At 40.4% G+C, this 551,915-nt stretch overlaps 8 protein-coding genes and 3 long non-coding RNA genes across 20 annotated transcripts; 2 read left to right on the plus strand and 9 right to left on the minus strand.

Annotated features, from left to right (window-relative positions):
• Window positions 1-18,868: 18,868 nt before the first annotated feature.
• On the minus strand, window positions 18,869-26,824 carry TBXT (T-box transcription factor T). 2 transcript variants are annotated; one of them, XM_040058953.2, is made up of 8 exons: window positions 26,619-26,824; window positions 26,225-26,489; window positions 25,568-25,702; window positions 24,768-24,829; window positions 24,613-24,674; window positions 23,510-23,686; window positions 22,141-22,270; window positions 18,869-20,917 (listed from the first exon to the last, which is right to left on the minus strand). In XM_040058953.2, the coding sequence occupies exons 1-8, from the start codon at window positions 26,822-26,824 to the stop codon at window positions 20,650-20,652; spliced, it is 1,305 nt and encodes a 434-aa protein (XP_039914887.1). In that variant the 3' UTR covers window positions 18,869-20,649. The 2 variants fall into 2 exon arrangements, with proteins under 2 accessions (XP_039914887.1, XP_039914886.1); XM_040058952.2 differs by having other exon boundaries at window positions 22,141-22,273.
• A 10,992-nt stretch (window positions 26,825-37,816) lies between these two features.
• Window positions 37,817-61,757, minus strand: LOC120750646 (uncharacterized). 2 transcript variants are annotated; one of them, XR_005700087.2, is made up of 7 exons: window positions 61,649-61,757; window positions 57,593-57,691; window positions 50,103-50,159; window positions 48,659-48,840; window positions 44,877-45,061; window positions 43,983-44,063; window positions 37,817-39,950 (listed from the first exon to the last, which is right to left on the minus strand). It is a non-coding gene; the product is annotated as an uncharacterized LOC120750646 (long non-coding RNA). The 2 variants fall into 2 exon arrangements; XR_009207671.1 differs by lacking the exons at window positions 50,103-50,159; window positions 57,593-57,691; window positions 61,649-61,757 and adding an exon at window positions 48,948-49,078.
• A 2,059-nt stretch (window positions 61,758-63,816) lies between these two features.
• Window positions 63,817-64,878, minus strand: LOC120750467 (uncharacterized). 2 transcript variants are annotated; one of them, XR_005700005.2, is made up of 3 exons: window positions 64,740-64,878; window positions 64,381-64,474; window positions 63,817-63,934 (listed from the first exon to the last, which is right to left on the minus strand). It is a non-coding gene; the product is annotated as an uncharacterized LOC120750467 (long non-coding RNA). The 2 variants fall into 2 exon arrangements; XR_005700004.2 differs by having other exon boundaries at window positions 64,381-64,536.
• Window positions 64,879-69,754: 4,876 nt separating this feature from the next.
• LOC120750466 (uncharacterized) lies at window positions 69,755-100,169 on the minus strand. Of its 2 annotated transcripts, XR_005700002.1 has the most exons (8): window positions 81,694-82,234; window positions 78,553-78,626; window positions 77,737-77,866; window positions 72,655-72,743; window positions 72,434-72,531; window positions 71,753-71,848; window positions 71,213-71,333; window positions 69,755-70,178 (listed from the first exon to the last, which is right to left on the minus strand). It is a non-coding gene; the product is annotated as an uncharacterized LOC120750466 (long non-coding RNA). The 2 variants fall into 2 exon arrangements; XR_005700003.1 differs by lacking the exons at window positions 78,553-78,626; window positions 81,694-82,234 and adding an exon at window positions 100,073-100,169.
• Window positions 100,170-104,270: 4,101 nt separating this feature from the next.
• PRR18 (proline rich 18) lies at window positions 104,271-105,429 on the minus strand. Its single transcript, XM_040059685.1, has one exon. It carries the CDS (start codon window positions 105,427-105,429, stop codon window positions 104,617-104,619), a length of 813 nt encoding a protein of 270 aa, XP_039915619.1. The 3' UTR covers window positions 104,271-104,616.
• Window positions 105,430-107,861: 2,432 nt separating this feature from the next.
• SFT2D1 (SFT2 domain containing 1) lies at window positions 107,862-126,474 on the minus strand. The gene is made up of 8 exons (XM_040060113.1): window positions 126,345-126,474; window positions 120,219-120,305; window positions 118,367-118,449; window positions 115,272-115,353; window positions 112,869-112,904; window positions 112,062-112,120; window positions 110,682-110,711; window positions 107,862-108,470 (listed from the first exon to the last, which is right to left on the minus strand). The coding sequence occupies exons 1-8, from the start codon at window positions 126,405-126,407 to the stop codon at window positions 108,431-108,433; spliced, it is 480 nt and encodes a 159-aa protein (XP_039916047.1). The 5' UTR covers window positions 126,408-126,474; the 3' UTR covers window positions 107,862-108,430.
• An 8,156-nt stretch (window positions 126,475-134,630) lies between these two features.
• Window positions 134,631-145,523, minus strand: MPC1 (mitochondrial pyruvate carrier 1). Its single transcript, XM_058419735.1, has 5 exons — window positions 145,428-145,523; window positions 141,771-141,774; window positions 138,201-138,297; window positions 136,411-136,543; window positions 134,631-135,650 (listed from the first exon to the last, which is right to left on the minus strand). The coding sequence occupies exons 1-5, from the start codon at window positions 145,496-145,498 to the stop codon at window positions 135,632-135,634; spliced, it is 324 nt and encodes a 107-aa protein (XP_058275718.1). The 5' UTR covers window positions 145,499-145,523; the 3' UTR covers window positions 134,631-135,631.
• Window positions 145,524-160,341: 14,818 nt separating this feature from the next.
• RPS6KA2 (ribosomal protein S6 kinase A2) lies at window positions 160,342-452,970 on the minus strand. Of its 3 annotated transcripts, none has more exons than XM_040059468.2 (22): window positions 452,054-452,970; window positions 435,881-435,925; window positions 257,077-257,193; window positions 252,931-253,012; window positions 232,236-232,316; window positions 231,354-231,433; window positions 228,252-228,358; window positions 220,799-220,836; window positions 219,936-220,078; window positions 213,150-213,220; window positions 212,232-212,320; window positions 205,323-205,387; window positions 197,613-197,715; window positions 192,918-193,048; window positions 191,156-191,281; window positions 176,825-176,914; window positions 175,208-175,366; window positions 173,912-174,073; window positions 169,643-169,719; window positions 167,069-167,186; window positions 165,987-166,124; window positions 160,342-165,611 (listed from the first exon to the last, which is right to left on the minus strand). In XM_040059468.2, the coding sequence occupies exons 4-22, from the start codon at window positions 252,959-252,961 to the stop codon at window positions 165,486-165,488; spliced, it is 1,935 nt and encodes a 644-aa protein (XP_039915402.1). In that variant the 5' UTR covers window positions 252,962-253,012; window positions 257,077-257,193; window positions 435,881-435,925; window positions 452,054-452,970; the 3' UTR covers window positions 160,342-165,485. The 3 variants fall into 3 exon arrangements, with proteins under 3 accessions (XP_039915402.1, XP_039915400.1, XP_039915401.1); XM_040059466.2 differs by lacking the exon at window positions 452,054-452,970 and adding an exon at window positions 439,106-439,238; XM_040059467.2 differs by lacking the exons at window positions 435,881-435,925; window positions 452,054-452,970 and adding an exon at window positions 318,986-319,223.
• An 8,609-nt stretch (window positions 452,971-461,579) lies between these two features.
• Window positions 461,580-485,804, minus strand: RNASET2 (ribonuclease T2). 4 transcript variants are annotated; one of them, XM_040059912.1, is made up of 10 exons: window positions 485,748-485,804; window positions 481,263-481,367; window positions 478,717-478,783; window positions 473,051-473,106; window positions 472,035-472,092; window positions 471,137-471,207; window positions 468,801-468,914; window positions 466,525-466,570; window positions 466,234-466,308; window positions 461,580-464,018 (listed from the first exon to the last, which is right to left on the minus strand). In XM_040059912.1, the coding sequence occupies exons 2-10, from the start codon at window positions 481,349-481,351 to the stop codon at window positions 463,827-463,829; spliced, it is 768 nt and encodes a 255-aa protein (XP_039915846.1). In that variant the 5' UTR covers window positions 481,352-481,367; window positions 485,748-485,804; the 3' UTR covers window positions 461,580-463,826. The 4 variants fall into 4 exon arrangements, with proteins under 4 accessions (XP_039915846.1, XP_039915847.1, XP_039915848.1 ...); XM_040059913.2 differs by lacking the exon at window positions 485,748-485,804 and adding an exon at window positions 485,673-485,707; XM_040059914.2 differs by lacking the exon at window positions 485,748-485,804 and adding an exon at window positions 485,478-485,661.
• A 3,654-nt stretch (window positions 485,805-489,458) lies between these two features.
• CEP43 (centrosomal protein 43) lies at window positions 489,459-510,831 on the plus strand. The gene is made up of 12 exons (XM_040059890.2): window positions 489,459-489,701; window positions 494,865-494,918; window positions 496,758-496,812; window positions 497,445-497,533; window positions 499,483-499,617; window positions 501,206-501,289; window positions 502,747-502,964; window positions 505,570-505,679; window positions 506,267-506,335; window positions 507,070-507,109; window positions 507,771-507,864; window positions 508,330-510,831. Exons 1-12 carry the CDS (start codon window positions 489,612-489,614, stop codon window positions 508,402-508,404), a joined length of 1,113 nt encoding a protein of 370 aa, XP_039915824.1. The 5' UTR covers window positions 489,459-489,611; the 3' UTR covers window positions 508,405-510,831.
• A 17,716-nt stretch (window positions 510,832-528,547) lies between these two features.
• Window positions 528,548-533,393, plus strand: CCR6 (C-C motif chemokine receptor 6). The gene is made up of 3 exons (XM_040059850.1): window positions 528,548-528,615; window positions 531,604-531,676; window positions 532,308-533,393. The coding sequence occupies exons 2-3, from the start codon at window positions 531,668-531,670 to the stop codon at window positions 533,391-533,393; spliced, it is 1,095 nt and encodes a 364-aa protein (XP_039915784.1). The 5' UTR covers window positions 528,548-528,615; window positions 531,604-531,667.
• The last annotated feature ends 18,522 nt before the right edge of the window (window positions 533,394-551,915 follow it).

Genomic DNA, 551,915 nt, shown 5'->3' on the forward strand with positions numbered 1-551,915 from the left:
TATCCGATCTAGGTTGTGTCCGGATATTAGCAATGCTAATGGTAGGCATTTTACTCATGACAGTTTGGTCTCAATCACAAGTTTGGTCAATTGTTTTTTAATTTCTCTATTCATTCTTTTTACTCTTCTTGAACTTTGGGGGTGCCAGGGGGTGTGATAATCTTATTGTATTCCCATTATTGCTATGGTTTCTTTAATTATTTTGGATGTAAAGTGGGGGCCTCTGTCCGAGTCAATGGTTTCTGTGACCCCATATCTGGGAATAATCTGCTCTAATAGGGTCTTGATCACTGTTTGTGCCATTGCCCTTGCCGTAGGGAATGCCTCTACATAATGGGTTAGGTGATCTACTATTACTAATAGATATTTATACCTCCCAGTCTTTGGTAACTCAGTAAAGTCTAGTTGGATGTTAGCAAATGGCCGGTATGCTGTAGGTCGTCCCCCCCTATTAAGGTTTTTCTTAAATTGGCCTTATTTACTTTTAGGCAGGTAACACACCCCCTCACTACCTGCTTTGCTAAGTTATCTGCCCTAATACACATATGTTTGGTGGCAAATTGATTTACTAATGCTTGTGCCCCCCAATATGTTTTGCTATGTATTCTCCTCATAATATCCATAGTTATGGATTTAGGCAGTACAGTTCTATTATCCTCTGGAAGTCACCATTCCCCTTCTGGGTCTTCTCTCAACTCCATTCTTTTCATCTTTTCTTTTTCCTGCATAGTAAAACTATATATCTTTTGCAAATTCCTTCTGCTAGTCTCACGCTCTTTTCTTTCAGCCTTCGGATCTTTCTGGGGGGTAGATTGTGACGTCTGCAAAGCAGCCTTTCTTGCTTCCTGATTTGCTGCATTATTTCCCTTGCTTTTAAAATCTAATCCCTTTTGATGCCCTTTCAGGTGAACAACAGCAATTTTCCTAGGTCCCCTCAAGGCCTTCAGCAGTTTCCTGATTAGATCCTGGTGAACTAGGTTTTTTTCCTTGGGAGTTTATCAACCCCCGTTCTTCTCATATTTTCCCAAAAGTGTGTATAATCCCATAGGCATATTTTGAGTCAGTATAGATGGTACCTGATTTATCCTTCAACAACTGCAATGCCCGCAGTACAGCATAAAGTTCACAGGCCTGCGCTAAGATCTGCTTATAGGGCCTGATTCGATAACTGCAAGTCCTTCTCCCCCAACTATTGCATAGCTAGAGACTCTTTTTCCATTAATTACTCACAATGAGCCATCTACAAACAACCTACCCCCCTCTGGGGAGATGGGGTACTGTTTAACCCTTATCGGTGTCTCTGGATCTTTAATGATTACCGAGAAGGGGGGTATATTCAACCTTCTTACACTATCAGGAGTGTATCATACTTCTGAGTTAATTTTTTCCTCATCCTCTACCCTCAAGGGACAGAGTTTTATTTTGATTTCTTCATTTACTACTTCTATATTAATACCCATTTCTATAATTAAGTCTCTCCCTAACAAATTATAATCTGCTTCTGGTACTAGCAGAAGGTTCCTATTCCTATTTTGGACCTCGATTCCACCAGTACATTCTTAATAACAGGGACTTCAAAGGGCCCCCCCTTCGCCTCTACCACTTGAGCAGTTTCTTTTGATATCTTACATCCCTTCGGTAGTACCTGGACTGTCGATTGCCCAGCTCCAGTATCTACTAAAAACTCAAATTCCTGCTGCTGAGGACCTATTTTTAATTTTATTAAGGGCTCCTGATGTTTCTGTGTCCCCAGCAAATGAAGCCCCTGACTCCTTCAGTCCTCTTTGAAGACTCTCTCATCCTTCAGCCGCTTCCTGCAGTTTCTCCGAAAGTGTCCTTCATTCCCACAGTAGAAACATACGCCTCCATTTTTTTCCTCTACCCGGAGAACCCCTCCCCCATTTCTCTGGGCCACTTGACTTGTTTTGGGAGGGGCATCAATTCTCCTAGTTTCTCTCACTGCTGCCACTATCATTCTTACTTGTCTCTTGTGACTCTCTTCATCTCTTCTCACACATACCTTCTGTGCTTCCTTTAATAGCTCATTTAGGTCTCTATCTTGCCAATTATCTAGTTTTTCTAACTTCTTTCTGATATCTTCCCACGATTTAGCCACAAATTGTGTTTTTAGTAGTGCTTGCCCTAACGGTGTCTCAGGATCTAAGCCCGAGTACATCTGCAGGTTTTTTCTCAAGCGTTCTAGCCAATCCGTAGGTGTCTCCTCCTTTTTCTGTCTCTCATTAAATGCTTTGTTGATGTTCTGCCCCCTAGGCACCGCTTCCCGGATCCCCTGTACTATTATCCTCTTTAGATCCTGCATATTGATTCTGTGATCCTGCTGCTGATGATTCCAATTGGGATCCTGCAAAGGCTACTTGGTGTCTGCTAAGGGTCCTTGTGCATGTTGCGAATCCCATAGCCGCATCCCCGCTCGTCTAATCATATTTTTTCCTCGGCCGTGAAGAGAATATTCAATATGGCTTGCAACTCACCCCAAGTATAAATACTGGGTCCCAAAAATTGGTCCAGTCTCTCGGCCACCCCCAAAGGATCTTCCAGGAGGCTCCCCATCTCCCTCTTAAATTCCCGAACATCCCCAGAACTCAAAGGTACTGAAACAAACCCTATCGCTGAGTGAGGTCCCTGGCCCGCCCCCACAGGCATTTCTCTTAGGGGATATAGGTTATGCTGTCCAGCCCGACCTCGGGTTATGGGTCCCTGCACTTCCTCGGGGGGCTCGGGATTACTTCCTGCTTCCTGAGGCTCCACTGGAGGTGCATCCGGAATCTGGGGGTTCTGAGGGGGTATGTAAGGAGGTGGGATTAGTAAGGCTTCTTCTTCTTTACTCCTGTCTTTCTTTCGTCCTCCCTCTTTGAGGGGAAACAGGAGCACTTCACCCCCAGGTCTTGTAACCCATACATTAGCATATTTACTTTCTTCCTGACTAACAGGAATTTTAGTGTTTACTCACAAGTTGAGTTTTTGCCTCACCCAATCTTCTGATGATCTAAAAATAGGCAAAAAAAATATTCCAGGAAATCTCCTTTCCACCCTATACTACTACACAATAATGGATCATTTTAGCTTTATCTTTACCCCCTGTGTTAGGGTAATGTTTCTAATTGTCTAATATGAACCCCAGTGGGCTATCTGTTTTATGGGAGTAGAGGGCCTGCTCTTCCCCTGTCCCATCTTCTGGAGTGCCCTCACACAAGCGTGGTGCGGAAATCACTCGCTTCCCCTTGTTCGTGGCTCACGCCCTCTCGGGCAATGAGAACCGCACTACTGAGGGTCCGCAATCACTTGGAAAATCCGAGCTGCCGGTTCTCCTCTCACTCACACACACACTCGCAGCACTCCAGGATACCCGACCCAGACCGAACGGAATCTTCCACACAGATACTCACGCGTCTTGCGTCTTCGTCCGGACCTTTGTGCACAAAGTTTATAGGGTCTGCCGGCTTCCTTTGCCTAATGCTTTGAATTTAGGTTCGTCGGTCCAACCGAGACAGGAATCAGGTCTACCAGGGCCGCCGACTGATCGGCGGGGCGCCCCCCAGGCAGAACCAAAAGTCCTATCTTGCAGGTGGATCCGAGTCACGGCACCAAATTGTAATAGACTATGAACACGAAGAAAAGTTCCAATAGGAATTTATTACATTACAGCAGGCAAAGCAAAGGCAAATACAGCGCTGGACGGCAGGGGAGTCTCGCTCCACCAACTGCCGTGAATTGGTAGATTTTTCAGTCTTGCTTTTATCTTGCTTCTTTCTTCCGATGATGTATGTGTGACGTGTTGCTGGGAGGGTCTCTTTCTGTCCCTCGGTGGTCGCAGAGATGAAGGCTGTAGTTGTAAGCTGGAATTCCTGAAACTTAAAGCTGATTAAGCAAGTAGAGAAGGAATGAGCAAGGGTCTGTTTGCCTATCAGCTTAGATAGTGACATAGTAACTTTTTGTTATCTTGAGTTATTTGATCTTCAGTGAACAAAAAATAGTTAATGTTTATCACAGTGCCTGTCCCCTCTCAGTCTCTCCATTAAAGATACTCACATCTTTTTCCTGAGAACTTGTCCTGTTGTGCTGTTGTTCAGCAATTGTGCCGAGAGCTTTCTCCCTTACATACCTTCAAAGACCTACTTGGAAGCAACACATTCTGTAGCCCTACACCCCCGGCAAGCAGAGCTGTGCAGTGCCCAGCACCCCAGTGAAGCATTTCTTTATGCCCCCGCTCAGCCATTTTTTGAAGTGAAAACCTACTGTAAGTAGTAATTCACTAATAAGGTACACAATCAATATTTCCCCACAATTAATAGAGGAAAAACATGTGGCCAACAGACTTCCCTAATAAAATGGACAGAAACCTACACTCAGTACAACTAACCAGATGTAACTTACACTTGTGAAAAAGTTTCAAAACAATTCTCCCTGGAATAGTGGTATATGTTGCAGAATTTCCATTTCATCCCTGTATACATGTTAAATGGATTAAAACAAGACACACTGGTAAAACATGACTGCCTCACTGTGGATTAAAACAATGCTTGCTTCCAGTTTTTTGCTATTACTACCAAAATACTAGCTTTTTCTTCATCCCTAGGGAAAACAAACAACAAAAAAATACGTTTTCCTTAGGTGAATAGTCCAAAGTATTTCTGAAGATACTATCACAGCATTTGGTGGGCTGACAAATAGCTTGCAATAGGTGAAGCTGAATAATCACTTGATCATGGCTAATGACAGCCATGCATGTCACAGCAGAAATGCAAGCTACACGTGAATTTATTCACGGGTTTTTTCAAAACTCTCAAAAGCCTTGCAAAAACCTGTTTCGACACTGAATACTGGGTGTTAAGTAACATTTACTTTAAGATATGTTCAAAAACCTATCTAGCAACTTTATTGCTATTCCCCAACTCCCATTCCCTTTCTCTCGATATTCTCATGAATTTATCCTCCTTGGAAGCACAGGCTGGCTGAGCTCCAGCTTTGAACTTCCTGGAGGATTTGCTTAAACAAGTACAAACTCACATCTGATCAGACGGACAGCAAGAAGCCAGATCGTATTTTCCACATTCTTGCTCTCAGAGCATGACCCTCGCACATCTTGGGATCCATTACCACATGTGGGTCCTTTGAACCTGGTTCCATCAAAAGCAGTTAAACTGGAGTTGCTATTCCATATAGCCTTATTTCCAATTCTTTTCCTGCAGCATCCCAGGTTGCTTACAGCAAGATCAGTGTTTCTGCAAAAGCACGGATATGATATCATACAGAAGAGAGCAGTACTTTGTGACATACTGAGCGCTTGGAACTGGATGTTGAACCTCTCATTGTAGCTGGGTGTTGTTTAGTTGCTTCAGTGAGTTCTTACCCTAATCCAGAAGGGTCACTTTCAGAACAGCCTGAACTAGGCAGGCTATTGTACAAGCTACACCCCACTCCCAGGGCATTACCTGCCATTCAGCCACACCTCCATTCTGACAAAAAATATCATTCCCCACACAAGCAAACAAAAGATAATTTATCAGTTAATTCCTGCCCATCCCTTTGACTCCAGCTTCCACCCTCTCAGTCTGGCCCTCATGAACGCCTATTTACCTGAAGTTTAAAAGAATCAGTGACTCTTCAGTTAAATTGCTGTACAACTTCCAAATGCTCATCAAGAAGAAAGTACTAGATAAACAACGAAAAAGTATTGTACATCCATCTCCACGGCCTTAACAAGGCGCTGGAGGGCCTAGGAAAGGTCACAGGCAGAACCTTCAGACTGATGCAGAAAGCAGGGCAGAGGGACACTGGGAATATTTCATGAGCGCTTAAACTGAAGAGACTTTTTCCAGAAGAAATTTCTTTCCCTGAGACTTTCCTAATGTCCGTTGATTTTTGTTAATGTTAGACTCAAAGAGTAGCTTACATTGGCCTCATATGGGACAACACTGAATTTTAACAGTCCCAACATAAAATAATGGGATAAATATTCTCAGGAGGCACAGTAGCCCCTGAAACTCATGGGCAAGTGGGTGATCAGCATTTTCTTCTGTATAAGATAATTACAGTGTTATTGGGAAAGATTAAATATCAAGGTGAAATCTTTGTGAAGAAGAAAGGAGGAGGTAACCTTGCCTCAGTAACCCTCTTGCTTTAAAAAAAAAAAAAAAAAATCCAAGTCTTAGCTCTCTGATCTTTGATTTTCCTATTTACTCAGATTTTGGTGAAGTCTGTGCCCTTTTACCAACAGTTAGAACTACGCATTCTCTGTGCTTATCACCCCCTTGACTCCCTGTCACACAACACGGTTACCTTGTTCCCTACCCAACAGAACTAGGACAGCCCAGTTTCAGACAGACCCCCATATCCTCACCCTCCCATCACACCAGATGCCCTCACTTACAGGCTCCAACACACCCTGAGGTGCCTGGTCTGCACACCCAGGGTTGGACAGAGGGGTGGCTGATGCAGGCATGCAGCAGCCTCTGGCCAGGGAGACCTGCTCCAGACACTCTTTCCGCTGAGCAAGTTCCTCAAGGCTCATTTTCTCCCACACTTTTGGATGTCTCTGACTTCCTGCTCACATGCAACTGAGCAATAGCTTCAAAAGCTTTTGGGATAATACTGATGGGCAGCCAGTAAAATCCCACCAGTGCTCTTTCCTTAGCAAGCAAGAATGAACATTTGGAAAGGTTGTGCTGGATGGCCAGAACCTCAGGGCTTGACGGAGAAGTGTGCTTGAGGGATGTTTTTTTGTTCTTTGATCTTGCAGCTAAAAATAGATGTTTCTTAAAGTAACTGATTTACTGATTCTGAAAACTCATGTTTTTCTAAGTTTTATACCCTCTCTGTCATATGAGAAACAATAAATTCATAAGCTGCACTGACAATAGAAAGCCAGTAAAATTTTTGAAAGCTAAGGTAGTCCATTCCTAACACATGCTTTTCCTGCCATATGCAAAGCATCTGTGGCTGAAACGGCTCCTTGAGGAAATTCAGGGGAGGAAACTCAAACATTGTGAGTCAGAGCTGCAGGAGAGACTATTATTCACAAAATTATCTTCCTGACCCTTAAAGAAAACATGCAGGACAAGAACAATACATGATCACTCGCTGTGAACATAAACAAGTCTCACTTCAGAAATATTTTACCTTGATGTGCCTTGCCACTCTTCCCTCAGCTCTGAAGGCAGAGGCTGGCCAGGGAATTATGACGAAAGGATTGCTGAATAAATTGGTTTTGTTTCAAAACCTCAGCCTGGTTTTCCAGGAAAAAGGGTTCAGTTGTTCTGTTTCTATGAAAAACTCTCCTCCCTGGAAGAGAGTTGAAGTGCTCCCCCTCAGCAGTACACAGAACTTGTACTGAGAGGAAGCATTAGAAGGACATAAGGAACAAAGCAGGGAAAAGAAAAAGCCATACCAATCATTATGTAGAGAAGAGGAAGTTTCTTTGTTAATTAAAAAAAAAAAAAAAAAAAACCCACACCAACCAAAAAAACCCAAAACATATTCTTAACAGCTTATGCAGTGGAGCAAGAACAGCATACAAAGTTGTCTGTGACAGACTTGATTTCGCCCAGCTGCCTGCAGAGGCTGGAAGCAGCAGCTCCTCAGGCAGGTTGCCACTCACACATCCCCCCAGTGCAAGATCAGCCAACCTGAGCAGGCTGCACCAGCATGGAGCATATTCCACACCATGAAGCAGCATCATGTGTTTGCTTTGGCAAAGTGGTTTATGCTGAACTTCAGGCAGCTCCACCTTGGATCACACAGCCCAGGGGCACTTGGGGTAAGAGTGCGAGGCTGATCCAATGGCTCAGCACTACAGACCATCCACCCAGCCATGGGGGGCACTCAATACCCCTTAGCAGGCAGATGTCAGTGTATGTAGGCAACCTGACTCCCTAGACAGGCGTCAGGAGCTTATCCCCACTGTCCTTTTCTCCTAGCAGAAGGTCAATGTGACAGTGTGCTGTCGAGGACTTTACCCGAAGCCAGAGCTCACTGTGGGTCTCACACAGCCCCAATCCATGTTCCAACCTCTTCCCATCCAAAACCCAGTGCTAAGGGTTGAGGGTTTGTTCCCAAGAAACTTTGAGAGCTGACAACAGCTAATGCCCAGAAAGCTGGAGAAACACCGCAGGCATAACAGCAGCACAGACCACACCGGGAAAGCTTGAATCAGAAAGCACTGCTGGCTGTGACAGTATCTGCTTTGGTTTAGAGGAAATGTCACAAAAGGAAGGAACAATATTGATACAGGTTTTGCAGGTGCATTCGTCACCTGACCACCAAATGCTGCTAGTACCCTTTAGCTCAAATAATCTCCCATTTATCCTAGGTCACAAATGTCTACCTATGGCAGGTTTTTTACAGTAAAGTAGCTATCCCTTCTCTGAATAGTAAATTAGAGCAACAACAAAGACAATATTAGATTCCAGACTCCCCAAAAGATTTACTCCTCTGTCAAGGTGCTCCTTTGGAAAACCCGAGCCAGTTCCAAGAGAAGCAGCTTTTAAACTAACCACAAATTGATTCAACACAAAGCTCTAACTTATTAGAGAAGTGGTTTAGTGTGTGTTTGATCTTAGTTGGTTAGCTATCTGTACTCTTTAAAACAGTCAGCTTAGCTTCAGAATATACCTTTATACAGTGTTGGCACTGGGTGCAAACTGCTGTATTTCCCTCTACCAAAGCAGATAAAACATGCATAAATATGCAGTGAACAATGAACACATTCATCCAAGGGCCTTTAAGGGTCAAATGCTGTATGGAGTATTTGCTAACAGCGGAGCATAAGTCCCCTTACTCCTGTATCTCTCACAAACATCACCATCAGGGCCAGCCAGAAGCCTCATACACTTTCAGAGACAAGTAACAAGATAGAAAACTGTACTGTACCATGGACATTGTAACTGCAATGACTCATCTCTGCCTCCTGGCTTCGTGTCTCAGTGTAATGTCACTCCAGGAGAGCGTATTTGCCCTTTGCAAGGGAAAGGTTCGGAGCTCTATGCCAAAAAAACAGCCAGAGAAGTGCAAAGACCTGAATTCACTGAAGACTGCTCTCTTCTCATCCATCACACTGCCCTCCCCATGCCTATAGGCTTGTTTATCATTTCTAATTATGACTTTTCTTATGTAAAATTTCTAGCATGCTTCTTTCCAAACTAGAAAAGCTTCTTGGTAGCACTGAAGAGTCCTGGAAGGAAAGCCTTGCTTTCTGGTCAATGCCAGACTAGAGAGTCCCAGCCCAAAGGACTGGTTCACAGTCTCCTCTCCCATGGCTTTTTGCATTCCAGGCACGCTGTCACCATTGAGATGGCCACAGCACTCGAGAGTGCTTCTTTAAAAACTTCAGGGGGCCTCAAGCATCAGTACCTCGTTACCTAATATGCCTTCTCTACATTGCAGTCCCATGTTATTTAAAAATTCTTCCATACCTTTGCTGTGTTGCAGTCCTATGAACAACCCCGAACAGCTCTGGCTCTTTCTCTCCTTCTCTCTGCATTTCTAGCTCACTGCTTCCTGTTCCTTCCTCCTCGCAGCATGGCCAGCAGCCTTCAGCTGACTCCAACTGATTGACCACTGCACCAACTCACTCACTCTTTTATCACCCACAGCTGTGAGGGCAAGGCTGTTCCCACTCTTTGGTAATTAACACCACTGCAACACATTAGGGGCAAGAGTGCCTTCAGCACTGTCTCTGTCTGTTCTCCCACACAGGCAGGCCAACAGATACAAGAAAGAAAGGACACATTTTAAGTGCACTTGATTTAAAGTAAATTACCTGAAGCAGAAAAGTTTGTGTTCGTTAATGGACTTATTCAGGGATATGAGAACAAATTTCAACAGTAAACCAGAGCAAGAGCTGCCCATACTTGGTGACATTTATGGGTACCCATACTGGGTAGCCAGCAAGATGCCATTGCTTGTCCTTGGCTCAGCTCTTCTCTTCAAAACTCCAATCAGAAGAGATATAAAATGGTCAAGAACGCCAACCACAGATGCCCTTAAAGCAAAGGCAGAAAGGACAAGACTTTCAGCAAGGTGATCCTGGGAGTGTTGTCTCAGAGGCACAGCAAGTGTACAGGAAAGGGACGGATTTATTCGATTTGATCATATGTAAGACAGCACAAAAGAAAGGTGACTGAAACACAGGCAAATCTGAAGTTACTATTCTTGCAGCTTTCAGATGTGTACTTTTAAACTGAATTTTATTCTCCTCCTTGTTAAGTTGCCCAAAATTTACACAGCACTCTACAAATCAGTCGTATTCAGTTGCTAAAATGCAATTTATTAGCGATAGAGAAGAGTAGCAAGTGACAGCCAAAATGTGAAAGGCAGCTCTAAAACTTTCAGTTTCGCTTTGTCAAATGAAAGTGTAATGATGGTTTCTTTTGCAGCAGCATTTATTCACAGGGCTGATTTGAGGTTGGTTCACGCTACAAAGTTACACCCTCAGAGGAGGGAAACCAAGTGTGCTTTAGTAATTAGTATATAACATGCTTGCCTAGCTGTTAATTTACAGTTGTGAGCTGTGCCAAACCACACATCCTGCTGCAATCTCACCTGCTCATGGGAAGGAGAGAGGAATCTGTCCACAAGAGGGAGATAACAGACCAGCATTGAAGCCTTTGCTACAGGTCGGCACTAAGAGGCTGCCACAGCTCGGGGAGTTGTTGGAGTTGTTCCTCCCTCCCTCCCCAAGAGCCTAGAAAGCTTCCTACGGGATGGGGAAGAGCAGAAAGGGGACAAGGGGGAGGAAAACAAGTATTTTAGAGAGTAATAAAATACTTGCTTGCTTTGAAATCCTGAAAGGAATCTGAGCAGGCAAATAAAAAATTGGCTCAAAACAGCTGGAGCTTTGGTGGATTTCTATTTTTCTTATTTTTAGTATTTAGTCTAAAAGAAACAATTTTGATTAGGCAGGAAAAAAGGAGATGTTCAAGCTCGCAGTAGCCCAAAGTGCATGCCTGATGCTTCAGCAGGTTATTTATCAGTCAAGAGTGTTTTATACTATCAAAAATATACCAAAGCATTTATTTTTTTATCTTCTCCTTATTGAAGCAGCCCCGATGTGCTGGAACCCAGGTCAGAGAACAGAAACTACCAGTTCTTCATAGGCAAGACCTGCTTGATCTTGTTCTAGAAATAAGAGTGACATTTTGGTGGGCACAGCCAGAAGAACTCCAGCTCCCACGCCTCAGGGAGCACACGTGCCACATCCGCAGCACAGACCCAAGCAGACACAGTGCTGGGGCTGTATCCTGACCACCCCCTTGGCTGTGGCACTGCAAGGATGGGCTTCCTGCAGTGCTCCTTTCTGGGGCCTAATCACAGAGCTCTCTGACTCCAAGTACTTGCTGAGTGCCAGCATTGGAACCCTACAAAAGTTCATCACAAGGAAGGGACAGGGAGGTAAAATGTTTCAAGGTGCTAGAACCTACAGAAGGAATTCTCTGCACAAGGCCCATTCTTCAAATCCTGCTTTTTGTCCAGAGCACTTCCCTGTAGCAATCCACCAGACAGCAGCATGGAGGAGGCTGCAAGAAGAGCCAACAGAGTAAGCCTGGCAGCACACACATATATGTTTATGGAGACCATCTCACTAGCAGCAGTACACCAGAAACCCTTTCAGAGGGACAGAACAAGAGCTAAAGCAGAGACAAATGTGTCTGTCAGAGCTTTTGACTTTTTCTTAAAAGACAAACAACCAAAAAAAAAAAAAAAAAAAAAAAAAAAAAAAAAAAAAAAAGAAAGAAAGAAAGAAAGTACAGGAAAAAACACTGCACACAACTAAAATTCCAGTCTCAGGATAAAAATGGACAGTTCAGTGATAAATTTCAATCCTTAATTTGATTGGGACCACCAGAGTCATATGATACAGAGGTGGAATAAAACTGAGGATAAGTAACAACCATTTGATACCAGGTCTGTCAAAGCAAAACAGATCACACTGGCAGCCTTTCTGAACATGGACTTCATACATGTCATCAGCCAAGCTTCACTACTGCAAATTTATACAAGGAAAAAGAGAAAACCAAGTTGTGGCATAAACCTATCTGCTGAAACCCAGCTTGTGCAGATGAAGTTTGCCTTATTTGATTACCTAACAGCAGAAATTCAATGAAGAAATGCATTCCTTAAACTGACAAATTAGCAGGCTGAGGGAATGCTGTCATTTATTCAGTAACGAAGGCAAGTCAAAATTAAAAGTTAGCTTTGTTTGCTCTCACTGGTCAGTTTAAAAACACAAATTCAGTCTTCTGACAGGCAATTTTTCAAGGGTTGTTTAATTGCTACCATTTTTCAGCAGTCAGTGTATTTGCAGAATTCCTTGGCATGCCCCAACAACAGCTATGTGGTTTGCAGAAGCAAGTGCTTTCAAGATGAGTACCATTCCTCACCTACATAGAAAAATGTGCTTGCAAGTGGAAAAAAAAAACAAAAAACACAACTATGTAGAGGAAAAAGTGCTCATGTCCAGTTGCCAAAGTTCATCTCTTTTTATTCAAACTGGAATGGAAGGTATCACTAACCTTATACTCAAGTTAGCATAGAGTTACTTGTTATTTTTAGAGTGCTAAAAAAATAAGTCCAGCTTAGGGTAATCACACTTATTCTCCTTAATTTCATGATACCGTCTACATGAAAACCCCAGTGACAGCGTGGAAATCCTCTATCTTTCTGTAGAAGAGATTGCTACACTCACTACAAATAATCCAGTCAGAGAGATAAAAAAATTTCCATAAATGCAATACAGGACTCATTTTCTCAAGCTTCCTGACTCAGTGCTCCCCTCCCACCTACATGTCTCACCCTAAGCCTGGATTTCCCCTGTCCCCCTGCACAGATCCCCAGCTCCAGCCCTGCAAGCATCCTGCCAGCAGCTGCACAGCAGCTGAAGCACCACCAAAAGGGGACAGATTCTCTGGCTGCCAAGGGCATAAAAAAAGCCTACATCCAGCCTGCAGCTATTTTTTGGGGTGTTTTTGAGAGTTTGCATTTGTACAAACCAAAAGAACGGGAAGAAGGCAGAAGTTTTCCGTGGCACCACCAGCAAAACCGTATTTCATTTTGCAGAGACGTTAATTAACTATGGGAACTGCATAAACCTGCTGCTGGGGCAAGTGGAAATTTCTCTTTCCTCTCCTGCCCACCATACTCAACCTACAACTGGGCAAAGAACAGATGATGGAAACTTATGTGAGCCATCCAGTAAAAGTGGGACAACCAGAACACGTAACTATCCTGGATTACAAGTATTATAAATACCTCTCACACAGACCATACCTCTTTGGACAATAATTCAGGCACAGGACACATCATGGGACACTGCTTCTAACACATTGAAATGAGAGGTTTCATGTGGGAAGTTCTCAGAATTATGAAAGTTTCACAATTACCACTACACGTGTTGTATTAAGGTGAAGGATAGATCAAGAATTAAGTTTAACACATTAAGTGCAGCACTCAGAACCCAGCTCAATAAGCCAAAACCTTTTGCAAAACAGTGCCAATGACCGTGCAGGGTAATTAGCAGAAGCCACCTTGAATTTAAAATAACATGAAATTCATGAAGTCAAGATAAAGCCAAGAGATTTACCAACCAACTTCAGCTTCTCTTAGAGGAATCTCATTTTCTAGGAGGCAGCAGGGTTTTCTGACACTGAGACCAGTTGGTATTTTTGAAGCCTGGCAGAGTCTCCAGGCTCCAGCTAGCAGCCAGTCCCCTTCATTGGGGATGCCCTTTCCCCCTCAGCACTGGCAGGTCAAGCAGCAGCCAGCATCATCTCTGCCTCCCTGTCCCCAGGAAAGGCAGATTAGGCATTTTTCCATCCCAGAAGCAAGGGAGGCCTTTCCAGCAGCTAAAGGCAGCCCTCTTGACAGAAACAATCACTGGATAAGTACATAAGCGAGCACCAAGGCCACACTGGGCCCAGCTCCTGCTGCGGAGGCCGCACCGCAGGGCAGCTCCCAGGACAACACTTCCATGGCTCTCTGGGCCATCCCACCACAGCAGTATGGTCAAGCAGCTCTGCCCCAGCAGGACATACTAAAGGAGACCTCACCAATCCACAGCAGCTCATTTCTTCCAGTACCATCAGGCCCACAGCATAACCCCAGCCCCAGAGACACTCCACACCTTACCTGCGAGCTCCAGGCTGGCTCTTTCTGAGGAAGAAGAGAGAGGGTCACCACTATCCTGCACATCCCAAATATACCTGCAGTTCCCCCTGTGCCCCACCTGAGGATCAACCTCCCACACTGTCAGCTGGCTCCGCCTGCTGCAAAACCCCCACCTGTGCCCACCCAAACTAGCACCACCTGCCTGCTCCCCCTCAGAGCCCTCCGAGGCCAGCCAGCAGTGGGGTGGGTCTGTGCCACCTGCGTGCCAGCTCCCTGGGCTGGGGCAGTCTCTGCAGGGCCACCAGGCCTTTTGTGATGCACCACGCGCTCTCCAGCCTGCACACCAGCCCCTGCCAGCTGGTATTGCATCTGGGATTGCCAGTGTGAGCAAACAGGCAGATACCGTTCCCGAGCTGCTGAATGCTCCGATTTCTTTCCACATATCCTGTCAGGATTCTCTGGGCTTTTCCCCATTCAGCAAGTGGTTTTTTTCCAGGTTGCCCGAGTAGCTTTTCTTACACTGCCCAACATAACTTGGGCCTTGGATGACGCTGCAAGGAGAAGTCCCTGAGCAATCTTGAGAACCCAGGTGCTGCAAATCAGACCTCAGGCACTGCCAAGGGTGAGGACCAGAATGCCCGGAGTCCATGTGCACAAAGAGAGGAGAGAGAGAGGAGAGGGGTCATTGTACCGTAAGAGCATGATGGAAATTAAGGCTAATACGGGGGATTTACCACAAGCATTCATTATCCTGCTTCTGTTCTCGCTGAGGAAGAGGGGATATAATGAGGAGGCAAAGGCAGAAAAGCTAATGGGAGATTTATCACTTTCATTAATGTCTTAGTCCAAAAGTGAAGAGAGCATTGACAAAATCTCCTGGAGGTGTGAGGTTAAGAGCTGTCATTAATGCAGAAGCAAAAGGGAGATCTCTCACAGGACAAATCAGAAAACTGGGGAGCAATGGAAGTGGTATAAACTGACTGGCACAAGGGCAAAGTCAGTCAAGGGACTAATAATACTTTCTGACAGAAGGCTGGAGCTCATCAGCAACAAACAGCTAAAGAAGGTTGTGGATCACCAGGACCAGTCAATCACTGATGTAACTCTAGATAATGAAAATGTGCTTTTCAAAGTTATCAAAATGGCTAATTCCAGTGGAAATACAGAAGCAGTATGCCATTGCACAGGCTCTTCTGCAAGCCCATGCTTTATACCACAGACACTCCATCTCCCTCTCTTCGAGCCAGACACAGACAGAGGGCCAGCAGGAGAGGGAAAGCTAGCAGAGGAAGAGAGGATTTTTATAACCTACCAAAAGAGAGGCTGAGAAATTACTTTCTAACAAAGCATATCAGCTTAAAGGCTACCAAGGGAGACAAATTATTTAAGCAGGGAATAGGTTTTGGCTCGAGATCAGATAGTCATAAGACTATTACAGATAAATTTCAGCTGGCAATTAAAAGATAGCTCCTAAGCAATGAGAAGCAAGGGAGCTGCAAAAGGCTGCCAATCAAAAAAAAAAGGCAACACCATTTGCCACAGGTACACAGGCACGCACAAAAACCTCCCCAGAATCTCACCCATTGTTTTTAAGATAAACTCCAGTGCTTTCCCAAAAGGTCTTGCTGAAGGGATTTCCTATAATTAAGGACCTAGATTCAGGAAGCCCCTTCCAACTCTCTGGTACAAGCCTGGTAATTGCATATCACAGAGGAATTATTGGCATTGACAGAGTTACTGAAGCAATTAATTAGTTTACTAGCATCAAGAAACAGCAACCTACTTTTGTAGTGCTGCAAGACTGGGAGAGGAGAGGGAAAAGCAAGAAAAAGCTCCGAGGTGCTTGCCTAGAGGGTACAGACTGTCATCCCTAGGAGTCCTCTGGTCACATACCTGTGGCACCATCTCAGGTGGTGCCTCAGAAGACAAGGCTCAGAGACATGTCAGAAATATATTATGGTACCTGTGCCATTCAATTAAAAAATAAAAAATAAAAATAAAATAAAAATAAAAAAAAAAAAAAAAAAAAAAAAGGCGGGTGGAGGAAGAATAGGGAAGCCTTGATTGGCTTGAAATTTGAATTGCAGTCAGCTGTTTGATCATACAGGAGATATGCAATATATGGCAGCCCCACACTGCTGTTTGCTCCACACTGACCAGCCAATCTCCTCTGGGAGCCTACTGCTGGGAATGGGCTTCTGCACCTCCCCTGCTCCTGTTGGCACTGTAGATGGACTTGAGAGGTGATAAACACAAGCCAGCACTTTGGCTGACAGACACAAATAAAACTAGCAGTGTTCACTTAGGAGAGCAGGGAGTGCAGATGAACTCAAAGGATAGAAGGACAAATTCTGTGAGTGGTAGAGCACTGGTAGCTTCAGGAGGAGATTCCTGAGAAGCCCTGTGCCTTCTCTGTTTATGAAAACAGCTGCTGTAGCCAGCCATATCATCTTGGGCTCTAAAGCCCACAGTGTCCAGATCCTTGATATCACAGGAGTGTGTACAGTGGGAGAACCTGGGTTTGGATTGTTATCTTCTCAAAGAATTTTTGACATTGTCAAAAATAACTGTGTCTGTAAGGTGCTATTAGATATTATGAGAAATACTAGAACTGCACCACACACGACTCAGACTGGCTCCCTTATTTTCTTTACCTCAGTTTCTAAAGGCACAGACATCCAGGAGCAACTAAAGCCAGAACTTCTAAAGAAGAAATTATTTTCTGCACAGATGTAAGCCTCCATAATGAGTCTCTGCATGGATTAAACAAAACAACAAAAAAACCACTATGTTTCACTTCCATCTTCTTTGGACCTGTCTTTGGGGAGTTTGAGATTTTTTTTTTTTTTAATTTTGATTTCTATTACTTTTTTATTTTATTTATATTTACATGACTGATGTAGTGCCTTAATGTCTATTATCTCAACTTCTAAATCTAATTGATATCTATGGGGGAGACTCAGGCTGGAGACAAGCATAGGAATACCAAATCTCACATTTTACTCCTGCTTGGAACTCAGTATTGGTATAGATTTTGGAAGCCGAGCAAGACATTTCTGCACAACTGGGATGAGGGTTTTACAAAGATTTTTTTACAGTCAGCAATTATTTGCTACACAGAGGAAAATAAAGATAAAAAGCATTAACCCACTGAGATGGCAAACAGTGTAAGTTTCCAAAGAGTTCTGAACACTTGGTGATAGTTCCTGGGCATTTGGACTTCTCCCAGTCTCAGAGTAGTCTGTAGCTCCAGTGTTTTTCTGGTGTGCAGCAGAGTCAGGAGCAGTGAGGAGTCATGGTGGAGCTGGAAGAAGGAAACAGCAGAGCCACACTCACAGGTGGGGGCTGTTTGAGGTGAGCCATCTCACACCAGCCTTCCTCAGCATTTGGAAATGTCACCTACATCAGTGCCTCCTCCTTGCCTCCACCAACAGCCTCAGGACTGCACCAGGCAGCAGGTGAGGAAGGAGCACAGCCCAGCACTGCAGCCCTGACCTCACAGGTGAGAAAAGCTTCTCCAGATGGGCCACACAAAGTTCATTTTCAGGTGTGAGTACATAGGTATTGAAATGCTCCATCTGCTTTAAAGTGGTTTAAAAATTGCACTCAATGAAAGGTAATGTTCACTGGATACCAGCATTAAGCAAGGCTGAGCTCCTCCACTTCACAGCCCAAAGGCTTTGGCTGCAGACAGGTGAGTTCAGAGAACCAGAGCTCATTCCTATAGTAAGCAGCCTCAACTATTTTTGTCCACATGGACATGGAATCGCTTCTGCAGCACAAGGTCTGCAAGAACCTGAGAAGCCACTGAGCCCTGTGCTGGGCAGAGCTGTGGGCTGTCCTCCAGGCAAGCCTCTGGGGGGGAAGAGAGTCACAGCGGGCTGCCTGCCAAGGGCCATGCCCAGGGACAGGTTCAGCCCTAGGCCCAGCACCTCTCTCCTGCTTTATGGGCCCCTTCACTGCACAGGGAGATGGTGGAGTCACCATCCCTGGAGGTATTGAAAAGACATGTAGATGTGATACTTAGAGACATGGTTGAGTGCTGGACTTTGCTGTGCTGGGTTAAGGGTTGGACTCAGTGATCTTAAAGGTCATTTCCAAAGAAAACAATTCTATAGCAGACTGATCATCCTCTTTCCCTGACATGTCTGCTTTGAGGACACAGCTCTGGGGCAAGGGATAAAGGTGGCTCCTTCCCCAGCACGAGCTGGGCTTTTCCCCCAGGTCAGCTCTCAGAAGTGGCATGGGCACGCTCAGCTGCACACAGAGCCAGGGCAGTGCTGAGCAGCTGAGAACAGACTCCCGAAGTAGCTGAAAAGACCAGGCAGCAGCTTGGCATTTAGTACTGGGTGCAGGGACTCAGAAACACACTTGAAAAATCTGTTTATCGAGGTATAACACAGCAGGTGCCAGGCTTGCACCCAGCCCCAGGCTAGAAACTGGTCACTGTAGGAAAAGAGCATCCACCCAGCACCAAATGTAGCAACCACCTCTGAATTAATGCCAGTCAGTAAAGGATTTACCAAAACAAGGGAGAAACAGATGGGGGTGGAAAAAGCAGGGAGAGGTGGATGAGAACTGTTTGAACTTTCGCCCACAGGCAGAAATCTCTCAGTGGAAGGTCAGCTTACCGTAGGTTCAGTATAGCTGATGTGCATTTGTTTCACCTTTCCCACCGCCCCCACAAACTGAAAACCAAGCATGAAGTTTTTCTTAAGAATCTTTACTTTTTTTTTTTTCCTCTTAACTTAAATTATACAATTATATGCCCGAAATACAAGTATAAAACCTCACAATGAAAGATGCCGCTAATTTCTACCAAATAGTCTAAATAATAATGCACTTACATCATTTACACAATTTACCTTCACAATAAAATAGGAGCGCTTAGATCAATATTTACATATTGACAGAGAACGTGGCCGTGCAGCCAGCCACTTCTGGCGCTGTCTCCTGCTGGAGCACCTCTGGGAGACTTGCCTCTGCAGGGAACAAGCCCTGCCAAAACCTTTCTAGGTGCAGGAACCTGCCCAAAGGGTACCAAACAGACCAAAATGGTGGCAAATATTGGCTTTTTCGTCTTCAGGCTGCCACTGCAGCACACAAGCACACATCGATGAGTTGTTTAAAGAATTCCCTGATACAGAATTTTGCTTTGATATATTAGGCACTTCATTATACAAGTTATTTATTATGGCTTATGCAAAAGAACTCACTTTCCTTCAGGATATGTATTTGCCAGGTTCAGTGGGAAAAAGACATGTCTAAGGGCACGCTTGCAGCCAGTGTTTTGGGTTAGGCTGCATTAGGAATCTGGATCCCTTTACTTCATATCAGTAATGAAGGAAATATTTTGTCAAGACCTGCTCCTTCCAGCAAGTCAAGCAGTCAGTGTGTTTTAAGTCTTAGTGTATTTGCACTTTTATGCAAAATCCTTGGCAATTACACATTTCCCTCTTCCAGTAAGTTAACTACTTATATCCGTGCTGTTCCATGTGCCGTGGGGTGACACATCCCACATATGATTGTCTTAAAAGAGTAAACTGTAGGTTGAGGGATTATTTACATATCTTAAAATGTAGAAGATAAAGTTGTAACTTACCAAATAATAAATACAGATCAGAGTATAAGACTGAAATAAAATAAATTAGAATGATTCCCCCCAGAGTGTTGAATTTCTTCTCTTAAGGCCTAAGCCAAAGATTAAAAACAAAACAAAACAAACAAACCTCACCAAGTGATATATTTTCAATGGTTCAAAAAGGTTTTGGATAGGGCTTCTAATTAGACACTGTCTGAGAATGAGATGTTTAGCTAAGCTGGTGGGTATTTGAAACCTATGTGATTTAACAGCAAAATTTACCTCTAAAAGGAGTCTTTTGGGTAAAACTTTTTAGACCAAACATTAATACTGTTTTCATTGGGAAGAACATAGTTCTCGAAGATTGTCTCGACATTAATTCAGCAGCAAGGAAATAAGCAGACAGTTAAGAACACAACGTATTTGCGAAGCAGATACGTGTTAGTGCACTTGATTTTCCAAAAACTTCACTCCTCAGCTACATTTGTGCATATTTCAGAATGCTTCTAACTAGATGGTTAATAAAAATCTTCTCATGACTATAGCTAAGTTTGCCATTTTAAAAAATTAACTGAAAAACAGTTAGGAGTAACTTACTCAAGAACAATGCCAAATTTCAGGTCCAAATGTATCAGAAGACCAAGAAATTTGGAATCCAAGTAAAAAAAAATCTTAAAACGTAGGTCTATCAAACTTTAAAAAAGAAAAAAAAATATTAAAAGCAGTGAATCTGCTCTCAGAATTGCACACTCACCAGGTTTGTAAACTCTACATGAAGTCAGTGATGCACCGTTCACTGTAAGAGGTATAATGTGGATGCTCTATGCAGAGCAGTGCAGATGCTTTTTGGTTGCAGTTTCCTTCACGCCTCCTCTTTCTGCTCCTTGAGGATTAAGCACCTAAAGAAAGTCAGTAGCTAAAAGCGTCTGAGAGGAAGAGGCCTGGGTTTACATGGAAGGGGAGGTGACGGGTGTCCAGGAGGATGCCAGCCTGGCGTGTGCGGAGGTGTCGTACTGGCCGTCGGGCAGGTCGGCGGGCGCCGCGCCGTCGTACAGGGGTGATGCGGAGGAGGCTGCTGTCACCGCGTGGGGCAGGGCGGAGTAGTGTCCTGGAGAGCCACGCAGGAACTGCGAGCTCAGCCCGCTGGACATCCCGCTGGGCTGGGACACCGGCGTGATGGTGCTGTTACTCACAGACCACAGGTTGGGGTACTGACTGCAAGAGGGAAAGCCGCGGATAAACGCGGTTCTTAGTGACTCCCGTGCCTGCTGGCAGCTCCTCAGCTCACAGCACAGCCCCCAAGCCAGCTCCACTTGCTGCAGACAGTGAAGTTCTCTAGGCAGGAAGGACCCCCCCAAGCAGAATTTGTGCTCGTGACACCCCCACAAATAAACTGAACTTCCCTATTTTCCAACAGGGGTTAGTCAAAAGGGGTGGCAGAAATGCCTTCCTTGAGGTTCCACAGTTCCAGTTCTACTGGTTTTACCCACTGAACAACTCAGTGCAGAAACTGAAACTTGGGGAACCTTGCAACTTCCTAAATATGCATCCTGGGGATCGGGCAGAGAAAGAAGTGCTAGAAGGACCTTTTTACTCAATTAATCTGTGTTCAGGACTAAAACTTATGTTCAGTAATATAGTTAACTCATACTGGGTAGTAGTACGTAGCTGGATTAACAGTTAAGAGTCCACATGGATGGTTCAAATGTACACAGAATGCTTTCCACAAACAGAATGCTGGGTCTGAATTGCTAGAAAATATGTCCAAATCTTGTCCCTCTGCAGTTAATAGCAAATATTTTACCACTTTTTCTGAATCTCTTTGAATTTTCAAATTTAGCTCTAAGGGACTAACTGCAAGCTAAATTTTTGCTAAAGGGTCCAAAAGTTTAATTAGGATAATAAGTACAAAGAGGAGAAAAGGTTCTTTTTCTATGATCACAAAGTATCTTTCACCACAGGTACAATCCCATGCTATGCTGGTTAGTGTGACAATGCTGAAGTAAAGAATTACTGCCCCAACCATGTGCTCCTTCTCCATGCTCCTTCATTTGTCTCCATAGGTTTATGGAGATGGCTGGGAAAGCTGTGACCAGCCAAAATGGAAGGTATAAAGAAAATAAACTTTTTAAACACCACTATGCATAGAGATGAAACATAAGACAGCATCCTCAAATTCACTCTACGTTTTTCTAAGCCATTTGCAATCTTTAATCGATCAAATATTGCTGTCACAAGTATCTACATTTCCAAAAACAAAACAAAATTCTCTTTCTTCCATCTGTTTTACTTGTGAATAGTCCCTCTCAGTGCCCCACAGAGTGCTAATGATTCATACTAATGGCCAAAAAGACTTCTAATATGCTGGTGACTCTTTACCTCCTTTTTCAGCCTTCTCTTCCTAGAAAGTATCAATGTAGGGATTTGAGGGCTCCTACCTGGAGCTGGTAGCTGTGCCAGTGCTGTGACCCATGGGCAGCATGGCTGTGTGTGTGGTAACTCCCAGAGAAGACCAGTTGTCATGGGACTGCAGCATGGACAGGCAGGCAGAGGAGTTGTCAGCATAGGCTGCTGAGAAAACACATCATCACTTACAAACACGAGAATCAGGCCAAGAAGCAGTTTTGTATTTATAAATGCAATGCAGAGGTTTAAACCACTGTTCCCCACTACTGCCTTGGGAAAAAAAAATAAAAGCAAAATAACACACACAAAAAAACCCCAAAGCCAGTATCCACTTGTGTCAGGCTCACACCTTTACTGGCATTGCCCTCATGTATTGTTTTGCTCCCCTCATAACTGCAAAGTCTTACTTCTGCGAAGGGCCTGTGGCCAAAAGGCTGCCTGCAAGCCAGCTGCTAATTCAGCACATGCTATTTTACTCAGTCAGTGGGAAAAGGAAGGCTCTTTATTTGCACTGTCACCTGGAGACCTCCCATCTCCATCACCTACCCTGGCAGTAGCGGTCTGGCAAAGCTGGATAACAAGCCTGTCACAGGATCACACATCCCAGTTTTGAGCTGAGCCTTGCCACCTTGAAATCTGCCTTAGGCACCATCAGAAGTGACTGGGCTGTGGCTGACACTGCTTGGCTTGTGACCCAGACTGGCTGGCTCACACAGCACGGGCACTAAGAAGCTCTAAAGGGAATCCCATCCAGCCAACCAGAGCGAGAAAGAAGCTGCTGTGGCAGCTAGCTAAGGGAAGGATTTTTGCTGATGACCAGGGAACAAGGAAGAACACCAGAGAGGTTTTGTTCTTTTTTAAGTCTTGCATAAAATTTCCAAGATGCAAGAAAAGTTCGCAGAGAGCTAGTTTTGCACTACAAAATGAACTACAAAGCTACGTACAAGACTGGTCAGGCTGCATCTAGGAGCCCACGGATTACTTCATAATTCAAAATAATAAATATTTTTTAAATGGGAACCTTCAGTATCTATACAGCCTGAAAGCAAAAAATGTTAACCGTTCTTCTTTGCCAGGGGATTTTTTTTTAAAAAAAAAAGGTAACATACAAAAAAACCCCACAGATTTTAAAATGTCCTTTTCACCCTTAGTATCTCGGGCACTAGGTACCCAAGTCTTAAGATGTTTGGCTACTTCTGAGCACACTTTTTTAAAAAGCTCTGCAGTTTACTCAGCTCCTCATTGTTTCTCTCTATCCAGCGGTGAGACGTTCATAGACAGACACTAACCACAGCCACAGTAACAGAAACTAACAAAATCAGACCCTCAGTTATGAAGACACTGGGAACGTGTACTCAGCCCAGCTCCCCCCTTTTGACAGAGCGGCAGCCCCAGACTTACTTGGCGAGTTGTTCCTGTGCGTGTAGGGGCTGGCGTAGGGCGCAGGCCGGTGGCTCCGCAGCGATGAGTACCTGTCACAGCTGTGGGCAGGGGACAGCGACAGCGGGGCTCCAAACTGGCCGTGAGGATTGGCAGGTGGGCACAGAGTGCCACTCCCAGGAATCAGCCAGCTACCCACTGTGGGGAAGGAAGGGGTCTGTAAGAGGGGAGCATGGTGCAGCCAGGTGGAGAATCACAGCAATGAGACAAACAACTGAATGGCGGGGAAATGCATGCTCAGGGAAGGAAACAGAGTTTCAACACAGCTGAAAAATCTGGATCTTTACAACTCTCATAAATGCTCTTATGAGGGAAAATTCGGAGGCAGCTTAGAAAAAGTCTTGTGTCAAGCTAGCTTGTTTTTGAACTTAACCATTTAATCGCAACCACAGTAAGGAAACATGGAAATTGTTCAACCCTCCCATCTGTAGGTAGTGTGGGCTCAATAACTGTAAGCATAGTATTCAATTTTAAATTGCTCTTTGTGGGTCTCAATCTGTAGCTAAGCTCTGAAGTTTCTCAGACTGCTAAGAACTCCTCTTAAAAATTAAGTATTTTATCTGAAACAAATTCCTACTGCAAATCAATTCCCCCATCCTTTTAGGCTGCATTTTGTTGGGAATCATCTGTTAAAACGGAAGTCAGTAAAACACTAATGCTTTTCAATCATCTGAACCAGCTTTTTTAAGCAAATGCCCACAATTTTCTTAGAGTATCTCAAACACAAGTACTGTCTCAATAAATTTTATGAAATAAACTCCATGTCCATGTGAACACTGCTGTCCTTGTATAAAAAGGCAGATGTCTTTTTGGACATAAAGGCAACTCTGCAGGATCCTATTAAATGGTTTTGAATGCAGTAAATCCTAACCACACACAGAGATTGTAGTGTTTATACACTCTTAAACATGCACAAACCACAACCACAGACATTGGTGACGTTCCTTTGTCTATGAACGAACGAACCAGCCATCAAGCCCTGGACTCAAAGTTTTCCTTAACTTAACAGAGAGTAGATGGAAGAAATCAGTTATGCTCATGATGCACAATGGAAGGAAACATACACTGTGAATACCCAGACTGCTGGTTGTCCCCCACTTCCTCCATCATGTCTTTGTGATCACTTCTATAAAAGAAACCATACTGTATTAGTTAAGAATACGCCTACACAAAGAGCTCTTTAAAATTCACATTTCAGAATTTAGTCAAGAGCTCTCACCTTTCTTTTGCATCAAGAAACGCCTTTGCAAACGGATTGTATTTAATTTTTAAAGCTGTGATCTAAAAACAACAACAAGTATCTTTATTCACATATAATCACCATTCATTATCACATTGATATTAGGATTTGAACTAGGACTATCCATTGAAGTTGGTAAAACCACAGATTTTTGAAGAAATAAAAGCAGCCCCATAAAAGCAACTGATGGGCATGACTTTAACAGCCCCTTAAGGTCTGAAGTATTATCAAAGCACTAGGAGTTAGTCTCTGCCAAATTTTGAATGAATAGCCTGAGTTCATTGATCATCTAAGGAAACACCTAAGAAAAGTAGTAAATGAAATAATTATAAAAATCTTCACATTTCAAGCCAGAGCAGATTGGACATCAAAGAAATCTCAGAAAACTTGATAATTACAACTTCATTCAACACAGACATGCATTTGGGCTAGCAGAAAAAGGGCCGCTCCAAAAATGGCGCATTTGGTCACTGCGTAGCTGAAAATGACAATTGTATTTTTTACCATAGTTGTTTGTCCCCCCAGAGTCTTTTAAAACTTACTCCCCTACAATGAATCTACAGTACCTATTGACACAAATAACGATCAGAACTTTGTTCTGTAATTCATTCATAGGGCTTTTACATACATTAATTTCATCTTTTATATTTAGCTTCCAAAAAAAGCATAGGAAGAGAACTGAAAAATGCAAAAGGAGATCCATTATTTTGCTCTGTAACATGCATGCTTTGCTACTTGAAACCTGCCGGTAGCGGCATCCTCTCCCCCACTGTGCACACCTCCTCGTTCTGGTAGGCTGTCACAGCTATAAACTGGGTTTCTGGGAAGGAATGGCTGGTGATCATCCGCTGCGGGCCACCCACTCGCACTATGTGAATCCGTGGCTCGTACTTGTGCAGGGAGTTCAACATGATCTGTGAACAAATAGAGCAGGTGAGCGGTGATAGAGTAGCGGCAGATGCTGCCAGGCACAAAGGGCACTCAGGTTTTAAAGCATCCGTCTATCCATCAGAAGTGGAAAAGGCAGTAAGCAGGAATAAAGCCTAAAACTGAAGCTGTGAGAGAAGGAAAGGCGCACTGAGGACAGACAACACAACTTTCTGCGCAGTTATCCTCATCCCTGTTACTTGACAAGGCACTCGCAGAGTCACAAATGCATCGATGATAAATCAGCCAGAAAGATTCATCTACCGCACCACTGGCATTAGCGGATACCCAGACCAGAAAGAGATTTTCAAAACAGAGAAAGTGATAAAATATCAAGGCACCCATCCTCGGTGGAAAGAACACCTCTCCTGAATGAATGACTGAATGAATGAGGGGGGCAGGGAGAAGCGCGACCCACCCCCTCAGCACGTTTGGTAAGGAAAGCACGGAAACGAGCAGTAAGGAGAGAGCGAGCCCGCTGACCGACAGGTCCCGGTGCCGGTGTTTACCTGCCCGCCGCCGTTGAGCTTGTTGGTGAGTTTGACTTTGCTAAAGGAGACGGGCGCCTTCATCCAGTGCGCGCCGAAGTTGGGCGAGTCGGGGTGGATGTAGACGCAGCTGGGCGCCTGCGGCTCCGGCTTCCCGCCCGGCACCCACTCCCCGTTCACGTACTTCCAGCGGTGCCCGTCGGCCGCCACGAAGTCCAGCAGGAAGGAGTACATGGCGTTGGGGTCCAGCCCCGACACGCTCACCTTCAGCACCGGGAACATCCTCCTGCGGGGCGACACGGAGGCGCGAGGCACGGCGGCGGGCAGCCGCGACCCCCGGCCCCGCCGCCGGGACCCCCTCGCCCCCCGCGGGCGGCCGGAACCGGGGTCGGGAGGCGGCGGGGCGCGTCCCTACCTGCCGTTCTTGGTGACGATCATCTCGTTGGTGAGCTCCTTGAAGCGCAGCCACAGGTCGCCGTCCTCCAGCGCGACGCGCAGCTCCCGCTCCGTGGGGTCTCCCTTCTCGCTGCCCGCCTGCAGCTCGCTCTCCACGGCGCTCAGCAGGTGATCCACGCGGTACTGCGGGGGCTTGCCCGCGCCCTCCGCGCCGGGGGAGCTCATCGTGGCCCCGCGCCCGCCCGCGGGGCAGCTCCCTGGCGCGGCAGCGGCACCGAGCCGGGCCCGGGCCGCCTCGCCGCGCCCTCAGCGCTGTTATAGCCCGCCATAAACGCCCCCCCCGGTGACATCAGCGCGCCGGCGGGGGGGCCGCGCTGATTGGCGGGCGGCGCCTTTGATCGGCGCGGGCGGCGCTGCCCATTGGCCGCCCGCGGCCATATCAGAACGGGGCCCGCGGGAGCCTGTGATGTTAATTGCGGCCCGCGGGATTAAACGCGGCTATTTTATGTAAATCTGCCCCCAAATGTTTGCACCTCTATCAAAGCCGCCGGGGCCGGGGCTCCGGCAGCCGCGGAGGAAATGGCCCATCTCGGCAACAGCCTCACAAGCGGCCGGCGCGGCACCCTCCCGCCTCCCGGCGCGGCGAGACCCCCGGTCCGCTTCCCGGCGGGCAGTCCTGGACGGGAGGCACCCGCGCCGCGGATTCGTATTTAGGGGAAAAAACGGGAAATCCTCTTCTCCGGCCGGCCGCAAGCTGACGGCAGCACCCCGCCCCGCACGCCGCCTCCCCCCGCGCCCGCCCCTGCCCCCTTGTCAGAAACTTCTGCGGCGGGGAAGGGTGCGGCCGGCAGCCACAAACCTTGCGGGAAAATCGGCCAAAGAGCTGGGACCGCACTGTACAGCGGCTGACCACAAACCGGGCACGGCACGGGCACTTCCCCGCTTTTAGCCAGCCCATGAGCCCGCCCGTGAGAAAAGTGCCGGAGTTCGCCTCGCAGCGCCGGCACGGGCGCGGCCTTCGCAGCCGAGATGCTCGACGGCGATGGTTTCGAGCCGTCACTCCTAAATAATCTTTTAAAAACTCAGAAAATCAGATGGGCAGCCACTCGCCACCACACCTAAATAAAAGCACACTTCTGAAAAACAGATCGATAGTTAAAGGCTTTGTTTCGTGTACGAAGGAGGAAGCCCGGCGAGTTCCCGCGGGCAAGAGGGGAGAAACTCATGGGTGAAACTTTGCAACGGGATGAGTTTATTTTAAAGTTATTTGACGCAAAAACTGGGGCCGGGACGAGGGAAAAGAGGGATGCTCTGAAGCACTCCCGCCGGCCGGTGTTATAATAGTTTGCATTCTCCGGAGCTGCGACGGTCTGTGGTGTGAGAGAAGTTTATTACCTTTCCGTGAGAATCCCTGGATAGAGGGCGAGGGGGAGAGAGGTGACAATGAGCAGGAAATAGTTCAATGGGGTCTCTTTAAACAATAACAAGTTCTTTAAACGGGAGCAAAGGAGAAGGAAAAAGAAGCGGAGCGGTGTAAAAATCAAAGTTGTTTTTAAAACGGGCATCTCCTCCAAACACCGCACACCATCGCTGCCGCGATTTTTCAAATTTTAGGAGAAATTGCCCGGAATACACTGTCAAGCTCCCTGGCAGCAGAAGGAACTGGAAGTCAGGGCTGCCAGGGGAAGGCACTCTGAAGGTCCCTTTTGCGGGACACAGACGGTGATTCAGTCCTTTTTGGTTTGCTATCTGCGGCTTAGGGCTGTGTTTTCAGTACACAGCACCATCGGGCTCATACATCATTCACTTAACTCCGCAGAGCTTTCTTTCCCCTTTAGTCTGACAAGCCGAATTCCTCGAGCCCCCTCTCTTCAACCACTGTGCAGAAACAGGAGAAAAAAATGTTATCCCTTCAGATCAATTCTTGCTTTAAAGTTTCCTGAAGCTCTTTCTGCCTGAGCACCTACTGCCTGCTTTTTGTCCTCTTCGGAAGGGGAAAGCAGCATTTGCGAATAAATTGCGGGCAAAGTTTACTAAGTTGATACCTGGTCACTGCTAGCCGTAGTTGGAGATGATCTTGTCGCCATCAGGTGTTTATTTCACTGAAGATGCTCCGCTCTAAACAAGCAGCCACGACCTGACAAAAACCACGAACGCGCAAACCCCGCATGAGCACGGCGCTCTGGCCCCCGGGTGAGCTGGCAGCCCCGGCTTTGGGTTTGCGCTTAGAAGGGGACACTTCAAACATCTTAATCCTGGAAAAGCCGAGTGCCAGGAGAGGCTAACCGCGAAGAAGGACTCGCACGGGAGGGAGCTCCCCGCTCCGTGCAGGTGACAGGGGTAGAAGGGACTTTTCACCCCTTGCTGCAAGAAGTCGCGTCACTTTTAGGGTACGGTCCGCGGGGAAGGCGGGGGAGGGAAAAGGGGACAAGAGCAGTGGAGGTGGTGGGGGTGGTGATGGTGGGTCCTGTCTTGCCTCAGCTTTTCCTCAGCTCGACGCCACCTGACAGTGAACGTGTTTAAGAGCCGAAAGCAGAAGGAACAGGGGTATTGAAAGTGTCGGAGTGGTTCGGGTGGAATACGAACTGCTCTGAAAGTGTATAAATCAAATAATTAGAGACGATCTAAGTTTGCGTTTCTGTGAACTGAGCTTTTAAAACACCTTTTAATTCTTCCAGATGGATGCTTCCAGGAAGGACCAAACCCTTTATATATACGGGCACTCAAGGATTGAGAAGCCCTTCGGCAGCAGACGCTTACCTATATGGTTAATATTTTTTTGCACTGACCGCTCTCTTTAGGCAAAGAGAAGAGAGTTGAAGTTCAACTTGATTTGATATATCTCACATTTTACTTAATACTTAGCAATTGAGTGAGTTGCTCATCCCAGACCAATAATGTATGCTCTCAAATTTAGCTGGTCTTTAAAAAGAAACAGTCTTTCCAGCTTTAAATTTTGAAATGACCATTAAAAAAAAAAAAAAAAAAAAGTTTCCAGGAGTTTATATATAATCTTTGGAATGCCATAAAAACCATCAAAATAAAAACAACCTAACAACCGCTCCAAAAGAACCAACAAACCCAAACCGTGAAGTTTTTCCTCAGCTTGGATTCCTGTCGTCTTTATTTTATTTCCTTCCCCCTCTTTCTGATCTTAATTGCACTTTGGTTCTCAGGAGAGAGGACTCCCCAATTCCACACTCTTTTCAGCGGGAGCTGCAGTGCATGACAGTTTACAGCCAAAAAACTTCCTCCAGCCGAACAGCTATAAAGATTCCCGATTTATAGCAATACTTTCCCTCTCGCATGGGAAGATTAGCAGCCTCCAGCTGTTCCTTCGTGTTCAGAAGGCCTGTCCGTCATTCCCTACCTTATTTCCCGGGACATCGCAAATCCCCAGACACCTCCCCAGCGGGAACCAGCCCGTCCCTGCGGTCCCAGGGTGCCAGCTGCCCCTCTGCAGCTTTAACCGCCTGAGGACGCCGTGCGAAAATGTCAGTGTGTTTAAGTATCGGAGGTATTTGGTTAAATCTCTTTCGCCGTGCAGTTCTGGGGGGGGACACGCGCGATTAACACCACCTTTGGTGGCAGATCCGTGTCCCTGCTGCCCCCCTGCCACTTCCCGTGCCCACCCCGGGCAGCAGCGCCGGGCTGCGACAGCACCCGCTGAGCCCGAGGATGAAACCCACCTTCCAAAGGTCAAAATTTCCCACTTCTTATTCCCTGAAGAGCAAATACCTGCTTTCCCACCACCTAGATTTTTTTTTCCCCCCCTTTGTCCTCTTAAGAAAAATGAATACATTTATCATCACATAGCTGTAATTGAGAAGTGCATTTCTACTTTTCAGCTGCTTTTTCCTGGACACTGGGGAGGAATGTCCTACTGACACTACTGTAGAGGCATTGATGTGCATGTAAATGCCATTTTCCTAGGAAGGTTCTGGATCTTGTTTAACCTGGCATATAATTTTGCTTTATATATAAGATTTACACAAAGCCTAAAGATTGTGTTGGAAGAGCTCTTTATAAGGACACCACTTTGTAACCCCAGCGTGCTAACATATACTTGCATAGGACACAATGGCCTGTGAAAAAATATAGCAGATTTGTCCTTATTAATGTGGGTATTAAGACTCTGGGATGAGTACATTCCAGGATCTCCACTTTTAGTATTTAATAGGACTGATTTTCACCACAGGTTTTGATGCAAACACGTTTTTGAGAAACATTTTCGAGTAGTCTGAGCAGAGCACAGCATGTTGATTTTGGTTTGTTTTGCTTTCCCCTTTTAGCATTTGGGAGAGCAAGGCAAAGGCAGAGTGCCATCCTGCATTTTTGGAAGGTGGCAAAACTCCCGTTGACTTCGTCGGATCTTTGCTTGAGTACTGCTAAGTGCCCTCTCAAATGCTCAGATCCTGAGGTTTCTCTCATGAAAGTCAATGATCAAACTTCCAGTGACTTCAGCCCCTGCTGCCCTAGACAGTGCTAGCTGGGGAAAACCAACAAAATAAACTGAAGCTCCCAGGAAAAGTCCTTAAGAGAGTGTCTGGCACAAAGATAGATGAAATCAGCAAACATGGGAGTAGAATATCTTCACCAAGAATACCTTTTCAAATATCTTAGCAATATTGTTTAGATGACAAAAGCTATTTAAACCGAGTTTTCCTGTGTGAACTAGTGGGAACAAGGAGATGACAGGAACAAGAGCCACTCACCACTCTTAACAGGCCATTTCATTAAAGCTGCAAAGAGGGACGGGAACAACAGGGACTACAGGGGATGAAAAGAGAAGTAGTAGAATAATAGATACTGCTTACTGCATTATCCTGGCCTAAAGGGAAAATTTTAAAAACTCCAACTAAGCAAAAACTAAAACAACAAAACAAAAAATCCAAACAGAACAAACAAACAAAAAAAAACCAAAACAGACCAAACAAGCCCCCCAACCCCCCCCCAAACAAACAAACAAACAAACCCACACTGAAGACATATTCTGTTTCAAACAAGGACCATAGAAATCTGAGGACAGAAAGTACTAGTGTTGTCATAAATGTCCTAGCAGGAGTCCTATTGGGATACCCTACAATAAACAGCATCATTTCTTATACTTCAATCCATATAGTTCCCAAGGGGCACTAATGTAAACTCAACTTTCCTTGCTGAGATATGCTGGAAGAGGTTAAAACCCAAATGTTCAGGTCTTAAGTACAGGAGTCCTCAGATTTGCTGACATTAACAACCAAAACAAATTTTACTGGAAATATTAATCTTTTCCCTAAGCATATGCCTCTTTACTTTTTTATAAAATTATGCAGTGCTAAGAATCAAACTTTCTTTCACAATTCTTTTAATATCAATAAAAGATTTGAGGAATTTGGAAATCTATCATTCTCCCTCTAATTTGAATTTCATTAAGATTACTGCAAGTCGTAAGGCAAACTGGGTGCTTCACAGCTAGACAATGTTAACAACTCTACATAAAGAGATACAAGTCCTAATCTGTAACTGCAACTCTTTTCAGTTGTTCTTTGAGGTTTTTTCCCTCCTCCTTTACTGTTAAGTATTTTTATTCCTTCTCCTTACAAGTCCACAGAAAGGCAAATATACAGTGTTAATGAGCACTTTCTAAATTTTATAAGTAAAGATAACATTTTTAGTATTCATCAGTCAATTTGTGTCTAAATCTAGATTATCTCATGGTTTGGAATTGTAATTGCCTTGAATGTGGCCTCGAAGCTTACAGCCCTTCCTGAACTCTTTACTGCCAAGATTATTTCTCCATTTCTTCCTCTAGGTAACTCCCTCATCCATATGAAATAAAAGGTTTGGGACAGCTTCAGCAATGAGGGGTTCCTGAAAATAAATTCTCTGCCTCTCATCAGCAAGGAAGCTCTCAGATAGAAAACTGTTTTCTTTATCTCATTTGAGATAACCTCCACTGAGTGACACCAATGGTTTTGTATAACTGATGCTTCTTTCATCACATTGGCACAGCAGATTCAGAGGAAAGGACAGAAATTTAAGTCAATCTAGGGATTATTTGAACTCACATGCAACATGCTCTTACATCCACTGAGTCACTTTCTAGGTCTGTACACTGTACCCATTTTTACACTGCTCTGAACACAATTAATTTATTCTTCCGAGCTGTATGTAATATACCTCTGTTCTCTATACCTGACTCTTCATCTTACCCACACTCTCTTCACCAACAAGGTCTTCTCCACATCTATTCTCATATTATTACCTTTAAGAAAGTGAAATATTCACAAACTGATCAAGCCACCACCACATTTCCCTGTAAATCTTTTTCCCATTACGTGGGAAATTCCCATTACGTGGGAAATTCCCATAAATGCAAAGCATTTATGTTGCACACCACGCTGGACAGGTCTGTTCAGAGGGAAAATACATGGAAGAAGGACCCCACAGAACAGAGGAACAGGACTGTCACACCAACAAGAAGTTAAAATAAATTTAATTCTGGACAAGGAATAAATAAGTGAGGCAGCACTCATTGGAAAGTGATAACTGCAGAGAAATCAGAAACTGCTGACACCACAGCTCTTTAAAGAAGCTCCTGTTGGTCTTCTCTGAGAGCCAATGGGCACGGGGCCTGCCACACAGGACTCAGACCTTGAGAGCACCTTCTGGGACCTGCAGACATGCTTGTGGTTCTCTGCTTGTGGCTCCATGAGGAATGTAGAATATTTTGCTAACTTCAGCCTTTTTGCATCAAATGTACCCATCAAGCTCTGACGAACACAAATGTTTCTTCAAACCGTTTTCTGGTTTGAATTCAGGCAAGGTTAATTGGGTATCAGCCACCTCTCTTGGCCTTATGCCACCTAACAGGTTTAGATATGGGAAAACGGTTGATGTAATGTACAGCACAAGCATTTTAATGCCAGGAGAGCTGATTCTGGGCTCTACTGACTCACTGTCTCACTTCAGGCAAGTCTTCAGGATCTCATTTTAGCAACCTTCAGAGTGAAAATATTACAGACGTTTTCGTTGCTAATATCCCAGCCTTATTTTCTCTAGAACCATTTGTAATGCAAGTAAGCATCCGATAGGGTAATAATGCATAATGAGAAGTAATTACATGTCAAAACAAAAATTTACAACCTTTGATGTCTGTTTATGCAAATTAGTTTTGATTTTCTAATAAGGTTGTATTTTTTCCTGCTGGATGTTTCTGGAGCACTGGTTTGTTTTTTTTTAATCAAACTGCTCATTTTAGTACACTTCGTTCCAGGATGCTGCAGACATTTGTTCATTTTGCCCAATAAATTTGTTAAAACAAACAAACAACAGAACAGAAAACCAACCAAAAAAACCTCCAAACCAGACCACAGAGTAAAGAGGAACCATGTAAGCCCTACATTTTTATCTAGCAATCCGTGCTGTCAGTACCACATGCAGATGCAGGAGAGATGATGAATGAGGAGCAAATGACAAATGTGTGGGGACCACAACATATAAAACCACCGCTGCCTGTGCCATAGGAGGCAGTGCCAGGAATGCCTAGGGGACACTGCAGAAATGTGAGTTTCTCCATTCAGTCGTGAACTTTCCACTTACATCCACGCTAATGCAGTGCATTAATAAACTTGCAGACACACTGCAAACATTCATTTGCCTTCTTCGGCTTTTTTTTTTTTTTTTTTTTTTTTTTTTTTAATTTAGCAAGCTGAATTAAAACAATTAAATTAAAATCAATCACAATCATTTTATATTCATTGTTTTATACTAGTAAAAAACCCACTAATTGAAGCCTTCTCCAATTCTATCCTTAGACAGCTTGTTATTTGCATATAACACTGGCTTTGCAATTTTTTTTTTTTAAGAAATCACAAGGAAGATTTCAATAGTGTCCAAGTCAGTAATTTCAGGTGCATTTCATTTCAAGAATCTTGTGGCAGATGCCACGCATCCCCAAGAATTAACTTCCTGTTTCTGTCTGTCCGAATTTCAAGGACAGGGTCAATCTAAGAAGTAGGAAAAATAACTTCTAGGCACCTTTTTTTTATTTAGGAAGAAAACTCTTCAAGCTTTAACACATGGACAGCTTTGATAAAAAAAGGATTTAATTCAAGATTCTATCCTTGGCAGATGTCTTGTCTCACACATTAAGTTGTCTACACTTGTAGTAAATAAATTTCCATTCAAAAAGCAACTTCTGTGATGCACTGCACCACATTTTACATCTAGAAATACAAGATTACAGTGTGCAACACTGGCACAACATTAAGTAAATAAGTCAAGTATACATTTCTAATAAAGAAATTACAAGACCCACAAATTTATTTTATTAATGAACCCTTAATGATAAAAAAAGTTCTTAAGTATCAGCTAGTTTCTACAGATTTTACCTCAGAAATATTTCTGTTGAAAGCATAGGAAATTTTTCCATGAGTAATCTACACATGAATAAAGCTGAACAAAGTATCAATATGCCCCCAGTTCTTTCAATTTTATTCTTAGATCAATGACTGGAAGCTGAAGGCTCTTTTATTTACAAGGCTGGGTAATGACTTGTGAGCCTATTTTATTATTGCTTATATGTTTAACTTTTTTTTGGATTTGCACCCTGAGTAACAGTGAAAAAGAAGTGTAACTTGATAGAGCGTACACATTACAAGTCTTCCTTTCAGAAAAGAAAGGATTATAATTAACCTAGTCTCCAAAATTCTTGCTTTGTTCCTGACATTTCTTTTAAAACCCTTGCTCTGCCACAAGGAGGTTTTGGCAAAACTTTTATTTTGGGAAGGGGGGAGGAGATAGAAAAGTAGGGGGAGGAACCTAAAAAAATCTCCACCTTTTGGCCACCTCAAGTCTGCCTGGAAGCTCAATATGATGCAATTAATGAACGGCAATCCTCCACCTTCAGTGCTTCCTTCCCTTGCTCGAGACAGATGTGCTGACAGCATGGCACCTTCTTTAAAGGAGCTCAGTTTTATGGAAGCTGATCTCTCAGCAAGGCACATGTGGCTACAAGCTTTTGGCTGTTCCATGTATTTTAAAGCAAAATCACCATGTTTCACAGCAAATATTTAGAGACAATATCAGAAGTGAAAACCTTTTCTATCCAGGGTCCAGCAAATGCCTTTTTTCTTTCCAGAGTACTTTTGAATGTCTATACATATTAGCATTTTCTTTGGTTGTCTTGGAAAGCACCCTTATAGACAAATGTATCTTGTTTGCAACCTTTTTTCTCATATGGGGCACATATTTTACTCTGCTTAGCTTTAACCCCATTCCTTCTAGGCATATCCTGATATGTAGCCTCAAAACAGTTCTCTCCCTCTATGCTTTTACATCTTACAAGACATAAAATGCCACGTGCAGTTATAGCCAAACTCGAGGGGGAAAAAAAAAAAAAAAAAACACCACACACTTCAAAATTCAGCCTGAGTGCCTACAATTAAACACCTAAATAAGGTACCTGTTAATCAGGGGTGCTAAATACCTACAACTTCTACCAAAGCCAAGAACTTCAGAAAACTAGAATAATTCAGCCCCACAAGCACCATTTCCCACCTGTCCTCACACAGAGAAAGTATATTTTCATCTTTACTAACCAAACTCATCATGATATGCTCAATGACACTGGGTAAAGCAATTTTAAGCAGAAATTAAGTTATTGAATTGGATTCTCATGTCTAAATTTCACCACAGAATTTTGATATACTTTTAGCTTAAACATTCCAGTAAAAAAAAAAACAAAACAGGAAGATGGAAGAAGACAACCAAATACACAGAATTCCAGATTTCCTTCCAAGAGGAAGGGCAGCTCCAGGAAGCCTTATGGATCAACCAGCTGTCATAAAGGACAGAGAAGACAACTGCTCATTCCATGCTTCATTCTTCAGAGAGCCTTGCAAAAACTAGCTGAAGGATGCAAATGGAATAAAATCTTACCCTTGAGTCTTTCTCCCAAAAACTTAGTTTTCCTAACATTGTAAATGTTCTGACTCAAAGAAACACCAGAGGAAAAGAGTGATCCCTAACATGTTTAAAGTGTTTGTGTAGATAAGTTTTGTCTCTCTCCATAAAAAATTGGATTAAACTTCAAGCATGATTCAAAACAAGAGCCACAGTTTTTAAATACTTTTCAAAAAAGACAACATTTTCTATAAATTATCTCAGAGTTAAGAAAGCTATGTGAAATTCTGTAGAAAACAAATGATTTATAAAGGATGCCATGAACTGTTTTAACAGCCTCAGACCAACTGATACATCATTTGAACAGAAATACTGAACAGTGACTGAATAGTAACAATGAGGGGTAGGAGCACACTTTCAATGGATATATTCGAGATGCCTCAATTGAGAAAATTGAGAATCTTTGACACTAAATCCTAAACACTTCTCATTATTTTCATTTCTGCATTTTGTTACTAGGCTTCCAAGTAGAAATCCTGAAGTGGCTGCAAGAGCTCTTTCTTCCCTTCCACTTGTAGCTGAAGAGCTTTGTGCACAGCACCAGAGAAACTCCTGTTGCTGGAAGTCCTCGTCTGAAAGATGAGACTCTCCTTCAAGAGAACCAACCCATGGCAACCTCAGGAAGGGAAAAGCAATTGCCCACTTCATATCTGTTTTGAAATTACTTTCTTCATTCCACATAAATTAACAACTCCAGAAGACTTCATAGGAAAAGAAAATTATTCTTACAGGATGCTGGAAGCTTTTCACGGAGGACTGGCTGAAGATCTTGCGTAAAAAGGCTGTCAGCAGAAATATGCTATTCTGGAAAGGGATGCTGGCGTAGCAATATGCTTTAAAACAAATAAATCACATTTAACATTTCTTCTGCCTTTTCCCATCAGCTAGTTATAAAGAGAGAAGCAAAAGATACAGGTAAACCTATTTGAGAATGTTTTCACCCTAAAGGACCATGGGAATAGATGGCTTAAGAGTTTTGCCTGAAGAACAGCTATAGTAATTTAACAGTATTTCTCTTGGCAAAAGTGCCCAGATTAAAGGCTAAACCCCCAATATTTTAACTTTTTTTTTTTCCTTTAATTTAAGCATCTCACAGGAAGAATTCTAAGATTCAAGTATTCAAGGCCTGAAAACAGCAGTGATTGGTAATGAAAGTAGAGATTCGAGAGTCAATGCAACCTGTGAGAGTCATAAGAATTACAATAATTCAAAAATCACACACAAGTATGTAGAGTCTGTTTTATTTGTGCTGCTTAATAGAGGTTGGCAATTTCTATGTGTTTTGATTTGGAACATAATTTGAAACAATGATTTGGGTTTGGCACTTACTGATATACCAGCAACTGACAAGTTGTTAAAAACATCACAATCTTTTGAACATATTCATCCTCAGGGTATTTTCCTGGCCTTTACACTACCTGCTTTTCCTTGTATTTTAAATTACCTTCAGGTATATGCAGATTATAAAAATATGCCTTTGACTCTATTTAACTTACCATTGTCAGCCTAACTTTTTTTTTTTTTTTTTTTTGCAGGAAATCAGCTCAGCAATGACATAAAAGAAAAAAAATTCTGACTCTTTCTAGGTCTTCTTTGCTTTGGGATGTTATCTTCAAAGTCCTCAGATCTTTCTCAAATTCCTAATAATGTATTTCTTTTCTTATACCCTAAAACAACTGTTAGACTTGGGACAACTTAGGGTTCCAGGACCTTGCAGGGGAAACCCAGCCAACAATTTAATTTCTGTCCTATATGCAGGAAAGGAGTTCCTTTTGGAGAGCATTAGAAACCACAGTTCAGGCAGAGTGGTTTTAGGTTGCCCCTATAGTAAAAACTCTTAAGCTGCTATTGCAGCCTAATGGGGCTGCTGGTGTGCATTCACACAGTCCTACTGAAATGCCCTCCTCATTAAATGGGTTATTCAGAAGCCAGCCTCTGCACTGACTTCGGCTTCTAAATAACTTTCAATTCAATGTCAGGGTCAAAATACAGCTCCTGAATGGGCACGGGATGGCAGAGTACCTGGTGATCCCTAAGATATGTGCAACAGTGGGAGGAAAAGGGAGTCAGTAGGTGAAGATTTGGTTATCTAGTCAGGTTTCTTTGCAATGCAAGGTCTCCTCCTTTTACACTAGTGTACTGTAAATTGCCAGGGAATTGCCGGCAAGGATAACAGCATTTTGTCACAGTTGTGATTAAGAGACTGAATCTTTAGTGCCCCCTTAAATTGCCTCTCCTGTTGTCCTAATTCAAATAGATTTTTATTGTTTTCAATGTATGGGAGGAGGATTCAGGGGGAAACACCAGCAAATTTCACTTCTGTCCCAGAGAGGTATGCAAACAAACAGCAGAAGTGAACTTCTAGAGAAATTATTTTACTGCCTATTAGCGTCTGCCAGTTCTCATAGATCCATCAGGACTCATGAGAATTCCCTTATAAAGTAATTTATGTGCTGTGCTGCAGAGCAGCTCTTTACTCTTTTGATCTTTGGTATTAGAGATAACAAATTTGTAGGCACCTTCAGCTTCCTCAGCACTGCCATGCAATCTAAGCTGGACTGGTCCAACTGCTGCTTGTTCCATTAACTCAGTTTTAAGTAACACATGATTATCTCAAGCATAGACAGCCTAGGAGCTGGCAGGACTTTTGAAGAACACGATTAGAAATAAAAAGGGCTTCATTTCCAATCCTACTTTTCTTTATGCCCTGGATTCAGCCAGGATAGGGTTCATTTTTAAATAGAAAAGGACAGACACAGCACTATGTAAACATTTTCTCTTGGTTGCTTAAACTTGTTTTTGCTGTTATACTTCCTAATCAAAATATGGTGGCGGTGAAAGTTGTTTTTTATGGTTTTGATGAAATATTTGGCATATGCCCTTCCAAAGCTGGGAAAATGATAGCAGGCTTTCCCTTCCTTTGTAAAGAGAATACAACGCTCTTATCCAGACCACCTTCATGATAGCAGGTTAATACTGTGCACCTGAGGCCTTGCTGTATTCCACTACAGAAAGCTGTAGTTCCTTGCTAAACATCTGTACACAGATTTGAAAACAAATTCATTACTTCTATATATAAGAGTTCTCTGAAAACCTTATGAGGCAACTTCACCCCACCTTCTTCTCTTTCCTTTACAGGTATAAAGACACTTCTTAAAATGTTGTTATACTTGTGAAGGAAAGTCCTTCGTTTTGTACAGGTCACTTACACGGAAACCTGTCACAGTTGCATGCAAGTTGCATACAGTCTTTCGTGGGACTTACATATCTCCTCCTAAAGGAAGATATGGCTGTGTTTAATGGTAGCATTTTCCTAGGGCATATGATGGTCGCTTCTTTTCTCTGCTATCTTCTTGCTTCTTGTATGCAGTCAGTGGGGCTTCAAATGTTCCATGTTTCCTCCCTAAAAAAAAAAAAAAAAAGAATTATAATGAAAGAGCTGAGCTCCTGCAGCACATCCCCAGAGCCCTGTGGGAACAAAGAGCCAGAAGTGATGGGAGGGAGGATGGAAAACCAGTGGGAACAGGCAGGAGACAGACAAGGCAGTGGGGGAAGGGACCATGGGGCAGTGGGGGAATGGGAACAGAAAGGAGCCAGATCCTGGTAAACTAAGGAGAAGCCCGGTAGGAGAAACTTCTTTGTTTGCAGGAGAGAACAAAGGGGAAGGGGAAATGATGGAAGAAGCAGAGCTGTCGGGTTAGAAGTTGTTCGTTGTTGTTCCTACCCACTCTCCGCCTGCACCCACGAAGGGGAAAAAGAAAACTCACAGAGGGAGCTGATTAGCATGTGCAAACACGCTTCTTTTGCTCTGCTTGTGACAATGAACTGTCTCTTTTTCCTTTTTTCTCTCTTTGTTTGGCAGTTGGGACAAAAACAATTAGATGTGAAAATGTAAAGTTGAAAATCTAAAATGGCAAGGCTATAGAAAATACCAACTCCATTGATCTAGATGCAATTTGTCAGCAGGTCAGAAGCACTGGTTTCTCTTAGGGCTGACTGCTGCAAAGAAAACTAACCTGACCTATAGTGATATGATTTTGCTCTAAATCTAAAATCTAAAGCTTTTTTCTTTTTTTTCTGTATCCTGAGAGACTTAGCAGGAAGAAGTTGGCATCAATGTCACAACTTTTGTATTGTTTGTATACAAAACTTTGCTTTGTTTTAGGTTAAAAACTCCTAGGGTAACTATTTGTAGAAAGAGATGTCAAATCCCTGTGAGAAATTTATATATATATTTACTTATCAAACAGTCCTTCTAAAATATCAAAACCAGATCAATACTCATGTTTTCTAAGTTAACTAATATCAGTACTTTGCTGTAGGACTGTTTTCCTCCTAGCAATATTACAGCAGAGTAGTCAGCATTTCAATGTAATCTGCACTACAATGACCTATGTTAATGCAGACAGATACTTCAAAAACAGAACAACATGTTAATTGTCCCTCCCATATAACTCTTGGGCCTAACAATTAGTACCCACTTTTATTAGCAGTTAAGTGCAGAAATATACCATTTAAAAATCTTACAACCTTTGTTCTGGATTTTAGGTGACTTCCACAAAATGTGTCTTCACTAATTTCTTTTTGTAAGACTGCATATCTGTTGTAAACAGCATTTTTATTTCCTGACTTGTTGCCTGGATAGTAAGGTGAAGAAACAGGACACCTTATTTTGCTAAAACTTTTGTTTTCTTTTTAGTTTTATTTTAAGAGATTAGTAAAAGCTGGAAAACTTTCTTGACTGGTCATGGATGAATTTTTTTTCCAGCTCTTTATCTGATGTACTTGGAATCCTGAATCTGGTAGTTGAAAATGAAGCTGTCTTGGGGGTTAAACTCTTAGTTATAAAATTGGATTAAACTTCAATTTCTTGATCAAAGCTGAAAAAAAAAAAAAATACGGCTCAAGAGAGAGCACTCATGAAGATGCTTCCTATGAACATGAATTACCAGAATAGCCATGTTCTTGCAAAACAGGCTGACCAATCCCATTTTGTTCTTTTGTGAATGCTCATCGCTGGCTTCACTTTTCACGCATTTTTTGTTTCAGTTGCTGTGTTTTAAGACACGCTTTGCTCTGTGCAAGATCAGCAAAACAAGCAGCAATTTCTGGAAGTAAAAAATTTAGTTGTCTTGTGGGTTCCTTTTGCTGCAATGAAGTTACACTGCCCTTACACACTCATCCCCATCTTGCTAGTAACCAGGGTGTTCAAGCCTTAAACCCAACCTCTTCTGCGTGGTTGCAGTGTGATAAATACACCCCCAAAGGCTTGCTTACATGGCAGTGGCCACTAAACACGGGCTAGTAATACCTGCTGTGGGGCTTCTCTTGCCGCAGCTATGGGGGAGTTACTTGCCCTTTGACTTTATCCATGCTTAAATGAACTGAGAGTTATCCAGGCAGTCATCCTCAGGCACCAGGAAAGCGCTTTAAACTTTACGTACCTAGCTAAATTTGCCTGGCAACTTAGAGCTGTGACAGGAAAAATATCTTGCCTGTCCCTTTTGTGCTCTAAAGAGTGAGGGAACCAGTTTTTACATATGTAAAAGTTGGGTGTTTTATCTCACACAACTTTTTGGTGCCTACATATTCTCTTCTCCATCACAAATTATTAACGTTTTAATTTTTTTAAACTCATAGCTCTCAGTGGATATTTCAAGTTGAAAATAATGACTCATCTATGAGAGGTGATTTTTTTCTTCTCCACTGACCATCTTTGATTCCTTAAAGTGTTCTCATCTCTCCCATTGCAAGAGTTGTGTTTTCTCATACAGCTAAGGGTATTGTCTCTGCTACCATGGTCTGTTTGTTTCTATGAGCAGCACTTTTCCTTCCAATTTGGTTGTGGGACAAAATAAAGAAAAAAATCGCTGGTATTGTGGTTTTCTGTACTGGAAGCGTATCAGCTCAAATGAAGAAACTCAAGTTTCATTACAGTTGCAGCAATATCAACCATTCTGAAAAATTAGTTCAGAGATTTGCTGCAGAAAAAGAAGATAAAAAGAGTGGCAAAATTTCTTGTCTTCATGTAGGGCAGGGATGATTGCTAATTCCAAAAATTCCAAGTATTCATAGATAGTGTGTATCTGATGTAGCTTTCAGGGAAGTAAAAAAAAAAAGGTCATTCCTTGCTTCTATATTTTAGCAATTCCTTTGCAGTTTTGGAGATTTTTCTTTATCTGTCTGATTAGTCCAATCTGTAACTCTTTAGCTACTTTAAGGAAGAAAACCAAACAAAATGTCACCATTACCCTGGAGAATTAAGCCATGTAAATTAATAGTATCAGTTGGCCCTGAACAAGAGATGTGTCACCATCAGCTTACTTAAAAATACTTTAGTATTTTGCCACTTAATTAAGAAGGGAGAAAAACACAGTATTTTCAAAAATAAGCATTTTCACAGAATATGTATGATTTGAATTGGAAAAATCAATACAAAAAGTAATCCGGTTTTTAGTCAAATCTGACTCCCAGTACTACTTTTTGTTAAAGCAGTGCAAATGTTTGGAGCCAAGTACAACACCTGCCTTGTAGCTGGATCCTGCATAAGGATGGTGGCTTACTTCTGGTGGGGCTTCCTTGCCTGGACTGCACATCCTATTTTATGTATGATGCAAGGAGGTGCCCCCTCTGGTAAGTGGAGGATTCCTGAGTGAATGAGTGAGTGAGCGTAGCACAGGAGCATGGGGTGATGTGGGAGCCTGATAGAGGCACCCTGTGCTTTTCTTTCTTCCCTTTTTTGTGTTACAGCCCCCCTGAGTCAGAAGAAGACAGGTTAACTGAGCTGACCCAGAGCACTTGGTGTTATTACAGCAAATGAAAATAACGCCATTAGAGCCAAGAACATCACCGATTTAGTGAGGGACTTTTTGAATTTTGAAATCTAAGTGCAGTTTTCCTATTGCCAAACTAAATCTTGGGATTTCTTTTTTGGGTAAGATGAAAATATTTTACTTTTGTTGTGGGGTTTTTTTTGTGGGGGGGGAGGAGGTCTTTGGGGTTTTGGGGGGTTTTTTGGGTTTTTTGGGCTTTTTTGGTTTTGTGGGTTTGGGGGGGGGGCGTTGTTTTGTTTTTGGGTTTGGTTGGTTTTGGTTTGTTGTTGTTTTTGGTTGGTTGGGGGTTTTTTTGTTTGGGAAGGAGAATATCTTTCAAAATTCATGAATTCTCATTTTTCATCAGATCTACTCCTAACCAGATCCCCAAACCCTGTAGTTTTAAAGTTACTAGTACTACATTTTAGGGGAAAATTATTAACAACAGTATGTGCATGCCTATATACAGCAGCAGGGTTGAAGTCTTTGTGTGTTGCTGCATTCAGACTTGAGTACGAAGTCAAATCCAAATCTCCCTTCAAATTAGACAAAGCTTCCAAACTTGGTTCAAGAGACTTATGGAACCAAACACGATTGTGTGGAATCAATGAGGAGCAACATACCAGCACTGGATTCTTCAGAGGCATGTCCTGAAGAGTCAAAGGTTTATTTCTCGTCAGGGTAAAAGCACTGGCACTGGATTTCTGCAAGACATGTAAAACACATCTCTCAAAAGGCTCAATATAAACAATTCATTTCATAGACTTAATTTAAATAATTACATCATAATGCTATCTTTGCAATACAATTATATTAGATATACTTTTTCTATTGTAGTAAATTAATTCCATCTTTTCTGGGTTTTAGATCATCTCTTCTCTGGTAGGAAAACATCAAACCTTCCCAACCTCAAACAAAGAGAAACTATTAGTAAAATGTTTCTCAGAACACCTAGACAAATTTATCTAAAAATGAGCTGTGAAAATTTTATTTGCATGTACTTTTGCATTCAAGGAAATTCAAAATTACTTTCTATTAAGGGTACCAATGTCGGCACAAATGGCACAAATCCTTGAAAGGTAAATATGTGCCTTGCTCTGTTTGAAAAAATCTGGCTTCAAAATAGCAAAGTTATAGACTTTTGAAAACATGCATCCTGGTTTGCACAGCAGGTTTTTAACATCAGAAGCAAACACCAGGATGTGATGTTCTGAATATTCACTTTCAGTATATTTGAAAGCTCACACCTACTTGTATTTGAATCTGTGATTACTTTCAGTACTGCATTCCTCTGAATCAGTTACAAAAAGAAAAGGGCATTGGAGACCTTACTGTTTATAATAAATCATGTTTCTGCTTTTAGTCAGAGAATTTTTAGTCAGAGAATACAGGCATTTTACCCACAGGAACTACTATTACTCTTGTAGACATAAACTTTAGATAGAGCTTCCTGGGAGAAAGGCTGTGATCTAGGAAACATGCTGATTCAAACCATTATGTGGAGAAAATATACTCACATTTCTGTGACCCCATTATCTTAATTTCTCAATTCATAGAAACTTTGCTTTGGAAGATCTCTTGCAGTGCTGTCCCTGATGCTTCCTTCTGGCCAAAACTGGAATTGTGTTTTCCTCCTCATTTTCTCACCTCCTCACCAAGTGACACTTGGTGATTTATGCTGCCTTGGAAATAAATAATCTGCCTTAGGATATGAGAAAAACAAGACTGATTAACAAAACACAATTCTGCACCCTCCTAGCAGAATACTGGACACAGATAAAGGGCATCAAATATGATCACAATGAATAACATGCTCAGAAATGAATGCATCTTTCAAGCTTTGGCTCAGAACTTCTGTTAGTTACTGGAACTGTTCACCATCTTTTTGCCTAGACCATAGTTTTAGACTGAATTTTGGAATGAATAAGAAAGTACTTTTCTGCTAGTTGGCATGGGGAGTGAGGTTCATGGCTAACTCAGTTCTGAGTTCACCAGCCTGGATTAATCATGAGTGACAGAGATAGCTGAGATAGGGAGAAGGTGAGATGCTTGAGGTAGGTGCTTAAAAACAGGTAAGAAGAATGCTGTCAAAATTTGCTACTATTTTATCTGTGCTTCCTGTACCTGAGTAATACAGTTAATACCTCCATGCATACTGCTTGTTAAGTACACAGTATGAAGAAGCAATTGGAGGAATAATGCAAAAGAAGTTAGTGCAAAAAATAGTATTTAAAGGTTTTGTTTCTCAAGAAGAGCCATACATCCCTGAATTCAGTAAGAATGTCCCACAGCCTGTGATTATCATAAACCCTTCATGGGTTTTGATGGTTTTGATATTTAGTAAAGTATTAAGTAAATAAAGGAAGTATTTATTTATTACTTTGTTCTATTTTATTTTTTGAAATAATGGTTCTTTAGTCAAATACCTCTAATTGATATATCAAAAAACTCAGAAATTTATTTAAACAAAATGGGCCTTTACTCTCAGATTTTCCCTTTGACTTTCATTTATGTTTCTAGTAGTGAATATTCAGCATGTATTTTTATGGTGTACTATAATAATAAAAGCTTACTACCCCTGGTTTTACTACAGTTCTGGACTCCCACCCGAAAACTGATATTCTGTAAAAGTCCTGATATCATTTTCTTGAAAGGCTTATCTGTAGGTATTAGATATTAAACCACATTTTCAAAACCTAGAAGATGTAGGAAAAAAAAACCTTTTAAAATGGTTCATACTTGAGAATAGAGCATTTCTGACCTGTAGGGTAACAAAAACATGAAATGTACATCCAAAAGCAATTTTAAATTTATTACTTTATGCTTGCCACCAATTTCTTTGAATTCATTTTCTTTCAATGAAAGCCATGCAGAGCACGGAGAAGTTGAAAACAGATGAAAACAGTTGAACTCCTGCCCCTCCAGTCTTCTGGGCAGATCTACCAGAAGTGTACTTTTTCAAATAATTTTTAAAATAAGAATTTTGGTTAGAGTTAGCTCTATCCTGAAGAAGTGCACCTCTGCATACCAGGGCTGTTACAGTTCTCTCCCAGCATTACAAACAATCTCCTGTTTTTCTGGAGGACTGAGAGTCTTATAGCGTAAAAGCAAGTGCTTCATCAGAGCTCAGGTATGGAAACAGGTTTTGATTCACAGGGAAGAACACATGTGTCAGGGTAAATTTTAAATAGCTCAGCTTTCTATGTAAAATGAAGCCTCACTGTGACTCCGTCCTTGAGATCATTAGAACACATGAGAGACCCATCAAACACTGAGACTCCTCTCTCTTAAGGAGCCAGCTCTACTCCACAAGGCCTCAGTGAAGCTTAAGCAAGAAGTTTGCAAGGAGGTCCAACAGCTTCCTTAACAAGGCTGGGGTTCTACAAGAGAGGACTTTCTCTTACAACAACAACAAATACAAGTCACCACTCTGATCCTCCAGCTCACATTCTTAGAATACATTTCCTTTTTATTGCTCTGGTAGCTGGAAAATGACGCTAAAATGGGAAAACAGTGATCTGGTCTTAAGGCAACTGGGATTCTCTTTATGTTGATCTGGTTCTCTGTCCCTAAAGTCTTTTGGTCCAACAGAAATATATTCATTCATGTAACACAGAACATGAAACAAAGCAGATTTATAACCTACCTTTGCCAAAAATGATTTGTTATACATGGGGAAATAAATCTGAAGTTGAATCAGCTTTTCAGGAACCTACTCTTTGGCCTCTTTCTGGTTTTGAGCATGTGGTTAACATGGGAGTGCTAGTGTCAATTATTTTAATGATTTTTAATATTTGGGACGTTTTTCTCCCGTTGTTTTGTAGTCAACAATTGTGAATAACACCCTGCCATCATTTTTGCAAATGGAGAAACAAAAAAAAATACTTGTAAATCAGAAGTTAGTATAATAACATCTTTTAAAAATTTACATAAATCTGGTAAATAGTGGAGGTGATTGCTCTTTTAAATAAAAAGCTCAGAAGACCTGAATATATCTTAATACAATATTAAATATGTTCATACATAATAACAGTAATTGACCTCCTGGACAATGCCATAGCAAAAATGAAAAAATGGAAAAAAAAAAAAAAAAAAAAAAAAAAAAAAAGGTGCCTTTTATGTTGAAAATATTTCTTCTTTTACACGTTTTGTACTCTAAGTAAGGAAAAAAAAAAAAAAAGTCGATCCTGTGACTATTATAAACTGAGCTTACTCAAAGGAAACATCATATTTAAATCAGGAGATAAACATTGTCCGTATAATACTGTGTAACACTGGACATTTAATGATGTCCTGAAATTCCTGTTCACACCGTTTATTTGATGAAGCATTGCATTGGACTCAGAAATGCTATTACAAAAAAAAAAATCCAATGTAAAAAATCTTTGGTTTAATTACAGTTTTTTACCATATTAGAATAGCTTTAAGAAAGATGTCATTTTCTTTATAAAATATAATGTGTATATTAGGTATCTAAAAATATGTAGCTTTTAACTTCCCCTATTCTGCTGACTGGTCCAGCAAGCAAACATGATTTGTCACTAACACTCTCTGCTTCTCATTATTTTACTGTGTGACAGCATACCTCATGCATGAAATGTATATTTACACATAATTTACAATGAATAAATAAATTGTCATTAACGACTTTGAGTAGCAGTTTTTAATCTCAACAATCTTTAGTTTTTATATATGCATGATGGCAAATTCATTGAGGTCCTGATTTTGCTTTTCTGTGTGGATTCAGTAGATTGAATTATTTGCTTGTCTCTTCAAGGAAGCAAATCTCGCAAAAAAACAAACAAACAAAATTTCTAATCAGAGTTATTTGGGACTCTAAAATTACTGAGTGACTTCAGGACCAACTGCAAACTAAGGCTCTTGAGCTGAGCTTCAGAAGATTTCAGGAATCATTCTCAATGCAGGGTCCACTTTCAGTGTATAAAATACCGGTGTGGGTGACTCGTTCTAAAACACTTTCAGCATTCTGAGTTCCACTAGAGTGAGACCCAAGCAATGGGTAGGACTGTACAGGAACAGAAGCAGGGCTGTATGCTTGGTGGGCTGTTCGGCTGCACGTTTTGGAAAGCAACAGGTACAGCACTGTGGGGGATGGTTGTTTTCTGTCCCACACCTGGTACTAGTTACAGGTTACAGTGAACTAAACCCCTGAAACAGCAAATGGGATCAGACAGAGCAGTGTAGACTGGCTACACCTTTGGAAACAATCTGCGAACCCGGCAGTCTGGTACACGAAAAACAATGTTTGAAAACAGACGTGGCATCCTTTGGCACTGACCTGCCCAATACGCCTGTGCCCACGCAGAGTCTTTGGGACTTTGGTGACTTGTTTATGCAGAGCCCGATAGAAACAACTCCCTGCTGTGAGGAACGACAGCAAGGGAAAGTGCAGCTGCAGCTTTCATCTGGAACTTCTGAAGATGTATTTGTTAAGTGGTGTGTCATATTCTCCTGTGGCACCTACAGATTTAAATACATACAGCACTAGTTCTCTGCGTATATGTGAATCTGCTCATGTGCGCTGTGTCTTTGGCTGGCTGGGATGTAAAGAGCAAACGATCCCATACCTGCTTAACTGGAATATTTCTCCCTTTGGATCCAAATTAGCAATTTTGTAAAGCATCACCAAAATCCTCCCGCACTTAGAGAAATTATTTTGGTGTTTGCAGTAAGAGAGCATGCCCACAGTTACTAGAAACTCCTCCGCTTTTTCGTAATAAACAACAACAACAACAACAACAACCCCCCAAAAAAAAAAAAAAAAAAAAAAAACCCACAAAAAAACCCACACCCCAAACAAGCCAAGATGGAGAAGACCAGGGCTCCTGGGAAATACGGAGTTAACAAAAGCCGGTTTTGCTGCCTGGAGTAGGAAATAGCTCACTCCCGCAGTCAATTTGCCTAATTGATTAGAAGCCTGATTGCCGCGGCCAAGGAGGGCATCCCAGGGGTGTGCACGCACAGAGGCGCGGCCTTGCGCGGCGGCTTCACACAAATGGGGGCTCCAAGGCTGAGAAACCATTTTCCACCATTTTCCATTCTCTGGCTCGGGCCCGCGCCCATCTCCAGCGTGCACAAACCCGCGCGGATGGCTTGGAGAGGGGCCGGAGGGCAGCCCCGGGTGTCACCTCGGGGCCCAGCGGGCACAGGGCCCATCCCGGCCCGGAGCACCCTCAGCCGCCTTTGGATCTCTCCAGCGGGAGAAATCCTGCCTTGCCCAGCCAAGCGCTCCCCAGCCGCGGTCAGTGAGGGGGCTTTGCTGCCGTGGCGTTTCCCGCTCCAGGGCTGCTCCCAGGGAGGACCAGAAGTGCCCGGGTGGCAGCGGTGCCAGGGCTGGCCCCGCGGCGGCTGCGTGGCTCTCTAATCCTCCCTCTCGGGATGCTGCCCCGGCACTTCTCAGTACAGTAACCCAGCCCCTCGTCTGGGCTTCCTCAGCCTGCCTTCATTACTATTACCATGATAAAGACCAGCTTCTTTTTTTTTTTTTTTTTTTTTTTTTTTTTTTTTTTTTTCCAACTTCTCCCTTTTCAAGTCTCTACTTGCTCTTGACTTTTCTGAATATCTCTTTGAAAACTTGACACTTTGGTTGTTCTCCCAGACAGCTCTAATTACAAGAGTTCAAATAAACCTTGGGGGTTTTTTGTTGGGCTGGGAGGTGAGGGAGCGAGGAGAAAGCGTTGGATAACGGAGATATGCTGTGAAGATTTGCTGGGAGAACTCACCTCCTCCAAAGGCTCTTCGGGTCTTCTCTGCAGTTCTGGGGGCCCAGAAAGTTGCAGCTTTGGGGGATAATCCAACATCCAGGTTTAGCATAAAACAGAAATATCAAAACATGAGCCTAACAGGATAAACAGGAATTGGAGGCTGCTGCTGTTTCAGTGTGCAATACTCTGACTTCTTCCAAAGAGACTTCACCATTCTTACCTTGAGAAAAAAATGTACTAACAGTCTTAAATTTTAAAAAGAAGAAAAACCCATGTGAAGGCTCATTCAAAGCATGAGCATCATTTCAAACACTGTGAAACAGCCTGGTGGTTTACAGTCTGCTACAGCACTCATTTGGTGCTGATGTGAATGAAAATGCCTTTTAATTTCAACCCCCCCCCATCTCCAGGATTCACTGGAATTCCTGGACAGTTCCCAAACCTCAAACCAACCCACTCTCCTTAATTTGTAGGGCTTAGTGACCCCCATGTTGCTAGGCTTGCACCAAAGGCACCAAAAAAAATAGTAAATGTTTTTCTGGGGCCTTTTATGAAAAGTTCTCTCTGTGATCCAGACGTGACAGAATTCAGGTGTACTTTCCCAAGAGCAGCACGATTTCAGTCATGATTCACCTGGGGGTGGTTTACAGAGATTCTTCTTCACATCAGTACAAAAATAGGCAAGCAGCTAGGGAGGGCAACACAGCCATCATCAAAACTCAGTGTACAAAGGGGAGCTATGACAGGGATTAGACTTTTACCCTGCTGATATTCATAAATCACCTGGAACAAAGACACTCAGGAGAACTGAGCCTAGCCTCATCAGAATAATTATTTCTGTTATCACCAATTCAATATTTAGGTCTGTCACTAGAGGTGCTAATACATGATTAGGAAGTCAGGCTGTGTTTCTATCTGGAAGATGGGCGTTGTTTCTTTTCCTCCTGTTACCTCCCAATTCCTTTTATTTTCCAAGCCCTAAGTCCTTGTACATCCATACACTTCATCAGTGAGGCTCCTGATTTAGTATTCTGAGGACCACTATTAGAACCACTAGGCACAGCTTTAATCCTTTTGACAAACTCTATTTGTATTCCTCCTGTATTAATCTTAGGGTCCATAATACATCATGTAGTGACAGAGTAGTGGATAATTTTATTAAACCTGTGGATGACACCAGGTGGGAAGAGACTACCAGGAAGCTGGGTTTAGAATACAAAATGACTCGGACAAATTGAGAGCATGGTTTGAAGCAGCAGCAGCAGGCTGTCTAGCACAGACAAATGCAAGACAGTGCGCAGAGGCAAGAATAATGCACTACGTAGAGCCAGGCTGCCAAGCAGCTGCTTAGAGCACAAGATGAAAGCTGAGTAACTACCAAGGACTGCAAGCTTTGCAAACCCAAACACTGCAAGGGGAGCCAGAAGCATAAATCCGGGCTGGAAATCACAAAAGATAGTAATTCAGTCATTATGCTGTGTTACGTCTTTGAGACAGTACCACATCCAGATGTGTGTGAGCTGCTCCAAGAGGGACACTGAACAGCTGAAGAGAGCAATGAAGGTCAACAGAAGTTCAGAAAATGCAAGCAATTAAAATGGTGATGGCTTAAAAAAAAAAAAAAATTTTGAAGAAATTATGTTCTGCAAGCCTGTATAAAGGAATTGATAGGGTTTTTTCCTAATTACTTAGTTACTGGGGGAAAATAATTAAAAAATAATTTTTAAAAAGAGGAATGGTTCTAGTTGTAGGATGGAGGTTAAGGCTTCAGGTTGAGAAATACAGAATTTTTAGAGAAATATTTGAGAAACAGAGAAATTTAAAAGGTAAGGAGATGGGGAATCTGGACCAAATTTGACAGGAAAAGCAGGCACCTGAGAAAAAGTTATATAAATAACTATTAATGATGAGTGGGTATTATCTGAGGCTGCACTGGGAAGATGGGTGGCTTAGACTGTCTTTTCTTCAAAAACAATGAACCTTCCAGTTCTACAGTTCCAGTAACCTAATAAGCCTAAAACTTTAGCAGTTAGCAGAATTTTCCAAGATCCAATGCCTTAAGAAATGCACAGGTTTTGACAAGAAACTCATAAAAATAAGCCAAAATATTTATGAGCTATGCTATTGATTCACCTGTATTTTACCATCCTCTACAACAAAAAGCTATCTTTTCATATTTTATTGTAATATATTGGGAAAAAAATTGTCTTGTGCTTAACTAAGTAGAGAGTGCAACAAGTCATAAACTCTTGACAGACCTTTTTAAGGCCATTATTTATAGAAATTACTTCTGAAAACACCATGACATCTATTGACAGTACCTGATCTTAAAAACTTAAATCAACACTCCTAAACTGAGTGTGATTTCAGCTAAAGAGAACCATTGATCTGCATGCTCCCTAGTATGCTTTTCTGTTAACTGTTTTGTCCAGATATGGAAAAAAAAAATCAAGGAATGACAGACTGATTTATTATACTAGAGTATATACTAGATTACTAAAACTAGATTATGCAAAAATAAGTTGAATAATATCTTAAACTTAATTTACATAAATATTTTTCTTTACTCATGATATATCAAATTATGTATTTCAACTATAGTTTACCAACATGAATCTAAGCATTCTTTTTAATTTTCTGCTTAAAAGCATTGTATTAAAAAAAAAAAAAAAAAATCACATGAGAATAATTACTCCATGTTCCAACATTATTTTTTAAAAATTATGCAGATCACCTGTGTATAACACAATTCAGTTTGGTGTCCCCCTTTTCCCTTTTTTGAAGCTTTTAAAACACAATGACACACTGGACAACATTCAACTCCTGTATAAAGCTAAAATTCTACCTGAATTTGGTGGATTTACAGTATTATCCAATGTTACATTTTCTTTTTTTCCTTTCAAGCAGAGAACAGACTCAAGACTACTGCAGTCACAAAGCACAATGAAGTTTTATGTCATTGATACTACATCTTTGAACTTTACTGTGAGATCACTCTGCACTTTACAGCAGGACAGTAGATAATTCTATTGGGGGTTTTTTTCTGCCATTCACCCTGAAGGATTTTTTTTCTATCCCCGGAAAATTCCCAAATTAAATTCTGAGGCTTGAACAATACTCACGGAGCTTGTTTGGGAATTGACTTCCATCACGGCTCAGAAATTCTCTACCTGGTAAATACCTCATTCAGTTCTGGATTATTAGAGTTTTATCTTTGGATCTGACCCTAAAATAGATTATAAATATCAAAATACTCTTAAGCCTTGTAAATTAAATGTGTATAGTTCCTATATGGATGACAACAGCAGTTTGCAGTTTGTCCCTGAACACAATTTCACATGCATAGACAGGAGTAGGGACATACTAGTTCAAAGTGAACTTTTGGCCTCTTGAGGGCACAGGAAAGTTTGGTTCTTGCAGCAACTGCAATTCCTGTACAGGATCCCTCCAATTCAGCTTTCAGCTACAGTAGCAAAAATCAAAAGCAACCTCCTGGTGCTAGCATGGGTATTGAGCAAAAGTTAACGCTATATACATATAATAAAATAATTCAACCTGTGTGTCCTGGAGGTGTGTCCTGGTTGCTATGGGAGTGGTAATCATCAATTTCCGGGCTAGTATGGGATCCAAGTACCCTTCAACATAGCTTTAATGTTGTTTTTCACACTTGCAAAAGATACAGATTTTAGCTGTAGTTCAGGCATTCCCAAGCGAAATAAGCTCTTTTCCCTGACATGGTGCTAGGATGTTTAACTTAACAACACAGAACAAAACAAAATGAAAAAAAGAACAAACCAACCCAAAGCAACAAAAAAGAGGGGGAAAAAAGTTTAAAAAATTAATGGTCACGTTGTGATGAAACCCTTACAGTACTACCTTCAACATTTCCAACAACCCCCTGCCAGTATGCATTCAAACCAGTGGCTCAATGTACCTGAGACAGCTAATTAAAAAAGGAAGTGGTCAAAGTCATGCTTCTTTTTTTTTTTTTTTTTGGTAGACTTCAAAGGTGATCCCTCTCCTTCCTCCTCTTTACATTTTACTGTCTGGCTTTCTGCCCATCCTGCAGCTGTTGGCTGAGCCTGTCTTTCATGGCGTCAAACCTGCCTCCTCACGGTCCATAAAGTTACAGCAGAGACCGTGATACGCAGGTGTGGAAAAGCCAGAAGTGCAAGATGGGCCCGTTAATGATTTTTCTGGCACCCCATGCTGAGCTGCTGAAAAAAAAAGAGAGCAGCTTGCAGAAGGCAAGGGACTCTTTGTTTGCAGAGGTATTTGAGATTGTATTACTTCTCCCACAGCAAAGGTGTTGGGTTTTCACTTTAAGGGCTGTTTACAGAAATGATTCACCTTTTATACAGCTTTTAAAAAATGCTTTGAGGCTTTAATTGGACGCAGGATTTACATCACACCAGTATGAAAACTCTTACTTTTCATTTAGCCCCCCCATTAAATCATTCAGTGATCTTACTCTGTGATAAGCAGCGACCTCCCATTGTGTGGACTTCAGAGAGGAAAACAAAAGTCAATCACTAGGGATTCATTTATGTCATAAACTTTCATTTGGAAATTTCTGCACTCATTTACATTTGGGCAGTGAAGGCAAAGGGGACCAAATGCTAGGGGAGAAAAAGAACAAAACTGGAAAAAACACAATGATTTTCTGTTGTTCTTGAAATAACTGAACAATTTAATAAACTATATCTAAAACTCTTATCTTTAAAAAGTCACTTAGAAGTTTGCTTTTTTTTAAATGGTCGCTGAGCTGTGAACTGGGCCTAAGGAACAACTCTTAGCAACTCCAGCTCAAGATTTTTAGAAATGGGTGCTTGAAACTTAAGAGTCTACAGGTGCCATTTTCCAGAGCACACAAGTGACACATGATGTTCTCCACCACTCAGAATCAATGGGACTTGAATTTTCAGATTGTCCAAACACCAAGGCATGGCCTGGATTTCACAAAATATTTAGTGCCCAACTTCAACTAGTGTCCTTATCTCCCTCTAGGAGAGAGAGCCTGAACAGCTCCTTGTGGGCTTTAAATCTGTCCCTGAGTCTCTAATTAGGCAAGGGATATCAGCACTTCTGCAACCTCTAGGCCCTAGATTCCCTACCACCCCAAACTTTAGGCATTTGTATTTTAACCTTGGACCTCTACATCAGTGTTTTAAAGCTGGGCAGCATTTTGATTTTAAAAAAGAGTGAGCAAATAAGGACTGAGAGAAGCAGCAAGTGAGGAACATATTGCAAGGGGATGGGGGGTTTAAAAGGAGTTAGTGAGTCAGAAAAGTGTCAGCTGCACTGTCATCTCTGCTGTTTGCTCATACAGCAAAAGTTTAGAGAGGGAGGGATTTGTCTACACAAAGCTACTGGGCATTGCCCAAATCTCAAAGGTGCAAGTTCAGTTCTGCAGCTGCTTATCCATCTAGACCTATGCCATGGTTTAACCCCAGCCAGCAGCTAAACAGCACACAGCCACTCACTCCCCCACCAGCGGGATCAGGGAGAGAATCACAGGGGTAAAAGAAAACTCTTGTGGGTTGAGACAAAGGGAGCTTAACAGGGAAAGGAAAAGCCACACCGACAAGTGAAGCAAAGCAAGAAATTAATTCACTTCCCAGAGGAACCCAGGTGTTCAGCCATCTCCAGGACACCAGGGCCCCATCACATGCAGTGGCTGCTTGGGAACATAAAGGCCATCATTCCAAATATCCCCCCTGTCCTTCTTCCCCTACGTTATACACTGAGCACGATGTCACATGGTCTGGAGTGTCCCCTTGCTCAGTTGGGGGTCACCTGTCCTGGCTGTGTCTCCTTCCAGCCTCCCATTCAGCCCCGACTTCCTCATCAGTGTGGCCATACCAAAAAAAAAGCAGAAAAGGCCTCGGCTCTGTGTAAGCCCTACTCAGCAATAAAAGAAACATCTCGATATTATCAACCCTGTGATCAGCACAAATCCAAAACACAGCCCCATACCAGCCACTGTGAAGAAAGCTGATTCTAGCCCAGACAAAAGAAGCACAACCTATATGATGGATGTGCCCCCTCTGACAAGCAGCCATAGATGAATTTCAAGCTCCTGACCAGCTCACACTATTTTTTTTTTCCTAATACTTTATTTTCACTAATAACTTTTTCTAATGCAGCAGTTCTTAGAAACTCAAAGCAGGACTGGGAGGAGTGGCAAACCTGAAGTTAAGCAGTGCCAACCATAAATGAGCTGAATCCAGGTGCATGATGCTTCTGCGACTGCTTCAGCTGTTGGTTTTGTCACTCAGTGGCTTATGAAGTCCTCAGGTAGCTGGACATCTCTTCAAGAGAGACCAGTGGGAACTAGAATGGACCTTATTGTCTGCAACAGTGAAAAATGCAGTGTGGTCTTCTCCATGCCTGAAATTAGAGCTGGCATGGCATTCTGTGTTGACAAACAAATGAATCGAGCACCCTTTCTAAAGCCGTCAGGGAATGATATGTATGGATTTCATGCTGCTCCTAAAATCCAGTTCTGTTAACAGAATTCTGAGGGGACTTGGTGCACATAAGATGCTCTTTCTCCTATTTTCCAGTAACTGCTGTGGAAACAGTGCCAGTATCTTCAGCATGGAAATACAGCACAAACTGCCCAACTTAGGACTTTACAAAGGTGGTCTGTGACTTAAAAAAGCAACCAAAGCTCAGCAAACTAACTCAGGAATAGAGTTGTCAGAGTATTCTATGTAGAACAAGGACATGTGGAAAGAGACACAGAAGGTAACCACTCTCTATATTTTTACTAGAAACTTATTTCCCAGCTGTCAGAAGGAAGAGTAACATGAGCTCATGAATAATTGCTTTTGCAGGTTCCCTTGACCGCCAGACTAATCTTTGACTATCCATCCTGCAGCAGTCTGTAATAACCTCCCCGCTGTGTCAGCAGATAGATTTTTACAGCAAAGCACAAGAAACAAAATTGTTTTTAAAGCCAAACAATCTCGATAGCCTTTGTGCTGCACTCACAAGTCACCTCATAACATGAACTGCCCTTTCTCCTTATGTTTGTGATGCCACAAAATGTCTTCCCAACTGTATGTATCATAGTTCATGACAACTGCTCTGCCATCAGCTTTTCAAGAAAGAAGCTCTAACCTTGCAGCTCTGGAGGGTCATGAGCCAGTGCTCCCACAAGAAAATAAATTTTTAAGAAAAGCATATTAGGAACTGAAAAGGGAGACTGGACATGGGTGGGGAGATGTTGCAGGGTACTATGGTAAATGATCTGCTGTGTCACAGGACTCCTCTTTAGCCACGTGCATGCTACAGAGCCTTTTTGCACCACAACTCTTTTCTCTGGTGATGGTGGCAGTACAATAATAATAAGGCTGTAGAAATGGCTACCGAGTGCAGTTCTGGTAAGGCCACTGGAAAAAGCTGCTGAAAAATGCAGCTTTAATTTCATACACTCAGCTTACTAATTATAGAGCAGAATTCAGCTGAAAGGAGCCAGCAGTGGCTGGGGTTTTCACACTTACCATAGGAAATATTTGCTCAGTTTCTTTTTGGGGCTCTGTGTGTTTGTGAGAACGAGGTGGCCGTTGGCAGGGTGCCGATCCCAGAAGTCTGTCTGGGTGCTCTGGCAGAAGAAAGAAAACAAAGTCAGAAGGATGCATTTTCTAAATGCCCCTTGATGTGCCATCCTAAAATTCATCTTCCCTTGGGAAAAGGTAACTAATGTAAAATGCAGGAATGTTTTAGAAATTTTATTTTCCTTATTGAAGCCAATGTCCATTTCTTTGAAAGAAAAAAGGCTTCTGAGAGGACCACATTATACTTTATCTATGCTTCACTCTCTTTTCAGTCTATGCATTTTTTTTTTTTTTTTTGCATCAGGCTGTATTCTTCACTAATTTACCTTCAAAGGAAGTAAAGAATAAATGATTTAGTGTCAGCAAAACAGGTCCAGGTTTACAAGGGCATATGTGAAGTAGCCCTTCCATGTTACGTCTCAGCCAAACCAAGTGGAAATTATCAGCTACAGGAGGTCCTGTCCCCTCCTCCTAGTATTTGTACAGCTATGTAATCAGTCATATCAAAAAAGCCTCTCTAAACTAACCTGAAGAAAAATTAGGGAGTGGAATGGGGAGATGATTTTTCTCCAGATCAGAACCAAGATGTGCCTCCCAACACAGGGGCTGTGAGATCCAGCAGGAGCACAAGCAGGGAATAGCTAGAGTTCACAATTTCACTTTACACAGCACACTTACATCAGTCCAAAATTATTGTGAAACCAAAGTCCTGGCAGTTCACAATTAAGAATAAAGACACCAAAAATAAAACAAAAACAGAACAAAAAAATCCCCAAACACACCCCCCTCTAAAAAAACCCAACAGCAATAACAAACCCACATTCTTTTTGTTTGAGCTCTGTGAGCTGGCTCACTCGAGTGTCAGAGAAGCACTAGCAGGAGACCAAGGACAGGAAAGGGAGGGGAGCTGACTTAGCAGCAATAGCTGTTACGTCAACTTGGTTGTAGCACCAACACATCATTTAGAGCTTCTGTAGCAAGCTGATCATTAGCAACAGTAAAACTTGAAAACTCTTGAAATTATTTTATCTCTTTTTTTTTTTTTCTTTTTTTTTTTCTGGCTAGAAAAGTTACAGTGGTTCTTTCTGAGTTCTGTCATAAAAAGCAGTTACACATGACAATAAAAAGATCTATCTCAGACACCAAGAACTGAAACAGAGGTTTAAAGCTTTGCTCAGGCCACCTAACCCATCTTTCAACAGAAAAAGAGGGGGTGGAGAGGACTCTATTAAGTTCTGCACAACGGCTGTTCTGATGAATCCTTAAGCACAGTGATTTTATTTCAAGCTGTTATTATGAGACCTAAAGAAGTGCAATTACGTTGGTTGACTGTTTGCTCCCACATCTTCCTCCACTGGTGATGAAGAAGCTGCTGGGTGCTGCTGCCAGGAGCGGCACACAAGCTGCACTGCACTGGTGTTTCAGAAATGCCCTGGCTCTGCTGGAAGCAGTGTAAGTGTAAGGTATTTACACATTTTCATTTCCAGGCATGAGCCAGAGGTGCAAAGGTTCACAACTGAGGCAGCAAAGGAGACCTCAGCTGTGAGGTAGGCTCGACTGGATCCACTGATGGCAAATTTCACACAAAAGTTCACATCAATGCCTCAGTCAATTTCGAGGCTCCTAGATGAAAGAGTTTATGACAATGATTTACTGAATAAAAACAATGACTGCCCATCAGCAGATTTTCATTATTTGACAGGTTAGGCTGGCAATAACAACTGTGTGGATGTGATACACTTGGATTTTGTAATGGATCTGATATAAAATTTTCTCATGTGATTTTGTACTTCGAAGGAAGCAAAGGAAGATTCAGAATGAGTACATGGAGACAGGCCAAGTTCAACTAAAAAAAGATCCTGAGCAACATGATCTAGGTTTGAGGCAGAAGTTGCATGAGAAACCTCCCGAGATCCCTTGCAACTAGTATTTTCAATGCTTTTATGTGCTTATAGCAGGAGGTTGGATCCAGCCACTTTAACAGAGACATCGTGCTTCTCTTCAGTACTTAACCAAGAGCACTTAGAACAGCCATGTTGTAACACGGCTTGTAACAGCCATGGTCATTGTCAAAACTGAACACCTCTCTAGACTATCTGCTTTGGCCAAATTCCAGTCACTGCCCTATGTGGCAACTGGGTGAAACATAATGGACCCTTGAATGGGAGACAGGGTCAATAACCAGTTAGGCCCTCCTGGACTTAAAAGGTAATGAATAAATACAGGATTATACAAAGAGATGTCAGGGAAAAAACACCCTTTGAAGCTTAGTTAGCATTCTTCAAACTACAAGAGTATTAGCCTTAGCCTGGAGGGAAGCCTGTGTACTGCAGAGACCATCTCCTTTTGGCAGCTGGTCTAATTTAAGAAGCCTACAAACAATCTAGTCTGTGTCTTTCTGACCACACAATTCAACACAAACTGCTACTGAGAGGGAAAGTAACTGCAAACATCCCAGTTACAGCAGGAAGATTAGTCAGGAGGCCAGCTGAGCAAAGAGAGAAGGCAGCAGAGCAGCCTCCTGGACCTGGTGCCAGGGGTGAGCTATATGCTGTACTTTGTAAACAACAAAGTCCTTGTAGCTCTCCTCCTGCAGAAACCTCACAAATGAGTTAAAGCAAGGAAAGGGAGCTACTTCCAGCAACCTCCACAAATGTGTTCATCCCATAGTTCTTTGTCAGATGCACATTAATTTGATAAAATAAAATTTAAGGAAGGTTAAGTCTCAGAGCAAAGATATTCATCATAATTCCCCTAGTCTTTGTTAATGTGTTTAACATAGGAGCTCTGCTTCAATTTCAGACCTGAGGAGAAGAAAAAACAAATAATGAAAAAGAGAAAAACTTTGCCACAATGCTTAACTATTATGGTCTAAAAAAAAAAAGAAAATTGCTAAGTTCTTGTAAGACAACTAACACTTCCATTTCCTTCATGAAGAAAGCAAGTGGGAAAAGAAGAGATCCAAAGAGGGAAAGGATCAGGCATTCAGCCTCCTGACTCAATGAGAATCGATTTTTTTGCTGCTTGCTGCATGGTGCTGCAAGTCAATGCAGATCCTGACTTCTTTCCTCAGATCTGTTTCAGGAGAGATTTTGCACCCATCAGGCAAAGTGTGCCAGCACTGGAGTGAGCAATGTTATCGGGTGTTAGCTGCAGCACTCTGATACATCCTTGAGAACTAGCACATCATTAGGGATATTTTCACAATGGGATGTGGGGGTCTTAGGTCCATGTCAGACAAAAACTGAGGATGCTTTCGAAGAGGAACTAAAAAGATTGTAACAACTTTTAATAACTGTTCATTTAAACGTCCTTTTTCCATATGACTTCAGCACAATTTCTGAAATTTTCAAAAAAGTCTTGACAAAGCAACTCTGTATACTCTTCTGTTGTTAAAAAAGGAGGAAAAAAAAATACAAAATACCCCCCCAAAACACCCAAACAGTGAAACACACACCACCACCCCTTTCTCCAAAACTGAGGTATTTTTTGAAGTGTGCTCTGGAAGAGAAATTAATGGGAAATGTATTTCACAGTGCAATACCCACTACAACAGATAGAAAGTCTGAGTCTCTGCACTTCGGGCAGTTATTGCCACCTCCCTGAATTAGCCGCAGTTTACACCTACTGCACTGATATAAACGACAACACAAGAGCAAGGTGATAGAAAACAAGTCTGCAATGTCTAACCTCTGCCAAACACACCTGCAACCCTCTCACAGAGCAAGCTGTATATTGCACTATGTCTAATTAACTGTATACTACAATAATGCTAATAAGCTCTGTGGAATTACATGTAAAATACTACATATTTTATACACTGGATGTACAAAGATTTCATGTTGACTGATATGTACACCAACATTGAAACACCCCTTCTCACATGTGACATTCTAAACATATTTTAAAATGAATTAATATTTGTTCTTTGGCACAGCTGATGCAGGATCTGCTTCCGCAGCAGCCACCTTGATGAAAAAAACAGTGAGAGTTCACACTCACCAAGGACTTGTCAGCACAAAGCATCACAGTTCCTGGAGAGCACTTCCAATTCCCACAGGCAGGTATCTGTCTCAGTGACACAGCTTCAAGGGCACACCACAGACAGCTATGAGATTAAATATTAAACTCCCTGATCCCACTGGCACACAACCTCTGCCATTATTATTTGTAAACTACGTGACTGAACAACCCCAGATTTTCAGAGAGAGGTGTTACTGTGGTTCACTGAGAGTTTGCTGAAAAGCACGAAGACCTGTGGTGCTTCCAGCCTTCCTTATCTATGCTGCTAAAAATGAACTGACACTGATCATTCTACACATCAATCACCCCTATTGGGATGTCAAGAGACCACCAATATCATATCTGAGACTATTCCACTCATGAAGGAATTTGTGCTTAAGAACTCTAGATGTTTTCCTGACTATCAAGTTTCACTCCAGAGATAACAGGAAAGGTTTCATTTGAAATAACTTCCTAAGGGACCATCATACTGAACATCTATTCAGATTATCTACCTGTATCCACTCTGTGTAAAGAGACTTATTCCTTAGTTATACATACATACATATATATATACACACACACACATATATATATATACATACATACATATATATATTTTCCTTACTCCTAGAAGTTATACACAGTACCTGATTTTCACATAGATTCTCCAGCGTGTCCCACTCCGTGTCCAACTCTATTAGCTGCTAAAGTTAACAGTAACTTTGGAATTAAATGAATGTTAACACATATAACTTTAGAAAGAAGAATTTCACATTAATTTCAGCTGCTGTGTCTGGAGTTAAGACAGGAGCAGCTGGTGTTCAGGAGGTTCTGGTTTGGGAATTGTGGGTGCCAGCGGAAGGTGGACTGGAAAGAGAAGGAAGTTTGTTTATATGACTGATGACAGTTTCTTGCCTATCAGGGCCTGCTTTTCTGAAATTTCTTTACCAAGAAGTAAAAGAATTTTGGTGTGGGCCCTCAGAAAATGGAGTTCCTCAAAATTTCACATCAAGAGGCACAGCCTCTCTTCCTGTCCCTGCACTGGGGGCCAGCCCCCGCCACCCATAGCCATGCTTCTCCTAAGGCAGGTGCATTTCAGTCATGCCTGGGAGGAGGAAAGACCAGGGTCTCTTTAGGACATCTCAGGGCACACATAAAGTGGTACTGCTCTGGGAAAGAAAGGCTGGCTGAAGCATGAAGTGGACCAGTTTGGGGATTTATTTTGTTGTTATTAAAAACTAATGTGGGAAGGAAGAGGTGTCTGCTTCACCAGATACACACAAAACCCCAGGTCCCAGGCCCTCCTTGGTATTCAAACTTCTGCCTCATCCCTCTGAAGCCTAATGTTCCTATTCACAATCAGCCCCTTTTCCCTGACCCATCCTGCTCCCTTCCTTTTCCTTTTCCTCTGCTATGCTGAACACTACATATACCTCACTCAGTTTTGTCCCCTTCTCAGCTCTGTGACAGTCTGCACTAAATTTTCCCTTCCTGACTCCGACCCTTCCTTGTCATTCCTTTTTCTCCTTTAAAACGAACCTACTTTTGGATTTATGTCTATTCAGAAAGGAATAGATATCCCGTTTATTTTAACATGCAAGCTCAAACAGTCATAAGTTTGATCTAGGCTGCAAGGAGCAGACTGTGGGCACTTCTGATGCCCCCCAGTCCTAACAAATCACTCTCTATGTTCCATTGCAGCCCAGCACATATATGGATTTCCCATCACCCTGGAATGGCTCCTCATTCTCTACTATCTCTTGTCCTGTCTGTGAAAGCTCTTCAAAGCTCTATCCTAGGTGTCATTTTCTGTATCTTATCCTCAGGGAGCCTCTCTTCTTCACACTGATATAACTATTACCTTCAGGTAAATGGCTCACAAATCTGCATCTCAATACCAAAGTGATCTTCCTCAGTTTAGCACTACAGATTTAATAACACTTCTGATCTGCTGCCCTGGAAGGACGACTATTTGTTTAAAACTAAACTTTGCAGATATTACTGAGCAGCTTGTCTTTTTCCTTTGATGTTATTTCCTCTTCTCCATTGCTGTTAGCAGCAAAATTCTTCCCATTCCTAAAACTTCAATTTTCAATACCGACTTTCAATACCTACTCTTTCTCCCTACCAGTGCTGAAATATTTGCTACCTTTCAAATTCTCCTCCACAATAGAAGAAATAAATCCAGACAACATGCTTATCCATGTCTTGGCCATCTTGATCTACCACAAATATTTTCTTCTTCAGTTCTTCATGCTTCTGTCTTTTTGGACCATTGATGAACTGAATGGTACAAATACATTACACTCTCAGGACCTGTTGCACTCAGATACAGTAAGGTAATAACTTCACAGAAACTTCAATCACATTAAATATAAAATGCAGCAGCAGCAACAAAAATTGTTGCTCTATCTCCTCTGTGACTTCCCTTCCTGTACTGCTGAATTTTCAATTCCTGCCCCGTTATACCTAAGCTCTATGCCAAAGCTGGGTAAAAGCTCTCATTTGCTGGCTTCATGCAGTGCCAATGATGAACACATCCTCAAACCGACATTTTAAAAAGCAACTTGGCCTTGTATTGAAAAATCTCTTCAGATTTGTGCCTGACTCCATCCAGGGTGCCCAGAAGAAAGGGCAGAGAGACAGGCAACAGAACTACAAACACACCTAATTTCCTTAGAATAAGAGTGAAGACATTATTAATTTATAGATTTATACAGTTTACTTACACTTTTAGTTCCTTCAGCTTACTTTCAGTCAAAATAATTACAATGGAAGAGGCAACAATCAGTGTATGGAAACCATCATCGTCGTGTTTCAGGTCTGTTTCTCAAGAGGCGTGAAACAAGGAAGGAGCAAAATGAATGCCATGGATGCAGGATACTCTGCCATTTCAGAAAGCCAAGACACACCTGTTTGCTCTCAGTATTCTGACTGATTTCTTCACATGCCAGACCCACAAACCGTTTCTTAGGGGCTGCTGATGCTCTGCCAACACCATTAAATAAGAGGTGCTGAGGGCAGCTCTCTAGCACAGAAGCGAAGCAGCGTGAAGCAGCTGTTGCCCACGCCAAGGGACCTCTCTTACCTTCAGGCCAACACAAGCTGCTGATCTGACCTTCCACAACAGGACTGTCTGGCACACTTCAGTCTCCAAGAAAGTCAGCGTCTCCACTTAAACCAAGGTTACAGACTGCACTTCTATGCCTGAGATGGGTTTTATTAAAGCTCCAACATTCAGCAGCTGAAATCATAAAATTCTTAGACATAAACAGCATCCCAAGTGTAAGTAACAGCTACAAAAACTAATCTGTCTTCTTGCTATTCAGCCAAATGTCATCCGCTTCCAGAGTTTTTTAGATTTAGTGGCATCTTCCAAGAAAAAAGAAAGTATCTCCTTACCTACCTTGTAATGATTTTAAAAGCTATTTGGGACAAATATGCAAGAATTACAGCTTTTATGTAAAATATTTTGTGAACAAATTTTTTTTGCTCATATTGATAGACAGATGATCAATGTAGGTCATTTCCAGCTGAACTATTCTTTTTTTTTTTTTTTTTTTTTTTTTTCTTTTATTTTAACACTCTGAAGAAGCATTGAAATGTGAACTCTGGGTCTGGTCCTCCTCTAGTCTAGGGTTGCTCCCTGCAGCAATCCCATAAAAGTTCTCTTTTCTCAGAATAGTAAAAAGTTGGTATTTCTGTAAACTAGAGCTGGAGAACAAGAACTGAAGAGAAAAATTAATTTAAAGAATTATTTTTTTAACTTCATGAAGCAGAGCATCCTCATTTAACCAAGGCTGAAGAGCACAGTTGAATCAAATAAAACCTGAAAGAAGACTTGCCTGTCTTTTAATGCTGAAAGCAGGGAGTTAAAGGAAAATGCAATAGAACTAACATTTGTGGAAGTTTGCACTGTGAGCATAAGCACCTGAGAATGAAAGCAAATATTAATACAGTGGCTAAATATATCTCTGTAACCCTGATGGGCAAGAATACAAAACCAGGAAATGCTCAAGGCAATGTCTATGTAAAACCCACATCAATTGCTTGTATCAGTTAAAAAACAGAGATACATTTAAATTAGTGCCAGTTTGTGAGCATGCCTTTGATTGAATTCCATTTGCATTTCGTAGAGAAAAACAAAAGCTTTCTGGGCCTGAGTCTCCATGGACTTGCACCCAGGTGGCTGCCTGTACTTCCATTGCTAAGTTATCACTATAGAGTGGCTCAGTATCATAAGTATTTGCAGATCCTTGTGTGACTAGAATTATATTCCTAAAATAAAAAATACTAGGAGGAAGGAAAGCCAGCATGCAGAAGCCAATCTGCATGTGTGCTGTGTTCCCCTCTTGCTTTTCCTTCCCCACTCCTTTCCTGGGACCACGGCGAAGCTGCTCCAGGCTGGATATGCCAGAAGGAGCCCACTTATTGCAAGCATCGCATCTAAACTCACGCCCTGAATTTTCTATTTTCCACAGAGTATAACTGTTCTAAAAATGCCTTGACTGCACGTCATTTGCTCATCTTTCCCCCTGCCAGTATTATAGCCTGAAAGCCTCTGGAGTTTTTCAAGTGGCCTTTTCCCCTTTTCATGCATTAAAGGCTGCCCCTCCATTTCTCTCACCTGTTTGTGAACAATCACCTCAGCCTCAGCCAAGCACACAGAAACGAGCACTGAGCCAAGGCTTATTTGCCTTGGCTCAGGCAAACAGGGTCTGTGTGGCCACCCTGGGTCTGGGGCAGGATGAAAGGCCATCCAGGCCCCCTCACGGTTTGGTGACACCCCAGCCAACCCTCCCTTCCTTTGGGAACAATTACAGAGAGTCACCCAAGAGTGGCAACAAATAAACCTCTTTCCATAAGCTGAGAGAGGCTGCTCTCTCACGTCCAGCACTCGGGACGTGTTTTCTGCTGTCACTGACACTGGTGGGAGCCCAGGGCGCTGTCACGGAGGGAAATCACCCAGGACTTTCTCTGGGAGCATGACTTGGCTGCCTGGCAGCTAACCTAGGCCAGGCAGTCACTCACGTGTGGGTTTTATCTTAAATAAACAATCACAACAATTATACTTGTGTGTTTTCACTTTTGCTCTGTTAATGGGTAATTTCAAATTTCTTTCATGCTCTCCTTGCTCTGCACGCTGCACAAGAGTTAATCTAAATCCTCCGAAAGACATCAGCTGGTGGCTGAATTCTATGGAAAAGTAATTTTAAGAATGGCTGAAGTTTATAGAGACAATGTCTGTCCAGACAGTAAAAGTGGAAATGAACATGCTTTTAATGGCAGCGGAATAAATCTGTTTTAGTAAAACATGGGTGCCAAGCCTTCCTGTCAGCTTACACAAAAGCATGAAGCAGGCCCAGGCCGCCCTTCTCTGTGTAGGATATCCTCTCATCAGAGAGGTTCCCTGCAGGCTACTCCTGGCTCCAGCTTGGAGAATGTAGCTGTCAGGTGCAAAGAGAGAAAGCAGAGTGATATTTTGCTTATCCAAACCCTTTGCCAGCCTATGGCCAAAGGTCTGGTGTCGTCCAGTACACTGGGGACAAAGGCAAGAGCTCGCTCCACATAATGTATTGTAGAGTTCCACACAGCACATTTCGCTCTAGTCTCACTGGAAGGAGAGGGACTGGTCTTATACTGGACTGGAGGCTGAAGCCCTCTTTTGATCAAAAGAAAAGCATTTATCGTATCAAATCAGTCATCTCTTCCTCTCACATTGGAAGCCACCTTAAAAGCCTCAGCCTTATAGCTTAACTCCTTTAACTCAAATCTAGCTTGTCACAGGAGAAGTGTGCAGCCTCGACAATGACATCAGCTGAAAGGACCCAGCTGAAGCTGCCCAAGGAAGAGCTGGGCATTGGCAAGCCCGTTCTTCACCACTGGAGATGAGGACATCAGACAAGTGTGGGAGCTCTGCCACCTCTGTGGCATGAGGCCAAAACTTGTACCTTCTCTCTTGAGCCAAAACAGAAAGCAACCCACACATTAGGGGGTGAGTGACGGGGAGGAGAAAAGTCCTTTAGACAAACACTATTAAAGTTGCTGATGATGTTACATGGTCTGTGTGATGAATACAGGTATGAGTCTGGACATAGGAAAAAAGTGGTTCTGATGATCAGTTACTTGAATGTTTGGTGTAAGCCCTTCTGAGAAGAGGAAAAAAGCTGTATCATGTCACAACACCAAGTGGAGTATCACTTAAGAACACCTGCCTCATGTTAAGGAAACCAAAAAAAAGATATGTTAAAATTAAACCGAAAGATGATTAAAGTTTCATCTCAAAACACTCCCTAGCCATTTTCTTGTTTTTTTCCTTCAAGCCAAATAGCCTTCTTTGAAAGAAAAATTAACTTCTGATTCCTGTTCCATCACTACAGTCATGGGGAAAAAATGTGGCAAAATAAAATAATCAAAATCTCATCTTTATTTACTCCAAAATGGTCTTAGAAGACTGGATAGACCACTCCTCATTTATACAACTACTTCTTTAACTTGTAGTAATACGGCCAGAATTTACCAATGCTAAGTTTTTCTAAGCTGTTCAAAAGTTAAGGGTCAGGTAATACATTTTAGTATTTACAAATAAAACTTTAAGCCGTATTGTCAAATACACAGGATAAAGTCCTAGTTTCTTATTCTGTAATTCCACCCAAAAAGCATACTACTTACTTTTTCTTTCAAACTGTTCCATTGTCCAGGCTATCATTTGGTAAATAGGCTCTAAATTTGTAAAAGACTTTACAGAAAAATTCTAGTATGGAACTGTGTCCTAATCTATACAACAAACACAGCAATTTAGACAGCAACTTACATGCCCAGAACAAGTAAATTCAAAGATAAAATGATCATAAGTGTACCTATGTGCCAAAAAAAAATCAGGATTTAAGATTAGAAGAGAGCAAAGGTCACCACATTTTTCATTGCTGTAGAAGAAAGATGTTATTTTTGTCCCCAGCAATATAATGAGCTTTGTAGGCCCAACATGTGAAATACCTTCTGGACAGAACTGACTTTATGAAAAGATGGATGGATGGAACCACTGAGTTCATAATCATACGACCGCCTCTGACTTCACTCCAGAGCATGCACTACTTAGGAAAAGAATGCAAACTGCAAATTAAACCCTCACTTCTCCTCAGCAGCCTGACAGTCTGGCCCAAGAAATGCTGCTTAGTCGGGCAGACTGGAGAGCGATGTGTGCATCGCACGGAGGTGTGAGGAACGCAGCCCACCCCGGCTCATCTCGCAGGGCACAGCTGCAAGGGGAACTGTACACAAAGAGGGGAAACGAGCGGCTTTGAGGGGAGGAGGTGAGAAGGGGCCGAAAGCAAAAATGGGAGATGCTTTGGTTTCCTTCATATCCTGATGCTTTCAGCCGAGCAATTTTCATCATAGGAAAAGTGGTTTTTTACCAAAATAGTTTTCAGATGGCAGAATCAACCCCTTTGATTAATGCCATTAAAACTAGGTGTGCTACTGAGTCTTTTCAGGCATTCTTCATCACCATCCTTCAAACCTGCCCTTTTTGCGTTTTCAGTTTACACCACTTTGGCACAGGGACATGAGCTGGAAGGGAAGGTGTTCTAGCAAGATTGGGACAAACACCAATGAAGTTTCTTCTAAGCATTTTCATCCTCCTTATCTCTGTGTCATTCTTCAGCTTACATAGCCCCAAACATTCTCACTGCCTTCCTGCCACTTAGTTTCTGTGTGGAACATCAAAAACCTGGATACCTTGACCAAAATTATTTCCTTTAGCGCTTTGGCTTCCCCCTTATCAGAAGCAGCAGGTCTCTCAACCTGACACAGAACTTTCCTAGCCTAGAAACTCTGTCTGAATAATAAATAGTTCTCTCCTCTTTGTATGGTCCTTTTCCACCCTGTTATTCCCGTGGTATACAGGTGTACATGAGTTCCTTCTCAAATTTACAGTAAAATGAAAGCATCATCCCAAGCTTTCTTGTGTTTATAAGGGTGTTAAACATCATTTTTCACAACTGAGAAGTTACAAAAAACTGAGACACTGGATGAGTATGTTCCTAAACCTAGGTCCAAATTTAAACCTTGCCAGGCAACCATCTGTCTGAAGAATGCTGCAGGAAAGGCAAGGAGCAATCCCACCACCATGGGGCACAACTAGTCTAACAAAACCACAGTGAAGCACAGCTTGGCAGGCAAAAATGCTCTTCTGCTGCAAGAATGTTTCTTCTCAGGAAACATTTATCAGTAAAAGAATTATTTTGCCTCTGTATAAGCATTTCAACCACAAGGAATGAAGCAGCAGGTCTCCTGCCACAGCAGATCATGGCATCTGCCTCCACGGTTGCCCTGTAGAAGCACAGCTTAGGGAGGAGTGACTTTGGTTGGCACTGTCTGGGTGAAAGCACAAGTGTTTTGTTTGACTTTAACAGAAGTTGCTTGCCTTTTTCAGCTGCTCAAATCCTTTGCTTAGAGAAACCAGGGCCTGCTGCTCCATAACAGTTCTTGAAAGGCACCAGAAGGCAGAATTTTGGAGGACACCGCTCTAAAGTCAAAGAAAAACCATAATCAGAATTTTACTGGTAGCATGTAAAAGAAATAAAAGTGGTTCCATTTTAACAGTTGTCCAACACTTGGGTACTCAGTTTGCAGAGTAGCATTTATCTCTATTATTTAAAATTTATTAGCATCACAATATTCACATATTTGTGTAAGACATTTTATACTATAAGCAAAGTAATCTATGCTCCAAATCTACTGAAGGCAATTGAGACACTCCTATAGAAATCAAGGAAACAGTTTTAAAACTAATACTCCTTTCCCTTATTTCATCTATTTTGATTCAACAGGCAAATTCGAATTAATGGAAGAGCTGTAGCAAACCAAGTCCATATTTGCAGGACTGTTGTAAAAATCAGGGTACAAACCAGCATAGAGGTGTGAAAAAAATAGGTAAAGTTTAAGAGAGGATCAAGATAGCAAAAGCCAAGAACAAGATCTCCCTATTTCAATGACTTTTAAGAGGATCAAAATTAACAAGAGATACATAAAATATCAAAACCAAAAGTTGAGATATTTCTCATCCGAAGCCAAAGAATAGTGTCCTTGAATAATCATGTTATAGCACAGTCATGGAAACCACTTGTTCACATGTTGGGCAAATTAATCAGACTCTCTGCATATTCTGGCATAGAGGCTTCTTATTTATTTAAGTAATTGAAAGATTACTTTGTATTTTAGCGTTTTATGTGTCTATTTAAAATGTACTTCAGTTTTCCTTTTTCTAGAGGCTGGGATGCTTTTGGTTTAACAGGCAGAAAAAAGAAACTGAGAGAAGAATTACACTAAAGGAACAACACCATATTACTGGGCTTGATTCTCGGGTGACACAAACGAGCACTGATCCATTGATGCTAATGAGTTACACACTCCTACAACACTTAACGACCTGGCTTCTTTTCCTGCTGCCTTCTTGCTGTCACTTTTTGCAATCAATTTTGCTTTGGGGTTCTTTTCTCTCCTCCCCCCAACTAAACTGCCTAAACATTCAGCTATGACCAAACATGTAAGAAACTCAACTTTTTGATTTTATATCCTCAGGTTTTCTTTTGAGCTGTTAACTATTACAGCCCACTGGAAACAGCTGCCAGAAGTCTTCACAGTCCTGTTGGCTCCATAGTTTATTCTTTAGCCTTCCAGTCTGAGGAAGATGATATGAAAATACTAGATTAGTTAATACTCAAACACAAGAACAAATCAAAGATAGCAAATACCTTGATAAATCTTAGAAGATGTTCTGGAGATATAATTAGGAATGAGAATATCCTAAAATATACTAAGCTTCCCCTTGAAGATGGGATACGTCTATTTGTTCCTCCCTTTTTTGTTTTCTGAGCATCACCTTTCCATTCAGAGGAAAACAGCTCTTTCTTCTTACTGATCAAAATCCTTCAGGAATTACGGAAAAGGGCTCACACATTGGTTCAATGTGCTTTTTCTGAGATCCTCCTGCAGTGGAAAATCTGCCTGGCTACATGTTAAACACATTTTGAACCCATCTTTCTTCCCCCTCTCTCCAGTACCTAGGTCAGCACAGACTAAATATTTGGAACTCCATACCTGAATCCTGATCTTCTACACTGTGTAAAGTTTCCTTCAGATCTTAGTAGCTTCCAAACTCCACACCTGATAAAGGAGATCTTCAGGCAGCGTTATCTAGGTTGGTAACACAAAATAGCATGAGATAATACCCTGTGGACAGTGCACCTGCAAGGTGTATGAGCCAAATGCATATGGGGGAGATACACAGGTGAAACAGAGCTGAAATGAGAGTCAGTGGTAATCGAGGAATTAGATTTATGTCCCCAGACAAAGTGCTCTGCACTTCAATGAAAGCTTCTCCCACCTTGTCTGGTCTGCCTCTGAGGGCATCTCAAACACTGTCTGAAACCTGCTAGAGAACTGCCTCTCAAACACAGCCTTATCACAAACTGATTCGGGTCTTTGCAACCATATTAGGTTTGTTTATATCAAACTGTATGCCCCTGTGAACAGAGAACAGATACCTAAACATTCTAACAGTAATTATTAACTGCTAAATTGAGATAGAGGTATTTTTTCTCTGAAGCCTATGTCGTTCTCTAGGATTACTGAAACTAAATTTCCCTTGACACCATTCAAAAGAAAACCCAACACAACAGCCCAGTGTAGGAGAAGCAGAGGATATAAGATTATAAGATTAGAATGTTTTTACTATTCTAATTCCTTCTTCATCAGTAATGTGTATGTGTGGATACTCACCACAAACTATTCACTGTCCTAGTTAAAAACAGCGGTTTCACTCCTTTTTCCCAGCAGGGAGGTGTTCACACCATAGCTGATACTAAGAGGCTCTCTTGCTAGGGAAACCAAGAACAGGATAAGCAAAGGATCTAAGACACTGATCTTGATAGTTTTATTTTAGTCCCTTTGGATTAGAAGGAAAAAACCACAAAAACCACTAAACCAGACAGCAGCCGTACCACATACAGAAAGGGGACTCTTCTGTATGGAAGTTCTGAGCATGCAAGGTTTCATTCTTCTTCATCTTCAACAGACATCCAACAAAATCCTGACATTTATAAGAAAAATGGGCATTTTAGGAAAACAGATGTTTAGAAATAAATTATTATCTGTAGTATTTTTCAAATATTTTCAACCATGCAAACAGTAAGCAGTAAGCAAAAGTCCCAGATGTGGTTATTACATAAATTCCTTAGATAACAAATATATATTGCATATAATATATAATATATTATATATAAATAATGTATCTTTTAAAAAATCTATAGACTTTTCAAATTCAAAAAACAATATTCAAAGAAAATGTAACTTTAGAAGCCTAACAGGACCAAGGAATAGTCTCAAGTACAAGACAATTTGCAGTGTGGCAGTTGATATCCAAGGATGTCCACTTAAAAGCAAAATAAAGTTTTGGTCAGTATTTTTTTTTTTTTTTTTCCTTCCAGTAGCTGGGAAACAAAGCCCAAAACAAATGACAAGTAAACATTCAGCCACAGGAAGCCATTAACAACAGTGGGCACCAATTAGGGCCCAGCAGGTATCCTTTACACCGCCTGGTGCTCTAGCTCCTCCTCAAATACTTTGGCATAACACTCACAAACTCAGGCTTAGGAAACAACAGGCTCTTTCATTTACTCTGCAATTTGTAGCCACATATTCCTGCTGATAGGCCCATAAACCTGTTTGTAGTCTTCTTCTGTTTCCCTTCAAGTTTGTGTCATTAGAAACTACAATTACTGTCTGTCCAAAGAGAATACTCCTCAGGAGAGAAAATAAAATTGAGATACTGTGATCCTTTTCCTCTTTGTCTCTCTCTCACTCCTTTTCAACTTTTCTTTTGGAGGAGAATGCAGAACACAATGGCTGATGTCAGGCAAATGGGCTCACTGAGAAAAATATGTGTGAATTCTCAGATTTTTACAACAAGAACATTATTTTTTCAAACCCCAATTTTTCCGGTAGAACAGAGTGAAAAGCACATTGTTCTCAAAAGTAAGACAAAGTTTGAAGAGTTAAAAAAGAGCAAAAAATATATTCTACTTCAGCCAAAACCATTGCACAAAATATATACAGTTTTGAGATCGTTATATCAGCTGTAAAATATTTTGTATCTCCTATCCAAAAAAACTCAATAAATCACCTCTTAAAGGCCTCTTAAAGTCACTCATGGATTCCCTTAAGAAGCAGAGAGTTTTACTGAAGTATGACACGAAATAAGATTCTCACCTCTATATTGAGATTGTAAGATAGAAAATAACAAAGAAGGTTGCCATCTCCCAAACCAAGATTTTACCAGCTTGTCACTATTTTTCTGAAATGAAAATGTACTTTCATGGCATTATAGCACTGCAAAAAGCAGAGAAAAGTCAGAGTCCAGCCCAGAGAACTGAGAGATATTAGTCAGTGCCAATACAAAACAATATGGGTGAAACAACCCGTTCAACTCCACAAAAATCAACCTTTGTCTTACAACTGTCCGCAGCCAGGGTCCTCTCATGTGCCATTTCTATCATCACTGCTAGATGCAAGTTAACCAAAACATCACCAGTTGAATTCAATAGTTTCTCAATGCTTTTGGCATTACAAGACAACAAGGAAAGGAGACCGAGACTGTGCTAATTCAGAGCTCTCCATGTTTCTCTTTGATTTTCCTTCATTTTTAATATTTTTTTCCACTTTTTTTGCCATTTCAAAAAAAATCAAAGCAAACATCATCAAATGAGTAGTTTACTTTCCAGTGGCACTAAATGTTAAATCCCCCAGTCTTTTGGCAAAGGTGTGCCCAGTTGCCCCTCTCTTTGCTCCCTCCACTGCCTCTGCTGACACTTCTCACCGAAGCTCCCAACTCCTGCTACTCCAGCAGCATGACAGAGCTGTGCAGCCTCTGCATGCAACAGCCCCCAAAACAGCACTGAAAATCATCTGTGACAGAGGGATGAACTCTACAACAGAGTTCCCAGAGCTGGCTACACCTAGCCAATGAGTCTTGAGGAATAAATAGATACATATCTTGATCCTTGTGTCATGCCCTGGTATTTGCCATACAGGAGTGGGGTATAGAAGTGTCCTTATCATGCCCAGATATGGGCAGCCTAGAATCCAGAAAGATCATTGACAAACAACCCACAGCTCTTGTGCGTACCCCGAGCTCACCTGTCCAGTGAGCTCATGCCATGGGAATTGTCCAGGAGCCACTGAGGACTGCATCAGCCCTGACTCCTCACTGCTGCTGCTTGGCAGCTCAGTACTTCGAAGAGACCATGTGGCCACCAAGGTGAAGAAATTCAGTACCTGTCTGATTCTTCTTGGCTCAGAAGGGAACTGAGAGCTGAAGGCACCACATCACTGTTTCCTGGCATGCTGGGACAGGAGCACTGTGTGACAGAAGTGAGTGAAACAATCCAGGGACTGATATTCCTCAGCAATACACCTGAGGAAGCCTGAGTACAGGAAGCCAAACCAGCTTGCCCATTTCCACAGATCCAGACTTATCAAAGAACTGGACTGATGGACTCTGCTGATGTGCTGCTCCGTGAATATGTGTGAACTCAAACATCCTCCTCCACAACTAAAAGGCTACAATGATTGTGGACATTTACAGCATTCTCAGAATGAGGTTTGTTTATTTATTCCATTTGAGATCAGCCTAGACTGGCCTTTCCCACATACCAAACTGGCTGGGGAGTTTCACCCATTACAATGAGAGCTTTCCTATTCCTCGGTAGGAAGAGAGCAGTCGTGCCTGTATAACTTATCTGCATGCACAGATTTCAGTTTTGTCTTGATACCTCTCAGAAAGAAATTTGGGACACAAAATAACACACCTAAATACTGATCATCTAAGTGCACAAGAATCCATACACAAAACACCAACCAACAAGAAAGGTGTTATTTGCACAACTGAGTGAAAATATGAGCAACCCTTTCAGCACTAAGAATACGTCTTTGAAAACTATATCTTATACTCTTAAGTCAAAAGAGGTAGTGCCCCTGCTCTACAGCCATCTAGAAATCAGGTGGCTTGTCCAAGCCAGTCTCCTAGGCTCCTTCTGTAGTCAAGCAAGAGAGATAAGTGTCTCCACATTGCCATTTATCCCATTCTAGGATAGGTGAGTAAAACAGGTGAGATGAATCCCTGGCATGGTATCTGCTGGGGGAGGGTGAGGAATTACTTCCTAGATTACTCCCTTAGGAGAGATACTTAACTTTTAGCAGCTAATGTTGAGAGGAATCCCATGCTACGAGATTAGGGAGGATTATAAAGATTCACACACTTGTGAAAATTCCCATTATATTGGGCTTACAAAGAAAGTCAAAACTTAAATTTCCCATGCAAACAGAACCATCTTACACTCTCCATCATTCAAACTGTAGATCACTATATCTATTATAGTCACAGATTTGTGGAAGTTTTGTGTGTTTTTGTAAAGAAATAATGCTTTTCTATTTTCCCAAGAAAATGAGGTTCACGTTCTGAATATTAAGAAATTGTCTGTTGCAAATCTGTTAGCCATTTAAACGTGACAGAGATATACGAAAAAACATTTAGTGGGAGCATGTTACCAGGTAAAGGACAGATCTGTCAGTGCTGCCAAAGAGGAAAGGTGGCAACACATCATCACTCCTGAGATCAGAAATGAAACTTAACCCAGAGAAGGAATTTGTTTAGCTCACTGCTTCCATTCACCTGACACCGCAGTGTCAATTAGAGACAACAGTTTTTCCACATCTGCTGTTCTTCAGTTCAAGGCTCTGTTTAGGTTTTGTACAGCTTCCCTGCAAACAGTAAAACCAGCTCTCATCAGTAGTATCTCTCGAAGGTGCCTCCTGCACTACTGAGACCAGTGGCACTCTTTCTTTTCCTCCACGCCAGCTAAGCGTGTGTTAGCATTTACTGCCCACAAATGCGGGTCATTCCACACAGGCAAATATCTCAGAACAAAAACCTGCTCGGCACAACGGGGCACAGTTTGCAAGTTCTTTTAAACCACTAATAGTTACATTAAATAGGGGAAAATATTTAATACTTTGATGAGATTCACACCTGGCAGTCTTGCAAGGCTAACTCTTAAAGAAATTGGAAAATTCAGGCCCTTACTAGCAACATATATAATCTCCACTCACAGTTCCTCCCTGCACAGAAAAAAACAACTTGCTACTTCACAAGCCCTGAATAAACTAAAGCCAGAAACAGATTGAGAAAGGGGCAGACATTGCATTTACTGTTTTTCTTTGTTCATTTTATACTGTCACCCATTTTAGGATTTTCCCTTCTCTCATCAATTATTTACAAAATGGGGAGAAAGCATAAAGACATGATTAAATAAGTATATGATTTAAAGTGGCCTTAAATTCTAGAAGTCAGAGCCTGATGTCAGAAAGCAAGTAAAATGTAGGCATGAGATCTGCCATTCTCTGCATTTCTGTGGCCAGTTGAAAAGATTCTACCAGAACTATATTGATATTTAGGTGTTGAAAAGCAACTGTAACCATCACAACTGAAACACCAGCCTACATACAGTGATTCACATCTTGTGTTCCTTCAAATATAACCATAATCCTGTCATGCTAAGAATTCCATGGAAATCCAAAGTGGGTGAGTAGGGTTGCAAAAATTCTCATTTCCTACTTACTTTACAACCATTCCACCTGTCTTGTCCTGCAGTCTGGTGCTGCAGTCCAGTAATGCAAGCACCGGGAAGGCTGGAGAGGTGTGAAAGGACCATAAAACAGAAACACCAGGAGACACCATGGAGATCATCAGGTCACACACTACAGTTTTACAGCCCCAGCATGCAGCTACACTAGCTCACAGACAGCCAGAGCCTGGCCTTCTGCAGGCAGTGAGAGGAGCAAAGCAGTGGCTCCGCTGGATCCACCCACTTGCTCCCACTCTCCATAACCCGTGTCATAGGTCCATTCCCACGTGGAGCAGCTGTGAGATTTGAGTTCACACAGGTGGTGAATTTGAAGCATTAGAACATGTCTTTTGGTGCACTTCTTCACTGCAGACATATTTTATGGGGTTTTTTTTGTACTACCTGCTACATCCAACAGAGAAACAGATGCAGGTCCTCTGTTAGATGAGAATCCAGCTCAGTTTTTCATGCAGTCACTTTTCCCCTCTTCCTCTTCAATATTCTCCAAATTCTTTTCTTCTGGAGAAAGTATCTGAGAAAAATTCCAAAATTACCATCCTTTAGTCCTATACACTTTCATTTTTTATTACAGTCTAGCATAACCAAGTCTGGACTCTTTAGGTTATTTTTATTTTTTTCTCAAAATAAATAGCTGTCGAGATTAAAAATGAGTGATTCTGCTAATATACCAATGAATTGCATACCCAAGCTAAAGGTTTTAAGTTTTACAGACTTCATCAGCACAAATGACTCAAGAGGACGAGGAGTTTCACACCTCATAAGATGCATTACGGACTCATTAAGATTAATGAAAGGAGCAGAATCTGGGAGCACATCTCTGTCCGCATTAGCACAGCACAGAACAGAGGAAGCTGAACCTGCAGAATAGAAGTCAGTGCTGAGGACCCAGCACCCACCCAGGTTTTTTTAACTCTGAGCTACCTCTAGTGTGGAACTGTGAGCCAAAACACCCACTGGCAGCTGGCACACACCAGGCAAAGCACGTCCATCCATCCAACCTCAGCCCCACTTTGTGATGTGAGCCTCCAAATGCCAAGGGGAGCAGCTGGAGGCTCACTTCAAAGCAGGTCTCAGGTAATTAGCTCAAAAGACTTTTGCTACATAAATACTAATATTCTAATGTTTCTCAGGTACTTCCAGTTTAAACTGGCTGGGATAAAGCCAATTTCAAGTTTGTCAGCAACCATGGTCACTTACCAGCTCACAACCATGCTGTTTTCCTGCTCTATACCCAAAACACTCCAGGGCACACCATAGCCTTGCAGACCTGCCTGCAAATGAGTGTGAGTGAAATTAGACATCTACAGGCCTTTACAACAAAAGAGCTGAGCTACTCCCTTCTAAAAGTGCAGTCTCCCGCACAGGTAGATCTTGGGCAGAGAAGAAATTGTTCATTTTTATTTTTAAATCCAGTTTAATTTCCATACTTATATTAAATTCATGCATGTAACTCACTGTGGAAAACATACAGTTTAAACAAGCTTAAGATACTAGAATAGAAGAAAACTTGAGCTTTTGTTTCTTTTTAGGCTTCGAGGCTCACATGACACAGTTGACAAGACTACAAAAGTTCAACCATTTTGTGTGTGCAGGCCCAGGTAGAGGAGATCTGCATTTTCCAGTCACCCATGTGTTTATTTGACATAGCATATAATGGGAAATAATGCTGTGGAAGCCCTGAGCAATAAATGCGTGAGGCACTCCTGTAAAAAGAAGCATTAACATTCTTTTACAAATTGTTATGACAACTTAGTAATTGGATACAGCAACTTTTCCAGACCTATTGGCACATGAGTGTGGGAAGAGCTAGCCTGGAGGCTGCTGGTTCTGCAGGACAGTAGCTGCAGGCAATTCAGGGGACACTTTCACTGGCAGCTTCAGTTCAGGAAAATAGAGGGGAAAAATACTTTGGGGAAAAAAAAAATCTCGAAGAACAAAATGTAAAAATAGAAATTTTGATGGTTTGAACAACATCAAGCTATTGGAAACTGAACTGTTACATTAGATTTATTTAAAGAACGAAAACAGCTGGTATGATTTTAAAAGCACTGCAGCCTCCATTACCAAATGAGGGTTTTCTTAAGCCTCAAGCTTTAACAGAATCACCTAAGGTTTTTTTAAACAATTCCTAACAGTTCATGAGGCACCATTTGAGACTAGGCACCAGCCAAAAGGGTGAATGGAAGGATCTATCCTGTTCCTTCCCCACCTGCAACTCTCGCTTTGACTAAATACTGAATTTTAATCTTGTACAAACATTTTATTTCAGTTTAGTGTAACTTAGATTAATCCAGTCGAAATCCACTGCTTACTAACTTAAGCTAAACAGATGGAATTCTGAATTACAATGACTGTTAAATACAAGGGTTTTCCACTGCAGTATTTAAGTCAGCATGAAACTGACCCGAGTTTTAGAGTTTGTAGTATACGGAAAGCCCTAAAGTACTCAGAAACAAGTATGCTACTATCGTTTGCATAAATAAAATAAAACTTATTGCACAAAGCAGCCTTTGTAGCCCTTTCTTAATAAGATTTTGATAAAATAGGAGTGAAAATACTTTCTGCTCAGCACTTCCCTGACCATTACCTATAAAGAAAAAAAGGCACAGATGGGTCAATACTTTTCTAACTGATTGATACTTTACACAAGACAAAATTAAGATTCGTATGTCGATTAAAGCAGCTCTCTCCCAATGGTGACTGTGTCACTCCAAAAATAATTCAATGCAGTATTCCCCTGCTAAGTATGGAGAAAAGTGTTTCCTTTAGAAGAGGAAATTCTCTTAAGGAAGTTGTTTTAAGCTAAATAAAAGTTCAGGATGAAGCCAGCAAAAGGTGTGAAGGATTTCTCTTTGATTTCCCAGCTTGTATATTTGGGCTCAGACACAGACTACATTTTATGCACATATTAATAGGATGCTAATAAGCCTACAACTCTACTTTGACAGGGAGCTGTAGAGACAACCTGATATGTGGCACCAGATATAATAGCTGTCTTAAGCAGGAGCTTTATCTCCTTCTCACACAGGGGGTGAATCACATGACATTTTTTAATTACAAGTTCAGATGAAAATGGCATGCAAAGTTAGGCTGTTATTTTTTGTTGTAATGTTTCTCAGTTAAAGTAAGCCTTCAAAAGATCAAAATAGAACCCAAGCCTTTGAGACTAACCAGGAGCAGCTTTTGCTCTTCACTGGTAACCTTACATGCAAAATGAGGCCACTCAGTTGCAAACCCTCATAAATTACTAGGTCATGAAAACAACCCTGGAATCAAAAGAACAGAAATTGGCAGCATTTATTTCAACAGCTTGCTGCATCCCATGGAAAACCTGGAGAGAGATTCTATCTAGCTGTAAACTGCAGAGATATTTCAAAATTAAAACTTCTTAAAACAACACTGAAAAATTTGTAAAAGTGATAAAAAGAATAATAAAAAATAGTAGGTAAGACTAATCTCAACCATGTAATTATCCCAATTTCTATTTACCATTTAAAAAATAATCCAGAAATTACATCTATTATATCTGGGGCCACATACCCTAAAATTTAATTTAACCACACATTCAAGCAAGGCTTCCTTATGCTTTCTCCCCCAAAGTTTGTTTTCACCATTTCAACCAGGGAATTTTTTCATATTTCTTGAACAAGAAAAATAGATTAGGACAAACTTTTTTCACCATCAGACACTAAAAAAAGTCTTTTGCTTGAGCAGCACATGCAAAATGGAATATTTTTTTTTTAAAAAAAGGCAATTTTAAAAAGTACAGATGATTTTCATTTTAATTTGAAATAAAAATTCTTTAAAAGTATTACTGTTTTTAACCTGTTGACACAGAAATGTCTCCCTTTTATTAAATTTGCGTTGGTGAAACTTAAAAATTATAACAAGAAGTTTTGTTGCTGTTTAAAAAAGTTCTACATGGCTTAAGCATTTTATATGTTTAGAAAACATATAGACAGATATAGATATCTATTTTTCAATATATTTATATTTCCAGTCTGGTCAATTGACCAGCACATATGAATACAGCTACTAGTAAAACTGTGTCAAATATTTTCTCCTATCCTGGCATGATTCTCAGCTTCAGACTTCTTTCTGTCATCTCAAGGCTCTACTGGCAATGACTTCAGCTGTCACTGACAAAAAACCAAAAAAAATTGACAACTGTCCATCAGTTGCTCTTATCTGCCAGCTTGAAGATATTAACGCAGCCTATTTGTTAATGTGAAATAAATGAGTATAGTTCTGAAATTACAGAGTAGTTCATTAATTTGGAAGCTGACTAAATGGGATTTCCCCCCCACCTTTCCCATATTTCTGCTTAGGGAGTTTCACCTGTTCACTTGACCTTCTCCTCAAGGGAATGAGAAGAGCAGAAGCAGAATGCCACCCGAAGATGTCTCACGCCCGCATTGCAAACGGTTCAATACGCCCTCGTGTCCCTGCATCTGACTTCAAAGAGCTCTCATAAAAGTAACCCTGGTCATTCTGAAATGAGGCACCTGCGCTGCCCCAAAGGGGCTCTTCCTCACTCACTCACTCACTCAAGTGCAGCCACGGTGGCACAACAGCTTACACGGAGATGTTCTTCTGTAAACCTCATCTGCTCACGTCATCTCTGCGCCGGACACCAGTCTCTCATTCTCCTTGCAAAGCTGGAAATCCAGCTTTGAGAAGAAAAGCAGGAAGGTCCAGAGCTTCAGGCACCGGCTTCTCTTGCAAAGAGAGGTCTAGGGAACCTCCACAGTGTCTTGAAGGCTGTTCCTCGATGTTTGTGTGCCTGGTTACAGTGACACTGAAAGAACAGCAACAAGTCAAGTAACTACTATCACCTCTTGCAAAATCTGCTTTGATTTCCAGCCTGCAGCACCTAAAAAGTCTGGGTCAAAAGAGGGACATTTAAACCTTCACAAAGCAGACAAGCCATAAACCAGAGCTCAATCTGTTATATTTTTATGCAGGCTGCACACAGACATATATGCACATGTAACATGCAAAATACATATAAATGCACTGCTGGTCACATTCTGTGCTGTAGGCTGTGAGATGTGAAGGGCACGTGTGCCTGCAGCCCTTGGGCAGCTGTCCTGCAACTTTTGGGTGCTGTTCAGGCAATGATTCAAAGCTTTTTTGCCCTTCTGGTTCAAGCACTATCTTTGAAACCAGTAGAGCATTTATGACAGTCTGCCCAGGAGCTTCCTACATGCGTAACATCAAACCATTTTTCCAGTGGCTTACCAAACATTCACGTCAACCTCGACAGGCTCAGTTTGAATTCTGACATGTGGCAGCTGTTCAAGATCACATGGGATTAACAGAACCCACTGAATGCATTTTGGAAGGGGTCCAAGATATTTGAACAATTAGGAAACAAACATTATCTGTAGGTGGTGGCCAACCCTGCAGTCAAAGCTGTAATGATAGCATTTCTGTGAAAACACAAGTTAATTTTGATCTCTGCTTTCAGGGTCCCAAATATCAGAGTGGCTGTACCAATTCCACCATTGTGGAAATTTGTGAAAACTCCACTGGGACACTGTGTGTATCCTACCATCACTAGCAAAAGCCTGAGTCCTGCTCTGCTGCCTCTCATCGGTTTTGACACCTAAGCAATCCATCTTCACCCTCATCTTCCTCCCTCCAACGGCCCAGTCAGAACTGGTTTGTAGCACAGGAGAAGCTCAGGATAAACCACATACAGGGCCCACCCCAAGGTAATAACAAACCCTTACATTTGGGAAGATGAGATGCTGATTTATTCTCAGGTCAATGTGATGAAGTCAGCAAGGAAAGCAACCTTGGCAAATTCACTTCACAGCACCTTAAGACAATGCAAGTTTGCTAACTGCCCTGACACAAGTCCATACTTTTTTCACCTGTGGAGAAAAAGGTGTCCCAGAAGAAGAATCTTAAAGGAGCCATTCTGGCAACTGTATTGTTCTTTCTAGGATAAAGCTTAAAACAAAAAAAAAAAAGAGAACCCCCAAGATACAACAGATTAGCTTATTTGATCTGGGCCTATTTAGGTTTGCAACAACAATCCACTGTCATGGAAAAACAGGCTCAATTTAGGGAAATTAATTTCGTTTTCTTACCAATCAGATCAGAGTAGGATAATGGCAAATAGAACCAAATCTTAAGAACACCTTTCCCCCACCCACCTTTTCTTCCTGGGCTTAACTTTACTCCTGGTTGGGGAATGGGGGATGTAGTCAATTCATCACATATTGTTTCTTCCAGTTCTTCCTCCTTAGTTTGAAGGCTCCTCACACTCTTCCCCTACACAGGAGACAGTCCCCCAGGAACTCCAAGCTCAGTAGTTCTGCTGTAGAACTGCAGTTCTTCATGAACTGCTTCATCGTGGGACCCTGGCACAGTCCTTCAGGAACAGGCTGCTCCAGGGTGGGGCCTCCGCTTAATAATGCTCTGGATCATGTGGGTACAAAGGGGGAACTCAGGCTGCTGATGGCTCTGCTGCAGCCTGTCAGGGACCCAGCACACAAATAATGCTGCAGGGTTACAAGCAGTAGCAGAGCACCACATTTCCAGCGCAGGGAATGCCCCTCACCTCCTCCACCAGAGTAGTTCAGCTCTTACCTACTTCTTTGCTCTAACCTACTTGGGCACCTGTGAGCCCCCCAAACTACTGTGCTCCTGTGAGTACACAGATAATAATACAAGATTATTCAGGCAGAATAACCTCCAATACAAGCACCTGCCCACAATGAGATCATTGAGATCACCAGAAAATGCTGTCACGGAAGTGCTCCTGTGCCATTAAAACATGAGTCCCATACCACATGGGCTACTCCAACAAGCCAGGCTGCTGAAGGATGCTGCCAGGATGAGTCAGCCCTCAAAAGTCAGCCAACAGGCTGAAGAGTTCACCCTGAGGTAAAACGTAAACACTTGTGCCATGATATGAGCCTTTAATAGATGATAAGCAATAGTGCTACTTTCATGTTTCTTCCTCCCCTTTCCTAACTGACTTGCAAGCATTTCTCAGAAATTGCTCTGGTTTTCAATCTGTGTTTCAGTATATTGTCTACATAGTTTATCTACTGGAAAAAATGTAATTGTTCTTTAAAAATAGTCTTCAATTCAAATAACAGCACACAGCTTGATTAACTCATATATAGAGGCTATGGAGTTAACCTGAATTTTCAGCTAAAGACAAAAATGAGAAAGCAAGAATAAGAACATAATAATATATTGCATAAATTTAGCAATGGTATACTCTGCAGGGAAACATTTTAGCAAATATTTATAGCAGTTGTTTAGACTGTCCCACACCACACTCAAGAAAGAGTAAGTTTTCAAAGGAGAAGATGTAAGATAGAGAATGAATACTTAAAGAAACCCAAACAAACAAGCAATAAACCAACCAATTAAAAAAAAAAAAAAAATTACAACAAGCCTGATATTTGGGTTGGATTTTCTTGGTTTTGTTTTGGGTTTTTTAATAACAATGTTGAAAGAGAAAAAAAAAAAAAAATCCCTCACACCAAACACAGTCTAACAATAAATGCAATGTAATCCTCACGCCAAACTCCTGGCTTAGCGCTCAGGAGTGCTGAGTTTGGATGCTACAGTATCCAACAGCTTTGTCTGACGCTGTTCAGGGAAGCAGTGCTCACACTGTGCAAACTTTTTGTTGTATATTCCCTCAAATATTGAGACCAAAGTTTTCAGAAAGAAAAGAAAGAAAAGGCTGTAATGGCTTCGGACACCTAGTTAAGCAGCTTATTTCCGAAAAGTGCTGATGACCCAGGAGCTCCCATTCACTTCAAAGTGTAGGATTTGGGAATGTTTGTTGCTTTAAGATTTATGGTCTCTCTACATCCTAAATGAGAGATTCAAGAAATTACAACAAGTAGCTCATCTCCATTAAAATTAGAAAGAAGTGCTAGACTGATTTGTGGCATCTGTTCCAGAGACCAACACATTCATGTCTTCACTGATCCTGCTGGAGGAATAAATAGTGTAAAGAAGTGAGGATACTTCTTTACATGGAAAGCTCTGCTAGGGAGCAACAGGGCACCTCATCACAATATCCTGGAGCTGACAGAAGCTAGAGCACATGAGAGAGAGGAGAGGATGAGGACATTTCCTTCCTGTAGACTGTTTAGGAGTAAAGGAGCAGAATTCAGCTCACAGCTCTGACGATACCCCTGTCAGCGAGCCAGCTTAGCAACATTGTGTAAAAACAGAATCGAAAGCTGGGCAGTAACAGACCAAGGCAGCATGTGGAAATCCATAGCTGAACAAAATAGCACCATCAGGAGCAGAAACTTTGATTCAAACATGGGTAAGAATTCTTACCATGTAGCAAAGCTGTTGTACAGCCAAGCTGACAGACCAAACCTACAAAACCTCTACAAAATCCCCTAACACTTAGATACTGATACCAACAGGGATTTTTGGGGACTGGCAAGCCACCAAAATAAATGTGTTATTTCACCCCAGGCAGGACTGTTCTCCAGTGCTTCCTGAAAATATGGCATGCTTCACCCGTGAAGGTTTTGGAAGGATTTCTCCTCTTCTGAGGGGACAAAAAAAAAAAAAGAAAAAAAAAAAAAAAAGGCAACTGCAAAGGATAAGAGCCCATAAAGGGATGTCACCGTTAGCAACCTGAGTGACAGACAGGAAGTAGATTTCCACAATTGACATTTGGTGAATTGCAAGCTATAAAAACTGTTTGGAGATTGGCTGGGTTGTCTGCAGTTTCTGGGGACAGCAGTTTAATTCTGTCTGCTACTAAAAGATCTTATTTTATTTATAGTCTTTATTTCAGAATTTCTTCCTATACCAAAGTAAAACAAGAAAACATAACAAATCACACTTCTTACTAGGGTATTTTTTCAGTGACTGTGTAATTAGAAAAGTGGTTTTAATGTCTCAGGTTTCTTTGCACCTATCATTGGGGGAAAAAAATTACTCTCGTAGTTACTGTTGCAAATAATCTTCCTTTCACCTGAATTATTTTGCTTTTATTGTGCTTTTTGAGAGTATTTTCTTCCTTTAAACCTGGGAGTTACTATTATAATCCATGAATTGTTGAAACAATTCATGGATTATAATAGTAATATTTCATCTGTGCTGAAGCTGCACCTTAATAATCCTAGCCCACAGTACCAAGTCATCTATTATAGCTGAAATGGAGAAAGCAAATCCTTTCCTGCACTGAGAAAGTTCTCAGACAAAATACAAATAAAATCTTTCTGAAAAAAAAAAAAAAGTCTTCTTGTAATTCAAAGAATTTCATACATAAATATTGGCCTACTCCCAAAATCCCTCTTCCCGACATCATTCTGCTCCTCAGCTTCACACCTTTTCCTTCTTTTGCTCAAGAATTTATTTGATGCTAAAATCAGAAATTGAGATCTGATTTATGTGTTTTTGAACATTCCTTTTCAGCAAGTCCTGGGAGCATCAATAGCATTTCTGTGCCTGTAGACATTCTATTACATTTTAAGTTGGCACTTGAGGGGACGGGAGAATAGAGAAGTCTCGCTAACTGATTTACACTTGGCAGATTTTTGTTTAAAAAAGTGTAGTTTTCATTTTATATATACACACACACATATATATTTATATCTGTCCTGGATAGATGGAAAATAAAAGGAAAAACTAAAGGAGCTCAAGCTGTTTAGCGAGTTGAAACTATTTAAGTAATAGGCCCTTTGAAATGCCATTTCACCTACTTGTTTTATTGTGTATATCTTTAAAACAGAACAGACGGTCTAGTCTTTGATATACACCTAAGAAATTGCATTTTATAGTTAAAGGAAATTAATTAATGCAACAAAGAAGACAATGCTTAACTTTCCCCAGAGTGCTACGGACCTCTTAGGAGCACAAACATACTAACACATCTATTTGATGCAAGTTCGGGCTGGCTAAATTGGGCATTGAGACATTTAGAGGAGAGAGGAACGGATATGAGCAAAGCCACCCCGTACAGAATACAATTGTCGTAAAGTACAGGCCAGTAGTAACTGCTTGAAGCAAACGTCCATAGCAGCGGTGGCTTTTTTCCCTGGGGAAAGGAGAAGGCAACAGCAGATTTGCTCCAAGAATCCCTTTTCTTCCCCAGTTTCTGGAATGCTCTTTTGTCTAAACTCATCTTGAAACAGCCTTGGCGGGGGGGCCTGTATTTTCCAGCTGCTGGCACGCACACGCCGTTACCCGCACCCTCGCCGGCCCCAGCCTGGGAGCGGGCAGCTCCTGGGAGCCCCAGCAGATGGCAACGTTGACCTGAGTGTCCTCGGGCACCGCGGGCCGGGCGGGACCTTCGGGGGCCGCTTCTTGCCGGGGGCCGCCCGGAGCCCGCACCAGCGGCTGCCCCGCTGAGCTGAGCAGAGCAGAGCTGAGCAGGGCTGGGCAGAGCTGAACAGAGCAGAGCAGAGCAGAGCTGAGCTGAGCAGAGCAGAGCTGAGCTGAGCAGAGCTGAGCAAAGCTGAGCAAAGCTGAGCAGAGCAGAGCTGAGCAGAGCTGAGCAGAGCAGAGCTGAGCAGAGCTGAGCTGAGCTGAGCTGAGCAGAGCTGAGTAGCCGCTCCAGCTGCAGAATGTGCCGAGCAGCGACCTATGGGCGGAGATACGGTAACAGGAGGAGGAGAAAAGCGGCCAGCTTTCTGAAAGAAAAGTACATCCAGACTACCGGCGGAATTGCGGAATCACAGAATGGTCCGCGTCGGGCGGGATCTTTAAAGGTCACTTCATTCAACCCCACTGCAACGAGGGACATCTTCGACTAGCCCAGAGTGCTCGGAGGGAGCCCTGTCCAGCCTGACTTGGAAGCGGCGGGACATCTGCTGTGATCGGGACACGCAAAGCAATCACACGGAGACGAGAGATTTTGCAGGGCAGAGACGTTCCTCTGAGAGAGCCCAAGGCTGAGCCAAGGCCAATAGCCCCTCTGCCTGTTTATTTCTCACTTTTTATACATTTGTGGGTCTGGATGTGGATTGGCTTCTGGAGTTTTCACCTCCCAGCCGAATGGCCAGACCAGTCTCAGTTACAATTGTTTTCAGGTTAGAAATATGCAAACAAAGGACAGGGAATGAAAAACAAAGGATTTGTTTATGCTACATGTGTGAGAAAAGGCAGAAACTGCTCCTAATATTGTACAGAAGCTAAAAAGTCTGACTCCATCTTATGAACAATCAAAAGGCTTTAAAAAACTCAGAAAAACCAGGGTGACAATCTACCACTTCTCTGGGCAACCTGTTCCAGTCTTTCACCACCCTCTTAGTAAAAAAAAAAAATTAAAATTCAAAAATTCCTCCTATATCTAATCTAAATTGACCCTCCTTCAGCGTGCAACCATTACCCCTGGTCTATCTCAGCAGGCCCTGTTAAGCAGTTTGGAATCACGGTGTCTTTTCGGCTGTGTACAATTGCTGTCGCTGGCACTGCAGAGTTACTGCTGTCACACTGCTGCATGTGCTGTCCTGCAAGTGGCACAAAGGCTTCTGAAGCAGAGACAAATCCCTTTCAGTTATCAGCATGGCATGAGCTGAAATCCAGTCACACTGCACCCTGATGGAGTAATCACTAGAGCTGTAAGAAAAATAGTGAGAGTATCTCACAAGAGTCACTACCAAAGTTTTTTGGAAGGAGTCTTCTGACATAGCATGTATTTTCATATGCCATTATGCAAATATATACTGCTGAATTCCATCCATACCATCCCTCCAATGTCTAGGTTAACCAGAGTGAACTCCCTTTTGATGCACAAGGGAATACTCTGTACTGAAAACGACCAAAGGACTCCTTTCCAGCCTTGCTCTGCAGACTCTCCCCTCATAGCTGATGAAAACGATGGGCACTGCAGCACAGTAACAGCAAAACACCACACCCAAAAATCTTGTTTCCCTTAGTACATGGGAGGGTTTTTTAAGACTGCCTTCGGCATTTTAAGCTATATAATCAATATTTGCTCTTGCCCACACAGACATAAACAAAGAATAAAAAATTCATTAAAGATGCCAGTAGACAAACTACAACTGATCTCAGATCCTGTTCTCTTACCAGCTAAACCAAGGTGCTCCACCAGTATAGAAACTATCTTGGCACCGGGGTACTAAAAAGGGAGTATCAGCCCTTGGGCAACTGAATGATTTCCTGGTTACTTGATCAGAAGTCCTGAAATTCAGTGCTGTCTGTTACCAGGTAGCCTTCCATAGTGGCATTACCTGATCCATTAGGGTTTGTTTCATCACACTTTCTTCCTCTTCCTCACTAATTACTGATGTGACATTTATCCCCTCTGTTTGCCACTTTTGATAGTCACCTTCTGTGGTTCTTCTGTACTAAGATAAATTGGTGCCATAAAGGAGAAACTGTGCAATTGTGGCAGTGGATACCTTCGGGTTGTCTCTGCCAATATGTAATTGAAGCCACGAATGAAACTAGAATATAGCTGGCCATAACACATTTATCCACACTATACATACTTAAATACCAAGAACGTGCATCTGGTTCTCAGACATCTCCAGTAAACTGGAGTGGAAGTTGTGCATCCTTACTGACAATACTCAGCAGATACAAACTTCTGCTGCACAGGACAGAATTGGACGGCCCAAATCCTACAGACTGCACCAGCAAACCACAAAGCTGCTATAAACAATCTATAAATCCTGCCTGAAATGCAAGGTTTCTTGTTCCATGTGTGAGGCAATTAGCGTATCAGGGACATCCATACCAGGTAGGTGGCTGTAGCTCATGACCTGCAGGTCACGGACAACAGCTGGAGGTGTGGAGGGATGGCCTGAGGCAGAAAAACAGCTCTGGTGGCTCACAGGTATGCAAGACTTGCTCAAAGTTTTGATACAAAGAAGTAAACTATGTCAATTGGTTGAGTGTCTGTCACATTTAAAAACACACAGGATTTTATTGGGATGTCAAAGAATCAAAGCAAATCTTATGAGTACGGACAAAAAAAGGCCACAAATAAACAAAACCCACAGAGTTTTAAAAAATGTTTCATTACTGTCTCATTAAAATTAGACTACTCTAGAAGAGCTGTACCACCTGACAGAAGAGGGTATCTGTCAGACCCTCTAAGCTTTAGGAAATGGCAAGTATTCCAGGCAGGCAGGAGCATAAAACAGATCAGCTTGTTGTCCTGCACTGACCTGTGACCTCAGACCTGGCTCGAGGAACTAAAATATTTGTGTACCAGATACAGAAAACTCTTACGTTATTTAGCATATTCCATCTGTGGCATGTTGGGGGTTTTTGGTTTATTCTAACTATCAAATGCTCAGCATCCAACTCAGACTAAGCCCGATACCTTTCTGAGCTCACCAAGTTTCTAAGTGCCATTCCATGAAATGCAGCATACAGAAAGCATCGTCTCAATCCAAATCAGAGAAGCCATAGCCCTTGTGGCAAAGCTGGCAAAGCTCCCCCACCAGAGGTCAAGAGGCAACACAGAACACTTAACATGCACGTTCACTCACCCCTACCAAGTGCTATTTGAGATGAAGTCTGACCACATCTGTCTTGTTTGCAGGAGACTGACAACTGCAAAGAAAATAGTTGCCATCTCACAGAAACACCTGGCATTACTGACATTATTCCTGCAAAACATTGTTTCTCCCTCTCTTTCTCTGTAGTACAATTTGTTGCTATGAAATCTCAAGAATGCCAGTGATTGATATTGAAAGTCAGTGAATATCTAATGTTTATCTAATGAGCAGCAAAATGAAGCAGATGTGACAACAAGCAAAACCACAGTCTAATAAAAATGACTGACATATAAAAAGAAGCTCGGTTTTGTTACAAGAGAACAACAAAAACAAACCACAAAAATGCAAACATAAAGTGTCACTACTTCCTCCTCCAGCTTATTTGCAAAATCCATCTCGCTGGTTAAACACCAAAGCACTGCTCAGGAGGCACATTGCTCACAGTGGGAGGAATCCCGCTTTCATTGCAAGTAATCCTTTGCTTCCAAGGACATGAGCAAACGTGCATAATCCCAGTGGTTCCCACCCTGCAGAAAGGCCTGCAGGCACTCACTCTGTGGGGAAGAGTGGAACCTCAGCACTCACCTCGCTGCCCTCACCCTGCAAGTATGAGGCAGCAACATGTCCCGGGGTGAAGAGCCGCAGCAATGCCACCTTATGGCACTGACAGTGTTTTGGAGGTGAGAGAGCTAAAGAGAGAAACTCAAAATCAGCAGCAGTAATTCCACCCATGCCAGGTCTCCTCTCATTTTCAAATCCAGCCTTCGAAGGATGGTGAGCAGAGAAGCAAAGCAAACCTTTCCAGTTCTGTCAAAAGCAGCAGGGGGAAAAGGCGCTGATTATGCTGTCGTTTCAGGTGAACGGACTCCCGAGGCAGCGGTGAACAGCACAGGGATCTCCTGCCTCAGAGAGGACGAGGCTGACAGATGATGCAGGTGCTCGTGTTCTCTAGAGGCAAGATAAGAGGCTACTGAGAATTGTGTCTGCACTGCAAGATTTGTGAGAGAGAAATGGAACCATGCCACAGACTGAAGTATGTTGTTGTGTTGTCATGTCCCTAAGCTCCTGTCTACTCCTCTTCACATCAACCTCATTTTTCCATCTTCCCTTCCCCTGCTCCATCTTGCAGCAGCTCCCTGGTGACATCCCATTTGCCTTTTTCCACAGAGAGCTCCCCAGCAGCACCACTCTGAGACAATTCAGCAAGCTCTCCGGAGCTGAGCTCACAGCTCTGTCTACAGCAAACACAGAACAGATCTCTAGATAAGCCAAGGTGGAGAGGCATTGCTGTGGGTCAGTGGCTGTTCGCCTCTTCCCTACCAACACAAGGCTGAAATTCATTTCTGATCCAGCCTCAAATGGGCTTGAAGATAGCACAGCAAAAGTGCAGAAAGAAACAAAGAAGTAATTAAACTACCATGAGAAAACTTTCTGATACAAGACAGTCTAAAACTCCTTTTCAGCTCATGCAACTCTCCAATTGCAAAGCTTAAGACTTTGTATGCAGTATATCTTGAACCATAAGTTTCCATCCCTCCTGAAGCACCTGCCAGGGGTAATTCAGCCTTGAGAAATGCAAGGAATAAATCAACAGGTGGTTGTTGAAAGAAGAGGAAATGACATAAGTAATATAAGGCTGGCCTCACACAAGAGTGAGTTACATGTGCAGCATCCTGGCACGTACACAAGGAAAAGCAGAAAAAGTATTAAGCAGATCAATAATCAATGATATATGACAGAATATGCTGAGTTGGAAGGGACCCACAAGGATCCATCTTGGCACACCTGCATTTCCCTTACGTGTGACCCAAATCTTACTCCAAGTGAACACAACCGCTGAGAAGTCACTGTAAATGTACTACTAAATCCAAGTTCAAATCTGCCTGTTTGTGTGGTAATGGTCTCAACTAGTCATTCACCTTCTGGATTAATTGCTGGCTGTGCATGAGATCTGTGTTGAACACACACTTCCTTGTGTCAACATTGCTTCATCCTTCTGTTAGATTATGCAGTGTCTGCTTTTTCTAAAGAATTTAAACAAAGACATAACAGAGAGCACACATTACAGTCCCAACCTCAGTACTTTATCTTTTTCCCCACACAAAAAGGTTTTTGTTGTGCAAAAGCACCTGCATCACAACACATATAAATTAAGACAGGGGCCTGAATCCACAGCAGTCAGAAGAGGGATGTAGTTGCAGTGAGGCAACACTTGGCACCGCCCCATCCTGCTGAGGTATTCAGCTCACAGAACAGCATTCGCAAGTCCAAGCCAGAAACCAAAATCCAGCAGAGCCTGGGGCTTAGGGCTGGCTGAAGATGTGCCCTCTCACAGGAGCACAGACTTTTTCCATACCCTGGCTGCAGAGGTTGGGAGGAAATAAAAACCCCTAAAGTAACAAAGAAGTACCCAAGAAAAATGTTTCGCAAATCTGCACTCAGATGTTGCATTCAACATTTTTGTAGTGAATTAGCTATTAATTTGTTACTATCTATAAGAGCTGTGATCTTTTACAAGCAGAAACATTTCACTTATCTCTCTGATGGTGAATACTCTCCCACAAAGTGGCAAACTTGGCGTAGCCACAAGTAGTGGTCACTGTACTCACGCCCTCTGTGTGAAGGAGTTCACACCCACATCCCCTCAACTTCCAGGAGAGCAGCATAACAACCAGGCTCTCAAGGACACTGAGGGAGAATTTTTAACTTCTCTTCTGAGCCTACTACACAAGGCAAAGAGGATGCCCACGATGCAATAACTCTTCCCTAAGACAAGGACATGAACCAGGTACAGAGGAATTCTGCACTTCATTTGTTCCTGAAACTATCAGCTTTTTATTTTACCTATAGCAGTCTGTCAAAGAGACTAATCCACAAAAAAATTTTCCCCCTTCCAAATCCTTGTTTCCTACCTCCTCATGAATACACAGTTTCTCACACACACAAAGCTGTCCTTGAAACCCTAAGAAGTGTTTTTGAAACTCAAGCTCCACAAGTCAGATAAAACACAGTTTCACAGGGAAGGGAAGGAAAAAAAAAAAAAAAAAAAAAAAAAAAAAAAAAAAAAAAAAAAAAAAAAAAGTGTTTACTACCCATGGCCAAACAATAAAAATACCATTCAGGCAACTGTTCAAACTGTGGAAAGAGACCAAATTACATGATCTCTATTTCCTCCCTTCCCACACACAGGCTCCCTGGCAGATGAAACACAAGAAAGACCCCATTAGTATGCTCAGGAGGTGAAAGCTTGGGTTTGCCAGCCTCTTACCAGGCAACACGGTCAACATCAACCAGAACATGTCAACGTGCAGCCCAACAGGCTGCATAATTAGGCAGGTTCTGGCATTTTCCAGTGGCCACTGCAGGAAGCTGTCGTAAAACCCATCACAGTACAGCATAACAAACTTCCAGAAATACAACCAGGCTGCACAAGGAAGAGCAAAACCTGAGCAGTGAGTGATGTTGAAATCACTATAAAAAAGGCTGTATGAGCATATAAATAAAGGGGGATGGATGAACTACTTCATACCTAGCTCCAGTGAGATTGGCCCCACAACCATGGTGTGCAGGTGCCTGTGACATTCTCATGCACTTTTTTCAAAGAGGAAAAAGTGAATGCCAGCCTTCCTCCTGCCAGTACAGAGCTGAGTGAATCAAATGGCTCTGTCTGTGGAGCTACCTGAGTCAATCATGGGAAGAGCTGGGGCATCCATTTTCTTGAGCAATTCACAGGGATTTGCCAGCATTCTCAGCTCAGTCTCCTCTTCTGCAAGCTCCAACAGTGGCAGCCTCCAGCTATTGCTCCTCCTGGTTGAGCATTTCCATCCCTTCAGCCTGGCTCTGACCTGAATCTGTATCATTTCCCCAGCCATCTGAGCACACATCACTTTTCCCCAGAGCTGTTGCCTTGAGCACTTGTTCTTGTTGGAACTCTGACCAGAGGCGTGAGGGGCTGGCAGAGAACACTGGTGATGTAGGAAAATCAGTTCCTGCTGCCATTTCTGACCTCCTGATCCCAGAAGGCAGCCGTGGCTGCTAACAAGGTTCTGCTCCATGCTTCAAGCCCTCATTTTAAACACCCTTCAGGCTGAAAAAGCCTTCAGAAAAGAAAACCAGAACCTGCAACTTTCAATTTAATAAGACATTTGAGAGTGTGCACAGAGTAAAACTCCTATTAATCTATCATTTTATCAAATACAGAAGACTCAGAAAAAAAGGCTGCTATTGGACATAGAAATGCAACAACTTAAATGTCAAATTCGTGCTGTAAAGCACAAAGAAGTTACAATAGTAGCATTAAGTTATGTTAGTAATTGTGCACCGAAATCAGTGCACATTTTTATCCTTCCCAAATTTTTCCTGAGAGCAATTGAACTATTCCTCTTTTCACTGAAATTTCCAAAATATAGATATTTTTGATGCACACACCTGGAACAGATCTATTTCTCTCTTGAAGTGGCTTTATAATTAAAAAAGAGCACCGGGATCTAGGAGACATCATGCAGCTCTAAATACATAAAATACTTTACCCACTTATACTTTAATCTGGATTAGACCATAGCCAGTCAATGCTGCAGTACAAATATTTGGCAATAGCCACAGCCAACTGCCATGCCAGAAATGTATTAGGCAGAAGGAAAGAGAGAGCTGCTCATCTCATGCACATTTCATGTCAAAATATATCATCTGTGACTGCACATCACACCTCAGCGTGGCTTTGTGTGGAAGATAAAACACTCTGATTTACAGCATTATAGATGTTTGCTAAATGCCTTAATTGCCCTGTCTTCTTTCAAAGTGGCACTTTATTATTAGCTTTCAGAGTGTGCTAAGTGAGGCAGATATTTTTTTCCTAATTCTTTATTGGCAGCCTAAAAATCTGTATTTTACTAATATTCCTTTGAATAAGAGTGTCTGCTTTACCTCGGCATTCAGTGATGAACAGCCACAGTCAGCTCCTCGTTACTATGGCAATATTACATAGGAGGTACAGAAACAGACTGATGCTTTTATCTTCTCCCTTTGTACCTAGAATATGCTCACTTCCCCCCTCCCCTCCTTTATTTTTGAACAAAACAGCCACAAAGCATGGTGAACCATTCAGAGAATCAAAACAGAGGTTATTTTATGAACTTTGTTGGTGTATTAACTGAGGATAAATTACAGGTTTATGAATGAGATATAAACACCAAAGACCTTCAGATACATTCTTGTAAACAAAGTGGTTTCTTTTCTTGAAAAAAAAAACAAAAAACCCCCAAGAGGCCTTAGTGACCCACTCTGCTTGTTTCTCAAGCAAAGCTGGACCCCTTAGCTGCTTAGCTGTACCCAGGCAACAGTGAGAGCAAGGATCACTCCACGACTGGCTGTTTCCCCTGAAAACAACTAAACCAGTCAATGCAGACACGTTTGTCTGTGTCAGCTGCAATGAAATCCCATTTTTCACGTGACCCCATCCAAGAGATGACAGAAACAGGCTCCTGCATGGCTACTAACACCACCTCATTTCTATTCATTTGTTTCTAACCAGAAATGGTTTAAGCCCCCCGCTCTAACTCCCCTCGAGGTTTATAGCAAAACATCTCATTTGCATCCCTTGACTCCGCCCCTCGTGGAAGCTCTCCCTCGTTGTTTCAATCGAAGCAAACCGGGTGAGGAAAGGTTTCCAGCTCACAGGGTGTGATGGTTTGGAAGGCAGGCATGTTAAGCAGCTCAGGCAACTGAGCCAAGACGGGGGCTTTGCCACAGCTGGGGATCAGCCAGTGGTGGCACAGGGTGGCTGCAGTTTGTTGAGCTCCTTTTGTTCTGCTTACAATCCGTATTCATCCACCAGAGGTTAGTGATGCAGCTATTGCCTTCAAATTTCTTTTCAAATTCATCAAAAAGAAAAAAAAAAAATCATGGAAAAAATTTCCCCTAAAAAAAAAACCAAAAAAAAACAGCTCTTCAAACTCAAGAAATGTATGATTAGGATTTTTAACATGATACACTCCAGTTTCTCATTCTGGTGAAAGCACCATTTGGCAGATAACTTTTTGTAATCCATGGTTCTATTGACACTTCAGAACAGCCTTAGATAATGCGTTTTTCTTTCTTTTTTGTCCCAGTCTATAGTTTCTCTATACAGCTATACATTCTCAATGTATGTTCCTCTGGCTTCCAGCATTTTGAAAATATCTTGCCAGTGGAGGTAGAGATTCCTGATCACCACACTTAAGCCTATAGGCCATTGGTTTACTCTTTCAGAAATCTCATTAAACTCTTAGGCATAACTTGCATATTCCAAATAACCCACAAATTGAAAGATTTTTATATCAGATATCTGAGAGAAGCAATATAGCAGCACACATTCCATATGAGCTCCAGAAAAAGAAAAAAGAAGACGCCCCAGCAGTAGACTGTCAGTATGACTCATAACAAGGTTACCAATAGGCATGTGAATAACATATTTTGCACAGTAAACTTTCCCAACATGCCAGGAACCAAAAATCAGTCCAAAAGGCACTGTAAGCATCAATACGAATTTAATATTTGGTGTTTCACAGTAATTGCATCCTGCAATATTGCTAGTTTAAATTAAAGATATCATGGTGGTCATTAAGAGTATCTGGGTCAGATTATTTCCCATTTTGACTGAGCCTTTTTGCAGCCTCACTGGAAAAAAAAATAAGAAGCCATGAAATTGAAAACAATAGATTCATGTTTTTCCATGTAGTTGTAATTTAAAGGAATTGCTTGCTAATGACATCCTGTGCATTATCCTTCAGATACAATTGCCAAGCCAAATTATTTCTACCCTAAAATTACCTGAGTCAAGTCTATACACATTTTCCTCAAAGGTAAAGAAGTTCAGTGACCACTATGAATTGAAAAATCTCCATTTTCCATAGGCCACACGGTTGAACAGAGTGAACAGTACAAAATATCCTCATAACAAGCACTTAACGCCAGGGCATCTGCGTTCCTGTTCAATGATGGCTGTGCAGAGCGTTTGTGCCTGCCCCTAGAAGAGATTACAGGCACTGCAGACTGGTATGGGGAAGGCACGTGGATGTGTAAGGCAGACCACTTGGTTAGAGGCTTTAAATTCACGCTCAAGATCTGTTCAGCACTTCGCATGGTGGTAAAAGAATAAATCCCAGTGACACATAGCCCCACTCAACAGCCTCACAAGAAGATTTATTTAACTGTTGGCTCTTTTTCTGTTTGCTTTGAAACTTTGCACTTCTGGGGTGAGGGTGAGAAGGGAGAGAGGTTTAGCTCACCCTCAGGAACTATATGAGAAGTTACAATATTGGTTGCTGCAGCAGAAAAAAACACAGGGAGGACTGTATTTTCCGAGCATCTGTTAAAATGACTGGACCTTCTCCTCAAAGCTAAAGAAGCTCAGTGACCACTCTGAATTGAAAAATCTCTATTTTCCATAGGCCACGTGGTTGAATACAGTGAGCAGTACAAAATACCCTCACGTATCTTCACATCCCAGGCACTAAGCAAATAAAATGCTCCCAGAGAACAGAGCTAATTACTACATGGGTTATGTTGAAACAAACAAAAACGACTCACCAAAACAAAACAAATGAACAAACAACCAGCGAGAAGACGAAAGCCCCAGGTTCTTGCGGAGGACATTACCTGTTTGCCGGCCGCGGTGACCCCAGGAGGAGCGGCCCCGGTGGGTGCGCGGGGTTCTGCGTGCCAGGGGAGCGGCACAGCCCCGCCCCGGGACAGCCCCGCCCGCCACCTATTCCCCTGACAGCTGCTCTCAGGTGCTTCACGCACCGACGGCCTTTTCGGCGGAGTTTTGCTTTTATTCGCTCCTGTTTCTGTCCTAGTCCTAAACGGCCTGTGTTAGTTTTAATTTAAGCATTCAAAATTCGGTCGCTTAGTGCTGTTCCCACCCGGGTTTTGCTGTTCTGAAAACTCCCTGGCAAAGCAAGCGCTGTGATTCATTTCCCAGCCCCTCACTGCGTGACGCACCTGCCCGGCTCTTGGGACCGTGCTGGCGGGTGAAACTCTGGCAGCCAAGAGAATGTTAAAAAAAAAATAAATTTGGAATACCAGAATTTACTACAATTTGCTCTCTCCTGTGCTAATTAATAAGAAGGTAACAGCTTCGGTGCTAATTTATTTTTGATGTTTAATTAGGAAGCTTTTTTCCCCCCTTTTCATGCAAAGCTCAGCTTTTACTCAGCTCAGCACTCAGAACTGTGATGGTGACAGGAAAAATAATGGAAGCGTTCCATTCCTTTTAGTCAGAGTCCTGAGAGCTGAACATCAGTTGACCCTCACTGAACAGGTAATTTAACTAAAAAGCGAAATTAATTTGGCATATAGAAGTAATTCTTAATAGAGTTTTTATCACACCTAACACTTCCACCCCAAACTTGAGCCCTCACAATAAGAATGACCTATTGTCACTGCAGTCCAGCTGGCAATTAAACACCACAGCAGCCACTCACTCACCACTCTCCCTGCCCACACCACTGCAGTGGGGAGGACAGTCAACAGTAGAACTTGGAGGTCGATAAAGGAAGAGTTAAATAACTAAAATAATAATAATAATAATAAAATAAAAAAAATTAAAAAGGAATAATGATAACAAAACCAAACAAGTGATGCACAAAGCGATTGCTCACGCCCACTGACTGATGCCAGACTCCATCCCCAAATCCAGATCAGCTCTCCTTCTGGGTAACTTCTCTAGTTTATATAGTGGGCATGATGGTTTAGGGTATGAAAACATCCCTTTGACCAGTTCAGATCACCTATCCCAGCCATGTTCCTTCCCAGTTTTCCTTTTGTGGGTCTCCTCACTGGCAGAACATGAGACACAAAAAAAGTTTTTAGGATGAACATGACTTAGCAAAAAAAACCCAAAAACAAAAGCTTTCAGTGTGTTATCAACATTATTCTCATGCTGAATCAAAACACAGCCCTGTACTGAGAAGAAAATAACTCTATCTCAACCAAAACCAGGACAGTCATTAACTCAAGACAGCTGACTACAAAACACAGACTGCATTTTTTTATGTAGTTTTGATTTATAAAAAAATAAAAACAAGCCAAAAAATCTTTAAGACGTTCCAGAACTCTCAATCTTTCATTACATGTTGCAAAGAAGGGAAAAAAAGTATTGCTCTAAAATAATGCCCTTCAACCTTAACCTGTAATAGCTCTTTCAATAAAATTAAAAAGGACTGAAAGACCCCATTGCATCATCTATATACTCAACTTACTGTTATCACTGGGATCCAGCTTCTTTCTCTGGAAGTGGCTCCTAACTCACAGCACATCCATTTGCTGCCTTGGTCCTGCAGCTGGGTGAGATCCAGGCTAGGATCAGCTGCAGGCATTCATTCAGTGAGGTTCTCAACATTTCCCCATGCTCTCAGAAGAAGCAAGAGCACCTGTGAATAACAAATTACTAGCACTATTTCCAGAGACTGTTACTGGAAGTTTTCCTCCCTGGGAAGGGAAAAGAAACATCCACATCTTTCTTGAAGGCCAAGAAGTGAACTGCAGCAACTTTGGCTACAGTAGTGAACTTGGCAGTGCCTTGGGCTGCCTTCCTTGCAGCAGTGTCAGCTGGGAGCTCACACATTGCCACACCTGGTCGTTGCAAAACCCTGACTGCTCCTCCAGGAAGTGCCAAAGCCAAACCTTCTCAAAAGTCTCTTCCTTTCTTCACAAAACCACCCGTGGGAAGAGGCTTTTCTTAAGAGAGAAAACAGAATGTGCCTTTACCTCCCAAAAGCCACCTGAAAGGACAGTTGTGGTCAAGACAGATGCATGTAGAATGACCCCACTGGTCCTCTCAGGACAGCAGCCTCCAAACTGATGCCCTCACCCAGCTGTGTGTCAGATCCCTTCGGCGCAGCTGGGAAAGGTGTGAGATGGTGGAGATGTTTGACAACAGCTCAGGGAATACTGTTTGTCAGGGCTTTTTAGAAGTGTTCTGGCGTGGAAGATCACGAAAGAAAATAAAAGCTGGGCAACAACATGCTCCCCCATCAGCTTTGAAATTAAAAGAAATGGTACCAACTGTGTCAGTGGAGTGAGAAAGCCAAGAGTAGGGCGAGAACCCAAGAGCAAACTCAGCAATGCACAAGGCTGAGGTTGTTCAGTCAGAAAAACATGGGCTTCATCTGTGTCTGGCCTCTCAGCCTTGCCCAGGAGCAGCAGAAAGGCAACACTATTTATTAGCAACCTTAAAAACAAAACAAAACAACCACACCCACCACCACAACAACAAAGACAACAACAAAATAACCACCAAAACCCCCCTAGAATATGCATTTCTTTGGGGTGTTTTTCCACTGTAAATCGTGCTGATATGTCTGGAGGAAGAAGCTATCTACCCCAAAGGATTTATTGATTATTTTAAGCATTCGCAGCACCAGCTGCTCCCAACTCTCAACAGCTAAAAGGGTTATGAGTGGGAGGCTTAGGCTGAGGCAATTTGAAGATGGCTAATATAATGTAAAAAGCAAATGTAGTGATTTCCAGGCTGCTGGTTGGTTCTTATGGCACAATGGGATCTATGCCACCTGAAAAATGTTCCTGAAGAGACCTGATCTGTTCGCAATACCAGAAGGGTTCTTACAGCAATACTTACACTGGGGTGCAGCTCCACAGGCTGAGAACTGGGGGGAGCTGGCAGTGTCCTTGTCTGTCCAGGGGAAGCTCTCTCACCTCGACTGAGCACAGTGCAGCAGAGGGACAGAAAAGATGCTGTTTCACAGCATCCCACTTGAATTTTCCAGTCATGCCAACCACAACCTGTCCTGAACCCAAGTGTGTGAGATTGAGGAAGGCTCAGGCTGACTAGGGATCAGTGGGATAGGAAGTTTTAGTTCTCAACATTTCATAAGGCTTTTTCCCTCTCATCAAGGAAAGGAAGAGTGATTAGTTTATTATATGATGCCTACTGACATACAGTTAAATAATGGATCTTAGACAGCAGTAGCCATTTTGCATTAAGACAATGCAATGACTTGTTCTGAGGGTTTCCACCACTTTCTGAATTTCCATAGGCATTTTTGTCTTGTGGAACCTGCTCCTGGGCTCAAACGTCTATTATAACACATATTAATGAAAAGTAAGTAGTTTTATTATGTTTAGCTATGATTTTTAGATACTGGAATCCAGGAGTTTTCTTTTAAACTGAAAAAGTACAGAGAGGTAAGCAACATGCAAAAGGAGCAGAAGTTACTGCTGGTTTGTAGGAATTAACTTCCTCTGCCTATTCTAGTACCACTTGTAAGATTTCTGGGCATTTCAGCTGAAAATATTCGGAACACTAAGGGCATAATTTCTCATTCAAAGAGAGCAGAAAGGTGGCAATACTGAAAATAAATCTTGATGTTACCATTTAGTGAAGGAGATACTGTTCCAAGCAGACATTAGTTATATATGACTCCAGAGAGTCTAGTGGCTCTTAGCATCTAACTCAAAATCAGGACTGCATAACCTCATTTTGAGATGAGCTCATCTCAGGCCCACTTCCAGTTACCATGCACAATGACTTACCTAACATAAAAGATCTTAGCTGCATGATCAGCTTTGTTCAAATAAATTCATTCGAGGAAATAAATAAATAAACAAATAAATAATCTATCCAGGCAATTCCCCAGTTCTCAAATTCTTCATTCTAGGAGCAAGATCTTTCTTTTTCTGAGTTGGCAGCCCTTCAATTCCAGCCCCTCTTGCCCCCAGTTCACACTGCATGTGCTGCATCTGTGCATTCTAATTTATTGAAATTTTTGCCACCCTTCAGACTCTGAACAAAGCAGCTTTCAGCTTTACAAGTAAGCTTTAACATACTTCAGCCCTTAATGAGTGAATCACATTTCACTGCAACTGGAGATACTGTTTGTAGTTAATATGAAACCAAGGAACAATGTTAGGAGTCCAGGATGCTCATTTACAAACTCTAATTCCCAGAAGTGAAACAAAGGGAAAACAGCTCAACTACTAGAATTTCCATCATTGTTAAAAGAGGGAAAAACAACAAAAAGTGGCTCTGACATCAATCCAGCATATATTAAAGTTGTCAGGAAATTTGCAATGGTTGAGCCAGATTTACTCAAAGATGTTTATGAAAACTGGTAATATGCCAGAACTACATGCATACTCAGCTAAAATGATATAAAAATGCATGTGTTTCATAGTTATCACTACAAATGACTCTACATTTGCTTAAATGAAATAGACTTAGTCTCCATAAATTTTCATGCCCTATTCTTTTGTCTCTGGCCTGTGAGCATAGCTATTTCTCAATTGCCTTATATTGGTTCACTAATTTTTTTTCCAATGGCAGTATCAATGCATTTAATAAATAAATATTTTCTCAAACCATCTCCCCAGTAATCCTTTAAATTTCAGGTGAAAAAAAAAAAAAAAAAAAGAACAAACGTGGAGCAAAACAAAATGCAGCACATGGCTAGATCGTACAACTAATATACAGAAAGGTTTATCTCACATGATTTAATGGAAGCCAGCACAGACATCATTTGGTGTAAATAACTGACGTCTTGGTAAAATTTATAATACCCAATTTGTGGCACTAAACTTTGTTTTACTCCGCTAAGTAAATTCAACTGGACGTGTTTCTACACGTTCAAACATTCATTTGCAAAACACTTATAGAGAATCACAGTAAATGCTCAGGTCTGGCTGCTGCTCTGGGAAGCTGGATAACAACAATACAAGAGCAACAGTAGGTGGCCGAGACACCGTAAGCATTGTAAAGATTTACCCTTCCCTTTCCGTCCATAATTACTATACGCTTGGCCTCTCCAGCCCCTCCTCGCCTCTCCCAACACCGAGAGCTCGGAAGAGATCCAGGCACGGCCATGCCCGGAGCGGGGAGGGCTGGAGCGGCCCCGGGGACGGGAGGCCGGGGGACGCTGACAAAGGATGCTGCCTCTGTGCTCCCTCCCTCCTATTCCACCTCGTACATTGGCAGCGGCTGGAAAGGTCGGATCTATCTGAATTACCGCCTGGGAAGGGATGAAATCGTCAAGTCCATGCACGGACCCAGCCGCTCCTCTCCGGTTCGCCGGCGCAGGGAGCCGGAGCAACCTCTGCCCGGGCCGCGGCCGCCCGCACCGCCCCATCCTCCTCCCGCCGTCCCCGTCTCTCCCCGGGAGCACCGCTCCCGCCGGCGCGCTGGCCGGCACCGCTGCCATCTGTCCCCAGCAGCCACGGGCTCGCCCCCGCCTGCTCGGTCCCCTGCCTCCGCCGCCTCGCCGGATCCGCCGCTCTGCGTTTCGCCCGGAGCCGAGGTGTCGGCGACTGCTCCGAGGAGCGAACGCGTGGCGGACACGGGCTCTCCGCACGGCGACCGGCCCGCCATCCTTACCTTAGGGACACCGAGACACGGACACCGCCGGGCTGGGACAGCCCAACGCGAAGCTACCAAGGTCCAAAGGCTACCGCAACACAAGAGTCTTTTATTCAAATAAATAAAAATGAACTTTTATGTACAAATATACAAAACCATTACGCACATTTTATAAAGTAGCCAGAAATCTTTAAAAAAACCGCGAGGGTGGAGGCAGGACGCCCACAGCCGGCGCCCTCCCTCCCAGCACCCGGGCACCGGCGGGCGGAGGCCGGCGCCGCTCCTTTGTCCCTCGCCCCGAGGATCGGCTCCGGGCCAGGGGCTCCGCTGCCCGGCCCCCGCCGCCACCCGCCCGGGCTGCCAGGGCGCCGACAACACCACAAGGAGCACGACATCGCGGACGGCGGCCCCACCTCCCCCCGGTCCCGGCGGGGCTCAGAGGGTGCCCAAGTGCGGCAGCGTCTCCAGCCGGTCGGGGTGGTCGCGGCCGGCCGCGCTCTCCACGCCGCGCAGCCACTCGGTGCATTTCCGCACCAGCCCCTCGTCCGCCGCGGCCCCCGCCTCCTCCTCCTCGTACTCCTCGTCGTCGTAGCGGTGCCGGTCGTTGAGCAGCGAAACCTTCAGCAGAGCGCGCAGGTCGCCGCGCCGGGCCGGGGCGGCTCTGCCGGCGGGGGAGGGCGCGGGCTGCCCCCGCTGCCGCTCCAGGCTGCGGCGCTGCAGCACCCGGATGGCCTCCGGGGGCAGGCTCAGCGAGAAGCGCCCCGCCGCCTCCCCCGGCGCCCCGCCGAGGCTCTCGCAGGAGCGGCTGCCCGCCCCCGGCGCCGCCGGGCGGCCCCGCGGCTGCGGCGGGGCGGGCTGGGGCCGCGCCGCCCTCTCGGCCGGCGGTCTCCGCGGCGGCGGCCGCTGCAGGGACGAGCAGGGCCAGGAGCTGGAGAGGGGCCCCGGCCGCTCCGGGGGCGCCCCCCGCGCCTTCCTCGCCGCCTTCTCCTCTGCGGGCCGAGGCGCTGCCTTCTTGGGGGCCGAGGCGGTGGCCGGCGGCTTCTTGGGCTGCGCCCGGGCGGCAGCGGGGGAAGCGGAGGGGGTCGGCAGGATGGCCGGCAGGAGGGGCGGCAGCGTGGCGGGGCGCCCGGGAGTTCCCTCCGGCTCGTCGCTGCGGGCCCAGGGGGGAGCGGAGCGCGCTCCGGGCAGGGCGGCGCTTCTCCCCGCGGGCGGGCAGGGCCCCGCGGCGCGCCGGGGCTGCAGCCCCATGGCCAGAGGCGGACGAGGAGCCCCGGCCGCCGGTGCGGAATGCGAGCTCCCTCCGCGCCGACAGCCGCCGATTTTCCCTCTCGATAAGCCGTCCCCCTTCCCGCCCTTCGCCCGCCCCGGGAACACCCTTTCCCGGCGCGGGGTGGGCGTGCGGGCGGAGACGGGGGTCGTGCCGGCACTGGCCGCCCTCCCGAACGAGCCGCGCTGCTCGGACTCGATGCGGCGCTACTCCGGCGCCTTTCCCCGCTCCTCTCCCGCCCGCCCTACAGCCGAACCGAAGTAAAGAAGGGGATGGCGGGGCTCACGCCCCGAGAGCAAAAAGGCTCCAAATTCCTCCCGAAGTCCTCAAGCGTCCTCAAGCTTGAAAAGGCAATATTCTAAAATCGTTAAACTCTCCTGCCGTCTTAAAAACATGAATGATACTTTCGAGCTCCTTGATTACTTGAAGTATCGCGAATAAGGGCAGGCAGACAGGACAAGAGACAGACACACTCAGACCTAAGGCTGACACAGACTTTGTGGACAAGCGCTGCCTGGTTTAGTAACGAAGAGTACAGTCCAGAGATCCTTCTTCTAGCGTCAATGGCTCCTGTGACAGAGCTAAAGCACAGCCCCCGTCTGAGGTGTTTTGTTTGGGGTTTGGGCTTTTGTGATGCCCAAGACAGCAATTTCCTATCTTTTCAAGGACTGAGCCAACAACAGAGGTTTGGAGAGCTTTCATGGAGTAATAAGTAAACATAGTTCCTATGGATCTAAGATGATTACCATCACTCCAAAATTTATCCATAGAAGTCATGATATATAATTTCTACAGCATTTACTTCAAAGTACTGTTTTAATTAGGGTACAAAAACTTTATCAAAAAATGGGTAGTATGTATGTAATCCACAGGGACAGATCTTCACACCTGAAGTTCCACACTATCATAATGGGTATTACTATACTGTGAAGATTCCCCAACTGTGAGCTCATGGAATACTCATACACAGTAAACAAAGACAGGATGCGAAGGAGCAAAAGATACAGGCAAAACAACACAGACTGTGTGCTCTGTATGCAGATGGAGGAAGTAAACCCTCAAATGTTCAGGAGAGGAAAAAAACCAAGGAAGGCACATGATGTAAGTAACAGACCAAAGTGCATATGAAAGCATACCAACACATGGAACCTTTGGTTCTTGAACCCATTGTCTCTGGGTGATTTAAGTGTTAACAGATGAGTGGATAAATAAATAAATATTGAATAACCAATGTAATTCTAATGAAAGACTACAGTGAAGGCGATTGTGTACCACCGGAACTGGTGGGTGATGGACAAAACCAGCTCTGAAGCACATGAAGGGCTGGCTTTGAAGCACTGGTGGGGTGGGGTGGGATGTCCCCAGGCAGCTGAGGTCAGCAGCAGCGCCTGGGGAAGGGGCAGTCACTTCCAGGATGACGCCCATCACTGCCTATGCACATCCTACTTCATCTTCAATGCAAGCTGAAAACTAAAAGGAACTAAAAATTCACCCACGGGTGCCCCAGCACCCAAGGGCTGTGGGCAGAGCTGGAACAGTTGTCCCTACATCACAGAGCACTAGCAAGCCCAAGAGCCTGCTGTGGGGCCAGGACTACCTGGCCCTCCCTATCACCAGCAGGAAGGATGCCTCTGTGGCCATTTATTGTACTGATCAGTTAAAAGGTGTGGCTTAGTTGGAAGTCTAGTTGTGAAATAACGCAATCACTATGTACACAGCTTCCCCAAAAGTTGTTGCTATGTTTTGCAACATACAGTGAGATTTAACAGGAACATACTGTCCCTCAAATTGTCTCTTTAGCCTGAACTTTGAATACTAAAAACACTGAGGTTTTCCCCTTCCTGACACTGCAGATCATGTATTTTCAAAGCCATTCCTTCTCAATTTGTGGATCAACAGAAAAAAAAAAAAAAATCAGAATCAACTCAGTTTTGAACACACTTAAGTAAGCACATCCATCCTGTGTGGAAAAAGAACCTCCTGCAATATAGTATCAACTATCAAACATGACAGATTTAACTTTGCTCCAGAATAACTGGATAGCTCTTAGCTGAAAAAATTAGAAAGGAGAACCTTTTACTGGAGCCAGGCAAAGTGTTAGAGTACTTCAATCTATTATCAGATTAAATCAGAATGAAAAGTTTGTCTAAATACTAAAAGAACCTTTAAGGTCACTTCTGCAAAGCTATTAAATGAATCTGGATATAGTCATATACACACATTTATGCTTTCATATTTATTCAAGTATAATGCTGAAATTTTAAGCCCTCTATAACTAATTTCTAAATAAAAAATATATTAGGCATTTTAAAAATGAATTTATTTCACAAGTCTCATTTATACATTAGCCATAAGTTCTTCTAGTAAAAAGTATTTAGGTATGAAAGTTTTTTTTTAAAAAAAAACCCGAACATTTAAAATACAACTTTTTTAATAAAATCCAACAGGTTTTAAACATACCTTTCACATTCTCATTAAGCTTTTCCCATAAGGCACATGTATAGATATTTCAAAGGAGCAGTTAATTACAACCTTGGAATCTTTACAACATTTATAAAACTCTGTCTTTGGAAATGCATACAATGGATAATATACAAACATAAACGGCACATTGCAAGTTTTAGACAGAACTGTAAATGAAATCTTTATGCATACTACCCACACCGTACTGACTTGCCTCCACTGGGAAATAAACAGTTACTGGATACAAAGTAGTGTTAACACTATTCTGCATGAAGTATTTAAATGTACTTTCTTGTTAAAAAAAAAAAGCCTGGAAGTTCCAGGGTAAACAAATAATTCTCCACATTTATTTTAAAAACTGTTTCTAGTAAAAATTATTTAGTCTCCCAAGTGAAAAAGGCAAGGAAAATGCTAAATTGCTACTGGGTATTTCAGAAGTGGTAAAGTAGAGTTTTTTGAGCAAAATTTACAGAGGAAAAATGTTGCCTTTTAAAGCAGACAGTGGTTCCTGGTTTTACTTTACCCTAGACAAGATGAGAAGCATTTAATCACAGCATCCCTTTAAAAAGAGAAAAAAAAAAAAAGGTTAAGTTATTTGTTATCTTGTTTATTATATACATCTAAACCATTACCTCTTTACAATTACAAATGTGGCAGAAACTAAGATATCAATAGTTGATCAAATGAAGGATCTGTGTGTGAGTGCCTCCGCCAAACCAGCCAAAGCCCAGGCTCAAGCCAGGTCAGTATCAAGGGTTTTCCTTGCTGTTTGCATGGCAGGCCATGCAGAAATGCAGCCACAGCGTTAGGAAGTGCTCTGCAGCACACTGGGAGGCTGAGCAAAGGGCACAGACACATTTGGCAAAGGCTGCCCAGCGAGGGCTCAGCTGAGGAGCACCCAATCCCCAGCAAGGCACAGCTGCCAGGGCTCCAAGCCACATCAGAGCCGGACCATCACAGTGCAGGAAATAAAGCACAGGATGAAGGGTCTGAAGTGTCCACTGGATGGAGAGAGCTGGTTCAGCCTTAAGGTTTGGAGGATCTGGAGGATTCCACTTTTTCAATCAACAATCACTGGCTTTAGCCTTCATTTTTCCTTTTCCCAGAAAAGTAACAACTTTACTAAAGAGTGGAATTTGTATTCTGTTGCTAGTCAGTTTCAAAAATGAAGAAACATACTATCATCACTCCTCAAAGTCACTTCCCTGTATGGGTTTCAGTTTTATTGCATTTGTTGTTGTTTTGATTTGGGTCTGGTTTGGTGGGGCTTTTTGTTGCCACGCCAACAGGAGAGCTACCACTACTTTAGGAGAAAACAAACAGAAACCAACAACCCCCACCCCAACAAACCCATGAACAAATAAAATGTTCTGAAGAGCAAACCATGAATAGAGTTAAACCAAGGAATGATAATTTCATGAAATCAAGAGAAATGAATACTTGAAACAAATGACATAACACCATTCTCTGGCACCTAGCATGGTTTAGATCATTGTTCCCATAAGAAAGGCAATCTATGCAACAAGGCAAGGAAATAAATTTAGGAACACATTTAAGATACCACTCCACATAAGCAAATAACTCAGTAATCCCTAGAGAAATCACAGTATTACTAAAAACACTTTGTAAAAAATTCAGTTCTTTGGCTCATAAAATCTAACAGATAAATAAACACAAAGAAATTAACTGATGCATATAACCTAATGTTTTTCTGCCCAGAACATATAAGTACTGGTGGTCAGGAAGAAAAAACTCAGAGAGACCAGAAGCTTAACTTGCTTTCTCTACAGAGAAAGCCATTAAAAAAAAAAAAAAAAAAAAAAAAGGAATGAACCTGCTGAGACTGTCCCATGACCACTGGAACTATAAGAATTCAGAATACTACTTTAGACTGGGTTAGCCTGAGTTGTCAGAAATAGTAAAATGACAGCTTGAAGTCTGAATTCAGTTATTTTATTCACTGTAATTATCAATGACTATCTGAAAAAAACCTCTTCCTACATGAAATCTGAAGCTTTAAAAAAACAGTACACATTTTTTGGCGATGCTATAGGTAACTACCAGATGAAAGCGATAGACAATACTTTGTATTCTTTGTCCCCACACCTCTACTACAGCAAACTGCATTAAATGATATGAAAGTGCTTAATTTTTTTAAAAAACCCACTGTCAGGAAGACCAAACTGCATTTTACATGAATCATAGAAAAAACAGATTCTTACTTTTGATTACTTGCATGTGTTTTCACTATGTGTTTTGTCTGCTTTCACTCCCTTTTTGTACTCACAAGAATGAAAGAAAAGAGAGGAGCTTGCCAGAATGAAAATAAAGATAAAGCACTGCCTTTGCCCCTCCTAAAACTGATGGAGGAATTCAGAAATAGAAACAAAAGCTGCCACTACTTTGTTTGTCTGCTTTTAACTAGGACCTCAGATCTGTAAGTTACCTTTAATTTTAGTACCACAAAAGTCACTATTGCATCACTGTATTGTTAAATCATTGGAGACATGATTTGAACAATACCTTGATTAATTATCAGTGGTGGAAACTGGAGAGAAATTTATAAAAGAGAATTACTATGTCTCTGTACTGTATTTCAATTTAGAGCTTATATTAAGCATGACTTTTAAGTTCAGCTATGCCATTTTCTAACAATTAGAAGAAAAGGGAGGATGTTGTATTTTTCCACACACATAAAGTACTTTTTCCCCCTCCCCAGCATAAAGGTAACTGACTTTTGCTGAGATTGGAAATTATTATGTAGACTCACCTTGCAAAAGGAATATAAGACAGACTATACCTGAAAAAAAGAAGAAAATAGTGTATTTGCAGAGTGTTCATGTCTCTTCTAGAACCAAATTATTTCACTAATAAAAGCAGCCTGTTGTAACAAAATTTTAAACAAGATTACCTATTCAATTTAATGCTTAGAGAAAAGATGACATGTTTGGACAAGAACTAAACATAGTGACATGGATTTGGTGGTTTACTTTTTCTTTGTTTGGTTGGGTTTTTTTCTTTTTTTTTTTAATGTAGTTCATAACTTCTATTGCACATGAACTTAAGAAACCAGACTTTTTATTGCCAAATCCAAAAGGAATCGATATTTCTAGAAAAATTGTATTCAAGATGACAGAGATGACTTTTTCCAGTTTAAAAGACAATCTAAATTACTATGCAAATATGCATCTAATCATATTATTTATGGAACTAAATACAGATACATGCTGTAGGATGAATAATATTCCCCAATTGTGACACTCAGACAGCCGACAATCCTATTATTTTCTGAAACTTGCTTCTCACAAGCCTCCACAGGCAGTGTTCTGTCCTCATGCCCAGCCTGATCAAACCCCAGGACACTTAACAAACGTGAACTGTCTGCTGCAAACACACGGACCACAGTCTGAGCCAGCGCTCTTCCCTCTATCTAGCACCATACCCAACGGCCCTTGTCCTGAAAATGGTTCCTTGTCCTCAGACCCACATCCAGTACAGACTCTGTGCATTCAGGGCAAGTTCAAACAAGAACTGTGGTCACCTTGGGTTGCCTGAGAGTGAGCACCAAGTAATTCACCTGGGGCAAGGACACAAAGTGTGTATCTCTGTGGAAAAATCAGTAACTTTCAGAACTTCTGCCAGGCTTGCAAGCATTCACCTGACTGCACTCACACACTGCTAAACCCCTGAGTGCACTCACGGTATCACAGCACCTGCTGCACTAAATTCACCCTCTCACATCCACCCACTCTTTACCCAGCATATTCCCGGGGCAGGACATACCCTATGAAAATGTTTTTCAGTTTCTTTCACTTCAAAAATGAAAAATTAGTTAGAATTCAAAAGAGAGGAGATTATACTGTTACTTTTACAACACAGAAGAAGCATGACAATTTTTTTTTTTTTTTGCATATATATTCCTTCCTTAAGGCTTCAGATAATTTCACACATTGCAGAATATACTTCAAATTACCATTTTTGCCAAGATGATTGAATATAGATTTTGCTGGAGTTACACAACCTAGCTGAGAAAAACAGATTGAGGCTAGCATTTGGGCACACTTATATGTGAATCATACATATATAGGTTTATAATCATGCGGGTGTAGGGGCAGGGAGAAGAAATTAAGAGGAATTTTAAGAATCTTACCAGGTCATTGCCAAGAACTGCAATATGCAGAATAGCATCGCCAAACCTTTTTTGTTCCACTAAGCAAAAATAAAGCAAATACTGCAAGTTACTTCATTTTGCATCACACCAGTCTATACTGCAAACAATTGACAGACTGTTCAATCAAGAACTGAGTTAACTGACAATGCCTAAATTTCCTTGTCTCAATTTGCTGTTTCTTTCCCAACAACTCTCCGTTCATTTTATCCATCACTCCATTAGCATCCTGCTGTGTAACCTTTTCTAGCTTTGGAAACACCTAACAACACCAGCGTTAACACTCACTCATGTCACTGTACCTCTGCAAATATGGAAGTTCATTCCAGTGACATACTTACTTCTATGGAATGCAACTACAGTTAGTTTTCAACCAAGATGCTTCAAGATACTTCTGTTTTTTGGGTTTTTTCCTGTAGTCTTAACCAGCCTAATATTCTGTATCCATAGGTTCTAAAGATGGCTATACACTCTCTGATATTTTCTGTCATAAGTATGCATCACTGAAACAAAATAATATTTGAACTCGCTTTTCTTGGTTTTTATTCTAGAGGTCTACAGACTGAACCTGATGCTCTAGATTCTGCATTCTCATCTACATCACATGCAGGTGGAAGGATGCATTTGCTTCACAACCAGCAGGCTCATCACTCCACCCAAGCCCAAATGCAGCTGACAACAAAAACATCACACACAAGTCCACCACTGAACTGTCTCTTAAAGGTACAATACAATTAATAAACTAACCAACTGAGATGGCGTTTTAGGAAAAAAAGTATTCTTACTTACCCAGAATACAGCACACAGAGTCAGTATTAGGCAAAGCTGGGGTTGAGAAGGAGAGACAAAGAAAAAAAAGAATGAATAGTCAAATACACAATGAAGCAAGTACAGTAACCATTTCCATGTTTTCCATGGGCAATCAGCAATTGAAAACTGACTTATGAAACAAGCAGCACCTCAGGCTGTTGCACAGTGACTATATGATGAACTCCATGGTGTTTTACAAAGCACAATATGAGGTATGCATGGCCAGAAGGGACAAGTCTTGAAAGGAAGACAAGGCAGGAGTTGACTTGAGCAATCAGCAGGAGTGTAAGCTGGCGTGTGCACCCTTATGTGTTGGTTCTATTAAGAGATGGGCTTAGACAATAAAGCTTTATTGAAAGGAATCAAGAAGTCTGGTGACTGCCACTCTACTTATTCCAGTACATACTATCATTTTGAACCTGGTATTTGTAACACCTGTCTCTGACAAGAAAGATGTGTGCATCACTACAAACAGCCCTTTATTAAAAAAATCCATTCTCTCTACTACAGGATCTGGCGAATGCAGGCTATGCCTCATCTGCCAGTGCTTTTTCATCTTCTGACACTAATGAAGAGTCCACTAGGGAGCAGCTGCCTCAGGTACAGTGAAAAAGCTCTCATGAAGCTTTGTTCTAGGTACTTAAACACTTTGGCTGGAACATTACAATGATACGGTTTACTAAGCAAAATAATCACACCATTAGTGCAAGCTTAGCCATCACTTAAAACTTTTCCACTAGATCTTATCTGGCTTCCTCCATTTTTCATTTCACATAGTACAAAACAAAACTACAAATTAATTTTCACTTGAAAAAGAATTGTTGGTGTTTTAGTAAAAGGAAGAAAAGTAACACAGTCTTGAAATTTTCCAAACATGTTTGTGACTCCTGAATTGCCTACAATTCTAGCTTTGTGTAAGGATGGGGATTAAAACAGTCAAATTCATCCAAAGTTTTCAAAACTTTAAACTTACTTTCTCTGTTTTACTGAAATTTACATACTAAAAGTCTTGGCTCTCATCCAATGTTCATGTTCACTATTATTGGAAACCTTTCATTCTTATTTTCCAAACTTTGCTGGCAGCCTCTGCACAGGTAGGTCTGTGCTGTTTGCTCTGCCCTCTGTTCTCTTTGCATTTCCCTGCTGTATTTTGTTTTTACAGCCTTCAAAGCAAGTTATTTTCTTTGTCACCATGTCTGAACATAGTGGATGACAGGATCATCAGGGCAAAATGATTTTTGTGCCTTGGGTTTTAAGAGTCTGGCTTAGGCTCTCAGTTTCACTGGAAAAAGCCTATAGCTGTAAAGTGTTGGAGAACTCGTGCTCAGCAAATACAGACTCTAGGAGAACTGGAGATATTCTTGGACATTTTTAATTCACACCTACAAAACGCAACCTTCCTAGGACTTGGTATGAGTTGAAAATAGTGACAGAACAAAACAAAGACACTCAAACAAAACAAAACAAACCTCTTGAACAAAGTTTGGAGTCCAAGCAATGATCAAGTGACTTCCTCAAAAGACAGGGGCAAACGTAAGCTACTCAAATGAGGTTATAACTATTTTTTCATGTGGGTGTGAGAAAGGAAGAACATGTAACCTCCATATGACAGGCATCCAAAAATAATTTATGAAGACTTTCTTACCCACTAAACTAGAAAAACAAGTTGTATGATAGGGAGAATAGGAAAGCCAACTACATTTCAAAAATAAAAGTTGAAACAAATCAGTAGGAACAAGAGAAAAAAGTATTAAACAGAGAAGCAGCAAGGGAAGAAAGCTGTTTTAACTACTTAATCCAGAGCTTTGGGACAGGAATTCTGATACTGGGGAGAAAGTTTTTTCCATCCTTCTTGAAGAAGAAATGATGGTCATAGAAGTAAAGGAGCCAGGGATGTCCAGTGGAGAATCTCAAAGCTGAACAAAGCTCCCAGACTTTGGGGAAATAAATTAACTATCTCCACTGCTTTGAAAGTGCTGAACCACTGACCTTTACAGACCAAGCTGCAGCCAAAAAATAACTGTCAAGCTACACTTGATGGCCACTGACTTTTCACAGTAGCTAAAAAAGTCTCTCCCCTTGTTCTTGAAGAAAATATTTTAGAAAATAAATTAAAAATAGTTAACCTGCTATTAGCATTTACTAAGAAATATTTTGTAAGGAACATTTTATTCCAAATGATTTGTTAAAAAATCATAAACAACAAAAACACACATGTTCATAGAAAAGAGCTGGATGATCTTTGTGACATACAGAGCTTAACACCTTGGCTGTCATTTCTCTGCAGAAGAAAGAGGCAGACTGGGAAATAACCTCCCTTTAGTTAGCTTTGAGGCTAAAGGAAAACTTTTTAATAAAAGGAAACAAAGGCAGCATATTTACCAACATCACAATTGTAGCTATTAATCGTTTTGGATCAAACATTGCTTTCAGTTGCTTCAGTGGCCCCATCAGGAAACATGTACTAATAGGAGAGAAAAAACAAAACAAATCACTTGTAAATCCATTTCAAATAACTCTTTCTGAAAGATAGTAGGTAATTAATCAGTTTTCCAACAGATAGATGACTACAAAGTCTTTTAAAAAGATATTTCAGTGCTTAGCAACAGAGACTCACTAGAACAGAAGGTGAAATACTCCATGAATTTAGCCCTGGAAACAGTTTATGAGTCACCCTTGGTCACGAAATTCTTTCTAAAATATTGCCAAAGTGGAAAAAAAAGTAACAGGCAAATACAAGAACACTTATATTGGTTGAGATAAGAGAGGACAGAGTGTGACAAGGATATACTTAAGGAATAACAGACGAGCATAGAAGCAAATCAGTTTTCATGAGAAAAAACACATTTCCACTAATAATCTTTGTTTGATGGTGCTGAATGCCATTTATAAATAAAGATGATTAAGAAAGCAGCGCAGTTACAGTTAAATTTAAATCATGTTAAGAGATACAAAATGAGGGGAGATTGAATAATGACTATAAGCAGCTCTACATGAATTTAGAGATGGGTGGGCGGTCAAAGATGTTTTGATTGTTATTTTAAGATGGCAAGCACCATAACAGATAGGAAAAAAAATTAAAAACTCAACTGCATAAGTAAATGAGATCATATCCAAGATTTCAGGAAAGATAATGGGAACAAATACAGTGGTTAGAGCATTTTACATTACCAAAACAAAACATTAAGTATAGCAGAGTTATCAAGTTGAAGTCTAGTGAATTTTGTGTTGAAGCTGTTATAACAACTGATTTGCCAAAATAACGTCAAGATTACAAAGACCAACCTGCTGTAGAAAATTTTTGCTTAACAATATTTTTTTTTTTACTCAGGCAGAATGCAAGTAGCTACAAATCAAGATTACAGGAAAGCTCTACCTCTTTTAGTCAAACTCAGCAAGCAAAAAGGCAGGAAAAAGTTCAGTAGTTTGTATTAATCCTCCCGCTTTTTTATACTCTGTAGTTAACTTGAAGGGAGAATGAAAACCATCAGCAACACCTCTTTGTGCTGTACCTTTTTATGCAAAGAAATGCCATCTGAACTAAGAGATCACAACCTCAGGAGTAATTCTCTGGCTTCAAATATTTGAAACAGGTCTTTCTCTTCCTTCTCATTCTACTTTGTAGAAAGCACAACAATTTAATGAGAGAGTTAAAATACCTGTTATCTTGTAGTGGTCTGAATGCTTTACTACAGAGCAGAAAAACTAGTCTAACTCCTTTTCTAGTCATTCATTTTTATATGAAATGAAGCAGGGAAGAGTTTGATAGAGTTTCCTTGTGAAACCAATCATAAGCCTTCTATAACAAAAGAAATATGGGTATCCACATTCCAGGCAGTAAGTAGAGCTCAATCTTCCACACCCAAATGTTCCCCTACCAGCAACTTTGCACATGTATCTCCTTCACTTTTTATCTCATGTAGACAGACCCCAAATGTCCATATTAAATGGAAAGAAGTTTTCACAATTCAATAGGAAAAGTTTTAAATTCGCTGCAATCCAAACTAATTTTTTCTCAGTGTTTTTTTCATCTTGTCTGTTGGATCATAAAATTAAATTAAGACCAAGAAAGGGGATGTGAAAAACTAGAAGAAAATATTAATTAGGTAGTGGAAGGATAGGGATGAGGAAAATACAGTGGTAAAAAAGAGTTAAGTTTTGGCCACATAAAGTAGGCAGAAAAAATAGAGAAAGCAAAATGTGTTGTTTGTAATTTGATTCATATTGGAAAGATGGATATCACAGGAGCTGCTACAGAGATGAGAAGGGATTCCAAACAGAGCAGAAAGAAAGGCTGGAAAAAAATTCCAGTTCAATTCTAGAAAAAAATCCCCCAGTTAAATAGAATAATTCTTTTAGATACACCATTCTGTAGGAGATGAACTCATCATCCCTGAGAATAACCAAGTGAGTATCATTGTTTTCATGTTCATGGCTAGAAAACGATAGTAAAAACAAGCTAGAGGGGACTAAACAGGCTAGTAAGAGTGGTAACTGCACTTTGGTTCAAATACAGATTTGCAAACAAGCCTAGGAACATTTAAATCTGCTTGTCAATTTGGGACTTCATCGTCATCTCCTACTGCTCTTAGAACACAGCTGCCTATTTTTGTATATCCAAAAGGACTACTGAAGGAAAAATGGGCCTCTTTTTTCTTCTAATTTTAGCTGGAGTGCAGACTAAAGTTTTTCAGCATTCTCCCAAAAGAAATACTAGTCTGTAAAAACTTTCCTCTTAACTCAATTAAACTTGGTTAGTACTAAGTTTCTAAAATGCTCATTTAATTTGAAGAAATGAAAACACACTCAAAGTACCAGGTAAAAACAACACAACCAAAAAAAAACTCACCCCAAATCGACAAAGAGTAAATAGTAAGATAAGGGAGAGAAAGGCAAACATTTAGCTTTGCCTATCTCCAGTATTAACTTTTTGTCTTGTTTTAGTATGAGATGGAATTGAGACTCAATGTCAGTATTATTGTCTATGTGGAACACTTCAAAGAATCAGAGAGTTTAAAAATACACTGCGAGCAAATTTTAGATTCTGCCTTCAGCCTTACAGTCAAAACAAGGATTTCCTGAATGCTTCCTTTTTGAAAGTTTTCTTGGAAACAGGATGATCTCTCTGTTAAAAGCAAAAAGCTCCTAACAAAGAATCCACACAGAGAGATTACCAGTTTGCTCCTGAAGCTGAGGTACTTCTGTACCTGGCAGAAGGACTTAGCTATAAAAAGTACAAAACACTCAGCTAGCAATTTGTTATTCATACTTCAGATAGCAGTTGTGATGTGTCCACAAACAGGTGTGTAAGGTAACTGATAAACAACACAACTCTAAAACAAGCAAGTTTTTGTTATTAGCATTCAATATAAAACAATGTTGTTTACACACAAGAGAGCACTGCAGAGTAAAACCAAATGGAAATGTAGCTGAAAAGAAGGGCACTTTTCTAAAACCTAATAACTAAGAAATCATACCTGGCGAGCGCAGCAATATTTCCCAGGGTGTAGAACACTGCAAAAAGTTTGATTCCCTTTGGGAGCCATAGCAATGCTGTTCCCTATAAAAGACGGGTTATTGGAATGTTTGCAATTAGTTAATTCTTACAGTCGATAAATACAGCTTCATACCACCACAACTTCATACCATCATTCTGACGTACACAGGCAGAGCACACTGCTATCGGTTGCAGCAGTCACTACCCAGCACACTTCTATTGCCACCTGCTGGCAAACAATGTGTTGGTTCACTGGATTGCTAGATATTTTTACAATTAGACAATGTTGTTTCTATTATTGAACACATTTATTTGTAATGTTTAGATCCTATTTCACAACACTTTCGCTTTCATTACAATGCCCCACTGTACATCCTACACCACTGCACACAAGATAAAATGTCAAAAAGTTGCATTAATATTCACCATCTCCCTTCTGCTCCAATCAACCATTTGGACTTGCAACTTAAATACACACTGAGGCTGAATAATAACATTTCAGAACTCTTATTTCCAGATATCTCTTCTTTCCATTGAACTTAAAAAACTCCAAAGTTTTCTGCTGATCACAGTTCCCTATGATGATTAGGGAGAAAAGTAATCACAGAAAAGGGACCTCAAAGATCACCTGGATACAACTGCCACTGCCAGAGGCAGAGGCACTTCCCACTAGACCAGGCGGCTCAAAACCCCATTCAGCCTGGCTTTGAACAGTGCCAGGGATGGAGAATCCACAACTTCTCTGGACAACCTGTTCTAGTGCCTCACAATAAAGAATTTCTTCCTTATATCTAACCTAAGTATCCCTGTTTTCAATTTGTACCCATTACTCCTTGTCCTATCACTCCAGCTCCAAATGAAGAGTCCCTTCCTGGCTTCCCTGCAGGCCCCCTTCAGATACTGGAAAGCTGCAATGAGGTCTCCATGCAGCCTTCTCTTCCCCAGGCTGTACAGACCCAACTATCCCAGCCTGTCAGTGCCTAAACATTGCCTCCATCAGAAGCAAAACAAACTCTGATCTGCACACTGCGTCCTGACAAAATCCAACCAAACAAAAAAGCAACTGCATTCTACCCAATTGCAATTTCAGTGGAAATCTGTGGTGAAAAGAAATGAAAAAGAGGGAGGGAGGGAAAGGGGGGTAGGAAGGAAAAGAGAGGAGGAAAAAGGAAGGACTTCCCCAATGTTTTTTCACCTGCTTCTGGGAGTTTGCATGCAGCTGAAAAACTACCTTCTAGTGCAAAGTTACCTGGGTCAGATTTTGACAGAGCCAAGAAATTAATAGATCTCAACTCTCAACTGCAGGCTCCTGCCAGCCCCTAAAGTTCATGAATGGACAAATAATTTGCTGAGTGTAAAACCACCAGGAGTGCAGCAGGTTTTTCAAGTGTCAACACACAACCACAGTTGTCACCTATTGATTTGTTGAGTGTGACATCCTACACTTGTGGTTTCTTCAGCTTTTAAAAACCTTTCAAGCTTTCCCCCTCTTTTTTCCTTTTAGTGGAGAGAATAAAAATAAGCTGGGTACACGCCTATTTCCTAATATATCAGTTACAAAAATAGAGCATATTTTGCCAGTGTTCAAACCTTTTAGCAAGAAAATGTATTATGCTACAGTAAAAATGCTCTCTTCTGTAACTGGAAGAAAAACTGTCAAAATCATAATTTAGAGATCAACAGCCAATTATACATTTAATGTCCAGTTAAATGAACACATACAAAATTTAGAATGCAGGATAAAACACGGAATCACACATAAAGCAGGAATATGAATGAGGTTCAACTGTAGAACAGTAATAAAGTGCAAGGAAAAAAATAACTTTACTTACAAGAAAAGAACACAAAATGCCAGCAACAAAGCATATGGCAAACCATCTGACTCGAGTACCAAAGCTGAGTGTTGAGGCATCAAGGACCTTAATAAGAGAGGAAAAAGAAGATATCACAAACCCAGTTTACAACAATCTAAAGGATATTTTTTCCTTTACCACTGGAGTACTTAATTTCAAACAAAATAATTTTTAGCTGAAAATAATTATTTTACCTTGCTTAACAGTTGTTTGGGTATCAATTCTTTTATATTACATAATCATATTATCTGGAACACATGGAAACATATTTACAAACAAACAAAAAAGACAAAACCCATAATGGTATATCCTGGCTTGTAAGTAATGCTGCTTCACTTTGAAACAGATTTTTTTATCACCACACAATTGGAAAGTCACAATTGTACCAAATCAAAAGAATCAATGGGCCTTCCAGCAATTTCCAGATGAATTAATCCATTTGTACAGCGCTGTAGGTTCCTACAGACACTACCACCTTTTCCTGTTACTAGAGAGGATCCCTTGTACTTATTAACGCCAGTATCCACTGCAAGCATTACAACTCCAATTACTGTTCCAATTACCTTCCTGAAGGTGTAGGCAGATTAACACAGTTTGTCTCATCAGACTAAGCTAACCTGCTGAAAGGGAATATTTCACTTCCTGCTTCTCCAGAGTGGCTCCAGAACCTAATGAGCTGAGCCACCTGACACAATTCCTGACACTTAGTGTTGCTTCTGTTCTGATGACTTGGCTAATGAGCCAAGCCAGCTCTGCAAGCCGTCAGAAAAGCAGCAGGGCTGATGTAAGGAAAGAGGCAGGGCCATGTATCTGGCAGAAAGGCCCCTTTCAACAGAAGTGATTTGTTAGATATGCTCAGCTCATCTCCACCCGTGCTGCAAGAACAATGCATTTCATCTTACTGCAGGTCACTACAATTAAATGTACTTTCTGTTCTAAACTGGCTTATTAAGTGAAGTGTTGCTTCAGCTTACAAAAAATTATGTTAAAAATACAACTTTCCTATTTGTTCAGATGTCACAGGCAAACTTGCTCTCTTGTTATCTAGTCAACAGCTATTTTAATCAAGTCTTATTAACCAAATATACATGACAGACCTTCCCCAGCCAATGAGTATGACATTTCTCCTTATCTCTTGAGAATTTTTTTTTTCAAGCAGTGGTAAGCTAACCAAGGCAATGTCGTTACTGCTTAGAACAATTTCACATCTGTACAAACAAAGGACCTGTTTCTAGTTTAAAAAACTGCCACATGCACACACACATAAAAGTGCTGTGATGACAGAACGATCCAAAGGTCAGAAGATGCAGCTTACCTTGGTATGTCCAACACTTTATCCTTATGTATGCATTAAAGAAACAGACAAAAACAGTAACTGAATGATGGTTTAGTATTTTAAATTATATTTGATAGTCAGAGTCCTGAATGCCTGCATTTTTAAGAACAGTAGGAATAGCTGGTAGCACACAGGTGAATATACCCATTTCAATCATGCCTTTAGTTACACCTATTCATGCAACTAATCACAAGCACACACACACACAAAGAGAAAAATCCTTTCCATCTGTGTTCAGAAATGAAGTGTAGATAGGCCAATAATATCAGAAAAACCAACACGCATTTCAGAATGCCTAGAAAACAAGGGAAAGGATGAAGACAAATCCTTTATTTAGGTGCATCAGGCTCATTGCTGCCACTTACTGCTCTTCTAATCCTATTATCTGACAGTGCTCCTGAAGTGACTACCAGGAGAATTCATTCTTCAAATAAATTTGAAAACAGCTTTATCTTCATTTAAATCCCTAACAGTTAAAAGGTGAAAAAAAACCCCCAAACAAACGAGCACAAGAAATAAGAGAACCACACAAAGGCTTGGAGCAAAAAATACCACAAACCCACAAAAGTTTGATATGTTTTATGGATTTAACTTTTAAAAACTGTTTGATAATATATGTACATGAACTACAGGAAGATAAGCTGTGGCATGAGGGCTGCCAGAGCATTCTGTGTAATATTAAAATAAATGCATTAAATGGTATTAAATTGAAGGCTCATCTTTCCAACCATTCCCAATGATGTCACCATTTATGTTGTCAAGCTGAACCTATTTAATGCAGTGTTTGAAATCCTGAAACTGGGGATGTGGTAATGCATCTTCTTGGTCCCTAATACCTAAGGGGATTGAGGGCAGACCTCATTGCAGTCTACAGCCTCCTCACGAGAGGAAGCAGCAGGGCAGACACTGATCACTTCTCTGTGACCAAAGGTGACCAGACACACGACATGAGGAAACAGCTGAAGCTGTGAAAGGAAGTTTAGGCTGGTATTAGGAAATGTTTTTATACCCAGAGGGTGGCTGGGTACTGGAACAGGCTCCCCAGGGCAGTGGTCACAGCACCAGCCTGACAGAGTTCAAGAAGTGTTTGGACAATACCCTTGGGCACATGGTGTGACTCTTGAGGATGGTTCTGTGCAGAGCCAGGAAATGGACTCAATGGTCCTTGTGGGCCCCTTCCAAGTCAGGATATTCTACAGTTTATACTTTTTGGGTTTCGTGGAAGCAATGGAACTCATTGCCTTTCCAAGATGCCTGTTTTGAAGCTGCAGAAAGCACCTTGCCGCAAAAACTGAGTTGCAGACATGTGTTCAGCTGCATAAACCACAGGCACCAGCTTGTGCTAAAATGCCAGGCTCACTCTAGAAGCTGAGGTTCTGACACCGCACATACCGTGCCACACGTGCTGCAGGCAGTAATTTCTATACTAGGGACCATGAGACACCCTGAGGTAACAGCTTAGGTTCTGAGACTATGAACCCTAAGAAAAAGGAAGTCTGAGCTGCCCTTACAACAAAAGCAGGAAACAACACGGAGGTGCTAAAGATTCTTTTTGTGTGTCTGACATAAATGATACAGCTAATCCCGGATTTCAGATAAAAAGAGTTGTCCTTGCAGTCTATGGTATTTGCATTAGCAAAAGCTTTAGCTTAGGAGACTGAAAAAATTGCCAGGCATGCTCCACATCTGTAGTTTGTGTGGAGAACTATGCAATAGAGGTGGCAAGGGAGCTCCTGTAAAACATACCCTTCTTGCTATACTGCTTATCAGCTTGTTTCTAACAAAAGAAAAATTAAACTGAAATCAACAAAAGGAAATCCTTAGTTTTCTACTGCTAAACTTTCATGCCAAACTCCTGGGCAAGAAGCAAAGCTTCTTATTCACAGGCTATTTCAAGCTAATAGTATACGAAAGAAATGACCAAGACATCCAAAAATCAAAAGGAAATCTAAGTGGAAAATGGAATGGAGACTTTCTGAACCAAAAGGAACTGATATAGGAACTTGCAATAGCCTGATATACAAGTAACAGCATAATTGCTGAACAGTTTGTAATGGACACACAATAAACAATATGAATGATAATCCACAAGGCCGCTTTTGATCCAAAATATTTCTTGTGGCTCTGCACATCCGCCTAGGTTCCCTTCATATATTAATGATCTTATAACAGTTTTCTATGTGGGCAACAGGAAAAAAGAAGCACTTTATTTTACTATTCCAGAAGCTAACGATTACATCCTTTCTCAATGGCAAATACGCAAGTAATGGAGAAAATTCAAAGAAACATTAAATAAATTTGTAGAATTGAGTTTCTAAGCCACAGTGAAAAAAGTATTTATAGCGATATATCCTCATCTTTCCCCATCAGGTCTCCTTATATGTATTTCTATCAGCAGTTGAGAGTAAAATACAAGAAGTGTAACATAAAAATTCTCATAAAAAATATAAGAAATACCTGGTCTATTCCACTTTGTTGAAATCTTTTTGAGTGCTTTAAGCAGCTGTCAGCTGCCATGCAACATCCAATGTGTCACATGGACTGATTTTACATTAGTTTTGGTGTTGATAAAACTAAACAGCATAATGGCACTCTGAAAACATCATAACGCTGCTACAATTACTATTTATTAATGATCTTTCTGGTAATGAATTACTTTTTTATATATATATATATATTTAGTATATTGGATCTAATTGCAGCAAGAAACAACAGCTGCTTATCTGAAGAGTTTAGAAAGTACAGAAAAACTTCACTGCATCAGCAGTTCTTTCATTATAGACTTGTCTTCTACTTAGCAGCAATGACTTGTGACTCCACGATAATGGTTCCACAAAAATCAAGGGAAAGAATAGAGAGATATCTATGGACATGAACCATATGATGGCTATTACACAACTATCAGATATCCCAAAGAGAGGGCCTTTGTTTTCAGCCAGACACATGACCCGTCTCCAGAAAGATCATGAAAACAGCTGAAGATTTTACAAACGCAATGCATAACCTCACCTTCTTTCACAGCCCCACCTCTTAGCAAGTGTTCCTCTCTGCATGGGTGCACATACTTTTTTGCTCTAATACACACACTTTAAAAATAGTCAGCACGACTAAGCTCTAGCTTTAGTGAATGTCACTTATGATTTTCCTCTCTAAAAGAGGCTTGATTTCTACTGTTCTACAAACACATGGCTACCTTGAGAGAAAAATACAGCTGAGAAATTGCCTGACCTAAACACTTGACTTTTTTTAAGTCAAGGGGTATTTATTTATTTTAAATATCTTTCTGGTTCATTTCAGCATGAACCTTGCACTTCACCAAAACCACATTTATAAGTTTTCTTCTATCATGTACTGGACAGGCTTTAAGTACAGGCAGATTCTTCTTATTTAAAGTCTTTTCTGGCTATAACAGCATCATTACATGCAATAGTGAAATCCCATATAGCTTAATTACTGACATTTAACAAATTAAACACATTTTTAGCTCAGGTCTCTCCTCAGGATATAAAACTCAAACAACTATCACACCATCAAGTAAAAGAAAACTCTATGTCACTATCATGTGCCTTGTGTGAAACGTGCCTGGTGATGGCAGAATAATCAATTCTCTCAAAACTGAACTGAGATTAACAGAAATGTAAGTATTTCTTAGATAATCCTGAGCAGAGCAGAAGGTGAAGCATCCCTCCCAAATGCTGGCAGCCAGTTCTGGTGTGAAAGGGCAGATTCTTCACTGCTTCCAGAGCCAGTGGACACAATTTAGCTGCTTTGCTGCGACAGAGAGGCCAAATTCACGAACCTTGAAGAGCAACGACAACTCGGTGCAAAACCAAGTGAAGCATGCCAGCAGCAAGCTGCTAGAACTGATATTATGCCAGCTGTGCTCAGGTTGTGCTGGTTCCCCATGGTTTGTCAGCCACAGCTCAGGTCCCAGCTACATTCCAGCCTCCTCCACCATGCTCCAGCACCCTGGAATTAGCAAGCCGTAGCAAGATATTCCTTGATGTGGGGGCACTTTGACCTGCAGTCACATGAATAAAGAGGGAGCTAAAAGAATAAATGGTTCTTTGTAAGCATACTCAGCTTTGCTTCATCCTAGAGATTAGTTCTCAGGAATGTATGGTCTTCAAACACAGTAAAAACAAAACAAAAAGAACGCCTGATGATGAGGAAGATTGCGGGAAGGAAATAGATAAATTAAGCCACGCTTAAGGAGTAAGGGGCAAAAAGTAACTTCAGCAGAATGTACACAAAACGATGTTTGTGTAAAGAAAACCTTTGTTTCTGCAAATTTAGGGGCACAAGGGAACGGAGAAGCAACTTCCATGAATCGCAGACTCAGTCGGGTCGGAAGGCAGCATACCATGTTATCTGGTCCAAACTTCCTGCTTAAGCACAAGAAAACCTTGTAGAAACCGAAGGACCCCATGCTACCAACACAGCCAAAAGCTTCACGCGAGAGTATTTCGCCAAAACTCATGCTGGGGGCAGAGCCCTCTGCCCACAACCCCCGTCCCTCGGCGCTCGCCGCAAACTTTGGTCTCTCCTTTGCCTGCCCGCCTCTGCCCGGCTCTGACGCGGTCGGGCAGGCCCGGGAAGCGGGTGCGCGGGCCGCGGCCGGGGGAAGGCAGCGCGGGGAGCACGGCAGCGCCCGAGCCACGGACCCCGGCCCGGGCCCGGCGCGGAGAGGCTCCAGCGCCGCCCGACCCCTGCGCGCCCCGAGCCGGGGAGGAGAAGGGAGGGGAGAGCGGGCTTTCGCCGGGCCGTACCTGCGCCGTCAGTCCCTGCTCCTCGTCGTCCTGCCCGGCCAGCACCCGCCGCAGCTTCTCCATGCCGGCGCTGCCTGGGCAGGGCCGCGCCGGGGGTCGGGATGGGCGGGACGGGCCGCGCTCCGCCGCGGGCCGCCGGCCCAAGCGGGAAGTGACGCGCCCCGCGCCTGCGCCTTCCCGGCCGCGGCCCCGGCCCCCCGGGACGCCCCGCGGCCGCGGGTGGAGGCACCAGGGAGGGAGAATGGTTTTCTTAGCGTGACCCCGGCTTCATCGCCGCCCGCGGTATCGGGCTCCGCACAGCAGCGTGATTTGCGATGAACACAGGACACAGACTACAGAACACAGCGCCGCGGGTGCGCAGGGCTCCGGTAGAACCGCGTTGGGACACGCTGGTGAATTATTAAAGAAGTATGTATATTGATCTAGTATCGATACCCAACTGTGACGGACAAAAACTCTCTAACAGTTTAAAGTTAGAAAGTGTGTGTTTGTTACGACGCTGGGCAGCGTGCGGGGTAGCTCCCAAATACACACCGCAATTTACAGATGATCACAGAGTCCTTTTGTTTACAAAAGCATTGAATACCTAAAGCACAGATGCATGTTCATAACTCTGATACATCCCACTCCCCGCTTCGTATGGTAATTAGCTAAAAAGCCATTAAGCATGCGTATTTTGTTCTTTGAAATGGGTCGGTGGTCCTTTTCGTGGAGAGGGTTCCCCAAAATGAAAAAGTAAAGAAGTCTTCCTCCTTCTGAACTTTCTATCTTTTCAATGCAAATGTGACGAACCCTTGGTAGGACTCCTATTTCCTGACTTCATGACTGTTCAATGGGTTTCTGAGCAGAGGAGGCCTACAATTGTCTTATGTTCCTAAAAGCTATTTATCAGTTTCTGTATTCTTCATTATAAGCACAGCTAACCAAACATAAAGTTGACAAGCAATCAGTTATTCTAATACGGAAGAGTGATCTCAAATCTAGTTTCTCTTAGTTAACTACTTAGTTTTAATTTTAGCAAAACCTACCTGTCTACTTTAGTTAATTTCAGCAAAGCTTATCTCTAACTAAAATCTTAACTCCTCTAAAATCCTTAATTCTCTGAAGTTTATGTCTCACTGATGCTGGGATACCTCGTGCAGGTGGGACTTCCTGAGCATCAGTTTCTGCCCGTTGCCTCTGGTCCTGTTGCATGGCACCACCAAGCAGAGCCTGGCTCTTCAAATGATGCACGGGATGTTCCACTTGGATACGGGAAAGAACTTCTTTACTGTGCAGGTGACCTAGCCCTGGAACGGGTTGTCCCGAGAGGTTGTGTCGTCTCCCTCACGGGATGTGCCCAAGAGCCATCCGGCTGCGGTCCTGTGCCGTGTGCTGTGGGACGAGCCCGGAGCGCAGTGTGGTTCGAGCAGCCGGCGGTGTGCGGCCGGGCCTGGCCGTCGCAGGGGCGCGGTGCGGGCCGGCCGAGCGTTGGGCGCCCGGCCCCAGGCGGCGGGCACGCTGCGGACCGCTGTGGCCAGCCTTGAACTGGGGGGGCCTGAGGCATCCCACCTGCGAGCAAGCCAGGTATTTTTCCAGCTAGAATAGGTGGGGTGTGGAGAAATGGGATGGACGTGTGGACACCACTTTCCAGAGATTTCCAGGGTGACCCTGTGTGGTCTGTTAAGCTCTGCCCCTGTAGGAAGGGGTGGGGCAGAGGCCATCACGCTGCCCCGTGTCTTAGCTTTGCCTGCTCGTTCCCAGCAACACTCCATCCTCCATGTGCCCTGTTCGAGCCCAGTCATTCCATGTAAGTCTTCCCCGTCCCCCTCTGTTCAGACACTGACCTCGCTGACCTCGTGTGTCCTCTGGGGCTGTCTTGTGTGTGTCTGTTGTGTGACCGGCCCTTGGACCAACCCCTCAGCACTGGCCCGGGTTATTTACACAGGGAACAAGGCTGGTGGCTGGATGAAAGGATCGAGATGTCACATGCAAAGTTACCACGCAGCAGTATGGGCTGGGGGAGAAGAGGGAGATGGGTGATAAGGGCTGCGTAACCTCCTGCTGCTATATGAATGAAACTCCATAAAAGGGCAGCAGAGCCCCCGGTGAGACCCTTGAGACAGAAACCCCTTTCCACCCTCCTCCCCTCCTCACACACACTTAGGAAGTTTCCTCTGTGCCTTCTACCTTGGCTTTTAGGTAAAACACTTGGACACAAACTGTACCTTTCCAGACTGACAACAGGCCATTGGCATCTCAGGAAGCTTTAGGTCAAGGCAGAAATTAATAATGAAAGAAACACTTGCAGACATGTTGTGGGCTTTCCCTGACATTCAGGTGATTTTAGAGTCTTTCGCCCTCTGCACAGCTCTGTGCCAAACAGATGAAAGAGACGGAGTCTTCAAATTCTGATTTTTCAGGGTTGCATGCTTCGTTTACTTTTCTTATCTTACAATTTTCTCAGTGCCCAACAAAGATGTTTGCAGCTGCTCGGACATCTGACGACTCCTCCCACCCAGGGCTGACCTTATCTTTTATACTAATTGCTACGTGTTCTTTATTTATCATTTCTTGCCAATGCCTATTACTAATACTAAACAGGTCATCTCTACCTTGACCCAATCCCCATTAAACTACTTTGTGCCAGCGTCACAGCTGAAATGGAGTGAGGGAAGAAGAAAGAAGAAGCAGGAGACAACGCCCCAGATTCTCCATCTTGCCCCCATTCACTTCAATGCTAGAAATCTAAATTTACTGTTTTTTCACCCTGTGATAAGCTAAACTACAATCTTTCACACTCTTGTGGCCTGCAAACCCTCTCGCAGTGCAGGAAGCCTCCCCCATGGACTGAGATCAAAGCCAGTGTCTCTCTGAGCTCTGGGCTGGGGTCCCAGACCCCCCTGTCCAGGTCTCTGACCCTCCAGGGCAGCCAAAGGAATGCCCTGGACTCCAACACAGACATGGCTGCGTGAAAGTAACCGAACAACAGCAAAATGTCACCTAAGCCAGGCAGCATTGCCCATACCTTGTGAGGACCTGCACAGGGAGAGCAGTGTGTAAGGGAACAACATAACCATGACCCTGCAGGAAGGGGAGAAAAAATGGGAGAAAGAATGGAGAGGGTATATGAGGGTGTGGTTGAGTGTGCACAAATCGTCTTTCTTAGCAGCCCCCCAAATTGTTACAAAATTATTTATTACAGAAGTGTTTTAATTCCAAAGCATATGTGATACCAAAATATAAAAACAAGAAAGTTCTCTTTGTTTTATCCTCCCTTTCCAGTTTATAGATAGATATGGATAGATGCAGACAATTTAAATCTGAGTCTAGCCTTCTGGTCTTCACGACTTTAAGCAGGAGTGGTTGGCTGTGCCTTGGATTACTGGTGGCTTTCAAGGAGTACAGGCAGGTAAGCACGTGGCAGAGGGCAAGCTGAAGCTGTTCTTTTGTCTCTGTGTGAATAAGTGCACAGAGAAAGCAGACAAGAGCCGTGCACACCTGGGCAGTGTGGGCGTCTAGCTTGCATCCTACTGCTGTCCCCTCTTCCCACCTGCAGCTGCTTTGCAGCTTGCCTGGAACCCACGGCTGTTTCACTCCTGAGTGAGGCAAAGGGTGTTTCTTGTTTCCCTGCTATTTTCTTGAGCAAAAGGTTGTCATAGTCACCCCAAATGTATTTTTTCTAGTTTCACTGCTCAACAGCAATTCTTAATTCTCTATACTATCGTGAAGTACCAGGACACAGTCATTACCTTGCCATGAAAAAGAGGCAGTTTGAAAGGCCTATGTTTTTCAGTGTTCCTCTGCTGATGAACTTTGTCTGATAAGGCAGGAGGATCAAAAACTCTGCTTTTCTAAAAAGGTAAAATTCTTCTGCTAACACAAGTCAAAGTAACTGGTACAAAGTATTATTATGCCTTTAGATCACAAACCTACCACATCTGAAGATATTTTCTGTTTTTATGATGTCAGTGTTAAGGATTTGCAAGCCTCAGTTTCCCTATTCAAAAGGGATGGTGTGGTTTGCTTACGAGTTTCATTGAATCTTGACCTTAATGGTTAGCATACATCTGCATCTAAATATGAAGCTAACTAGAAAATCTGCTAAGTAATGTTGTCTTCCTGAAAAATGTCTGAATTTAGCCAACTTACTGAATTGATGCAGTTGGTGGCATACTTTTAATGTACATAGAGCAGTGTCTACTCTTCAGTCTGTAGGTCTATCAGCTGTAAACCTGTAAACACTTACTCCACAAAAATAAGTTCTGTGATTGCTCTGGTCATATGTAGGGCTCTAATGTCCTGCATCCCTCCCCACCTTTGCATTCTTTACCTTTGGAAATGGGATATTTGAATGAACACTGCAGAAAGGTTAAGGTCAGGAGTTATAAGGAATGTTAAACAAACGGTCTTACAGAGATCTACTGGGAGCATGGTTGAAAACAAAATGTAGAGCTGCTTTGGGGACTTGCCTATTCCACTTGAGGAGATCCCACCTGATTCCTGCTGTGTGGTGCAAACGTCTCACACAAAGCAGCTGCTTCTGAAGGACTTTGAAGGGGAGGCAGCTTAACAGTGGGGAATGAATGCCCTTCATATCTTTTGAAAAGATCTTGTGCTCCTGAAAATGCAACTATGAACATCTAACACCCTCCACTGCTGACAGTGACAGGTAGTGGTGATCCAAAAACAAGGAACAAGGAAGCCAAAAGCTGAAAAAGTACCCCCTTTCTTATGCCTCAGTTCAGGAAACCCACATCTTCTAATGTGTCTGCAGATCAGCCTAAGTCACAGGCCACATGGTGGCTTCATCCAGCTTCATGGTCCTTGTTTCTGCTGTGACTCAGACCTTTCCAGATCCAGTCATCACTTCTCTAGTGACACAAAGTAACCTCACTCATAGGTCTCTGATGTGGAAAACTGAGGCATACAAAAACCAGCCGTAGATGAGCTGTTTCCCAATGTTCTTGGCAGGCACCTGGTAGTAGGCAGATGTGTCTGTGTGATTCACAGGAACACTGTGAGCTATTGCAAAGCTTTAGAGGGAAAGGTAAAAGCCTTTATTGGCTCACTGTGGCCAAAACAACACATATGCAAGGGAGTACTAAACAGTCTTGTGAGCTCATCTCTGTGTGGCATCACACTCAGATCAGGTAGTGCAGACACTTGATCAGCTGATACACTGCTGGATCCCTTGCCAAATCTTTGAACCCGTTCCTGTTACTAACAATAATCTGGCTGACGGCTGATGCCAATGTTTATCAAGTTACAGTGTAAGACACACAAAGTAATAGATAGGTTACTGATCATACTGCTGGCTCTCTACTTTGCTTGCAGGTGACCCATAGCATCAAGTGTATACAAAAATACCTTGTAATCATTGCTTTGCATGGCTTCCCCGTGAACAAACACAGCAATTGTTTTAGGATTTTAAGTCATCCTAGGTGCAAGGAGATGTGGTATATCTGAATCTGTAAGAAAGGAACATTTGAGATAATCTTGCTACTCCCTTGGCACTGAAACAAGTAAAACAAATTAAAACATGGAGACCTTTCCGTCCTGAAATGGTGACCTCACATGCAGTCAGACTGCAGTGACAGATTAGAGGAGATTAATATCTTGTCCTGTCAGGAGACACCTTTAAGGTTTCACACTACCACATTTCCTCTTGAGAGAGGCTACTGGTATCATTTACATCACTTGATATCTCTCTGAAAAGGCACCCCTTTAGTTAATACATACTTTAGGACAAGAAACATGATATGAAATTATTCCCATCAGCCTATAAATCAACACCAATTAGAGCAAGTTACAGCAATGGTTCTCCCCTGAGTAAGTTATGTATTAAATGCTTTCAAAATTATTAAATATTTTCCAAATTTTAAGTGGCTTACTTTGTACCTTTACATTTTTCTAACACAATGGCCCAAATACAGCCACCATGTAAGCGCTGCCATAACTGACATTGCCTTCTCTTGCACCAAAGGCTGGGTTTGGACCACTTCTCTCCGTACAAGTTTCACTTAATGAGAAAGACATGACCTAGATTTCAGACGAAACGAATAAGCGGAAAATTCCTACCCTTGTTGCCATAGTTACTTGAAACCTGCTGTTAAAGAAGGTGGAAAGAAAGGGAAAAGGATGAAAAGTAGAAGAGAGCAGTATCATAGTCAGGCTCAGGCCATGTGATAAAGAGAGGCGATGATCTGAAAGGAGCAGTGATGACACTCAGAGTAGCTTGTCCAGAAAACCAGTATTTCTGCCTTCTGGTTGCTATTCAGTTGATTCCAATGACATTGGTTATTTTAAAGTGGTTACCACAGTGACTAAATGTAATGCACTGGTAGGTATTAGATCTGCAAAGGCAAAAAGGGATTGGGGGGCAGAGACAGACTTCTCCACAATTAATTTAATAAAGAAATTGCCTAACTTTGAAGACTGATTGCTTTTCTACTTTTTAAGATTGTAAAACTTGCAGCAATTTCTTGCTCAATCAGAATAAACTTTTTAGCCTTTGTGTAAGTTGGCAGCAGAAATACTCCAGCTCTGTAGAAGCAGAACTGCAGTCATATTGCATCAGACAGTCAGCAAATGCAGATAGGAGCAATGCACCCTGTGAGACACAGGCTGAAAATCTAGGAGAGCTGGTAACTGTGCTTGTGAATATTTCCTGTATTACTGTTTTATATTCTACTGCTAACTTTAATGTCTGTCACATGATCATGAAGAAACAGACTGTATTCATTAAGGGCTTTGGACTAAGAGATATGAACATATCACTATAATAGAGTTTTTTATTACTTGTATCTAGCTCATCTTTTTATTCCTGCTCTTTTTGACTGCCTGCACAGTCTTAGAACTGGCATGTAAAGAAATAACCTGTGTCTGTACCTGTAGCAGTGTAATACAGATTAATGTACCCTGGAAACACACACAGTTCAAGTGGCATGTGGTAGCTCGATGTGCTACATATTAGTCGGACCATAATACAGTTTGTTGCAACATTCATGCAAGAACCCAGGGAAAACACTGGAGTAGTTACAACACTGGTCCTACCTAGTCTAGGACTGCATTTTCTAAGCACTTTAGCTCTATGTCAAAACCTGTCTTGGTCCCAAGGAGAAAACTCTCCTTTTTGTAACTGCTTCCTCTGTCTCTAAACTTACTGAAACTTTGCCCCCCAATTCTCTGCTGTGCTGTCCCAGCTCAGATGACACCATTGTGCTTTGTATAGATAACAAAAGGTAACTGTCGAAGCTACAGAGAACTACATTTTACTCTGAGTGTGTTTTCTCTGAGAGCTGGCAGGCTGTGTTGGTAGCACTGTGGCCAAGAGATTTTTCTGCTGGTTGGGTAGTCGGGAACATTCACTTTATATAGAAGTCTTAAAAGTATAAAACTTCCAAAACAAACAAAATAACAACCCAAAACAAACTCCAGAAAATCCCAAAACAACCTCCCCCAAAAAACCACCAGCCACATATAGCAGCATTGGCTAAAATTATTATAAAGCATGAGACAGTTACGTGAGACTGAACAAAATTCACTATCAGTAGGTGTTATTGCATTCATTAAAGAATCCTTGCAAGCATTTCCTTCTCTTCCAACTGTACAATTATGGTTATTGCTGTCTGTCTTGTAATTACCATGCTACCAGATTCCACATTTGAATCATAAATCATCAAGCTTCCAGATCAAGGACAGTCAATCTTGCAATAGCAGAAGAGATGCCAGAGTCAGTTAGAGTCTTAAGCCATCCCGCTGTAAGTCTTCCCTTCAAAAAGTGACTCAAGCCATCTCCAGCTCAGACTGGGGAGAAAGGGGGAAAGACAGACTGAGAGCATAGCTGGTACTCTCTCCCACCTGAATTCCTAAGGGTGTTGCATTCCTTACCAGCAGTGTAGCAGGATTTGCTCAGAAAGGTAAGAAATTTTCTGTCTGAAGACATGAAAGAGAGCAGCTGTTGCTATAGCAGTAACCACAGCAGCAAGAGAGGAAAGGCCACATGGTTCCCAGCCTTACTGTGGTGGAACAGAGGCAAAACACACAGGGAGCAGAGCAGCACAGGTTTCTAGTGACAGTGATCTAGAGATCTTCTGAATTCAACCCTGCCTAGCATAGTGGGACTACTCAGTCTAACTACCCATGCATTCTTTTAGTTTTAGGTATTGGGATCCAGAGGACACTTACCTAAATTCAGTACATACCGTTTCCTTTTTCAGCCTGTTTTTGCTTCATGCTGTAATAAAGTGACACTCCATAATAAAATTTTACTTTTGGGTCTTACCACAGTGGGAAAAACAAAACTTTTCCAAGTGTTCAAGAGTTTTATTGCCATTTGGAACATGTTTATTGTTCAAAAACACTGCACTGAAAAAAAGTCTGTAACATACATTCTCACATTCTTTGTCAATTTTATCTTTATAGTAATGTAACTTTCAGGCAGATCATGCAGGGAAACCACTCTCACAATGAAGTCAAAAACTACTGAAAGGCACTTCGTGTCTTTCAGATCATAGACTCCGAACAAGTTTAGTTTTTGCCTGTGTAAGAATTACACGCATCTAGAATAACTCAAACAGTAGGAAAAAATAAAATCCACGTAGAACTTCTTAACAAACAGTATCAGGCTTTGTTGCCTTCCTTCATTCAGTGCTATGCTTTTGTTTTTCCAAGCCTTCTTTAAATAGTGTGCGACATAAAAATGGATGTTACTGAAGCCTCTTTACCGAGACAAGGCATGCAGTGAGGGAAGAGGGATGGCAGCTCACTTCCTGGCTGCCTGTCTACACGTTTGTTCTTGTAGATCAGCAAGCCACTGCTTAAGTTAAAAAAAAAAAAAAAAAAAGATAGAATAGGAATGAATGCACTCAAGTTAAATGGCTTTTAAGAATATGTTAATACATAAACAGTGATACCACCTACAGTTCTGTTTACTGACCTCTGTTCATGTTGATTTTTAGATGAGTTTTGTCAAACCATCATGGGCCACTTTTGTAGACTGTTAGATAAAAAAGCTGGTTTTCAAATATTGCTTGTTATTTGGGTGGCTAAGTTTTTATTAAAAGGGTAGTTATTAAAGATCACTAAGGCAGCAAGACTTTAAATGTAATGGTTTACTTTGCTGAATAGTACGTTTTAAAAGGCAAGATAAAAAATTATTAGAAGAATTTGTGGTCGGGTCATATTTATAACAGGTGTTTCTGTTTCATCCCCACTGTAATTGTCACAGCAACTGTAGATGGCATGTCTTCCCTTGGTTGTCATTCAGGATGAATACATTCCCTGGCTTATTTCAAGTAATGTGTTTAGTTCTTTTTCTCCAGCCTGCCAAAAGAAAAACAGCTTTTGTAAGAGTGAATATTGAAATACAATTGCTATTAAATTCTGAACTTAAGAGTAGAACTTTGTGAATGAAGGACATTGGCCAGTAATTTACACAGAGACAAGTCTACTTGCAGTTTAGGACAGTCTCATTTTTTAATTTACAGTTCAGTAGGTTTCATCCTCTATAGCTCCACAGTACTTTCTTGGGGCAGAAGAGAGAAAAGCCATAGTCCTGACACATCAGGATTGTTTTGGGTAGTGAATGCACTGCTTGCTGTGCAATGAGCGTGTGAGGCTGATTGAGTCTGTTCCCCAGGGACACTCAGACTACCTTGTGTATGGAACAATCAGCTCTGATAGGTTTTGGGTGACTTCTTTTTCACACGTACAACTCCTTCACAGTTTTATGGATGTTTCCATCTCAGGAATTAGTTACTAAGATGGACACACACAGACAGACCAACAGACTGCACAAAACAACCCCCAAGATGGCCAGCAGCTGCTGAAGGCCCTGTCTACGCGGTCTCATGACCATGAGGGCTTCCTGCCCTTTCTACGTGCAGACCTCAGAAGGTTCAAAGGAGATGCAAAGTAGAAAGTTCTGCCTACTGACAACAAGCCTGTGAACAGGTTTGCAAAAGGTAATGAAGTTAAACAAGTTCAGAAACCATGCAGAGCACTGCACCACAGTTAAAAATCACTAACAGAGTATTCCAGAAGCCATCAGTTTATGACTTCCCCATTTAAAAATGTGACTTGCCTGTATTTGATCAGTCGCCCTCCTTGAATAAGTTGTGCAATTTCATTAGTGAAGTGGCATGCAAAAAGAAGCCAGTTTCTTGGCTGCACTTTGTAGGCAAATCTCATGAAAGCCAAGGAGTAACAACACAGTGCTGCAAAAGATGATAGATCTTGTTAAGAGACTGTAAATATCTGCATTTGAGTCATAATCTTCCTTCTAGTAAAATGTAGTGACAGGTAGGAGATTTGTTGCTGCTGCTTATGAGTTTTCCAACAGCCCTACAAACATATCCACTTTGAGGACGCAGTGCAAGAAAACACAAAACAGCTCTCATTTCTGCTACACCAAAAAATCTACATGGCTGCAGCTTTCCATAAAAATTCCTTTTATTCATTCACTATTCTGTGAAGCAACGGAAGTCTTTTTAGTTTATTATCAAAATTATCTCAGTCAGAAAATAAGAGTTTATCTCAATGAGACACAGTCTGTCCTATACTATTATTCTGACAATTTCCAAGACAAAGTATTTTTAAAGACACTAATCACTTAAGTACAATTTTTTCTGGGAACATTTTAATATGGACTTTAGGAACAGGAGCTTTCAATGTCCAGGAAATCATGAACATGAAGCTTTGTTACCTGCTTTCCCTAAAGATAAGAAACTATTTTAGTCTACTCTGCTACCATAATTAAATTTAAATACAGGACATTACAACCCAAGAATTCCCAAGTTTTGTAAAGGTCTAACAGGCTTAAAGAAAAGAAAAAAAGAAATTAATTGTTCAAGAAGAACAGCCTTTTAAAAAGTACAAATATTCTTTTCTCATCTCCCAAGTTCTGTACGCACACCAAACTATATATAGCTGCAAAAATTTAAAAAGGTGTCTCAACATTGCTGAGCTGGGCAGCTACCACGAAAACACTATTTGCAAAACCGTTTTGCTGTACTGGAGATTATTTAAACTAGTCTTCTGTCTCACAGAAGCTGATTATGGGACTGAATTACTCTATGCAGAGCCTAATGATAATGAGGCTATAAAATTTCTTAAGTGGAAGGTATTCTGCTTGTGGGAAGAAGAATTACTCAGAATTAAGTTAAGTGAATTAAGGAAGAGACATCATGCCAAAGTTAAGCTAAGAAATTAAAACAGCAAGATTTCTAATCCTGGAAAAGAATTTGAACATAGGGACAGACATCTAGGCAAAAACTATACATGTTCCAAAGAGAGGTGGAAAAATACTGCTTATGCATTTAAAAAGATTTTCTTTTTTAAAAAGAATTTCTCATTAAGAGCCACAATTGACTCTCATAGGCAACTGCTCTACAAGGAGTTAAAGTCTTCTTTGCTGCTTCTTGTGCCCTGCTGACCAAGCATTACCATTTCTTCACTTTGTCAGTGTTGATAAATATATAAATCTCACACTAACCACAAAGGATCATTGTTCTTTATACAAGTCAAAAAAAAAAAAAAAAAAAAGAGTGAAGAGATACATTTTGAACAAGTGTGTGCAATAGTATAAGATAACAAGAGTTGTATTGCAGGAGACAGTCTGGTCTTGAAAACTGCTAAGGGTCAAGAGCTGCCTCATTCTTCCTTCCCAAATTAGTGGAAAGCTTTCCAAAAAAGAGCCCTGAAGTTTTTCAACACCTCAATTTAAATGAGCCTCTGAAATTATGTAACAAGGTATGTGGTATCAACATCTGCTTTGATCAAAAGTTTGCAGACAACTACTAATATATGACTGCCTAAGAGACAAGCTGTGTTCTGGAGTCAGTTTCCTAACAAGAAGTTTGTCTCAGATCTTACCAAATGTCATTCGGCCACTGACAATTTCTGGCGATTTCTTCATGTCATTAATAGCAGCAACAGGAAGACCCCAGTTGGCAACTGGCCCCCAAAAGTGCTGTGAAGAGGGAAAACAAAAATAAAATTAAACTGAAACAAAAATCTCCTGCAGTATTCTTACTGTTTTTTCTTAGCCACACAAAACTAGAAGGCAACATTATGGGTAAAATTCCAAGAAATGACAGACACTATTTTTAATGTAAGAGAGAAAAAATAAACCTTTCTTTTAGTGGAATACACTCTTCAGAAGGAAAGGTAAAGGAACCGACTCTGGATCTTTCAGAGCAAAGAGGAACTATCTAAAGCCATTGAAATAGAATTTTGTATAATTATTGCTCAGCAGTCATTAGGCATCTGATTGGCATTGTCAGACTCTTCAGATTTATAGCTCACTTCTGAGCAGAGAATTAGAATTTGCCATTTTCAAGTAAGGCTCCTCAAAAATACAGTGAAAACATATGGACATAAGGAAGTGAAGAACTGAAGCTGTTTTCATTTTACGCTGAGGATGAAGAAAAGCTTAGCAAGCATCTTCTTTGTGAGTGCTTACACCCTCTCTTTGAAAGAGTAGGGCCAGCAAGTAAAGCAAACTGTTACCATGAGCTTCATCTGCAATTGCTGAAACCACTTGGTGATTTACTTAAAACTCAGTGATTCAACAAATGTCAGAGCAGATCAGTTCGCAACAGGTGTGTACACAGAGAGAAAAAACAGAGACAAGAAATGGAAAGGATCAAAGCAGAAAAACTGATGAGTTTATTTTGATGGGCATTATCTAAAAGACTCTAAACTGAGAAAAATAGTGTCATAAGTTCAATTTCCACTACTGATATGAGCGACAAGGCTTCACCAGAATTCCTTCCACAGAAGATGCACACAGAATTTGCCTCAGCTTCTAAGCAGAAACCCATCCTCAAAAGTCACTTAGCCAGATACAACGAAAGAGATGCACCTCCCAAGAAAAAGCTTTGCAGATAGCAGCTATATCCATTCTGTTGACACTTTCTGTAACTGTTACATGTTTAATGATTTGGAATACTCAGGGGGTATTTGAATTTCTTGCAATTTTACTTCTAAGATACTCTTGGCCAGTCTTGCTTGTAACACTACAAGTCAGACTAAAAGCCACACTTGCTTCCTGCAGTTGCAATAGAAGAAACGTAAATAGAAAAAAGTTACATACACAGTTTTGATAGTTCAATACAATATGCAAAATACAGTATTTCTGCAAATTCAGATTTATAACAGTATTCTGAAGAACAGAATAAAGGCATTTGTTTGACGTATTCCTAGTGATAGGAAAGTTGACATCTGTAATGATTAAAGCCTCTGAAGCACGTCAGAGGTAACATGATGTAACTGAGGACAGCTGCATGACTGCAACTCTCAATGGTATTTACACTGTGCCACCACACCAAAGCAAACCTCAAGCAGAGAAACACTACCTGTACTTGGTGATGGTTTTATCGTCATTTCAGGTGTCTCATTTGAACAACTGTAGTTTATGAAAATTAAGCGCTTTTTTTTGAATCTCTGAAGTATTTATGGCTTTTAAGAATCTGAGTGACAACTTCTGTTCTGAAAAGTAAATTAAATCAACTTGGCATTTTTACTTGATCAATTGCCATTAGAACATAACCAAATAATACACCATAAGATTATGGACCACTCAAATCCAGGCTGTGCAAGCTGAAGAATCATCAGTAAACAGAAGTACTGTAGTACTTTTCTCTGCTGACAAGGAGTTTTATTTGCAACCTTGAGATGGCTATCAAGGCTATACCTTGAGTGCCTCCAGGCAGGCAGCTCTTTGAAGTCTCACAAGAATGAAAGTACACCTATAAGTCTGTCTTTTGTCTAGGTATAAGAGTAAATTTTCCATAACATTATGATTCACAGTACAACAGGCACAAAATTTCCACTTCAGTTTCAGGGAAAACCTGAAAGGGTCCAGGACAGAAGAGTGTAGCGTGAGTTGTTTTGTACATTTGTTGTCTGGCCTGAAGGCCATTAGAGATAAGCCAGGTAGTTTGGTTATGTAACAGTATTGCTGTTATGTAGAAGGATGGCTTTCAAACTGCTCTGATCCCCTTAGCAAAGGAGTATGGAAAAAAACAAAGCCCCTTTAATTTAATTCTGAAGGAGCTAACACTTGGTCACCTTAACCTCAAACTTGCAATTAAATATTCTTAGTGCACCACTCCTGGAGGTTTGCAGTATGCCTTTCAGGTGCAGACAAAGTCTTAAGTATTAAGGGAAAAAGACAGCAAGTTACTTAAGTTAGGAAGAATGTGAAACCAGAAATCCCCTCCCTTTTCTTACCGTACTGTTCAAGTGCACCATCACGGTTTTCCATTCAAAAAGCACATGCAAGAGAGAAGGGGGAAAAAAAGGAAACACATTAGTTTCTTTCATGATCTACATAGACAAAAGCATACCACAGTAGAAAATAGGTAGAAGTCAGGAAGCTGTCACAGCATTAACTTTGAATAATGTATTAGTGTTTAAAAAAAAAAAAAAAATCCACAAGAGCTATCACTGTGACAAGTGTTCGCTGCTCTTTTTCCCAACTACATAAAATCCCATTATGGTCACTAGGAGACATTCAACCCTTCAGAGCACCCAAGAACCCACACCAACTAGTTTAAAGGTTGCCAAAAGACATCAAGCTTTGTCATGACAAAGCTAAACAGCTAAAATTCTTCAGTGAAATTTTGAAGTTGCTTGGAATTCTCTGTATACATCTGTAAGTAGGTCACACCAAAGACTGCCAGACATCTTCCTGCCACTAGGTTTGGGCCAGCTGTGGCTGTACCAAACATGAGCTGTAACAGACTCTCAGTGATATATATAATTACTTCAGTCATGTATGGGGTTCATTTCGGTGATCATCTAGGGACCAGTTTATGTAATAATTTAATGATCTATGCATGAAAGATAGACTACAGCATACATTTAAGATTGCTTGTTACAAGGCTTTGGTAACAAAAGCTTACTAACTTTTAAACACCTTCCTAACAAAGATACTGATAAGACAGTTCTGAATTATGGCTTACAAGAAGACACAGGTAGGCTAATAGAAAGGGTATAACTGCTCTGAGTTGCAGAACACTTTGTAACTATCACTTCCCTCACACTGATTTCCATGTTCTTAGATCACCATTTTATAAATAGCCACAGTCAGGTCCGCCTAGGAAATCACACAGGATGTGTTTCAGTGAGTCTTCACTACAAGCTGGTTCAAGGTGCTTAGTTTGGATGCTTGACTAGTCTAACCACTTGATTTTTGTTTTTTCTTTAACTGATCTGCAGAAACAGTTGACTGAAGTTCACAAGATGAATGCAAACTTAAATTTTTTCATAAAACATGTGTCTTCTGGCACCACGTTTTTGTGCCAACAGAAGTCAGCCTTAATTTTTAAAGCAAAAGCCTAGAATAGAATCAAACTGATACTACTTTAACAGACTAGGCAGCTCTGGCTAAGGTCTTACAAGGTTGTCCTTACAATCACATGGGAGTGGAACATTTACGGTACTTCTAGAAGAGGGCAAACCAAGGGCACATAGACTCTTCCAGGAAACAGGCATCCAGACCCAAAGCTCTGCAGCCAAGGGAGTTGCAACAAATGCACCACATCCAATAGTGAGGATACTGCACCATGTGCACACATCTATTTCTGAAGCAACCCCATTCCAAATTAGTAGTTTCCAAAAACTAAATTCAGTCCCTTAACAAAGAAAACAGTGTACTAATGTTTTCAGAACTGTGAACAACAACTGTTGGATTTACTGACTCAGTTTCCAAGTGTGAGTTTTCTGTATGAATGTCTAGATATGACGAGGAACCGAGGGCTGTTCGGCACTAAGTTAATTCCAAAATAGCTACAGTGGGAAAGATTTAGTTTTCTAAAATGTCTGCACATATTTTCCTCATTCTGGCAATAAGAACATTAATAGGCCAGAGACCATGCTGCAAATGTAGGTGAACTGTCACTATGTGTTTTCCCCATACTGCCATCTCCTAAGTGGAAAGGGCACTACCCTTCTGCAAAAGGGCAGATTGTTCAGTTCTCAGCACATACAAGACAAGCAGGTGCTGTGTCCTTCAGAAGATCAGCTAATTTTAGTTTTATTACTGATGCAAATTCCTCTGAAGTTTGCTTAAATTAAAAGTTCCTAGACAGCTCACATCAGTTTGAGTGCTCAGGCTTTCCAGGGAATGAACCATCTCTATTTCAAAGCCCTCTATATTAACAGAGTCCCTACATTTGCATTAGTGCTGAGTCATCACTAGGAAGAGACATTTCAGAAGTGCCCCAATGCACTGCAATGTTCATGCTTATTTTTCTGTTACCAGGAGATTTCTGGATTCCTTGGAATTCATTTTGTGACGAAAGCAATTTAGGCTTCTACCGCAAGAAAATGACAGCTTATCTAGAATCATCATTCTCTCTTAAAAGAGGAGGAAAGTTGTTTTTTTAGATGCTTTTCAGAAAATGTTTAAATCAACAGACTAGGAAGCAAGAGGATGCAGTTGCCTACTAAGAGTGGCTTAGATAAATGACTATAGCAACAGCTGCCATTTTTAGAATCTTCAGAAAAAATGAAGCTTCAGGTTCACAGTACATAGAGCTACCAGGCTTTAATATGCTAATCAGCTAGTTTTAAATTAGCATTACTGCTCCATTTTACAAGAAGCAGGAAGAGTCTACCTGCAGCTTATGTTCTTACTATGCTTATTTGGAAGCATTAAGACCCAGTTAGGGTAAATTTGTATTTATATGATTTACAGTCATTCAGATCCCTATTAATCACCACTAGAGAAAAGCCAGATGCAAAACTTACAGAACAATTAATTTTTAATGACAGTTTAAAAAGCAATTTCTCCTGTTTCTTTGTGCAAGATCCAAAAGCTAACCCATGACATAATGCAATTCTAATGCCAGATATATCCACCTGAGCAAAGCAGCTGCATTCACTGCACTTGTTTTCATGTTTGCACGTTATGAAGCTGAAATTGAAGCTACTTCTTCCAACAGATGTCTGCAAGTTTTGATTGCCCCAAGCCATAATAATGGAGCACTTAATCTACCATATTGGGTACCTTCAGTTATTCTATTGAGGGTCAAGTAATTTAAAGCCTATCACGGTATCTGAAACAGTATCTTAATTCATTCATTCCGACAAACAAGTTTCACGTTTATAAAGCCTTGATTCCCTCCAGTGATTAGATGCTGATTTTTAAAACAGACACCACAGGCTCAGATCTTTAAGGACGCTTTTGCTCCATGAGCAAAGAAAGGACTTTTTTTCAGGGTTAGAGTCCTATAGTCTGGGGAAGAAATTATCCTCAGGAAGAAATGCAAAGAGATAACTCCATTGCTTCTATGCAGAAAACAGACGAGTCTTTTACTGACAGGTATTTACATTTTAAACTCAACAAAAAGCCAATAACCGAGACACTTATCTCCTAGCGAGCAAGAAACAATGCTGAAAGGCTGGAGCAAATGGAGCAACTGACCTTAGCTCTTCATGACACACCCAGTAACAGGAGTACAAATTAAGCAGGTATCTTCGCATACAGCAAGGCAAAACAAATCCACAATGGCAGAAACCTGTGGAATACTCTTTTTTCTGCAATACAGTCACATATACAGCTTGTTTGAAGATTAGATGAAATACATCTGAAAGGTTTTTTTAAAAAAAAACCCTTCTCAGTCTTGGGTGAGGATAGAGATACTTCCAGTAACTGTGATGACATTAGGAAGCAGGTGTTATCTCATCTGGATGTTTGCTTTTCTAATTATGAAACAGATTACTGGTTCAATGGCCATTTACATGCTTCACATGAATGCTGTTACAATTAACTAAATGTTAACAATAATGTGCATCTATCAATCTTACTTGGCATCCTGAAGACTTTCAAAAGGAACCACAAAAGTCTGCTCTGGACTTTTTGTTTTGCTTTAAGGTTGTTCTCTTCCTTCTCATATTTTTGTCCCACTGTTTCTGTAGATTTTGACTTTGTGAATACCAAACAAATTGGGCAAACTTTCCTGTGACCATCCTCAGAGTAAAGCATTTCTTCCTAATATCTAATCTAAGTCTATACTCCTGAAGTTTAAGGCTTTACTAAGCCTTTATATTATAATCCCTTGTCCATGTAACCTTACACCATCTCCTGCTACTTTAACCAAGTTTCTCAGATAAACAGATGTCCTCCTACATACTTGCTCAACATCAAACACCAGTTGCAATAGCCATAGGTAAAATAGCAACCAACAGCTACAGTGAAAGGTTGCTCAACCCTTTTTAGTAGAAGAAACAATTTTTATTTCTTTAGTTTCTCAAACAGCCTGTCAGCCACAGAAACTTCAACCTGCCTACCCGAGACCAGTCCTGCACAGTTCAACAAGATTTAAGTATGCCAAAACTCATCTTTAAGGCAGTCTTGTAGTTTCAGTCCAGAGTGCCACATCCCTTACCACAGCACGCAAAACAAAGCTTGACACAAGCAGTGAACTGTCTGCGAGGCGACGTAAGCCACACTGCCACAAGAGCGAGGCTCTAACAAGCCTCTGGAAAGAGATACCTACTTACAGGTACTCAGAGACTCAAATAAACGATCTTCAGACTGCATCCATGATCAAGCTCGCTCCTGCCGAGGGCAGAGCAAAGCTCTTTCTGCCCTTGTGGCAGGCAGCGGTCACACTGTCCTGGTCCCGGGCTCCTGTGCCCGCTGCCCCCTCAGTGCCGCAGCGAGCTCCCGTCCCCGGCGGGGCGGCACTCGCGGCTGTCACAGTCGGGACGGGAAGGTCACGGAGAGACGCAGCTGCCGCGGCAGCTTCAAAGCGTGCCGCGTCACTTCAAGGTCAAGGCCGGTTTGCTCGGGCCGGGGCGGGACAGGGACAGCCCCGACCGCTCCCGCGGGCCGAGGTGACGGCGGGCGAGACAAGCGACACTACGGGAGCACGAAATCTCCGGACCGGCTCCTCGCTGCCTTCTTTCCCCGCCCAGCCGCCGGCGAGGGCGAGCTCGCCAGGGGTCAATGGGTGCCAACCGTCAGACCCCGTCCCGGGCGCCCCGAGGCTGCGGGGGCTGAGGGGCTCGGGGACCGGACGCTGGTTCCTGCCGCCCGCCCGGACAGGGCGGTGGGCTCGGCGATGACGCGCCCCGCGTCGCGCTCACCTCATCAGGTAGTCCCTGAACTCCTTGCTGCGCACATAGTCCACGGCCTTGCGGCCCAGCGCGGCCGCCATGGCGTCTCGGCGGCAGCGGGGTACGGAGCGCTCGCCTGGCCCGGCCGCCTGACGACGCGATGCCGCCGCCGCCGGTGACAACTGCCCCGCGCGCCGCCCGCCCCCCGCTTTACGGCAGAGCGCGCACCCCCCCCGCCCCGCCCCGTCACCGCGGCGCTCTCATCGCCCATTGGCCGCGGCGGCCCCGCCCCCCGCGCGCGCCCGGCCCGGGGAGACGGTCACGGGCAGGGGGAAAGGCAGGGGGCCGTAAAGCAACGCGGCGGGAGGACGAGGGGAGAGCGTCGCAAAGAGCGGCGAGGAGGGGTCGCAGTGGGCCGAGCCGCCGGCATTCCTCCGCAGCACGCGGGGCAGCGTCGCGCGGCGGCTCCGCGGGCCGCGATTGGCTGCGGGGCGGCGGCAGGTGGCTCCCCATTGGCGCGCGCCGCGTGTGGCTCCGCCCCCGGTGGCGCGAGGGCGGTGTGAGAGGGGAATGGGGGACGGGAGGGGCGCGGTGGGCACCGGGAGGGTGGCAGGGCTTTGGGGCGGACTGCGCTGGGAGGATGTGGAGATTTCCTGTCTGGAAACATTCCAAAGCCACCTGGACGCGACACTGTGTGACCTGCTCCGGGTGACCCTGCCTTGGCAGGGGAGCTGGACTAAAATATCTGCAGAGGTCCCTTCCAACCCCAGCTGTCTTGTGATTCTGTGATAAGTAATAATAAATTTTGTTGGAATGGTCTAAGATCCCATCTCTCACCAGCACTTTCTATTTCGTTACCTGAGCAGAGGTTACTTAAGAAGGGAAGATAAACTCTAACCTTGCTAATATTATCTCTAGAAAATTTGGGTCAAACAAATTCATATATCTTTGCTCAGTGCACTAGAGATAGTGAAAAGGGATGTTTATCTCCCGTGCTTTCCAAAGACTTGCAGCCTCAGTTTTTAAGGTCCGCAGCTAGGCTGAGAGTGCAGCCTGGGGCACAGCTATGCTCTGCAAGAAGCCCTGGACGCCGTGGCTGCTGTGTTTCCTTCTGTTTCCCTCTTCCCTGCAGGATCTCAGGTTAAAAAAACAAACAAACAAACAAAAAAAAAAAACCAAAAAACAAACAAAAAAACCCCCCAAACAACAACAACAACACAACTAAAAAAAGCCACAAAAACCCACAAAACACACACATCAAACCCAAAATGCTCAAAAACTGTACAAAAAAAGTCCCAACAAAAAGCTTCTCTTCATACTTCTTCCCTCATTGCTTGCTTAGAGAGCAGCAGGTTTGGGGAAAAGCATTGGGTAGCCTCTCCTATATATATTCAGCATATGATATGACACCCCACAACAACGCCTCGCTTTGCTGTGGGAATGGAAGAATTTTAATCCCCTTGGCATATTGCATTATGAAAAGCCAAAATGTAGCCCAGCATATTTCTGTGGGCTACTTGGACTCCTATTTAAAAGCAGCAATGTGAATCTGAACAAGATCTCAAGGAATCATTTATTCCAGTTGATTTGACATGCATTGACGCAAGGAAGGTCTATGGAAATCAGTCCTGTATGTTCAAACAAAATCCTCATGTGGTTGGATTCCACATATCCTACATGGCCAGGCTCAGTCATTAATATTACAGTTGCAGTTATAGAACTAATTTTTAGCCTTACATAATAAGGCTAAAAATGTAATCTTATTCTCCTTTACTGAAAATTTGTAAATTTTTTTTTCATCACTCCATGTAGGGAGCAAAACAATGATCTGTCTGCTTTGGGAGGCGTTGTTCTTCAGTCTTTCTTCCTGGAGAAAACAAGTTCTTTTAGCCTTGTCCCACAGGCTGTGCCTATTACATTTTTTAACCTTTTGCCTACTCCAATTGTGCTCAGCTTTCTTAAGGTATAGCCAAGGGTCACCATGTCTTAATGTCTCAGTCAAAGCCTTACCAGCAGCCCAGCAGCGCAGTACTCTTTTCCAATTTTGAGAATATCTTCTTATCTCCTTTTTTTTTTTTTTTTTGGGGGGGGGGGGTGGGGTGGGGTGGGTGGCTGTTTTTTTTGTTTTCAAAGAAGTTAATGTAAAAATCATTAACCTGAAACGTGTCCAGAAAAAAGCAGTCCCACATGACAGGCTCTACCAGTTACACAACAAAACCAGCTAGCAAGGACTTGAAGGTTGCTTTTGTTCTGTATGTATTTATAGGGCTTTTATTTGCATAGGGTTTTTACACTTTTTGTAAGGATATCAAAAACCCTACAAAATATCCCCTTTTGTATCCCCTTAACGCATCCATAGCTTTTCTTTTACCCCTTTTAGCCTGTTCAATAGAGAAATTACATTGGACATGAGTTACTCTTGAGAAGTCCATGTTAGATGTACTTTTGAGCCTGTTGTTCCCTGAGTGAATATTAACTGGTAGTTTAATAAATTATTGAAGCAGGTTTTTCTTTGTGGTGGATTTTTTTGTTTTGTTTTGGTTTGGTTTGTTTTAATGTCAGAATTAGGCCATTTGACTTATTATTTGCTGAGTTTTTGTGAGCCCCTTCTCTTCAGACACATGCTCTGCTCCAGTGTGGGACTGCTCTGTCCTTCCATGACCTGGAGGAAATTCAGTGATCATCTCAAACTGATAATTTCAGATTGTTTCTGTGGATTTCCAAGCAAGTTTCATTATTTTTGCCACATATATATTTTCTAAAATATGCTCCACCTGTTTTTCCTCTAGTCTGAACTATGCTTCTTTCTCTTTTTTTTTCTTCACACTAAATTCATATGGATTTTGGGTTATTCTTATCACACTTCTGCTTTTATCTGTCATGGACTCTTTCTGCATTATTTAATGACTGCAACTTCCTTTGTTTCATTTAATTTTCAAACACTTTTATCAAACTCCTTTAATTGTCTTTTATGTCCCATGAAAGATAAAACTGATTTCATATCTCAGACTTTCTGATTGTGTTATCTGCAAGCTGACACCATTTCTTTATTTTCATCTACTCATATATCCTTTTGGGTATTTACTTGTTCCCTTTTAATTTTTAGGTAACTATGTGCTTGTGAATAAGACAAGACATGTATGTCAAAGGATGGCTCTTGCATTTCTTCTAATCAGAACAAGTAATTGTAGCTGGTTGGATTTTCAAACAGGTCCCCTGCAATCTTTTATCCCTTCGATTATCTTCACAAATACCCTGCCTGACATTTCCTGGAATTTCTTCCTGACGTTCTCATTGCTTTCTTTTGTTTCTTGTTAGCCTTGTACTTCTGACCTTTGCAAGGAGATACTTCTGAAGTTTATTTGGCTATCCAATTATTCTCCTTATTTTCCCCCAGCCTTTGGCCCGGTCAGTAAAATTTTAACTCACTTACTGACTTCTGTTGCTGTCGGTCATTAGGCCACAACTTTTCCTCGCTGGATTTGAGAGCTGGTGTGCCTGAGTTCCGTTCCGGGTGTTTGGCTGTTGGAATCTACGCGGGTTCCCTGCACTGGATACTCTGACAGCAGTTCTGAAGCTCCTCGTCCCTTGCTGCCAGCACACGTCTGCACTCTCCTGAACTGCTGCCAGCAGCTGGGGGGATGGAGGAGAGCATTCCTGCCTCCTCCATTGTTGGCTCCACAAGTCCTCCATGCTAGTGCACCCAGGGCTGGTGTTTTTGCCCACGAGGACACATACATAAGGTAGCCAGGGCTGGATGAGCTTTAATATTTGGTAGTATCTTAAATTTGCCCTCTGAGGAGGTGAGCTGTTGGACGGTCTGTTCAGCAAATGAATGCTGTGTTTCCCTCAGAAGGGAGTCTCCATATCCCATTTCTGGATACCTACACACATTTCTGGTGTGGGGGTGGCAGGGACAATCCTCCTAGCTGCAGTGGGACATATGGCACTTCCTGTTGTCATCTCAGAACTGTGCCTCCGGATTTAGTACTTCTTGACCTCAGTGGATTCAGATCCAGCTGCTGAGTAAAGCAGCCTGCAATATTTCTCATTTTCAGGCATCTCCTGTCTTCCTCTTGACATGCCTTTGCAGGCACATGCATGGCAATAATGGACCTTGCAGAGCAATCTATTGATGCTATGCAGTAGTGAAGCCTGACAATAAAATCAGTGCTAAAGGATCTAATACTCTAGATACAAAGGATATACATCTATCTATGTAAAGGATACATTAGATCTAAAGGATCTAATCGGTGCTATGGTATCTAATACAATTCTTAACAAACATCTTCAGGGGGAAAGAGTGGTGCCCGTTCCCATCTATGAAAAGAATTGCAATGAAATATTATTTGGAATGTTGCTTGACAGACAAGGGAACAAAAATTAAACAAATCGTTGAAGAAACTGTGACTTCAGAACTGAAGGAGTTAGTATTTCCCTGCTGTGGTAGCTCCAAAGTTGCAGAAAAATGTGAAGAAACTTGGACAGCCTCCTAGAATTTGTAATGAAATACGTGTTCATTAAAGGGGGCAGAAATCCCATGGTAGGTAGACAAGATTGACTAGAGCCACTAGGACATTCAATCAGCTGCAATCTCCAACTGAGCCAAGTGAGAGCGCAGCTTGAAGTGACACTTGCATTCTCTTTGCATCTTTGATTACAGATGCATTATCCCTACACCCTGGCATGATGCTTGAGCAGTTTTATTCCATGTGGAGCACACAGCAGTAACTAAGTAGACTAAACACCCGAGAATGCTAAGAAGGGAGTCTATGTTACAGAAATAATGAATAACATCTGTAAAATGCATGCTCGGTGCTGACACATTTGTGAAGGCATCCTAGTAGAAATATGACTTTAGTATTAGTCTAAAGAAAACTGAAATGAATGTCTAAAAACTAAATAACCCGAGAAGAAGCTATACCTTAAAAAAAACCCAAACCAACAAACAACAACAAAAAACAAAAACAAAACAAAAAAACCCAAAACAAACAAACAAACAAAAAAAAAACCAACAAAAAAGAAAACCAAAAACCCCCCAAAACACAACAGCACTTTCTGAAATTCAGAAGTACTTAGTGCTGAAAAATATAGCTTTATCTTCTAGAGGGAACAGTTCTCACTGTGACTGACCATGGAGCACACTATTGCACAAAATCAGCATGTATCATTTGAGAAATCCAGTTTCTGTGCAAAACCTGATTAATTAGAATAAATTAGCATATTATGGAGCTAGAGCCATTTCATCATCTGTAGTTCTGGTTGGATCTGGAGCAGGTTCAAACAGCAAAATAAAACAGTTTCATCTCAGGCCCTGCAAATAAGACAGTGGTCTTACAAAATCCCTAGAAAAAGACCCTCCTTTAGGAATGGCCAGAAGAACACTATGATGTGGGCATTGCAATGGACAGAGTCAAGGATTGAAAAGTAAAAAAGATGCAGAATGGATCTGGAAAAAATTTTGACTGCCAGGGCATAAATATCGGCAAACTACCAGCTGTTGTGAATAAGAATGATTGCAGGCAAGCCAAGCAGCAGCTGGGCAGCAGGAACTAAAACAAGGGGGCTACCTATAACAGTGAAAAACGGAAGTCTTTTGTCAGCATAGAAGACAAGCATTTCAGGCAGTTGTTGCAATTATCACTGCTTTCCCCTGCCTTACGTGCAAAAAGACCTGTCTGTCATGATTAGATTACAGGGTGGGGCTGAATACTTGAAGCTTTTATTGGCATAGTTACTCCTGTTACTATAAAGTGTGTAGGCAGAAACCATGCAAGCTCTAGGCTCTGGTCTGTATTCCATGTGCATAGGAAACAGCTAGTTCTGTGCAGTGAAAAGCTGTCATGTCCAAAATTGTATAGACGAGGGGAGGCAGAGCACAGCAGTCTGGCAGAGAAGCAGCTGGGTTTGCAGTGAGGCTGTTCTTTTTCTCGGTGCCTGAGAAGCCAGCCTGGAGGCCACTGCTCAAGGGTGGGGCAGCTCCCCACTGCTGGGCTCACTGCCAGCACCAAGCCTTGTGTGAGGGGTAGGGAAAAGCCCCAAACCAACCTGAAACAAACAAACAAACAAAGCCCCAAACAGTATCTTCCCCTGCTTTAACTTATAATACAACTATTCTTAAGGGAAAGGTTTCTCCTGGGATTTTCTTTTTCCTAGAAGTCAACCAGCTGCAGATGAAGGAGCCCCCCTGCATAAGTAGCTCTGCATAAATGCAGTTCAGCAGAACCTTCAGGCAGCTGAAGGATGGAGCCTTTTTGTGATGAGACTGCTTTCAGTCCTCAATTAGTCAGCATGGTAAAAGAGACAGACAAAACTGAAACTGAAATTGCATAAGCCAACTTCCTGCTGAAATATGGGTAGCAGAGGCGGCTCTATTCATGTGTCTTTTACTGTCATGAAGACTGATACTAAGTGTTTTAAAGGCATTTTCTGGGCTGAAGTTCATCTTGAAATTTACTCGTATATAATATTGCTTCAAGTTAGATAATTTTAGATTCTAATTTTACACATAAAGCTATATTGCTAGGGTTGTTTAGAAGAAGTCATGTTTTAAACATGGGGAAAAATGATTAATAGGTTTATTCACAAGTTGTTTATACTTGCAGTTGGTAATGCGGATACAGGTACTGCATTACATGGCTATATTGATTACTGTTAAATAAATGGGCCTTTAAAAGCGTCTGGTTTTCAACTCATAAAATTCTCTTAAGTAAAGAAGTTTTTACAATAAATGGTCATTTTTAATAGTCACATGCCCACTTCCCTGTGAGAAGAAGCAGCGGACTGCTGTTTCTAGTACCACATTACTGCGTTACTGAAGTAATAAAACAATTGTGAGGATTATCTTGTGTTTGGGAAGGAGGGGATGAGGGCTGCTTGTTCAGTCAGGTGCACTCTGTACTTTATACTCCTAGTTCAGGTCAGCTGGGGTAAGAGAGCCTTTTCTTGTAAAATTGCCTTGAAAGTTCACCTCCTTCACTCAGCTGGGGAAACTTCTGTTAGAGTTAAATGACGTATAATCACTTCATTGCTGTAATTATCATGTCCAGAGGAGCAGAATGGGAGGGATGGTGATGCTCTCTCAGCAGGCTGTACCTCCTAGCAGATGTCAAACTGGGCTGCAAAGCAGAGTTGGTTTCTTCATCCTGGAAAACCTGCCTTGGTGATGAATCCAAGAGGAGTAAAAAACAACAACAACAACAACAAAAAGAGAGAGAAAATATTTTTCTATTCTATTTTGAAAAGCTATTTCCAGTTTCTGAGGAAGGACTATCAGTGTTGTGACATGGACTTCACAAGTAAAGCTGGGAGGAGATTTGCTTTCTCCATTGCTGCCAGCAATTGGTGTGCTGAAACACTTGTACTTTGTGAAGAAGCTTCCTCGCCTATTTTCTCCCAAGATTATATGTCCTTCTTAAAGGGCTTTAATCAATACAAACATCCCACTGATTACAAGGAAAAGGATAGAGTCAGGCTGATGACAGAAAGTGAGGTGTCAAAGCTGAGAGACAGTGGTAAATAATGAGAGTCATTTTATGTATGTAATTTTTCCCTCAGGACTGATGGATCTTTATTGAGCTGTATATAGTATAAATTTAGTAGAAAATGATAAAAATACAGGTTTCTGGCATGGTTTGCTACTAATAAATTAACTTACTGTATGTTGTTTCTTGGAACCTTCACTCTCAGTCTAAACAACCTAAGTGAGGCTTGGAGGATGGCCAGGAGCAGGGGATCATTCCTGATAGAAAAGTATAGTTCTGTGCTTTTCTGCTCTTTCAGCCTTTCCCCAGATGAAGAACAACCACCTAAACTATTGCCACTGGAAAACTGAGCATTAATATTGGTAGACTTATTCTAGAGAAAAAAAAAAGTCATTATTATGTTTGAGACAGAAATGCATGATTACACCAGGGCTCACTTCAGTGTAATTACAGCATCCTCAGTTGTGTTAAACTTAAGGTCAGTTTTTCTCTTGATGGACTGACATTTCTCTTGCTCCCTGGAGAAATGTGAGAGCAAGATGGTATCTAAGATGTCCCTGACTTACTAGAGGAAGCCAAAGGTCTCTGAATTGGTGAAGCACATCCAAACAGGGGCCCTGAAATCACCTTTGGCCTATTTCCTTGACTAAAAGAAAAGGGGGGAATTTCAGTGGGCTGCAGTGTATAAACAAACCACGGGCATCCATACATGATGAGTAACTTGAAGGTAAACATGCCAAAGTCCTTTCCAAAGCTACTGCGGCCAAAGTAAAATAAGCAATAGGTCATAGTGGACTTCTACAAAGTAATTCAGCACATTTAGTCACAAGTCATTCAGGACTCAGAGTCACTCAGGTTTGCACTAGGCCTAACAGACAGGAAAAAGAAAAAAAGAAAAAAAAGAAGAAGAAAATATTCAAGTGTGTATACTTATAGAAGAATGGATGCATTTGACTCATGTACCCAACTGTGCATGTGCCAGATTGAATTGAGTGATTATAGACAAACTACGTAGAGAGGATCTTTTCTTCTTAGAAAGATTTGAAATGCTGCGTCCCACATCTGAATTCATCCCTACATGGGTATTGATCTTTCCAATAAACATTAATGTTTGCTGGCAATGCTACAGCTTCAGTTCACAAAAGCTATCTTGATTTTTACAAGAGATATCTTGTTTTTCACACCAAATGCCTTATAAATTAAATACTGTGTCCAAAAGCTACTGATCCTTGGCACCTGGGCTGGACAGCAGTGTCTGCCCTGCACACAGAGGGAGCGTTAGCCCTTGCAAAGTGAAGCCAAACCTTTCACACGCAGCAGGAAATGCAACAAAACCAAACCAAGAAGATACATGGAGTAGATCAATGCCCTTATTGTGACCTGCCTCTGTGACTTCGGTGCTGCTTTCTTGCTCAGACTGTCCTTCTTGAAGGCTGTGCAGAAGTTCATTTTTATAATCTGCTGAAAACAGTTCTTTCTTTTCTCTGATGGAGGAGGAGACAGTGGAAGCATCATCTCTGCATCACATGGAAGCCTCAATGAGACTGCTACAGCAGTATTTGTCACAGAGCTGGAAAAAAGCCTCACTAGATATAATCCTTAGTGTTTAGGTTTACCAAAAATAGTTCTTGAAGTTCAAGTTCACCATCTTGAAGCTGAGGAGTGGGCTACATAGTGTTTTCCCTGGAGAAGCACTTTATCAGTCACCATGCATTATTAGGAACAGCATTTATACTCGCATTTGATAATCCTTCCTTCCATTAGAATTTTACACCCTCTATATCTCTCTCAGTGTACATCTCATAGATATTGAGGAGCTGTATAAAGCCAGTCAGTTCACAAGCTGCCACTCAACTCCAGGCCCTGGTAATATAAAAATTCATGATTTTTGGTCTAATTTTCACTCTCTTTTAAAAGCTTAATTATAATTGGAGAGCTCATTTGAAATTAAAGCCTTTTTTTTTTTCCTTTTTTTTTTCTTAATGGTTTCACTCATGTTTGACACCTATTTCTGTAAGACCCTCATTTGATTCATAGGATTACTGCAGTATCAATGCTATAATAATTTATTTGGTTTTAAGACAGTGAGTTTTTTACTATGTTTAGGGAACACCATTTGTCTGTCTGGTTACAGGTTTTAACCATATTGCACCAACTGTGAGGAAGAGGTTGCTCTAAATTAACACTGTAGGTAGTCATAAACAAATTTCACAAAATTTCAGAGTAATATTCTGTTTTGTCAAAAAGCAGCAATTATTCTTCACATGTACCATAGTAAAGATACAGATTTAAACAGTGAAGGTTGATTGTTCCAGTTGTTTGTGGCTTAAAAATCTTTGAATTAATCTTTGGAGTTCATCCATCAATCTTGATCTGCTCAGTGCCAACTGCTTGTGGTAGGGTGATATGAATGCTTATCATATTTGAGGCCCAAAGAGACCATCACAAGGATTTAAAATTGATTTTCAGATTACTGCAGGCTATTGAAGTCATCCACTTGCTTCTGCGCTAACCCTTCTGTCTGCTAAGGGACACTACTAAAAGTGATACAAGGGGCATGACAAACCCCTTTTTATGTTTTATTCCAATGAATAATAGCCTCACTTTTGAAACTACAGTCACCTTATTTCCATTCTGCAGCTGCATCAATTTTGCACCCAGAAATTTGCCTGGTTTTGTGCTCTGGTCTGTCTCTCTGCTTCTGGAACATGTGATTTTTTTTCTCAGTGAAGATTCTTGTAAACAATAATCAAGTCACTCTCAGCCATTTCCAAGCTAAGGTGAACAGATCAGGGACTTTAATAATCTCCATGGCAGGCTTTTTTTGCCTTTTTTTTTTTTTTTCTTTTTTTTTTTTTTTTTTTTCTTTTCCCTGCATCTGAACTCTGGACCATTTAAATATATTAAAGTTATATTAGTTAGTGTCATTTTAAAAATGACACTTGAGGCCTGAATGGTGGGGTTTGCATGACATTTTCTTACCTTTAACATGTACTTCCTAATCTCTACTGATGGCAGCAAGACTGGTGGTTGAAGTGAGACCAGATAGCAAAAGATCAGCTCTGCCAAGGGTTTCTTAAAGATGATGGGTCACCCTTGTCACTTCTCTAAAGTGAAAGGCAGGTTGTTTCTGTTCTCTGTCTTTAAGTCTCCATTGGAACAGCTGATGTTCCTAAAGGGAACTAAATTGTTTTAGTACCAACAGGTGAAATAAATAAATGGATGAATAAAGCAAATAACTGATTATAACAGAATTGACAACAGAGACAAGAGCCCAGACAACGTGACAATTAGAAAGTCTGCATAAATGCACTGGAAATCCCCAGTGTTCCTTTGCGTGCCTTAGCAAGGAGACTATTGTTAAAACTGAAGCAGCAAAATTCTACAGTAGGGAAAGAGTTAGGCTCTACAGCTGCAGCTGTTTTTACCAGTGACCACAGACCCTGAAGGACAGGAAGAATCAATTAGGCAGGAGTGTGCCAAGCCAAAACAATGCACAGGCTTACCACAGATGGTGAGTCACTAGCCTCTTAATAAACTAATTTCCTCAACAAAAAATGGAATTGAGCTCAGGCCAGCTTTGGTTGTTTAGAAAAAACCAAAGCGCTCCTGTCCATCTAGATGAATGGACAGATAATCCTTTTTTTCCATCTTGTCTCCAGACAGCTGGAGTAGGGCACCTTTAACAGACAATGCACTGAAGTTATCTATGAGCAACCTGAAAAGCTAGACATAGCCTAATATTCTTGTCTTCAGCTCTTCTTCACAGCTTTTAATGCAAAATCTTTGCTTTTTGTGATCTTCAGACATTAGTTGTTACTGCCTCTTGTTTGCCCTGCTGTATTGCCTGAGGTGCTCAGCCAACAGTTGTGCTGCTCCTGACGATGCTATTCAGGCATATAACAGGACTTTCTGAGCCTCAGGACAATTCCCATGGTACACTGTTGTGGGACATAAAAAGGGGAGGAAGTGAACTGGGATGGGATAAAGGAGGGGAAAGATACAAGAAAGAAATTAATGTTGACTAAAGAGCGAAATTACGAGTGGGAGGGGAGTTGTTGGCTACTGTTTTTTTTTGTTTGGTTGGTTTGTTTTTTGGTTTTTTTGTTTGTTTGTTTGTTTTTAAGTTTTAAACAAGTGTGTACCTCAGGGGGAAAAGATTTTGCTTGGTTACTTTCTCATTAAGTGCAGATGTTTAAGATGCTTGTTTCCTAAAAGAGCTTTGTCTTGATTAGGCACTTGAGTATATTCGGGAAAGACTTCCTTTCAGATATCTCATTTACTAATTTTCTAGCATTGGAGGGAAAGACTATAATCTGCCTGCCAAGGGCCTGGAATGACCTATGGGTTCCTAACCAGGTTGTCTGAAAAGTTAGTGTTTGTTCAACAATGGATGAACTTGGCTCATTCCTGGTCATGGTCATGTTACAAGAGGAATTAGAAGTGGGAATGGAAGAGAGAGCCTGGATTGGTTTTGTTGTTTTTGTTTTTTTTCTCCAGTTTTCCTGTTTGGATGTTCTGGTGGTTCTCCTGAGAAGCCTCCTCTTTTAACTGCTGGGCCTGTAAAGTACTGGATTTATTTGCCTTCCTACGAGAAGAGGCTATAAACCCACAAGATGGACCTGTGGGGCAGAAGCGTGGTAAGAGAAAGGTACTTCATGGCAGATGCTGAGGTGCAGAGGAAGAGGATGGGGAGCGATAGGCATGTCCCAGTGATGAAGGACCATGAGGACTAAAGGAGCAGGAAGCTTCTTTCATGAACACAGAAAATAAAGGAAGGACAGAAGTGGGAGTAGGACAGGAGCAGCTGGCAGGAGAAAAGAGGCATGAGACTGCCTATGGTCAGAGCAGAAATCGTACAAACAACATTTCTGAAGTCCAGCTTTGCTTGGCTATGCTTGCTTGGACCTAAATCACATGCTGTTTCTTCATCGCTGGTACCACAGGCTGTTCCTGCAAGGAACCTCAGCCAGACTCACCACCTTTGTGATGCTGCCAGGTCCGATGACAATCCAGATGTGAACGCCAGCGTAACTGGGCGCAGGCTCAGATGTAATGCCAGGGGGGCAGAACCAGTCCCTCAAAGTAGGAGGGGTTGACTTTGCTTTTGTGGTCATTAGTAAGTCCAGCAAACAGAAAAGGCTATGCAGGCTGCTTGCCTGAGACCAGCAGTTTCCAGAGGATGGTCCCTTGGAAGATCTCAGGGGGGAAAGGAAATTCATGCTGAGGCAGCTTCTGTGAAAGCACTCATTTGTTTGGCACTGAAATCCTAAATTTGTCTAGTGGGGGAACTGTGTGAATGAAGGGCATTAAAGGCTTAACTTACTGCTTCCCAAAACAGAGGTTTGAGTATTCAGGCTGCACAGAGGTTAACAGTTCCAGGTACAATTTGAACAGGTAATCGTGTGGTTTTACTGTGACCAACACACGGCATTCAAACATGGCCAGTGCTTTGGGACTGGAAAGGAATTATGCAATAAAAAGCAGAATTCTTTTTGCTTTTCTTTTTATTTCTTTATAAAGAAAGGAAAGGATGGGCATGCCAAACCAAAATGGCAGAATACAGACAAAGGTGAGCACTGAGGCTTCTCCTTGGGCGCCAACCACAGTAAACTCTTGCCTTGGTAGGGTACAGCTCCCCATCCCTCCTGCCAGGAGGAACCCAGAATGCAGCCAGCCCTTCAGCAGAATCACAGCTCTTTGAAGTTAGTTTGCACAGTTTCACAATACCATCAGCCCACGTCATGGTGGGGCAGCAGCAGTTGAGGCCAGCAACATTAGCAGCAGCAACATGGGATACAGTGCACAGAAAAAAGGGAGCAAAGAGCTTGTTTGCAAACAATTGTAGGTAACAATATAGAAAGTCCAAAGATCATCATTCTGCTATAAAAATATTACACTTCATAAAACCATGTACTATAAAAAAAATCTATTCAGAAACGCTGGTAAACGTAACAAATATCTGTACACTGGCTGCCCTTTTCGTACAGGAAACATAAAAAGCGTGAGCCTCAAATCATCGTTTTGTAAACATGAATATGGAGCCTGTAAACAAAGTGCTAGATCATGGTTCGTATTTTGTCAATTTAAGACTACCCAAGTAAACCCCCTGCATGCATCATCACCTAATGGCCAGACTCCACTACTGCAAAAGGAACGAGGACTTGACTCTGAGCAGCAAATCAAAAACAATCTTTTAGAAACTGGTTTTTGTTTTCTGCACTTCAAATGCATATTTTCCAGCTCTCCTTTCAAAATTTGCCTTCATCAGAGAGGGCATGCATTTTCCTCATTTTCCTTTCAAGCTAAAGCATCTCCGAAAAATATGTCCATAACATCCACTTAGGAGACGTAATGGAGCACAAGTTGACTCTGTTAACTACGTATAGCAAAGAAAGAAGTAGCGGTTGAACAGTTCAACACTGAACATCATGGTTTACACAATATGGGATGACAAAAAAGGCCAAATTCTTCACTTTAGACTCCAAATTTTGGGCTGCAAAATATTTTCATGTGCAAGCTTTGTGATGACATGGGTTGTCACACAGTCGCACCTAGAAATGCAAGGTCTAGGTTCATGAAAATCGGTGAAGAGAGTTTGGATAAAATTTGGCTCTAAGAATGACTGTAACTTTATTTACTCTGTAACATTTTTGTTCTGCACAGGCTTCAATCCACCCTTCACCTGAATACTACGAGTTTTAGTTTTGCTGTACACACGGAGAACCTTACTTTTAACTTCACTTCGTCTTCTGAGTTTAAATTCTCATGTTTTTGCTAAGTTTCAGAATAGGAGAGGGTGTACAATTGTGTCTGATGTGGACAGGCATGGAGGGAGGAGTGTGGGACTGTGTCCACACAGGAGCTGAGGTACCAGAAGCAGCTTAGCTGCAGTGTTTTCAGGCAACACAAGATTTCAGGATCAGGGTCAGCTATGAGGTAAGAACATACACTTGTAAAGGAAAATTATGTATACTTGAAAAGATGAAAAGAAAAATTGGCTTGCAAGTCTCACTTTTTTTTTTTTTTAAATGAACTATACTAAAGCATCTTACTAACATTATTTTAGGCCTTTTTATTTTAATGTAAGGAATATCTGAAGGGTTGTAATGCTTGCCTGTCTTTAAGGATTCAGATACATAAACCTGGAGCTGATGTGGCTCTTGCTTAAAAGCGAAAGTTTCTCAACAAGTGAACTTTGCTTCTAAATATTTGCTTTGGCATTTCTGATACACACATCCCAAGGGAGAGCTTCAAAACACGTGCCTGAAAATAATTTTCCAGTGAAAGACACAATATCTTTTCTGCTATAGTAATCTCCTGTATATTCTGTGTTTGACTGTCCTATTCCTTCTAGGGATTGAGAAAGCTGTAGCATGCCCCAAAATCTAGAAATTCCCCTGTAAAAATGTATGATTAAAAAAACCAAAAAACCCCAACCAAACAAACAAAACCCAAAAAACCAACAACAACAAAAAAACAAACAACAAAAAAAACCCACCCCACCCACAAAAAACACCAACCAACCAAACAAACAAAACCAAAAAAACCCAAAAAACTAACCCCAAAAACCCACAAAACAAAACAAACCCCAAAAAACCCAAACCAAAACCCTGGGGTTTTTCTATCACTCTTATTGAGTGTATGGCAGGAAAAATACATACAGTCAACACTACTTCCCCACGACATGCCATCTGTGGCATTACACTTTCAGGTTACAGGGAGTTTGTATGGACTTGTGGCCAATTTTCAGAAGCCTGGATTTGTCCACCTCTCTGTACACAGGGCTTGGCACTGGGAACCTGCTGCTGTACAAATGTCACATCATTTATAGCCCTGACTCTGAGCCACATCTGGGCTCTGCTCAGCATAACGCAGCGACAGAGGGACAGAGGTGACACTGAACTTGCAGCCACTCCGATGCGTTGACAGCACTGTTGGCTAAACTGATTCTGTTGCCTTCCTGCTGTCTCCAGCCATTTGTTCTGACGCACAAACATTTGCTTTGCCCCACGGTGACCTGGCCAAGGGAGGTGTCAAAGGACAGATGAGCAGCTAAAGTCAAGAGAAAGTGACTGCCTGCCATTTTTAGTGCCAGCACATGCATATGCTGGTGTAAATTCAGTAGACCAGCAGCGTAAGAAACCTTTGTGCCATCCACGGCTTAGGGGATGAGCCAAGCCCTGTCATAATTCATATCACGGACACACAGCAGTTGCACACTTGACTGAAGTTTGGATCTGTTCAGAGGTATCAGAGCTGGGTACAAGTTGCTGGAGAGAGCTGAAAGGGTCTGGCTGAAAAGAGATCAGTATTACATCCAGGGTTAGATGAAGTACAGAGACACAGAATCTGTACCTTGTAAAAATGTGACATGTGATGTCATGACATCATGTCACGCAAGATGTGCTTCACTCAGCTCTCGGGGCGTGGGCTATCCCCACTACCCCGCGCTCTCAGGGAAATGAAGTTTTTTTGGTTTTTTTTCTGAGGAAACAAACCAGAATCTATTCTCAGGTAGACTTCTTTTTCAAATGTAGAGATTTATAACAACGTGTCTGTGAGAGTCACTTGTCATTTGCTGAAACAGTTAGGCTTTATAAATGCTATCTGCTGTTAAAACTTGCTTGGAAAAAGCTGAACAGATTTTAAGTAAGTGAAAATTCATGAGGGGCTTGGGCAGGGGTCAGCTCTCCACACCTCTGCCGTATAGACAAGCTGTGGTGCTGTGTAGGAACTGGGGTAACACTTCCTGTGATATTCTTCATCAGGGCCATCTGGCTTCTTCAGAGTCCTGGAGCTGCAGAGGTGGGGTCCAGCTCGGCAAAATGTGGGGATATGCCTCCTCCTTGCTGGGCAGACACTTCTCTCCTGGGCTGAACAACAAAACCTGTATGGATATGGTCCTGTGCAACCTGCTCTAAGTGAACCTTCTTTAGCAGGGTTATTGGACTAGATAATATTTATAATACCCTAAGGCACTAGTTCACTTTATGGATTGAAAACTTGCAAGGTGGTATGTTCTAATTCAAAGAGATTTTTAGACTTTCAGGAGTTAAACATAACATTTAGTAAGTATTTCTTAAGGTTATATAAAGAGGGAGGCTAAGCCTTTTTCAGTTTTCTCCCAGAAAAAAAAAAAAAAAAAAGTGCTTATTTCTGAGATATACCATGGCCAAGAGTCTAGAAAGGAGATGCTGGTGTAAAAGCAGCCACTGCAGTAATTAGGCCACAGCCTAGCATCCTCTCCTGGATCCAGCTGGGCCAGGGGAAACGGTGGGTGCTATCAGTCTGAAATAATGACTGCCAGTGGCATATTCCTCCCTTTCTGCCTCCCTTGGATTTGCTGATGGAGGCTCTTGTATTTCAGTCCAAGCAGCTGGATCAGCAAGACTGACAGTGGGAAAGGTTTAATTGGGTTCACTTGACTGCAGCAGGTCAGAAAACCCCCAGCAGAGCAGCTCCCGAGGCAGGACTGCAGAGGGGAGACTGATCTGCCCTTGGAAGTGCTTGGGGATGCACATCTGGGACAGAAGGGGAGGCTGGATGAGGCAGTTTCTTCCATGGATGGGCACAGCCTTTTTTTCTACACCCACACTAATCATTACCATCATCAATGACAGATTTCAAAGAACACTACAGACAAAACTCTCCGAGTATCACCACAACCTTTGACTACACTTCTACTCTTATTTGGATAAGGTGGGACAGCCCCTTTTTTTGTATGTGTTTATATACAGACACATATATGCACACATCTGGATGCACTGACAACAAAACCTTAATAAACAAAGCCCTCTGTATGTATGGGCTTATAGTTATTCATAGGCTTATAAAGTAATTAATGAGCATTAAGGTGTATGGGTCTGTATGTATCTCAATAGTAATAGTTGGTGGGTTAGAAAGAGGTAAGTCAGGAAGAGATTAAGACCCTTAAACTTTGGGAAGAGCAAAACTGTAGGCTTGACCTACAGTAATATTCAGCTGGAAAAAAGTGCTCCTCAGCTGAAAAATAATTAATACTGAGTATATCTAGAGGGAATTAGACTTTTTCCAATGGCTGTGAGAGAAAACAAACTGAAGCAATACAAGATGACCAGGAAATCTCAGAGCTAGACAAAACCCGTACATAATATTCTCAACAGTCTTTCTGCCCATATACCATACAATTACTCTGCCCGTTAAAAATACGTTTTGTTAAAACAGCACGCGTCAGCTGCCACCCCAAAAAATTCAGCCCTCCCTCCAAGTTGCCCTTTGCAGCCTTATGCCCACCTTGCCTTCTTCCAGGACAGAAGCCAGTGCAAGGGAAACACGGCCTGGCCAGAGCTGCTCCGCACCAGCCAGGGTATCCCTGCCAGGGGAGATCCTCGCGCTGTGCTCTTAGCAGAGACGTGTGAGACTCAGCTTCTAACAAGCAGAAAATTCTAAAGGCAGCAGAAAGCTGACACTGAGCACAGCTTAGCCGGAGGAGAGAATGCGGGCTGCTGTGTACACAAGCATAGACACCCACCTGTGCGTTTGCACTCATCAGTCCCAGCCAATTCAGCCTCTGTGTGAAGTTTCACAGCATTGTTTATTTTAGAAAAGAGAAGGGCTTCAAGGAGAGCTGCTTTGCAGCGATCCTCTGTGCACAGCACATAAACTTGAACATTAAATATCAGTTTAAATTATTAAGAATAAATTTAAATCTAAAAATAGACTAATGCAAACAAACAAACTTCAGTCAACTTTAAAGCAGAGATAGTTTTAGGAAGAATATTACTATAGCAAATGAAATCCCTTGGACGCTCTGCGGCAGTGATCTGGTAATTCCAGTTCGGCACCGAGATGCACAAACCCAGCAAGCAAAAATGACCATGTCTAGCATATGAAGCTCCATGTTCACATTTTTCTTTTTTTTTTCTTCTCCCCCGTCACAACGGAAAAAAAGCCAACACAGAACAGTAGCTTTTCCCACAAAGCATCTGAAGTGACAAAATTCACTCAGAAAATAAAAATTAACAAAAGCAGTACAAAGAAGAATCCCGGTCAGCTTGTGACCACCAATAAGCCAAGATGGGTAAGAAAAAGAATAAAAAAATAGTTCACATCTGGCACCACAAACCTTGCTTGCTTTCTTTGAAACCAGGGAATGAGAAAATGTCCATTTTGCAGAGACCACTTCAACAAAAGTTTTCTTTCCCTGGATCTGGAAAATCCAGGTATTAGGGCACAGAATTCTTGTTTTATATGTATATAAATACACATGTACATATTCATATAAATATAAAAGCAGAGCATCCTCCCATTTCTCCTCATAATTTATTATTATTAAAGCTTGTAACAGAGTTGGCTGAACTCTTCAGAAGTGGGTAGTCTCTGCACACACGTGGCATGAGGAGTTTAGCTCTGCTGTAGCAGAACACCCAGGCAGGGACATGAAATGTTGGGTGACGGAGGCAGACTTGTGTGAGCAGCCAGGGGAGGGCAGGGAGCAATGACTGGGAACGGCCTCTCTCGCTCCAGCATGGCACTCTGGCCTGCCAGAGCAGCTCCTGGTGAGCAGACTGGGTGATGGTGCGGCAGGACGGCTGCATCGACCCACCTGGCCCCAGGGCAGCCCAGCCACCCACTGTCTTCCGCACTGTCACTGAAGGGGGACTGCCCCTGCTTTGACAGGAGTCACAGTCTGCCCCCCTGCCACTTGTACACTACTTGCCTTTGGATTATTTTGCCTACTGTCCTCAAAGCCACTCACAGCTTTCCCTGCCTCTGTTTGGCTCCCCAGCCCCCTCACCTAACCCTCCTGGACCTGCTTGCTGGCCAAGACCAGACTCCTTTCTCTTGCCTGATCCACAGGCTCCTACTCACGCTGCTTTACATTAATGCCTTCCCACAGTCTCATAAGACCCATTCTTTTCCTCAGAAGATTGAGTTTATCAGAGTTTTTTTGCTCTCTGAGACTTTTGAGCAAGTCAGAGCTGGTGGGACGCTCTCCTTGAGAGGTACTAGCTTCATTCCAGAGAAGGCAGGGGCAAAGTGCAAAAGATTCCTCAAAAACCGAAGGTATTTCCACCACCACCAGCTCTCTCTACCTCATGTTGTACAGCACTTGTTTCAGATAAGGTATTACACGTGTCTCTGCAGCCTTCACTCTTCCTGGGGTGAGTGGAGATCAGTAGATGTCTATTGGTGACCAGCCAAGTCACTTCATCGTGACGCTTGCTGGAACAGCATTCTTACCCGACCGTGTTCTTCATAGCAAAAAGTGCTTTTCTTGAGAAACAAAATGAAAGCTGCTCCCATGGAACAACTTACAGACTCAAAAATAGTTTTCCTAGGGTGGAAAGGATGGAGCTCGCCTATTTTATTTGGCTTTATCTCAGTAAAGAAACAGAGCTACTGGCAAAACTGGCACATCTTTGTGAAGCTGTTAAACTCTGGACCCTGGCTGGAATGTAAAAGAAAAAATTTAGCAAATGAGAACTTTGCCTTACGTGGGTTTCTGCTAATTCTGGCAATTTCATGTGCAGGTTGTCCAAAAAATTTCTGCTAGCCAAGAAAAGATGAATTTCTCAAATAATAAACTGCGGGTTTTCAAGGAGGCGTTTTGGGGGTACTGCTACAATCTGGTAGAGGTAAGTCTTTTCATGCCTCGCCGCTGAGCCAGATTGGAGGACAACACAGGCTCCAGCCTTGGTGCCTGAGGTGCTCGGTTTAAAGCAAAGTAGGTGGCTGCCATTGCACCCTGTAAAACAGAGAAAGAGAAAACTTTGAGCTGAAATTCAGTTCTTTGATGCTTTTCCCTTCCCCTGCTCAGTATCCTAAAAAACTGTCACACATGCACAATTTCCATGAGATGATACCATTTAGGCTGGCAGACAGCTAGAGGATCTCAGATTCAAAATGGTGAAGAGCAATATGTGCCACCAGGTCATTACAGTGCAGCCTAAAGTTAAAAACACTGAATGGGCGACAGTCAAAAATACAGTTAATTCAGTGCCATATTAAATTTAGCCTCTGTGCCAAATGATCTTCCCAACTCCTCTATCACTTTTCAGGCTATTTACACAAACGACGGCTCATTCTGCAAGCAAGGATGAGGGGAGGGTGTAGGAGGTACCTTCACCAGGTGAACGTCCTGTCTGCTGAGCTGGTTTTGAGACAGGTACTCCCTGTTCACTATCCATGGATGTCTCAGGACTTGGACTGCTGTGAGGCGCTGATGAGGGTCTACATGAAGCATCTTAGACACAATGTCCTGCGTTGCAAAGGAAGGAAACAGTACAAGGGAGACAGCAATAAACAGCAGTGCAGGCTTTACTAAGATCTTCCTGTCGACAGCGTCATCATTAGCATGTCCAACGGAGAGAGTGATGACTTTAGACAGGCTTTATGTCCTTTAAGAGTCAGGTTTTAACTTCAAAATTTCCAAGTGTAATATTCAACTCTCAGCTAATAAACCAGTCAAAAGATAATGTGGAGGGTATTATTATTATTGAATGACTGTCAATTACTGGTGACCTTGTAGGAGTGATGAACACCTAGGGAGAGGATGCCATCTGGAGGCATCTTCTTGCTGACCTCGTGGCATGCTTACAAGAGAAACTTAGAATAGAAACTCAGCACTCAGGTAACTAAAGTACAATTAGGTTAGTTTTACAACATCTAAACATTTTAATTTCCAAACTGGACAGCTGATAAAAAAATCCACTGTGAGGCTCATAGGTGCTGGTAGCAAGATTAATATGTTACTAGGGTTGCTTGCAGTTTTGTGATGGAAAGTATCAATATTCGTCCATTGGATACTAACAGTTGCTAAAATGAAATCTCTTGCAAGAATCTTTAAAGCCTGCCAAAGCTTCTGATTAATGCTGGGTACCTGGAAGCTTGCAACTTTCCTGCCCATTTACCTGTCTCACAGAACAGTGCACAGCTTCATGCCTAAAGATCTCAGCACCAGGTGATTTTTTTTCTCCTGGGGTTTTCCTTGCTTTGTGATAGATGGGCGGCCTAAACTGTGAACTGTACAGGAATTAAAACTGCCTGCACCTGGTTAACTGAGAAGCAAAAAGGTGATTCATGCATAGATTATACATCTGAGGCATTGACAAACCTACACTTCTTTCAGAAGTGCAGTTGCACCAAAAAAGAGTTCTGTGGTATTTGAATCTTGAGAGAAAATCTGAGAAAGGGTTCACTGACCTTTGCAGTATCAGATACTGAATCCCAGTTTCCTCCTGTAAGAGCATATTTGCCACTGCCAATCCTGGCCAGAATCTCCTCTGGGGTGTCATCTGGTCCATTTGCAAAAGGAGTGAATCTATTAAAAAGAAAAAAAAAGAAAAAAGAAAGAAAGAAAAAAAAAGAAAAAAAAAGAAAAAAAAAAAGAAAGAAAGATAGAGAGAGAACTATGTAATTTGCAAGTACATGATTTCTAGGTTCTAGCATTAACTGCCACTGATTACAACAGGAATTTGTTTCCAGAATGTACCACTGATACTGCTGCTTCATTTTCACTCAAGCTATTCAAGCTGGTGGTTCCTCATACTGATCTGTAGAGGAAAAGACAGATTCCCTAATTGTTTTTTAAATATTTGTTCTATTTTTTTTAAGAATGAAATATTATTTGTAAAATTAGTCAGGTTTTTACCTCTTGTTTTAACTCTGCTTTATTGCCAATACCAGTACCTTGGTAACAGCAAGAAAGGACAAACATTATAAAGAAGAAATATGATCTGAAACAGGAAAAAGAACCCTTTCTTATCTATTTTGCAATGCTTTGTTAAACACAATGTGGAAGTTAGTTGGGCAAAAGAATTTACCTGCAATAGGTTACCTCCTTGTCCAGCCAGTCAGAAATGACTTCTAACGTGCACCCAGCTTGTGACAAAATCAGTGTCACTTGCAGAGGGTACAATTTTTGTCTTCAGAAAGTGACAAGAGATAATGTTTTTGCAGCTGACTACTGTCTACCAAGCCCATTTTTACTCTGCAATCTTGAACAACTGTGTAGGTTTAGAAGAAATAGGTATTTATGATTTTTATGTTTTTCCTTCAATCTGTCTCCTCTTCAAACTTGCCAGAGCGGTTTTTAGATCGTTAAACAGTTGGTTTGGCCACAGCTTCCTATCCCACCTGTTTCTGGTAGCAAATTCAATTCCTCATGCTGCATTTTCTCATTTTCAAAACATTTCAGACCAGCAATTCAGCCCAAAGAGATAGGTAATGTTATTGCAATCTATAGCTATCAGGAGGGATGCAGTAGAAGTTAAGGACTGGCAAAAACTCTGAGGTCCTTCACCAGCTCCATTAACATGATCTCTGGCCTGTGCTCTAGTCCTGGCTGTCTGAGCCCCCTCTGCTCATAGTGATTATAGGAGGAGAAAAAAGTCCTGGATGTAAATACTTATCAGTTCCTACTCATCTCCTCTGGTAAGGAAGAACAAGACCATTCATAAATGCAGTAGAGGCACCTAAAAAAGCATTCCTCAACTGATTGTGTTACTATTATTTTCCCTGGTAAGCGCAGTAAAAATGAGATACAAGTTTCTGGCACCTGTCAGTAAACTGAATATCCACTAAGTTGTGCTATGTGTATTTCTGATTCAAGTACGTTTGGATTTTTTTTTTTTCTTCATATTCAATAAAGAAGCATTCTGAATATAATCAACCAAACAAATGTAACTGTGGGTGTGTTAATTTTATTTTACTGATTCCAGCTGTGTAGCAGCCTAGGGCATCAGCCAAATAGAAACAGGCTCTTGGAGATTCAGCAGACTGGGAAACTTCCCCAGAATGTTTTGATATATTTCAACTGACCTTGATCTGTAGTCAAGAATAAAATAGATGAGACAGAGACCCCTGGCACATTTTCTATAATCCACAAAGCAAGAGATGCAAATAACAGAAAGTCAGAGTCCAACTCTTTGTTCCCTGTATGAAGCCTAGGAATGAATCCAAGCTTCTTGTCACAGCTGAATGACAAGATTAAACATTTAGAGAGGTCACTGAAAAGCTGTGCTTAGGTGTGATAAATGTGCACATACCATAGTCTGAGAAATGAAATTCTAGATTGGGTTTGCACACTTTATTTCACAATCATCCCAGCACATCTTATTCATATCCTTCACTGCTTATTTCAACCTGTGTCTTTCCCTGATCTTCCTGTTTTAATATTGCACTTTAGCCAACTCATTGGTAGGAGTATTTTTGCCAAGTACCTCTCAAAGGTTTCTGCTGCCTGTTGCTATTCTTGCTGATCTCTTAGTTTACTTTCTGAATCGTATTTTTCAATTGGATCTAAAAAGTAAGTTTGGGTGGGGGTTTTTCTAGCTTCTAGAGGTGCTCAGACACTTCAACAACAATAATGAAGAATAACGAAGCTGAAGAGAATACATGTATCAATAAAATGAAATGAATTGACATTCTTCCATGGATAAGGTGAACATGATGAGGCTCTTTATACTCCTATGCATCTCTCCTAATGGAAAACTTTCCCACTGCCTAAGTGGTGAGTGAACTCTTTACATGTCTAGGTCTCAGCACATACAAGCACTTTCTGCTAAAAACCTAAACAATTTGTCAAGTGTCAAAGAATACTTATGCATTCTAGGAAAAATTTATCCTAAGTCTTGACATCTATTTTCTTGCTTTTTACAACTGAACACACTTCTCAAGGAGGCCAGAATCCCTATCTGTGACTCCTTTCAGGTTTAATCAGTGCTGCAGTGCTGAGCCCACTGGAGACTGCTGCTCTAGGAGAACCTTGCCACTCACCCTGCCAACATGGTGTACAGCAGGATGCCCAAGCTCCAAATGTCACAGGCTGCATCGTAACCTTGGCGTTTAAGGACCTGTGCGAATGAAAGAGAGAGATGAAAACAGGTCAATATGCATTCCTGAATTTTTAGCTTCTGATCTACAAAAAGCACTGATTACTGGTTGTGTCTGCTGACATTCCCAGGGCTTAGCTGCATGTCTGCCTTGAACAGGTGGCTGTCTTGGGATCAAAAAATCCATGGGTAGTGCCATGGAGCAAGGCAAAGCCCAGGCTGAAGTGAGCTGGTTAAACTCAGCACATCTTTCCCCTTCACACTGAGAGAGATGAGTGCAGTTTGTTGGAGCTAGGGAGCCTGGGAGCTCCTCTGACCACCCAACAAGCAGAAAAGCAGAACAGTATTTCACTGTTTTAAAATGTTTCATGAAAAAAAAAAGCTCATTAATAAATTGAAACAAGTCCTCCTGACAAAAAGTTACCAACAACACTGCGGATTCATCATAGGGCTAAATGACAGCGGTAAGTATTCCAACTGAGCACAGTTTGGACTTGATACAGCAAATGGATGCACACTGAAACATATGTAATGCCTGACTGATGACAATGCATGCTAAAAGGCTTCTCTTACTTCTGTCTAAGAAAAGTGGGCACATTCAGACTGGAGTTAAGAGCAGGCTAAAACTTGGTCCCCTTTTCCCATGGGGCAAACGGGGCCCATGGCAGTCAGCAGAGATCTGACCAGTGGGTTCAATACCGATACAGCACGGTGAGGTGTAGCAGCAAGGGTGAAGTCCAGATTTCATCTGTGCTAGTGCACACTAGAAGAAATGCCTGTTTGGGTCAGTGCAGGTCCAAGTGAAAGTGAAGCCATCAACTAAGCTCAGGGACCACCTCCACACCTTCCCACAAAAGCAAACTACCCTCTGTTTATTCAGTTCTGACACACAAGGACTTTTGTCCTCTTTAATTGGACCAGTAGATAGATCTTTTTGCAAAGCCCATGAAAAAGGAATGTACCAATTCAGCAAGTCTTTCTCTGTCCTGCAGCCCTATTACCCAGGAGTGATTTAAGTAACTGACATCTGTCACAAAAAAGACCAAATTCTGCTAAGGAAAAACAGTTTGAGAGAATGTTGCCTCAACAGATTATATAAATGATGAGTGGCAAAGCAGCCATCTGCCAGGTATGCCGCTGAGCGAACATTTGCTACCTGCACAACAAACCAAAAAAACTCCCACAGGAAAAAAACAAAACAAAACAAAACAAAACCAAAACAAAAAACAAAAAACAAACAAAAAAAAACCCCAAAACAAACAAAGAAAAAAAAAACCAAACCAAAACAAACAACAACAACAAAAAAAAAAACCAAAAAAAACCCCAAGCAAAACAAAACAAATACCTCCACCACCCACCCCCCCCAAAAAAACCCCAAACAAACAAACAAAGAAAACAAAACGAAAAAAACCACAAAAAACCCAAGAACCAACCAAAGAGAAAAATGCACAGCTCCTCCTGTTCAACAAAGCTGCGCTTCTGCCTCTCTCTCCTGCACATAATATAGAGGCTTTCTGGTTTATTTATTTATTTCTATTTCTTTAGTTCCTTCACTCATCCCTCTCTAATAATATAAATTTTTATGGGAAAAACTTCTTTGCTATTTGACAAACTTGGCTGCTTCTTGCTCCACCTGTGAGACTGAGTACCCAACGTTTATCTTTTGTTGTGGTCGTTCTCATTCTGTCGTCAACAGTAACAATTTCACTCCTCCTCTGTTTTCCTCCAATAACCAAGGACAATCAAGTCCAAGGTAAGTGGCAGAAAAATGGCACAGTAACGATACTTAGTGGAGCAGGTTAATAAGCAAGTGGTTACACAGCCCCAAAATCATCAGGTCACTTTCAGAACACAGTGGGATCTGAAATAGAGGCAGAAACTGGTTCTTAGTGCCACACCATAGCAGGACATTGTGGGGATAATAGATATCCTGGAGATAATGATACCCTGGGTTCATCCAGTTCTGAGAATGGCTCAGCTATTTGTCCAACCCCCTTTTACTCCCCTAGGCTTTGACTTCCCGGCTTAACAGTGTTACAAATAGAGGTTTTTTTCTCTATTGTAACAAGTTGGAACAAGCAGGGATGCAAATGGATACAACAGCAAATAAAACGCCTCATAATTTCAAATCACAAAGCAGTAGTTCTTCATGAATTCTGTAGGAAAACTGCAGAATAAATATTTTTACTTCATCCAGAAGCACCCTGCTGCATCGGCAGTACAACAGCCTGCCCTCTCCTCCTCGCATGCAGCACTAGGTGGCAGCGCGCCTCCTCCAGCCAGCCCTCATCTTCGCTCTTGCCGTCACCTAACCCCCGAATGAACTGTTTCCAAACACAGGGAGATCCAAGTGGGCAAACATGTCCTCCTTCTTCGGTCACCGCCCTCTTTGTCACCAGCTCAGCTAACTTTCTGCCTCCTCAGTTAGCTTCATGAGCATGTGGCAGACGTTGCAGTCGGACTCAGACAGGAGACGTGAAAGTCGAGGCTGGAGGGCGGCATTATATCACAGGTAAAACGTAAAAGCACTTAAGGCTTTATGTAAGCTCTCTGCCAGTAATGCTTCAATTAATCTCCAACGTCTCCTGCATTAGCAGGACCTGTCTTACTCATCACAAATGTCTGGGAGTGTGATTTCTGCTTTCAGTTCAAATCAGAAGAGTCTGATCTGAAACTGACAATGTTTGTGATTACAGACACTATAAAGAATAGCTCATCATGAAAAATAGCTACACCTATTTTAAGCATCTTCTACCTTGGAGGAAATCTGACTGCTTCAAATCTTGCAAATGCTATTATTTTTGTGGCTTAGAAATTGAACGGCTGTGGTGCCTCACAACTTTTTCAATCTACTTTGATAAATTTTAAACAGCTCATTCCCATTTCTAAAATGGAAGCCTAACCAAATGGCAATAAAAACCCCAAACCAATCTATCTTGGCATTGGAAGGGGTTTTTTTTTTCTGAAGAAAAATCTGTTTTGAATTTGTACTGCCCTGGCAATCGTCTCTATATAACAAATTCTCCGGATGCTGGAAGGCTGTGATTTCTGTAACTTTTGGGATCATGAAAGGATCATGTACAGAAATATCATCCTAATTTTCTCTTCCCAGTCACGGATGAACACTGCATGGGAGAAAGAGGAGACTTAGGGATAAAAAAAGATTGCCTGGATGATACCAGCTGAGAGACACTGGTATTTGATAGTAGAGAACAGATGAAGTATTGAAAGACAGTAATTTTTTGTTTTTCTTATAAGGACAAAACAAGCAAAGGAAGACATATCTGAAGTAGTGCATTCCAAGTACTAATTTTTTTTTTTTTTCCGTCACCCCAAGAAATGGGTAATTATACTGAAGAAATTAACTTCCTGCCCCGTCATTGTGAGGAGGCAGATATGAACATCTCATGGGTGAAATACAGCAGAGCCCAAGCCGTGAGACAGCCGTATGACCCAAGCCCACTCGCGCAGGGCTGCGTGAAAGGAGCAGCCCTTGTCAGTGATGCAGAGCCACCTCTCCCTAATGCTTGGGACAAGCTGTCTGCTCTTCCTCCACTTTCCTCTCTGTAAAAATGAGAAAGCATTTCCCACACACCCCCAGAAAAAGGGGGATTGGTACTAGGAGAGCCCAAGAGGAGAGATGTTTCTTTAGCTCAGTGAAGCCAACAATAAAGCTCTCACTGAATTCAGCATAGTAAAGATTCTGTACAAGGATTTTTCTTTTCAGTTTTATTGCAGAATCATTGAATGGTTAAGGTTGGAAGGGTCACGTAGTCCAGCCTCCCTGCTCAAGCAGGGTCCCCTAGAACACTCAGGGTTGTATCCAGATGGCTTTTGGATATCTCCAGAAAAGGAGACTCCACAATGTCTCTGGGCAACCTGACATCGAGATTTCCCTCTTAAGCCTTAATCCTGTTCTGAGGCAGTGCACTAGAGGGAAAGAAGTCTGATCAGAAGCAGCTAGAGAAAGAAAGGTATTTATCCCAGTAATGAGCCAAAGCATTGTGTGCAGCAGTCCAAGACAGACACCAGCTTCTGTCAGGAGAAAAACAACTGCCGTGACAGGACTAGGAATAGGAAAGTTACAGTAATAGAGGCTGTGCAGGTGCCAGTAGCCTGGTTTTTGCCTTGTTCCTCTTGTAAAGGCAGCAAGGGAGGAAGGACCGCTTCCTAGGACACACTGACTACCGCAGGCTTTGAAATGCGATCCTACCTCAGGAGCGACGAAGTTGGCTGTGTAGCAGGGAGTCATGAGCAGCCCGTTCTCCGCTCTGAGCTGCTTGGCAAACCCAAAGTCACAGATCCTGATAGAGTCTGGGTTTCCTGACTCATCCATGTAGAGGATATTACTTGGCTTGAGATCTCGGTGCACCACCTTAGGAAAGAACAGTGAGAAACAAGTGAGAAGAGGAGGTCAGGGAGCACTGGGGCTTGGCTGCCATTTCTAGTCTGCTGGTTGAGGTAGGTCAAGAGCTCATGCTGAAAATATTTAAGTTTTGGAAAAAAAGTTATTTAAAAGCCTTGGACAAATGAAAGGGAAAAAAATTTAAAGTCTGTTAAAATGAGAAACAAAATGTTTGACTGCCTCTGCGTGTGTATTAAGATGGAGGCTGCTGCTTTAAGAAGAGACAACTTCCTGAGGGTGGTCAAAGTGGGCTGTTGTACAAACACCTTGGTGGCAGAGTCTCCCAGAGCTTGACGGCCCTGAATACTCAGCTGAAAGCTGAAAAATAAATCACATCACGGGAGGAAAGTAAGGATCTTCTTGTGACTGTCCATGTGAGTGGCTCACGCCTTAAAGTAGGGATTAATTTCTTTCCTAATTTCAAAATGTATTCACACAATTTCATGTGACTGCATTTTACCAGACATGCTGAATTTCAGTGGCAGGAAAACAGCCTTTATTTGTTATAGTAAGACTGAAAAATTACCATGAAAGCAGAGAAGGCAAAGCACAAAATGCACTTTGTTTTAACCATGAAGCAGGAAAAGCAGTAAATATTTGACTAGTTATCCAAACTGCTTGTCCCTGAAGTGCACAAAAGGCGAGATTTTCAAACTGTTGTATATAAGGAGCTTAGACTTTAAAAGTCAGCATGTCAGCTGCTCAAACAGCCACTTGATTTGGAGACCTGAGCATTTGATTTTCTACCTATCTGCTGATTCAGCTACCCTATTTGAAGTGTTGCTAAAAGTTCAGGTCCTGCAGTAATGATTGTGATGAAAAGTAAATGACTAATATCTCAAGAAGTACATGAACTTGAAAATCGCTGTAGTGTGGGAAAGAAAATACTACTCTGACATGCTTCAGTTCAGTGGACAATGGATAAAAAGCTGATGAACCTATTTCCCAAACTGAATCTAACTATAAACATGGAGGTAAGTTTTTTGGGGGGATGGGGGGGAACATATCTACATTTCGGAGAAGCAAGATGACAACTATTTGCTATTTCAAGAAGTTGAATTTTAAGAAGGTTGATGCAGCTAAGCCAAAAAAGCAAATGCTTACGCCCTGAGAGTGCAGGTAGTCCACAGTCCTGGTGATGGTGCAGAGCACAGCGCTGGCCTCCCGCTCCGAGAAACACTTCTGCCGAAGGATGCGGTCCAGCAGCTCGCCTCCCCGCATCAGCTCCATTACCAGGTACACAAACTTCCCATCATCATAGACCTGGAACAGTGACACAACAAATACGTATCTTGGACCCAACAACTTGGTAAAGGTTGGTCCTTCAATCGCAGTGTTGGCTTGCTTGTATGTCAAGTTGCAAACAAGAAAATTTGTTGCCAGCAAATGTGTGGGAAATGGGCTTTTTACACTCAACAACTACAAAGAAAAAAACTTTATTAAATTGTTTAAATCATCACTTTTTTTCTGGTGTCTGTAGCAGCTTGCTGATTTGTCCACATAGAAATGTTCTGGTTTTCTATCATGCCAATAAGAGCAGGCTCAGCTGCTAAAAAACAGCACCATTCCACACAGCTTCGAATGTCTGCTGGCTCTCACCCAGGCATTCTTCTCAGTAGTGTTATCTCTTTCCACTTCCACAGGGTAACATTTGCCATTTCAAATATCAATATTTTCCTTTGACTCATGATCCGCAAAAGAGCTGTATTATACTCTTGGTCAAAACTTACATCTAATTATATTATATAGCTTATATTTGCAATTCTGCTGAATATATTGTTTATATCCACTGCAAGACATATTTGTATTCAATGTCAATGGCAGTTGGTAAAAGACATTTTATCATTTAAATTGGAAGACAACCGTTTTCATGTCACCATCCTTTATCTGGACAGCAATAATAGGCAGTGTTATAGTCATGCATATATTTTTGGAAAGGAATATAAAAACTTATTTTGCACACATTTTGAGATACTCTTTAACACTTAGGAATTAGGTGAGACTTTCCTGAGGGCATGTGCTTAGGAGATTCTTACATACATTCTCTAATGTACTGACCATTGACACAAAGCAGGATTTTGTTCTGTAAACTCTGAATCTGACATGGTGTGGACAATCTCAGGTGCGACTTCAGGCAGCTAAAGTAACACACCTCTGACTAAAGGCCATTACTTCATTTAAGCATAGTGAAGGATTATTTTTCATATGAAATGCTGAAGAAAAATACCTTAATGACTTTTCAGGCTGCTGGAGTAGAAGGCAAATAGCCCCTGGCACTAAAACACTATCATGGGAAATCCTAGTGACTCTGTGAGCTCTCCTCTTCCCACAGGCTGCACAGGAATGGCTGCTGCTAGAGAAAGATCATCCCCCTGTCCGGCAGCACCACTGTGTGTATTCAGCAGTGCCTCAAAACACCCAGCTAGGGAGATCTCCTTTTAAATAGTGCTGCAAACCTAAGCCCATTTTTTCACTTTCCAGCAATGCGTCCCTTTGGTTTTATTTACAGTTTGTTAAGACAGTAACTGGAGAATGCATAACCTGACCAGTGTTTTGAAATGCTGTCCAGTAATCTGTTAAGTCATGCTTTTCTCCTTAATTTCAATGGGTATGGTTTTAGCTCAGATCTTCAACTGAAGAATTTTCCAGACATGGACTAGTAAATGAGCCTGACTATAAGGTGAAAATCATTTAGTGCTGAAGTGCTCAAAGAGTACTCACATCTTTAAGAGTGATGATGTTTGGATGCTGTCCATATCGCAGGAGTATCTCAATTTCTTCAGAGGGGTCTCTCTTGCTCTTATCAATTATCTGGAATAAATGAAGGACACTGTAGTCAAATACCAATTAGCAGCACTAAGCACAAACCAACCAATTCCTACAGTTTAAACAAATTACTATTTAAAATTCTTCTATTAACCATTATTCTAGGAGAGGACAGCTCAAACCATGTGCAAATGAGAGCCATGCTGACTGTCTGCCAAAGCCAGATGGAGAAATAATTAGTTTAGATTCTGGAGGCGTAGGCCCTCTTTTTGATGCCTGAAGTTCTGTTTACCCATAAATAATGGCAGTTACAAGAAGTGTCATTTAGAAATCAAACACTGAGAATTTTTAAATAATCATTGTTTTAAAATGACCTCTTTGACATAAAAAAAATTTGACAGAATCATAATATCGGCATATGCTTGTATATATGCTGATAAATTAATAGAAATTAATTGTCATATGTATTTGTCAGACATGAAAATGTATGGACATTTACTGTTGGGGGAGATTTGAATTGAAACTATTGGTAATCACTTGGCTCTTTGGGCCAAGCTGTTATAGTGAACAACAGAGTGACCAGACATTGTATTTGGCCAAGTACCAAACTCTCTGCACATCCTAAACTGGAAAGAAATCTGCTTCATAGATCACTTTCATGTATTCAGCATCTTTTGCCTTATTAGAAAATATAGTAAGACATGCAGAGTTTTTAGTTTTGTAGCAGCGGATCTTAGAAAAACCTGACACATGCTGCTTAGAGAGCATCACTTCATGGAAAGACAGCTGTCAGGAGAGCACTGATTTCTTCTCACTGATTCTGGTACATATATTTGGCATGTCAGGCAAAGAGCTTTAGTTATCTGTCTAGCTGAGAGCACTCTCACTTCGCAGATTTAAATGATAAATGTGGAACAAAAAGTAATCTTAGGGGAAATCTTTGCATTTTGGAATCTCAGAAAGGAACTGCACAGGAAATGGTGAAAGACTTGTTCTACTAGAAACTCATAAGGAGTACACTATTTCAGCCCTATTTCTTATTGCTACAAAACAACCGCAGTGCTTTTGAATAACAGGTTTACTAAAGTGGAATGGGCTGCATTTTCCGAAAATCATTTCCATTATTGCTCTGGATTTCAAGGCAAACTTAGATGTGGTTAGTTCTCTCCAAGAACTAGGCACAGAGCGCAGATTTTAAATGACGGCATTAGCAGGATAAAAAAATCCAACTTTTTAAAAACTTCTTTTCCTAATGAGGATAAATGCCTGCCTGCTTTTTTATAAAATGCATATGTTTTTCAGGGTTTAATTATGGTGATACAAATTCAAGTACATGAGTAGAATCTTATGCATTAGCCATAACAATGCATAACTGAATATAGATCAGAGGTTTCACAGTCACCATGACTGGCATGTATGTGCAGTGACAGTGATGGTCAGTAGTTGTCCAGGGCTCAGGTATGTCTCTGAAGCCTTACTAGTGATTTGATTCTGAATTAATAGAAGTGGGACAAACAGGCAGCTGATGGAGGTAAATGGTTGTTGTTCACATTTGAATAAATAAAGGAAAACCTCAAGAACAGATGAATGAAATAAAAATTTCTGCTGCTGTTCTCCCAGTTTAGTTATTACCAAGAGGCCAATGAAGCCCTGATCAACTGACTCCACATGAGTACAACCACAGTGACTGAAGGTGTCCCACTCAACCAGTAAGCCTAACATACAAAAAGATCCCACTTCCTTGGCTACACTGATGAACCTCTTGTTAAGTTACTGGAGTAACTCACACGTGCCCCTGTTAGCATCTGCCTGCCTTGTAGAAACCAGCAGAACCTACTGTGGCAACTATTACCACCAGTGTGAAGTACCACTATCACTATGCTGCTGTAGCAAGCTATATATTCCAGATTCCTTTTCTGTTGCAGTTCCCTGTGAAAGGAAGTATCCAGAGCTGTGGAAAATTTTAAGCAACTATTAATAATGCAGGACTATAGATGCATATATATGGCCTAAAAAAAAGTCCAAACCAAAAATAGTCTCAGCTATTGACAAAACTAAAAACAACATAACCTGAAGTACTCTGCTACTGATGTAGTAGTAACAGCAGCAGATGACATTTAATGCTTCTAATTCACAATATGCTGTATAAATACAAATTGCAAGCCTGTCCCACTAAATATGCTTTTTTTTTTTGTTTGTTTTAATGTGTGTGCAACCTGCGATACACTGATTACATGGACATGCTGCCCCAAACCACGCTACCAATCACTGTCTGAGCTGTGAAGGGGCCGGCAAAATTCCTCTCAGCCCCTGGGCAGTCTCATTGGACAGACCAGAACCATTTTTCTCCTCCAGAGCAAGAGATTGTCACCCCGACAGTGCCTCTCTTCAGTGTGCCTGTGACTTACACTTGGCCCATGACTGCTAAAGCAGCAGAGGAGGTATCTGCTGCAACTTCAGCACAAATCCCTCTGCAGTTCAGACTGGCTGCAGTATGCACAGTTCCTTTATTTCTATGTTGCAATGGCCACAGCAGTCCACTAAATATGGCCCACAGCTCCACTGTGATGCTCAGTTCTCCTGATCTTCCTTTTCACAAAGTCATAGAATCATTTAGGTCAGAAAAGATCTTTTGAGATCAAGTCCAACAACTAACCCAGCACTGCCAAGTCCATCACTAAACCAACGTGCCTTATCTACGTGTCTCTTAAATGCCTCTAGGGATGGTGACTTCACTATTTCCCTGGGCAGTCTATGGAGTGATTTACAACACTTTCAGAGAGTTTTTTTTGTGTGTTGTTAAATCCACCCAGAATTTCCTGTGGTAAAAAACAGCATTTGCCACCCCGTTCCGTGTTTCCTCTGAGACACTGTATTTTGCATGAATACAGACTCCTCTCTGTTCCTCTCTGGGAGAGCCCATGAATCTCCTGCAGCTCTTCCTGTGCAAGCAATGATGTCTTTCCTTTAGGAAACTCATTCTGATTTGAATTCAACTAAAATGTACATACAAACACTCTCTACTACAGAATTAAGGGAAGATCTCAGCTACTAGTCCTGAGAATTTGAGTAAAATGTAATGATGCTATTTCTCTCTTTAGATGTGTGGTGAAGACGACCAACTCAAAAAGCTGTCATAATGTATAAGTAACTTGAATGAAAATCTAAGGAGCTCTACTGTACCTTGGCCCAGAAGAGCTATGACGCACGAGGGTCAGCCATTGCCCTTCAGAAGAAAAGAAACTGAGCCATAAAGCGAATAGACCTTTTTTCTCTGCATTGGACACTCAGGGATTGTTCAGAAACTCGTCTCTGTCAAACACTGTATGAAAGAATTTCAGAGTAAAATGGGCTCAGCAGAGTCAACAGTGTCCTTTGTTCTGATAGGGGATTTGTCTGTTCTTTAACTATCACGTCCTTTGTGTGACTAACTGACTAAATGAAAGGAAAAGATGTATTTTCTTTCCTCAATGGGATTTAGGGTAATAACCTCATGATATTTTACACTTAGTCAAGCTCCTTTAAAGGAGAATAGTGAACACTTTCTCTGTTAAGGAAGAAAGGAGCAGGACAGAGTATTTTCAAAGTCCTAATTAACGTATCTGTCCAGTTTTTACAAGTCCGTCTACAAGTCTTCTGCACAGAAAAAAATAATCTAATTCTCCTTTACTAATGGGTTTTCAATGGGTTTAGCCTTGCCAGAGCAGACTGATGAGTATAAAAGAGAGTGTCAATAAAATTCTCTGTGGGTAAAGACTTGCTGAAATTGGCACAGCAACTAGATAAACAGTATTATGTATTTGCTTGTTGCCTTTTTGTGAAGGTATTTGCATGCTTCCAACTCTGTAGATAAATCTCTTCTTCTGGACCTAGTCATGCCATTAGCAGATGTTGGAGCCTTCAGCTGTTTGATACCACCCACCAGCTGGGACTTACAGCATTTGTATCCCTGCCAAAGAAACGGTGTGTGTGAGCACTCCCTAATCCACTTCCAGTGAACCAGCTCTGCTAATACAAATTGCCTTTTCCAACACTGGAATTAAGCGGAATGACTGTGCATGAGAAGAATGGAGAACGGCTGTGCTTCTCACACAGAATTCTCCATCACTACAGTTGTGAGATTGGAAAAAGGCAAGAGGTGGGAGGAGACAGTTTAACTGCCTTTGCTCTCTGGAAATTGAACTGCCTGAAAGAGAAGGTGAGAGAGAAGCAAGAGTGAGAAAAAGGACAGAAAAGAAACATGAGATGCACTGATGTGAAGAGCAGTGATGCATGAGCCTGGGGAGAAAGGATGGGGCTCTGGCCAGGCTATGCTCAAGCTAGCAGTAAGAAAACTGCTCTGTTGGGTCTTTCTGTGCTGGGGAGAATGGACCTTGTGCATCTTTAATGACCAGACAAGACTGTATTAAACCATTTGCTTGGCTCTGACTTGATTTTTCTCTTTAAGAGTGACAGGGCTCAAAAGCTGTCTGATCATGTCAGCTGAAATGGGTGATGGTAGCCTCCCTTCTCGGGAAAGCTGAATGCACCTAACACTGTCACAGCAGTTTAACCCTTAACACCACGTGGTGTATGCTATGACCATGGACTGCAGCATGCTTCTCCATTTTATTTTATAGATTTATTCCACAACAAAACCCACAAACGTGGGGAAGCATTGAAGGTACACCCTGCAGCACGGGAACAGATAAAAAGAGATAAAAAGATGGTTGAGGAGCTTTGAATTAGGAGTTTTGGTGGGTCATACTGCAGAGGCATAAGGCATAGCTCGTTGCCCCCAGTCCCAAATGGGATCAGCCTCTGCCTTGTCTTCAAGTGCCCCAAGAGACCTTTCCTGGCAGCTGAAGCTGAGATACCTGAGTGTGAACTGGGGCAGCTGAGTGACTGGTACAGCCCCAATCTGCTGCTCCAGCTGCAGCAACACGAAGTCCAGCAGAAGGTAGGGCAGACACCTAAGCGTTGCCATACCTTGTACAGCCACACGTGAGGCTGCCAGTGTATTTAGGCAGTGGGATGATGTAAAGCTCCTTTTGACCAGCACAAGGGAACTTTGGATGGCTTTGTGAAAAAAGCAGGGAGGAGGAAGAGAGTTTTAAATGCTTTTTAAAGCTGCTTTATTTTCTGTTATATACAGTTTTTTCTGTAGTATCTTTGGAGAGTAAGCATGGGTTAATCTCCTTTAAGAACAGATTTATTACACAGTGTGATGTGATAGTCTCTGTAAAAATGCTTTCCTTTTCTGGGAAGGGAGGGATGAGCAAAAGGAGAATTAATTTTGTGTCCCTTTGCACATTATATCTACATTGTGATGTATTTGAAAATTCAGGGCACTACTAGTGGAACTGACTATAGGTGAGATTTGCTTCTCTTCTAAAAAAAGGAGGTATGACAGCACACAGAGATTTTAACCTGACAGTTTCATCTACAATACTAATTCCAATGAAAGTGTCACAGAAAGAGAGAGTTCTGCAGTTCTGTGCTGCTGGAAATTTTACAGGTTTCCATTTCAGTAATATTTCCTTCTAAAAATAAGCTCTATTCATGCCAAGCATCTGTTTTAATTTGGTTCCTTTTCTGATGTCAAAAAAACTCAAGTTGGATGAAAATCACTGCAGAAAGGCTAATATTATTTAAAAGAACATGGTATAATTTTACATTTAAAAGGTCTCCAAAGAGAACTTTTCCAAGCCTAATAGTTTCTGAGGGACTATTTGCTGTGCTATTAGTTTTGATTAGCTTCAGAAATTCATTCCCTCCATCCATGCTTAAATCTTTCAGGAAAATAGTGAAAAATGACTATTAGAAGAAACATACCTAATTAGCAATACTTTTCTGAAATAAGGACTGCCCATCTGATCACGCTGTGCAGGTGAGACATTAAACATTTCTGCACACAGAGCATGCCCACTCGCTGACACTGTTTGCTGACTTAGCACTCCTAAGCTGTCATCTGGAACTGTTAATTAACTGCTCTTGTTAATTAGCACTTATACGGCAGCACATATTTTCTAAGCAGAGCAGAAAGATTAACAAATTTATTTCTACAGCACCCGTGAAACAGAAGAACTCATTTTAGGGAGAAATCTTCACTTTTGGAAGCAGAATAGTTTGGTGGGAAAGGCTCTGCACTGTGTTTCAGTCTGCTCTGCTCAGCACACATCTTTGGATCAGACTGGTGAGTTTTCAGTCCGTAAAATACTGCAGTGCTGCTCTCGCCTTCTACAAGAAGGAACAGAAACCAGTGTATCATATTCAGAACTTATAATGGGGAAAAATTATTACATCAGTATGGAAGACAAATACAAGAAACATAATTTGAATGGCCCCAAAAGAGAAACAGAGACACAAAGGACCAAATCCTGTCCAAAATACTTTAGGTATTTGGCAAGCAAGCTAGCGAAGAGAAACATGATATTATTAAGCTGTAGAAAAGCTGCTGCCTGATCGTAGGTCTCAGAAAAGATCTAGTTAGCAGAGAGAAATACCATATTCTCACATTCTTCAGAGGTTCAGCCATGCCAAGGAAAGAGACTCCCAGAGTTTTGTGACGAAATGGGAAGGAGGCTGCAGGAATCCTTAAACCAGAGATGTACAACCACTACACATTTAAGATTTGCTTCGAAGCTGAGATTAAGAGGTGGCCTGCACACATTTCTCTATTTCTACCTGCCCTCTCTGATTATTTTGTTAAGAATTTAAGCAATGCTTTGACTCCATTTACCCCAGAGGTCAGCAATGGCTCTTGCTGCTAGAAACAAGCTGGCTACTTGTAGAAATGCTCACGCCACTCCTGCATCTCCGCCCTGCCTTCTCCCACGTCCTTCCAGCAGAGCCCAGCACTCTGTACTGGCCTAGCCTTTCTGAAGCTGTACCTGCAAGGCTCTGCCTATTCAAGCAGTGTCTCCTTGGAGAACTGACTTGTTTCTATGGGGAGACTATCTGGCAGAAAGCACAGAACCTGCTGTGTTGGAAGGAGCCCGTCAGGATCATTGAGTACAACTCCTATCTGAACACACGCAAAGCAACTGAAAAATGAGACCCGCTGAAGTTTTGCAGGTATTCTAGAAAATCTAAATCTTGAAAAATGAGGACACCATATAAAATATGCTATGTTGCCTCCCATTTTGGTGAGAATGACCCTGGTCCAGGGTAGAAGTCAGGCCCTTTGATTAAGTTTTCAAAATGCGAAAACAAAGAAAGCCTTCAAAAAAACTCTCACAGATCAGACATAAGATCCTCATTGACAACAATAATCTATCACCCTTTGCTGCTTCATCCATTTTACTGTAAATCATTTTCTCTTTCCATCACATCTAGAGGACACCCTCCTTGCTGTTTGCAGTCACTCTTAGTATGGTAACTAGCCCTTATTAGGGCTATTAATGCTGGTTTCATTGCAGAGCACTCTAGAAAACAGTCCTCCCTATGCCAATTCAAAGAAAGATGAAGATTTGTGCTTAAATCTGCTCTAAAATTTGTATCTCCTAAATGGCACCCTACAGGCTACCAAATTTGGTACCTCACTGCCAAAAAGCTTGAGTATGCTTCAGACACTCAGAACCATCTTTTACCTGAGTGTCTGGGCCACGCTATTTCCTGATGCCCAGCTTTATATAGCAAATTTCATGGGAAAACCTAGTAAGTGTTCTCTGTAGTTTGTCAAGGTAAGAAGGGGTCTTGTACCTCTGACCCTGCATTTTGTAAGGCTACATTTCTACTAATACGAAAAACCCAACAGCTTGGCATGTGAAGGGGAAGACATCTCGGTCATTTCCTTGAAGAGTTTGCTTTACCAACTGCTCTCACAATCAAGACTTTTTTTTTCCCTCTGAAACTCCCTTTTTTAGCTTCAAGACATTCTGTCTTCCCTTGCTGTCTTTAGCAGCCAAATGGTTGTCATCCATCATTTATATCACCTTAGAGATATTTATAGATTTTGATTGCATCCCACTGAGCTCTTGTCTGTCTTACATCGCACATATTTGTCGCTCTCTTGTTGGAGCTTGCCTTGTAATTCTTTGCATATTTTCTGCTATAGATTTTCTCTAATTTACTTATATTCTATCTTAAACCATGGATATCAAAAGAACACGTGATCTCACAGGGTTTAGTATCCCTACTCAGGTACTACAAGAAAAAGTCATTTATATGCAAGCACATTAGTAAGATAGAAATTTATACGTCTGCATATGAATTTTATTAATAAAACTGTCACTACACTAGTAACATGTTTATGAAATGCTTGTGTGTTGCTGGTATTCAAATATTCAAATATTTGTATTTCCATCCTATGAATTATTTGAGAACACTGAATGGCTGCATTACATATTCAGGGAAGGAAAGCAAATAGGAAAGAAAAATTTTGGCGAGACGGCAGTCAGAGACACTTTCTCAATAGAATATTGGAAAGGATCTTTCAGTTTCATTAGCATGATCTTGCAGAAGCAAAAGATACGCTCTTCACAGATAATTTGATAAGTCGTCTTGGGGAAGAGCAAGGACAGTTAGAGGCTTCTGGAAGCACAGCTAGCGCTCTTATTTCCCTTCACTTGGCTAACAGGTTTTATAATGTCCTTTTACATGACATTGTATTATTCCTAGTGCCATTTTTCCCCCAAGTGTGAGATGTGATAGCGGCCTCCTCTTACCCATTCAGACCTGACTGTGACAGCCACCCAGCAAAGTCAAGGGGGGTTGCATTACTGGGGACTGAACAAGAACTGAGGCAGGACCTCAGCACCTGATCCATGCCCATTCAGCCTATCCTCTCTCTGGCAGAGTCCTGATAGTGCTCTGCTTCAGCAGCAGGTAACTTCTGCTAAGTTTAAAAGGGATGCATTACTAGTGGCTCTGACCTGGAGATTCGTGCACATACGCTGGGGCCTGACCTCTGTACCGTGTTCTGGTGCAGGCAGAGGGGGGGAAAGGTTGGACAAGCAGTGGACGAGTGCCTGCTGGTTTCACAAGCTGGCAGACTCAGGGCCAAGAGATCTGAGGTCATCTAGCAAACTTTCCATTGACCTTCCTATTTAAATACTGATATATTTATCCATTTTCCACCAGACACTAAGTACCTCCCAAACAGACAAAAATAGATACAAAGCCTTCTCTGAAATTTCCACTGTCTGTTTCACTTCAGTGATTTTCTACGGTTAAGGAGAGACAATTCTAAGCAAATCTCTCTAGATCTACAGACACCTTAGGTTTCAAGGAGATTTAATGATGTTTGGACTGATTTTTTCTTTTTCTTCTTTTTTTTTTGTTTGTTTGTTTCTATTTCACTAAGTAAGATTCCTATTTTCTTTACAGCATTCAGCACTAAACTCCTGACCTAACCCTAGAACAAGCTAAGGAGAAAATGTAGAGGCACTAAATACTACTGTGTAACCTCCTGCCTTCAGATTAGTGTGCAATTTTATCTCCTTACACCAACCACCTAGAAACAACCAAACTAAGACCATGAACATCAATGGAAGAGGAAGATAAAATTAAGGAAGTTATGAAAAATCTCTGGAATTTAAATGGGTTTTGGTGGCTATGTGACTCACTGTTATTAGCAAATAAATAGACATGAACAACCATTTTGATTACACAGGCCTGCTAACACTAGCTCTCATGGAATTACTGATTCCTATTTATTGGTAGCGTGCTGACATCACTTCTCTGCTGGTATCAAATTTTCGTAGATAATTAAAATGCACCTTCTCTCCAGTCTGCACACACCAAAACAAGCTAGATAGATGTGCAAAGCTTTCAGTGCTTTACAGTTGCCAGAGTTATACATGAGCTGTAGGATTCACTCGGACTCTAGCACAAACTAACTTGTATCCCAGTGGCAGAGACAGACTGCAAACTTTGGCTTTGCTCATGACTGTGAAACATCTGGAGTCAAACAGTTGGCTAGTACATTATAGAGAGAGGAAAAAGTCATGATATTCGCATGTGTTTCAATATCCAAATTCCACTGTAATATTGGCAGCTGCAAAATTGGACTTGTCAGCTGGGACTATCTCTACCGTATTTTTCTTCTTCAAAGGAGGGAAAAATGTATATCCTGTGTTTAGGATATACAACCTATTTTTTTGCCTTGCCTCTAACAGAATGCAGGGAGTAAAAACCCACAAGACTTAACCAGCTGGATATTCTTTTGACCTAGAGAAAAAGGCAGTTGACATCAAGGTATTGAATCTGGCATCAAACCACCTACCTTTGCAATACTGGGGGCAGTACTGGGGTAGAACTGGCCCACAGCAGAAATTTCTACTTGGCTATTATCCACCAGTAATCTCTCCTGGGGGTCAGGAGTCAATCTGAATAGATAAACCTTTAGAAACAGGGAGATGAAATAAAGTCCTTTTCTAACTTACTTAATCTGGCATCAGTAAGAGGCACATCCAAAAACCCAGCTTGAAAGCATCACTAGCACTCCAAGCTTGAAAGCTGTGCAATAGTTTTAAGAAAAGAAAAACGTTTGGAATATGCTAATTGCAGCGCATCTCTGGAAGGTTTTGAAAAATCTGATTCACCAATCTGATTCTGCTTAATCTGTTTAGGCTTCCATTGCAAACTTTCTTCCACCCACAGAAACCCCTACCATCTCTTCTAGTATCATTCTTTTACTCAATTAACTTATTTTCTGTAGATATCGATGTGGCTAAATACTTTGATCTGATTCTCCTTTGCTTCTGACCTCACCATTACATTTATACCCATGTGAAGTTTCTAACTATTATTGACAATGCCAGTTCTCTTTGCTATTAGAAATCATTAGGCTTGCTGTAGTCAAGATGATGAATGTTATAGCAGAAGAATCTGAAACACAGTAGAGGGCCATCAGAGGAGAAACACTCTTTTTTCCCCATCTCTCTTCTTTCTACCAGAGTATTATGAAGCATCCACCTCAGAATATTCTGTGATTCAGAAGAATGAACAAATTCTTACTTGTATTTCAGAGCTTTTTACTTTTTTTCCCTTGGGAATGAGATGGAAAGAAAGTGAAGAGTAAAATTTTAAAAGCTCCTCCGAGTACATACGTGCAAGTAGAATATGACACAGGGACGTGCTAAACCAACATCTACCTGCACTGACCTAGATAGGTGGTTACAAGTTTCAGTGTAGACTCAATTTGCAGGAAATCTGACTGTCTACAGGGTTTTCTCTTGCAGAGTAGTGAAATGCTCTCAGAAGTGGAGATGTGTCTGAATTCTGAAATATTACGCTTAGGAGCCCGAGGGCATGTCTAAAATAGCTTTGGAGTTTATTATTAGCATTTCATTTTTACAGATGACACGGAAGAAGAGGGAATAGGTCGCAAGAAAATTCTATCCTTCAGCAGGCCCTATGATTGGATTTACAGAGAAAGTACAGCTGCCTACAGGTGCAGAGACGTGTCTGGGGGAAATTCCAAAAGCTCCTCAGTGAGCAACGTGCCTAATCTCAATGAGCTCTGAAAAGTGTGAAATTCCAGATCTGTTCAAATGCTTTTACACCACCAGAGAACTTCTTTGCAGGGCTAGACATCTAATTACCTCGACAAGATGCCCCCCAATTAGTAGCAGATGGCCAGCAAAAGGAAAAGGGATGAAGTGTTTTGCATTTTAATAAATATATTCTGCTTCTGGGCTAGGAAAGGTTTTGCTTTTCTGGCTGTAGCTCTGACTCAAGTTACTCTGGCTAGGTAATTTCCTGCCTCAGTAAGACACCACACAACAAGAGTAAACAAGGTGAGTGGCAGGCTCCGTGGCAGGGTTATTTACTTCCACAGTGACAGGGTGTGTGTCTTCCCACAGTGATGCCACCACGTAATTTCCATAACTCCTTCCCTATCACCAGCCTCCCCTGAGGGAGACAGGATGATGTTCTCTGATGTGTTGGCAGTTGCTCTGAAAGAGGGAGCTTTTAATGAGGTGGTGCAAGGCAAATGGGGCTGCTGCCTACCACACAAACTATTACTGCAGAACACTTTTTCCTGTGAATGCTATGTACTAGAGAACACCGAGAAAATTATAATTACTAACAGAAATGAAAAGAGCCTAATTACAGTGATTTTTTTGTAAAGAGAGTTAAAGGATGCATGTCGAAAGGGACTGATATATAATTATGATAATATCAGTTGCAACTCCTGCGCTATCTAATTACTTGAAATGGGTGGCATTGTGAAATTTTTTTTGAAAAGTGAGCTACTCTGACAACAAAATGATATAATCTTATTATGAAATTACAATAAAATTGAAAGAAAAGCAGAATTGATATATTGGGAGTAATAACCAAAGAGACAGCACTAAATGTGCTGGAAAGACAGAACAAACAGAAACCCACCAACCGTCTCCAGCCTCAAATCTGTGCTACACTTTTGACACACTGTGTCAGAAACGGAGATGCTGCACATGTTGCCTACACTGGCAGTCAAAACCAAGACATATTTACATGACAAGAAAAGAGTTGTAAGAAGTGGAGGAAGAAGGAGTAAAAAGAGGAAATATTAAAATAATGAGAAGGAGCATAAACCTAGAAATCACAGTGCTGAACTCTTCTGGAGCTTTGAGTGTCTCCATGCCTTGGCTTTGTTCCGGATCCTCTGAGGTACGCCAAACACCCAGCCTGCTGAGCATGCTGGACCCTGTCCGATTCAGGCACTCAGACATCTTCAAGGGATGAGGTTTTTCTGTTTTGGTTTCACAGTGGCTGTATTACACCAATAAATCTGTCCACTGTACTTGATATAAATGAAATACTGAAGTTATTACTCACATTTGGTATTCATTTTGATCACCATGGATGTATTTAAATTATACAGAACCCACACCTACTACAACATAATGCCATCTGATGACAAATGACCTGGGCACTGAAAAGCTCTGATTTTTTTCATTCATTAGAAATTAAAATAGTAGCACATTCCTATGCAAGCCCACAGTTTTGCTGGTAAGTCCATGCTCCTAATTATGGCGTAGCTTAGGAAAATCAACCATTGTTTGAAAAGTGATATCAACAGATTGTAGGTTAATAGTGGTTTCCAGATTTTTGTGGTCATCATGAGGAAACATGAAAAGTTTCATGGGTTTTCACAGATACTGCATTGCCGTCAGTCTACTAGTGGAAAATAAGACTGCAAAAAATGTTTATATTATTCTATTGACTATCTGGAGGTCATTTATCTCTTGAACTGCAGCTTGGACCACTTCCTTAGTTTTCATCATCTCATTTAATAGCAAAGCCAATCTCGTTTATTAGCAAAATTTACATCTCTCTTCCCAAATTTTAAAACAGCAATAGTAGAGTGTCAGTTGCCTAGACCCCCTCACTTACCTCAGTTTGGTAAATACACTTCTCTATGTACTGCAATCTGTTCCCATGAGACGCTACAGAGTGAAAGGATCTGACTTAATTTCCCCTGTCTTTTCAAGTTCTGTTTTATAATCTAATCTTGTCCATTTTTGGTACAAGAACAAAATCACAACATACTTTTCTAACATATGATTGTTTTCATTGCTAAACTTTTCCTTAAAGAAAAGGGCATGTTTGAAACTCTCCCTCTGAGCTGTTATCTCACAACCACTTGCCACTGCTCTGTACTGCCCCCTGAAATAGCTGCATGCTTTTATTCAACAGCACAGAATGGAGATGATGACAGTTCTCTGAGCATGGCATTCCAAAGCAGTTCTTGCCTCATCTTAGCAACCCCCTGGCCTCTGTGGCTGAGGTGACTGTTTTATGCACCATTGCTTCACCAAGTCTGATGTTCACTGACTTGTCTTTAATGCCTTTAATTAAATCAATATTTTAAATCTCTGCTGACAACTGGCTTTTGCTCATTTTGATAATTCAGTTTTCAATGCGAAGAAGAAAAAGGGAAATCTGAGTTTCTCTATGTGATCATGGTTTTCACTGAAACGTCTAATTACAAGAAAGTCAGATCTAAACAACTTCAGAAAGAAGAATAAATCATGTTTCAACTTTGCAATAATTTCATACGTAATTTTTTAAAATTATAATGATTCAGTGCATGATATGTTAAAAATGTTATTCAGATTGCAAGGAGCATGGCTGAAATAATTAAAAGGATTTCCATGCAAGACAGCAAAGGTTTTTTCCACTGAGGAATTCTACGTGGTGGGACTGAAGTGTGAAAAAATATGAAAGACTTATCTTACAAAACAGAAAAAATCCCAAGCAATACCCAGCAGCAAGAAATAAGCCAACAAAAAAATCCAGTGACCCCACTGCTGCCCAGGCTGGCAGAGCAGTCTCAGCCATGTTTCGGGCATTTTCCAGAGGCTTTCTTACCTTCACTGCAAACTCCGTTTCTGTAGCTTTATGAACGCATCTCTTGCACACTGAATAGGAGCCAATTCCTATGTCCTCCTTGATCTCATATCCATCAGTAAAATGTATGTTGTTCCCATGTAACTGCTACAGGGAAAGACAAAAGAAACAAGGCAATCAGAACATGGGTATGTAAAAGCAGGGACCAGCCTCCTCTTGAAGGAGGTGCTTGATCTCTCCTTCACACAGCTCTCTTGTCCTTAGCAGCTTTTCTAATCCAGTTAAATTCTGAAGCTCTTTACTTAAGCAAGTAAATGTGTCTTTTCCCTTCCTACCTTTTTCCAGTCTGTTAGATGGAATTGCCCAAGTAGAAGTAGTGGAAAAACCACTGTGATTTTCTAAACTACTTTTGGAATGCGGAAAATCACCACATATTAGAAATTCACAGGAAACTGTGGGCCCAAATCTCCTGACACATCCACATATCTTGACAATATAAAATGATTTCTAATGGGCAGAAAACATATAAAATACTAATAGCTTCACAGCGTTCAAGAGAGATACCCCATATATGGGAATGCCTCCAGATCACTGGAGGTCTTGTCTAGAAGGTGTTTATCTGCAGTTTCTTTGTGAGAGAGATGTTAATATTTTAAGCCATTCATTCATATGCTCTTTGAAAAATGTCTGGGCACGTAGACTGATTCAGTGGTGACCCCACATTTGAGGCTTTGCTGCAAATTCCATCCCAGGACTCAAGAAATGACTAGCACCTCTAAGAATCCTCCAGAATCCTTTGTCTAAAAATGTAGCCTTGCTAGCTAAGTCCACACAGAACCTGCTAAATTTTAAAATATGCACATGTCAATATTCAATATATTTTTACAAAGTAAATCACAGGAATATGTATAACATTTCTGCCATGTAATTGCTTGGGTAACATTTAACTTACATCTTACTGTGGCATAAGAGCATCTTTAAGAGCATGACATATTCCACTATAAATAACTAAAATACAGATGAAAACCTACAAAAAACACAGGCAGGGTCTCTTCCCCTGAGGCACATATACCTGTGGCTGTGGGTAGGAAAGGGAGCTTTTTCCTAGTGAGAAAACTGGCTGCATCTTTAAGCAGCCCAGTTCTTTCTCCCTGTTCATTTCTCTGATGTACTGAACCTTTTGTAGCAATTTATTTCTACTTTAAAGTACAACTGGACAGATTTTTTTTAGGGGAATGGCAGCAAAGAACCAAGTGTCTGGCCTGTTCCCCCATCAAGCACCCTGGTTTAGGTGAGTACACCCAGGTTCTTGTGCAATAACAACAGGAGTATGATGGCCTCTTACACCCAGGAGCATGGGCTCTGTGTTTCTGGGAGCCTATAGCAGTAGTTCATCAAAGTTCATCAACCCCCTTTGCCAGCACAGACTGGATCATATAATCCAAGTCAAAACTGTTGAGAATGAAATGCATTCAGTGAAAAAACAGTATTTCATTACCTGCCCTGCCTGCACAACTGGAATCCTGTTTCAGGTATTGAGAAGTACTTTTCACCTCACTTGTGACGAAGTGCGGTTCCTATTTCCTTCGCAAAGCTGGTGAGGAGTGTTTTATATGTAAAAGCCTTTGCCAAAAAATTCTCTTTCTCCAGCACCTACATGCTGCATGTAAAACACCTCCTTCCTACACTAGGTAGCTGTGAAATACCAGTAAGAACATTAGGCAGCTTGAACACACACACTCGTATGTGCACATCAGATGTGAAATGTAACCAGCATCAGTACCTGCACAATTGGGTGAACAGTGATTTTGTGCACATCTTGCTGTGCAGGCTCCTGCACCAAGTTGGAGGCAACAAAGCTGAACCCTCTGAAAAGATGATGAGCATTGGCACTTGGAGGAACACCTGGGGAATCTGCAGGAGAGGGAAGAAAATGGCCTCATGAGTGCACAAAAGAAGAGAAAGGAGTAGCACAGCACCACAAAAGACAAAGTCACCCCCGCCAGTCAATAGCGGATCTGATAAACTGGCAGGCACATGGGAATATAATTCATCTCCATACTGAGGCTTTGGTGTGCCTTCTCCATTCCTTTTCTCTTTTGGATTTGAACAATGCAGGGGTACTGTTTGCAATATCCTCTTGGATACAGGGATTTTTTTTCACAGGGCATGTTCATTCTTAGGCAAAGTACTGCCTGTGCCAAGAGTGCACAGAGAGAGGGAAGGCACAGGGCAGAGAGGCTCGGTGAGAGACAGGAGACTCAGGGAGGGCATCCTGCAGGGCTTGGCAGAGGTTCTCCAGGCAGTGGAACAAAGCTACAGGCTGCTGTATCTCTCCTTTGCAGCACAGCTTGGCTACAAAGACCGAGAATAAAGAGAATGGAGGTCAGGAGGACACAGAGAATGCATGAAACCAATGTAAAAGCACAATACTCCAGTAGTGGTGGTTTGTGGTCTTACAGGAATCTTCTGAAGCAGCTTTAGGAGCTGGGACCTACTCCAGGGAAGACAGTGGCTGACTTGCCCTCAGGTGAAGAAAACTACTAGGATTGTTTTAAGTAACTTTCATGGAGATTTCCTCCCCATTCCTTCCACTGGCATGGCAAAAGGAGGGAAGGAATGGCTAAAGTTCAAAAAAATCCTGAATTATTCTATCTTTAGAATGAAATAAGCAGAGAGAAATTCTTTGTACCTGCACCACTGCTCACTGAGAGAAGCAGCATGACAAAGCAAGCAGAGCTCTGCTTTACTTAAAATTCTGAAAAGCTTTAAAGAGATCTTTCTCCCCAGCATATGTTTTATCCCAGGTATTTTTCTCAGCAAGAAGAATCACTTTGTAAACCGTTCCTTGGCAGCTGGCTGAGTATTATAAAATCTGTATTACTAAAATTTGCTAACCTTTTATTTGTTTTTTGGGGGGCTTGTGGGCTTTTTTTTTTTTCCCCCCTCCTTTTCCTTTCACATTTCCTCCAATGCACCATGTGATTTACTCACAAAGTTACAGTGCTGAACTTTCTTTAGAAAGCTACTTCCTTGTAGTAAAGTGTGCAAATACCCAGTTATCTAAAGAAAATACACCCCACTGAGCTTTATATCTGACTCACCTGCTTGAGGCCCTGAAAATAAGTGAGAATGTGTACTTCTTAGCATGTACACTCCTTGTATAAATCTACTGGTGAAATGAATAGAGGAACTGAAGTCAGAATTTGATAAAACCATATCTGCTTGGGAATAATCATAACCACTAATTCTGTTTTCTGATCACAAAGCTGCCTCAGCTTTGACAGGAGTCAGGAGTCAGTGTGTTCTTATTGCACAGCAAGCAGAGTTCAGATGGAGAAGATCGTCTTTTGGTAAAAGGTTTTTTTGTTTATCTCAGTGTTTTTGATGGGCACTCTCCTTGCAAACATGCGGATGAATCACACCAGACTTCTTGCATCACTGGATACTTCCTACCATGGCATATCTGTAACAGTGATTTTTACACGAGGGATTAATTAAGAGGAAAAAATTCTTGCTTAGAAAAAATGGAATGACAATAATTCTCATCTGAACACTTCTGAACCTCAGACAAGCTGTGATCCAGATCTAAAACTAAAGTGGCAGGTCAGCTCTGTTTAAAAATAACTGTTCCTTCATAATTCACTGCCAATCACTTCAGAAAATACTGCAGAAGAACTATTGATGATTTGGTGTCCGCTATTAAATATTCATCACCAACAACTGCTTGGCCCATTAAAACATTTTTTCTAAGTGCAAAATTATGCATAAATCATGTTAATTAATCGATAGCTCCAAAACCTGAATCATTTTTCTAGGCCTTATAAATCAGAATCATTTCACAGATATGAATTTGATCTACTTAGAAGCACCAATCATGTATAATGGTTATTTTTCTTCTTGTGAAAAAGTAATAATGCTTTGTTCCACTAAAGCATCTAAGTTTAGGGTTTTCAAAGGCTTCATAACTCTTAAGCAATTTCCTTTACTATGTTTCACTGGGGTTGGCAAACATCTTATTTGCAAAGGAGGATATTTATATACTTTAGGTGAAATTTTAAATACATTTTTCTCAGAAGTAAAATTAGCCTAAATATCCCTGCTGCTTACAGCCTGCTGTCCCATCAATTACAACAGTACAAACATTTGTGGACTGAAATCTAAGTTGAGTCACAGGAATGATCTTGGTTTTCTCCTTGTTCAAATCACCATTTCAAATCTAGATTGCTTCAGCCTCCAGCTCCCTGTAAAGAGCTGAGCCACACATATGAGATGTGGGTCCACAGTGGTGAATTTAGGAGGCAAATGCCCAGAAAAAGCAACTCCAACTTGGACAAATCTCTGAAAAAAAGTGATGTGAAACTATACACACATAAATGATCTGTCAGTGTGAGAAACCACATCTTTGGCACACAGATCTGGAGTTAAGAATCCACAGAATGCTGTTTCAGCCTCCAGGGTAAAGGAAGTTTCTGAGGTACAGCAAATCACTGGACTGACAAGATTTACTGGATCCAAAACTTTGACATAAACCTGCTTTAAGACAGGAGAACTCATTTATGAAGACAGTGTAAAATAACTATCCGCTCCTTGTTTGTGACTTAAAGCTTCATTAAAACACAACTGCACGATCATGAAGCAGGAATTAAGACAGTGCTTTCTATCTGAGGATGTTCTCAGAAACAGGGTTAGTTTGTTTAGGGTCTGTGTCCTGATATAAAATCCACAAAATAAAAAACATTATTGCTCTATTCCATTGTGAATGGAATACAGGCAATGTGAGCCTGTATTAAACACATTTGTGATACTCTCCCCAGTTTGTTTGACCCAACCAGTCAACAGTCAGGGGCTGCAAAATATTCTACCAGTCTGTAAAGGGCTTTTCCATCATTCTGAAAGTGTCAATGGATTCACACATCCAATTACACCTATTTTGAAATGTTTGATTCTCGGGCAAAGATCGATGGTAGGCCATGGCAGAATTGAGGCAGACCATCTCTCCACCCCAGCCACCACTCCAAAATAAACCTTCCAAGTCAATGTCTTGTATGAAATAACAAATTTAATTAGGTAACAGTAGCAACATTTAGAGTGTAAAATATGGCCCGAGGTATTAGTACAAGAAGTGAAGTGTGAACTTCCAAAGCAATCCAAACTCTTAATGCTTCTTTGCACATCAGTGAAACTTCCCATGGCAGCACCAGAGTGTACATCCCTCAAGACCAGACTAACTTGCAGTCTCCAATATTTCAGAGAAACTAGTGCCTCTGAAATCTAAATTAAAGCTAAAATCAGATGTGTGAAATGTCTGGAAACCAAGGACCATGTTTCTGTGCAGTGGAATACGAGTATCAGAACATGACCAACATATACTGGAACTGACTGAGGAAAGATTTGGAGTAGATACCCTTATTTCAAACCCCATGAAAGGAAACTTGAACCAGGCTTTGAATAGAAGTTTGGGCTAGTTTTAAGAAAAAAATGGTGTAGGTCATGATAAGCCTGAACAACAACTGCAGGAAATCTCAGCTCTGATTCATGTGTTATAATGTAGGTGTTTTCATAAAGAAAGATCAGATCTTTCCCTCTCACTGAAACAGTTCTGGGGCAATTTCAGGATTGAAGCTTGAGACCTTGTATGATTATTACCACGATAATATGTGATATTTACAGTGCTTACCACCTTCAAAGTGTTTTACAAACAACAACTGATACAATTTTTACACTTTAGAAAGTATAAACAGGTACTTCTTTACACAGGTACATCATGGGCAGAAATGTAATGTAACTCACCCTTAACTCCTGTCTAGCAGGAGACAACATTATAAGTGGGATTACCACTCTGATGTTATTGATATTCTTGCTTTGCACTTAAAAGAGTGGAAAGATTGAGTTTTGTGCAAGTCACCTTCATATATATACTGCACAAGTGTGGTATTTCTGTTAGGAAACAGAAGTTACAGGAACAACATTCTCTCGGCAAGCATTTTCTAAATATTGTGGGCCAAATTTCCTGTTGGCATAACTGTGCTGACCTGAGAACTTGATGATTCTTCATTGCTTTTAACCACACATTAACTTTCAACAGTCCACAATCTGTGGGATATAAAACATCTATGCAATATACAATTGCATACTAACTTGCAGAGATACAAAGCTATTTGAAGCCAAGGTAATTTAAGTTAAATTCAGAGAGTGTAAGCAGAGATGAGTAATAAAGTAGCAAAACAATAGTTATTTTTCCTTTAAAGAATGTGAAATCAGTTCTTCCTGAAGACAAGTTAATATGAAGCCAGTGAAATACTTGCAAGCTTCTTTTGCTGGAAAAGCAAAACCAGTCGTTTCTTCCTGCTGGATATGGCAAAACCCTGTAATGCCACAGGTGACGAGACTTTTAGACTATGTTGGAATATGGAGAGGAAAGGAAGAATGAATTGATAACTGAAAAGGTCTACTACCCATGTGCCACCTTACTAACCTGTGGGGGTCCGAGATGTGAACTCTGGATCAAAATGAAAGGTGTCTTCTGGCCGCCCCACTGCCGGCTTGAAAGGAGGCTTGATTTCTTTTCTGTACAGTTTCTACAAGGAGAAAAACAGATCACAGTCAGCATCAATGTGTACACTCTCAGCATCTGGAGATAGACTCCCCTGCTTTCTTTAGGGTGTCCTCTCTCAGCTCCACGCTATCCTTGCTGGAGTGACAGAAAAGGATGATGTAGCCATGGTTCTGGCTCTTGTTTTACCAGTCGGCTTAAAATCTGTGCCCTAGATGGTCCCTGCACATTTTAGCTACTGGAATCCTGAATATAAACACAAATGTTCCTGGCAAAAATTCAGCCCATAGACTGAAACAGTATTCCAGCTGGTGCATCTGGAAATTCACTGGTCTAAGGGCAGGACTGGAATGTGCAATGGTAAGACCAGGAAACAGGGTGACTTCATCAGCACAGCAATGGCAAACAGCAAAAAAAGCTGTTAGGAAGCCATGACTGCTTTAGCATTTATTATTTGTCAAGAACCAGCAATGTGTTTGATGTGCTTCCAGACTGAGCTGAACAACAGGCTTGGCTGCCTGGTCCTTACAACCTGAACAAGAGACTTATCTTTCAGTGTACCTGGTAAAAGGGAAGGGGGATTACAGCTGATGGTTACATGAAATTCCCATCAAAAGATGCTAGGGAGAAAGGACTGTAGATGGGTGGGCAGTCACACTGAAGCTCTACATGTGGCTTGAACCAAGGAACAAAACAAAGGAAAGGGAGGAAGGATGTGACAGGTAAGTACTGCTAGGTGTCTGAGTTTCTGCTGGTGGCTGGGGGGTCATGTAGGGGATCACTGAAGTAACAGGCACCATAAGTTCATCCTAATACATCCTGCCTTTATTATGAGGGACTCTGGGGCCTTTTTACTCATTCTCTGAGATCTTTAAGAAACTGCTACACCATGCTCCATTGCAAGCATTCATACACACAGATGCACACTGAGGTGAGGCTATCTGGATCTGATCCAAAGCCTGCAGAGGTTAATGAAAAGAGCCCTATTGATTTCAGCCATCTTTGCATCATCTCTGCCTGAAATGGCCAAAACCGAACATCACACTGATGGCAGCAAACAGAGCTCCAGTTTGACTCCCTGCCCCGTGCTGCAGCCCCTAGACTGCATTTCCTTTCTAGCAATGCTTTTGTTCTCAGCTTTCAAAGGGCTGAATTAGTTGCCACAGACAGTTCCCCATAACTGACATGTCTGAGCATAAATATAACATTTAATGCAAACTTTCAAGTCATGATAAGAACTGGAGAGTTCAACTTTATGACTGTTTTCAATATGTATTTTTAGGTTAGCTCTTAAAACAGCTTCCTAATGAGCTGATTTTTCAAAATGTTTAATGGACATTATTAAATGCTTGTCCAGGTCCTTGCGTGCAGGAAGATTCTTTTTAACTGTGCATTTTCTGGGGAATTAAATTCTGTAATACAAAGCATGTGGTCAAATCTAAGATACATATACATCACCACAGTTTGAATTTGATTTTGCATTGATAAATAAAGGTTCTTGAAGCAAAACATTCTGTAGCATAGTATTAGCCTTAACATAAAGGACGTATTTGTGGTTGAATTATGATTCCTTGGGAAAGTGGAAGAGTGAGGTTGGAAATGACTCTGCAATAATTAATGGCCATTTCACCATAAAAAGTTCCTGATTGCGTAAAACTGCTCCATATCTTTGGAGAGGAAAGGAGATGAATAACTGCTGTGAGCCACAATGGAAAGCCAGTCTTCCAAATAATTAAAAGCCAATTGCAATCTTAAGCAGGAAGTGTCACTCATCAGCTGAACAGCATCAAGCTAGTAATTAACATACCTCTTTTTCTGCCTGCACAGAATTTTATAAGAGAACTCAGCACCTACTGACGGTTTTTCTGTTGCTAGGATTTCACCTTGAGAAAGCTATTTGCTTCCCAGCTTCCCTTTATTTGTCTTAATTCACAACTGCAGTGCTTCTACTGCAGAAAGCAGTACGGTCACACGCACATGCTTCCTCACGGAATTAACTGCACAGCTCATCCTGTGAGGTCCAAAAATTGGAAGATGTTTCAGAGCTGTACATAATTCAGGAATTGCACTCTCTTTTCATTATCATAACCATATTCTCTCTGGCCTCTTAATTCCTTCCCCCATATGTAGTTTCTTAAGTGCTGTTGGAGCTACATTTGTATTTTGAGTCCGTAACCCACATCCTCCACTACTAGGGAGGGATTTAAGATTCATCGTGAGACATGTGCCACCTAAAGATTTATAATCACAAACTCGCTTTCTGGGAGGGGATGGAAACAAAGAAGCTGCTTGTGTGAGTGAAAGGCACTCCCTTTGAGCATAGCCCTGAGGACTCCCTTTTCCACTTCCTTACCCACGTGTGATAAAAATTAGACAACAGAACAGCAAAAGGTAAACAGCCTAAAACATTCCCCTCCCCCGCCAAGCTCTTGAACAGGGTAAGTAAATGAAATCATTGAGGACCAGGAAAAGCAGAGTAGTATCATCTATGGACTTCTCCACCCCACACTGGCTTCAGTTCTCTGAGTGAGACACTACAACCCAAGCCAAATCACTAAACCACAGGGCAGCCCAACACACTTAGACACAAAGGCTTGCTGCAGGCAGAACGCCTCTTCCTTTAAAAACCTGCACCCTGTAGACTGCAAAATTCAGTGTGGTACAAACTGATCTAAGAAGATAGTAAGAATCACAACCATTGCTCTGTATATATAGAGAGATTAGAGATCCTTCTGGATTTTTCAAGAATATTTCTGATTTTAGGAAATGTATTCATATATTATCTCTTACCATTGTCCCCAAATTTTTCAGGGATGATGCATCCTGACTGTGACCTCTTCTGGCAGAAACCAACCAGAGTGGGAAATGACAGCACGTTAAATTTCAAATCTTGCCTTTGACCATTTCTATCAGACTATCCATAACTTCTTGGTGAAGTTTAGTACTTTCTAAGTCACGGCAGTCAGTACTGTATGCTAAAGTTACAGTGAATTCCATCATCCGTTTAAATGGGAAACAGGATCCCAGTTTTCCTAGTTTAAATTCCAATTTTGATATCCAAATTTTTCTTTTGAGGCATCTGATTAGGCACTTTGTTATCTCGCACAGGTATAAGAAGCTGAGGGTTTTTTCCTTCCACATTGTTCCCATATCAATAAAGGAGAATTACACTCCTTAACCCTTAATGTTTTATTGAGAATGCTATTCATTTCTCTTTCCCAGTAAAGAATAAGCTCTCACATTCCATCACATTTTTTTTTTAAAACTGGCCACAGCATTGACTCAGCACAGAAAAATGTGACTGACAGGTATGAAGAATCACTGCATAACAGACAGCGTTGTCGGATGCAGAGGCTGTGCTGAGGGAATGCATAATCCACAGAACGAGGGAGATGGACTCCAAGGTGTGAAAACACTGATTTAGATAGTCATACCTGGATACATATCCATGCCTCTGATTACTTATCAACCCCTCATGTCCTCCTGAGACTTTCATAATAAGTATCTATGAATTAACTAGAAACCAATTCTATAGCAGTTTAAGAAACTATGAGCTTCTACTGACTTTCTTTCTGATTTCAGACAAAAACATTTTTATTTGAAATAACTAATTTTCATCCAGGTGCCACTGACCTTTTCTTAAAATATGCTGCCACATCCCTAGTATGATCTTCATCTGAACACCTCGTCAGCTGGAACTTAAGTAATACATAAGGGAGACTAGTAATAAAATGATGCAACACTGTGTTTACTTCTCTTCTTAAGTACTTAATTTTTCATCAACTTTAAAAAAACACACTCCTAAAAACCCCAGACATGTAAATGCTCTGCACATGTGTCTGGCAAATATCAAGAAAAAGAAAATGATTTAATTTCATTAAAAACTACTTAGTCATTTCCTCAGCTGAATTGCTCTGATGAAGAATTGAATTACTCCTTAGACACCTTCTAGAAATAGAAAGATGTTACCCTCCACAGTGGTGCACTTGTAGTGTGAGAATAAACTCCTCTGATACATATACCTGTCATGGCAAATCCAATAAGCAGATGAAAGGATGGACTACATTCTGAAACACTTGTCCTCTCCTAGATTAATGACTCAATGTTATTGCCTGCAAATGATAGAAAAGCTAGCAGAAATCAGACCCCAGGATTAATTTTTTCCTGTTGGCAAAATCTGCAATTAAGTAATTCACACTTTCAGTTCAGTTTGATCTCTGATTTATATTAAAGGAAAAAGAACTGGGATCCACTTTCTGCCCACTCCTTTCCTCAGCTGTATTTGACAGTTCATTTTCAAGCATGTCATTTGCTCTAGTTCCAATTTAGTCTGTCATCCAAACAAAAACTACTGTTTATAGCCCACTCCTCCGACAGCCGTCTGCAAAAAGGGATTTCATTTTTCATTTTCGATGAAAAGCCAGAAATTCATAATGCATGATCTGGACGGAAGAAACGGTAGTAAAAGAATCAGGAGCCAGACTGTGCTTTCCCAGAGCCAACAAATTAAATTATTTGAGGTCGACTCGTTTTGGGTCTGCTTGTCTTAAGAAGAAAAGGAGGTGCAAGGTTAATAAGCAGGTAGAACTGTCAAGGAGCTGGACATCTAATCTCTCTCCTGAGCATCCCAGCCTTGATCGTGAAAGGCAGTCCATCCATTTAACAACAGATCTATCGAATTTGCGTCATGGTGCCTGCTAAATGCCTCAGAGCAGTAAGACTGATATTTGCAGAAACCTCCAGCTATTTTTCACTCTGGAAAGTGGGAATTTAGCTGTAAAAATATGACTCTTACAGAGTCTCATGCCACCATTTAAGTCTGGGCATAAAAAACTCTGTGTCAGATTGTCCACCATTCATTTAGTGCAGAAGTTAGCCAGAAGTGAAACCTAAGGTGGCTGGAGATTTTGCTGATGGATGGCACCCTGGAACATGGGAATGGCTTCTGGAAAAGCTTTCCAGAGGAGGAGAGTTCCCTGGCCACACTGATTTCCAGGACTGCCCTTACTGCCTCTGGATGCAGTGGTCACATGCTATCAGCACGCTGCATTTGGCTGCAGCGTCATGACAAGGGCTGCTCCTGCCCCGTGTAAGCTATTTCCACCAGACATTATATCTGGCTATGTCTGTTTGAAGACAGTAAAAGATGGAAAAATGACTGCCCCAACAGGTAAACACTTTAGGGACAGAGAAAATAACCAGCTCTAACCCAAACCCCAAGGGAACAGCTCTGGAAATACTGTGAAATGAAAGCCCGAGTCACAGGGCTCCATCTGCAGCTCTGGTATTACTGCAACATCAAGACTTCACACATGGCTTAAAGGAAGAAGCTAACTCACTTCTGTTTTGAATCTCTCTTTAAAATTAGATGATACAACTTGGTGTTTTGTTCCTAGTTACCATGTCACTCTTGTAGGAAAAATCATGCTTAAAAGCAAACCTTTTCATAGTGCATTTCTAGTAGATACTAACCCATTCTTACCCTTCATGAAAAGGGGGCTTTTGATCAAGGATTGTTTTATTACAGTTGCTGAGATCTTCTGTGCTTTCAGTCACAGCAGTCCCGTCTATCATAGCTGCCAAGGTAGCACAGAAGTTCTCCAAAAGAGCTTGCCTCTTGCTCTCTGAGGTCTTTATATTGCCAAGGCATAAAGTAAATCATCATTTCTGTCCCACCGCAACAGTGCAGTTTGCTGACTGTATGCAAACTGATGTGGGAGGTTCTGTGTACATTAAGGGAGAACAAAATGAGGGCATCAGGGACTCTTTTCCTGCAACTGTACAGAGATCAGTGCTAAATATCTATGTCTGTTCCATTTCTGTTTTCTGACCCTGTTCTGTTTGTGTCCAGGGAGAACATGTTAACAACTGGTTGGATGACTACTGAGAGTCAAAGTCCTGGCTTCAGCTCAGGGCCAGGCTCACACTCCTCTAAAATACATACAGTACTGCAGCTGCTGGAACAAGATAAGCCTCCCAAGATCTCCTTGAGTGATTGCAAAATTAGGATAAAATGAGGAAATATATTACAAAGATGATGGCTGATCGGTATAATAGTGATCTGTCTCTGAGAGAGTGCAATAAGCACTAATTATGTTGGATTAAATTGGATTTTTACAGCTATATTTCACAGCAGAGTTAGAAGGCTGGATAACACATCAAAGGGCAATTAAATCCACCTTCCTCTCTAGCTCCAAGGCATGTTCAAGCATACCCATCTTCTTTGTGGTAGATATTTCCCTGTCCATAAGAGCTTTTTCAAATGATGGAGGACTGCAGAGTTTCCTTAGGACAGGTATGAAATTGCTCCCTAAAAAATGGAGCTTGAAACAACCACCAATTATTATGACAGAAGGTGGTCTTGAGTATTCTCATGGGACAGAACCGACTTTTCTGAAAACATTTCCAAGATGCAGAGCCTCATTTATTTATGATGAGTTAGTGAGCTGCTCCCCTAGCAAACACAGAAGAAAGAAAAATCCTCTCACTGTTACAGTGCTTCTTATTACATCAAGACATAGTCATCCAACCTACATTTTGATTCCAAAGCCGAGGACTGCAGAGATATTGGGGGAATACAGAAAATAATATTATTGATATTAACATTATTATTTCACAATTATGATCATCATCAACCACCCAAGTCTTTGGATTCTCTATTTTTTTATTTTCACTTACTGTTCTCATAAATGTAAAGTCTTCATACAGAATCTCACGATTACTAAGAAGCAGAAAAGGAGACACTCTAGACTCCAGAACATATTTAATGGGACTGAAAGTCAGCTGGACTATAAAGGAAAGTCTCAAATTCCACGTTCATTGATTATATATTAATATGTTTATGAGTCACGACAACTCTTCCACATGCACCTCAAATTAGATTTTTCTAATGAGTTTTTCCAAAATAAATGAGTTTGTGGGCCTTTCAAAGGCTACCTGGCCACCACAAAATGGTCTCTCACAGAGGAATTAGCTTTACGGCAAAATCCTGGGCAGCAGTTTGAGAATGGCTCTGTCACATGAGATTCATGAAGTTTTACCAGAATTTCTCATAAGAACAGCATCAATGTTACCTGTTGTACTAGCACTCCTGAGTGAATGCATTAAATACTGAAGAGACACAACAATACCGTAACACGAGTTGGATAAAACTAAACTAGAAAATGCTAGGGGATGTGGCAAACAGCGGTTCTGATGCACTGGCAGATGTCCAGCTCAAGAATGAAAAATATTTGCCTTCAGGTTTGTCTAAGAATAAGTTAATTTGAACAATCACAATGCTGAAAATGTGAGATTGAACCTCTTACGAGTCTAAATCAAACTCAGATAATCTGTACCACCACTTTTATGAGCTGTAACTGATAGCAATAAAATAAATCCTTGTTTATCATTCTGTTAATCACACCTGACATGTTTTATTTGAATCATGTTTTATTTGATCAACGGTTCAAATTTTGGGTACTGATGCCAACATGCATGCAAGAGAGACAGAGGCACACACTGAACATGCTTTAACTCTTCTGTGTTTGACAAGTTAGACTCTATTTTAGAGAAAGTCATCTTTTCCTAAGCATGGAAGTTTAAGCACATCCAAAAACGTAGCTAAGAAAAAAGTAACGTTGTTCTGCTTACATTCCAGTCTATAGTAACAAAGAAAGGGTGACGTTTAATTTCTTCCACTCCATCAAATCCAGCACCTGAGAAGAGAATGGAGGAATCAAAATTAAGTCATGCTTATAAAAGAGCTGCATGATGTCTCTTCTCCACTCTCCCTCCCCTTCCCTACTTTTCTCCTGACGAAGTGAGAGTCCCCATCTAAAACAGTTCTAGTCAGGAAGTTCTGAATGGTGCAGCTGCCATCACAGTATAAACTGCCACAGATACACACAAGGGCACTTCATTAATGAGACTCTTATTCCAAGGGTCTTTTACTTTTCTCGAATTAAGGCTGCTGCCAAGGCTTTGGGTGAGACATGGCATTTTAGCCACGGCAGGGTGCATGCACCAGCAAGCTCAGGAAAGGCCCCAGGATGTCCCAGTACTCTGGCAAGGCTCCACCATGGGCAGTTTTTCTGTCCACACTGACTTTCAAATTTTGACTAGCTACTGTTCTCCGCAGGCACAGAAAGCTGCACTACAGGCAAGCAGAGACTCAAAATACCAACGGGCTCCAAAATGATTTGAGGTAAACCAGGGTTTTAGGTTCCTCCTCTTCACATACCATCTTCAAATTCCTGTGAGTACCAAAATCATCACTCTCAATGCTGTTTCCTTCAATATTAAATTTCTGTTACATTACTGTAGGAAATTCAGGGAAAGTCTTCTGAGATCAGGTAATGAATCTAATTCCTTCATTACTTTTGCCTTATGTTTTCACTGAATATTGACTTTTTTATTCTTTTAGCTCAATTTATTTCCTTCAGTGCTATCACATAACCATACAGGTACTCAGTAATAATTAAAAGAACTGTCAGAGAGGATTTAGAATGCCACTTTTTGGGTTGATTTGACCTTATTAATAGTACCTTGCATTTTCATTTCAAGGAGAATTAAACCCTGGAAGCAAAGGCTTTGCACTGCAATTCTGGAATCAGTTCCTGAAGGGGACCCAGCCTACTTCTTCACAAGCATTCAAAGCAATCTTGATTCCCAAAAAGATTGCACCTTGCAAGGGGCACTCAGCACTCCAGAGGACTCAGCTTTTTATACATGCAATATTTTTACTTTGGGAAGATCAACATTACAAGCAGTTTTACAAAGGCCTTGTCAACTGAAGCTTTTGTGAAATGTGATGTCTGCTCTCCTTTGTACAAGACTGTTACCGATGTTTGTCAAAATGCAATGATCAGGAACAGCTTCCTACAGCCTGCTTAACATTCACTGATGAATGGATATGGGAAGCAAACACTTTGTAAATGTAACATGCAGGATTGTCTGTCAGGCCTGCTGGAAAACAGAGAAGAGGGATGACCCCCTAATTAATTCCCCACCCCAGTAATCTTTCAGTATAGGCAAAAGCAAGGGATGCACATGAGGGTACGCAATCCTAACCTGCAACACAAAATTATGTGCTCAGAGGTGATCAGCCCCGCTGAGGAGTCTGTGGGTTATGACAGACAGACATTGCTACGCAAGCACAACATGAAATCCAACGTCAGAAAAAGAAAAGAGGGCAACATGGGCAACATGACAGCAGTCACTGTGTGTCTGTTCCATTTCTGCAACTGGAGCATGGACTGTAGTTGACACACTCCCCTGTAAAAGGGTATACTTATTAAAGTTAGGAAAAATCGAAGAAGGCCAACAAGGAATGTTATGGAATGACTGAGTGGGTCAGGACTTTTCAGCCTGGAAACAGATGACCGAGGAAGTATAAAACAGATCACTAAATGGTGCCAGCAGGAATCAGAAGAACTTGGAGATGTTTCCTCAGGAAACAGTTGTGTGATGTGGAATTCCTTGGAAAAGATGATGTGGCACAAAATACTTATATGGGTTCATGGGGAGGCCAGGAAAGCCTGTTGAAAAGAAATCTGTTGAAGATTACTTCATCAAAAAAAACACAAGAGGTTCAGGAAACCCCCTGCTTGACCTTTAAGCAGGAATAGGGTATGAGAAAATTTGGATGAAGCAACACATATGTTTATCCTATTCTTACACGCCCCATGGCAGTTGTTTACAGTCCATGGGTACTGAACAAGAAAATAAGAAGTCTTAGAATAGGACTTGTTTTATGACTTGCCTAGCATATTTTTTGTTCAGTGCACAGTCTGAAGTCTGCAAGACTCGTCAGATTCATTCTGATTTTAGCAATGCCAACAGAAACACCAAACTAACAGAGTTACTCTGAAGAGAATTGCATTAAGCAAATTTTCAGAAAAGAAATATCTCTGAAAAATGCTTTGAGTTCAGTGGTGGCGATTGGAAACTGCAACATGCGGTAAATGTTCTTTACCACATCAGGATGAAACCCAAGTGCCAGACTGATTTTGCAGGACTGGGATAAATGCTCAGACACTGTAAGACACTAGTAGCATATCCTAGACTGAGGATAATTGCTAATGCATTCAATTTTCTTTGCTCTGCCCCTTCCCCACTGCTTCTGTTTTCCTTCTTGCTTAGCCTAATGGATATGTCATTGTGTGTTGGGAATGACATGCTTTTGTACACACCATCTATTTGAAAGGTTCACTTTTTGCTACTGTTGTTGTTTCTTTTCCCACAAACCTACAGAAATAAGGACAAAGAAAAGAAGTCCACCCACAGCTACTTCTTTTAGTGGGGGCTGTAGTTCTCGGTAAGAAATGCGAGCATGCAGTTGACGCAGGCATTTGTTTGAAAAAGTTTCATTTCCCAGTTGGGGCCACCTCAGCTCCAGCACAGAAGGAATATGTTGTAAAGTGCAAGGGCTTAATATATTGAAGAGATTTAGGATGGTGGTAGACTCATTTTGCAAGGCATGGCTTACTTCCAGTTCTTAGCAACTGATTTTACACTATGGAGAAGGTTCAGCACTTCCTGCAGTTTCTCCTCCCTGATCTTCTCTGCCGTGAGGATTGCTGGTGTAGCCCACAACCCCTTGATGGACTGTGTGCTGTGGCTGTAGGCAGCAGCGTGTGGCCTGGTCCTCTCCTCAGCTGGAGGAGGGAAGTGGCCCAAGGGTGCACGCAGGAACAGCTCAGGGAGCCAGGAGGACAGCCCTGACCCCACGGCAAAAGCCTCGGGAGACATTAGGCATCAGTGCTTATGGCAGAGTCTCTCAGGATTTGCTCAGCATGTTTCAGCCATTCATCTACCACCTGCAAATCTGCAGGGGTACTGCAAAGAGATGGGCTTTGATGGAGAAGAGAAGAGCACTGCAGAGGTCATGACTGGAAAGGCCTGCTGCATGGAGATGGACATTTCTGGGCACAGAGACGGGTATTCAGCAAATATCTGAAGCACAAAACACAACAGCACACTGCACAACCACAAATACTTCACCTTCCTCAAGATTTCTAGTGATTTTGTGTTTTTTAGCTTCACTTCAACCCCAGTTTAGCAATAATACCTATCAGTCAAGAATAATCAGCATAACCAAACCTACTGCCTGCAAATGTTCTTATGTGCCATCCAGTCCCATGAGGGTCCAAGAAGATAAATAGTTCTTTTACATCAAACTGCCAGTTTAAACACATTATACAGTGCATTTCTATAAAAGCAGCCTCACATTAGTAAGTGAGAACTTAATTATCTAAGTTTTATGCCGGCAATAAAAGTGCCTGCAAACAGTAGAATGTTTTATTTTTAATTGGTTTTGATTATTGAACCATTATGGACAACACGAGCTTTGACATATTGAGGGGAAAAAAGGAGACCTAAGAAACTTAAAAGTTGATTACCTGGATATTCAAATTCATCAGAAAGAGCTTCCAGATTTTTAGTTTCAGATAGTAAAATTTTAGTGTCTCTACAGCTTCTCTACAGAATCTTTTTAGTGAGCTTTTTAGTAAGAATTTTTGAGATATGTTTCTAAGGTTTACAAGAAAGATTTACAGTCACTGATAAAAGTGAAAGCTGTTTTTTGTTTAAACTCATCATTTTATAAAGTTAAAGCCCAAAGTTTTCTATGTGCCAAAGCAGAATGTATCTTAGCTGAGAACACCGGATTAAGAAAAAAGTAATGATTTCCTTGGAATTTACTCTGAGCCTGTGGGCATATGCTTCTATTTTAAACTTTCTTGGCTGAGCTTCTCAATTGTAAGGACTCTGGACACTTTATACTGCTCAGCAGCATAGCGAGTTTGTTAGATAATGTGGTTTTTTTATATAAAATACATTTTTAATATGTATTTGTTAAATAATTAAGTTAAATAATATTTACCTACCTGAGGAGACGCAGGCCTTAGAGCAAGTGCCTTGAAATGTAATGAACTAACATTTTCACCATAATCAGAATGCTTACTCCTTATTTGCCTGGGTATTCAGTTAGTTTAAGAATTCAAAATTATGCTTATCCATAATCTGAAATTTGTTGTGCTTAGAGCAATAATACCAAAGCAGTGCTATGCAGACTATTTATACAGCAAATAGACTCAGAAAAAAATGGACAGTGCCCAAAACCAGGGATATCAAAGGAAGATTTTCCATTCCTTAAAAACTTGTCACAAACATTAGTATGGGCATCAGACTTAAAAATAGAAGCAGGTAAATCAGATTACTAAATTTCTCTTCAGTCTTGTCTAACTTGCTTCAACCCTAGTATTTCTTCCATTAATAATCCAAAGCTTCCAAACAGGGTTTCAAAGCAAAATTTCAGAATACATCATCAATCTTTACTTCTGTTTTTTAAGATACCAAATTCAAATGGCAAAAAGCATCTTTTATCTTGTATATGTCTAAAATTGCATTTTGGAACTAAATGCACTTTCCATATTTGCAAATTTATGAAACGATGGCTGAAATAAAGTGTTTGATCCATAAAATGACTGATTTATTTTAGCATGCTTCACTAACTTTCCAAAGATTTTTTCAAAACTGGATGTCTAAGCATACTTCTCTTTTAGTGTTATTATTCCTTTCCCAGAAAAAGCTAAAATCCACAAGGTTGAAGCAGTCTTTTTATCTGCTGACTTCTGTTCAGTATTTAGGCCAACTATTCAAGCTTTTCTTCTCTTGTTATCAACAGGTCCCTTTCCATCTTCCTTTGTGCTGATTCTCAATCAGTTAAATCAGAGAATGCCTTCAGGAGCATTCCCTGAAATGTTAAGATCTATTTTTCCGTTACTATTTTAGATTTTATTTCCTTGGATGTTTCTATTATAATTTTTTTTTTCTCCCTCCAAGCCTTCCCAGTATTTCAATAAACCTCAGGTTTTAAAACCTTCACCCCTAGCAATTCCCCATTATTAACATGTGAGGGCTAGAATTGTTATGGCTAAAACCAAGGTTTTGTGAGTAGCTTTTTATTTAAGGACTGCTATCCAGAGACTCCCACTGACTTCACTGGAGCTCCATTTAGGATGGAAAACAAGCAGAGCAGAATAAACCAAGAGATTGAGACAGGGAGGAAACAGCAGAAAGAAACAGAGGTAGGGAGTGGGAAAAAGTTCATACTTGATGCGAGCTAGCGTACTAGTTCTTCTGAGCAGAGATTAAACCTAGAAATCCTACTACTCTATTTTTTCCAGTGTAAACTGGGAAAATTTCCAGTGTAAATTTCCAACAAATTGCTTGAGAGCTATTGAAATGTGCTGAGAAAATGTGTTTTTCTCCCCTCGTGTTTACAGTGTATCAGACTACAAGGCCACCATTTAGATCAAGAGGTCAAACAAATGGGAAGGCATTCCCTCTGCGGGCCATGTGGGATCCCCCTGGCAGGAGAGGGGTCACAGTGACATGCTGCAGGACTGGCTCCCCACTGCCACCCAGCACTGGGCTTGACTGGGTTGTCCCCACATGCCTGTGGGGAACAATGACAGAATCTGCAATGACAACCATGCCATAGGCATTTTCTATGACCTCATCAAACGCAATTAATTTCTTAATAAAACCCATAAACAAAGGTACAGATGATGTAAGATACACTATCCAATATATACGTTTAGGTTATCACAATCTAAAGAGGATTTTTAACAAAGGGTGAAGACCCACTGATCCTTTAAGACTGCAGCTTCTATATTTTTCAAACCCTATACTGCGTTAGTGCATAGGTCTAAACTCCATATAAAGTGTAGTTAACTATCTTCACATTTTGGTTAGCCAAAACAATCCCCGTAGGCCTGAGATCCAAGGACACACCACAGCCTCATGCCTTGCAAAGTATAAACAAAAGTGAATTGTGGGGGAGAGAGCTGGGGGAATATGACTTCATTACCTGAAGATGTAATTGGAGAATTAACCCCTGATATGCAAATAGACCAAATTTACTTCTGTCTGAAAAACTTGTAACTATCATCTGTCTTTGCTGTAGCTTCTGTGAGGCTTTTACACTGCCCAAGGTGTATCTATTAAAGGTCGTTAATAAATACCCACTTTATTCTTTTAACTCTGTCTAGCCTCTGTGCTAGGCAGCCACTCCAAGGCATCAACATCAGTAAAAAAGAGACAATGTATTTAGCTAATAAAAGAATAAAGTCTACTGCAAGACTGCCCCTAGAGAACAGAATGAGACAGAATTGAAATGCACTTGAGAATGTGAGAGAAAACCTGAGATTTGCAGTTAAATTATACAGATTCTAAACCACTCTTGTTTCTCAGTTCCCTATATTATCATACACAGCAGGTATCTTAAATCATTCATAAATGCTGGCAGTTCACTCACCCTCTTTACCAAAAAAAAATGAAACACAAGTTAATATCGTGTTTTAGATTTCAATGCTCTGCCTGTACTCCTTTCAAATTTCTCTAGTGATGCTGAAGGTTCACTGTGCCCTGGGAAGGAACGCCAAATGCCACCTAATGAAGAGGATAACCATGGGAAAAGATGAGCTGAGAGGTACAACTCACCACCCGCCAAGGCAGGGAGCACATAACGAATGTCCTGATCAAATGCACACGTACCTAATCTGTTGGAGGGGTTCCTTTTGAAGAGGGCTCGCAGCAGGCTCTGGGCTTCTATGCTCAAGAACTGTGGCATTCCCAGCTTGGCTCTGAAAGAACACAACACTTGAAAAGAAAACAGATTTTTGAAGTTTTTTTTCCATCCCACTGTGGCTGAAACAGTGGAACTGTAGTAGTCAGGATGGGGAGACACATGAAATCAGTGACCAAAGGCTTCCTAAGCATAGTGCAATGCAGAGTGAGAAGCTGATTTTATTCTGCTGATCTTAAGGAAGGTTTTAGCAGTGACTTCACTAGAGGTAGGGCAGATCTAATGAATCTCTTTTGCAACCTAAATAAGTCACTTTCCTACAGAATTTTTTCAGTTTTTTAGTTTGCTGGAATAAATTGAGGAATTGAGGAATGTAAACAATCAAACTTAATGAAATAACATATACTAAACTGCATACTGCTTAAAGAGAATCAAACTTTTCTCTTGGCCATTCACCACTACATTAAAAAATGCACTAGTGAGCAAAGCTAAGCTTCAAATACTTTTCTCTGCGTTTAACATTAAATGAATGGGACATCGCAAAGGAAAAGGTTTGAAACTTGGTAACAACAAAATATAAGATGTCCTGCAGAAACCTGATTTACCCATATTTTGTGGATACTGGCATTATCACAAAAAGTAAGATAAATTTCTTTTGTAACAAGGCCCTCTCTCAGTAATTCACTTCCAACTGTTTATTCTGAAGGCAATTTTAGAGTTAAACACAGGCATCAGCTATGTGTGCCTTACCAAATTCACGCCTTGCATGGCTTTGGAAAGTTCATTATGCACATCATTACTCTCTACCCATCACATACTTGGGCCCTGTGGAGTCTCCAGAGCTTAGAGTTAACTCACAGAAGAATGAAAGCAGTTTTGATACTCACTTGAGAATGAGTGCCATTGTCTCCTTTCTGTCTTTTCCCTGGAAGGGTAATGATCCCGTCAACATCTCAAACTGTGGAGTAGCAACAAAATGATAAATCAAATGTGCATTGGGATGGTCTGCATAGCTGAAAGACACCCCATCCATCTTCTATTTCCAACACAACTGAAAACTAGGGGAAAAAAATGATCCAACAAGCTGTGCTTAAAAAAAAAAAAAAAAAAAAAAAAAAAGGCACAGCAAGTCTGGATGACTGCTCCATTCCAGAGACCTGTTTACTAACTATTTACAGGGATATTTGTTGTCAAGTTTCAGTATGTTTGGGAAGAAGTGTAATACAAACACTGTTCTTTATATGACAACAAACAACACCTGTTGTTTTATGACCAATGCTGACAACAAGGTATTTGGCTGAGGGACCCGTAGCCTGCATGGATATGGCTCTTCTTAGGTGTTTGGCATAGACTACCATGCAAGGAAAATGGATTTGAGATGCCACTCCCCACCTCTTTAGGCTGAGTCAAACCACCTCTTTGATTGTATATTTGAAACACTTAAAGATGCCTTTACTATGTTTTGCAGGAGAAACAAGACTAAACCCCACATTCTCAAAGCTTTTGAGTGTGCCTTTTCTCTCATGCTTTGATTCCTCTGGCTGTACTCAGCGATGAATCTCATAAGTGTCACATTTCACTGAACCCAAATCTCAAAGCAAAACACAACAGTTGTCATCAATCATTTGCCTAACTCAAATGTTGAAACATCAATCAGTTATGGTTCCTTGGAGACAGATTAGTGCTTTCAGAAAATTAGACAGGAATTTCATATCTGTAAGAAGTGAAAAGCCCAACAAAACCCCAGTGGAAGAAGCTTGCCTAACTTGGGTTCAATACCAGGTCTTTCACACAGCTCTTGCCATGGTGTTTTATGGAATGGCTGCTTTTTCTCTGACTAAGGGAGGCTGAAAGCTGTGCATCACCGAATATAAAGACACCGAGAACATAATTCAGCTTGGACACAAAGGAAAATGTCCACTGAGGGTAAGATGAACTATTACTTGTTTGTGTCAGTCACTCAGGCTTTGGATCTCTTCTATTACAATAAGCTAATTAATTAGAGTAATTAATTAGTCTAATAATTAATACTAATTGCTATAAGTAAATACCTGTTAAGGCAGGAAACGGTCTTCAAGCCTTACAAGCCTTTTGTACCTTATCCCACAAGAAACCGCAGTGCTCCCAGAAAGCACGTTTGTGCTAAGAAGGATCCTTTCATTACCAAAACGTGTCAGACTGCCCCACCGCCTGACTCTACTTTTTGCCCAGATTAAATATAGCTATACCATAAGAAAAACATAGAAAACAGAAGAAAACTAAGGGTGAAACTGCTACGTTAATTTTGGGAGAAGGGCAGAGATGTTTAAAAGCCAGGTAACTAATTGAATATAGTTAATTGAAAGATTAATCTTCATTAGTAACAAATTACCTCAAAGCACTAAAATGCATAGTAGAAACAGAAATAAAACCACTTTAGAAAAATGTATATGGCTGCCAAATATAAACAAGATTTGGAAAAAATGAATGTACTAACTTCTGCTTTGGTTAGGAGAGGCAAGAAAAGAGGAAAGCCGCTCATTTTCTACAAAGAAACGTAATGGAGGAGAATGTTTAAATCTGCCTAGATGACGCTGGAGCATAAATAGCATTTCCAAAGTAATTCTGACTTATGAGAGCCTCAGTCCTGATAAAAGTGCTCAGATATACTGGGAATGAGGGGCAGAGAACATTGCTTCCTAGGGCAGCAGCAGAAATGGTGCAGATTGTACCAAACCCTCCTCATGATTTCTAGAGCATTTATGCTCATGGTAAGTACCTAATGTTCACTTACACTTGCTCATGTTACTTTCTTATTATAATAAATCTAATTTAGCAGCATCAACAATGGCTGCTACATCTCACTTATACTGGCATAAATGGGCTTGACACTGCTGGTGCAGATAATAGAGATATAAGCAGCTGCTTGGTCAGTGACTACTGGGAAAGGATTGTAGTTCCCACCCACCCAAATATCCCAGGGATACCTGCAAATGCACCGTGGCTGCAAGGGATGGAAATGAGAAGGAAGGAATTTGGAAGAAATTTAAGTCGCAGGAGGGAGCAGGGGGAATGACAGTTCTGGGGGCTGCAGGAAACATTAACTGTGCTGCTGTAAAGGCCAGCACTTTGTTACCACATCTCCAATTGCGCAGGCCTAATGCTGAGATTAATTCAGGTTCAGAAGAAATGCACTTAACATCAATATTTAAAGTGAAAGGCAGCCACGTCAGTTAAGTGTACCAAAGGTTTTTAATTCAATGAACTTAGCTAAGCAGCATTTGAAGAAAGCATTCGTTTCTCAACTGCAGTCCTGACTAAATGTGTCCAAGGTTAAAAATGAAAGAACAAGACTGGAAAAAAAATTGAAATTGTTCATTTCATTAGTTAAAGCTATCATTTCACTGCACAGAGACCTGTCTTCCTGCTTATTTTTTCAAAAAGTCAAAAATCTTGCTAAACCTGAAAAGAGAAGTGAGAACATGCTGCTTACACTCTTGCCCATAAATACAGAACTGTATGGGTCACTGCAGGCTGACAAAAAGCTGAGACTAGGGGTGAATGAACTTTGCAGTAATTTTGTCTGTTAAAGCAGTCCCTATAGTTTTGATGGGAGACTCAATTTTTATTCTCCCTACTTCCCCATCTGTATAACCATCTGTTTGCTCCTTCCTTCCCACTGATTCAATTCCCAGGTGTTTAGGAGGGCCATCTTCTGTTAGACAGTACTTCGGAGGGCTGCACCTCCCTCCAACCTTGACTTCCTTTCTGTACCAAAGAAAGTGCAAGAAAGGCAAATATTCTTTGTTCCAGTTCAACTGCCTATTTAGAGAACCACAGAATTAGGATTAACAGGAAGAGGCCTCTGGAATCACATAATCCAACCCTGCTGAGGTCTCAGTATACTGTGCAGTGCTTCCTTTTTCTAGTTTTCAGGGCAGTCTCCAACTTCAGTAGGCAAAACATGAGTACTTCCCAGAAGATACACATGTGGGAAGACCTTGGAAAAGAGCGACACTTTTCCTGAGGAAGTTCAGGATTCGAGAAGTGACCCAGGAAGTTTATTGGTGAAGATAATGAATGAGAAAAAATCCTCAGCCTGGGTAACTACTGTGTGCATCTTCCTAATAGATGGAAGGAGAGCAGGTTTTGCAAACTACTTCAGCCCAAGTCTGCTGAAGTATTGTGAGCATGGGATAAAACTCAGAGTACAAAGAAACTTGATACCGCTCAGTTTTGGAAAACAGAGAGAGAGAGAGACACTCTTATCAGAAGGGCCAGATTCTCCTCTCAACACTTCCAGTCATTTTCCAGGTAACTGAGAACTGCTCAAGCACTCATTTTAACACTTACAAAATGCATTAAATATTTTTCATTATCTGTATGTGTGAAACAATAAATTAGTGCTCACAAAGAGTTGAATCCCTTAATATAGCAACAAGCATAAAACATTCAAAATAATGTTCATGAACACCATCTCTTGCATTGGGAATAAAACAAGTGTTATAGCGCGATTTTGTAAAAGAAGTTTGTAATACTTTGATGTCTTGCATTGATTTTTTCCAATGCCACTGCATAGTTACCACAAAATTAGTACAGAGCTGAATATTTTAGATACCAAAGGGACTTTTTTTTTTTTTTTTCTTGTGAAGACTTAATTACTTGCTGATACATAAGAACATATTTTTTCTTGTTTGGGACTGCTACCAAGTCATCACAGCCATTTCTCTATATTCCCCACTCTGCTCACATGACTCTCAAAGGTGTACAGTGTTTTTTTCCTGAACTGAAAGAGGTACAACTTCCATAACATCTGTGACCTTGTAAATCAGCTGGTAGGATGAATTACAAAAGCACTGCTTTGTGAGGCCTTTCAAGAGGTTTGTACATGTTAGATCAGGCAGACCAATTTAACTGGGCTTCAGAGACAGCAGTGTGGACATCAATACTCTTGGAGTGCAGCTGAGAAGGTATTAGTTACATATCCAACTTCTAAACAATGTAGACCAAACACTTGTCCATGAAGATCTCTTGATGAAAAGTTTTGCAGAGTATATCCTATCTAAAACCTCAATGCAGTGAGCAAGATGCAGAAAAGAAGAAAAGGAAAACTGTCTGGTCATGATAAACCACATAAAGTCACCAGCAGAAATTATAGTTGGGTTTCAGCAGTCATCACCACATTCCTTAATGAGAAGCAGGGACTTATGGGCCTGGCATTTCTAAGTCTGAAGGGATTTTAGCCTGCTAGCAGTGCTAACTCTTTCTCAGGGGAAAAGCTCTCAAGAAAGCCTCTTCTCAAAACAATCTTGGCAATACAACTATCCTTTCCCAAAACAATCTTTCTCCGGGTGGGGTTTTGCTGTTCCTCTAGTTTAACCAATGGAATTAGAGAGGCGTCGTTCCTATTCACCAGTCATGTTAAGTCTATATCGGAACACCTTATAAAAGGTGGTAAGAATTAGACAATAAAGCTTCTCTATACTCTTTGCCTCCTGAAAAATACTTGGAGTCTTTCGTCATTCTTTTGTGTCCAACAGTGACAGGGACTGTCTTATGGAATGCTGGAAAGGGTGAATTTTAAGATTTATCTATCTGTACCTGCTGACATACAGTAAGCTACGATAAAACAATTCAAATAAACTGAGCAGCAAACAAACAGAGCAGTTTCAGTTCTGTGGCCTTTGTCAAAGACCTAGCTGGCAGTAAATTAAGTTTTACTGTTGCAGACAGTAAAACTCCTGATGAATAATAATGAACAAAATAATTAATAACACAATCAATAAATAAGACCAGAATTTAGTCATCTTCAGACAAATTTCTTTGGCTATTAATAATCACAATATGCCACATTTAAGGAGTGTGCAAAGATCATTCAGTTTGATTCCAGTCTGTGCCCTGGTCAATGCGGGTTGGCAAGAAGCTGCCAGCACAACCTGATTCTTCATGCTGAAGCATCAATCCCCCTTCAGAGAACAGAACAGACAAAGGAGTGTTTGGTTGCTCTGATGGTGATGAAGATACAGGCCATGCTATAACTATTTGCCTAACATGTTCCCTTTTTTGATAAGAATTTTACATACGAAAACTACACTATCACACATATTTCTTTTGAATCTATGCATATTTCATCAACTGGTATATTTTCTTCATTTATTTTACATCAAACTGCAAAGTGCTTAGAAAGAAATGCCAATAAATCATTTGAACACCATTTAATTATCCTCAGTTTTTCCGACTGACAGAAAAACAGCTTCTGTAATAGAACATACATGTGACAGAACAAGGAAAACAAGGTGAAAAGAGCAGAGTGAAAGACAGCATCAGAAAATCCTCCCAGACATTTACTGTGTGGAAATATACATTTTTCAGTCCCAACCAGCTAAATGTTGAAAAGGGAATAAGGTTGAACCGACTGACATATTTTTCTCTAAGATGTCTGGTAACACTTAAAGGCTTAAAGCATTAGCTTGGAGTTTAAAGGGTTTTACTTCCTTTAAATCACCTTCTTTTATGAGGATTCTTATCTTTTCTAATTCTAATATGTTGAATCCTTAAGGGAGGGTTGAAAAGAGCAATGGAATGAAAAAAAAAAAAAAAAAAAAAGAAAGCCTAGCAAAACCCAGTGAGGAAATAGCCCAGTTTAGTAAGAGCTTATTAGCTGGTGAAAGAAGAACAATCTATACACCAAATGCACCATCATTTAATGAGAGACAAAGAGTGAGAAGACACAGCTATCAAAAAAAAAAAAAAAAAAAAAAAAGGTTAAAGAGTAGGGATAGATTTATTCTATGACACATAACCTATTGATTTTTGTGAACAAATGCACATGGTTCAGAAGTGCTGAGCATCCACAAACGGATTTGTGGCCACAGGAGATAAGGATGTTCCCCTCCTTTTATAATTCAGGCAATAAATTACAATATTATGTAGATAAACTGCTGCCAACCTGCTAGATCAGTGATGTAGGCCCTCCCCAACCCAAATTTCCACTGTTTTTCACAGCGCTTCCTATACTTCCTCTGGTGGCATAGGCTGTCTGCTTCAGGTAAACATAATTTAAACAATTCTGTGGATTTTGGTATGTAGTGTATGTATGTAGCTATATATTTACAGCTACCAAAAACAGCCTCCATATGACAGGAAGTACTGGAAGAGCACATTGCTATTCTAATTTCTAAATTCCTGGTTTTGCTGTGACTACCACAGTGAGGTGCCCTGGGAGCCACAGCTGGTGATGGCCATGCCCTGAGCACAGAGTAAATCTGCAGCCCGCACACTTCAGGAGAGAGCAGCCCCACCTCTGTTGTCCAAACATATCCCTGTGAGAGTAGCAGATGCCTGGTGTCTGGGCTCAAGGGACACCACTGTGCTTCATAAAACAATGCTGTGAACATTTGCGTCCAAAAACTTCCAGTGTTCATACAGCTTTGAAAAAAATCACAGCGTCACAATCCAGCTTCTTGATCTTTTCTTCATCTACCTCAGCCACAACAGCACACAACCAGAAGAGGCTGGAGGGGTGCAGGGTGTGGCTGGGGCAGGTTAGCATCTGAACACGTAATTTTATGAGGCTGGCTCGAGGGGAGTGCAGTACCTCTCTGAAAAACTCTACTGATACTGCAGTTTTTACCTGAGGGATCTGATCCCTCCCACAGCCCCCCTCCAGCAAACAGGCACAATTTCTGCATTACCATGAGCACGCCAAAGGACCACCAGTCGGCACTCTGCGTGTGTCCTCGCCGGTTGACCACCTCTGGGGCCATGTACTCTATCGTCCCGCAGAACGAGTACGCTCTCTTGTCATGGTCGATGGCTTCCTTGCTCAGACCAAAATCTACATAAATTGAAGCAGAAAAAGACTCGTCAGGTCTCTAACAAGTACTATCTGTGCTCTTGCTCGCTTAAATTGTTTGAACAAAACACACCAAGCAGTTGGTGAAGTGCCCTGCTGTCCATGTGCAGAAAGAGGCCACAGGCACACGTGTGCTGGAGCCCTGAGTATGTGGTGTGCCTGGCACCTGTCAAAATACACCCTGAAAATAGGCATATCGTTTTCCCTGATCAGAATGAGGTTCTGGCTCAAGGCAGAAGGGAGTTTAAATAAGCAGATATATACAGTTAAGGTTTGGTGAAGACAATGCTAGAGAGGATTCTCACGTAGCTAACCAAAGTATTTGGAATAATGACCCCAGATTACTGCAATGAAAACATGGGCTAGACAGTGCCTCTAGAGTGGCAAAGGGATATCTTTCCAGCCATCCTCTGCCTGGATTAAACAGTCATATTGGAAGCATCCTTCCATTCACAGTGGCAGGCAGCCAAACCTGCCTGCTTCACATCAGTCAAGAGCACAATTTTACCAAGAAAATGCTACGTTCTCCATGTGCTGTGCAGCAAGGGGGTTGACAAATCAACAGAGAATCTCAACACTCAAACTTCTGGCTTCTAGCTTTTGCAAGCGAACTCCTTCCAACCAAAGACCAAGATGTAAGCAATATACTGATGGAAAATAAAAATCAGTTTATAGGCATGAAGTTTTCTGTTCCTCACATACCTGTTATCTTAATGTGACCTTCTTCATCAAGAAGAATGCTATAAAGCAAAAAAGAAACATTCAGTCATTAGCCTGGCACAAAGTGCAGTTAAAAAACACGAACAACAAAATTTTAAGTCAGGTAAGGAGATATGCAAGATTCAAATACCTATGTAAACAAAATCTTAGTGGACTCTGTGGCTCCAGAAAGAAAAATGAACCTCAAAGGTTTGTTTATTCTCATGTCTGAGGCATGCACCACCTGAGGCAGCTCCATGAGGAGCCTCCTCTGTGCTCCATAGGATGCTCAAGGTGGGCACACAAACAGAGCTCAGAAAGAACAGGGTGTTCAAAGCCAACAGCTGCAGAGTACATGCTTCCAGCAGGAGAAGGAGCTACACGTTTCCTGTTCTTGTCATAATAAAAGGAAATCACATAAAGAATCAGGGCTTCAGCTCACTGGACCTAAAATTAAGTCCAAAGGTTCATGCTGAAGTAATAAAAGTCGTTGTAGAGCCCAGTGACTAGTCACAGCCTAACTGCATGGACCTCAGCCCCTGCTTACTTTTCCTGTCCAGAGAAGAGAGGAAAACTCAACCTGGAAGCCAAATTCAAGTGCTCTCACATTTGCCACCTGCCAACATATTTTTTCCTCATGAAGGCACTCCAACATTTCTGTAGTTCACCAAAAGCTGTGCTAGTTTTTGTGGAAACAAGAAGGAACACCGAATTTGAAAAATGATGATTTTGATAAATAAAAACTGACATAGTAATGACGGTGGTCTTTCTTCAGTCCTAGTTAGACTGAGTATATTCCTCTTTTCAAACTGATCTAGCATGGTGCCAGCTATTATTATATTCCTCTTCCTTTAGTTCTCTAAAGAACCACTTTAATCTAATTATTCAGGAAAAGAAATAGGATAGAAGTGAACCAAATATAATGGGCTATGCTTTTGTGAAAAGTTGTGTCTGAACTGAAACTTAATTGAAAAAATATGCTCTTCTGTCATTCATGCATTTAGAAAAAGCTGTTTTGCAAGTCATGAAAGGCCAACAGCTAAGTCAGTACCATGTGTCCAATAATTAAAGCCTTTTCTTCTCAATAAAAGCATCTTACCTTTATTCTTTCTCCACAGTTTCCTTGAACACATAATTTTCAAGTACTAGTCTATACCAGACATGTTTAAATGTATCTTTCTGACTACAACCCTCAAACCTGTGCTTCAGAAGGGAACAGAATAAAACACCTGCCAGTGTGGAAGTGACCATGAATGTACGAACTCCCAAGACCTGGATCTGGAAAAACAACAGAGGGTATAGAGCTCACAGAAATCACCCAGAATTTTGCCCCACACCCAGGAAGCCCCTGTGAATAACTATGCAATTCAAAGGTTGTGGGATTTCCCCAGAAACATTGATTTTACATTTAATGGGTTTTAAATTTCATAATTTCCTACTGAAAATCCATGTTGCTTCGATACATACACAATGTATATTTCCCATACTTTGCCCTGATTAAAGGGTTCACACCTTACCCTCATTAAAGGGATAGAGGCAACACCAAGAGAGCTTTCAGACCTGTAATACTGCCTGAGGTTGAGTCAGAAACATAGAGCAACTCTTTCTCACACTGTTTGCAAGAGCAGCAAAATGGACAGATCCTGGCTTCCAACGGATGTGTATCCTATATCCCCTAAAAGGTGATCTACAGTTCCTTCCTCCATCTCACATTCTCTAATCACCCTTCTACCATGCCCTCAGCTGCTGGCAGCTTCCTCTGTGGCCCCTGGCAGCTGCCTTTGGACATCTGGGTGCCTCCACATTTGCCATCTGGCAGCAGAAATAATGCTACAGTTACTAACCGAAGATTATATTTCATTTAAAAAGAAAACAATATGCTAATAGTGAGGGGGAAAAAAAAAAAAAAAAAGGCAACTGTTGCATGGAATCATCTTAGAGTGAAATTAAGAAGAAAAGAACAAAGTACCTGCTTCTAAGAATGCAAATTCGAACAACAGACAAATAGTTTTCCTGTGACAGTAGAAGCAAACTCTCTTCTTATCTTTATCACTTTACAATTCCTTTTTATTCCACAATATCCACAGCGGACATTCTATTGTGAAAATCACAATTCCTTTAGCTATGGTTTGCAGGATAAACTAATCTGAAATAAGATAGTATTATTCTATGGAAGGGAAAAAGAACCAGAAGTTCTTAATATGATTCAGGCTTGAGAATAATCTTTCATCTAAATTAATGTTTTGAAATTATAAAAAGCATAAAAAGTAGACTACTTTTAAATGCTAAACTAGGTCACCATCACATTGAGTGATAAACTTCAGCTAGGAGGTTATTTTAATTTTTATTTGTTCAGTCTAATGCTTGACTGCTTTTACAGGATACTGTCATTATCAACCTTCTCTTCAAAGTAGTAATAACAGTTATTAAGTCAAAAATACACCAACACAATAAATAAGTGAACCACACACAGGCTTGGAACAAAAAAACGCCACAAAATAAGGGTGTCTCTTAGAGAAGAGGAAGCTGAGAGGAGACATCACAGTCTACAGGTTTCTCAAGAGAGGAAGAGGAGGGCAGGCACTGATCTCTTCTCTGCAGTGACCAGTGACAGGACCCAAAGGAATGGACTGAAGTTGTGTCAGGGGAGGTTTAGGCTGGATATTAGGAAAAGATTCTTCACCCAGAGGGTGTTTGGGCACTGGAACAGGCTCCCCAGCGAAGTGGTCACAGCACCAAACCTGAGAAAGTTCGAGGAGCTTTTGGACAATGCTCTCAGACACTTGGTGCGATTCTTGGGATTGTCTTGGAGATGGTCTGTTATTCTGTGATTGAACCTTTTAGCATCAGAATCATCCCACAAACATTCAAACTGCTTTCAGTGACCTCAATTTAAAAGTATGCCTTGAGAAAATAAAGGCTGGAAATCTCCATGCTAGAGGCTGGGGCAGCTAAATTAGTAGCAGAGGAATGATACAGACTGAGTTACAGGAGAAGTCTCATAGCAGAGCTAGGGCTGCAAACTCTCTATCAACTTTTCCACTGAACTTTATCACAGGGAAAAAAAGCTTTTGTTATGGGTTGTTGGCATTGCTTTATATCATGTCTTAAAACAAGGCCTGAAAAATTCTCTCCCATTTCTCTCTCCCTCTTTATTTTTGGTTTTGAGTCACGACTTCTGGGCTCCACTCTGAGCTCCAAAATCCCCAAATCAGTGTGGAGTTCTGCCAAATCTAATAAAGCTGGAACTCTGGGCTCGGTTTGGTTGGGGTTTTTTTGTTGGTCTGGGATCCCCCCTCTCCTTCCCCCCTGTCCCCTTCCCCCCCCCCCCCCCCCCGGATGATCTAAGTGTCATTCTAAGTGAGAGCAGCTTTGCAGAAGATTCAACCCACACTTTATGCTAATCAGAAACTGTAGCCAAATTCTCAGGTGGGAAATAAAACCTGAAACTTTATCAAGAGTGCTTTGCTTTATTTCATTGCATATTTTATTACGAAAGTATCAGATGAAGTAGTCAAATATCCACTAAAGAGATGAAGATTCTCTCAAATAGTCAGTGTTTTTTTGTGACATTTCAGTGTTTGCATGACCCCATCCTTTCTCACATGACCCCATGCTATCTCATCCTGCTGAACACAAATTGCTCTTTGCTGTAGCTTTGTTGACACCATGAAATTAAAAAAGCACTGCTTACATCAATGGAAGCTTTCCACCATAAGCCTTTGTTTTTCACTGATTCTCAGACCTGCCCTCTCTATACAGGGCAGTTAAATTCATAAATCAGCAGTCATGGCTGGCAACATGCTGCATTAAGAAGTGTTGTTTGGCTTTTTGAGAGTATAGCTCAATGTATCTGAAGTTGTTATATGAGCTGTTATACGAACTGTCCCTTGTGTAGACAGCTGAGGGCCTTAAAATGTTCATCACTCCTTGTTAACCTAAGACCCTATTCCAGAGCTCAAGGTGCATCTAGGCTCCTGAAATGAGAAATGGTAAAGATTAATAATAGTTTATCCATTTTCAGATGGTAGAGTTATTTCTAAGTCACTCAGACCCTTAAACCACAGCTTAAGAAATAACATATACCTCATGTACTACTTTCTAATACCTTCCCATTTTTCTTTTTTGGTTTATTTACCATATATACCAGGGTATATATACCATATTTTATAGCTTGATTGCACAGTTCTTAAGTAAAAATGTGCCTCACAATGTCAGGAACTCTGGCTCCCAGTGTGACTGAACAATACCTTGTTGCACAAGGAATGCCACTGAAATCACCAAGACAACTCAAGGAGAAGAATTTATCCGCAACAATTCAAGAGAAGTATCTGCTTGCTCTAAACAAGACTTTAACCAGAAAGCTCAATTACTTGTCTTTTTGAACAAGGTACAGCTAACTTGAGAACAACTCCCAGTTGCCCTTGAAATTAACTCATAGCTTTGAATTGTTAACATGGATCTTTGCACAGAGAATCTTAAAAAAAAAAAAAAAAAAAAAAAAAAGCTGAACCTTAAATTTTAATGTACTGAGGTTTCTTCCAAGTGGTTTGAACAGCGCTGGTTTTTGTGGTTTTTTGGGATTCTTTTTTTTTTTTTAAAGCATTCCAATGAGCTTTGTTTTAGCATACTTACAGAGATGACAAGCAACCCCAAATCTATCAGCAGTTACTTTTGGAAGCTTCTGATGAACAGCAAAAGCACTGAACAATGAAAGGTCTAATACAGTGCCTATCTTTAATAAAGGGGAGAGAGGGAGAGAAAGAATTGGGAAATTACTAATTAATTATTAATTAATCTCCACTTCTGCAGATCTGACAGAGCAAACCTTGTGCTGTAATCACACTGGTAATGCCTCCGCTGAAGGTGTGTGTGTGTGATTCTGCATGTTGCACTTCAAAGGAGAGAGGGATCAAGGGAAACCAAAGGGGAGCAAGGAGAATGACTAAACCCCTGTAAAGAGTGACTAGTGAAGAAGAGTTCAGTACCTGCATCATTTAGGGTACAGAGGAGGGTCTAAGGAAAAGGATGTTCTCACAATCCCCTGAGGCTGCTCCTGAGAGCAGAACAAGCAGGTGGGGCTCCTAGGAGGACAGGCCAATGAGCATCGGCCTGCAGTGGGAGCAAAGAAATTTCAAACTAGCTATTAAGGGCAACATTTCAGATGAACAACTGCTGGAGCACTGCCAAGAGGCTTCCTGTGTAGAGCACGGATTCTCCACCAGCTGTTTTAAGCCTAGGTTAGCAACACACCTGTTATGGTCTTGATCCCACCAGGGGGCAAGGGGAGGATGAGAACATCCTGGGATGGTCCTAGTTTTCTTTTATCACCTTTAGAAAGATACTCCTTCCCAGATGTAATGCAAAAATTTAGCTTCCCCCCAACCCCCTCCCCCAAGAATAATTGTTTTATTCTGCTGTATCTATTTCTTTAACGCAAACCTAAAGTTCCGGAGAAATCATAGGCTGTTGTGCTCTGCTCTCCTAGGTGTGAGAACACATAGGCTTCACACTTACAGAGATTTTTTAGAGGATATGGTTTTCAGTCAGAGGCCCTGCTTTATCTGCAGGTATGAACTTCTGGGTCATTCCCTTTCCTATACAACAGTTATGTTCATGTAAACTAATTTTATACTACATGATTTGCATCCAAAATAAACTATATTACAGTTAATCCATTTAACTCTACATCAAAGACTGTATACACAAAAATTATAAAACGCAAGAGTGAGGGCTGCCACCTTAACTTTACACAGTGATCTCTCTGTGTAAAGGTCTTCAGTTACATGATGATACTTTTTATTTTCCTCCACAGAAATCTTGTCTCAGTTGGCAGACTGGTAACACTCAAGGAGGGATTTTAGCAGAGCAGTACAGCAAAGGGGATGGCTGGTCTCAGCTCAGACAAAAATATAGAGGAGACTGGATTCCATCTGTACCTTTTCAACATGCTTCTATGTGACAATGACAAATCAGTGACACCTTCCTTCCTTAGATGAGCTCCAATTTCTTGATTCACTGATCCCTGATTTGAAGCGCTGCAGCTCAGTCTGCAGTAATATAAAATGCTCTCACTTGCAACTGGCATCATTGAGAGATGTTTTTTGGGATCCTAAGTGACACTTCCTGCTGAGAACTCAGAAAAATCCAGTTCTCAGTAACTCAAATACAATTAACAGTTTTGACACACACTTAATTTTCTCTTTGGTTTCTAACTTCTTCTAAAGCAAAAATTTACAGCATATGCCTAAAAATGTAATGGCATTGTGGCATATCTGAATATACAAGCTCACATCTGGATACCTTCTAATAGCGGATTCATATATTATGTGTTACCTCAAAAATCAGCCTCATCTAACATCAGAGAGAAAAGCAGTGCATGATTCACACAAATGCTCACTGGAATCAAAGTATAAAACAGAAAATCTGTAATTGGAGTTATTTTATTGTGTACATATTTGTTGATGCTGAATGGATAAAACAGCAATTCAGAATGAAATTGAAATTGAGGAGCTGCTGGCAGACAATACAAGAGCCTGTGGCTGTAGCAGCTGGGTTGTCACCACTCCTACCTGCTTTTCATACCAGGAACAAACCAATACTCTTCTCCCTCCAGTTGTTTAGTTTGTAGGATGACTTCCAATATTTGCCAAAGACTCTGGTTTCCAGTTTTGGTAGCATAAACGGGCAAGATTGGAAAATTTGATACACTGCAGAAAGACTTCTAGCCCAAAAGACTGAGAGCTCTTGCTGTGTACATCTGTCGAATTCACATAGTACTACTACTGCTACTACTATTTTTCTAACCAAAACATAAAATTGGATTTGAAATTTAAATCACATAGAACTGCAATGGAGATAAAGAGTCTCCTCTCCTTCAACTTCTCACCTATAAAGTCCACCTTCCATCACTTTTGGTCTCATGCTTTGCCTGTGAGAGTGAAACCAGTAACACACCATTTTAAAGAAAGAGCTGCATATTCTTCAGTTTGATGTCACAGAAGGAAAACGCTGCTGTGCTCCTTTAGGTAATGGCTACAGTAAAACTGGACGGTGCCACACCATATTCTGTATAAGCTGGAGTGGAGTTGCTTTGAGTGGTTTACACTGCATCAGGGGGAAGGCCAGATTAAATGCTGCAAACAAAGAACAGTGCCACTGAAGTTAAAGGCACAGGGATCTGAACGCTTTAGTGAAATCATTCACAAAACTGAAGGCCAGGCACACAGAGGTCGCATCATACTGGAGCACAGTCAAAACATTTGGCCTCATGCTAAGATGGTACGATAGAAAAACCCTTCTGCTTTTAGTGACGGTCTTGTGTAGAGTCTCACAAACAACAAGAAAGGCAGAGCCCCTGGCACTTTCTCATTTGTCACTACTGTTTGACAAGGAGCAGAAGCAACCTAAAAGTTCAAGTATTTATGTTTCTGTTCACTTTTCCTTGTTAACTTACTTTTCTGGTTTTAGATCCCTGTAAATAATTCCAAGACCATGGAGGTGGTCTAATGCCAAGGCCAGCTCAGCTAAGTAGAACTTGACATCCTCTTCTGTAAACATCACCTAGAGAGAAGGAAGAGAAGACCACATCTATTTATCGGACAGTGGTGGACCTGGCTTGCCTTAAGCAGACATGGGGAAGGAACTGTCTAACCTGGGAATGCTGGAAGGACCATCATATCAGGTTCAATTTTCCATAATTTGTCTGAACTGACATTAACAATTCTTACCAGATTCTCCCTATAAAACAGAACTTGATCTGTTGAGTACCTCTGTTCCTTAAAATATGCTGCTCTCATTCATTGTTTGATCTGTTTAGATGACATTATGTCACATTATTAGGAATAAATTAACTTCCTAGCCTTTGGAAATACACAGCAAAATTAAACACATTCAGTGCAGCCCATATTACTTTCATATCCTTTAACTTGCTACAATCTTGGCATTTGCTTACCAGATTCCCATGAAATAACATGGGAAACCTTTTTGGGGAAGTGGAATACTTCCAAGTCAGAACAGAATACACAGCTTGAAAAGAATCGGACTAATTTAAAACTTCATGCCTTGGAGGTTCAAGGAATATCAGTGCAGATGCCCAAAGCAGTGATGTGCTGTCTAACATCCAGGGCCTGATGAGGTGCCAGATGAAGACGTTGAAGTGTTTTCTGTAGCTGACATGGATACTGCTAACACTGAAAGCTGTGTTTTAGGTGAGAAGAAACTTCTGTAATCAAAAACCCAATAAGCTCTCAAAAACTCGGATGGCAGGAAACCCCTTTGGTTCAACTTCCATTATATCTCAGATGTTCTCTTTAATTTAATTTCAGTATGCACAGAGATAATAACACAGAAAAAGAAGCTGATATACTGGATACACAAGTGTGATTATGCATGACAAAAGTAAAATGAGTCAGCTCAATACAAACTTACTTGTCATATGTAAATGCAAATTCTACAGTAGAAGTTGCAGAGCTTAACTTTAAAATTAAATTTCTTCTCCCAAAAAGGGAAAATATCTGAGCCAAAATATCTGAGTGCTTTGAGAAGTTCCAGAGAATTGAGAGAAAAAAAAAATGATTTGGAGAACAGATGTCACATAATTTAGTTAAAGATTTTACTGCAAAGGCTAGAAATAAAGACAGAAGAAAAATAATAAATACATAAGCAAAAGTTCACAAATTTAATTGTATTGAATGTAAAAATTACATTAATTTTAAAAGAAATTTAAATTATTTGTAAGATTTAAAATAAATAATGTAGGCAAGAAATTAACAGAATCAAGGAAAAAATCTATACATATACACCTAGTTAAAGTCAAATGTCACAAAAAGACAGAGCAAGAAATAGGAAAGCTCTGCATGCATGCAATATACATATATGGGATCTGACTGAAAGTCCACTGAAATCAACACCTTTCAACCAAATCTGTAACAACAAATTGCAAACAGTTCAAGTTTTCCCAGAACTTCTTCCCTTGCAATACCTTGTCCCTGAACAGCTGCAAAGTATAGGCAGGCAAGGCGAGCTGCACACACTGAATAAAAAATAAGTATGTTTTTACTGCCAGCTCAATGATGGTATACAGCACAGGAGTTGGTGAACTGCCCTGGACAAGCTTTGGGGAGGACGTGAAGCTTTAAAGAAGTATGAAGTCTGAGCTGTTATCTTCCACTTTTGAGTTCACTGGCTGTGCAGAACAGGGACCTGCACTCTAAGGCAAGAGCCACATTTTCTGTCTTCTTCCATGAAACCAGAGAGGCCCTTGCTGAGACAGCAGCACTGCCTCGCTAATAAAGCTTGGTCTCATGACAATAGCAGAAGGGCATTTTAAATTTAAATATTTAAAATCTTTTTCCACATATTAAAAATAACTGCCACCAGGGACTGAATATTTATACCAGGATCATTACTAAGCAGTGTAGTTAACTTGTTACCACTGTCTTCTTGCATTAGCAAGCAAGCCTTAAAAGCAAACACTTGGGGTCCCAAGTTGCAGTGCACACAGTATCCTTCAGCACGTCACTGAATCAGGAATTGAAGTGAGGGAGGAGGGGAAAGCTAGGGAGCTTTTGACTGAAAATACTGTCTTCACAGTTTTTTTAGTGCATCACTAGCTCCTCAAACCCAAGAAGAGAAACAGAGCTTCCCCTCAAGATGACATTTGAAAGTTTCCTGTCTTTAAAGACTCTGTGATAAGTGGTTGCCCAAACCCCTGTCCCCACACCCTGAGAAGTACCAAGAGCTGGGGACATCATGTTGGTGACAGAGAACACCAGGGCACAGACAACTGCAGGGCAGCCATCCTACCTCACTGGAGCCTCCTGCACTCTTGTAGGGACCTCTCTGAGACTGCTGGCTCACAGAGGTTTGGAGATAAAGGAAAGAACTAAAGGAACCTAGAAAACCTACCAGGGCTGCTCTGTGCAGGCATCAGCAAGACTTGGGTTTGGGACGTTCCCTGCCTGCAGCAGTCCCTCTCCAGGGGCATGGCATGCTGAGGACAGGGGAGGGATGAGAGCCTGGGGAGGGGATGGAAGGAGCAGCTGCTCCTGGCAGGCAGGAGGAGAGCGGGTGAGGGCCGTGATAGCCAATCTCCCATGTCTGCGCTGGAGCGTGGCCCTTGACCTGCTCCCAGCACTGCAGGAGCTGGCCCTGACCCATGGCCATCTCTTCCCTTTGCTGGCAGTGTGTGTGTTTTTCCAGTGGGTCTGTGCTCATTCCAAGGGCGAAATGTATTGAGTATTGATTTCTCAGACAGTGCCTCATCACATCCAGGACTTACTGTGAAAGCATCGAGTCTGGGGCTATTTTGCTCTGGGAATGGCTTAGCAGCAGTGCAGTTTTCTCTGGCAGCGATGCCTACGTGGTATGTGCTGCATTACCTCTGGCGTAACTCAAATACTCTTGTTAAGAACCCGCCTAACCGTGAAAATGAGGTAACTCCATTACATATATATATGACTATTCCCAAGGCCATTTTTCATTCCCGTGAACTCAGTCTGAGTTCTGAAAATCCAAGACAGTCTTTAAATACTGAGTTAAAGATCTATCAGCTTACCTCTTTGGAGAGTCTGGTGAAAAGGTCCCCTCCCCGCAGGAAATCTAGTATTAGATACAACTTTCCCTCTGTTTGAAATGCTGCATGAGAAAAGGATGAAGATGTTGGAAGTTTGAATCAAGATAAAGTCCCCAGTGAGTAAGTCCGAGCTGACTAGCAGTGTAACATTCATGTCATTGCTTCACTGTCACTTCAAAACTTTGAGAACCCCCCCAAAAAAACTTCTGTATAGAACTTAGCAATCGAGCTTAGGTTATGGGAAAAAATAGCGTCAGTTGGGAGACAGCAGCTGATTATGAATATATTCAACTCCATGCTAAGCAGTTGTGAATTATCAGTGTTTCCCACTCCACAAGGTATCAGGAGTTACCAAGAGCGAGGCACAGAGAGAAGTTCCCACATTTGTGTGAGAGGAAACTCCGCACTGCCCAAATGTCCTCAGAATACCTCTTACAGTAATAGTGGGACTGGTGTGGCAGGAAGCAGCTCCAGCAAGATACCACATTCATGTACACACCTACGCAAATTTAGACCGGTACCGATTATGAAAACCAGCTTTTGTTTAAATTCTCTGTCTTTCTAAACAATACGTGACAGTGGGTAAGGTGTTGGCAGATATAAGTTCACCAGCTAGCCCATCAGCACTACCTACCACACCAGACTTTATGACAAATTTATTTTGATGGAGGAATGGCTAAAACTTACACATATCAACTATCTCCTTTAGCTTAAACAAAGAATTTCACACAGTTAGCCTCTATGACTTTGTTAGAAACAGAGTCATAAGTAGGCAGGGAATATCTGCATGGAAGTGTCACACATCTAGGCACAATTCTCCAACAAATTTAAGAACAAACACAGATTATATTTTATTATAGTTACCATAATGAAGCTTGACTATGAAAGGATGGTTCACTTCTGCCAAAATATCTCTCTCCATTTTTGATCGTACCCGATCACGAACTACAAAGAAAGAACAATAAGAACAATAAAAACAGTGACATATTAAGAGGCAGCATGGTCACTGGATACAGCACTGGAATAAGGATCTGGCAATCTGGACTCTGATTCTCGCTCTGCTGATGGCTTGTATGACCTTCGGCAAATCAGATCACTCCAGTGTCCTCTATTTCTGACGGTCTGGTCTGTGTAGCAAGTTTTCCAGGAAGGTCTTGTGTCTTTCCCTACAGAGAGCTAGCTAAAATGACTACAGTACAACAAACAAGAAGGCAATGACACTTCACAGAAGAGAATGTTAATGCGGAAATGAAAACTACACAAAATTAATTACTTTACTTCATTTAAGATGAAATTGAATGTACCAGTCCCAGAGCAAGTCAGATTAATCTTGTTCAAATTAATTTATTGCATTTTGCTGATGCTAGCAGTGTTTATGATGTACCACTGAATAGCACTTTCTGGAAGTGCTATATAATATATTACAATATTCAAAACTTCCAATAAACCACCACACAAACGATCAGTTATAAAGAAAAATTCCAAGTAAAAATAGTAACCAATTATTTTTATGTGTAGAGATAACTTTATTGTGTGATAGCAGAGAGAAAAATACTTTTTGTGGTTGAGATGAACAGAGAGTAAGGGAAATCATAATTTCAGAGGTGAGCTGAGTTCAAGCTAAACAAAACTAATGCTTAAGACTTCATACCAAAGCCATTTAGCAGAATATTCTGACACTGAAGAGGATTCAAGTCCCTATGCTATCAAATCTTGATCCTAAAGACACATTTTTCAGTCAATCACTATTTTACTGATAGTATTGACATTTTCTTCCTTTTTCTTCACAATGCCAATACACTTTCCAGATGAAAGCATCTACCAGAGATATTATGAAACTATTTTAGGTAGCAAAGCCTGAGATCTCAGTTACTCTGTCACTGCAGGCATGTGTTGTGGAGCTGCTGCTCTCAGTACCCAAGGAAGGAACATACCATAACAAAACCCCCTGTCTATTGCTGTACTTCAAAAACTGATGCACAGAAATAGGTCCAAACCAGCTGATCTGAAAACCTTAAATAGCACTGGTGATATACTTGGATTTCTTGCTATTTTGATGCTTTATTTAGGCCAATAATGACGTAAGCTTTACTAGCTCATTCAGCCCAAGATACCTTGTAGATAAATTCAAAACAAAGGGAACTGCGGAATCATAATCTCATCCCTCAAGTAAAAAGCACACAGCATACACTCACAAAATGCTTAACCTATGTGAACACAGACCATTTCTTGTGCTGTCCATCAGCGATGATCCCAGGCAGGAATTCATGTTGGATGAGTGGGCATTGCTGGACACTCTACATGGGACATTTCCCATGAAGCTTGGCTAGGCAGCCTAAGGAAGTGCCTACCTGCATTTGCACTGCACAGCTGTGAGAATGGGCTCTCAGAAAGCAGCACACCCTCCTCCACTTGTCATTTTAAGCTCTCACCAGCGAAAGGCCCCCGCTGTGCAGCCCTGTGCTTTGCCAAAGCCCTGTGCCCTGCTTGCTGCTGTGGTGGTTACCAGGTGTGGACCTGCAGCCACACAAGTCACCCTTCTCCCCACATGCAACAAGAGGCACACCAGACTTAGAGAGAAGGTGATGTCACCACAGAAGACATCTCACTCTCCAGCCATGGCCCTGTAGCCACTCTGAACCTAAAGCTGCTGCATTATGATGCTATATTTCCTTTTGAAAACCTGTCTTTCGGGAGCAGAAACCAGGCTTGTGAACATGGAGGTTCAGCAGCACCATGGACTGTCCCCCTCTGGGCACTGCTGTCCTCCTAGGGACTGGGCCAGCCCAGCAATCCTCAGGCACCATTTGGTGGCAAGAGCACTAACGAGGGTGCCTGGCAGTGGGATGAGCTCTGCCCTGCTCCCTGGGCTGAGACCTCCCTGGTGCCCCACCATGCTTCCTTTGGGGCCAACTGGATCCTGTCAGGATGCTCAAATTAGTGCTCCCACGGCAGATACCATTTTCCACTTACAGCTTTCCTCTTGAAGATCTTCTGCAGAGAAAGATCCAGCAAGACAGTGCCTATTACACACATCTTAATGGACTGCCTTGGCCAAGGGCACTGGGCTGCAAGCAAATGTGATAAACAGCGAAGTCCCAGTGGGAATATCTACTGACTGCACTGAGGTACAGCAGCATGGTCCCTCCCCAGAGTCCTCTGGGGGTGGCTCAGGACAGCACCTGGCGATTTGGTTGCCCCTCTGAGTGGGTCAGTCTCTCTCCAGTGATTTGGGAAACGGTCTTCTTAATGTCGCCACGCTGAAATTGGTGTTTGAAAGTTTAAATTTTTTTAAACTAGGAATGGGTTGCCAGATGATAGGTCTACAGTCTTAGTGAACGTTTTCTCAATATTTTTTGTCCTTTTTGACAATTTTAACCAAAGTGCTGCTGAATCCCCTGACCTGAAACATCAGGGAGCGAAATCCCCCTGCATGTGGGACAAAAGTATCTGCCACTAACAGAAAGCTGTTTCTGCAGGATGATACATACAGAAAATTCACAAATAAAGATTTCACAGTCTGTCCAGAGATGTTTGGCAAAAAGCATTATTGATTATAAATTATTTTCTCATCCCTACCATTCAAAATTACCTTCAATAAGAAATGTTACTGCTTATTTAGGAGTGGAGCATTAATTAATTAATAAAGCAAGAACAAGGGGAGCTACAAACTAAGTTAACTTAGTTAAATCAGCATCAAAAAGTATCACAGCAGGAGAAATAAATCAGTGATCAAACCACGGCTTTAAATTTCATCCGTTATCCTCCTCACTTCTTTAAAACTCAGCACTTTGCCTCAAATGGAACAAAAGCGAAATAGGACTCAGGCCCAGGAACTTGCAACTCAATTTCAAATTCTTCACATAGCACAAGAACACAAAAAAGATAGTGAAAATAGAGTATGTACATAAAACTCTCTGTAACATCCTTTTCAATTCTATTTCTGTTATTTTAATCTGTTTTTAATACTGTCTGTTGTAGGCAAAAGTAGAGAGCTAAATTCTAAATTCAAATCCACACTGCCTATTTTCAGAAGACAAAGTATGTGCGCTGTGCCTAATTACCTCAGATATGGAGAAATACAGGCTCTCTAAAAGTGATCATAGTCTTGCTTCAATGGTTCTGCTTGGAAATACTATTTGCTTTACTGTGATTTTGTTATACACAGTACTGCACTCAAATCCTCTAAAGAGCAGCCTTTCATGTTGCACTTTCATCAGCAGAGCATTATTACAACACAAAGGAAAAAACAGAAAAGGATCCTGTTGACACACTGGATGCAGAAGCATACCAATAATGTCACATAGGGACTTCACGTGCTTTTCTTCTGAAATGCATATCATCCTGGGAAGGTTATTTTTGTGGAAGAAAGATCCTCTGTGGCCCAAAATGTGGAACTTTTAGGGATGGGGAAAGAGCCATTTTACCATAGCTTTACCACTCAGCCCTACGCTTCTGCAGCAAAGGTAGAAAAAACAGATCCACAGAGCAGGAGACATTCCTTTGTAGAAGGGCACTGTGAAAAATCAATAAGAACGTAGACTAGGTTTTAGAACTCCAGGGTCTGGGGGAGGTAATTTTGTCTCCCCCCTTCCTTTTTTTTTTTTTTTTTTTTTTTTTTCCTTCCCTTTTACATGAAACAACACATTTGGCTTTAAAGAAATCAAAGACTTGCCTCTGTTTGTTGTATTTTAAAGTAGCCTTGATGTTCCAATGTTGAGATTCAGAATGACAGATGTCTCTAAATCAATACTACACTTTAGTATTGAACTTCCATTTATAGTCTTTATCACCTATTCATTATTCTCTCTGTCTGCAAAAGTTAATTAAATCTTGCAGTATCCCTCTGAAGTGCCTCTGCTCAATTTTCCAAGAGAGAGAATTAAAGAACGGATTGATGAAGTCTGAAGCTACAGAAAAAAAAAAAATCACGTGGGACTTGTCAGAAGCAAACATGGGTCCTAGGACATACAAACACAGCTGAAAATAAATCCTCAGAGCACTAACCCAAGCCCTTGTCATGTTTTCCTCATAGCCTTGCCCAGCAAGGAGCAGCCTAGGGAGCTGAGGGTGCTGCACTGTCGCCTCCTTCCTACCCCATGGAGCCTCTGGCAGCTGCAACCTCCTGCTGTTTCCTCACTGGGACACCAACTTGGATCTCTCTACTTGACAAAAAAAATCCACAGATATTACAGGAGATTAACTGTTTTTTAGATTTTTGGCTGAAATTAGCTGTTGGGCTCAACCCCATCATTAGAGAAATACTGACTGACAGACCAGCCAGACGATCACGTAAAACTCACGTCCTTATGCAGTAGTGAACAGTGAAATTTCAATTTTTGTGTATTTTTAAGCAGAACTGAACCACTGAATATGCACAGATGTGCTTATGCATAGCTTCCAGGTGAAACTGTTCCCCACCAAGGTCTGTGAGCTGCAGATATGAAATGGTATCCAATAAGCCAAATCCTATGGTGATGTACATCACCAGCAAAGTCAGAATTACGCCCCTCACGACTGCATAAATCAGTTCTAATCAAATTCATTAAAACCAGACTCAATAAACAGCTTGATGAAGAGAAAAGAAAGCTGCTATCTGCTAGAAGGGAACTCCCTCTTAAAATCCAAAACCAACAGCTGGAAGCACATCTGTTCACAACTTGTGCAAAACAGAAAGTCTTCAACACCTCTGCAGAGTTGCACCTGGAACTTTTTTTTTCTTTTTATGGAAGTCATATGTTTGATTTAAACTTATTTACCTTAGTGGATGTGATATTCAGTGAAATCATCAATAAAGTATCTGTTTCTTGAATTTGAGTGTAACATGCTCCTATACTTCATTTGCTTCAGTTGTACTGAAGTGGGACTTATAACTATTTACTATTATTATTACTACTATTGCAGACAATAACAATTTCAGTACTAACTTACTGATAGGCAATAATTACCTATGCTCTAACAACAGGCATAATTTCAAAATGACAAAAACATAAGGCTGGCCTTAGAATTCAGAGGTCCCAGTAAAGACTATTCATCAGCAGCTCTGGAAATTATGATGAACTGAGGGAAGAAACTGGTTTCATACAGTTTTGCAATAAAGGAAAATTGTTTAAAACATGTATGGGACAGCCTTTTCTCCCCACACAAAGCAGATATTTCAAATGTAGTGCCAGCATACAAGAAACTAGCAACATAAAGATGACCAGGACATATAGTCCTCAGTCCTACTCTTAAATGCAGTCTGAAGAGGGATGAATTCTTTCCGTCAAACTTCTCTCATGTGTCCTAGGAGACTCTTTTTATCCTTGCAGCTCCTGCCCTGCTGCAGTGCTGGCTAATACGCATGCAGCTGCAAAGAAGAGGCAGCACCAAGATTCATATTTCTTATCCATGGGGCATTCCAGTATCAAATGAGTGTCTGCCTTGTGTTTTGAAATGTAGATGTTGCTAAGCCAACAGAAGCAATTATTTTTTCCTTGTCCTGCTTGAGATGGAGATGATCCAGACGTCCAGGAATTGCTGGGTCTCTCAGGGTAATCGAGTTTCGCCACTTGCCTTTTAAGCTTGAAGCCCAGCACGGTTTAACCAAGCACTGCTGCTCTTTGCTCTGAAAACACATCTGTTTGGTGGGTTTTAATGGGAGAGCTGAGTAAAGATTCTGCACCACCTTACTCTGGAAGTGTGAAAGCTTTCTGTGTTTTGGTATTCACCACAAATACTTTCTGCAGCATATCATCAAAGGCAAAAATACGGCTTTTAAGATTGAAAAGTATGAGTGAACACTGGCTCAGGGGTGAAAATGCAAAGATATTCTCCCTCTTACGCCTTCCACAGGAAAAAAAAATAAAAAGGTCCCCTTTATTCAGTCTCTCCGGGTCTAAAAGTCCAGTTTTACTGAAAGGGGCATTTCCTCTCCTTCAGGACCTTTGAGCAACTACTAGTTCACTTGCAAAGCCTGGCAGAGGTGAAAGGGGGTGAGGGTGGCACAGGACCTCCCCAAGGAGTTCTTGGCACACCAACTCATGGCAAAGTACCCCTGTGTGAGAGTGATTTAAAGCCCACCCAAGTCCCTTCTCTTTTGTTGTTTTTATGAGCCTCCACTATTTTGTTTAATGGCACGGTATGAAACCTTCTGCCTAGTCCAGTTGAGATGTTTAAGGATGAGACCAATAACCTTTTATAAAATATTAAGTGGGAATTCCTGGAAGCAGAAGAAATGTGGCATTTCCTCTCTGTGCAGAACGTATGTACTGAGATGCTGTCATTTGCCATCAGGGCAGTTTTAGTCATCAGGCTGAAGCAATGCTAGTAAATGTTTGAAACTTGCAATTTTGAATATTTTTGAAGATGTTTGTGCTGTGGGTTTTTGTTCTCTACACTGGAACAGAAAGCCTAAATTCAGCAAGGTTTGCCAAAAATAAATTGAGAAAAATTATTTTGGCTGCATCAAAGTACTCTTTGTTAATTTTATTGTTTTATCTCCTCTTTCTTAGCTCTAATTATAATGTACAACTATAAAATATTGTTTAAAAAGGTACACAATCAAACCAAAGAATTCTGCTGAAATGCTTAATACTGATATTTTGTCAAGCAAAATTTCCCCCAACTGTCCTGTTCCTGTAGAGAAACACTATCAGAAACTCCTATTTTCTTTATTAGTTGTAACATAAATTCAGAAGATCAAATAATTAAAAAAAAACACCAGGAAGTTTTAAAACAGAACCCCTATGTCTTCCAGGTTTAGAGTAAATATACAACGTTATGAAGTGATGTTTTTGCGACTGACCTACTTGGGGTTTACCAGCTTAGTTCTGATATGGGTAACATGAGGCAGTAGCTGGCCAGTGAGAGATTCATTTCTCAGAAGGGAGAGTTTGGATGGATTTGGTCAAAAGACAGGAGGCAAATGTTAACATTCTCCCTAAGCTGTCCTGACCACAACTGCACTTTGCTGGCTTCTCACTCTAAACACTCCTTCCATTAGGCTGCTGGGATGTGGTAAACACAGAGCCAGTCCAATCTGACTTGTTCTAACAAATTTTTTGGATGAGTTTTTCAGTTATTGAATTGCGAAGATTTTGGTTTCTGAAACAAATAATTAGCATATTTAAGGCATCACTGAGGAAGCTGTGATAGTGGTTTATCATCCAACACTGAGGGCACACCTCATCCAGGAGATACGAAGCCCTGAGACAGATTCTATTTGTAAACCACACAGGATGAGGTTTATCAGGTTACCCATAACCCAGCCCTCCATGCTACCTGCACACACAATAGACAGGAATTTAAAATTTAAATAGATCAGTAAAACTGTAGCATTTAATGTCAACATTCAGACAAAACAAACCTCTGCTTTGCCCAGGACCTGATGTGATGCAGACATACTTAATATAGCTCTGCTGATATGTTTGCCTCATAAAAATGAAAAAGCATCTGTGAGACGGCTGTCTGTCACTGAAGAAGCCTCCAGTCCCACCAGCAAGCAGGGTGTGAAGTCAAAGCAAGGTCATTTCCTAAATTAGAGCATAAGAAAAAGCCTTGGTCTTTCACTGTTACCAACAGGCTCATTGAAGCTTTGAAATCAGCAAGTCACACAAACAACAACAAAAAAGGCTGATTTATTGTTTTCTCCTTTGAGAAGAGAAACACAGTACTCAAACAATTGTGAATTGATTTGCAGCCTGGACTCCACTACCGTATACGGAGTGTTGTGGAAGGTATGACTAAGTTCAGAGAGTTTCTGGGTGAAATCATGGTCCTAAAACAGTCAATAGTAAAACTGCTGTTGACACTAATAGGATCTCACCATCTACATCTCAGTCCCTATATACGGCTCTAAATATATATGTAGCTGCTGGTGCTCTAAAAGAATACCTAACCGAAAAGGAAATTTTTTCCCCCTATGTTACTGAGTAACTGCCAAAAGCTAAACAAAAACGGCTCTGAGCAATGACTACAGGGAGACAGGATGAGAGCAGATAAATATTTAAAGGATATAAACATAGAGAAAAAAGAAGACTTATTTGTCAAAATAAAAGTAAAGAAATGAATATAAATAGGAGGAGGTAAGCGAAACATAAAAGGAGGAAATGTAGACTATGTTGCGCAAACTGTAACTGCATGAACCCCTACGGAGCACAGCAATAGTTTGGGATTGGAACCTCCCTGCTGACACATGTTAAAACAAAACTGAACAGAAAAAGTTAAATAACTATTTAGTAAGAAACCATCCTGCCATGACTGTAGGGGAATGAGATGGCATTTTCCACTATGCGTTACTTTGCTGCAGTGACTGCACCTCAATAAAGGGCATCTTAAAAAAAAAAAAAAAAATAAAAAAAAAAAAATATATATATATATATAAAAATCAATCAATCAATCAATCAATCAATCTCTAGATTTCATTATTATGCACAAGTGTTTGGAAGGCTGTCTGAAACACAGCATTCACAGCAGGATTAATGGCCACAGCAATATATCAGAACATTCCACTGAAGTGAAAAAATATCAGAAACCAAAAATTCCTATTGGAAATGAACTTGAAAACCCTGTGAATAACCACGAGCAACTTAGTTTCCACACAGTGCTTTTAATTCTGTGGTCTCAGACAGCTTGATCAAGAATCTGATCTCTAAGGCTGTTACCCTGTGGGTGATAGCTGTGAGTAAGGCAGGGGGGTAATGCAGCTCCTCTGGGGCCACCCAGCCCCGTGACCACACCCTGTGACCGTCCTTCCAGTGACTGCTAGCAAATCACACCTCACACAGAGTGCAAACTTTCAGGCTTTCTCAAAACTTTGCTTTGGAAGTTGCTTGCTTTGTGCTGGGAACACCATGTAAAAACAAAAATACAAAACAGTGCTTCTAAATGTACAGTTGAAATATTTCCTTCTTATGATAATTTACAGGGATCAAGATAGTACCTAGCTGTATGACACTGACATTTTACATTACAGAGCTTATTATATCCATAATGAAACTAAATTTGAACAGATAAGCCTTGACAAAACTTATACAGAAGATAACTATTAAAAGGATATCAACATGTAGGACCAAGTTTTATTTATCAAAATAAAAGGAAAGAGAGGAATATAAATAGAAGATATGTGAAACAGTAAAAGAGGAAATGTAGGCTCTCCTTCAGCAGAAAAGTCAATTCTGAGTTTAGAGAGTTGATGAAGACAATTTCCACTAAACGGCAACTATGTCATAGCCCAAAGAAAGAGCTGAAAGATGACCAGGGAAACAGTACCACTGTCTGAAGAATTCAGGCTTTGCCCGAATTTACAGAAATAATCTACTACTGCTGAGAAAATGTCAGTTAAATTACTGTGCCATGGAAACCTTTTGAGTGTGTCAATTACTATCTCATGCAGACAGAAAGTGCTTTAGAGAAAATAGAAAGGAGAGGTTGCCATTGATGCTGATTGCTTCATCTTGGAGCAAGCACCACAAGGAAGCTGAAACTGACATGTGCGACCTCCATGAAGAATGTGAAAACAGAGAATAATTTTCCTTCTGTAGAAACAAATCCCAGATGGTAGTCTCCCACAACACGTCACCTAACTTATATGGAGAGCCAGCTAAGCACTAGCACACCTCCAGGAACAGTTGTGAGCAGAACTCCTGGCCAGATGTTTGGTGAAGGTCTACAAGCGATCCAGCTGCAGTGTAATGAGGAAAACCATTACCAGCACAACTGATCCCCTATCCTCTGCTGTCACTGACTTACAGCATTGACCTCACTGTTAATCTGTCCTCACACTTGAAAGGAAATAAGATTTTTCTGCTATGTTATAGGAACCAATAAAAGCAGTTGGATGCAACTCCCAGAAGATGCTTAGGGGTTTGGTTTCCAACCAACCACAAATGCACTGCAGTTGCAGGCAGCTGAACTTGGTTAAACGGCAATTATCCTGGCTGTTACAAATGGTGCAACTTACACAGTGAACAGAACAAACAAATGCTTGGCATACAGATAATGGATTTGTACCACAGCCAAAGACTTGCAGAGTCCATCAGAGAGGTTAAAAATCCCAGGGATATTTAGCTATTGTATTTTCAATTTAGCTTCCCACTACGGCTACAAACTTATTCAAAAGCAGAGTTGATTCATAGTTCTGACTATTTCAAATAATCAATGTATTATACAGAAGACACATTTCCAAACAATTTCTTCATTTGGAATCTTTAGACATTAAATTCCATAATGCAATAGACTGCACTTCAGTGAGGAGGGGTGTTAATAACATCTCCATTAATATCTGACTGTTACTCCTCCAAAGGGCAGTGAGCACTGTGGAATACAGGCTGGCATAATTGGGTTGGCAGAGGAGCAGCAGTAAGGGGAGCTGGTTTGTGTTCATGAAGCAGGCTGGCAGCAGAAATGTGAGCACAGCCCAAGTCTTCTAATTCCTAAACTGAGATACCAGCTCCCATACTAGACACAGCCTGCCATGAAAGAACAGACTACATGACATAATTCAAAGGAGATGAAGACTAAGAGCATCTGAGCCTGTACTGGCCAAAAGAGCAATTTTTCTCTTCCTTCGCAGCCTTGTGGTACCAACAGCAAGTTCTTGTACGTCAGGCAGGATTAAAAGACTTCCAGGGGTTCATTCATGTGCTGCACAGCTGACATGGGCAGCAGGGGAGGTAAAACAGTGACCAGTGTTTTCTTGTCACTGGTAAAGCTCAGCTGGCCTGGGAACATCCTGTCCACTGATAATATGCTTAATTCTTGAAATAAACACATGGGAGAAGGAGTGTGGAGGTTGACAGCTGCAGGTAACCACCCTCCAGAAATCCTCACTCCATCATGGACTCACAGAATATGCTGAGTTGGAAGGGACCCATAAGGATCATCAAGACCAACTCCTGGCCTTGCACAGGATACCCCAAGAATGACACCATTTTACAAATCCATCTACCCAAGGGCTAGCTTTTTCTAGGAACTTTGAATGGGACTCTCCAAAGAAACAAACATCTTGACAATCTGACCACTCTTCTGTCTTTGCAGCAAGACATTTCTACCAGTTTAATTACACCCCCTGAATTTTCAATAATCTTTGTGGTAGAGCAGGATTACCTCTGTTCTGTCATAACAAAGCACCCACAGAGGACCTGAAAGATAGGACATGCAGTCAGAGCAGGTAATGTCACCTCTGACTTACCTAGTATATAGCTAAATCTTCTCAAATGAGTATCTAGGAAAAATGAACACTGAGGAAGGAAAGGAACATCAAAGATTCTCAGCCTACAGAAGATGGAAGCTGAGCACAGCAAACTTCAAGATGCTGAAGGAAACCGCAAAGAGGAAACTGTTCTCGAGAAGATGATTTAACAGCCTCAGCTGTGGCAAGGCAAACACTGGACAGATGTTAGGAAGCATTTTGTAACAGTACAGTGATAGAGACAGTTGAAGAATGAGTTAGACGAACATCTGTGAGAAATGCTACAAAAGCATCACTGTACCACCCTAGGTCAGGGATGGGCCGTAGGACTTCAGGTGCCCTCCAGGTGATGTCTCAATAGCAGTGCAAGGCACAGGGTACCCTCCAAGAGTGCCACACCACTGGGTTTACCTGGCACAGATCTAGGAAACTACACAAGGCCTGCTTCCAAAGCAGAACCACTGAGCCTCTGTGACTGTCCTGAAGTCCAGCTAGTCCTCATTCCCAGGCTCCAGGACTGGGCAGAGCACTGTACACAGCCAGCAGTGACAGTCTCATTTTGGACTCACTCTTTTAGCTGAAGCTTCACGTCAGTCTTCATAGATCTGATCCAATTAAACTAAACTATGTGTTTCTCTCCTGTCTCTGCTTTCCAGCTAGTGTTGGTGAGGGGCACGAGGGCTCACAAAGGCCATTTCATCTCCCAGTCCTTTCTGGTTAATGATTATTAGATGCCCAAGCTAGAGCTAATTGTTATATTTTGAGTATGTTTATAGAAGAAAGTGGAGTAAGGGAACTGTTATAAGAACAGATTGAAACCACTAAGAACAATGGCCAGCACCTGGACTTGGCATCAATCAATCACGAAGCAGGGGACCTTGGATCGTGCCAGAGGGTCACAGAGACCTGATGAAGACTCTCCTGACTTCATCCTTTGAGACCACTGACCCAATTCAAGGGAAGAACTGTGCACACGTGAAGGACTGATAGCCTCATTTTAATACAGAGCGGGGATGGGCGGTGCTGGGGTTATGCGTATGTATTGTGTGTAAGATCTTGGAAAATAAATAGAGGGCAAATAACCTTGTTCGGGGCGGCCACGCCTTTCAGAGATGACTCCCGTGCCGCACACGGGTGAATAAACATACCACTTTCTAACTTTAATTAGTTAGAGGGACTTTGTCCGTGACTATATCAGTTTTTAACAACTCAGGAACAACCATCCATGTAATCTCTCCATTCCTGAATCCACAGCAAAAACAAGTAACAGCAATCTGCCACTCAACAATAAAAAATATCAAATGTGATCTTTTCTGTAAAACAGTAACCAATTTGGGAGTAACTTCAAATATCTGTTATTAGATACACAATGCAATTAATGATAAAAATAATAGTCCAATGGAAACCAAGCTATAGTGCAACTCCTGATCAAGTCTATGACGGAGAGTTTGAAGGATGACTTCGGGTCTGAAAACCTTTTAATAGTGGTACCTACAGGAGCTGCAGTTTCAAGTGTCTCCATTGAAGGTTATTCACCGTGGCAAGTACAGACACCAATTGAAACTTTGAAGAGGTAAATGGCAAATTGACTGAAAATTATAAGATGATTTGAAAAATTGCTTTCTACTATCAGAAACGCTGTAAGTATGATGAACTAATAATTCCTGAAAAAAATAAAACCCAAAAAAAACCCCAACAAACCAGCTACCATTCTTGTACTGTCTGGAATAGCCAGGGGGCAAATGCAACCTACATGAGCTGCTCCAGTTTCTTATACTGAAAAAGTCATTCTTTCTGTATTTCACTGACAGAAGAGTGACTCAACAAGCATTTAGAACAAACTTATATAATATGATCACAGGCAAAGAACTTATATTCTGCCAAAGAAATCAGCAGGTTTTTTCAGTGCTTTTGTTCTCTTGACTTCAGATTTGAATCACCTTTGTGCTCTCTAGAGAATCATCACATGAAAACCTGAATAATGCAACCTTCAGATGCTGCAAAGGCCCATGGAACTGCTCAAGGATTAGAAGTCCAGGGTGTGGGCACCTTAACCTAGCAAAAAGATGGAAAAATTTAAGACAGCTCTGTGCTATACCTTGTGAAAAACACAAACATGGACGCACTCAATGTCTTCAGAGCAAAGCCTGAAACTTTGGCTTAAAGCTATGGGTGCACTAATGAGCAGTGTGGTTCCAATCTGTGGAAAACAGCAGTGTGTGCTGTGACCTGAGGTTGTCCCACTCTTTATGTTGCACTTTGGGGCCATGACCTGAATGGCCATGAGGGGCTGGAGGGCACTGGGTGGGCTCCTAGTGAGTTTCATCAGGAGGGAACTCTGTGTGCCCCAAAACCATTGTGCTTGGCAAACCAAGGCACAGCAAAGGAAGATGACTGGAAGAATTCCTTCAAAAGCTCAGTCAAACCCAAGCACCAAAGCTATTGGATGCTAGGACACCCACCACAGTTTCTGCTGCTGAACTGCTCATGAAGAAAGCTGGAGTTTGCTTCTGAGTCCTGTCCTGTGTGCTCTCTGGGGAGAATAAAACAAAGCTGTTCCAGGCAGCAGCACACTACGTGGCTGAAGCTGCTTTCCAAGTGAACATACAACTGTGCAGGGAGCACTAATACGGTATTATTGTACCAGCAGAGTTATACTGGAAGAAATGTGTGGACAGGATAGGACTAGAGAATATTGTCACATTTACCTACAGCAAAAATCAAAAGCACAGCAATGTGTGCTTGTATCTGAATCAATCTGTTTGAATGACAGGGAGAAAGACAGGGAGGTTGATTTTAATCTTTTACCAACATTTAGGCAAAGACTTAATAATTCTGCCCGGCTTTGGGCAACAGGAAGAACCTGCTGTTCAGCAATGTGAGCAGCATTTTTAAAAGAAACACAGAACCAGTCAGACTGGAAGAGACATCTGGGATCAGAGTCCAAACTATGACTGAACACCACCTTGTCAGTTAGACCATGGCATTCAGTCCCACATCCAGTGTTATTCCGTGAAGAAATTCTTCCTAATGTCCAACTTAAACCTCCCCAAGTGTAGATTAAGACTATGTTCTCTCATCCTGTCACTAGCTGCTAGGAAGAAGAGGCCAACCCCTCACTACCTTTAAAGTGGTTGTAGAGAGTGATAAGGTCACCCTTGAACGTCCTTTTTCTCCAGGTCAAACATCCCCGGCTCCCACAGCAGCTTCTCCTAGGACTTGTGCCCCAGACACTTCACCAGCTTTGTTGCCCCTGTCTTGGACCCTGTACAGAACTCAAGAGCCAACATTTTCACAAAGAGAAAGCTCAATTTTCTTTGGCAGTTAGGAAAACCCCTAAGGAACAACAGGTTTTTGTGTAAAAATAAATGAGCCAAAATATTCCCTTGCTACAAAATGGAGAGCATTTTTAACATTCAGCGTTCATTTCTTTAATGCTTTAGCAGTGGGAATTCTTCTGCCTCCTAACAGGATCTTCACAATGCACTCAGCGTTGTGAAGACACCATAATTTGATCAGGACTTCATACAATGCAAACTCCCACATGGTTTGAATAAAACAGATGATATAATCTTTAAGTGATGCGTGTTCAGTTTATATTTATAGGCAAAAGTTTTCCCTTCTCATCCAAATCTGAATCCAAACACTGCACAGAGTCACTAAAGAGTATTAAGTATCTAAACCAGAAGCTACAAGCTCAATGAATACTTTAGCAAATGCTATAGAAACAAACCTCAAGCTATATTTTTTGTTGTTTTTGACCTGTCCAGTCTACTGTATATTCAGGCTAGGACTTGTTATAATATTTACTGACACACAATGAGTTGCCCAAACACAATTCATTTTCCCTATAATGCACAAATACATGTTATTCTCCCCAGTCCATTAGAGTCAGCCTAAGTGAAGCTTCTCTTATGTACTGTACCCTTTCTTCCTTCAGAAAGCAAGCCCTAGGCAAGCTGACCTTTGAGGGGAGAAAGGAATAGGTGTTCTGATGCAAGCAAATTTGCAAAGGCACTGTAAAAACAGCCCAAAAACGACCCCCAAGCACTGGTTGTTCAAGAACTTCTTGGTTTCATTTTCAAAACTCCCACAGAGGAAAGAAAGGTCTGCTTCCTCAGATGACAGCTACTAAATCCAATTTGCTCCTAAACTGTGAGGAAGGTTGGCACTTTCCACAGCACTTCTTGACTCCTAGCCCACACAAAACAGGCATGGGAATGGGCCAGGTCCAGAAGGTGACTCAAAAGCATTGCTGTCTGGTTCAGCACATACTCATTGATCTTTACATTTTAGAGCCACTGGGAAATATACAGAGAAATCAAATATTTTTGCGTTTGTGCACACAGAAGTTGCTATTTCTTTCCAAGACTGAAAAATTAGCGTACGTCTATTCGTGGAGAGGGGTGAGTCTATGTCTCAGCTGGATCTTTAAGGGCACTTCCAGGTCCAGCAATGTTTGTGTTTTTCTGAGCTTAGAGCCCTGACATTTGGAGGGTTACAATTCTCAGACTAAAGAAGCCATGCCAAGGATGCAGAGCAAAAAATTTTCCTCCGAACTGCAGGGCAAGGGTAACTCTGCTGTGGGGTCTGGACTGTCCTGTGGACACGACTTCCCTAGTGAATTTTTCAGAAGCAGGTAATAAGAGGCCCAAGAAGATATAAGAAAATATAGCAGAATACTCTAAGAAAGGATAATAAACCAAAATGTAAATGTTGACTCTAGATGAGTTCCAGGTCCTCTCACCAAACCCAAGGACTGTAAAAAGTTGAAAAAGACACCTTGAAAACCTCGGCACAACGGAGCTAGTTTTACCGGAGGTGAAGACTCTTTCTGAGCCCTGCTTAACATGGTAAAATTATCTACAGTTTCTCATTTTGTTGATGTTTTATTCCTTTCAAACCAGAGGCAAACCACCGGACTTCTGTAACTGATATCTAAACACCACATTTGTTACAGGGAAACTGAGTCACATACAGAGGAAACCTGAAGAAGCCACTTTGGTTGGTGTCCAGCCAAGGAAACCACTGCTACAGTTTTATCAGTGGTTTAGACAGAAATCACACTTCACCTGCTAACATCTAAGTTAGTTGTTCGATTTTGGGTGTAATTGATATTATAAATCCTACATGCCTGACAACACCCAAGCTCTCTGGGAGTCACTAAAGCTGCTCCCACAGTTTACTGCACCTGTAACCACCACACATCAGCAAACCCCTGAGCCTGGTGGCTTAAACTGAGGGGATCATAAGCTGCAAAGCATTTCAGAGGTTCTGACAAAAGAGATTATCATTTCTAAACCCCATAAGCACAAGAAGGTAGATTGCATTCCCAGGGTCAAACAGCTTCCTGTGCCAAGACTTACACACCCTATTGCCAGCCAGATGGGCAGATGCAAATTGCATCCTCGTGATCCGTCACATAACCCTCGCTACATCATCACTGCAATATTTATAAAGTTCACGAGCATTGTCTGTGAATTACAGCTTCAAGCCACCTTCTCTGAGATTGCACGTCTCCTGGAGGAATGGGTCTTAGATTTTCAAGCTCCCTTACATTCCAGCACAGCAACCTGCTGGGGATATATGAGCATTTCACGGGTGCTTAATGAGGCTTACACTGTAACCAATCTAAACAGCTCTCAATCATGGAATTCTGAAGCACATTCAGTAAAGCTGACAGAGCCTAAGACACCTCGAGAGAAACAGTGAATGAATCAGAACGATCAGCTCGCCCTGTTCCTCTGTTCCAGCTTTGCTGGTGAATACCAGACACACATACACACAGGGATAAACACTCCCTGGTTTATTTCTGGTTCCCTCAGATTTACAATGTATTCAGGATGGGCAGTAGACACTCACTATTTAAACTCTGTAAGTGTTTAGATATATAAATCAACTTTATTCGATGTTTTATCTAAAACTCTGATTTTAAAGAAAGAGTATAACAAAGACATGAAAGCAGCATTTTAAGATGGTATTTTAAGAGTACTATTTAATGATATTCTGGAGGGCAAAAGTCTCACTCTTGGAAGGTATTTAAATGCCTAATTATCTTTGAGCATGTAGATGCTTCCAAAAGGGTCTATGTTTGCAAAGGAAGCTATTAAGGTAATGTAATTTAATATACAACATTTGAAAGAGAGATAAGTTACAGTTACACATACATGCAGCCTCAAATCAGAGGTATTGCATATCTGGCACCTAACACAACACATAACATCCTTAAACATTTTGAACAAGGTTTTTCTAAAGTCAATAATTAGGATGAAACACTTATCTAGTTTCTTCAGAAAGCTTCCTGCTTTAAAACCAGATACCCCCAAGCTCCTGAAAAACGAAATAAGGTGCAAAGGAAAGAAACTTATGTGTGATGCTCTCATTTACAACAAAAAGTACCAGTGGCTTTTTCCCTTCCAAGGACGCACGCTGTTACAGCCGCTTATTCAGATATACCCTATGTTTAAAATAAACCTTCATGAGTTTAAGATTAATTTTATTTTCACAAATCTTCGTGCGTACAGCATGTGCCTCTGCAAACTTTTACAATCTAAACTGGAATATTCTGGAGCCTAATTTCCCCCTTCAGAGCAGGAGCGGTCCTGCTGATTAGCAGATCTTTTTCAAGCTCAAATCTACATATGTGATTGATCTACAAAGACTCTTTTGTATCAAAAACCATTTTCGAACTGTAAAAGCTTGAAGAATTCTGCTACTGCTTGCTGTAGCCTTCTTATACCAACCTTTGCTGTTGGTGAAGCTGGGATCATGCTAACAAGGGGCAACTACCCTGGAAAGGGGTAAGAGACAGCAGGCTCACTGGAGTGAGCACCACTTTGTACTTCTGCTTCTTCCTAAACATTACCAGCCAGCCACAGCCACAGTCAGGCTTCCCAAGGTAGGAAATCCCTCATCGGGACCTACTATGGCTGTTCTTCAGAGCAACTTCCACCACTCCTGAAGGTCTCTTAATTATCCAGGTTTTATTTCTTCAGACTGATCCAGGAAAGAAATCAGCTTTGCTATCCCATCTTCTATTTTTTTTTTTTCTGACTTCTCCATTTACATGCTTTGTTCCTTTGTTTCACTAAAGAAAATAAGTGCTATAACATTTAGGGCTGTCTGGCCATTGTCAATAAAATCGGCAAGGAGAGCTCTGACTTTCCTGTTCCATATGTTTTTTTTTGTGTAGAGTACAGGTCAGAAAGCAAAAGCATTCAGAAATTTGTCTTATAGTATGCCTTTTGTCAGCCAATGCTGAACGCAGTGCTAAGATGTACCTGTAACTTTGCTCCCATTGCTTGGCAGGGTAATAAATACTTCACATTGGAGTGACTTCCAGCCTTTTTCAGTGTAGAGAGTCAGTAATATTTCAGCACTCTCACTTAAGAGATGAAATTAAGCTGTCAGAAATACTATCTCTGTGCCAAAAGTTACATGGAGGCTTAAGGACAGCAATCCTCGTTGCTTGTCTCACTCACCCTGTTGCCAATAGGGTTCTGTCTACTCGTGTACTTTGAGCTAAAACAGCTGTCAATTTTAACTTATTTGTAGAAACTGGTGCGGACAAATCAGTTCCTACCCCTGTGCTGCTTATCTTGGGATTAATGGAAAATCCAGAGCTAGCAGGCAGAGGGTAAGTAGTCTGAATGGAGGAGAAATGCAATCCACCAAAATCACAAAGCAGCCTCCATTTTTCGATCTTGTGGCCCACACTTGAGAAAACAATAAAGAGCCATTCTCTGCTATAAAGAACTGCCACAGAACTGCAAAGATGTTCTTGTTCTTGACAGAATAGAAACTTAATGGAACACTTTGGGTACTTTAAAATTGCAACCTAAATTTTGACATTTCCTGAAGTACTGCCACAATAAAGGTCTTTTCTTTTACAGCGGAATCTAATGTTACATATTTCAGCATCAAATATTGAGTAACAATAAAGTGTTTGGGGATGCAAAAAACCAGTCCCCCTTGCCAAAGCTCTTCTTGCTAAACACTCTTCAGAGTTCTACAGAAAAAGAAGGAATACCCAGTTTTCCCTTTTGGTAAATAAACCTTTGTATTGTCAAAAGAAAGAGGAATAAGTTTCTGGTACATCCTGATGTCTGAGGGGTTGCACAGACCTTGCTCAGACACCACCAGAAGATGGTGTTCCTTAGTAGAGAAGACTGACAGTTGAGTTCAGCTCAGTTTGGGCCATTCACGGTCCTGCTCCTGGTTGAGAAATCAGAGAATCACCCTGTCATACACGTGATGTACACAGGCCTGACCTATTACTTTCCATGTCTTATGTCCAGTACTGTTCAAGGGTTTATTTACACTGGGCTGTTCTGCTAGAACAAACATTCTCCTCTAGACTCCAAACAAAAAGATAAGCACGTCAGCGTTGCTTCAAACTCTTGAAAAGCCTTTTTTAGGAGAAAGGACTGTCTCAATGCCTGGTGTGTCTGCTCCCCACTTTAACCAATACTCAGAAGAAGTGATGGTTTCTCCTGACACCATCTGCAGTAGCTCTAACTCTAACTTGCAATTACTGGCAGCTTCATTTGTATTTTGGTTCCCCAAAGCAAGGCATGCTAAAGAAATCTGGATTTTTAAGTGGTCAGAAATATCTGGTCACTTAGTGATTATTCTTCCCATGAGGACAGAAATTCAGACACCACACTGCATTGCACAAACCCCCACTGTCCAAGACAAAGCAAAATATCTGCCCCAGAAAAAAAATGAATGCTCTCCTCTTTATCCGCAAGAAGTGTCAAGCTTTTGAGGGAAAGATCAGAACAGTGCTAGGTCAGGGAAACAAGATGATGACTGCATCCTCCTTACTCTGTGGAGGAACGACCAGAAAAGACTTCAGCTGAGAGTGAATTTACTCTCTTTGCTTTTCAGTTCTGGGCTTAACTACCAACTTCTTTTTTGCCACTCAGCAGGCAGTGGCCCCAGAAGAGAATGACCAGCTTTAAACATCAGTAATTTGGCCCTAGCCTCCTACAGCCCATGAGCTAGGAAACAGCATGATCTAAACAGTCTCAGAATGGCTCCTCACACTTGAAAACATGTTCCCATGGTTTTTCAGGAACATAGTGAGAAGCACCAGCTGGGAAGGCCATTCTACACAGTAGGATCCAGGTTTTACTGCAGCAATATCCTTATTTACTTCAGCAACAGAAAGATAGTGACACTTCAATACAAATTAATATATACCAAAGAGAAGTCCTAAAAATAACACCAAGAAAATAAAGAAAGCGTACAGCTGGGAACCTGCAAACTTGTTTTTCTGCTCCCACACTGTATAGGTAACATTTTTTTGTTATAAAAAATAGCAAGAAAAATAAATTACTACATAGCACAGAAATAGAGACTGCAGCCACTGTCCCAAATCCTTACCTTTCAGAGTTGCCTTCTTAAGTACCTTCATGGCATAAAGCTGGCCTGCATCAGATCCTTTTATCTTCCTGACTAGAAATACCTGTAAAAAGCAAATGGTTTGTATAGATGAGTACTGAATTTCTTCTTACAAGACTTACTGCATTTGACAGGAGAATAGATACTATGGTTCAGGAAATCTAATGAAAATTACTAGCTGAAAGCATTTCATATCTATTTCACCTGCAATTGGTTGAGCTAGCTCTGGAAATTTTCAGTTTTAAGCCTTTACCACCTCTCAAAAAAGCCATTTTCAACATTATTAATTCACTTCATATATTCAGTTAAAGATGGGTGAAACGTTAGAATCAGTGTGCACTATCTCTTCATATTCTGACCAGACTTACACAAAAAAAAAAAAAAAAAAAAAATTATATCTCATTTGTGTCTAGGAATGTGCAGTGTCTTAAAATTATTGCCATCAATTAAATTAAAGAAAAAAATCAATTTGGTGCCATTCATGCCATAAGCCATGAATAGCAATTTACCCAAAATGCAGCTGAAGCAGAAAGCTCATACAGCTTAAAATCTGTTGTTATTATAAAAAAAGACAGTTTTCCTGTTATACTCTATGCTTCATCTTCTGACAGTGTAAAAATTTAATTAAAATAAAATAAAATTTGTAGCTAAACTTGTATTCTTTTTTTGTACTACATGCAAATATTTCTTACATGCCCCTCAGTGCATCTGAGCACTGGAGGGGAAATGAACAATGGGATCAGTGGTTCAGTTTGGTCTTTATAAGACTTTCAGTGTTTTAATAATTGGAAAGAAAATACACAACCCTTTTAGCTGGTTCCCAGGACACACTGTTTGCTGAGGTCAGAAGTACCAGGCAACAGTGTCTCTTTTTTTTTTTTTTCTTTTTTAATTTCAGCACTTTTGTTACTGGACAGAAGCTGATGTAAAGCCAAATGTAAAAATAAAAATATAGTCCCACATACATACAGTTCCATATACTCATTAATATGCAAATTAACAAAGGCTAGGTGAAATTATCTAACTAATGAATGTCTATTTGGATTAAAGATTCCATGGCAATTATTTTATTAATTGCTTATCCAGGAACCATGCAGCTTTATTAACTGTCTCCACGTGAAATATAAAAAGCCAAAAAATAAGGAAGGAGGAAGTACGTCTCCAGCACAATTTTTGGAAGTTGAAAGACTCTTCCTCCTAAAAACTCCTGGTCTGTAAACAGATTAGATTTTCTCAAACCCATTTGACGAAAGGTTTGTGGGAAGGAAGAACAACCTTTATCAGCCTACAGTGGCTGAGGGGGAAAAAAAAAGGTAAATTCTCAATTCTCTCTGAACAACTTCATCAGGACTCTTACATCTGACAGCATCACAGCTGCAACACTTCTGCAACGTGATCTGAGAGGGATTTGCTGAGACTGTCCTCCTCAAGATGTTTCCTGTGCATAGGAGATTTGCACAGTTCCTCAGGTTGCCCAGACCAGCCGAGCTGAAGCACACATTGCTTGATCCCAGCTCCTGCTTCCTACTCTGCTGAACATACAAATACCTCCTGTGCTCACAACTGCAGGAAAAATTGATGAAATCTGGATGCAACAAGTACACGTAAGATTTTCTGAAGTTTTTGTTGCTGTTCACGACAAATTAAGCTCAGCTGCTCCAGCACTAACAGGAAGACTCCTCATTTAGAAGTTTACAGAGAAAAGTTGAGATATTTTTCTGTCCAGGTCAAGTAAAAGATTTAATTTTTGTAATTCATTGAAAAGGAGGAGAAAGTCAAAAGCAAGCCTGTCCAGACACTAGATTTTCATCTGTATTACCTGTTAAAAAAAAAAAAAAAAAAAAAAAAAAAAAAAAAAAAAAAAAATTGGGCTCTTTACCCCAAAAACCCAAACTCTTAAGATAATGGTTTTCAGCAGCACTGCACATAAAACAGCACAGCATACTGTGTCTGCAAAAATACTAGGCTGCAGTTTTAGAAATATCCTGTCTGCCATATAGTCTTGCAAAGCTTGTAATACCCACTTTGCTGTAATAAGCAAAATTATCAATTTACATTACCAGCCACTAGCCAGCTGTTCACCGTAGCATGGGATAGGGCACTTGTCTGCACTCCCTTCAAAAGAGATGAGTCAAGAACACTGTGTTCTATTTCAGAGGACATCAAAATAACCACCAAACCAGAAAGGAACAGAACAAATGAAAAAAGCATGGTATTGCAAAATGATGTCACCTTCCTTATTATTCTTAAATGTAATGCTACACATCATTCTTGAAACCACTGAGTAGCCCTGAAGTGCGTACTTGAAGGGTTATGTCAGCTGGACTATACTAGTCTGCCAGAACAGCAAGTGGCTGAGCATGACTTTGAATTTTCTAGTTTGATCTGTTTGCAAACACCTCAGGTTATTAACACCTGAACTAGCAAAACTCCCTTAGCTGGAGCAACTCGTGCATCACCCAAAACCTGATGTAAAAACCTAAGCTAGTGCTCTGTATCTCAAGAGTGCTGGAGGCACTCCCTCTGACACCAAAGACATCTTCTCCGATTCTGCAAGAAATTATTTAGGCCTTGGGTGAACGACTTGAAAACTTAACGGTTTGCATCTCCAGGGACACAGATTTGAACCATCAGCTCAAATACCAAGGTGATGAACATGTAGGTGGTTGGAGACTGCATAAAAAAACACAGAGCAGACCTCTCTCCCCCATGTCTTTGCTGCTCCAGGGAATTTACTGATGTTTCTCACATAAGATATGGAAAGTGATTTGTAATTACATGCGGCTCCAGACATGTACATTGTCCACGCTCACGCTCTGATGCCCCAGAAATCAGACTTTCTTTTGGGAAGTGGTTGCAGAGACCAGGCATTTTGCTTATAAAATACCTAAGGCTAGAAGGCAAACTCAAACAACACTGAAAATACATTAATACAATCTAAGATGACCAGCAAACCATTTTTAAAATCTTTACTGCCTATATATGAAAACTGACTATTCTGCCATTGTTACTTTTAGCAAAGATGTTTCTTTCTGTTGTTCTTCTCCTTCTTACACTGAGTCCCAGAGTAAATGTAATTTTGAGCTGTTTGCTTTTTCACATTCATATAATATTTAAAACTTAAATACACTGTGCTCTGAAGAAATTCTTGAGTTAAAGACTTGGTATTGAATGTTAACTCTCCTGGTATCTCTCCTCTCAGGGAACTTCTAATAGATTTAATTAGCAATATAATTCTAGAATAACTAGGAAGTTGATAAATACTCTTAATATAGCTTCCTTTAGGAACAAAACTAAAGATTCTGATTGGAAAATATGTTTTTAAAACTCCACAGGATAATACAAGGACTTTGATTCCTAGTTTCAACTAGGTTGAAACCTGTTCCTAAGGTTTCAATGTCTTATTTAAACCGTAGAAAGCCTTTGAGGCTGAATTGACTCTTCCTTCTTTCTCTCCATCTTTCCTTCCTGTTCTTGTTCCCAAACAACATGCCCTGCTGAAGAACTGGTTTTGGAATTAAGAAAATCCTTTGTCTTAAGATATGTGGAGAATGTTATTTCTCCACAAATTAGCTTGCCGTCATACAGGCAGGGTTTGTTTGCTTTCCCCCCCGCCCCCATGCTCTTGCAATAGTGATTACTGTATTCTGCACTGGGGTTTATCTCCAGAGCCTTTCAAGGCCTCTGAGTGTGAACTAAACAGTACTCTGGGACTCAGAAATGTGCTTGAGGTTTCCCTCAGAGGGAATTGTGCAGTTAACTTCTTTAAGTCTTTGAATGTTCCTATATATATCCTCTAAGCAGCAGAGGCACAATCACCTCCGTGGTGGATAGGTCAGAATCCATAAATATTGTTTATTAGTGTTTATAAACTGCAATGCTTACTAACAATCACTTGTGCTTACTAGTCCAGGTCCAGAGCCATAGGTGCTGTTTCTTAAGCTGGTTCATATGCAAGAATCCAGCTAACAGACTGAAGTGTTACTAAAATGAAGATAGAAGGGCTCACCTTACCGGCCTTTACAATATAATTTATATTTGGACAATGTCAGCAGTGTAAATGGACTCAGAGAAAGGACACAATATTTTCAGTGTTGCTCTGGGTGATTAGATGACAATAAAAATTACCTTTCCATATGAGCCTTGTCCTAATACTTTCAACAGTTCAAACTGAGAAGGATCTGCTTTTTCAAAACCTTCCTTGACATGATGACTGATGTCTATTTCCTTCACGATACCTTCTTCCTGCAAAGGGAAAGACAGAAAACACAAGACCCCCAAATCAGAGCTGTTATCCTAAGGAAACATATTGTTTATTAAAATCTCATCTTCTGTGATGCTACAATCATGTAGCAAATTTTGAAAAGAGAAACAAATGCCCGTCTAAATATTCCACGTGCCTGTTACCAGCTGGGGAGGGTAATTTTCAGGACATCCAGATCTGGTACTTCTGTTTACTGAGCCTCAAGATATGACTAGATAAAGATAGGTTACACAAGCTGAAGCCAAAAATACACTGCAGAGCTTGCTGTGCCCATCAGAGACCTTGCCAGCAGAGTGGCATGTACTCAAATCTGCACTAGAAAGGCTCCATCACACTTTTCTCTGCATACTTTCTCAGCTTTCCCTCAAACCATCATTTAAGTCAAACTTAAAAAGCTTTCTTAGTCTCAAGCAGCAGTTCTTCTAATGAGCAGGCAACAAAGAAAAGAAATTGCTAAAAGGGCCTCTTCCTATTTACCTCAAAAATTGGAAAGTTACTACTGGAAACCATTTAAATAGAACCCAAATTAATGATTAGATATAAAATGAGGTGGTGGGAGAAGACAGACACACACTTTGTTGCTCGCAAGAATTAGTTTTATAGGTCTTGGATTTGTCCAGGTTCTTACGTTAAAATCTCTTCTCTGTCAATAGATGCACATTTCTCAAAGACACCAGTTGGACCAGGACCTTCATCTTGCAAGCTGTGACATATGGCATTAGTTTGACTTGTTTGTTTCATGTTATTTTGGCATGTCCCTATAAAAAGAGAGCAACTGGGTCATGTGAGACCCAGAGGGACTACACAGAGTTTGCAGCAACCCAGAAAGTCACTGAGCTGAAAAGAAACCTGGAAGAAAGAACCTGCTTCTCAAGGACACAAAGATAATACTTACACACCCTTTTATTTCTGTAGTGTTTTGTACACCTACATTTGAGCTCTTTCACCTCCCCCCCGCCAAATTACTTGTTCTAACTTCTCCACAACAAAAATACGGATTTTCAGTACAAACTTTTTCTTTTTTTTTAATATTTAATCTCACAGTTTGAAGGGGCTTACTTATTTAGGAATAACTTTGAGTATTTCTGCATGCAGCAGAAATAATTGGAGTCTCAAACATTTTTACGTGGACTTCTCCTGCAATTTTCCTTGCTCCACCCAAAAAATCCTTATACGAATCAGAAATATAACATTTATTTCCCACTCTTAAAAATTAATGTTGAGAAAACAGAAATAACATCCTAAAAATAAAAACGCATAACCCCCCCCCAAACATTTGGCCAAAACACATTCTTGTGCTATGTAATAACAAGTTTGATGTTCTTCTCCAGAAAAATTGCTATCACTTTCTACTAGCTGTAATTTATCAGATACATGGCTTGCATTACTCAGATTGCTGTCTATATTTTAGTTTCATCCTTCCTCTTCCCTACCCTGCCTCTTTACACTCATACCTTGGAACAGTGGACGATATCCTTTTGGTTTGGAAAGCTTCCTGTAGTTCATTTAAGCTACCACAGTCATGGAAAATAATCATCATCTCAGAGCAACTCCTTTTTCTGATCCTAGTTCCTACAGTTTCAGGTTTGTCTGAAAGGAAGTGCTTGAAACCAATGAACAGTTTTCACAGAGAGATTTAAAATATTTCTAAGTACAGAACTGCCAAGATCTCTTCTGATTTTTCTGACTTTAATTGCCGTGCGAGATAGCATAGCTTTCTGATATTAAATATATAATTTTTTCAATTATTTTGTACTCCGGCCTGAACCATGAAGTCACTTTCAGCTACATTTGCAATTTAAATGATGAGTGAGTTTCAATTTGCCCATTCATATTAGTCATCAAAGTCAAAGACCTACAACCCTAAGCATATTTCTCATTGTATTACTAAATTTAATATAACCTCTTTAGGCTCATGAAACATGTTCAGTTCCAGGAATATACTGGAAGTATTAAAATGATGAAAATGCAGCTTGCTGGAAGAATGCTTAAAAATTTCTTGCATCCCATAGAATAGCATAGATAATTTATAACATGCAATAAAAACAGTACTTAATTATATGCATCTTTAATTAAAAGCTCAGAGAAAAAAAGAGAGTATTAACAGAAAATGGAAGCAAATACAAGGCCTAGCAACATTCAGCAATGAAGCAGGGATTTTAAAGACAGAAAAAAAACCGCTTGATTTTGTGATTATCAAAATATAAAACCACTTGTTGGAAGAGGCTTCTAGGGGGTCATCTAGTCCAACAGTCCTGCCCAAAATATCACTGACACTTGATCAGACCAACCAGCTGGTTTTTTTTGTCCATGGCGGTTTTCAGTGCCTCAAATACTGAAGTTTGAGCCACTTCCTACAAAAGATTTTTCTCTTTCGATTTGCCCACACTCCAGTTGAGCTGCCTGATCCATGCACCCTTAGGAGGAAGCAGGGTATTTTTCTAGGAAGGTAGGATTTCCTGCGGATTTCCTGTGGTCGCCTCGCCAGAAAGGGGCAGTGAGGCAGCATTGAAGAAAAAGGATGCCAGACAGCTGTTTTTTCACCAACCATCACCACAGTGATGTCACTGTGAGCTGTCCAAGAGGTAGACGGCATTTTAGCAGCTATGACAAATGCACTTCCCCCTGGAGCAGAAAGCCAAACTGGCAGTGCTTGAGACTGAAGACAGACACAGCTCCTTAAAGGAAATACATGCTGGTGTGTTTGCACACATGCCCCCATTTGCCTCAAATGTATTTCTATAATCTTATTATAGCTGCACAAATCATGCAATAAATTGTTTGTTTCACCTTCTAGCAAAACAAAAACAAAAACCCCCCAAAAACTAGCACAAACCAAGCAGCCTTATAGTCTTTATTTACATTCTTACATGGAATTTTCTCATTTGAAGTCTTCCTGTATTATGCTAATATAGAAGCTGGCATATTTTTTCACAGGTACTGATGATCAGAGTGAAACCCAAACTGTCAAAGCACAAGTATTGTGGGAAAGTCCCTCAACTATTCTGGTCTGGGTTGCATACTAGAAACTTCTCTAATAAAGTTTTATTTACCACTGTTCCAGCATGTGCACCATATCTGCATCAGGAATTTGCATAACAACAATGAAACAGAGACAAGAGAATCACAATACTGACAAAGCCAGCACACTGAAGATGCTATTTTGATGGAAAGGCTTTCACTCTGGAAAAAAAACAAAACAAAAAACAGCCAACTTCAAAACTGGTTTTGATCAGTTGGTAGAATCAAAAGTGAATGTTCCACAGTTTCATCTTGCAACAGCTGTGCACACCAGCCCAGCCTCTTGCTCCCCGCTGACTTGTCCCACACTGCATTAGCAGGAATGCCTGACTTGATGAAGCTTAATCTTTTGTAAACTTCTCTAAATATTTATATTCACACAAAAAACATCATCCTGTGACAAAAGTGAGATGGATGTTCTTTGTGGCTTCAAGAAAGCACATGATCAAGCAGGACAGACTAGAGGAGGGAGGGCAATAAATTGGAAGGATAAAAGGGGAATGGAGAGCGCTCCTCTATGTTAATACAACAAAGACCTGTTCCAGGTCGGATTCTATATTGCATTACTCACTTAAAGGCTTCCCCCAAAGCTGGCAGAAGGTTTGGACATAAAAAACCTCACTATTAAAATGGAAAGATTATTTTGACCTCTTCTCTGGGGCATAGGAAAAGAGAGCCTCTGATCTTGCCCTGTGACTGTGGATAGCACAGACACATCTGCTTTGGTGCTTCTGGAAGGCAACATCTCCCTGTAGCATTGGTGTCAGCTCACCTCCAAGAATTCCTCATGCAGCCTTGGAGAAAGAGAGGCTCTAATGCTCAGTGGCTGCTTGAGAGCAACCACAGAAAACTCTTCTAACTGCAACAATACTTCCCAACCCACTGCCCCATGTCAGAGCAGGATCAAGAAGTGTAGGGGTATGGATTTGGCAGTGGAGTACAAAGTTATTCAAAAGGGCAGGCCTTCCTGGAGAGCAGCTCTACAGTTTACTATTTCACCCATTCCACAGTCTCCCAGTAAACGTTACGGATACGTCCTAGAAAATGGACAGGTTTAACACCTTTGGGAGTCTTGTCTGGTTACTCCCCAGCTAGTTTCTGAACAAACAGAGCTAAGGTCATCAAACAAAGAGACCACCTTTACTGCCAGATATTTTTCACCCACACATAAAATACCTTCCTCATCAAGACTTCCTGAAATATCAGGAGGGGGAGATTATTCTAGAGCAAGAATAATCACATTGGTACTTTCACCAATGGAAAAATTAATGCTACCATATCATATGCAAAAAATCCATGGTGCTAATTTTACATGATTACTGTTTTGAAAAATCAGTAAGAAGGGATTCCTAGTTTTATTCCTTGCCTGGCCGTCTCCTCAGTTGAAGAGGATCAAGACTGGTGTACAGGTATGGCTGTAAAGGGTAAGCATCAGTTTCCAACAAAAATATGTGCACTTTTGATTTGCAAGTTTTATAGTCTTTAAGCTTGCATGCTTTAAGTCAATGAAGAAATCAATGAAAATGTGGCAGGAGAAAATAAGAAATAATGATAACTCTGAAGATATTTTATTGTAGTTTGAGATAATCATTATTTGTCTACAGCATATGCTCATGATACAGCCTTTATTTTGTTACCAATCTTCCCATTTGGCAGGTTACCATCTAACATAAACCCAAATCACAATTATTTAACTACCAAGTATCACAGGCAACACAACATTTCAAAATAATATAATTCATTAAGAAAGCATGTTTAAAACTGTGATATGGGAATAGTTAGGATATGTCTGATAAAGATGAGACCAGGTTTCTACCTCTTTTTCACAGTTTCTAATCTAGCTCAGCCCACAGAAGAGTAATTTGTGCCATAGACATAATAGGCTATTCAAATGCTGCCCAGGGCAGGAAATTAATTGCTGGCCTGCATACAGTTCTTTAAGGACAAGTAGCTACACTAAGAAAGTATTGGAGTACTTTCATTAGACTCTTCCCAAGCCAGTCTCCAGCAGCTGGAGTAAAAGCTGAGAAAGAAATCTTCCATCTTAAATGGGTTTTAATCCAAGTTCTGGCCACTACTGTCATCTGGAAAGATGTAAACAGAGCAATAATACCATAAATGGGCCTGGTTGCTTTTTTATCTACTGTCAAATAAACATTTGCTTTAACAACAATGAATTGAAATTACTAAGCTTTAAAGAAGCATGTACAACTCACAGTGAATTTGCTGGACGTTTTTCCAGGGCTGTGTTTGGCTTTCCAGCAGAAGCCTACCTACTTTCACAAAAGGTCATATGGAGTTAAACAGTACATTACAATTTTAAGAGAGATTGGGATTTCTTCCCCAGATTTTTCACAAAGGTGAATAGAATGTGTTATCTTGAATTTGGAATTCCAACAAATATGTCGTAACTTACTGGAAAACAAAAACCTTAAGAGCAATTTCTGTGGAAATCGGCTGTTAAATTCAGCAGACAGTTTTCTAGAAAAGGTAACTACTAAGCTCTCTGTAAAACACTTTAATGCTTCTCTCCAGCTCCAGTTCTTCATCCTACATTTTTAGTTTCTTCTCCCTAATACATGCCAGTACAGATGGGATTCAGCTGAAGTCCAACAAAACTAAATGGGAAGAGACGAATCACAGAGAGCAAAGGCAATAAATACAGGCTGCTGGATAGACTGGTGAAGTCCATGAGGTGGAGGTTTGAGTATTTGGGAGATTTGGGTAAAATCTTTTGTGCTACAAGGCATCCTGTGTGTCTTTGATGAGTCACTTAAGGCTGAATTCAGCTAAATAAATGGAAGCAATTATAGCACAGGAGATGTTTTAAACTAGGTTACTTTGCAGTCAATAGAGGGAAGCACGGAATTCATGATTAAAAGAGATCAGATCCTTAAAAGGAATCACATGCAAAAAAGTGCATGTTTCTCCCTGATAACTATGAAGAAAGCCTAAGGTAACTTGCTGAGTTGGGGGCTTCTTCAGTTGCATGAGATGAATTCACGTTTATCATTTGATCTTGAAATACACTTAAATAGAGAAATATTGTGGACGGATTTTTATTGCCAGTACAAGAGAGATGTTTCCTGATAAATGCCATGAAGCTTCTATCGAAATGGAAGTTTTTTCAAAAGAACTTATACACTTGAAATATCTAGACAATTAAAAAATAATGTGTTGGAAATAGTCCACTTATAAGGATTTTGCAGCTCAGTAAATTAGGCTTCTTTTACACTTCCTCTCTAACTTGAAAAATAGGGATAGTTGCTTTTTACTATCCTGTGGGAATATAATGAGAATTAACACAGAAAGCAACAGTAATTCTTATACTGCAGTAATGGACAGACAAATTATCTGATATGTATCCAGTATACATGATATATCAAGCAGCCTACAACCAAATTCTCCTTTAGCTCAGATTGAAACATTTTGAAGTCTGGTGCTCTTCATCTGATGACTACAGTGTCCTTATAGACCCAGTCCCTGACTAGGACAAGTACATACAACACTATGACTGCAAAGTTACAAGAGGAGAACAATCCTCCTATTCCAAGTGCAGATACGCATTAAGCACAGGGAGACACTGACTCCTGATCTAACTTTCAACTCTGGACACAAATCGCTAGCCAGGAAAACCCTAATTTTTATGTTATTTCTTATGCAAACGGCAATAGTTTATGAGGAGTGGTGAGTAGAAAGAGTGCCTGACAACACGTTAAAGCAAGGGGTGAAAAAGAAAAAGAAAAGGCAGAACCATCTGGTCACAAAAAAAAATACAAACAGTTGGCCAGCCTTACTCATACGGCAGTTCTATACAAATACCCAAATGCATTTGTTAACTTCACCAAACAATCTCAAAATGAGTCACGCTATTAAGGACAAAAAACTCAGCAATATTGCTCTTTCTACAATAAATAAGAGCAGGAGTGCTCTCACCAACATCCTACCTGGCACGGCTTCCAGGTGTGCCACTGGCCTTCACAACTCCAAGGAGCTGTAAGGTCCATTGCTGATTGTTTCTGCTGCTGAATAGGCGAAAGACCACTTGCAGCTCATTCACCAAAGAACTAACTCCAAGTGTGTCTGGAGCCAGTGCAAAGGAAGAAAGCGTGACTCTTAGAAGGGTAAGTATTCTTGTTTCCTTACAATGATTCTATGTCATCGCTAAACAGGGTTATGAACAGGAATTCAAACAGGGCTACACACAATGGCAGAGGCCAATACACATGACTGCATTGAAAAATAATCACATTATAACATAGCTCAAGGCTGGCTCCCAGGTCAGTATCATTCATTCCCTGCGCACTCTGGTCTGAACGACTCACAAACACTCTGTGAATGCCGTGGGTGACTCCTGCCAGGGACCATCCCAGGGAGGCCCCCATCCAACACCACTGCAACCACTCACCAGAGCTGCCTAGCACCTGGTGCAACACATCAGCACCCACAGAAAAGCCCTAATGAGACAGTCCTAATGTAATGGCAACCTGTGCTCCATGCATTTCCAGAATACAGGCAGTCCCCACATCCCCCTGTCCCAGATTCCCAACTGTAAAATCCAGGTAAGGCCATCTTCCTCTTTCATACAGTTAGCCACTGCACATTGGAAAGACACCAGATGCTCAGATACTGTGGTATTAGGTGTGACAAAGAAGGGAGACAGAAAAAAAGGTCTGTATGTTAAGGATACTATTCAAGAAACAAGCACTTGCTAAATTACTCCAATTCCCTTATTGCTGTACTCAGCTGCTTCACAGACCAGGAAAAAAAGGTGCCTGATGTTTTACTAGTGCATTTGAGTGTGAAATAAAAACTCCAGCTGCACAAGAAAGATAAACTGCTTAAGCAAAACATATTTTGAACCATGTCCTCACTGTTTCGTGAGCCAAATAAAACACTGCCCACCACAGCAGTGTAAATGGCACCACAACACAGAAAGCAGAAAATACAAAGCCCTGGGGCACTCACATGGTGATTTTAAAAAACTGAATCATCTTTAATATGCACACTAAAGGAAAAATACCAGGCTTCATCTTGAAATGTGAGGCAGAGTCAACAAAAGGCTGTAATAAGAGATAATCGCATTACTGAAGTGTTGGATTAGTCAGTTTAGGAAACATACCCGTCTGCTGTTTACAAATCACTTGTAGGGTTTGGTAATTACCATTTTGTCTCCAAGAGGAATACTGACCTGCCTGCACATTTTGCATCCTCCCATTAATTAAATCAAGCATCCACTAAGGATTCAACCAGCTTGTACTTCACAAACCGGAGTCCTGCTGGCATTATGTTAGGGAAAAACGTGCTGTAATGAGGTTGATTATCTCAACGGCATTTTTACAGGCAGGGTATTAATAGGGAAATGGACTAATGTGAGGTCATTATGGAATCAAAGCAAATACAAATTAGTTTTAATGCTACTGTTTACAACATAGAGCATCAGTGAAAGCACTGAAGGAGAGAAGCTGAAGCAGCTGAATGAGGCAGAGAGAAGATGGCAAAAAGGAAATTCTGACAGATGATATGACAAATTTAGCAACATGGACAGAGGAATAAGATTTGGAGGACCGAGAGAAAAGGCGGTATCAAAAAGGACACAAGACAAGGACAATTGGCTTGTGCCTATGTCGACAGAGAATTAAACCAAGAAAAGAATTGCAATATTAAATTACTTGAGATGCAAATTTTGTTCCTTTTATGCAGCAGCTTAATCCAATTTAAATACCTAACCATCTTCCTGGGACGAAGAGAAAGTACAGGCATGCATATATGTACTGGAGCGATCTGATGTGGAAGCTGGTAAGCAGTTCTGGCACACTCAAGACTGCTCCCAAAACAAAGCGTGAGAGTGCGATGGTGACCAACTGTGCTTTGCTGCACAGCTGGTTAACAGCCTTGGGCATCCAGCCTTCTCCAGTAACTCAACTGGGCCGCCAAAACACAGTATGAATGGCAATGGATCCAGACTCTACTTCTTTATATAGACTCCAGCTTCAATACAGATTTAAAAAAAAGTTACACAAAGTACCTGACAATACCTCATCTCATGCTGGCTCCAGTGTCATGGACAAATATTTAGCAAGGGATACTAAAACTTATCTCCTCAGCTGTGTACTTTTATTACAACCATGGCTAAGACCCAGGTCACTATTTGCAGACATTTGTATTTCAATGCCTAAGGACTGTTACCATGCACAAGTACTTCTTTAAACAGAGTTTCAGCAGTCTACTGAAAATCTGTCTCAGGTAAAAGCCCATAACATTTTGTGGTTTTTTAATTACTAAGAAACCTCTAGTTTAGGTCATGTCCCTCAAAGATTCACATAGCTGATCTCCAAGGAAGAAGCTGCTAAATAATTATCACACATCCTCTTTTCTGTGAAGGGAATAATTGTTTACAATTACTGTACTAAACAGAAGCATACATTACATACACACACTGACTGAAAAGATGTGTGCTTTGAGAATGAGAATAAACAAAACATAAAAAATCCATTTGGATGTAAAAAACACCTTTGCAACACTGTTTGGAAGACTGTCTTATTTCAAAGCGGTCAAACCACTGCACCAATCTATTTTGCAGAGATTTACAATGGATAACATGATTTTGTATAACAAAAGGGGGAGGGGGGGGTGCTAGTAAATTAGTTGGTTGTCAGTTGACCAGGATCTTGACAAATTTATCATGACAGCTTCACAGCAGCAAAGCTTCAGTCAAAGCTGATCCACAGTCTACTGAAGTCTACTGAAAATGATTTCCAGAGCAGGATTCATCCAAACATATGTCTGAACTCTGTTCAACAACTAAACTCTAAGTTACCTGTCTAAACTTCTGTACAGCTGGGAAAACAAAAAAAAACAAAACAAAACAAAAAAAACCTGGCGCTTTTAGGCTTTTCTCTCTTTTAGACAACAGTGCGTCTCTAGTAGTCTAAACCAAGGCTTAGCAAGCTTGCCTCTTTCTGCGGACTGTAAAGCAAGTCTATGCTAATTAGTTCAGATTTTTATTAATCCTTCCTTCCCTCATTCCTCAATGACTCCTTTAGCATTTGATGGAGCATATGTGCTCCACAAAGGACATACACTGCATTATACTGGGTATTTCCAGGCCAGCTTTTGATCAATCTACCTGTTTAACTATGCAATTTCTACAGTCTCCAACAGACAATGCATGATGCTGTCATAGTTTCATTCTTCTGGCCTGATTATACTTGTACAAACTACTGCAATATCCTTCTGCAGAGACATTCTTACCCCGTGTGGCCACTGCCATGATCTGGCACCACAAGTCAGGGAAATCAGGGCTCTTGGCTGTGAAACTGGAAGCAAACTCACAACCCTTTGTCAGATATGATGCCAAACTTTTACACTGGGAGAAACTTTAACGGGTTTGGGAAACAGTTTCTTCAGTCTCTTAATTCAAACTAAATTTTACTAATCTGCACAGTCCTTGTAGTATTTGAACCATTAGATCGCCTGGCATCCGTCAGGAAACCGCCAAGACAACTGGAAGCTGAGCCCAGCTGCAGTGCTCATCACCATGCTCCTGCAGACTGTGAGGCATGGATTTCACCTGCCCTGCAGCTCTTTTACTTGCCCAACTGAGTAAAGGGACATTTACATCAAGTAAATGGTCCTGGTTCTTATCTTCAGTCACCTTATTCACAAAAATCCTGCTTAAAAACAAAGGTAGATGATGATGATGAAGGAAGACAGTGGAAAAGGAGCTCTTTGTGTTTAATCCATTTCTGTGCAGAAGCTTCTGGTGTTTTTAAGTATTGAGTATACCAGTTTTAGAGCAAATTTACTGCTCTAGCCTCCATTTTACAAATATTTTTTTAACATATACACAAGCAAGAAAAAGGTCAAACGGAGATTACCAAGTTCCTGCTAGGTAGTTTTCACTGACCTGCAGCTATTTCAATACTTTTCTGTTCTGGCTGAAAACTGTTGGAACAAATCTACATGGCATCTTAACAGGTAAAGGCTTTGCTGTTTTGTGGTTTTATGTACATGAAAGATAATCCAAATAGCTTTACTGAAAATCAGTTTGCTGGACACTGTAAAGAGACAAGGTGGAGAGAGAACACAAACTTTTATTTACTGTCTTACTGAATTGACAGGTTTGCTCACAAGTGATTACAGAACTGAACCAAAAAGACCAGGTGACAGATAACGATCTCTGTAGTGCAACATCATGACCTCTCTCACAAGTTTATCCCCAATGAGCTGGAGAAGTTAAAGGTCACTACACAGTAAACTGTGAGATTGTTCCTATGCTCAGAGCAGCCCCAGAGTTGTCTGGAGCAAAAGTGAATTCTTCCCCACATTTAGAGAAAAATGAACGGGCACAGATTAAATGAGTTCTTCCTATTCGACTTTTAACATTTATTTTGGATAGAGCTTCCATTAGTAACCTGAACAAAGAAAAATGAATAGCAAAATAAAGTGCCACACTTTACACAGGTGTACTCATTTTTTTAATATCTAGCTAATAAAATAAAAATGCTTTCTGCTGCTCCATATGGTGGATGCTATCCCATTGACACTCAAAATCACCAGCTGGCTCCACTCTGCTGCAGTGTCAGTGAAATCTTTAATGAAGCGGGGCGACAGAATCCTAAAGAAGAATCTGATGAGACATTATAATCACCAATAATTTTTTTGCTGCATAAAAAATCTGAACATCACTTGAATTCAGTAACTGCGTATGAAATACAGCACACCAAGCAACAGCTATTCCTGTTCCTTTACAGATAAGGCATTTATTGTGTTTCTCAGGGAGTCCTAGACAATATTAAAGCCTTTATAGTGACTCTTATGTCACTATACCTGTATCACATGTAACTGTACTGAAGTTTTATAAACAACAGCAAGAAGACATCTGAGTGGTAAGTGAAGTAATTCAATGAACCGGTAATGACAGGAAGCTGAAATTAATATTATGGACAAAGGAAAAATAGGGAACACAACCAGAAGATGACAAGTGAAAGCCAAAGAGGAAAGCTGAAACCACACAAAAGTGTTACTTTAGGGAAGTGTTTAATCAAATACACAAGTCCAGTGCTCATTTTTTTCCCCATTTTGTCATAAAAGAAGAGTAACTAACTCCACAGCGTTTCCCAGACACCATGGGAGGTAAAATTTCTGCAATTTAAGACAATACTGTAAGGAAAAAAATCTTCAACATAAACACAGTGAAAAGCCGATTATGAATTTACCACAAATTTTGCTTTGTTTGTATTCTTAAATTTATTTGCATTTGAAACCATTCTTTTTTCTTGCTGACTACACAGCAGGGCCCTGCTATGCCAAAGCAGAGTTACAGCTCACTTTGTTAAAGGCTCAGTTGTCCAAAAAACATTATTTTTGGACTGTGCTTTTTCTGATTTGTTTTGAATGTTCAAAATGTTTCTTTACTCACAAAGGCCGAGTAAATTATCTGCTGTCTTTGAATTTTATCCAGAACTTACAACTGGAACTTTTTTGTACAGGTCAATACCAAAATCTTTTGTCTTCATAGACCTCCTTATGCTTATGAAGATACACATGGCTGTCATCAGTGAGTCTGGATTAAACTACGTTAGTGAAACCATCTAAAAAGTCAAGTAACATAAGAATTACAGTTCTGCATAGTTGCAATATCTAAACTTCTAGTTCTACAAAGCAGCAAGTGAAGCTGGGTGACATATATAACACTGCTGTGTAAATAGCCTTCATTCGGAGGTTAAGAGCAAAGAGAAACAAAAATTCACATCAGCTTCTTATCTCTGTACCAACTTCTATGCCAACAAGCTGTAATTGTATGTCCTAAGGACACTGAAGGTTGGTTAGGTGCAGTTATAACTGAGATTCCTGGAACCGCGGAGAGCAGAAGAATCTAACAGTCTTTAATACACACACTGCAAGTTGACCCAGGGTGACACATACCAAATGCAAATATTATACAACACACAATATTATTCCCTTTATTAACAAGGAAAAAATATATGATGTATATCCACATGAATATGCTAGATTTTATCTGGAGCAAAATCAGAACATTTTTTTTTTCCCTTTTATTATTTTTTTCTTCACAAAAGTTCATCTGAAGACCTAAGGAGTCCACTGCACCCTAAACAGTGCCTATCAGCCAAGTGACCCTCAGAGGTCACCTATGAAAGGATTATCCCCTGCAGTACTTTCTTGACCAATAAACAAGCAAACCAAGTTACTGCCCACCCTCCCTGAAAACCTCCTGCCTGCCTTCCAATCACCGTGTCACAAATATTTGGATGCTAAGCTGAGTCTGGCAGAGGGCCAAGAGGAGTGCAGGGTTGGACTGGCAGGAACCAGTGTGGGATGCAGCTGCAGATTCCTGGGATTCACACCAACATCATGAAGGGCATGATGGGGACAACAAGCAGAGCTGCTGCTCCATAGCCCATCCTCAGCTCCTCAGACCGGGAGAGGTATTGTCCCAGAAAAGTCTCCAGCTGCTCTGCTCTTGGGAAGTTATAAGGAGTCTTTTAAATCCCAACTTGAAAGTGAACCACGGGCGAGCAAGGCAGCAGCTAACACAAGGTGTAATGAAAGGAGCCAAGTTGTTTTGTAGTTGTGGCCAGCTCTGGGAGAGACATAAGGCAAAACACACAGGGCACATTCCAGCAGCGAGCTGTTGAAGTGAGGACAGAAGGGTTTGCCTTATGGCAAGTCACACTAGGCAAAGCTGACAATCTCCCAGCCTGTCAGAGCCACCCAGCTGTTCAACACTGCAGGGTAAAAGCCACAGAAATTCCAAGCAAAGGCAAGAAACAAGTTTGCAACCCATGTGAACACTGCAGACAGGTACATGAGAGGCTCTCAGACACCATCTTGCAACTCCTCCCCAGACCACTCTGGCACTTGGGGATAACAGTGCTGGCCTAAACAAAAGCTGTTTTCTACCATCTAACGTGTGCGTGGAAACACAAGCCCTAAACCAAGCCTGTTAGTTACAACGTCTACCTGCAGTACTTTGCCAGCTGTGCAAGACTGGAGACATGTACCAAACCTAAATTACACTACGGATACAGTCAGGGGCAATAAACCTAATTACAGCATGAAAAATTCAGGTTCGACATCTGGAAAACCCTTCCCTGGGAAGGGCAGAAAAACATCAGAACAGATGGCACTTAATGTGTCACTAACTTATATCCTACCACCCTTCAACTGCCTCTTTTTTGTTTTGTCCTCTGGTATTACACACTTTTGTTGTGTTTTTTTCAAGAACTCACAATGATCTCCACATGTCTGTAAATACAAAGAATCCTATTAACGAATGGTGGCCATTACAAGATTTATAACAGATATTCAGAATCCACCTTAAAAACATAAGCCCTAGCTCTTAAAACGCCTCTCTTTATAAAAAGGTATAATTAATTACCAACAACATAAGTAGATGTTGGAGAACTAACTGTTCTTGTAATCGTTTTGCAAGATCAGGCCCTGAAAACAGAGGATGCAGATGGTGAACACGAGATGCGCACAGAGTGAAAACAATTCTCCTTTTGCCCAGTGGCAGAATGCCAGTTAGTTAGAGTCTGCTAATGATGATACAGGAGGAAGAACTGTCATGCATCTGTGCCAAATTTACTCATATAAAAAGAGAATTTGGCATCAATATCTGTTGCAGCTAATCAACAACATGAGGTAAGTGGGGCAACAAATTATGCCCCTTTTAATCAGCTAGCACTGTCATCTCCTTTATAAACAGGGAGCTTCTAAATTTGTTTTTGGTAAGTTTAAAGCAGTAAAAGAAGTTGGAAACATCCTGTTAACAAAATACTGGCTCGACCATCAAAGGACTTCCTACAGACTTTAGAGCATCATCAAAAAACATAAATAGCACCACTCCATGAAGAAAAGTCAGGGATGAAGAGCAGATTCATCAGTCGGTTTTTAAAAGCTATTTGAGAAATAGTAAATTATTAGATCCTAATTGTGGATTTCCAATGGTGTGACTTCACTGTATAGATGAAGAAATAAAAGTTTGAGGAACTAGGCCTTTATTTTACTTGTTGCTTGACTAAAAAAAAAAAAAATAGATAATGTTATTTCACCTTTTGTTGTAAAAGGGAACAAAACAAAACCCCAGAATTTTATCAGCTTATCTTCCTTCAGAATGCAAATTTTCTCTGAAATAATGAAATGCCAACTCTCTTGGTACTCAGAAGGTGGCATCTTTGTTGGAAAATGTATCCCTGACATGAAAATCTGCAAGGGGGAATTGCCACAGCTCCTGATACTTGAACCCCCTCAGAAGAGCTCCAGAACCATATCCATTTATATTTTTGCACTCCTCAGTGTGAAAAACCTCAGATATAGAATATAATGCTTTGCAAAGAACAACCATTAAAAAAACATCCACCTGGATTAAAAACAGCCTAGGTATTTAAAAGAAACTTTTCTTTAAGCGATACAGGTCTGAACACATGATTACTTAAACAACAACAAAAACCCCAAGTCTATACATTTATACAAGAAAATTACTAACAAAATCTAGGTTTTCATCCAGATTTGAAAGCTCCTTGAGAAGGACGCCAGTAGATATGGCAATCTATACAAAAATCTTTCAATAATATAGAGCTGTATAAAATCCAGTAATTCAAAACTAATTCAGCTGAAAGCCAAATGAGAAGATGCATGGTTCACCTGGTTTATGAAATACTCAGAACCCTCAGTAATCTAGTGTAAAATGACTTGCCAAAAAGAAGCACTTGACTATAGAGGGTGAATATAAAACTTTTGTTACCAAATGCATAAGGTAACTGCCTGAGGAACAGCCCAGCAGTGCATTAGTCCTGCAATGTCCCCTCATCTTGCTTTCTCTCTCTGTGAAAGAGAAATTAAATTCCCTTGAGAGTTTCATTGCCATTGAAAAAGCATTTCAACAATCCACATGCAGGATTTACTCCACTGACCACTAACGCCAAAGGCCTCCAAACCACTTAGGCTGAAAGAAGATGAGTTTTGCAATTTGGAGCTGCATTTATGAAGCAATGAAAAATTGATGGTTTCCTTTTGTGTGCCATAGAAATGGCTGCTTTGTATATTTCTTTCCTCAGGGAATCCATTGCTATAATTTTCCATTGGAAAGTTTCTGTATTACTGCACTGCTAAAGTAACTGCAATGATGATCTAATCTGGGTCATCAAAAACCTAGGATTATTCATATGCCTAAAAACAAACAAACAAAAACTTGTATATTTATAAATTTATGTATAATTATATAAATTTATAAATAATTATATATTATACATTTATAAATATATGAATTTACTTGGTTGATTATCTGTAAGTATTTCCATCAAATCCTGTGCATTTCAAAATGTTAGAACACGGGCTGTGAGATCTGCATTTTTCACCTATAACAAAAAAAAATTAATTTACATGACTTTTTTTATGTTATTATCAACAGCGTATGCACTGCAAACATCATCCACTGCAGGAGGCCAAAGAAACAACAGAAACACTAATCTAGCCTCAGAAAACCTTGCAAGTTGGCTAGGTATTAACCTCAGATGCTGAGAGGTTAAGCTGCTTGCCTATGGTCGCATAGTGAATTTGACAGGAACAGAGGCCAAAATTCACGATTCCCCAGCTCTATCACAAGGCAACACTGATGTAAATGCTTAATTTTAATTTAACGTTCTGTACAATTCATGTTTCTAAATCTCCAGAGCTTGTGACAGCAGGTATTAGTGCTTTACTTCAGGTTCAAAAGTACGAGGTACACTAAAAGCTGTTGTTAGGTTAATGGAAATGAGCTGGCCCATCTCAAAACACCGAGCTGCTCAGAGCATGCTGGTGCTTACAGAAGTGTATGGGAATGCTGGGATGCAGCTCTTGGGTTCCATCACCCATCATCAGAGCTAGCAATGCAGTGACAGGCCAGCTTTGCATACGGTGCCCTGGGACATTTCCACACACCTCCTCTCAGTGTAATCTAGACCCAACCCTTGCCTGCACAGTCTGAAATGCTTCCAAGAGAGGTCATTCCCATTGGATTCAGCACAGCCTCACTAGGTGGGAGGGTCTCCAGTGTGTTTCGGCAGGGGGCAGGCATAGGATACTTTGGTTCTGAAAGATCAAACGGTGGCTCATTAGAATTTAGAGGGCTCAACTGCTTCAATTCACCAGTTCCATTTCTGCTGACGCAAGCGTGGGCCCAGCTTGTCTCTCTGGAAGAACTCCAAATGGTTTCTTTCCAGTGGTCACAAGAGCAGCCAGATGCGGAGAGCTAAGACAAGCTGTGGGTACCCACCCTTCGGAAATTCATCATTTACACTGCTCACAGAAAAGCTCGGAGAAGCACACATGCCTCAGACCACCATACAAGCAGACAATGCCTTCTTGTGTCCAGAAACTACCTCCAGTACTCACTCAAAACCAAAGTCTGCCATTCCAGAAAGTTTCACACATGAAAAATACAATCAAAAAGTATCAAAAATAAATCAAAATTTCTTCTTTACATTCCCTGTCTATACTGTGCCTTCATTTCTCTTGCTAACTGACTGCAACTTCCCCACATTTTTATTCAAACTTTTCCCTTGACTTGCATGGTTTGTTGCTCTTAGTGGTCCTAGCCATTTTGGGGGTTAAGCAACATCTGCTCAGATAATCAGAAGAGAAGAGATTAACAAGTCAGAGAACAGTCATTACCTGCAGACATTCTGAAAATAGCCATCTCCACAAATCCAACGGACAGAGCCATCAATTACAGTAATCCTACAGGAAGGCAGTATTTGCATAGAAAAGGTATTTTAATCTTTTACTGTAGAACATACAGTGAAATAGGTTTCTCTAGTTCCAAAGATGTCAGCTCCAGTATTTCAGGAAATAAACAGTGAAATTAGGGCTTGCAATGCCACTAGATGTAAATTATGCCATACTTCTAGGGAATAACCAGTTCTAGAATAAGAAACTACTTAATATGAGTGAAAAAAACCAAAAGGCATCTAGACAATAACAGCTTATGATCTGACAATCACCTCTCCATGAATGTCTGGGACTACCAGCATGTACAACAGAATGCATGTGTTTAATACTGGAGCCAGAGGCATCTAGTTACACTGGTTACTTGGACAGTGCTAAAATAAAGACACTCTTTCCTGAGGAACTCCAGCTCAACTTTAATGCCAGATCACTCTTTAACAGCTACTAGACTTCATCCTGTTTCATTTTTAATTTGAAGTATCTACTTATTGGAAAGACTATTGTATTCAACTAAGAATCTGATGGAAATTTTATTTAACTACCTTGGATTTCATTACTAAAGTTGCTGGAGATATACAGATATATAAAACTAGAACTAGATTTTTTTTTTAAATCAAGCATGTTTTGGGAACAGTTTTTTCAGCTGCAGTTTTATAAAAAGTCTTTTAAAGATGCTGTAAAAACTTGTTTTCCTTCCCATTTTAAAATTCTATTTTCATCTAAGTTTGAAGGTAAGTTCAAAAAACTAGGATGTTGTTTTTCAAGAACATCCTAAGACAAAAACTGAAGAATTATGTACAAAAAGGCATGATATAATTTTGAAGCAAAAGTTCTGAGGAAGCGTTTGTAAAATTAAAGTAACTTTGAAAACTGTTAGAAACGCTTTTACTCGGTGACTTTAAAAACTTGAACTTGATGATTCTATTAGTTAAATTAAAAATGTCTGAATGGAAAATCATGTTGGTTAGGCAGTTACAATATAAACTTGCTATCGTAGCAGTAAAGATAAGGAGGCATGGGTAAGGCTGAGATAGAAGCCACACGTACGCAAACCTACCAGGCCTGCTGTTACCTCAGATTACACCATTTCACAGCACCTCTCTGTACGTGGGAAACAGCACAGTACAGACCAAGTCACTCCCAAATTAGAAAAATAAGATTGGACCAAGCCACTTTGCCTGGCAGACGCCAGGCTGGTCACGCTGCTGGAGACACCTGGGGTGTGATGGAGTCCTTTGAATTGTGCCAGTGTCTGAACACTTGGGAAAGTGGGTGTTCACCTGGCAACCCTGCACTCAGACACCTGCCAGATGAGGACAGGCAGACAGGCACCGAGCGTGGACTTCAAAAGGGGCAATCTAAAAGCCCTGTGTAAAGTTCAGATTCTTGGAAAACTGTGACAGCATCTTGGACATGACAATGCACCTGTTTAGAATGAACGAAATGCACTGATCACAACTGACACCCTTTTTACAAGAGTCATTGGACTCAGAAACTCGTATACAGGGGTTTTCCCACAGAACTGATGTGGGTCGATGGCCCCTGCGGAAAGCACGGGAGCTCTCTTTCCTGCTCAGGTCTGAACATGACAGAAGATTCAGAGATTCAGACAGAACATGGAGAAGATTCAGAGCCTCATTCCCAGCTGAATGAACTGGCTGCAGCCCTGGAAGGACTGGTGGGACCATCCAGCCCAGCAGACGACCCCCGTCTGAGCTGTCTGCCCTCTGTGGTGTGGAGGCAGGCCCTGCTAGCACAGCAGAGAGGCAGAGCCCCGGTCAAGGAAAGCTAAATGAGCTGTAAAGGGCAAATACCGTATGGGGGTGGCATCTGGCAACAATGCAACGAGAAAAAAAACATTAAGTGGGTTACATAAACCAGTGCCCTAAAACCTACATATAAAGGCAGCTAAGGACACTGCCTCGCCCAGCCTGGAGTGCCACTGGCTGAGCACTGCAGAAAGAAGAAAATTAAAATTATGCAATGCATCACATTAAGCCAAAAGTAAACAAAGCCAGGACATGCACTTTGACAGCGACGTGAACCAAACCAGCTTGTGTTGCTGGGTACAATCCCTGAGCTCCTCCCCACTGCCATGGCAAACTGGGAAGAGTGGGAGATGAGCAGGGCCTGCCTTGGCTGCAGGAGCTCCAGGCTATGTCGGACACACACAACCCTCCCATCCCCGTCCTCTCCAGCCAGATCTCAAGAGGCAGGTGCTCCATGGTCCAGCTCACAGCAGAGGCTCACCACAGTAAGTCCAGCACCACCAGAAAATTAAGGTCTGAACTGAAGTTAGAGGAAAGAATCTGGCACAGCAGTGATTTCTAAGCAGTAGAGCTCCTGAACAATCAAACTTTTAATTTTTCCTATGAGTTATATGGTATGCAGAAAATAATAAACAAGCAGAGAGCAAAGCATAACACAAAAATACTGTTGTCTCAATTTTACTACAGGTATAGTTGCACAGCGTTCACAATGCTGTAATACTTCAGCTTTATCTGCTCCAATCAACCAGTATTAAACTGATTGGTATTTGCTCCTAGTAGAATTAAATATTTCAGTAACTTCTCAGTAAAGTAACATTTAAATAACACACAAATGCCAATTTCGTATTAGCTTTCTCTACAGGGAATTGAATTTAAGACCAAAAATTTTTAAAGAAAAGCTAATTAAAAACTTCTACTGAATTTTAAAGGCTCTGTGCAGCTACTTCAGATGATTGCTCATAAATTCAATAAAACCCTAAAGATTACTCATGTCTAGCAGCATTATCATCAAGGACAAAGTAACTTTTTCATTTTACGTAGAAAATGGACTTTTATTATGCTGATAATCACGCCTACACACTAAGTACCCATCAGTTTAGAAGCTGAAAGTTATGAGCTAGTTTTATTTCTCATTTTTAGAAAATTATGATCTTTTCAGATCACTTCCTCAGACTTTAGAACTGGGGGCTATGCTTCTTCTAACAATATCTATTAGTTCACTATCAAGTGCACTTAGCATCTTGGAAAGTCTCTTTTTATTTAATAATACATGCATACTCAAATATATATTGAGTAAGATTTTCTAATTGAGACTGAAATAAAATCTGATAGAAAAGATCCACAGTGTTAACATCTGTGGATCATTCATATGGGTCACTATAATTTTTAACGTGAAATAAAAGTTCACCACTGAAAATTTCTACTGCACATCACAGAAATGTTTTGAAGAAATTTAAAGATCTATGAGACTCCATATGGTTTAAGTATTTTAATATTTGAATCTTCAATTTTCATCAAGGATCAAATTAAAAGAATGGGAACTCTTTGCCTTTTAGACCTGTATGATGCTTCTTAACCATTTAACTGTCCTTGGACTCATTTTTTCACCCAAAAATTTTGGCATAAAACACTCCACAGCAGGCAGGTACCCTTCCCAGTGGAAATTCCTCAAATATCCCAGAATTTGTTCTTAATATTTACTATTGACATTCCTTATATGCTGTCATAAATTCTGAGTGACTTTCAAAAGTTGTCAAACATGACTTGCAGAACAGAACAGCCCTTAAACTCTTCTGCAACTGTGGCAGCCCTTAACAGCATCACACACACGTTGAGAAATATTCAAGCAAGCCACTGCTGAGAAAATGTTAGGATACAGAGGATGAAAACATTTGTTTCCCTATTCTTGACCATCAACCCTTTCCTGAGAAACTATGGAATCATGCCAGATATCCTTTTTTTTTTACTGAGATTTTCATCTTCTTACTCATTTTCTTAAGGTCAAGTGTGCAAGTTTTCCCCACATCCAGACTAATATTTTCATTTTTCCATCGTGACCATTGTGCTCTGGAAAAGTGTCAAAATTTACTCAGTAGGGACTGACACAGAGGAAGACAGGATTAACATTTCACTAGTAAAGAATAAGAAGCATATCAAACACCTACTGTATGGTTAAAAAAAGAAGACAGTAGTAAAAAAAAAAAAAGGAAATTGTCCATCATTAGGGCTACTGGCAGCTGAGCAGGATGCTTTTCAGTTTGCTCAATTTTTTCTCACTGTTTCTTTTTACTCCTGTCTGCCACTGTGTCTGTCTGCCTTGCCTTGTTTCCCACTGTCCTGTGGGTGCCTGACAAGTTCCCTGGGTAGGGTCATCTCATGTCTCCTGGGAGTGCCAGAGTGGAGGACCATGGCTGCTGGCCAGGGATGCTGTTCGTTCTGGCAGTATGTACAGTGAGCAAGAACAACAATGGAAAATTCCACTCCATCCAATGCAGCCAGTGACTCTTACTCGTCTGTGTTTATATTTGTCTTCCATCCCCAGGCAAAATCCTGTTCAAACTCCCATTCAGAGTATAGCTGAGAGGAGCAGGAAGAGAGAAGGTCCCTACAAGGAACATGGCAGGTTGGACAACTTCTTGCATATTCCCATCAAATGTCCTGGGCAAACTTTGTTTTGCCAGTCCCCAGTCATAGGATTTGCCTCCACTACTGTGCTACATTATTTAGTCTCCTTAGGGGTTCACCGAGAGCTGATAATCTGCCTATCATGACCAATCTGAAAATGGAAAATGGTTGTGTACATTTTAAAAACAGTCTATCACATCATGTGTATTGATTATCTTTTGGAAGCACTCCAAGAGACATCATTCTGGAAGTCAATCTAAAATAAATATGACCTGAATTTATCCAGTACAAGTTGAATGAAGCCTTGTTACTAGGCACCTGGTTGGGTTTTTTCACCCTATAAAAACTGCACACATTTTAACAATATATAGCCATCTATATCTTAATACCACAACCTCCTGGCAATTATGAATCATTAAACATGACTTTATGTGTCATGTTTCACAGATGTGCATTGATATTTGAAGAAGTTCAGTTCCCATGCTCCAAGTACTGAAACATCTTTCAAAATTCTAAAATTGTACCCCTGAAGTGGCCTGCCCTAGCCCTATGCACTTGACTAACCCCAGCAATCTACCTGTGACCTGCCAACAAGACAAACAGATGCTGTCAGGCAGGAATAAACAGATGGCAGAAAGCTGAAGCATAAACAAAAGTAGGACTGAAAACACTGAGAAAGAGAAGATGCAGACCTGCAGCCCTACTGCCGATAAGGAGCTGTCACTCAGCCTCAGTGTTTGGCAGCAAACCTGATACAGAAAATTTTAGCTGGCCAAAGCTGAGACATGGAAATTGTCTTTGAAACAAAGATTCAGATCACTGAGTGCTTGGGAAAGGCTGTTCACCTTTGATTTCCATATCTGATTTCCACATAAAGGAAAGTGATTCCTAATTATTGTAAAAATTAATTGCTTCTCAGGGTTGATTGCTGCCACTATTTACTGCTAAAACCTGATGAAATCAGGTTCTTCTGTTTAATACTGAAACCTATCTACACCTTCCAGAAACAGAGAGAACAGGTTTAATTTTCAACAGCGCACCTCAATGTCTCTTCCTCACCAGAATGAACTATGAATACTATAGGCAGGTATTTCTTGTGCAAATAAAATTACATAATACACCTGCTTCACTAATACTGCTCATCAATAAAGATGAAGCATCAGGCAGAAAAAGGTGGATACTCACTGAAAGGGGAAGAGAATACAACTCTGGGATAACAGATTTCTGCAATAAATAATTTATGGCAATTTTTTACAGGACATAAGTTTCATGGAATATAAATATATTTATATTTATATAAATATATATGCTATATATATATATGCTATATATAAATATATAGCATAATATATTGTTACCTTCTGGCAACCTAAGATCAAAACTGTTCTCAATTTCCTCTTTCCTGCCCTGAGTTCAGACTCCATACATAACCCAATGCTTTGGACCTCCCTAAAGGGCACTTGAAGTATGGGGCACTGAGTGTGAGGCATTGGGCTCAGTTCTGCTGTGACTTCCCTGCAAAAGTGACAAAGATTAAATGTCATGTTTTATCCACTAGATCCAGGCAGCAATACTATACTGCAGGAGAGCAGGACTTTGTTGTGATGTGAGAAGCCCTTCAATCCTTCTAAAACCTCTTGAAGTTAACAACACACTCAATTCTCCTTTGCCCAAGCTGTGCTCCAACCCAGCAAGCAGCAGACAGAGGAGCAGAAAGATTTGCTTGCAGGTTCCTGAGCTGTAAACACCATTTTTGGCAAAATATGAGAGCACCACCACTGGAGAAACCATATCCTTCTACCACATATTCTGCCTGGTCTATTGCAAGAGGGGAAAAGAAGATACTCCATAGAAGAGACCCTACATAAATGGACACGCCCTTATTAGGGAAGTTTTCCATGAGGATTTCCACTTGACTTCCACATTCATTACACACCATATTGTGTCATGCAAAGAAACTTCTTGGAGTATCCAGATCACTATATTCAAAAATGTTGCTAAATTAAAATAGATCATGCTACTTTTCTCCTCTTCCTCCTCCTCCTGTCCGCCCACACACCATGAATATATTTTGGAAAAAAGAATACACCCACCACTTAAACGGATTATAGGTATTTCACAGGTTATACATGTAAGGAGGAAAAAGCAATATATAAATTCAGACTACTGTCTGTGCTCCCTGCCTACAGGAGAAGAAAAAAAAAAAAAAAAAAAAAAGGCAAGAATTCTAGCAATACAAACACATGGAAAGAGAGTACCCTGTTAAGTAGGGACCAAAGTGCAGCAATGATTGAGTTCTGCTGTGAATAATTAATGACATTTTCTTTTGACAGTGACTTATGCTTGAATTCCTAGAGGAAATAGTCTACTTACACTGGTTTATTACAGCAGTATTCTCAGGAAAATCTAAACTCAGTTTAACGAAGCATTCAGATCAATTTGTGATGCACTTTCCCCCTTAGTTCCTCATGTGCTATTCAAACTCATACAGCACAGAATTAAATCAAGGATGGCTAAGATATTTCACTGGCTAAATTACTATACATTTGCCTAATTAAGCAATTACAACCCACTGTTGCCACAGACATTTGCTGAGTAATATCTCTGTTCCACTGTAGGCTTCAGCAGAACCAGAGCAAGTAATAACACACTAAAATTGCTATAGTTAGATCCTTAGCAGGCACGATGGATACTTTGTAACTTTAGAGGAACCAGAGCTTTAAATTACAGTCGCGCGATTAACCATGCAATTAATGAGAATCATAACAAAACTGAAATCCTCTACCCATGCAGCTTCGGGAAAAGCAAACAAAGTAAACAAATAAACCCCAACCCAAAGCCAAATGTTGGTGCACTCTGCTTCTCATCTTTTATCTACCCTCTTCCCTCCCTGCCAGCTTCCTGGTAAAAAGAAAGACTGATTTCACACCAATTCCACACTTGAGAACATTTTCAGGGAGCTTTTCTTTTCCTACTGTGTAGACAACAAGCAATGACAGGATCAGATAAAAGCAAATAATGAGATTAAGTATCATTAAAAAACTCCTCTTTTGCTTCAAAGGCCCTTAACCCTATTAGGGGTAAAACTGAGAATAGTACACACACCTACAAACACTACACAGTCACACCTGCAGAACAGGCCCTATGCTGCAGAAACTGCATTTCTGGCCACAAAGGAACAGTCACTTCAAATGACAAAACATTCTGCTGAAATGCAAGGATTTCATTCAATGAAACAACGCAATACTAGACACGGTATTTGATATGTCTCACATTTACAGTGTTTTATACCTTTTAAATATTTTATAGATAGGTTTGCAAAGCTGTGAAAATAATCACTTCCTATCAACTTGTCGATATCAAATCTTTTTTTTTTCCTTTTTGAACGATAAAATTACTGGTTAGCAAAATTCTTAAATTTCTGTAGAAATAGAGGATGCGTAAAACCCACTTTAATTTTTGTTTCAAAGTTTCCATTACAAACTTCTTTAGCTAAAATAATTAATTAATAATTAAATAATCCTCTGACGGACAATGTTCATCCTGATTCTGCAAAGAAAATGGATTTTTTTTTTTTTTCCCATTAACAATCAATCCTAATGTGTTCTGTGCCATCCAGGTCAAATTAAGCTAGAAACTGACCCTAATCCTAAATCATATTTTCTAGACAGCCTCTATCCTGCCAGCACAGGAAAGCCACAGACAGCAGAACAGAAGAGTGCAACAATACCAAATAGGAACATTCAATTTCAAAGAAAATTTAAAAATAAATTTATCAACAGAATTATAACGAGATTTCCTGTTAGGCAGAGTAAATACAAAATAACACAAAACAAAAAGCTTCCTGGTGTGAAATATTGCTGAAAAGACAGTATTTCCACTGAAGCAGTCTCTGTCACCAGAGAGGGTCACAGACTGGAATAGACATGATGCTGAAAATTAATGCCTATGAGAAAGTTTTTACTTCAAAGTTAATACTAATACACTGTTTTATCATGTTCCTCTGGAAATGCAAAAAGGCCTTGTAGCAGGAACACATGCATATATATTTATTATTATTAGTTTATTTTCTTAGTATGGGTCCCAACAAGCAGCACAGGAATCCAGACCCACTATCTAAACTACACTAATTTCCACACAATAACCTCTTTCCTACTGTTAGAAATGTTTTGTTCTTAAGATCAATCTTCACAATTCCATACATTATTTACAGAGTAAAGGAGGACAGTACAGAACACATCACCACTAATTCTAAAATTATCATAACACACCTATGGATTATGCAACAGTACTTTAATCTAGGCAGATTTTTTCAGAGCTTTGTTTGCAAGCAGTGATCCATGGATTTATCAATGCCGATATTTTAACAGAGGTCTCATTTACAGCCAATACCTACTTCATGGTTCATTTTCTTGCAGTTAAACTTCTTATTCATCTGTGTGAACAGGTCTGCCACCAAAGGTTTCTATAGTGACAGAGAAATAGTCCAGACAGAAATGCTGTGGTCACTAGGTGCCAAAAAAAAGTGCAGCCATGAAGTACAGGCAGAGTGCAAGAAGGTTCCCAAACCTTTTCCCACCAAACCCCAGGGTACCAGTCACTACCCACCACTGCAATAAATTTAAATTCTTCTTGCAACAGACCTAGAGAAAAAGCCAATTTGAGTGCCACCTTACTCCAAAATATGCACCCACCTCTAACAGCAGATTTTAGATTATAGCAGTAATTCACATTACAACAGAATCAAGATCCAGTCAGCTATAAAAATGAGACAATAACATGCCTTTCATAAGGAACTCTCTCTTCATCCATGCAGAAAAGCTTCTTTCCCTGACAAGATTTCCATGAATGGTTTTCCAGTTTCTCTGCTCTGAGGGGTGGAAACTCAGTCAGATCACCAAAAATAGCCTCAGAACTATATATTTAAGTGTGGAAAGACAAAGTTATTATGCTTTTCACAAGCCTAGCAGCCTATCACCAGCAAAGGCAACACAATCCATTCCTATGCACTGGGAGAGGCCACTCCTGAAAAACAGGAACTGCTTGCAACAGGCAGTAGTTTTGCCATATCTAGAATAATTTTCTGCTACAAACAGCTGAGTGGTGCCCACAAAACTAAGACATTTATAGTCGTAAACACACCAAAAAAAAAAAAAAAAAGCGCAAACCCTTCTCTGTCTGTGCTCCAGTCATGAACAGATGCTGTTTTCACTACTGGTGTGAAGAACAGCATGGCAAAGATGTCTTCAAGAGTCCTTTTCTCAAGGGAAAGAAAAAGTGTTTCAGTGAGGAAGAGTCTCTTCCCTTTAGGATATTAGGACTGTGTAGCTCTTATCCCGTCCAAGGGGTGCCAGTGCACAGGCAGACTAAGGCTGAATGGAAAGGCTCAGCCTATAAAGAACACTCACAAACTGGGGAGACCTGTCGGATGGCTGTATCTCAAGAATTGAACCACTTGTTCCATAGTCACAACTGGCCCACCAAACTTCTCTGAGGCAGGTAATGAACAGGGAGCAGAGCAAATAGAAGGAAAAGCAAACCTCCAAGTAATCTGCCTTCTGTCTTGTATGCTTTTGGTGGGTGCAGCTGGGCTTTTGACAGCCTCACAGCAGGAAACAGAGTTTTCTTCTGAAAGAGAAGCCCAGAATGGAAGCGTCCAAGAGAGAGTTCACAGTGGCAGTGCACGAGTGGCCACCAAAAGTATAGTAGCAGCAGCAAAGAAGCAGAGGGGTAAGATGGAGAGGAGCACAAGAGGAAGGCTGGCATTGGGAAGACCGTGTCGGTAGACAGGGATTTGGGACTGGAAGAGGAAATAGTGGGTGGAAAGAGCTGGGAGGGACCTACAATGGCTGAGGTTGGTGGCTCAAGGTTTACGCTACGATCAGTGGGGAACTCCAGAACAGGTGGAAGTTTTGGAAGGCTGTGGGGCTGGTGTGGGGGCCTTCACTGAACTGTGCAGGGAAAGGAATAGAGAGGACTCCATGAGAAAACATTTGGAAATCTCATCTGAGCTTAACTGCAGCCTCCTTCTGCTACTCCAGCCTAGGAACAAGGGTGCACCCAAGACTATTTTACTTCCTGCAGAACTGTTTACTTTGTGTTTAGCTTCTGTGGAGGGCTGGGCTCTGGGTCTGTGACCAAGGCAGTCTGGCAGAGGTGAGGAATTTTTTTAATGCAGAAGTCCAGACAGGTGATTCAGACACCACTGTCGCACCCACATCAAAACACCCTTTGGCATTATCCTCTAATTAATATATTGCAGCTGAGCTGAGGATTGTACAAAGTTCAGTTGCTGCCCGTATGACAACTTTCCTGCAGAGTCTATGGTCTCTCAACCTTCTTACTCCTATACTCTGGCAGGACAAGTAATGAGTAGTACCAGCTGCCTACAAGAAAAAAATTGGGCTCAACTTTTTGAGATGCTGAATACTTACCGATTCTGTTCATTCAAAGCTGTGACTGACTACCTGCTCTGAAAATGAACATCCCTCCTCATGAGAACCCTAACTGGGGACTTTTAGAAACATTTACTCCACATCAGCCTTCCATAACAGAGACACTGTGTGTTGCTAGAGTTAAACCGTGATTAGGACTATTGTATGATAGAATAAGATTTAGAGGGAGAAAACACAAGTCATCAGGCATCAGTGAAAAAAAGAAAAAACCCACAAAAAATGTGCTTTTTGCAGCATGCAACAAAACATAATTCATCCTGCAACCTTAGCAGTTTGTGTTAAACTGAACCAGTGACAGCTGACCTTCCTCAGTCATTCTGACATGCCTGTATTAGCTGTCCTTATTACATAAAGACAATCAATCAGAAACTGGAGAACAATGGCCTTATGAGGGTTCATAAAAATTGAATGCAAATCCTCTATGCCACTCAGGGACAAGATATTCCCAAAGCTACAGACACACATCTGTGCCAGAGTCAACATAACTTTTTTTTCCTGAGTAGTGTCTGGGCCCAAGAAAAGAGCTTACTGGCTGCCTCTAGGGAGTCATCCATTGGAAAGTAACACGTTTCCCTGTTTTGCTGCAACTCCCTCATCTTCTCTCATTACTTCAGCACAGAAGAAAGGTATTTCTACAAGTAGTTGCTATAAGTTACTTGTTTTAAGTATTCTGTTCTTACTCTGTTGGACATGCTCTATGCTAAAAACTTAGCTAATTTATACACAAATTCCACTTCAGGAGGTTCTACATTATGAATTGGGATTACCAAGGAGAGACTCTGAGCGAAGACCCCTCCACTTTCCATCCCCTAGAACCCTGTCCTATGTGACAGGCCAGGCTGCCTTCACATCACCGATTTCTAATGTAGAGCATATAGAGTACTGCTGTCACACATGATTGAAACAAACTAATACCTTCAATTTTCAGGGGAGATATGGAGCAGAAAAACAATTATCAAGGAAGAAATGAGATCCTGGGTGCTTAAGTCATACAGGTCTCCTAGAGGTCACCAGAACTCCAGTTTCTCATATATCACCAGAAGAAGAAATATGAGGTCTTGTTCACAATAGTAATGGGCTGCTGCATATCACATTTGGAAGTCCAGATGCCTGTTAGAAAAGCCGATAGCTGATAGTCAGGGATCCTGTTTGGCATACATGAAATGCAGCTGTTACTAATATACTTAGTTAACCTGAAACCAAGAAGATTCTTTTCAGTCATTGCTGGGTCAACTACTATCTATTCCTCCTCCCACAACCCAGTGCATCTCATTTCTCAAATAAAAACCTCCAAATGACCCAAAACACAAATGGCCACCATCAAACTTTACATTACTTAAATATCTTTTGTTTGTTTTCTCCCAAACCCACATACAGATTTAAATCAAGATCCAAGCACTGCTCTTGGTCCTGATTTAATGGGACAAAATACCAATATTTAAATAGAAAACCAGAGTCATTCTGTATCTGCTTCAATGAGATTTTGTCCCCTTCTTTAAAAGATGAAAGTAGTTCTCAGAGGCTAAAACACTAAAAATTATTTTTTTAACCCGTGATTAACAAAACTTTGAATAGCCTTCTTTAGTCTTCTAGTGTTCTTTCTGCTGTGCTGATTTTCATCTGAAAAGCATTAAAAAAGGTGGATTGTATTTGGCAATCTTGTTTGCTTTGGCTATACAGCCTTACCAAGGTACTTCACTAGGTGCTTCTGGAATCCACCTAAGCAATTAAAATACCACATGCAAAACACTCCCTAACTTTTGCCATTGCACTCTGCATCTGTTAGCTTCTAGATCATTCTCCATAATCATATATACATACACATACATGTATAAAAATATATATAGTAAAACCTCAGTGCTTTACATTACTCCAAGGTAATCCAGGAGAGAGTACCATCAGTTGACAAAACATTAGTATTATTTCCACTTCTGAATGATGATAAACAAGTTAATACACGAACCACTTTGCACATATAAAAAGGTGGCAATATTGTACTTGGATCTGAAAGCCAAACAAGCCCTATGACTTGTAAGAACTAATACCTAAATAAAGCACTGCATTTCACAGTGACGTAAAGAAAACCCCAAACTCTCCCAACACGTAAGACATTGGAAGTCTCCACTTGTGTAGTCCTTTTTGCTTCCATGGAAGACATGCTGCTGACCTCTTAAATTCTGTTTTAGTCCCCTGTTGTAAAGAAATCCCATGGCATACAAACAAAACCTAATCTATATGGGGAGTCATATAGAGCTCCTGAATTCACAAGCTCCAACTCTGACCCAGTTCCAAGGTTTCCACCTTGGACTGGGCAATTACAGAATCATACAATGTTGTCAGGCAGCTTTCATTTATACCCCGTGTATATGTGAATATGCTATTAATGCAGAGTGAATAAACCACTTAGGTGTATGCTATCCTCCAATAACTTTCTACAGAGTCAAAGAAAAGACAATCACATGATCACATTCAGAGCTAACACTTCCTCAGCAGAGATGTGCATATACTTCCTGTCCTGTACACTTGGAAGCAAAGATGACTAGGGCAACAACAGCAGGCTAGCTTGAATTATTAGTGAGAGACGTATACTTGCAAATGCATTTGGCAAGTCAATACATAAAATGATCCAGTATTTTGACGATAAAGAACTCAAACACTCTGTTTTGTGAAGTAGCAGCTTCATCCTCTAAGCAAGCTCTTTTCACAAAAATGTCATAACTGTTTACAGTTTGACAGATAACTTATCTTGCCACTTCTCATGAGTGTGGGGAGGTGGGGAAAGAGGAAGCAATATGTAGTGCAATGAATACATTTGACAACTAACTACATGGAGATTGCTGCTACTGTCAAATCTATCTTTAAACACATGCCTAAATAAGGGATTTAGAGTCTGATTCAAGAGCTTGCTGAAGTCCCTAGGACTCTCTATTATTTATTACCTGCTCAGAGTACTCAAGCTCACAAGAACTAGAAGCAGGTACACTACACTCAGTTAACACTATAAACTGGTCCTTTACACACACTTGCTCACTCCACCAGCACTGTTTTCTGGAGAAATGCAAAGCGTGGATGATACACAAACACATTCTCATGGTCTTTTTCAGCAAGTCCAACAGTGCAGACTAGGACAGTTGAAGCCTTGAATGTGATGATTTCCACAGTTCAGTTGGTTTCAAATAACACGTGACTTCTGTTGTTAAAATTACTCACCATACCTCAAAATGTAGCCAGGTGGAAACTTGCAACTAGGAAAAAAGTAAGGGGCGAGAGGTTTTTGAAGTGTGGTTTCAGAAGTGCTGTTGAAACTGACTGACTGTGACTACTACCTAGATTTCTGCTGCCCTGAAGATTTTCAGAAGACTGTACACATTTTAATCTGGCAGAAATAATACTGTTTAAAAAAAAAAAAAAAAAAAAAAAAAAAAAAACCACAGGAAACTGTAGACCATACTTTAAATATAGCCATGCATTTGAGTTTCAAGCAAAGATTTTTTTTGACAGATTCTACATCCTAGGGAAAGGGGGAATAGAGTAGCAATTATGGTATTTAATATATTTTATGACTCGCAGACTGTAGTAATTTTAATTTGGTATTGGAAAGACAACACTTGACAGTAGCTTCACAGAAGGAACAGAACTACTTAAATTTATAGTAGGTAACTTCAATTAAATTCCTGAGGTTTTAAACTTGCAGACAAACAAAAGACCAACTCCTCAACTCCAAGCTGGCACACTAGATAGTTTTCTCTAAGCCTCTTGTTTAGCTGGACACCTGGTTAACTCCCTGCATTTGGCTGATGGTAATTTCTAATCCGGATTTTACTTCTTCATAAAGATTTAATTTTAAAAAGTCCTTCCAAGTAAAGTCAGAATATGAAAACAAAACATAAAAGTTATACACACTGATAGACATATGTGCTATATTGCATGCTTTAAATGTCAAGATTGTGGTCCTATTACATGCTAGTAACTTAAATACCCTGCACAGTATCAACAAAAAACGCCATTTTTTTTAATCCTTCGGTTTTCCCCTGCCCCTGTATGAGTTGAACTCATTCACTGGACATGTGATTCTGAAAATAGTTTTCATTCCTGTTAACTTGTTTCTCTGCCCTTGTTTGCTTTCTCTCGCCTACTGCTTCTGCTGTCTTCTGCAGTTCATTAAAGTACAGCGGGATTTGGGCATGTCCTTCAGTGGTATTTTGATAATTGAAAACCACAAAACAGCCCAAGACCTCTTTCTTTTTTCTGGCCACACATTCTTCCTTTAGATGGACTGATACCAGAAGTAAACGTTGATTCACTTGTCTGGCAGTCTCCTATTGGCTAATTTTCTTCTTTTAAATACGAAAACACATTTTTTCTATGTGTGTTTTATCTAGGAGACATAACTTTTACTGTTCCCTGCAGCAGGGCTCAGCTCTCCTCTCTTCTGTAGACAGATCTGTAAATTTGTATATTTCCCCCAAATCAACCCTATATTGTCATTATCATCCTGCAGACCTGCAGGAAAAAAAAAATCTCTGTGATGTGTTGTCTTTGCTGAATTACGAGATGAACTATTTTAAGAATGATGAGTCATAGAAGACACATCTGAAAAAAAAAAAAAAAAGAAAAAGCTGATGTAATATACAAGAGCGTATATAAATACAATGGCCAGGATTTTCAATCGAGGTAACTAATTCCTGTAATTCTGTAAATTCCAGGCAATATGTCTACTTATCGTAACTCTTACTGCTTGAATTCTGCTTTGCTTACTTTTCATATCTTTGAAAAACAATTTGTAGAAAAATAAATCATGCTGTCAACTTCCTCTATTTTAAACCTAATGTTTAAAACCAACTAAATTCTACAAAAATTTGCCTGCCCACCAACCCACAAATGAAATTTAGAGACTGTTTTATGCATTCCTATTTGATTCAGGCCATCAGAGTAAGTGAATTCCCACAATCAGTTGTGATAGAAAGGCTTAAACAACATCAACTTTCTCAGTTTATGCAGTATGATGAAAAAACTGGCACGTTTATTTAATAACATACCTGTTGACCTCTTTCATCCAAGTAATGACAGATGTTTAGAATCACTTTTATTAGAAGAAGGCATAGAACTAGCTACTTTGTGTAATCCTACCTACAAAGCAAAGGCAGTCACAGAAGAGCAGAAACTACAACTTTGGTCCCAGGGTATTCACTATCATAACATTTGCCCTCCAGACAAACCACTCCATGTACTTCATGTACCACTCTGTACCATGTGCTGCTTCCAGGGACGTGGTTGGACATCGCTTACTGATGGGAAATAGAGACTACATCTTTTGTTTTCCTTTGCTTCAACAAGCAGCTTTTCCTTTTCTTAAACCGCCTCTCTCTTGACCCATAAGGTTTTGTCAATGTATTTTCTCTTGATTGTCCAGCAGAGGAGGGAGTAATAGAGCGACTGTGGTGGGCACCTGGCATCCAGCCTGGACCAGTCCACCACACTCACTTATTTGTGATGTTCCAAATTGACTCTCTCAAAACAATTTACAGCAATTTGAAGTCCAAGGGAGCAACTTACCTGCATCTTGTATGTCTGTATTTGCAAGTATTTAGGGCTTTCATTTAGGAAGTCAGGAAGTGTATACTGTACACACTTCTTACTTGAAATCCATCTGAATTCTGACTTTGATTTGACAAAAATTACTATATTGGATAATTTTGGTATTTCCACTACTTATTTAGAACTATACAATGTTCATTGCTCTATTCTAGTTCCTTTAATATTGTAATAAAACTGAATCGACTTTTTGTGCTATGAGCAGATTTTTCAAGAAGTTCTAAAGGCATTAAATTTTTGTAATATGTGTATTGAATTAAGAAAAAGGCAACAATTTAAAAGTTTCCCTTCTCTTTAAAAATAGAAACTGAAGCACTATTCATACAAACATTTAAGCGCATGATTAAATGTAAGCATGCCTACTCATCTGCTACTTCTGCAGAAATATCTGCAGGATATGGGCCTAATTCCCAGTCTCCTTTCAATTCACTCATATTTCACATCCATACTTTGGAACAAAAATAAATAACTCCAGTCACTCACAGTACACCAGAGTGCCAAACCACTCTATGAACAACTACATGACAATTAGGGACACGGGTACCGCACAGAACACAGAGCTAAGCCAGAGACTCCAGCCTGGGACCTGAAAAGCACAGATTACATTATTGCCAATGCTTTGCCAGAGTCATTAATCCTGTCTCTATACCGCACTGTGCAGGCCTATGCTGATGATTTATAGCGTTTTTGAGACTCCAGCCACTACAAGAACATGGTAACACACTGTGCTTTCTGCAATATACGCCTGAAAATATTTATCACAGTCTTGCAATAGAATGCCTAACTCCCACCTCCTCATCCACAGACTTAACAAGAGAGCGAAGAAATTGTAAAATTTGCATCTTTGTTGCAATGAAACATCTAGTAAAAGACATGTTCAGGGGGTACTCTATGTAATTTCACCAAAAGCCTTTCTTCCCATCCGCTGAAACACAAATGTATTATTTTTTAAATGCTACTTTCATGTGTATCCAAGGCAATTTTCCAGCCTCACAGAAATAAAGTGATCAATTGCAAATCAATTGGTGGAATAAAGTCTGACAGTATATTCTCCCATAAAAGGAAATGGCAGATACAGTCTTGAAGCAAGATTTTATAATACAAATTTGATAAATAGAAAGAAAATGTACTGAGAAACAGTTCCACAATTCTGCCTAATTTGGTATATTTGAGAGGCAGAAATGATCAGCACACCAAAATCTCATGGGAACCAAGAGGGTGAGGCACAGCTCAGCAATTCTGACAGAACATCCCTAGTTCCTGCATGCTTCAAATAAACTGTTAAAATCACCTCTAAACCAACATTTGAAAAAATTAAGTAAATACAATGAGTCAAACTCAGTCATCAGTTCCGAGGGGGCACCTCCCATTCATCCTCCTCATCTATGGAACAGAGAAACAGAGAGCTGAGATATGTTTTTTCCATGACCTTTTACTATTTTTCAGTGCCATGAAGTAGATAAAGAATTCCAGTGACGCAAGAGGAAACTGAGGGCCCTTCTCTCTCAAGTTTTATGACTGTGCTTGTCCAATGGCTCACAATTGGCTTCTGTTACTCCTTCGTACTGCTCTTACCCACATGAAAGATCTGTATTTCCATGTTTCTTTTTTTTTTTCTTTTTTTTTTTTTTTTTTGGTAATTTGGCTCCTGATGCCAAATACAACAATCTTATTCATAATTAGGAATCTCTCTCGACTACTTCATTAAAGAGGCACTAACACAGGATGAAAAACAACCCCAAATTTTGCACTCTGGCTGTTGTTGCTCTGTGATTGTGAGCAATTGCTGCCACCTTAGAAGCACTGCTAGCAGTGCAGTACAAACCTTCAAAGGCCTTATTTCATTAGCAAGGCCAGACAGCAGTCACAAAGAACAAGAGTGTTGTGACAGAGGTCACCAGCAGCATATGACTTGCCTTCTATAAGAGGACTGTTAATGAGCTGCTATCTATCCTGGACCCTCTGAAATAAAATTGTGGTACCTTCGAGCTGTCAGGAAGATTATTTAAAAAAAAAAAAAAAAAAAAAGGGAGAAAAAAGAAGGAAAATTAAAAAAAGAAGCCCCCGGCCCAGATGTTTATGGGCAGCTGCCTCCAGGTCCAGTTTATAGTTTGCACACAGCTTAACATAAGCAGCTAACATAAGCAGCTGGTTTTTCCCTAGACCATGGTAAAGTGAAACAGAAGAAAAAAAGAAATTGAGGAAAAAAACCTCTGAAACAGTTTTAATACTTCGATTATTTTTTTTTTTTCTGCTGCGGCTGCTGAATATTTTTGAGACTCAGAACAAGCTCTCCCTTTCTGAATATAGAAATACAATACATAAAGCAAGACTACTACCTTAAGAGGCCAACCCTACAAAACTGACTTACTATTAATTTCACCACTCTTTAGAGTGCAGACAGATTGTAGTTATCAGAAACAAACTGATCTGTAGAGATGACTTTTATGCTCTACAATGAATTGCCTGTAAATTTGTGTCTGTTAAACACTACTATCACATGGCATATGATCAGAAGGTATATAACTAGGCATAAAAACTGAATTACTATCTTGTCTTGTTTCCATTAGAAGGCAATGGTAACATAGCAAAAAGGTGCTTCTTTCTGCTCTTCATAAACAAAAATGATTTGTTTGTTTCCAAAGCTGTGAACCCATTAATTTTCCTCCCCACACTAAATTCCCACAAGGAGTGAAGGAAATTGTCACTGCTCATAAGGCTCGGGTAAACCTCTGGGAAGTGATGTGAGTTGAGGCGACTTAAAGCACTTGAACATCCTCCTCTTCTTCTGCTTCAGGCACATGCTAGTCAATTTTGCACATTTGTACTAGGTCTCCAGGTGCCCTGGACTTACTGAAGGTGCTGTTTCTGTGCACCCAGTGTCTATGCACAAAGCAATTGTTTGTTTGAAGTTAGTATTTTAGCTTGTATTTTTTTTTCCTAAGCAGATGGTAATACCAATTGTAAAAGGCATCACAAAGATGGGAGTGAGCGAAAATGCCAAGAAAGGGATGAAGAATGGAAAAGAAATTGCAAGAGTAAAAATCTCCTGCACTTCCCAACTTATTTGAATAGCTACATTCTCCACTCCAACTCCTCCCAAGAACAATAGGCATGGTTGCCTAAAGGTCATTCTTTCTTTGAAACCCCAAGTTCTTAGATTGTCTGCCGGACAGACTGCTGCCCTCTTCACACTTCCCAAATGATGTATTAAAATGTGTCATTCTGTTATGGCAGTTTTGAACTGTGCTACTACTCATATGTCTGTTTGAGCCAACATGCTGCAAGGCAGTCAGATGCGACAAGGCACTCGAAAAATTCAATAAAACGTTTCTTCTTGCTTGCAGTCCTCCACAAAGGACACGAGGAAAGAAAGAGAAAAAATCACAGTAGAAAACAATAGGCCTTATTATTGATGAAAACACTATAAATACTTATTTGCCAGGCAAATCCCTGAATTTAATGATTCATGACAATTATTACTGAGAAAGTTCTGTTTTCAGTAATACAGAAAGGAGATGAGGCTTGTAAGCAATATCTGACCATTTCAGAATTAAGATGGTCCCAAACATATTTTTAACGTCAGTTCATCTGATTTTTTAACAGTTGCAGTCCTGTATACAACTTTAGATAAAATGGCAAATCATTTCAGCTACCCTGGGAACCCGTCAGTAGGAATTATTGTTCTTTTCATTGTGATTTTTGTCACTTGATCTAGGAATTGAGTACTTTTCCTCAGGGTGGAAGGCGTGAAGTAGCCCATGACTTAGATTCCTTCCTCACGATCCCTTAGGGGAACTACACCACAGCATACAGAATCCATTCAGAAACCACAGCAAAGCATGTGAGCATCAGAGGTAAAGTATTCCCGGATGAAAAGCCTGAGCCATAGAAAACATTGCCAGAGGCAATGAGGTCAAGTGGAACAAGACCATCTCTATGACACACCGTAAGATGCTCTCAAGTTGGCTTTTCATCACAATTTGTACCCACTGCCCAGATACACCATTCTACCTAAGGACAGCAGAAGAGTAAAACACTCCAGGCACACCTCATCATGAAGGGACAATTCACCAGCCAAGCGCTTAGAAGCACGTTTTTGACACGTGCTGCAGGAAATCTCTTAAACAACTAGAAAAGGAGGAGAGAGAGAGCACTGGGATCCAACATCAAGATGTAAATCCCTTCTTGTAAAATTCCCTTTTTAGGCTGCTTCCAAAATTCAGTCTCATTTACATCCAGATTACTGTTTTATTGCTAAAATAATCTCTTCAGTTTGAGTTTTTTACGATCTTGCCTATAAAGAAAGCTCAGGATGTTTAAGGTCAGCCTGTATGCCTACTGCATTGGGCAAGGAGGGTTCCTGAAATTTCCTGCCCCTGTCTCAGGAAATGGTATCAAGCTGCGCACAGTCATGGCTAGAGACACACTTTGGGGCACAGGGTGACACTGCATCACTTCAGCCTCATGACATAAACAAATTTGGGAGCAGAACTGATGAGAGGAGGCTTCTGGTTTACAAGTGCCTGTGTGTCTAACACAAATTCTCTGGTATCTTTCTTTCTCTCGTGCTTAACACTGGTATTCATGGGTACAGATAGTAAGAAGCTTGCATGCCATAAAGGCAGTCTACTTGCTTTAACACTGTGTGCCTCCATGGGAGAGAAAATGTTTTTGACCTGCTGGAAATACAGAGAAATCAGCAGCGGTGAATGCACAGGGGAACATTCAGAAGGTAACAGAGGAAGAAAACAAGGCAGAAAAGACAGCCTAAGTTCAACAAAAACCAACCAAACAAAACCAAGACCAACCAAAAAATGCCAAAAAACCCCAACCTAAAAAAAACCCCAAAAACATCCAAACCAAAAAACCCACCCACCAACAATAAAACAAAACAACTCTTGGACAAAGCAGTGGGTGGTGGCAAGAAGAGCTACAGGATGTGCAGACCAACAAATCCTTTTCCTTCTGAGAGCCAGCAAGTGTTATTTAAGAGGAAGCTCATTCACTTTCCTGAACTAGTGAAAATTTTTGTAGGGAGACAGACACAACTAAGACATAGTTCTGCATTATTCATAAAAATATTAGCAATCTTTGCCTGGACTTGTCTAGGGATTATGATTTGTATGACAAATGCAGCGGTGTAAAATCTGCATTCTTTTCCTAGTATGCAATAGGCTATGTCATTAATAACAAGCATGAAAATAGCACTACACCATCACAGACTGCTTTTCAGAGTAAAACATGTTTCCTATATCCCATTCACCGTCATAAATACAGTTCAGATTGTACATTCCAATGTACATTATATCCACTTTTATAACATGATGGGGAAAGAAACCAATTTGCCTCTCTCACAAACTGCTCAGTACCAGCTGCGTTTGTCCTATGGCCACAGCTTGGAAGCGTTGCTGTCCTGCCCGAACTCCTTGCATCCTTCCAGCAGGTTAGCAGGTAACTGCTTCCATTCCTACTCCCCCCTTGGGTACTTCTTAATGGCTTGACATATCACAGCACTGTCCTGCAGTGGTGGAAAATGGCCAAAGACTTCAGTTGTAGCCGTTTTGGGGGTATTGGCATAGAAGTTGCAAGGCTAAATCACACTCACTGCAAGTAGTAGGAATAGAACAAGTGGAATGAGGATGAACTTCTTCAACAGAGACTGGTACAGGAAACATTTAAGGCAGCAGAATCTCATTAGCTGTCTAAAGATGAGCACAGGTACTCATCTCTACCATACTTAATTTTAAAATATGAACCAGGAACAACTCACCTAATTCTAGGGTAAAGTTATTCATACCCCTTAAGACTTACAGCCTTTTAATCAGGCACCATAACTAGAAAAGCCATAGCTGTCCAAAGCATAACTTGAAACTCCATTAATTTCTGCATGCTGGAGCTAAGTTATCCTTCAGGTCTTCCAGATAAATTTCTGAGCTGTGTACAGACTACCATGGAAATTTTTAAAAAACTGCTCCACTCCTCAGGGGGAAAGTATATTTCTACACTATCTCAACTATTCTCTGAAAACAAAATGAGGAAGAAATTATATTCTAACCTCAGGAGACATTACTACTAAGCTACATCTACAGAAACTGGTTTTGCCTTCTGCTGCTGCCTAGTGTAAATAAATAGTTCGTGGCAACATTCCCACTCCAAAAATTGTATCTGTAGTTTCATTGTTTAGATATCTATAGACTGGAGACTATTTTTAGCACATCCTGTCAACAATGAAGGGAGAAAACTACCAGGAAGAGGATGCATTAGGCTTTTACATTAACCGGTGGTAAAACCAGTGCACAGAACAGCCTAAGAAATGGGCAGTAATTTGCTTACACAAGCATGCCGTGTGTTACTGATTTGTTTTTCCACATGAATTCTTAGTTCACACAACACCGTAGATCTCACGATCTTACAGATGTAGGAGGCCAAAGGAAGATAATTGTATTGTGCTTGAAGTACTGAGAAAGGTTTAGAAAAACCCAGCCCATGCTGCCTGTGGCAGTGAACTCACACATCAGTAGCCCTGAACCGGGCTTCCCTGGCCAGCCCAGTGAACAGCTGCACCTTAACTTGCCATCCCAACAGAAAACTGAACATCTGCATACATCCACATACACCTCATGCACTCTGAAAATAACTCATTCTTCCGCCTTGAAATGGCAAATGCTACTCAGTACACGACCCAGCTGCTTATTGCCTTGCATGCCACTGGAAATGCAGGATTGGGAGCATGCATTTGTAATTTACTACTGCTGTTTCACACAGTTTGCAGTACGATACAGAAGTAGGAAAACAGTTCCCTTCAGATGAAAACTTAATCTCAAAGTCCAAGCCTCAGTCAAAGCCTCAGAGTGAATTTGTAATAGCTGAGTTTGAGTTTCAGCTTTCACTGTACTCTAAAGTACTACCTTTATATTCCATGTTAAATGCAGTCTAGTCTCAGCGAGTAATTTTGGCTTAGGTCTTGAAAATGCATGTTAAAATTTACACCTTGAATTTAAAATTATATGTTGAAGGCCTTGCTTAAACATATAATTAATTGAAGTTATATTATATTTTAAGGTCGGTAGAAGTGGCTTTGAAAGGAGTAGCATTGCTTTTCAGAGTTCTGGTGGTAATTTTAATAAATGAAAAAATTATTGAAAAGTTAAATAATGTATGTATTTTTTGTATGTGTGCATATCTTTAACACTTCATAGCAATGGAGGTACATAAATAATTTTTCTCTCTAGTCCCATATACTCTACAGAAATTAACCCAGCATCTTTTTAAGAACTGGCATAGACCATATATTGACAAAAGAGCCCTTCAGTCTGTGGGCCCATTTTTTCACCAGAAAATTAAGTCAGGAACACTTGACTCTGAAGAAAAACAAAACCAACCCAAGATGTGTCAGCTTAGGTTCATTATCCAAGTTTTGGGGAATGCAAAGTATATGAAACACACAAAAATAGTGCAAGTGAGAATGTATTATTAGCATTTTTGTATTACAGAAGGTTAACAACAGAATCTAGAACAACACAGGTGGATAATAACCTAGTAACATCACAATAGTGATATTTTCCAGATTGTGACTGCAGTCCCATGCGTATGCAGTGAATTCTGTAAAAGAGAGGTTATTCTTCCAGCAAAGCCCTTAAACAAAATTTTAAATGGCAGATTGCCTGTGATGCTCTACTGAAGGCATTACAGAACAGCAGTATTTAACTTGGAAAAGATGTCATTGAAAATGGGAAATTGAGTTTACTAGGCTTATGTCACTATTATTTAAGGTCTGATCTGCAACATTAAGCTTTTGCTGGCCTAGCTTTGTTATTTGTGAACATGAAAAAGAAACGTTGTCTGGTACAGATACAACTCTGACCAAGCACAGTGCCCCTACTGGGTTTGCTTCTCTCTTTTAGGGATGTTTTTGTTCCATTCCTCTGTAATACTGCAGGCGCAATCTGCATGTCTTTGCTGGACTTTGCTATGCTAGAAAAACCAGGAGCCTGTAGAATGTCTATCATTCACAGGATTTCCAGCCAAAAACTGCAAACACCAGAGGATATTAGCTTTCCTTAGTTCAAACTGCATCTACAGCTGGAGGAGTTACCAGCTGTGATTCACCACGGTGCACTTTGGGGAAGGCGTAGGGGGAGGGGGGTAAGGCTTGCAGAGTACAAAACCAGCTGGCAGGAACAGCTGCTGAAACAGTCAAAACAGGTTTTTTGCTTTTTCCAGACATCCAGCATTCTGTAAGCTTCTGACAAGTTTCTCAGCCTTGTGTTGAGTGTTCACTCCAATCAACTCCACACCCTTGTTTCTCTGCCTTATATTTCAGCGTTCCTCTCTCCTCCCTTCTCATTTTAAACAGAGTTCAAAGGGAGCCTTCCTCCCTTCTGAAACACTGCATCTTTGGTCTGAGTTTTGCTGAACTTCCCCCTCTTCTGCTCAAGCCCCCCACTGGCAGCCCCACCATCACACCCCTTACAAAGTCCACAGCGCATTTTCTATCTTCGCAATGAAAGCATCAGCATCTGGCACTACCATGTCCTGTTGGTGGGTACCAACACAGAGCAGCCACAGCTACAGAAATAGCTCCTCAACTGAACTGAAAGGCCACTGCTCCTCTTGCACCTCTGGTGTGGCAAAACATCCCAAAAAGAAAGGCATCACAGCCTCATCTCAGATGCACCCAAGGCTCAGGTTATGGACCAAAGGGGTCAGGCTGTGGTGGTTCTGATCCCCAGGTGGGGACAAGCTTGAAATCTGGGAAATGAGCTGTCTGGAGATGGACAAGGCAGAACAGGCACACGTGTGTGTATATGTGAGTGTTCATTTGCGTGCACACACCTGTGTGCATGCAGGGACTCCAGCAGGACTGCTGATGGCATCAGGGGCCAGAACTGGGGAAAGGAGGCAGGGGCCATGGAGAAATCTACGGCTCTCTGTATGTGCTGAATAAAGAAATGGGAAGCGTCAACTCATCACCGCCCAACTGAATTACAATTTTTCATAAATATAGAACATTTAAAGCTTCGTAAGACATTATATACTTTTAGAATAGGAGATAATACATACAGCAACAAAAATGCAAATCTCCATTAACAATAACTGTCAACAGCCTTTGTTTAGCATATACAAAACAGATTCTTAACCATTTACTTTATTGTTAATTCACAGTTACTTGTCTAACCAACATTAGGTTAGATGTATGTAGCAAGTATTGCCCTTAAAGAAGTAATGCCAGCTAATATCACATAAGAACAAAACTCATAGAACAATTTGGAGCCTGCAGCAGGCTCCCATCTCTAAAGGACAAACAGCGTATTTCTGTTGGACACTGGATGGGTACAGCACTCTGTGCACCCTTCTCTGCACTTGTTCCACTGCTGGGCCACCTTGGTCTTACTGGGGACAGAAGGGGTGAGATGTGTCATCTTTTATTACTGTGCTATAACCAGTCTAATCTTCTCAAACAGTAAGGAACCTTTCCTGACAGACAGAAAAAGAAATAAAGTAAAACCAAAACCGTGCAGGTACACACAATAGATTTCATCATGCAGGAGAATTCAGAATGGAGTTACTCTGCAGTATTTTGAAGACACTGAACAACTGATACATACTGATTTACTTGCCATAATTTTCTGCTGTAATATAAATGCAATTACTGGCTCTTTCTCAATAATAAGTAGTATTTCTCATCAGAATACTAGCAGTACAATCTCTTCAAAGATGATCTTTCCACAAACAGATGAATTATTAGACTTAGCTCTCTTGTACTTTAAATCCAACAATACTAACACAGATATATTTGATTTGTAAAAATAAATTAAATGTCAAATAATATTCTTCTAAACAAGCTGGTTAAATTAAAAACACAAACCAAAAACCAAGCTGACTTATTCTCCATTTTGAAACATTATAAAATGCGCTGTTTGTTTAATTTCCAGAAAAACAGACCCCTTAAAGCTTTTCTACAATGGACTTTTTTTTCCTCATTCTTGTTCAAACAAGAAAAAATTTCCTCAAATCAACATGTGTCCCATTTCATGAATAACAGGTAGAATGAAGAATGGTTTTAACACTTAAATGGAACATTGGATGGCTATTTTCTGTCACTATAATTTTTTTCCAAATGCATTTCTAAACAAGTGAGCAATTGCAGACTTATACATAGAACAGAAAACAAAACAGTATAAAATTGCTTGGTAATATAAAAAGCCCCACATAACCATCAATTCCAAAAAGAGGTAATCAGCAAGTAACAGTCTAGCCTGTGCAGACCTGTTGGAAGGATGCTGGGGAAGAGAAGGACAGACAACGTATTATTTGTAGAGAAGCTATTTGTGCACAGAAAGAAGCAGCAGAAGGTTTTGAATCCAGCCTTAATTTACACAAATTTCTGTATATCCTTCCAAAAATGAACCGAGACTCCAACCATCAGGGTTTGGCAGACTTAGCAATGGCAATCTAATACGTTTCTGCTTCCTGATAAAGTGTTTCTCCATCTCCCTTGAAAATTACTGCTCCCACGTCAGAGGCAGCAGTACAGATAGAGATCTGCCCACCACTGCCCTAGTCCACGGCCTGGGGTATCAGTGTCAGCCCTGCTTTGTCCACAATCTCAGCCAAGACACCAAGGCGCTGTCTGCAGGCTACGGAAGCATGGCCACCCATTTCCTCTGGCTGCCACTGCTGCAAAGTGGGTGATTTACCACAGAAGCACTCCATCTTCCCAATTTACAGGGGCACTCAAAGCAAAGGATGCCTGCTGAGAAAGTGGAAAGTGGGAATACAGATGGGTCCTGCTGCATACGTGTAAGGGCACAGCAAGGTACCACAGTCACCTCCCACCTGCTTGGGCAGGAAGGGTAAGAGCCGGGCAAGGGCTGCAGGAAGAAGGAGAGATGTAAAGTTCCTCTTTTTCTGGAAGCCAGTTTGTTGGCCAGAGGCTGCTAGTCTGCTCTGGGACAGCAACTTTTCTTAATACATGAGAGACTAAAACTAAAAAGTACAAGAGACCAAGGTAGTGAGATGCCTGAAATAGCACCCCCCTAAATTTCTCATGGTGTGCCATTCCATGAGATTATACTTATGTTCTGTTTAACATGAGGGATAATTTCCCCTGCTTCTGCTCCACCAAAGCAGGCTGCCCACAAGGAGGTGGCTGCAGTATTCAAGGGTGTTCTGCTGACCAGCTTCTAATCAAGGCAGCAGATAATTGTGAAGGAACCAAAAGTTCAAGTCTAGTTTGGCCTCTGTTCTCTGATCATGCTAACCCAGTTCATTACAGAGTTCTCCAGGCAACAGAGGGATGTTCTGTCTGCCTCCTTTCTCCCACAAACAGTTTATGCCACAGGTAATTCTTCTCCCTATCTCCATTCATTCTCAAGCCTCTCTCTCTCTTTCCCCCTCCACATTTCCTCTAGGCCCTACACCATCTGTGCAAGCAGTCCTTCTTTTTATGCACACTGTTGCATTCTATTCCATCTCTCTCTGTGATCTATATTTAGTTGTTTTCCTGTTTATACACCCCTCCAGAGAGGGGTATTGTTGAATGTGACTAGTCAGGAAGAGAAACAACGTGGTCAGAGCACAAATCCTTACAGAGGAGTACCAGGGATGGGAAGCTGTGCAGGACTTTGTGATAAAAAACTTTTTAAGATTAATTAAATGCAGAGATCTGCATATAAATCCATGAATCCCCTTAGAGCACCCTGATCAAAACCCAACAATATCTAAGCAGGGGAAGAAACAAAGGCAAGGAGACACATGCAAACTTTATTCTGACAGTGCACTTTTTTTTTTTTTTTCCCCCTCCATAAGATAAAACTCTTTGGGTTTGGAAGCCTTATAGTATTTGTGTCTCTTTGCCCAAACTACCAGAAACCCCTGAATATCAATTCAGAGTGCATACAAGAAGTATGCTCCAAGAAAAGTCTACTTAAAAACTGCTGGGGAGTTCAGTGTTGGTCCAGAAACCAAGTGCTTTAAGTGGAGGAGTAGTAAGCATAAAACTGGTTCTCTAGAAGGTGGCTGCAGTACCACTGAAAGCAGGACAGACAAGAGCACAAGAGCTCACCAAGGTGGGACAGTGAAGAACACCAGTGCAGTGACCAGGGAGTGTCTGTCTGATCTGAGAGACACTGGCACAACAAATAAATGGAGCGTTTCCCATCTTCAAGTTTCTAAGAAAAAGGAAATTCCCTGTGAGAGCTATTTATCATTAAGAAGAGGAGCCCAGTGGAGAACACATACATCTATTACTTAAACCAAAAGAAATTTTGCTTTGGAGTTTTCCCATTATAATCATGCAGATAGTTTTGATTATCATACAGAATCAAAAACTCTCATCGTTCTTAACGTTATGCTAATAAATGCATTGGCAACTCATAGCAAGTTTTGGGTGCAAGCCATTCACTTTCCCAGCACAATGAACTATGAAAGGAAAAGCTGGAAGGCTTTGTAAAGCAGCACAGATACTTGAAAAACCAGAGAGGTATGCAACTGGTGATTTCATATTTAAGCTATGTATGTCATTAGTAGATGGTGCACAGTGTAGATTGGAAAAATGTCAGTGCAAAGGCAAAAACATCTTTCTGTGGCTAGGACTTCAATGTGAGTGATGAGCTGGCCTGCTCATGACCTGCAGACATTCCCTGGCCAAAGGAGGTCCTCAGCCCTTGGTACAACACCAGAAGGGAGAATACATGGTGACAGAACAAGGGATAATGACTTTACACTGAAAGAGGCTAGATTTAGGTAAGGTATTAGGAAGAAATTCTTTATTGTGAGGGTGGTGAGGCTCTGGAACCTCCTGCCCAGAGAAGTTAGGGATCCCCCATCCCAGGATATATTAAAGATCAGGTGGATACAGCTTTGAGCAACCTGGTCCAGTGAAAGGTGTTCGGCCATGGCAGGGAACTTTTAACAAGATGATGTTTAAGGACCCTTCCAACACAAGCCATTCTACCATTCTGTGAGGAAGGGAAGGGCTACAGAGTGGAAGTGAGGGCAGCAGAAAAACCTCAGAAATTTCAGGGAAAGTACGTTTGCAGCATGAAATTATCTCCTGTGCTTGTTTGCTTCAGTTAGTAGCAAGAATGGTTGTTTATAAGATATTTATACAAGGTAAGTGGCTTAGTCTGCAGGATAGGCTTCAGCAGTGGAACAGAAGATGCATCTGAAGAAGCTGGGAAAAAAGATTATTTCATTAGGAGCACTTTTCAGGGACAGGAAGAGCCTCTTACAGACCAAAAGAGAAAAATCTACACCTGTGCGGACGGGAGACAATATAGGAAAATGGCTCAACCCTGAGAACAAAAGGGAAGGAAAAAGGTCAGAAATTGTTCATTTATGCCCTGAAAATCATTTTAAGAGGAATTTAAACCCTGAAATAGAGAAAACATTTTTTAAGTAAATTGCACAATATCAGTTTGGGGAGAGATTTTCATGAGTTTAGAAAAAAAAAAAAGAAGTTACCTTTTCAGTAATTTCAGTTCAAATGGAATGTAGCAGCAAGAATGTGAGCTGCTAATCTGTTTGGTGACCACCAGAACTAAACAATCCTCCACTCTGAGTCAATGAGAGGCTGTGTACCATTTTACGAGATCAAATTCTAATCCTCTTAGCATTTTCCATGGAAAAACTGCCATACTGTATGTATTTACACTATTAAATGCATTATTCATGTAAATGCCATATATATACACAAACAAAATATGTCTGTAATTACAACGTACTCCTTAGAAACGGTATCAGCTGAATCCTGTTCAGAAACTGTCCTGAAAAAGAGCAAAGACCACTAGGCATTATTTGCTTATGTTCCCCTTATTGCAAACAACAGAACAGACTGTTAAAAAGATGTGCATAATCTGGCTAAGTATAAAACATTTGTTACGTGTGCCCACACAATTCCCCTTCTCTCCTGTATTTGTACTGATGTCTCATTTGCAGTTCAGAGGTAAAGCGTAAGGAGGCTGGAAAAAGCAGTCAGTTTTAACTCCAGTTTGTGGGGCACAGGTACATAGTCAGGTCCTGGCTAAGAAATGTAGCAGCTTCACCAGGTGAAGTGTCACCAAGCAGAAATCTTGCTCTGCTATTTACACATCCAGAAAACTTCAGAAAATGTAAAAATTTTGTTGATTGACCCACTTGACTGTCAAACGTGCAAATACGAGACACCAAGGTAAGTAGTTTTATAGTGTTTAGTTATATGCAACAGAATTTAAAAGCAATTATTATAATGTACTATTTCAATTACAGCATCAGTAAACATCAGTATTCTTCCCAGACTTCCTTACTCCAAATATCCCTGCCTAAGAACTCCTCATTGCACCTGCAAAGCCTCTCTTGCCAGTCTAAATATCCACTTTTATCCAAAGAAATTAATTATTCATGTAATCAGAGCAACAATGTACTACCAAGACAGGATATTTCAAGCAAACACTGATACTCTATTATAATTCTGTAGCAAGGACTCTAAAACCTTGTAAGTTATTATACTGTGATAATTTTTTCTTATTAATTCGTTGTCAGCCTATACTTCTACTAACTTCTATAGGGTTTTAAAAATAATTCTACTGATAAATTAATCTTTTTTAGGTTCTGTGAGTTTTTTACTCCACAAATTATAGTCAAATGCCTCTTTTTCCCCCTTGGCACGTCAAATTTTAAGTGACTTCAAGCAAGTATCTTTAATAAATTTCCACACAAAGATGATCACTGGATTCCAAAAGAAAAAAATAACCAGTATTATACTGCATTGCCTGCCCCTTATAGCAAGAGCATCTCAGTAACCTTGATAAAATAGCACTGCTAGTGACTTCTTCTGCCTCACCCATTACATTAGAAGCAGGAATTGCTAAAACAAAAGAGCTTGCTTACTTGGTAGCAAGGGAAAAAAACATTAGTAAAAGACAGCACTATTACGATAAATGACATCATTTCTGGGGACTACAACATTTCAAAGTCCAAATATTTACACGGGTAAATAGACTAATCCACTTGTTCCTGCAGAAAATCCAAATACAATTCTCACCAGAAAAAAAAGAAAAAAAAAAAAAAAACCACCAAAACCCAAACATACACAACCACCCAAAAAACCCCCCCAACCCCCCCAAACAAACAAACAAAACACACCAAAAAACAAACAAACAAACAAAAACAACAAAACAAAACAAACCACTTCCTATTTTGCTTCCTGGCATCAAAGTCTAGCAATGTTCTGAAAAGACTGGAGTGAGAAATCCCCATTTCTTATCAAGCTGTCCCTTTCTCTCCCTCCATTTAATTTTGTTTCGTTTCTTTGGTGGCAAAGAAATAATGCTCCCACTCCCTGCTCCTTCATTTTGGGGTAGCAGTGCTGCCCTTTCTCTAGGCCCCTATTTTCAAGAACCTTACAGGAACACTATGTCTTCAGGAACACTATTTTTTCTCCCTTTCTCTGTTAAATCTGACAATGCTTCCAAAGCACAGGACCAGAAAGGGGTGTGGGGGCATGTATAAAGCCTTATTTTTTTAGGAACCTAGGCTAAAAATGAATCCAAATCAACAATACAGTTTTTCAGTAAATTTCCTGTGTTCACACAGATGACTACAGGACAGACACACAGCACACTGACACATCACCATTCCAGAAAAGTAAAGGAAAACCAGTGTAATACTCTGACATTTTGGTGTACATCCCTGCAGGAGTAACAGTAACTCATTCATCCACTATTACTGTTCATGGGAACATCAGCAGTTAAAGATTCACTTTGCTGGTTTTATTTATTAAATAAAGACTTGAAGAGTTTTTTAGTTTAGGAGGAAAGAACAAGACACTCTCTAAGATCCAAGACAAGGGTTGGAATTACACTGAAAAAAAAGAGAGATTCCTGATTTGACAGCCTCAATATATTTTAGAGGCCACATGGATAAAGTACTGTGATTTCAGACCCAAATGTATTGCCATTTTACCCTCCAACACTATCAAATTTAGCCTTCTAGGTTCAGAGGCTTGGCCAGAGGATAACTCTCTCTCACACATTCAGTTATGAGGACACTAATTTTGCGCTAGCCTAGAAGTTGTTAACAATTTAAGATGTGCTTTAATATTAAACTACAAAGATTTTGAGTTTTTTTGGTGTAGTCCTTGTTGGCAACTTGAGGCCACCAGCCAGAAGACCAAGAAGCCAAAGAAATTTACCTAGAGCAGGTTGTCAAAGCATTCTGCTACATCTTAAGTTTTGGAAATAAGGAAGGAAGGCTGCTCTATCAATAGCGGCAGCCAGCTATGGTGTTAAGTGTCCCAACAAAAGCAATACAAGTTTTCTCCTGATTCAGATCTCGTTACGATTCCAGGAAGGGAAAAAGAGCAATCTGATTTGTTTTTCATTTGCTTTGAATCATGTAGGTTTGTACTGGTTCAGGCTTTATAGCATTGTAAATTTAACAGAAGTAGCCCTTAACCACAAGGGTAAGGTGCTTTCAATGCAATATCACTAAATTAATACAGGCTAGTTTAAACTTTGTCTTGGAAATCACAAGATGAACAACTACACAAGTTTACTCCTTTCAGGAAGCTGAAATAGATGATAACTGAGCAGAAACCATGAAACTTTTCATGATTTCACATATCTAGAATGACAAGGGACCAAATCATCATCTCATTTTCACTGTTTTTTTCATCAAGGTTCAAAAGAAAACACAGAGGGCGAAAACAGAGGCAAAACAGGAACAGCAGTTGTCAAGCAACACAAAATGTTACCACTGATATATTTATTTCACTATTTTCTAAGATATTGTAGATGCCATAGTAACCATGCTCTAAAGTCAGAGTAGAAGTGCTGTGAAAATGTTGCTACATAAAGCTAAAATCCCAGACAGATAGACAGATGCTTGTGCTCAACCAGGAGCGGAGCTGAATCATAGGTATGAAACCCTCAGCAACACACTCGGGAGCTGTGAGGCAAGGGGACTCCCTAAGATTTTTTTCTGCTGCTCTCACTGAAGGAGAAATGATCACAAGGCATTTAAACTGCAGAAAGCCAGAATGCAGAGACATTTGAAGAGAAACAGGCAAACATCACTCACTCACATAATTGAACAGACAGTAGATAAAGTGTGCCCCTGCTGAAGTAGATCAGATGCGCCCATCTCCATTGCATGCCTCACTAGCAGATTAATGCAACACCCAGTTCCTTGTTTACGGCAACTATTTTGCATGAGAAAAATTACTTGGGGAACTACAAATATAAGATGGGGACTTTTCTGAGATATGTAGTAAGTACTGCATCTGGGATTTGCTCCAGAGACAACTGTCCATTGCCCAGCCTCAGAAATGAGCATCATCTCTGAATCAGCACTTCTTCAAGCAAAGCTTTGTTTTTCCTGATGACTGCCCAGTTACCTCAGTAAAGCGAGGGTGGGAAGTACCAAAAGAGAGACAGTACAAGAAGAGCAAAAACACGTGATTGCATTGTTTTGAGTCTAAAGCATAAAACAAAAAAGCTGAATCAGATGAATGATAGGGTTAGGGAGAAGGAAAAAGCAGAACTGTTACCTTACAGGGGAAACATCTGAGAAGGCAAAGTGAGTTTCAATAGACACCAGGAGGCAAGAGCCTGGTCTCAAAGGCACAGTTTCCATGAGTGTGGAGCATTTCCTCAGTCCAGCTGCGCAATTCTACACCAGTGCACAGCACATTCAAATCTTCAACCTTTATTTACAAGAGGGAAGAAAAGCCTGCATACAAGAGTAAAGAATCATATCCCAGGAAGGCAAAACAACTTAATTTCTTCTCTTCAGTACCAGAAAATGGGGAGCTGATGCGCCTCCCTGAAGAGATGATACACAATCCCGGACAACGGCAGCTCTCTGATCACCAGAAAGATAAATGAGTGCTTGTAAGACCATAGTGGTACTCCATGGAGAGAGCTTTATTCTTATTTTTCTCTCAGTCCCACAAATTTCACACAGAAGGAATTTAAAAGCTAGGGTAAAAGGGCAAACTTTCTCTTGGCTGTGGTGCATACAGCCTGTTAAATGTTTTGTAAGTCCCCACTTCCCTGGGGATAGGTTATAATTACCATGGTTGTGCCTGTGGTTAACAACAAGGAGGAAGAGATGAACAGAAAAAAATGAGGCAAAAAGTAAACCTTAAACTGATCAGTAGAAGAATAAGGGGTCAAGAGCAAAGAACTGACGTGTTTTTCATAAATAAAGCTCTTCAAAAAAGTTATGTTTGTGAAATGACCCAGATCATCTACATTGGAAAAGATTACAGTTTTAATTCATTCATTTGGCACATGTTATGAGAAAGGTAGAAATACTAAGTCAAAACCTTAAAACTTTTCTTACAACTCCAGGGAAACAACCCCTCTTATAACATGACAAATATATTATAGCATTTCTTTCAATACAAACATTACTCAAGTTATTTTATGGCTTCTTTTACAACCTGTTATGGAGAGAAAAAGTGCTTTTAAACCAAGCAAGGTAATAATTGCAGATGGTACCATTCACGTAATTATCTTTGTTATGGGTAACTTACACCCTTTCATAGTGGAATACTCATCTCCAAGAGTAAATTGGTATGTAAGCTCTATCCTGATATGCGGAGAGATTTTGAAAACGGCAGTTGGGATAAAACATGTATCTTTTGGCAGATAATCACAAGAGGTAATCTGTGCTTTGGAAGTGACAATCCTCAGAATCATTATTCCTTCTAATGTCCCATATAGGTTTTCCTGTCTGGGAAAAATGAAAAATTTGTTTGCTGGAACACAAAATCCCTTTTGCAAAGAAGACTTTCAGAAATTCATTTCATACCATCAGGCAAAAGATGCCATTAGACCTTTTTTTTCAGCACACGGTCTTTCAGAGGAAAGCAGATATAGATGGAGTTCCTCTGCTGTGTGAGAAAGGATGCTGCAGCATCAACGGCATTAACACCCGTAGGAAGGGAAAAGAAGACAACTGGATGCTGCCACAATTGTACTGGTGGAACAGAGGAAAGTAGGTGAATAAACATTATCTACTTTGCAGACAGTAAGTTCTGTGGCCCACCATCCTCATCAGCATCGCCACTTGGTTTATTATGTTGTGACATTATTTTTTCCACACAATTATGACAAGAAGAAGTGGGTGCACTTGAAGTATGTTTTTAGTATGGATTCTTCAATTTTGAAAATGGATAAAATCTTGAAATAATGAGGGGGAAATCTCAGCAACTGATTTTGGGAAACTGGTTTGTCTCCAGCCCTGCTAACATGGGTGATTTTTTTCTTGATCTATCTGTAGTTAACATGGTACGCACAACTGTCCTTTTTCAGACCAGAGAAAATGCCCCCAAAGTGCTCATCCTTAGGGCATAATGGCTTGATTTAGCCACAAAGCTAAGGATAATGCACATTGAAACTTTTTAAAGGAAAAAGCAAAGCCTCCCCTCAATCCCCCCCTGCTTAGTTTGACCTAACTCCTGCTTTATTAGCTGTATGTGTTTTCTGCCTTAAAATTGCTAAAACTTCACCATGAACAAAAGAGAATTAAATAATGAAAATATAACAGTATTATTACTTCTCACTGTGGCAGGCATCATAAACCTGGACAACTTCACAGTGCTGGAGAGACTGAGAGGGATTAATTGATGCCTGCGTCAGTGGGGACTTTCTGGTCTTCAGAACACACAGCACTTTTCTGCGTGGATTCATGTAACCCATTTCTTGAGTAAACTCAACCATGTGGTCCTCCTTTGGAAGCAGAATTTGAAGAGAAGCTGACAAAACGTAGAGGTAAGAGCTAAGATTAACTACCACAGTTTCCTTCCCTCCTTTTATGCCTATTTTACTGGTTTCCACATACAAAAGAAGGTAACTCTCAAGGGTACAAGAATCTGAAAAACAAGAACAGATACATTGTCTTCTCCACCCTTTCAGATTTAGGCACTGCAATGTGTTTGAAATCAGCCATACAACACCAACACATGAAAATCATTTGCATTTTGAAAACGTCTTGTTTTAGCTATCCTAATGGTGTTGATTTAATGGAATATTAAAGAGTTTGTTCTGGAATAAAAATTAATGATTTTACTTGCCAGAAAAGAGCTTCAAGTTTTTATGACATAATGAAACCCTATAAAAAAACTTCTGAAGTATGTTTTATTTAACATCTGTACACACTAAGTACTAAAAAAATTCAAATCTAGTGATATGAATTGGTCCTCAACTGTGTCCCAGAAACAATCTAATACAAAGGCTTGCTTTCAGATTACTCTTTAGTAATAATTGCAATGCATAACCATACAAGGATAAAGTAGGAACAGTGCAGACTAGCAGCAGATCCAGCAGGGTTGGAGAGATGGCTTTTCAATTAATGCAATTACAAAGTTTAGTTGCTGTCCCACGTATCTTCTAGTCACAGAGGTTGCATGATACAGGAAAGATTGGAATGGAGGTCTTTTGATACAGAAGTTTACAGCTAAGATATCTTTCAGAGTCACAGAACTTGTCCGTTAGTTGCTGGCAACATGAAGGTAGAGAAAAAATTGAACTGATGTAGGATTTTCTCTGTTACTCACTAGAAAAAAGCAACAGAAATTTCAAGAAAGTGGAAAAAGGAAAAAGTGAACGTTATAGATAAACTCACACATTCAGCTCCACACCCCCACCCCCTTTAAAGCCTTCAGTTTATTCATAACAATTCCTGACAGTAAAACTATTTACTGCTTTCTGCCAGTCATACACAGGCTCAGGTTTGGCCCTGCAGGAAAGAGGTGTGACACCTTGAATTATACCTGGACTTTTTACGAGTTCACATGTTAAGGTTTGATGAGTTAACTGTCATTTTGCCGATTACTATCCTTACTTACCACCTGAAGGCACACCAGCAAACTGTGTCTTCCCTTCTTGTCTGTGCACTGCTACACAATGCCTAACAATATACTGCAATCTGAGGAAGATTTTCTTCATCAGAAACTTTGTGGTTTTGTCTTCTGTGCTCTAAAAGGTTTGCATTTCCTCTACCCTTGAAATCATGGCTCTCAGCTAGAAGAGAGCAGTAAGTTCTCCCACAAATCACAGAAAAAGCAGCTCTGCTGAAATACTGATACATTTCAAATACAGTACACTTCAAAGCAGAGAGAGAGACTGAACAGCAAAGGATGGCTGGTCCATTCAGTCTTCCAAAGCCGTGCTATGGCCACCCCATCACCATCCATCCATGCACTCACTGAGGGAATGTGCACCCCAAACTGCGTGGAAGGCACTTCCCTGTGTGGGAATTGTAGCTGTCGTGCAAGGACCTTGAAGGGATGGATCACTTGCTTCCTTACACATCCTCAGTCAGAAAGCTATTTTCAAGGCAGATTTAGTGATTCAATTGTTCTTTTTCATTTCCTGAAACTTTGTTCTGCGGGAAGCAAAACTGTACTTTGCAAGAGCTGATGGTAACACACACACACAGAGTGTGTCCTGTGTGCAGAACCAACTGCTGCTTCTCTGAATTACTTGGAGTCTTTATTAACAGCAAATACTTTTACTGAATCCTTGCTGAACTGGGACAGTAAGTCTTGTTAAGTGAACAAAAGCAAATGACTAGCAAATATTTAGATGAAAAGTATTTGTACTTGAGTAACTGGTAAATCAACATAAGGAGGGTTTGTTTTCTGATTTCTGTCTTTCTTTAGAAATACTTTTAGTTACCTGTGAGGACACAAATGCAGAAGGCACACACAAAAGGAGTTTCCTCCTGAGACTAGAAGAAAAATACGTGAAGCAAATGTTACTACTACTAATGACAGATGTAAGAGAGCTAAACCCTCTGAGAACAGACTTCTTGTGCCACAGGGCCACACAGGACATCATACTATGAGCTAAAACTTAAAATAAAATTACATGTTTTTCACTTGCATAAAGCTACATTACTCCCAATAAATGCTAGGCAGGGGCTCAGCTGCCCACAGGTTCCTGGCAGTCCCTGAGGTTCAGCTCCCCATCTCCAGTGCTCCCACACACAGATGCTCCAGGCACAGGGAACCAGGGCATTGCCCAGCTCAGAGTGGAAGGGCACTGCCCTCTCCCTTTCAATCATTCCATCACTGTAGGCATGTGTGTGTCCCATCTGTGGATCAGACAAGACCATCCCACAACCAAATGAAGACCTCTTCTGTTCTGTGATGATCCCCTGACCCTGCTCTATGATGCCCAAACTTTTGTGTACCCTGGCTGTGTGACCAGAGCCTGCATTTAGCTGTGTGATCTGTGTCAGAATTCATCTGACGCTAGAGCCTGTGGATCAACTCTGTCAGCACTGGCTCGGATGCCAAATACCATCAGATCAAGGAATCATGCAGACACTGAGATGGTGGAAATGGAGCATAAAATGACAATTTGGATTGGTCTTTGGCAGGGTAGGGGCCTTTGAGATATAATTGATTTTTACAAGGGACAATTAGCATCCAAAAAACAAAGAGATACTCCCTAACAATGGTGCTGTAACTGGCCCAGGGTCTTGTTCTTGGAAGTCCCTAACCTTCAGAAAGGAGAAAAGACACTTTCCAATCTACCAGAAAGACCAAGGAAAGGAACCTGAACAGCCTTCAAATGCATAAAAATACTGATGCAAAGAAAAGGAAATTCCTTTTCACAGTTACATTGGGGAGGACAACAAGACACGGGCTTAAACTGCCTTAAGAAAACTTGTGTTAGGTATTAGGAAAACCCTTGAATGCCAGGGATAATGATGCAAAATATACCATGTAGAGAGGTTGTGGGCATTTACCACTGGAGGCTTTCAATAAGAGGTTAGAAAAATGTCTTTGGTGGAAGAGTTAAGGTATAGCTGATGCTGCCTAAGGAAGGAGTCCAGATTAAGAGTTTTTAGATGTCTTCCAGTCCCAATTTTCTGTGATTTTCCTGTGTAAAAGCTACCCTTACATCTGCCTGCTTACTTTTCCCTTTCTGTACCTTAGCAGTTAATTTGAGGCTTGTTGGAAGGAGCACATATCAAGCCTGAGGCACAAGAGACTTTATTTGGGATAAAGTCAGAAGCAGTTGGGGAATTGGGAGCAATTCCTTTATCGTGAAAGTGTACACATTGTGAGTACTGCCCCCAAAGCCAACATAAATAGGTAGAATAGTATCAAAGGACGTGAATATTTATCATAACCTTCCTTTTTTCAAATGAGAAATGCAAAGCACAAAGGTCTGAACCATCTGTAATGACACAGCAAGTTGTCAAAATGAGCCTGAAAAATGGATTTCCGGGCTCCTCAAGTGACCTATCCGAGGAACTACACTCTCCTCCTGCTCTTGCTCTCTCTCCCCTCCCTGCCTCCCTCCTCCCAGCAAGCTGTGCAAGAGTGCAAGAACTGCAGCATTTCCTCATCAAAGTCTTGCCTGCAGCTGGGGGAAGTTAGACACTACAATGCTGGTACCTTCTGCTGTAACAAGAACACACATCACAAAGACAATCATTACCACGGGGGGGAAAAAAACCAAAGCTGCCTCAGAACTTACACCTTGCAGAGATGTTCTTGGGTTGATAATCCCCATCTCCTTTCTTTAACTTTCCTTTATTCTGGCTAACATTTGACAGAAAGGCTTTATTCCTTTACCAAGTGAGTAACTATAAAAATAATAATTAAAAAAGACAGAATAAAGGACATACTGCTGATAAGGAACAGAAGTGCTCTTTTTACAAGTGCAGAAGAATTCACAAGCGTTTGCAAGCGAAGTGCTGTTGCTCCAGCCCACTGTGGAAAAGGAGCAGTCTAGCTCAGCGTTTTCTGGGCTCTTTCCTATGGCTGCTGTAACTTGACCTTGTAGGAAATCAGAATCAGAGACTGAGATTAGAACCAAAAATCTTTCATAACGGAGTATTACAAAGCCAGTGCCAGTCCTTCTGCACTATAACTTACAAGCCTGCATAGGCTCACTCCCATTTCCTACGTGCCAGTGCTGGAACCAAGGGAGGACCCACACTCGAATCATCCACAGGAGAGCCTGCCTCTCAAACTGGCCATGCTGAGGCACACCAGGCTCCAAATTAATTCTGAATTCATTTCCAAGAACTCTGCTAGGCTCTAAGCCCCATACATAGGTTAAACATGATTTGAATTCATCATTACCAGTAAGACTAAAAATGAATTTGAAGAATTAAAGTGAAAGAATAATGAATTAAAAATAAATCAAGAATACAAAAGTCAGAAACATCTCCAAAAAGAATAAAAAGCAATGTTTTAATTGGTTGTTTTCTCAAAAGAAAACAACAACAACAAACAAAAAACAAAATAAAACAAACAAAAAAACCCACAACAACCAAAAAAACCCGCTCCTGTGTCATCAGAATAAATACTATCCCTTTCTTTATATGCTTAGGCATTTCCTAGCTTATTCCAATGACATATTTAAATTCTGATTTATAAATCAAGGGATATGCTCACTGCCATAAGATGCATTCCACTGGGTCTCAAAGTCTTTAGCAGATCCTCACTGTGTGTACTTTATCCTGATGGTTTCACATTCATGTTCATCCACACTCAGCAAGAACCATAAACAAAGCCCTTTCTCAGATGCACACATGCAGTTCCCATTGACTTTGCTGGATTTTCAGCTGACTTCAATCAGAACTCTGTGCATGCAGAAGGGCAAAACTTGGCTCTGCACAGTCAATAAAATTACATCACTAGATACCTTTCAAATTAAGGGCAATGCAGGCCATACTGAAAAATAATATAAACTGAAATTCCCAAACTGTAGCCAAATAAATTCAAATTTCAGCCAAGTTTTTCCAGAATAATAAAAAGGGCATGCATTTTAGGCAAGATGAAATGAAACCCTAATACCATCTCATTTACCAGAGTGCACTCTGCCTCTTTCAGCAGGACAAAGTGTGAAACCCAGCTATTTACACAAGGTGATGATCTTGTTTCAGGTATACCAATGACATTGGCATCTGAAACAATCAAGTAAAGGTTACAAGCTGTGATTTGGATTTGCTAAGTCCTTTTCTGCAGCTGTATCCTGGCCCTGTAAGCAATGACTCTCTTTGCAAGTGAATTTCAAGTATAAGATACCACAGTAGAAAAAGTAATTAATCATAATATTAATAACTAATATTGTATTATTTTTGAATCTATTCGAATAGTGGTATTTTAAATATATGAAATGCTTGAGCCTAGGAGTATCTATCTTAAAAGCTTCAACCTTCATTCCCAACTTGCCAAAAGAACAACTTAACAAAAATCCCACACAACCTAGTAAAAACAGTTCCCTTCCCAATTTCAAATGACATTGTGCAACACAATTTATGCCAGGTACATTAGCTAATGCACCCTAAGCAAAGCAATGCCCCATGTGTTTTTTCCGAATTTCTTTCCGATATTTTACTTTTACTCACTCCATGATGTAACAACCCGTACCTTTTTACTGCATCCTAAAAAACGTCTACCTACCAGGATGAAGAATATTCTCACTTCTAAAAAACCATCTAACAGTAGGCTTCCTCACACTCTGTTTGTCTGATAAGCACTTGTTAGCCTGCAGTTACAAATTCATACACAGAAGTACTCAGGGATGAAAACCACAGAGGAGACTTGATGTTCATGTTTGGTCATCGCCCCCCGCCCAAAGAAGAAACATCTCTGATGATTTTCACACTTAAACAGCAGAACAGATTTTATGAACAATTTTTTCTTCATAGCTGGAATAGCCCCTGTTCTCCACTCCACTGTAATACTGAGTCACTTTGCATCAAGCTGGTCATTACTGACAAGCCTGGGAAGAAAAGAGGAAATGGATGAAATGCTCTGAAGCTACGTGTGTGACAGGGTATCTATCAGCTTGCTTCTTGAAGCAAATCATTTAAAATCAGAAAAAAAAAAAAATCATTACAATACAACTCACATAAGAGAAAAACTATTTCAATAATTATTGAGAAAGTCCAGTAAATCCAACACTGGTGGTCGAAGGGATTGCAAAGACTTTTTCTTTCTTATGCTGAGCCAAACTGATCATTCACACCAGATTATCCCCTAAATCATATAATCAGTATGGTGGAATCTGTTTCTCCTGAACTATAGCACTGTCAAATTAATAGTTATGAGGTCTGGAGGGGCTCTGCTCTCTCCAAATCAATTCCCCTCCTAACATCCCATCCTGACACTGGTGGCCTGTGAAGACACTCCCGAGTTTCAGAACTCCTCCATGTGACTCCAGGTCTACTTCCTGTGGGGTCTGTTGTAGCATGAGCTTAGAAAATTTAAAATGTGTTACAAGGAACACTTATTTGAGCCTAAACTCTGTGATTCTACACATTTGGGAATGGAAAGGTATCCCCGTGTCTCCCCTCAGTCCTACTGGGATGTGACAGTTCCAAGGAGAGAGTCACTAGTTTGTTTTAAATGCACAGTATATCTACATGATGATGAAAATATAAATCTACATGATCATTTTTCAAGAAAGTTGATTTTAAATAGTTAGGAAAGAAAATAAAACCCAACAAAACACACAGGTCAAAAACTTAGCTTTTCAGCGTGTCCTGTTTAAGCAATGACACATGAAGAACTTCATGTTCAAACAATTACCTGGTGCTTTAAATAGGACACTAAGGGAATAACATTTCAAAATGTATTCACACAGCACGAGACTAATCCTCCTCCTGGGAGTACCAGTGCAAATCAGAGTAACTCCTCAGAGGTCAATTGAAGTACACCAGCACAAGATAAATTTGAGACAGAAGGGAATCAGACTCCATCTACCTCTATTTTAATGCAGAGGTTGCAGATCATCTGCAATGATAAAGTGACCAACATAAATATAACTGACATCTATTCAATTGATCTCACATCCTGCCGACTATTCACAGCTCCAAATACAGGGCTGAAGAACAATGGTTTGAGGAAGGCAGGCAGAAATCCGGGTTCTAACCCATTCACACATTCCAATTTGCTAATACCTCCTACTTGAACTGCCTTCAGCTCCTCACACCGCTAAATCATCAAAGGTTTAATTTGACATTGTGCCCCCAGCTCCTGAAGAACAACTCCTCCTAAAACAAAGTAAATGACAAAATACCAGGAGAGATGCATGGGAGAGAAGATAAATGCAAAATATATGTGCAAATAGGAGAACCTATGGAGAAATAATCAAGAGAATCCCTAACGTACCACATACGTATGAAAGGCACTAGCCAATTGCTTAATTATTTGGAAACCTAGTACTAAGAAAGAACGGTATGCGTGCAGGGGAAGACTAAAATATGAGGCTATTTCGAACTGTGGTGTCATTTGTGCTAATTTAAGTGGATCTGTAATTATTTCCTACAACTTCATGATGTCCTGAACCAGCTCCCTCCTCCCCTTCGAGGCTGATAAAAGGACTCTTGGCAACACACTAAATATATTATGCAACGCATTGAATACTACCGAGAAAAAGCACTGAATTACACTGAAACAAAGAACATTAGGTGCGAATATCACCACCTCCAGGGGAAGAGCACCTTTAACTACTTATCACATCAGTAAATGCAGGCATCCTCTAGTACCTCTGCTACCCGCACCTAACAGCATTCGCTACATTTAACAAAGTTACGGCGAATTTTACCTCAAATCTGCTCAGGCTCGAGCTCTTTGACCGAGACTTCTTGCGGAGATAAACCGAGAAGAAGCGACGCACTGTGAACTTCTTCATGTTCATGTCCATCGCCCCGTCCCAGCTGCGGCGCGGAGCACGGAGGAGCCGCGGGCGCCGGCGGGGAAAGCTAGCGCATCCCGCTTGCCCCCTCTTTATATCCACGGGCGGGAGATCCTCCGGGCCGCCCGGCTTTGCTCATGGAGCCGGGCACGGCCGGACCCGCCGGAGGTGCCTGTCGGGGCCGGCCGGGGGCTGCTCGGAGCACGAAGGCTCCGCGCCGCTCACATTTCCGTGCGCCGAGCCCAACTCGGTCCCCGCCGCCCCTGCCGCCGGCCCTCGGCCCCACTGCGCCCAATCAGGCTCCGCTCGGGCTGCACGCAGAATCAGCGCCGGCGGATGACAGCTCCTGCGTCCCAGGCGTAGCAGGTTTCAGACAAATATTGGATGTGTCTATTGCTCTGCGCTCCCTCTCCTCTCAGTCAGGCTCTTTCAATTTCCTGCTTTCTGAATCACATGGGGAATAGGCACATGCTGCACTTCTGTTTTTAGCTCAGAATTCAGACGCTGCTATAATTACTGAGGGCTGTGGTGGTCAGATCCGAGAAGAAATCATCTCCCCTGTGAGAGTCGCTCCTGGAAGAAAGCTGAAAGATGTCGTGCCCCCACTGCCAGAATAGAAGGGTTTGAATCTCCTTTTTTTTCCGGGGAGTATGCGAAAAAACGCTGTCCTCGCCCCACCCCCCGAAACCGAAAAGCTCACCGTCCTATTCACAATCACCCACCTGCTTTACGTTGAAATACCTAACACTGGCACAGCTCTGAAAATAGAAAGCACAATCTAAATGGTTAAGTATTACTATTCTTATTGTACTTCGGCAGGGAGCTACAGCCCATCTAGGAGGTTAAGTATGTACATCTATTTACGGGCTGTAATTTTGAGCTGCATGGCAAGCATGCAGACTTACAGCCGCACCCCCACCTCCCTGCAACAAAATCACATTTTTCAGCTTTTCTTCAAAAACTGATGGATCTCAGTGTGTTCCTAAGGGCTTTCCCTGCCTATTGCACACAGTTCAGGCTCCTTTTCCATGGCAGCCTTCCGTTTCTGACTACTAAGGAGCACCCAGACATACCTTTCTCCCATAACCTCACATGAAAAGGGAATTACTCTGATGACTTATTAATGACTGAGATAAATAAGCCCAGGGAGAGCGGACATCACTACAGCCTGAGAAGAGCTGAAGATTAAATGACACTACCTCTCAAGTCCATCTGCTCTAAAAGAGAGGTGCATTTTGTTCTGCTTGCATATCTGGGCTCTGCTGTGAACTACCTTGGAGAGCAATGCCTGTCAGTATCTGCTTTTTTCTCAGGTTCTCTGTCCCATTCTTCTGCCTAAAGCCTGCCACGGTCTATGGTCTCACATGGCCTCACATCCAGAGAAGTATTAACAAGGAAGAAAAGAAAAAAAGGCATGTATGGTTTCATTTAAAAGGAGGTTAGATTGGAGAGGCTGCCATTAGTGCTGGGCTCCATAATCTCACAGAGCCTGACTCTGCTATGCCTGGACCCTGGTGCTACCCCAGCCTAAGGTAACTGTTCCACAGTGACAGTCTGGACAGTCTGCTTTTTCCTTATCCCTTCACAGCACACCTTTGGATTCCTTCTCTAATTCTCTTAGTTTGCAACAAAAATAACTTTGGGGGTTGCTTTCACTGTGCTGCCCCAGTGCCAAGCCATGTCAAGCCTAGGAGCCCTTTGCCATTACAGTTCCCTTGCTTCCCCAACTAAAGTTCGTGGAGCAGAGGCAGGTGTCCAAGAAGAAAACCTCGGGTATGTAAAGGTACACCTATGCACAGGCAAAACAACGAATAGGCTAAAAGTCAATTTAGGTGGTCAGCGCCAAAATTACTTGCTGATGCAGCCTCTCTAGTCAAGTTTTGTGTCTCTTGACAACCTTGCTGCAGTAAAATCTGCAGTGTCACAAAGGCCTCAGGCACTCAGCTGATTACTTGACCTCCTGCTCACCTGTCCTGACACACCATACAGCAGCTGCTGCTACTTTTGTCCTGCCTTTTCCCTGGCAAAGAGGTGTCCTGCCACAAGCTGGACCAGGCTTTGTGCTGGCATAGGCTTTTGGCAGACTTCCCACCTGTGTAAGCCACTTGAGCCTAAAATAGCAACCACACAAGTCCAGGGTAAGGTCCCTGAACCCTTCCTGTCACGGATACATCCCTAGTCACGGACATCTTTATTAATGCAGAGGAGGTGATAATTTCCCATATTTGAATACAAAAGCTGCCTGTAATAAAATGAAGTATAGGAGTCCCTGTTACTATTTACTGGCAGATTTATCACAGCCTTTCCTCCTCATTACATTGGTGGTGATTTCACATACAGGGACGTGTATTCGCCATTAAACGTGCCTGCACTGTAATAAACTTCCAATAAAATTACACAGGCCATGACTTAACACCTAATTATCAGGTATGCTTATTACATTCAGAATTTTGTTCTTTACCACATTTTTTTTTTAATCCTACACAATGTATTGGCAATTTATTGTGCACGTCAGAGCAAAAACTACCTTTGTATGCTAAAGGTTAGACAACAGCACTGAGCACCATGCCCAAGGATAGGAAGTAACTCTCTTACATCCCTGACATGACACAGGCATGGAAATAGGCATGCTCTTCTTGTTTTCTTACTCTGCTTTCAGACAGGTGATTAGGGATTAAATACCGAAGGACAACCAATCACCTTCGCTCTACTGAGCAGCAGTGATATTGCAGAATACATTCCAACTTCTGCAAAAAAGCAAAGGCAACTGAGATGTGAAATTTACATTAAAAGTGTACATAAAAAGTAAAAATGCAGAAAATAAACGAAACACATGTGCATGCAACATTAAAGCATAGGGATGCATATATGAAAAGCAAATTCTACTACAGCTCCATGTGGCGTGCTTCAAGACACTGAGCTTAACTTTTCTTCAGAAAAACAAATAAGAGACATCAAAAACATTAGCTCAAACTTTCACGGAAGTCAGACAATAACCACTTTTCACAGTGATTCTAATAAAGAGGTGCGAACCAAAAAATAAATGTGATTAAATTGGAACATTCAGCATAACATTTATAAAAATACTACTGTCAGATCAATCTACAATGTGAAATATTAAGTGCACTTAGAAATTCATGTCTTTAAATTATTTATCTGCTCTGAGCAATTTTAACTGCTGAGGAACTAGATGGAGGGAAAAAAATCTCCAAATATCTCTGCTTAAGGCAACAATAAATAACAAAAATGGTGGAGGGGGCATATGACATATTGGCATCAACCAGTAATATTCATATCTCATCTGTATTCTGAAATACGCTTTTAAAACTAGAATCATATATGCTGTAACATAAAATAAATAAATACGATATCATGGCTGCCCATCCTCCCAGTGAACTTAATAGCAAAATAAAGTTTAATTTAGTTGGAAAAAGGCTTTAAAAAAACCCCAAACCAAAAAGCTCATAGCCAGGATTCAAGACAAACTCTCAACAGGAATCACCAAATTAGCTATTACATAGCCCGGGGTTGAATTTTTAAAAGCTAAATGGAGAATTCCTAATTAATATCTAATGAAAGCAAAAAGTCCTTTCCTCATAAGTACAGATGGATTATACCAAGAGCAGTAACAGACTGAAGGACCCAGGCTTAGAAGAGGAACAGGGGGCAGCAGAGCAGCCTGAACAGCGCCCAAGTGAGAAGGATGCCAGTAGCCAATGCCAGATGAGTCATCAATTTCTAAATGATAGAACATGCAAGTCCAAGACATCTACCACAAACTGGATGATATAATTACCATGAGAAATTTTGTGTTACAGTGTTACACAGAACATCAGGCCCTATGTCAAAATTAGGCCTATTTTTTTATGTGAATCAACAATTTATGAGCAAACCCAGAATGACTCTGTTACTTAAGTGAATTTAGCCATCACTGTAAAAGTAAAAACTATGAACTGATAGTATCTTCCTTGAAAATGCAATCAGTATTACCAATCCTTCCTCAGTAAATCCATCAGAAAGCCAGAAAAAAATCCAGAGAGAAATAAGAAAACAACAGAAGCAGAGAGAACACAGATAGAACAAATAAGATTATCAGAACACAACATGCAGAGAAAAGGAAAATGAGACTCCCACAATAGAGGCCCAAGAGACAATGCTACAGAAAAGGTGAATTACACAGTGCATTTATGCTCTCATCAAAGAAACTCAGGAGCAAGAGCAGATGTTTCCAAGAGACACCAATTAGCTGAATAAGGAACAACACTTTCCCCCCGGTGGTTAGATTGTATACGACTCTTTCAGTGACTGCTGTTTCCTCATCTTGAATGCTGGACAAATTGCCATATGGCTTTTGTTGCCTCAATGAATACGTAAGGTGGCTATTTTTCTTATTGATGTTTCTTTCAATAATATATGATGGGCTTTGCCCAAAGAAGTGCTTGGGCTTTGCTCTCATTACACCAATGTGGGTCTCAGCCTTTCCAGCTGCTGTACATAGTTAAGTACCTTGTCCTATTTAGCACACACTTACTTCACTGGAGTTTTCTCTCTCAAAAAGGCACACTACCCTGCCAGCACTGCAGAATACAGGCACTGACTTGCCATCTTTCACCAGCATTGACAAGCGATCAACCATGTTGGCTGAAAGGGGATACAAGGGAATAGGCAGGAAAGAAAGTGCTTTTTCCCCTTTCTCCCACCTACTGGCTGTGTATCACAAACTTCAGTAATTTTGATTCCTTTCTGGATATGTTTTATTCCAGTGGAGGTGCAGGCTCCTTCAGACATCTTGCAAATTAAAAGCACTGGTCAGAAGGAATGAGAAAGCGAAGTCACACATCTTGTCTAACTGGGTCTGATGAACTGGCAGGAGACAGGCTCCTTGGACACAGTCTTCTCTAATCCCAAGAGAAACATAACAGCCCTACAACTCCTGTTTGATCTTGCACTTGTAACCTCAAGACAAAAGCAGAGTATCTCTCATACCCACGTCTATGTAATTCCCCTGTTGCTAAAAGCATCATCTAACACACTGCCAATTATATGAAGAGTAACTAGTATAAATAGAAGTGCATCAACCACAGGAGAGTGGCTTTAAAAAGACTTGTTTTGCTTGATATGGTGACATTCCACTTAGTGGATTCCATTCAACACCTTTAAACATTGCTAAAATGGGCATCAAAATAAGCTCATAATAGATTTGAACTCTTTATTTTGCAGAGATGCAAGTAGCTTAGATGGAGATGAAAGTCCTCAAGAGTTTTTAATAGACTACAAAAACAGTAAGTTCGAAAAAAAAATTGCACAGTGGCATTAAGAGGGTGAACCATCTCAGTGCCATGCTGGAGCAGAACAATCATATCCTGAGCTGGAAAGGATTCACAAAGATTATTCAGCCCAACTCCTGGCCCTGCATATGACAGCCCCAAGAATTCCATCACATGTCTGAGAGCACTGCCCAAATGCTTCTCGTACTCTGTCAGGTTTGGTGCTGTGACCCCTCCCTTGAGGAGGCTGTTCCAGTGCCCAACCACCCTCTGGGTGACAAACCTTTTCCTAATATACAAGCGAAATCTCCCCTGACACAGCTTCATAGCATTGAGGTCTCCTTGGTTCAGTTGCCTAAAAATCTTCCTCAATTCCTCCCAAGCACCTAGCAGTTACATGATTATAGTGCTACTTTCAGACTACCAAGTGAGCTGCACTATGAGGACGTGTGGCTTGTTCTTATTTGTGCAGGGAGACCCAAGAGTGCTGCAGAAATAATAGTTCCAGTAATAAGAAAACAATATTTGATTGAGTTTTCACCAGATGATAGACATTTTAACTCTCACAGAAACATCTTGTGTTAGAGCTGGCACATCAGATTGGCAAGTGTCACAGCTGCTGTATTGACTGCTCCCATATGTGCTTTGCTTCTCACAGACTCACGGGAACGTGCAACAGCTCCACTGGCCACACACACGTCAGTCAGCTGTGGAGTACTTTCAGGATGGAGACTACCATGTCTAGCAATCTGCATGGAAGATTATCAGCCCCACTTTTCTTTTTTTGCTTTTTAGCAGTGTCACTGAGCATTTTACTTTCTTGGCTGATACTATATACCGGTTTTACTGGATTTTGGTGGCTTAGATAGAAATATGAGACAAAGAACTCAAAAATCCAATTTCCTTTGCATAAGCTTCTACTCCAACATGAAGGAGATTGCTGAAGATACAATTCTGCTTTCTTTCCTTTGGACAATCAGAAAGTCATTCTGTTCTCCTATAAAGGACTGGAAGCTTTCTGGAAGGAAGGATGCTACTTAGTAACAGAAGTTTGAACGGTCTTATCACATGAATATTCATGAATATCACTTTGAGCGAACATTATACAATAGAAAATTGGATAGAAGAATTTCATTATGCACAGCATATGTTTACTGTTTATTCAGGCTAGCCATGAACAGTATTAAAAGGAGAGGCATTTGTTAAAAATCTGCTAATAAGCAATTTTCCCTTAGTAGGCTCTAAAGATATCCTACACCTAACAGGGGAAATAGTGCATGGAACATTTACTGGAGCACCCATTTCTACTTCTGATAATCATTGACAGAGCCAGCTGACACTGCAGTGAGCAAAAAAACTATATCACTGTTTGCCATTGAAACACTGAGAAACACGAAAGTGCATAATGGGACTTGTAAATTTTATTCTAAAAAGTACCAATTTTAGGTATTTTTTTTTTCCTTTTAATTATTTCATAAAACCACACACATGAGGTACAAAAGTTAACGAGGTATAGAAAAGCATCATATTTAGCGGAAGTGAGTGACCTGAATTTATATCCTTCTTTTATATCTAAAACTATTTGTATGACCTCAAAGAACCTTGAACTCTCTAGCTATGCCTAGCTCCAGGGCTTGTACAAAATCCAGCCACGTCCTGGATCCTCTATGAGAATGAGTGTACAGATTGCACCATTTTCCTCTTATTCTTCCCAAATGGCATCTCCTGTCCCCAGTGCAGAAAATACCTCCTGGTATTTTCAGCCAGAAAATAGAGACAGAGTGCACTCTGACAAGTGGCTATGTAAATTCAGGGCCCTAAAATGTTTGAACCTGCACTGAAATGCAGAGAAAAACCACTCATTCAAATCTCCTTCTGTAGAATGGGGCTGGAGTGTTCTGCCACTGCATGACAGCTCTTTCCGAGAAAACACAATGATTGATATTACGTGTTTCACAGCTGAAATTTTAGTTGAAGGTTGTCACATATTTGCTAGATTTATTTACAGAAACAGATTAACCGTGAGTAATGCCAAAGAATAAACCAGGGTGACACGCAAATTTACCTTGGTAGGCATTTCATCTAGCAGGACAAATGACACATGGAATATTTTCAAAATATATTACATACCTAACACACTGAAAAACTTGGGCTTAAGGTTGTATGAACACCTACCCCATATCAGACACAACAAAAGTGAGATTTATAAATAAAAAAATCATTAATCACTCTTGAAATCTTAATTTTCTTCATTGTTGGACTTGTATGGCTTTTTAGACAAATTTTGAAGGACTGCTTTAAATTAATGTAGTGACAGTATTTAACTCTAGACTACATTACATCTATCCCTGCCTATTTTTGAAATAGAAGCTGAAGAAACAGTCAGAGAAGGGAAAAAAAAAAAAAAAAAAGTTTAAATTCTGTGTCTAATATGTCTAATACAGCAACACAGGAAGTGTGAAATAGGAAAAAAAACCCCCATCATTTTAACCTTCAAAAGTTCGTTAGGTTGCGTTTGATATTCACCAAGACACATAATGATTTCTTAATTTATCCAGAACAATATAGTCCAAGGTCCTATTTTACCACTGACAAGTAAAGGCAAGAAAGACAAACCATAAAATGCCTTGCTTTAGGACTGATTGTTGTCACAAGCCTGCGCTATTATTGGGACGTATTTAGTATGTTAGATGACTTTTTCCTTATTTAATTTCAGATACCCAAAGTATCACCTTCTCTTGACTGTAGTGTCACTTCTCTCACCTAAGTCAGCAGGCAGCGGGAAGTGCATGAGCTTCTTCCTGCATAACTGAGCCTGCCTGGCTGATGCATCAAAAAATATATCTGCAAAGAATTCCAACATCTTTTATATGCTTTCCTACTCATCTAACAAGTGTGCGAAATTAGTTATAGAGAGCACTTGTAGAATATTCAACACCCAAATTCTTGATTAACCTAATGGAAAAAAAAAAAAAGAAAAAAAAAAAGGCAACTCATTATATTAAGTCAATTTAATTCTTTGACATCTTTCTGTGAATGCCATAAATATTTTCAAATCCTGAAATAACCTTAACGTGAGATATACAGAGAGATAAGTAACGCTATGTATAACGCAAACAAAACAAGAATTTAACTTCCCATATGCATAACAGAAAACTGGCAGTTTTGTCTGTTTTTCACCAACTAGAGATTGTAGTGTGTAACTAATTCTGTCATAAAGTAAGCCATGCTATTTAATAAAGGTTCAAATACTTCATTATATGCTTCAATATACAGGGAAGATGTACAGTTGTGGCCAAAATGTTATAAAATGCTTCCCAAGTGATATTGTATACCTAAATGCAGTGACATTCTTCAAACAAAATGAAACATCTTTTAATGTACAACAAAAATATTAAATTTGTTACTTCACTAGCAATGCTGATGTTTGACTCCAGTGTTTTTTTTTAACCAATCAAAAATCCTGTAAGAACCACTTACCTTTGAAACTTAAACTAATTTCACAAAGCAGTCATCTCAAATTCATAAAGTTGGCAGTGGAGAGTGTGATTCATATGAGATACATTCACTGGAATGTGACACCTTTGCCCTGATAGACTACTGGGATCTGATTCCATATTCTGATGCTTCCTTTAACACCTGAAACATATGAAATCTTACCATGCAGAGTGATATGGGGCAGAGCTCTACCAATTAGGAGATTGAGACTGTTCTTTTGCTTCAAATCCCAAAGGAGAAAATAGATATCTATGTCAGACAAGAGGAGCAAATAATGCAGCTACTACACAGACTTGAAACATGGCACTCCCTCCCATCATCACAGACAAAAGAGAATTTTTACAGCTTCCTAAAAGCTTTCAAGGGCATCTTGGTCTAGCTGGGCTGCTTAGAAACTGCAAGCAAGGACATGAAGGAGCACTTCAAAAAGACACAGCAGAGCCTTACTATTGTATGTCTTGGGGACTGAAAAGTACTTAATTTTTTCCCACTGTGATTTGACTATGTTTTTAATATTTACATATTTTGCCCCTTTCTTCACTCTAGAGTTCTCTCTTCATCTCTTCTTACTTCCTATTCCCCAGATTTTCTCTTCAAATGCATGACTCACTCATCTTAACTCAAGAAAGTTGAAAAAAAAAAATTAAAAAGCAAAACTTGAGCTTGAAAAGAGGAAAAGAAGATTACTTCCTGATACTTGATTTTTAGGGACTATTTTATGGTATGTCTCTGGGCTTCAGAAGATCCAAAAACATGCAAGAAGAAATATGAGACAGAACAAATTATAGAGGGATTTTCAAGGGGCTGTACCTGTGATGTAGTAACACTGAAACTGGTAATAGATGGAAAGAAATCCTTTTAGCAGCACGGCTGAATTTTGAAGCATTACTGTGTGTCTTTGAGCAAACAAAGCTTTAAAATCTATTGGCTTATGGAGTGATACATGGGAAACATCAGAGTTGAAATATCCAGCTGATGTCTGGTCACCAGTGGTGTCTCCCATGGCTCAGTATTGGAGCTAATCCTGTTTAATGTCATTGATGATCTGGATGAGGGGATGGAATGCACCCCCATCAAGTTTGCATCAGAGGACACCAAGTCGGGGGGGAGAGTTGAACTGTTGCAGTGCTGCAGGCTTCAGGACAAGTGGTTGGAAAGCTGCCCAGTGGAAAAGGACCTGGGGGTGCTGGTGGACAGCCAGCTGGACATGAGCCAGTGTGTGCCCAGGTGGCCAAGAAGAGCAATGGCATCCTGGCTTGTATCAAGAACAGTGTAACCAGCAGGATGAGGGCAGCGCTTTGTCCTCAGCCCTGGTGAGGCTGCATCTCAAATCCTGTATTCAAGTTTGGGGCAAGAAGGACATTGAGATGTTGGAGTGAGTCCAAAGAAGGGCTACAGAGCTGGAGAAGGGTTAGGAAGTGAATCTTCCTGTGAAGATTGGCTGAGGGAGCTGGGGATGTTCAGCCTGGAGAAAAGGAGGTTCAGGGGAGACTACCACTCTTTACAAGTGCCTGAAGAAAGGAGGTTGTATGGTCTCTTCTCCCAGGCAACTAGTGATAGGACAATGGGAAATGGCCTCAAGCTCTGCCAGGGGAGATTCAGATTGGCTATTAGGAAAAATTTCTTCACAAAAATTGTTGTCAAGCATGGGAACAAGTTGCCAAGAGAAGTGGTTGAGTCACCATCCCTCAAAGTATTTAGAAGTTGTGTAAGTATGGCACTTAGGGACATGGTTTAACCATGGGCTTGGCAGTACCAGGTTAATGATGAGACTCAATGATCTTAGAGGTCTTTTCCAACCTGAATGATTTTATGATCGCACTGAAGAAGAAAATACAACAGTCCTCACCCAGTTAACCTGCTGGAAGATGGGTACAGCTATAAGAGATGCCAGGAAACAGGAACTGAAACAAGCTCTTCATGGGAAGGAGGAGTGGAGGTGAAGTCACCTGCTTCTCACAGAGATAAACATGGGTTTGGAGGCTGTGTAGAGGTTTGTCATATTTTAGACAAAAAGATCTTGGCTCATTAGAGGAATATCATTAGTCCTGGCATAACCCCTCACTTGTGGCCTCACTCTGCCATCTCCAGGCCATCATTTTCTACTTCCTCTCTATTGGCACAAGTATTCCCACAGCCACAGAATGAACCCAACTGGAGAACTGGTCCAAATCCCACCCCAGAATGCTAATTTTAAGCCAGTTCAGTTCCCTGCTCTGAATCACTAAACAAATATCTGTGCCCACTCAGTATTTTTTCCAGTGGTGGGGGCAGGAATGTGTGTGCCTGTGAGGTGGCTCTGCCTCCTGCGCTGGCAGGGATGGGTAACGCCAACACTAACTGCTGGCTTCCCAGACACAGAACTGGCATGCTGCAGCTGCCAGGCCTGGCAGAACTGGAACCACTGAGCAGGCCACGTCAAACTATCCTTTGGATCACAGTGAAGGCTAAAATAACAGCTCTAGTGTAGAAAGGACATTTTAAAATGTCCTGAAGTATTTTTCTTTATTATAAATCTAGCCAAAGGGAATTGGCTAAAAACATGCAAAACTTGGAATTATGCTTTGAGATAACGTTCTTTCCAAAAAGTTGAATCTGTAAAAGGTTCTTAGATTGTTTAAAAGGAAAAGATCCCAAAATGGGTGAGAAAGTAGCCTACAGCTGCACTGCAGAAATTCAGAGGGCTGTTTAAATCCAAGAACCCTACTAGAACTGGCTGGGCTCCCCTTTAGCACTGAAGCCCAGCCACTGGAAGTGTAGTAAGACTTCTAGAACTGAGACTACAAGTTCCAGTGGTGTTAACTGACACCACTTTAATTGATTTTTTGAACAGTATTTTCTGGCATTATCTGATTTAATCTTCTGTGGGTGCTAATACGATCCTGTCAAGCTCCCAGAACCATGTAACTTCACGCACAAGTAGGCATCTCTTACAAATCTCTGTAGGTATGTATTTTTTACACCAGCATATATGAGGATCTTGAGTTCAGGTTGGGTACCACAGTCTGAGACACCTGCGTGAACGCCAACAGCATGACCTGAACTGTACAGTTTGGATGTGTTTGATGCACACTGCTCAGTGAATTTGAGAACCACTATCAAATGCAACACAGATGTAACCACAGGCAGCCAGTCAACACACAACATTCTTGAACTCACAAAATTGTTTTAATGCCATCACAAAATCATCATACAGATATAAGTTTCCAGTACTTGTTGGTCTCATCGGAAGGCTGTCCAGAAACTCACCTTCCTATTCACTCCAGTACCTACCTTAGATGCACCACAGATAAAATCTTTTACCCTTATGCTAGCACCTTTCCAGGTACATTCTTCTTCAAAGGGTAATCATATTTCGGCACAGTTTTGACTTGGCTCTGCTGAATGAGAGTGAGATTTTCATCTCCCCTCACTCAACCACCTTTCCCTGCTTGTGTCCCAACCCATAGCTCTGTCTTACACTTGACAATGTCTGTGTTTATCTTCTTTATAGATGTCATGAACAGAAGAATGTTTATTGGAGCCTCAGTAGCAGCAATAATTAGTAATTCTTCATCACAAGAAGTACTTTAGGATTTTCTTCAATTTTTCCATTATTATTTTGAATTTGTAGTTCACTGTTGCCCTGTAAATTAATCAGGAAACTTCCATGGTGGTATACTCTAACTGGGAATTCTAAACCTGTTGTGTACTCAATGGAATAAGATAGAAAACTCCCTGATCCCCTCTCTGGATCTTCCAATGTAAGAAGGAAATGGGCTTCTTGGAGTAAGTCCAGAAGAGAGCCACTAAGTGGATGACAGGTCTGAAGCACCTCTCCTGCAAAGGCTGAGAGCTGGGATTGTTCAGCCTGGACAAGAAAAGGCTCCGGAGAAACCTTACAGCAGCCTTCCAGTACCAAAAGAGGGCTGATATAAAAAAAAGACAGAAAGTAACTTTTTCCATAAGCAGATAGTGATAGGACAAAGCTAAATGGTTTTAAATTAAGAGAGGGACTGTTCAGGTTAGATGTTAGGAGGAAATTCTTTACTCAGAGGGTGATGAGACACAGGAAGATCTTGCCCAGAGTTGTGGTTCCCCCATCCCTGCAAGAATCCAATGCCAGGTCGGATAATTCCTTGAGCACCTGATGTAGTGGGTGGCACCCCTACTCTGGCCTGTGGCAGAGTGCTGGAACTATATGATTTTTAAGGTGCCTTCCAACCCAAACCATTCTATGATTCCATTCTCTTCCCTTGATAAATAACCATATCTTTTCAGCATACTATTTACTTGTAACATAGTAGTGCTTGTTTTGGTGACAACTCCAACACAGCTGTGAGAAAATTCCCCAGCTCAACCACTAATGTATAATCTGAATTCTCCCCTAACCCTGATTTGAGTTTTGTTTGGATACTTCCTGGGAATTTTTATTTTAAATAGAATGAAGCTAAGCAATTATAGTATAAATAATACCATCTAGTATTTCTTAGATAAGTGTACAATTCTTGAATCACTCTTAAAACTCTGAAGGTTCAAAGCCAGTAGCTCAGCACAGCACCATGAGTCAGAGCTGGTTAAAATGGAATTTCTTAAAAATATGCATGACATGGCAGTCAAAAGAGACATTTGCAAAATTTCCTGTAAAGTTTCAGAAAACCTGAGAACATCTGTGAAAAACATGAGGATTGGGCAAACATAGTTTGAACAATACAAGAACAACATACGTAGGTACATCTGACAGCTACCAATGGGTCACACAGTGAGTATGCAGCTGCCTTAAGCCTTCAGGGACCAAAGCCCACCTTCTGATGATACCATCTGAAAATAAACAGTGCATCTATGGCTCGTACATCAAGATTTCACAGAAACTTCACATCAACTTTGATTTCCAGCTGTTTAAGGGAACCTGAATCCTTCTTGGAGAGTTGGGAGGCAAACTTTGTGCCCTTATTTTCCTGTGGCAACTTTGATTTTTGGAGTTTTTCATCAGGCAAGCCCCACAAACAGTTTTTCCAGAATATTAAAAGTAATTGAGATAATGAGAAGCTAATAGGCTTTAGCTTAGGGGGTAGCAAAGAATAGCCTGCTATTATTCAGAAAGCCCTGTAATAGAGCACCTTGTTAATTAGAGATGATTCACAGATGACTTGCAATAGATTATGGTAGTTCTGAATAGCGATGATATTTTCATATTGAGCTCTTATGTACTCAGGAGTAATGAAGTTTTAATTTTAATTAAAAGAAAGCTCCTTTTTTTTTTTTTTTTTAAGCCTGTAGGTCCAAGCAGTACTGAAGTGCAGAAAATTAGCATCTTTTACTCATTTCCCATATTTAGAACACTACACTTTATAGTTTTACTTTCATAACATTCCCTACCAGAGGACAGCTAAGCACCTGAATAGCAGCTGTTGATAAGAAGAGAATATGATTGTCTCTTTAATTGGAGAAACACACAGTGAGGCGAGAAGCTGCTTGCTCAAGGCCTCTCAGTAAGTCTGTGATAGAGTTATGAACAGAACTAGGTTCATTTTAAATACAGGATTATCCCCTTGCATCCCCATGCCTCATCACGGAACACCATCTGTTACACCGATGGGCATTCGCTGCTTTAGTTATGATCATTACAGTGGCACAGTTTGACATTATAATGACCCATTGCTACTGATAAAGGGATTCCCATGCTCTGTCACCTTCCCTCTTCCTCTCTCTTAACACTTTCTCTTGTCTTTTGCTGGGGAGCTTACAGTGAATTGGTCCAAAGAACAGATACTCTATATACACACATTTTCTGCTGGTTTAAGTCCTCTGAACCGACCCCCAAGGATCTGGATGAGCTTCAGTATCTGAGCAAAAGGAGATGCTGGGAGGATGCAGGAGCAGAATGGCAAGTCTGTGCCCTTCCAGAACAGCTGCCTATGGGGTAGGCTTAACTGCACTGCCAAACAGGACCTTATCTTTTTAGCATATATTTTACTTGATGATTTCTTTAAACCGAAAATAATTACTCTCATCACTGACAAAAACATGGTGTTCTGTTTGAGAGCTGTCAGAGATCCATCCCAAGCTTTCCATAGGCAAGGCAGGCGAGCCTGTGCAGCCAGCAGCACACAGGAGAGCTGCATGGATAATGCCAGTAGTTATCAGTAATCCCATGGCCCTGATGATCCCAGTGCTGACTCAGGGCAGGAAGGCTGGGGCTACCACACTTCCTTCTAGGACTTCCCATGGCAAATACACACGTGCCTATGTACAGTGTGTGCACGCAGGAGCTCACACCAGTCACACAATTTGCTGTAGGCACAGCGCTCTGCTTATACGCAGTGGAGATCCAGAGCACGCAAGCACACAGACAAGGACCAACCCCTTTTATCCATTCTGTCACCATGTCTCTTCCTGTGACCCCAGGCAGCTGCAAAAAACTATTGAACTGCAGGGTTGCCAAGCTGTGAAACATGACCTGAAGTGACATTAATTACTACATTCAAAACACTTGATGAGAAGCTGTTAATTTACCAATAGATACAATGACAAAACACCTTTTCTCCTCTTCAGAAAAGAAGGAATGGAGAATGACAACTTGCATCCAACAATGGCATTTTGCCTTCTGAAAGTCCACCATAAAATTCCCTAAGATTTCTTACCACTATATAGATTTGCAGGATTCAATATTGTGAATTAGTGAGGGAAAAGAAATGCAATAATTGATGAAAAACTTGAACAATTAAATCACGAAACAAAATTCCTCTCAGTCTCCATGTCCAGCAGGGTATGCAGAAGAAACCAAACAAACCCCAACCAACCAACACCAAACACCACCACCTGTCCTCCTCCCAAAACACATGCAGATTTAAATTTTGGATTAAATTAAGTGGACAGAAAAGAGAATACACATAACATAAGTGCAAATATTTTGCCTTTTTACTTCTTGTTTAGGACTCATGGCAAGACACACTGGCACTTTTTCACTTAATTCAACAGAGTGAAATACAAGCAAGTAGAACTTTGGTCAGGAAGGGATTACTAATCTGCCAAAAGCTACCTGCATCATTCAGTGTTCCCAGCATCAAGGCCTTTTTACAGTCAGCTCTTCAGAGAGGACATATGTTCTCTGTATAAGCATTAAATGCATATTATGTGCTTGGGTATGCACAAATGACAGTGCGAAAATCAATAATTACTGCAATCTAATTTGAGAAACTACAACTACTAGTTGAGAAACAACTAATCAAAGATTATTACTAATGTGGAAAAGCACAAATAAAGAAATCAGAAAGTTTAATTATTTCAAATATGGGCAAACAGTCAAATAGCTGCATGTTTCAACAATTTTCATTTCATATAGCTGGTTTCATTGTATATCTATTAATAACACTTTATATTTAACAGCATGAGCTTAACATCTTTTTTTCACTCACTAGAATAATGGTTGATTATGCTTTCAAATGACTTTTTGTCTTGTTCATTGATCTGAGTTTTACCAGATCCCAAATTAAAGAAAAATCTCTCTTTAACCTAACAGCCAACTGAATACAATTCAAGGAAGTCTAAGATAATGAAAGCATGCTTGAGTGTAAGCTATACTCAGCTTTCAAGCAGACCTAATGCTCAATAACCAGAACAATCATCACTGTATTTTTCATTTATCACTGGAACTGAAGGCTTTCCTTTTTCAGTGAAAAGTTTAGGTGGCTGAAAAACCTCTCAGATCTCAAAAATCATTATGTCTTTATGCACTGCCTCTTAAAAAATACTTTTCCCAATAGATGCATTTTATATTAAAAAGAAAGTTTGTGTAAGCAACTGACGATTCAGCTTCATAATAAACCATTTTCCAAGATTGGTTTCAGATACAATAAGCTTGCATTTGAGAAAATAAGTGGTAGCAAGTACCCTTCCATTTCAGTCTAGAAAATTTTTGAGTAAAGATGAAGTTTCAAAATAATATTTTTTAGTTTCCTAATCTCTTCATGAGACAAAAAAAACCCCACTGAGCCCCCAAAACCCTATATCTGCCATAAGAAATCATCATACATGAGTGCTTCTATTGTTCAACATGGTTTGTAAGATTTCTTATGTCACTGCTTCTGCCAGCTCAGAGTTTTGTCAGGACGTGCTAAAAAGACTCTAACCCTATAAATTCCTGAAAGAATTAGCTTTTTCAGGACTGTTGTTTTCCTTGTATTTTTAGTGTATGACCTTCTCATATAATAAGATAGACACACGTGACCTCCACCATGTCTGAGCACATGCAGAGTCACTCCATAGCTGCCATGCCAGACTCATGTCATCACAGCATTCAGCTCATGACAGTTCCTGTGGATCTTTCTTTACAATCCAGGCACTAAAAATCCAATGCTCAGAAGGATTTAGGTTTGAAAAAAGTCAGAAAAAGCAAGACAAAATACTTGAAGTATAAATATTATCTCTCATACCTAGAGAATGAGAGGGAATGGTAACACTTAATTTTAAAGCTTATTTTGATTAGCCTTTTGTTTAAAATTCCTTTTGGAGAAAGAACCTGTTTTACTTTTGTCCATATTATCTGTTCCATTCTCTTTCCCGGGGCTAGATAAGACACCACACACTAACTTTGTAATGAATCTTTCCACAGCAATAATTAAACAACAGATAACATGACACACACACACACATTTACCAGTTACTACTTGCTTTGCCTCTAAGCACAATTTTTCAGAACCATCACCATCATCTGTTCCCCTTGTATAACTATGTTTTTCCAAAGGGAAAGCTGGATTTGAGTGGAGTCCTCATTCTCTGTCTTATCAAAGACTTTACTGCTACTTTCCCCGCAGAAGTCTCTGTTTTGTTGTGAAGGATCCATGATTTAAGGACTCTTCCTTTAATAAGAATTTCTGCCCAGTGGTATAGATATGACAGACACCGAGTATGTGCAGCCACATGTGGTCCAACAGCAACAGCTGAATGTGTAAAATAGACATGTCCAAATTAAACAAGGAGGGGATCAGACAGAGTCCAGAATAAAGAAAGGATACCCTTTAATTTCAGCCCACAGGACTGGTAAACACAAGATTAGAAGATGATACAAGCTTTTGATATTTTGTTTTTGCACATCTGGACTGAAAACCTTAATTGGACCAGCGCACAGCTGTCACACTTGCTACTTGGGTGATACTGCTAAGCATTTGCATAATGTCAACAATTTTTCAAAGACAAATTCCTAACTTTTGCAGCTTTCACTTTTCACTAACATTAATTAGCTCTATAAAGAGCTGGGAACACTACTGGAATCTATTAGACTGAATGACTCAAAAGCATGCACCAGAAGCAGAAGCTTTATATTCTTCATGCTGGGTACACTGCCAGCTGGGCACAGTTATGCTAAGTAGCTAACTTTGTGAACAGTCCACTTGAAATCAAAGTCAGCTAGCACAGTGGAGGTCATTGTTCACGTTCATACAACATGAATCAACATCCAAGGGGAGCAGGGGAGCAGTAATGTTACTCATTTTGTTTCTGAATGACCAGCACATATTAATTTCATGTTATTGTCACTGCATGGAAAGCCATGCACAAATACACCTCTTTGCCCTGCAATTCCCAAAGGTCTGCTGCAGACAGAAAGTGAGTGAAAGCAATGTCACTTCTGCTTCAGGTTTTCATTGTTATCAAGTTTAATGAGACTTTCAGTTAAAGCAATCTTTAATTCTGTACCAAAAGGCAGTGTCTTCCAAAAATTTCCTCCATTGGAATGAAAATTTCCATTTGGAGCATTTTTCCCTCTCCCTTATAAGCCACAGAAGCTTGACATATGCTAATCACTGGACTTAACTGACAGATGACAATGGGGGAAGACATATTCCCAGCTCAGAAAACAGGGCATAAACTTGAAAAGTCAGAAAAGGTATGGCATGAAGGGTAAATTATACTTGTGTTCAGAAGCTAAAGAGTCCTCCTGAAAGGCAATGCAACCAGCAAGTCTCTATGCAAAAGTTGAAGGTTCCTTACAGTTTTTCACGGAAAAAAACCAAACCAAACCAAACAAACAAACAAAAAAAGCCCAAATAAACAGATCACAGAAAGAAAATAGCTTAAGGATTTCCTATGTAATTTATATAATTCTTTTCAGCAAGGTAATTATAAGAAATATGGGCATCTTTAAATATTAGTTTCATTTTACTAGATTGCTAAACCCAAAAAATATTAGCACCCACTCAACAGGTCAGACTGATTTCTTCTCAATGCCACAGCTTTCAGGAGCTACCCAGCAGCAGAGTCTTGGACTTCCTGCTAGAGAAACAGCCAGGAGAGCAGATTTTCTATTAGCCCCTGAGAAAGGACTGCTTTTTATTTTCCTCCAGGCATCTCAGAGGGGAAGGAGGAGAACAGTGAAGATTAGAAAGAGTTGCAGAGAAGAATTAACTGGATGGGTGGATAACTTGTAGGTTATTAAAATTTTGGGTTACTGATTTCTGCTCCAGAATGAAACTGCAGGTTTTACTTTTCATTAAAAAAAAAAAAAAAAAAAAAAAAAAAAAAAAAAAAAAAAAAAAAAAAAAAAAAATTAAAACAGATTTTAAAAAGAGTGAGGAGTACAAACACATTTACAGTAATTATGAGAATATAAAACTTCATTTTCAAACATAGTACTTAAGCCTGTTTTTCTTGGAAACAAAACTTGAAGGCCAGTTACTAAGTATCTTCCTTATTATACGCTTCACTATTGTTCCTTCAGTAGTCTAGAAAGGAAAACAATTGTAAATTTTGTTCCTACAGAATGACATAGATGACCCCATAATGAAAGAGAGCAAAATGTTCCACATAAATCTTTCCAGGACTGAGTCCTGTAATACTGTAATCTATTCCTAATTCCCTAAACCACTATGCAGATGACACAGCAGAATTATACACGCTTTATCTGAAAAGACAGCTATGCAATTATAGAAATGTTCAGAATCAAAACAGGGTTGGTACTCAGTCCCCTGTCACCAGATCTCTCAGATTTCTGTGCTTCCCTGCTTGCAGATTCAGGAAGTGATCCTGAATCGCACTTACTCCCCCTTGCTTCGCAATTTTCATGCAGAAGAAATTTGCATGCAAAGGCAATGAGGTGTGTGATGTTCAGGGAAGTTGGTCTCTAAGTGCCTTCAAAAAAACTCACTTGCCACATCCATCACAGATGCTTTTTAGCACCTTCCAACTTTAGCCCCTTCCCTAATCAAAGCACTTTACGTGCATTAGCCATAGTTATTCTTCAAGAAAGGGTAATATAGATGACATCCCCTACAGCTGAGCAAATTCACACTCCCATATGAAATTTCTCTTCATTAAAATAACACAGGGCAGAAAATAATAATTAATAGAACCATTACCCTTTAACTAAAACCTCCCTTGACCTGCCCCATCAGCAGAAAGGTACCTAAAAGGGGTTGGAACTACAGTTTGCACCAACCCGTACCTCCTCCTCCTCCAAATCACCAGGAGGAAGGTAAAAAGCCAAGTCAAACAGATGAAGTCCTAGTGCTCACAAAGACATTTCTCTTTTCTATTTGACTCCTAGAAATAAAAACTGACTCATTTATAACATTTGATCAGTTCTCCTGCTGTGTTATTAATTCCCACAGCTGTGATAGAACATTTGGTCCTAGGCTGGGCCAAGAAAGACTGAACAACTTAGCTGCCATCTGTGCCTTTGGGAACGCCCGTGTCTTTATCCGAGACACTCGCGTACGTGTGCACATGAGCACACCACACTTTCAAATGCATTAACTGCTCAACACCAACAGTTCACAAATTTAAGGGAGAATTTGTTTTTGAAAAAAGTGTCTTAATTTTAATATCTTCCCTAATCATTCAGAAATCTAGTGGAAAAGCCTTTCTGAAGAGTATGAGAAACTGCATAATGAGTTTCTCAAAAGTTTCATTCTATCAAAGAGGAAGTGTAAAAAATGCAACAGAGCCGAATTTTAAGTTACTGATTAGTTGCAGACATGCAACAAAGTAAAGAGATATGCAGATACTATGAATCAATAGATTCAAATCCAAAACAGGCACACCATAAAGGCTGAATTTTGAATTTTTGAATCAGAACATTTTGAAAATATTCCCATTTTGATTATGAATATTAGTAAAGAATGATAGCATCCCTAAGACACTGCAATTACTTTATAGCATCATCCAACATATGTATAAAACCTGTATATGTGAAGTCAATATGATTTTATGAGCTCACCCTCATTTTTTCTTTTTTACTCTCCCAAGAGTTAGTGTGACCTTGAAAAATTATGGGAAATAAATTCCCACCACTGAATGAGAATTGTTACTTTGGGCTATGTTCCACATCACGCCAAGTGCCTATCAGAGGGATATAAAATAAATATATCAGAGGGATATAAAATGAATACAACTTATTTTGCAAATTACTTAGGATTTTATTCATAATGTTAGGACACTTATCTCACAGTAATCAAAACTCTTAAAACAAGGAAATAATCTAATACACTTGAATTATAATTTGTATATGGAATGCATGATCACTTACTCTCATCTTCTTCTTTAATATATTAGTCACAAATAGTGTTAATATGAGCTGCTAATAATGCAGTTTGTATTTCAACAGACTCACAGGCAAAACCAAACTAAAGAGAGGAAAAAAAATACTTAGACCAGCTATGTGACTGAGCTCAAGCTTTCCAGAAAACAGAGTTTTGGGCTAAGGCAAAGCAGAGAAAACCTCAGCCTCACCTAAGACTTTAGTACTAGGTCAACAGTGACTAGAAAACAAAAAGTTTAGTGGGATGGTGCCTGTGTTGTTGCAGATGATGAGATATAAAGGCCAATCAGCAACAGGGGCACCAGGGCATGGAAGGGGCTTCTCTCTTTTCAAACCATGCTCACAGCTGCCCAGGCTGCTGACAGACATGACCCCACTGCCAGCTTCTGCTTTCACATCCTGTCTTTCGTCACAAGGAACTCCAGCAAACTGTTTTGAAGCAGAGACAGGCCCAGAGCACACGAGATGAAGAAAAAAGTCTTGGATCACTCCAAGATGACCTATCTGTATCACCTCAAATACAAAGAGCAAACCACACAGCCTACTCCCCCCTCTCTGGAGGGCTACAAGCGCAGGAAGCAGCAAATACAGGACAAATACAGCAAATACAAGACAAGGGGAAGTACCACAATGGCCATGGACCCCTAGAGAGCACTGGGTCTCACACAAGCTCCATTTCCCAAGCAACTGCTCCAGGCAGGAGGACCTGCCCCTCCATGTCCTGAAAGTACCACCACCTGCTGAAATTTCAACCCCTATAAGACAAATACAAAATTTAATTTGAGTTGATTTTCTTCCAAAGATGGATAGAGATTAAGCCTCTCTGATGGCAGAAAACAAATTGCTGCTACTCTGGATTTATTTTATTTTTTGGAACCTTCTCATTTAATGAATGAATCAGAGGTGACAAGGGTAGGAGAACAGGGAGCTCATTAGCATCCATCAACATGTGGTATACAATATGCTAACTTCAAATTTGTCATTTGTACCCCAACTCAGACATGCTTCTTTAGTACCAGTCAGTAAAAGAAAAGTAGAGCAGTTTGCATATTTTGTCAGATTTAAAAATGTAGCAGTGAATTCAATTGGCAGTGGCAGCATTACAGAGCCACTGGATGAGGAGGAGAAAGGAGTTTGTTATGATCCCCACAGAAACAACAGTCAGAAGTGAAAATAAATTGCCCAAACGCCAGCAGCTGGGAAACACTCATGACCACATGAGGGTGACAGCAGCAATTCTCTCTGCAAACCAGAAGGCAGAACCTGAAACTGGAGAAACTGCTTCAGTTTGCTCCCTTTTCCCCTCAATGCAACTTAAAGAGAATAATACCCTCCTAACTTTAAAACATAAAAGTTTCTACTGTTAGAAACAGTTATGCAGAACATGGCTGGGTCAGGCATTATATATGACCTAATAACTTGTAAAAAAAAAATCTGCAGATGGTCAAAGTCCAGACAGCACCTATTACATATCTGGAGGAGCTCCAGGAACATTTTATGGGCTCCTCAGGACTCTACAAGCTTTTTCATGATAGGACTAGCAACAGTGTAAAAAGGGAATCAGATTTGACATCACCTGTTTTGTGTAATTTCTTCTTACTGTGGGATTCAGCTCGTTCAGCGAACCCAGCAAAGCCCCCGTACTAACCAACTGACCTCACATTGCTACTAGAAATATTTTCAATCTGTAGGAAGAAGTTCAGGGGTCAGAGACTACCAAGTAAGAATAGACTGTGTAACAGGTAACCAAGATGTTGTAAAATGCTGTTGTAGTATTACACCAAAATGTAATGTGCAGCCAGAAGTCAAAATAAGATCTTTTTAGCTAGGTCAAAATGGAAAATGTGCAAGCTAGCAGACAGCATGCAATATCTTTAAATTCTATTTTAATACATAATCAAATCAGCTCCTATGCAAAGCAAGAGGAAATTTGAGAACAAGCTACAATTTGACAATTTTAGGCTTGTTTTTAACACAATGAAAATAATAGCTTAAACCAATATTTTCTTCAAGGACTCTGACCTCTTAGTCAAAAGTAAAACAATCAATGAAGGAATTAAGTTAAATACATGCCGAAATATTATTTAGTACATACTGAAAAGGCATTTAAAAATCATCTGTCTAGAGAGTTTCAAGTGACTTTCCTATTGCACATCAGGGCATGAAGCAATTAATCTGTCTTTTCTTTCTTCTCTGACTCTGAGTTGGACTATAAAACACAAACATTCAGTCTGGTGGTCATGAACGACATTGTGGTGGTGCAGCCAAAACTGCAAGAAGATTTTCTCCTTGGGAAGTGGGAAGAGGAACTCCCTACGTGGGCCATGCCATGGTTGCCGGCACCGGCCTGGCGAGGCGCAGATGAGAGCGCAGCGCGTGCGGGAAGAGGCGCTAATGGGAGTGGCTGACCCAGCCGGGGACGGCGAGGGCTCGCGCTAATTGCCATGGACTGGCACAGCCCCAGCAAAATCTATGGAGCTTGGAGGGAAATGCACAGTCTTGTGGCTAAATACAAAGGGAAAAAAAAATGGTGCTTGCATTACAGACCTCTCCCCTCTGCCAACTAGCTTATTCATGAAACTGTAAATGAAGACAGGCCCTCGTACAATAAACCTTCTATGAGATATGCAGTATTTGTGAACATACTAGCATTTTTAGTTAGTTTGGGTTTTTCTTTTTTGACACAGAACAATGATGTTTTTTTCTGACTGCAAAAGATTAAATCAATGTTTCCAAGACTTACTCTCCAATCTTAAGCAGTGCAAAATGGATCTTGCATGGCTAGTAATCTAGATACACATACCTGCATTTAACTATCTTCCCTCTAAACCCTGCTGTATGCACCCAAAATCAACTTATAAATCCACTGTACAGATTGAATATGTTTTAAATAGTTCTTTCTGACTTTAGTTAGAAAACTAATCTTCAAAAATTTATACTCTAAATATAGACAGATGAGAACAAGAGGCCTAATTTTCAGAACTAAACACCACAAAATTCATGAAGAAAAGGGGGCTTGCAAAGACAGCCTAGCTCCCCTTCTCCAGCTGAGTAAGGTATGGAAAGTTTGTGGCAGTGGGGAGTAGAAATTCAGACAATTTTCAAGAGCAAGTAGTTTTCTTCAAAAGAAACAAAGATAGCATGAAGAAAAATCCCATCCTGAACCAGCAAATATCTGGTTACTTGGGTCACTGTATATAATTAAAACACGTGTTTTCCTACTGGAATATTTACTATTCAGTTATGCATCTTTTCGCTAAAAAAATAATTCAAATAGTTAACTCTAGCAATACAAATAATTAAAGATTCTACAATTCATTTAAGTACAAAATATACCAACCAGAAAGTTATGGAATTTAAAATCAATATCTTGGAACAAGGCAAGATTATAAATATAATTATGGACAAACTATCATTGTTTTTCAGGCAGAATTTTACTTGAGTCTAAGTGTGCATTTGTGGCTACAAGTTTTATTCTAAAAGAAATTTTTAAGCTTCATTTATAAATCCCTATTTGTTTCTGAGTGTGGAAACAAACCTGTAAGAATGACAAATAGCAATTCACGCCCTGCAAATAGCACCCTTTTGACTTCTCCTGCCTACAAGCTTATACAGAGCAAACCAGAGCTTTCCAGGTGCCCCTTTATGCTCTGGGATGTGCTTCTTACAGGCTGGGTCCTTTCAAGGACGAGAGAAGCTCATAGTGCATGCTGCCTTTCTGCCCCAGGGTAGGTGAGCAGGAAAAGGACCAGGACTGGCTGAATAGGAGCAGAAGAATTGAAATGTTTTCCATGTTTTTCACAGAAAGGAAGAAACCTTTCTCAGAGCCTATCTCCACTGTAGAAAAGAAAACAGTACACTTTGAATTCAGGTCAAAATTACTACTCCCTTGACTATTTCTGAAGGTGCAAGTTACCTTTTCTCTTGAATAAAACGAGAATTGTCCAATCTAACTGCTGGCATATGTTCGTTGAACACTACATCTAAGAAAGTAAGTATTGACTTTCCTGAGGATGCAGCCTGTCCAGCAGATCCCGTGCAACCCTCCTCACACCTGGGGAAAAGCAACAAGAATACATGATGGAAGTCTCCAGGCCTTAAGGGTGCAGTCTTTAGGCCACCTTGCTACACCAGAGAAAGCTGCCAAAGTTGTTTACACTGCATCTAGCAGTACTGAGGGAAGCTAGGCAAGCACCCTAGGAAGGAGGCTGGAGACAGTGGAAGACCATATAGATACAAGATCATTTAAGCAGGGGAAGATTGATACTGTTTTCCTGTTACCTTTCTAAAAATCAAAACAGCCCCAGAATGCACAGAGCTGTTCCTTGAGCTGTGTCTTTTCCTTAAACATTCTGAAACTACACTGCTGAAAAGAGTCAGAAGCTGAAGGATCTCTGCCAGCTTGTCTTTTTCAAGTTGCTGCTCTTTTCTGCTCATTTTACTTACCTGTTTCAAGAATAGGGCTTAGGCCAGTTCAACCTGTGATGACACCAAGAACTGGGTGATGGCTGATATAATTAAGTGAGCCCAATCAACACAGGAGGAGCAGGGATATGGGTCATAATCCTGGAAGATTAACGAATATGCATCCCTGCAAGGTCATTTGCCAGAAACTGAATCCCAGCAGTTTGCTGCAGTTTTACTGCGGCCCTGCTTTGCTGTAGAGCAGAGAAATGGAAACATGCAATGCTATGAGTGTAACTGGGTGACTCAGTTTGTTGATACATTTTAATATTTATGTTGTTTAATGAATGTCTTGGAAAATGAAACTAATGTTCATGTCCTATTTGGTAGATGTGGTGAGAAAAGTAGTATATCTTTAAAGATTTTCTTAGGACACAGCATGCTACCTCCAAGACACAGAACTCTTCTAAGCAGGTATCCATTATGATGTTTTCTTGTGCCACCAGCAGGGTAATACAAAGCCAGTTCAATTTATAGTTTTACATTTTAGAAACAAATAGCAAGTTGTCTGCACTTCGGATTTTGCTGCTAACACTCTTTGCCCTCCATCACATTTCCAGGTTAGAAAACCAAATAGCCAGACTAGGAATCTAATGATTTTTCAACTTTATATAGGCTATACTAGCTTGAAAAGTCTCAAAACTACTTCACTCTACCAGGAGTATTGTGCGTCCTGGGAGAAGATACCCTGAAAATTACTGAGGAGTCAAGACTATCACAGCCAAGGGCACATGGTACCAAGAGCAGGGAGAGCTGTGATCTGTAGATGCAGGAGGAGAAGCAGAATCACAGAGAGGTAGAAAGAAAAGACCCAAACATATCAGTTGGAACAGGATCCACAAAAGGGAGACAAAAAGCTAAGTGTTTTCAGACCACACTTCAGAACCATATTGGCAAGAGAGGCACAGAGATGGTGGCCCAGCTGAGCAGATGGTGTTCTCCCAGCACAGCCTGCATGGAGAGCTTTCCATCTGCTAGCACATTCAAAACAGACTAAGAAGGGAATTACGAGACTTCTATTATAAACAACGTTTTTAATACTCTCTGAAAAATATTTGATTTCATGTTAACTTTGATGAACTCAGGCTGTGTAACCCCGGAATTACTCAGGAGAGGCTGAAAGGATTAGCAGGAGCAGCAGATTGCTTCTTTTGGTGTGCAAAGTCACAGCTATCACACAAGCTGCAGAAGGAAGTTCAGCTGTTAACAAGACAAAGTGGTTCTGCTGTTGCTGTTTTCTTCAAAAGAAATGCAAAGTACCTAGACACACACACACATTTACCAGATACCGAGCTATAAGCATTTTTCAATTGTTTTGGTGGGTATGGGGTGTTTTTAATAAGGGAGGTTTCTGCAGGTAGGATGGTATCAGGGATACCATATAAAGAATCAACTGTCTCCTGATTATTGCTTCCTTAGAAGCAAGGTGGCTGATGAAGTCCCACACAGGGATGGTGACAGAGGCATAGCTAGCAGAGTCTACTACACAGGTTCAGTGTGGCACATCTGTAGTACATTTCTTTTCCTAAAACTGCAGTTATTAGTCCATGCTTGTGTGACCTAAGAGAACCCTAAAAATCCAGACCCTGGTTAACATAATTATTTAGTTCAGGATTTTTTTCTGCAACACTTTTATGATGCGTTGGTGACAGAGTAAGATCATGCAAACTAAGGAGGGCTGGGGCACCATCTCTTGGAGAGTAACTCCAACTTTTAACTGGAGAAAAGAGCTAAGCAGCCTCTAGGCAGCATCTTAGGAGAAGAGCACACATCACCGTCTCCCAAGTCCTTGAAAAACACCTCTGACAAAAGCATAAGGTGCCACTGCTTTGGGTTAAATTCTCAGGGCAAAGCTATAAACCTACTCCCTTCTGACCATCCTCTGACTGTTGCTACCCGCCAAAACTGCCACAGCCCTGTAACTGCTAAGAAGTCTTAGAGAAATTCATAGGGTAGCAAGTCCCTGAACACATCTACTCCCTAGGCCAGGGCAGCCCTTGCTTGCCATTCCAAAAGCAAAGGTTAACGCAAATAATTAAATGAGATGACAGCAATTCTATTTTATTTTTCTCTTTACATGTAGACAACTAAGAAATAGCTGACAGAGAATTAAAGTGCACAAAATCAAGGCAAAACTCATTGTTATGGTAATAGGGAGATATTAAGAAAGAACGCATGTATCAGAACTCATAAATATGGTTTAAATTAAGGGGGGAGTACTTAGGCATATCAGAATAGACTTTTCAAGAGTAAGACTTTTTAAAACATTTTGCCAATTATGTCAATAACACAAGGTTGGAACATTTTACATCAAACTATAATGGTTTGAATCATTAGATTTTTAAAAAAATCTGCTTTGACAACAGTACAAATCATATAAATAAAAGATGCTTTAAATTTCCTGTTGCTATGCATTTGTTTTTCTGAGTGAAAGAGCACTTAATGTTGCTGGAAAACCATTAAGCAACAGTAGTCATTTCCTAAACCTGATTTACACTAACACTGTTTACAAAATAACATCTTTAGGGACTCTTTAAACTTGCATCTCAGAGTCAATGCAATATTCATGAACTGCAGTATTTGTTCATGGCTCTTCCTGTAGTTAATTCTGTCATTCTCTTATCTTCATTATTAAAGAAAGCAAAACTTAAATCAGAATTTTTAAAAAAAATACATTGAGAAAGTCATCCATATTTATACAAGTGGTTTGTAAGTGATAACTTTTTGTAAAACCTAGAAACATATTTCACAACACTTGTTACAGCACAAAAAATGTAACAGTTGAATTTTCCCCTTGTAAAACAGTTTTCTGCCCTTAGAGTCTGCAACACAATGTGTGGAAGCATATGAAATACATACGTAGAGAAGAAGAATAAAAAAGACACTCAGTGGTGAGAAAAAGCTGTCTGAGGAAGAGCACTGAAACAGCAGCAGTCCTCACTGATGTCTAGATGCCCATTCAACAAGAGCAGCTATTTTAAAAATAACTCTGGAGGTAGTTCAGAATTTCAATCAACCATCTAAACAATTTTCAGGGCCAGACAACATCACCTTAAGCTTGGTCTGCCTACCTCCTCTAATCATACCTGCTGCTACATAGATTATTCCCTGAACAGAGAAGTAATTCGTAGAAGAGCACACATGGAAGGACCAAGGAACAGAAAGAACCAGGTCTACAGTACCCTAAGGCTGGTGAAGTCTCTTTTTACAAATCCTCAAAAAAGCTCCTTTTCTCCTCATAAATTGAGGGAAACTACCTGCACAGGGGAAAACTGTAAATGTAACTCTTACTCCCATTTTGAGAAATAATTTGGTACCTCAGACTGTAACTGTCAGTGCTGCCTAAGCGTTAAAGCTGACAAATGACTGCAATTCTAAATATATGCCTTCCCAGAAAGGCTAAGGAACTCAGTTTTCACTCAATCCAGCGTATACGCTACTTTTATTTTTTGCCTACAAATTCTCTACAGGCTGAGTACGTGGTATCACAGGTAAAGGGAAGGGAAGGCAGGCAGTGGAAATGGCTGGGAAGTAGGAAGAATACTCTGATGAATGACAGGCATGCACAGCTACACATGACAGGGAGTTTCTGTGAGCTGCTGTCAGACACTGAGGGGCAGTACAAAGCTCACTGCAGCAATGGTGCTGTTCCCCTTACATAGCAGCTCAGAGGAGAAGCAGTTTTCTCCTGTAAATCATGCTGACAGATGGTTTGCTTCAAGAGTGTGGTGGTAAAACTGTACAGATATCCTAACATTCACGCAGCCATAAATGAATTGGTCAATTTCTTCTTCATAGAAAATTACTAAGAATAACAACTTCAAACTGAGGCACTACTATTTCAAACAAGTTTATAGACAAGACATGAATTCCAGTGAACTTTAACCACAGATGTTTTACTGTTTTTGCATAGTAAATTATTGGTCAAAAGATTAAGTCATGTCTAGATAATAGGAGGGTATTTAAAACTGGGCAAAACCTGCCAGATGCTTTATTCTTTTGCTTAGCCTTGAGGGACACATCTGAAAGCATGCACCAGCCAGGACAGATGGCAACCAACACATTCCTTGAGTCATACACCCTTGCTTATGCTAGGTCATGAGTGCCTCAAGGCAGTGAATTTGAACTACCATCAAGTCACATAAAATGTGCCCAGCAGGTACTATCCAATGCTCATTTCATGTAAATTAACCTGCCAAAAGGAACTGAATGATTACCTTACTTTTTTGTTCTATGTAGTCAATAGCTCCTAAAGGGAGCCATAAAATGCTCACCAAGCTTGGTGACAGACTGAGTGGTCCCAGTACAACACTCAGCAAAAAGCTGAGTGGCTGAGGGTCAGCACTGATACGCTTGGTTCTTCTAAAGAACAGCCTGGAGAATACTGGCATGAAACACTAAAGCTTAGTGATCATATTAACAGAGACTGAAAGTAGCTCATAAGTAGAGAAGTATGGAGGTGATCACAAATTCTGCATAGCACAAAGGAACCTCATCTATTCTCCTCCCATCAGGCACCAGTTGCTCCCCATGCACTTTCAGTGCCTGTTGCTCTAAATCATGAAATCTGCCTCTGCAGGCTACAAGGCTTCAGATGCCATTTCCTTCTCAGTAATATAGTTTGTAACAATAATGGCCCTGTTGCTACCACTGCATAGTATTTTAAGGAGACATAAAATTGTCATAAATGAATATTGATCCGTCTTACCTAGACTTCAAAGGGCATCACTGCACCTATTTAAAAAAAAAAAAAAAAAAAAAAAAGAGGACCACAGGAGCTACTGACCCCACCTCTGTGCCTAGGAAGATCATGGAAGAGAACCTCCTGGAAGTTGCGCTAAAGGCACATGGAAGACAAGGAGATGATACAAGACAGCCAGCACAGCTTTGGCACGTGCAGGTCCTGACAGACCAATCTTTGATAGAGTGACTAGATCAGGGGATAAGAGAAAAGCTATGGATATTGTTTTTCCCAACATCTGTAAGCTCTTTCACGTGGTCCCCCATCCTCCTCTCTAAACTGGAGGGATATGATTTTGATGGGCAGACTATTAAGCGGATGAGGAATTTGTTGGATGATCACACACAGAAGGCAGCAGACAATAACTACATATCCAGGTGACAAATGATGACAAGTGGTGTCCCTTCAGGGGTCCATACTGGGACTTATCTCCATCACATAATCACATAATGGCAGCAAGTGCACCCCCAGCAAGTCTGCAGAGGACATGAAGCTGAGCGGTGGAGTTGACGTGTCTGGGGAATCAGATGCCATCCAGAGAGACCTGGACAAGCTCAAGGGTCCATGGGAATCTCCTGAAGTTCATCAAAGCCAAGTGCAGAGTCCTGCACCTGGGTCAGGGCAACTCCCAGAATCAATACAGCCTGAGGAAGGAAGGGTTGGTTTGAGAGCAGCCCTGCTGAGAACCACTTCTGCATATTGGTGAGTGAAAAGCTGAACTTGAGCTGGCATTGTGTGCTTGTGACTCAGGAAACTTTATCCTGGGCTGCACCAAAAGAAGCTTGGACCAGCAGCTGGAGAAACCTGATTCAGCCTCTCTTCTTGGCTTTTGTGAGACTCCACTTGGAGTACTGCAACCAGCTGTGGAGTCATCGGCACAGGAATAACATGAACCCATTGGAGTGGCTCCAGAGGAAGGCCAGAAAAACGACGGATGGAACATTTTTCTTATGAAGATGGGCTAAAGAGATCTGGGGGTGTTCAGCCTGGAAAGAGAAGGCTCTGGGAAGACCTTTCAAAATCTAAAGGATGCTCATAAAAAATACAGGGACAAGCTTTCTATCTGGACCTGGTCTAATAGGACAAGGGGCAATTGTTTTAAACCAAAAGAGGGTAGATTCAGACTAAATATAAGAAAGCAATTTTTTAAAATGAGGGTGGTAAAACACTGGAGCAGGTTCAACCAGGGAGGGAATGGATGCCCCATCTCCGGAAACATTCAAGGTCAAGTTGAATGTGCCTCTGAGCAACGTGATCCAGTTGGAGATATCCCTTCTCATTGCAGGGGTTTGGAACTAGATGACCTTTAAAGGCTCCTTCCAACCCAAACCATTCTATGATCTCCTGGTAGAAAAAGAAATAACTATCTGGTAGGTTTTAGTTATAGACAGATAACTCGAAGATTTTTGCAGACAAGTGATGTTTCCCTCAAAAAAGATTGATGCCAGTTGTTAGTGCCTAGAATAAAAGTTTAGTCCTTAAATACACCACAAAACAAATAGGTCTAGTCCATCAACACCTGAGGTGCTGATGAGTGAATCAACATATAAGAATAGAACAAATTGAAGAAGTAGAAAGCACAACAGCAGATGAAAAAGTGGAGGTACACAATGTGCTAGGCACCTTAGGTTGGTAATTAATGACAAGGTAAAAATAGATATTGATTTTACATTTTTACTTGTTCATTTTTACAGGTATGTATTTTTATACATACACATGGTATTATAGACAGATATTTTGCTACAGAGGCAACAAACTCTGCCAAAAATTATGAGAGATAAGAATCATTAATTCCAAATAACAGATAACAGCCCTTGAACACAGTAGACTTTCCAAGATGACCATTGCCTGATAGGAAGTGTATCCACTTTGCAAGCAGACAAACTGCAAATTTAATGATGAACAATGACAAGGATTTTGGAAGTAGAGACCATTTCCTATGTTTCTAATTGCACAAACTAAAGGAAAGATATGATTTCCTGAAAAGTAGGAAATTATCTAACTGAAAATTAGCACAAATCTCTGTGGAATCTACTCCTCAGGGCCAAGAGTACAAGGATGAGAGTGGAATAGCATAAAAACAAAGAAAAAAATTAATACAAGTTAAATTTTTTGTTTAGGAAACTACTACAGCAATTCTTCTGCTCTGTGGTATTAAGAAATTCTGAAAAGAATTAATATTCAATTATTACAGCCTTGTATGTTTTTTATTACAAAAGTTCTTACTGGTGCTTGTCCTCTGCTGTTTCACCTTGACTTTAACTTGAAAATATGCTCATATTTTTCTCTTATATAATTGTAATTGAGATTATAATAAAGAGACACATAGAAGTACGTTCCCTCCCTGAATGTTTTAATATGCACTGTGTGTCAAGAGAGAAAATATTTTAATGGATTGCCTCGGAATTCAAAATGAAGGTACTTTCAAGTAACAGAGGACAACTGAACACCAAAAATGGAATCTAAAAGGGTTTGAAATACAACAGGCTGAATACAGTCATCTACTGAAATGAAAGTCAGAAGGTAATTTATGGAGAGAGCTATGTAATTACCCAGGTTGAAATCTGGCCAGGATACTGAGTCAACATATTTACTTTTGTAGAAACAAATGGGTCAGATGTTGGGTTGATATTTGCACACAAAATGTAGGGAATTCAGCTGCAATGCAGTGCATCACCATTAAAGCACAGGTTGGGGAAAGAATAAATACCAGCACCTTATTTTAAGTAGTTTTCCACGCTAACTTTACTCTGATCAGGCTTAGAAGTACCCTGAGCAAACTGACATTGACAGAAAAATGAAGGAAGGGATAAAAATGGAAGAGAATTACCCAAAAAAGTGTCTTGGTTTGAAAGACAGCTGTCTGCCAGGGAAAGCTAGAGCATCCCCTGGAATGGAGAACGTAAACCCCCTACCCTCCAAATTATAATTTTGCAATTAGGGGCTTTCAGGCAAAGATATGGGAATAGGAGTAACAGTTCTTTACTAGGAACATTAATATATATATATATATATATAAATGTAATAGTACAAAAAACAAGCAAGGAAGCAAAAAAAATCATGGAAAAACCCTGAGAGTCAAGGATACGACCTGGCACCTTGTTGGGTCAGGACGTTGGAAGCAGTCCAAAATAAGTCCTCCTGGAGTAACAGATGGGGTTCCGTGGAGTAGAGGTGGTCCTGTATAAAGTCCAGTGGTTACACTGGATGGGTCTGGTCTTCCTCCGGGAATTCAGTGGAAAAACTGGGAAACTGGATCCCTTGTGTCCTTCAGTCCCAGTTTTTATCTAGCTAGGAACAGCTGGCTCCTCCCCCACTGGGTGGAGCATCTCACAATGGGATGATGGAATGTGTCACATCATTGGTGGGCCCTAATGGCCCATTATCAGAAGATGTCCCCCTGGAGGATGGAGGGGTGATGAAAGAGATAAGAAACACTGCCCCACTTGGTCTTAATGGCTGGGCCATTATCAGAAGGCATCCACCCCCCTCCCCCCTGGAGTCACAAGAGATAAGGAAAAAACATCTCAAGAGATGAAATAGAATACACTTTTTTTTGGTTTCATAACCCAAGACAAAAGAGTTGTACAGTGTTTACAGTTTCAAGTCTGGTTGTAGATGTGTAAGATAGGCAAAGGTTTTCCAGGTAACAGTTCTGTGATGTTTCCACATAAACAAAAGTATTTTGGGAACGATTTAGTTCTCCTTCCAGCAAATCAAGAGTAACTTTGCCAAAGACAATACTGTAAAAATTGCTCAAGAAGGTCCATTGTGCACCAAGATGAATCTGTTGCATTTAATCAATAACCAGGCACTTTTAATAGCAATATTGACTGGATGCAGACAGCTGCTTCAGGTGTTATCTGTGTCTGGGTTTAGGGCAAATTTGGGAGACAGTCCCTGAATGGTGTCCCTCTGGGGAGGGAACCCAAACAGCCCCTCCCCTACAGCTGGTCCAGGAAAGAACTTCCTCAGAGAAAAGTGGAAAAAACTATTTTACTTAACAAACAAAGTGCACACAAGTACAAAGAATGAATAATATGAAACAATAAAACCTCTCCTTCTGAAGTGAGATGGCAAATTGAGAAAGTTCCTGCCATGGGTGTAGCTCGGCTCTCTCTCAGTGCCTCTCCTCAGTCCCAGTCTCTCCGGTGCTGCTGGAAAATGCCGAGGTCCAGGTACCGGTGAGCTGCAGGTGCAGCCCCCAGTGCTCCCCTGGGTTTTCAGTCCAGAGCAGGTTTAAACAGTTCCAAGAAAAAAGGAAAAAAAAACCAGTCCAGGGAACTTCTCTGCCCTAGCTAGCTGAAACTAACTAAAAGCAGAGATCTCCATCCTGCTGTCTCTCCAAGCCTCCGCCGAACACCCCGTCTGGAGAAGAATGTGGAGGAGTCAGGCAGTTTTCTCAAAACAAACTCCGCACTTCTCCTTGCTCTTAGAACCAGTCTTAAAGGCACAGAATTTAATATACAGCATAAACAGAACAGACAATTGGGGATACAAGCATCATAAAGTTACCCTAGGACAGTCTGTCAGCAGGAATATGCCATCGGTCTCTAGAAAGAACAGCTTGAATAGTTGTGCAGCCAATCATGTAGCCCCAGTCAGGGCTTTCAGCTTCAGATACAATACATGGCAATAATCTGACTGGCCAGAATTGGTGAACTAGAAAAATGTCCTGTTCTTCTCCTTTACCTGTAGACCCCACAGCCTGTCTCTTTTGACTAGACTTCCACTTAGTCTATGCTTCAAACATTACGTCCAGATTTTCACAGTAAAAAGAAACAGCAGATAGAATAGTTGCCATCAGGTAACTCTGAGCAATATAGAACAGGTAGGTTTACTGCTCCAGGGATTTTCAACAGCTAAAGGGCATTGTTATGAATGTTGAACATGCTAAAATGTAGTGCCGTTCACTCGCATGGTGAAGCACGGAAGCAGGTGTTCACTCAACAGGGCAGAGAACAGAACTGCTGGCTACATGGCACTGCTGCCCTGCTTCAGCTCCAGGACAGCCTTCAGGCATACCTGACAGTGTTACTATCCAGCTTACCTTTCTGCCCTTTATCAGGATACAAGTTGCTGAGCTTTACAAACTCCTGGAGGCTAGAGCTGAGTGAATGTTTTCTGGTGAACTGGGCATCCAAAGACACCCATTTTTTAGTCCCTAATGTTTTCTCAGAAATGTCTTAGGTTTGCTAAGCTTTTTCTGCAGTCAAAACAGGAACCCTTAGTAATCTGTTCTATGATGACAGGTATTAAATGCCCCTGCTAAATGCATAGATGTAGAAATGGATTAGGAGTCCTGGAGAGGCCTACTACATTTGGAGCAAGAGACAAAGATGGAAGCAAGGGATTTATGAACCTTAGAACAAAACAGACTGGCTCACACCAAAGTCCCACAGAGAGGAATATTTCTGCTGCAACAAAAGGTTGTAGCAGTAGTTAAAAAAGCAAGAGAACATGGCATGAGTGTTCTGATACATCCTGAATATCCTTCTTATACTTTTCTATGGGTCAGGGAATTTCTGAGCCAAAACTAGCTCTAAACATCTAACAGCCAGTTACAATTTCTTATGCCATTAGTTTGTACAGCCCCATTTGAACCCACATACACTATTAGCATCTGGTAGCAAGGAATTCCACAGCTTAATTACACGAGACGGTAAATGAGTAGCTTATTTCACTGGTCTAAAGAAGCTCTCACTACTTTCATCCAGCAGCCCCATGCCCTCGCAGTAGGAGAGAGGTTGGCCAGCCTCTGTTAACCCTTGTCTCAGTACCATGATTCTGTAGGTTTCTATCTCATTTCCATCACTTGTCTCCTTTTCAAGCCAAGAGTTTTGGGTTATTTAGTTGTTCCTCACAGGGAACATCTTTGATCACCCTAATGGCCTGTCTCTGTTCTGTTCCCATTTCTGTACCTTTTTTTCTGAAATGTAGGAGGACCAGAGATCCACAGATTATTTAAGCCACTGGTGCACCATACAATCCTACAATGGAAAGAAGACATTCTCTGCTTTTCGCTGGTAATTTCTAGTAGTGTGTTGTGTTTTGCATAGTTACCATGTGCTGTGCTGACATTTTCATGGAACTGGGGTAGTAACACCAGCACCCTTTTTTCCCCGAGAAACAGTCAACAGTCAACCCAGGGCCAATCACTGTGTATATAAAGCTGTATTACTTTATTTCACATATAAGTTCCCTATACTCAGAAAGTTTACCAATTAATTCACTGTTTTTCCTCATTTTCCAAATATTTCTTTCTTATTGAAAGGATCCTCTTACTGCTATTCTGTCTACTAAACTTTATAAGGAGCCTCTGAGAGACAGTCACAGATTTCAAGTAATAATCAATTTCCAAGTCCTAAAAACTGTGGCTCTTCTGTTATCCATACACTAACTCAAACAAGATTCTCCCACTGTTGAACTTTCAATAAATGCACCATTTTAAACCATAACCACCTCAAGAGAAAACCTCTAGTCATACTGTCTGAAGCATTAGGAGCAATTTGAAAGATTTTCACATCATTTATCCCTGAAGACACAACTGCATTAGCTTCATATCTTAAGTTCATGCTACTAAGGGAGAGAAAAAAATAATCCTGATAACTGCATAAAAAAAGAATTAACTAATGAATCAACAGTCCATCTGATTTCTCAGTTGTTCTCAGTTCCGCTGCATCAGGTTTTTGTCCTCATTTTAGTTGTCAGGTAACCATCAGTTCAGCTGGATTACCATTAACATCCAGCATGGAAGGTTACCTGTACAGCTGGGATTTAACCTTGCTTGGAACTGGCATATTACCAATGGTATCACACAGCACCTGCAAGTCCTAACCATGGATCAGCCAGTGCAGTGAGCACTTTGTCTCAGAAAACTCAGCCAAATTATCCAGTCACCTAATGTGAAGTGTGGGAAGTGCTACAAATGCTGATATTCTCATACTCATTTTATTCAATGTAAAACATTTCAATTGGCCATAGTAGACAATTATAGGCAAAGACAAATAGAAATATAACTCCCCTCTTCCATATTGGATTTTTAGATAATCAGGTTTCTGAATCCATTTATGAACTTTTCTAATAGCCAGAGAAATTGTTAAGTGTTGATTTTTTTTTTTAAATTGAAAAGATTCAATCTTAATCTTGCTGGATTGTAACAATATTCAGTCACAGATAAGGGGAATCTTCCATGTGGCTTGGATGCTCCAATTTGTTTAAGATAGAGAAATTCTTGTAACACAAGTACCGACTGCATCAAGAGGCTTTCAAGAGACCCAAAGGGACATTACTGCTGTGGTACACTAAATTATTACTATAACAATTTACTATGCATTTGTATTCATCACTTTGTGGGTGCCTATGTTATGGGAAAATACAAAAGTTGAGTGGGCTAAGGATTATGTGTTTAGGGCTTGCAATAATAAAAGGAACAATAAAACATTGAATTTACATGTTTTTCAATTGACTCCCGTCTCCGTGTGCACGAAATCTGTGTCTGACCATCTGAGCAGTCTAGATAGATAAAATTCACAATAAAACATTTACTACCAAAGTTTTTTGTTTGGTTTTGTTGGGTTTTTTAAATGATTTTTTTAAAAACTATATTGCCAAGTAAGTGTGTTTGCTCTAACACACTAATGTTAGTGCTCTAATGTTGCACTGACATTCATCTTTGCTTGTAAACAGAATGAGGAAGGTATAAAAAGTTTGCTATAAAAAATGGCTTTCACAGACAACACCAAGACAAACATTTATAATGCCAGTTTTCTTTGCAAAAATGAGATTATTTTGCCCTCATGGTAGCTGAAGGGCAAATGGAAAGCCCTCAGTCTTAATTGGATTTTGAGTATTTGCAACTGACCCACATACAGCATTAACTATAGAAAGGCATCCTCACCTCAGCTAACAGCAGCTTGACACTACATGTATCCAGACTGTCAGAGTGAACACTTGAGGGTTGTCAGCTCTGGCAGCTGTTTTCAGAATCCAGTGAGTTTCTCTGAGCTGGCTTAAGCTGATCTATCACTTCAAGTGGCTGTAGAACTGGAGGCCTGTGCATTGTCACTGCCACTGTGGGTGAATTCCTAGTAACAGTGGCACACCTCATAAATTTAAAAATAAAAATTTAAAAAATTGTAATGCAGCAATACTCAGGCATGATGAAGAGACATGTGAAAAGGTCAAACTACTACATTTTCCAATAGAAACACTCTGTACCTTTTTACCGTCTTTCTCTCAGGCAGTGAACTAGAGGGAGCATTGGTAGGTTGATGAGTTGAGGTGACAGCAGTTAATTGATTTTCAAAATAGGTCTGTCTCTAAAATGACTAAGCAACCTTGCATGGACTTTAATTGGTGCTGGAGCATAAAAATTCTTTGACCTTGCTTTCTGGTTAGAACAGGGGTGTCTACATTTGCAAATCCTTTGCAGAGAAATTGAATACCAGGTATGAGGGAGGAACAGAAGTCAGTTGCCTTAATGCGAAATTAAGCATCTTAACTAGAAATATTGCCAGAAAAAGCAAGGAGATAGCTGGATTTTATAATGGCATTTGAGAACTTCAGTATGAACACACCCTGGCACAACAGTTTAAACTAACATTCAGTTGTACAGCATGAACAAAACCTTTCCAGGCCACCACTGAAGAAACAGATTTTGTTTCCAAATGCTTATCACCAGAATACTTAAAGAATTCACTTTACAAAATTGCTGAAATGCACTGAACCATCATCAACACTGAAGTCTATTTCCCTCATGACAAAAGAGCTGGTACCTCCAAGGTGGTGCAGATATTCTTTGTTCAAGCTGCCTTTAATTTGGTTATCAAGATATTTTTATCATAAAAAACTATGTAGCTTCCACAAGGACAATTCACAAGTCTATCCCTATTTTCTTGTGGGAAAACAGAAAGTAATTCTTTAATTCATGTACAACTTTACATTTAAATTACTTAATTTAAAGTAAATTTTACAATCCTTCAGCAAATATTTACACACATAAACAAGCAAATACAGGCTGCAACAATAACTCTATGGCTAAAGCGAAAATCAAAGAATCTCAAAAAATTAATTCAAGTTTACTGTTTATACTTGTAAGCCTGAAAGTTAAAAACTACCTTGAAGACTTATGCCTCTTGAGGTAACCACATGTATTCATAGTATAAGCAGAAAAGTAGAAAAGACTTTTTCAAAGAGAATTAAATGAAAAAGGAAGGAATACATTTCTATTGTTAATTTAGCAGCAGCAACAAAGAGAGAGCCAAAGTCTAGATAATAAGAATACAGGAGGGAAAAAAACCCAAAAAAACCAACAACAACAACAAAACCCCCAACAACAAAAAAACCACAAAAAACAAACAAACAAAAAACAACCCCCCCCCAAACGAAAACAAAAAACAAACCCCAAAAGCAAGTGACAAAAGCTCTAGAGAAATATACATTGAAAGGGCAAATTATTCCAAAAAAAGACTAAACAGCCATTGCGTGCTCTTCAAATCATCACTCCTGTCCAACAGATGGGCAGAAAAATTCTCAACAAATAAACTCAAATGAAAATTATCAATCAGAATATGCGTACATTGTCTTTAACTGATCAAGCCTAAATGACAGACTAGATTTGGCAATATAGATCTTCTGACAGACAAATTTTAAAACTTCAAAGTGTCAAATTTTAAAACTGAGTAAATATAAAAATGAAATATTTATTGGAAAGTATTTGCTAAACAAGGGGCAAATAAACCCTTAGTCATCTTGCCCTTTTAAGAATATGGAAAGTATAAAATACACCAATGGGACTGAAGAAAAACTCAGAACAGGCATTTCAGATAATGGCAGCACTGTCAGCCTCAATATCTAGCAAAACCCTGTATTCTTCTCCACACCAGGGAAAAGAGGAAATGAAAATCAAGAGCAATTTCCTTCTACAACCTGTTTAGAAGCAAGTATATTTCCAGGCCAGAAAGCACCAAGCTGATTTGAAGCCAAGTGTCAAGTGGCTGTCCTCATTTTATACAGGTAATGTAAAGTGACAAGCACCATTCATGAAAAATATTAGAGATTTTCAAAAAGCCTGTGGTAGCAATTGTGCTGTCACACAGTTCGCTTGTTTGTAATCATAACTGGAACAAGACCAGAATCTATAACATCCCTCTTATCGTTAATATAGGTCATCACTGGGGCACAACAAAATTAGCCCACTGAGCAACTGAGAAGTTTCACAGACAGAAGGTACATTTGGGCGACTTTCACTTCATTTCCAAAGTGGAATAAACAGATCAGTTATTAGCAGACATAGCAAAATATACTGGTCACTTTATTGAGAGTGAAGCCAAAACACATGCCTATTAATTATTTCAAACCAGCTCCACTGCAAATAAAGGAATATCATTTGTATCATCTTATCTTTAAGGAAGCAGACCATACAATGATGAATAAACTCTCCTGCTATTCAAGCAATTCAAACCAAGGTCAGAAGGCTGCTTTGATAAACTTGTAAAAATTTAGAGAGGGGGGATAAAAGTAGAAGCATGAATGAAAATTGATAATAAATTTTTAGTCATGTTATTAGACCTGCTCTCCCTGCTAATGCAGAGTCATGGAACTCTACAACTGCATTCAATAAAAGTTGAACGTAACAACCTCATAGGAGAAATCCAGAATCCTTTGGACAGAAAAATGTCAGATATCATAGGCTGAGCATATGAACGTAAAATATTAAAGCCTTACAAGGAGGAAGTGACAGGTGACATTTGTACATGCTTCAAGAATGTCAAGCAATAGCCTGAAGTATGACCGCAAGTGCAAAGGAGAGCTAGAACAATAACAGAATTAAAGGTGCCACTTCAGTTAATTAACAAAGAAAATCATGGGACAATGACGCTGGATTGTTGGACTCTAGGATAAACTGTTTGGTCTCCTGACTGGCCCACAGGTGCAAAAGTAGAAACAACTCACATCCAAATCTTCAAAATACCTCAAATTATGACACTGACATACAGGTATCACACAGCTTGGAGTTACAATAGAAGTAATAGTTTACCTTACCACTGAATCTCAATCTACCTACCCACTGCAGGGGGTGGCAGTGCTAGGCTTCCCTTTAGTGCTTCCCATTACTGAACATCAGATAGAGCAGTTAAGCAGACAAGGATTCTTCAGTGATTCTTGCCTCTGAGTGCCAAAAAGAACTGCCATAAAGCAATAAGGTGCTGTCGCAGAAGGAGCCATCTACTATTCCTCTGTCATAGTCACAAGGCTGCTCCAGTCAAGCCTGGCACAGCATCACAGTTTTGCTTAGGTGAGAGAAACAGAGCACATTTTCGGATGTTTCACTGGCACCAGGCAACATAGTGGAATTTCCAATTAAAAGAAAAAAAGAGAGGAGACTACAGACCTGAGGGTGTTTGCAGTTAAGGACAGCAACCATTTGCTAATTTAATATACAACACGTTATAACAAACTTAAATTAGCGTCAGTGTATCCATTCCCTCATACAAGTTATCGAGCCAAACTACTCTCAGACAACCAAAGCAGGTGATAGAACAGATCACCTTTATAGACAGATTCAGCACGTTAAAGTATTGCACTACTAAAGCCCAACTTTGCATAAGTAGGATTATATTACCTACTAAATTCCCAAGCCACCAATTAACTGCAGGAGGACTTACCCTCTTATTTTGTAAGGCAGAAGAGATTTTGTGCAAATAGTGCACCTTTAGAGAGGGCAAAAAGACTTTCTGTGAGGTTGTGTTATAAGTACTTGAAGGAGCTAATATATTTTTGGAGCTCAGATTATTACTGCATATGTTGTACTCAGCCCCAAGTCTGTTTTGGAGATGAGCTTTCCCTCCATTCCCAGGAACAAATACAGTTAAGAATTTGGGCAGCACAAGCTACTCCACAATTTTTTGCCAGTACTCTTCACTCATCCATCCTGGTGGGCAGGGAACACATGGAAAGGAAGAGCCCATATCAGAAGTGTCAGGGACCTGACTGCAGAGAGCTGCCAGCAGGACTGCAGGCAGACACCACGTACTGCATGAGGAGGAAGTTGTCACATCCTATGAAAGGCAAGATAGGTTGCAACATTTCCTAGGTATTTGAGTTTTGTTTTCCCAAAGGAACTGCTGTATGCAGAATCTATTATAAACAGAGTGCTAAGGCTTTTCCATAACTCAGGAGAAAGAAAAACATATAAACACTTGACTACAAGAAGTCAAGACACAAATACAGGCCAATGCAAACATTATGTTTCCTATTGTCTACTTTTCCTATCAGCATCAGGAGTGAATTTCATTATGCATCATCATAAATTATAGTATTAACAAATTAATATTTCAGGAATAATTACTGACACTAAATTCTTGGATTTCTTATGCTGTTAATAGAGCTATATAAGAGGAAACTCTTCTGCTACAAAAGAAAATTAGGAATCTCTTTTTCTCTTCATCCAGAGAAACTCCAAACCATCTGAAAATTCTTATGAAAATCTAGACAAGCATTCTCCCACAATTTAACTAGTCACAGCCTCACTGGAAATCTAAGACGCTGTACTTCAAATCCCAGCGCAGGCTAAGTCTACCAGGAATGAGTGGCTCTCCTAAAGACTAGGTGAGTGCACTAATTACCAGCTTCTCTATTCTCAGGTGAGCTGCTCTCAATTATTCTACTGGAGTAACCTCATCTTGTATAACTAATTACATGTTCACAGGGCTAACTAGGCTGCTTTTCCAAGCCCGCTGGTTATGGGACTTATCTCAAGTTGTGACAGATCCAGATTCAATTAGTATTTTAATTACTTACATAAAGCAGAACTGTTTTCACAAGAGAGACGGAAATTGTAACATCCCAAAAATTGCCTCAAGGTTAAGACGTTCATATAGGACACAAGTGGCAATTTCAAGTTCTCAGCCTGAACTACCTCCACAGGACTTAAATACGTGACATTGTGTGTTTGCGCTGCCAGGGTAGGTGCTCCCATCTGGATGCCAGAAACTTCCTCTGTTGAGAAGCGATAAATTTTGATGTTGAGAAACAATCCTAGAGGTAAATATAACTATAAAAATATACATCTGGATATATACACATGTATATACATGTGAACATCCCCTAATTATTTTTTTTTTACTATAGAAAGAAAAATATTTATCTAATTGGAAAGTGTAGAAACAACAAATACCCCATTGGACTGCCTGATAATTATTTTAGCACAAAGGCCTCATCTATAGTGGATATTTTGCAGCTTGAATTACATAGGCCATGAAGACCATTCTTTCCATAAGATAACGGAAGTGGATCTGGAACTCCTATTCCATTAGTTCTTTGGTTTCTCAAATACTTGGTACGTGGAAATATAAATTAATTTACCCAAAACATACGCATAGGTATGAAGTGTGTGCCTAAGTATTAGCATGTGCACATTATATATGGTGTTCCCAACCTGCCAAAGTGTGTTACACTACACGGTTATTCACAGCTTATATCCCGCATACAGTACATGCGTATGGTTCAAGGTACCCTACTCTTTCAATCTATGACCACCTTAATAGGTGAAATAACTAACTCAGCAACCTTTTAGCCTGGGAATTTTCAGAATGTAAATCTGCCCCAATTTGCTCTTGAAATTTTGGACTTTTCCCTTGGAAAAATAAGAATCAAACATTTTGTTTCAAGAAGTTTGCACTTCAGATTATTGATATTTTAAACTTCATATTTCATTGTTTGTATCTTATGTGACCATTTCTGATGGCTTGAGTGCTCTGGGGATGAAAGCAATTATTGAAGCCTTGGCACTTCCCTGGAGAATGCGAGCTGTATTTGGCAATATCAGTAATTTCTCAAAGGGGAATTACTTTGGACATCTTGTGTTGATTTAATTAGTTCTGTGGAGCTCAAAATTTTGAGTCCAAACCTTCTTTTTAAAAACTGCCACTCCATGGCATTTATAGCTGCCTCTGTTCCTAAGGAATCTATAAATGGAAGTGGCATTGGTACTCATGACTCAGATACGTTGGCAGCACTGTGTGGGCATTTCAGCACAGTGTGTTCCATCCCAAGACTGATCTACCTGCTTGGAACCTGTTTTCACTTCAACTCATCTGCTCTATTAAAACTAATATTTGCATCCTGCCTCAACAAAATAAAGAAATCGAAGTAAAAAGAATTCAAATAACGTGAACTCGATATATACAGATTACTAATAACTTTACAGGAACTCTGTATACATAATAATAAGGAATGTTTCTCTTCGTCCTAGTCCATGAAATTTTGAGTTATCTGGTGTCATCTTGACTTTGCTGGATTGATAGCCATAATATAAATTCAGAAACTACTTATCTGATTCTTTCAACAGCTTGAAGCTTTACATTCCTCTAATGGCATTTTCCAAATACTGTTTTATTTTAAAAAGATACATAATGTAGAATTTTATGTTCTCATTGTTAATTTCACGTCTGGTTCTCCACCCTCTCTTTTCCCATAACACATCAAGCAAGTAGCTCCATCAATATTTTTGCTATTCTCCATTACCCATCCCTTATTCATGGCAAAAAATCCTGGACAAGTGAGACTCATTCAAAGTTCATCAGAAGGGAAGACAGCTGTTTTGAATTGCTTTTCTCTGGTGCACATTTTTAATTATTTGCCTGAGTAGTTCCTCATCCTGCGGTTGAAGCTACAGATCTCAGTATTTGACCCAGAGTAAGAAAGAAACAACCATCATTATTTGGGTTCCTGAAATACTGAAACTGTGGTAAACAGTTCTCAGATTTCTATCAAGTCCCCCCTTCCTCTCAAGTCCTCCCAGCAGTTACAGAGTAATTCCCATTCCTGCCTCAGTTCTCTGTGGCCACAGATTTGCTGTCATTTGCTCTTAAATTAATTCTGCTCAGCTCCTCAGCACTCAACTCCTACATCCCTGTGAAGGACCACAGGGAAAACAGTTTTACTGGAACAGCAGCAGCATCTTTGCAAAAGACTCGTTTTGGGAGGGAGCTGTGAAGACCTCTGCAGGGAAAACCCTCAAATACAGTCTGCCAAATAAAACATCCCCTCCCTGGCACACCAACGCAGACAAGTGGGTGAGTACAGAGGAGCTATATGAGACTGACTTTTGAACAAAATGAGCAGACACCACCCACCTTGGAGAGCCTGGATTGGTGTGAGTGATGAACAGGGACTCAACACTGTGGCCATTTTGGGGTTTTTGGGCTAAAGGATTATGATATGCTCAAGAAAAAAAAAAGTCTAATCAAAACTTGCTAAATGAAAAATAAACTGGAAAGAGTAAACAAAAATATGATAAATAAACCAGTATTTTCCTGCAGTATAGGAAAAGCCTAACAAGAGTAGTGGAAAGAGCACAAACTCACATTGTGCTGTTGAAGGTGGCTGAAATATGATAGCAAGGACAAGAATATCTTCCTTGGAGAAGAGATTTTCTCTAAGCAGTTCCAGGCCTGGAGCCTCTTTTACTAACAATTTTGTAGTGTCCCTTTTCTAAGTAAAGGAGATGCAGGTGTTCTGCTTTGATAGTAACTAAAAAAGCAGGTGTGGGAATCTTCCCCACATTTCATACTACTGCATTCTGGAATTTTCTTTTTTCCTCTCCATTACAATCCCAGTCAACAAATGAACTGGAACACAGCTAATTTGCAATGATTTAAAAATAATCAACCTTCCAACTTTATCCAGATACCTGACAACAAGTTACCACAGTCAAATTCAACAAGGAATACAGATAATTACAAAAAAAAAGGAAAAAGACCAAAAAAACCTAAAGAAATGCTATCGAGTACAAAATAAATCGCCTCTCACCAATCAGAGGAAATTGAAAGAGAGGGGTTGTGGCTTAATTGAGAATATAGGGCTCTCTAGCACATGTGGCTCTCAAAAAATAAGAGACAACCTACTGAACAATGTTCCAGCTGTTCCAGGAAAGCAAGTTGATATGCATTTCCAACTGAAGACCCAGACCCATCTTCAGCTCCAAGGGAGGAAACTGAACTGATGAAAGTGAAATTCACTGTGAGTAAAAGCACCAAATTGAGTAGGCTGCTTGCTCTGTCCACTTACAGAGTCATGATGTGTGCAAGGTGCCAGCTTTGGTTATCGGGTTATTATTGAGACGCATAAGCTGGTTGGAGACAGGATAAATGGTATATTCAGAACACACTGGGTGTCAATGACTGCCAAAGGTATTTGATCCTGCTCTTAGTATTTACTCAGCCTTTCCAGCAATTCTGTATCCTCTGATACTAACAGTTGCTAAATTATGGTCTCCATTGTTCCTTTCTGCATTCATCAAATCCACAGATGGACTGCATGAAGAAACAATAAATAAGGATTTGTGCCAAAAAGGAAGAATGGCCATTAACTAGTATCTCTTTTAAACAGAGGAAAAATAGGTTATTGGCAGGAATATGAGTGTCAGGGTGTTGGAAACACCTTGCCCTTTCATTATAGATTTGCAGATGTGGTCTGCTCTATGCTGACCAACTGAAAACATTGCCTTTTGCTCTGATACAGATGTCAGCTTCCAAAGCCTGCTTATCTCCCATATTTTGTTACGCTAAAGCCTCCTGGCAAGAGGCTGAATTGGAGCAGATGGGGTGCAGGGAAGAGAAAAGGAAGGCAAGAAATCGTTAAGCCCCAGACTAAACTGCGATAAAGATTTCCATCCACGGTACAACAATATTTGCCTCAAGACAGCCATTTATTCAGCTGCTCAGGAAAAAAGCTCAGCTACTTTGTGATAATGCATTCTCCTAATAACATTGGTGAGTCAGAAATGGCACGTGCCATCGAGACACTAAGTGTTTAAAAAGACGTTTTTAAGGGCTGTGCTCGAAGTTTCGACATTTCTCTACTATTGACAATCAAAAATAAACACTTAGGGGGAGGTCTCCTCCAGTTCTACAGATTAGTCTGAGTAAACCTAGGCTGTTTCTATGGGCAGGACTCTAGACTTTTCCTCAGAAAGTCCAAATTCAGCTTGCTGCTCTGCCACAGACTCCCGTGTACGCCACAAACAGTTACTTGCACATACTTATGTGGTCCGATTCCAACATCCTTCTCCCCACAGATCTTCATGAAACAAACCACTGCAAGTCTTCATAAATTAAAAGAAAATGAACTTCAGTCCTAATGGTTCACCCAAAGACGACTCGACTGTGGCACACTGTAAACAGCCTCTGTTGTTGGGGGGAAGAACTGAAGCATTTAGTCTTTAGTTCTGTTATTACAAACACACCTTTGAGAGTAACACTTCCAGCAACATCTAAAAGGATTGAGACATGTGACAACACTAAGATATCTTTTTCAGTACCAGCCCTCTTGCATTTCTTGTGAACAGATTTGTCAGAGTTCAAGCAATGAGATCACAGACTGAATGGTAACTGCTTAGACCCTTCACCGTGTTCATCTCACCACTTTAAGAGACTAGAAAAACTAAAGGATTTGATGTAGTTGCTAAGACTAGTTAAGCTCTTGTGCATATTACATGTTTAATTCAGCCAAATGAACCACTAAATTTTTGGTACCCCTTCTCTTAAAAGCTGAAAAATCACAAAAAGCACAGCAACAAGTCTGCTGTGATTCAAGGCAAAACACAACAGGTATTGCAAACAGCATAGCCTAACCATGTTATCAGCTTGTGTCCCATCTCCATGCTAAAAGCTTAATACAGAGCTTACAACACTGGTCACTCACTAGAATCCCGTTGTAAAAATATGCTAAGTGTCTCCAGTATGTCCTACATCAGCAGACAAATGATTCATGAGTCATCTCTGCCACACCCCCACAGATATTTGTTGGTTTGGTTGTTTTTTTTTTTCCTTAAATATAATTCCTATATTATGCTAATATTTTTTTAGACAAAATATACAAACAAAACAGGGAAAGAAATGCTGAATAAAAAACAATGTATGTTAAAAGCATCCACAAGCAGGTCTGCTGCTGTTATAAGGTAGGGCTACAGCATTTTCTAGAATTGGGAATGCTGATGCTTCTACATGAGCTTATTTCAGCCCATTTTAACTAGCAAACACTGCCATGTGAAGATTCCCTCCAAAGAGTCATTCTCCTGCCACAGGACTTCTGTACATAAGTTTTAATTGAAACAGTTCAGCTCATTTATTATTTTTTCCAGAATATTTTCATTTTTATATCTATGCCATAGTCCCCCTTTCTTCAAGCTTCAAAAGAGCCCCATTTATCTCATAACTTTTTTTTGCTAAAGTATTCCAGATTCTGGCTTCACGATACGTAAATGTACCTGAAAGAAATGAACATGTTCTTCAGAGCAGGTAACAGTAACATGCAGTATGTTCGACCCCTCAAATATGTTGGAAGACGATGAAAAAAAACAACATACACCAACTAACTGAACACTCTAAACTCCATTCAATCAATGACACACTTCCAAAAGAAAGTGTTTAGTAACTGCATCATTAAATGCAGTATCAGACCACATAGTCACAAGTATTCAAAAAAATCACACGTTTGTCTTTGTAACCCTAACCTTTTGCAAGTTTTGGCTAAGAACAATAAAATTACTTCCTTCTGATGCCTTTCTGTAATTCAAATGGAATTTGACAACATTTTAATTTGTGGTTTTTTATCTCTGAGTTCATTCAAAGTTAATCTTACTGCAGTTTGAAAGCAGGAGCAGAATATCTCTGTTTTTTTTCTGGTGACAATTTAATCAACTACTATCTTTTTAAGGTGAATTTTCCAGAACAAGTGAAAGGCAGATTACTGCTGCTTACTTGGAGTATGGGAGGAGCCAGGTTTTTACTTGATGTCTGCTCTGCATCGAGGTACTTTTGATAAATATTTCTGTATGTCTGTGCCTCCTTCTGCTGTAGGTCAAAACAAGCTGTTAAAACCTATGCATGCATCCATGAGCAGAATGCCTGTTTCCTGATGAGAGCTGTCTGCCTCTGCTCCCAGAGAACTGCCAGGTGCCCTGATGGAGAGGTGGCTATGGCACGCACAAGCTCTCTTCACCCATATGCTCGGGGCAAACCTACTCAAGATTGCACTTGCACTAAGTCACTCAGTGTTGGTTTATCTTTTTATCATTTAATTAAATCACTAATAATTGGATTTTGTAGAAAAAGCTGAACAAAAATCACTATGAAAAGCCAGAGTTAAAAGACATTGAAGACATATTTCACAAACTGGGATTCTGACAATTAAGGTTTACCAACTCTTTCCTACCACGGCGGAGTTCCTTGAAGAAATATGTTACAAATGGCTTTTGGCTGCCTGCCGAAGCCTCAGTCATTCTGACATATGTACAGCGAGACAACTGCTGACTCAGTGTCAACACAACATATCCCTGATCTTCCAAGTCACTCTTAAATAGGAACATTATTGGCCAGACCGTTCATCTTACAGACTGAAAGTAGAAGGAAAACAAAAGCATGTATTGTGTAAGTAAGTTCAGGCCAAGAAAACCTCTCAAGAGAAGGGTTCATAGCAAAGCTCTCAGTGGAATGAAACATCTCATCTCTTTTTCCTAGTACTATTCTCAACAAACAGCGGGATATACTGAGCATTCCCAAAAACCTGACACTACCCAGATGCACTGCACTGGCTGTAATTCAAGTGGGGAACACAAGTTTTGCCCATCTCTATGGCTGGTCGTCTCAAGGAATATCGAGATGTTACAGGAGCTTCCTTCACCTCAGCTACCATACACTTCACAGGAATCAGCATCAAGATCTGAAAACACAAGTAACTCTTTAATCTCTCACTAGTTTACACACTTAAACAGTACAAAACATACCAATTACAATGTTGCCAAACTACAATTTTTGATGCATGTATTGAACTGAGGCTCCTTTTAATTCGTATCTGGATTAGCAGCTACTTCTTTGACATAATGCTTGAACCTCCCATATCTTAAAATCCAGAAAAAAAAAAAATCCATCTTTGTTTTGACCAGATACATTGATCACTCCCAAAGGTTTTGACAGCACTTACATCATTATGAAGAAAGAATGGTGCACAGCTTAATTATGGCTTTTGAAATGTTTTGCCTTCCAAGAAATCACGTAAAGCCTAACTATCATTAGAACAAATATCACTAGATGAAGGAATAGAATAAAAGCAGAAGAGAAAACAAAACAAAACCAATACACTTAAAATCCAGCTTAGATTACAACTCAAGTTCATTTTAAAAGAAAATATAAGTACATGTAAGATAGGAGTTCTGTGGGAACTTGTTTTACATTGAGCTAGAAACACCAGAACAAATTAAAATTTAGGAGCCAAGTCAACTGAGTTGAAGTCTACCAATTTCAATGAATTACAACCAGAATAAGATTTATCTCACAACATTAACTGAAGCAGTGAAAGGTTGAGCTCACTTAGAAATTTAAAATGCACATGAATACATTTCAAATTGAATAAATTTGAAAATCTGACTTTGTGAGACTTTCTGGACAGTAGGGAAAACACTATGGCTTTCCTGCTGCTGCCTGCAAAATAATTTTGTTTTACATGAAGTTTCACTTGTATAAACACTGTTTCTTGTTTCTCCTTATGTAAGCAGAATCAGATTCCAAGTTTCTTGCCATCTGGTCTGAGACCTCCCAATCAGTTGGCTATTGCTCCCTAAAAAATTGAAATGAATGCAATAAAAGGCCACTGGCATGCTAATTTGTGAACTGGAACAGACTGCAATGACAAAATTGAACTGAAACAAATGATAGCTAATGAGGCATTGTTATTTACATCTTATGTGGCTTTCCTTCATCAAATACTTGCATACTCAGGACAGATGCTTATTCAGGGTTTTGGTAAAACTTCACTTTCTTCATCTGTCCAAGTTAAAAAGCAGCTGAGTATCTTTTCCCAATGTAAGGTGTATTAAATTACACTTCATCTTATAAAATCACATGAACTAAAACACAGTCATAATGTTGTTCCATAATTCCTTCAATATCAAGCAGGAGCTGTAAGATTAAGAAATCTTCAAAGAGCTGATTTTCTTCTCTTTTTTACAGGGGGAAAAAAAAGTCCCTTTGTATTTCAAACATTTTTTCCTGAGAAGTACTTGAGTCAACTACCTAGCTCTCACTCATGGCAAGCCCCAACTGCTTTGTACACTCTTCAACACTGTCTTTTCTGCCCACTGTAGCCACCCTCATTTTCTCTTCTGCATGCTAAAAAGATGATTCAAATATATTTGCTCAGTCTTTATAGGTAAGTCTTTATCAGCCATAGAAGACCACACAGATGGAAAAGAACTTGAATTCTCACAAACGGAAATACTATTTCATGAGCACTCCTTTTTAGTGAAAATGGAGCTCCTCTGCTTATCCTGGTAAATAGGAACTAGTTAGGATTGTTAGGCAGAGCTGCTCCCCCAGCCAAATGGGTTCATTCAATGATCTCTAGTTTAAGCTACAATTTTACTAGATGATAGAGTAAAATGAAAGTGCAACACCAATCCCTCCATCCCAAAAGATTATGGTAAAGGATTTATCAGGCAGGGAGAACTCGTTTTCCATTCATACTCCCCAGGATGTGTGCACCAGGCTAAAAGGCAAGACAGCAGCTACTCATCCAGATCACTTGTCCTTGCCACCATCCACACCCAGCTGGTGGCAGCACCTAGCCCTGGCACTCTGCAATTATTATATAATTCATCTTGTAAAAGAACCTCAACACCAAGAGGAACAGATGTGTCAAAGGTACAAATAGAATTATACTGCAGGAAACAAGTTATCCTCCTGAAGGAAATAACCTCATAGCTTGGAAAAAATTAAGATATTTTCTAAATCATAAGATTTAGAAATCTCTTTCTGCTGTCAAATTCAATACTGCATCATAAACAGTACAGGTACACTGTCAGGACCTCAAAGAAAATGATGAACATAAGAAGCCAGATATTTAAACCGCAATTTGTTTCCTAGAGCGAAGATCTGTCTTCCCTGTTGCTTGCTTTGAAAGGAAACAATTAGCATGAACTGTAGCACTTGGACATAATTGCATAAGTTTACAGGCTTTATTTACAGAAATGCTGTCAATGTTTACTTTCAAATTTTATTAACTTAATTTCATTTGCATTTTCCTTTCTTTCCTTTCTTATCCTTACAAGGAAAAGCTGAGGTACACTTAATTCCTTTCCCATTGTGCTAGAAAGGAGCCTAATAGGTGCTTTACACTAAGTCATACATACATTACTTCAATTATTAGTTATTAAAGTGGTTAATTTAAAGGGTTTTAACTAAGGACTAAAAATGCTTGATCAAAAAAAGATTATTATACAACTAATAGGAAAATCACTGCCTACAATGCTTAAACACATTTATACAGATAAACCATTCAAAAATCCTGGGTAACAAGAGCAAGGAAAGTGCTAAGATGAGCTCTTATAAAAAGGTAATACAAATGTACTGCAAGAATCCACTTCCCTTGGATAAATCCAAATGCAAAAGTCAAGCTTTGCTCTTCTGAAGTTGTGAGTGATCAGAGAGAAAAGAAGAGGCAAAGGGGCAGAGGAACTGCAGACCTGCTTCACTTCTTGTACCCAAGTCTCTCCGTGGCTTGTTCCAGTATTTGTCACATACCACACTTGGTACCAGCTTGCAAGGAGGTGCCTCAGGGTGACCATTCCCTGAGACACGAGAGCCAATACCCAGCACAGAGCATAATTCTGGCATAAGCAAAGGGGAAAAGTGACAACAAGAACAAAGAGGGAACTGGGCCAATGTGCAGACATCCAAATCACCCCCTTGGGCATTCAGCTCCACAGCACAAGCAACAGGCAGTGGCACACAGCTCACACAGAGAGGCTGGCTATAAACCCTTCCAAATCTTAAACAAACAAAACAATCCCTTAACAAAGGTTTTCTTCGAAGGAGAACACAACATAGAGAATAATTTACTTCTTTAAGTACAACTCAGTTACCTGGGTACTCAGCCTTTGCTTTTTGACAAAACTAATGAAGGAACTTCTAGTCAGTCACGCTAGCATAATTCTGGAATAAATCAACAGCTTTCTGCGGAGTTAATATTTACAGTAGTGTGAATGAAAGCAAAACCCAACATTTTATTTAGATGAAGACTAAGATCCTTGAACCAACATGGATCTTTGTCCTAGTGCCAAGTCACAAATTTTCAAATTTTTTTCCACATGTTTAAAACAACTATCTGCAAATCTTCTTTGTGGTGCTTAAGCAAAGACATGGCAAATGTAGCAGTGACAGAAATTTTACATGTTGACAGGCTCCAAATTCTTGCAAATCCTCACTCTTTGTTCTGGAACACTAGATTTATTTCAGATATTCCTAAGGAAAGAATGAAGAAAAAAAAGGCTACACAGTATCACTCAATTGCCCCCAGTATGTTTGGAAAGGGCTCAGCTCCGCTCAGCAAGACAAATGACAAAACCAGACAGAACTCTGCAAGATTTCTCAAAATTCCCAACACTAGAAGAGGGCAGAGCCCTGATGGTTCTTCTGTGAATTTTATATAATAGAACAACTCTTCCCTATGTCTCTAGTCTTGGCATAATGTACTGTATTTGCTGTCCCTACCACGCCAGGAAGAACAGCATCAAGCTCAGACTTTGAGAAGCCTGGATTCAATTCCACCTCAGACATCAGCTCCTTGTGCAACACTGAGAAACCATTTTCCTGGGAATTACTGGCCTATAAAAATAGAAATATGTTGAGATAAGGATGGGATACCTGCCTAATACAAATGTGCTTAGCCTAATTCCAAAAATGACCAGTCATTTTATGAAGTAATTCTTCTGTACTTTCTAAATACAAAATATATTTGGAAATGCTCAGAAAGAGGAAAAATACTTAAACGTGACAGAAAAAATATTAACATTAGCTTAAACTCTTCCCCTAAAGTCTTCAATATTTTATTCTTTTGATAAATTTGAAAAATATAGCATATAAAGCTACAACCTTTATAGTGAATGATGCATCTCTTTTTTTCCCACCTCAAGATCGCATCTAGAAGTACCTTCCTCAGAACTATAAAAATATATCTTGTGGCAAGCATAGGTACGTAACTTTTGTCAGTTAGCTGCCTATAGCAAGGACTGTGAAAGAGGCAGCATCAAAAAATCAAACTTATTATGGTCTTAGCTTGTGTCAGTTACAGCTTGCTCTATAAATTACTAAATTAAAATGGCATGCAAATACATCTTATTAGAGAACTGTAAACAGTTTCAAAGGGATCAAAAGAGTTCCAGGGAGCACCGGTCCACACAACTCTAGTTCAGTGCTATTACTCATGCAACACCAAGTACTAAATACTCTGTACAATTCTTATTTTGGAACTGTTTTTAAACAGCATATTCCATCCGAAGTCTCCTGCACAGTGAGTGGGATAGGTAAAAAGCTGATGTTTTATAAATTATCCAAAAGGAAGACATTACTAACTGCTGGAACTTCTGCCAGCTCAGCAGCAACAGGTAGCACAAGCTCACTTCATTAAAGTTTTGCTGAAGCAGGAAAGGCAGGGAAGTGTCCCCCACACAGACACCTGTGCCTGGAGCAAGAGGTCAGGTGGCACCAGTGCTGAGCTGGAGGGAGCAGTCAGGGTAACGCAGCTGTGGTGGGGGAGAAGTTGAGTGCTGTGGTGAGCATTTTTGCACGTGATTCACTCTTTTGTACACTTTCGTTGTTAATGTTGTTGCTGTTGATTTTTGTGTCTCATTGCTGTTTCCAGTAAATTGTTTGCATCCCAATCCATTATCATCACCTTTTTGTGCCTCCAATTCCCCTCCCCGTGCCACCCCAGTGAGAAGGGAGAGCAAGCAAGTGGCAGCATGGTTTGAAGAGTCTCAGTGGGAGTACCATACATAAACCACACCGCCACAGTACGGACAGCGCTTTGCTAGCTTAACTTATTTAACGTTAAATATTTCAATGTGGTCCTTGCTTCCCTGAAGCATGTTCTTGGCCCAGGAAAGAGCCACTTGCCAGTGTTCTTGTAGAGACAGAGAGCAAGAAGGTTGTCATCTTGTTAATGTAATGTGCAAATACAAAAAGTTAGCCTTTAGAAAAATACTATCATTTTATTGTTGATAAACACTCCCACCCTAGGCCAGATTCTGTATATCAAGTACTGCAAATCATTAATGCTGTGGCAGTTACTCTTCAATCTGTATTTCAGTGTTTATAACATAGACAGGTTAAAAAAATGAAAGCCTTTAAAACTGTAGTGACAGAAGATCCTGCCCAGTATCTGTATCCATGTACCCTTCCATGAACTTACACATGTGGATCACTTCCACATATTTTCCACTTACATGGCCATGGAAACTACCACTGCCACCAAAGGACTGGGGTCAAATGCAGTTGTGGTTTATTTATAAGTGAAAAACTTAATTGAAAGATGTTATTCTAGCAGCATTAGGACTTTCTGTCACTGCTGATCCAACAGTTCAGATCTTTTATATAAAGAACTCTACACATATGAAAAACAGGGTAAGATATAAACTGCACTTCGTCTTTTGTGAAATATAGTCAGGCACACCCCGGTGTCTAGAAGCCTTTACAAACATACATACACATCTCAGCAACATCCACCAGAGGCAACTCAACAGCCTTTGGATGGAAATTATACATTATTAGGCATATAAAATTTTCCCCTAAATTTTTTGAGGCAACTGAAACGCCATGACACCTGTAACACTTGGCCAAGCAACTCCTCCTGCCCTGAGTGCCACCTGAGTTTGGATCTCACCACATGCACCTGCTCTGTTATCCACACCCCACAGAAACACTTCCTTACCTTGACCCAAGGGAAGCTTTCTTCACAAAATGTTTCTGTGAAAAGCTTTGGTGCTGAGGAGATTGTTCAGGGAAAACAACCAAAATAGATTTTTTTCCCTTGGAACAAACATGAAGAGCTAGAAATTTGGTAACAAACTCAGCTCCACTAAAACCTGTTATTCTAAAATTCAATAATAAATGTCAACTATGTTTTTAAGCACAATGAGTCATGCCTTTTATCAATGTTTAGCAATTTTCTTTAGATTTCATTTAGCTCTTTTTGTCATTGGGGATATTTTTTTCCTTCTTTCTTCATTACTTTATAGATAACTCTCTAAACAATTAACTAATTCAAACAAAACAGCTCGATAATTTCCAAAGTTCAAATAAAGAAAAAAGTAATTTCCAATCTGTTATTGTCAGAAATAAACAAATACAAGAACTATTCTCATAGGATTTCAAAGACCTTTAAAGCCTTTTTTTTTTTTTTTTAAATTAAAAAAACCTCAGTACCCTGTTGAAAGAAATATGCATGTGCTTATAAGCTGAAGATTTGAGACAGACAGCCCAGGATCATACATCATAACAGTATCACTCTCCAAACCAAAGCCTTGACAAAGACTTTCACACTTGAAACAAGGAGATTACACTCGATTAGGTATTTAAAGTAAACCTGAGAGGGGAGTGATCAATTTGGGACTAAATGTTAGTGAAAAGCCTTTCAAGGTGCTTAACAATCGCTAGATCAAAAAGAATAGACTCAGGTTCCTACAAACACTTCTCGGGAAACAAGAAACTTTGTATCTTCTGTGGAGAACTTCGGAGAACTTTTAGAGAATGGAAAACACAAAAATCAGGCCGACAGAGTAGTGCTATGGACAACAAATTACAAAAACAATAGTCACCACTGCATAGAAAAAGTCATGTGACTCAGAAGGAGATTTAAATAGCAAATTTGAGACAACACAGTCTCATTCCTGCCACTAGTCTACAGTGAGAATTTTAATTCTGCAAATGGGTCTGATCTAGGTCTGGTCTCTACATATCTAAGAGAACATGACGAAGTTGCAGAAGATATGAAAGAACAGCAAGAGTACATCTCAAGGACCATTTTTCCCCCTTTTTTATAAATTCATTAGAATGAGCTCTTTAAAGGTGCCATAACTTTAGGGACACGCTTGATCCTCCAATATACTCGTACCTGAAATGAGGAAGATACATCAAAAAACAATAGCAGAAGCCAAAGCCCACCACTTTCATACTTCCGGCAAGGCAAAAAATCTTTTGAGCTGCAGTTAATAGACAAAGGAACAAACTGCTGAGAGATGCAAAGAATGTGTCTGTCCCCTGAAGTCTTTCAGTGAGGCCCGGCTGCGTTCTGCACATTTTCTTTTAAGTACAATTGCATGCTATATATGGGATAACCAGATACAGTGCAGTAGATGATTCCAGGCTAACACTGCAATTATGTGAAGCAGAAAGAAGCACAATAACTTAAAGAAATGGGCCAATTATTAGAATATGCTACTTTACAGGAAGTATAATTTGTGAGAACTTGCTGTGGGCCTGTCACTAGTGATGATTGTGGAATTCAATAGAATTATGTGGGTTTTCTTCTCCTTACTTGTGATGTGCTTACTGCTTTCTGCTTGCTCCTGGCACTTTACATGGTTTTCAGAGACATTTAGTGGTCAAATAATATACTGCAACTCAATGTTCTTTAAAAAACTGAGAAAGGTAGTCATGTCAGACACCTCCTAGCATAGTGAAAGCTGTGAAGCATAAACATGACATGAATAAAGGATTAAAAAAAAAGTTATCTCTCTTTTCTGACATGAGAATTTGTTTAGCAAAGAGCAGTATCTTTCCCACAAATAAATATATACATTTGTTGAACTGCTGCAAAATAAGAATTGGTTATCAGCTGCTTCGGAGCATACACTGCTAGCATTATTTTTAAACCCCTGGACCAATATTATGTTGTGCAAAAATTCTATTGATGACACCTACCTTATTTGCAATGATGCTATTTCATATCACTGAATCAATCAGAAAAAGAAGTCTCTGTACTATAAATATTTCTTCCTAGCATTGAGCTTGGGCATGTAACAGGGCTGGAGGGAGAAAGTGATTGACCTCCTGCATCTCCAAAGGATATGGGAAAGCACTGTCCAGCTCCCCCACCCCCTCATCCCCTTCCTGCACCTTCAGCCTGCTCAGCTGCTAGACACAAATTCAAAGTAGGAGACCTGTCTCCCAAAAAATCACATGGCTCGCTCAAAAGCAACAGAATCTTCTGAATTCATATTGCACTCTTTTAATGTGTCTTCCAACTTTTCATGCTATACTACATCCAATTCCTACTTTCAAAGCTTCTTCTAGAAGGGCAAATAAATATTTTACTTTAAAAAGGTAAAGTCATGTTTCTAATGCATTAGCACAATTCTAGCTGCCGAGGTTTTAAAGACAGTGCTATGAAACTCAATAATTAGCCATAATTACTGAGGTAAAGAGCTAAATTCCTCTGTTTCTGACTCAAAGCTGTAAATGTTTTTCATCCTTCAGCTGTGGAAGCCGAATAGAAAAACTGAGTTTGTGAGCTCTGAACATCTGGTGACTGACCCTGGGTAAGGTGAGAGGCAGAACAATGGTTCCTAGCACTGGTAAGCCAACATCACTCCTCCTAACATCACCGCTTTACTAACACCATTATTAGTACAAACCTGTCTGACAGGAACACCACTTCAATAAAATAAAGGACACAAACTCATTCCTTAGCTTGTAATACCAAAGACACAGATAAAAGGTTACAGAATGGGAAGAAAAAATATGGGGAGAAAAATACATGGATTGACATGACAGATAACAAGAACAACAGGTTTGGTTTTGGTTTACACTCTGTTGAGACATTTCAAGAACCCAGATATACCTGTCTGGAATCACACTGGCTTCAGTGTATCCATTAGACAAAATAGATACACTCTAAAGGCCCAGGTATGCTAGCAGGTAGTAATTTCCATTTGTTCCTGAAACTTATGAACCATTCTTCTCCATTTGTTTCAATTGTTTTGAGTGCAAAAATTAGCACTGCAAGTTATAATCAGTGTATTTAAATATCTATAATATGATACTACTGTTTTCAGGTTGTTTTGGTTTAATTTTAATGGCAAATTCTTTTCAGATCACCCTTCAAATATTTATTAAGTTTTTTCATAGATTGCTCTTTTCACATCACAAGCAGTCAGAATTGGAGTATGTCTACCTAAAACATGCTTAATAAGCAAGAGATACCTAGCTGCCTGTTTGGTTACATATTGTGACATCCCATCCCACTCCTGACACTGTCAGAGCAGAGATCCTGCCCCTGCTGCACACAACCACACAGCTGGCAATACAGGAATGACAACACCAGTCAGCTGCATGTCATCCTGCAGAAGGTCAGAAATATCAGCTCACATTTTGATTTCCCAGGGACCCAAGCAGGCTGTGGGTAGGAGACTTCCCAGGAGGACCAAGGCAGTGCTGTGAGGACAGGTGGATGTATGGGAGATCCCAGCATGGGCTGAGGGAACTGCCTGCCTGGATCAGGGCTTACAGGTGATGTTCTGGAATATGCCAGCTGTCCCACAAGGGCTTCGGTGGCTGCAGTGTGAACACAGCCAAGAGGCCTCTCAGAGCAAGAGCTTACTGCTGCTGCTGAACACGGAGCTTGAACTCAGATTTTAAGTCAGAATAGAGAAAGAGGAATGTGACTTCTACTGTCAAACACTACGTGAAACTGTAGTGGGAATAGGGCTGAAAGATTTATGGTTTGTTTTCTGAAGGAAACTCCTTGCATGTGTTGATAAGATTGCTTAACTTTGCCTAAACAACTGACATTGGGATACACAAAACAATTTGAAAAAATTCTGGTACAGAATAGCCTGCTGACCAACAGCATAGATTCACAATGGATAAGGAAAACAGGTGATGAAAGCTGCCTTTTTTCTTTCTTTCTATAGCATCCTCAGACAGAAATGCTTTTTTAAATTGCTTGCCCAAAATAGAGTACCAAACAACATATGCTATAAACGTCAATTACTTCTGATTCAAACTCACAAGTAGTGCCATTCTAATTACATGCAATACTAGTCTGAAAGGCACCTATTACAGAGGAAATGGAAGGATTACACTGGTAGTGAAAAGGGATTAGTTTCTCGTTACCTTACAGCAGATAATACTACACCAAAATTAATAATGGATATGATTTTACAGCTAACAAAAATTCCTCATTAAGGACTGTAGAATACAGACAGCTGAGTTTTAAAACACAGCTGCTACAGAAAACAAACAAACAAGTCTGTGTAATGGTTACTGTTGAAATTAGGGGATGCAGAGTTCTTATGTGGGCGTATTTCTGTCACAGAAACAGAAGTCTGATGCCATTTTGAATCAGGAAAAAAACACATGGAGAAAAGGTGGGGGCTGGGGGCAGAGTAGACACAGAGAGAAAGAACTTTGCTGCCCTTAAGGGTAGAGTCAACTCTGAAGTAATAGACCACTACAGCACACACTGAACAGAAGCTATGCCTAACAGCAATTAACTTAAATTGCAACAGCAGCGACCTTAATGAAAAGCGATTCAAAAAGGTTGTATTGGTTATGTCACCCTCAGGCTTATGTTTAAAACTATCCCAGTGAAACAGCCACATGTGATTAGCAAACATGATGCAGGCATAAAAGCAAGAGGATATCTTGGGTCAAAACAATTAAGCCAACATCTGCCTCAGAGATGATCATACAAGCCGTTGGGAGAAGTAGTATAACAAACAGGAAAAATATGCAAAGATTTCTCTCCCTGCACCTTTCTGCCCTCAGCCTCTCCAGAACTTCCCAGCTTCTAACAACAACGGTCAACTGAATGCCCAAAGCAGCAGGAGCTATGGCATACACTGATTTACTGAATACTGCTAAACATTCTCAGAGATGCACTTGCACACATACATTTTAGGGGCAGAACGTCCCGTCATAAAGCGTATATATATCTGTCCTGGTGGGGAAGTTAGGAAAACCTGAAATCTTCCAACAGCAGGTGTGTGTGATGTCAAAATTAGGAGGCCTGTAAAGAGGGAAGCTGTAAAAAGCAACAATGAGACTAGATAGAGCAGTGTTAAAGAGCTGTCGTGGCATGGACTTAAGGAGGTGCTTGGTGATTGCTGCATCTCTACCTTAGAAAACCCCACATTCATAAAAGGCCATTTATCATCATAGTGTGCATCATTACTCACACTCAGTTTAAAAATATCCATCACTACCAATGGGATAATGGATCCAAGAGTTCAACACCAGCAGATATGCAATTCATATACTTCAATTAAAAACTACAAGTGAGAAATACATATTACATTAAATAAAAAACCATACCAAAACTTTTAAAGAACAAGAGAAGAGAGGCCTTGTTATCCTCAACTTCACAGACACTCTTTACCTTTACATGATACAAAATTATTATATTGGGTATTAATTATGATTTAATGATATGTCCTTTTTAGGTTTCCTAGGATATTCTCACGCTTATGGATAATACTGAAGAAAATCCATCTGACAACATACAAATTACTGTACTGATTATATACCTTTTTTCCTGACAAAAAGACATAGTTCTGAAAACACCAGTTACTTCAATGAGTGAAGCATACAAAAGGAACACTTTAATGGCCTGCCATGCAAATTCAAACAGCAATGCCCAAACAGCCTTCAAAGAGTAATTATCTTTGCTCAGGAGTGTTTTACTTAAAAAAAATTGCAGTAGTTGCATAGTTAAAGTATTCCATGAAATAATTTGAAAAAAACATTGCCACACAAGTCATCTACCCAGTTAACCTTACAGTACTCTATACTCTACTGAGTTCCCCTCTTAAAATTCTGCTGATGTGTTTAATAAATGTATGTTAGTTATAAAGCACATGATACAGCCAACTGTTACGAAAAAATGTTTTGGCTTACAGAAAATAACAATTGGATGAAAGTTTGTGATCAAGAAAATCTGTAGACAAAATTAATTTCTAAAAAATGTTTATATGTAAACAGATAAAAGTTCCAGTTTATTTATGGAGCAGCTATAAAACTGATGTAGTGTAATTGAAGAAAGAAAATTAATTGTGAAATGTTGAAGTCCAAAGAACCTATTAAATGTATTAGATACACTGTTGCTATCTCAACAACGTTAATACATTATGCATTCTGATGGAGGCCTAAAACTCACATATACCAAAACAAATATTACACTTTTTCAAGCAAATATGTATAAAACCATGAGAGTACTCACACAGTTAGGAACACCATTTCAGAAAATTATCTAAGATTCAGTCTTACAAAGATAATGGGACTTTCAAACAGGGGCAAGTCTCCAGGGAGAAAAGAGGGGAATACAAACACACTGCAATTTTTTGTAGTCTCCCCTATGACCTTTTGCTTTTTAATGAACCTAAAATATAATTCTGTCACCTTATTCTGTCCCTATTTTAGCATTTGTATCAAAATATTATTCTATGATAACAAAATGGCAATTCTTATTGCTATATTAAATTATTTGAAAAAGCAGAAGAAAAGCTTCAAAATTAGTGATGATGGATAATAAATTACTATGTTCTGAGCATCTATAATAATAGAAGACAATTCGATCAAATCAAGCAATCAATCCACAAATGAATCAACAATATCTCAGCATAGAGATAGTCAGTATAGAACTTTCTCCACTCATCAGGGAAAAGCTGTTTCTTCTGGCAGCTCAAGATTTAAGTGAGCCAATGAAACATATTTCAAAAGCATGAAGTAGAAGAGAATATATATATTAACCTATTCACAGAATATTCTGACTTGGAAGGGATTCACAAGGATCCTCAAGTAAGAGAATGGCCCATACACAGATCAAACCTACAACCTTGGTGCTATTAGCACCATGCTCTGAGCTCACCTCAGTGGCGTTCTCTTCTATACATGCTTGAAAAGTTTATTTAGCACAAAGTATTTCACTGAAACGTACAAGGTAAAAGAGAAAATGCAGAAAAGGCCTTTACATAGAGGTGTTGGGGTTATTTAAATGAGTATATGGATATTCATTATCATGTGTGCTCATTCCAATAACACAAATCAGAAATACAAGATCTACCTGTTCCTAAAAGTGCTGTACTGTTGGCATCTCAAATCTATTTCTTCTCTTGAAAACTGAAATACCTATGTTAGCCAAGCATCATATCCTCACCATTTACACAGCAGACTGATAGCATAAAGATTTTCAATGAGATTGAAACAACAAAAGCAGCACTATTTTATTCTAGGTTCTTCTGAATTAAGTAAGAGCACAAAAGTTAATATCCCACACAATACTCTGCTGCAGAGATTGGGGGGAAAAAATTGGAAGAAGAGCATGGAAAACAAATACCAAAGTCAGACATGGAGACTGTAATGTCCTAAAAGCAATGCATCAGGCTCCAAAGAACTTTTACCTTGTGAAGAAGAGTATTGCAATTCCAGAAATCAGAGTTTCCCTGACAAATGAAGAAAATTAAGGGGGGGAGGGGGGGGGCGGGGAATGGGGAAGAAAACCATGCAAAGCTCTTGGCTTATACTCAGGCCTATAAAACTGGCAAAAGGAGCAGTTCTGGAACTTCTCTCATCACTGTTATGGTGAGATCAAACCCCTGAAGCTTGGAAATAAAATTATGAATAAGTAAAAAATTCAATTTAAAAAAAAATAGGCCCTTGAAAGGACATCTGTTAAAAATAAAAAAAACCCCTACAACTTACACTTGACATTTGCCGGCTACTAAATCTGTTTAGAGAACAGTCTACCTAAGCAATACTTTCTGCTCTCCATGGTTGTAGTATTGTAGTAGTATGTAAATAACACCCTTTTCACAAGTGAATCTCATAACACACTTCAGTCAAATTTCATTCACTGTACATAATCTCTCTAATGACCTAGATCCCCAGATGCAGAGCATCAGTGTCGTGCTTCAGGTTTATGAAAACTGAAGATTGTTCATATGTGAACATTTTCACCCCAGCTGCTGCACTGCCATATCTGAAATGGAAAATCACAGCATTTTCCATCACCTCACAAACTACTCAGAGCAGTAACTGAGAAACTTATTTTAAAATGAGTCCATAAAGAGAATTCAGGGAATGAACAAGTCAATTCACATCATTATGTGCATCAACAAGCTGCACCTCAACCCACATGTTCCATTTTGCACAATACAAATTAGCTGCAAAGAAAAGGAGACCAAGGCATAGAAGTTCCAACGGGACAGTTCTGCCTCTATTAGTAAGTGGAAAGCAAACTATCATCTCTTTGCTACGAGAGGCAGGGATGTACTAATGACAACATAGCATTAATTCCCTGAGATTAGATAACACCCAGTCATCTGCTCCCATTGCTATGCCTGCACTAATGTTCTATTTAAGAGCAGTAATGAGGCCATGAAACAAATCCTCCCATCATCCACAGAAACTCATGCTGGTTTGGATCACCTAGCAATTTGGCTGCATGTCTGGCATATTCCTTCAGAGGAAACTGAACTGGAATCTCTTCTTCAGCTGGAAAAAAAAAACATGTTTCAATGCCAAAGGGGAAGAGAAGTATTGGAGTAAATATCTGGCCATTTAGACCACACTTATGCTGTTGATTTCTTTAAATACTTGTCTCAAACTGCATAAAAAGGGATATAAAACCAAAAGAGCCACCACTCCAAGATCTGAACACAGTTTGTTTCAAAGATTTAGCTGTAATATCTATTATTAAGGCTGTCCGAGAAAATGTCTAGAAATTAATCAGGTAGGAACACTGTGTCTTATACAATTAAGCCCAAAACCAAGAGCTGGTAAATAGTGCAACAACAAAAAGGCCATTTATCATGGCCATCCTCCTAAACTAATATGAATTAGTCTTCCTTGCACACATTTTACCTGCTATCTGTAACAGCCATTTAGATTCCTGGAAGTTTACTCAGCAAATATTTAATGTTATCAGTCATCATTAAGCAGATCAAACAGTTATATTAACCTTGTACATCAGGTCAGCACTTACTCTGAAAGCTTGTCATCATTGCTGATTGTTAACACCTCAAACCCTTAATAACACCTCTACACATCACAAGCCCAGGGTCAGGGAGTTAATGACATGTATTAGCCACATTCTGAACCACACAGTTCTCAACCACAGGGAGAGAATCAGGGTAATGGAGAGCAATAGAGCAAGAGACTGTTCCAGTAAGTGAAATTAAGGGTGAAGCAGACTATGGGAGAAACATAGAAACTGTTCAAGGGTATGTTGTGGTATAATCCCAGACAGCAGCAAAGCCTCATGCAGACACTCACTCACTCCCCCACCAGTGGAGTAGTAAAAGTATCACTTTGGTCGGATAGGGTCACCTGTCCTGGCTGTGTCTCCTCCCAACCTCCCATGCAGCCCCAACTTTCTCACCAGTGTGGAAATATCAACAGCAGAAAAGGCCTTGGCTCTGTGCAAGCCCTGCTCAGCAATAACAAAAACATCTCAATATTATCAGCTCTGTGTTCAGCACAAATTCAAGACACTGCCCTGCACTAGCACAGTGCCAGAACTATCATTTTTGAGATCCATAGGACATCTTATGTATACAAACCTCAATAGCAGAACAAAATAGGCAAGTTAGAGGTATGAGGAAGAGGGTAGAGAGGAGATCTTTGGAACAGACTGAAAATGCTACAATCCTATGTGTTTGGGGTCATTTTCTGACCCTCTGTTTTACCACCAGCTATTACTTTGAACATGAATATCTAAATTCATATGGATATCATCCAGCCATAATTTTTCAGCTTCTGGGGCTCATGTACTTTAACAATATTTCTGTAGGCTATTGTGGATTTTTCATATGCACTGCATTTTGCCATCCAGTTTTTAAAGTCCTCCACACTGCCTCACCATTAAAGGTATTTAGGATCATGAGAAAGTCGTGAGAATTCTTCCACTAAAACAGAGGTTTTGTCATTTAATAAAGAAAACCTAAGCACTTGCCACTGTCTTTCTTCCATATCATGACAGTTGCTTTTGATCTTTATTTTCGCACATTGCCATCTATAAATAGGTCTTCAAAAACATCTTCTCTCAGAATGAATCATGAAACTTGAATCTTTTGTGAATGATAAAATATGGATCATCTCCAACATAAATAAAAGAAAAAGCAGTTTTGAGAGCTATCAGACAGAGATAACTGATGCAGGTACAGATGTAAGAACCACATTCATTCTTAGGTTTCAAAAGACAATACAAATCCATAAATCTGTGCAATGTCATTCCTTGCTCTGTATTCCACTACTGTAGAACTCATTCATTAGAAAGAGGAACCTGCATCACTAGTTTCACATAAAAACATGACCAAGCTCCCAGACCATAAGAAGTGTCTGCTGTGCAAACATTCTTTCCCATACTACTGAGCTCAAGTAAAGAAAAAGAAAAAAAAAAAAAAAAGGAACCAAATCAAAAGTCCTTCTTCATCCCTGCTAATCAAAACTTGCAGCAGGGCTAGTTGCTTTCCAGGCAAATATCAACTAACACTTGCAGAAGGGGAAAATCAGGAACTAATCAAGATTCACCAAGTTAGAATTACAATTTTGATAAGACTAAATAGACTAATAATTTCAGGTTTGTTGTTTTTGTTCTTCATTTGTACATTTGCCTTAAGCTCTCTTGACAAGTCTAGAATGGGCGGTGATTAATAGCCATAGCCTTTTCTCTAAGATCAGTTTTTGCCAGAAACAAAGTCCTTGAATCAGATTATTTCGTGACCTGCATGAGACATTGCAAATTATTCATACATACAAGAACGATCTTTTTTTTGTAAGTGTTGCTTTTAACTTTCTAAGATGTCTTACTGAGTTTGATATCATATTTAGATAGCAATTGCTTTCATTTGAATAAAGGCTTTTGTCTTTAAGCACAAAGTTTATTTTCACCTAGTATAATACACTCAAGATTCAACAACCAAAGGTCCAGAATGAAACCAAGAAAACAGTGATGAAGATAAAGGACTAACTAAATGAACAAAAGAAAAACAAAAATCTAGGCAAGTCCTTTAGAAGTTCCCCTTATCACTTTCAGGGTTGTCATAAACAATGCTGCATCAGTTTATCTTAGTATCAATGTTGGATTTTTCTTCCCCCTCCCTAAAAGCAGCTAAACCATCCAATGCCCACTGTCCCTGTTGATGAGGCAGTCAGGTGGATTTAATAGCACACCATCTGTCTGTCTGAACAAGTTGCAGAGGCAGTGCTGCTAAAGCTTAGAAGGAGCAGTTTACATAGAAATCGCTGCTGCACAGAGTAAATAAAAGTCTCTGAAGCTAAACTGTAAAAAAACCCTGACTTCCAATTAAATTATATTCTTAATGAAGCACGTGATATTTTAACAGTAAGGACACTTTCTCCATATCTACACCCCTTCATTTTTCTGTGTCACGCATTCAAGACTACTCTGAAGTACATTTCCATCTTTTAAAAACAATACTCGTTGTTAAACCTAGAGACTGGTGAAGGAAGAATGACATGCATGTAACAATAGCAGCTTATCGAGGCATAACCGAGGCATCTTAGTTCCTTGCTAAGCTGAGGGTTTGCATTTTTCAGCTTGCTTGTCTTAAGAAAGACTTCTGAGTGGCAGGGATGGAAAAGAAAACAGAATGAATGAGGAGAAACCATGTTAGGTCCAATGGTCCTTCAACTAGAGAGAGCATTCTTAATCTTTGGTAGCTCTGGTAAAGAACATTAAGCCTAACATAAATAGCCCCAGAACACAACTCGTAAAGAAATATGATGAATATGCAGGTGTTAATTTGATTTTTTTCCCCAACAAGTCAGGAACTTTCCTGCTTTCAATGGCTCCATGACCTAAACAAACCCGTGTCTTTAGATTTGAAAAAACACATTTTTCTTCTTTGCACCATCCAATCTAATCTTTCAGAAACACAGAGCAGAGAACAAGAGGATGACAGGGACACTTCTAAGTTTGAAAACACTCTTACTTGGGCCAAATAGAAGAAAGACATATGCAATGCCCTAAAATCCTCAGTGGGCTACAAGCAATGCTTCAAGACTGAACATCATGCTTATGACTACACACTCCACATACTGATTTTGGTGCCATCCTGAAGGATTATCCACAATCACATAGATTACTGGGGGCTTAAAAGGAATTAGGAAATTTTGTATGTTTTCGTACTCATCCTTCATTCAATTCAGTTAATGTGAAATATTATCCCATTGCTGATCTCCAAGTAACTGTCTACCACTATGGGTCACTTTCAGTTTATATTTCATTTACATATTTGCAAAGATAATTAAGGTTTCACTTGTAAAAAAAGGTCAAAATCTGCTTTATTTGGAGAGTCTTCTCAAAACAGGCAGACTTGATTATTTTATCCTATCACACATTAAGTTACAATAATAACACCAAATATACTTCTTACCAAAATGTGGTATTTCTAATTTTGTTAGTCTCAGTCTAACAGACCCTTAGAAGGCTAGGAATTTCATCACAAGCATTCTCCCCACATCTACAACATTACAGAACAGAGCACTTTTTTTTTTTTCCACCTTCATCTAACAGTCATTGAGAACATTGAGAACATAAGAGGAAAATTAAAGTCACTCATCTGTAAATGTGGGCTCTCAAATCGGCTTGTAGGATTCCAAACCAAAGTTCTTAATTGAAGATACGCTTATAAAGATCCTTATACAGTGACGCAGGTTGGGAGCTTGTAAAGCAATAGCAGTGGCATCCCTTCTCCATTCACATCCTGCCTGGTCTTATGTCCCTGAGAAAGGAGACGTCCAAGGAGGCTACAAAAACGGCCTCCACCTGAGCCTGATACTCACAGCAGCTTACAGATGCTCACTCCTACTTTCCTTTTAATTTTCCCCAAAACAGACATCCATCCTCATTTAAGTCACCCTGCCTTCTTTTCCCTGCTCAGTCTTCTGAAGACTGCTGCTGAGATATTTCCTTTGCACATTTTCTTCCCAATCTTATGTCTTTTTGGATAGATATTTGTGGATATATGGATATAAAGTGTCAGCCACCTGTGTCTCTGATGGCTCTTCTGCCTTGTCTTCACTGTCTGCTCCTACTCCTCCTCTCTAGCAGCCCGTAAACTAATTTCTACAAACTGAAGCTGTTTCTGTGAGAAGCACTGTTGCCAACAAGCCCAAATGGGAGGCCTCTCCTTTTATTCCCTGGCAAGTATGAAGGAGAGTCATTATCCAGGTTTGAGGAGACCAGTTTGCTCAGTTGCATCAAGCCGTGGTGCCCCATGCTGCCATGGAAACAACAGACAAAACCAGGAGTTGGGCATATTTTATTCAGCAGGCTGTTTGCATTTTGCACCTTTTCTGTCCATGAGGCTCGCTGCTAATGCAGCCTTGCTAGCCTTGGAGCTGTTTGAGAGGAACATCTGTTATGCTCTTTTAACTTTTCTCCTGAAGATCAGCAGTAAACCACAGAGCAGCTTTGATATTCCCACACACGCACACACACCGCATAACAAGCAACTACTCTTTGTTGCTGCAGTTGGATCAGATGTCAACATGAAAATTAACAGGAGATTACTTTTCCCCCAGCATACCAAAAACAGCATGCCTCTTCAGACCCAAGAACCCCATCTACATCAAGCAGAAGCTAAAACCAGAATGCTGGAGTCTAACAGGAGAGCTGGTAAAATTTTCATGACAGGCTGCTGCTGCCGCCAAGTCACAGAATAAGCCTGGGCAAAGTTTTCACCAGGGACTATGACTGTATCTTTGCTTCCTAATTTTCTCCATGGGAGCTATACATTGAGATCTTATTACAACACTGAATCTATATTCTACTGCAAAAAAGATTGTCTGAAAATACCAGCGTCCAACAACTTTCTGGCATATTTTCCCATTTTATTTCCTTATCACAATCATGCAAAATTTTGACCAACATTAAAAAAAAAACCTTTAAATTTTGAATTCCAAGCATGAAATAATGGAAGGACTCCACTTTCTATGTCCTCCTTACAAATTTGTGTACATAGTAAACTGAAAAGAAAATCTGGAAATGCTTTACTAATTTAACTGAATTTTTTTGTTCTAGGTTAATCAATATAGACCAGCTTTACTCAATTCTGGAACCAACTTCTCAGGCAGGAGGAGAAGAAAGTACTAAAAGAGTCCTAATCCCTTTTCTTTCTTTTCTTTTACACTAAATAACTACATAGCCTTAATAATGTAGGTTTGTTCCCCTTCCCTTAACCTCTCTGTCCTGTATTACAGAATAACAGAGTGTTTGGGGTTGGAACCATTGATCTCTCTGGAGATCATCTATTCCAACCCCTTTGCTAAAGCAGGCTCACCCAGAGCACGTTGCAGAGTATGGCATCCAAGTAGGTTTTGACTATTTCCAAAGAAAGAGACCACAACTCCTTTGGGAAGCCTGTTCCAATGCTCTGTCACCCTCACAGTGAAGTTTTTCCACATATTCAGATGGAATATCCATTTTTTGTTTGTGCCCGTATTATCACTTCTTTCCCTGCTACTTGCCAAACATTAAATTGCAAGATTTTCAGGACAGAGACTTGACAAACATCTGCTGCAGACCAGTAATTGCCATCAAATTTTTAGTGGAACATTTTCACAGGAAGATTGAGACACACACCAGTCTTGGGTAACCAACTTCATCCCCTGCTAGGGTAGATTATTTGCCTCCTCAGAGGCATTCAACAGTAGAAGGACATTAAGTTCTCTGCTTTGGAGCTAGGGAAAATCATAGGTTTTGTTAGCCTGGATTTACTTAAGTGGACAGATACAACCACCTAAAAAACTCTTCAAATCAAGCAGATTGTTTTCTGCACTTGAATTTGTCTCTCTCACTACAGTCTAATCCTAAGAGGGAGAGCATAGCTGCAGCTTTTAGTAGGAAAATGTTATTTTCAAAAACTCTTTGACATAAAGTTAAATGTGATGAACCAGAAAGCATGAAGGTGAGGAGACTTAAACTTTCTCTTCCAACTTCAAACAGAAATGCCAAGATCAAAACAGAGAAAACATCTTGCTTAGGTTTATCACTGTTTCTTCTGCAAGTACTTTTTAATTAACAGGTCTCTAGGAGCTGTCTTCAGCCACTTTACAGGTATTTTGTGTCATTCAATGAATAATGCAGTTGTTTTATTACCCCAAAAGCTGAAATATTGAAGTGATACCTTCTGACACAATCTGAGGAATGAGAAAATAATTTGACTTCCAGGGAAAATAAAGGAGCTTCCAAAGTTCATTAAGTGATTTTTTTTTTTTGCTTTGAGGTTTTGAGGTATTTGTTTTATTGTTTCGGTTTGGGGCGGGGGAGGGTGTTTGGTTTTTTGTAATTTTTTTGGTTTTGTTGTTTTTGTTTCATTGGGTATTTGCCAGAAGAAAATCAGGTGTTGTTTGTTCTGTTGCCCCCTCCACCACTGCTACCTATGTTTACCTCTGGAAGGAAAGTTGTTTTCATAACTCCCTGTTATCCCTGCAGTGCACCTGAGTTGCTAGTTATCTCCCAAATAAATGAAGATGTTTACAGTTCCAGCCTGCAAGATAATTCAGGTAAATCAATACTAGAGACTGAGTTTTCAGCATACAATAAGCATTCTCATAGTACTGCTTATGAATACATACATAGTACAACAGGTACACAAGGCCATGGCATTTCACATCTCAAACTGATACGCACTTGTGCTTTTTGAATGCCTTCATGAATAGCTCATTTTACCCAACACAGCCCTGTACCTTCAATTGCTTTCTGTCAAACAAAAGCAATTGCTATTCCCTAAGCAAGACGCATCAAAAAATTATTTTTAAACTTTCTAGTCAGGTTCCTTTCTGCTTACAATAGTTATTAGTTTTGTATTAAGACTGTGTCTACCACTGGAGTCTGAAATGAGATATAGTGGATGCCTTCCCATGTTAAGGAGTTGTTCTTTGAGGAGGAGGTAACAAAAGACAAAGGGCATACGTGGCTGCAAGATCTCCTTCATTTCCAGAACTCAACACATTCTGCTAAAGACTCCAGAAATAATCCCCTTGAGATGAAATTTAAATATGCATTAATTTTCTCTTTTTAAAAAAGGCTCAAGGAAACGCCAGTGTCTGTAGCAGTTGCCTTGGTCATTTCATGACATATGTAAATGTACCTTTATTTTCCAGACTTAGAGTGCTTATATTTGAGCAAGCAGCTAGGAAGACTATTTTAGGGCTTTTTTTCCCCAACACTGCTTTCTTTTACCCTTAAGGAGAAAAACAATATGAATATTAAAAAGGGAGAAAGAGAAGAGAGAATAAAAGGGAACATGATCCTATAAACATCCAGTCATAAAGAAGCAGAACTATTTGCTTGCCGCATCAGCCTTTCATGATAACACAGTACCAACACCTTGCAGCTAATGCCCAAGAGCTCCATCAAATGAATAGCCTCATGCAAGAGCTTTGTTTCGAATATCTAGATTCATTTCCCATTTTGGTTGCTTGAGTAGTTCACAAATATATTTCTGTATCTATAATACATAGGACATAGAATTTTAAACCAATTTGGGATGAGAAAACAGTCATACAGAAAATTTTTTAAACAAGATTATCATCGAGCAATGGACTAAGAGGAGTAGAGAAACTTTCACTTAGGAAAGACATATTAAAAGATCTGTAAGGGTTTTCTGTGTGGCAGTTTTTAGAAGTGCAGCATAATGTAGAGGGGAATAAATAATTTAGCACAGAATAAAGAGAAGGCAAGTACAAATTCCAAACGAAGATGTAAGTAAAAAGCCACATTAAAGTCTGTTCACATTTCCTTTGTTACTTAACTACAACAGTCAGAAAAGGGGGGAGTAAAAAACATGTTGTATGATTGTATGGCTCCTGCTAGTTTACTTCTCCAAAAGCAGAGCTGAGGCATATCTGAATCACGATATCTGTGAGCAAAGCAAGAGACTGCAAAATAAAACTTAATGGTAAAGGAAGAGAAAGCTAACTACGGTTCAAGCTGGAGCCATACTGTAGTTCATAGATAACTTTATACATCTATTGGATTCTGGTAGTGCAATTCAGTAAAGTATTGCCATTCCATTTTAAGATTTACTGTCTTATTAGATAGCTATTAAAGAAATACTAAGATTTGCTCCTTCAACACTGCAAACACCTATTTCCCGCTATGTTTTAAAAATTAAATAAACATCCTTGGTTTCAATACAATTGTAAAAATAAAGGAAAAACCCCACTTGTTAATTTCCAATTGCCCATCTTAATGAGCTTCCCCAGCCCACAGACTTTTCAAAGTTCATTTTGAACATGGCTTGGTGCCTACTTGAAAAGGGCTTCACTGCTTGCTTTGGGAATGGCACAACTTCCACCAGCCTGAAGACAGAATTGAATGCAAATAATCTCCTTTGGGAAATAATTCCATTTCCATTTGGTCAGAAAGCTATTTTTCATCTAAGGACATGTTATGGTGCATTGACTTCACTCTAGTCAAAGGCAGAAACATTGTAATTAACCCCCAAATTTATTAAAATATGGAGGGGAATCAACGTTAAACAAAATATACGGTCTGCGGTTCAAATTTTAGTTAACTATCTTCACAATTCAATTCAGAAATGCATCTTGGACTAGAGCTAGTAAAAATAACAATCTTACATTTCTTTCACACCATCCACCCCAGCTTTGCCCTCTAGGGACTGTTTGACTGACAGGTCTTCCCAAGGTACCTACAGTGGGCACTTGTGCCAAAGACCAATCCCACAACCTCAGTATAGAGCATCACTGGAGATCTAATGCTGATCTCACAGCCACATCTTATCATTCCTCACTTCTACCAGTATCTTTTGGAAATTAGTACAGTCTTGAAAATACAGCATACAGTACTAAAAGGCTAGAAAACATTAAATCCTAGTTTATATGCAAAGTTCCATGTGTAATGTCAATAATTTCTACTGGTTTTGATGGAACATTACTCTGCTTGGTGCAGGAGACCAGTTAGAGATTAAATGCAGACAGTACCCATCAGGGAGCTGTAAATGGAGATGTAGCTTAGACTTAATTTTTAGGTTAAATTCAGCAGCACTGAGCTGACACAACTCTAGTAAGAAATAGGTAAGTTATCTCTACACCTATACAACTACAGTGTAGATTTACTACTCTCTAGAAAACATAGTATATATGCTTATATTGCCTCTGAGACTCACCCAGTTTGGTAGTCCTGCATCAAGCTTAAGATAGGTGAGAAAAAACTGAAGTTATGCCTGCATGGAAATGTACAGGAACCTACCTTCATCTCATGACTCATACCTTCCTTTATATAGTAGCACCAGAAGTCACTGAGAAGAGATTTCTGCCAAGATTACTGCTTTTACATCCTGAGAGTTTGAAAACTGAGTACGTGCATGTTTCACCCTTTTAAATATAATTTCTGAAGGTCAGCAATGACTGCTGAAAGACAACACTGCATCACTGTGGAAAACTACAAAAAAAGGTGGAAAACATGCCTACTGGTCCCAGTATGGCAAGGGAAAAATGCAGCTGCCTGTGTAAAAATATATATGAATTATATTTGCTGCAGACACTTGATACCCATGTTCAAGGGGATGCATTAATTAACTGGAAGACCACCTTAATTAAAGCAAAAAGGCAAAGGCAGATCACACTGGCAAAAAGGTAAAAAAAATTACCTTGGCCTGAATGGCATCCAGAATATTGAAACAGCTAATAACAGGAAGGATGACTTGTGCTTGCAGCAGAAGGTGCACAGCATGTGTGCTCTGCTGTTAGCAACAGTACTGAATCCTGGATACAGACAAAACAAATGGGAAATCAATGCAAAGAATTCAGGGATTATGACAGAGGATGAGAAACAACTTGAATATTCTACAAAGGAAAAAGCTAAAGACTCATTTAGGTGCAGAAAAGGGAGTTCCATCTTTCAGAACAGCATCCCTTGGGCGTAATCCAAGGAGAAGGTACAATAGAGTTGACACAAAAGATCTCCATGCTCAGCCACTAGTTTTTCCTTAAGAAGAAATAAATGAAAATATTGGCAGTTTGAGATGCCTTAGATTCATTCTTCTTAAAGTCAGAAAACAAGGTTTCCAAAATAGTCTATGTCTTAAGCAAAAAGGAGTCCAGTTTTACCTTTGTCTTTGTAGGAAGGCTTCAGTACTGAATGAAGGCACAAGAAAGTTGCTTGGACTGAGATAGAAACATTTTGGCAAAACAAGAATCCTACAAAATCTATTTTTGCTGCACATCAAAAGAGTAACTCCTCAGCAACCACAACACATGCAAAACTGAACCTAAAACATTCAGAGGACCCGACAATGAACGCTTACAGGAGGATGCTGCTTACATTGCATTCCCAAATTTTAGCTAAGGAAGATACCTGAAAAAGTAAGTTGAGAAGAAGGGGCAAAACAACAAGAACTATTCTTTGACAGTTTCATCCATAAATTCCATTTCATAAAAGCACAACCATCGCTAGCTAGATGAGGAGGCTGTGGCCCAGGATGCAAAAAAACATTAAACCAAAACGTAACAGAACAAAGCTAGCAATGACACTGAAATAATCTCACTTGCAATCCACTATCCTGGTTCTTGTCCCTCTTTCGGATTTCCACAAATATTATTTTAAAAAGCAAACAAACAAATAAAAAGTCAACTTAACATTACTTTATATCAAGACCAGCAACTACTCTACTGTTTGTACATATCAAAGTTTCTGAGTGAGCCCAAAGGCACCAACGGTATTTAGGGCCCCGGGTGTCTTCAGGCATGCTGCAAACGGTCATGACCAGACATAGTTCCTGTTAAAAATTTCAACAGGATTTGTACTGGAGGAGCAATTTTGTGCAAGTAGCCATCCAGCTGCAACACAACTACAAGTAGTGTTTAAATGATCTTGCATATAACAGATAGAAAACGGTCTTCAGGACTGATTTTTGAATGTCTGTATGTTGATATTGCTTTCCTGAATATTTTGTCTAGCTTACATCTAGTTCTATGAATACTTAAAGTGCAGATGTGCAAAATGATTATGCTTGAACATCAAGCAGCCATTGAGGTTACTTCTCTTCCCTCCCCAGTCTGCCCTGTTTTATTCAACAAGTCCTGTAAATATCAGTATAGTTCAAGGTACAAATTCTGGTTCCTTTCTAATAGACATACAGAACCAGGTATAATCAAAGAAACAGCTAAAGAAATGCTGTCATTGAGAAGAGAAAGAAAAAGTTGAAGCCTCCATTAGCACAGTTCTGTAGCTTGAAAAGTCTACTCAGGTGCAACGTACAAAGGGTAAAGTATTGGAACGGTCACATATGTTGTATCAAGTACCAAAAAGTTCTTGAAGGACTTTCTGGCACACCAATAAAAGGAACAGGAAAGGATCTGGAGTGTTCAGTCACAGCCAGTAACAAATGGAATATTATGGTTTTGAAGGTTTTGTGTGACGAAACTCATCATTTACAACCACCATTGAATTAGCACAGACACTGTAATCCTAAAGCTAAATAAAGTTATCAGATCAGACAGAGCAAGTAAAAGGGCTCAAAGACAACAGAGAACATTTATACTGTCCCGGCATTAATGTAAGTTCACTTCTCTGAACTATGCCATTAGAAGCTCATTGCTTTCTAAAGCTGAAGAACATTCACTAAAGATCAAGATAAAGAAATGTATGAAGTATAATACAGCAAAGTTTTGAAAAAAATATGTTAAAAAGTCAGCCAAGAAATACAGATGTAAATTAAAGAGGATTGAAAAAACAATCAAAAACACATTATTAACTGCTCTTGAAGATACCTGCAAAAGAAACTGCAGCTCTGTGAAGGAAACAACTTGCTCACAAAAGGTAATCATTAATTTTTTCTGAAGCTGCTAATTCCTTCTCTTTTCTAAAACACACCATGAGCTTTGCTCACAAAGGTAAATAACTCGAACGACAACAGTGCACAAAGGACTTATAGGTACATTACCTGACAAATTTCCATGCAGGGAAAATGTACCTGTTTGGAGCCACTGGTCATTAAGTCATTTGGGGAAATGCCCTGATTTTCAGAACAAGAAACTGATATTTATCATCACAAGGCCTAGTTGAAACAAAGAATCTAGCATGCTACCCATGCAGAAAATAAGAACTGACTAATGCCAACACTGTGAACAGTGCTGCCAGAACTTATGCAGAAATGTGCACTCCCCTGAACCAAAAATCTCTAATTCCTTAAAAGTTACAGCTTTGGAGACGAGTTTCTCTATTTCAAGTATCTTTCACACAATCATTACTTTCTACCTCAGACTTCTCCAAGGCTGTAGATTTCTCAGTCATTTGACCGTGACTTTTCTAATCAGAGTTTCCAAGCCATGATACGTTTCGCTGTTCTGAAAGGCCATACAAATGCAGCGTACACATTAAGCTCAGATAACAGGGTACAGGGGGGAAAAAAGTGCAGAATAAGAGGGAGGAAAGTACATCAATTATTTCATACTGGCTTTGTCCACAGAAAAGCTGCTGAGCTATTCTTTGCAGACAAGTTCCACTCCTAGGTAATATTTTCATGGCAAACAGAGAAGCCCCATGGAATAAAGTGATTACTCCAGACTGGGTCAGGTTCTTGAACACCAAGCCTGTGTGTGTCCTGATGTCAAGTTCTGCTGCTTCACCGTGCTCCTCTCAAATGCCTCTTCATCACAAGTCCTCATGAATTCTCAGTGAAATGTTTTGGAAGTGGACAGCATAGGACTACTCAGCAAGAGGAGAATTCAGGGGTACATCAGATGTTAGGGGCACGTAAAGTGCTCAGCTAAGCTACAGAAGAGCAGTGCCTAAAAGCATAAGGAATGCTCTTACTTCTGGCCTTGGCATCCATGGAAGCTACAGAGGGAAACAGTCCTTTATGGCATAGGGTTATTTTAAAAGTGCTGTGAGAGGTGCAGAATAAGGCCCAACACACTGCAGATAAAAGACACCAGCTATGCTGAATTCCATTCAGCATTCCTGCTATGAACTGCGTCTCAGAATCTTCTGCAATAAGCTGCCATAACTAACCTGAACATAACCACAATTAACAGTCATTAACAGAAACAAACCAAAAAAGGCTTCTCTTCACAGAGCACTATGTATCTACTAATAAAAACCTTCAAAAATAATGAAAGATATGAAGAAATTCAACTTAATATGACAATATGTCAGCCATTTTCCAGAGACACACCCAGTGACTACAATACTGGTGCACTTAACAATGGCACCATATCATGTGCACCAAAAAAAAAAAAAAAAAATTGCATTTTCCCATTTTTCTAACACACCAAAATCAAGTACACTGGGGAAAAGAACAGTTCTTATGCCATACTTTCCTAAATTCCGTGCTTTCATATGATGTTACACACAGGTATGTGGAAATTCCTTCAGAAGGCAATTGCAGCCCACCACAGATTCAGACGTATTTCATCCTACTGAGCAGCTGAACAGACAGAGGCAGTAGCACTTTTCAGACTGCCAGTTCCTCATCTCTTGCACATTTCTTAGTTGAGATTCAAAGCATATTCATAGCAGTAAAAACAGTATTGATTTCACTTTAAAAAACAAGTACACATCCATCTTTGTGTATCTTTGCAATAAAAGTTAACTAGTCAGTACTCCTGGGGGTGGGCAGTAGGCAGCAGAGTGCAACCCGGAGTCACCACACAGGGAGCTTCTTTCTGAAACTCAGAAGAAATGTTATTTAAAGGGTTTACTCTGCTCTAGCATTTGCCCCAAAACACAGGGTACAGGGATGTATTTGGAGCCATGAGGTATTTCCCAAATCTCAGTGGGAAGAGCCCATAGCTCAAAGCACCCGTGCTTGCTTTCAGCCAAAAGAAAAAGGTATTTCAGAGAAAACTCTCCTGAACTAACAGGAAATTATAAATTAATTCACTAACAGTGAATTAGCCATACAATCTCTAAGAGACATTGCACAATGACAATTATACTGATAAAGGAGAGAGAAACGTGTAAGAAAAAAGGGAGAGAAGAAGCTGTGATATATCATACACCTCCACCCAAATTTTAACTTTTGACTTCAGATTTCAAGAAATTGCTGTATAGTGCAGAAATCTGCACAATACTAGGAAGCTTCATGTAAGAGAAGTCATACATTTTCTGTACGCTCAGCAGCAAGCCCTCAGGCAGTAGTTCTAGCAAGTTGTCTTCAAGGCTATTACTACAATTCTGTGCTTCAGGGGAGAATGTCACTGCTGTGCCGAAGGATTTCAGGGAAACATATAGTATTCTGATACACATCTACGTGAGACAAAGTATGTTAGTATGTGACACTACACGTAATTGTCTTTTGTTGATGTTCTTGCATTTAATCTTACACTGGTGTTTCAAGTACTATCTCTTTACTTACCAATTCTTTAAACAGGTTAAATTACAAGACATACTTAATCGACATATTAGGCTAGCAATAACCAGGAAATTCACATCAGTTTTACAAAGATCAATGTCACAATCCCCATTCTGTTCTTCAACCCATCAGTGCTCCTTCCTGTTGCTACATTTTGTTAGCTTTTTGTGATGTTTACAGTTATGCAGTTGAGTTTCTCACACTTGTAACACAAACAAGAGTTGTTTTTCACATTCCTTTTTGATGAGAGTCAACTGATTGACTTCTAGTCTAACCAGTGGGATAGACAGGTGGTAAGCTTGTTCTCTAATCCCTGGTCATTGTTCAGAATCTATATAAGTGAGGTCTTAGTAAATAATAAAGCTTTTTCTTTAGCCTTCTTAGAGTCAGAGTGTCTAAGTATTAATTTTCTCTTTGTATCCTCTGGCAATATCTTCCCATCTTGGAGCCCCAGCCAGATTCTTCAGTCAGACCTTTTCCATAGCTTTCTTCCCAGTCCTACCAAAATGAGAATCTGTTGGTGAAATGTACACTTCAGGAGACAGATGAGACAGCTTCATCCTCAGCCAAGGAGGGAGAAGCACTGCCCACGAAGAGCACTCCCACATCCACATGCATCGAGGTCCTGCTCTCCCCAGAACCTCCCCCGGCACTCCCAGGGGAGGCAGTTGTGTGCCATGGCCAGGAGAGGTGCCCAGTGGAACACAGCAAGGCAGGAAACAGGCTGGCAACACAGCCCAAGCCATGCTGCAACCGAGGAACACAGAGCAGTGGTGGCAGGCTGAATGCAGAGATCACCTGGTAGCATTTAGCATCTCCAGGCTTTTCCTTTGGCCAAAAGAGTACATTTCTCAAAGCACTGCCAAGGTCTGTCTCACTAGATCAAAGCTTATTGAAGCATTAAGAAAGTGTTAGGGTCCACATAAGCAATTTTATAGGAGGTGTACAGGTACATCTAGGAGATGAAAATGTGTTGGTATTTTCACAGATCCTCCTGTATCACTGTCAGGTTTTAGGACTGGTTTTGTGGCTTGCTCTTTTTGTGTTGTGTTTTTTTGGTGGTTTTGTTTGTTTGCTTTTTAGGTTTTTTTGTTTCACTTGCTTTTCTTTTTCTATTTTTTTTTAAGAGGAGGAAGAATGAGGCCTGCAGTAAATGATCACTAAAGAGACATGGATCAGGCCCATCCCACCTCTGGACTTGGAAAGTACAGCTAATATTTTACTTCCTTCATTCATATAAGAAATCCAGGGAGTTTTTAATATTATTTATCAATCTGTTGAACACAACTACTGCTCTTTCATCCAAACCCTTCTTTAGGAGCAGTGTGCCAGTTTAAAAGCAACCTGTTTTTCCTCCACATCAGGTCTAAGAACAAAAAAGTTTCTTGTTTGCATGCTATTCTTTTCCATGTCCCCTGTTGTTTCTAGGCCCTGAAATAATTGCTATATCACGTGTAGCAAATGACATGCCAACACAACTCCACACAGGTTGCACAGATGCACTTTCACCACCACCAGTTCTCAGCTAGGCTTGATTTTAAGTCTCAATCCAGTTACATAACCCACAGACAGCAGGAGCTGTCTCACTGGCATATTAGTGGCATGTGTAAATAGATATTTCTGAGCTGTGCTCACAGTCTGGCTTAGCATTGCTCAAGACACATCGCTTAGGGAGGAAGAGTGAAGACAGTGCTCAAGAGCTGGATTGGGAACTGAGACCCCTGCAGTGTTCTGGCTCCCAGAACGCCTCCACAAGCATCACCTCCTCTTGAACTTACTGACACATCTCTATCAAAGAATTATGCTTCAGTTGCTTTGATTTCTACCAACTCAAGTCTATTTAGATTGGAGTTTTCCATGCCAGAAGATTGCCTCAGGCTCAATTCTTTTGCAAACTTTCAAGCTTAACTAGTTCAGCTATTTCTGAGAATAAGGTGAGAAGAAAAAAAATACCCATGGTTGCTTAGGTTAAAAACATATCATTCCTTGCTTCCCTCAAATAAAACACTGCTTTGGAACGCTGAGATGAGTACAAAGGGCAGAAATATGTACAGGTCCTGTTCCATGAGGAAAGGACAGAATAGAAGTATAAAAATTAACTCCCACCACAATTTTGAAATTGATCGAGCTAATAAATTCAGTAGATGGAATTCAATCTTAATATTCCTTTTATATAAGGATACTTTTTGGCCGTAACATGCAAAAGCATGTGTAGTGTTTATACATGATTGAAGGCAATATTAACATATTAATTTATCCTCATATTAGTTCTATGTACATATATGTATGATAATATACAACTGTAGCCATGCTAAACTCAGAATTTTATTGCTTTCCTTTTAAAACTTTTTGCCTTGACTTCAATAGAAATTCCCTCTTCTTTTGTGAATAGCCTGCTTCATTCTTAGTTGACACCAAGAGCTGAACAAGTGCTTCAGCTACAAGAACAACACATTCAAAAGCATACTTGTCTTGTTAGTGTCTTGTGAAGCTTAGGAGACCTGTACACTTCAGAAAGCTTCTACTGCAACTTTTCAAAATAAAGTGCCAACAAAACACAGATGCATTTTCTGCTACTCAGTGCTACAAAAATACATGAACCAAAATACTTAGAGCCTTAATTCCCACCAGTGCCACACAGACAAGTCCAAGACTTGTGTTCTGACAGCGCAGTAGGCACGTGTTTTTAAATGATCATGAATGGCTCATGCGAACAGTTAAGAGAATCAAACTGCTCCTGTTTGCAACTTTTCTTTTTAAAGCCCAGACAGGAGTAATATCCAGTTCTTCCTTTCGTCCTCTCCTCCCAAAACAGATGCTTCAAGAGTTAGTTTAACAGTGATTTCTGTGTATACTGTCATTTCTTGCTCAAAGTCATCATGCCTATCTATTATCTCTTCTGGGAATGGAGTACCTATATTATTTTAAATAATTACATGTTTTCTAGGACATAACTTTCAGCAAGGTTCCTTGTTAAAACATCTATGGACTTACAGCTAATACTAATGCATGTTCAAAAAATTACAGTTATTCCTTAACACCACTTTACATCTGGAAGACAGTACTGCATTGAGGTCAGCTCTAGGCATAATCAAGGCATGCAGATGCTTAGAGAAACATGCTAGTGTATGGGGCAAAAAAGTTTTTTCTCCTGCCTAATCCTGCCTATAATACCACAGTCCCAGAGAGAGCAGATATTCCTGCAAAATGCAGGATAGGGACCACAGGGCAACAGTTTGCTTCATATTTGCAGAAGTGATAAATGGAGCATTCTCCCAGCCTGTCCCATCCCTTAAGTCCTCCAGCATCTGCAGCAAAAACTCAAGGCTGCTTCTCCAGAGCTCTGTTCCTGACCTGGTGTCCCAGGTCCCAACCTGTTCTTCTCCCTTTACCATGTGGGGAAAGATGCCTGGCTTGACTAGCCTCAGATCTTCATACTCAAGAAGAGTAGTCATCCTCAAACCCCACCCAGCAGCATTGCTAGCCACAGACTACCACGGCTCTTAGCAGGTTCAGTCTGAAGCATTGTAAGCTGAGTGTGACAAAAAGAGTCCTTTCCTATATCTGGCTTCAAAAACATCCCTACAACTGCCAGAAGTAATTTTGCTCGGCTATCTTAGTCCTAAAAGTAGTACAATGAAGATTCATTAGCATGTTCTCATGAGACAAAGCAATGTCAAGTGGTCATGATGTGCCAGCGTCATACACAAATCAAAGCCCTCATGAATCAAACACCTAGGTCCTTGCAGCCTGATTCAAGGAGGCTGCCTTCAGCTGAGGCAACCTGTACCTTTCTCTGGACCAGATACAGGAAACTGCCTCAACATACACACCCCTATTAGTACATTATTTACAAAAGAAAGCCTAAGAGAAACCCCACACACTCATTTGAAACAGCTCCCCAAGTTAATTCTCGTGCCTTCTATGCTCTGCAACAGATTTGGGAAGTACAATCCCCGCTTTTTTCACTAACATTGTCCCAGGCATGACAGAAGCAGACTATTTGCTTGATCAGGCACAGTTCACTGCCCCAATTAAGCACCACTAGAATTCCCAATATACCCAAGAGCTTACCCTGTACTGAACAATGTCATCACTGAGGACAGGAACTGTGACACTGAATATTACAGGTGGTGTCCATGCAGGATGGGGGAGAGTCCTTGAAAGCCCCTCCATTATGAAGGGTTCAAGTCTTCCACCCAAGCTGGATAGGCATCACCACCAAGATAGAGCAGTTCCCTCAAGCTGAATAGGTGATTGAGAACACAACAGATAAGCATGCATATGACAAACAGCTAATTTTACACGTATGAAATGACATGTATGAAATATCTTGTTTTACATAATACACAAACAAATATCAGGAACAACAACAACAAAAAAATCACAAAATACCTTGCCCTATGTGTATGATTCCCCCACGTGAGGCATTGTACAGAAAGACATTTAACAGGTCCAGGCTGTCAGATTGTTTCGGTACTAGATATCTTTTCATTCTGCTGTCCTTTGCATCAGTGACTCAGTCATATATTCCTTAAGGACAATTAGTGGCAATGGGAAAAAGGCAGAAGCATTTATCACAAACTACAACAGAGCAATATTCTGCCAATACTGCAGTCATTACCAGATTGTTTTTCACAATGCTGAAAAAAAATTAAAGAACCTCCTTTTTAATGCTACAAAGAACATATGCATTTCCACAAATCATGTAACCAGCATTTACAGCACCAGATCCCTGTAAAAGAATGCACCAGCTGCAGTCTTAATTTGTTTTCTTTAAGTTCTTCTCTCTTACTAGGTGACATTATATCTTGTTCTTAAACAGTGAAACTCCAAATTACCCATTTTTAATAAAACCTATTTTTCCTCTGTCAGAATGCTGTTCAAAATGTTTTTCACTAGCTTTCTATTTTCATGCTGACTCGGTTACTGAATTATAGATTATTACAAGCAACTGTTTTCAGATCAATTCCTTAAATCAAACAGTTTAGGTGATACTGTATTTTCTATGCATACTAATTCAATGTTAAAGCTCTACAGCAGGAACACACCTGTATTTACATGATTGTTTTGGGCAAAGCTTTCAGAAGAAACTGAGCAACACAGATAAGTTTACATGGAAATGTAATTTACAATTTACTCTCATGTGTTAAGCAGCTGCCCTTTCTTTGGAAGGGCAACCCTTCTGTCAAGGTTCAACAGGCAACAAAGTTGTTCAATGTTTTCTTAACAACTAATTTTTCCTGGTCCTGAAAAAAATGCTTTTTAGGAACCACTGTGTGATTTTGGGAGCTTAAAACATTAACTTTTTTAGTCACTCTCCAGGACAAAGTCAGTTTCAACATAGCCATTGAAGACAACTCTGAAACCACCTCTCATGTATTCAAGAAGAATCATTCACTTGTCTACGCTGCTAGTGCCTACACAAACAACAAGCTGAGTAATATCTCATAAGGTGTTCAATTGCAGCTTCAGTATATAATATTGAAGAGTAAGGTCTGAAGATGTTCACTGCAATAATCAAATTCAATATCATTCTTCAGAAGATACTTTTTTTCTCAGAAAACACAGAACTGTGCTTAGGTGTGATCGACTTATATTAAGAAATTTGTCAATTTGGGGGCATTCTTTCATGCATAAAATTAAAAGCATGTTCTTTTAGCTACTGAGTTGCACCAAAATCTAAACAATATTCACATGGGCTAGCCATCAGGTAGATGTTATACTCAAAAAGCAAGAAGAGAACTATGGGTCCTTGTTTCAAATAAATATTGCAGTGAGAGTGGCCACATTAAATAAAGATATCATTAGCTAAACTCTATATTTATTACAGCAACCCCTCTCAAAAAATATCCATAAGTTCTTCCCAGTCACCATGCAGAGACTTAGTCCAACTAATTCACCTTCCAGTTATTGGAGATTATTTTTTTTAACCACAACCCCATAACCTCATTAAATAGGAAGGGAAGCAAAATTCTCTATACTAACAAGCTATGGTATATTCAGGCAATCTAGGATGGCATAGGCTATTGATTCCTGTGACTCACATGACAGCATAAGACAGAAACTTGCTGCAGTCATAGCAAGTTCATGCACTCACTTGAGCGTGAAGAATGCACACATAATTTAGGGCAGATCTGGCCACTTGTTCTGCGGTGCCTCCCTCTCTCAGCATCCAGAAAAAGACCTCTCCAAATTGAAACTGTATATAACTCTTCAAAGGGTTACAGATGTTTTCCACAATTTTCTTTTGCACATTATCAGAAATAAAACCAGTTTGCTTAAAATACTTGATCCACCTCCAGAGAAATACCAGGAACCATCACCACAGACGAGATGATGTACATGAACAATACATGATTTCTGCTGTGTGGCACCACACAGACATCTTTTTGAGAGAACAAGTTGCTATGGGACTCATGAGACCATCAAAAACCTATTGCTGCTAATTTCATGTTCACTTACGCTCATTGCCTTGGTTGTACCCACCTTCACTTTGTCAATTCAGATTAGTAACTTAGTTAAATAAATTTCTAACAACTACATTAAAATAAAATCCAGCATAAATCTTCCCTCTTCACTTTAATCGACTTTAATTAACTGGGTGCTTTTGGTCCTATATCCAAGAGTATAACAAAAAAAGAGTCCATCGTTGTTGATATATCTCAGTGAAATTACAACCATTTGATCAGATATGCCAACATTAAGGCTTATATAAACTAGCAAATGGTAAAATTCTTCTCAGTCAACATAGGAAACCCCAAAAGGATAGTTCAACAGCACAATGATATCAACATTTAAATACTGAAAATTTACTCCTGAGGAAAAAGTACAACCAACCACCCACATCTGCAAATGTGCCTAAAATCAGTGAACCGTGTGCTGGATCTAACTTGCATTGAGATGCAACTGTCTTCTCTTGTGCCCTTTTAGAACTGTTTTAATTAGTATACAACCAAGTTGGGCATTTCATTTTGAAGAACCATATTGCAGATATCAGTATGAAATCTCATATATGTTAAATTATGTAGCATAGTGAAAATACAAAATTCCAATTGACTACAACTGGAAATGCCCTGCATGAAAATGAAGTGCTCTACAGAATAAAGAGACCACACTTCTAATCAACCACTAATAAACCCTGGGCATGAGTAGCCAAGATAAGAAGGAGGGGGAGGGGGGAAAAAAAACCCACTATTTTTTCACCACCAATGGGATAAAGCCTTATATGTTGCCAACAGAGGATCCAGATAATGCAGACCTTAAAATTAAGGAATGGTATTTCAGATAGCTAATTACCACAGAATTCAATACCCAGCTAGGGAAACTGCTTTACAGAAACATATCATATAGGGATAGTTTTAAACCCCGTTTAAACTCAGTTTTAAATAGAGCTCTACCTGAAAGCAATGAGTTTTCTGTTAGATGTATCCATATGTCTAGTGATTTCTGTGACTATATTTGAAAACAGAGTGCAAATATCCAGCCTACCCGTAACATATATAGATAAAACTTTTTATATAAACTCTTTTTTAAAATGAAAACCAGTCAACAAGCAATGTTCTGTCCTGTGCACTGGAAAAACTTAGCACTAAATTGCTTGGCAGATCCAGAATATACCGTGCCACTGAGTCAAGGAGCACTGCTAAAAGCCAGCATAATGCAACAGAGTGACAGAACCTGTAAACTGTACTTGTAATCAAACTAACCCCTGTAGCATGCTGCTGAAGTCTGCGTTTGATGGATATTTATTGCGTCCCAGACCCCAAGACAAGAATAACATTACACTGAGAGAACAGTTTGAGGCATTTCAGTCAAAAGAAATCACAAGGCTGACAGAACAAAAACAATGCAATTATCAGACATGGTCATTAACCTAAGTAAAGCAAGCAAAAAAAAAAAAAAAAAAAAAAAAAGCACTTTACCTTTTTAAGGAAAAAATTCTGCAGTTTCCTGTGAGGCAGCTTTATCATCTTTTTTTCACCATCCAGGATACAGGTCAGGCATCGCAAGTACTTGAGCCATTCTGCAGGGGCTTGACACCTTTTGCCTTCCCTATTAACTCGCTGCAGTCAGCTTAGCCCAGTGCGTCACCAAACACCAGCCCAGCCCCGCAACAGATTAAAAGGCAAGAGACAGCCTGGATCTCATTTTTGACTCAAACAAGGAAGCTCTAATACAGACACTCCAGCTCCAGCTGAGCACTTTGGCTGTGTTCACAGCACAAGGAGGAAGGGAACAGGTATGAGGTCTGCATTGCTCCCTAAAAAATCCCTGCAAAGTTAAAAAAGGCGCTTATACAGGGGCAAGAATTTACAAGAGGATGAAAGAGGCACAGAGATACTCAGAATATCAGTGATCCTTTCAAATTCCATGCTACAGAGGAAACTCAATGTCCAAGACTCTGAACACGAGCCATCACTGCCTGCTGAGTGCAGCTTGTCACTGTGCACTTGTTAATTAAGCACACTGTATGTGATTCAGCCAAGCACAGGAAAGAGCCTGTCATTTATGTTCTCTTCAAATCATTGGAAGACTTATTTCCTCTGAATAGGTTTTAGAGAAAACTCTACGCAGAGAGATCGCACGCAAAGATGTTATATACAGATACATATGGAGGTTTTTATAAAGCACACCAGTGCCGAGTTTGAGTCAATACCATAGGAACCAGGGATCATGGGCATCACTGCCTTCCCTCTGGGAATTTGCAACTAAAGCTCAGCTTCAAATTTAGAAGGACAGGGCTCAGCAGCACCAATAATGCTGGGCCACTGCTGTCCTAAAACAACAAGTGCTGTAGGGTGATCTGATCTCAAACAATGTGTTCAGTCCCAGTCATTCCAATGGGATAAACCCTACATTTAAGAGTGAAGCACAAGCAGAAGCAGCTAGTTTAATCAGTTTTAAAAAATCATTTCATGATCAGGCTACTTCCCTGATTATTGTTTGAAGAGTCAGTCTGCGTAAGAAAACACAAGTGTATTATGAAAGGAATTTCTTCCACACATTACCAGCTCCCAAATCCCCATCTCCTGGTTTTATACCATAAATATTTCACACAAGCTTCAAATCTCTAATAGTCCATCTCTATAATTTTTCTGCTATTTTCATAATTTTCTTAGCACAGGGACTACGTTTGTTCCTCTGCCCTCTCTTCAGGAGCTCAAGTACCACAAGCCCCACCAAAAGTCACTGCAAATTTCCACTCCTACAAAGGTGCACTTGCTTAACCTACAGCAAGTGGAAAGGTCTGAGGCAAGCCAAGGAAAAAGGAGTTTAAGAGAGTTTGGCAGACACTTAGCTGCAGAGGTTTGTGTTTAAGGGAAGGCCAGCCATGACAGAAAAATTACAACTGCAGTAAAATGCAGAACCACACTCTGAGAACTAGTGGCAGTATGCACCCCAAGTTCAACTGTAGAGGCAGCACACTGAAAACACCACAGAACAGAAGTGCAACATATGTGAAAATATCAGTCAGGTTACAGACCCAGGACAATTACTGTCATAAACCAAAAGCAGAAGATAAGCAGTAGACCTGGTATTTAGATTATTCTGACCACCAGGCATTCAAACTGATGGAGAAGTTCAGACTAGTTTTTTGAGAAGCACCCTGCACCAGGAGGACATCTATCAAAACAACATGGAGAAGATAATTCCAAGTCCAATTTCAAGAAGTTGTTCTACAACTGACAACTGGGTAGCATGAGAAGAAAGAGAGGGGGCAATTCCTTGGTGTGTTACGTCTGAAGCCTTTGGGTTCAATTTTAACAAAAGTTAGAAAAAACATTTATTGGGAAATTCTCACTGTGTACTGTATAAGGTGGAAAAGAATCCAAGATACCAGTAAAAAAAGGATGGTGAACAAACCATAAAACCCACCTAGGAACATTAACTGCAGCATCTCTCTCATCAGTTTCTGCTACAAATGGGCAAGTTTGGCTATTAAACCTGAAACCTTTCAAGTTCAAAAAACCCCATGATTTTGAGGTATGTATTACCAAGAAGCACGTTACTTTTAAAACTGACAGTTCTTACTGCAGGTCACCAGGATCTCCATAATTTCTCAGGATTTGAACTTTTGTCTAGGAGATTCCCCAAAGCCAAACAGCATTGACTTACAATTTCATTTTTCCTATTGTAATTATTTGGCTGCATTTTCAGGTCTACGCTCACATCCACCAAAGTCGCAAGGTTTTCCTCTATAAGAGCAAATAAAGATACTTTGAAGAGATCTTAAATTCAAGACTTCCTTCCTTTGAGCTAATACATAATCACCCCAGACTCTATATTCATCTAGGTCTTTAAAGTTTAGTTCAAACTAAACATTTATATTTATGCTTAAAATACCATAAAGACACTTCCATGCCTTCTAATACATAACCAGGTTTTGGAAAAAAGCTGTATTACAGCAAAGGTCAAAGGTAGACTTTCAGCTGTAATTCTGAATTGCTGTGGTTTCATTGTTTGCTTTGTTTAGTGTTTCTTTAAAATCAAGAAAAACACTGAGGACTGAAGACACACCTTTAGCATTATTTTTAGGTATTTATCTATGTCTGTATGCTAGAATACTTTCTGAATTCTATCATGGTTTCTATGGTAGATAATTGCTTTTTGTTAAATCTGACAGTGAACAGATGTAACACATACAGTCCCTGCTTATTCACAATCCTCTCAGCTAAAAGCAACATTTCTCATATAAACAAGTCCTCCAAACTCCAGGTGCATAAACACCTTTCCTTCCAGACACAGCTATCTGCCCTTTTCAAGTCAGCACACTGTTATATATTACACAGGCTTTGCTTGGGCAATTTAAATGAAATATTCTTCAGTAACTGATGAATGCTTACCTCATCTTTCTGACCTAACCAAGAGAAGGAACACCAATTTTTTTTAAAGCGCTGTTGCCATTTATTTTTGTTTATGAACTATACAGTTCTTAGCAGGCCTGCTCCCATCTAATACTAATTCTCATTAATATTAGGAAGATAACATAAGCATCTCAAGAGCAGCTAGCCATAAGCAAATTCTGCAAGACTGAAGGAATAAAGCATCTTGTGGCTATGTTTAGATCTTCATAGGGAGCATATAGACAGTATTTTCTATTAAAGAGAAATATAACTCAGATTTTTCTTTCAATACAGTGATATTCTTGACTGGAACCAATATTAAAGAGTTCCAATTAAGATGTAAGTGGTATTAGATACTCTTTTCTACACCCACTGAAGTTACCTTTCCTTAGTAACTCAAATCTGAAAAGAAAAAATATCTCCCTGATTTAACTCACATGGGTGAAAAAGAACAAGATGCATAATTTGAAAAAGATACGTGATTTTACCAGGAATCCTAACCAAATGTTAGTCCTGTCGCTGACAGGTTTCCATTTTAGCTCCTGTTTTGATTTACAAATCCACAGACTTACAAAACACCAGGAGAATTGTTTAATACTAATTAGTTTCTGCATACTCAAAAAATCAAAACTGACATTTTTGTCAGCTTTTCCCCCCTCAATTATTTGAAGTCATTACATAGAGAAGTGATTTTTTTTTTTTTTTTTCCTTTTCGATGATGAAAGGATTTCTCCAGACAACAAGCTAATACAAACATGTTTAAGCTTCCTGGGGCTTCACAGCAAATGATTGATCCAGATCTCTTGCAGATCATTCATAACTCAGATCAATAAAGTGTCCAATATGATTACCTGTTTTCACACTTTTTTTCCCCCCAAACCAACTTAAAAATAACTAAGCACATTTGATCAGGAAGTTTGGATTACAGAAACACTTTTTTCTTTCCCCTCCCACTCCTCGAAAGCCTAAAGGTATGATTGTATCATCTTCTCTACTACCCTGATGCACCAAGCACATCTCCCCAAGAGCCACCCTGAGGGGTAAACAAGGAAGCAGACCCTGGAGCATGGTGTCTGTGGTCTGGGTAGCACTGAATACATGAAAGCAAGCCAAAAGCACTAACCTGGGAAAACACAACTCTACTCCCTTTTGAAAATAGCTGCTGCCAAACCCCACAGCAGTTTAGGCTTGGAAGTGCCCACTTCAGGCAGCAGCAAGAGCGCTTGAATCTCCTCTCTTGTTCCAATTAGCAAACGTCACTGCCTGGCAGATCCTGCTCGAGCCTTTAAAACAACTCTCACGTAAAGCCCTCTCCCCTCACACCTTCCCAAACACCCAGCACAAAGGCAGTTTCCTGGGGGACTGATACCAAGCACTGCTGCAATAAAAGCAAGGAATTCGTTTCTTCACAAGACGCGCTTTGTCTCCTCGCTGCCCTAAGAGTCCTTGAGTTACCCTTTGAGATGCTCTCAATGAAAAAATGACTGCATCATCTTTACACCAGAAGCAGCTCTCTGCAACTAAAAATTTAGAAAAAGAAACATGACTACATCACAGTTGGGAAAGATCTAGATTTAGAAGTAACTAAATGGGAAAACAGAACAACTTTTAAGAAAAGAGAAGCGTGTTTTATTTCCTGAAACTTAATATATCACAAAGCTTAAGGAAACTTATGACCAGGGTTTTTAAGGGATTCATTTCAAGTTCTGCTGTGAATTTGGATGCTGTGATCAAGGTTTAATCAAGGTTTTCCTTTCTTTATTGAACTTCTATGAGGGTAAAACAGCTCCATGCATTTTCTCTAAATCTTTATTATAAATGCAAGCCACCTTCAAGCTGATTTCTATTCAGACACAACGGTCTCTTGATAAGCAGGTTTTTGGTGGGTTTGGTGCAAGGTGGTTGGAGTTTTATTTTAACTCCTACCTTTGTCTTTTTTTTTTTTTTAAGTTTGAGATCACTATTCAGTATGATATAATTTCTCTCTAGGTAGAGGTTTCTTTGACAAACAATGAGACTGTGATTCAGCAATCTCAAGAGCAATTTGAAGCATTATTTTTGTCTACAGATGACACAAATTACAATTTGGGGAACCCTGATGGTTAATTGCCATCATAATCTTACATGCAAAGCTAACTTCCCAGCAACAAAAAGGTTAAATCTGGCAGTTTCACCAGACAAAGAGGAGCCACCACCATCATGATGTACAGGAAAACATGCCAACAGATAACGTGTCAAAGGAGACATAACACTGTATGCTCAAGCTCTGATTGCAGAGAAATGTCTCTGACAACATTTGTGGGCAAGGACTAAATTTTTTGGACTTGCACTTTCAGCACCATATACTTTACTTCTTTCATTGTGGCAGCCCATTGCTAGGATTGCCTGGGAAGAGAGAACCTAATTGGCAAAATAAGTTGGATTCGGGGTTTTTCCATTTCTTTCACTTATGTATAGGATTCAGCTTTTTTTATTATTATTTATTCACATAATTTTAATAGAAATACAATAATTCCAAAACTAAAAGTGAGAACTTGAGTCAGAATCACCTGGACAAAAAGAAACTCAAAAAGTACCAGGTCAAACCACTACCTTCCTACTGGTATGGCGGTTCTGACCTCTAACATGCAGGTACACATAGACGGATCTACTGGAAACGGGATTCCGGGCAGACACTGCGCTTCTAGGAAGTAGACACATTCTACTTCCAGATTCAAGTTTCAGGCATACATTTTACAGAATCCCAAGTGGACAAGCAGAGCAAAGTGGGAAGGGAAAAAAAAGAGGAAGCAGTCAAAAAGTCTTCGTAAACACAAAGCCGCTGGACAAAAAAAAAAAAAAAAAGCCAAGACAGCTGAAGAAGGAATAATTAATGATTCAACTGTGGCTGCAACCTGAAATTGCCCAGGGTTTCTACTGTTTTTTCACATCCTTATGGTAGATCTGTAATTTAGATATGTACTGGAAATACAGCATGTTAGTAAGTTATTTTGAACACAGATTCATGTCTTCACCTGACCATTCCAATAGACAGAGTAAATACAAGTGAATAACCTGTGTAGTAAGGTTGATGTGAAATTGGAAAAGCTTTCACACCATAAACTGTTCTTATTACAGTAATCACTGTAAAGATGAACTCACATTGAGGACAATTCCTTAGCATAGTGAACCAGGAAAGCCTATTGCCCAACATGACTACCTCGGATTCAGACTAAGATCTCCATGTATGATTAGAACGCTCCAACAAGTGTGTCTCTCAAAGAGGGGGTTTTTGACAGTTTAAATGTTTTAAGTTTATAGATTATCTAAAAGCATACACTGCCAGAGTTTCAAAAATATTTATTGCATTGGTGACTCTTGTGCCTTGCTCATACCTATAAAAGATATAAAAACAGAATAATATAGTAACACGTGACTGAAGCCAGAGACTTTGTAGAAAAACAGAAAAGCCCACAACTGGAAATACATCACATCTTTTCTTTAGGATAAAATACAAACGTAATCCTATTCTCTTCATTTCTTAGTATTCAATTAAATCTACCTGCATTTTAATTTCATTTGTGATTCTTGAACAATTTAGACATACTTACAAGGTAGAAAAAAGTTCAGCTAATGTAAGAAATCATATCTTCTCTCCCCCCACACAAAATCAAAACCACACAAACCAAAAAAAAAAAAAAAAAAAAAAAAAAAAATCTCCTGTTTCACATTTATTTAAAAGAGGTTTAATATTCTTCCCATCTCCTCATATACATTTCTCTCCACGACTCTAATATTTTTCCACTAACTCTTTGGTCTCAATAATGGTGGTTTCCCTATACTTTTTCAAAGGATGAAATAACTGGAGCTGAAAAGAGTTCCAACTGAGAAAAATCAGCACAGCGGCATAGCTCTGCTGGTACTGCCTATTCGCCTCCTCCTGTCTACAGTACCCTCCCAGTGCTTCACAAACAGAAAGAGAATTGATGCTCCAAAGCCTGTGTTCTGCATCTCTCACAGTGGCACAATACTTGGCACAACAATGCCATCCCTGCATACTGTTAGCATTTTGAAAGATTTCTAGAAATAGCTACACTACTGACTTAAAAACAAACAAAAAACAACAAAAAAACCCCACCACACACCACAAAACAAAACCCTTTCTCTTCCCCTCCAGAGATTTTTCATCTGATTAAAGATGCTATTTTTCTTCTATTAAGACATTACATTCTTCCATTTGGATGTACCAAAAATGTGAATGCAAAATATAATATCACAACGACAACATAAAAGTTCTTTGCTCATGGATTTAAAAAAATCCATCTTCCCATTGACTTTATTATCTTATCTCATGTACAATGGCACAATAATACTCTTTGTCATAATTCCAGTAATTTCTGCAGTTGATCATAACCTCTTGTGAAAAAAACTCTGAGGGGACTAAATAAAGTCCCCTCAAAACAATTAAGGGATTAATGCTTGGAAAATGTAGAGCTTCTCAGAGGAGTTTTATCGCTTAGGTGAGGCAGAGGATCCAGAATTTTAAAAACAGTTAGACAGGAAAAACACTGTCAACACAGGGATGATTGTAAAGTTATATTTACAACATTCTGTTAAACCAAAGAAGCCAGGAAAAGAGCAACAAAAGCTGCAACTTGATTTAGGTAACAGCAAGATCTATTTAATTAAGGATTAGATAATGCAGGACTGTTTTTCCATTGAATAACCTTCATCTAAAATTGATGTATTTTCTATCTGAATTTATGCCGAATTTTACACCGTGTTTACCTTTCAAAATTTCCACATGAACGAGTTCCCAAAGAAATACCATTAAGACTTTACGAATTCAGTCTGTGATGCAAGAGGGAAGTTCAATTGCCTCTCAAATTCTTATCTACAAATTTACAAAGGAATATGGAAACAGGATTTTGAAATTTGTATTGATGAAGAGCAAACCCACGGTAAGTTTGGACAGAGGGAACAAGAGGACCATCTGTATGTTGTGTCGTTAGCCAAGCTGTAGGATTCTTTACAGGATGATTCGCAGAAATTATCATAGTTCTGACTCATAAATGGAAAATTATGTGTTTGGGCTGAAGTCATTCAGCTTCAGCAAAATCACACATAAGCTTCCAATAGCTTGATGAAGACAGCACCACAACCTAAAGGAAAATACTCCAGAACAGTACAAGCAAATGGCTGAAGAAAATATTGCATGCCTTAATAGATAATGATTAACTAAGAGATGGTTTGAGTTAAGTAACAGAGAACCCACACTAGAGACCGGTGCTTTTAGGAGCTTGTGAAAACATTTCTAGACTGTACAGAATCCCTCCATTCATAGATAGAACAAGTAATTGGATATGGAGAATACTTGAAGGTGATTCAGTTTGAAAGACACAAATTCTGGAAGAAGCTTTGTAGTTGTGTGAGTTAACATCAGAAGAAAAATAAACAAAAAAACAAACACCCCTTATATTCATCTGCTCTAACAATTCCTGTCCAGCATTAGCCATGAACTTTCATCCACTTGTGCCTATCTGAAACCAAATATCTAGGGTTTGGCTAAAGCCAGTTTTCTAGGAAGGAATTCAATTCTGACTTGAAAATTAGAAGAGAAGGACAAGCTCACTTCCCACACTCCCAAAAATCTGCCAGCAATTTCTATCTCTGTTCTCAGTGCTGGGTCTGAGGAGGGGGCACAGGCTTCAGATTCCAGTTACAGCTTCTCACACCAGCTCAGTGATTGCCAGAGTTCCCCAGCTACTGCAAACGTGATTCACTTAAATGCACGCTGCACTTTCAGGCCAGTTCTAATCATTAAAAAAAAAACAAAACAAAACACAACCCTTTAAATTGATATTCAAGGAAACAAAACCAAAACTCCACCCTAAAAACGCCTGAAAAGCTACCCAAATTCTCATACAATGATTCATTCTTTACTGACAAAAACCCTTTTGCCAAACAAGACAGACCTCTGCTGCTGGATGAAGTTACTGCAAGCTTCACAAGCTTCTTGATTACTCCACAATAATTCCATTGGGCTGGTTATAAGTTATAGCCTGCGGTGCAAACCAAGGCTCCTGCTGCACCACAGTGGTAATTGAGGCGGCTTGTTGGCAGAGGCAGCCAAGCACAAGGTGAGGTGGTCAGTCCCTCCTTCCTAGTGCATTTTTTCCTAAGGGGCCCATCTCATGGAAAAAAACATACTCAGAATCTCGTAAAAAGTTACCCTTCACAGCACTGCTGTTGCTCCTTAAAATAAGATACTACAGCTCTCACAAGCAGAATTAAAAGAGGCAGCTTCCAAGACTAAGAAATTTAAAGTTTTAAAAAGAATGCATATTCCAGAAATATCAAAATGCCTGCTTGTAGGTCAGCTTTCCATTGACGTGAACTGAGGTCTGTGACACTGGGACTAACATGTCTGCCAGTCACAGCATCCTAAATTGCATGCCAACCCTGCCCAAGTTAAGCTACAGCTGTACTCAGGCTCCCAGTGCCAGTCTCCCTGTCAGATCCCCGTGCTGCACCACAGCTACTGTGGACTGCAACACGGCAGTGATGGTGTTCCAAATACTGGAGTTAAACATGGGGTATCTTATTTGGTTAAGAAACAACCAGCCCCCACACCTTGTGCCTTCCATTGAAAGAGCAGGCTATGATTTAAGATACAGAATTATCCCTCACTGTTCCAAGCAAGAGCAGGGGAGAAACAGGCTAAAATCCCTGTTGATAAAATCATTTGGGTTGGAAGCAACAGCTAACAAGGCAACATAGATGAACTACATGCTCAAAAAAGTCTGTTCAAAGTTAGATTTGACTCAGACTTTATCGCAGAAATGAGATAATTTATAAGCTGGGGCATTTAAATTTCAGAGGCAGGATCTGGAGCATGGTATATCTGCTTCTTTGAATACTTGACTGGGGTGTGTCTAGCCAGAGAATTAAAGTCTTGCTACAAAAAAGTAAATGATTACAGCTGTGATAGGTGTTCCCTATGACAAAACTCAGCGTTACCATCTGCAACAGAGTTACCAGAGTTATACTACATCCAGTTTATTATGGTATAGTGATACAAAACACACCACAGCAGTATAAAACACAGACATGAAAAAAATTTATCTGGAAGCTTTGGAGTAGCTTAAACTCAAGACTATGTAAGTACATAACTGCCAAGGTTGAGTTTCACCCTGCTTTTTGGATTTGTTTCAACCTTCCAAGACCTGTTCTCTTTTCTTCAGGACAGTTAAGACACAAGAGTTACCACTCGGTAAAAGGCACAGTATTGCATTAGTATCAGCAGTATAAGCACCATTTTCAATGCCTAAAGTATGACAGTAATACGACTGAGGCAGTTCCACGTGTAGAAAATACAGTGAGTGACTGTTGTACATAATGTTTCTGATGGCCTAAAATCAGCCAGCTAGGAAAAGGAGATCAGATAAAAAATAGACTACACTTTCTAGCTGCCATGGTTGCTCACTACAGCAGCATCTCTGCTGGAAAGATGAGCAAGGGGACAAGTGAGCTGTCAGACGTCCAAACAGAAAACTTACCTATCAAAAGCTTCATGGCGTAGAAAGCTTAAAGTAAATTCCATTGAGCTTTGCAGAAGTTTCATGAGCTGAATGTTCAGTTCCACCCAGCCCACACTAGATGTCAGTCCTGCCCCAGTACGGCCGGGTGTAGGCACGTAGGGATACAGGGAACGGGTATTCCCGAAGCTCTGCATTTTCCTTCTAGATTACTAAGGGTCAAGCTTGCACAGTGGTCAAAGAACAAGAATAAAAACAACTTTATGTTCTCACGGACAAACATTAAAAAAAGACACGCTTTGTCTTTAAAATGCATTCTCGTAAAGCTGGCATGGTCTTGTAACTAAACCTAAGATAGTTAAAAACAAAAAAAAAAAAACCCAAAAAAACCTCCCCAAACCACCACAGGCCAACATGCAGCCACAGTAAGTGCAATCGGGTTTCTGTAGGGAAATAAAGAAGTTAACAGGCTTTTGTACTTGTTTTAAGGAAGATGAAATTTCCCAGAAAAAAAATGTAAGCCAAAGATGTTCTGCAAGAAGCAGCACTAATGGAACTAACGGAGCCTGTTTCTCAACAGAACTATGGCTATTGTTTCTTGGACATCTTTCCTCCTTCTACTGTTTTGGACAGATGCAGCACACAGATTTCCTAGCATGCTTATTGTATTGAACAGTACTTGCTGATTTGTGGCCAGGTACAGTTCTGCTTTTCCATCTCTTGGCAGGGTACTGCTTTGACTCTCTCTGCTCATTTGTGAACATTCACAAAATCTTTGAGAGCAGAGGTACAAGTGCCTACCCCTCTTTCCAGCTTGGCTGTAGCTGGCCATTGGTAGTCATACTGTTGGGATGTCTGATCAGCGATTGTACACATTGCTTCCCTAGGAACACCCTAAAGATCAAATCCCATCAATCAGCTTGAGGCATTTCAACAAGACTGCTGCATAACTGCCTGCTTGCAGGTCATGCACTCCCAGGGTACAGTAGCTTTCAGTACACTTCTGTAGAATGAGACGTATCTTTGTCCCCATGGCAACAGACTGCAGTCAAGTCCACACCCCATTTAGGAGATGGGATTGCAGTTTATTTGCCAGCTTCAGTCTAGCTAGTTCAAGGAAATGTTACAATACATCCCAAGAAGTATGGCTTAGGGTCTCCACACCAAGTACACATTAGCTAAAGCTCATTCTGTCATTGCATATCTACTCCTGAGACTGAACCTTTCTGTCCTGCAGCTGCAGAAATATCACAACCAGAGCAGAGCAGCACCTGGTAGGAAATGCACATCATGTTATCTGAAATTATTTCAGCGTGCACTTGACAAGAACGTGATGTATTCAGATAAAAGACAAAGTACACACAGTGTACCTGTGTCATTTCCACCTTACACCCACAAAAAAGAAAAAAATATAATCAAACCCGCAACCCAGTTACTTCACATGTTTGTGACTAACATAGACGCAGGACAGGAGAGGCAACACTTCCTATACGACAGACAGAGGTGCCCAGCAGGCACTTGGCTTCGTTTGGCCCTTTTACCTATGAATGTTTCCAAGTACCATGTTATGCTAAAAAGGCCACTGATCTGAGTACATCTGAACTCATCAGGGTAATATTCAGAAACCTCATATCTCTGCTTTCCTTAAACAAAATTCACAACTACCCATCACAACACTAAGCTTTGACAGGCCTCTGAAATCACATGTTGTGCCACAACAACACGTGATGAAAATTATTGAAAATCCCTTGTATAGAGCTGGTACCATCTTCAGTCACTGGACATTTCTACTAATTCACACAGACCGAAGCAGCAAAGGGCAGCCAGCCTCCTCAAGACACTCACCTGGGGAAGGAGTTACGCTCAGTCCATGTCTTCAAGCCATAAAGAAAGTTGATTCTGGTCTCACCTCACACTGGCTTTGTTGCCAGTCACAGAGCAAGCTCTTTTGCTTCTATTTCTCAGACTTATTCTAGTATTTATACTGCTATATATGAAGCAAAAGTGTTTCAGAAAGAAGAAACCCTTAGGTTACTCATTTCAGTCTTGAATAGATTGTTTCTGTCCATATGATTTGATCACAATCACTTGCCATACACCATGTGCAGGGAATGCGTCCAGCACCTGTATCCTTTGCTGAAGAGGATTTGCAGGTGCTCCCCCATCCTCTAGGGTGCCCAGATCAGCAGTTACCTGACACCCCCCACAAACAGCATGCCAGCTCTATGCTTCTTCCTAACCTCATAAGGACAATAATGAGAGGAAAAAAGAAACTATTATTGAAGTTTCCATGTCAAACTTTGGGCCCCCAAGGCAAGTTTTCTTTCCTCATAGAGAGGACAACTACCTGTCCCTTTAAAAAGCTGTGGCATAAAGTCTTCAGACATGAGTTTCATCAGAAAAATCTGCTACTCAGGCCCAGAAACAGACCCTATGCCAGATATTTAAGGACTAAAGGGAGATTTGTTGTTGATAGCAACATAAGCAAGGAGATTTGTGAACAAAACACTATGCATTCCCAACCCCAATAGCTAATCTTCCAGTATTTCTGTCTTTAAACTATGCAGTCACAAGATCAGGTCAAACTTCAGTTCTCATTATATTTTCTGAAAACATTTATCTTGTTCACCTGTGGAAAGCCTAACAGAAAAAAAATCAGTATTCTACTACATAATATTAAGTTTCCTTTATTTTTACAGAGAGGTAAAAGACAGTTTTAACAATGCAAGATAGCAGTCCTAAATTAAAGTGATCAACAGTATATCTGGACATTGCATGATGCCTAAATATAACTCCCAAAGAAATAACAGCTAAAAGACACAGTGCAGGAAGAGCTCCCTCAATTTTTCCAAGACATCTCCAGATACTCTGGGGGAAAAAAAAAAAAAAAAAAAAAAAAAAAAAAAAAAAAAAAAAAAAAAAAAAAGAAACAAACACAAATCACAGAGGGTTTCTCCATCCCCTGTGATAAAAAGTCCAATTTCCCTGTCAGCTGCAGATAGAAGTTCAGACTGTAATCACCCTGCAGATACCACAGGGAATGCATCCAGCACCTGTATTCTTTGCTGAAGAGGATTTGCAGGTGCTCCCCCATCCTCTAGAGTTTTTATTATTATGAAAGAAACACCCCAATCCAAGTTAGATTTCCTGTTCAGAATTGCACAAGCCATTATTTCCAGACAGCTAGAGACTTATTCTGCTTCTCATGCTGTCAGCATCTGCCTCATACAGCACTTACTGTGCCATTAAATGCTTCCCCCAGCTGTCAGCCAGGAACCCAGAGCTGCTTCATCTCCTACAAAGCAGCTCTTCCAACTCCTCATGCAGGGTCCATCCGCATTAGTTAAAGAATAAAAACAGGCAGAAGGAAGAAGCTAGGCAAAACGGTATTTTAATGACCACTTATCTCCTTGGGCCTCAAAGCCTCATGCAAGTTGTACAGCTGAGAATCTGTATATCTTCTCAAGGGGAAAATTCTCTGCTAAAATCAGCCTCACAAGTACGTTAGAAGCATTTGGTCTGCACATGTGCTTTTCTTGCTGGTCAGTGACATGTAAGTAAGTGTAGAGCTGGCTTTCTAGCAGTCAAACGGAAGTCTAAGACTTTCAGCAAGTGTAAGGAATACTATGCCAGGCATAAATTATCAAATTTAAGAGGAGGCCCTGTAGATTGACAACTTTGTCCTTTAATATCAACAGCAAAGAAGTTTCCAGAAGCACCTCTGCCTGGCATTTATAACTGAGTCATAAGAAAAGCCAGTGGAAAGGAAGGCTCACAAAGTGCTCTCTGGCAGTCACAGTTGTTTAAGTCACCAACCAGATGGTAACAGTTGTTTCAGCCACTTGTTGCCTATAATTATGTTTGCAATGCACTTTTAAAGGCCACCAAGATGCCAAGGAAATACAATGAAAGTTATAATGCCTTGAAGGCAAAGATTGGTAGTAATATTTAGAGAACAGGCACCAGATACAGACTACTTTAAAAAATAAAGCACCAAACCTGTCCCCCCCCCAAAAAAAAACAAAACTACACCACCCCCCCCCCCCCCCCCCAATATATATAATAAAACCACAGAATCATTATACCCCCACAAAATAGCACAAAAGCAACATGGAATGCATTTCTGGTTTTTAAGCCTGCTTCTTCCCACTCTGCAATAACCAGGAGACCTTCATCTCCAGGCACAGTGGGTGGGAGCTGAGTGTTAGACAGTTTAAAATGTGCTGTGCTGACACCCTTACACCACCTTCCAAGAACCACCACAGTCACAGCACCAAACCTGGCAAACTGAGGAAGTCATCACTTCAAACCTGCAGCAAGGACTTTCCATAGCTCTAGACAGTCCACAAAATGAACTCTGGTCTAAAGATGAAGCATTTCATGGGCAAGAAAAGAGATGAGTTGTCATATCAAACCACTCTGTACCTGCAATCAGAGCCTAGTGCACCATTAATTAGCATCTACATCATTAGAGAAGTTAAATACGAAAAACTCAGGTCCCCCCAGTATGTTGCCAGTCTATGGAATTTGGAACTAAATGCATATTTCAGGCTTTTCAAAGAAGATTGGTCAAATTTTCTCCCAAAGCTGACAGAGCAACTTAGGAGAACAGTTAAAAACAAAACAAACCAAAAAAAAAAAATAAAAAACCAAACCAACAACAACAAAAAAAACCCCCACACCACAAAACAAACTTAAAAAAAAACCAACCCCCCAAAGTAGGACTGGGCAAAAACTGCAAGAACAAGACTACAGAAGGCTAATTTTGTACTGATCTAATCAGTCACAACAGTGACTCATCAAGTTAAGAGATAAACAGTTACTCCATGCAGAAGCTGAACTTAAAATCTCTTTCCTCCCAATTCAGACGTTCAAGAAAGTTTTTTATTCCTTGCCAGGTTCATCTGAAAATAAACATATTTTTAAAGCTACATTTACAAATGAGTTTACTGCAAAACCAAAGCATCAGAGAAGTCAAAATGAGGATCCAGGTATAACACTGTCAGAGATTCCTGGCTAATCCTCTAATGTGCATGAGAACTCCTGCTTACCTGTCTGGAAGGAAGATCAGTTTTTCAATTCCTGTTTCAAATCCAGAAACCTGGAGGGCTCCAGGAACAAGAACTGATTCAGCCTAGATCATCAATAGGATTGCATAAGCCTCACTGAGACATCAAAGCCTCTGGGGTTTTCAAATTTTATAGCAAGCACAAAGCAAACAAAAACAACACGTTTTTCATTTGCACACTAAGTATACATCTGTTCAGCTTGAGCATTTTTAAATTACATATTCTTTTTCACACAGATGCTTCAAGGCCGACAGCATGTACGCCTAACACTTCACCTCCTGCCCAATGTCAATTATTTATTCAAAGCTGGCTCTGAGAATTAAAAAGGCGGGCAACTCTGCCAACTACACGCAGCATATTTCAGGAAAATGACTCACTAAGTTCAAGATGTTTTACACATTTAATTAAGCCTTACGCTAACTCCAGTTGGCAAGCAGGAGTATGAATCATGGAAGCTAGATCACAGGAGCAAACTCAAGGCAACAAAAACTTAACCACTTGCTTCTCAAGCTGAACAATGACTTACTGAAGCAGGGACCCAGGAGGATGCTCCTCACTTCACGGGCCAGCGTAGCACAGCTAGGAAGCAAGGGGGAGGCAGAGAACTGCCATGACTTGAAGCCCAGAGGCTGCACCAACCAGTCTCTGCTGAGGCACTGACATCAATCCCTCTGCTAACGCTCTCTGTGCTGCCAGCTGACACTGCAACACCCATCTACTGCTCTCCCCACCTTGTACAAAGAAAGATGTCTTCTTCCAGCAAAGGCTGGAACGTGGAGGACAGAGGCAGTGGTAATGGTGTCATCAGCACAATTTTTGTGTCATCGTTGGGAACACCACTGCATGTACTCAGTGGTTACCGTGCTATTACTTGACATCTTATGCACTGCAGTACCCTGAGCTCCTTTACTGAGATAGACTACTAGTAAGCAAGATCAAACTTGCACAAAATTGTCCCGATGCTAAAATAAAAACCATTCTGCACATATATATGCATTATCCTGTTGTCCACGGGTTGCCCACTCCTGCTCCTGACAGCAATGAGCTATAGTAAATAAGAACAGAAGAGAGGTCTGAGGTCCCACAAAACCACAGAAAAATGAATAGACATTTAGTTTAGAAGGATCCACAGAACATCCATTAGATGTGCTATAAATCAGTCTCCATCATGCCCTTAAAAAAAAGTAGAGCAGTAGCACATGAAAAAACACATATACACCACTAGCTGGCTGCAAGAAAACACAGTAAAAGTACAGACATTGTCCTTTGCACTCTTACAATATGAAATATGTAAAGTAGTTTATAATTAAATTCCCACACACCCACAGTGCTCTCTCTCCATCCTCAGCATCCTGACCTGCAGGACGACTAGTTTACCATGTTAGACTAGGGGACACAGAATCTTCACACAGTCAGGATCTCACTGTTGTCATTTCAACCAGCACAAAGTTGAGGGCATACAAAGTTGAGGCCAGTACAGCTGAGGGCATATGCTCTGCAGAAGAGAGGTACAAGAAGATCAGAGGTCCCCATTACAGCAGTAGATTAGGTTTTTCACAGGCATGCTTGGATTTGCTTCCTTGGTCAAGTTGAAGCCATCAAGAAACATCCTGCCAGATGCACCTACAGCCTTTCCCTAGTCAAAGGGCACTGGTGTTAAACATTTAGCTCAAAAGAGAGATATTTGTGGCAGAGGCAGTACTGACTTTTCAAGGTACTTGAGGCTTCAGGTGGCCACGCCTACCCCTGTAGAAGGAAAGATTAATTCTTCAACCACTCCCGCACTATTAATCTGAACAAAGCTGAACTCCTCACCATAGCTACCAACACTGAGCTATCAGATAGCAAAACTCTTCATGCAGCCCTAAACCAAGCCTGATTCCAATCAGTAAGTATGCAGGGAAAGGGCTGTCACCTTCTTATACCTTTTAATTCACCCTTATATCCACAACAATGTCTTGCACAAGATATGCATCAAGCCTGGATATCAAGTCATATTTATTTAGTAGTGTAATTTACTGCTTAAATATTTGTTGGATACTGGAATCAGATGTTTATAGGATTTGATCACTTACCTTGTCTATCTACAGAAGTAAACAAACTCCACACTGCAAACTGACAACTACCATTCAAAACTACACACTGCCAACTGACAAATACTATTCAGATCTGAGCTAAGTTAATCTCCCTTTCACTCAAAAAACTGTCACCCACACAAACATATTATCTGCAATAAGACTGCTTCTCACACACCATTTGCAGAAGAAATCTCTCTGGGAAACCAGATGCATACTCTGGAGCTTCAGGGCTACCTTCCCCTCTCTGAAGGGTGATAAAACCTTATGCCAAGCCAGGAAAAACTAAGGACAGGAAATTCAAGAGAATAAATAAATCAGGTGCAGAAATAAATTCAGACACACATCACAAACCTCCTACCTTGACAGATCTGACACTACTCTTTGAGTCAGGTGTGCCCTGTGCATCTAATCTACAGCCTAACAAATTTCAGAAAAATGAGTACTCCTTCAGTTTTCACCTAAAAGTTAACAGCATTATACATATCAGGTATAGGCATTCAGATTTGTCATTTTCTTCAAGTACTTGGCTGCTACAGTACAAGAGACCGCTTTAGGCATCTGTGGAGAAGCTAGACAGTCGTTTGAGAAGGAACTCCCAAGAAGACCTGTGAATCAGGCCACCTAGCACACTGCCCTGCCCTTGCTTGGCACCCACAAAGTCAAGGGAACAAGGGTCCTTCTGACAAGCCCAAAGGATGCTGCCCTAGGAAAACTTCTCTCTGGAGAAAACCCATCATATCTCCTCCTCTGCAAACAGCTTCTCTGCAGTGCTGCTGCAGGACAGGCTCTAAGTAGACCTCACCTCAGAGGTGTCTTGTGTCAGGTGCAGTCAGGAATACTACAACGAGGAAGCTGGGATTCACTAAGCATCCCCTTGCTCTAGCTTTCATTTTAGGAACAGAAATCAGCCCCCCTTCTACTGCTGCACTCCCCATTCTAAGGAGCTTCCCAAACTGACTTGAAAAGAGATGAAGAGACCAAGCCTTTCAAAGATTTGAACTGAATAAATAAATAACACCCCCCACACCATGCCCTCCCTATTCAGCTGTGCAGAGTGCTCAGAGTAGCCTTCAAGACCACAGCATTTCAAACAGGATTTCAGAAAGTTTTCAAATGGCAGACACTCAGAGGAGGCTCACTGACATAACCAAAATACTACTTATATGCAGTTTAATTCTGTTGTAACAACTTCCTTTATAGGAAGGGTGACTCACCACCCTTAGCTTTCTTAAAAAGGAAAGAAAGCAAAACATGTTAAAAGCTGCTGTAATATATACTGTACAAAAAGTCTCTTAACACTGCTCATCATAAAAGAAGACTTTTTATAGGAAAATACAGGAGATAATACCAACTAAACATACACAACACAAAACAGGAAGCAATCCTCTCAAATAACAGTTCTCACATACCAGAGTATCTGCTTTAACAGTACCATACTGCTCTTGGTTCTGTTTGAAAAGTTAGCTTCCATAAGAGGTATTGTTAAATATGTGTATCATCTTTTCACCTCAGTTGAAAACTGAGAATTGGAGTGAAAACAATGTTTTGGATTAGTAAATACCAAGGACCCCTCACAGTTACTGATTGCTGGAGGTGAGAACTGTGGTTGCTAGGGTACAAAAGGATCACACTACTTGTTCAAGTGCTAAAATATGAATAAATATGCCTAATCTGCACACTTAAAACCCAGACCACCCCAAATGACAAGAGACCAATGAAAGGGATAGACTGTACCTCAATCATTCATCATATATATGAATGTCACTTAGAATCCACTGTGCTTTCCATCTCTTTCTTTTGTTTGATGTCTGTTATACAAAAGAATGCTTCTAGACCAGGCTAAACAAACCCAGTAACCACTGTGCTTACTGACCTCACACAATTAAAAAGTGGAGAAAACATACACAAAATGAAGACTAAAATAGCAATCAGGAAATCCACATCCACTTTTGATGAGAAAAGTCCGAGCAGAGGCAGAATTTGTCATTTACAAAACTCCTCGCCTCCAAAACTGAAATGTTTAGAAGACTTCAGGTTTCTACCTTATATAATTACAAAGAGGTCATTTGACCATGACACCTACACTTCAAGAAACTTAAATATACCAGGAATTCTACATTGAATTGTACATTCTACACTGGATTAAAGTTTTGAACAGCTGGGAACTTGCAGTTAACTTGACAGACACAATAAGGTAAAAACACCAGCTGCAACCCTAGACATCAGGTCTTTATTCTAGCCTCACGCTTTCCTGGTGTTGAAGCAACCCTCTTCCACAGAGGTGATAAACAACGTGACTTTTGTGCCCACCTCACAGAAATAATTGGCTGAACAGGACAAAGCATCTGGCAGTTCCAAGGATCCAGGTGCTTGAGAGGAGGCAATTTGCCCTCCTTCTCGACTTCCAGAACTCATGCATTGTTGGTTTTGTTGCTGCTCTGAATACTTCACATGCCACTTGTAAATGTCAATATAATCTTTGTGAAAGCCTGAGTGTAATAAGCATGCCTGAGTACTGATCACACATTCTATAAACACAAAATTTCTGCAACTATAATTCATTTATTCAAAATGCAGCCAGACTAATTTATTACCAAAAGCTCCCTTTCTAGTCAGCAGGGAAAACTAGTCAAGCCTTGAAAAAAACCCAAAACTGCACCATGAAGCACATAGCTACCTAAAAACAGAAGCTTACTATCTGACATCTCCAATAACAACATGACTCTTCTGTGTCTAACCATGCCCATTTGAGAATATATATATTTTAGATTTGGAGTTTGTTTAGGGTTTTTTTTTTTTTTTTTGTGGTTTTTTTTGGTTTGTGGTTTTCTTTTGTTTTATTTTAGAGCTACCTTCTGATTTTTCCTATCAAATCTTTGGAAGAAAGCAGTCAGAGGAAGACTTTCTTCCAAAATAACAACACTCATCTTGCTTCTTTGTCACATTACTTTTCCTATGGCGAAAGTTATTTATTAACTGTGGAAGTAGCAGGAAAGGAAAGGAGAAGACTCAAAGAAAGAATGCTTATTTCAACACAATACACTATCTTCTAAGGAGACAACAAACCACAGAGTGAGCAAGAAAATTAGAGCATTCTAGTAGGAAAAAAAGTAAAACAATTGACTTTCACCTCATTGTAATGAAGAAAAATGGATTTTCTCACCCTAGAGTTGTACCCATCTGTCTGTAAATTTTAGTTTGTTTCCACTTTAAATAACACATCTCTCTAGGAGGCTCCATACTCATCACAGAAACAATTTACCCGTGACTCTAGGGACAGCCAAGTGACTCTTCTCTCCTGATGACACAATTCACTCACAGCCAGCACTCTTGGGCACCAATGGCCATTGTACTGTAAGGCTATTTTCATGAGGGAAGGGTTTCCCCAGATGAATTTTCATTTGCCTTAAGTAACAACCCTAGTTCAAAAATCAAGCAGCCTAATTCCGTGAAGCATTTTACATCTTGCAAATGCTGTCAGAACCTCTCTTCCCTGTTCAGCACATTTGCTCAGTTGTGACTGCTGCAATGCAGCCTGCAACCTTTATTTAAAAGCTTCCAAACACAGTATATTTTGTGTTCATCCGCATGCCTGTCTGATAAATTAAATCAGAGTTGGTCACTTTAGTGTCCACTTAGCAAAAAACCATTTGGTTGGTTAGCTGCCTCTTCCATCCATAAGCACTGCAAACTTAAAAATCCAATGCACAACAGAAAACACCACAAAATCCCATGCATTGTCCCTGAACTCTGCAGGCTGCACCACCCCACTGTGTCAGTGCTTCCCAGAGTACCAGCAACAGAGATGAGACCATCATCATACCAAAGTCCTGATTCAATACAGGCTCAAGAACATCAGGGACAACACACATAAAAGTTACACTTCAACAGGAGGGAGCATCAGCTATTATCTTGAGAGAAGCTCTGCTGCCAACTTTAATTTTCAGTAACTTTCTCTACCAGATAAAAACCTATCATTTAGGGTCTCAAGAGATATAGATACAGAGCTCATTTTTGGTTCTGAAAGACTAAGGCCTCTGAGAGGCAGAATCTGTCACCCTCTGGCCAAAGAGAGAACAGTTTCAATGAAGGTTGCCATTCACCACAGACAGCAGCATTTAGCAAAGGCTGCAGAGAGCCAGAGGGGTTGAAATATCCTGAAAAGGGTTCACAGACTTTTGAAGAAGTTTTTTTTAAGTGCTGTTATCGTCTCTCTAATGCATCAGAGCCACAACAGCACACTGTCTGAAAGCAGTAATTCAAAAAAGTAGCAGTGACTGTGCAACAACAGCAGCTAGAACCAGAAAGTGTAATGTTAATGGGATATGAGATATAAATATATTGCTAAAGTTATTTGTTTAAGTTCAAATGTCACAAGTCTTTCAGTTTATGTAATAAGCTTTTCTACACACTGCTTATCCCCCAAAATTTGAAGTTTTCTTTGTCTCTATTTGCTTTATGAAACACACAATGGGGCAAGAGAAAGAAAAATTAAAAGTGAAAAAATAATAGGCATTCCTTTTATATTGATATACCCCCTGTGTCTGTTTTAATTCAGTTGCTAAGACAGTGACAACAAGAAACCAATTTACAAAGAATCAGAAGTAACAAAAATCTATTTCAGTAAGAGTAGCCCAGTTGTTGCTCTGCCAGTTTCCCCCTCAGTGCTGGGATTCTGAACACAGGCTCTGGGGTGCAAGAGAAGGAGGAGACATTTCATTCATTCCATGACCCCAGCTGTCCCCTCTCACATTTTAGCCACACAAAATCAGTGACAAAAACCCCTTTGGTCTTGATCAAGGAGACATTTTTATACGCTATTTTTCTTGGAGTTAAATAGAAACCAATATTCCATTGGTTGCCTGGTCAACTTCATTCCGAAACAATTTGCAGTTATTTACTCTTCTAAAAAGTGTTAGACAATAGGCACTGTAGATTAATATATTTTGGGAACTAACACTGTTTCTTAAAATCAATTTACAAAGTTATTACCTACCAAATTCTTCATAACAGCTAAATACTAGAGATTATTTTTTTAAATAAAAATATTTAAGTAAAACAGCTTACACTGCATACACCACTTTTTCAAAGAACTGTAGAAAGAAGAAATAATTCATTTCTTAAATACATCACCAGCGCAATTTTGTAAGAATCTATGCAAGGTCATAGTTTTCCAGTCAGGGCCTGCATTTGAGTTCACTCGGCATCTATCTCTATAGAGAGAAAAAAAAAAAGTCACCCTAGATAAATGCCTACAAATCTTTCTTTTAGAAAGGTGTGTAGCACAATATCTGAACTTACAATTACTTACATACTGTGATTATAAAGCATTATTTGATTTAAAACAAAAAAATCACTTCAAACCTTTTTCTTAAACAAGGTTCCTTAATTCTGAGTGTTTAGTTGTTGTCAGGTTTGGTTGCTTGGTTTTTTGGAGGAAGAAAAAACCATAGTATGTTTAGTAAGCATGTTGCTGTCATCTAGCAACCCGAGCCAGGCTTCCCTCCTCACAAGTTCTTACATTACAAAATTGTATTTCTCTACACTTTTGGGCCATACCACTTATTTGGTGATAAGCTTTGTATTTGTTTTTCCCCCGAAAGGAAAAGCTCCTCTTGCAGGCCAAGTTTTTTAATAGGGTAGCGACCTCTTGTGTGTGTGCATGTGTAAACATACATACCAAGAAATGTCTTGTGTTCTTGTGATCATTCCTAACAACTAAAACACAACTCACAAAGCAGCAGAAAACTAAACTTACTCTGTTTGAAGGAACCTCAATACACGTGCTAACCTGTGACCTACAAGCTCAACCACAGATATGTAGATTTAGTCATTATAAATGACTCTGCTGTGCAGTCATTTATAATTAAAATGCACTATTAAAAATCATCAACATACATTCCCTTTTATAATGGATTGATCACTCCATACCAGGTGTATTGATGGCTTTAATTAATTGAGATAGGAGACAAGTGAAAGTTCACCAGATACTACTGGAGAAAAACAACAACGACTTCTCCAACTTTGCAAGAAAAGCGACTCTTAATGGCAAATCTGAATGTTCTGACCTGCTTTAAGTTCACCCCTGTTTTTTTCCATGAGGCAAATAAATATACCAGCAACTCTAGTGCTGGTGTGCACTGGTTAAGCTGTTTTGACATAATCCTTGAGAAATATCACAACAAACAGCGCAGAAGCACTCCCTGTTGTCTCTAGCTGAATGATTCCAGCCCCTTTGAAAGAGGGGCTGCTGCTGGTGGCTCAACATTACTCTAGCACAGACATCCATCAGCGCTGTGCAGGTACCTACTACAGACAAGCTGGCCAGAAAGAAGCAGAGGCCCTCTTCAGACAACAGGGAGAAGCCTCGTACACACAGATCCTAATCCTCAAAGAAGCCACTTTATGCACTCTGGTATCTTCAGAAAATCAAAAGCAAACCAAGAGACTGCTGCATTGATGAATTCTTGATACAGGTGATCAACAAGGCAATAAGGGAAGCTGTTGTGCTGGATCTGATTCCTATAAACAAGAAAGAACTGGTCAAGACTGAAGTTCAAGAGCAGTTTTCCTTGCAGTTATCATGAGAAGACACTCAAGATCCCAAGACAAAAGAGCAAAGCAAAAGGCAAGATTACAACTGTAAACTTCATCAGAACAGATTTTGCCCCCTTTAGGCACCTGCTTGGAGGAATCCCACAGCAGATGACCCTGAAAGAAAAAGGGGTACAGGAAAGCTGGATAATTCTCAAGGATCACCTCCTCCTAACTCAGGATTTGGCCACCCTAACCAGCAAAAAAATCATACAAAGGCAGCCAAAGGCCTGCATAAATGAACAAGAAGCATCTGAAAAACCTCAGACATGCAAGAGAAGTATATCTAAATGGAGGAAACAGAAGTGTCCAGGAGCATGAAGGCTATTAAGCATGTAGTGGTGGTGTCAGGAAAACCAAAGCCCATGTGCAATTGAATCTGGTGACAAGAGGTAGAGAGTATCAAGGACTGCTGTAGTTCTAGCAGCAGTAAAAGGAATACCTCTGGTCCTCCTACTGAGCAGGGAAGGAGAGCTGGTGACAAAGGATACAAGAAAGCCGAGGTACCCAGTGCCTCCTTTGCCTCAGTCTTTACTGGTAATTCTGAGCCTTTAGGACTCCCAGGCCTCTGAAAAAAGGTAGGGAAGAAGGATTTAACTTTGGTGGAGGAGCGTTAGGTTAGGGGGCACTTAAACACACACAACAAAAAGAATGTGGGACTCAATGAGATATCTCTATTAATGCTGAGGGAACAGATCAATATCACTGTGTGGCCACTCTCAGTACTCTGAAGACACGTGGCAATTGGAGAAGCTTCTTGAGAATTGTAAGAAAGGATGTAGCTCCTCTCTCCAAGAAGGAAGATCCAGCAAATTGCAAGCCAGTCAGCTTCATCTCAATACCTGAAAGGTGATGAACTGAATATCTTTGGAAAGAATTCACAAGCATATAAATGGCAAGAAAATTCTTTGCCATAGTCACCACAGATTTGTGAAGAGGATAATCATGCTTAAACAACCTGACAGCCTTCGAAATTTTGAAGAATGCAAGGCTTTAAGTAAGACTTTTGACACTGTCTCCCACATCATCTCAGACAAACAGATGCAGGACTGATTGAATCATGTCAGTGAAGAGTGAGATGGATCAAAAACTGAGCTACCATACCCAGAGGGTTGTGACCAGCACAAAGTTCAGCTGGAGTCAGTAACTGACATACCCCAGGGAACAAGACTGGGTCCTGGATTATTTAACATCTTCATTAACGATTTGGATGGCAGGGTACACACTCTACAAGTTTGTATACATTGCATAATGCAGTAACAGCTGATAACATCAGAGAGTTGCATTTGTGTCCAGAGGGACTTTTTCTGACTGAAGAAATTGGCCAACAGTATTATCCTGAAGTTTGGCAAAGGAACACACAAGGTTCTGTACAACAAGAAAAATAACCCTATGCACTGCTACAGGCTGGGGGTCACACAGCTGGAATTCATCACTGCAGAGAAGGACCTGGGCAGCCTGGTGGACAAGTGGAATTGAGCCAGCTGGCAAAGAAATTTGATTACACTCTGGGCTGTATTAGAAAAGGTGCTGCTAGCAGGTCTAATGGAGCAGGTCTAATGGATTTCCCTTTCACTCAGCACTGCTGAGACATTTGGAATGATGCTTTGTTCTGTGTTTACACAGTGCAAAAAAGACAAACATACTGAAGCGAGTGAAGGTGAATCAACACAAAAACAAACAATGGAGGAGCAGATCTGACTTACAAAAAAGATTATGAGAAAGCTGGAATTGTACCCCTTGAGGAAGACAATGCAGGAGACAAGGAAAGAATGGAGAATGTGTCTTATTCACATGTATAAATGCCCAAAGAGAGAAAATAAAAATGATAGCACAAGACTCTTTGCAGTGGTGGTATCTCCAGCAACAGGAGGCAGTGAGCACAAACCGAAACACAGGAGATTTAAACATGAATATTTTCTCTTCCTCTTAGGGTGATCAAATGCTAGAGCTGGATCCCAGAGAGCTTGTAGAGCCCATTCAGGGCACCACTGGATGCTGTGCCAAGCACTTTCCCACCACTGATGTTGCTTTCAGCAAGGCAGGGAAGGTTGGGCTAGATGCTCTCAGAGGCACCTTCCAACATTACTTTTCTATGTTGCCACAAACATTGATTGCCTTGATAACAGTAGCACTAGAGCAACAAATATAAAATTTCCACTGACACGCAGGTTTCATGCTTTCCTCATTGTGATCATTCAATGTAGTTTTCCTTCAGTTCCCAAAAATTATCACACAAGCTGTTACTGCCTTTAGTTATAGAAACTGGATGTTTCATTGAGGATCCAATAAATTCATATCCTCGCTATAAACAATGGCAGAGCCTGCAACATGTGCTTGCCATGAGCTACACGCAGAGCATCCAACTTTGCTAACTCCAGTTTTATTACCCACATTTTTACCAGTGCACACAGTATCAGCAGAAGTTACATATCTTTGGAAATTGTACAGGAGTTTAGAGTAAGCCTAGGTACTGCCACTTTCACTTTTGCTGTGCAGTTCTGTTTGTGTATCAGCATTTCCACTGATACACAAACCAAACTGCACGGCAAAACTGAAAATGGCACTGCATTTTCACACTGGTACACTGAGCACATCTGCTCTACTTTGCCCAAGAGCCCCATGCAATGTTTGAACTAGAGCATATAAATTCCCTTGAAAGGGTAAAGCAGCTCCAAGCAATGTTACAAGATAGCTTCTGAATGCTGCAATTTCAAAGTACTGCAAGACATTTTGCAAATATACTCATTTTTTGTCACATTTTTCTAAAACATTTTGCTGCCAGCTGCACCTTCAAGGAGGTTTAGATATAATGCCAACACTTGGACCTAGATTAGACCACAAGACACATCACCCTTAAGTATGTTGGGGCCTCTAGCCAACACAGGTAGTCAGACTTATCCTTCTCTATCAAGAAAAGGTCATTTTGTCAAAGAGAACCTCTTAAGAAAAAACTGAATCCCACAAGTCTAAACAATAACTGCTGCAGGAGTATAAAATCCTCTTAAGGAAATTTCCATCCACTAATCTGCTTACTTTTGTGGCAGGACAAACCGTGTCTGTGGGATGTTCCTCCTCCTATGAAAAAGCCCTGATAGCAACCCCTCAGTGATCTGGGTGACAATTCTAAAGCACAGCTGACACAGTTCTCTAGGGCCAAAATGTGTCTCAGGAACACTTGCTCTATCCAACAATCCCATTAATTTATGCCCCCAAGACATTTAAAGAACTTATCCATCAACAGGAAAATCAGACCTCAGAATTAAAAAAAACAAAACAAAAAAAAATTTAGAAACAACAACAGCCACCACCCACAACGAGAATGGCAGTTTTTAGAATGCATTTTACCACCATCTCACTTGTGCACACTATACACAGCGTGGGAGAAACAGCAGGAGGCCAACATAGCCTAAGGCAAGGAATTCACAAAAACATCCTTTAAGCAGGTGTGAACCATTGCATTACACAATTTAAATTCAATCCTTAAGTCACAGTTCAATGTCTCAAAACAAACAAGAAAAATTTTCCTTAGGGTTGAGCACAGTACAGCTATCAGTCACCTGGAGATTAGACTGTTCCTTCTTACAATACTACTGCAGCAGGACACAAGTTTCATAGAAACGGAAGAGGCTTACAGACTGAGCCAAAAAAGGGCTGAAATAGCATGGCAGCAGCTGAGAAAGGGAGAAAAAAATCAGAAAGAAACACCATTACAGATATTAAATTGCACACTGCAATGTTTACATCAGAAAATGAGAACACAGGATTAAGATTTCTGTACAAGCAGTCATTATGTGCCTTTTCTGCCAAATTTCAAACTTAATTATAAGAAACATCCCTCATGAAAATTAACTAGGTTAAAATTAATTTGGGAAGTGAAGGCTATATTCACAAAAAAGTCCTCCTAAAACCCACAAACCAGATTTTTTTCTTCAGCCGTATCCTCAAAGAAACTGATGAGCCAAGCCACCTGCACTTAATTTCATCCCCAACCTTTTTAAAGAGTAATTTACTGCTCTTTTTAAGAAATGGATTTTTCTCCCTTCCATTACCATTTGGAAGCTGCACTCATTTCAGAGATCAAAGCTAAGATTTATTCCTCCTTCCTATCATTGGGGGGTTAAACTATGCCTTTAACATAGTAAAAGTGCACAAAAACACATCCTTGCACAGAAAACCAGACATCAAAGGTAAGTTTTACATGTCAAGGTGGAAGGGATACCAGGAAATTGATCTTCAAGAAGTGGCTACTACTTAGACATGCACCGTTGCAGCCTCCCTTCAGTCCACTTTGCTTTTTGACATCAGCAAATGGCTGATCATCTACCAAGCACACCTTGGCTCAGTCTACATGAACCAGCAGCACCTTGCCCTGACACATGGGACCAAGGTCAAGCTTTGCCCTCAACTCATCATAATAGTGAATGATGATTTGACCTTGCCTGTTTATATCTCCATATGATTTATCTGGCATTTAAACACTTTGAGGCAAGACTTACCTTTTCCTGTAGGTTTGGATTTGCTTGTTTGTTGGGGTTTTTTTATTAGAACAGCAGTACAGCGCTACAAAAATTATAAACAGGTTAACTTGAAGCAAAGGGTTAGCTCAGTCTCACTGTGGTGAAGAGCCAGCCAAGGGAACAAGCAGTAATGACTTCAATTTAATAGTCTACAGAATTAACTTGTGCACAATTTACAATATACAAGCCTTGTAAATATGACAGCTACTCTTTTTAAGGTCATTACAGAATCTTCTCTGTAGGAAAACTATACACCTCAAGAAGTTGTGTACCCTTTCTTAGGAAAGAGGCACAGCCAATATCTGTAAAATAAAATTCCCTAACCTCTAGTTGAACATATCTTTTCTCACTTCACCTTGTAATAAGAGACCAAAAATGGGCTGGCTTTGTATCTTGACAGCTACAATCACGTGGAGAACATGTACCAGAGACATTTTGTTTCATGAAGACAGAAGGTGATACTGTAGTAATCTGTTAACATTTGTGTGATCCATGAATCAGCTGATTTACCTCTTTTACAGGTTCTTCATCCGGGGCAGCATCTTCCACCACAGCCTAGTAAACAGAGGAGAAAAGAGAAGAAAAATCCTGTAAATACACACTACCAGAGACAGTTTTAAGCCAAGATCTAGTAAAAAATACAGTCAATTTAGTTCTAGGTAGTTAAGTTGCTTTCAATTTATCCAACTACAGTAGGCTTGTTCAATTCTTCACACTTTGCACAGGTAAATTAACCTTTGACTCCATAGGGACCTGCTTTCTCCAAGGTATATAAAATGTTAAGAGAAGAAAGCACAATAAAAGAACAACTAAAATTCCTGACAAAAAGTTGAAGCCAAATTTCTCATAGAATGGATAAAGAACAGAAGATTATTACTGAAAAAAATAGAGAATGGAACATCATTTCTTGTTGGGAAGAGAGAATATACATATATATATATATATAGGAGCAAATTCTCTACTTCTCTACACACTCAGCTTCCATTTAAATGTTGCACTCACCTAAAATCCACTAAGTGATGAACCCTTTGGAAAACAAAGGGTTTTGTAGAAAGATTACATAGAGCTTGATCACAAAACCCCTTCTCAGGAAAAAATATTCCCAATGCTGTAATTCACTATCCTATCCATCCAGCTTGAGTGGGTTCAATAACATTACCTACTCTCAAAGAAATTCTAGAAGAGCAAATATCCCAATTTTCTTGCTTACTTGTCAAACACAATTAATGACCTCCTGAGTCAACAGGTGAAAGCAGCAGTGCTTCACTCTAATCTTCCTTTACACAAACATAATATAGAACATGCCCTTGATGCACTCTCCCTTGTTAAGTGATTGATTTACTATAAAAGCTGTCTTTAATATCTGCAAGTCATTCACCTGAGTCATGCACATGCACTCATAAATGTCTGTTTTAAAAGGGTTTTTGGCATTAAGGAAGGGAAGGAGAAACAGGTCTATATGCATCAAAGAATTAAACTGTCTTCCTCCTTGTCTACTAACTGTGAAAAGCTTCCGTGAAAAAGAACAACTTGCAGACAATCATGAAAACATTTTATCCCACACAGATTCAGAGACCATGACAGTTCTCTTGAATCAGTTCAACCACTAGTGTTTAAGCTGCATTCAGCTCATTAAAGAGTAAATATTTCTGCTGTTTGACAACATCTTCATGGACAAGAGCCCATAAGATGAAATTACTTTCTATGTCCTTTTACTAGATTTGGGCAAACAGTACTTCAGCAATTCCATCTATAGCATGAGCTAAAATGGTCTTAAAGTTATAGAACATCTTTATTGTGCCTAGAGACATCAACAGAGTCAATAGATGGTGCCTAACCTCTTGTTCCTATCTAAACTGCAGTTTATGCCTGCAATTCTTTAACCCTCTAAACTTTTTGTAAGTGACATCTCAGCAAGCAATAGAAGAATGCAGCTCAACTATGCTGTTCCTTCAAGCAGGAAATTTAAAAAAAGCACCATCAAAACCTACAAACCCACACATCTGATTTACTATCATTGCAATGTGTCAATTACCCTTGGTAAGGAGATCCACACTGTTTCTTCTGAAAAAAAGGTCTAAGTAGTTCTCTACCAGCAGAAGAGGTGACAACACAAAGACATTGACCCAGGCAATGTACATTCTGCTTTAGTGCAGGATCTAGGGGAGTTTTTCCCAGAAATTGACAACAGAAAAAGCAGCCTTCTGTCTGGGCCAGAAAGAAAAACACTGGGCACACAAAAAAAAGAAGTGATTTTAGAAAGGAGGGAAGGAGAAAGGAATAAAACAGGCATGGTTATGACTTTTGAATACCAGTCAATGGAAAGGTAGACTTGAGAGAGGAACACCATGAGGTTCAGCAGAAAATTTTTCACCATAAATATACAAGTCTTCTCATTGTGAAAGTGATTTGACAAGGTGTCAGCTGACTTCTAAAACAAAGTCAGGAATGATACATAGTTTCCCAGCTATAACCTGTTTATTAGCCCTCAGATTCCTTGCATCCCACAAAGTGGAACAAGTGACAGTACTCAGAAGTGAATTATTTGATTTAAACCTTTTGTAAACACGCGCCCCCCCCCCCCCCCCCCCCAGCTTGTTTTTAACTCAGGGACTCCAGAATGATATGTGCTGGTATAACATATCACATTATCACTTGTGTGGTATTGTATACACGTAAAACTAATACCTTGCACAAAACCTTTGCTGCAGGTCAGCAACTCCTTTTGAGTCAAGTGCTTTGTGCTCTCCATAACCTGTCTGGCTCAGTTACTCTTCCGTCTTTCCCTCTCACCAAAACCCTGTTACAGTACTTCAATCAAACAAGGGGATGGGGGTGTTAAGAAAATAAACACCAATTCCCCCACCTCACAAGCCTCATTCATCTATTTTTACCACCTGTCCGTTACAAATGTACGTCCTGTGCTAGAAGCAATTGACCTGAAATATTTTGGGGTTTTTTGCACTGCTTAACAGTCCCAGGAATACTCAGGAACCTGCCTTGTCCCATTACAGTACAAAAATCATAGGATAACCCAAGCTGGAAGGTTCCCAACAAGGATCACAGAGGTCATCTCCTGCACAGGAGATCGCCAAGAATCACACCATGTGACTGAGAGCACCGTCCAAACACTTCTGGAACTTGAACGATGCCTTTCTTGACACAAGGTACCCTTAGATTGCCGGTAATGAAAACACTCCAAGACACATCGCGAGCGCACGCTACAGAGCGGCCAGCTAATCATCACAGCCTCGGCTACCCAGCATGATCCGGAAAGCACAGTCTTACGCTAAGAGGGAACGGGCAAATGGGTAATCAGAACCCAAGAGAGGTCCACGGACCTATTCGAGCCTCAAATTACAGACCGCATACTTCATGTTTAAATGTGAGCCCGAGCGCGGCTCAGCCCGCTTTGCAGGTTTCCTTCTGTCGTATACTCTTTCCTTTCCAGCCAGCCCAGTCCCCCGGGGCACGGTTCCGGCGCGGGGCGGGCAGGGCAGGGCGGCACAGCCCGCAGCGCCCGGGCTCCGCGGCCGCCGCTCCAAGCCGCTCCGCCCGTGAGGCAACAGGTTCCCGAGCCTCGCCCGGCTCCCCGCCCTCAGCAGCGAGCGGAGCGGGCGAGGGCTGCTCATCACACCCCGTGTCCTGAGCTTTGGGGCACCACCGAGGCGCTTCCCCCGCCGGGAAAGGGGGCCGGCGGCACCGCCGCTGCCGCACGCCCCCGCTGCCGCTCACCTCCGTCTCCATGGGCTCCACCTCTATCCCTTTCCATAGCTCCAGCAAGTGGGCGATCGGCATGCTGAGCGATTCCTGCCTCAGGACGGGATCGAGCAGAAGGAGCGCGCGTCGGCCGCCGGCGGCAGCGGAGAAAGGAAGGCGCCGGGAGGCAACGGGACACGGCGCCCGGTGGGACCGGGACCCTGCGCCCACCCGCTCGGCAAAATGGCTCCGCGCTGCCCCAGGGGAGCCGCGGCAGGGGCGCGGGCGCTCCGCGGGCGCGTGGAGCGGGACGAGGCAGCGGCCGCCGCTCCGCAGCCGCCGACGGACCCCCGCCGCCCCGTCCCGTCCGCCGCCACCGCCTTGGCTCGCTTTTAAGCCGGGGGGAAAGTTGCTGCGGAGGATGCTGCGGCGGCGGCGGGCGCTGCCATGGCAACGGCAGCGCGGCCCCCGGCGGCCCGGCCCCGCCCGCAGAGCCCCGCGCACCGGCGGGGCCGGGGGCCAGAACCGCGCCCCGGCGGTGGAGAGGCGGCAGGAAAATTCCTCGGGTTATAGCCGCCACGGAGAACGCTGGAAGCGTGATAGAGCGTGCAGCTAACGGGATGACAGCTAAGGTTTACAAAGCCCAGTATTATGCCAGTCTTCAAAAGAATTAACTATCACTTTACTATTTTATCTCTGTACTACGAAGCCTGTAGTCTGTTCATTCACGTGCCCTTTCCTCCTCCTTTGCATCTCAAAAGCTATTACAACCTTACTATAGCAAGCATGACAACGCACAGCATGCCCACGTTCGAGAGACCGTGGTTTATGCAGCTATTGCTTGGATTCTCCTCAAACTTAGGACAAAACACACATTTTAACTTGTTTGGGCAACTTCATCAGGGGCCAAAAGGTTTTAGTGTTAAAAAAAAAAAAAATCACTGCTTTTCAAAGAACCATTTTGGAACAATGAGCCAATATTCAGAGTGCATTTTTCTTCTGTTTCATGCACAAAATGCCACAGTTTGATTCCATATTCACGTGTCCATGCACAAGTTTTGTTAACAACAAAAATTCTTCTACCAGTCTACAAAGGAACATTTGAGAAATGTTCCTCCTCCAGTCCCATCTCAGCTTCCCCAAACTCTATTTAACATGAATATGCCCTCCTGTGCATCCAAATGCTAAACACACATAGGAAAATCACATTCACTAACCATAATAAAGAAAAAAAAAATTAGTCCTCAGCCAGAGCCACAAACAGAGCCATGCATTCAGACACTGCTGTGAGAACTCAGTCTTTTAATTGTGTTAGAATGCGAACGCTTCTCTTGGCATCTATGACAACACTTTAGTAACAACTTGTAACACCAATTATGCTGTTTCATCTGCTTTACAGCTTGAGCAATTAAATACCTAGATTACTGCCTTTACTCACTGCTCACCAGAAGAGTGTAGTGGGAATGATGTTCATCACATAGCAGACACGTTACTGAGGTCAGGGGCTGGAGCACACTCCCTGCTGGCTCTTGTGTCCTGCCCCTAGCAACACCTGAGAGATGGAGTTCCTACCTTTGCCTTGACACACAGGTACTCCCCAACAGCCTCTTAGCAACGACTGTGAGGCCAAAGCCAGGACCAAACAACAAATTCAGAGCACAGACCACTCTAGTTTTACAAAACCCAGGGGCCTTTCTCAACCAGACATATTATCCCCGAGAAGATGGTACATGAGTAAATCAAATGCCATCTTGATTTTTAAAAAGCTCTTTAATTTACAGGACTGCATTTGAGATACAAAGTGTCTATGACAACAGGGACCTGGAGAGGTCCAGGTAATCCCAGGGGAGGCAAATCCAAGGTTTGGGGTTATCGCACTGCGGTCAAGTTACACACACACCCATGCAGATCTAGTGTTTTTATAACTTTGCAGTGAACTTCACTTCATTCTTGAGACAGTTACAGGCTTCCTTAAGTATTAATCTGTTATCAAATTGGAACATCAAAACTCCTAAGTTTATTTCCAGACCACTTTGGTCAGTCCAAGCACACATAAAATAAAAGCAGGGGAAAACAAGTGATAAGATCTTATTGCTTTGACATATATACTTCTGTTGCATGTACATACATGCATGATGTATGTACTGTGCAGTAGACTGCCTGCCCCCAGCACCAAGGTGACTTGGACCCAAACTATATGTTCAGAAATAATTGGACTAACCAAAGCACGCTTTCCATATTCCATTTCTTATTCCCTGCCTAACAAAGTGCAGAAATTTTTAACCTCAGATCAAATGAAAATGTGGGTTTGGATAATTTTTCCCCTGCCCTTTATTTTGCAGCATCACAAAATCAGGACCAGTCCACTTCCAAAAAGATCTCATTAGGAGCAGAATAAAGAAATAGAAGGGAAGAGGGGGATGGAACATAGTCGGGGGGGAAAGACAAGCAGACAGAAATTCAAAGAAAAATGGTCTCTGAGAACACAGAAGAAATCCGGTCAAAACAAAAAGTACTTACAGATTTTTTTCCCTAAGAAAAAAAATATTAGTTAACCACACTTACAATTTAGCAGAAGTAATATTTGCAGATATGCTAGCTAGGCTGAGAACTGCCAGGAGATTAGTTCTGCTTGCACCAAGAGAATAAAAGCATTTTTTTCTCTTCTCAAGGAAGCACTGGACTACTCGCATGGTGATTTTTCATCTATTTTTACCTGTCTCCTGAGTGGTAGATAGTAAGTTGCTGCCAGATGCAGAGTGGGGGATTAGACACATCAATATCCTGCTGGGTTACGGTAACTCCTACACTAGTACAGAAGAAAATGTCTTAAGAGCATTGTGTACAAATCACATTAAGATACTTTAATAACTTACATGTCCGCTGCCTTGTGGAAAAGGAAAGAACTATTTCCCCATTTTATACACAAAAGGGAAGAAGCACAGAGCAATATTATTCTCTGCCACTAGCTCCACAGCCTTCCAAGTTCATGACTTCAGTGTTCAGTGGAATGGAATCACCTCATGCCAAAACACACACATTCATCTGCATGCAGCTTGAGCCCAAAGCTCACTCAAAGCTTGAGCAAGATAATCTTCTGCCTGTCCAATAACCAGAGGAGATACTACTTGACACAGAAGTCAGCAAAAAATCCTCTCTCCTTCGAAGGCATTCCTACCGTCCCCTCCGCATTTAAATGTCTCTTCCTGGTTGCCACAGTACAAACATCACCTACCATTACATGCCAGACCAGCATCACCTGCCCAACTTTTTTTTCTTTTTCCCTTTTCTAAATTTCAATTAAGTTTTTACTCTAGTGAAAACTCCTTTCCTGCATATAACTTTTTGGGACAAGACTGACCATTTGCCTGTCTGTTCATCTGCAGCATTACACAATCACAATTCAAGCTTCATTTTCAGTAACTCCCAGGCAAACAAGAGCTACATGGAACATTTTCTTAAAGGATGGAATACCCCAAGTGCGAGCACTGAGAAGAGATCAGGTCTCTGAAGTGTCAGTAGCATCAATAAAAGTGGGAGGAAAAAAAATTGCCAAGAGCTAAGTAGTAACACTCCCCTGTCCATTCCACATGCTGCACTAGAGAGCATCTGTAGAGTCCATTGCTTGTCTGATGCCATTTTTTGGCTGCTAAAGGACTCCTGGAAAGCCTTGAACACCTAACTACAAAAGACCCGACCACTGATCATCCCCTAACCTCCAAAGAAATCAGACTGTACAATGAGTGCTCAAGTTCCCCCAAAGGTCACTTGAGAAGAACAAAATCAGAGTAGAGCACTAGCAACATTTCCTGCAGATTATTCCAGTTTCTCAAGGCACACTTTTGTCCTTTCCAATGGTTCCTGCCATGTACTGTGGCCAAAACAGGATGGACCTGGGGCAGAAGGAACTCTGTCATGCAGCACATAAACACATTTCAAACAAGCAGTCATCTTGTAACCTCTTTATGATGTTGCATATTTATACCTATGGAATAAGCTCATGGAGAAGGATGCTCAATTGCCCTTTCTGTGGGAAAAAAAAAAAAAAATCCTCCTAACGTCCTAAAGAGAAAAAGACCAAGGCATGTTGAAAGAATACTTCAAAGTACCTCACTTGACAGTTGGCATAAACTGGAGGAAATGGCACAATGGCAGGAGGTGACACACACAGACCATGCACAGGCAGAACCTCAATAGCAAGAGGAGAGGCCTGAGCACATCCTAGTGATGGTGATAGATCCACACAGACCACTGTCATCTTGTATATCCATCAGCAGCTGCTCTAGCTCACCATAAAATGCAGCCTTATGGCAGGGCAGGAGAAAGCATGGTCTTTGAGACTCGTATGGGACTTCCCAAGTGTGAAAGAAACATGCTGTGCATGACTGGTTTCCTGTAATCTGTACAGTCAAGCTTGGGTTAGACAGATGAAATCTGTGGCAAATGGCTAAGTGTCCAATGCTAGAAGTAAGTAGTAAAAGTAGGGCAGGTTTTAAACAGGATCTAGGCATCATTCTTTGACGGAGAGAAGTCTAAGTTGCCTGTACTTTTTTGGTTCTTTAGTATAAAGTTACCGGAAGCTATTCTTCCTGGTTGAAAGCAAATAGACAAAATCCCTCACACTGCTTTTTCTCCATGAGAGCAGGTGTCAAAATGCTTTAAGCTCATTCCTAAACAAGATGAATACATTTCTCCTCAGTTTGTTTGTTCAGTGTCTCAGCATTAAATACTTGAAGCTCAGCACTTGGATAGCCTACCATCATTCATGCAGAACCTGAGAGAAGCACAAAACAGTATCTACACACTGCTAATTGTGCCAGACACAAGGGAAATAGTGTTTACTACAATAGGAGAGGCATCCCTAGTGTTGCTAAAATATTTTTACAGTCTAGTTGTGAAGTACACACCTGAGAAACACAGAAGGAAACAGTAGCAGATAAGGCATTCAGTATCAGTGTGCGTCTGCCCCCTGCAAAGCTCATAACTTAACACTGTCAGATTAAAATCATGTCTGCTGAGTCCTCTGAAATAGAAATGCTCAAAACTGGAGAGGAAGTCAGCTTGATTCCTAACCTTTGCAATGGTCTGGCTTCACCATTTGTATTTAATGAGAAGGTCTAGACTGAACATTAAAATCAATATGCTTAGAGAGCAACAAGAGTAAATAGACTCCTTCAGTATAAAGAGGGCAACAGACAGCTATTACAAGCCAGCCTGGTGCCTCTGCAAAAGAGGGACGAGGGCTATTAGGAGCTGTAGAAAAACACTTGTCACATCTGTTGGTTATCTGCATTAAGGCTGCAACTACTTAGCACATCCTACATTTATCAGTTCTTAATATTACTGAATAGTTAAATACCAGAAGAATTAACTTAGAAAAACAGAAAACCTAGTTCAGATAGCTGCAGTAGACCAGCTTTCTTCACTACAGACATGGTTTAGCTGATATCCCCAGTAGGGATAATTGGCTAGAACAGCAGAGACCCCACTCTTGTTCCTACACTGACCCATCTGTTTTGTTGAGGTACAATACCGGGTCTGGCTTCAACAGCCTGAGTGCCTTGGGGCTGGTGAGCCAGTGCAGAATACTGGAAGCAGCACCAAGTGGCATCACACAGCATCAGCCAAACTCCACAATCCACCTGAGCACCACCTACACTAAATCAAGTGGTGACTGCATTTTCCACAAGGCATTTGGGTACCTACAAACCATGTTCGCACTGCAAGCCTGCACCGCTAGAAAGCCTGAGCTGATTTGCTGACAGATTGCCCAAAATCCAAAGCCTGTAGTCTCCTTATCCTGCAAGGCATTAGCCACTCTCAGAGATGAGCTGCCAAACACAAGGTAGCCTTACCTGCTACATCCTGTACTTAATAATAAAAAAATCAAAAGGACTCCTGTGGCAAAAATGCTGACCCTCAGAAACATTTACTCAAGTAATTTTCTACAGCAATTCCCTGTGCAAACTTCTGAAATATTCTCAATTAAAGCTGTAATTCCCCATTACACACTGGTGAACACCAGTTAAAGATGTTCAACAAAGATGAGCTGTAGCAAAAATTTCCCTGCTACATAATATAACACTAAGTTTCGTGACTTCATGTTTTCATCTTACAAGCAGTGATTTTTTTTTCTCCAAAATACACTGTATATAGCTCTTCAAGGAGCAGCTCACAATGCCCTAGAGCAGATTTCCAAGGACATTCCCATCTCTGCCAGTTCCTACTGCAGCAGCAGCACCTTGGCTGAACACTTGCCTGCTGCACACAGCCACTTGTGTCAGAGGCTGGAGAGCTGAGCACGAACAGCTCCAGTCAGGCTGGATCAAGGCTTCTCAGCAGCTGCAGCACAGCTTGAACACTTCCCACAGCCAAAATGTGGGGGTGGGAAGGGAAAGGGGCAGTCACATAGCCCTCAACTCAGGGCCAGGAAAACTGATTTGGAGGCAATAAAGCAATTCAGGATAATGGGGGAGAATGTTTGACACTCCACTTACTCTACCTGCTGTGCTCACTGCATCCAGAGATAATACCACTCCAGTGTACCCTTCTTCCCCCCCTCAAAAAAACCAAGGGGAGAACTCTTCCCTGTCACCTCAATGCCATAGGAGTGGGGCACGCGGCAAAAAGATGGCAGCTGCAACCTACTTAAACACTTCCTCATTAAAAGGAGCACAAACAGCTTTGGTACCTCAACTGGACCATGCAGAAGCAGCAGAAACACTAACAGGAAAAGGTAACAGGGCTGCACTGTTACTAGAATCTCACTAGGGTGGATGTAGCTGCACTGAACAGGGTAAGAGCACCCATCTTACTCCAGCCCACACTGGGGGAATTGTTCTCAGGAAATAAACTTAGAGTCTTTGTTAACTTTCATTGATGAAAACAGACTACTTTCAAGAAGATCATTGTTTCTGTCAGTAGTTATATTTAGAAGTCCAAGCAAATTGTCAACTTAAGTACATAATGAAATAATTATTTTAGATCTAGAACAACATTCTGGTGACAGAACACTCAGGAACTAGGTTTTTTTGTATAAAATTTCTAAATTAAAAAAAAAATAGAATTAAAAAGCTTACTTCCTTAATTTTCTTTCTGTAACAGATGAGGAAACATTGTGATAGCAGTGGCATTAAGATTGCCTAAAAATACAGAGGACTGCAAGCAATATTTCAAGCATAATTCTGTAAGAGAAACATTAATGTGATGTAAGATTACACACCATAGAAAATGTCACAGTAAGCTAACCAATAGCTATGACAGACATTCTAGGTGACTGAGGACAAAGGTACTCATTCATTTGTGGGCAGCCCTTAGTCTACATCCTGCTAAAAATTTGCTTAAACACATGGAGTAACTGAATTATAGCCTTCCTAAAAGCAGATCCATTTTTCATTCAGTGTTAGGGGGGGAAAAAAGCTAAGTGTCATGAAAATGCACTTCTTTACTTTCAGTATGTCTACTCAGACAAGAGACTCTCATCAAACCTGTACACAAACATGAGATTTTCAGCAACTGCAAAGATATTTGAAGAAACAATGGAGAAACAAAACATATCCATTAATAAGATACACACAGAGCCTAAAAAAAGACACAACCTTGAACAGAGGAAAGGATCAGAATATTTACAATTAATTTTGAAGCTCATGCATGCTGCTGGGTTTTCACTCACTGAGCCATGATCTCACATACTACGAACAGGAGTGAAAGCAGCACCAACTGAAGCTGACATACTTCAGCTTCATTAGTTCTTCTTTAAGGAATCTAACCTACACTCTGGAAACTAATGAAGTCTACTCAACATAAACAGCACAAACTCTCCATTATTACAGGAGATTTGCAACATCAAACATCTTTGGTATCAAAGGGATTATCGCTCAAATGGTACATTCAAATCAATAGACTTCAGAAAGCATACACACAAATTAAATCAGAAATCAAGAATTTCTAACCCAAACCCAAATAATCAGTATGATTGTTTCCTCTTCAACCAGCTCACATCTTTTTAAAGATGACTTTAACTGAAGATGAGAAAGAAAACCAGAGTTACTAAACTGTGCAGGTGCTTTATATCCAATTCTGTTAAAAAAACAAATCATAGCCCAAACTGAGTTAATTTCTCCAGTGTTTTGAATTTTAAGCAGACAGAAGCAACAGTTTTTTAGGTTTGCTATTTTAAGCATGTGACATGCTGCATTTTCATTACTTTTTTCAAATGAATACTACAGTAGCTGCTTATTTTTATAGACAAGTATGAGATAACTGAGATTCAGACTTGAATATCTGAGCTCAAGAAATGAAATATTATGGGTGATGATTAAAGATTTTTCAGTTGTAGCCCACCCAGCATCTATCAACTGTGCAATTCCAGAAAGAATTCCCCCTCATCATGGCAGGTGCCATTAGCAAAGGCAAGGACAGAGGGGAAAGCCGCAGACAGAAAGCGACAGACCAGAGCTAAAATCCTTGAATGCTGTGAGACTGAACAGAGAGCCAGGCTACACAGCACAGCTGTATACCACCCCTACATAACTCATATTTCAGATCCCTTTGAGGAAGATTTTAAAAAGGCCAAAAACAAAGCTGCTTGATGGGCAAGTCAGAATCACGCTGCACAAGGATCCAAACCATTTAACATTTCCAGTGCCCACTAGCAGAGAGACACCTGCTGTAACATAGCAACTCCTTCCAAAATAGACATTAGAGGCCAAGGAAGCTTTTTTCACAGCAACATCACTGAGGTGAGTTACACGCACAAACCAGCATTCCCACCTACTGGCGGGGTGGAAATACACAAGGCTGGCATGGGGCGTCCACGGAGCCTGTAATGCCACACAGCCAGGCTCCCACCACTCGAGGGGCACTAGGGAGGCCCAGACACAAACAACAAACCTGCCTGCACGCTCCCCATGCCACTCACCACTTTCCAAGATGAATAAGTCAGGAAGGTATGCACTAGCAGCCTCCCTCTAGATGCTCTTCTTCCCCCTCCTGAGAAGCAGTAAGGAAATGATGCTACACAAAGCCACTTTGCCACCTTCACGGGTGGAGGTGCAGCAGTACCGCAGCCCCGGGGGCCCGTAGGGATGCCGTGTTTCCATATTCACCACCCAGGTATCGTTTCTTCCCCAGAGCTCAGCAGTATCAGCACGAACTAAAGACACCACAAGCACAAAGGCAGAGCAGGCTTTAGCATATCAGCTTGCACTGATTAAAACCCCTCCTTCCTGTAACAAGGATCACCTGGGTGAGGGCCACCTGGAGGAGAGCCACCTGCTCCTAGGCTCCGGAGGGAACGAACGGCACTCCTGGCGCTAGCGCTGGGAGCACTTTCCAGGGAGGATTTCTGGCAAGAAGAGCAGTTGCTGCTCTTGACCTCTGGTTGTGGGCTGGGCACACATCCTGCCCCGAGCGAGGGCACAGAGTGCTTGTAGCGGAGGAAGTGCAGAGAGCCATGTAGTCTCACATCTGACCCATGGCGATGTCAGTCAGATGAGCACTGGCTGATGGATAGTTTGATTCAGATGCATATTAAATTGTAGTGCATTACTTACCGTGGGGTTTTTGCTGCTGGCAAGAATGATGGAGAGAAAGAGAGTACAAGAGAATAAATCTCAGCTAGTAAAAAACCCTGATGTTTTAAGATGTGGATTTCCTGGGTCTACTTTTATCATCCATTTGCTATCTTTCCGTCAAGAGAGTTTGAAAAGCTCTGGAACGAGTATAGTATATCATTTGTTCCAAAAATCAATGTTTTTTCTTGTCCGTAAATAAAATTAAGCCCACAATAGAATTTTACATTTAACTCATATTTGATGTTCCCTTATATATTAAGATTTCTGTGTTCTCCTTCTAGAACCATTACATGTCCCCAATTTGTTTTTGTATTTCTCTGAACTAAATGCCCAATTTGTGAAGCAAGGCATGAAAAACAAAAGCTTGTCAAACTTGGCGTATGAGTACTGATCAATAAAAGCTTATTTGTATTAGAAAAGAAATGCAGCTCTTGGGCAAGAATAGCAGTATTTATTATCATGAGTTACTTTTAAAGCAGCTTCTAAAGAAGTTTCAAGGCCTCACACACAAGTGGCCAAATGAGCCTGACCACCAGCTGGCCAGAGACTCAAAAAGAGACAAAAATCAGACCAGGGTTGCAGTTGTTCCACAGCAGTACTCCTCCAGATTGCAGGGCAATGGTGAACAGAGGCAAACTGGTCTTAGATTGTGCAAATGAGGCACAATTCTCCTTGGAAAGAGAATTCTGCAAGAGCAGTCATGCTCTTACAGAAAACAAAGTTTCCTTGGCCTCATTAGAGCCTTTCAAACAGACATATGGGGCTCTTGGCTCATGCTGCTCACTGCAATTTGCTTTTCAAACTTTAGCAGATTTGTATAAAACTGAGGTAGAGGCAGAAAGAATAATAGCGACATGTTCAAGCTTAACTGGATCACACAGTCGCTTAAGTCAATTCAAATCTGGAACAGTGTAGTAAAAGTCTCTCATAGCATTTTCATCCATACTCAATAAGCAATAAAACAAAATGGATGAGATAATTCCTCCCTCATTTCCCAACTCCACTTAACATATCCATACTCATGCTCATTCTCTCAGAGGTCTAGTATTCCTCCACTCTCTAGTTTCATTATGCCTCTCTGGGTCTTCAGGGTTCAATTAACTACTGCACAGAATGATCGCCTTCAGCTGATTAACAGAGGCTGAAGCTGGGAATTAACCCTGAATGTTCATCTGTTCAGCTAACCTGGACCATCCCATGAGTGTCACTTGTGAGGACCTTTAGGGCCTTTATAATGCTGACAAAAGTCCTGTGCACCTCTATCGCCATAGGACACGAAAGAAAGATGAAAGACTCCAAGTATTCCAGAAGGCAAAGAGTATAGAAAAGGCTTTATTGTCTAATTCTTACCACCTTTTATAAGGTGTTCCAATACAGATTTAATATAATTGGTGAATAGGAACAACACCTCTCTAATCCCACTGGTGAAACTAGAGAAACAGCAAAACACCACCTGGAGAAAGATTGTTTTGAGAAAGGATAGCTGTTTGCCAAGATTGTTTTGAGAAGAGGCTTTCTTGAGAATTTTTCCCTTGGGAAATAGTTAGTAGCTGCTAGCAGGCTAAAATCTCTTCAGACTTAGAAATGTCAAGCCCACATACCTCCTTGCAGGATCTCCATATTCAATCAACTTTTCTCCCCAGGCAATATCCCCTTGCCTTCTCCAACAGCAGACTGAGCCGATCTCTTTGGGACACAACTTTTGACTGGAGTCAGCTCCAGCTTCCCACCTCTAAGGGCTGTGCACATCGAACTGGCACCTCAAAGGACTCCACATCAACCTGCTGTCACCCTCATGCTTCCCAGGTGTGGGTCTGATACCTCGTGTGACAAGTGCACAGTGCCCAGGCCATGCAGCCCACTGCTGTGGAAATTTTCAATAAACACACTGAATTTCTTCCCATCTTCTCAACTAAAAAGCATTTTAAAGTTTTTTTTCTGGAGGCAATTACCAAGGTCAGTGAAGAGGAACTGGATTCTAAATGATTTGCATTGTAGAACACCTTTTGTAAGATTAAAAAAACCAAACAAACAAACCAACCAACAAGCACACAGGAAGATAGAAAAACAGTGTTCACATATAACAAAATAATGAGCATCCAGATTAATTGACATGCACTTCTTACTGTATCTATGAGCTTACTCCCAGTATTTTTCTATCCAATGCTGTATTATTTTATATTAAAATGTTTTCTAGGAAGCAAACAGACTTTCATGCATTGCAGAAATTGCATTTCCTTTTCAGTGTTGAAGATTCACTGCTACCTTTTTGCCCTGGAGGTTGTTCAGCTCATGCTTCCCACTCTCGCCACCATGTGTCCTTAATTGTTATTTTCCGGTTAGAGAATCATCTCAGTATTGCTGAAAAGCTGCCTAGCTTTTCATAAAAACATCTGAAATTTCACCAAGATGAAGAGAAAAGGCAATTAATGACTGTGTATAGTATCCCAAAAGTTCAGCAGATGGAGAGGGGTCTCAAGACCCAGTCCTGTCAGTGGAGTGCTGATTTGTGCAAAGGGAAAGAGCGATACAAACAGCAGATGCAAACCAAACCAGACTGTTCTGACAGGTGAGGGACTTCCATGAGTGGTGGGAAACGTGAATCCTCTTGGGCAAAAAATGGAGATAAAGGATCCCTACATTCTAAGTGAGCGTTTAACCCCTTAACAAAAAGAAAGTGTCGCCTCATAGAGGATTTTTTAGTATTTGTGTTCTTTTTTGCACAATTTCCTTATATCCAACTTTCTAAGGGTATGCGTACTTTTTGAAGCCAGTGGCATCCTATGCTTTCACTCAGCATTTGCTGAACAGGTGGAAGGAGCCGCTGCTCCGAGAAGAACGCTGCCACAGGTGTCCAGATTAGGATTGGGACAGGTTTTACACATGCTCAACCTTTCTTAGGATCATAGAGATACAACAAAGGATAATTATGCTTAGGGATCCTCAAAAGTTTTTAAGCATAATTACTTGAGTGAGGATTCTACAAACAGGACTTGAAACTGAGGGTGAGAAGTACCTGTGTCTCATGAGCTACATTTTCAGTGTCAGACAAATACAGCAAAGGAAACACATTTTGGGTTTTTTTGTTTTAATGACTTGCTTGACTTCATACAGACCCTAACACACTGCAAACAGAATTTTTATATTTTTTTATCTACATAGATGAATCTACATCTTGCACATATTTCCTCAAACACTGTAATATATTAGCACAAATCAGATTTGTTAAAAAAAACCTCTTAACACACCAGAAGTTTTCAAAATAGGAATAGAGACTCATGTATGTGCTGGAGGGACTGTTCTGATGCATCATCGCTGTTGAGATGCCCACAGCACTCAAGGGTGCTTCTTTAAAAACTTCAGGGAGCCTCAAGTATCAGTACCTCATTATCTAAAAGGTCTTTCATACCTTTCCATGAGCAGCCCCACGCAGCTCTGGCTCTTTCTTCTATCTTCATTCTCTTTCTGAAGTTTCAGCTCACGGCTTCCTGGCATGACCGCCTGTCCCTTCCTCCTCACAACACAGCCAGCAAACTCCAACTAACCACACCACCACCCAACTCACTCTTTAATCACCCACAGCTGTGAGGGCAAGGCTGTGCCCACTCTTGGGTGATTAACACAGCTGCAACACATCGGGGGCAAGAGTGCTCCCAGCACCATCTCCACCTGTTCTCCCACACTGATGTACGAATCGCTGCTTCTAGAAATCCATTTAGGTACAGATTCGTAATGTCTTAATGATCTTTCTTGAAAAAGAAGCTCTACTAATGCAATGAGAAGCTCATGTTCTACTCCCTCCCTGTGGTAACTGATACCCTGTGCCAACCATTGGAAAAACACCTTTGTTCTTGGCGAGGTGCTTCAAGGATTATACTTTTGCCAAGATAATCGTTAGCCCTTGTGGTAACCTCCTGCATACAATGGACCCGTGGAGTGACCTCAGGAGTCACCTGTACAACCTGAGCTGGTTTCACTCCTCACATTCAGGAGTGGAAAAATTTTTAGGAGAAGTCAAAGCTTGCTAGTAAACCAGTCATGTATGTAAAGATTTGTAGCTTTGCAGATGGACAGGACTGGTCAAACGACCTTCAAACGTTTCAGCAGTTCACTTCTGTGAAGCCAAATCTGGAAAAAATTCATGCTAGCAACCACTATCTGCTAGATATATTATTTCTAGCCCATAAACCTGGAAGGGAAGACAGTTTCACAGGGACCAAAATTACTTTGCTGATGGCATAGACCCAATTATGAAATTCCTGGACACATTTTGTTCTGCCTAGTTTAGTTAATTGCATTGATACACTGAAGAATGAAATCCAGCCCTTTTCCTTTTCTAAAGGGCACAACCAGTTTTTCAGAAATTGAGTTTGTGTTATTTCCCCAAAGCTCATTAAAAAGTATTTCACTTAATGCTTTTGTTGAGGGTTTTTGCTTGGGTTTTTTTATGACAGCTATATGTGCATGTCATTTTGCAATGGTTTCCATAACAATTCTGCAATGCTTAGTATTAGGATATATGTTCTTAGGCACCTTGTTCAATAAGGTAGACACACATGGGGTTATTAAGTATCTCTAATTTATTATTTGATTTTAATATCGTAATGATTGCTGATCTGTGTGTTGTGTAATGTGGAAAAGTAATATTTGCTGTAGCTACCTTAATTGTGAATTTGCATTATCTCAGCTTTTAAATTGTTCAAAAAAAGTAGTTTTATCTTAGAATTTTGCTGTTTTCAAAATCCCTAAGTTCCACCTCATATTTAAAACCTGTTGTTTTAAATACTTCCTTTTACTGCTTCTACTGGAAATAATCATAAATATATTTCTACTGCTTAAGTATTTGATGGCCTAAATGTTCTAGAAAAAATTATACATTTACCATTTCTATAGGTCACCAATAATAACCTGTACACAGCTCTGAATCATCATTCAATTCAGTTAATTGGGGTTTGAGAAATGTTATTTTCTCATGTCAGGATATTCTGACCTGAGTAATTACTGGTACAATTTCTACTCTAATATCGCAAACGCTGTTACGAGCAATAATACAGCTCCACAATAGACTGCTGAAAGAAAAAAAAATATTATCCAAGTTGAGTAGTACATGAGACATTATTATTTTCAAACAGGGTCTTAGTCACCTGTCTTTTATCACTGGACAGGCAAAGGCTTACTTGAATAATTATGATATCTCAGTATCATTAAAACCAGAAAAATGTTGTTCATGACATCCTAAGTAATTTGCAAAACACTCTTTCAAGCTTTGCTGCAATTTGCCTTAAGACATTACTGTGACATGGTTGACTAGAAGTTTCCTACATTTAAAGCAATTTAAACCATTTCTCTGAGTGTATTTTCTTGCCATATAATGTGACCAAGTAGCTAAGTCACATGGCTAAAAACAATCCCAGGCAAACAGCTGCCCCAACTTAGATGTATATCTAATTACTAGACCTCGCAGACAGCACTCTCCTAACAGTGTTAACAGAGACAATTTTCCACCTTGGTCTCCTGTTCTGCTTGGTTCCAGCCAGAAAATTCTGTTCCTGATTAACAGATACAAATTCCACTACAAATCGCCAGTGGAATCAATTAACTACTCTACATTTGGCCCAGCCTATTCATTGCAGTCATGCACATTTCACAAAATAAGCAAATAGCTATCAAAAATTTCTACAGCTTGTCCTACCTCTTTCTCTCCAGATGTTATTGACTGGATAAATCCCTGTGATTCTGCCACCTATTTTCAAGTCTCTAGCGCTCAGAGACCTGGGATTAGGAGTAAAACCTCAATCAAGAAGACCAGTCCCTCCAAGTCTCAAAGTACTGCCTCACAGGAGCACTCAAATTGCAGAATTTATTTAAAAGAAAATCTCATGCCTCTAACAAAGCTTTAGGGAAAAAAAGCCCACCTGTGCATCAGGCTTTGCAGACAGAGGCTGCAGGGAGGATCTCAGTCCCTGGGAGAGCTTGATACAAGAGCTTATTTTGCTTGCTAAGTAGGAAAACTTGTGAAGTAGGAAAGCTTTCTAAGGGGCCAGTGTTCCTAGTTGGTGGGTACTTCTCAGAAAGAAGCCCTTTGGGACGACTGAAACACAGCTTTCCACCAGCTCCAGCATACAAGGTTTTCAAGGACAGCAATGATTCATCTCCACGTGGGCAATGCAAGTTGTCTGGGGGAATGGGAAGTCTTATAAGTGTTTCAAAATGCATGCTGACTTGCCTTGTTGTTATAAATTAATACATTTTGAAAGCAGATACGTGACACATTATTTTCAGACTCTGTTTCTCCTGCAGTCGTTTTATTTGTGAAACAGCACCTGTAGGAACAAAACATTGTTATTTATAGTTCTGCTCTCTGTCACATAAACAAATCCTCTGCCAAATCCCTAACAATACCATGCAACAAAACAGATGAAACAATGCTGCAAATCTAATTTAAGCTAATGCAGGCAGCACTAAATGAGGTTCTGGTCATGACTGATTTTCCTTCTCTGCAATCTGCAGCAAGTCACTTGGTCCTTTAGTTTCTTTCCCCCTTCTGTAAAATCCAGAATGGGAAGGCTAGTGCAAAAAGGCAGAAGTTCAGATTAGAAGTACAAGCAGCCTCAGAATTTCAGAACTGAATTGTCTGAAATGCTAATGTTTTGATCCAGCTATAACAAAACAATGCACATTTCTACACTGTGATGTTCTTGGACATTCAAATATATTGGCTGCATTAGGAATATATTCTGGTGGTTGCTGAAGTCTAGAAAAGACTCACTGAGAAATAAAATTCAGACCTGTAGAAAATGGTTGGCTTGAAAAGCTGTTCTTCCAGAACAGAAATGCAGGCAATGACCACAGAGTAGACAACTGAGAGAATTGTTCTGGATGGATCCTGGAACAAATCAGCTATTTGGCCAGCCTGGACACACCCAATATGTCAGCTGGATTGATAGTTTTCTCTTCTAACCAAATCCCACTTTTCACTTGACAAACTGGAAAAGATTTCTCAGAAGTAAAATGTTTCCCCAAAAGTCACAACTAGCAGAATGTGGAACTCCTTGTTGTCTCATTTAAATAGCATCAACTGAACAGTTTTGTCTTTTGTATAAACTACCCTGAAATGCTTCTGAGAGCAGGTCATGTGGTAACTAGTTCCAGAAAAATATAAAGTGTGGAATAGAATTTGGTAATAAACTTTCTGGTCCAGTCAGGCTGCATCATGGCATGCTGCCTATCTCAGAGTCTTTACATTTAATTCTCTGTGTGGAATAATGAAAATAAAGACAAAACTTCCTATGGGAATATAAGTGTTTTTCTAAGGCAAAACTACTTCTTTAGGATGGTTTTCTCTGCAAATGTTTCTGCTCTGTTACTTGAATGCAAACTCCAGTTGTTTTGTAATACCAATGTCCTTTAATGAAACTGAAGTTGACTGTGACATTTCAAGAACTGTTCATGTAAATTACATCTTCACAAAGAGTGACTACAAAACACAACTCTTCAGTCTAAACTTGAACGATGCCAAACAACCTAGAAGAGAAATATGCTGCTTATGAAACCAGAGAGATAAAACAGGAGCTTTATTGACAGTCATTTGTAATGATGCAAAAGTTAGGGATTAACAGTCTTTCTGTGATTTGTTCAACTGATAATAAAAATTTGCCTTAATGCAATAGGACCCCCAAGTGCTTCAGGCAGAGCCAATAGCATTGGGCTTCTGTGTTGTAAGGAAATTGAGGGGGAAAAAGATGTTAAGCAAGTTTCTGAAAAGCAGTCTCAGCTTGGTTTCTTTCTCTAAATCTAGCCATGATGCTACTTAATATTTCATCTGAAATCCTTGGCTAAATGGAAATAATTTTATTCCAATTCCTCTGCTACAAAGCTTTAGTATTACCCCAATATTGGTAATTGGCTTTTGGCAGCTTTATTACAGCTTAGTCAATCTTGTAAAAAAGATAAATATAGTACAAAGCTTACAAAGATGGGTGACATTAAAATCATTAAAGATTTCAATCATAAATGTTTAAATATCTGTGTTGTGTATTTAACTAAGTGGTCTTTGAATTACTCACGTCACTGACCTCTAAAGTACTGGAAAATTCCCAACATTTTTTAAGTTAAGAAAACATGAACTAAGCATATAAAATCTCACTATTTCTTTTTCTGAGTTGTTGTTGTTGTTTTGTTTGTTTATTTGGTTGGTTGGTTGGTTTTGTTCTGTCCAGTACTGGAAATTACTGGCTTCTGAATCAGTTCCTATTGCATTATCTAAAGTAAAACTTTGTTTCCTTCTAGTTATCACAATTGAAAAATCCTAAAATAAATTGCTAAGAAATTGCCAGTCTGATATACTTGTCACGCTCACTTTCTAATTTCACAGTGACCTATGATGACAGGGTGCAGTCAGATTACCAAAAAATGTTAGGATTGGAACAGGAGCTCATTAGAAGCTCTGTATAAAGCAGGCAGTACTTTTACAGAATAACAAAGCAGCAGTTTTTCTTTCAAAATAGCTAATAAAATTTTCTTCTGAGAAACTGTGATAAATATCTGCAATTTAAGTTTGTGTAATTCTCCCTGATTGACTGTAATGAGTCTCAATTTGTCTTGTAAACCGAATACTTAATTGCTGTGTTCAAAATGACATCAGGTTATTACAGTGCTCAGTACGTCTGAACCAAAAAGTTATTAACTGGCTGATTTGCAAGCCTAAAGGGACTTCAGCATCTCTATTAGATAATACATTATTTATAATTTAGGGTTATGGAATTAGCTCTGTCTGGCTCCCTGTGGCTTATAAAATAAGCTGCCAGTAATTAAAATTTCCACCACTGACCACTAGCGGCTTCCAGCAGAATTCAGCTGGAGAAGGGGAAATGCACAGAACACTGCTAAGCAACTTTCATGGGATGGATGAGGAAAAGCCTGTCTGCTTCTTGTGAAATCTGGGGGAATTGAGGCATGGAAAGCGTAAAATCTCATTTTATGAAACTGCTTCACCTGGCACCTCGTTCTTCAAATTCCTCCCTCTCACCATTTTGTTCTGACATTCCCCACTCACTTGGAAATCTGCTGAGGCTCATCCATCTGGGTGAGGAGGAGGAGTTTCAGCCCCCAAAGCACTCCTTCCTCGCCAGGTAGGTTATTCCTTCACCTATCAGTTTTTGGGGCAGCTTCCTAAGAGTTCATGTCACTAATCCAAACATGATAAAATTCATTGCAATATACAACACCCACTGTGTTTAACATACAGCTGAAAGTGCTGGAGCTGTTTGCAGGAATGAGCAAGTGAAGCAGTGAGAGGAAGGCCCTTGCACTCTCTCCTTGGCAGGGTCAAATAGGGACAAGGACTTCTTTCTCCCCTCCTGAGCATCCAAACCACCAGACTGAGAGCTCTTTTTTGCACTGGCCTCCTCCAACTCTCTCCTTGTGAAGCTGTGAAGAAAACCAGCTAGATTGCCTGAAGTGGGGAGAAGCCCTTGGCTCTCATCTCTGCTACAAAACCTGATTCTGCAATTTTTGCAGAGGCCTTTTGTAGCAGCAGAAACCTCTTTGGGGCGACTGGAAGAGTGCAACTGTGCCACATGAGTAAGCAGTGCTTATTTACACTAACCAGTGCTGTCTGCACTCCTGCACTCCTGAGGAATACCAGACCTGTTTTATCTCAAAAGGCTTAGGAAGGGCTGCACCAGAGCAGCAGGACATTCCTCCTTGCCACCCGGAGAAGCTGCTGGATTTAAGACTCAGTCCAACAGTTGCATGAGGCATCTCTCTGCAGCGCCACTTATTTCATGTAAGCAAAAGCAGCTCAGCTGCTTAAACCAGAGCTTTAACTGCTGTAGGGACCACATAGTCTATTACCTGCAAAAGACATGATATTTTTAAGCATTTATACTTCCATTACTTGTCCAGAGCTAGGGAGGATGAAATGGTCCTCTGCAGACAGCAAGTATACAGAAGTCTTATTTAATTTGTAAGAATTAAAATTGTCATCACATTTCAAGCTGAATTTCACTTGCAGGGGGGATAGTGGCAGAGCCAAGTTAAGAAAACATGCCTCAATTTCCTTTTTCTCCCATCTGCCCAGACAGACCAGGCTAGTCATGCCATATTTCTGTTTAAGTAATTGTGAAGACTCCAGACTGTTAACTGATGTAATAAATAGCCATTTTCCCCCACCTTTTAAATTCAGTTTTTGAGATATTGTTCTTGGTCAGTTGTAAGTGTGACAGCAACTCAATCACCCAGGCAGGCCAAAACCCAGATACCAAACACATAACATATGAAGGATTAAAAGCTATCCATCCATACACCTCCCTTCTTTCAGACCTGCATGGTTCCTTGCAGTCAGAATCCTTCATGGTCATAGAGGGGGGAAAATGGGGAGAGAAAATGTGTGTTTGAGACTATTTTGTCCGTGAGATTTAAGAGATTTTTCTCCCCTGTAATATCTGTGCCTTCAGTTATTCTGAGAGATCAAAAGCATTGTCCATTCATCCCTAAAGTCACTGAGGATAATGAAGGGAATCAAAGAGAAAACAACACAAGGCACTGGAAATGAGAGGGTAGTTTGTGTCCCAGAGCTATTTTATTACAGTGATTATGCTGCTGTAGGCTTCAGAATGACAAGCTGATCACTAAATCCCACAGAAACTGTGAGCCTGAAATCTCTGAAGGTATCCAGGGGCTGAAGGATAAAAAATAAGTCAGGGCCAGCTGTTACATATAAAACATCAGCATCAGTAGGATACAAGTATTCTAAGCCTCAAACATCTGGGAGACAACGAGGTAGTTGCCACTTCACACATCAGTCAGCCAGCCTCCTGGCTAATAAACCTTGACAAATGCATACCCCAGCAATTCAGCAAATATCTGCAAATTAGGGCTTAGGAGGAGGGACACTCCCTTCACAATGTTCTTTGGAACACAAGCCCACAACTGCTGGCACAGGGAATTGTTAGGACAAGTCATCTGGGTATGTGCAGCCTTCATAACCCAACCTACAATATCTCAGTAAGGGAGATGGATCTGTCCAAGGCTGATGGGCTAAAAGCACAGCAGTCAGGTGACTTGACAGCTCTTCCAACCTCTGCTAGAAGCACACACAGCTTCTCCACCCTCAGCTGAGCACTTTGGATAGACAGAAGTCCCTCCAAGCTTGACAGCAGCAAGTTTTATTCAATACTAAGCAGCAGTAAGAGATGTAATGGCAGGTACCTGCTGGGATGCACTACACTTGTTTACAGAGATGGTAATTGTTACAAGGTAACCGCCGTGCTTTTAATTCTGCTAATTTTGTTTTGGCTCATCTCTCCTGATTTGCATGCAGAGCACAGGTCTCTAACACAAACAATTGCGTGAGTTACAGAAAAAAAAAAAAAAACCTAAGCAAACAGCCTCTTTTCTGGCAAATGAGCTGTACTCAGAAAAGAATTTCCTTCAAAACAGCACTATGATATTCTCCAACTTGCTTAAGAATTTTATAACACCTTAAAATTCTTATCAAATATGGTCATTTTTACTTCTTTTGTTTCATAAAAGATAATTGAAATACCAGTCCTTTAGAGCATTGCAAATGAATGTCAGCACTCTGACTTCTATGCTGAATGAACTGACGTGGTGATTTACACCACCAATCTGTGGGCATGGTTGGGTTTGGCTGTCCCTGAGGTCTATTTAATCCTCCTCCAGTCCATGATGTTCCAGTGTCCTTTGAGGTAAGGAATAATGAAATTCACAGCACAAACACAAAATAATCTGCTCATCTCCCACATCAGGTCTCACTTAGCCTGTACACAAAACATCTTATTCTTCAAAGCACGAGAAATCTAAACCCTTTTCTAAAATTAATTATTTGCATCAGCTCTGGGTGATCTATGGCAACTTCGTGGAACAGGGAATATTTACAGGAGCAGGAGGCAAGCAGTGACCCTTTTGAAGGAAGCTGCCACATCAGCATGAGTCTGAATTTACAATAAGTACAACATTCCTCATCATTGATTGCTCCCTTCCTGGGAAAGCAACTTCCAAAGTCCTGACAATTTCTCTTTGCATCATCAGGCATCAATAACACTGTTAGCAGCACCATTAACCTTCTGTGGCCTTGGCTTAACTGTGCTCAGTGCCAGATCCAGAGCACAGCTGACCAAAGCAGAACCACACCAGAACTGGGGTACCCACACTCAAGAACCCGTTCTGGTCAAAATCCCCCTTTCCAACGTGCTGCTTTGCAGCTGTAGATACCTAGCCTGTCCCCCTTGGTGGCACTCGACTTGCAGTGTATTGACAAGCTGCACGGACTCTGCAGTGCTGCCATCACTCCTCCTCCTTCCAGTCAGCAGCAGCTGGGGCATTAGCACAGCTCAGCACTCTCCAGGCAGTGTGGGTGCAGAGCAGGGACACAGCCAGAGGCCTGTGCCACCTCCATTCCAGCCTGCAGAGGTGGCTTTGCCCAGCCCTCAGGCAACCACAACCAGCTCCTGCCCCCACTAAGAAAAAGCTTGATGGGGACAGGTCCCCTCTGCTTTTTCCATCTCCCGTTGCAGCTGGAAGGGCAGATCAGCTGTCTGCTGGCAGGGAGGGGCAGATGCGCCCACAAGCACAAGATACATGCACCTCATGAAACTGAGCAGAAGCTGTGTTTCCCTATCTCCTATTCCGCCCCACCAAAAACCTGGCTCAAGTTGGGCTCCTGTGCAGCTGAGAAAGGCTCAGCACAGGCCACGAAGAGGGAGAAAAAACAGAGAGAAAAGAACCTGCCCATGGCCCAGGAAGAGGGGCTGTCCTTGGAAAAGGGACACCCATGCTCTAAACATACATGCCAAGGGATGCTTAAGCATTTTGCATGAGAGAGCACACGGACTAAGGGTATAAACAAGCTAAGTCCCTTTGTGAAGTTGAGTAGTGTTCTAAACCGCCGAGCCTGCACATGCAACATCCCTGCTGGAATTTAGTTAATTTATTCAACGATGCAGAAAAAAGTATAGGACCCACCATCCCCAGGCTGTGCTGAATTGTCAAGGTTGACAGAATTTATATTGCACCAGGAAGGGAGCGACGCTTTTCAGGACTGAAGCTCCCAGTATACCTTTGTTTACTTCTTTTATTTAAACTGCCTTAATCCAACTCTTGAAATTATATACATTCTGATGGAAAGTAACTGACAAGGCTCACAACTGGCTGTGAGCCATGGCTATAGAGAACACAAAGGGCTGGACATGATCTTTGGTCTGAAGTGGTGACAGCATTCATTCAGCTGCTCTCCTGGCTGCCCAGATACAGACCTTAAAGCATCCCTTAAATATATCACTTAAAACTTCATGTCTTGGCACATCTCTGTATAACAATCAGTAGGTAGCTTTTAAAAGACACCTGTAGAAGATCCCAGAAGTTAGGCAGATGGGTTTGCCAAAACCCAAGCAACAGTAGTCATATACATAGTGTTTTATTGCTACTACTCAAAAGTTAGCCATAAAAATTTTAAATATTTAATCTGTAATAAAAATGGAGGTGGATGTGGGTTTTTTAAGGCAAATATAGTAGTACAGTTATGTCCTTTTAAATGAGACTTCAAAGTATGTGAGGTTGTTTTAGCCAAGCTTCACTTTTTCTCACTCAATTTTTACTCAGTTGCTGGCATGTTATCTCCCTCACTCATTTTGGATTATGTTATTTTCTCCTCAAAGTTTTAAGACTTATCAGCTCCTTTGCATTTATTGCATTTGAAAATGGGGCTGAAAAATGCATGGAATCCATACTATCTACTCTGCTGCAGAGTTTGTAATTTGTGACTCATGTGCCTATCTGCTGACTCCTTTTGGTAAGAGTCAGCTTTACCTTTGACTGAGAAACAGGACTGAGGAATTAAAGCAACTACAGAAAACCAAGCAAACCCAACAATCACTTGTTTGACAGACCATAATAATTTCTTGGTTGTTAAAATAAATAAATACCTGAGTTTCCAGAAAGGCCAAAAAACTGACAGCATTCTGGAATGGAAAGGTGATAGAGCACTAAATGAAAAGGTGGTAGAGAAAGAAGGACAGCCAAAAATGAGAGCAAATAGTTTCCAATCCCTTCAAAATAACAAATTTGTTTCTAATACTGCATTTCATGTTTTCACAGTAACATTATTCTAACAAACAGATGGTTCCTTGAGCCATAATTCTTTCTTTGAAACACAATTTGAGACACAAATCAACACGGCACAGTGGGGAAGACGCGATCACAATTTGGTTCCCTTTGGCAACATCCAACTTTGTGGCACATTACTCATCATTATGGGGTAAAGATGCACTATTGCCAACATCTGTACTTTTTACTGAAAATCCTGTAGTATTTACTGTTTCATCTATAAAAAGATGTTTCTTGGAACAAAGTAATTATGTGACAATCTTGTTTTTATACAAAAGCGCAGGCACTCACAAGTAGTAATGCTGAATGCTCAAATACAGCTAAAAATTAGTAACAACATATTTCTAGGGCCTAATATTCTCCTAAACTAACATGTAGGCTCTAGCATTGACTGTTTCTCAAGACTGTTTGGAGCTAGTGCCACAAAAATAATCAAAGAACAGGTAAGGCTACAAATACAGTCTCCCTGGGATGTTTTAGGTAGAAAAGGCCAAACTTGCAGGAAGTTATTACTTCACTAAGAACTTATGCAAAAGTTGTCTTTGGGCCAGTGTGATCCCTGAGTGAGAAAAGGTTCAACAACTCGGAGGACATGATCTCTGTTCTGCACTTCTGGAGAGCAATTATGCAAGGCAGTGGCTATTGCATCTGGGAATGGACCTCCAAACAGGTCTCACAGTTTTTTGTTAACACTATTTTCTTATCAAGAAAGATGAGGCGACATTCAGAGAGACAATCATCCTTTCAATACAAAGAATTACTTAATTTCCCTGACTCACTGGTAAAAACCAAAAAGCAGCAGCTGAAGTGGCAGACTTAACTGAGAAGTCGCAGTTCTCTTTTGAACATTGATTCAAATCATAAGCAAGCCAAAAAGTCCAGACCAAGCTGTAGATCAGATGCTGATCCCATCATGTGGACCACTCTCCTTTAATAGAAAAAGAACTGTGTTTTCCAGCACAAATCTTCACTATAGGCCCGTGATATAGACAAGGACTTGTAATATTACATTGGGTTTTGCTGCTGTTTAAAAAGTTTTTCAAACTCTTATGGCTTCATTTGTGATCTTGGACCTCTGAAGGGTAATAGGTTGGGAGAGTATCATTGCAGACCGACAGCTCCGAAGTTCCAAGCTTCAAGTGACCCTGCATTGGGTTGGACTCCCCCTCCAGCGCCATGCAGTTTACCAGTTGCAGTTCTTTGGTGAAGCAGAATTCAATCTGGCCAATTGTTTGTGCTTTTTCACCCTAGAAACACGAAGGGTAAGATAAGCCTCATGGGAAGGAGAAAATAAAGCAATTTTTCAGCTATATTGCCCTATCTATAGAATAGAGTACTATTTTTATATGTATTTACCAGATGAAAAATGCAAAGAAAAGTACAAGGGGCATCCACTCTGAACAGCTTACAGTACAAACTCTTACTCAGTACTGATATGGGACTTGTTTATCTAGTAAGCCTCGCTAGGAAATGCTGTGACACATTATCCTGGCCTTCAGTCATCTGCACAGGCCACAGAAGCTGTTCACCTCAATGATGAGCTCTGGCTGAACTCTGAGTATTGAAGAGTACATGTGACCAGAAATACACTTTTCATCAGCTCTTCACAGCAGGACACAAATTGAGGCAAATTAAATCCTCCATACATGAGAACAGAAACTAAATTTTGTAATAGCTTTTACACAAAAGTATACAGAACTAAGCCGTCAGAAGGAGCAGAAATGATTTTTGGGACTACAGGACAGGATAGGAAGAAAAATACTGACCACAAATAAAGCAGGCAGGCATGGATGCCTTTCATGTGGCAAAAAGATTAGAGGAAAATCCCCCCAAATGCTCAGGTCTAACAAAATGAGGAAAAAAATTTGGTTTGAAACAATTAAGCAGGACAAAAAGATATGTACAAGACAAAAGTAACTGTGGTGAGGGTTTTTTTATGTTTGTTTGGAATTTGTGTTGTTGGGGTGTTTGTTTATTTTGGGGGTCTTTTTAAAGAAAAGTAAGAAGAGAGAGCATGTCTAATCCATTTCAAACATCAAAGTACCTCCATCATGCACTTCAGGCATGGACAAGTCTAGAACTCTGAAAAAGGACCATCTTCAAATAACTGAGAATGTACTTTTTCATTTCTATTACTCAATACCATCAGCTGTTAAGTACAGGAGACCCAAGCTTGCTTTCATGTATTTGGAGCAATATCCCAAGTGTACTAAAAGAAGAGCAGAACTACAGTGAACAGAGCAAGAAACTGGGGTTTGTGTTAGCTCTGTATTTCTTTAATGTCAAAAGATGGGTGAGTGTACAACCCGCATTCAATTAATAATCCTTTGTTCCTTAAAGTAACTTTTAAACACGTTAAAAATATTGAAACCTATAGATTTTTGTCATGGAAAAAACAAAAAAAAAAGAATGAGTACAAAAACCTCAGAGTATTACTGAAGCAAGAGCTGACAACACACTCCAATAGCAACTGTATCTTAGCAAGTTTTCATAAACCGTTGCCCGTGTATGGGCAGTAACCCTGCCAAGAGTTCTGCAGTAAATCACCTTTAACAAGCTGAAATAAGAAGGAACCACTTATAAGAGTGAAAGCTAACCTTGTGGGGTTTGTTTTTTGCTTTATTTTTATGTAAGAGCAGAGTGACCTAGCTGAAAAAAAAAAAAAAAAAAAAAAAGGAAAGAAAGAGCTCTACAACCTACATATGCAGCTGTTCAGAATACTGCTTTGTTCCTTCAAAGGCACTTTTGGTTCAGATATGGTGACCTATACAGAACACTGTCTCTGTGTACCACCTTCCTTCTCTACTGCATGATGATGCACGGCACAATCATTGCAAGGAAAAGTAAAAAGACATGAAAATTTGAGATATGACTGGCTGAAAAAAAAAAAGACTACAGTGACCCTGAACCACAGTGAAGCTCAAAATAACTTTTTGTACCTCTTTAGGTATGGGCCTTCTGAAACAATAGGGACAAGCTTCTGAGCTGTTGTATTTCAGAAAGATTCTGTTCCCTGAGCAACTTCTTCATCCAGAACACAAGAGCCATGCCCAGTGGAGGGAAGGCAGCTGCTGACAGCAGTATCCTCACCAAGGCTGGCAGTCACTTGCTTCATTCAGCTCACTCTTGCTGGTTTTAGTAATCTGCCACGCAGTAATTAAAAAGTGCAAAGTGCCCAGCCACAGCAATACCCCCAGCATGGTGGTAACAGCATTCATGCAAGAGATGCAGGTTTAAATCTTTTAAGACAAAGAGACCTTTAAAACCCAAGTCCAAGAATCAAACAATACCTATATGCAAACAGCTGTATACACAAAAAACACCTAGACATAAGTTTCACCATAGTGCAGATTTTTCACTCTATTTTTGCTGTATTTTTGATAAAAAGTGCTCCTTAAAGAAAGGAAGGGTTTTTCCTGTTTGGTTTTTTTTTCCATTTTGGGAAGTTAGGGGAGTTTTTACCTCTTCTGGAGGAAGGCATTGGATCTTCGGTGTTACACCATAAAATGTTGTAAGAGCTTCCTTTATATCAGTCATCTGAAAAAATTAAAAAGCTTATAGAGATTAATAGGTCACAAGCACATCTTCCAACAGCTGCCACACCGGTTAAGCTGTCAAAAACTTTTATAAAAAGCACAACCTTAAAGAACTATACAATTTAAAAAAAATAATTTGTTCTACAGAAATTAGTTGACCCCTACTGACAAAAAAGTCCATGCATATGATTTTGTTTTATAGAAGACTGCCTCTTACCTTATAATATGAGCTGCCTGGCTTTATCCCAGCTTTCAAAAGACAACTGAAACAAAGATAAAACATTTTTCCATGTTTCCTGTGTGCAAACATACCTTCATAATCGTTAGGTAAAACAGATAATCTTAAGAACCTGTCAAGCATTACAGTGATGGGAGCGAGGGCAATTTGTCTTTCATTCTTTGCCAGCCTGGGAAAGGCCATTTTCTGAAAAAACACATCCCACCTAACTTGGCAGGGTCAGGAAGAACCCTTTCCCACACCTTAATCTGAGAAACTAGGATAGTTCAGTTTTCAGACAGAGCTAGGGGGAGTTTCAGAGTGCTCTGTTCAGTGCCAGGTAGGGCATGCAGTTTAATTGCTTCCTTTCCCCTGCTTGAGCCATTCCCCTGTGCTCCTGCCACTGCGGAGAGCACAGGGGCAGACCTGTGAGGGTGTTCCAGGCACCCTTATATTCACACACAGGATGGGCTTCCTGTGGTGGGAGACACAGCACACTGGGAGAGGGACACAGCATGTCAGTCAGGACTAATGTTACTGTCAGGGCAAAAACTGGTCCTAATAAGTATGTTTTGGAAGAGGAAAAGTTGGTCACATGAGAGAAATGAGGCAGTGGTCAAGAAGCTGTAGCCTGTGTACCCCTTCCTCAAGGTTCAGTCCTGCGAGGAGTCCACATTTCCAAGCTAACAAGACTCAGGACCTAACACATGACAAGTCTGCGAGTCCCAGCTTCTGTAAAAAGTGGGAATGGTCAGTGTCTTGCAGGATTTAATCCATAAATGCTGATAATGCTCAATCCTTCCCTTCCAAGGTCAGTTTTGGCACAAGGAAGATTTTGCCTAGCTGACTAAAGGACAAGCGGTTTTTCGCTGTCATTTTATGCTGGATATAAGGAGACCAATAAAATAGATGATGTCCTGTTAAATCTTACAGAAGGCTGCATGATGTCCTCTTTTTAATAATTTGCTTCTTGGAAACAATTTTTTTAATCACTGACATTTTTTCCTCATTTACGCAGAAATGATATACAATGAGAACACTTTCAGCCTTTTTTCTCTTCAGTAGAGATAACATGAATTATACTAATTTTCACAATACATAATAAGCTTTGAGCAATTAATTTGAACATGCTTCAGTCTCCATTCTTTTGCAGCATTGCACATGGTGATACAGAGTCACATCATCGGTCACTGCGCCATCTGTAAATGTTTTAGTCACACCATCACAGCTACTTAGGCAATTGAGTAGACATTGTTAATTTTAACATTACATATGACATGCTCAAACACTGTGTGTAGAAAAATCTGCTACAGTTTTAGAAGACATCTACAAAACGAAGGTGGGAGGGAAGAAAGACTTATTTCCATTGTATATATGCAAAATAAATGAGACTTTGTCTAGGAAATTGCTTGGACAGGATACTTGCAGAGCATAAATAGGATGAGCTGGTTTGGGGTTTCATTGAGTTTTTTTAAAGGTATGTTTCTTTGTATGAAACTATTTCCTCTCTCAGATACTGTCCTCTTATAGTCAACAAATCTATGTACAACACCCTCTCACCCACACCAAGCACTGATCAGGAAAGGACTCTAACCTTCTGGCATTCACCCGCAGCCAGAACACATGCATACAGCACTTGGGACAAGCCACAACAGTCTCATCAAGACTTGGAATCTGGAATGGACAGTGCTTTGGAACCATAAAGAAAAATCAGCCCCTAGGACAAAGCAAGAGTGTCACATCAGGGATGTCAGAAAGGACAGCAGAGGACTGCCTGCAGTGACTGAACCTTTCATAACCTCCTTGCTGTTGCCTCTCAACCTTTTCCCAGGACGTCCTGCATGATTTTTCTCTGCATCTTGTCCTTTCTCCTGAGCAGAGCACTGTCTTAAAAACAAGTGTTGGGGATCAGCAGGACTTAGAAGCTGGTAGAAGTTGAGGGTGGCGGGCGGTGTGTTTGTCACTTGATTTAGAACTTTACAGGTACCACAGCTGTTGGTATCAAGACACAGCCTGTAAAGCTTCTCAAAAATTTACTGGCTCACGCTGTCTTGAACAATGCTGCTAAGGGTGCTGCTGGCTTATCTGACTGGAGTGACCAGAGACCGATTCTCAGGGTAGCAACTCTTCCTCTGAACTTCAGTACTAAAAATAATTTACGCTAATTCTCATTTCCCCTCTACCATCAGATTTTTAGACTTTCATGTGAGGCTAGGTTTGAAACTTCTAGGAACTGTTTGAAACAAAACCCAGATCACTGAGCTCATTTTACATACCCATTGAGATCAACAAGGTGGTAGAGTTCTAAGGCTTTACCAAAGTATTTTTTCTGAGAATTAAGGACCTCAAGTGTGGCTGCACAAGTGCCATGTTTGTCCCACTCATGTTTCCTACAGGAGAAAAGCAAAATGCAAATTTTAGAACACAATATTTGCAGATATATGTGCTGCACAAGCTAGCTATTGTACTTCAATCTATCCAAAAGACTATACATGTGGAATAGGACACTGCATTCAAATTTACCACACACGTAATAAGTAAACCCAAGCAAGATCACTTCCACCATTTCAATTACAGCAACATCTATATATTCATGAAGTAAATAAGTATCATGCCCTTATGATACAATGTCCTTATGATACAATGTATTTACATAAAGATATTTGGAAGTCAGAATGCAAAGAATTTGCCTAGAAAATGACTATCTCTAAGCTTTTTGTAAGTTTTAGTGGAGCCTTTTGTGTTAAATGCACTTTCAAAGCCCTACATTTTTTCTGAACTCAGATTAAGACTTTTTTGGGTGAAACTGTGTAATTGCACATACTGCTAAGATTTTAGCAGATTCTTTTGTCAAACAGGACAAAAATTGGGAAAAAGACAAAAATGTTTTAATCAATTCCAAACTTCATTGAAAGACATTGAAAGCAGTATAATCTGTAGACACTGCCTGTGGATGTCTTGTTTTGTTCTTTTCAAATTTTCATGATCCACTTGTATTATATAGGTATCAGTTCAGCAGATGTACACAAAGATTATCAATCACAAACTCCTGCTATCCTGTGACCTTATGATGCCTTAAGTACATCATCAAAAAGCAAAGAGGAAGGACAACTACTATTCTCTTGAAAGCCTTGGAATTGTCCATTCACATTAAAAACTTCAGATTTTTCTTAAGGAACAAAACAAAACCAAACCAAACAAAATATAATAATCAAATCATGTTTGGATCTAGAGAAATAGCGCACTACTTCTGAACAGAGATTTAATAAAGCAGTTGTGGTGTCAGGAGATTTGAGGCAAGAGAGAAGATGCTTTACTGTAAGATTTTCACCGTATCTTCTCAAATTTAGCCTTGTAGAGAGTTCTCATCTTGGCTGTAACATTCAACACAACTGCATGTCAAATTAATTGTTTATTGCCTGTAAGAGTCCAGTTTCCATGGGCAGATTTCTCCACAAGGGATTTTAAATTACCAGTGAGAAAAGATGCCACAGTTTTAAAGTAAACAGAAGCTCCTTCAGGTGTAAGCTTAGCCAGAGATATAATTAGGTTGGATCAGAAGCAGACAATAGTCAGATCCAAAGGGCTACTGAAACAGCAGCGAGCTGGAGGCAAGGCTTTGCATGCAGGATGACAAATTTAATTCAGAGAATGCATGTGTGTACAACTAATGGTGAAGGGCTTGTCTTTTGAAGACTTTCAGTAGTACTTGTATCTAAGTGTCCTGCTCTTTCTAAAAGGAAGGCAGAAATAGAGAGCCAAAGATCTGCTGGCATTCAAGAAGCCTATTATTGTTCCCATGGAGTGGTTTGGTGCAGTCTGCACTGACAGTGCCCTTGCACCATCATCTGCAGCAAGCCAAGAATGCACCAGGCCCAAGTGTTTTAATCAGTCCTGCGAGCTTCCAGAATGGACAGAGACTTTAGTCTCCACAAAATATTTTTATCAAGACTTTAAGATGACACTCTTCACAGTGTTACTTTATTTTGCAGCACAGCCATGCAAAGAAAAAAAACAAAACAAAACAAAACAAAAACCAACCAACCAACCAAACCCCTGAAAACAGCTGCCAGTGTTTGTGAAGGCCTCCATTCTTCTGCACATACGAGCTTGGTGGCAGCACAGAGCTGCTGTCAGTAACTTCACTGAATAGAGAAGTGGCTGCCATGACAGAGTGCATTCTATTTTTCTAATTCCTCTTCTACGAGGAAGCCCAAAAGGAAGGCTCTCTCAAGGCCAGCAACACAGTGAAACTAGCTAGGGGAAGAGATCTGGAAGCTGCTTTTGCAGCTAGCTGTTACATCCCAGGAGTGCTACTGCTGCTCAGATTTAATGTGTCAACAACAGCTGTTTCTCCTCCCTGGGGACAAGGGGAGGAAACATTCTCTTATTTAAGTTTCACTTCTCTAAAACTTCTGCCATAGCCCTCTCTTCAACAGCTGTATTTTACAAGAAAACAGATCTAATACTGTAAATGAGACTGGCAAGACACACTGCTTCAGTGGCCTCCTGGACACTTCCTCCCATGCACAAAATCTCCCCTGAAGAACTACTCAGATGGATTTTTATAAAATAATACCCAAAATGCTTTTTAGGGCTTTTTTCTACTCACCAGAACTGGGTGCGATTCAGAGATGAATGAAGCACATCAGGCCAGTAGTGTCTCATGTCTAAGATAAGATCCTAAAAATACCACAATAAATAAATGCACCTACAGCATGGAAAAGCTATTTCTTATACAATCTACGTATATTGATAAATTTTCTACAACTGAAGCCTCATCTTTCAGTATCCATAACTGAAACATTAGTTAAAGAAAAATAAAAGGTCTTTTCCCCCCCATATTCTGAAAATGCTGTTGTTGGAGGTAACAGGTACACCTACCTAAATATCTGAATATACTAATACTGACACACTGCCTCAAAGCAAGACTTTCCTTCAACTGTCCCTGCAGAAGTTGTTCAATCATGCAGTGTTTCACATCTGTCAGCTCAAGTCTCTTATCCCTGTTTATAACACACAAATGAATTTTGCTGAATGAAATACGCTGGGGTTTTTTTTATACAGAAAAAGAACAAAAAAGGACTAATGGCCTAGGAAAAATCACACAGAAAACAGTACTGGGAACTCTTACTTTCTTCTTATTTTGCAGTATAAAATGTGAAGACAGAACGCCAACTGACTCAACCTTTTTCTTTTCACAGGTACTTTTTGCCACTGCAGATCCATCACCAGTGTGGTGGTGGACCTCTAGATTTTATTAAGGAAGATGTGGCCGAATGAGCCAAACTGCATGTTCACAAAATCAAGCAGGTACAGCTGCTAATGATCATAAGGATGACAACTTCAAACAGTACCAGAAGCACTTAAAGAATTTCAGGAGTCCTTAAAAGACCATACCTCTCAGTAAACATTAAGAGTGATATTATAAAATGCAGATTTTGAATATAGGCTGTGCAAAAGTAATTGCACTTAGCTCTGCCTGGTATGTCTGTTTTTGCTTTAAATACCTTGATCTCTGTGACATTGAAATGCCATGTCCTGTTACAGTCTTCAGCTCTGTCAGGCCTAGGGAAGCAAAATAAAATTGAAAAAAAAGATGTCTCTTAACTCACTACTGGTAAATAACATATCATTGGCCTGAATTTTAAATATGCAGGATTACAGCTGGAGATTTTACTTAAAAATGCAAGTAAACCATGAGAACTTACAGTGGTGTAGAAGTAAAAACTTCAAGACATTAATTATGGCCAAAAGATTTCTCATGAAGATTCAAAAGATGGCCAAAAGATTTTGTCATGATTTCTTTGTTTGGCCTTTCGGTCCCTTTCACTCTATGTAAAAGCCATTTGGGTGGCCAATGACTTGGAAGGGTCTTGCACATGATGTCCTTGGTGTCACTAATGGCAGTGACCTCCTAAACTGCTCCATTTTATGTTTCTGCAAGTATCACCACAATGCTCTCAGGGAATCAATACATAATGCTGTCCACTGTTCCAGGAGGCATAAAGTCCTGTACTGATTTTAACCTGTATTTGTCCAGAAAATTTTTGAATTACTGCCATTGGCACTAGTTGCAGTGAGTGGATTCCTTTGAAGCAAATTAGTTTTTCCTCTATTTTTTCAATATTTATGTGGAGATAACATATTAACAAATTCTTTTTACTCAGAGAGACAAAAAAAATAAGGGAAACAATAGTTCCCTTTGTGCTTGAGATTATTCCTGATCTTATGAGGAGATGTATAAATAAAATGCTTATGTGGCCAGAGGATTTCAACAGCTCATGAGATACAGATGTGTATTTCAGTTTTATGTCAGATCATAGGGTTTTAATTTTATTTCAAGGAGTCCTAAGAACAGACAGATTAAGATCTCCAAAAAAAACCCATGAAAACCCAACAAAACAAACAAAAAAAAACCCCAAACAAACAAGCCCCGACCCAACAAAACCAAATCACTAAACATCTTGGTAGAAAATTTGATTTTTCCTTTCCATGCTGAAATAAAAACACTCTGCGATCATACCACAATCCATGGATTGTCCAGTACATTGGCGGGTCATGACAGTCATTAGCATCCATCTGTAGGAAACAAAAACACAGAGTATTTTCTGCATGTATCCAGGAGTAAAGGTTTAAAGGCAAAAGTAAAACCTCATTCAGTGCTGGCCTGAGGTTCTACTGTGACATGCTAACTTTTACTTGCCAAATCAAGAACTGCTGAACTCCAGTTACTTGAAACTGTCATGGATTATGACACTTAAGGACCTACTGGCATTAAAATCTTGAAGCAGATCAGTGAAATCTGAACAGATAGTGTAAAGAGAAGACAAAAGGACAGGTTCTGAGGTAACAGGAAGTAGCCTGATCCACACTAAATGAACAGAGTTTTATCTACATTTATAATATTCCGGTTGGCAGCTCTCTGTATTTTTCGCACTACTACATCTTTTCAAGGAGGGCAGAGCCATTAAAATAAAAACATGCAAAGTAAACTATAATATTGGACAAGCACAAAACCCTTTTTAAGCATTCAGGACTAGCTTTATCATTGTATTAAAAGTGAAAAATACAAAGAAGAGATTAAATATATTGCTTATTCCAAGTAAAACAGACATGCTTTTTTGACTTGAAGAACAAGGGAATGGAAAGAAAAAGAAAGACTAAACACCTTCCTACAAAACCAGAAAAACAGAGGCTCCAATAAAAACTGTTGACAATACAAGAGAAATAGCCTACACTTTAATTACTGTTTAGAGCAGAGACATACCCCTGAAAAGAACAAACAAAAAAAAAACATGTCACACATCACAGAATACCATGACTGTATACTTAGCAATTACAGCTCTTTCAAACAAACACTTTTTTGCCATTAACTAACAACCTCCTCAGACGTTCTTTTCCCATAATAACAGCTTTCCTTTTTGGCTCAGCATTCTGTCTTAATTATGCCACAATGCCTTTTATGTGATGCCAGAGCAAGAGCAGAGTGTAGAGAAGAGCAGAGACAGGCCTGTAATCTCATTAATTGCCTACCACATGCCACAGGCCAGTAGCAGCCATCTGTAAGTTCTGCAAGACTGCCTTGTTCTGCGTCCATTTCCTTCCTTTCCTCTCTTGCCACCAACAATACAAGCAATTACACCCAGCAACAGCTTTTTTCCCTGAAAGGAGTATTTTGAGCAAACACACACTGCAAATGCCTAAACAACACTGCTCTGTCATGACACAAGCTCTGTGGAGCTGGAGGGGTTTGGCTACCTAGCCCAAAGTACAGCAAATTAATAGTCAACAGCTTGCTCAATTGAAGTGGCAACAAAAAGAGTGCAATTGTGCTCCTTATTCAATCTTTAGCTGCCGTTCTCAGACATGCTAATGCAACACCCAGAAGATTTTAGATCTGAAATGATGGCACTAACCTTCCTAGCAGTTTCTTCTATCTGTTTCATCAGACTCTTGGTGCTACCCTGTGTGCTGGCAGAACTGCGAGGTCAACGCAACCTACAACGCATTAGTTCACACTCTGCATGCTTTGACCAGCTTCAATCTCTTTTCTCATTCTAGCCTTAGTATCCTTCCAATGTTCATTTTAAATCAATACCATAAAAAATGCAAACGCTGGTCTACAAAGCTGGGTACCCCTGCTGGCTTGTGCTAAATCACTTCTTGTCAGCCTTCCTGCTTATCACAGACTGATTGCTGGAGGCGTAATTCAACCTCAGGCAACCACTGACTTGAAACAGAGGTAAAAATATTTATTTTCAAGTGGGCACTCTACCCCAAAAAGCCCTATATATCTAAATTAATTTGAAAAAGAAGCACTGTTTTCTTCTGTTTTAAAGCAAACTGATAATCAAACCAATCCAAATGAACCATACATGACCTATAAAACTGAGCAAAGTGCTGGTGAGGCTGTAGAGCACCTACCATGCTGAGAGGGAATGCTATAGCAGAGGGATTAGCCTACTTGTAACAGCAAGTCATTGCACAAACAGCATGTGCCAGAAGAATGGCAGCTTTTATCATCTCTGAAATGCCAAAAAGTGAAATAGCATCAATGTCTCACAGAAGTGTTACCTGTTGAGCTGCCCAAGTTACAAATCCCTTGGTACAGCAGGTGGCAAATGTGAGAGTAGCGCTACTGGATCACATACAGATACACCAAATTGAAATAAAAAATCAGCTTCTGGGAAGTGAAATATTTAACCCTGTTCTCCCTTCCAAACATCTTGCTTAAGTAGGTAATCTCTTTAATTAAGATAAACTATAAGTTATTTTGTAATGAAACATGGCAACTGCTAAGAAAAATTTGCTTTTCAAACTGGGAAGAGTTAACCTCTCCAATTTCCTCCCCTCAAACAGTGTGCAATTATTTCCCTTCCTCCTTCTCTCCACCCCTTGGAGTAAAACACATGAATAAATGAACCAAATTGAAAATAATTGGGAGGCAAATAAAACAAATTTCCTTCTTACTGAATACCTCTTTAGCAGGAGCTGATAGGTTAAAACCTTTCTGGAATATAAAGACCAACAAAACCATCTAAACCAGACCTCATTCACAGAAAACCTGTAGAAATTGTAGACATAGGTTAAGAGTTATGAGTCACATGGACATTGAGAAAAGCATTTATTTTGTCCCAGAACAGCATATGGCAAGAGCTGAAATGATTTTGACACACCTGGCTTAAAATGCAAAGAATTATATCTAAGGAACTTTTTGATCTCATGCTAGAATCACAATAACATATTGCCCTCACTTTAGTCACTTTAATTCTTTCTGTATTATGTGACTACTTCTATTTTTATCAAAAAAAGAAGGCAAAACCCTGTTTCTACTCTTCATTTAAGCCTCTGCTATAAAATTATTGCCAAAGCCAGAACTTCAGAATATTTTTAATCTCATATTAAAAATTTAAAATAATAAAAAAAAAAATCATCTGTTGCTTAATACAACATTCAAACTTGAATTCAGGCTGTTCTGTTCATTACTCTGTTCTATTGTCCTTTTTTTGACTCTTTCCTTTGATCAGCACATATGTGCAATAAAAGGCAGATGACAGCAGGTGCCATTTCTTTATTCCTGTTTCTAACAGGGAAGGAACTGAGTAACTTACAAATTTGCACTGGATTTTCCACATTTCACACAGACACACACAAAAAGCGAACCACAGAGAAAATTTTATCTTTTTGCAATCTCCAGGATGCAAAAGGTGAGATAATAGTTATCTTTTTAAGTCCTGGAATAAAAGATCTTCACAACTCAATAAAATGGGAGTAGTAAAGCCCCTCTTCTTGCCCGTGAGTTGCCCTTAAGTCACACTGATTCATTACTGAAAAACATGGCATGAATTAGCAACAGGCATAATTTTTCAAGGGAACATGAATTTCACAGTCCCTTGAGGTCTGTGAATATAGCTTAGATATCTTTGCATAAGACATAGTGACTTTAGGTCAATGATATGGTACTGGAATTTCTAATCACATTACAAGGAAGAAAATCTCTTTTCCTCCTTCACCCTTTTCACTGTGGTAGTCATAATTAGGTCCTGGGGTTATCACTGCCTCCATGATAACACTTTATTTTAATGGGTTGGTTTGGAAGATATGATTACAAAACACTTTGCCAATCACACTCAGTGATTAAAAAGCACCAGCTGAACACCTACTTTTTAAAGCCCAGGAAGAGCTGGGAGAGATGTATTCTCTAATTTCTGGCATGCTGATCTGTACTCTCTAAATTTTAAACAAGGCCTTCTGGGCCTTCAAAAGGCTAAAAAACTTTTCAAGCACAGATTTGCAAAACAGGTAGGAGTTTAAGATGCAGCTCATCCACACACCTCAAGAACACGCTATGTATGAAAGAGTCTATAATCAGATTCCTTTATATAGGAAGTATAAACTAAAAAGTGCTTTCAGAAAAAAAGTATCTCGCAGCTTTTTGCTGTAAATTATATGACTTTTGATGTTTCACAGCTTTTTCCCTTCAACATCAAGTCAACAGTTTTAAACTGACGGTTAACATTAAAAATATTTACAGCCTGAAAAACACCAGTTATCATATATAAATACACTGAACATGCAGAAGAACCTACCTACTTAAAAATACTTAAATTAATTCCTGAATTTAGGAACTCCTCTTGTGTAAAACAAGAAAGCTGTTATAGGAATACAGTTGAGATCTTGTTTCTTCATATGACTCGATGGGAAACTAGGAAAAACAAGTCATGGAATATGATTTTAATATCCCTTTTTCTGCAATTCTTTGAATGCTGCTGTCCACCTCTTACTACAGAATATCTTGAGAAATCAACAAAGTGCAAGGATGTCTACATTTTCTGATGCTCAGTACCTTCAATTACTCACTATGACTTCACTTGAAGGTTAAATTGTCTATTTATCAATTGCACTGCCCTGGAATTCAAAGGAGTAAACCTGTACAAATACACAGTGGGAAAACTGGTTGCTAGGGGTTTGTTTTTTAAATTTTGGGTTGTTTCATCTTTTTCCCCCCCAATTCTTCACATCTCATTCATGTAAGCAAGGGTTTGCAATGTTACTGACTTGTGCTAGGCACTACAAGCTCTTCAATACCACCATCTCTGCTTCAAGTCATTAACATTGATGTTTAATTAACAGAAAATAAGACAATTTGAATCAAATCTTTCCTTATTTCCATTCAAAAACAGGCAAACAAACAAAAAACAGAACAATGATCTTGGTCTTTGGTCTCAGTCAGTCATACACATCTGACTTTTGCTATTGATACTGCCCTCCACATTTAAGTAATCTAAAATACATCTACTTTTCCTCATATATTTAGGCAGCACATGACTTTTGTTGCTACTGCTTTTTTATCTATTACCAGAAAAATGAATGAGAAACAAAAAAGTACCTAAAACACAAAAAAAAAGATTCTAATGTTGTAAAAAAAAAAACCCTAAGAAACCTCTCTCACTGTAGAGAGATTTGGCTGAATCTGAAGCTATTTTATTATCCACAAGGTTCTTCAACCTTGTGTCAGTAAATCTGATCATATTTTTAACTTAACTAGATGTGAAGAGACCTTTGAGTACTTCCAGTATAGGAAAAGTGTTCTACTTATCACATGGTAGCAGATACTTAATAGTACCTCTCTTAGCTGTGCTTTGACAGATGTATGTTGGAAGGTTGGGTTCACTTTGGGTTCACACCCCTCAAATACAGAAAAAAAAAAAAAGCAGAAATACTCAGAGACACCTGCCACAACACCTTTACAGCTCTCCTTCCTGACTGAATCAGTATTTGATGCCATCAGAAATACTGGAGCAAACAATACAAAGCTAAAAAACTTATTGTGCAGGAGATAGTTCTACTACTGATCTGTCATCAGTCCAACAAGGCAGGCAAGTCTTCCGACAGAGTCTGGTGAAAGTCTAGGACTAAGTTTATAACTAATATGTCACAAATTCTGCAACAAGCTTAGTGTACAGTACACCCTACACTGACAACTCCATCTGTAACACACCACACTTTTTATTGTTATGGCTGCTCTGCATTGCAGGGGAAAGAGCAAAAGTTCCATTAAGATCACAAAAAGCCTTTATAAAGGCATAAACAAGATTAAATACCTAATGGGCTTTACTCAATCTGTTTTCACACATTTATTATCCAATGCTATCTTTTTAGGATAAAAGAGAAACACAAAAATCTCACCTTACATACAGTCACTGGCCAATGATGAGCAAAATACAGCTTTTTCCAAGGATGAGGGTGGATGTCACTGGAGAGAGACAGACAAATTTATTTTCCTTCAGGCATTTTAAAAAAAAGAACACCTTCAGGCACACGTTCTAAACTAACAAGTCAGAGAGAAGAAATACACTTCAAAACCTGTTAATATCCCCAATGTTAAACAAATTTTCCTTCTGGCACCTTATCTCCCTATATACTTCCAATTTCTTCAGTATGGAAAAAACACTTTGTTCTGTTCTATATTTAGGAGAGCACTTACTGGCATGCTTTTAAATTTTTTTTTTTTTAATAAAGGCGTCTTTGTTTAAGATGTTAAGAATCTTCTCATTCTTCTTGATAAGCATATTATCTGGGGAAAAAAAAAAAAAAGGCATGCAACCTTCTCAGAACTGTAACTACTCTTCTAAAAAAGAAAGACCACAATCACTCACAAACCATGTAGTTTACACTGTAGGATATGCAACTGGATCTTGCAAGTGTCTCCAAACTTTTTGATTAAAAAAAAATCAGAATAAAAAGTAAAGTACAAACTACAAATCTCAAAAATTCTGACTTTCTCAGTTCATAGGTATTTAATTCAAACAGTACATTTTTAAATTATTATTAAAATTTAAGTAATTTTTAAACATTTAAAAAGTGAACGAACTATGACAAAGTCTTAAGGTTACCTATGGAAGAATTTAAAGTATATTCCATATTTAACAAGAACACACCTATTTCAAAGCCTTTAAGAATAAGAGATTTGTAACTCACAGATCCATCAGTACCATCTTATAAATATGCAGACAGGAAAAAAAAAAAAAAACCCTCAAAAATTTGGTCGAGAAGTGTTGGAAGCCTCTCTCACATCATTTCTCTAGAGGCCTTTTCCAACAGCTTGGAGCAGACCTAATCTGGTTAAAGTAGAAGTAAATAAAAAACCTGTTGCATCAGACACTACAGCAGATATATTTAGTTATTAAACAACCAGACAAAGTAATTAAATAGAACAGCAAACGGGAAAAAATAAACAGAATTGTAAATTATTTAAACTGACAGCATTATGTGCAGAACTGTCAAAATAAATTGGTATTCTCTGGAAGCTAATAGCCACTTGTCAGTCATTAGTTCTTGCTAGAGGATATATTACTTAAAAAAAAAAAAAAAGAAAAAAAAAAGAAAAAAAAAAAAAAGAATAAAAGACAAAGCTAATTCTTCTCAACCTAGCTTCTGTGTTATATCACACCTCAGTTTTTTTCTTCTAGTTTTTCTACTCTGCTATGGCCACATTTTCTCTTAAGTAGTCACATGTATCTGTGGTTTTCTATATCATTTAGGAGAATAGCTCTGGAATGTACCAGGCACAGCCACAATGAAAACTATTATACTTTTATAGAGGTCTTTACTGCAGCTGTAGAAACCTAAATCCTGGGAATTGCCCTATATTGCAGAGCAGTTAATTTCCTTGGTTTTAAAAAGTCCTTACTTAGAAATGATCTTTCATTAGACCTTTCATCTGTATTTGAAATAGCAGCTGAACTTCTGCAATGTCAGTCATACCAAAAAAAGTTCTCCTAGAACACACTTTTTGGCTAAAGATAGGTCACAAAACTGTACTTACTAAACAGAGCAAGTTAAGCTCAGAACTGAAATCCAAGGAAAGCCATTTTCAATACCTATGCAGCTTCAGAGACATCCCCCCTTCTCCAGACCTGAGTTAGTCTGCTCTGTGCAGCTCAGCAATGCCCCTCTAGAGCTGACTCCTTGCCAAGATGGCAGAGCCTAAATCCTGGGGATTGAAGAAACAGCGCAGTGTCTAAGATACCCATCACCTGCAACCTAGGCACTGAAAGACGTTCAGCACTGAACTGAGCACCCCTAACCATTCTCTTGCCAAAGCACTGAAAGGAAGCAGAAAAGTTTACTTCCTCATATAATGCAACAGGAATTTCAGTTTTGACCGCAGATGGGTGTGATTTCTCCCATGGCCCATTGGGAAGCTCAGATTTTGCCAAGGTGCAACAACCACCAAAAGATGGTGCAGCAATCTGACACAACCTCAGTTGGGATGTCATATAAAAAAGAATTCTATATTGTCAGAACTGAGAAAATAGCAAGGGAAAAAAAAAAAAAGATAAATAATAAAAGTAAACAATGCAGCAAGTTAGTGCTGTTCACACCTCAGGGATGACTCCAGATTTTTTGCTATAAGTTACAAAATAATTTCAGTTTTTGTCATTACTATATCACAACTCTAAATGATTCATCAACAGCAAGATTATAAAAGTTTTAAGTGCAACAAATGGAATTTAAGTTTCCCCTCTTTCTTCATGCTGACATATGTAAAGGTTTCCTCAGGCATGATCCCTGCTTCTCCAGCTATTGTAGATGCCTTATTACCAATCACCTAAGGGAAGAACAACAGATCAAAAATAGTACACAGGAACAAATTTACATTAGAAGTTATCCCATTCTGATCTGCACTTAAGAATGAGTTGTCAGACATTTCATTTAAAACCACAACTTACCTTTGAGTAACTGTATCTGAAGTACACCAACAACACAATGCCAAGGAAAACCAACACAGAATCCCATAGTGCAGCTCTGCAGGTTTCATCTTGTTATCCAAACAGCTGTAAAAAGGTGTTGAAAGAAGAAATCTGTAACCTACCCAACACACTTAAAATGCAAAAAACCACTGTCAGAAACAGCAGGTAATGGTAACTCTAGATTAGATTTACAACCATGGGTAAAATGGGGATCTCTTTCAGGGCTGTGCCTGATTCCCCAGCTTGTATGGTAATTTCCATAAGCTAATGCCATCAAGGATGAGATCACCATTTCCTATTTCTTCTTTACTTGCACATGGCTGCAACAGAGCCACCTTCCAATTATCAGAAATATATAAATCTTTTACACAACTATACTTTATGTAATTGAAGATTCTACTTGTAGTCAGCTCAAATGCCTAAAGTGATTCATTAAAGAAACTTTGAACTTAACATTGGATATTCATGTTGGATTGGCCAAGGCTGATATTGGAAACTCACAGGAAGCCAAGTATGATGTCCAAAGATGAAATTCTATCTAAATGCCAACTGACTACTAAACTAATGTTTAAAAAAAATGTTGCTAAAACCACATGAGTTTCTGTTCTTGTTAAAAACCTGAGATAGCTTCTATGAAACCATGCACAATTTGCCTAATACTTCACGGACCTTAGAAGTCAGGAGATTAAAAAAAAAAAAACAATTCATCCTTCACAAATAGGACTTTCACTTGGCACAGGCCAAAAATCTCAACTGTCTCCCAAATCCACCAATCATTTCACAATTCAAATTCTGCCTTCTAGAAAGGGATGTGCAAGCACACATTTACATGCAAGTTATTAAAGCCTCATGAAACCCACTTTCCAACTTTTTCAAAATGATAAGCCTATACCACAAGACACTGTGTGTAACCTAGGTGACCTTTCTAAGATCGCTCACTACACAAGTCATATTTTTTTCTCTGAAGGTTTTTTTTTAAATCCATCCTTACAACAGTCAAGTAAAGCCTGTTCTGACACCAGTGAAGACATGGCTGATTCAGCCATTAGACTGAGAAAACTCAGTGTAATTCATATTCACAGCTCATTATAAAGAAGAGCCCATTTCCCCACAGTTGTGTGGTTCTGGACCCAGCCTGCAGAACCCCGCTGTTCCGCAAATGCTGTGCCAGAGCTGAAGTACAAAGGAGGGAGCCTCCCTGCTTGCAAAATGTGTGGGGATTTCAAAACTGGTGAGGGGCTTGGGCAACAACAGCAACTGTTAACCAGCTAAATTTGTCACAAGGTCTTGCTAAATTGTGAGGAAGCTAACACTTAATACATTCTTTTATTTCATACATTAATGCCTCTCTAATTTGTCATTATCAAGGTACTTGGCCTAACAGAAGACATAGTAAGATAAATATTAGTTGTCAACTTGTTATTTCCTGATCTAGTTTCTTAAAAAGACACCAAAAAGAATTTCACTCACCAGTAAAATAAAATAATAATAAATTTTTAAAAAAATCGTTTGGAGAGTGCTACTTGTGTAGAAAAACAAACAATAATGTAGATCTTTAGCAAAATCTAGCTAAAGCAAGACATATGCTGTATTAAAGAAATTGATATAGTCATACAGTATATATTAAAAAAATCTCAAATAAGTAATTAACTGCTGGATAGCCAATTTCCCCAAGAAATCTGCACCTTAAGTGATCTCCAGTCTCATCATTTGAATAACAGGAATTAATGATGTGAGATTCTGCTTTACAGACCTGCTTAATGATTTCATCTTCTATTATTTTCAACTGAAAACCAACCAAGCAAGACTACTTTTCTGCATGAAAGAGTACTTACCCAAGACAAAACACTGAGAGATGTAAAGAGTTAAGATTCATGTAAAATTCTGCCCTACCTACAAAAAGCAGGAAGTACCACTTAAAAGATAGTAATATCACACATCACCAAAAAAAGCTGCATTCTACAAAGGTGTGGAAAAAACACCTTAAGGAAGTCGATTATGAAAGAAAAATAACTCAGTAAGCGTTACAGCATTTCTTTTGATGTAAATTGGTAGGCAGAAAGCAGCTTTTCTTTTTCAGTGACTAAGTTGCAAAAAAAAGCATCAAGGCGATTTTCTCCTTTCTACTGGACTCTTACGCTTGATCAAGTGACGACCAACGACCAGGAACAGAGGAGGCTTCAAAAAATGCTGCTATCAGAGCAGCAGAAGATACTGATTCATTCTACACATTGTTCTGAACCCTGGAACCAGAACATAGGGCAACAAAGACAGCGAGCAGGTTTGAAAGCCCCCAGTCTGTAACTTTCACTTTTTTCCACTGATAAACAATACAAAAACTCACTCTAAGGATTTAGCTCAGAAGACAACCTTGCAGCTATCACAACACTATCATGACACATTGAGTGATTTATTCAAGCTGACCTTTTATTTGTCCGGGACACTGACGGAGGCAGCTGAAAAGTGCATCCATCTCACCTTAAAGGCACCTGATTGATGTGCATTTGAGGAAATACATGCACCCAAATGAAAACTGTATTAACAACTAAGATGCATAAAGCACATTCATTTTTAATAAAAACGGCTTCTGTTTACTTACTAAAAATTACACTACATTACGAATTTCGCAAATACAAAAAAGAACAGATTTAACAAATCTTACATCTTACAAACTCTTCTCTAATAAGAAACTTGGATTTCATATTATGAAAGTTAGTTACAAAAAAAAGGTCATTATGTTCCAAAAGATTTCATAACGCAGAAAACTTAAAACTTCAAAATGAAACCTGCACATGTGAATTATTACTTGAAACTCAGCTATCAACTCATTTTCATTATGGATAAAATTCCAAAGTGCAAGAACAGCTTTTGGAGAACTCTTGGTTTACTATATCTAGAAAAGGAATGCAAAACACATGCTTCTGTGTGTGTTTCTGTGTGTGTGTTCGTAACCTGGGAGGGCAAGGTCACTTTCAGTTACCTTAGCATTGTTCCACACTGTTTTCAAAATTACCTGCCCAGGCTTATCAAAGACTAGAGGGGACTTGTAATAAACACTGAGGAAACCCTCCTTTAACACATTCTCTACAATTTGAATTCTAATATACCATTCTTGAGGGGACTGCTGATGTAGCACATGCTTCTCTTGGGCATTAGCAATTAGTCACCTCCTATTTTACTATCTTATTTTCTTTATGTTTTGCTTTTAACAATTAGCTTGACTAGCCAGCCCAACATTAATATAAATTTTCCTGCTCTACAGTTTAGTCCAGCATGTAAAATCAGAAGATGCTGCCGAAGAGCGCTCAAGCATCAGCACGAGATACCAGCGGTTATGACATAGCATGCACGCAGCTAAATGCTGGCAACAATGTCCAGAGGTAAGATCTAGGATAGTTAGCCTGGCATCTAAAGCCACAAAAACGAACACTCAAGGCTTTGGTAGCATCCCTAACAAGTCAGCATGCACACAAACGAGTGCATCTGCCACAACGAGTAAGACAAGCGAAGTCACAGCACTGTATCCAGAAACATTAATTTAATCTATAACAACGCTCCTAGCTCTGGCAGCTTTTGCCTGCACTGTCCACTCCCAGCTACCCACGCATCCCAATGCCGAGTGCCGGCCCGAGTAACTACAAAAAGCTCTTTGAAGGCTTTGCAGCGGCAATACTCAGGCCCACCGCCACGGCACGATTTCGGCAGTACCCCACAGCGCTCGGTGCGATGCAGGGCTCTCGCCGCCGAGGCTGAGCGGTGCCGGGCTGAGCCCGCAGGGGCAGCGCTCAGCCCCGCCGGCTGCCCGGGCAAGCGCCGAGCAAGGCAGCACCTCGCCCTCACCGCACGCCAGCCAACACACGGCTCCGCTCTAGCACCGATGGAACTCCGACTGCAGAAAGCCTTTACTGCGGACAAACAATCATTACAAAGGCGTCTGCACAAACTGTAAAGAACGCAAATCACCCAAGCACCGGAAGCGGGAGGACTCCAGGCGACAGCAGGATACCAGAGCTGATGTAAACTGTGGGGAAAACAAACAAACAAACCCGAACAAACCACTATGAACAGTTTTCCGGCCACCGGGAAATGCTGCCATTTATTTGGCTGACTTTCGATTTGCTACTGATGTTATTTAAAGCATAAAGAAGTGAAAGCTAACACAATCTGAGTGCGTCCCAGGCCTGCAAATCCCACCTTTGCAGTTCGCGCAACCGAGAAATCTCAGCGGCAGAGAGCCACTCCCCCAGGCAGAAAAGCCTACTCAGAAACACCCCGGACGAGCCGAACCGCAGCTGCCTCCTGCCCGGCTGCCACCGCGGGAGCGCGGCCCCACGGCGGGCAGGGGGGGCAAGAGGGAGCCGAGGGAGGCCGGAGAAGGGACACCCTCACCTCCGACCTCCGCTGCCTCGGGTTCAGCCCTCACCACACCTCGGCACGCTGCGCGCAGCCCCCCGCCCTCGTTACCTTCCGCCCGCTCCCCGGCGCTGCCCGCAGGAGCTGCCCCGCGCCCGCCCCTCTCCCCAGGCCCGCGCACGGCCCCGCCCCGGAGGGCGGCACCGCCGCTCGGCACGGCGGCTTCCCGGGCGACGGCGGCTGCTGGGGACGCACGGACTCGGGGCGCGGTGGTCACACGGCATCCCCGCTGCCCCCCTGGAGCATCCCCGCGGCCAGTCGGACACCGCGGGAGCAGGCTCTTGTGAGCGCCGGGCTGCGGTGGAAGTAATTTATGTGGATCGTTTGGCTCGTCCTGCTGTTTGTTTGTTTGGTGGTTTTTTTTTTTTGTTTGTTTGTTTGTTTTTTGTTTTGTTTTTCTTCTTTAGCATATTCAAGGATTTCGTTATATTGGTTTCATACTTAGCATTTGCGCGGCACAGAGGTCTTCTGGAGTGCGATGGGGACTCTAAATAGGAGACTACTGACTAATGCAAACCCAGGAGCTGACACAGGCGTCTGTGGTGTGCTCCTCCAAATAGAGAAGATTGAAAAGGTAACAGCTCGTGTTTGGAAGCAGTAGGAAGTTTCTGAGGAAGGAGCCCCAAGGGATGAGTCAGGACTTGGTTCAGTATTTTCTCAGTGATATGTTACACTATGAAACATATTTTGACCCCTCCTTCTCTGCCGACGCATGAGTCATAAATAAAAAGTGTGATTTGAACTACAGGGGGTATGTTACAACCATCCTACATTACGCACTTAAGAAATGTGTGGGCAGATCTGCTTCCACAAGCAAAACAACATTTGTTTTAAACAGATGAATTACAGTCTTTGTAATAAGGTCTTTGTTCAACATCTCAGTTTTATTAGCTGGTAAAAAAAAAATAATTATGTTTACGCATTTACATGGTAGGAAGGAAGATGAGACAAAACTAATCTCTTTGCCTACCTTTCTGTGGAAACGTGAAAATGTGCTGGATGGAATGAGTGATCCATCTGTTGTCTAAGAGGTATCAAAAGTTTCAGAAATTTTCTCGAAGACTTAAAAATAGTGAAGCTCTCCATATCCTTGTAAGCCGTTCAGCTCATCCTGTGGCTTGAGGACATCAGGGCTCCGTGTGGCACTGAAGTCTTAGTCACTGCCCATTAGATCAGCAGATAAGCACAGCGAGTTGTTCTCTCGGACTGATTTTATCTTTGCAGACGAGGGGTGAGAGCACTGGGCTCTACTGCACGTACTCTCCAGCCTGCCGGGCCCTGTGCTCTGGTGCTACTCTTGTTTGAGAGGCAACAGGGATTTGCTCTCTCAGGGTGCTGACAATGACAAGTTTCCCATTAGGGTGGTTACAAAGATATCCAAAGCTACTCAGAAATAGTGTAGGCCTTTCATATATCAGGACAAAGAAGCCACATTTTTATTATAATATCATAAAATACTGCATGTTAATGGAGGCTGTTATTTAAAAGAATGTTTTTGTGAACTATGCAAAGATAGACAATGGAAAGCTACGTTGCATAACCAACTCTTTTTGACTTTCTGTTTAATATTTATCTGTCTACTATGATCTTTTGTTTCTCTATTGTCTTTTATCTCCTAATCGCTGCCTATTAGCACTCGTGATGCAAAGAAAAAATGAGGAAATGTCAGAATATTTGAAAAGTTTCTTTTAAATTTCATGAGAATTATATTCTCCTCAAAAAAATCTGAACAAATGTGATAGTACCCTAGATTTCTATATGTTTATATGCTGAAATGTGTAGCCTGAGAAAACACAACCCAAAATGAGTTGAAAAGCTTCAAAAGAATACATTTTTCCAGCTTTCATCAGTTTACATTAGGATTTAAGAATCAAGATAGAGACTTTCAAATTTTTTCTCCCTAACAGAATGTGTTGATTTGCTTTGATTATTCCCATTGCACAGATAGAACAAACAAATCCAGTTAAACTTTATTCCTAAAAGTGTTGTAAGGAAACATTTACAATATTCTGAGCAGATGTACACATTTTGGAATATATGTATATTCTCATGTCCTATTTTTAAATCAATAGATTTGGTCCATGGATTATTTTGAAGGCTTAAATTTGATTTAAAGTGTGTTAATAGCCTGTAGCTACGTGTTTCTATGATTTCCACAGAGCTGACTTGGGAATTACATACATTCAAAATGGAAACATTTCCTTCAAACGTGAGACAGTTTGAGGCGGTGCATTGCAATAGGACACTGGACTGTGCTTTGCTGCCCTCAAGCTGATGGATATTTAGTTATATAATAGTTTGCTGTTTTGCAGAGCTCAAAAAATGTTATCTGTAGAATGGATTCAAAATATTTTACATGTTTTTGTAAGCTGGAAGTCACTGTTTATGAAATGCTAAATGAATCTTACAAATTATAAACTGTCTTCTAAGTCTACTGATTTGTCTTCCTCTGCTCTATCTTTATCAGTTATTTTGTCAAGTGGGTTTTGTCTTTCCATTAAGTTTAGAGATCTAGTGAACAAATAAAAATAACTGTAGTACCAGACATGTTTCTCTGTTTACTATTTGTTTCTGACCCGGTATTGAAAAATTAAATGGAAAGAATTGTTGTCTAAAGTGCTTAAGTACAGTTGTGGGTTTACTTTAACACAATTTTGTAATGAAGTGAGAGACTGCTAATGCTTCCGAACTTCAGGATTTCAAAATGCAACGCTATATTCTTTGGGCAGCTGTGGGAGTGGGCATAGGGCTCCAACAGTACCTCCCATGTGTTCAGCAGAAGTGGGGTGATGTCCTCACAGGCTTGGCCAAGTCTTTGGAGCATCCCTAAACAGTCGGTGCACGTGTTTTAAAAACCAGCCTTCTGCAGCGCCCTGCTTCACCTGGGAGCTGTACGTGTTCCGCTCCCTTGGAGCACTCCTAACTTACGAAATTATTTGTCATATATTTGACTTCTCTTCAAGAAAAATAATAAGCAGTTCAGCGTGGGGAAAATGCCATATGTAGAGCTGGAGAGAAAGCGATATAATTTACAAAGCTTTATATTTTTGTTTTAAGGACATGCTCGTTAGTAAGCAAGGGCTCCAGAAGTCCCTTTCGGTGCCGTTCAGCGCCAGGTGGGCTTGTGGGCAGCAGAGCAGGCGGGTGAGACCTTGCCCGGAGCCCGCTGCTGCCGTCAGAAGCTGCTGGAGCGAGCGTGGCCCTGGACCGGGGGCTGTTCACCCCTTCAGCCCCAGTACAGAGCAGCCGCAGCTGCCAGGTGTGGGAGCCGGCGCAGTCCAAGCGCTTCTTTGAGCTTTGACCGGCTCGGTGCTGACCACTTCCCTGGGGAGCCCTGGGGCGCCTGCTCCAGTGCCCAAACACTCTCTGTATGAAAACATTTTTCTAATATCTAACCTAAGCGACTCAGCTTCATGCCATTCCTTTGGGTCCTGCCACTGATCACCTCAGGGAGATCGCTGCGTGCCCCTCTGCTTCCCCTCACGAGGAAGTTGTAGACTGTGTTGAGACCTGCCCTCAGACTCCTCCGGGCTGAATAGAACATGCGAGCTCAGCCGCTCCTCGTATGGTCGCCTGGGTTCGAGCGTGGCAGGGACACAAGGCGGGTCTGAGGGGCCGCTTGCGGGCGCTGGCGGCCGCGCACTTCAGCCGTTACCCCCGCGCCCGCTTTGAACTTCCCGCCCGCCGCCCGCCCTGCCTGTTCGCCGTCGCAGTTTCCAGGCTCAGCGGGCGGCAAAAGCGCCGGGTGGCCGCGGCCTCTTTGCGTCTCTTCTCGGGGCGGTGCTGAGGGCGGCCACATGCCCGACCCGCCCCGTTCCCTCGGGTCCGCCCTAGGCCGGTGCCTCCGGCGGCGGCGAATCTGCCGGGCCGGTCCCGCCGCTAGCGCGGTTTGGGCGGTTGTCAGGGAGAAGCAAGATGGCGGCCGCGGCGGCGGAGGAGGACACGGAGCTGCGGGACCTGCTGGTGCAGACGCTGGAGAGTAGCGGGGTGCTCAATAAGATTAAGGTGGGCGAAGCAGAGCCTCCCGCCGACGGGGAGCGTTGGCTGACGCTGGCGGCGCTTCGCGGCCCTGCGGAGTGTGGGAGGACCGAGGCTTCCCGTGCTTCGTCCCCTCTCACTCCCGCTTCCAGCCGGTGTTCCCGGCTGGAGCGCACCCTCGGCGTCGCGGCCTGGCGGTGGCGCCGGCTTTCCCCGTGGTGTTCCCCGGCCGCTCGGGGTGGAACTGGTGCGAGGGCCCCGGGCCTGACCATCTCAGGGCGCTGCCCCGCGGCCGCGGGAATCGGGAATCCCCCGGGCGGGCCGAGCGAGGGGAGCGCGGGGCCGCCGCGGGGAGCCCGGCCCCGGCTGTGCGCGTTCGCTCTCGGGGACCGTGTGGCCGCAAGAGCTCCCTGGCTGCCGCCAAACTGGCTGGAAGCAATGGGCAGCAGCGTGGTGCCGGGGTGGGTGAAGTTAATCCCTGCTTCCTTACGGAAAGCCCTTACTGAAAAATTCAAGCGGGAGTTGTGCGTCTCTATTTAAGCACTTGTTCTTCTTGAGTGTGAGTTGCTTCAATTGTGCCTTGAAGGCTTGCCAAGTCTGGAAACTCTCTGGGGTTGCTGCCTGCTTACAGGGAGCAAGTTAAGCTATGCTAAGAAAATAAACGGAAGGTAGTGGAGTGCACGCTACTACTGAATCTGCCTTGCAGCCTGAGCTTGTGTCAGAAAGGGTGGGAAAATTGGTTCCATGGATTCTGGTTCGCATTAAAAGCTTCCAGCAATAATTATTGTGTATAATAGAGAGCAGCACAGGTATGGAAGCCTAAAAATAAATGGGTTTCCTTCGAGGCTGGAGGAGAAATGAAGTGTAGGTTTCAGATGAGGGATGGTGGTGTTCATCCACAATGCTCTGTTTTAAGTCTCCGGAGGTGGATGGTCGTTGCTAGTATTTCAACAACAGTTCAACAGCTGAAGTGGTTTATGGAAGTGAGAGCATCTTTGTGTATGTACTCTCAAGTTACTGTATTTTGAACTAGTCATACTTTCCAGCAAAATAACAGTCAAAACTATGCTACTCATCCCTTTCAGATCCTTGTATAAGTTCTCTAAGTGAATGAAGATTCTAGCTCAAGTAACTGTGTTCAGGGTAGTGAGGCTTTTCTAACAGATGTCAGACAGGCCTTTTGGGCCACCTGTTGACCACTCACATGCTGTTAAACAATGCAAGTATGATGATAGTAAAATTGGCAAGGCAATTGGGCCTCATTGATCTTGTGAACTGTAGTTTCTTAATTCCTACCTTTGTGTAGTGTGTAAATTTTCATACTGTGGTTTTCTAGCCTGTTGAGGTTTATGTGAATAAATTTATTGTAGTTCATTATTTTATAATGCTTAAAACTGTGCAGTATCCAATACTGTATAAGGTACCATTATGGCAAATTAGCAAATGACTTAGAAAAATACAGAATGCAGCCTCCTTGTTAGATTATGTCTCTCTTTAATACAAGACATTGCTGTTCCATAACTGGTATGCTTTTGGCTAAGGCTCTTGACTGGAAGACTTCACAGTGTTTTTTTTTCTTAGCTGTAAACCTTAATTGGCATGTGAGTTTGATGAGTGTTGATTGGTGGTGTTAATGACTTGCAGATTTTTTTCTACTGTTACCTGACAGAAAGCCTGCTGCTGGAAGAATTAAGCTTGAACAAGGCTTCTTAAACTGTCATCTTTTAATTGAAAGTAGATTATACCATCCATTAAAAAAGTTAGTCATCCTTTTATTAAAATTAATTAAACTTAATTTTGTTCAGTAGTGTTTATCTATTATGTATCAATATATTTTTTTATTATGTGATAAAATGGAACATTTACGTGTTATCAGAACTGATGCTTATTTCACACGTTAGAATGAGAACTGACCATTTTTCAAGATAGATGAGGCTGGAAAGCTACATTAAAGTATTTGTGATTTATTGAAGTAGCTACATTAAGGAGAAAAATATGTGGTCAATGTATAGCTGCATTGGTATGAAGCACTGGAAGGGTTAGAATTCAAGGGGAATTATTTCAGTGGATGGAATATATCAGAGTGTCACACATTTTATAACAAGATGAGAATGATTTTTAGAAAGAAACCTGTTGCCGTAATTCTCTTCAGAAACACGATTTTATAATGGCTTGCAGTTTATTACTTTGTTCTTATTTTGAGATTAATTTCTTGGGTGCATTGGTGTTGATGTAAATTATTTAGCTGAAAATATGTTACTTACACAACATTTTAAAAAGTTGTTCATGATTTTTGTTTCTGTCGTAAAGTTTGAGCACTGGAGTAATTAATAAAGTAATATTGTGAAAACTGGAAGCTGTGTAATTGTATTTGCTGCTTTTAGTTGAGAATTTCCTGTATTCTCTAATCTGCAATATGTGTGTATAAATACACACACATAAATATATGTGTATAGTACAGATGTATACTGTATGTAGTTTGTTAATCACTGGAATTAATCTGATGAATAAAACAACTTTCTAATGAATTCTGTAAACACAAAATATAACTGTAGATATTTGTATTTCAGTGAAAATTATCACTGTTTCTGTGTGACAGTGTACAAATAGGGGTGTTCTGTCTTGAAATGAATGTGATCTTTCTCCTAGGGAAGCTGTAATCATCTGAGCAAGAGGATCCATTATGCTCCTTGTGTGTTTCTTTGTTATCTTATTTTGTTTCTGTTTATATCTTTTAATTGCTTGCTTTGGTATAATTTAAGTTTATATTACCTGAATTTTGCATCTTCTCTGGAACTTGCTACAGTTACATGAGGGGGGTTAGCATCAGTAATGTCATATGCCTAGTGAAGCTTTTGGCCAGGTGGTACTGATAATTTTTATTAATTTGCTTCGAAACTTGAACAGCTGAGGTGTGGGCAAGCGGTGTGATGTTAGAGAGGATAAAAGTACTATTTTTTAAATATGAACATGTGCACAGGTCAGTTAAAATTGTCCTGTTTGCTTTTGCATCTTCAATGTATGCACAATAACAAACAGTACTTTTAAATGTCTTAGAATTATTAAGGGTCACAATGAGCATGCTGTGCACTGCAGTGTAAACTCCTGCTTTCTGCATGTTGGGATGCGTTGTTTGTTTTGAAGCGGTTTATACCAGAAAATCAACTTATTTCGTAGATTCAAGGAGAATTTTTTTTTTAATGTAACATCTATCTCTTTTTAGTTTCATTAATCAAGTAAAATTGGGCACTTAAGTAAATAAAAGTGAACCAGCTATACAGGGGGAATGGCAACCTCTGAGAGAAAATGACCATGTGTCATTAAATAAATAAGTAGAGGAAGAAAAGCACCTCTGTTAGCAATTAAAAGCCATTGGATTGGACCTAGAGGAGAGGAGCAGGCAAACAATCCCAGTTAAGTGAAAAAAAAAGTGACAGTTTGATATTGTTCCAGAATGTTGAAACAGGTCAGACTCTGGATTAGCTGATGTACTGGCAAAGACTTTGAGACAACTTTATTCTCCAGTCCCATGATCCAGACCCTAAGGGGGGTTTACCCCCACCCACGTGCGCTGACTGGTGTGCTTTATTTTGAACAGTTGTAACAGCCAGTTAGGAATGCTTTGTTATTTTTATTATCCTCTTATGTAATATATTTGGTTTCTGTGGCCTAAGTGACAAAGAAAGCCTTGCAACTGTTTCAGGTTTATCTTAGCGAGGTAAGACTAAATAAACAAGTTATTAGCTGTTGGTTGCAAAGTTAAATGAAAACTGATTTTATAAGAATAATATTTAAGTTAATGGGGTCAAAAAAAAGGTATCAACCAATTGACAACTGTACCCCAACACTTGAAAAAAGGTAAGAATAATAAATAAATTGTTTATAAGAGGATTTTCAGATTGCTGTATCCCAGCAACTGAAAAAAATGTGATTGCAGTATCAGCATGATCGTTGCATATTATTGTTGTAAGCATTTTGCTCTTCTTTTGGTGAGAAGTCCTTTTAGGTTTTTTTTTTTTGCATTATTTTGTTGTCCTTAAATAAGGTGTCCAAAGAGGAGTTTCCTTAAAAAAGAAGTGTTTGTTTTTCCCATGAAAGGTTTTTGGTGTTTTTTGTTTTGTTTTGTTTTTTTGGGGTGGGATCTTTTTGTTTGTTTGGTTTCGACATTTGTTTTTTCGTTTGGTTGGTTTTTTGTTTGGTGTGTTTTGAGGGTTTTTGTTGGTTTTTTTTATGGGTGGGCATTTGCTTTTGGTTTTATTTTTTTGGTGGGAGGGACCAGTTACTTCATGTTTAGTTACCTCTTTTAATATAGATGAGAAAGTCCAGACATTCTTCATATTGGTCTTAATCTTAATTATGGAAATAAATCTTTCTTTTAAATTCTGTGGGTTTTTGCTATTGAGAAAACTTTATTATGCTGTCTTTTTTAGTTTATTACTGCAGTATTATCTACTGATTTACTTCAAAATGTCAGGCTAAGAGTTGATTAAAGTGGCAAACGAATTCATCAAATGTATGTTATCCATTTGATGCGTTCAGTGAAAGCAGAGGAACTATAGTGCTTAAATAAAATATTTTAAACTAGGCAAGGTTTAAGCTTCAATATTCAAAGTAGTCCTTAGAAGAATTCTGATTCTTTATAATAATGTATTTAGACTCAGGTAGGTAAGCCATTAGTACCAGGGGTATTTGAATGACTGTGATCATGTCCTTTTCCTTGAGAAATTCTGGCAAGAAATCACAGCAATTTGTATATCTTAGTGTTTAATTTTTAATGGGTTATTACAGCCTATTTGTTCATATTTCCAGAATGAATTGTAGATGAAGGGTAGGTGTTTTGGAGCTGCCTGAAAGAGATGGATATTTAACTCTCAGAAGAAACTAATAGGAGATAATTTAGGTACTTTGGAATCTTTTTATGTACAAAGAAATAGTTTAGGAAGTCTTGTATCAAATTATGCTGCCCCCTGCCTTGTTCTCAGACTGGAAACTATTATTTCTCTGCCTCAAGTAACATTGCCTGTAATCTTAAGTGTTTTAATTGCACTGATATAGATTACAGTCCATGCCAAGTTGCTTGAGGAGAGACAAATAGCTGTAAAGCTACTTGCTAGCTGTTTGTATCCTATTTGCTTAGGAAAAAGGTGCTTTTAGAAATGCCATTTGTTTTGTTTTTTTTTTTTTTGGCAGGCAGAGTTACGAGCGGCTGTGTTTTTGGCATTAGAAGAACAAGAGAAAGTAGAGGTAAGAGAACCTTAAAAATGAATTAGAAAGAAAAAACATCCTTTGTGTAGAATTAAATAGAATAGCTTTAATACTTTGTGCTTCTGAAATGTAACAAGATAAAAAGATGTATTTCTGCATAAGATGCATAAAGAACACAAAACAGGACTATCAGGGTGTTTCCTGATGTTTAAAAATGGGAATTGTTAAATAGCCTTTTGAAATTACAATTTTAAGTGTCTGTCTCTGCTGGGTTTATATGGCTCCTGTCCAGTTGACCAGAATAGCTAAATATTTTCTCCATCAAATACATCTTTTAAAAAAAGATATCTACTTGACTGATCAAGATTTTATCAAATCAGAATAATGTCTTTTGAAATTGAAAATATGATACTGGGGTGTTTTGACAAGTGTATTTTGAAAGCAATTTAGTCCAGTAAGATGTCTAGTATTTCCCATAAGGATGTTGTAGGCCTGCTTCAGGATAATTTGCTTTAACACTTGAGGATGAATTCTTAATAAAGAGATGGACTGTACTGATACTTTGGCAATATATTAATATTAAGGGAATGAGATACTGATTTATGATTGCATAACAGTACTGCCGTAGTATACAGATACCAGTTCTGTGACCTCTTCCCCTGCCAACTTTGCTACATTCTCTCTGTGTTTCCATTTACTAGAATTGGGGAGTAGAGAGTGCTGTATGTCCAGCCTCTCTGCTTCAAAAGAGAGGAACGGAAAACTGTTCTATTCCTCTACTGGTTAGATGGTTGTGCTCTTTCTGGAAAAGTGCTTAACTGAAACAGACAATATTGGGATGTTAGTAAGGATGGGAAGTAGTTACTCTATGATATGAGTTTCCATATTCAAGAAATTTAACATGAGATAACTGAAAAAGATGTGGCGGAAGAGTGATATAGAAGAAGAACAACAGTGCTATTTCTTTATGGGAAGCTTCAGGATATTATAGAGATTCCAGAGAAGAGCCTGTTACACTGCCTGGAGAATAATAGCAATAGTTCAAGTATGTGAAGAGAGATTTGCTACAGTACATTTCAGCTCACCATTTCTCAAAAAGTTTACATGTGACATGATATTTTAAATATACACTGGTAATACTTAGCACTACTCTGAATTCTTAAGTATTAAGCAAGATTTTCTTCTATCAGGTAACACTTTCTTGTATGTTAGCATTTGCAACTGTAGTGAAAAATACCTATTACTGATCTTTTTCTTACACAGGATATCCATTCCATCTTAGAAATGGCATTTAGAATTTGTTTTGAAAAATCCCAGAATGATTTTGACAAACCCAGATATAGCATATTGATTTATTTCTGTTTAAAAATTGAAGAGGGCAAATCTAACAAGGGAGAAAAAACTATTTTTCATAATATCTTTGAAGGTGTTTCAATTAATAGAAGATTAGTATTGATTTGTGTTCTAATAATTAGCATGGTCCATACGTCCTCTGGAAGATTTGTAAATTTCCATTTTATAAAAGGTTGGACTGAATTGCCTTAAACTTTGCACTATATCGATGAGTAACTTGGGAAGTTACCTGCTTAGCTTACCTCTTCAGTTACTAGATAAATAAAAATCAGTATGCTATTAAGAATTTTGGTGAAATTACTTAAGCTCTGAGACAAATTTAATTTGCCTAAATAAATTTATTGCTACATAGCTTTTACTTGCAGTTGTAGAATTCATCCAAAGGTAGATTTTTAAGAAGTGAATTGCACGGGCAGGATATCATTGTGCAGCAGAGTACACCAAAACACCAAGTTGCTGTGGTTTTCAGTTTCTTGCTAGCATGTATATGACATTAATTGCTGTTTGGTTTTTGCTTTTTGGCAGAATAAAGCACCTCTGGTAAATGAAAGCTTGAAAAGTTTTTTAGGTACAAAGGATGGTAAGTTCTTTGTTTAGTATATGCTTCTCAATATAATACAAATAGGAGACAAAGGATTAAATCTTTGAATCTTATTAACAGTGCAGTCTCTATTACATTAAGTATGCTTTTGTTCCTTTCAGATGTCCTAATTACTACTCATTCAGAATAGAATTAAACCTATAATTTTTAAAGTTAATATTGCCAAAGTTGTGTTTTTAATTAAAGTGATTAAGGCATTGAAGTTAATATTTTATGATGCCTTATGGTTGTGCTAACTGAGAGGCATTCTAGACCAATAGAAACAGTAACCAGTGAGAACTAAGAGTAGAGTTACAGAAGTGAATACACATACGTGACAAATGTGTAAAAAATGATGCTTTGAAAACAGCTGAATAGTTAAAAAAATGCTGCACATGAGTTTTGTAAGCAGTCTGTAATGCTCTTGCAGTATTACTGGCTTAAATGATTTTGATATGATGGCCAAGTTCAAAATTAGGGACTTGGTACACAAACTTGCTATGTGGTGGTAGTTTGCTGAATGTCTAAACTATGTCCATACTGAAGCCGTGTATGCTGGTGTTAATGTTAAATCTTTGAAATAAGATTTGTTTTTGTCTGCTGTATTTTAACTCATCTTATCTTCTTTTTAGGTCGCTTGGTAGCCGGTCTTGTTGCAGAATTTCTACGGTTTTTCAATCTTGATTTTACTTTAGCTGTTTTTCAGCCTGAATCAAGCACAGTAAGACATACTGATTTTGTTTGTATGCAGTGTTCACGTTTTGAAGTGCGTGGCAATGAATGTAGAAGCTATGGCAGATTTGTTTAAGCCACTTACTTGTTTTTTATTAAAATTTTTTTTTTTAATGTTTTATCTGTAATAGGTACTTAGTGTCATGAAAATACATTTTTCAGGGAAGTGGGCTACTACGAATGTTTCTCTTTATCAAAATCAATGCTAGATAATAATTTAATTTTGAATTAACAAGCTGATAATTTTTTGTGGAATCATATAATAGTGTATGAATCCTGCATACCCCTGCAATATTTTTTGCCACTAACTTTACTATGTCATAATATTGTTAGTAATGTTACATGAAAATTAAAATAACATCAGTCATCTACTCTGAGAGAAATTTCAGTGATGCAAAGGACTTTGTGCAGATATACTTGACAAAAAGTGATTGAACAGAATAGTTCAGTTGGGAGGGCCCTACAGTGATTATGTGGCCTAGCTGCTTTAAGGCTTAAGGTATTGAATTAGAAGGTTTTCATCATCTTTGTCCCTTTGTCTCTTTTTATGGTATTAAGGTTTTAATAGTAATTTTGGGTTTGAAGCAGTTTCTTTTCACTGCAGAATTTCTCATTATATCTCCGGTACTTTTTTTTTTCCTTGAAGTCGGTTTAAATAGTTAATATATTAGTATATTAAAAATCCATTTTTTCAAATCAATCAATTAGTTGACATCTGTTTCTCATAGCTTCATGTTTCTTTTTAGGGGCTTATTCAAAGAAAATTCCATACAACTTTGTTCTTTGCCAAATATCCTTAGCCAAATTAGTTGCTAATTTGTTACTAGAACACATCTGTATGCACAAAGATTCATGTTCATGCTACCAAATAGAGACAAATAAAACCAGCCACACTTTGTTGTTCTGTTGCCACTCACTCTTGGGAGCAGTGCTTCATTTGCAATGTAAAGGCATCTTATGCTCTTTGAAACACCCCCTTCTATTTTCCAGTAAATGTGTCCATTTCACCTATTGCAAAGCATAAAGGAGATTTGGAAGTTAAGTGAGCTGGCCAAGACTGCTGTGTGTTGTGCCAAGAGATTTGACTTTGTCTGTCTCTGCTGGCCTCTGCCTCTGAGCAGTTTCTTGCACTGTGTCTTTATCCAGTGTGCTTGACTTGTGGTGGCTCAGTTCAGTATTTGCTTGACCTGTGTTCTCATAGGAAGTGTCACTATATGATCATAAGAGATCAAGATGAACCCTTTGTTGTGTTGCCATCTGGGGTTGTGCTAAACAACCTGGGTTTGCTGTAGCATTCTGCTTCTCCTATAGTGTGAAGTTCTGTTTGAAAAAGTGATGGGGTTTCTTGATGGAGTTTTTTGGATGATGCTGAATTGCTTTCATCCCTTTTTCTGTCCAAACCCACGTTTTTGTTTTTTTTTTTAATGTGGAACAGAGACTGAAAGCAAGCGTTGACCTATGCAAGCATAGTTCTGTATGCACAGGAGTGGCAACTCCCCATCATCCATGAATTTGCTGGGACCACTGGCTGGGTGTCCTTGGATCCACTTTTAATTGTGATAGGATAAAGTAATATAGCCATATAAGCATGCTAATGATGTCTTCTTGCATATTTAAAATAACTTTACGTGATCTGTGACAAGTTCAGGTACAGATCAGAAGTAAATTATGCATATCTAAAATATCTAAAAGAGGCATAGATGTGACACTTAGGGACATGATATAGTGGTGGGCTTGATGATCTCAAGGGTCTTTTCAACCGTGAGTGATTCTATGATTTTATTACTTTAGTCCACAAACAGCAAGACACCATAAATAATCACTGTTTAGTCCAGGTAGAGCTGTGTTAAATAAGACTTTTTTATATTACAAAATTTATCTTTTGTTTTCTGACAGTTATTTCGCTGTTGATTCTTTTTTTTCCTGTTGTCTCCTCAGCTAAATGGCCTTGATGGTCGAGAAAACTTAGCTCGAGATTTGGGAATTATGGAAGCAGAAGGTACTGTGGGTGGTCCCCTGTTGTTGGAGGTTGTTAGGAAGTGTCAGCAGAAAAAGACTTCAGGTGGCGGAGAAGTAAGTAATACTACCTTGAAATTTCTTTATTTATAATTCTTTATTAATTTTTTTTTCAATGACAAAAAATAAACTGAAATTATGAACACTCTGTTATTGTTGGACTATTGTACTGTTACAGGTCTTGATTATATTATGCCTTCAACTTATCAGAGAGATAAGAGAGAAACTTTATGACTATTGCTTTTAATACCACCCTAGAGCTCTTTATTAATATTCTACTACAGCACAGTAGCATAGAATGAATCCAGATAAATGACACAAAACACTGTGTCACTTATTTTCTAATTTCTGGTGTGGTTTGATAACACTTTTGTCTGCACCTGTTTTCCCTGGCCTATGTGTCATTTTAATATGACCTGAAAAGCCTCAAATGAGTTTTGTCAGAAGCTTTAAAGCGCTACTGAAAACATATGTACATCAAATTATTGAACTACTTGAAGGCAATGGCAGTAGTATTTGAATGGAATAGATAATTGATATGTTGATTAAGTGAATTAAACCCAACCAATAGCATTTGATGGTGACTTGAAAGAAAGTTCTCTACACCCAGGATGCATTCAGTGTCCCAGAGAAAACTTAAATTCAGGAGTAGTTGGCATAGACTTCTTAACAGAGCAATTTTCTGTCACATGAAAGGGAGTGTTCCTTGGGCCCTTGTATTTCCTTGTATTTGATCAGTCTGAGAATGCCCCAGGAAAGCCAAGACCCTTGTGCCTGGCCAGTCTGTCCTTGTCCTGTTATGGGGACTCCACTGTGCAGTCCACTGTATTGGAGGGTGTTTGACTGACTTGCTGAGGGACGTGTGCCAGCAGGTTGTTGGAGTCAAATTCCATAGAGCAGTTTAGAAGGGAGAGCCCCTCCTGGATCTCCTCACTGATTTTCATACTGTGTGTGACTACAGCTTCCCAGTTTTTTCTAGTTTACCCTCAGTTGTCTTCCTGGTGTCAAGGTTTGCATACTGTCCAAGTGAGGATGGTAGCCTTGTTTCTAGTTGGATGTGATTATCATACTATCAGAGAATCATTGAGATTGAAAAAGACCTTTAAGATCATCCAGTTCAAGCGTCAGCATGGCACCATCACTGTGTAACCCCTAACCCACAGCACCCAGCACCAACTCCAGATGCCTCTTGGACGCCTCCAAGGATGGTGACTCCATCACCCCTCTGGGCAACCAATTCCAACGTCTGACCACCATAACAATGAAACATTTTTACTGATAACAAAATCTGAATCCTCCCTTTCTCATCTTAAGGCCATTTCCTCTAGACCTCTCACTGCAGGCACAGTAGAAGAAACTAGTCCCCACCTCACTACACCCCCCCTGAGCCTCCTCTTGTCTAGACCAGCTGCCTCAACTGTTCCTCTTAGGAAATGTTTTCTAGATCCTTCATGAGTCTTGTTGCCCGTCTCTGGATGTGCTCCAGCACCTCAATATCTTTTCTAAATATCTTTTCTAAAGATATCTCAATATCTTTTCTAAAGTGAGGGGCCCAAAACTGAATGCAGTAGTCAAGATGTGACCTCATCACTGTTATTACAAAATTAAAGTAAATTTTAGTAAGTGCTTATTTGAAACTTCTTAGGTGGCTCCAGTTCTAAGTGACAGCCAGTGCCCCACATCCAAATCATCTGATGTACGGTCAAGTGCACACTCTATACCAAATAAGGTAAGATTATATATAATGAAAAGCTTCGTAACATACGTGAAATGAGTAAAAGAGAGAACTCCTATGAAACTGCATATATGACAGCATTCACTTAAATGATCTGCAATTTGAAAATATTTATTCCACTCAGCAAAAAACTTACATAAATGAACTGCTGTGCTTATACTTTTCTGGCATTTTGTAGTACAGGGCCCAGAACAGAAAAGTAGCTGTAGCTTCCCTTTTATTGTAGCCAGGCTATCATTAAACTCCTGATTTTCAAAAACATTTTTGTTGCTCTAGGGTAGGAAATCAAAATATTTTTATTACTACCACTTGTGGGTTTAAGTGCTTTTTCCTGCGCTAGAAAAACTGAGCTACTGCCAGCAATTGAATGTGATTCTGTCACTGAGACAAATAGCCTTGGTATGAAAAAGACCTACCAAGGTAATTTTAACTTTCATGGCCTTTAGTTTGAAACTTTGGCTTCAGCCTTCTGAATGAAAGTTGAAAGTAATGACTGATTAAAAAAATACTTCAGACAGTACAACCTACATGCATATTGGCTATCTGGAATTAAGTAATTCTTTTTGTTTTGTTTCAAAACTATGCTGCTGTTAGTTTGTAGAAAGGAAGCTAATGTAATAAATCTTTTACTGTCATAATTTTAATACGTCTAGGAGAAAGTAAAAAGAGCAGTACTCCTTGCTAGGTAATAATATAAAAACATTTTTGTTTTCCAGCACCTTGATTACCTAGGTAAATTAGAATATTTTTCTTTGGGCCACAAAGCCATGCTAAGTTGCAGCTTGAGTTGTATCACTTGATGTTAAAGGTTGCCTGTGGAATTGTTCTTACATTCTAGACTGTAGGTCTGAGCCATAAGCATGAGAAGACTGAAAGTTATGTACTTTTAAAGTATCATTTTTGTAATTTTTTGTTTTATTATTTGAGAGAATGTGTCAGTAACTCCAGTCTTCTTATGCTTATTACTTTAAAACCTAATACTATATTGCAGAGATTACCATTTAATATGGAACCTAGAGTAATTTTCATGGGTTTAAATTGATTCCTTTTGAAGACAATGGCTATAACTAGGAGCCTTTATAGAGATGTTGCAAAATAACATGAATAAAGCATAAGAATCAGTCTGTCTGTAGTTTTCTTTATTTGATAACCAAGATATTTTAAAATGATTTGCTTTTGTAATAGAAGTGATGTAGATCGCATAGCAATGCACAGGATGGAACAAAAGATTTAATGGCAGCAACAATAAAGAACACTTTGTGAAGTGATAAAACAACTTTTTGCTGGTGTGATTCTTGATGATATTGATGAACTTACTAGTACTTTTCAGGAATTTGAGATAATATTTTTAAAAGTGATGCTAGATGTATATTACGCGTTGTGCATTTATAGATACACTTAGAGTATTATGTGACGTGAATACTTACTCCAGTCTTTCTTTATCTTTCAAGGCTGCTGAAAACACTCAGAGTGATACAAGTGTCTCGTCAGGGGAAGCAAGCAAAAGAAGTATTCATTTTCTGCCTAATGAAACAAAACTAGATCCTCAACTAGAAAACAAAGACTTGAATACCAAAGAAAAAAGTGATTCAGTTGCGGATGAAGATGATGTAGAGGGAGATTCTTTCTTTGATGACCCTGTACCCAAACCAGAAAGAACTTATGGCTGGTAGGTAACATGGATGTTCTTCTTAATACATGGTTTATTTTGTCCTCTGTATGCTTGCAGACCTTTGAGAGCTATTAGTTATTTGCTTTTGTACGTGTTCAGATCCGTAACATTTTTTTTCCAGAATATTCACGTCTTTGATTTTCTCACGTCTTTGATTTTCTTCTAGTCCATCATTCTGTTCTAGTCTATGCACAGTGTCCTGTGGGATCTCTATGTATTATGAGTGGAAAAACCTGTATCACTTAAAGGTGCATCAGTTAGGGTATCAAGTGTCCCCAGCCCATTTCTTTGGTGGAATGACCATATATGAGGCACAGATGTCAGTGTTTCTTCTTGCAACAGAGCTGCAGTGGTGATCTGTACTAAAGGAAGTGGACAGTGACAGTGCATTAAATATTGGCATGGCCTTGTAATACAAAAAACACTCTAAACTGGCTCCAAAAATTGTAATAACAAGGAAAGTTTTCTTACAGCTGAGGATTTTCTCTTTACATTGCAACACTTCTTGGTGTTTTCAGTTACTTCTTCATGTGCCAATTTTGCAGATGCATCCGAGGTACGTTTTCTATTGTTGATCTGTGGAGTCTGACTGAAAAACACCACTTGAAACAAGAACTAGTTGCTGAGTTTTGTTTGAGTTTGTCAGCAGCTTTGTTATGAAGCTGGAAAACCTATCTTTGTGTTGTCATGTTGAGTTATCTTGAAGCTTAGCTTGGATGCCATTGTATTGAGCAATGCTGCAGGATCATTTCATGGTGTTCTTTTCCTGTGCTCAAGTGATCAGAGAATTGCTCCAGCTTAGCAGACATTAGGAAGAGATTGCAGAATCATTTGTAAGCTGGTCTGGCAATTGGCCTTTCCCCCCAACTATGCTGATACTGCGCAGAGCAGCCTAAGTTTTTTTGTATTACTGCTACAGTAGATAGTCTTAGGGTAGGATCCTTCTGTAGAGCACAAAGTAATCATTCCAGGTAAACCAGGACTCTCTCTCTAGTAAATTATGGACTCTTTCTGAAAGATTATTTATAATACAGCTTTTGTGAGGGTAGACTTTTTTTTCCTTGAAGAGCAGTGATTGTACTCTGGAAAATACTGTGTTATAACTAATCCCACTATAGTATTTTTTTTCTCCTTTTCTAGTTGTTAATATCAAGATTAAAACGGCACCTGAGGGCGTTTACTCCTCCTTACTTGAGATCTTGTTTTACTAGCCTTTAACCAAAGTAACTATTGTAGCAGGTAGTCTAAATGATAAGTTGGGTAAATTAGAAAAGCCTGTAAAAACTTTTGTATAATAATAATATTTACTAGTTTCTTAATTTTTGAGCATTTTCGGATGACAGCAAGAGAAATTTTCTTTGAAACTGGGTAAACTAGATTTCTTCTAAAAGACAATCCAAGAAACAGACTAATTATTTAGTAAAGGGTTTTTTTCCCTAGTAGAGAAACTCCCTGCAGAAAAAATTGCTTCCGGATTATGTGTGTCTGCAGTAGAGTCACAATCCACAAGTAGTATTTTGTAGCACGTAATGTTATTGTGATGCAGCTTTTCTAGTAACATCCCATAATAAGGTCTGCTGAATGTGTTACCAGCAAATGAGCTAGAAGCTATTTGTATCTGAGCTGTGTGTGCTGAATTGCTCATTTTTACCTTCCTGACAACTCTTTTGGAGGGCAAAAAATCCCCCATATTCTTCAGGTCGAATCCTCTTTGTGGTACTTTGTGCTGGTGTGCTCAAGTCCCAAGGGGTAAATAAGTAGGACAGCTGACAGGATTGCTTTCTTTGCAAAAAGGTAATTTCCTTATGGAAATCTTGCCCGCTCATTTCAGATGGGTTCAGAGCATGCAGTTGCTAATGACGGCATGAGAGATGATCCAGGCACACATCTCTAGGTCTCTGACCCATTGTTAAAAATTTTGAAGCACTTCAATGCATGATGTTGCACATGATATTTTAGTGATATAGATATAATGAAGATTCAAATGATGCCCATTATTAATAGGAATGGAATCAAAATAGCAAACAGTTCGGGCGATACTAAATGTGAAAATCTTGGTCTCTTTTAATTTGTGTTTCTTCATCCTTTACTTGCAAGTAGGATTTGAACTAGGTAGTAGCCAAATGAAGTTTAGCATGTGGTGAGATCTATCTTCCTATAACCAAGAGGTTTTCATTCTGCGAATTGACTGCTCTCAGAATTAATAGGTTCATCAGATGTAATCTGTTTAAATTGTAAAACAAACTGAAGTACTGATCTATATATGAATCTTTTTTTCTTTTGGCTGCATTTACATGTGGGGATGATGAAAGGTCCCTAGACATAAATAGTGATGCTGATGAAGGTGCTCCGTCTGTGAGAGGAGACAGGCGGAAGTCTTTGCGTGGGTGAGAAAGTGACGTTCTCAGTCAATGTTGTGGTTGACACTTGTGCCAGTGAACTGCCTACTGCTTTTAAGGCTGCACAGTGAATAGTCCTTTCCTCTTGCTCTTTTTTGCTGTAGTTTTGCTGTTCTAGTTTTATGATAATTTAATAACAGAAAAGAAAGTAATGATGCATATTTTACAGCTCTGTGGAGTACTTATTTATTGTTTTTTTGCAGGAAAACTGAGGCTAATAAAGCAGGAGGTCTAGCATCCCTTTCTGATGCACCGGTTCTAAAAAGTGGGTTAAGCTCCCTAACTAGTGCACCTTTGCTAAAGGAGTCTGATAGTAAGTTTTCATATATTTTTGTGTTTTGATGATTGTAGAAGTTATTTCTGTAATGAAATGAATGAGCTACACTTTCAGATGGAAGAATGATAGAGTTTGTGGCCCCCTTCTGGTTGTCATGTGCTTTACAGTAGTGCTTTCTTAGCGACTGATGGCATACTGCTTTGGATATATTGTGCTACCACTGGGGCATTTTATGCTTTGGAGCATGAAATACTTATCTACATGGCTTTTTTTGTGTGTATATAAAAGGGTATGTAATTAATAATAATTCTACTGCTCAGTTTTAAACTGAAATTGGCTTATTCTTTTGCATTATCCTAAATTATTTGTACCAGTTCTTTAGAAGTATTTACTTTCATGTTATAAATCCCTGAGTAGTGGGCAATTAGTCCAGTTTGCTCCCTAAGTCTTTAAATGTTATCAGAGTTCAATTGTGATAATATGATATTGCCGTACTATACTATGAAAGTACATAAGGTTGATATAAAAGAATAGTTGTTATAAATGCTTGGTTTTTATGTGTAAGTAGGATCTTACTGATGAGTGACAAGTTCAATTTCTGATATAAGTGCTTTTGTTTACAGATTTGGATAGAAACTCTGTTTTAAAAGACCTGCAGTTGGTGAATGCAAAGCTGGGATCACTAGAATTAGGCAAGTAATGGCTAAACATGAGGAAGCTCTCGTACTTTTGGTTGGCCATAACACATAAATTCTGGCCCAGCTTCTTTAAGGACTCTGAAAAACTCAGATACACATATTGAACTAAAATCTTCAGCTTTTACGTGCATAATTCTATTTAACATAGATTGTGAAGCTTAATGTAGTTAAAAGATGTGATCTAAAGAAATACAGAAAAGTAAAAACTGGTGTCTTGTGAGTTAATATTTTACACTTGGAGCAAAAATTTGATTCTTTCTGTGCATGCATTTACTAATACCAAGTGATGAATTTTGTTGTTGAGGTTTCTACAAAAAGAGCTGGTTTATAGTTTTGGTAAAAGGATAGCCTGGTGAGTATTACTGCTTTTCAGCGGCATATATAGTTTCCCTCCACATCTTTGAAAGTTGCTTTTCTTTTGGTGCAATGTGAAGAAGGTGTGTTGGAAGAATTCTCTCACATTAGAGCTGTCAAGTATTTAAGTATTGTATTCAGCAGTGCAGCTAACTTCCTGAAAATATATGTTCAGTTTTGAAGCAGTTTATGTTAACAACACTGAGATTAAATAATGACAAACATAACTCATCTTTCTGATCAGTAAGTAATTTAATATACTCCCATTTTTGCTGGTCATCAAACCATGTATTTTGGTACAGGAATAGTTTGGGAGTTTTTGTGTTTCCTGAAGAGAAAACTTGTTTGATTAATAGCTTTTAAATCTTATTTAGGAAATGGAGATGATGATGAGTATGCTGATGACTTTAACAGGTAAGAGAAGGATCATAGCTCAGCAGGGTGGTACTTTATGCAGCATAAGCATATTCACTAGCATATTTGAATTATTTCATAATATGGCACACAGTCGCTATCACTGGGATGTGTCAGTATTTCTGAACTCCTTTGAACTTCAGTTTGCTATTTTAATAGATTCAATTACAAGTTAAAAAACAACCAAACCGTATCTCTTTTTGTATAGGGATAATGAGTTCCTTAAAAACCTACTGCTAACTTCAGCATGATACTGTTTGGGTTTTTTGTAGAAGGGGTTTGAGGTTTGGGGTTTTTTTTCTGAACCATGCACTTAATAATGCTTTAGTAATTAATGCAATTAATCAATAATTGTTTTAAGTTGAGATATTCAATTGGAAACTAAAGCATCATGAGTAGTCAGTAATAAATATTTAAGAACCTCATGCCTATGACATAAAGGTATTGGTGTAAATTGCATGATCAAGGTCTAAGTATTTCTCAGTATTTACTATGGCTTCATTTAGGTAGAAATCCTTTAGTTACAGAGTTTTAAGTAGCTTCACATTTAACTTCCTAGGAAGTGCAATTTCAATCAAATGTCAGGTATAAAGGAACTGTCATACCTGGATGTCTGATAAGGAAGTCTTATTTCTGTGCTTACGGTTTTCTTTCTCCTTAGTACGAGTCATCGCTCAGAAAAAAGTGACATCAGTATTGGTGAAGAAATAGATGAAATTTCTGTGGGAACAGAAGAGTCCAATGCCAGTGATAAAGTATGATTATTTTTAAATTGTTGTTCTTTATATTTTTCTGAGCTTGTCTCGACTTCGTTTCTGACCTTCTGTGAAGTAACGTGCTGTTATCCTTAGTTCCTAGGTTGTATGTTAAGGTTCTGTGATTTGTTACATTCTGTTTTTTACACCTAGTATCTTTGCTAAGTTAGATGCTATATTGATTAACAAAATCCCACCAAAAGAAAAACCCTGCAACAGTTGTTCAGTAGAACAAGTCACTGTGCCTTTCTAGGTGTGTAAAATGTATTTGATGCTGGTTTGGTGCTCAGCATACAAAGGTTTACCCCAGTATCTCAAGAGGTGCCTGAGTACCTCCTAAAGGACTGTGTCATCTCACTGAAAGAGCTCGAGGCCGAAAGATATATAAAAGCATATGAAGGAATATATGACATAATACTTACTGGCTTTGTGATTTCTGAGTTTGCAATTTTATTTATTTTCTAGCTCGAAAGCATCACACAAGACCTTACCATTTCTCAGTTAAGCGACGTTGCAGATTATCTAGAAGACGTGGCGTAGAATTGGACAGGAAAAAACTTTCATTGTGCTGGACTAGAAGACTGTGGTGGACTATTAATTTCAGACAATCACCTTTTGCTGGAATGTCCACTCCCTATTTGTGCCTTGTGTTTCAAAAAGACTGTAGGTGAAGAAGAAGATTTTTAAAAATTCTTAACAAGAACGAAATGAAATAGTGTGTTCCCATTTGAGTCTGATATCAGAATTCCTTTCTTCATTTGGTTCAGCCAAACCTTTCACAGCAGGAGGTGGATTTTCCAAGCAGAATGTCCATTGCAGGCGGTGGACATAATAAAAAACAATTGGTAAGAGAGCATCGAGAAAGAGGCATGTGACTTTATAGTGAACTTGCACTGTTATTTTAACAGTCAGATTTTTTTTAAAGGTAACCAAAGCAAGAACCTTCAAAGACAGTGGTTCAACTCACACTTCTTTTAACACAATCTTGTCAAGTCAGCATGTAGTACATATTTATGGTAACTAGCCGCAATACCTAATTACTCCAGACTTACTTGAAACTGCTCTTTTACAGACTCTTCTGACAGTTGAACTTTATCTTTTTTTAAAGGCATATTAAATTGAGAGTATCTAAACCCTTAGACCTAAATTTAGCTGTATTTAGGAGCTAAATTTAGCACTAGTCTTAACTCAGAATATTCTTGTTTAAATATGTTTGTCAGACCATTGATGTTAAGACCTAAGCTGTTCTTATATATGATAATTTCATCAATGTTATCTGTTGTTAAATCACAAAAGGTAATTTTGTAAGAATTCACAAATCAGTAACTAAATCTTATGGGGTAAGTTTTTAAGAGTGTGTAATGCTTAGTGGAGCTTTCATTTTTGAGGGTTCTTCGTGTGCTGTAAGATCACTTGAATTCTTGAAAATGGTTTAAGCAAAAATGAGCGCCAAAAAATGAAAGTACTAAACTTCTGCTTTTCAGATTCTGACTGCTGTAAAAAGTTCAATGCAAATATTTAAAAATACCATACTGAAGACATTATGGACACTAAGTTTTAGCTAAGAGCAAATTTGTGTATTTTCATGATGCTCTTGCAGAACAGGGTCAGTCATGGCAAGGTTGACAGTTCTTCAATGATACTGTTGTAAGTGGCGCTGCTATAATGTGTAGGTCATGGACATTTGTAATACTGAAATGACTTCAAAATGTGCACTTTCTGAATATTGTGAACGCATCTGGAAAATAGACATGTAAGTGAATTTAAATAATTTTATTTCAACTTTTTTTTCTTTTTTTAGGATTTGTAATTTTGTTTTTCAGGAGCACTGTTGGCCTGTCATGAGTAGTCATCACAGTGGAAGTAGCATGCTAAACTAAAGCCATTGGTTAAGCATATAAAGCTGCTGCTAGCACTGGAAGCTGACTTAAACATTTTATTGCACTGGGCCAGCAGGCCTGGAGCAGTGCTGGGAAGTTAGGCTTGTACATTACGTAAATGATTTAAGAGGAGACAGCAAAAGTGTGCCTTTTATTTATGTGCACCCCAAAAATAGCCAGCAAAAAGGCATCAGAGTATTTAGTCATGGTGTTAACTTTCAACTTTGTGCCATATTGTAGCAGCTGAAAGCAGAGGAGAATTTTTTTTCACCCCAAAATGTCAATGTGCCATAACTTCAAATAGGGGCAATTTTGTAACATACGATATAGCCTGTGTAAAAAAATCATTTAAGGCTAGGGGAACCTGTGCCTCAAGATCAAAAAGTTTGGATTGGACTTCGTTCTTCCCTTCGTTCTTCCCTTTGAGGAGCATCACTATGTCTGAAGGAAATAAAATTCCACATGAACAGATGTTTTCTGGTATTCATTTTTAAGCCGCATGGAATAATACAGAGGCAGTATTGTTTGCTTTCTTACATGCCTTGGGAAAACATGATGTTCCATTACCTGTTAGCTGTAGGATATGTGGCAGTTTGTCATACCAAAAGAAGCAAAAAGTTTATTAAATTATTTCTAATTGCATTTGAAGATGTGGCCTTTCCATGAACTAATTAGATATTTTAAGTGTTAACATGACTTGTGTTAACAGCCAAGTATTGTTCTCTTACCTTGGGAGTTAATTGGAGACCTTGCACTTTGACTCTAATTGAAGGAAATACCAAAAAGTGGTAAGTCTCCATGCTGTTCCTCTTGTGAGCTTTTATTGAATTGTGTGTAATAATTTAAATTGGAAAATAAAGCTATTGTGCTGGCTAAATCATGTTTTGAGACTTGTTGAATCAGAAATCTTAAAATTCAGATAAATTAAGGAAACTTTGTGGGATGTTTCATTTTTATGAAAAAATGCTCTTTTTTATGATCCAATCTCCAGTTGAGAATCCTTTTAAGCCCAAAGGATCTTGCAATTCCTGATGATGAATCTGGTTAAGACTTGGCAGAATTACATTAGTGGTGTCAGCCCAAGCTGTCAGATGGTTTATGATTCAATAAAGGAAAGAAACCCAACAATGTTGATTGCAAATTTTTTTCTCATTTACCATTGTTTGAGGTATTTGAACATAAATTACAGGTAATGCTCTCTTGGATGCTTGTTTCACTGTATACTTCATACTGTTTAGTATTTCACATAAGCTTCATCCAGAAGGACTAGTGTAGTTGTGTATCCCACCTCAGATGTTAGAACTGACAACCAGGGCCCTGTCATAAAAGATAGGAACATTTCTGTGAGCGGAGAAGCAAGTGTTGGAGAGGAACATTGATGACTGCTCTGTGCAGTTCTGTATCAACTAGATCCGGTTAGAAATACTCTATTTTGTTAAATGCTCTGTAATTTTTTTAACAAATGCTGTGATTTTTCAGAATTAAAAACTAGACTATGGCTGACAGTTTCATGGCATTAACATGGCTTTTGTAATAAGGATGGATTACAAAAATTATACCTTTTTTTTTTTTTAGTGAAATTACTGTGTTCCACCTCCTTTTAAGTGGGAAACCACAGCACATCTCATAAAATGTTTCCTTGTAAGTGATGCTTTCCCCTGATATAATCACTGTCAGCTTTAGACTGTTTTGACAACTTACAGACATTACACCTAGCTCTTGAGACAACTGAAACACCTGATTAGGTGATGCTGGTAAAGATGAGGTTTAGTACTTAGTTTTCATTTTAGTATAGTCATTTTCACTGATGAAATACTATGGACAAAGACCAGCCTTTTCTTCAGGAAAAAAAAAAAATCATCCATGGGTAGACCTTTGTGGTGCCAAATGCATGTCTTTTGGCAGGCCCTTTGGTTCGATGTTTTCCTTGTAAGGCAGAGCCAAAAGAAATTGAACTGAATTGCAAGAGGTGCAGTTTTGGTAGATTTGTAAGTGATCTCATTCATACTGAAGCTAAATCCTCTATGGCTAGATGCCAAAATCTTCCAAAGCATGCCTGTAGCCAAATTGTGAACAGATAGGCTGGATAAAAAGCAGCTTTGCAGAAAAGGGCCTGGGGGCAGCTCTGAAGAGTGAAAGCCTGGAAGCATGGGTCAGTGTGCAGGCTGAGGGAAGTGGTTACTTCCCCTTCCTTGTGAGACCAGTACCTGGAGTGTTGTGCTCAGCTTGGCTCCCCTAGTACAAGAGTTGTCAAAAAGACAAAATAGAGCCTGTTAGAGGAGCTTAGGGGATGTTGGTGGGACTGGGGTGTGTGGTCTATGAAGAGCTGGGACTGTTCTGCCTGTAGAAGAGAAGATGAAGATGGGTGGCTAAACTGAACTTCCAGGCTTACAGTGGACCCTATGGAAAAGAGACCTGTACTCTTCTTACAGGTGCCCAGTAAATGGACAACAGTCTGCAGTGAGAGAAATTCCAGTTGTGTGAATGAATTAAAACCTAAAGAATCACCATGAAAATGGTCCAGAACTTAGAGCAGATACCCAGAGAGATGGTGAAGTCTCCATCACTGGAAATTTTCAAAACTCAAATGGACAGACTCAGAACCACCTGATCTAGCTTTGAAGTTAGGTCTGCTTTGAGTAGCAGGTTGGACCTCCACCAAGCCCTTTCAACTTATGTTATTCCATAATTCTATGGAAAGAGATCTCTGTGGAAAAATAGTTATTATGGGGATAGACAGACCATCTGGCTGCCTCTGTGCACGCAAACCACCCTGTTGGCAGGTAGAAATAATTTTGCTACAGTTTATCAATGCAGGTGTTTATGTTCATGCTAACTGCCCCACGGAGAAAGGTCAGTGTTTGCAAGTACACTACTTTAACATTGACTCTACTGTGAGGATTTAAATCTTATGTCCTCGAAGAAATCTTTTAGGAAACGTGGACTTGGAACATAATTGGATAGTATGCCGTGTGAATAGCTGCAGCTGATCCTTACTTGGATCTAAGTTTAAAAATAAAGTATAAGGTTACTAGAAGTTGTTTTTCAGTTTTCTAATAGCTTTATTTTGTTTCAATTGCTCTGTGCTATGGGGAAACCGCAACAGGTACAAGGTAGTAAAATCAGGTCATTTGCATCCTTCCCCTGTAAAAATATCACATGCACTTTCATAGCAAGAAACTGCTTCAGGTTTTTTTGGGTTGTTTTTTTTTTTTTCTCTGTAATGGAAGTTTCCACCTTGTGCTCACAACATGGTCTGTTTTGGCTGACAGGTGTCCTTCAGGCCATGCTGCAAGGGGAGTTATTGGGAAAAGGCTGGCATGTGGCAGAGCAGTGTTTCCAGATGCATTTTTAGCTTCAGTGGCAGACTTGCTTTTAAACTGGTGTTCCCATCGTGTTGCAGACAGGTAATTCTGGCAGTTTGTGTTAGGTGATGGTGCAGCCCATCTGCTTTTCACGTTAGTGAATGTTGGGTTGGGGATTGAGGCTCAGCTCATACTAGCACAGAGGAGCAAGGGCAAGGGGAAGCCAAATACTGAACTGCAGCTCTTGAAGCTGAAACCCCTTGCCCTGTCTCTTTCCTGGGCCATCTCAGGGAAGGTGCCCCCAGGCAAACCTCTGGGTCACCTCATGGGCTTAGTGGCCTACAGAGACACGGGCTGATGGGATCTTGGAGAAGACTGAGGGGTGCATAAATCCTGTTCTGGGATATTTAGAGCCGGAACCAAAAGGGGAGAAAGGGAGTGGTCATGGTTAAGAGGAACAAGCATGGGCAGAGAGGGAAGGGGGCAGTTGAGAGCAAACAGGCTGCTGCTCAGCAGTGTCTGGCTGTGCCTACCCCTCACAACGCTGTCTGCTCTCCCTGAAAATTCTTTCCAGTTCTTTCTAAACATGAATAAAATGCTTAAAACTTTCTAAGTTATACTTCTGGCTTGTGAGTAAATTAGGGATGAATTTAGGCAAAATCTAGAAACATATATTTCCTCAAAATCAATGAGATACTTGGCTACCTGGAAACCTTTAACCAAGGCTGGGTTTTATGAAATTATTCTGGCAACCTTTATAAGAAAAGCACCTTTATGATATTAAATGGATGACATCTTGACTGATGTTTTCTTCATTCCTTTGAACTGCAAAGTAAGAGGTCTGTGCTGTGTTCATTAAAAGGAAACTGATAAAATTGAAAGATAAGTAGTTCAAAGCATTCCAACCAAGCCAACATGAAAATTACAAAATGTAAGTTCTCAGTTTCAGAGACTAAAGTGATCCTGGAGGTGAGAATTGTGTACACTTAAACATCATAATTTAACACATTCATGGGAGAAATATGAAATTTAAAATAATTCTTATGGAATAAACTGTAGATTTAAGTAATAGACTCTGTCATTAAAAAGCAACACCCACGTACACCAGCTATTGTTACCTGTAGCACGGCAAACCTGGTGTTTGTCAGTTACATTCACTCAGACTAAAGTTAATTAAGCCCTAGTGAAATTTGAAATTAGGCACCTAATCAGAAACTTAACTCTACAAGAAGGTTTGAATTTTGAGCAGGTTTTGGCAGGGCAGGTCTCTTAGGTGCGGTCACAGATATGGGGAGGCGCTGGTGATCTCAGAGAAAAAGAGGAGAAATTCTCATTGTCTTCTTCCATGAAAGAGATTTTAAAATTAATGGATACTTTCACAAGTTTCTGGTTTCAATAAATATATGCTAATTTGATGGTACTTAATTTGAAGGAGTTGGAAGTGCAAGTCAAACAGCTGCATTGGGGCTATAGGTCTCGTCCAGCTTGGGAAGTGAGATTAGGATACACTAGTGTGATGTTAATGCATAGGAGCTCTTCTGCACCAATTCCTTCCATGCATGCTTTTGCACTAAATATCAAAACGTATTAAGATAAACTGAAAAAATGCAAAGGAAGCCAGAGAGTCACAAAAACATATGCATAAATCAGTGCCAAGTACCACTTTGAAAGAACTCAAGTCAAACCAGTTTGTACAAAGAAAATCAAATCAAGCGTGAACATGTGAATTGAGACTAGCCTAAAGAACAATGGAGCTGAGAAGGCAATGGGTGGTAGCAGAGAGCAAGTTATGTAAAATTGATTGATGCAGTAAGAGTCCTGGCAGCCACATGAGAGCTGTGGCTTGGTGCAGGAAACTCCCTTTGCTCTGACAAGAGCTGACTGAGGCTGTGCTCCCTTCCCTGGGGCACGTGGATGTGTTCTTGATGGTGAAGAAGATACCAAGCTGGGCAGTTTAGAGAAGGGAGAAGCAGGTGCAAGGATTGAGTTAAAAAAAATCTAAAAAATCTGAAGAAGTAACTGCATCACGTTAGATTAACCTTGAGGAGCACTTAGGTTTTGAACCAGGAGGTCAGAATCCCATTTTTAAACAAAAATTCAGAAGGTGGACCTTAGTTTGGCTGCAGCCTGGTGTTCTAAGGAATGAGCTAGAAAATCCATTATTTGGGAAAAGAATAGGAGATAGATGGCTGTAGCAGCTCATACAGACTACATGATCTCGCATCTCTGTCCCACTGTTTTTTGTCACAGAAATGCCTCGGAACACTACAGCTCTAGCAGTACAAGCCATGTAAAGAGCCTGTGAAATGCATGATTTTTAGTGGCAGTGACTCTCCTGTCCCGTGTTGATGATGGGAACAGAGGCGCAGAGGTTCTCTTCTGCAGCACAGCGTGTTCCACGCCACAGCCTCACCCGCCTGGGGCTCTGGCTCTGCCGAGCAGCCCCGGCTCAAGTCTGATTCACAGAGGTGCCTGGGGGAGGAAGCTGTTTGTCTCTTTCTGTCTCCCTTTGCTGAATAGCAGCATTTAAGATCTGGTTCAGGCTTAGAGCCATGTGAAAGCTGGTAAGCATGTGGGTTAGAGAGCAGTGCAGCTTATTCAAGACTCAGTCTGGACCCAACATTGCCCATTCCCATTCCTTCAGACTTCCAATCAAAGGATTGAGTCTGTGCAGTACAGCTACAGACCTGAAAGAAAAATGGGGTCACAAATGTAGGCCAATTGCCCATGCATCACAGTACAGGAAATCTTGCAGAACAGCCTTTTTCATTTACTCATCTCTCCATGTAGTTAGAATTTTAAAAATATACATGCATCCCAACTCATGCTGTTGTTTAAAAAAAGGATCTCTTTGTCATGGGAAGCAAACGGAACATTGTCCAGTTGTGTCGTCTTTGGCAATAAGTGGCATCTATACATTTTCTTGTCACTACTGTTTTTTTACTCAGATTGCCTGGTTTTATTTGTTGGGGGTTTTTTTGGTTGGTTGGTTGGTTGGTTGGTTGGGTTTTTTTGGTTGTTTTTTTTGTTGTTTTATTTTTTCTGTATGGTAGAGTCACATTCTGCTAATGAATCATTTTATATTTACTTGATCCTCTCGTGCTTAAGAGGTTAGGGAAGGGAATTGAAACAAACTTTCAACAGGCAGGAACATGAAAGAGATCATTCAAATCAAACCAACCTAATTGCTTAGACCTTATTTTTTTCCTCCTTGGTTCCAACAGTATGGGAGAGCAGAAGCTGAGCCGTGACAAGCTAATCACATAGCTAAAGTCAGATTTCTTTTTTGAAAATGGCTGCCCCTTTTCTCTCCTGGTTTTTGTTCTTAACCTGAGGGTTTAATCTAAAACCACAGCAGTCTGTTGTTAGTTACCAGCCTAGGGCACGCAGTTGCTTGGAGTGATTGTTTGTGAAATGCGTGCTTTATTTTTAGTAAATATGATATTTAATAGAATTTAAGGCTCTATCTCAAGATGTGGCAGTGCAGAAGAGCCTCATGGGGTGTAGAATTTGCCAACACTTCGGGGAAAACAGAACTTTTGCCACTTTGCCACAGGTATTGCCTACCAGTGCAAGGTGCTGAGAGGACATCCTTCACTGACCATTGGTCTGGGAAGGGGCAGTGTCTTCTCTGCGCACAAGGTTGCACTGGGGAGTGGAATTTAATATTGTTATGTTAAACCTACTGAAGTGAATAAATGCAGAGACATTGATGTGTCTTGACTAATTTTAAGCTCTACCTCCAGAAAACTGCACATATAGATAAAACTACTCAAGCACAAATTAGATCTTGTCTCAGTTAGGTGCAGAAAGGAGGGGGATGGATGAAGGACAATTGAGGATCCTCTGCTCTGTATTTGGGGTTGGAATGGGCAGTGGTGAGGCAGTGTGGGACCAGTACTGAAGTCCTGGTGGAGCATGGTGAGGCACATTCCAACTGTGTGGGGCAGAGCATTCCTGTCTTCCAGATTTGCACTGCGGTGTTAGCAAGAAGTTGAGCTATTCTTCCTTCCCAGTAATTTGATGGTTTAGGAAAAGGTAGAAACCTCTGATCTCAGAAAAGCCCTCTGCTTTCATTAGTGGTGAAGCCTGTCAAACTAGGAACTGTGCCACTCTAAGCACAGCACAGGTAACCACAAGATGGTTGCTTAACAAAGTCCTGTGACTGCTTTGGGTCTGAGGAGATGGCAACGCTATTGCTCAGGAGACAAAACCTACTCTGGTGTTGGTCTGAGCCTTTAGGAGAGAGGAAAGATACAACAGGCCCTCAATTTGAGTAAAGACACTTCAACATAGTTCTGTATGTGCAGGAGGCCTTGCTAATATATTTGCTGGTCTTCCAGGGACCTGGGAAAACACCCTTGGATTGTCTTCAAATCAAACAAATTTGGTTTTCCCCTTAGGAACACTGTATAGTTCCTGAAGAGTTCAACAATGGAAGTAGTACTTTTGGTGGTACATTAAAGCTGTTATGTAGTGAGAAGAGATGCTGGAACCAGGCAGACTGAGAGGTTAAACTTTCAGGACAGGCTGTGAGACAGAATTGGGCACCCCAGAGATGTGCTTAAGATGTCCTCGTGCAGGGGCTGTGCTCCAAACTCTACTCTGAGGTTAGAGCATTGGAGTGGTATAGGGACAGAAGAGTTCCTTCCTGGGAGAGCAGACTGGCAATAGGCCCATGAAAAAGGCCCTGCTGTTGACAACAGCTTCAAAGGTTCACTGTGAATTGGATGCTACTGTAATCTAATACAGACTGAAAACCACCCTGGGCCTTGCAGGAGTGCAGAAAGAGAGAAGATGAAAGACTTACAGAGTAGGATGTTGTTACCTCAGATATATCAAGATAAAGTTGTAAGCAAACAGAAACCTCTGACTGTTAAAAGACACAAGTCTAGTATTTTCCAATTATTCTGGTATTTTCTAATAATAATAATAATAATAATAATATTTTAACTTCATTAAAATTTCTCTTAAGCTCTCTCCAAGAAAAAGCACTCTTAGTTCATGGGTTATAGAAAATGAAACTCTAGCAGCTTTTTAATTAACATATAATCAGGTGGGAGCTTTTAAAATTAAAACCTTGTGCTACCTTCAGTAAGGAGGCATCTTCCTCAGCAGAAGGTCAAAATAACTTTTAACCACAAATCTCCTGTTGCTTGTAAAAATCTTTCAGCCTAACATTCTGTCTTGCCTTGTCTTTGTTGCAATTTTTGTTGTACTCAGCAGTGATGGGAAAGGAAGATTAGTATAAAGAAAAGTTATTTCTAAAACATATAAAAGCCTTTAGGGAGAACTGCAAAATACTGACTCTTCCCGCACACCTCTTGTCTCACTCCGGACCAGTCACACATTCACCTTCCATTTCACTTAACCAGGCAAAGTGTCCACATTTGAGAGCTTCATTTTGTGCTCAAGGGCTTCTCTCCAGCTGCTGGCATGGCCTCTCTCTCACCCCCTTGCACTCTTACCAGCCCCTTGGCACTGGGAAATGTCTGCCTGAGTACTGAAACTTTGCAGCTGGTTCAGATGGTGAGGAAATTACAAGTTACCATTGCAATACCATACCTCAGCAAGAATTTGGGGTTTGGGTCATTAATCCTGCTACTTCTTCCACTTCTGTAGAGCCGAGGTAACTTCAGAATTGTGGGGTGTAGCTCAAGGTTATCAGGCAGTAGCATCTGAACAGCAAAGGGCACAAATCTGGTAATTACAGTGCAGCTTCTTTCATAGTTTCTCTTCAGTAATACAGTTCAGTAGGCATCAGAGTGCAAGCCTTTTTGTTGTATTTGTTTGTATTAAATTCTTTAAGACACCACAATGTTATCACCCAAGGATATCCAGGAACCTTCTGACTGAGCTCTACGAGTAGGAGTCCATCCCTTTCTCTGGCACAGCTGAGGCAGGGTGCTCATCTCATAAAATCATAGGGAAAAGTGTAGCAAAAATCCCATATTAGAGAAAGCTGCTTGTCTGTTTTAGCCCCACTGAAGTATTAACAGCAAGGATCCTTTGACAGGGATACAAGCCAGCAGAAATACAGAGGTGGTGTGAACAGGGTTGGTAAGACAGGTCTGACAACATTTGAAGTAGAACAAACACCTCTGGTCCTGAAGTCTACATTTGCTGTGGCAAGACATCTTCCTCTTTTCCAGCCATGAAGGCTGAAATCCTGATGACAGGGAAGCATATTTTTCCCTCCGTCCTCACAAAAGGCAGTAAGTAAAATTTCCATCATGTAACACTTGTGTATGTCAAAAATGAAAAAGGAAAACAACTCTCTGGATGCACGCCGGCTGACAGTAGGCTGCTGTGTGAACTTGGACATGAGGAACACAGCCCACTGCGGAGCTGGGTGATGAGATATCCTCAGAGACCTGGCTTGGCAGTGAATGCCAGTCTTGATGCCAGCATAACAGAATTCTCTTTCCGTTGGACAGGCTGAAGGGTGTTCCTGACGGATGGGCTGCTCTGTGCCATCTACTGCAGGGAGACCCAGGCGTGACTGGCACACATGGCACATCATGTCCTGGCAAGAAGACACCATTTTTCCTCCACAATCAGTGTGAGGATTAGGGGACCCTTTCCAGAATTTACATGTCACTGTGGGTTAGGGTGGACAAACTTCACCCACGTGGGTGAGACCTTCTCTTTTGATTGCTGATGGGAGTGACAATTCTCACCAAGAACCCTTGTTCCACCAGCAAAAACGGGAGTTAGGCAAGACCCAACCATATTTAGGATCAAGGTCTGGGGTCTTCTTCTTGGCTTTTGCCTGATCCTGGAAAGGCTAAACATGGGGGAAATTCCTCGCTTAAAACCCTAAACAAACCAACAAAACACAGCATAAAACAACAAAGAATGAACACTTTTCTGTTGTTTTGCCAAACTAAGAGTCACCAGGAGAGAATGGCAGGTGCCAGAGCCCAGGAGAAAGTGTCTGTGGCAGCTGACATGTTGGCCCAATTCTCTCTTAAAACCAGACTGAAAAACACCTTTGTGATTATCCATGCATTTAGAAATAAGCAGAGGTCTAAACACCTCACCACCTCATTAGTGTGAGGCCTTCCCTGGCTCAGAAGGGACTGAAGAGTCAGTGCTGCAGTGTTAAATGCAGTGCAGTGGTTAGCTGTGGGCGTGTTGACCTTGTGCCTTCACACTAATGCTGAGAAGTCAAGGGGCAGATCACAGAAACCTCATGTAACCAACGTTGCTTTGAGCAGCCAATTACATTTTTGGATTCTGGTTTTGTATGTTTGATACTAAGGTCATCTGGTAAATGGTTCCTGTGGTGTGTACCCTGAGAGTCAGGATGCTTAGTCCTGGTACTCTGGATTGAACAGGGAGCAGGTATGCTTGAGACAAATGTACAAAAGGTGCAGAGGAGCAGCACCTCTGCCCCTGCAACTGACAGCAGGTAGAAGGAAATGACTAGCTGGGCCAGGTCTCACTTCAGCATTTCAGGCAGCAATGGTCAGAGGTGTTTTGGAATAAACTAAACTTGGAAATAGCAAAAGGAATATTGTACCTGTGAAGTCATGAAAGAGCAAGACTGCCGTCCCAAATATTACCAGATGAGTTGTGATCCTCACTCCAAACACAGACTGGTGAGGTCAGTTGAACATGGACAGAAAGAATATTTTGGAGCCAAGAGAAAGAAACATATCTGTCAGATGGTCATCTTTGTAGGGGGAAGCAGATAGAGCCAAGACTTTGCGTAGGACCACAGAGAGTAGGAATGAGGAGCAGCAGCAGATCCTGGTGAGGGTGTCTCAGTTAGCATTTGGGTGATGATTCCTGGAATAGGCACTAAAGCTTCAGAGTAGTGAGAGCCCATTGGGGATGAGTGATGGACCAGTGCAAATTTAGATGCCTGTCAAGCCTAGCAAACAAAGTGGGAGGAAGATGCAGTGCAGCAGGACGTGGTTAATATTAGTTCACTTTTCAAAATCTCAGCAGTTGAGGCAGCCAAAACACGCTGGGGAGAAAGGATCATTGTTTGCCAGGTTTCTCAAGAGTGTCCTCACAAACACATTCACCTTTCTCCCGCAGTAAAGAACATGTTTGTGCCACGCAGCATAATCATGAAATTCTAAAATCATGAAATAGCTTGGTTTGGAAAGGGTCTTCAAAGGTCATCTAGTCCAATCTCCCTGAAACAAGCAGGGACAATGCCATGAAGAGACGAGCAAGGTGCCTGGGCAGGCATCAAAAATAATCTAACTTGGAGAAAGATTAATAGATCCTTTGGGGGCTGTACTGCATCTGCCACTTGAACTATCTGACATAGCTTTGCATTGGGTAAGGAAGATACTCTGAGACACCTGTTAAAAAGTTTTGCTGCAGATGAAGAAGTTTCCTTGGCAAGACTAAGAGCCATAAGCAAGTCTTTGGTTTTCCAGGTTATATTGGGTTTGTGTGGCAATGCTTTGGTGGAGGTGGGTGGGGGATGCTACAGCTTCCCACATCTGACAGACCTAATGCCAGACACTCCAAGACAGATGCATTGCTGGTCAAGGCCAAGTCTATCAGTAATGGTGGCAGAGCCTCTGGGATAACATATTTAAAAGGGGGGCGGGAAAAACCTTCACAAGAGCAAAGACAGATAAAGAAGAGAAGAATAAGAATATGTGAGAGAATATAACAGCTCTAGAGATGCCCAGGGGAAGCAATTAGTGAGTGATCTCTCCCTGCACTTATGAGCCTCTCATTAAGTTTTCACTCCACTGTCTATTTGAGGAGAGGAATGATAGAAATGCTTTGGTGGGCACCTGGCATCCAGCCAGGGCCAGCCCACCAACCAGCACTGAAGTTCAGATCAGTGCCAGCAGAATGCCTATGTAACTTACCTGTCCCTCTGTGCTCCTGGTGTCACCCGGACAGTTATACCTGGGTAGCTGGGCTTACTGTACTTCACTCTCCAGGCTGTTGCCCTATAGTATCATTTCAGTAGATTTAGCTGTGCTGTTTGATTCCCTAACACACCTGCCCCACAGCTTTAGCAAGTTTCTGTCTTTGTGCAGGCTAGATTATATTTAAGGAAACAAACCCATCATCCCTCAGGAATGGATGTAAGCCCATGCTGGCATTCTCTGTGTAGCACAAAATTAATCAACTGCAGTTGCCAGTATGTTGCTCCTATGAGGATACATTCACTAATGTGCCTCCCATTACTTCTTTGGTTTCTTTATTTTTACCTTTTTTTTTTTTTAAAAAAAAAACCAACTTTTTTTACCACCTCTGAAATCACAGTGGAAAAATCAGTGTTATCAAAGCCCTAACCACCAGAGATAGCATGCATAAAGACACAGAGATCAAGTGATAACAGCATCTGCCCACTCTTAGAAGGGAAGTGAAAGGTTACTTATCTGCTGCAATAGGAATTCAGACAGATGTGTAAGCTGTGCACAGCAGAGAATCCTGGGTCAGCAACTGCTTTCCCTGTCATCTGCTTGGCACAACACAGCTCTGTGCATTTCCTTTCCCTTCTAATCCCCACAGAAATAAATGGAAATGCTCAGCACTCTAAAGGGATCATGGTGCAACTCTTCTGCTGTGGAAGTTAAGTGCCTGAAACATTTAAAACTTGTTGAAAGCAGAATTATTTAAATGTGCTCAATTATCTCACTGATTAATATCTGACCTTAGAGAGGATGTCTGATTAGTACACAACTTCCTTCCTATACCAGCCTGCGCAGGTGGCATCTCAGTGATGACTGTATGGCAGGCATAATTCCTCCAGTCCTGAAGACCTGGAAGGAGAGGAGGAATTTCCTCCTTGCAGAGCAATCCCTTGAGCCAGTTTCTCACTGGGCAGCCTCATATTATTGGTGTGGTTAGTGGTTACAGCCTGCTCTATTTTATAGATGTAAAATGAGGGAGTCATTGTCTCATTGAAGTGGCCAGCCAGCACCTCCAGTCTGTCTGCCATGCTGCACGTCCAGTTGCACCACTAGATATATAAACCACTTTTAAACTAACTTCTAGCTCTTACTCAGGCCAGGAAGCCCACTGCTGGAGAGATGGTATTGGGGCATTCCATGGTGTAGGTCTCTGGTAAAAAACCAGTCATGAAGAAAGTACAGTTCTAAAAAGAAATCAGGTCACTGAATTCAACACATTCAGATTAAAATGTAAATGCTTGGGAGTACAGAGTGATGACAGGCTCTGAGAAACAACTTTGTTAGTTATTTCAATGAGACATGAAACTGAGTGAGTGAGTGAGTCAAGCAATAAAAAAATGTTACCACAATGGGTATTGCCTGACTACATGATCAAAAACATAGAAATTATGTCAGCAACTGCATACTTAACTCTGCTTGTATCTTTGTCTCCTGTGTGCAACATTTCTGACATGGAAATTCACTTGCTCTCTACAGCCAAATGTAACTTAGTCAAACACTGGCAGACAATTCAGCAGAACTTTCTTGCAATAGATCATTGACTTCAGAAAGCAGCAGGTATTTGGAAATAATTTGCAATATTTTGTCTTCTTTGAGGTGATCTACTTAATTTTAAAAATTTACATCCATTTTAGCAAGAATATGATCTTAAGCCCTTAAATAAGGGACTCTGACTTGTACTGCACATTCTTTCTTGGGATTTCAGGAACAAACATATTATTTTCTGCTCTATAAAACAATTTCCTGTGGGTTGAAAAGGTAGGTAAGTGAGATTATCAGTGCCTGGCATCTTCACTCTATTGGCCCTTGGCAATACAAGGATTGTATAATTTTGTCCATCTCTGTGAGGGTTCATTACTTCTGGCATAACCTAGGGAGATGCTTCCACCAGAAATGGTTCTTAAACCTTTTTAAGATAAGCAGTCAAGAGGAAATCGTAAGAAACAGACCAAATAGAACATAATTTAGAAAAAAAAGTTTTTTCTTAAAGTAAAAAACCCCTAATTTCAATAAAGCAGGTTTTTCCTTCAGAATACCTTTGGATATTCTGGAAACATTTTTATGAAAAATTGAAGTGTGTTAATTGTAAAAGGCTGATCTTATGTCTCATGGGAGTTGCTGCTCCTTTTAATTTCTATTCCTTTTTCTGTCTGAACTTCCGTGAGAACTTAGACCATGGGATGACATTACTCACTGCCTGCTTTCTCTGCCCAAAGCTAGGAAACTGCCTGATCCATAAGCTCAGACTACAAAAGAGAATAAAAGCATAAACAAGCATATAATAACTCAGCCATGCATCTTGGTGAATTTTATAAACTAGCATTTTTGCAATAAAAATTTCCTGATAATTTTTAATTTACAGCTTTGGTTTATCAGCATTTTCTCTGATAGAATAAAATCTGTTTAACCAGTTTCTCTGAAGTCAGTGATTATCAACAGGAGGATACACTTACTGCTCCTCATGCTTCTTTCTGGAACTCAGGGCTGCTATGAGCTCAGATGGTTCTAGGAAGTGATGCTGCAGTGAAGCAGAGAAGTGCTCTGAGTATGACTGTGCTCCTCCTTCAGAAATTCCATGTTTAGTCTCACCAGAAATCATGTCTGAATCTTTACCATGATCAGCAAACTGTTTCCCATCAAGTTTTTTTTTCAGCCTCACTTCATTTTCAGGATAAATATCCAGTGCATTGGTGGAAAAAAAGTGATGCCTTACAAACACAGTCATACCTTGGGCTAGAGGTGAGACCCAAGCACTGACTGTGCAGACTCCTTCCCAAGTGCTCTGTTTACAGAGCTACCCATTTAATCCCTGAGCCCTATTTGCTCCTCTAGGAAAAAAAAAACCAAAACAAACCTGTAGAAGGCCTTTAGGAGGGCTCTGTCTTCCCTGACTGATTTGACAGAGGTGACCAAGTGATAAAATTGCTGGTGGATGCTGGTCAGTGTGGGATGGATATCAGCCACTGACACCTCATAATGTGAGAGGAGGGCTGCATCTGGCAAGGGAATAATGGAAGCAGATGGGAGTAATGTAAAATGGGAACAAAAATGATCAAAGGAGAAGGAAGTGGGGGGTATTGCAACACATAACGTTGAAGAGAAATTATAAAGACAACAAGAGATGGGAATAAGAGAAATCTAGAAAAGCTGAACAAAGAAAGAGGAAGAAATAGGGAGAACAAAAAAATGAATACAGAAATACCAAAAGCAGCAAAAATGATTGACAAGAAGTAAAAAGTTAGATGCAAACAAGTGAAGGAAATTTTGATGGAATTAATGAGGAAAAAAAATATATTGACAATGTAGGATGGTCATGATGAGAAATATAAATAGGTAACACAAACAACTTGAATGTAAATACATAATTTATGTTTTATATTCCAAAAAAGTGATAAAGAGACTAGAACTTCAGTTGATGGCTAGGTTTTTGAATTAGATTAGACTGATCTAAATTTAACTGAAGGAACATGAAATCAGGTTGGAAGAGCATAGGGTTGTATGCTACCTTTCTTTTAGAATTAAAAGAAGGTGACATTACAGAAGAAACAAGTGGATTCTTGAACAACTTAGACAATAGCTTTGCTTTCCTTTCCTTATCTTTAAATATTTTCTTTCCTTAATTAATTGTGGAAGAAAACTAACATGTGGTGAGATTTGACAAACCACAATTACCATATTAGCTAAGCAAGAGCAGATTTCCTTTCAGAGCTCTAACATATGAACCAAAACTAGCTAACACAGAGACTGACAAAGAGTTGTGTTAAAAAGAACGAACTCCTTCCACAGTTGCCACAGTGTGAAGGTGAAGCACAAAGAATCTGTAAAGAAAGCTGACTGATTGAAAGTGTTTTGAAAAGGTAAGCTGGACTAGGTACCTCGTGGTACCTTTGGAATTCAGCAAATGGTGAATTCTTCACCTTCTGAAAGATTGTTATTTATGCTGGATATTGGATATATTACAGATTAAGCACCCGATTATGGAACAAGGTGAGCAATAGTTCTTGTAAAGGATCAGCTAAAACTCTGATTTATCTTTTAATTAACCATTAAAAATCTGATCTATATTTTGATGACTCTCATTCTGTGAAAATATGTTGATAATATACAGTTTCTTCACAGGCTAATCTTGGTATTCCAAAGGTAAGTTGTTGTCTGAGAGTGTTGTCGGAAGCTGTTACTACAAGTAGAAGTGCTGGTCTGAATATGCATTATAATCATGATGGACTTGGTGATTTGAAGTCGCAGATGGCTTTGTAATGGAGAGGGATTTTCTACTTCTGTTGCTCATTACTTGCTGGTTACATGAATGCCATGTGTTATGTTTGTCTTTGTGTAATGAAGTTTGCTTTGCAAGACTCAGATCCATCTTTACACTCCCAAAGTTATGAGAAAGAGGCACTAGAAATGCTTCAGTGAAATATCCCACAATGACATACCAGCAAATTCCATTACCAATCGAATGTGTCCCTACTCTGAATTTGCTGCTTTTAATAGAATTTGAGCCCTTGTTTCAGACTGTCAGAGACTGTGAAGAGGAATCAATGGTTTTCTTCAGACAGTGTTTACAGAAAGTGAGTTACCTTAAACAGGATGGAGGCTGTCATATGTAGCTATGTTACTACAAAGATGTGATATATAGCGATGTTACTACAAAGATGTGCACCTCAGTTTATCAGGAGTAAACATACTGTGCCTTGCAGCACTTGAGAGACAGGATATTTCAAAATTAAGCTTTCTTTCTAAGAAAGTTCAGATACTACATTCCAAGCCTCATCTCAAGTTAGTTAGATGTTTTCCATTATTACAATTTGACATGCAAATAACAAGTTAGCAAACCAGCACAAAAATGTAGTTAAAAGTCAAAGCCCCTTTTAGCAAAGATTCAAAAGATTGCCTGAAAACCTGTGATGTTTTAATAATGGAAATTGTTATGAATTATAAAATTGTCAATAATAGAGTGAAGAGTACTTCACTATTGTGATTAAGGATGTCTTGAAAGATTCACAAGGACTTCTGTCTTCACCTCCTTGTCTCTGCACTGAAACTCACACATCTTCTTTTCTCCATGTTACTGGACTTTAGAAAACCATTTTCAAGAGCTTAACTATGTTATGGATTTAGTCAAAACCTGCTCCAGACCTGTGATGACAGGGAGTGGTTTAGTCCAAACAAAGATAAGGAGGTCAAATTAATCTAGTAGTGACCATGCTGAAGTTATTTGAGTCACAGATAGATTTCACACTTTTTTTTGCTTTGTATGCATCAAACAGTGAAGATTGCTGCTCAGCAATAACAATCAAAACATGTTTTCAACACATATTCATGCACATTTAGGTAAAACAAGACTCTAATTTCAGGGCTTTCAGGTATCTCTGTGTTGTTCCATGCACATGTATTTGGTTATAGCTGAAGTCTTGGATCCTGTGAAAATGAGCTATTGAGAAAATGACATGTGCCTGCTTAGATGATAATGAACCTTGATGACATGGTGCTTTAAATGTACCAGTTCTCCTTTTGACACCAGGCGAGTTTTTGTTCCATTCACTGGGTGTGGTCAGTGGAAAGAAGCCCCAAGCTTAAGCTGGTGGGGGGCCACCACTACAATGATATGCTCAGTTTAGGAAAAAAGTGAGTGGGCAGAACATCTGTCATTCTGCATTTCTTTAGGTCCAGTGTTCTATTAATTTAATCATATCTTAGAATCTTACAAGACCGTCTGTATTTATGTCATGTGGCATCTCTAATGAGATGCCAAAGAATTCCAAAAATAGATAAGGAGTTCAAAGAAGGGGGATTACCAGGTTTTTGGGTTTTTTTTCCCTTTCTGCTAATGCAAACATCTAAGTTGTGTTCAGAACCAAGGTCTGGAAAAGAAACATTTCTAAGTGTGAAAATTCAGGAATCATGAAATGATTCCATGTCTAGTTCTAGCTAGCTTTAGCAACAGACCTGAACAGCATGAACATGAATAACAAATGCTTGTACCAAACAGACAAATAGAACCACATTTTACTTATTTACTTGCATTTACACTTTTTTTTTTTTTTTTTTTTTTTTTTTTTTTTTTTTTTTTTTCAGATCTGGACAATCATTTGGGTTGTGTGCATCTTGACATATAACAGATTACTATTTTTGTTCTTCTAAACCAGCTGCTAATCAATTTGGTAATTATTATCTCATTTCACGGTTTTACTCTAAGCAGTCTTCTTGATTTAAATAATTGATGTTGAAACTACTCCTCTGCATGACATTAAGTGCACCCTTTGCAAAACCAGGTCATTATTCAGGACATGATTTGAGCACAATGGCAATTAACCCCCTGCTTATTATGATTCTCATTCTGGCTTGAATATTTTAAAAATAATATTATGACATGGGTAGGCTAATAAGTAAATTAATAAAATATCTGCTTCCAGCTTGTGTATTTTCTGCACAGCAACATTTTCCTTTACATAAAAAATGGGTTATTGCTATTGCTTGTGAGGAGGAAGTAGTGGTTATTTCAATTTAACTCTGTACCTTTAACTAATGCTGTTATTTCTTGTTTTCTAAATTAGACTATAATCTTGTTGAGGCTGATGGTAAATGTGCTTGAGGCAGGCAAAACAAACTTTAAAAGAATCACACATCCTCTTTCGCCTGGCCTTCAGACAATTTTCAAATTGGGTAAGTACTGAAATAAAGCAGTTAATCTGTAATCTGTATATCTGTGTGGCAAATGTATTAAACTGAACATGTAGATGAGAGTCTACTTACAAGGGTGGGCTGTTCTTAAAAATACTTAATGACTGGTTTTGTTTCTTCATTGAATTCTGTCTTTTTCCTCAGGTCTGTCTTTATTCATTGTGGGGTTTTTTGTATAATTCAAATAGTATATTTGTTCTTAAGAGTGTGGTTTAGTCTTATGTTTGAGTAATCACACACTGCTTTCACAGTGAAAAACAATGTGATGATGTGGATTAAATGGAAATATACTAAGCTCAAAAATTCGAGGCATATATTTAATATTCAGAACATAGGTGGTTTTGAGTGCACATACACAGACATGTACTACCGATATGTAGTACATAACAAATGTTAAGACACACCACCATATATATATATATATGAAAAAAATTTTTTATATTTATCTAATACATTAATGCTAAATAAAGATGTAAATATATCACTTATAAATTAGAAAGGTGCCTACTGAAACACTCTTAGAAAGATTTAGATCAAAAAAGAAACGGTGTTTAGAAGAGTTCTAATTCAACTTCCTCAGCAGCCCGTGCATCTTTTCAATAACCTCTGTGAATGCTGTTTCAAATTCAGAAAAGGAAGTCAGCTCAAGAGATTTAAATTAGGTCTAAATCTGATTTCTGCAACTCTGATTTCAGTTTGAGACCTTCGCTACAACTCTCCTACTAACCATCCTCAGGAAGCTTCTGCTGGACAGTAGAAGTAATTTTGTAAATAAATGTGTGGCTGGTGGTGCCTTTTTGAATTCCTGTATCATCAGGGAGAATATGCGTCTCTCCTGTGATGAATAGTTGTTGTTCCCCATATGATCTCTGCTGAGCTCTTCTATGAACTAAAGAGCCTTTTCTTAGTGATAATTTGGAGAGATCTCCCTTCTTAGCCCTCTTTGAAGGCTGTAGGAAATATCCATGTCTCCCTTTCTTCTAAACACTCTCATCCAATCACCTTTTTCTGTTATGCTCACATTCCAGAGTGGCTTTGTCTCAGTGGAATGAAGAGTGACTTTTATAGAGAAGATATACCATCAGACTCTCTTTCTTTAATTTAACCATGTAGGTCTTAAAAAGACATGAATACCTAGAATAGTATTTTTCTTGCAACAATAAAACAACAGTTTCTAAAATAATAACCTAGACTGGTACGCCTTTAATTCTGCCCAATTGAAGAGTTACTGTAGCTGCAGCCAAGTGCAAACGTAACAAGGAACACCAAGCAAGGTTGTGAGTGTGTGGCTGGATGAGATCAGAAAGTGTTAAAAGCAGCAGTGACTAAAATTGTCAGTGTTCTAGTTTAGGAGACCATAGCCTCAGGTTAACTGCATAACTTGCCTGCTTGCCCTATACATCTCTGCACTTCTGAGAGACACCTTTAAGTTGTTGGAAATTTGCTTCAGAAGGTGTTCAAGCACTTTCAGGCTGTCATATTCCTGCAGCTTCTAAAAATCAGTTTCGAAAAACCAGCAGACAAATCTGGAGAGACAGTTAAAGATTTGTTTAAAGGGCATCCAGACCAGCTGTGATGCCTTAGCAACATTATATAATTCAGGTCTTAATCCAGCTTGCAGCCCTCTATAGTGAGCCAGCATCCCCATATGAGTCATCCTCATTATGTTTTTGGAGAGTGTTCTGTCCTTTCCCTCCCCCAGTTTCTCCAATCATATCTGGATTTCATCTGCCCCACTTTTACAAATTCTCTCTCTCTTGTTTTCAGTATTAGGTAATTCCCAAACAGGAAGGTTTTGTTTTTGTAGACTTAAAGCTGACCCATATGCTCTTCCCAATTAGTAGCACCACTGGAAAAAGCAGACAAACTCTAGACAAAACTGCCCTTGAGAGTTTTGAAAAATATGGGACCTCATGTCATCCCATCCCTGCAATTCCTGCCTTGCTGATACGTGCAGTTCTCAGAGCAGCTAATGGAAAGAAGGGAAGGACCAAACTCATGCAAGGAAATGCAGAGGAATTAAATCTCCTGCCCATGAGCTCCTATGTGAGGTGGAACAAGTTATTTAAGCCCAGCTCCCCACATGTGGCCACCAATGCCAAGTTCCCCATTTTATTTTTCTGTGACTTTAGACTCTGTGATCTAATTTGCAGAAGTCTGATCCTGGATGCAAAGTCAGTGAATTTAATCCTTTACCCAGCTGAAGTCCTTCACCATTTTAAGTACTCTTGGAAGTGATATTGAGGGGGATAGTGTCTCAAACTGAACATCTTAAGTGGATATTTAGCTCTAATTACTCAGATTCTCCCTTGTAAATAGAGGTAGTAATACTTCTTTGCACAGGGTGTTGTGCAAATTAAGTAAGACCCATTTGTAAAACAGTTAGTTATCACTGTGATAAAGAAAATTTTTTTCATAGGGTACTGTCTGAACTGCACACTGAACACGGCACTGAAAAATCTGTGCACTGATCAAAGAAAATACAAAAGTGCTCAGTCTGTTCATACACTGTGTAGCATCCTTCGCGCTATAAGAAGCTGTTATTCTGTTGCTTTTAAATTATGTCAATTCTTGCATTACTGTTATGACGTATACCAAGGGAGTGCTGTTTATTTTTTCCCTATTTCCCTCAATACATGGATTGCCATTGTCATACAGAAGTTCTCAAAGTAAAATTTAATTTATTCTAATTCGTTGTGGTGCATATTCAATGTGAAGTAGCAGCCAAATATTCTCATATATCATTTATTAGCCTATGAATAAGCATTCAATATATGTCTGTGTTCTCAATAATACTGAGAAAAACAATTCATTTTCTACAACAGCACATTTTGTAGAGATGTGTGATTTGTTAGCATGCTCCAGTTAACATGGTCTGTTTTGAGTAAGTTTTTTTTGCAATTTTGTTTTTCTACTTGTTCACACTTCTTGTGCTGGTTTCCTGATCTAATCTATTTTTTTTTTCCCCAGAAATACTTGGGAAAGTATTTTGAGGTCCTTTTGAACGTATTTTTCTGAGAAGTGTACTGCCAAAATGAATTTTGTAAGTACCTAATTGATAAACTATATTGGTATATCGATAAAGCGGTGACTCTGTAAGACCCAGTTCCTTGAGGCTGCAGATCCAAACGCTGTAATTTTAGGAATGAAAATCTGAAGAGATGTGTCTGAGAGCAGAGTTCACTGTCAAAGCACACTGTTTATTTTCACTACATGTTTGGTGTTTGTGGTGCAGGTAAATGTGTCTCAGGCTAGCTATCATAGATTGCCTGTCTAGCTGAGTAGAGAGAAGTAATCATTTTTGGGCTTGATTTAGTCAAGCTACATTAGTATGAATTTCATAACATGTTAGAAAGGCCTGTTTGCCTTATGTGATAGTGAAAAAAACATAGACCCCTAATTCAAATTCAGGCTTTTACACTATAGAGCCTTCTGTGACAGCAGACTTATTTTTTCTGTGTAATGCACTTGAATATGAAGGCCTTTGGGATCATTTCCACATTCGTATTTTAAGTATGATTTTATGAAATTTCTTAGATAATTCTTACAAACCTTGTCTGTACTGTTAAATGCATTTGTAGTTGGAATATGTGGTCAGTTACCTATCATGTTTCTACTATGCAGGGATTAAAGACAAACATCTGTGTGCTAACTGGTGTTCTCCTTTCCTACAGACAGACCCTCGTTCCACAGATTACCCCTATTATTCAGACTATGCTTCTCTAATCATGCCGCCTTGTTCTAAGTTGGAAGTCAGGAACTTCACAAAAGCGTTTCTGCCAGTTGCATATTCATTGATTTGTATCATCGGCCTCTTTGGTAACATCTTTGTGGTGATGACCTTTGCTTTATACAAAAGAACCAAGTCCATGACTGATGTGTACCTCTTCAACATGGCCATAGCAGACATACTGTTTGTTCTCACTCTTCCACTGTGGGCAGTGAATTACGCTGCTGATGAATGGATTTTTGGTGATTTCATTTGCAAAATGTCTAGAGGTATCTACGCAATCAACTTCAGCTGTGGCATGCTGCTTTTGGCCTTTATCAGCGTGGACCGGTACATTGCTATCGTACAGGCAACAAAATCTTTTAAACTCAGGGCAAGAGCTCTCGCACATAGTAATCTCATTTGTTTGGCTGTGTGGATATCATCAATTTTAATCTCTAGTTCCTCTTTTCTGTACAGTGAAAGTTACAGCTTCTCCATCAACGAAACTAAAGAGATTTGTGATCACAGATTTGACGGAATGTCTGAAAGCACAATGCTGAAATCACTGCTGCTGTGGCTACAAGTTGCATTTGGATTTTTTATACCTTTCATATTCATGATTTTTTGCTACACTTTCATTGTCAAATCCTTACAACAAGCTCAGAATTCCAAAAGAAACAAAGCAATCCGTGTGATTGTATTAATTGTAGTTGTCTTCCTCATTTGCCAGGTACCTTATAACATTGTTCTTCTCATAACAGCTGTCAACATGGGTAAGATCGACAAATCTTGTGACAGTGACAAGATAATGGCTTATGCAAAATACACCTCGGAAGCCATAGCATTTTTACACTGTTGTGTAAACCCCGTGCTCTATGCATTTATTGGAGTGAAGTTCAGAAGTTATTTTGTGAAGCTAATGAAGGACCTATTGTGCAAGAGAGACAAGAAGGACAATAAACGTAGTTCGAGGACAAACTCTGATACTTACCATTCAAGACAGACTAGTGAAATTCTGACTGACAATGGATCATCTTTTACTATATAATCCAATTTGAATTACATTAGTACTGAAGGGCTCTTCTCACCAAGCAACACAAACCAATGCCACTGTGCATGTGACAACAAGTCATCTGAGCTTCTCTGCACATCTAAAGGAGATACAATGATCTACAACTCCTTTCAGGAAATTAATTAAGATAAAAGAGTAATACTTTCCTGTGTAAAACTAAAGCCTTATTCACTTCTCTTAATGCTCTTCTAAAGTACATTCTCTTGGAATTATAAAGTAAGTGAAGTTTACAGAGGAACCCTCATCACTGTCCAAGGAAAAATTGCATCTCATCTGTCCTTCAACACTGAAATATCCCCAAAATAATAAGTAAATGAATAAGGTTATGTCTACGCTCTTTCTTACATTTATGTTGTTTCTGTTAATTACTTCTACCTGGAAATCCTACTCAAGTGTAGTTTGCCACTGTGCTTATATTGCAGACCAGTCACATTGTGACAATACTAACCCAAAGAGATGGCATTTTGAGCAAAGCACGGCAAGGAATGCAAAATGCAAAATGAAAAAAGAGGCTCAGGACTGCTGACATAGCTGGGCTGCAGTGCTTGGTCTTGTAAACCTTCGCCCAGCGCTATTCTGAGCAGAGTGAAGCTCTGCTTGAGAGTTTCTTTTCTTTGTTTGGCACCGGATTTGGATGATGGAATCCAACAAAGCTGATAATCTCATGAATATTTCTTTGCGAAGAGTTGTCTCTTTCTAGCTGAAATTCACACTCTACTTTTTAAAAGGCAACTATGTTTATGAAACTGCAATTAATTCCAACACTATTTGTTGGAATGTGATCAATGACAAAATATGAAGCATTTCTTTGTATTTAGCTACTGCCAGCAAAGATTCCTTTAGAATGTATTTACCAGCTCAAATATGGATAAATATAGTTTCAAAAATTAGTTAGAAGTTATCATCTAAAAAAAGAGCAGAATCTGACTTAATTCAGCCAGAATTTTTACTGAGTCGGTATTTGAATATAGGAATATTTATAATAATATATAATAAATGCAATCAGTTTTACCCAGCCTTGATTCTTCAGCAAATCCTCAGTGGAACTGCTGCTCTTTGAGTGAGCTTTACCACTGTTGCAGTCACTGTGGGACAGTGAGATAGACAGAAATAAGAGAAAATAATCATTAACATGGCACATGAATCTAGTACTGCTTTGGCTGGTACAATCTGTCCTTGTTTCCAATTCAGCATCAGGTTTTTAAATATTAGTGCCAGATATGATAAAGATTGCATCTATTTGTCATAACTGAATAGCAATTTTGCAATAATATGATAGAAAATTATGTAAATATAGATGCATGCATTCGCTGTACATAGCAATGATTTTCTGAAATTGAATTCAGCAAATAAAATATGTAACTGAAATGGAAAGAATCCCCTCATATCTAAGAGTTCCCTTCTACATGTTGCCTTGAAACATTCTCTTACTCCACGCAAAATCTGTCATATTGGAACAGTCTGTCCATCGGGGGCTCCCTGAGGGAGCATGCCCCAGGGTGGGAAGTCCAGAGCTGAAGCAGCTGCAGCATCTCCTATGAAGAACCTCCCAAGGTTCCAAAGTGCATCCTCCACCTTCTGCCACTGCGCTGCCAAGCCTGCACTGGCCTTCAGGCACTGAGCAACCCAAACAATGCCCCAACGGGGTTCGGTGCCAGAGAGCAGCCAAGGGACGGTCACTGACTGGGCTCTGTCACTGTCCCACCAGCGGTGGCTTGCTGACAGACACTGGGAGAGGGCAGGGAAAGTGTGCCATGGCCTTCCTGAAGTGGTTCCTGGCTGAAAGAACATCTTCCCCCCGGGGTGAGGGCAGAGAAAGAGAACAAAGCAGGGTCCTGCAGAGCTGGAGTCCCCAGAGAGCGGGGTCAGCCTGCGACCTCGCAGGTCGCCAGCCCCTCGTGACTGTGAGGGGCCCAGGCAAGCTGGAAGTGGTGGTGTGGGACAGCTGCCTCAGGCAGGAGCAGCACCCAGCTTCTCGGATGCTGGACTTTGAGAGGGTAAAATGCCCTCTGGAAATGACATGGAAGTGTAGAAAATGTACCCAGCTGCTCCTCAATGCATATGGGAGAGAAATCCTCTTGAGGGAAGAGGAATATGATACACATGTGGGACTAAAACAGCACTTGGAGTACAAATTGTGCTGGTGTCAAGGCCTTGGCCAAAAGGTGCAGCCAAAATCCTGATTGCCATGAATGAGTGCTCTGTCCCTAGGAGAGATGGGAGTGGAGGACAGGGTGGACTTCTGTGATGGTTTAACGTGTCTGGCTGTCAAGCGCCCACCAAAACCTATCACTCCCCTCCTCAACTGGACAGGGGAGAGAAAATGTGATGAAAGGGTCATGAGTTAATATAAGAGCAGGGACAGATCACTCACTGATTGCTATCATGGTACTTGGAGAACTTAATTGGATTTATTACCAGTCAAAATCAGAATAAGATAATGAAAAGACAGATCTTAAAAATACCTTCCCACAACCTGTCCTCCTCTCCAGACATAACTTTGTTCCTGATTCTTTACGTCCTTCACCACACCCAGCAGAAAGACGAGAATAGGGTTTACAGCCAGTTCATCACAGCTCATCCTCAGGACGAGGAGTCCTTCCCCTGCCCTAGCTTGCAGTCCCTCATTCAGTCTTCCATAAATTCCTTCAGCATGGGTTCTTTCCATGGGCTGCAGTTCTTCACAAACTGCTCCAGAGTGGGTCCTTTTCTGTGGCTTACAGTTCTTCGAGGAAAGGCTGTTCCAGCATGGGCTCCCTGTGAGGTCATAAGCCCTGGTAGCATGGGTTCCTCTCTCCACAGGGCCACAGGTCCTGCCAGGAGCCTGCTCCGGTGTTGGCTTCCCACACACTCACAACGTCACAGCCTTTTCTCAAGATCCACCTGCTGTCATGTGGGGCTCCTCCAGGATCTCCAGGTGGATCTCTGAGTCCCTGTGGAACTCTGAAGGCTGGAGAGAGACAGCCTGCCTCACCATGGTCTTCATGAGCTGCAAATGTATCTCCTCTCTGGAGCACCTTCTCCCCTTCCTTCTTTGCTGGCCTTGGTGTCTGCAGCGTTGGTTCTCTCACATATTCTCGCTCCTGTCTTCTCTGTCTGCAATTACTTCTGTACCAATACCTTTTTTTTTTTCCTATTTAGCATTATTATCATGGCAGACGGGCTCAGCCTTGGCCAGAAGTGGGTCCATCTTGAAGGAGCCAGCTGACATTGACTGTTGGATATGGGAGAAGCTTCTAGCAGTTCCTCAGAGTAGCCACCCTTAAAGCTTCCCCACTACCAAAACCTGACCACACAAACCCAGTACATCTCCCAAGGGGCTGCTGTGCAGGGAGAACCACAGCTCCAGCCAGTGGGATGCTGGCTTTCTTACACACACATCGAGGATAATTGCAGCATGTAAGGGTGGGTAGATAGAAATTTAATTTAGATGTAATACCTTCTTGTAATTTTTTTGTAAAATCTACCATAAGGTAAAAGAGTTCAGAGCAAAAGCAGTGGAAGAAAAGGATTACTCTGCTCAATGCCCAGAAGGAGATGGCCATAGTGGCAGGCTGGCCAGTGGATATGGCTGATGGGCCCTCAGATATTCCATCATTCCTTTGGTGGCCATGTCAGCAGAACTAACTCATGAGTTGGGGCTGATATTGGTAATTCAGGACATGAAAGGAGCACAGATTTAGAGGAGCCTGGGAACTTGGTGTTCCTTTTAATGTTTATAGAACAACATTTCAAAGCTTACTGTGCATACTGCATTTTATTATGATTTTCTCCTTGTTGTGGTAGCTGTGTATGACAAACATAGGGTAAGATTTTCTTTTTTGTTGCAGGTATTCCATCTCAGATTTTTGGAAAGATAAGACTTAGTTTTGCACAGGTTCATGTTTCCCACCACATTTAAAGAGAGAAGGACATATACAGTGTTGCATCATTTTTTTACACAGAGAAGATGATAAGCTTTGAGGAGTCTATTCATATCTTCATCCAGCTGGGGACTGGGGCTGGGCTGTGGTATTGGCTGCATATACAAGGTCTCTTGTTACCAAGTTCCATTCTGCTTTAGGTGGGTCCGTGGTGGCCCTGCTTGATGCTTCCTGTTCCAGCAGTTCAGAAGGATGCAGGTCATCAGTGCACACTGCTAGATAAAGGCATAATGCCTCAGTGCAGGCAGTCTTAAGCTAAATCTGTTTTCTGATGTCTATGATCATGAAAACAGACCTGATTTGTTATTCTTCTCCTCACAATAAATGACAACTTTCTTCACAAGGTGAAATGTAAATTTCATGTGGTGTCTCTTTTATTTTGTATTTCTTAGAAGAGTGATCAGTATAAACTGATGAGCCTGCAAGAGAGTCAAAGTGGGCAGATAAGATCAAAGCCATCTGTGCCTTGCTTCTAGCGAGGAAAGGCAAAGGAAAGAAAATGAAAATTATATGCCAAGGTAGATAGCATCTGTTGATGATGAATGGAAACTGAAGGGAAACTTGAAAAAACAGTCTAGAGAAGAATAACTTGGTATTGAAGGTCATTAATGATGGTTAAGTACATAACAGATATAACGCTGCTTTGGATTTTTGTAGGGAAATCTTGTTATTTATCATTGTGGAAATTCTGGGGAAATTTTCTTGTTACAGAAGTAGCAACAGTTGGTACTTGAAGCTTTAAAAATTTGGACACAATTAAAAAAAGAAATTCAGATTAAGTGAAAATGATAACAGTTTCAAATCGTCAAAACAATTTGTCTCAGGAAGCATCTAAAATATTTTGACATTTCTGGTTAGTTTTCAGGTACTATAACAAATGCTAAGGAAATGATTTCACAAAACCACTGAAAGTAGTTCCTAACCTACATTTTTATGCTGCTGCCAAGTAATCAGGGTATTCCCTCCAACCACCTCCTGTGGCAGGGGTTACCAATCTTCTGTCAGTCCTTGTGAGTTAAGGGCTCATAGACTCTTTGAAACAATCTATGAAAAGTACAGCTAAAAAAAAAGACAAAAATTTTGCCCTCAAATTTTCCTACACCAGTAGATCTTATTTCTCTTCTGCATGTTCTCCAGGATGAAGAGGAAATTAAAAGACACTGCCTCTACTGTGGATGAATGACACAAGTGGTGGTAATGATGTGACCACTGAGCAGAGGGTTGTTCTCTTGGCCACTTGGAGCATAGTTCAGTTCCTTTTACGATGAGTTCCCTAAAACAATTTCTTCATTTTTGGTTGAAGGAACTCCATTGCCTAACCTGAGTCAAAAAGCGTCTAAGTTTTATTCACTTTAGAAAGCAAAATCTGGTAATTAAAAAGCTATTTTGAAGGTAAAAATTCTTATCCACCAAGTCAGGGCCGCTTTCCCCACAAACTGGAAAACCCATTCCCTGTACAAATTTCTAGCTGATATCCATGGTCGGTTTTCTTTGCATTGACAGTATCATGCAACCCAGCTGTAAATACTGATGCAGCACTCATATTTCTAATGAAATCTTCATATTTCATTTATATTTACTGCCTTTTTTTAGAAATATATATTGAATTATCGCATTATCAATTTGGCCTGTATATATTAGGCTCAGCTAAACAAGTCAAATTAATATTCTACCAAAGGTTTTCGAAGCAGTTATTTCATTTTAGTGTAGCTTTATCATTCCCAGACATCTATTTTAGTCAATACAAATCAATGTAATAATAGGTATAATATGTATTTAGTCTGTAACAACTGGAATTAATTTAGAAATTTATGATTCACTGTGAATTAGGGGAAGTAGAGAACAACAGCTTCTTCCACAAGAAGCAGTGGCTGAGCACAGTAATAAAAGTATTTTTCAAAATAGAAAATATGTGATCTGGATTTGTGCCAGCCACAGACAGCCGTGATGCTTCAGGACAAAACACAGTAGCATAATTTCTGAAGAATTGGTGCTTAGTTCTATCTAGTGGCTAGGAATAATAAAGTAAAAAGCTATCTAATTACTAGAAAAGTAGCAATTTTTTCATTTGTTTATTTCTTATCCTAGATTAGGTCATCCCATTTTTATTGTGATTTGTGGTCCGATTTCTGAAAACTTCTACAAAAACATGGAGCTATTAAAACAGTTACTACTGGAACTCTAATTGTTCTCTTTGATTTTCTTTATTCATCTTTTTGTTATGCAGATTTAAACTTATGAATTTCTTATAGGTATCAGACCAAGTTTTGTTTCCAGTCTTTGTTATTTTAATTTTTTTTTTGTTAATATCCAGAATGTTTTTATAAAAACAATTTCTAGGTACTGTATTCAGGTACAGAAATACTGAATGGAACAGAAAAAATAATAAGATGAAAAAAATGTACTGTTGGGTAGAATGCATGAATGATGTGTATCTATGGCTGATAATTTGATTTCTAGGAGAGACTTAATTATGAAAGTTAAAAGAGTCTTATTAATGCATTTCAGGTGAATTATAATGTATTTTAACTTTCTCATAAGTTTATAATAGAAAATTATAGTAGCTTTGTGTTTATTTTTCTGATTCAGATTCAAACCAGATTCAGCTCATAACAGCAATGGTAAAACTAGTACTGTGTTCAGAGGCTTTTGCAGTCTATGGTATTTTAAGACCAGCGGATATAGATGTTGGATTTACATTTCAAAAACAACTGCTTTTAAGAAAGATAGATATCAGCAGTCATACTAATAGTGAGAACAGAGATTGAAGAACCCAGTGTACTTCTTACATAGGAGTTAATCTGCCACAAACACAGTGTTTGTTATTGAAAGTATTGTGTGCTCTGGGATTTTCATAAAAACAGGTGGTTTTTTAACACACTTGTTAATGCAGGTAACGTTTTCTACTTTGTTTTCATTAAATTCTCGTTCTTCTCTTAGGCTGCATGAGTCAGCATTCATTAAAACTTATTTTAATTGCTGTTGTGCTCTTGAAACAATCTTCATCCCTCTCAATTTTTCTATAAATATCTGTTGATTTGTAATTTGACTTTAAAACATGTTACTAAAGAAAGACATGAAATAATGGTTTTAAGATGTCTTTATTGCTTGAACTAAAGGATTTAATTCCTGTTCACTTTTTCTGTTCTTTCTTATTTTCATAATGGTACAAACTGCTTTTTTTTTGTAGAAATGATACAACTCTGCAGAAACTCATTGAGCTTATGTGGATAAGCATAAGCATTGCGTGAAAAGTGTGTTAGGGTGAGGGTCTAAAATATCTTTACCAAATTAAGAACCAAGAGTCCAGCTGTCAAAGTAATACTGCTCATGGAAATCCACCTTGCAAAGGAAGTGGGGGTTAGTGGTAAGTAGCAGAGCATCAGTTTTTTTGCTGTGAGCTCTACCCACATTATTGCTGTTATTGGCTGCTCCGGCCAGTGTAGGGGCACAGGCAAAGTATTCGTCTCAGGAGCTTCACTCAGGGTGAGCTTCACTCAAGCTGGAAAAGTGGATGCCATTGTACAAGACAACTGAGTCAACTACATTGTATCACCTAGTTCAGAAACAGAAAAGTGCACCAATTTATAAACTATCTGCAAATGTTGTTGCTATCTTCTTCACACAGGTGTGGATGCTTGGATGTGTTTGGAAACCATTTGGGCTTTTTAGCACCAAACTCAGGATTCATTTTGAGTTAAGTAGCCAGTAGGATACACAAAAGTACCAATGTTCCTTGAGTACAAACTTCTGAAATCTCACGTCTAGTATCATAACTTGTTGTGAGGCACTGCTACTTTCCTAAGAATCCCTTAAGATCTTTTTCAGAGAGCACACATTTCTTTTAGGCTTAAAATTATTTTTGTTGCTTCATTTTTAAAAATCATCTGTGTGCTTCGATTTTAGTTTATTTACACACTCAAACTGGTGTAAGATTTCCCTCTAGTGGTTACAATATGCACAAAGTGTCTGAAAGTGTAAAGCCCTATCTGAGTAGTTTTTTGTCATTTTACATCGAAAGGACGCACACGCATGTCAGACCTTAAAAAGATGTTATTACTTTGTAGATGTAATCAAAGTTTCTTTACAGCTTGAATGAAGAAAATAATTTCACAGAGCACAGTATAGTCACATATTTTACTTTTCCCCCAAGTCATATCTTCTTTCATGGGTTTTTTGGGCTGTAGTTATCTTTGTGTACCAGAGGATCTGTACCCAGTTACATCAGCACACATTACCAGTTACTTCAGCTTTCTCCATCAGATGGCAGAGTATTGTCCAGTCAGCAGAAATCTTTTTTTCTTCATAGAAAATAGTAGTGTCTCTAGAGAATTAAATCTCTGCCCCTTTTTTACTTTACCTCTAAATTTCTATTCTTCTGAGACACAGCAACATATAATAAAACAGATTTCAGGCTCATTTGCTGGAGCTGTTTGGTGAATTCCTCTTCTGTTTAGGATTAATTTATAGAAATGAACAATAAAGGAGGAAGTTTGAAATCCATTCTCAAGCTGCTTTTAATTACTATTCTCTTTTGGGGTTAAATCATTACAGTCACATTATGGGTAAGGATGGAAGGGACCACAGTGGGTCAGCTGGTCCAACCTCCCTGCTTGTACTCAGTTAACAATACCTACTCATTTTCTCTCAGGGAGTTACGGTTTTGTTGCACTGGCCAATAGGTAAACTGATCCTTGTTCCACCCAGAAAATTCCATATAAAATTTTTTGCCAGGGATTAAGCAGAACTATTGACAAGAATTGCACTCACCTTGTGGCAGTCCACTGCAGAGGCAAGTGTCTCTATACACAGAGCTTTCTCTCCAGATTTATTTGTACATGCTGCTAATGGATTCTTCATAAACTCTGTGTAACCAACAAGTATATTTATATATTATGTATATATTTGTAGACTTGTGTATTGCTTCCTAACTTGTGAATTTCCAGATCTCATTCTCATCCAGCTCTTGTCTTCCTTAAATTGGTCCTAAGCATCCTGCTGTTTCATATTTGCTTTGCAGATCACTTTATCATCACTTCCTCTGCTAGATGGCCCCTGACTATCTGCACAGCAAGGTAGACTCCATGTGGTTTGTGACCCAGTTTTACTCCCATTATATTAGCACTCATTGTATTTTCTTCTTGAATATGAATGTATTTGGATACCAGAGGATTGCTAACATCTCACCATGTTAGTCTCATGGATGCTGAGAATGTGGCAGCCACAGATCCAGTTTGGCACAAAAAGTTGGTATCAGAATCTTGAATAAGACATGGGCAGAGAGAGAAATGTAGCACATATATCTAACAGGAGATCATAGGAAAAATGTAGGGTGCTTTTTCATTTCCAGAGAAACCTTTACCAGGACGTGTTAACTGAACTTCTTTAGCTTCATGTAATTTGGGATATTTTCAGAATGTTGATCATATTTAACAGGTAGCTAAACCATCCTACAATTAATGGACACATGGTGCAGAAATGAGGAAAAAAGAAGTTCCAAACCAAACTGATTTGGACGCTTGCCACTGTCACAACAATTCTGCTGAGGTGCAACTTGAATGGGCAGCATGCAAGGAAACAGAAATCTCTCCATGGGAGCTTTTACAGAGGCCAAGATAAATTACATGTAATTCAAGCACCCTGGAGTATTCTAAATGGTAGACAGTAAACCAGCTGTGCTTAAATGAGAGTAGCTTATGTCCACTGAATTATTACACTGCATTGTGGATACTGTTACTAAGCTGTTAGTAGTGTACATTCAAAACTAGTAAACAAATCACAATAACAAGTTACTAATTCAGGAAGAGCAAGCCCTCAAGCTGTGCTGTTGCAGCTGGGGGAAGTCCTGAGCTCAGTCTGAAGCTACTCATGCAAAAAGCCAGAAGGAAGTACCATAAAGCTGAGTTTGGAGGTCACACTGCTGTTACATTCTTGGGCAGGCTGTTTGGGGCAGACAGCTCTCCATGCTGCCAGCAGCTGAGTGAAAAGGAGGGATTTAAAAAAAATATAGAGAAAGATGAGTCTATGCTCCACTTTGTGGCTGCTCCTAAAGACTTCAGCTTGCTCGTTAGGCAGCTGGCAGTATCCTGCCAGGAGAGGACCTGCCATCCACTTGGAGAAAGAGTAAAAAATGTTAGGATCACCAATGTTAAGGTGCTCACACTTCGCAGAAAAATGTTGCAGTAGGCTAAGTTCAGCCAAACCGCTCTCAGCTGGGAGTGAGGAATAGTGTCACTCCACCACACAGCAAGGGCTTCAGTGCTGCTCCTCTTGACTTCAGCAGCATGATAGATGTTCCAGTAGCAAACTGGCCATAGATTGGAAATACTTTACCACTCTTTGATGTCAGTGATCACAGTAGTGAATTTTATCAGTTATCAAATTGTAGCTTTCAAATGCATCAGCCACCGTGTTGACATAGAGCAAATAACAACTTTATACAAATAAATGGCTGTGTTCCTCACTTTAAATAAATATGTGATTTCCTATTATGTCATCAAAAATTGCATATTAAGAATATGTATAAGAAAACTGAATCTCAAAGTATAATGAAAAACAGGCAAATATAAACATATCACAAACCCATTAATAACTTTAAAAAGCATGCTCAAGCAATACACTTTCTAAACCTATTTGTCAGTCCATCTCTTATGACAAAAGACTTGAAGGTTATAATCAAATCCTAAATTTAATTAATTCTAGGAACCACCTGGAACTCAATTTCGTTCAATTGATGCCAGTCTTGCTTTTTGCTTAAATCAGTATGAGTGTTAGATATTGCTCTGATATTACTAATAGCTATGTTTTTCTCTAAAAAAGCAGTTGGCTAGGAAAGTATTTTTGGATATTATTCAGCAGTATTAAAAGAAAATATTTAATGGGATTTTTTGTGTTTGTGTATGGTATTTTTTGTTTTATCAGTTTCATTGTATCAACACCTGTGCCTGGATTGTTAGGTATCAGAGCAGTGAAGATGAAGAATGATAAATCCTTCATCAGATTTTGAAGAATGCAGTGAGTGCAGGATAAGTCCAGTACTTCAATGTTTGTTGAATATTTTATATTCTGTGCTACTTAAAAGACAATTGTCACCATTTATTTATGTCTCTTTATTCTGTTTGTCTATATGCCTTAGTTTATGGCTGCTACTTCACTGTTAATAATGTGATTTTAAAAAGCAAAAGAGCAATATACAAATCATAACTTCTCATTGTTATCTCCAGTAGGGATAATCTTGTGCAACTGGTTCAGAGTTTAGGAAAATTTTTCTCCCAAAAATCCTTCAGAGAGTGGAATGGGAAGGGGATTCCCCTGGGTGCCCCTGTCACTGGCAGTGTTTTTGTAGGCTAAGTCTGGCTGTGAAGCTTCTGCTAGGGTCTGCAAGCCTTGGTACATGTGGTTAACTTCCTAATCCTGTTTTTGGGGACCTGGTTAAAACTCTTAGGGCTTTTAAGTAGATTTATGCCTTTTTTTTTTTTTTTTAGGGGAATTTGTGAGGTTTTAGCAGTATGCATAGACATACTGACTTTGTTAACACCTCCAATTAACACAACAAATGTTTTAAAATCACCAGGGTGGAAGGCCTGTAAAAGTGTAAAGTATTTTACTTATTTAATCCGTCAAAAAAAAAAAAAAATCTGTTAAAGCAGAGATTCCCCACAAACACTTCACAAGGCAACCCTCAGCTTGTACCACTATTCCTTGCTTGCTCCTGTTGGCTGCCAAGGTAGTGGTGCAAAGGTATTTCTGCCTCACAGTGTCATTGTCATCGAGACAGCCACAGCCCTCAAGAGTGCTCCTTTAAAAAACTCCAGAGGGCCTCAGCTATACCTCGTTACCTAAAATACCTTCTCTTGATTGCAGTCCCATGTTATTTTACAAGTCTTCCATACCTTTGCTATGTTGCAGTCCTATGAACAACCCCGCACAGCTCTGGCTCTTTCTCTCTTTCCTCTGCGGTTTCAGCTCGCTGCTTCCTGTCCCTCACACGGCCGCCTATCCCTGTCTATCTCTTGTACAGTGACTGACCCTTTCTGCCCCTGTCCCGACCTCCTGTCCCTTCCTCTTCACAGCACAGCCAGCAGAGCCGGCAGACTGACCGCTCCACCACCCAACTCACTCTTTTATCACCCGCAGCTGTGAGGGCAAGGCTGTTCCCACTCGGGTAATCAACACAGCTGCAACACATTAGAGGCAAGAGTGCCTTCAGCACTGTCTCTGTCTGGTGTCCCACATCACGGGGGGCAGTTTGGACTTATTTGGCCATATTTGTTAAGGAACTACTGGGTTGCCAGGAGCAGGGGTGGCCTCATGCGGTTTTGACTGAGAAGTGAAGACCAGGAAGAACTGTAGGGGTCAGGACTTTAGGTGAGAACTTCTCTTTGTTCAATAATTCCCTGGCAACCAGCAGCCATGAGAAAACAAACATTGAAAAGGTTCATCACAGAACAGATTTCGTGATGTTTCTTATACAAACTAAAGTCAGCTACCAGCCTAAACAATTTCTGAAGTACGAAACCTCATGTGTTAAGAGTACATCCCCTGCTTTCCTGAACTTAAAATACATTAAATGGATGACAAAGGTAAATTATGATGGATAGTTACTGGAATTTCTTTTTATTTTTTTTTTCCTTGAATGAAAACTGACAGTGTCACATTTGCAACTCAGACACATCCCTATCAATTCCAAGGCTGGGAATATATTTTCCTTGATGATGATGCCAGGAAAGCTGCCTCACAAATTCCTGTTCTTCATAATGCCTTACCTGAGGTGCCCAAAGTGAAGTATCTGTTGAGAGAGACTGTTGGCAAATGTTCCCTCTTTCCAGATCCCACCATTCTTAGTCTTGAGATTGTATTTTCTTCATTTATACTTTGGAGAAAACATGACCAGGACATGGAGTGTCCATGTACCTGGTACAAAATGTGACGTCAGTGGGACAAGCCACCAACAGGCTTTGTATTTGTACCTTATTACAGACCATCACTTTTATGCTGGCAGCTGAAAATTGCTCACCATTTAAACTTGAAACCTATGAACAGTTCAGTGGTTTTCTTTGTGGGCATGTGTTGTTTTCTAGACTTTAAAAAAAAAAAAAAAGGAATGGTTGTGGGGTATGTTCATGCTCTTTTTTGGTGTCTTTTTATCAGGCCTCTTCTCATGCTCCATGTTCTTTTATATATATATATATATAATTTTTTTTTTTTTTTTTCCTTCTTCCTCTTCTTAGTTTTGACAAAGTGGTGCATGGAAGTAACTCCACAGTCTCTCTTCCACTGAATGATCAATCGGCTTCTCATGAGATAGTAAACAATACAGTGCTTAAGCTGCATTTTTAAAGGAAACTCTTATGTTTCCAACACAGTTGAAATTATTACGTAGCATGTATCTATGCTGGTGGTTCTCAATCCTTTCTCCACTGGAGGTCTATCATTATTTTATCTTATTTTTTTATTCTAAGGTAGAGTGTAGTACTTTACATATAGGGGCAGAAAATTTGTTATTCCTTGGTTGTTGGGAAAGCAATAATGTAAGTAATGCCACTGTTGAAGATAATTTCTTGAGAGTCCTGAGGGTCTGCTCCTTCTGTTCTCAAATGACGTAAACCAGGTCATTAAATTTAATGACCAGAATGTATGCTGTAAACCGTCAATATTGTATAAACTGTCAATATTGTAAACTGTCAATAGCTGGTCATAACATCTGATACTGGGTCTTAAGCATTCCTGTTCTTTGGTGCCTTCTGACATTGGGCTATGTGATTTACTTGAACTCTTCTTAAAGAGTCTGGTGAAGAAAAAGTGACCTTGGACTTTGCTTTGCTACATGGTGCTCCTGAATAACACCAGGAAGAGAGACAGTAGAGTGAAAAGGATGCTTACAGGTAGACTGATGAGAAGATTCTGGCACAGCAGCAACATGAGAGTGTCCTTAGGCAGTGAGTTTTAACTCTGGGACAGATCTGGTAATTCAAAATAAATCAATAAAAGGGAAAAAAAAGACCTATCAGTTGTGCTACTGGTCTCTGGTAGTTCTTCTCAATGGACAGAAGTAGATGGCTTAAAGAAAGAGTCAAATAGATATAAACTGGGGAACTCAGAAAATCAAGGCAAGTTGGATAGGTGTGTACCTGTGGGGAAGCAAAGGGGAGTGCCTTGTGGGAATACACAAGACAGAGAGTGAGACAGACTTAATTAGCATGGCTGGTTTGATAACCAAGATGCCATGGCAGGAACCAACAGAGCCTTGAAGATTACAGAAGATGGGGTTAAACCTGTTTACAGCAAGCGAGAAGATTCAATCAACGCTCTACAAGCAAAACATGTTGTAAATGTATGAGTTGTATGTATGATCTGTTAACCTAATTATTGTAGTAGAAAATTATTAACCTTCCTGAAATGGTATATAAGCTTTTGGGGAACCTGAGTAAAATTGAATTCTGATTATTGAACCAGTCATCCCGTCTCTCCATCAAACGTCAATAACGCCTGGCCTGTGGAAGGGCTGTGGAAATAGCAACAGCAATTTAGTCAGACAGAATCATTCTTCCATCCTTTTATCCCTATTTTCAAGCCATGTTTATATTTCCTCCTACTTGCAGCTCTGCTGTGTGAATATTGACTTTTGAAAGCTCCTTTTCATCAAAGATACTGGTAACTTCCATTTATCATGTAGTGCAACAATAAAATGTTGAATCGTGGCACATTTTTTAATTTTAGAATGAAGCTTGATGTGATGATATCATCTCCTCTTATGCTGCTCTAGCACCTTCTTGGTGTGAAACACAGGTGAACACTTCTGCTTTAGCTTCAGTGGGAAGGAAATCCCAGCACAGAGACCAGAAGAAAATGCTGGTTGATTTGAGGCTGAGTAACCAAACATGGCAAGACACATGTTGCCTGCACAGTGCCAGGTACACTTTGAGTTCTAACATGACAAAAAAAGCTTTAAATATAAGCTTTGAAGTGCTTTATTAAAAGTAATACACTTTTTAAAAGACACGTACCCCCAAAGCTCAGATATGGTGATCCTTTTTGGTTAAAAACCATGCAGAAGGGCAGTTTGATACTGCATGTTCCCGATATTTTCAGGCTCCAGGGCAGCAGGACCAGCTGATGAAGCAGCTGCAAAGGCTGGTGGCTGAACAGAAGAAAATCATCACACTTTACAACCCAGGTACTCAGGGAATTTCTCCTGACACTGTGGCACCTGCACCTGCTGGTGCTTGTACTACAGCAGTGAAATGCAGCAATTCTTTAAAGAAATAGATGGTTTGATGGTTGTTTTCAGTGGCTGGGGGCTCCTCCTCTGGCAGCTGGACTAAAACATTTGCTTCTTTACACATACTGCATACAAGGTGTAAGCTCCTGAAAACATTTCTTTCCTCTTCTGTGTACTAAAATTTCAGGAGAACCTTTATATTTAATAACAGGCCTCCTGTAGAAACGTCTATTGAAGTAGTCTTGAACAATAGTACAGAAAATTATAGTGTCGTGGTAAAAATTACAGAGAAGCTGAAATATCCTTTCTCTTCTGTACCTATATATGAAAGTTCCAGCTTTGCACGGATAAAAGCAGAGGAAGAAAGTCAGCATACCATGCTGCTGTTAATAGCTTCTTACTTTTAATAGAGCAGCCTGCTCCTAACAGCATGATACCACTCCTCAAGCAGTTTATTTGATCAGTGGCGTAGCTGGAAAGCACCATCTGCTCAGCAAGCAGGAAGAGAGGAGCCCCCACTTCTTCTCACCCTGACCACAGTAGCAGCACATTCTCCTCAGTGATCCCAAGGTGAAAGAAGAATTTAGGGAAATCATGTAGACTTTTGAGAATATTGGCCTGGCTTTAGGAAAGTTGCTTGTGTATAACATCAGGCAGGGGGTATCCATGATTACATAGGAAGGCCAGGTGATCCTTGGATTGATGCTGCTTCTCAGGTAGCCTGCTGGGGAGGCAACTTCACCTAACTCATGAGCTGAGGCCCGAAGCTTAGGCTTAAGGCATCCCCTGTCTGCATCTCTACATTGATCTGGCATTAATATTTTTCAGTCTAATATTAAGCTTATTGGTTCAGCTGAGGATCTCTTCAAGAGTCTCATTATATTAAGACCTCAGAAGAAAATTAGGAGAATGAGGTGATGGTACCTTTCATGCTAAAATTCAGTGTAGCCTGATAAGGTCTTACAAACAACTTTTTAGAATTGAAAATCTACTTTTTTTTTTCAAAGTTTTTTCCCATGTTCTAATCATAAAGGGTGTGACTAAGTCCTCTCAGACAGCCACGTCTTTTGTTGTTCCCACATGCACAAATAAAAATACTTCAGAGCACATATAGTTTAAACAGTTTAGATGGAATAATTTACAATCAGAATTCTATTTATTTCAGTTGCCATATGAGGAACACCTGCTTGCAAAAGTTCACTCAAGACAATAGGCATAACTTTAGGCACAGTTAAAGATAATAATAAAAACTAGGAGTTTATGACCATCTCCTTGCCCCCTATCCTGGAAACTCCTGGAGCTGGCACTGTTTTAGGGAAATATAACCATATGTTATCACTTTCACAAAAGAAAATGGAATTTTAGCAAGTTTCATCTACCTCACTAATGAGTATAATACATGTTGTTAGCTAACAAAATTAAAGGGGCTTTGCTTCATTGCCTCTCAGCCTCATGGGTTCAGAGAGCCTTCTGTAGGAATGACAGAATGTTGGGCTGGATAAACAGCAGACAAGGAGACCATTGCACCCTTGGGGCACAGCAGGTGCCGTCACTGACCGTGGTCATGGCAACTGGAAAAGAGCTGTGGAGCACATCTGCAGGCAGGAGGGGTGTGCTGGGCTAGATGCACCAGGTGGGAAGCAAGGGCCAGCCACCACCCCAACAGAGACCTCCAAAAGCCAGGCTTTCTGCAGCTTGGGCTGTCTGCTTGTGTTGTGGGGCCCCTTCCAGGCTTCCTGATGAGGCCGGCAGTGCAAAGAGATGTGACACTGAAGGGGACAAGAAGCTTGAGAAAGAACAGTGTCAGATCTGTTTGAATGTCTTGTTTTCAAACTTGATGGTGTGTGATGATCAGGGTTTTTGGGGCAAGATAAGCAGGATTTCAGCCACTGACCCCACAGCCAGAAGCTAAGCCACAGCAGCAGTGGTACAAACAGGCCTGGCTGTCACTGTGCCAGATTTCCTGATGGAGCTATGCCACTGTGAATTAGCTGTGAAGAGCCACTGCTGTATGCTAGGAAGACAGCCTGAGAAAGAGAGAGGATGGAGACATGGCTGAGTAAATGAAACCTTCATCATCCTGTTCTTTCCGCCTCAGAGAAAAGGCTGCTTGAAATGGCGGGCAAAAGCCATCACGATGTCTGGGGTGACCAGGTGGATCAAGTACACAGTCTGTGGCTTCCAAGTTTTCTAATCAAAACAGAACCTCCACAGAGTAATTATGTTGCTCATTAATCTCTGCCCAAATGCCACAATTAGCAAGGTGTTTGTGGTTACTGCCAGCAGTTCATTGGGAGCAGAAGTGTTCTATGGCTGTGCCACGATTGTTGTGTTCTCAAGAAGGGCTAAAGCATGAGAAGGAAGGAGTCTTAAGTCTGCTATTCTTCATCATACAAATTCCTCTTCCCCCTGCCCCAGTCCTCTAATGCATTTCTGAAGGAAGCAAGTATGGTTAGTGCTATGAACCCAGGGCAAAGATCATACAGCAAGAAATATATTTATAGAATTCTCTTTGGGTGTATTTACATATCCAGCTACATTTAGCTAGTACATAAGACCACAGACAAAATGCTGACTTGAATTAAAAGGAAGAAAAACCTGCACTCAAAGTCCTCTTTTGTTACTGGAGGCAGTGTAGGTTTAGGATAGCAAAGGACACTGCATTAATTTGGTCCCATTAAAGACATAAAATACGAAGAACTAGCAGGGCTATGATTTATCTTATTATGGTAAAGGTAGTTGCTTTAATATTGCCATACATTTAAAGAAGTAATGCAGCATTCAAGAGTAGTGAGTGGGGATCTTGCTGAGTCTGTGCCAGACAGGTTTCAAATCCACATGTCAGCCTTCTTCCAAAAAAATGCCTTAAATGAGGAGTGAGGCATTTTCATTCTCAGCCATTCTCTTTTTACCTGTTGAAGTTAGGTCACAGGACAGAGGATTCCTGGTATAATGAAAGAAAATAAAAGCAACAATAATTTATAAAGTGGTAGTGAGATTTTTTTGTGTGTGGTTTTTTTTTTTTTTTTTTTTGGTTTTTTTTTTTTTTTTTTTGACTGCTAAGTCTTCTAACAGAATGTGTACCCAGCCATCCAGAGCTAAAAGGAAAACCTTCCCCACTTTAGCATTAATGTCTGCCTCACAAATATTTTGAGATACATAACTTTTACCTGCTAGTGGACCTGAGGAGTCCTAGGTAAATGGGAGATTTTGCATGCTTGGCTGTACTTGGTAAGTTCTCTTTAATTCAACATCTCTGTATTGTATAATATTTTGCTGTTACAACTGATGATTGCAGCAAGTAGGTTTTACAGTTTAAACAAAATAACAAAAGCAGAGTTTGGTTATTTCATT

Source organism: Hirundo rustica, chromosome 3 (genome assembly GCF_015227805.2).
Source record: "Hirundo rustica isolate bHirRus1 chromosome 3, bHirRus1.pri.v3, whole genome shotgun sequence".
Lineage (NCBI taxonomy): Eukaryota > Metazoa > Chordata > Aves > Passeriformes > Hirundinidae > Hirundo > Hirundo rustica.

Coding starts and splice junctions, on each gene's coding strand:
- CEP43 (XM_040059890.2), top strand. CDS start 489,612: ATGGCGGCCGCGGCGGCGGAGGAGGACACGGAGCTGCGGGACCTGCTG. Junction 489,702..494,864: donor GGGTGCTCAATAAGATTAAG/GTGGGCGAAGCA, acceptor TTTTTTTGGCAG/GCAGAGTTACGAGCGGCTGT. Junction 497,534..499,482: donor TTCAGCCTGAATCAAGCACA/GTAAGACATACT, acceptor TTGTCTCCTCAG/CTAAATGGCCTTGATGGTCG.
- MPC1 (XM_058419735.1), bottom strand. CDS start 145,498: ATGGCGGCCGCGCTGGGCCGCAAGGCCGTGGACTATGTGCGCAGCAAG. Junction 136,544..138,200: donor CAGTGGCCGAATGACATTTG/GTAAGATCTGAG, acceptor CATCTTTTGCAG/CACTGTGTTGTTACTCCTTG.
- PRR18 (XM_040059685.1), bottom strand. CDS start 105,429: ATGGGGCTGCAGCCCCGGCGCGCCGCGGGGCCCTGCCCGCCCGCGGGG.
- RNASET2 (XM_040059912.1), bottom strand. CDS start 481,351: ATGAAACCTGCAGAGCTGCACTATGGGATTCTGTGTTGGTTTTCCTTG. Junction 478,784..481,262: donor TCAGATACAGTTACTCAAAG/GTAAGTTGTGGT, acceptor GTCTCTCTCCAG/TGACATCCACCCTCATCCTT. Junction 464,019..466,233: donor AATGCCTTCCTCCAGAAGAG/GTAAAAACTCCC, acceptor TCGTGTTTCTAG/GGTGAAAAAGCACAAACAAT.
- SFT2D1 (XM_040060113.1), bottom strand. CDS start 126,407: ATGGAGAAGCTGCGGCGGGTGCTGGCCGGGCAGGACGACGAGGAGCAG. Junction 120,306..126,344: donor AGCAGGGACTGACGGCGCAG/GTACGGCCCGGC, acceptor TCTCTTATTAAG/GTCCTTGATGCCTCAACACT. Junction 108,471..110,681: donor TCTTATATTCCTTTTGCAAG/GTGAGTCTACAT, acceptor CTCTTTTTAAAG/GGATGCTGTGATTAAATGCT.
- RPS6KA2 (XM_040059466.2), bottom strand. CDS start 439,168: ATGCCGATCGCCCACTTGCTGGAGCTATGGAAAGGGATAGAGGTGGAG. Junction 220,079..220,798: donor AGGTCACATTAAGATAACAG/GTATGTGAGGAA, acceptor CAATTTATGTAG/ATTTTGGTCTGAGCAAGGAA. Junction 205,388..212,231: donor GAACCCCTCCAACAGATTAG/GTACGTGTGCAT, acceptor TTCTCTTCTCAG/GTGCTGGATTTGATGGAGTG.
- TBXT (XM_040058952.2), bottom strand. CDS start 26,824: ATGAGCTCCCCCGGCGCGGAGGGCGCGGGCAAGCCCCCGCAGTACCGC. Junction 24,830..25,567: donor CAGCCTACCAGAACGAGGAG/GTGTGCACAGTG, acceptor TGTTGTTTTTAG/ATCACAGCTTTAAAAATTAA. Junction 22,274..23,509: donor GCACAGGAACAACTCGCCAA/GTAAGTCTGGGG, acceptor GTGTTTTCTCAG/CAGCCTATGCTGACAACTCC.